This window comes from Papio anubis, chromosome 5 (assembly GCF_008728515.1).
Source record: "Papio anubis isolate 15944 chromosome 5, Panubis1.0, whole genome shotgun sequence".
NCBI lineage: Eukaryota > Metazoa > Chordata > Mammalia > Primates > Cercopithecidae > Papio > Papio anubis.
Window position 1 is genome coordinate 41,021,655 of NC_044980.1, and position 576,716 is coordinate 41,598,370.

The window sequence follows — 576,716 nt, forward strand, 5'->3', positions numbered from 1 at the left end:
TATTTTCATGTGGTTTCCAGAACACAAATCAACACCGGATCAATAATTGTTTCCCCAACCAAAGAATAAATCACAGTGGGTGTTTTGAGTGAGTCAGCGCCACTGAATAAATAATTATCCATATCTATTTTTGTAACTTATAAAATTGACTTTTAAAATTCCAGAGCCAGTTAATAGATACGATTTCCCATCTACAGAGTTCTATCTTGGTAGCTTAATGCTAAGGGCGTGGGCTCTTGCGTGGATTCAAACTCCAACTCTTCTCTTTTTCCGTGGGTGATAGTGGATAAGTTCTTAATTTTATGCACCTAAGCATCTTCATCTGTATAAGAGATTAATTATAATGCCTGCCTCCGCCGGGCGCTGTGGCTCACGCCTGTAATTCCAGCACTTTGGGAAGCCGAGGGGTGTGGATCACCTGAGGTCAGGAGTTGGAGACCAGCCTGGCCAACATGGTGAAACCCCGTCTCTACTAAAAATACAAAAAGTAGCCGGGCGTGGTGGCGGGTTCCTGTAGTCTCAACTACTTGGAAGGCTGAGGCAGGAGAATTGCTGGAACCCGGGAGGTGGAGGTTGCAGTGAGCCATTAAATGAAGTGATGCATTTATAAGGTGCTTAATGGAGATCCTTGCTTAAAGTAAGCGTTCAGAAATCTTAATTATTAGAATTTTTAAATGTTGTTCAGTAATAGTGTGAATGTGAATCCACTGCCAACTTTGCCTCATCTGCTTTTGTTTTCTGAGTGGGAGATGGGAGGTTTATTTTAGTTAATGTGATTTTTTGATAGACTCCAAAATTCGGCAAGTGAAAAAATATGAACAGTAATAAGATAACCCATACTTCACTAGTTGAAAGGTAGTATGGCATAATGGCAAGAAAATTAAAGTGGAAAATAGGAGGGTGTAGTCTTCACTCGGCTGCTCAGGTAAACTTTCCTTAACATTAGTAGCAACACATAGAAATATCGAAAAAGACCCACTGAATTGCGGGTTCTACCCAATTAGCAAATATAAAATGTTCCATGTGATTCATGTCATAATAACTTTTGAAACAAGCCCATTTAAGACCATAAATGCTAAAATTCTACATTCTCCATGAGTCATTCACTGATCGTATCAATCACCTGTGACCTACCTTTCCTTACTCTATGGAACATGCTAGCCTTCTGTGGCATTTGTTAAGACTGAATTGATGTATTACCTCTTTTGTTGTATTTATTATTGGCTCCTTGGGGGAAGAAACTCTATTTCTATATATATATATACACACACACACACACATATACACACACACACACGCATGTAGGTATGTACATATTAAGTTCCACCTAGGCCCATCCTTGGCAAATTTCAAGAGTCCTTTGAAAATATGTGGTGACTAGAATGTGTAAGGTGGAGAGGGAGCTCCCTAGATCCTCTGCCTCATCTGTACTTCCAAATCTTCTGGATGTCCAACATTTGAAATACAGAGGCTTTGACTATCTAATGATTTTGGGATGTAGAGACTAAGAAAGTTGGAATATAATACACACACACACACACACACACGTACATATGTATATGTATATATTTCTCCATAGAGCCTACCATAGAGAAAATAGAAATGAACCAACACATCAGGAATAAATCAGAAAAGTTTAGCTTAATTTTTCTAGTTTAGAAAGGGTCGCAAGTTTAGCTTCCAGTTTATAGATGTTAGCATTTTTTTCAAAGAATTCTAGTAGGTTTAAAGTATGTCTTTCAATGAGAAACTAAACGAAGTTGTCATGATTTCATCTTTAAAAAGTGAATGCCTTTCACGGTTGTATTCACAGTCTTATTCATCAGTTATCATCCAACTGAGAAACAGAATTCATCAAATATTTGCTCAGAAAATATTCATTTTTGCTTACTACTTGGATGTGGGATCATTCATACACCACATATCAGCAAATGCAATTTACTCATGTAGTAAACTTGCACATGTACCCCCCCAAGCCCAAAATAAAAGTTGGGAAAAAAGAAAACATTTATTTTCTGATTGATCAAGGATTTATTGAATATATATTTTAAAACTGCCTGGAAAACCAAAAGAGAGAAACAAATTACATTATTTTGTCATACTAACAAAGAAAGTAACACTGGAATCCATTTAAAATACCCTGATTTGGAAGAGAAACACACGTGTACCTAGGCAGCTGAAAAAAAATCAGAAGCTACTGGTTTATGTACATAAGGATCTCAAAATGAGTGATACATTGATTTTTTAAGGCTGAAAACAGTTTCACTCATTAATTCATTCTGAAATATTTAAGTATTTACAAAACAGCAGCTGCTACAAGTCTAGGCACTAAGGAGAGCAAAGACAAATAAAAGACTCTCCTTTTGCCTTGGAGCTTACAGTCTCAAAGGAGAAACTAGCAGAGGATTGAAATCTAGTATATGTTAGTGGCAATATTGCTCTGGCATTGGAATCTCACTTGATTATTTTAGTTATTATCACCAGCAAGAAAATATTATAGTGTTGAACAAGAAAATATTATAACAAGAAAACAAGACAATATTACAACAAGAAAATATTATGGTGTTGCTGCCATATCACAGCAAATGTTTATAAGTGGTTTGGCTAATCTACTGAGTCCTTTGTTCCAGCCCTATTATTTAACTCTCTCAATATTCTTACCTCTGTTTAGGCCATGTTTTTTGTCTGTTGAATCAAATTCACCAACTGCTAAAATTTCAGGTCACTTTCATTTCCAGGAATATTTATTTAAAAATGCTACATAAAGGAAAAAACCTACACAAGGTGAAATATAAATTAGAAATTGAAGAGCAGTAGAGAATATAAAAGAGAAATACATTGGTCTATAAAGTTTTTATATTTCTGCCACAAATTTAGCTTTGAATTTCCTGATGGTTGGAATAAAAAAGGATACAGGCTTAACTACTTAGTTTATTTATTTATTTTTGTAAAAGAGGAGAAAACATACAAGTTTCTCAGGAGGAACCATGTTCCCTAACTTCTTAATTTTTCACATTAAGATTCATATAGGAGGCACTGGATAATTTAATAGGCAATTTCCTCAACATTAGCCTGAGAGTAAAGGTGGAAATAAGTTTTTTAAGACACTTTCAAAGTATCTCTACGAAAAAGGCTAGATTGGATCACAAATGGCAATCATAATGAATCATGATCTAGGCCCCTGCTTTTCGAAGTGTGGTCTCTGCACCAGCAACATGGGCATCGTCTGCGGGCTTGTAAAAATGCGGAGTCTCAGACTCTCTATCCCATCACTACTAAATCAGAGTCTGCATTTTAACAACATTACCAGGTGATTCATGTGCATATAAATGTTTGAGAAGCATTGATCTTTTACGTACAAAGCTTTTAGAGTTTTCTATTTCTTTCCTTTGCCTTTTTAAGATTATCTGTAATTACACATTTATTTATTCAAGAAATACTTGTTGAGCACCAACTATGTCCTGAGGTCTACGAGAAAACTAGGAATAAACAAAACAGATGTGGCCTCTGACCTTAGAGGACTTATAGTTTAAAAGGGAAATAGGTAATACATGAGTAAATTACCTATACATAAAATTATAATAAACGCAAAGAAACACAAATCTATGATATCGATTTTAAAAGTGAGTGGGAAGTGCTTTAGATATAGTGATTGAGGACAGTCTCTGAGTAGATAAGATAAAAGTGAGACCTGAAGGGCTAACATTTTAATGTACTCTTCAGGACCACTTTTTATTTTATCTGAATGCTCCTCAGGTCTCACTTTTATCTTATCTACTCAGAGACTGTCCTCCATCAGAATGTTAGCTGTGGGTGGCTGGGCATGGTGGCTCATGCCTGTAATCCCAACTTGCTGGGAGGCGAGGCGGGTGGATCCTTGCCCGAGAGGTGGGAGTTTGAGACCAGCCTGGCCAACATGGCGAAACCCCATCTCTACTAAAAATACAAAAAAAAAAGAAAAAAATTTAGCAGGTGCCTTTAATCCCAGCTACTAGGGAGGCGGAGGCAGGAGAATCCCTTGAACCCTGTAGGTGGAGATTGCAGTGAGCCGAGATCACGCCTGTGCACTCCACGCTGGGCCACAGAGTGAGACTCTGTCTCAAAAAAAAAGAAAAAAAAAAAGAAAAGTTAGCTGTGAGCAACATTTAAAGGCTAGAGTTACCTTTAACCTCTACTTGATCTCTTGATGCACTCTCTCCCTCCTCTGGTTTCTCTGTGTAATTCCCATATTTCGGTATCTGCTTCTGGACTTGGCTTCAACTGCAACTTTGACTTCCAGTTCTGTAGATCTCTAGCTCTCAGCATTTCCTGCAGTGATTAGGTAAAATACATTCCATGCATCATTCTATGACCCAATGGAACACTATTGGTTAGACTCACCCCCATCCTTTTCCAAATGGACAGAGGAATTTGAACATGATTCTAAAATAAAGTCTAAACCATGCAGTACTTGGATTACTTTCCCTGAAACAATCCTATTTAGATACAGAAATAGTCCATCTTTTAATGAGCTTCTATTAAGAGTAGAATCAATGTTGCTATCTGGGCAGAGTTTGTATTTTTGGATGAGGACAGGAAGTAAAGTTATTCTACTTAATTTATTGACATAAATATACTTTAGATAGTGAGTCTATGGTAAGGGCGATATTTTTGTGATAATAAGATAGTCTAACCAGCTCTCAATGGCCTTGTCAACAGTTACTTGGAGGTGGCTATGTGGTACTCTTGAAAAAGTCAGACTTTTTCTCAAAATTTCATCTTAAGTCTGTTCAAGTACATAAACAAGTGATCCATGATGGCTTCGATGTCATAATAGAGCATAAATTTGACAATTTGGGCCTAAAATATTCCATTGCTTCCAGAGAACATCAACTTTTTCATAACCTACCTTCTTAGTGATAACATTGTTGGTGGGGGCAGGTTAATGAGCCTTTCCACATTCCTAGCTTCAGATCCTGGCTCTGCTCCTACTAGTTGTGTGGTCCTCAGCAAGTCAATTTACCTCTCTGCCCTTCCATTTCATCATTATAAAATGAGAACAAACCTCTGAAGATCAGGATAAATGTGTCAAACCTGGGTTGGCTTTGAGTAGGCCAGAAATAAATATTTGTTGAATAAAAGAAAGAATGAACAAATGAACAATGCCAGTTCCTATATCAGCAAGCTATTGTGATAAAATAAAACATTCTAAAATGCAGTGCTTTGAAACAGCCATTTATTTAGCTCACACTATTTAAGGTCAGTGGTTTAAACTGGGATCAGTTAGGCAAGTTTTCTAGTCTTGGCTGGGTTCTTAATGCATCAGCAGTTAGCTATTGGTTAGGAAAGTGGCTAAGCTAGTTTCACTCATCTTGGCTGAGCTCTCAGTCTCTGGAGACTTAGTTGGGATCACTCTTGTCACTTTGCCACTTGGTCTCTCATCCTCTAGCAGGCTCAGCCAGACTTATTCTTAAGGAGTTTAATCATCTTGAGAAAGAAATCACAGACATGCAAGGCCCTCTAGAGCAGTGATCCCCAATCTTTTTGGTACCAGGGACTTGTTTCATGGAAGACAAATTTTCCACAGACTGGGATGGGGGGATTGTTTCAGAATGATTGAAGCACAATACATTTATTGTGCACTTTATTTCTTTTATTATTACATTGTAATATATAATGAATAAGTGTACAACTCACCATAACATAGAATCATTATGAGCTTATTTTCCTGCAACTAGATGGTCCCGTCTGGGGGTGATAGGAGACAGTGACATATCATCAGGCATTAGAGTCTCATAAGGACTGCGCAACCTGGATTCCTTGCATGCACAGTTCACAATAGGGTTTACACTTCTGTGAGAATCTAATGCCACCACTAATCTCACAGGAGGTGGAGCTCAGGTGATATTGCAAACAATGAGGAGTGACTGTAAATACAGATGAATCCTCACTTCCTCGCCTGCCACTCACTTCCTGCGGTATAGCCCAGTTCCTAACAGGCCACTGACCAGTACCAGTCTGTAGTGTGGGGGTTGGGAACTCCTGCTCTAGAGGACCAGGTTCAGCACTGGCCTACAGCAACTTCCACACATTCTATTGGTAAAAGCAGGGTACAAGGCCACCCAGACTCAAGTAGTGAAGGAACAGACTCCATCTATTGATGGCAGGAGCTGCAAAGGGGGTAAATACAGGAAGGTAATAATTATAGCCACTTTGCAAAAAGTTTACCAATAATTACCCTTACATAAACCTGTCAAAATAACATAGTTCCATTATGCAGGCCTAAGTAAAGGGGGAAAAATAGTTTGTTGTATTTGTTTACAGAGGTCATCTGCCAAATGATTTTTATGTAAGAAAAATTGAAATTTGGTCATTCATCCTAATAGTAGTTAGCAAAATAAAATAGCTTTTGAGATAATCCTTTTTAAAAAAATCATCGACATATAGAAGTGTACATATCTTCCTATGCAGTTGTCAATATTTGAACAATATTAAAAAAGAAATAGAGAAACTGTAGAGGCAGGTGACTCTTACAACACAGTGAACACAATAGCAAAGACTTGGAACCAACCCAAATGCCCATCAATGATAGACTGGATAAAGAAAATGTGGCACATATACACCATGGAATACTATGCAGTCATAAAAAAGGATGAGTTCACATCCTTTGCAGGGACATGGATTAAGCTGGAAGCAATCATTCTCAGCAAACTAACAGAAGAACAGAAGACCAAATGCCATATGTTCTCACTCATAAGTGGGAGTTGAACAATGTGAATACATGGACACAGGGAGGGGAACATCACACACTGGGGCCTGTTGGGGGGTGGGGGAGCTAAGGGAGGGATAGCATTAGGAGAAATACCTAATGTAGATGATGGGTTGATGGGTGCAGCAAACCACCATGGCACATGTACAACTATGTAGCAAACCTGCACATTTTTCACATGTACCCCAGAACTTAAAGTATAATACTAAAAAAAAGAAAAAGAAGACCACAGTGAACAGATCCAATTCGGATGTGCTTCACCCTCTGACTCCTACAAAAAAAGTAATTCATAGCACTGCCATTAGTGTCTCCAGAAAAGATTATAGTAAAAACCAAAACAAAACAAGCAAAAAATGAACAAATTGAAGCTAGATATATGAATAGGCAGTATAAGACACAGGAGAGTGTCTATAAACGTTGAGGATTTCATATCTTCTTGAAAAGACACCTAATCAGGTTAGAAAGGATCAAGATTTTGTTTGATGAGCCCAAACCCTCAATGAGAGGCCTACTCTTTTCTTTGCCATTTTACTTGTTAATTCAGTTAATTCTACCTAAGGCAACTGCTTTCTCATCACTATAACCACATCTTTCTACTGTACACAGGTTGTGCCCACTAGCCTTAAGGAATCTTTATCTCTCTCTCGGATCCATTTCTATGTTATGAAAATGAAATTATGGCAAATAAATGCAGTGTGACTCACATAAAAGAAAGTATGAAATAGGAAATCAGCACCACCAATGCTGCAGACCTTGGAAGTGTCTGTGAGTCTTCTTCATCATTCTCACAGAAGCTACCATCTGCCTCCTCGTTCTCTTCTGGTCAAGTGTTCTTCTCCAACATGAAATGAAAGATACTTTCAAAACTGTGTTCTTGATACGTGGTACACAGAATCTACAATTCCGTCTCAAATATATAGCTTTGAAGTCACACTGAAGTTTAAATAGACTTCTACAGGTATACCTAATCACAGGATCTGATAGTGTTCCTGTGAAAAATACATCCAGAATACTCAACAACTAAATTAAAAATCTGGGATGAATTCATTTTACATCTATATAAAATAAGTAAATTAGATTAATTTTTTAAGTGAAAATTCTTAGTTTGACTTCATAATACCTAGAAATATTTAAACAGTATAGGGTATCCTAAACAAAAAAACAAAGATTAAAAGGAAATTACAAAACACAAAGCAAATGATTGCAAAATGTCCAATCTTCCAGATTAATCTATGGATTTAGGGCCAAACCAACAAAAATTGTTTAACTAGAGTGTGTGTGTGTGTGTTTGTGTGTGTGCATGTTGCTTTTAAAACCAATGAAAACTTACTGAGGTAGTATTGTTATTTGTAGGTATTTTAAATAACATCTCTTAGCATATAAAAATGGTTTACTGTTTCAAATTGCTCCACCTGGTCATGTAATAGTGGTTTGTGGTTTAAGAAGTAGTGGCCTGTTTAATGCAATTAAACTGTTTAATTCTAGAGGGTTCAAGGAAGTTGAAATAATATGTTCATAAGCATTATATTTAAACCACCTATATTCACAAGACAGTATTTTGGGAAAATATGATCCTATCAAACTTCAATAACAGCAAATGTAGCATTAATTAAATAACTGAAAGTAAACGAAAAAGAAATAAAGTTATTTTTAAGGTAGAAAACACGGTCAAATGTCTTGTAGATGTTTAGGATCGGCAGCTGTGAAAGCTGTCAGCCTGTATGTGACACCAGATCCCTGAGTCCTCACAATGCAACCCTCCTTCTCTGAGGACCTGAGAGTCCAGTGGATCTCCTGATCCTCTCTGGCCTCTGCCCGGGACTGTATGTGGAACAGCAATGACAAAAGGGGCCACCTGGAAAAAGGTGAAACTTACACTCTACTTCCACCAAATTTTGACTATTGTGACCATTTTCTTTTCGTGGCTCTTTGAACATCCTGTTAGTTCACAAAGCTCCAACGATCTTTCTAGAGTTTTTCTCAAGGCAGAGAATACTCCTTTGATAGAAGGAACTTATTCGTTCCCCCAGGCTTTCAGGCATCTCCCTGTAGTAGCTGTCTTCAGATGTATGTGGCCATGTTTTTACATATGTTGGGAATTTTTTTGTTTTCTCTCTTGTAAGTGGTAAATTCCCTCCTGCATTAATTTTCTGCAAAGTTGCATTACATGTTCTTGATGCAGTTCAAGGAGCTAAGTTTGAACTGAGGCTTTTGAATTTCATTTTCAAGCTGTGCATTTCAGACTATAAATGTTTGCCCAGTTTGGAAACTTTTCATTTGAACTCTAAGTGCTTCTTTTATTTTCTTCACAGAAACTTTAAAAATATCTTTTCTTTTTCTTCTTCAAGCCTTATTAAAGGAAACATTTAAGTTAACACAATCAATGAAGTTTTTTTTTCAAATTGACTTTTGATTGATAAAGATTATCAATGGTGGCTTCCATTTTCTGATTCTAAAGAGAGTTAATAATCTAATCTTCAGCAAAATTCCAATTAGAGACCGTAAGTGGTTCTCAGTCACTTACAACCTGTTCCATTTGCATGTTAGAATTATTAAACATTTTTATTTTTTCCTTTGGTTCCTACACTACTATTTTCACCTTCTGGCTTCTTGGGAAAGCAGTTTTAGGTTTTCCTAAAGATGAACTTTTAATCCACACAACTCATTATTTTCCTCTAAAATGGATTCCATCCTTCTGAGATTCTTGTAAGAGATTTTTGTTTTTGTTTTTGACAGTCACTTAGGATTTGAGATATTTTGATGCATCATTGAATGACAATGTCTGTTTTTGAAGGAGAGCCATCATCACTGAATGAAATGAAACTTCAGGGAACTCTATTTTATGTTATTTGTTGAGAAGGTCTAGTGTATTCTTCATCAAAGATGTTCATATTTTCATTAACATAAGTGCTGCCAAATTCAGTTTGTAACCTCAGAAGACGTGCCTCCACTGGAAGTAACGTCAAGGCTTGGACCATCACTAATGCAGATGTTATTATTTGATATAAGGAGTACTAGAGAAAGATCAAATCATCCAGTAAAATTTCTGTCTGAAGATATGAGTTTGGGGGAGGTGGGATGGTTTCCCTAATACACAGCAAGACAGTAACAAAGATATTTATCCTTTTGATTGGGCTTGAATAATCAATCTAATCTCACTGAGTTTACAATATTCTTCAACTAGGGCAGAAAATCCTTTAGTTATTTCTTTTTCCCTTTTTAAAGTATGTTGACTTTTACTATTAAAAATGATCATAATAGCAGAGACCAGCATCTCCCAGGCAATTGTGTATATAGTTTAAAGAGAATTAAAGATATAAATAGTAATTTATTAATTTAGATCATTTATAACTTTTACCAAACAATTCATCCACTGACTTCATATGGCATTGAATGGTCTCAATTTGTTTAGTGTCACTGTCTCCTCAGCTACATAATGTGGTTTCTAAAAACTTTATTCCCATGTCTCGATTGATATTGCTGCAGAAACATGATTTCCAGTTCCATTTAAGTCATTATAGTCATCCCTACAGAGTTTATGTTAGGATTTTTAAAGAAAGAATCTAGGTCAAACAGAAAGAAATGACAGCCTATTCCCTTGACTGAAGGCTGTGGGCAGAAAATCAGCTGTTGAGCTAGGAAGTGGTAATATAAAATGAGCACTGACAAAATACCTTATAACCCATTTTAGGGGTAGATGGGATTAAAATGTTTTATATCTGAGCCTGGATGGTAAAAAGAAGTTGACAAAGAAAATCCAATATCAAACCTTTTGTTATTGGAGGCTAACTGTGGGTAGAAGTACTAGGCCCCAAACCCTGTGACCAGAACTTGCCACATAATTTGTGGAGTCCTGTTCAAAATAAAAATGTGAGACTCCTATTGAGGGGAGGGGGGAGTGGGGAGGGATAGCATTAGGAGATATACCTAATGTAAATGACGAGTTAATGGGTGCAGCACACCAACATGGCTCATGTATACATACATAACAAACCTGCACGTGGTGCACATGTACCCTAGAATTTAAAGTATAATAATAATAATAAAAAAAGAATTAAGTGACTTTCATTTTCTGTAGCAGGTGTATCCCTGAAGATTTGTGTATCTGTCAAGTTGAGGTAATCATAGAACCAACATTATAGGTTGTGGTAAGGATTAAATAAGGAATCCACATAAACACTTAGAAATACCTTTGTCAAGTTGTAAGCTCTCAATAAATGTCATTATTGTACAAAAAAAAAATGTGAGACTCCTATTCAATTATTAAGAATTTCAAGATGGAACAGCAGAACATAATATCAGCTGTGGACTCTTGCAGATGGCCTGAATATTTGTGTTCCCCTCCAAATTCATATGTTGAAACCTAATCCTCAATGTAATGGGATTAGGAGGTAGAGCCTTTAGGAAGGGATTAGATTATGAGGGTTCTTCCTCATGAACGGGATTAGTGCTCTTATAAGGCGCTGAAAAGACCAAAGTTCTCCCTTTGATTATGTGAGGACACAGCTTAAAGGCACCATCTGAATAAGAAAGCAGACTCTCACCAGATACAGAGATACAGAATCTGCTGGCACCTTGATTTTGAACTTCTAGACTCCAGAACTGTGAGAAATAAATTTCTGCTATTTAAAAGCTACACCGTTTATTTTGTTATAGCAGCCAGAATGGACTTAGATAGCCTTTCTATGTAGGGGTTCTGTGCTATCACACACCCACGAAGCTGGCCCTGCTTCTGACTCCTGCCTTCTCACCCTGACAATTTTTTACGTTTTTCTAGCTTCCCTGTTATTTGTGTGGCTTGGAAACTTAGGCACAGGAGTTTGTATGCTGGGAATGCTTGAGATGCAGAGGAGGAGAGAGGAGCAGCGTCCCCTATTGACTGCATCAAAATTTTGTACAAACTCCTGAGAAGGCAGGCATCTCTCCGGATCTCTCTTGTGCTTTCTTACTGACATCCCCTGTTTTTATAACCATGGACCAGTGTAAACATTTCTTTAAAATGAGCTCAGAAAATGCCGTGTGAATGGTTATTCAAAAGAATACAGATGAATTTGGTTATTTCAGAAATGTCTTTGTTGTGGTCAAGGGAGGAGGCATGGCTGTTTCTATTGGTCAGATTTGATGGGGCCAGGGAAAGTCAGGATACAAAACAGGGTTAAGTCCACTAAGTCAATTCCTTAAAAATAAAATCCACAAAGTCCATCAAAATCATCGTGCCAAAGTTAAAGCTCAGAGTTTTGATTAAGGGTTGATTGTAGGTGGAGATAAGGTTAGAAGTGCCCAAATGGAAACTACAACAGGCTAGAACCACAAGACAGGTTTGTGATGAGCGTTGAATATCAGGCTAAGGGGTATAGATTTTACCTTTTTGGCAGTAGGATGGCATCAACATGTTTTAACCAAAGGTTTGGCATGAATAGTCGTGTATTTTAGAAAGAACATTTTAGTGGGACCAGAGCTTATAGAAGGGGAAGTTGTGAAAAGTCTGAACTTTTAAAAAGGAAGAGAAAGTTTTAGGGATAGGTAGAAGCTGAATCTTGGTGATAGAATGAATATTTGGAGGTCAAGGAGAGTGGACTTTGGTGAATTTCATATTTTGTAACTTGGACCATCACTAATGCTGATGTTATTATTTGATATAAGGAGTACTAGAGAAAGATCAAATCATCCAGTAAAATTTCTGTCTGAAGATATGAGTTTGGGGGAGGTGGGATGGTTTCCCTAATACACAGCAAGACAGTAACAAAGATATTTATCCTTTTGACTTCCACAATTTGCAGCCATATCATTAGAGATCTAGCCTATCATAATTCTTGAAGTTTTTGAGCAAAAGTAAACAGATATTGTCCAATAAGGACATTTTGTTCTTTAAATAAGGCCAAAGGGACTAGAATATAGCTGAGATATATGTTGACCAAAAAGTCTTGATAAAAGTTGCAATAATGTAAGGCATTATACTGTGCATAATATGATATAGAGAACTCTATCCAGAATTGCCTATTTCCTCAATTTTGGTAAAAACAAGTTTTATTTTTTATTTTTATTTTGTTATACTTTAAGTTCTAGGGTACATGTGCACAACGTGCAGGTTTGTTACATATGTATACATGTGCCATATTGGTGTGCTGCACCCATTAACTCATCATTTACATTCGGTATATCTCCTAATGCTATCCCTCCCCACTCCCCCCACCCCACAACAGGCACCAGTGTTTGATGTTCCCCACCCTGTGTCCAAGTGTTCTCATTGTTCAATTCCCACCTATGAGTGAAAACATGTGGTGTTTGGTTTTCTGTCCTTGTGATAGTTTACTCAGAATGATGGTTTCCAGCTTCATCCATGTCCCTACAAAGTATATGAACTCATCCTTTTTTATGGTTGCATAGTATTCCAAGGTGTGTATGTGCCACATTTTCTTAATCCAGTCTATCATTGATGGGCATCTGGGTTGGTTCCAAGTCTTTGCTATTGTGAATAGTGCTGCAATAAACATACATGTGCATGTGTCTTTATAGCAGCATGACTTATAATCCTTTGGGTATATAACCAGTAATGGGATGGCTGGGTCAAATGGTATTTCTAGTTCTAGATCCTTGAGAAATCGCCACACTGTCTTCCACAATGGTTGAAGTAGTTTACAGTCCCACCAACAGTGTAAAAGCGTTCCTATTTCCCCACATCCTCTCCAGCACCTGTTGTTTCCTGTCTTTTTAATGAAATCGCCATTCTAACTGGTGTGAGATGATATCTCATTGTGGTTTTGATTTGCATTTCTCTGATGGCCAGTGATGATGAGCATTTTGTCTTGTGTCTGTTGGCTGCATAAATGTCTTCTTTTGAGAAGTGTCTGTTCATATCCTTCACCCACTTTTTGGTGGGGTTGCTTGACTTTTTCTTGTAAATTTGTTGAAGTTCTTTGTAGATTCTGGATATTAGCCCTTTGTCAGATGAGTAGATTACAAAAATTTTCTCCCTGTCTGTAAGTTGCCTGTTCACTCTGATGGTAGTTTCTTTTGCTGTGCAGAAGCTCTTTAGTTTAATTAGATCCCATTTGTCAAATTTGGCTTTTGTTGCTGTTACTTTTGGTGTTTTAAACATGAAGTCCTTGCCCATGCCTGTGTCCTGAATGGTATTGCCTAGGTTTTCTTCTAGAGTTTTTATGGTTTTAGGTCTGACATTTAAGTCTTTAATTCATCTTGAATTAATTTTTGTATAAGGTGTAAGGAAGGGATCCTGTTTCAGCTTTCCACATATGACTAGCCAGTTTTCCCAGCACCATTTATTAAATAGGGACTCTTTTCCCCATTTCTTGTTTTTCTCAGGTTTGTCAAAGATGAGATGGTTGTAGATGTGTGGTATTATTTCTGAGGGCTCTGTTCTGTTCCATTGGTCTATATCTCTGTTTTGGTACCAGTACCATGCTGTTTTGGTTACTGTAGCCTTGTAGTATAGTTTGAAGTCAGGTAGTGTGATGCCTCCAGCTTAAAACAAGTCTTATTGAATTCTACTGTAATTGCGTATTCCTTAGAGTGGCAATGAGATTTGCTTTACAGAATATTTATGATAGCTTTGAAACGTTGCAAGTTTGTAATATAAAATTAAGTAATAATGAGAATGTAATCTTTTTTCAAGATGAAGTTGGGAAGAAAATTACCAGGATTTGGTACCTCAAAAAATCCTTCCTAATGGTAGAGATTTTTCTTTTCCCTCTTCATCTCCCAAAGGGAGTTGCCTGGGCTTGCAATTCTGAACCTATACACTGATATCACACTCAAATTCCTGATACCAGTTTAAAATTCTTCTAAGATGTTTCTAAAACAAAGTGTTAAAAGTTTCAAAGCTGCAAAAAGCTTTTGTTTAAGATAGCTGAAAAATTCTTGATGTGATATTCTTGTAATATCTTTTTCAAATGTTTGTGGTTGTAGAAAGAATGCAATTTAATTTGTAAGATTAGTGAAAAATGAGTTTTAGTATCTGTACATTTTCAAATGTATAAGGATGTCTATGGATTGTCACAATTCCTGCTGGCTTTACTAGAATTAGTATCTGGAAACCAGAGGTGCTAAACATTCTATAATGCAGGAGACAGACTTATGCTTGAAATCCTGGCAATTTTAGGTTTCTTTGAAATGTGAAAATTTTACCAGAGTATGTGTAGCTGTATTGTATATGTGTAACTCTCTTTTATTGTTCAGCTGGTGGTACACACAGGTGCTCTCAATTTTCAGGGTTTCTTTCTATCACTCTTCTCTAGTCTCCAAGTGTTCTAGTTGCCATTGCTGCAAATCAAGCTACTCCAAACTTAGTGATGTTTACAACAACCTTTTTAGTATAGCACACATATTCAGATCAGAAATTTGGATAGGGCTAGTTAAGCATTTTTTCTGCTCTTTGTAGCATCAACTGGAGTCATTTAGTGGCACTCAGCTAGTGGATGGCCTGGTGTGAAGGGCCAATTATGGTGTTACTGAGCATCTGGTTTCTTGGCAGAGATGTGTGGAAGGCTGGAGTTAGCCAGGTCTGTTTTTCAGGGTGCCTACACAAGGCCTCTTAGGCATGATGTTTGCAGTGTTTTCAGCGTTCTTACATAGTGAATGAGTTCCTCCAAAGAGAGTGCACCATGAGAGCCAGAAGGAAGGTGCATTACTATTTATGACTTAGCTTTCAAAATCATATATGTCACTTCTACTCTTTGTCGCAGCCATCACAAGCTCACCAGACTCAAAGGGAGAAAGCGTAATTTCGACCTCTTAAAGGGAAAAGTGCCTAAATATTTCTATTTTTTAAAAAACTACAACTATGGAATTCATTCATTTAATATTGACTGAACACCTAATACATGTTTAACACTGTGCTAGGCTTTGAGATGGTGAACATGGTAGATAAAATGTATGCCCTCAGATTAGGTGGAAGAATGATAAGCAAACACATAATGGCACAAAAATGACATAATAAAATTGTAATAAATGCTGTGAAGAGCTAACCTGGTTTGGGAGCCAAGATAATCTCCCTGAAAAAAAGGATGTTTCAGCACAGACTGAAGAATGGGCAGGACATAGCCAAGCTGAGGAAAGAAGAAGCAGATATTCAGAATGAGGAAAGATGATCTGGGAAGGTACTGTTGGGAAAATGTTACAAAATGTTTAAGGGAGAGAGAAAAGTATTTTAAGAGTGAGGCAGAAGAAGGGGCCCAGGTCAGGAGCTCATGGTATTTGACAGTAGGAGAAGATGGGTGTTCCAGCTCCAGAAGAGAGAGAGAGAAAAAAGTTGCTCTTCCTCACTCTTTTTTCTTTCTTTCTTTTTTTTTTTTTTGTTCTATTTGGGTGGGCTTTCAAGTGATTGGATGATGTCACCATATTGGTTAGGACATACTTTCTTTACTCAGTCTACTGACTTAAATGCTAATCTTTTCTGGAGATAGTTTCACAGACACACCCAGAAATAATGTTTTACCAGCTATCTGGGTATCCCTTAGCTCAATTAAGTTGACATATACAATTAACCAACATGGCCAGTATCATTCAAATATATATGATATTAATTTATATACTATTGTGCTTTACATTTACATAAAGAGTATTATGATAGATCTTGTTTTATTTCCTTCTTCTTCTTCTTTTTCTTAACCATTAAGGGATATATGCCTGAGGTAGTTGTAAAAAGCATGATCTCTCAAGACTGGGATTCTTGCATTCAAAACCTGGCTCTGTGACTTTTTAGCCATGTTATTACGAGCAAATTATTACACTCTCAATATCTGTTTCTTCATTTAGATACACTATAATGGAGATAACATAGGACTGAATGAAAATAATGCAGGTTAAAAAAAGCTTGACAAATAATAAGTGTTCAGTACATATTAGTTTTATTATTGTCATTACCCAGAACTGCATTCGATGTTTGCAGCTATTGCTATCATCATCAGCTAGTTCATCATTTCTGACCCCTGAATTGGACTGTCATATGCATCCACCCCATTCTGTTCATCCAGTTCCCTAATGTTGGACAACACATAGACTTTGTGTTAGTCAGCTTGAGTTGCCTTAACAGGATACTACACACTGAGTGACTTAAACAACAGACGTTTATTTTCTCACACTTCTGGAGGCCAGATGTTTAAGATCAAGGTTCCAGTAGGAGTGGTTTCCACTGAGGCCTCTCTGGCTTGTAGAGGTCTCAGGTTTCCACTGAGACCTCTACAAGCCAGAGAGGGGAGAGAGACAGACACAGAGAGAGAGACAGAGTGAGAGAGAGAGAGACAGAGAGAGAAAGAGAGAGAGAGAGACAAGAGAGAAATCGAGAAATCTTTGGTGTCTCTTCCTCTTCTTATAAGGACCCTTGTCCTGTTGGATTAGAGCTCCACTCTTATGACCTAATTTAACCTTACCCCCTTTAAGGCACTATCTCCAAAGAGAGTCATATTTGAGGTTGAAGCTTCAACATATGAATTTTGAGGGGAAAGCAATTCAGTCCATAATAAACTCCAATTCCCTTCAATTTTCCTGGAGCACATACAAACAAGTAGTATGGCAAGTCACAGAGTATGGGCTTACTCAGTTCTATTAAATACTGCTAAGTTGCTTTCCAGAATGGCTGTTGCAAATATATTGCCCCCTAATTGAGGCAGGGGTATGAAGGCCTGGACATCTTAAGACAAATCAGGGTAATTCTGAAGGTCATTCCAGATCCAAAACCCCCTTGTGGGGTAAGTCAAGTCTTTCTTGAGTCTTCTCCTGACTTCTCCTTCTGCCCAATCCTGCTTCCTTCTCTTCTTGCCACAGATGTTGATCCTAAGGACATTCCCCAATAAATATTCTACATAATAAACTCTGCTCAGAGTCTGCTCTATGTTATTTTTAGACTTTAAAATCCAACCAATTTTATGTAATTAAATTATATTGACTTATTTGAATATTGAATCTTAATAAATGGACACAATACGCTCATGGGGAGGCTACCTTATTTCGCTGAGCTATTGAAATGCTCATTTTTAGGAAAATACTTTCTGTTTTTCATTTTCTTCTGCTCTTTCTATTTTTGAAAAATTAGTTACATCTTCCCTGTAGATTTATAAAAAGAAGTAAAATATTAATAAGCTAAAAAGTTCATTTTCTGACTCTAGTACTATATTATTACAACTGAAATTTATTATTTGTAATGAGTCATCTACAAGTCAATAAATTATACTTCTGATACTAATCTAAAAGGAAATAGTCCATTATTTTAAATTCAATATGAATGCCAGTCAGAGACTAGTAGCATAATAAAACTCAGCACTATTAAATAAGTCATCTTTCAGTTAAGCCCATCTGAGCACCATTCAGAAATATATCTATTGGGATATAAGTCTTTGCCACTGTGTGGGTGAGATTTTAGACAATCAATTTCTGGGGTTTTATAGCTGTTATAAGACTGTAACACCTGGGGTTATATAGTTGTTATAAGGTGTTATATAGGTGTTACAAGACTTGTATTTTGCCAGCATTATGTGATCAATAAAATTGATCTAAATTCCAAATTATAAAATCAGCTACAAGACACAAACATTTACCATTCTTTTCTCCTTTTAACTGCTGATGTCATTTATTTTTACTACTTTGCCTATGTGCCTGGTTTGAAGTATTTACAAGATTGTGTTGTTCCTAACTTTTTTCTGGTTGTGTCTAGAATTCTCCTGTGATTATATCCCTTCTATTTTCTTTCTGTTTTATTCTTTCTCTTCTGCCGTCCACTGTATTGAGAGGATATGAATCACTATAAATGTTCTCCATAGAAATAATTTGAGTTGCATTGTATGAAGTGTCAGTGACAGCTCTAGAATAATATTTATCTTCATTTTTCTAAATGTACTTAATTTATTACTCTCACTCCATGTGCCTTGGATATATCTTAGGCCTTCAAAGTGGTTTTCTATTCTAGGGCACACATAGCAGTTGTTTGTCCAGCCCTTCTTCTCTGGCAATGGCTTCCTCTTTCCATGGACAAGGCTGGGTAACAGCAATTACTTTGAACAGTGTGATTTTGCCCAGTCTCACAGCTACAGCTAATTGGACCAGAGGTGCATAATTAGATGGGTCAGTCAGCATCGCTGCTCTGAGATTACAAAAAAGGAAAAATGATTGTTTCAGATACCTTGACAGGTAACTTCAGAAGGGTTGGTGCTTGGGAGCTGTGGTGAGTGGAGCATCCTTCATGTGCTGTACACATGCCACATGTATCATCATGTAATGTCGTATACATGTAGAAAGAAATGGAAGAGTGAAAAAGATTGATAGAAGCAAAAATAAATTCTGTGTAGCTAAAAGTCTTTGATTCTATTACCTTCTTGAGGTCTAGCCATCTCTCCGACTTTGAATTGTATTTAGGGCACTCTACTATAGCATTATCTGCTTCTGTTATTTGAAATTAAAAGTGACCTACTTAATATATTAGTTCTTTTGCTTGTTCCAGTAATGAATTGTACGCCTTTAGGAATTCAACACTAGAATATATAAATGAATTGACCAAAACAAATCATAAACATGGTGAAAAACTTTAATCTACTTCTCTCAGGTTGTGAGAGATGAAGTGAATAAATATTAAGCATCTAAAGATTTGAATGAGGCTCTTAGTAATCTTTAGTAGTTATATTTTTAACTTTGTACCTAAAAATAAATGATACCACCCACCTCCCCCCAACCCTTTTTTTGAGACAGGGTCTCACTCGTCACCTGGGCTGAAGTGCAGTGGTGTAATCTTAGCTCCCTGCAACCTCCGCTTCCCAGGCTCAAGTGATCCTTTCACATCAACCTCCTAGGTGCTCCACCATGCGTGGCTAATTTGTGTATTTTTAGTAGAGACCGAGTCTCACAATGTTGTGCAGGCTGGCCTCAACTCCTAGCCTCAAGTGATCCACCCACCTTGGCCTCCCAAAGTTCTGGGATTACAGGCATGAGCCACTTGCCTGGTCTGATGGACATTTTTTTTAAACATCCAAATACCATTTACATAATTTGATCATGTTTTAGTATGCAAAGTAAATCTCAATAAGTTCTAAAAATTTGGTGCTCTTATCAATTTTATTTGCTCATGATGTCATACATTTAGATGCCAATAATGAAAATTTAACTTAAAATATCTCCAGTTACTTGGAACTTTAAGAAAAACAGTATAAATAATTATTCAACCAAATAAGAATTCAAAAGTGAGATTATAGGTTATACATGCATTATTGAAAAGTAGAACACTCTATATAAAAACACTGCATATGGGACAACAACCCATAGGCAAGCAAAGACTCTTTATTTTATTTTTAAACAAAAATGATTGAAAATAAGTCAACCAAGCATTCAGCTCAGGAAACATTTAATTAAAGAAGCTTGAAAATGAGAAACAATATGAAGGGGAAGAGATAAATAGCAGCAAAGACAAATAATTTGATTAGCCAACAAAACAAAAAATTAGAATTTTTATTAAAGCCTAAAATGGAATTTCAAAATGAGCAGTAAAATAAACAAATGTCTCACAAGTTCAACCAAAAAAAAAAAAAAAAAAAAAAAAGAAAGAACAAAATGCCTATAGAATAAATGAGAAAATGTACATAACTGCAGCTACATTTGATAACACTTAACGATAAATTTGGAAATTTAGAAGGAAATAATGACTTTTAGAAAAGTATTCACAGTAACATTGACTCAAGAGGCAGTTGTAAATTTTACTCGTTCAACAAAGTACAAGAAATTGAAAACTTTGTTAGCAATATGTCCCCATAAATGTATTAGGTCAAGGTCTATCACAACTTTAAGGAAGTCCTTTGTTATTTAAATTATTCCAGAGAATAAAGTCAAATTTCTCTATTTTTATTTAGAAGCATCATTTTAGTGGCAGACTAATTAAGATATAGTCTGTTCTGCTTAGAAAGGAATCTGATGAAGATATAAATTTTCTTTAGTTTGTTCTTCCAGTTTTAATCAGAAGAAAGACTAAACATCTCACACAATGTTATAATGCCTATATGCAGACTTATACTTTTAAATGATGCAAATTAAAAAAATTCAATTAACATAGGTTGGTAGTTCTTTTTGAAATTAATAATTCACTTAGAGATTACATATTTTTCTGTGCACATTCACATTTGATTATTGTTATTGATGGGATATTCACAATTTTTTCAGTTTCAGTCTGAATAAGTTGAATAGTTTAATGTAGAAAATGTAGAGTTTAAATGAAGAAAGAATACAAAGTTTGTAGTAAGGAGACATGAGGTCTAGTATCGGATATTCTAATTAGTGGAATGGCTCTAGGAAGTTAAGTTCTTTGTCTCGACCCTGAAATGGGTATAATAACTCTTTTTATTTTTATTTTTTTGAGACAGAGTCTCACTCTCTGGCCCAGCCTGGAGTGCAGTGGCACGATCTTGGCTCACTGCAACTTCCGCCTCCCAGGTTTAAGTGATTCTCCTGCCTCAGCCTCCCAAGTAGCTGGGACTACAGGTGCATGCCACCACGCCTGGTTAATATTTTGTATTTTTAGTAGAGAAGGAGTTTCACCATGTTAGCCTGGATGGTCTTGATCTCCTGAACTCATGATCTTCCTGCCTCAGCCTCCCAAAGTGCTGGGATTACAGGCATGAGCCACCGTGCCTGGCCAGTATAATAACCCTTTTACCTAATTTATATGTAAGTAGAAAATAAGCTTTATATGAACACACTTGGATAAAGTTAGTAAACAAATACAAGTTAATAGTCATGTGTAAGGTGTTATATTCATTTTGCCTTAATATTTATCATTTTAATAGTTTAATCAAAATAAAGACCACACCTTTTTAGGATTATAAAACTCAGTAGTAACATAAGATGAATTAAAATATTCAAGCTAGTAACTGAAAAAAATTCTTATTCTAGGCTTCTTTTAATTACAATAAGAAATTAGAGTTATAAATATACAGGTAAAATATCATGAAAATATTCCTGTTTACTGTACTTTGGAAGTGCATCCCCACAACAATGAATTCTCTGGCATTGGTTACTGCTTCAGGTACTCAGAGATTCAAATTGTTCACACACTCTGTTAAACAGATCTGTCTAAGATGTTTCCATCATTCCATAGGCCAGATTAATTTTGCTATTCTTCTTGTCAGTGATTGCATCTAACTTCTCAAATATGTGCTCTTCAAAGATGAGATGACAAGTAGAGCAATTAATTCCTGTCATGTCCATCCAAACCATAAAAATCTAGATTATTTTTCATACCACATTTAGCTGAAAGTCACCAACTTTTCCTTTGATTTTATTTGTCACTATGTTGATTTTGTAAGAGTTACAATTTCTTCTGAAATGCTTCTTCAGACTAAATGGTGATGCAGAACACTTGGTAGGTGAATAACTTACTGTGTAAATTAAACTACACAAATTAACATTATTTTTAACTAAAGAATTTAACTTTTGAAAGTTAATCAGGAAAGAAATACATTTCATTATGTGCTCCAATCAGCAAAAGTTGAGCAGACATAAATAACAGAAACACATCTTGATCAATACTTTTTGGCTGTACCACCAAACAACAAAAATAACAACAACAACAACAACAACAGCAAACAACAAAAACTGGCTGGATTTCATTTTCTATACTGGTGGTCCAGTATCAGCAGCCCAACCTTGGTGAGTGGCCACTCCTTTCCACATGTTGACCCTAGTAATCATTTGCTCTTCCAACATAAATCCCTTCTGTAAATATCCAAAGGGTCAATTCAGAATGTAATAAACTTAAAAGAAGCTGGGCACAGATGTCTGCTTAAAATCCAAAGGAAATAAGAAAAATAAAGGAAAAAAAAGAAAGTCTAGAATAAAAAAGAAACTTCTTCACTGAGGAAGAAGATTCTCATAGGTAATTTGGTTTAATGTCAACCCAACCTACTTTCTCTGAAAATGTTCTTTCCTATCACAGGGACTGGTCTCAGCATTCTTCTTTGTGTTATGTGACTCTCCCCTCTCTACAACAACACAGTTGATTGGATTAACATGGAAACTTCACCCAAACTGAGATAAATCAGTTCTCTTCCCTGAATATTTGAAATAGGTATTATTTGGGCATCATCAATTATTCTTTTAGAGAAACTGAAAATGAAAGTTGATATCAACTGGGAAGCAGTATAGAGGCTGCTTTCTTTCTTCCAACTGCACTGAAAAGAAAAAATCAAGTTCTCAGTGGAGAGGCACTGGGGATAGGGACATGGGTGTCGGGGGTGTGGGGAGAGAGAGAGGGACAGAGAGAGGAGACTAAAACCAATAAAGCCAAACAATAGAGTGAAATTTCTTCCAGCATTTTGAAAACTTTCTAATCTCTCATTTCAATTCATCATGAGGTTCCTGATTCCTCTTTTTGAATTTTGTGAGACACTACCATAACTTTATAGATACATTCTCCCTTTTTTTTAAGCCAATTTTTGGTTTCTGTTACTTTAAACCAAGAGTTTTATCTAAGATAAAGGACCAATGAAGTTAACTAAGAAAGAAGGAAGTAAAACACATATAGAGAGATCAAACAATAATTCATGTAGCCAAGAATCCAAAAAAACAGTCCCAGGACAAATATGTGTGTTAAGAGTCACATCTCCATGTTTTATATCACTTTGCATTATTCTTTAGCCTGAATGGGCTGAATGAGAACATAAGAGATGCAGATTTTGGAGGTCCAGAGATGTGGAATATGTCAAACTATCCCTTCCAAAGTGTAATACTTGCTATTGCACATTAAACTGTGAGCACTAAGAGACTTGATGGTATTTGGATTTTGGAGACAACATACATTACATTTTAATATGCTGCTCTAAAATATTTATTAGTAACCCATAAGACTGCTGGATTTAAGTGAGCCTAGAGTAAGAAAATATACTCTATCAAGTCTAGGATACAATACAAGTTGCTCCGTCCAATGGGAGCACAGACACACTATGTCCATTGGGAGTATGACCCAGCAAATTCAACAATACTTGACATTTCTGTGGTAATTTATGCTTCTGTAAGGAGTTTCTGGATAGCCCCAGTAAGGGAATCACACTGTAGACCTCTAGAGTTTTGGAGCAAACCATGTTCCCTTCAGCAGATAACGAGTCTTTTAGAAATAGTTCTGGTTTGATATTGGACGCTGGCAGAATCTGAATGCCTAACCATGGGACAGCAAGTGACCATACAATCAAGTTGCCAATCATGATCTATATGTTAATTAGCTCATCATGTCATAAGGGTGGGAGTATGCAGCAACAATCCATCAACAAATGGAAATGCAACAAAGAGATTAGGTTCCAAGAAATATGGAATACAAAAGGAATCTGCATGAACAGATAGTTCTGACTCCTACAATAGCTTCTCTTTCCACATTGTTTCCTCTTCCTCAGTATGCATTCATGGCCTCATGGGCAGTTTCTTACAATCAACTGACTTAGAAGGGAAAAATTCAGTCTGGTACAAATGGTTTTTCCTGACATGCTGGCACCAGCTACATTTATAATCAAATCAGGGGCGTCCCAGAAAGACGAAGATGAAGAAAAATCTGTCCAATGGGCAGTAAGACGAGTAGTACATTTGGTGGCCCCCTTTTTTTCACTTCCTACCAAACTTTTCTCAAGTGCCCCAGACAGATTATTTCCTTCTTTGTACACAGCATATAGTGCTAATACTGACTTGTATATCACCACTATCTACTGGATTTGACCTTCCCTTATGTGTAATCTTGAAGGCAGAGCCTATGTTGTACCCACATTCTCTTCATCTAGAAGATCCTTGGTGCACAGTAGGTGCTTGGTAACTATTCTTCAGACCTCTTTATGGTATTAGCTCCTAGATGAATATGTGTGAACATGCTTGTCATTGGGATCAGGGAGGCATGACAGGAGGAATTATGGTTTAGTAACAAGGCTGACTTTGGAGACAGAGGGAAAATCCTGCTTCTGCCTCTTACTAGAACCCTTTATGCATCAAGAAACCTTCTGAAATTCAACTCAATGTCTATTTCTCAATGATGAAAGAGGATAACACTTACCTTGTACCATCTCGCCAATTATCTGGGGTTAGATTTGGGGGATGAGACAAACCCACCGTGTGGAAGTGGGATAAGATTTTTCTAAGGAAGTGAGATGATCACACTTTGATGGTTTGGAGAAGGAGGGGTTCTCAGAGAGAAAGGTGAGCCTGGGGATGGGAGGTGGGGAAGACAGGGATTTGGGGTATGTCTGTGAGAGGAATCCCTATTAAGGGTTGACTTTTTCATGATTGTTTACATGGTCCTGTGGGTAAAAATGATATTTCCCCAGTCGTATTTTAATTCTCTCTAGTTATTCACAGCCCGTCTGCACAGCCTTGTTTGGAGGTTTTTGGGTGAATAAAGAGAAGAGGGAGTATCAAGGAGATTGGCTGACCTGGATGCACTGCATCACTGGTTTAGAGAAGTCAGTGGTCTGGTTCTGCTCAGTGGTCAGCAGCACACTTGGAGCCAAGGGTAGAGCATGCAATGAAGTCTCCATGGCATTGTGGAAGACTCAGAAGCAGACATTTGGTAATCTCTGTTTATCCCAGATATGAATCTAGATAGTTGTCTCGAAGGCATGGAAAGATGATGCTTGTGTTGTATAAAAATGAGCAATACTGAATATGAACTGCCTGCCTGGAGTGCTCAGCAATCAGCTGCCTTTTGTTGTCATTATGCGCGTCCAATCTGGACACAATTATTATTCGAAAGTAGGATAGTACTAAATGTAGAGCACAAGCTCTAAAGCCAGGGTGCTTGTGTTTGCATTCCGGCTCTAACATTGATTACTTTTGTGATTTTGGTCAAGTTAATTAAATGATCTGTAACTCAGTTTCCACATCAGTAAACTGGGGAAAATAGGATTTACCTCATGAGATTGTTGTGAGGATAAATAAGTTCATGAATGTAAAGTGCTTAGAAGAGTGTCTGACATATGGTAAGTGCTTAATGTTAGCTAAAAATGCTACTTAGCCATTACAAAAAATGTCAGCATTAGATGAAATTTTAAGGTTGTGTAGACTCAGTGGTTTCCTGGAGCTGGTCTGTAGTTATGAGAACTGATTGTGCCATCTTTTCCAAACTTCGTGTGCAGTGATGAGATAATGACTTAAAATCGCCATATTTGTGTATTCACACCATTGAAATTGGCAAATATTACAAATCTAGAACCCCCAAATCCAGAACTGGTTGTTAGACATTTACTAGCTGGTTGTTTATCAGAGAAGAACTTTTTATCTTTGGCAGGTGATTCTTTGAATTCTACCGAAGGATTCAAAGAATTATTATTACCAAAGATTATTCAAAGATTAGTTATTATCTTTCAATAATAATTATTACAAAACAATTAACTTTCCATTTTCTTCAGACTGTGAATAGGATCCAAAGCTTTTCCCCCATCCAGTAATGTTATAGGTTGCATTGTTTTGGGAACTCTGGACTGGTCAACCTGGGTTTTCATCCTGACTTCATCACTCACTAGTTTATTAACTTTGGGAAAATCTCTTAGGTTTTATGAGCCTTTTTTCCCCCAATAAAATGTTAAGAATAATATCTGACAAGCCTACAACACAGATTTCCTAAGTTTAAAGAAAATACCTTTGAAAGTACTTTATAAAGTCCTTACGTGCAAGTCCTTTATATGCAAATTATTTTTTTATCATATGGTACCATTAAAGGAAAGGTAACAATAAAAATCTTCCTACTTTGAATTTTTGACTACAGTACCATTGTCAAAGCCAAAGTGAGTACAATTTCTTCACAAATTATTTTATTCTTATAGAAAATGCTGGTAACATCTCTTAATGCCCACAGAACAATTGTGTAGAGATTCTTTTCTAATAAGAGAGCAACAAAATTGATTTCTATATATTCCTACAAAGACTGCTTTCTGGGACTATTGTGAAAAAAATCTATTATATTCGAAGTTTTTTTTTTTTTTTTTTTTTTTTTAACTTAGCAGGCAGCATTAGGTGTGAATTAATTTTCTTCAGACAATAACAGATAAATATTATTCTGCAGTTTCACGGCAACATATGCCCCTCCTTACGATAAGTGATATAAGCATTTCTTGGTGTTATAAGCTCAGATTTCATAGAAAAATGGGTGTCTTAAATAAGAATCAGAATTTGTTAATATTGCTACATTCCATATGTCAGTCATTCTTTGGACTGAAAAAGGGAAAAAGTTAAAATCTGTTTCAGCAAACATAAAAATCACTGTCATAGAGAAGATAATGAATGCTCTAAGATGTCCAGACTTTCAGAAAAATGTCATATCTGAGTTGAGTTGAGAAGAATCTGTGTTTATTTTAATCATGCAGCTCCTTTGCATTTAATTTTTAGGAAGTTTTATTGAGAATAAAAATTTAATGACATCATATAAAAGATTTTGTTCAAATTCACATTCATCTGAAATTTAATATAACTTTATTTTGTGCCAGTTGTGTTACTCTCCTTACATAGTTTTTCCTAAGTGTTAATAATATAATACTGGGTATTCTTTCACTATTTCTTATTATTAATTAGGAAAAATGTGTTAAATTTAAATGGATTTGTTTAAACTGTAGAAGTTTTAAAATGTCAAAATGCACTATGACTCTCCCAGAGGGGAGTGTAGTATGAGATGTTTTCCAAATTTATTTGACCACAAAATTACCCATTCAAGGACATTTTGGAGATAGATATTCCCCAGTGTACATACTGGCAAATCTATTCTAGCCATTTGTTAGGTGACCTACCAAAGTAGTGTGATAAACACCATTAAACATGGTTCAGAAGAAATAATCACTGACTGGATGATGAGAATCAGAGGAGAGTTCATGAAGGAGGCATTTGAGCTGGGCCATGAAGGATGAAGGGAATCTTTGACAGGCAGGGTTGGTAAGTGGGAGCTTTTCAGTTGAAGGAGGAGGCATGACCAAGAACACAGAGACGGGAAAGCACAAACTTTGTTCAAGAAATGGCAAGTGTCTTTTGCTACATACCCAAGGGGATCTTCTTAGGCTCAACCAAAGATTTCCCAGATTCACCATACTTGGTTCCAGTCTACTCAGAGGGATGTAGGACAGAAGGGATACAGCATCAGGCTTTCTGCTTTAGAGTCACAGTTAGGATAACAGTGCACGAAGCAGTCTAAACACCTGTTTATATAGCTATCCAGCAGCTCTTTTCCTTGCTCTCCTCCTACAAGTGACAGCTCAGATTCAGGGAAGGTATTGGGCAGGTAAAGGAGTCTCCCAGGCTTGGAAGCTCTATGCCTCACTGGAGCCAGTTACTCTTGTTACAACTCCAGAAACATAGCTTCCAGTATTTCTATAGGGGAAATGCTTAATTACAAGAGTCACTATTCTCAAGTCCAAAGTGTAACTTATCTCCAGGTGTTTATAGTTTCTCCCTATCCAGAAGTCATTTATCAGTCAGGGATCATTTAAACCATGAGCAATGTTTCCTATGTAACATAGCTGACATCATATGCTCATTAGATTTCCACAGCAACAGAAATTGAATGTTAACCAAACGTCAAATTCTTATTCAGAAGCTGTGCCCATTATGAGAGGTGATAACATGCAAGCAGCCCTCGCTCGCTCTCGGCACCTCCTCCGTCTCCGCGTCCACTCTGGCTCTGCTTGAGCCGCTGCACTGTGGGAGCCCCACTCTGGGCTGGCCGAGGTCGGAGCCGTAGGTGTGGAGAGAGAGGCGTAGGTGGGAACCAGAGCTGCTCGGGGTGCTTGCGGGCCAGCACGAGTTATGGGTGGGTGCAGGCTGGGCGGCCCCACACTCAGAGCGGCCCACTGGCGCCACCAGCCCAGGCAGTGAGGGGCTTAGCGCTCAGCCAGCAGCTGCGGAGGGGACGCCGGGTCCCCCAGCACTGCCGGCAGGACTGCGCCTAGCTTGAATTCTCACCGGACCTCAGCCGCCTCCCCAGGGGGCAGGGCTGGGGACTTGCAGCCCGCCATGGCCGAGCACCCCGTGGTAGGCTGCCATGCGGCCCAAACCTCTCAGATGGGCACTGGCCCCTGCTTTGCTGCCCCCCCCGTCCCCCCCCGTCCCATCCACAGCCCAAGGGCTGAGTGTGGGCTGGTGGTGCGGGACTGACGGGTAGCTCCACCTGTGGCCACGGTGTGGGATCCACTAGGCAAAGCCAGCTGGGCTCCTGAGTCAGGTGGAAACTTGGAGAACTTTCATGTCTAGCTAGAGGATTGGAAATGCACCTATCAGCACTCTGTGTCTAGCTCAGGGTTTGTGGATGCACCAATCAGCACTCTGTATCTAGCTAATCTGGTGGGGACTTGGAGAACGTTCATGTCTAGCTAGAGGATTGTAAATGCACCAATCAGCACTCTGTGTCTAGCTCAGGGATTGTAAATGCACCAATCAGCACTCTGTCAAAACAGACCAATCAGCTCTCTGTAAAATAGCCAATCAGCAGAATGTGCTTGGCATCAGAGAAGGGAATAAAAGCAGGCTGCAGCAGTGGCAGCCTGCTCACTTGGGTCCCTATCCATGCTTTGGAGGCTTTGTTCTTTCACTCTTCGCAATAAATCTTGCTGCTGCTCACTCTTTGGGTTGGCACCACCTTTATGAACTGTAACACTCACTGCGAAGATCTGCAGCTCAACTCCTGAAGCCAGAGAGACCATGAACCCACCAAAAGGAATAAACTCTGGACACATCTGAACATCTGAAGGAACAAACTCCGGACACACCATCTTTAAGAACTGTAACACCACAAGGGTCTGCAGCTTCATTCTTGAAGTCAGTGAGACCAAGAAGCCACCAATTCCAGACATATTTACATCTAGGTCTTAAATTCTAAACTGTCAAAGGAGACTGGGGCAAATTATGTGGGATCTTGGATTCCACACTAAAAAGTTTATATTTAAGTAACTTCTGGTTTTTCTGGTCACTATTTCTTACCCACATAACAAGCACATAAAAAGACATATTTTGGTATAAAAATATGTAAATATGTAAATATTAGAGCACTTGAATAAAGTGTTAGAAACTTTGAGAAATTGAAATGCTGAAACGTGTGTAGCCATTTTCAACACATCATTAATCTTCTGAAACAGAACTGTGTTATTTCAATCCATGGAAGTAGGCAGGCTTCCTTTTCCCTATACTCCTCATACCTTAAAGCATCCATATGAAGAATCCCTGAGGCTTCACTCCATAGTTCTTTCAGGTAATGACTGCTCACACGGCAGAAGGCAGCAGATGAAGACTTTTTTTTTTTTTTTTTTTTTTTAAATATAACCCTCGAGTATTATAGAAAGTTGTGGCACTTTGCATTCGACTTGCTGAAGTAATACCTCATTGTTTAGTAGATTTATCAATGTCATCACCAGATTCCTACATTTCAGAATCCAGTGCCTGCTCAGGATCCTAGGGTTCAGTAGCCACCTCACCTGCAGCCTGCCTCCTGCTGTAGGAATCTATACTTCATGGCTCTCTCAAGCTCCTACACAACCTACCTAATCAGCTTTTCTCCCAAGCCTGACTTATTAGCTGATTCCCATGATAACAAGCAGCTAGTCCAATAAACTGAGTTAGGCCAATGGGTGAATGGCAGAGGAAGAGCTGCTTTCCTTCCTTCCAGACAACATGCTCAAGCTGGAAATACAAAGATAATGCTCACATGTCACTCTCCCTCACCCCACACCCATGTCATTTATTTTCTATGATGCATCAAATACACGGCTCTATGAACCTTTGCCCATGGGGAGTCACAGCCTAAGGGGAGGGCCAAGCCAGTAGGATATTTCTGAGCTGGGCTTTTGTCTCCTCAAAAAATAAGGGAAGGGGTTTATGTTTCCCTCCCTATATCCCAGCCCATAAAAATCTCCATACCCAGTGCTGATGTATTTGATCCAGTGGTGCTAAGCTCTCCTTACAATGATAATTCACAGTATACAGAGTGGTTTAGATGATTTTTATGTTGATGTTTGATAACAGAAGCACACTATCAGGAATCCAAGAAAATAAATTTATTAAACTTTGAAGGAAAAAATCCACAGAAATAAAGAGAGTTAAATATAAACTGCCAGACATAACTAGTCATACTAGTGAATAATGGCTTGTGTGGCCACCAAAGTACCAAAATGACATTCTGAGACTGATTGAGGTATTTAGCTATTTTTGGCTATAGAAATGTTGTCAGGCTGTTGTGAAATAGTAAGATAGTCTTCCAAACACACAGCTTTGAATTGAATTAGGTTCTACACTGATGATACTTTATATGAAACTAAATTATGTAGCTCTTGGAGAAAACCATAGCAGCAAAGTAGCAGAACATCTATTAAACATCTATTACAAATAACATGTTGAACTTTAAACACTCAATTCTAGCTTTTCATAGCCCTTCCTGCAAGAAAGGGAATTCAAAATTATCAGGCATTAAGCTTGCTTCCTAAAAAAGGTCTGCGATAAATGGGAAATACTATTTAAGTTAAAGCTAACTTCAAAGTTTTAAGCTTTTTTTAAAAATGAGAAGTATTCTTCACTGAGATGAGATTCTTCTTTTTCATAAACCTTTTCAGGAAATATCCCAATGCTCTTAAAAATGATGTTTAGGGCCGGGCGCGGTGGCTCACGCTTGTAATCCCAGCACTTTTGGAGGCCAAGTTGTGTGGATCATGAGGTCAGGAGATTGAGACCATCCTGGCCAACATGGTGAAACCCCATCTCTGCTAACATACAAAAAAATTAGCCTGGTGTGGTGGTGCGTGCCTGTAGTCCCAGCTACTCAGGAGGCTGAGGCAGGGGAATCGCTTGAACCTGGGGGAGGTGGAGATTGCAGTGAGCCAAGATCATGCCACTGTACTCTAGCCTGGCGACAGAGTGAGACTCCATCTCAACAACAACAACAACAACAACAACAAAAACTGATGTTTAGGATATTAAGGGATTGCAAAATAATTTATAAATTATTGAGGTCCCTTCTTTTTCTTCTGAATGCTTGCTTTGAGGCCAATCCACTCAGAGAGGAAGTAAAAAATGATGAAACTTCTTCTTTTGCTATTTTAAATAAATCCTATAAAAGATTTAGTGAGAAAGAAAGTTTCTTTTAGAGGTTTAAATAATTTTCAGTTATCTGTGGGGACTGAAAACCTTGTTTCTTCTATGTTCTGTTCATTACCATGAAAAATGAGTATGTGTCTGGTTATAGGCTGTGAAACAAAAACCTATTTCTTGAACTCTTTGCTTGATTACCCAGTTAATTTCATTTGATTTGCTTCAACTTACAAAATGCTTCTTGTACCTTATTCCCTTCCTGGATAATTATGTAACAAAACCAAGTTGGGTGTGAACAGATTCTGCTGCAGAGGCTATAGATCTTCTCTCTCACCATCTGCACACACTAAAAAACTCACTCCATGTGCAACTGCAGCACTTAAGCATCTTGGTCAGTATGAACCAGCTACGATTTCTACTTCTCTTAGCATGTATTTTTTTGGCATGAACCAAGATTTGGTGAAGAAAGGTTTTCTTTTTTTGCTTTTACTTCTTTTGGTGCCCGGTAAGTTGATCTGTGCAAACACTTTAAAGTTTTCTAAATTAACAAATATTTGTTTAAAAATTTGCTAAAAAAATATTTGTTTAAAAAAAATTATGTTCCAATAATGCAGATTACTACAATCATTTTAGAATTGTTGAAGGAGTCTGGGGAGGTATAAAAGGGCTTTGTAAAAAACTAGTTTGTTTTTCTTTAGGTGCATTAGCCAAAACATTAAACCAGCTTTAGACTGTAGTTGCTATACTCCTTAGAGGGGTCACACCAACTGCAGTACACAGTGTGTAGTGTAATATAAAATAGCCATGTTTGAAGTCTAAATTATTAAAAATATCTTTATCAATTTTATGTCAAAATAAATGTTTTACATATCCAAACTATTTTTGCCTTCTTGCTTACAGTTTGATTTTCTCACCTCTAGTTTTAATTTAATTTTTTAAATAAAAAAGTTTTTTATTTAAGAAACAACAAAAAATTAGCCTGTGCTATGGTTTGCATTCAATTTTCCTGAACTGCAAAAGCCACCTGATTTTTTCGCTTTTTCAAAAAGCGTGATTTACTACACATTAAAAACATAGCCATTCAATGCTTAGTATCAAAAATTAACACCCACAATAATAAGACAATCACTGCTACTAAACAGTCTGACACAATTCTTTAAAATATTTACATTGCACAATAGAAATATCTATCTGATTGAGCATTCTTCTTATTTTTTTAACATCATATTTCAGCATTTCGGGAAAAGGCATTTTAGAATCCATATCCCACCCTGTCACCCCTGCAAAAAAGGTTTAAACATTGTTTTGGTTTAAACATTATTGCCCCAGCCAATTCTTTGCCATTAAATACGTAGCTCTTGGGAAATCAAAGAAAGGCTAAGGCATGATTTTGTTCAGTTGGTCTGTGCTCACATAGCCACACGACGAGAGAAACTCTTTGCCAGGCAAGGGCAAGGCAGTTGCATTGAGTATGAGGCCCTGTGGGGACTGTACTATATGAATGGAGGTATAGTCTGGGACAGGCATCTCAGAACCTGGAATATGTTCTGTTGTCCCAGGCCTCCCAGCAGTAGTGGTAAGGCTTTCGGTGGTGATGTAAATATCCTCTTGGTTAAAGCTTGGCTCTATGTGTGATTCAACCTTGATGTGAGGAGCCACAGGGATGCACTTTTTGGCATCTGCCTCACAGAAGTAGGCATTGTCCATAATGAAGTCTTCTTGGCAGAGTGAGACCATTTCCAGGTGCATGTCACACTGGGACATCCCTGCCTTATTCTTTTGGCCTGGGGAAAGGACCACACTCCCTGCTGGTGTAATGTCGCTCACCTGGGCATAAAAGTCGATGTTTGCCAGTGAACTTGGATTGCTTAGCTGAATATGGGCAGCTTGATGAGTTGACTCAGCTCCATCAGTAGGAAGTGGTTGTGGTTTGTTTTTCTCTGCTTGGATAACACTGGACTGCTGAGTAGCAGGGCAAGCATCATGATAAGGTGACTTATTTTGATTCTTCTGGTCAAGGCATAAGAGATCTGCTTCCCCTTTTAACCTCTGTGGCTGAGCAACCTCTGAGGTACCCTCATGTATGTTATTGGCATTGAAATCAGTCTCCAGAATGTCAGGTTCATAACAGCTGGTACGTCCAGAGTCGCCATCCTTCACCCCTAGGTTACTATGTGATTTCTGATGGTCACTGCTTAGAAGTCTGTCTGTGTCTGATCCCTCATTCTTTTCATCTGGCTCATCAATATCTAGCTCAATAAATTCAACCCAAGAGTCATCACTGTGGAATTCGGGTTTATAGCTATCATGAATGGCTAAGATTGTGTTCACTTCCTCTAATTTTCCTTCCTAGAAAATAGAGAGAAAATGAAGATCTATGAAAAGAAACTCATAATAATTAAATGAATTAGCAAATGATGTTCAGAGATTAATTATGGCTACAATAAGAACAACAGTAACAAAACATATCACAAAACATAAATTAGTGCATAACTTTTTATACATATGACATTTTCTTATTTTTAAGAGAGAATATTTTAAAAAATTTTCTCTAGGAGACGAGATACAAGAAAATTGAATGTGATATACATAGCTTACAGAAAACTTTAAACATATGACAGGATTCTTCAGGTGTTAATTAGTACTGGCCACAATTTAGATAAAATTATTAATTACCTTGAGGAGATCTGGATCGATTCCTTTAATCTTTGGAACTGGAACTGGGGGCAGAATCAGCATTTTAATCCTTGAAAACATATAAAATTTTGGTTTTGACATCTTAAAAGCTACATATTCTCAATTATAGCAAAAGATAGAAATAAAATATTGGCAATACTATTACTTTTCCAAATATTCTGGTACTTTATATAATTGGAGTATGAGAAACAGAAGAAAATATTAGACAGCAAATGAGAAAGAAAAATTGTAGAAGGAAAAAAAAGAACAATTAAAAAACCCGAAAAACCTCATCTGAAGTCTATTAAAAGAAAATGTGTTTTTCCCACAATCCTTTTTTTCTTAATGCTTTTTTATTTTCAGCCAGATTTAGTATTTGAAAGTAAGACATTTAATTTCATCTGAAGCTGATTTCCATGTCAGCTATAAGGCAATTCCAGTGTACATCTCATCAGTAATTTGTACAGAAAAGAAAGAACGAAAAAAGGGTCAATACACATGGAGCCAAGATTACTCGCACCCTTGAAAAAGGGTAGACTTGGGTAGGTTAGCTATATAGTTCATATTAATTATGAAATTATCTAAGATGATCTTATTAAACAGGGTTTTACTACAGGATTCATTTCAGATGGGACAGACTAAATTTGAACTATCTCTAACTAATCAGTATGGGTTTATATACACAATTCTAGGATGCATTTACATTTTCTGTTGCAAATCTTTAAATTATTTTTCGGTCATAAAAATGAATAAATCATGTATCTATTTTGTACAATTAATAGTGTAATTGGAGTTTATGGTGTTTTAAATTTTTTTTTTAAACTTTTTGAGACAGGATCTTAATTTATCACCCAGGTTGGAGTCCAGTAGTGTAATCATAATTCACTGCAGCCTCAAACTCCTGGGCCAAGCGATATTCCTGCCTCAGCCTCGTAAGTAGCTAAGACTACAGGGTAGGCTAATTTTTATTGTTTCATTTTTTGTAATGGAGTCTTGCTCTAGTCACTGCCCGAGCCGTCTGGAACTCCTGGCCTCAGGGCAATCCTCCCGCCCCATCCTCCCAAAGTGCTGGATTTATATGCTATAAGCCATTGTATCTGGCCTGGAATTTATTTTTTAAAATCAAATTATAGCACTGAAAAAAGGCTCAGATATTATTCCAAACAATTCATTTAACTTTTAAAAAAACTCCTGACTATTCAGAGATGACACTGTCATGAAGAGGTGGTAACCTGATTTTTGGATATCAGTTGCTATTCCACTCAGTGTGAATGGTCAGTCTAGTCCATTCCATAAGGAATACATTCTCTCAATATTTCTACTTGCCATTTTACCTAATCCAAGCAATGAGGGAAATTCCATTTTATAAATTGCATTAAGTAGCCTCTACTACTCAGTGGGGCAAATGTTAAAGCAAATTCTTACTAATGAATTACAGATATAGAAATAAGCAATACAAATTATTAATAATAACTACTCTCATTTTTTAGTGTTTCTGATAAATCAGACGCTGTGGGATATATTTTGCACTAAACTGTGGGTCACTAAATTAAGGTCTGTGGGCCAAATCTGGCCTGTCACCTGTTTGTGTAGATAAAATTTTATGAGAACACAAGCATCTTCATTCATTTCCATATTGTCTATGGCCACTTTCATGCCACAGTGGCAGAGTTGAGTAGTTGTGACAGACACTGTATGGCTTGAAAAGCATAAAAATGTACTCTGACTCCATGAAATCAGTTTGTGACCCCTGCACTAAACATTTCACTTAATCCTTATGACTCCCAGGGAGGCAGATGATATACATGTGCAAAAACTTGGAAAATTAAGGAACATGTTCAAATCATGCACTGATAGTTGGCACAGTTGGGGCTCAAACCCAGAGAACCTGACTCCAAACCAAAACCCAGGTTCTTTGCGTCATGCTGTTGTTTTGCTGTTTTTTTTTTTTCTTGATTCTGCATCTCTAAATCGATATTTCAAATTCTCAAAAACATAAAAAGATGGAACATAACTCTAATTACAGGAAGCAGAGGTTTCCAAATGGCTGATGTTTGACTTTGTGACGTGTGCTTCTCCTTTTTGAATAGGATGATGCATTCAGGCATGTGCTAGTGGTTTTCTAGGGGTTGTAGTGACCTTATGTCACAGTGGCAGACCATAAATCTAAGGGGCCCAAGTAGGTCATGCAGATGAATAAAGCAAGCCAGTTGCAAAGTCATTAGGAGGAATGAGGATGGTGGCACATTAAAGAATGTGTGCCAGTCCCAAATAGGACAGCTGGTTGTCTGCTGCAGCATATGCTGCCTTGTTCAGTTTCACCACATCTTTCATTTTTTAAAAGATAATCTCCAAATCTGGATTTTTGTGTGAAAATTCTGTATTTTACAAACACTTTGTAGGAAAATCTTCACTCTAAAATCAAAACTAATTAAAATAAAATCAAAACTAATTAAAATAAAATAAAATGTGAATCTGTAGGCTGAATGTGGCTATTGGTTTGGAAGTTCTATTTTAGGCTGATTCAGTTATTTCTTTCCTCAATTGGTAACAGCTCAAAGGCTGGGTGGGTTGTGTGGTAGGAACCAGTATAGCCTGACTTGAAACTAAGTTTGTGATTTTGTATCACATACAAATAAAATTATAAATTTTGCTAGAGTTGACTCAATTAACTGGATTAAAGCAGGGTGAAGTGGGTTGGATAACGAATTGTGGACTCACAAAATTTCAAAGGCGTGTAGGACCTGAAGCCACTTTACAGCCCTACAGTTCTAGGAAAAATCTCATTCTTTGTAGTATCAATTTAATTGTTGGAACTACATGTTCTGTCCATACTTGCTGACAAATATTTGCTACTATTTCCCACTTTCAGTAGAACATGCAAATTTAGACAATGATAAGGGTTTTTATTGGGCAAATGAAAAAAAAGTTAATTCTTTCCTACAGAAAATTCAATTTAGTGCAGGAAAATTGGGAGAACAATAAAGATTTCAAATCAATTGTAGAATCTGGTGATTTTGACTAAACATTATAGTTAAGAATTTCATTATTTATAAAAAGCACTCTATTAGAAGTAATATGTTTTCTTGGAAATCCTACTTTTTGAGAGGATAATTTTTTCTTCCTAATATTGTTAGCCAATATAACTAAACAACATAACAAATTGACTTGGCCTTCACAATGGCTAGAAATTCACAACTAATACTAAGAGCTAATTACTTTATATACCTCGTGAGTTTATCTATTGAAGTTATGTATAAATTTCCCCACCAGATATATAGATTAATAAACTGAAATTAATCAACAGAATAATTTGGTTCTTTTTTTGTTGGCATTACTTAAATACACAAATTAAAAATCTAAAAATATATTTATTTATTTTCCTGAAACAACAGAAAATTGTATTGTGATTTATGATAGCTGCTTTTTTGGAAAATAGAAATGTTGCCAGAAAGTTAGGTGCAAAATGGAATTCTGCAGAATGAATTTTACTTTCCCATTGGTTTATATTATAAAATTGGACATAAAACTCTATTGAAAATAACCCTTTCTGCATTCAGTTAGACTTTTAGCATGCTTGACACTTGAGAACTCTAGTGTCCCAATAATTCTTCTTCCTAAGAAAATTCTATTTTGAAATTTACAAATGTTATACTACCTTACAAAACAAATTAAAATACTTTAAAATATATTAACATAGATCTCATTTTGATTTATAGATGCCTTTTGGCTTCAGCTGGAGAACCTACTTTCAATTCTAGGTAAGGGGACCAACTGCCTTGGTTACCTGGAACTGAGGGATTTCCTGGCACACAGGACTTGCATTGCTAAAAACCAGGAAAGCTCTAGGCAACCTGGGAGTGTTAGTCACCTTAGTTCTAGGAGAAGAAGCAAGGTTAACCATTGGGACTTTGAAAATACCTTAAACGGGGCCAGGCGCGGTAGCTCACGCCTGTAATCCCAGCACTTTGGAAGGCTGAGGCGGGCGGATAACCTGAGGTCAGGAGTTCGAGACCAGTCTGACCAACATGGCGAAACTGTATCTAAAAATACAAAATTAGCTGGGCGTGGTGGCACATCCCTGTAATCCCAGCTACTCGGGAGGCTGAGGCAGGAGAATCGCTTGAACCTGGGAGGTGGAGGTTGCAGTGAGCTGAGATTGGGCTACTGCACTCTCCAGACTCCAGCCTGGGTGACAGAGCAAGACTCCATCTCAAAAAAACAAAACAAAGCAAAACAAAACAAAGAAAACAACCAAACAAAACAACCTTAAATGTAGGACACTGGCAATCAGTACCAATCATTTTTCCCATATTTTGTTCAAAAAAATTTCCTGTAGTGTGTAGTGAGTTTCTATCAGGAAGAAAAACAGAATAATATAAATAACATATATCATAGCTCAAGGAAAATTTAAAGATTATATAACCCATACTCTCATATTAACCATAAGAATATGGAGGCCTGGAGAGATTCTGGGACTCAAACAAGGTCAAACAGCAATGACAAAAATGATAACTGGAACTCAAGGCTTTTGATTCCAAGAGAAAGTGGAATGAAATCTCTTTACACTTATAAAGACTTTTAGCTGTGTTTATAAATGCAGGTGAAACACAAAATCATAAATATCCAAATAATTTAAATTAAACCTGAATTTACTTGAACTCATCATCATATGAAGTCTAAAAAATGTTTTATTAGACTTAACTATCTACCTGGGTAGTTTGCCACTTAAAATTTTGCCTGTGTATTGAGATCAGGAGTTCAAGACTAGCCTGGCCAACATGGCAAAACCCTGTCTCTACCAAAAACACACAAAAATTAGCCGGGCATAGTGGTGGGTGCCTGTAATCCCAGCTACTCGGGAGGCTGAGGCAGGAGAATCACTTGAACCTGGGGGGCAGCGGCTGCAGTGAGCCAAGATCGCGCCATTGCACTCCAGCCTGGGCAACAGAGTGAGACTCCATCTCAAGGGGAAAAAAATGTCTGTATATAAGGACTGTATCAGACTCAGCCAAAGGCTCAGTGATACTTTGAAGTTCTGGAATGAATGGGTAAACTTGTTGAGGACTTGAGGGGAAGAGCTAGCTCTTGGATAAAGAGGTACACATCACAAGGTATGCATAGTCACCAGCCTAAGCCTCTTAATGTCCTGTGCAAGTCTCCAGATAGAATCTAAACCTCTAAGTTGTCTATGATAAATAAAACAAATTGAGTTTTATATAAATGGTAAATATATAACTGGAGATAAAAGTTTACTAGGTTAACTAAAATTTCCAGTCATAATTTGACAAAGAAAATATCAAATAACAAATAGAAACACATATGGAAATCTAAACAACTGGCAAAAAATACCAAAGAATACTACTTCACACCTACCTTTGCTGTTTAGAAAATAAGAATACAAATAGCATCACTGTTAGCCCAAATATTCCAAAGATAATAATTAAGAGCCATGGAAAGTAGAAATCTGAAACACACAATAATATTTCGCTCTCAGAATTACAAATAGTTGAAGCACAGTTTACATTTCCCTTTCCTTTTTCACAAAAAATTCAGTTTGTATTCATCTAATAAAGTCACTGATTTCTCTTGATAACCACTGAAACAGAATGCAATGACTTAGTTTTTTTCTGTTTTATGAACATCTCTGTCCACTTTTCAAATCTCCTCACATTAAAAAAACTTCAAAATAAAGAAACAGCATATAGTTCAAAATCAGTGTGTTTTATGAAAACAAACAATCTGCTTTAAGCATATTATGTGTCAAGGGAGTATCATAAAGGTTTCAGCTCTAGGAAAAAAGTGTTGCTTATTAACACACTACCTAAATAATGCCCACTTGGTTTCTTTTCTACTTTTTTTTAAGTGTGGTGATTATCATAGCCTCCAGATTGAAGATTTATCAAAAACATGAAGGCAGAGTTTTTATTGATAAATCATGACAGAAACTTCTTAGACACAAAGAACATATATTTTACAGCTATAAATATACATATTTATATCAATAAAGTAAATTATTAAAATATAATAAATATATATCATGTATATTATATACATAAAATTGACAGAAAGATCACTATTGAGCTCCCATCTTCAGGTTTTAGTATACTTTGTATGAGACTTGGGGGAACCTGTTTGTAAAACTTCTATTTCATTCCTTAAGATTAAGTACCTGCCAGCTACTTTGCAGTTGGTTCCCAGTATTCTTACCACAGAGACAGAGGCTAACCACTTTTTCATAGAAATGACAGATGAAATTTATCTTAACATTGCCATTGAAAATGTAGGCCTTTATGCTGAAATAGTCTTTTCTTATTTAATAAGTTATTAAAATCCCCTAGGGAGATAATATAAGCATTTTAAAGAATTGGTGGGGGAGAAAAAATCATTTTTTGTCTTGTAGTGTCTATAATTTCATATCAGTGACATATTCAGGAAAATAACATAAAGTTAGAGTTTCTTTTTTTATTAGTAACAGAGGAAAAGACATTTTAAAAAATATATGTTAAGTGAATTAAATGCCACTACACTAAGCTTAAGGGTGTACAGCTGTCATACTTTTAAGACCAGAATTGCATTATATCAAATAGTTTGGAAACAAGAAGTCAGTTAACTAGAGTTTAGAGAAAATGGTGCTACAGAAATTTTCATCCTAGTGCTATTTAGTATCATGAGATTCTACCTGTATAGTAAATGCAGAAATATAAATTTATTTTCTATGTAGCTTGTGGTTATCTCGTTAACAAACATATAGCCCTGTAAACTTCTGTTTTCAGTGAAGATAGAATAGAGCCAATTCCCATTTGAGAATCATAATACTCTATACTTTCTGCTCATTATTAATCAGTTTTCTTTATTTCTGTATCTAAAAGTTTTAATTCTTTTATTCTAAATTCATAGGTCCCATTTTAAAAAACTTTAATCATTGTTGTGATTCTCCTACATAGGGTTTTCAAATGTTCCATGTCTCCTTTGAGTATGACTGCCACCCTACTTATTAGCCTTTCCTCTAGGAAAAAGCCATACCTCCACTTTCTAAAACCCTATGCAGCTGCTGTTGACTACCTATGCCGACTCAATATTAGGTTTCCTCTTAGATGCCACGCATCTATCCATCCATATAGAAACATACTTTCTTCCCTAATCATCAGAACAGCTTTTTTTTTCCTGATTATAAATTCAAAACAAACTTACTACAGAAAATTTTAGGAACATAAACATATATAAAGAAAAGAATCATCTGAATTGTACCATCTAGAGATTGCCACCGAATTCCTGTCTCTAAACTTCCACCTGTCCCCCGGACATTTCCTGAATGAAAAATTTGGAAACTAAATCTTCCTTCTGCTTTTGCAATGAACAATATCTGTTACAGATATTGAGCTCAAGGTCTCTCACCGTGATATCTGATGCTAATATATTTTGATCTGGACAACACACTAACAGTGCAGGGTTGAATCAACTGTTATATTGACAAAAGCCAGGTTAGCTGCTATTTTAATCTTTTATTTCTTTTACCTTCTTCACATGTAAATTGGTTCATCTGAGGAAGTGTTACATAGAGCACCTCACTGAACTCGCCATAATTTCCAGAGTTTCGTCGTTTGGATCTCACACGCACTTCATATTCCTTATCCACTTTCAATGAGTACACTGGAACTGATGTTGACAATATAGGATCCATCTTTCAAGACAAAATATAAATGCATATTGGCTAAAGAATCAACAACTCAATGCAACAAACACTACAGGTATTCCCCCATTTGCATTCAGAATGGATTTTTATAAAGTAGGTAATATTTTAAAATGCATCGTGAGCATTTGCTATTTAAAGGAAGATTAAGGCAAATAATTATGTAAACAATCATTTTTTAAATGGATAATAGTTCACAAATTTAGTTTGGTATAAACCCAAATATATGATAGACTCACTTAAAGAAATGCAGCTACAGCTGTGCATTAGTCTTCCAGATAGTTAATAAGATTAAAGCATATTAGAATTACTCTGAATGGCAGAACTGTATGTCTACATATCCGGGATATTACACTTTTGTATGAAGGGAGACATAAGAACAGAAAACCAAACACATTTCCACACCAAAATAAATTGTAGCCATAGCAAGTTGTATATCAGTGTTTGATGGAAATTCTGGGTAGTCATTCACATAATAACAGAATTGGAAAAGGTCCTAGAAAAATCATAATTGCCTTTATTGAACTTCCAAATACTTTTATTAAAAGGAACTACATATCTAATATGCTTGTTCTGGAAGGCTTAAAGCCACCACAAAACAGTTTGCTATTTAAAATTTGCAAAGAAAAGTCACAGGAGTTCTTTGGTAAGAAATATCTAGGTCTCACAACCCTTAAGGTTAGGATATTCCTTTACGTTCTCAGGGAAGGGTAGAGTGAGATTGTTAGACTTTTAACACATATTGCTATCAAAGAGATACTCAACTAGTGATGCTATTTTCCTCCAAGTCAAATACTCAAAGCAGGTATTCAATGTGCTTTTCATATATATATATTTTTTTGGTAGAACATCTTGTTGCTGTTTATAGAAAACTTTAAACACTCGGTTTTTCAACAGGATGGATTTTCACATAAATAAAATTCTCATAATTTGTTTTATTAAGTCAGCAGCTGGGCCTTCAGCTTCTAAAACAAGTTTTTCTTTTACCTCAATTAGTTTCTACTCACAAAGTATCTTTTTTCTGCCTCATGTGTATATGACAGGGTTTGTTTGTATTTTTTATAGGAACTTCTGAATATATGGGATATTTGCATGCCTAAAATGCTTTCTTTAAGGCAGGACACTGAATACTGAGCTTTATTATTTTTTCTTAGGCTTTTTTTTTTTTTTTTTTTAGCCTGTGTTTTCATCCTCAAAGCCCTTATTTCTCTGTTACTGTCACCAATACAATTTCTTTAAAGATTTCACTAATAGAATCAAAAAAGGGCCCTCAGTGATTCAAGTTGTGGTCCTCTCTTCATATTCTCTCAACCCTCCACACCAGCCACACCAAACTCAGATTTTGAGTGGCTCCTACTTACGTGGCTCCTATCATACCTAACCCTGTCATCTGCTTGTGCAGGGAACTGTTTCTCATCCAAGTCTAAGTGCAAGTATTGAGGACAGCTGATATTCTAAGTCTTTGCTGGTACTTTTCCCCACTCTGCTCTGCCAGATAATATACTTCTTCTATTATTAATTATATTTCATTGTGCAAATTTAGTTATACAAGCTTTCTATGTTACATTGTAAATTCCCCAAGATAACTCATTATTTTTCATTTCCAAAGCCCAGTACAACATCAGGTATACAGTGGGTGCTCAAGATATGGCGCAGATATCATGAATAATTCCATGCTATCCATTAAGTCTTTAAAAAACTGTAAGTTATTGGTTTACTAGATAAATAGCTGTAAACAACTACACGGTCATGCAAAATGTATTTACTAAAAAGGGTGGCTGGGTACAGTGGCTCATGCCTATAATCCCAGCACTTTGGTAGGCTGAGGTTGGCAAATCACCTGAGGTCAGGAGTTCGAGACCAGTCTGGCCAACATGGTGAAACCCTGTGTCTACTAAAAATACAAAAATTAGTTGTATTAGCTGGGTATGGTGGCTTGTGCCTGGAATCCCAGCTACTCAGGAGTCTGAGGCATGAGAATCACTTGAACTCTGGAGATGGAGGTTGCAGTGAGCCGAGATTGGGCCACTGTACTCTAACTTGGGGACAAAGCAAAATCCTGTCAAAAAAAAAAAAAAAAGCACACTGCACACTGCTAAGCAAATTCATATTGCCAAATGGTAACATGAATTCCTGATGCAAGCAACACACACTAGGTTTTCCCCCTTTACTTATAAACCTGTTTTCTGCTTATGATGCCTGTGCTCCATAACCAATTATATTGTTTGTTTCTTCAAGAGATAAATAAATTATTATTGATAAGCCCCTGGTCTTTGTCCAAGACCTTTGCAAATTACCAAACTTATAAAATATCGTGAATAAAAGTTATAAAGAAAAAGTTAACTGATCCCTTTGGTCTACCTAATGAGATTTAGCAGAGGTGCCACAAAAAGTGCAGCAAAGCCATGTTGGGATACAGCCCTGAACAGTTGATTAACAAAGTTACATGCTCACAAGTACCTGGTGCAGGGTGGGAGTTTCAAAGTCGTGGCTCAGTGAGATGTAACTATATGCCATGGGCTTTTAGGGATGCCATGATGGTAATTGAATCGATGAATGCTATCATACTGATTAATATCTTTGTTTTTTTCTAGGTTGTTTAACTTTTTTGTTTCAGGACTCCTTTACACTCTTAAACATTTGAGAATCCTAAAGATTTTGGTTTAGTTGGGTTATACCTATCACTATTTACCGTATTAGAAATTGAAATGGAAAAATTTTTAAATCCTAATTTTTAAAATGAAAATAATAAATTGATTTTGTTAAAATAATACATTTTCATAAAAATTATTGTGCTTTCCCAAACAATAAAAAATAGAGTGAGAAGAGTTTTACATTTTTGCAAATTTATTTAATGTCAGACTTGAAGATGACTGTATTTTTATAACTGCTTCTGAATTAAATCTATTAGAATGTGCTACTTTGGTTGATGTAAATGAATAAAACCTGGCCTCACACAGATAAATAATGAGGAAAAGGAGGAATATTTTAATAAACTTTTCACAAAATTGTGAACATTTCTGTTTAACAACAGACTAAACTCAAATGATAGTTTCTTAAAAGTTAGTGGAAATATAAAACCTGAAACTCTACCAATGAACTTTTTGTACTTTGTTATATTAAAATTAACCATTCCTCACCAACAGACTTATCTTACAAGAACTGCTAAAGGGGGTTCTTTAGCTGAAAGAAAAGGTGGCTAATTATAACATAAAAATATATGAAAGTATAAAACTCACTGGTAAAAGTAAGCACACAGTCCAATTTAGAGTAGTCTAATATTTTCATGGTAGTATGTAAATCACTTTTATTTTAGAATAAATGTTAAAAGATAAAATTATTGAAAATAACACTAGGTATAATAATTTGTTAAGAAATATGCCATATAAAAAGATGTAAGTGTGACATTGAAAATTTAAAATATGTGTGTGTGTGGGAGGGTATGTGGAATAAAAGTGTAGAGTTTTTTTATGTAAGAAAGTTAAATTGTTATCAGATTAAAACAGCCTGTTATAGCCACACGCACACACAGAAACCTAGGAATACATTTAACAAAGGAGTTGAAATATCTTTATAAGTAGAACTATAAAACACTGATGAAAGAAAATGACAGCTAACGCAAATGGAAAAACATTTCATGCTTATGGATTAGAAGAATCAATATCATTAATATGACTATACTGCCCAAGCCAATCTACACATTCAATGCGATACCTATCAAATTATCAATGCAATTTTTCACAGAATTAGAAAAAACAATTGTAAAATTCATATGGAAGCAAAAAACAGCTCAAACAGTCAAAGCAATCCTAACTAAAAAGAATAAACCCAGAGGCATCACATTACCTGACTTCAAATTATACTATAAGGCTACAGGAACCAAAACAGTATGGTACTGGTTAAAAAAGAAGACACATAGATCAATGGAACAGAATAGAGAACCCCAAAATAAAGCGTCATACCTACAACCAACTAATATTTGACAAAGTTGACAAAAACAAGAAATTAGGAAAACACTGTTTAATAAATGGTGCTGGGTAACTGGCTAGTTATATGCAGAAGATTGAAACTGGACCCCTTCCTTTCAACACGTACAAAAATCAGCTCAAGATGGATTAAAGGTTTAAATACAAAACCCCAAACTATAAAAACCCTAGAAGAAAACCTAGGAAATACCATTCCAGACATAGGCCATAGCAAAGACTTCATGACAAAGATGCCAAAAACAATTGCAACAAAAACAAAAATTGACAAATGGGATCTAATTAAACTAAAGAGCTTCTGCACAGCAAAAGAAACAACTGAAAAAACAATCTATAGAATGGCTGAAAATATTTGCAAACTATACATCTGACAAAGGTCTAATATCCAGAATCTATAAAGAACTTAAATAAATCAACAAGCCAAAAAAAAAGTCTCATTAAAAAGTGGACAAAAGCCATAAACAAACACTTTTCAAAAGAACACAAACATGGGCCAACAAGTGTATGAAAAAAATGCTCAACATTACTAATAATTAGAGAGAGGCATATCAAAACCATAATGAGATACTACATCACAGCAGTCAGAATGGCTATTCTCAAAAAGTCAAAAAATAACAGATGTTGGTGAGGTTGCAGAGAAAAGGAACACTTATACCCTGCTGGTAATAATGTAAATTAGTTCAGCCATTGTGGCAAGCAGTTTAGCAACCTCTCAAACAACTTAAAACAGAACTGTCATTTGACCCAGCAATCCTATTATTGGGTATAAACCCGAAGGAATATAAACCATTCTACCCTAAAGACACATGCATGTGTATGTTCATCATAGCACTATTCACAATAGCAAAGACGTGGAATAAAGAAAATGGTAGACTGGATAAAGGAAATATGGTATATGTACACCATGGAATACTACTCAGGCATAAAAAAGAACAAGATCATGTCCTCTGTAGTCACATGGATGGATCTGGAGGCCATTATGCTAAGCACACTAATACATGAACAGAAAAACAAATACCACATATTCTCACTTATTAGTAGGAGCTAAACATTGAGAACACATGGACATGAAGAAGGAAACCATAGATACCAGGGTCTACTGGAGGGTAGAGGGTGGAAGGAAGGTGAGATAAAAAAGCTGCCTTCTGGGTACTATGCTTATTACCTGGGTGATGAAATAATCTGTATGGTAAACCCCTGTGACATGCAATTTACCTATATAACAGACCTGCACATGTAACTCTGAACCTAAAATAATAGTTAAAAAATAAAACAAAAAATATCTTGAGACAAAAATGGAAACAACATACCAAACCTTAAGGGATGCAGCAAAAGTAGTTCGAAGAGCAATGGAATTTCATCGCAATAAATGCCTCCATCAGAAAACAAAGAAAGATCTCAAATTAATAACCTAACATTTTACCTGAAGAAACGAGAAAAAGAATAAACTAAGCATAAAGTTCATAGAAGGAAGGAAATAATAAAGATCAGAACAGAAATAAATGAAACAGAGAGTAGAAAATATTGAGATGGTTCCATGGTTTTGTTCTTGGTTCTAGTAATGTGATTATTACGTTTATGTATTTGTGTGTGATGAGCCATCCTTGCATCCCTGGGATAAATCCTACTTGATCATGGAGAATGATCCTTTTAATGTGCTTTTGAGTTAGCACATTAAAACAGTAGAAAAGATTAACGAAACAAGTTTTTCTGAAAAGATAAAATAAACCAATCTTTAGCTAGACTAAATCATAAAAAAAAAAAAAAAAGAGAAGGCTCAAACTAAAAACAAAATCAGAAATGAAGGAGGAGACATTACAACCAATACCATAGAAATACAAATGTTCATAAGAGACCATTCTGAAAAATTATATGCATGAGAAATGAATAAATTCCTACACACAACAACCGACTAAAACTTTCTTGAAGAAATAGAAAATCTAAATAAACCAATAATAAGTAAGGAGATTGAATCAGTAGTAAAATGTCTGTCATCAAAGACAAGCCCAGGACCTGACAGCTTCACTGGAAGCTTCACTGGAACACCAATCTTTCTTAAACTTTTCCAAAAAATGGAAGAAAAGGGGATACTTTCAAACTATTTCTTGATGCTAGCATTACCCTAATACCAAAACCATGAAAGGACACTACAAGAAAAGAAAATTATGGGCTAATATCTCTGATAAATACAGATGTAAAAATCTTAAACAAAATGCTAGGAAACTAACTCAAAAGCACATTAAAAGGACCATTCTCCATGATCAAGTAGGATTTATCCCAGGGATGCAAGGATGATTCATCACACACAAATACATAAACATAATACATCACATTACTAGAACCAAGAACAAAACCATGGAACCATCTCAGTAGATACAGAAGAAGCACTTGTCAAAATTCAATATCCTTTCATGATAAAAACCCTTAACAATTAGATATAGAAGGAATGTATTTCAACACAATAAAGGCCATGTATAACAAACTCACATCAGAATAAACAGTGAAATGTGGAAAGCTTTTCTTCTAAGACAAGGAATAAGACAAAGATGCCTACTCTTGCCACTTCTATTCAGTGTAACTCCTCTATTCTACTCTACTCTACTCAATTCAAAATCCTATTCAGAGCAATTAAGCAAGAGAGAGAAATAAAAGGCATCCAAAATTGGAAAGGAAAAAATTAAATTGCCCTTGCTTACAGATGACATGATTTTATATATAGAAAACCCTAAAGACTTCAACAAAAAATTGCTAGAACAGATAAACAAATTCAGTAAAGCTGCAGGATACAAAGTCAACATATAGAAATCAGTAATATTTCTATACACTAATAAGGAACAATCTGAGAAAGAAATAAAAAAATCCCATTCACAACAGCTATAAAAATAAAAATAAAATAAAATACCCAGAAATAAATTTAAACAAGGAGGTGAAAGATCTGTACACTGTAAACTGTAAAACATGAAGACAACACAAATAAATGAACAGATAGCCCATGTTCATGGATTAGAAGAACTAATATTGTTCAAATGTCCCTACTACAGACTCAATGCAATCCTTATCAAAATTCCTATGTCCTTTTTCACAGAAATAGAAAAAGCAATTCTAAAATTTGTCTGCAACCACAATAGACTATGAATAGCCAAAGCAATCTTGAACAAAAAGAAAAAGGTTGAAATCATCACTCTACCAACCTCAAAACATAATACAAAGCTATAGTAATCAAAACAGCATGGTACTGGCATTAAAATTACATAAACCAATGTAAAAGAATAAAGTGGTCAGAAATAAATCCACACATTCATAGTAAATTGATTTATCACAAAGGTGCTCAGAATATACAGTAAGGGAAGGATTCTGTCTTTAAATGTTGTTGGGAAAATTGGACATCCACATGCAGAAGCATGAAATCATACCCTTATTTTATATCATATACAAAAATAAACTCAAAATTGATTAAAGACTTAAATGTAAAACCTGAAACTGTACAACTATTGGAAGAAAATATAGAGTAAAAGCTCCATGACATTGGTTTGGGCAATGATTTTTTGGATATGACTCCATTGGGCAAGGCAACAAAAGTGGAAATAGATAAATGGGATTACATGAAACTAAAAGGCTTCTGCACTGCCAAGGAAACAATCAACAGAGTGAAGAGACATTTTATGGAATGGGAGACAATATTTGAATACATCTGATAAGCGTTTAATATCTGAAATATATAAGGAACTAAACCAATTCAATAGCAAGAAAATAAATAACCCAATTAAAAAACAGGCAAAAGACCTGAATATAATTTTTTAAAAAGAAGATATAGAAATGGCCAACAGGTATATGAAAAATGCTTGACATCTTTAATCATCAGGGAAATGTAAATTTAAACCACAATGAGCTATCAGCTCACAGAAGGCATAGAGTGCACAAAGATGTTAGGATGGCTATTTTCAAAAAAAGAAGAGATAACAAGTGTTGGTGAGAATGTGGACAAAAGGGAACCCTTGCACACTATTGGTGGGAGTGTAAATTAGTATACCATCTATGAAAAATATGAAGCTTCCTCAAAAGATTAAAAATAGAACTACCACGTGATCCATTATATTATTCCACTACTAAGTATATATCCAAGGAAAATGAAATCAGTATGTTGAAGAAATATCTGGGCTCCCATGTTCATTACTTATAACAGCCAAGAAATAGAATCAACCTATGTTCCATTAATGGATAAGTTGATAAAGAAAATGTGGTGTATATATATAAAATGGAATGCTATCAGCCTTAAAAAAAGAAGGATATCCTGTCGCTTGTGCCAACGTGGATGAACCTGGAGGATATTATATTAAGAAAAATGATCCAGAGACAGAAAAATAAATACCACATAATCTCACTTATATGCAGAATCTAAAAAAGTTGAACTCAGAAGTAGAGAGTTGAATGGTGGTTATCAGGGGTTGTGGGTAAGGTGGAGAGTTGAGGAGATATTGACGAAAGAACTAAAATTTTCAGTTAGTAGGAACGAGTTTAAGAAATCTATTGTACAAAATAATGACTATAGTTAATGCCTATGTATTGTATTTTGAAAATCTCTAAGTGAGTAGATTTTCAGTGTTCTCAATACACACAAAAAAATGGTGTGTGTGGTAATGCATGTTACTTACTGTGATAGAACCATTCTACAATGTATCCATATTTCAAAAAAAGTTGTACACAATAAATATACAAAAATTTTTTTGATCATTAAAAAAATTCACCATTCTATCTAGTACTTTTAATGGATCATTTCCCCATGCATGATTTAATTACATAATATATTAGTCATTTGGAAAATATTGGTTCACTGACTTGTAGATTTTTCTAAATTTCATACATTTTATTACACAATACAACTAAAAAATCACTTTCATTAATATCACCATGAATCTCTTCAAGAAAAGTCTTCAAATATTAAAACACTATCAAGCTCACGGTTGGAGACACAAATTTTCCAAAAAGGCAAAATGAATTGCTTTGAAAAGTCAAATTTTTTCCATGGCAAAAAATACAGTCAGTTGTTTTTCTTGAAGCGACAAGCTCACCTCATTCTTTTTTGAGAAATGTTTGCCAATTCAAATATGAATAACCATCTGCCAGTTTATCAGTTGTCTTCCAAGTAAAAATGGTGCTCCAAGCAATAAAAGCAACTAGTTCAGCTGGCAGCTCAGTCATTTAAGCGCTTTTCTTCAAGACAAATACAATACCTCAGTATGCAGCAGACATGCTTAATGTGTAATTCCCATATGTCACACAGAATATTAATAAGCTATGTACTCAAAGGTCGAGGTTTAGCAAAATTAACAATTTTTACAGCTTCTTCAAGAACATCATACAAGAAACTAGCTTTTTCCCCCTTCTTTACTGTCAGTGCATGATGATGAAGAATATAATGACTATTAGTAAAATTTGATCCTACTGCCTTGCTTCATGCTAAGGTGCCAGCAGTGTTTCCAGCATTGCTTTTGTGCCATTAAATTAAATTTCAGCATAGTGAATAAAATAACATTTTAGTGTATTGTGAAAATAGTACTGAACTCTCTGAAAGGGTCTCAGGGACCCTCAGGGGTCTGTGGTTCCCACTTTGAGAACCGCCACCTCAGGTATTTAGCACAGTGCCTTCTGCATAGTAGTTATTTCAGTACCTGTTGCTGAATAATGTTTGATTGTAGCTTGGATGTAGACAGTCTTGTTTGACTTAGCATCTAACCAGGCCTTTTATTTGTACCAAGTTACAGAACAGATATCTAAATTAAAATGATTCAGAAAATAGAGCCCCAAAGTCCAGTATTGCAACTACTCAAAGTTTCTCCAAACTTAACTTTCCTCTAATGACAAAATTGGCATCTTTTTCAGTGGTTCACTGAATGTCCTGGTGTCTCAAAATTCTGGGAGTGATCTGTGCCAGGCTGCTGGGCATCACCTGATGAGTGGCCAGAAACTGCTTGGTTTGGCTGTGCCTGTGGCTGTGGTTAGACAGATTTAGAATTAGTTATATTGGGAGCAGCATGATACTCCTGTTTTTCCTCTTGTTATGTGCCATGTGAATTTTATCGAAGTGCTGAGTTCCATATGCTTGGTAAGGAAGAGAGGGATTCAGAGGTTAACCAGTACCATGCTCTCTAATTGCCTACCTAAGAATCTCAGCTTGATTCTTCTCTGAGGTATGTAACAAAACATCCTTCTGAAACCTCTAAGAGACAAATTCATTTCCTCTGTTTCCTGTAAACACGTATGAATTTGGTTTAATGGGAGTCTTTTGAGTAGCAGCAACTGAAATCATGGGAAAATATTTGGCCATAGTCACTGTTGACTTTGATCACAAACTTTTCCATTTTTATCCACATCCCCAAAGACAGCTAAGTGGCCAGTCTATAATTTTACTCTAAAGTTAAACTGGACCTCAAGAATGAATGGAGAAATAGTTTTCCTTTCCTTCCACAGGCCTCCATATATACATAAGCATCTCCTGTCTTAACAGAATTTCAAGATATTTTACCGATTAAATCATGTTTTCTCAAATAAGAAATTATGGCGCATACAGCATGAACATGTGGTATTAGGTCAAAAGAAAGTCTAATGATAAATGAGAGAGAGGTTGATGAAATAGAAAGAAAAGTCAAAGTGTAAGGTGTAGTGTCATCTTACCATTTTCCATTTAGTTTCATTTACTTCTTTGTATTGAAGTTCATACTCCAGAACCATCCATCCTTTCTGAATATCTGCATTGGGTGGTGCTTCCCATCTCACTTGAATATCTGCATGAATCCCAGTTAAACTGACGTTCAGTAAAGTCCAGTTGAGGGCAATGGGTGGATCTGGTTGCACTGTGCAATTCAACAGAGCATTAGTACACAGACAGACACAATTTATTATTAATGGAAGGCATTCTTCTCAGAAGACCAAATTACTTTCTACATTTTTGATCGTTCATACTCTTATTTCTTCCAATATTTTTCTTATTATAACTTTCACTTTATAAGAGAGTAACTTTTTTTAACTCAAAAGTGACTTGTTTTTAACTTTTAAATAAGCCCTTACAAAAATTCCTTTGGGAGCAAAAAATCTGATCACTAACTATTTTCAAGATGTGCCATGTTTTATATTTCTTTTTGCTCTGATATCATAAATGCATCGGGATTTTGGCAAATGAATTCATTTTCGCTTGAAACTGAAAAAACAGAGTCAGAAAAACCTATGGAATTTAGACATGAGGCTGCTGTGGAACTAGGGGTAGAGAAATCTTTTTTTCTTGCAACTATGTATGGCCTGGGGGCAGATACCTCATTTATCTCATTTCTGTGTTGTTCCCCGAAAGGCTCATCTTTGCCTCACTAATCCGTATTCCGTCAGCTGTACTTTCAAGATATAACAGAATCCAACCATGTCTCACCGCTTGCACCACTATAACCTGGTCCTAGCCATTATCCTTTTTTACTCTTCTTCAATCTTCTCATACAATCTTCCTGCACACTCTGCTAACGCTCCCTAGCTTTGTGGTCTTCCTAGCCACATGTGATGTTTTCTTCTGACATAAGAAGGAAGAAGGCATTATGCTAGTCTCATAAGTGGTGACGATTCAGTGTTTTCTGTCTTTTTCTTAACTGTCACATGAACAACTTGAAACACTGTTTTCCTCAGGTTCTATTGATATACTCTACAGTCCCAGGAAAATTTGTTGCATTCTGCTTATTAGGACCTCAAAGACCACAATTTCTCAAAGGCTGATGAAGAAAAATATGGATTTCAAAGCCAGGAACTATGTCTAAATTTATATTCTAGATGGTTCCCGGTAAATTATTGCTAGTTTTTCTGTCATATACAGAAGGCCACCTAGAGTGTTGCAAAGTGTGCATCCCTAGGGTTGACTGGAGATAACTCTACAGATACACACAGTGAGGAGCTCTTACTGACTGTCAAATCTGGTGGCCAAAGAGGGAAGCTCTTGTGTGCACCCACGTGAAAACAGGCTTTATGGTGGAGGAGCATGCTGTTGCCCTCTGGGGTCGACACCACCTTTTTAAAAACAGGGAGAGTCAAAATTTGATGAATCATGACTACATTTTGAAAATTAAATTGGAAGGATATGCAAAATGGCCAAACTACATATGCCGATACAATGGCAGTAATTCCTCAACTTTCTGGATTTGTTGGAGATTCAGGAATCCTGATAATCAAAGCTCAACCCTTTAAAGTGACCAAACTATAAAACTGGTTTTAATGGAAGATTTTTTAATAACTTATTACTTACGCTACATTTGAAAAATAGAGGCTATGAGACAAGGTCCTTTTGGAAAAGGCTTGGTATCACCATTACAGGCATAATAATGACCTCTCCTTTACCTCTACACATACATCTACATGCTGTATTGACAATTCCTGTGAGATATTTTAAAAATATCTGAAACTTAGTATATCCCCAAGCAAACCTTTGCTCTTCCTCTCCAAAACCTGCTCTCCTTTCCTCTTTCCCATCTCTGTTAATGAGGACTCAATTCCTCTAGTTGCTCAGGATAAAAACAATGAACTCGTCCTTGGCTCATTTTTGCCTCACTAATCCATATTCCATCAGCTGTACTTTCAAGATATAACAGAATCCAACCATGTCGCACCGCCTGCACCACTATAACCTGGTCCTAGCCATTATCCTTTTTCATTCTTCTTGCTGCATTTGTCTCCCCACTGTACTCCTTTGGTCTTTGTCCCCCTCCAGTCTATTCTCCATGCAATCCTCAAGTGAAATGACGCAGTGATTATCCTAACACATTAGATCACATCACTCATCATCTAAAACCCTCCAAAGGCTTCCTACCTCACTCCAAGTGAAAGCCAAAGTCATTACAATGGTTGGGTAGATTTGACTGTCTTGTCTGTGGCATTTGGTCTCATACCAGTCTCCTCGCTCACTCTGTGCCCACCCCACCGCCTGCCTGCTGTTCACTGAGTGAGGAAAAGCATGCTTCTACTTTGAGATCTTTCCTCTGGCTGTGCCCCTTTGCTGAAATGCCCTTCCCTGAGACGCACACATTATTATCCTCTCTAATCCTTCTTTATTCAAATGCCACTGACTCAGGGATGCCAATCCTGAAAACTCAACACTGCAACCTCTTCAACACTCCTATTCTCCTTTTCTATATTTCTCCATAGCATTGTCACTTTCCGCCCTCACTGGGATTAGATCCCACCAGGGAAGACAGTTTCTATCCCCAGTATGGAGAACACTGACTGGCCTGAGAAAAGAACATAATAAATATTTGCTGAATGAATTGAATGAATGACAAATGTCTAACTAATACAGTACTTTAAATCCAAAGAACAGCCCTGTGAGGTAGTACCATACATACATATTTTATGAGGAAGCTGAGGCTTATAATGATTGACAACTTTCTCAAGATCTATTAGGGTTACCTTAGTTCTTTGTTTTCTTTCACTCTCAGCACCTTCTCCCACAACTATTGTGCTAGTTGTAGCTGCCTGTCATAATCTTTTACCTTGATGATCTCAGTCTTTTAACCTCTTCTACCTTTAGTCTGTCCCACTCCAATCTATGTTTCACATTGCAATAAGATTAATTTCTCTGAGGCATTGATAATGAGACAAGTGGTACTGCAAAGCCTCAAGAGTAAAAGCATGGAGGCTGGAGGTTCAAATCTCAGCTCTACCTACTAGCTGTTTTACTTGAACTAGTCCTTTAAATGCCCTGCGCCTCGGTTTCATTATCTGTAAAGTGCGATTGCAAAAGATGGTTTTTATACCTGACACGTGGTAAGTCTTTTGTGACTGTTAGCTATTACTATTCTCAAGTCATTTCCCTATTTAAACATCCTCAAAGGTACCTTGTGACAGTTAAACTCCAAATTCCTTTTTGGGGCACGAACAACTACTGATGATTTCTCCAGCTGACTAGGAGGGCTGTCTAACTGCTCCTGAGTCCCTGAACATGTGCTATTTGTTACTGCTGGAACTTAGTAGTTACTGAAAGGCAAGTCCACTGCAGTACCTGGCAACACTCACTCATGCTTTTGACCACTGTGGGTAGCCACTTTTTAAAAAATAGGGAGAGTCCAATTCCAGTTCAGAGGTAACTAAACTGTCACCATCTCTGTGCAGCCCTTCCTCATCCCTCAGGCCTGTCAATCATTCACACATTTGGCCACCACCTTTGCAGCTGTGCATTCCACATATTTGCAGGCTAACACCTCTCACACTGCACTGCAATTATCTGTGAACATGCCTGACTCCCTTCTTTGACTGTATCGTACTTATTCTATAACCACCACCACCACCAGAACAGTGCCTGACACATGACAGGTGTTCAGTGAAAGTCAGCCAGGTAAATGAGTAGGACTGGTCATATGCTATTGGCAGAGAACAGAGTTAGAACATGGGTTTTAACCCAGTATTCTTGCTACTATCCCATTCTGCTATCCCATTTAGTTTCAGCTCAACAGCTATACCACTGATGTTAAGGACACATACTAAATTGTCTTTGCAAAGCAATTGGGTTATCTTTACTGCTTGATACAGGTCTCTTAATCTTCTCCCTTAAAGTCAGCCTATTAGATTTTATTTGTTTCTATCTGTAACTTCTAGCCACATACTCCTATCTCTTCCAGTCAGCTTATGCCTAGAAAACCACATAAAAGAACAACACATTTGGGAGAAGCAACGAGGAACTCCTATAAGCAACAAATTAGCTTTTGTGGATAGATTTTGAGGCACCAGTTTCAGCTACTCAATGTCCTTCTTTGATTCTTTCTATTTTGCTGTTTATACTATTAAGGTATAAACATGAATATTCTAATTATAGTTGTTTGTTTTATTTGTTTTGTTTCCACCTTGTGTCCATATGATGGGCAAAGGATCCTCTCTTTGGATCTTTCACTTAGTTCACTGAGCTGACTGTCTCCAGTATTTGTTCTGAGATCTTATAAACATGTCTTTAAAGTGACTGTGGCTGTTTTGTAAATGTAAAATTCCAGAATGATTATGCTTTGTGATAAAGAAAATCTAGGCTTTGATTATCGCAATGGTAGAGGTCAAAGGCCAACGTATTTCAGTGAATCTGAATATAAGCATCCTATCAAATAATTAGGAAGTAAGAAATCCTAAGAATATATTAAGTTTACCCTTTGCAATAGAACATAAGAACACAACACAGCTTCAAAGATATCCTAAAGGAAAAGACTCCACAAGGTTCCTATTCTTTTCTTCACAACATTTACTGCCAGGTTACTTTATGTTAAAGTCAACTTAAGTTCCCCCTGCCCTTTTCCTCTTGTTCACCAGCTGATCCCATCTCCTGTAAAACAGATCTCCACGTATCTATAGAACACTGTTACGAAGTCTTCCTACTTGATTATACTTGGACCTTGCAGGCTTCCCCATTTATTTAGTGTAAAACTATGTCAAATGAAACAAAAACCTGTGATTTACCTATTTCGTCAACAGAGAAACACTTTCCATCCACTGTATCACCATTGCTAGTTAGCTTGATACAATAAGGTATCCAGACGGAGGTAAATGATGAATTAAAGTAACAGCTGTTTTCCCCAGCAGAAACATAATCAGGGCATTCTTTCCATTCTTGAGTCCATTCTTGAATATTCCTAAAATGGAGGATTAAAAAAGATGAATTGTTCCAAAAATCATGTTGTAGCTGAAGTCCAAGTAAGGTGCTTGATAGTCTGATTCAGTAAATTGGAACACAAATATTTTGTGAAGAGGTGTTTTAGCAACACCATTTCCAAGACATATCACATTGGTGGACAATATCATCAGTGTCTGAAGACTGCTAAGAGGCCATTTGGTATTTCTGCCTATGGTAAAACCTTCCGTTTATTGAATGTATATGCTATCCCTGGTCATAAATTGATTCCTATGGTAGGTACTTTATTATGCCCGTTCTATAGATGAAGGTTCTGAGACTTAGGGACATTTTAAAAATGTTCATTAAAACAGTACAGAGAATCACCCAAAACTAGAGAGTCCCAGAGAACAGTGAAAGTTTAGACCTGGCTGTTTTCCCAGCCTATGGTGAAAGAAACTGAGGAGACAAGTTGATGTGTGCTCCGGGCAGAGTGATGCATTACATCCAGCACCAACACTGTGTAGATATAAAGATAAGTAAGTTGTGGTCCCCTAATTTCAGGCTAAAATAAGACTCAAATTCCCATCTGAGTAGTTTTTTGGGCCTCTTATATTCATTACATTGATATTTAATGAGAATTGGTTATGTCTAAGACATAATGACAGACACTATGGGGGATTCATAGATGTCTAAGGAATTCCTCCTGCCTCAGAAGGAAAGAGTAAAAAACGGTATTACAAAGCAATGTGGGTAAGTGCTCATTAGTAGTGCTCTCTAGGGTCCTTAAAAGTTCAGAAGAGGGAATGATTGCTGTGGCTCTTCATGGAAGGCTTCAAGGTGGAGGTGTGTTTTTAGCATTCTTGAAGGATGGGTAAAAGTTTAATAGATGGCAATATGGCAAGGAAGGGAGGAAACAGAGAGGTCAGAGGGATTGAGGTAAGGAAGTATGGGCATGAGTGTGGTAAGGGAAGCAAAAGGCAATGGAATGACAGGAAAGTTTTCTTAAATTAGAATTGCTACTTGGGTGAGGTAGTTCATTATCCCCTGTTATTCACTAGCCTATTAATTGAGAAGATAATTTATAAGTCAAAGGGACATAAAACCACGTAATCTGTGGTTGTGGAAGATGAGGTAGGAATGGCCTGTGCAGCCAGAGGCTCCTGTGGCTCACAGGCCAGACTGTGGAGGTTCGGGACCATCCCTCTGTGGGATGGGTGCTGGGCAGCAGTGGACAATGAAGACATTGCAGGCTGTAAGGAAGGCAGGACCTGGAAGGAAGGGATGCAAAGCTGGGAGGAGACGCCTATTTCCTTCTTATAGCTGTTTCTCAGGCTGGTCTGCTTGGCACTAGGAGAAAACTTGTGTAGTATCAGGGGGTACTTGAGACGGCTGCTCCTCAGCTGTTGGAAGGAAATTGGGATTTAAATGGCAGAGACTCCAGGGGCTGAGATAGTGAATTGCTGCTTTGGTTGAGACTCTTAAAAGTTGCATATGCTGGCTGGGTACGGTGGTTCATGCCTGTAATCCCAGCACTTTGGGAGGCTGAGGCAGGTGGATCATGAGGTTAGCAGTTTGAGACCAGCCTGGCTAACATGGTAAAACCCCGTCTGTACTAAAAATACAAAAATTAGCTGGATGTGATGGCATGCTCCAGTAATCCCAGCTATTCAGTAGGTAGGCTGAGGCAGGAGAATTGCTTGAACCCAGGAGGCAAAGGTCGCAGTGAGTCAAGATCGCGCCACTGCACTCCAGCCTGGGCGACAAAGCAAGACTCCATCTCAACAACAACAACAACAACAAAAAACAACTTGCATGTGCTTGAATGAGATTCATCTCTGATGCAAAAAGTAAGTGGGCAAAAGGCAGAAGAAAAGATAAGGGGTGTGTGTGTGTATGTTTGTGCGTGTGTAAGCATGTGTGTATGTAGAGTCAGAAGAAAAATGCTAAAAAAAATTAGGAATAGGTGGGTCGTTCATTGAACTATAGTATGCTTAATTTGATATTTACTTTCTTCTTAGTTTTTTTTTTTTTGATATTTACTTTCAAACTAAGTAAGAGTGCATTAAAGAGAGTAGTTGTAAGAAGATTGCCCAGAAAATGAAGCTTTCACATAATAGAAGGGATATCAAATGTACTTAGCATAAGTGATAGTATAAAAGTTAGAAAACTCAAAGTATTAAGACGTCCCAAAGATGTAGATAGTGCTCAACAGGTCTGGATTTCTAAAATATTAGCTCTTTCATGATTCACAGAATTTCTCAACAGTGCATGTCAGTACCTTGGTCCCCATGAGGACTGTGTAAAAAACCCTGTTTAGATTATCCCAAATCCATGAACTCCACAGGACAAACAAAGCATTTATTTTAAGCATGATGGATCAGAAACAGCTAGTTCAAAACACTGCTTCCAACCTCTTTCTTCATGAACCAATGTTGAATTTCGCTTTAAATAAATATTTATAACTTATATTTTAAACTATTAAATGTAGACAAGAACCCAAATTAGCTCATAAAACAGACACTGTGTCACTTGCCTTCTCTGGGTTGAATGTCTCTACAGAAGACCCAAATCAATTCATGGAAGCTACCCTTTGCTCTTACTCCCAAAAGTTAAGTGCTTTAGGTTTGCTGCCAGACTACCTTGTGAAATGGAAGGGGTGAGAACCATAGAAAGAGACTATCATTAAAAATAAGAATAAAGAGCAGAATAAATGTTTTTCGTCTAAAGACAACCAACTGGAAAAAATAATAAAAATAAAACCTCATTTATGTTTTTAAGGGCAGCTGTTTTCATGACAGAAAGCTCACATGTTTTTGGCTTTAAATTCAATACTTTTGTTTAAGAAAAATGAAAGTAATAATGCCCTTTCTCCCTACTGATTTTCCACACAACCTTGTATAGAAAATAAAATTTCTCTTAAGACTAGGGTAATTTTTGAAGTGGGGTTGAATGGGTATGGAAGAGGTGAGGGATACAACTTTAAGGACTGAGTGTTCACATGCCCAGTTCCTTTAAAAATACAGCTTTTACATGCAAGGAGCTGAGAGCAGAGCAGCTCGAACACGCTTCCCAGAGCCTCCTTTTGCCATGCCTGTAATGTGCATTCATCCCGAGTCCCCTGCAAGCTCAGAGGCTGAATTTGGCACTATCGCCATCACAGGATGGCAGAGACTGTTTTGAATCAGCTGCTCTAACATGTGGAGGCTGCCTCTTCTGCCAGCTACCTGGCAAGGAGCAGAGCCACGCAAAACACACAACTGCCTGTAGGGCTGTGCCTGAAATGTCGTGTTGACAGCCTGACATGTTCACATTCCATTGTGCTTTAGACAGGCCAGGCCAGCAAACTGAAACAACTGCACCTCCCACTGACTCTGGTTTTGGATAAAATCCACAGTTTCATTTATGTGTCAGGGATGCGAAGCATGTTTCTATAGTTTCAGGAGTTGCCTGGCAACTGAGTTCTAAGAAACAATGACAAGAGTCAGAAAGTGCATTTGTATTGTCTTCTTTGTGAAGTGGGCAATGAGAAGTCAAATATATCTGTACACTAATCAGTCCAGTCCTGATACTCCTAATCCCTCAGTTTTACCCTTCTTCGATAAACTGGGCTATGGGCTCATAGTAGTTTGGCTAAGATATTCAAAATAGTTATATTTTATAGAAAAAACACAAATATCTAATTTTGTAAGTTTGGGTGGGCACTTAATCATGAAGTTGTACTTACTCTCCTGGGATTCCAAACACTATCAGGGTAAAATCTAAGACATCTTTCTGAATATGTCTGAAATTTTCCCTCTACCCAGTCACACTTTCAGCAGCATCCTTGGTAGTGTAGATGCTGGATTTGAACCAGGGATGCTGAAATGACTGGGGTGTGCATAAGATGCCTGTGGAAAGAGTTATGTGACGCTGATTGATGAGGGCAAGGGACATATATTTATCGAGGCTTCATTCCTTTCGATTTCTCTTTTTGCTTCTATTCAAATTTGGTAAATACTGAGGTAGCAAAAAATTATTTTCATAAAGTGGGCCCAGCTTAAGAGGTTATTCTGCTAATTTTCTTTACAGCTTGGCTAATTGTGCCTGTACAAATAACATAACGATTCCACACATTTCAAAAGTGTCATCAAACATACTAACTTCATGTCCGAATGTGTTTATAGAAATCAACTTTGTTTACAGGCCCCAACCTCTTTGTGGTGTCAGCCTTAAGGAAAAATATAGTATAATTGGTGCCCAAACATGTCATCTTCACTTCACTTCATCCAAGAGACCTCTCTTACACTGAAAGGTGGGGAAGGTCCACTTGGTTGCTAACTCCAAGTATTTTTTTATCTGCAAATTAAGCAGCAGCTCTGCATTAAAATGGTCTTATACCAATAATTATAACAATTTATTGGTATAAATGGTCTTATACCACTTATAGTCATCTTTATAGTCCAGGAACTGGATTGCTATATCATAATTATTTTTAAATTATCACTATACTACCGATAATAAGAATAGCAGCTACAATTTGCTGAGTACTTATTATGTGTCAAGTACTCTGCCAAGTATTTTTCATGGGTTATCTCATACGATCCTCACAAGAAGCCACGAGGCAAGTCCGTTATCTCCTTTCTGCAAATGAGGAGGCTGAGTTGTACACAAACTGGCTAATTTCCCGAGTATTCCTTGGTGAGAAAGTGCAGAACTACACTGAAGTGCAGGTTTGTTGGCCCTGAGTTCATACCCTTAACTGTTGGCTGCATCTTCCTTCCCTTTCCCAGCTCTTCCGTGGGATAGACAATATCATCCTCCGACTAACGAACACCTTGAGCCAAGGATAAAGGGTCCTCGCTAAGCCTGCATCTTGGCTTAGGCATTCTCTGGGGGTTGGGTGGAAAAGAAGAGATAATGAAGTGTTTAAGCCTAAAATGTATAAAAGGTAAAAATATACAGAGTAAGAGTAAACCAAAAACAAAAATAATGCCAGGTGAAGGGGAAGAAATAAACAACTTGGGTGGTACCTATATTGAGAGGTGTTTGTTTCACCCTTCCTCTGTTATTTTAGAGGATCACTGGTAAAAATGAAAAAGTACTACAGTCTTTTACTGAATATATTTAAGAGAAGGAGTGTATTATCTGGTTAGAAACCAAGCTACATCTTTTAAAACATGCATCTTTTCAAAAACACCTATAGCTTTCCACCACAAATAAAGTAAAATTCAAAGCCTTGCCCTTGTCTACGAGGTTTGGCATAGTCAGTCCCTAAGTAACTCTCTGATCCCTTCCCATATCACTCTCCTCACTTTCAATCTTGTGCCTTCAGTGCTGGCCTTTTTCATCCCTCGAATAGGCCAAGACTGCCTCAGGGACTTTGTACTTGCAATTTCCTCTGCCTGGATAGCCTTTCCCCCAGATATTCACGTGACCTGTTCCATTTCACTTATGTCTCTAGTGTAGGACACCACAATAGAGAGGCCTCCTAGGATCACCCATTTCAATATCACTCAAGCCTCTTATACACACTCTCATCCACAGGCACATGCCCACGTGTATCCATACACACTCTCACTCATACTTTGACACACTCTCATACATTCTCATGCACACACACAAACTCCCAAACACTGCTGATATGCTGCTTTCTGGCTTTATTTTTCTTAATAACCTATATTACTAGTTGACACTTTATTCAATTTTTATTGCCTGTCTCCCTGCATTGGAAGGAAATCTCCATGAGACCAGGGATTTTGTCTTTTGTAATCACTGCTATATCTCCAGGGCCTAAAATAGTACTCAGCACATAGGATAGGCTTAATTAATATTTTTTTCAGTAAATGAGTGAATGAATATTCATAGATTACATAAATCACAACAAATCACTTCTATTCCCACACTATATGTGATTCAGTGTACTTTAGTAGGTACATCCATGGAGAGGAAAATTGGAAAGGCATGAGGGCAGCACCTTCTGGTATAGAACAGCTGTATGGGTCCTAGGCTCTTTGAACCATGATGAACCGCATCTGTCCAGTGGCATGAAAAAGTCTCTCGCTCAGGTGAACGACACTTGGTGAATTTAGGCTCCTTAGAAGAGTCTGCAGAATAACAAGAAAAGGCAAGGCATGAAATCAGGTGGGTCATATGTGATCCTAATGAGACACGTATTTAAAAGTGTGTGAAGAAACTACTGGGATGAAGCCAGCATATTTCGTGTCTAGGAGGTGATGCCGATGTCTTCCAGAAAAGCATTTTTCCTGTGTCAGTTTTAGAGCTTGTTGCTTACCATTGTCAGCCTTTGATTCCAGATACAAACCATTTTGTAGGACCTGTTTAAGAAACGAGAGCTAGAGATTAGAATGTGGATATAGGCAGTTCATCTGGCTTCCAGATGTAGCAGTGAGGGAATGGGGAGCGTGGGAAGGAAAGGGAGAACAACTAATATGCGTGTGTTACTGAGCTACTGTGTAGAATATGCACCAGCATTGTTGTGTAGAAAGATGAGAGGCTAGGACATTTATCTATCACTCCCAGTACCCACTGGTTGAAGGGAGCCTCAGAGATGTTCACCTCCATGCACTTCTAGGCTGTACCTGCACATGAGCTGAGGATCTTTGCCGAGGCAGGCACCTGAGTGTGCACCTGAGTGGCATAGTGGCAAATGGACGCCACAGATGGTTGTGCTGACATCAGGTGGACGTGGGGGATGTAGAGTGGGAACCACAGGATGCACTACAGGGCCATTTTTCTTTTCATAGATTTTTGATAAAAGTCACGTATGTTTGCATTCTTTTAAAAGATTCAGCCAGTAAACTCATTAAATAGATGCCAATTCTAAACAACTTATACATACACATGTATTAATTCTAATTTGAGAAGTAAGTGCAGAATGCCTTTTATGTGTTAGGATTTTAGCCAAAATTCCTCTGCATCTATGAAATCTGCTGCTATAGATGTACAACAGACAGGTATGAAGCAAGACACATGTTTATATATCGATTCTCAGTGTTCTGATGTTCATGGCCATTTTGGAGATTTCTTTTCAAATTTCTGTTCTTTTCCTTATTTTTTGTCTCCTTATATGATTAGCCTTCAATCAGATTGTAAACTTAATTTAAAACTTTCATTCCTCGGTATCAGGGAGGCTCTCAATCTTAAAGTATCTTTATCAATACTTTGAAAGATCACTTAAAAATAAATAATATGAAGCAAATGCATGAAAACTCATGATTCCAAATTCCAGGTTACATACCTGATGTTATGAACCAAAAACATGCCTCTTTTTTCCACTAGCAACAAACTCATAAGGGATGGAATGTTATAAACCTTCTAAACAAATCCATCATTCAGATTCATTCAACAAACATTATTAAACACAAATTTTGTACCAGGCTCTGTTCTAGGAATAGAGAAATGAACAAGTTGATAAAAGTTGGTCCTTGTCTAGTTTCCATTCTAACAAAGGCAGGGATGTGGGGATCCTATGTAGAAAAATAAGCTGGGTCAGGTAGTGTGATGCCTTCAGCTTTGTTCTTTTTGCTTAGGATTGTCTTGGCTATGCAGGCTCATTTTTGGTTCCATATGAAATCTAAAGTAGTTCTTTTCCAATTCTGTGAAGAAAGTCAATGCTAGTTTGATGGGGATAGCGTTGAGTCTATAAATTACTTTGGGCAATATGGCCATTTTCATGATATTGATTCTTCCTATCCATGAGGATGTTTTTCCACGTGTTTGTGTCCTCTCTTATTTCCTTGAGCAGTGGTTTGTAGTTCTCCTTGAAGAGGTCCTTCACATCCTTTGTAAGTTGGATTCCTAGGCATTTTATTCTCTTTGTAGCAATTGTGAATGGGAGTTTGCTCGTGACTTGGCTCTCTGTTTGTCTGTCACTGGTGTATAGGAATGCTTGTGATTTTTGCACATTGATTTCATATCCTGAGACTTTGCTGAAGTTGCTTATCAGCTTAAGGAGATTTTGGGCTGACATGATGGGGTTTTCTAAATATACAATCATGCCATCTGCAAACAGGGACAATTTGACTTCCTCTTTTCCTAATTGAATACCCTTTATTTATTTCTCGTCTGATTGCCCTGGCCAAAGCTTCGAATACTATGTTGAAAAGGAGTGGTGAGAGAGGGCATCCTTGTCTTCTGCTGGTTTTCAAAGGGAATGTTTCCAGTTTTTGCCCATTCAGTATGATTTTGGCTGTGGGTTTGTCATGAATAGCTCTTATTATTTTGAGATATGTTTCATCAATACCTAGTTTATTGAGAGTTTTTAGCATGAAAGGCTGTTGAATATTGTTGAAGGCCTTTCCTGCATCTACTGAGATAATCATGTGGTTTCATCATTGGTTCGGTTTATGTGATGGACTACATTTACTGATTTGTGTATGTTGAACCAGCCCTGCATCCCAGCGATGAAGCTGACTTGATCAGGGTGGATAAACTTTTTGATGTGCTGCTGGATTCAGTTTGCCAGTATTTTATTGAGGATTTTTGCATTGATGTTCATCAGAGATATTGGCCTAAAATTTTCTTTTTCTATGGTGTCTCTGACTTCAAACTATACTACAAGGCTACAGTAACAAAGACAACATGGTACTGGTACCAAATAAGATATATAGACCAATGGAACAGAACAGGGGCCTCAGAAATAACATCACACATCCACAACCATCTGACAAACCTGACAAACCATCTGACAAACCTGACAAAACAAGCAATGGGGAAAGGATTCCCTGTTTAATAAATGGTGTTGGGAAAACTGGCTAGCCATATGCAGAAAGCTGAAACTGGATCCCTTCCTTACACCATATACAAAAATTAACTCAAGATGGATTAAAGACTTAAATGTAAGACCTAAAACCATAAAAACCCTAGAAGAAAACCTAGGCAATACCATTCAGGACATAGGCATGAGCAAAGACTTCATGACTAAACACCAAAAGCAATGGCATCAAAAGCCAAAATTGACAAATGGGATCTAATTAAACTAAAGAGATTCTGCACAGCAAAAGAAACTATCATCAGAGTGAACAGGCAACCTACAGAATGGGAGAAAATTATTGCAATCTATTCATCTGACAAAGGGCTAATATCCAGAATCTACAAAGAACTTCAACAAATTTACAAGGAAAAAAAAAAAACCAACCCCATCAAAAAGTGGGCAAAGGATATGAACAGACACTTCTCCAAAGAAGACATTTATGCAGCCAACAGACACATGAAAAAATGCTCATCATCACTGGTAATCAGAGAAATGCAAATCAAAACCACAGTGAGATACCATCTCACACCAGTTAGAACGGCGATCATTAAAAAGTCAGGAAACAACAGATGCTGGAGAGGATGTGGAGAAATAGGAATGCTTTTACACTGTTTGTGGGAGTGTAAATTAGTTCAACCATTGTGGAAGACAGTGTGGCGATTTCTCAAGGATCTAGAACTAGAAATACCATTTGACCCAGCAATCCCATTACTGGGTATATACCCAAAGGATTATAAATCATTCTAATATAAAGACACATGCACATGTATGTTTATTGTGGCACTGTTCACAATAGCAAAGATTTGGAACCAACCCAGATGCCCATCAATGATACACTGGATAAAGAAAATGTGGCACATATACACCATGGAATACTATGCAGCCATAAAAAAGGATGTGTTCACGTCCTTTGCAGGGACATGGATGAAGCTGCAAACCATCATTCTCAGCAAACGAACACAAGAACAGACAACCAAACACTGCATGTTCTCACTTATAAGTGGGAGTTGAACAATGAGAACACATCCACACAGGAAGGGGAACTTTACACACCGGGGCCTGTTGAGGGGCGGTGGGGCTAGGGGAGGGATAACACTAGGAGAAATACCTAATGTAGATGCCGGGTTGATGGGTGCAGCAAACCACCATGGCACATGTATACTTATGTAACATGTGCACGTTCTGCACATGTACCTCAGAACTTAAAGTATAATAATAAAAAAAGAAAAATAAGCAGGGTAAGAAGAAAGTATAGGACTGGGAACCGCATCCTTGTTTAAAAACAACTGTTGCCCTCAATAGTATAAACAAGTGAATCTTCAGAAAATCCTGAGTTGCAGATTATATCTTTAGCCCTGGGAGCACATGTTGGGGATAGCAGGAATGTTTTTGTAATCAAATTCCACAGTCATATTGTTGTAAGAAATACTCATTTTCCTGTACGAATGGAGAAATTTACAAGAGTTTTAGGGCATGGATGGGATGTGCCTTGGTACTGAGGGCAGATGGGCAGTTCTCTCTATGTGGTCAGCGTTTACCAACCCCTCTCAGAACACTGAGGTGTAGGAGCCCACATTATCTGTTACAAATGAGTACAGTGAAAAAGATGTGTATTTTGTTAGGCAAGCACCTCTCATACAGTAAAGTACTGAAAATACTCCTTTTTACTATTAGCTGAAGCACTGAAAACAAACACTATTTTAGGTTCTTCTACAAAGTTAGTAATTATTAAAACTAAATATTTAAACCATAACTGTTTTAATGCTGGCAGATCTGAGGAGACTATTTCACATTCTAACTGTTCATTTGCACAGAAATAAGAAAAGGAAATGCACTAGATTAGAAATTGAGAGATGTATACTCTCGGTCTGGCTCTGACGCTATTTAATGTTGATCTTCCCAAGCCATTTGGGTCTTGATTTCCTTAGTAGAATGCCTGGATAGATAAGGTACAAAGTACTTTACAATTTTACAGCTTCACTTTTACAATTAAGGGGCATATATAACTATGAACAATAACGTACAGAACAAAAACATAATTTTGGCATTTGAGTTGAAACAACAATAGAACACCAAATACGAATGCCAATCAGGTTCCTATATTGCCTGTATAATAGACCTGTTACATAATAGCAAGAATTATAAACTCAACTTCAAAACTTGAAACAGAAAGAAATAAAAAACTTTGTCAGCTGAAACAAACAAACAAAAAACTTAAAAAGAAAAAATAACTAATTTGAAACACATTTTGCTTACTTAAACTTAGTGTTCTTAGATTTATTGCTTCCTTTTAACTCCAGATGCATAGAAAGTCCTTATAATCTTCTCATTGTAAATAAGAAATAGGAAACTTATGGGTGTGGTGCTAATGTGATGAAGTGTGTGTCTGCACATGGAACCCTCATACAGATGTAGTGCAGCAGAGCTGTTTTGTTCTTGTCTTTTTAAATGTCTTTCTTTCCCTTCCTTTCTTCCCTTTCACCTTCCTCCTTTCTGTATTTTACCCTGCACCCTCCTTCTCTCTTTCCTGCTTTTTTAAATTTTATGGCTGGGGTATGTGCTGTTAAGTGCTGTGGCAGACAGCCCCTAAAGTGGCCTCCAGCAATTCCTGTCTTCTCTCATTCACAGCCTTATGTGTTTCCTTCCTTTGAGTAACTTGCTTCTAATCAAAAGAATATGGTAGCATGGAGCGCATGTCAGTTCTATGATTAGGTTACAAAAGATTGAGACTTCTTTTTAACTAGCAGACTCACCCTCCTGCTGGTTTGATGAAGTAAGTTGCTGTTTGGTGAGAACCACACAGCAAAGAACTAAGCATGGCCTCTGGCCAACACTTAGCAAGAAGCAGAGGCCCTCAGAATCAAAACCCTTGAGGAAATGAATCCTGGCAACAACCATGTAAGTGAACATGGGAGCCAATTTTTCCCTATCCAGCCTTCAGATGAGACCACAGCCCTGGCTGACACTTTGACTGCAGTGTTGTAAGATAGTGTTAAGCACAGGACACAGCTGGTGGGTTAATTTGGAAAACGTGTGAGAAGTATATTAACTTTACTAAATATTTGAATGCTATTAATACAGAGTAAATGAATCTAATATATCAGAACTTAAAAGTAGTGCACAAGAATGACACAAGCCACTTTTCTTAGCAAATGGAATGTATCACAGTGAGTGTGAGAAAGTGAGTAACTCCTCTTTTGGAGGCAAGAAGAACTACATTGTGGCTGGCTGCTTAGTTTCTCCTTAATCACATCCTGTCCCATCTAGTACTATAGTGCCATTGTGGCTGAAGACACTCAGCATTCCTAAAGTCCAACTCCTTAGTGTTATCTTAAGGCTTTCCAAATCTGAGAGGAACTGCCATAATCTTAAAATGAACACCTTTCTCACTAAGTCTAAAAATCCTATTAGAATCTTACTTTTTCGTTTCACTATGAAGACAACAAATGACTATGATAGACTCTCAGGTCTTCTCTGATAAGCCAGGAACAGAAAATCATTTCTGAACTAGTAATATTCTTGCTTTCTTATGATTTTTAAAGATTAAATCTAAAAATAGTATAGTTCAACATCCATTTATAGCACCTCTGAAAGGAATGTGGCAATTAACAAGAGAGCCTAATTTTGTCCCTAAATGAATTATCACTAAGAACAATGAGTTAAGTTGGAACACTCTTTTCTCTTAGTGATAATGCTGAAGAAATATTAGCATTAATGCTGCTTGGCACTCAAAAATCTAGGCAACAGATTTGGGATTCATTTTCATTTCCTCTTTGGAGACTTAATTTTGAAAATAAGGATTTTGATTTGTAGTGATATCTTTAGTTATTATTACTATGTCCTATCATGTTACATACTACATCATGTTGAACACTTTGCACATATGATCTCATTTAATACTGACTCCAGAAGGTGGATGTTATTTCAATTTAGAAATGGGTGAAACTGCAGGGGAGATAAGTGAGTTTCCCATCTTTACATTCCTGTAGTAGCAAAGATGGGATTAAAACATAGGTCTGTGTGATTTTAAGCTAAGCTCTTTGCACTAGCAAAAAATAGTAGCTATTTTGTTCCCCAATCTCTCTTGCTTCTCAAAAAATTCCCACAAGAGAAATGATGAGCTCGGATGTTCCCTTAATCAACACTCAGAAATTAGTAACCTGGCATGCGCTAAAAGCAATTCCCAACTGGAACTGCACATTGGAACGAAGGGAGGAGACTTAAAAAGTACTGATGCCTTGGTCTGCTTCCAGAGATTTGAATCAACCTGAGATGCAGCCTGGGTATTGAGATTTTTTTAAAGTTCCCCAGGTGCTTGCAAAGCATAATCCATGTTGAGAACCACTACTGTAGAGAAATAAAGTTAGACGTAAGACTGAGAAGGTGGCTTTCCATATTGTTAGATTCCCTGATCAGTTCTAGCAGAGATATGTATTAAGAGTGAACACTTGCTATGAACTCCCGAGAGCCTAGTTCAGGAGGATGTGGGGAGGATATGATGAATACTGTCACTTCAGAAGAGTGCAGTCATGTTTCATGACGAATGCTTGAAGAGCTAAGACATTTTAACTATGTGTGCAAAGTAGTACATCTAAATGATAATACTGCCTAAACTTCTGACAGACTATGAACCAGCAATAAGAATTAATTAATTAAGAAGTTGTAGGCTGGATCATCATGGCGGTTGGGAGGCAGGACTAGATTGCAACTCTGGACAGAGAAGACTGCAGAGCTCGCGATGTGAATTTAAGCTCCATATTGACTACAAGAACAAACCCGCAATCCTGAGAGGACCCAAAGACCCTCTGAAGGAAGCAGACTGCCCCTGCAGGACCCGGGAGACACCCCAAATACTGTGAGTGCCTCAACTGTGGAATTGTGAAACGGAGACCCTCCTCTGCTGAATACATACCCCCACTGGAGGAACTGAAAGTGTGTTTGTGGGAGAAGTTTCCAACCTTACCTAGAGCTGAGTCAATTTACAGAGCTGAGCGAAATATAGGGGTAGAGGAAGCAGCAGAAAGGCCCTGGGAGTTTGCTGGGTCCTCGAGCAGCCCATTCTGGCCTGGCACCACAGGGATCCGTAGGGAGGGTGGCAAGAGGAGCAGGGGGTAAAATTGAACAGGAAGAAGCCTCTCTTGCTGAACTTTGTAACAATTTGAAGGGGCAAGAAGCCTCCTGGCCAGAACTTGGGGGAGGGTGCAAATCTGGTGTGCAGATTCCACAAGTGGGGGAAGAGTCAAGTCGTTTTCTTTCGCAGTTGGGAGGCAGGTAGCCTGGGGCAAGTTTTCAAGCCCATCTCGCCCATGGCCTGGAAAGACTCAGGGCTAGCATGGGGGTCACGGTGGGAGTGAGACTGGTCCTTTGGTTTGCGTGGGAGCTGGGTAAGGTCTGTGACTGCTGGCTTTCCCCCACTTCCTTGACAACCTTCATGACCCAGTAGAGGCAGCCATAATCCTCCTAGGTACACAGCTCCAGGCACCTGGGAATCCCATCCCCATTCCCCACAGCAGCCTCAGCAAGACCTGCCCAAGGAGAGTCTGAACTCAACCACACCTAGCCCTGTCCCCACCTGATGGTCTTTCCCTACCTACTCTGGTAGCTGAAGACAAAGGGCATATAATCTTGGTCATTCTAGAGCCCTGTCCACCACCAGTTCCTCTCCATACTATTACAGCTGATGCTCTCTGGAAACTGCCACCTCTTGGCAGAAGGCCAACTAGCACAAAATAGAGTATTAAACCACCAAAGCTAAGAAACTTCACAGAGTCCATTGCACCTCACCCGCCACCACCTCCCCTACTGGAACTGGTGCTGGTATCCACAGCTGAGAGACCTGTAGATGGTTCACATCACAGGACTCTGTGAGACAACCCCCAGTACCAGCCCAGAGCTGGGGAGACTCACTGGGTGGCTAGACCCAGAAGAGAGACAACAATCACAGCAGTTCGGCTCACAGGAAGCCATATCCATAGGAAAAGGGGGAGAGTACTACATCAAGGGAACACCCTATGGGACAAAAGAATCTGAACAACAGCCTTCAGCCCTAGACCTTCCCTTTGACAGAGCCTACCCAAATGAGAAGAAATCAGAAAACCAGCCCTGGTAATATGACAAAATCAAGTTCTTTAACATCACCCAAAAATCACATGAATACACTAGCAATGGATTCAAACCAGAAAGAAATCCCTGATTTACTGAAAAAGAACCCAGGAGGTGAGTTATTAAGCTAGTCAGGGAGGCACAATAGAAAGCCAAAGCCCAATGCAAGGAAATCCAAAAAACAGTATAAGAAGTGAAGGGAGAAATACTCAAGGAAATAGATAGCTTAAAGAAAAAAACAGTAAAGGCTTCAAGAAACTTTGGATACACTTAAAGAAATGCGAAATGCTCTGGAAAGTCTCAGCAATAGACTTGAACAAATAGAAGAAAGAAATTCAGAGCTTGAAGACAAGGTCTTCGAATTAATACAATTCAACAAAAGACAAAGAACAAAGAATAAGAAAAATTGAACAAAGCCTCCAAGAAGTCTCGGATTATATTAAACGACCAAACCTAAGATAAATTGGTGATCCTGAGGAAGAAGAGAATTCTAAAAGCTTGGAAAACATATTTGGGGGAATAATTAAGGAAAACTTCCCTGGCCTTGCTACAGACCTAGACATCCAAATATAAGAAGCACAAAGAATACCTGGGAAATTCATCACAATCATTGCCTGGGCACATTGTCATCAGGTTATCAAAAGTTAAGACGAAGATAAGAATCTTAAGAGCTGTGAGACAGAAGCACGAGGTAACCTATAAGGGAAAACCTATCAGATTAACAGCAGATTTCCCAGCAGAAGCATTACAAGCTAGAAGGGATTGGGGCCCTATCTTTAGCCTCCTCAAACAAAACAATTATCAGCCAAGAATTTGTATCTAGCAAAACTAAGCATTATATAGGAAGGAAAGATACAGTCATTTTCAGACAAACAAATGCTGAGAGAATTCGCCGTTACCAAGCCACCACTACAAAAATTGCTAAAAGGAGCTCTAAATATTGAAACATATCCTGGAAACATCAAAAGATAACTTCTTTAAAGCACAAATCACACAGGACTTATAAAACAAAAATACAAGTTAAAAACCAAAAACAAAAAAACCAAAGTACACAGGCAGCACAGAGCATGATGAATGCAATGGTACTTGACATTTCAACATTGACTGCAAATGACCTAAATGCTCCATTTAAAAGATACAGAACAGCAGAATGGATAAGAACTCACCAACCATCTGCTGCCTTAGGAGACTCACCTAACACATGAGGCCTCACATAAACTTAAAGGGGTGGAAAAAGGCGTTTCATGCAAATAGACACCAAAAGTGAGCAGGGATAGTTATTCTTATATCAGACAAAACAAACTTTAAAGCACCAGCATTTAAAAGAGACAAAGAGGGACATTGTATAATGGTAAAAGGCCTTGTCCAACAGGAAAATATCACAATTGTAAACATATATTCACCTAACAATGGAGCTCCCACATTTATAACACAATTAGACCTAAGAAAAGAGACAGACAGCAACACAATAATAGTGGGGGACTTCAGTACTCCACTGTCTGCACTGGACAGGTCATCAAGACAGAAAGCCAACAAAGGATCAATGGATTTAAACTATACTTTGGAACAAATGGACTTAACAGATATATACAGGCCATTTCATCCAACAACCACAGAATACACATTCTATTCAACAGCGCATGGAGCTTTCCCCAAGATAGACCATGTGATAGGTCATAAAACAAGACTCAACAAATTTAAGAAAATTGAAATTATATCAAGCACTCTCTCAGACCACAGTGGAATAAAACTGGAAATCAACTCTAAAAGGAACCTTTAAACCATGCAAATAAATGGAAATTAAATAACTTGCTCCTGAATGAGCATTGGGTCAATAAAGGAAATCAAGATGGAAATTTAAAAATTCTTCAGACTGGGCCAGGCGTGGTGGCTCACACTTGTAATCCCAGCACTTTGGGAGGCCGAGGTGGGCAGATCACAAGGTCAGGAGATCGAGTACATCCTGGCCAACATGGTGAAACCCCATCTCTACTAAAAATACAAAAATTAGCTGGGTGTGGTAGCATGCACCTGTAGTCCCAGCTACTCAGGAGACTGAGACAGGAAAATTGCTTGAATCCAGGAGGCGGAGGTTACAGTGAGCCAAGATCGTGCCACTGCACTCCAGCCTGGTGACAGAATGAGACTCCGTCTCAAAAAAACAAAAAAAATTCTTCAGACTGAATGACAATAACAACACAACCTACCAAAACCTCTGGGATACAGCAAAGGCAGTGCTAAGAGGAAAGTTCATAGCTGTAAACCCCTACAGAAGACTGAATGAGCAAAAACTGACATTCTAAGGTCATACCTCCAAGAACTAGAGACACAAGAAGAAACCAAATCCAAACCCAGCAGAAGAAGAGAAATAACCAAGATCAGAGCAGAACTAAAGGAAATTGAAACAAACAAACAAACAAATACAAGAGATAAATGAAACAAAAAGCTGGTTCTTTGAATAGATGAATAAAATTGATAGACCATTAGCAAGATTAACCAAGAAAAGAAGAGAGAAAATCCATTTAACCTCACTAAGAAATGAAACATAAGATATTACAACTGACACTACTGAAATACAAAAGATTATTCAAAGCTACTATGAACACCTTTACACACATGAACTAGAAAACCTAAAAGAGGTGGATAAATTTTTGGGAAAATACAAACCTCCTAGCTTAAATCAAGAAGAATTAGATACCCTGAAGAGACGAATAACAAGCAGCAAGATTCAAATAGTAATTAAATAATTACTAACAAAAAAAGTCGAGGACCAAATGGATTTACAGCAGAATTCTACTAGACATTCAAAGAAGAATTGGTACCAACCCTTTTGACACTATTCCACAAGATAAAGAAAGGAGCCCTCCCTAATTCATTCTACAAAGCCAGCATCACCCTAATACCAAAACTAGGGAAGGACATAACCAAAATAGAAAACTACAGACCGACATCCTAAAGAACACAGATGATAAAATCCTTAACAAAACACTAGTAACCAAATCCAACAACATATCAAAAGGATAATCTACCACGATAAAGTGGGTTTCATACTAGGGATGCAGGGATGCTTTAACATATGCAAGTCAATAAATGTGATACACCACACATAAGCAGAATTAACAACAAAAATTACATGATCATCTCAATAGATGCTGAAAAAGCATTCAACAAACTCCAGCATCCCTTTATGATTAAAACTCTCAGCAAAATCAGCATACAAGGAACATACCTTAATGTAATATAAGCCATCTATGACAGTCTCACAGCCAACATAATACTGAATGGAGAAGTTGAAAGCATTCCTTCTGAGAACTAGAACAAGACAAGGATGCCCACTCCCACCACTCCTTTTCAACATAGTACTGGAAGTCCTAGCCAGAGCAATCAGACAAAAGAATGAAATAAAGGGCATTCAAATCGGTAAAGAGGAAGAAACTGTCACTGTTTGCTGACGATGTGATCCTTTACCTTGAAAACCCTAAAGACTCCTCCAGAAAGCTCCTAGAACTGATAAAAGAATTCAGCAAAGTTTCCGGATACAAGATTAATGTACACAAATCAGTAGGTATTCCATACACCAACAGTGACCAAGTGGAGAATCAAATCAAGAACTCAACTCCATTCACAGTAGCTGCAAAAAAAAAAACAACAAAAAAACCCCCAAAAAACCACAAAAACCTAGGAATATCCCTAACCAAGGAGTCGAAAGACCTCTTCAAGGAAAGCTATAAAATGCTGCTGAAAGAAACCACAGATGATACAAGCAAACGGAAACACATCCCATGCTCATGGATGGTTAGAATCAATATTGTGAAAATGACCATACTGCCAAAAGCAATCTAAAAATTCAGTCAATCCCCATCAAAATACTATCATCATTCTTCATAGAATTAGAAAAAAACAATTCTAAAATTCATATGGAATGAAAAAAGAGCCCGCATAGTCAAAGCAAGACTAAGCAAAAAGAACAAATCTGGAGGAATCACACTACCTGATTTCAAACTACAGTATAAGGCCATAGTCACCAAAATAGCATGGTACTGGTATAAAAATAGGCACATAGATGACCAATGGAACACAATAGAGAACTCAGAAATAAACCCAAATACATATAGCCAACTGATCTTCGACAAAGCAAACAAAAACATAAAGTGGCAAAAGGACACCCTTTTCAACAAATGGTGTTGGGATAATTGGCTAGACACATGTAGGAGAATGACACTGGCTCCTCATCTCTCACCTTATACAAAAATCAACTCAAGATGAATTAAGAACTTAAACCTAAGAACTGAAATTATAAAAATTCTAGAAGATAACATTGGAAAAACCCTTCCAGATGTCTGCTTAGGTGAGGATTTCATGACCAAGAACCCAAAAGAAAATGCAAAAAAAAAAAAAAAAAGAAAAAAAAAAAGATAAATAGCTGGGACCTAATTAAACTAAAGCACTTTCCGTAGCAAAAGGAACAGTCAATAGAGTAAACAAACAACCCAGAGAGTGGGAGAAAATCTTAACAATCTATACATCTGACAGAGGACTAATATTCAGAATCTACAACAAACTCAAACAAATCAGTAAGAGAAAAACAATCTCATTAAAAAGTGGGCTAAGGACACGAATAGACAAATCTCAAAAGAAGATACACAAATGGGTAACAAACACATGAAAAAATGCTCAACATCACTAATGATCAGGGAAATGAAAATCAAAACCACAATGTGATACCATCTTACTCCTGCAAGAATGGCCATAATGAAAAAAATCAAAAAATAGATGTTGGCATGCATGTGGTGATCAGGGAACGTTTCTGCACTGCTGGTGGGAATGTAAACTAGTATAGTCACTGTGGAAAACAGTGTGGAGATTCCTTAAGAACTAAAAGTAGAACTACCATTTGATCCAGCAATCACACTAGTGATCTACCCAGAAGAAAAGAAGTCATTATTCAAAAAAGATACTTGCACGTACGTGTTTATAGCAGTACAATTCACAATTGCCAAATTGTGGAACCAATTCAAATGCCCATCAATCAACGAGTGGATAAAGAAACTGTGATATATATACATATATACACATATATATCTATAAATATACACATATATAATATATATCTATATATACACACATATATACATATATAATCTATATATATATGATGGAATACTACTCAGACATAAAATGGAATGAATTAATGGTATTTGCAGTGACCAGACTATTATTCCAAGTGAAGTAACTCAGGAATGGAAAAGCAAACATTGTATGCTCTCACTGATATGTGGGAGCTAAGCTATGAGGACGCAAAGGCATAAAAAAGATACAATGGACTTGGGGCACTTAGGGAGAAGAGTGGGAGGGGGCAAGGGATAAAAGACTACAAACAGGGTTCAGCGTATACTGCTCGGGTGATGGGTGCACCAAAATCTCACAAATCACCACTAAAGAAATGACTCATGTAACCAAATACCACCTGTACCCCAATAACTTATGGAAAAAAAAGTTGTTAAACTGGTACTGCTCCTGAAATTGTGGTTTAGAAAGCTTGAAAATAATTTTACTAAATTCAAGTTTTTAAAACTAGATGAAACTTGATATTAAGTCTAAACCTACATTTGACAGTGTCAGAGGAGCTTGGAGGCATTGTTGGCTGCCACATATCACTTTAACGCGACTGTGACTGTTTTGCTCTTCAGATGGGCTGAGCAGGATAAAGTTGGCTTCCTCATTCGCCACCTAGTAGCTTCCCCCTTGGAGGAAAATTATCTTCCCAGACAGTATATAAAAGTAGGATTTCAAGCAGCTCTTATATACAGAAGTATTAATTTGCTTTATTCTCTGTTCTCTCGCTGGAGATCCTTTTTTATGCACAATTCACAACAAAGCAGAAATAACAACCAAATGCAATCACATGCAATTTCCCAAAGTTGGCTTGGGGTTTGGGACTAAGAAAGGAGGAAGAGGAGCAACTGAAGAGTGAGGGGAAAGTTGGAGTGAGGGTAAATTTGGAGGGACAGGAGTCTTTGAAGGAAAAGGACAGTCTTCTTCAGAGAGCTCCAGGTAGGAGAGTGAAAGGCAGTCAGCAGCTATCTGTCCTGAAATGGAGGACCTCCACTGCTCCACTGCACCATGTGCTATGGACCAGGTGCTGTCCACAGTCCCTGATACTTTATATTATTCTTGAACAAAGGCTAGGGGACTTAGCTGTTTTTTTTTAATGGTATGGCGGTTTGAAGAGAAAACCGTGCCCTCTAACCAAAGTGTAACTAACTATTAGCAGTTGACAGTTTCTTTTCGAGTTGCGGTGGCAGCAGACAAACAACAAGGAAAGGAAGAAAACAAAACAAAACAATACTTGTTAACATGATTAAGAAAACCCAGTGCTTTGGGAGGCCAAGGCATATCACTTGAGGCCATGAGTTTGAGACCAGCCTGGGCAACAAAGCAAGACCCCCATCTCTACAAAAAATTAAAAAATTAGTGGGTGTAGTGGCATGTGCCTATAGTCCTAGCTACTCAGGAGGCTGAGGCAGAACTGATTGAACCCAGGAGTTCGAGGTTAAAATAAGCTATGATCACACCACTTCACTCCAGCCTGGGTGGCAGAGTGAGACTCCATCCCCCCCCCCAAAAAAAAAGAAAGAAAGAAAAGAAAAGAAAACCCACCGAATTAACCTTGTGCAAAGACATACTAAATAAAACAATTTTTAAAGAATAGGCAAATGATCTTCAAAAATGACTTTAATCCTAAATGAAGAAAGAAATTATAAGGCCCCAGTGTGTGATGTTCCCCACCCTGTGTCCAAATGTTCTCATTGTTCATTTCCCACCTATGAGTGAGAATATGTGGTGTTTGGTTTTCTGTCCTTGTGACAGTTTGCTCAGAATGATGGTTTCCAGCTCCAACCATGTACCTGCAAAGGATGTGAACTCATCCTTTTTTATGGCTGCATAGTATTCCATGGTGTGTATGTGCCACATTTTCTTTATCCAGTCTATCATTGATGAACATTTGGGTTGGTTCCAAGTCTTTGCTATTGTGAATAGTGCTGCAGTAAACATACGTGTGCATGTATCTTTATAGCAGCATGATTTATCATCCTTTGGGTATATACCCAGTAATGGGATTGCTGGGTCAAATGGTATTTCTAGTTCTAGATCCTTGAGAAATCGCCACACTGTCTTCCACAATGGTTGAACTAATTTACACTCCCACCAACAGTATAAAAGTGTTCCTATTTTTCCACATCCTCTCCAGCATCTGTTGCTTCCTGACTTTTAATGATCACCCTTCTAACTGGCGTGAGAAGGTATCCCATTGTGGTTTTGATTTGCATTTCTCTGATGGCCAGTGATGATGAAGATTTTTTCATGTGTCTGTTGGCTGCATAAATGTCTTCTTTGGAGAAGAGTCTGTTCATACCCTTTGCTCACTTTTTGATGGGGTTGTTTGGTTTTCTTCTTGTAAATTTGTTGAAGTTCTTTGTAGATTCTGGATATTAGCCCTTTGTCAGACGGATGGATTGCAAAAATTTTCTCCCATTCTGTAGGTTGCCTGTTCAGTCTGATGGTAGTTTCTTTCACTGTGCAGAAGGTCTTTAGTTTAATTAGATCCCATTTGTCAATTTTGGCTTTTGTTGCCATTGCTTTTGGTGTTTAGTCATGAAGTCTTTGCTCATGCCTATGTCCTGAATGGTATTACCTAGGTTTTCTTCTAGGGTTTTTATGGTTTTAGGTCTAACATTTAAGTCTTTAATCCATCTTGAATTAACTTTTATGGGTGCAGCAAACCAACATGGCACATGTATGCCTATGTAACAAACCTGCATGTTGTGCACATGTACCCCATAACAAAGTATAATAATAATAATAATAATAATAATAATAACAACAAAACAATGACATTAAGCATTCAATCAAAAAATCATGTTTGGGTCTGGGTGCAGTGGCTCACACCTGCAATTCCTGCACTTTGGGAGGCTGAGGTGGGAGGATTACCTGAGGTCAGGAGTTCGAGGCCAGCCTGTCCAACATGGTAAAACTCTGTCTCTACTAAAAATACAAAAATTAGCCAGATCTGGTGGGGTATACCTGTAATCCCAGCTACTCAGGGAGGCTGAGGCATGAGAATCGTTTGAACCTGGGAGTCGGAAGTTGTAGTGAGCTGAGATCGTGTCACTGCACCACAGCCTGGGTGACACAGTGAGACTCTGTCTCAAAAAAATGTGTTCTGTAATGTTTATAATTAATTTATCTTACTTAATAAAATTTCATGGAATTAAAAAAAGAAGAGAGAGAGAGAAAAAAAGAAAAGCACATTGGATCAAATGACTTTTGGCCCGTTATGGTGGACATGGGCTCTGGTAAGCAATCTGCATATGCAATCAAACAAGGGTCAGTTTTAGAAGAGAAGAATGGTTACAGCATGCTCAGTCACCCTGATCTGGATAAAGAATGGCTATTACTGAACATAAGCCAAAGTGAGGAAATACTTATTGTCAGCCGAAATCACTTTCGTATGTTCTGAGGACTGAATAAGCACGTTGCCAGGCCAACTGTGGTGAAACTGTAATGTTCCTTTCACAAATAATAAACAAGAGATGGTGATTGCAGCAGAGCTAGTCTACTTCTTGGACTATGCCTGCATAGGCTTTGGGTAAGATCTTTGAGTGACTGGCCTAAATGTATCAGTTATTTAAAAACACCTTTGTATTTAGCCTTTATATTTGGTTAAGGCAATGTTACAGAATGAGACATGCATGATCTTCAAAGGTTTGATGAGCAAAGAAGATGTGAATATGCAATTCTTCCATGATGAAAGAAGTTACTGTATTCAACATCATTACTTTTCCAAGTCCCCTTCTTAAGCAGGAACAGAACAACAATATGACAGCAACTACGTCTTCTTTGGGGTCTCTGTCCTACACATTTTATATGTAATATAAAATGTGTTTATTCTCAAAACTAGAATGAGGTAGGTACTATTATTCTCACTACCGAATAGATGACACTGAGGCACAGAAAAGTAAAATAACTGGCCCAAAGTCACTTGGTTATTAAGTGGCACAGCCATGATTCCTACTCAACAGCTGCACTTCAGAATTTGCATTCTTTTTTTTTTTTGAGATGGAGTCTCGCTCTGTCGCTAGGCTGTAGTGCAGTGCCGTGATCTCGGCTCACTACAACCTTCGCTTCCTGGGTTCAAGTGCTTCTCCTGCCTCAGCCTCCCGAGTAGCTGGGACAACAGGTGTGTGCCACCATGCCCAGCTAATTTTTCTATTTTTAGCAGAGACGGTGTTTCACCATGTTGGCCAGGATGGTCTCAATCTCTTGACCTCGGGATCCACCCATCTCGGCCTCCCAAAGTGCTGAGATTACAGGTGTGAGCCACCATGGCCAGCCCAGAATTTGTATTCTTAACCATTGCACTGGTGGCTTTCAAAGTTTTTGAAAGTCACTTTCAGGAAAATTATTTTTATATATGCAAATTTTAAGTAAAAATTTAAATATATTAAAATGATATATTAAAAATATGAATAATATATAGTTAGTATGTTATTAATTAATATATTAAATGTATTATTTTAATATATTTAATATAGTAATATATAATATAATTACACAATATACTTAATATATTACTAATGAATATATTGTTTATATATTGTTAATATAAATTAATAACATATAAATTAACATATTAATTTATATTAATTATATTATTAATATAAATATATTTACATGTTTAAACTTTAAATATATAAACATTTTTAAATATTTTAAAATGTTCTCACATATTTACTTATATGATAGATACACACACATACATGTAAAATAAAATATCTCAAAATTACTTACTGCCTGCAATGAATTCTAACTTCAAATTATAAATGATGCTGCTTGCAACACTATAAATTGATTTATTAATATAGGTCACTACTTTCAGTTTGAGAAACATTGTGCATGAAGCTAATCTTGCCTCGATGAAAGTTGAAAATTAATAAGATTGTTGGTCTATAATTCCCTCAAAGAAAGGCAAGAATGTTTCCTTTGTCTGGCATAGATTACGAGATGCTCAACAGAACTGTATTTTCTAGCTAACTGAAAGTTACTCCTGAAATTAGTTTTCCTAAGATGTATTTTAAGATTCTCTGAATCATTAGCGAAATCTGTTAAACATCATTTAACCTTTTTTATGACTGCATGGGGATCAGGGATTACCCTACTGAATTATGGTGTAACTATGTGTAGGGCTGCTGGGAGAGATTGGTCTTTTACCCCTACACTAAGTAGATTCACCACTCTGATGGTGATATTCAGTCTCTCACTGCAGCTTAGTATGATTCACACATAATTCATTTCTGGGAATGACATTATTTATTAAAAACAATAATTCTTTATCTCGAGAGTCGCCATGACAATTGATAGAAGTTACCAGGAAATTACTTTTGATAATACTGGGTAGAAGCTGAGAGTGCTGATTTTGGTGCCAGACTCCTGAGTTCAAATCCTACCTCTGTTACATACAATCTGTAATCTTGGGCAAATTACTTAACTTCTTCAGTTTCCTCACCTGTAAAATGGGGATAATAATGGTATGTCACAGGGTTATTGTAAAGATTAAGTGAGCTAATCTATGTAAAATTCTTAGAAAAGTGCCTGGTATAGAGTAAGCATTATATAAATGCTCACTGTTATTATTTCCATCCTCAAAATCAGTTGTGATTGTCAACCTATGATTTGTTAACTGTTGTTACCTAGGAAGAGCAAATGATGAACATTGCTAATTTGCAATTTCATCCTGTAACTAAAGTTCATTAGTACTAGTTGAAACACATAATTATAAGTATATTGGTACTAGATGAAACATCCAAAGTATAGGTGTCCAATCTTTTGGCTTTCCTGGGCCACACTGGAAGAAGAGAATTGTCTGAGCAACACAAAAAACATACTAACGATAGCTGATGAGCAAATTGCAAAAAAATTTCATAATGTTTTAAGAAGGTTTACTAGTTTGTCTTGGGCTGCATTCCAAGCTGTACTGAACTACTTGTAGCCTGTTGGTTGTGGGTTGAACAAGCTTGGAGTAGGTGGTGATACTGTGGCAGCTATTTGCCTTACTGTTCAGAGGTGATTTTCTGTGGTTGTATTCTAGACAGTCACAGCTGTCGAAGCCTGAGTTCTAGGTAACTAGGAGATGTTGCTGTATTATTACATATTAGTGTTAAAATTAAAAAAAAAAATCCAAGCAGAGGCTTTGTCTATGTTTTCCTGAGAAACAATGAAAGGAGAGTGCTGCAATTCTGTGACGACACTCATACGGGGAGAGAATTACCAGACTCACGCAGATACTGTGTGGCTGGCTCTCAAAGGATTTGTGGATACAGGATGCTACTTGATACTTTTCCCTAGTGACCTGGACACTCTGAAGTCACAGCAAAAAGCTTTATTGATATATTGGCAATACTCTTTTCAGAAAAAATATATTATAAAGGAAGAGTGCTGAACTGAAGTTTGGGGAGTTTTGAGTTCCCTAATAGCCTGTCCAACTCTTCCACCATTCTGAGCCAAAGCTACCCTGAAGAGAATGGGCTGAGTAGTTGAATTGTATTTTTTTTTTTTAATTTAACTTTTTTCTTCATTTTATTTTAAAGGAAATTCAATCTAAATTTTTGCTGGGTGCTTCCTCGGGACTGGATTCTGTGCTGAGAAGTACTGAGTTTACTGAGTTTTACACAGTTCCTGGCCCCCAGCAGGCCTACGTAAACACTTAGAGGAGGGAACCCCTTACCCAGCTAGCTGGAGTTCTCTTCTTGAATCTCTGCTTTGGGACCAAGCAGCCTTCTCCAAAGTACTCTTGTCGTATCCCAAGTGCTACTTTGTTTGAAGAGCTTCAGGAATTCAGGAATTCCTCCATTTAAAAATACCTTAACCCCCCTTTTAATAAAGGTCCTGTCCTGAGTGGATGCTGCTAGTGTATCAAAATATGGTAAAATAGATGTGTAAATTTTTTTGGCTTGTCATTATTATCAAAAGTAACTGAACTTCCCTATAAAGCAGTGTTAAAGAGGCCATTTGAAAAAGACTGGTAGACTTTTTTTTTTTTTAACCTATGGTGTTACCAAGTGGTTATGAAACTACAAACACTCCATTCCAAAAATAGTACAGGCTACTGGCAGGAAGGCTTTAAATAATGATGGCAACCAACAAAAAATTTAATAAAATATTTTCTTTTGGACAGTACTGAACATAAGAAATTCACATTTATACCTGATTTTCCTCATGATTCTCTGTAGAACTGAGGAAGGTACAGCTTGTTGTGAAGTCTTCTATTTAAGCACTTACTAGCTTAGAGTTGAGAATAAAAATTCACCAGTTCTCACCTGAACTATTCATTTCTTTCTTTTTTTTTTTTTTGAGACGGAGTCTCGCTCTGTCATCCAGGCTGGAGTGCAGTGGCCGGATCTCGGCTCACTGCAAGCTCCGCCTCCCGGGTTTACGCCATTTTCCTGCCTCAGCCTCCCCACCTTTTTTTTTTTTAAGATGGAATCTCACTCTGTCACCAGGCTGGAGTGCAGTGGTGCGATCTCAGCTCACTGCCACCTCCGCCTCCCGGGCTCAAGTCATTCTTCTGCCTCAGCCTCTTGAGTAGCTGGGACTACCGGAGCGTGCCACCACGCCCAGCTAATTTTTGTATTTTAGTAGAGACTGGGTTTCACCATTTTGGCTAGGATTGTCTTGATCTCCTGACCTCGTGATTTGCCCGCCTTGGCTTCCCAAAGTGCTGGGATTACAGGCGTGAGTCACCATGCCTAGCCACCTTCTTCCTTTTTTATAATTTTAAATTAAACCCTAGTAAACTTTAAATAATGAATTCCTGGTACATTAAAAAAACTGTAGGATTGACCCAAATAAAGGCACGGTCTACATTTCCAGTTACCGTAAGATGAATTTCAAGTCAACTGAACTCTGTAGTGTCTTGGAAAAGTATTTATTTATAGCACTGTGGTTTGGCAGGTGAAGTTAAGTGGTCACAGCCTATATAGATAGCTCATTTGTATAGCAGTGTCAGGAGATGATTGCACATATACTACTATTGGCATTTATCATTTAAATCTTCACCAAACTTACTTTTTGTTATTTTATTTTCATGGAACACTTTCTTCATAAAATGTATTGTATGTACTTCCCTTAATGCTGGTGGCTGAATACAATTTATCCTAGTTTTCAGCGCTCAATCAATCATCTCCCATCCAAGTACTAACCAGGCCCGATCCTGCTTCCGAGATCAGATGAGATCAGGTGCATTCAGGGTGGTATGGCCGTAGACAACACTCAATCAATCATCTTCCTTCTCCTCTTTCCTTTCGCTTTCACAAGATTTACTTGGTGCAGTTAGTTTATTGCCTTTCAAATTATTTCATTTAATCGTCTTAGAAAGAGTGATCATATACTCCTCTGTCTTATTTAAAATTTTCTCTCTTCTTCTTGATTTCTAGCTCTTTATCCATCTCTTAAAAGCATAGTGACTCCTAATGAGGCCTCTAAGATAGAAACGTGGGGACAGTACTCCCTCAGTGATCTTTTCTCTGGATAGAGAGGGGGATATGCCAAGGTAGATAGAGCAACAAGATTCTAATAATGTAGCCTTTTGGAAGATGGAAACAGGAACATGACCTCAAAGACCTATAACTTACTACCCTGAAGAAGAACTGACTTAGGAAATAGAATTGCTATGATTTCACTATTTTAAAAAAGTGTATTCTGCATAAGCAGTGTTTTGAGATGTCAAGGACAATTATACTGAATAACTATGCAAAAACAATTAGCACTAAATTCAGTCAAGTTTATTTTCTGGTTGGTTAGGGTAAAGGGCATCTTAGATAATTAAATTAAATAATTAAATAATTAAAATAGAAAGCAAGAGGATATGAAGTAATAGAAACCCTCACACACTTCCGTTCAGAATGTAAAATGGTATAGCTACTGGGGAAAGCAATTTGGGGGTTTCTCAAAAAGTTAAATACAGAGTTACCATATGACCACGCAATTCTGCTCCTAGGTATGTGCCCAGAGAAGCAAACACGTATGATCACACAAAAACATGTACAAGAATGTTCATAACAGCATTATTTAAAGTAACAGAAAAGTAGAAACAACCCAAAGATCCATCAACTGATGAGTGGATAAACAAGATGTGGTAAAATCCTATAATAAAGTATTGTCTTAAAAAGGAATAAAATACTGATACATGCTACAACACGAATGAACCTTGAAAACATGTTGCTATGTGATAGAAATCAGACATAAAAGGCCACATATTATAGTATTTGATTTACATAAAATGTTAAGAATAGTCAAATACAGAGCGACAGAAAAGTAGTTAGTGTTTGCCAGGAAATGAGGTGAATGGGAAACTGAGAGTGACTACTAACAGGTACAGGGTTCCATGATGAGGTAATGAAAATGTTCTAGAGTTAGATAGTAGTGATTGCTGCACAATATTGTGAATATACCAGAAACCACTTTGAGATTAAAAAGGTGGATTTTATGCTATTTGGGTTTTATCTCAATGAAAAAGTCTATCTAAAACATACAAAGCAAAAAATCATGCTTAACACTAAAATTGAACAAATATAATTTTAGTTTTCTTTTTAGTCTCCATTGGACAGTCACTTTTTCAATTTAAAAATCACAGTTCATTAATTTTGGCCTGTCACTGTCACAAAAACAGGAATTTGTAACTCACTGTAAAAAAGACACTACTGGATCCTTGGCAATATGAAACTATTCTAAATGAAACTTAGCTGAAGCACTTGTAAATGGGGTTGTCAGGTTCTCTTTAATGAGACCATCAAAATTCCTGAAACTTAGTAGCTGGCAGAAGGTATACAGACCGAAATAATTATTTAAAATAATTATTGAATGTTAGAGTCACCTGGAAAATTAAAAACACATTGATGACTAGTTTCCATCCTTTTAAAAATTGTAATTTCAACTTTTATTTTAGATTCAGGGAATACATGTGCAGGTTTGTTACCTGGGTATATCACATGATGCTGAGGTTTGGGGTATGACTGATCCCATCACCCAGGGAATGAGCATAGTATCTAACAGTTTTTTAGTCCTCTTTCTGCTCCCTACCTCGCTACTCTGTTACTCCCCAGTTTCTATTGTTGCCACCTTTATATCCATGTTTACCCAATGTTTAGCTCCCACTTGTAAGTAAGAACATGCAGTATTTGGTTTTCTCTTCCTATATTACCTCACTTGGTGTAATGGCCTCCAGCTGCATCCTTGTTGCTGCAAAGGACATGATTTCATTCATTTTATTGCTGTGTAGTATCCCATGGTGGACATGTACCATATTTTTTTTATCCAACCCACCTTTGGGCACCTAGGTTGATTCCATGTCTTTGCTATTGTGAAAAGTGTTGTAATGAACATGTGAGTGTATGTGTCTTTTGGGTAGAACAATATTCAAAAGAAACAATGTACTTTCTTTTGGATATATACCCAGTGGGATTGCTGGGTTGAATGGTAACTCTGTTTCAAGTTCTTTGAGAAATCTCCAAACTGCTTTTCACAGTGGCTGAACTAATTTACATTCCCAGCAACCCTGTATGAGAGTTCAATTTTTATTCTGCAGCCTTGCCAGCATCTGTTGTTTTTGACTTTTTTGTTTATTATTATTATTTATTATTATTATTATACTTTTAAGTTCGAGGGTACATGTGCACAACGTGCAGGTTTGTTACATATGTATACATGTGTCATGCTGGTGTGCTGCACCCATTAACTTGTCATTTACATTAGGTATATCTCCTAATGCTATCCCTCCCCTCTCCCCCCTCCCCACAGTAGGCCCCAGTGTGTGATGTTCCCCTTCCTGTGTCCAAGTGATCTCATTGTTCAATTCCCACCTATGAGTGAGAACATGCAGTGTTTGGTTTTCTGTTCTTGCAATAGTTTGCTGAGAATGATGGTTTCCAGCTGCATCCATGTCCCTACAAAGGACATGAACTCATCCTTTTTTATGGCTGCATAGTATTCCATGGTGTATATGTGCCACATTTTCTTAATCCAGTCTGTCATTGATGGACATTTGGGTTGATTCCAAGTCTTTGCTATTGTGAACAGTGCTGCAATAAACATACATGTGCATGTGTCTTTATAGCAGCATGACTTATAATCCTTTGAGTATATCCCCAGTAATGGGATGGCTGGGTCAAATGGTATTTCTAGTTCTAGATCCTTGAGAAATCGCCACACTGTCTTCCACAATGGTTGAAGTAGTTTACAGTCCCACCAACAGTGTAAAAGCGTTCCTATTTCCCCATATCCTCTCCAGCACCTGTTGTTTCCTGTCTTTTTAATGATCGCCATTCTAACTGATGTGAGATGATATCTCATTGTGGTTTTGATTTGCATTTCTCTGATGGCCAGTGATGATGAGCATTTTGTCTTGTGTCTGTTGGCTGTATAAATGTTTTCTTTTGAGAAGTGTCTGTTCATATCCTTCGCCCACTTTTTGGTGGGGTTGCTTGATTTTTTCTTGTAAATTTGTTGAAGTTCTTTGTAGATTCTGGATATTAGCCCTTTGTCAGATGAGTAGATTACAAAAATTTTCTCCCATTCTGTAGGTTGCCTGTTCACTCTGATGGTAGTTTCTTTTGCTGTGCAGAAGCTCTTTAGTTTAATGAGATCCCATTTGTCAATTTTGGCTTTTGTTGCTGTTGCTTTTGGTGTTTTAGACATGAAGTCCTTGCCCATGCCTATGTCCTGAATGGTATTACCTAGGTTTTCTTCTAGGGTTTTTATGGTTTTAGGTCTAACATTTAAGTCTCTAACCCATCTTGAATTAATTTTCATATAAGGAGTAAGGAAAGGATGCAGTTTCAGCTTTCTACTTATGGCTAGCCAATTTTCCCAGCACCATTTATTGAATAGGGAATGGTTTCCCCATTTCTTGTTTTTGTCATTTTGTCAAAGATCAGATGGCTGTAGATGTGTGGTATTATTTCTGAGGGCTCTGTTCTGATCCATTGGTCTATATCTCTGTTTTGGTACCAGTACCATGCTGTTTTGGTTACTGTAGCCTTGTAGTATAGTTTGAACTCAGATAGCATGATGCCTCCAGCTTTGTTCTTTTGACTTTTTGATAATAGCTATTCTGACTGGTGTGAGATAGCATATTATTGTGGTTTTGATTTGCATTTCTCTGATGATTAGTGATGTGAAACACTTTTTCATGTTTGTTAGCTGCTTATATGTCTTCTTCTGAGAACTGTTCATGCTGTTTGCCTATTTTTAAATGGGGTTGTTTTTTGTTTGCTCAATTGTTAAAGTTCCTAATAGATGCCAGATATTAGATCTTGGTTAGAAGCACAGTTTGTGAAGATTTTCACCCATTCTGTAGGCTGTTTACTCTGTTGTTAGTTTCTTTTTCTTAAACTAAGGCTTCTACACAGAAAAACTTGTCAGTTTTTGTTTTTGTTGGAATTGCTTTTGAGGACTCAATCATAAATTCTTTTCCAAGGCTGATGTCCAAAATGGTGTTTCCTAGGTTTTCTTATAGGATTCTTATAGTTTGAGATATTACATTTGAATATTACATTCTTATAGTTTGAGATATTACATTTGAATATTACATTCTTACAGTTTGTATATAGTTTGAGATATAATATATATCTTATAGTTTGTATATAGTTTGAGATATATTTGAATATTACATTCATATAGTTTGAGATATTACATTTGAATATTACATTCTTACAGTTTGTATATAGTTTGAGATTTTATACATATCTTTTGGTTTGTATATAGCTTGAGATATATTTGAATATTACATTCTTATAGTTTGAAATATTACATTTGAATAATGAATCCATCCTGAGTTAATTTTTGTATATGGTGAAAGGTAGGGGTCCAGTTTCATTCTTCTACATATGGCTAGTCAGTATCACTTACTGACTAGCCATTTACTGACATTTACATTTATCACAGTACCATTTACTGACTAGAGAGTCCTTTCCCCATTGCTAATTTTGTCATCTTTGTTGAAGATCAAATGGCTGCACTTGTGCAGAATTATGAGATCTTTCATCTTCTTGGTTAGATGCATCCCTAGTTGTATTTTATTTCTTTTGTGGCTATTGTAAATGGGATTGCATTCTTGGTTTGGCTCTCAATGTGAACATTACTGGTGTATAGAAATGCGACTGATTTTTGCACACTGATTTTGTATCCAGAAACTTTACTGAAGTTGTTTATCAGTTCCAAGAGCTTTTTGGTGCAGGCTTTAGGTTTTTCTAGGTATAGAATTATATAGTCAGTGAAGAGAGGTAGTTTGATTTCTTCTTTTCTTATTTTGATGTCTTTTATTTCTTTCTTTTACCTGATTGCTCTGGCTAGCACTTCAAGTACTGTCATGAATATGATAGGTGAGAAAGGGCATCCTTTTCTTGTCCTCAAGGGGAATGCTTCCAGTTTTTGCCCATTTATTATTATGTTGTTGTGGGTTTGTCCCAGATGGCTCTTACTATTTTGAGGTATATTCCTTCAATGCCTAGTTTCTTAAAGTTTTTTTTTTTTTTTTTAATGTGAAGGGATGTTGGATTTTATCAAAAGCTTTTCCCACACCTATTGAAATCATGTGGTTTTTGTTTTTAATTCTGTTTATGTGGTGAATCAGATTTATTGATTTGTGTACGTTGAAGCAACCTTGCATCCCAGGAATGAAGCCTACTTGATATAGTTTGGATACTTGTACCTTTTCAAATCTCATGTTGACATATAATGCCCAATGTTGGAGGTGGGCCTTGGTGGGAGGTGTTTGAATCATGGGGGTGGATCCCTTATGGCTTGGTGCTGTCCTTGCAATAGTGAGTGCGTACTTGTAAGATCTGATTGTTTAAGTGTGTGGCACCTCCCTCACACTCTCTCTTACTCCTGCTTCCCCTGTGTGATGTGCCTGTTCCTGCTTCACCTTCTACCATGAATAAAAATTCCATGAGGCCTCTCCAGAAGCTAGCCAGGTGCTGGCACCATGCTTGTACAGCCTGCAGAACCATGAACAAATTAAACCTTTTTTTTTTTTTTATAAATTGCCCAGTCTTGGGTATTTTTTTTTTAATAGCATGCTAGAACAATCTAACACACTAGTCTATCATGGCAAATTAACTTTTTGATGTGCTGCTGTATTCAGTTTGTTAGTATTTTGTCAAGGATTTTTGTGTCTGTGTTCATCAGAGATGTTGGCCTGTAGTTTGTTTTTTCATTGTGTCTTTGCCAGGTTTTAAATCAGGGTGATACTTGCTTCTTTTGAGAAATGTCTATTTAAGTGTATTGCTTATATTTTAATAGGGTTATTGGCTTTCTTGTTATTGAGTAGTTTGATTTCCTTGTACCTTTTGGAATATTAACCCCTTACCTAATATGTGATTTGCAAATATTTTCTCCTAATCTGTAGGTTGTCTCTTCACTCTATTAGTTGTTTCATCTGCTGCCCAGAAGTTTTTTAGTCTGATGCCATGTCATTTGTCTATTTTTTTCTTTGGTTGCCTGTGCTTTTGAGGTCATATCCATGAAACTTCTGCCCAGTCTAATATCATGGAGCTTTTCCCCTGTATTTTCTTCAGTAGTTTTATAGTTTCAGGGCTTATGTTTAAGTCTTTAATCCATTTTGAGTTGGTTCTTGTATAAGGGATGAGATAAGGGTCTAATTTCATTCTTCAGCATGTGGATATCCAGTTTTCTCAGCACCATTTATTGAAGACACTGTCTTTCCCCTTTGTGTGTTCTTGGTACCTTTGTTGAAAATCAATTGATCATAGATGTGTGGGTTTATTTCTGGGCTCACTATTCTGTTTCAGTAGTTGTTAGGTCTGTTTTTATGCAAGTAGCATGCTATTTTGAATACTGTAGCTTTGTAATATATTTTGAAATCTGATAATGCAATACTTCCAGCATTGTTCTTTTTGGTCAAGATTTCTTTAGCTATTCAGGGTCTTTTGTGGTTCCATGTGAATTTTATGATTTTATTCTACTTCTATAAAGAATGACATTGGAATTTTGATAGGATTGCATTTAATCTATAGATTGCTTTGGGTAGCATAGATCTCTTAACAATATTAATTCTTCTAATCCACAAACATTTATCTTTTCATTTATTTTTATCATCTTCAATTTCTTTCACCAACATTTCATAGTTTTCAGTAAACAGATATTTCCCTTCCTTGGTTAAATTTACTCCTAAGTATTTTATTTTTTTGATGCTTTTAAAAATGGGATAGTTTTCTAAATTTCTTTTTCAGACAGTTTGTTGTTAGTTGGCCATTTGATTTTTAAAAGTTCCTCAGTGATTTTAATGGTTAGCATTTGATGGTTAATTTGGGAACCACTGACTTATATCATTTTTTCCCTTTGGAGCTTAGGAGACATTCTGCTTGCTACCACTAGAGCCTTGTGTCTGGTTCTCACATGTCAGGTTTTTAGCCAGGAATGGTAGGAAAAAGTAAATGTGGGGCATTCCAATCCAAGCCTGAAAGTATAGCAATGCTTTGCCAACATTATGTTTCTGTCATTGAAATATCTGAAGCTAATGAAGTCTAAGGGGAGCCTTCTATTGTCAGAAGAAACCAACTGACCAATGAAACTTTGTTTTCTATCTTGTAATTTTGTTGAGGCCATTTATTCTCATTGATGATAATATACTCTTGCATGTAATTTCATTTCTGAAGCTTGAAGTTTCAAACGCAACAAAATAGGGTCTTTTGTGAAGAACACACTAAAGCTTTTTAATTTTAGGGTTTAGAGATGCAGTTAATATTCATTCATTCTTCATTTATTCAACAAACAGTCATTGAACACCTGTTGGTGTGCAGGCTTTAGCTTAACAACACTGCTTACTAAAACAGTATATTCAGTGCAAGGATCACAGCACACTGAACAGAATATTTTATGAAAAGGGGCTGGGCCAGTTTCCTGATAATGAGAATAATCTCAGTCACTGTTTCTTAATAATTTTTGCTCCACGTACATTCTCTTGCTTGGTGGAATTACTACCACTACATATTAAAATTCCTAAGTCTATGTTCAGATTTTAAAAATGTTTCATATGCAAATAGTTCCTGGCTCATGATGGTTTGACTTAGGATTTTTCAACTTTATGATGCATTTATCAGGGTATCAAATGCATTTTCAAGTTTGATATTTCTAACTTATGATTTTTTAAATTTACAACAGGCTGATTGGGATGTAACCTCATAAGCTGAGGAGCACTGGCATGCAATATACCTCTATTTTTATAAAGAGAATGACCAAGATGATAAATACAAAGATAAATATGATCTACAAGCACATGGCCTCCAAAATGCAAGAACAGAGAACATTTTTATATGAATATTTATATATACACATATTGCTCAGAACATAACTTGTCATTCTCTTACGTGTATGTTTTTAATTTTTAATTTTTTCAGGCATATATTAGTGCAGTAAGACAGCTGTGTCACAATTCCATTTTTTCTAAACTAAGGGTTCTCAACCATGAATGAGTTTCCCAGGAGACATTTGGCAATGACTGGAGACATTTTTTGGTTCTCAAGACTTGGGGAAAGGGAGATACTGGCATCTAGTGGGTTGAGGCCAGGGATGTTGTGAAACATATTACAATGCACAAGATGACAGCCACAATAAAGAATGATCTAGTCCAAAATGTCAATAGTGCCCTATTTCAAACAAATAATTAAAATCATTAAATTACAAAATAATTTTTCAAAATTTAAATATGTACCCAGAGTGAAATAAGCTAACATAAAAATTGAAAGCCTCAATATCTCCTACCCCCTTGCCTGTCTAAACTTTCCTTTTTGGTCCAACAAAGAAAAACATCTTGCATTTTTAAGTCCTTTGGATATTTTTTGAGGTATCACATCAGCTATTCCCTGTTTCAATTAATCAACAAGTGGCATTTGTGTAAGGCACTCTTTAGGTACAGTGAGAATTATAAAAATGACATGATATGTGGATCTATCTTGAAGAGCTGTAATCCAGTAGAGGAAATAACTTATGTACATAAGCAGGTAGAGAAGTAGCTAATGAAAAAACACAATTAAAGACAATAACTGTTTCAGAATATCACAGAAAGTAGTGATTAATGAGAACTGGGAGTCTGAGGGAGAGATAAAGGTTTCATGGAGGAGTAAGAATAGGGTCATCAACTCAACCCAGTTTGCTGGAAATGGAAGCATACTGAGAATGATCACCAATCACATACCACAAGAGAAACATCTGTACACAAATGTGGGTTTATTTCCACCCACACCTACTGGATCAGAAGCTGCATTTTAACAAATCCCAGGCTATCTGTATGCGCATTAAAGCTTGAGATGCATTTACTTGGGCACCTGACTGCTAGCTAAGGCTTCCTTCTAATTGGACCGGTGGATTTCAACTCTGGCTGCACATTATAATCACTTGGGGATCTTTAACAAAATACCTTCCACAGGTTTAATTTAATTAGATTGGGGTGATGCCTGGGCATTGGTATTTTTCAAAATGCCCCGGGTGATTCTAATGTGCAGCCAACATTGGGGACCATTTATTAGAACAATGAGCTTCTATGTCATATTAGTACAATGAATTCCTTAAAGGAAAATATTGAAAGGCCCATCAAATACTGAGTTCTGTGAAAAACAAACCAAATAAGGATTAGTGAGGTGAAGCAGAATGCATTGAATCCCCAGGGGCGTCTGGGCCAACCTCCATATAAGAGGATGTTGACTGTGCCTGTGTTAGCTGTCAGGGGATGACAGTGAGGTAGAAAACAAAAGCCACTCTTGTGGGTGATCTTCCTGTGGTCTCCCAGGGAGGTTTGACCTTAAATTCCACTTGTGTGTAGCAGAAACATGCTCATGGCTGTGTTACAGGGTTCTAAAGTTGCAATTTCAAATATATATAGTGGTGGGGTATGCAGCTGCCTTAATTGTGGTAGTCATGGAAGTTAGTGTTAGATTCTTTGATGTAGATTATGGGAGCAGAGCCAACTCCAAGCTCTAGAATAGACCTGTGTCAGTTCAAACAATAGAATAGCCATTGTTGCCTTTGTGGGAAACTTATGACTTTTCACCAGAGCACATCATTAATACCAACCCTAGCACCATTCTCCTGTGGCAAGTTTCCTTATTCCTCACAGTTATTGATTCTTGTGCTTTTTCTGGGCTCTGATGGAAAGATCTGCGATTTAGAGAGACAAAACTTTCATGTGAACAAGCATCACCTGGGGATCTTGTAAAAATGCAGATTCTGAGCATCACACACCGGGTCCTATTGTGGGGAGGGGGTAGGGAGGAGGGATAGCATTAGGAGATATACTTAATGTAAATGATGAATTAATGGGTGCAGCACACCAACATGGCACATGCATATATATGTAACAACCTGCACGTTGTGCACATGTACCCTAGAACTTAAAGTATATATAAAAAAAATTTAAATAAAATGCAGATTCAGTAGGTGTGAACTGAAATATTGGTGGTTTTGATCAGTTCACGGATGCTGTTGATGCTGCTCCGGGGACCACATTCTAGCAATAAGAGCTTAGATCTGTGCTGTCCAATATGGTAGCCATGAGTCTGTAGCTATTGAGCACTTGAAATGTGGCTAGTGTGACTGAGAACTGAATTTTAAATTTATTCAATTTTAATTAATTTAAGCTCAAATTTAAAAATAAAAGCAGTGAAAAATATTTTTTTTTTCCTAAACACAACGTTAATAGTTTTGATAGGGCTATATTATGCTTTAATTGCTGAAAATTTTGCATCCCAATTGAGATGTGCTGGAAAGTTAAAATGCGCACCCAGATTCTGAAGATTTATTAGGAAAAAATAATGTAAGAAATATCTCATTAATAATGTGGATGCTTTTATGAGCTTCACTACATGTCAAAATGATAATAGTTTGGATATATTGGGATAAATAACCTATATTGTTAAAATTAATTTCACCCTCTTACTTTTTAAATGTAACTACTAAAAAATTTAAAATGGCATATGTAGCTTGCATTATATTTGAAAGTGATAGTTAAGATAGTAGAACCTATTTAAAAGGAAAACATATAAATAGGAAGAATTCATAAAATATATTGCATCATGCTTAAAAATATAAGACTTAAAATCTGTTGCTGAATTGGCAAATTGTATATCATGGTGATATGGTTTGGCTGTGTCCCCATACAAATCACATCTTGAATTGTACCTCCCATAATCCCCATGTGTTGTGGGAGGGAGCTGGTGGGAGGTAATTGAATCATGGGGGCAGGTTTTTCTTGTGCTGTTCTCATGATAGTGAATAAGTCTCATGAGATCTGATGGTTTTATAAAGGGCAGTTCCGTTGCACATGCTTTCTTCTCTGCCACCATGTAAGACATACCTTTGCTCCTCCTTCACCTTCTACCATGATTGTGAGGCCTCACCAGCCATGTGGAACTGTGAATCCATTAAACCTCTTTTTCTTTACAAATTACCCGGTCTTGGGTATGTCCTTATGACAGCGTGAGGGTGGAGTAATCCTTTCCCTTTGGTCTACCTTCCTGAGAAGCTCATAGTTTTCATCGAGTTCATGGATACTCAAGGGCCCCTCAGCAGTAAACTTGACCTAATCTTCTTGAGCAGAATTTCTAATATTTGAAAACTTTCCTACCTTATTTCCTTTAAAACACACCCATCCTGCTTTCCAATCTCAGAGCCTTGGTAGGTAGGGGTAGTATGCATCAGTAGAAAGAGCACAGTCTTTGAAGCTAGCAGGATTTCAGTTTGAATCCCAGCTGTGCAACTTGCTAGTAATGTTACATAAATTCTCTAAGCTCCAGCTTTCCCCTGTGTAAAATGAGAGCAAAATACCTGTCTTATACAGTTGCTGAAAAATAAATCAGATTATTATAGAGTCTTCAATAAAGAACCACCAGCATTATTACACTACTCTAGTGGGTTAATAGATACCCAAGCCTTTGTTTGCTGACCTCCAAGAAAATGTCTGAAACTTAGAAAGCCTTGTATATTGCAATGCCTTAGCCTAAAAATATGCCCCAAATTAGAATATAAAGCACCAGATTAGACAACTCCCTTCATAACCTACCAAAATGGAAGCTACTTTTGATCCACATGCACTCTTAAACATAAAACAAATTTGGGTCAGAAGTAATGGACTCCCTAGGCTTTACGGTAGGGTTTCTCAACTTCCACACTATTGGTATTTTGGATCAGATCATTTGTTGTTGTGGAATGCTGTCCTGTGCATTAGAGAATGCTTATCATCATTCCCACTCTCTACGTACTAGATGCCAGTAGCACTCCCCTCTTTTCCAGTGTGACAAGTAAAATGTCTCTAGACATTGCCAAATGTCCCCTGGGGGACAAAAATCACCCTTGATGAGAACCACTATGGTATGAGAATTATCTTTCACTTTATAAAGCTCAATTGCAAATGCTCTGACTACATTTGTCTTGGATAATTTTTACTGTGTATAAGCAAAAATAACAATGGATAAAAGTTCTTTTTAACCATGATTGATTGAGCTCCTACTTTGTGCTAAGTTTTTGCCATTTGCTTTCTTATTCCATCTTCACAACTCTTTTGTGTAGTATGTTGTATATAGTATTATAACCCTCATTTTACAGAGAAGGAAACTTAACTTCAGGAAAGTTAGACAATTTTTAGCCAAAACACAAAGATAATAAGTAGCAAAGCTAGGATGTGAAGCCAGTTTTCTTCCCATAGGTAGCACTCCCCATTGCCTCTTTTAGTTTTATTTGGATTTTCTCTTTATGGTAAGGTTGCTTTTTTTGGCATTAGGTTCAGAGACTTACTGGCTTCTATGAGCTGTTAGATAGCCAGTAATAATTATAGAGTCCTGTACTTGATTTGAGATAGGTTTATACTTCCTCTTTTACCCTAATTTATATGAACAAACAGAAAAGCATCTTTATTATCAGAAATACATGAATTCCCTAAGCAATAATGCCACATTCCCTCATAAAAAATGAGAAACTAAAGACAGTTCTTGATTCTGAAAAGTTTTCAGCCTGGTTGGGAAAATAAGACTTATACATCTGAAATAATCTGAAAATAAAACATTTTAGGAGCAGCTACTCAGAAGAAAACCCAGCTACTATTAGGTGGGAGGATCACTTGAACTCTGGAGTTTGAGGCCAGCCTGGCCAACAACAAAGACCCCACTATAAAAGCAAGAAAAAGGAACATTTTAGGATATAATGGAGTAGCTGTATAAAACTTCATAAGGAAAGGGAAACACCTATATGTTACTGTAGACTTATAGTACTACATAGAGAAGTTACAATAGGAAACAGAGTGATAAAAAAGGGATAGAGATTAGGAAGTTGATGATAACAGGTATTATACTTCTAAATTCCCATTATGAGTGAAGAGGTCAGGTGCATATTGGCAAGTATCTACTCATCCACTAGGGGACAATATCCCATTGGACAACTCTCAAGAATAAAAGGAATAAAATCATAGTCCACATTTTCCTCTCTCTCTTTCCAGTCAGGATCGCTGTTTACTTCTAACCACACCAAAGGATAGATAGCTACATAGAAAAACTAGAGAAGCCGTATTCATTTCTGGCATTATAAAGGACTCTAAAAACATTACTTTGGCAGAGAAAATCATTTATATGTAGACACAGACTCTTAGAGCTGGAAGAGACCTCAACAGTCACCTGGACCTACCACTTCATTTTAGATATGAAGAAAATAATGCCTCCAAAAGAGAAATAAATTGCCCATGGTCACACTATTGGTAAGAATCCATGCTGTGTTTTGCTGCCTCCATGAAGTAAAAATCATGGTCACTAAACTGAGATGATCTCTTAATGATTACTCTTATATATTTACTTCACATCCACCAACTGCTAAGCCCCTACCCAGTTTCCAATTGTCACGTTCATAGAAAATGAACGAAGGTTGATCCTGAGCCCTAGATACTATGACACAATATTAAGACCACGTTCAGGGTTACAGTGATAAGAAAGGTCCCTGACTAGGCATTTTGTAAACTTATAAGAAACCAGAAAAAAAGAATCATTTTGAGTACTGATATTCAACTACATAATGGGCTCAAAATTCCATGAATAATCAACATATTTTGTTACACTAGATGGCAGCAAATAAGTAGCTAGATATATACTCAGTTAATCAGGAAATGGAAAACAAAATGAAACTACACACAGATTGGGTCTAAATTTGCTGGAATAAAGTAAATATCCATGAGCATTAAGCTCTTGCATGCTCCCAAACATTCTTGAAGAAGGCATTATTGCATATATTTTTAAAATCAAGCTTCCTCCTTACACCTAGTAGGGTGCTAAACAGTGTGGTGAATTGCTGCAACTTTGAATCGTATAACTGCTGTTTCCTCTACCCGTAGGGCAATACAATATGTATTTTCAAGATTTTTTTCTCTGGCCATCAGAGGCAGCACAATAATAGAGAATGGGGGATGGACGGGAGTGCAAAGATAGGCTTTAGAGTGGATGTTGCAAGATATGACATCAGGATTCACAGGACAGAAAAGAACATTAACAAAAGCTGGCTATGAATATTGGCAAACAGGTATTTGAAATTAAATAAAAATAGAGGCTATAGTTTACTGTCTTCAGAATGGACCATGCAAGACAATCCATTGGGTAATGAGAATATACTAAAATGTTTATTTATATATGTTGTTTATAAAAAGTAGGAAAGAAATTAAGGTTTTCTAATATTGGGCATGTAAGAGTCACAAAAAGCCTTCAGTCAGCCTGTGTCTGAGTCACATGTTGCATTTGCTATGAGAGGAATTTTGCAGGAAGAGTGGGAGTGTTACCGTTCAGAGGGGTTGGTTGTAGTATCTTTAGTTATCTCTTCATGTAACATGTTAGAGCATTTTTTTTTTTTTTGCAGGTTCTGTATGACCGATTTTGTGGATAAATAGATTATACTGATTTAACATTGATTTAACTAATAATTATATAACAAATAAGTGGGTTAAACAGATTCATGTAAAGAAACTTCATACTGAAGGTAAACCTAATTATGCAAGCCCAAATCAACAATAAGAAAATGGCTGAGCTAATACTTTTCTTAACCCTAGAATAAGCTTTCATCAACTCTAACCAAATCTGATAAGCTGTCTTCCAAAACAGGAAATTACCCCAAAGACTATTTGAAATAAAGATCTACTCCTACTGCTATTAAGAATGAACCTTTAACTTAGTACATATTGTGCTTTTTTCAGAAATGAGACAGACACAGACACTAATGCTAATTTTATATTTTATATTAAACCAAATTTATATATATTTTATGTTTGACAATGAACAGAATATATTAGAACGTTGTACATATATATAACTTACAAATATGTAAACATATGTATCATGTGTGTTCAAAAATACTTTACTAATGGGATGTAGAATACAAATTTTAGTGACTTATGACTGAGTATAACTCCTTCATACATGAATGAATAAAATGAGGCAAGAAGCTTAGAGTCTGCCAACATCACCACAGAGCAACAATGTCCAAATTCTTATTATCCAAACACTTTCCATTTCATTCTACTTTGCTTCCAAATCTTTTTCAGGTTTATCTAATTAGGTAACATTTAGGTACACAAATCCAAGGCAGAGACATGGGCTCCTTAGCCTCTTACAACTCTCCAAGTGCCCTCTTCCTGAAATAATTGCTCTGTTAGAAGCACAAAGTTGTGAAAAATATTAAAGAAGCAGCATCTGCCCATCAAAGAAAATGCAACTATGTGGAAAGGGAGGGCCCAAATATCAGAGCTGAAAGACACTACAGGATAAGCTAAGCACTTATTCTTATAATGAAATATTTTTGGATGAACACCCATAAAGCAAGAGAATTCCTAAAAATGTATTTGCTATTTTGGACTACATAGGAGAATGAGGAATGGCTTAAAAATAAGAGATTGACTTGGGTCTATCTGGAGAAGATAGTCTGGCATTCTGGGGCAGACACAAAGGGATGAAGGGATGAGAGGAAACCCTCTCAGATGAGGAGTTTCATGGCCGTGATAATTTACTTACACGTTGGCTCCCTTTTCCTTATAGAGCCTTGCCAAGAGGCTGCAATCAATAGTGTGCATGAACTAGGCTGCAGTCATAGTCTGCACAAACTCTGATAGAGTAGGCACGTGCTCTTCCTAAAGGCCAGTGCTAGGAAAATGTGGTCCTGGGAGTCTGATCCACCTGCAGCAGAACCACTGGGGTTGCTTGTTTAACATCAAGCCCCTGAACATCAGGCCTACTGAGTCAAACTCTGGGAGGAGCTTAGGAATCTCCATTTCTGCCCCCTAGTTGATTTATATCTTTTTGGGTCCCAACTCTCAGCAGAATGTGCTGTCTGGTAAGCGGAAAAGGAGAAAAGATAAGATCAGAGGCTCTGCTATTGGCCTAAGGTAATTAGAGGCTCACATTTGGAAGACAGTATTATATTCATGTTATAAGATTTGGTGAGACGTAAGACAACTTCTGGCTTATAAAGGAAATTAAACACCAGAACTGGATAAATTTAAGGAGAGATTACAAAGCTTCATCTTGAAAAGAGGGACAACTTGTTTTGGGTCTTTTGGGACATGCATTTGCCTACATAGGGGGCAGGGCATTGGTACAGAATCAGTTACTACATGAAACTGTGTTCCATAAATAGAGACATTTAATGCTCAAGAAAACCATGGAAGACAGTATTATTCCCATTTTACAGATGGGGTATGTAAGACTCTGAGAGGTAAAACATCTTACCTATATTCATTCAGTTAGCAAGAGACAACGATGAAATTTGAACCTGCATTCTGAAATTTACAACCTGTGTAGTTTCACCTGCCTTGTCCTACTACCTGTCTGGTTCTAAAATTCAGGGTACCATTGGTAAACAGATGAGGGAAAAAGTAAAAGCATAGAGGAGATAGGAAAATAGAGTGAATAGCTAACATATCTGGCAAAAAGGAAATATGAAGCATTCACTTGGAGCATTTGATAGAACTATAATGACTCTCACAACAATGGGGAGAAAAGGAATCTTTTTAAACTTATGACCTCATACCCTTGAAGCTGTAGGTCAACAAACAGGAAATATTCACTTGATTTGGACTAGAACACAGAGTTCTTATCTTAGAAGAAATTTTATAGGATCATCAACAGCGACAAGCAGTCAGGTCAGCTGTTGAATTTCACATCTCCCATGGACAGAGAAGGCTTAATATCCCCCTAGAGCAATGGTCAGGAACTGATTCAAGAAGCAATATCTCTTAATTAGAAGCCACAGACGCCACTTCCTATATCAACCAAGATTTTCTGAGTGGTCCCTTATCATTCCATAATTATTAATGTAACTTTATTTATGGGCTCAGACAGGTCTTAGTACAGAGGTTAAGTGTGGTTGTTATGCACTGTGCCAAAACATCTGAATGACATTTGTTACCACGCCCATAATGCAATCTCACAAGCTCAATATGACTTTCTCTACTCTGATTTCTATTGGTGCTTTTTGATCAATAACTAGGGCCTGGATGAGCAAACCTGGGGTTTAGAACAAGACAGGGATGGCAGAAAGATCTGAGGTTTTGGGATCAATACATCCTGAGTTTGAATCCTTGCTTATTTGATTCTAGAAAACTAATATGTTATCTTGCAGCCTGAGATTCCTCAAATTCAGTGAAATGGGGATGACAAGAGTAACCTTACTGAATTATTATAAGATAAACTCTAAAAAGCGCCCACTTAATAAATGTTTAACATGTCTCATTCAGGAAATTCTGCTACTATTATCCACATACTAAGGCTGCTTTTAACATATTTATGATGATAACAAGAGCTCATGTTTATTGGGCCCTATGATCGGTTAGGCCCTGTTCTGACATCTTTTAGTATAATGGTCTTGTTCAGTTCTCCTAACCACAGTATGAGATGGGGGTTGATCATAATCCCTTTGTAAAGATGAGAAAACTTTGGCCCAGAGATGATGGAAAGCACCATGCTCAGGAAGTCCTACTTCAAAGCTCACACTGCTTCTCATTATTCTAGAAGATTTCTGCATCAGGAGGATGTGAAGAGGCACTGTAGCACAGTAATACAGAGCAAGGATGCTTGAGTCAGGATGTGTAGATTTGAATCAGGGTCCACATTCAGCTGTGTGTGCTTTTAGCAAGTCACTTCTCTTCCTTGTGCCTCATTCTCTTTCTCTGTTAAAGAGGGATAACAGTACCTACCTCAGAGGCTTGTTACAGCACTATTAATGATTTAAAATAGGTAAAGTGCTTAGAACTAAAGTTCTTAGTTTACCTGGTAAACACAATATAAATACTATCTTGATAATATTTTCAAGTGGTAAATCTGATAATGAATGTCTCTACACTGGAACTGCAAGCAATCTGTATATTCTTGCTCCTTTCAATGACTACAAAACTTCCTTACAGTTTTGCATCAAACAGAAGTTTTGCTAGTGTTTCATGAACTAAATAAAACCTCTTGGTTTCTTCTTAACGCAGTAACCAATTTTGGCTTCTGTGTGAATTGAACAGCACTAAAAGCCACTTTAGGTCAATGAAATCATAGGGTAAGAAAAAGAGAAGAAAGAAAAACATGGTCTTTAACATTAAGCATCTATCTGACTTCTAGCCATACCAACAGAAAGTGTCAACTCCACCACAGGAAAACTGTAATTTTAAAAATCCACACTGTAGCAGTTTTATCAGTTTTATATTTCAAGGCCCAAATCTTGAGTTTAGGATATAAAAGTTTGAAAGTTCAGAATTCCCTGTAGTTGTCTAAACTATCTGTGATACAAAATCTAGTACTTTCATTCTATCTATTTGGTATAGGAAGTGAGATGTATGCAATATTTTACTTAATTTCTACAACAGATAATTTATCAGATTATACTTTTGAACATTCCTCTGGTCCCACAAATCTTGGCTTATGATGTTGAATTTGAAATCTGTGGAGCAGCATATCAATAAAATAGCATCTATACCTTTCCCTTTTTGCATGATCTTAAACTAAAATGAATACAATTGAGTTATGCTCCCAAATAGTTTAAGACATAGCTCATTTATAGAATTTAAAATACTGCATTTTTTCTTATGATTTTTTTTCTGGCTAATTTTTTTAAAGTCAAGAGTTTAACTCAAGAGTGAGGTGAATGTACTATTGGATTTAGTAGAACATTTAAAAAAATACTCATATTGGGATATAACACGGAAGATGATAGCAGAAATCTCACCAAATAAAATCAGCTTTCCCTTTTAATTAAAAAACTACCGCCTGTAATCCCAGCACTTTGGGAGGCCGAGACGGGCGGATCACGAGGTCAGGAGATCGAGACCATCCTGGCTAACAAGGTGAAACCCCGTCTCTACTAAAAAATACAAAAAACTAGCCGGGCGAGGTGGCGGGCGCCGGTAGTCCCAGCTATTCAGGAGGCTGAGGCAGGAGAATGGCGGGAACCCGGGAGGCGGAGCTTCCAGTAAGCTGAGATCTGGCCACTGCACTCCAGCCTGGGTGACAGAGCGATACTCCATCTCAAAACAAAACAAAACAAACAAACAACAACAACAACAAAAAAACTACCATCCATCTTCTGGATTAATAATGTCAGTCTGGAAAACTGTTAAAGAAACAGTTACTGGACAGATGCAATACGGGCAATAAGTGGAAATGGAGAAGCAGACAGAGGACAGAATGAAAACAGGTCACTTTAAGAAGTATGTCCTCTCCCATTTCTCATTGTTCCAGGATACTGTGGTATGGCTGAGAGAAGTCTGTCTCTTGGCCCATATATGCCTATTCATGGAGGGCGCCAGGACTGCTCCTCTGAAACCCCATTCATAGTGGGCTACCATGCGCCAAAGCTTCTGTTTCATTCTCAACACTGCACAGGGTATTCATTTATAACTTAGCTTAGCCTTGGAACCTAGAGGTTCCCCCAACCCCTTGGAATTTACAAGATGCTGGAAAGGCAATACACAGGATTAGAGATGCGGTTAAGTGGAGTTTGAAGGTAACTTAGGACCAAACAATCAAAAAATAAGTAGAGCCTTTGCCTCTCAGGTGAGAACCAAGTACACCTTAGAGGAACACATGTGCGGTGTGGCTTCTTTGGCATCAAATCCTGAGTAACTCAAGCCTTATCAACATTCCTGAAAGTCTTCCAGAATCATCATTCTTAATGCCCAAGCAGAAATCTTTTTTTCTAGGATGAAGACATCAGGCAAATCCCATTATCATTATCTCTTTTCCCTATTCAATAATTCCACTATTTTTCTAGCAAAGTCCTCAAGGATTTATATGGTAAGCCCAGCTTATCCTAATGAAGACCTATAAACCTTCAGACTTTAAAATCATCTTAGAGTTTACAGCTGTAGGCTGATAATGTCTACTTCAATGCATGGATTACAATGCTTGAAAAAGTGCTCAAGACAAATGCTGTGTTACCTACTTATTTGGGGAATCTGGTTCAGGATCCCAAAAGAGCAGCAACAATTACAACAATCATGTGCTTCATAGCAAAGACTTTCATCTGCTATACGTTATCATTGCATTCACTCATCTAACAGATTTTATTTCAACCATCGGTGTTACTTGATGTGATTACAAAGTAATAAAACTGATCATTTTAATCATTATGCCAGCAGTCATATACATATATATATATAAATATATATATATACACATATGTTATCTGTAAAAGTGAGTACATTGGGAAGTTTCAAATAAATTCCAATGATGTTACTACTACTCAAACGATTTTTAAACCTCTTCTTTTGGAATTATCTTTAGAGTTAAAGTAATTGATGACCTACATAAGAAAATGGGCCTTATTACCTTTTAATTCCAGTCAATCTAATTTAATTTAATACAGTGAAAGTTTTTGCAGCAAATAAATTCATTATCTAGAACTGGTTGGTACTAGCATTTTCCTGTCCTTGCTTGCAAATCCCCCAGGCAACTGCAGATGACTGGGATAGTGAATAGAATGCAAGCATTTCAGTGTCACTGCTGCTTTCTTAATATTATTCAGTAAATTTATGTGCTTTCTTATGTGACTTTGAGCAACATCACGATCTAAGGAAAATGCAGACAAGAGCCCTCAGTAGATTGTAAGTACTTAAGATCCACAACCATGTATTTTTTTTCTCTCTGACAGTTCCTATCACCCATGACCCTTCCCTGGGTCACTTAAGATAAATTTATTCCAGTAATAGATGCTCAATCAATATTCTCACTTCACTAGAAGGTTGAAGGTTAAAACCTACCAACTTTTTTCTTCCAACTGAAGTCTTTATTTCTTAAAGGAAAGAGCTCTGGTTTCTCCCCTGGATGGCTGGCTCACCATTCAAGTAAACAAGATTTTAAGAAAATTTTCAGTTTTCTCAACCTGTCACATTGTTTTCAAGCAGTTAAACCAAATCCTTGTTTTAGGGGTACTTTATTTTCAAAATCTTTGCAGAAATCACCCCACTCTATGTCCAGGGGAACATGCTTTTAAGATTTAATTATTTTAACTAGTTCCGATAAATCATTTCATCTCTTTCTTAGTTATTCTGGATATGTTCTTTTGTGTGAAAGATGCTGCTTATCCAGAGTAGGAAGTAAGGCCCAGGAAAGAGATGAGAGTTTTCCGTATGTCTGTTGCCAAGAGCCTTTCAAACGGGGCCAGCCAGCCATTTTGGCTTTGCTGCCTCTTGAATGTGGCTTTATGTCTAATTCTGTGTTACTTTGCAAGTATCAAGTGACTTGTACATTATTACTTTAATAATTTTCTCTTTTGCTTAATATTTATTTTAGCTTATTTTTTCCCAAATTCATTAAGGTATTTTGTTTAGTAACTTTAAATTAATCATTGTTATTATTATTTAAAAAGTACTCTGTATTCCATTTATAAAATTCCCAATTAGAATCTCTTTAAAAAAATGTTCTGAAGAATCTCAGCTTTTGGGTTGGGTATATAGTTTTCCCTTATGTTAATGAAATATTGATGACTTACTACACTGCATATTTTTAGAGCTGAGCACAAAAAGAAAGGAAACTAACATCATACTTTGTGGGAATTTTCATACGAGCTTATAAAGTAGGTAGTATTTATACTTGTTTACAGATGAGAAGCTAAAGACTCAGAGGTTAAGTGACTTGTCCAAAAATCCCACAGCTAGTAAGTATCAGTGTCAGAACTGAAGCCAAGTCTGTTGATGCAGAGTCTGACTGCTCCAGTTAGGCTTCTGAGGTGGCTCCTCCTTTGAGTTCCATTTTTCAAATACTCCTTTCATTTGAGGGAAATGTTAGGAAAATCAATTGTGGCTTTTGAACTTCTCAGAAGAAAAGATTGTCATTACTCTTTGAGAAATAAGAAATATTGGTCAGGTTTAAGAGACAGTATCTTAAGGGCTAAAGATATTGCAGGTTGTCACAGTTGGTTGAGGTTGCTATAAAATAAGCGAAGTAAGAAACAACCTAAATCTGCAGGCGGTTGCTATATAAACTGCCAGTCAGGTACAGGAAACCTCCCTATTTCCAATTCTTCTCCTCCATCTCTTCATCCTCTTACTACTGCTACCATTACTACTACTACTACGACTACTACTACTACCACTACTACAACGACGACTACGACGACGACGACGGCGACGACGACGACGACTACTACTACTACTACTAGTGCTATTACTTATTATTATTATTATTATTATTATATATTTAGAACAGAGCAGGGAGTAGGATAGGACAAGGATAACTGAATTTCCAGATTTCCGATATAATAAAGAAGGGAAGGGGTTTCTGTTTTGATGCTTTGTGTAGAGAGGAATAACATTCCAAGCCAGGAATAGAGATGAAGTCACAAAGACAAATTATTTTCCCTTTTATCCTCCAATACATGTGTTGTACATAAACATACACACCCACTCATCCACTGCACATACCCACATCCACACACTCACATGCTTTGTACTACTGGCCATGTTCCCTCACCCTAGAAAATAACCCAAAGGCCTGGGTACGTGACAGGGATTCCCTGTCACCCTGTTTAACTGTTTGGTGCAACCCACAATTTCCACTTCTTTGGGAGTAAACCTCAGAACTCTAAGACTTACAGATTTCTAGAACTCTTGTAAGAAACTTGCACATTGTTATCACATGTGACCCACGTGATGGTTAGGGTGTAAATATAAAAATTCCCATTTTGGAAATAAAGGAAACAGGCTTCAAGAGGTACATGGCTTTTAAGTGGCGGAACAGGTCCTCTAGGACAGGGTTTCTATGTACTTTTACTTCTTTATGTTTCTTGTTGCTGAAAATCTCTGGTATTTAAAAAAAAAATTCAATACAGATAAACTTTACACACAGTGAAAAGCTCACATTTAAGTTTATATTTCAAAATGTGACAACTGCATAATGTCATTAACACCTCAGTCATGATATAGAATGCTGTCTTCTTTAATTTATGGTAGCATAAAATCTACAACCATTGGATCAGTCTGTTAAAGAGAAAAGAAATCTATATTCAGGGAAACAAAATTTTCAAATAGACATTTGGTATACATATGTAAGATCCTTTTGCCAAGAGCAAAGAGGGGAAAAACCAAGCAACAGGGTTGATTTTTCTAAGCTAGCTTTTCCTTGTAATTTCATTCATGTTTCCTTCAAGTTGGTGAGCTTCTCTACTCTGCATTAGGCTTGCATACAAGACTCCTATAAGTAAATGAAATTAAAAGTATCAAATTTTTCCTAAATTTTTACCTTGGCCCTTGATTTTTTTTTTTTTTTGAGACTGCAGTCTGGCTCTCTCGCCCAGGCTGGAGTGCAGTGGCACGATCTCAGCTCACTGCAAGCTCCACCTCCCGGGTTTATGGCATTCTCCTGCCTCAGCCCCCAAGTAGCTGGGACTACAGGCGCCCGCCACCACACTCAGCTAGCTAATTTTTTGTATTTTTAGTAGAGATGGGTTTCACTGTGTTAGCCAGGATGGTCTCGATTTTCTGACCTTGTGATCCACCACCTCGGCCTCCGAAAGTGCTGGGATTACAGGCGTGAGCCACTAAGCCCAGCTGATTTTTATATTATTAATATCATTTGACAAAGCTCTCAGTTGCAATTGGCTAATCAATTTTATTCATATTGAAAAGGGACCCATAATGCTGCCTTAAACTTTGCACAGTACAGCTCAGTGCTTTCTACTCAGACAATTCTCAACCATAATGTTATAATTATACCATTTTCTCAGCAGCATCACCCACATACTATAATTATAGTCAAAGCTAAGGATATGTTTATAGTGTACTGAAGTGGATGGAATTGTATCATTTTAAGTGATTCACTTACCTCCTCTGTTGGTAACAGAAATGCATGGTAATGGAAGAATCATTGTCTTAATACGCTTCTCTGAACAACAATTTCAGATCTCAAGAAGCCAAAAAAGGAAATAAGATCTCAAAATCCTAAGCCCCAATATGAGAAAGTATGCAAGTCAAATATTCCCAATCTGGTACCACAATGATTCCCAATTTGAAAATCTAGGGTGGGCAAGGTAATAGGAGGCTAGTGGTGATGACTACGGGGTCTCACAGATGCCTTCATTGGGTTTGCTTGCTGCAGGACATCGCCAAGCACCTCAAGTCAATTTGCAGAACTGAAAGTGGGACAATATTTTCTATCTAGGCTCTGAGTCTATAGTATCATCACTTATCCAAATGCAGAGAACATCTATCCTGCAGAACCATTCATTCCCTTAGGAAATATTTTATTTGTAGTCACTACGGTCCAGCCACCATTCTAGGTGTCAAATATACAACAACAAACAAAGCAGACATTTCTGTCCCCATGGAACTTAACTCTAATGTATTTTAGATCTGTCTTTTGCTTATTTACCTGGGGAAATAAAAATAAAGCTTTTACTTTTATTATGGGTGATGTACACTAACCCTTATTAGTTTGCATGCCAAAACCTCACCCAGTGAGCCAGACTGAAACCCACCTTTTTCTTGATATGTGAGCATATCAAGACCCCATTCTGCAAAGAGAAGAATGGATAATGAGAGGCATGTGCTGGGGTTCAATTTGCAGGGTCCATCTCTAATCAGCTATGAGGTCAACTTCTAGTCCTGTGACATTAATAGGAGCAGAGACAGATACTTCATTTTCAGTGTACCTCTCATTTGCTTCCCCGAAGCCTCTATTCTAAAAAGTTTAGTACAACCTTAACATTCTTCAACCTGCTCTGCTCCATGGAACCTTAGGGGCAGGAGGAATAGAAGGTAACATTGTGGGAAATCATAAAGTATGATTTGGTGGAAGGTGAGCCATGTCTAGGCACATGCCTCCTGGTTGTATTTTTTTTTTTTTTTGAGACGGAGTCTCGCTCTGCCGCCCAGGCTGGAGTGCAGTGGCTGGATCTTAGCTCACTGCAAGCTCCGCCTCCCGGGTTCACGCCATTCTCCTGCCTCAGCCTCCCGAGTAGTTGGAACTACAGGCGCCCGCCACCGCGCCCGGCTAGTTTTTTGTATTTTTTAGTAGAGACGGGGTTTCACCGTGTTAGCCAGGATGGTCTCGATCTGCTGACCTCGTGATCCGTCCGTCTCGGCCTCCCAAAGTGCTGGGATTACTGGCTTGAGCCACCGCGCCCGGCCCTCCTGGTTGTATTTTAAGAATTATTTTTAAGAGTGCATTTTTTTTCATTTTTCTTTTCAGAGAAGGCCAAGTAATGAATCAATTTTGGTTGCATAGGCTAACAAGCAGATGCATATGGTGAAAATGAGTACTGTCCTCAGTTCTGAGACAACCAAGAGCTGAGCCTAGGTCTCCTAGAAATCGGTCAGCGAAACTGAAGGAACTGAGTAGTACTTCAAATAAAATACTTTTTGTTGTTATTTGGATTTCATCTTGTTTATATGAGCTTGAATGACTATACTACTTGTAATGCTGTCAGCCTCCAAGCCCCTGACCTGGGATGGTGGAGCAGAAGTAGGCAGAGAGAAAGGCAGGAAGAGTGGCATGGACACGGGTAGGGTGGCCACATTTCAAATGTTCTCTCTGGGCCTTTATACACAAGCTTGAAAGCTATAGCTTCAAGAGCAAAGAATTAGAAGGCAGAAAGAAACAAAAGTCTGCATTTAGAAAATGGCAACTAACTGGTTCTTTCCTCTCTCTCTCTTTGGTTTTCAATTAAATAAAAAGCTTATTGGTTATCTTTCCTTTTTTTGTTTTTGTTTGTTCAGGAGTGATGAAAAGGGATAGAATGTAAATGTTCCAAGGTAAAAGAATCTTGGAATCTCCATTGGGACATAGCAGTGTTTGCTATCATATGATTTCAGTTCTAAGAAATATTTGATAGCTCACATCAACAGAACTGTGCACAAACAATACCATCATGCCAGATAACAGCAGCAATGAAATCTTCAGCCCAGGTTGATTGATTTCAAGAATGACCTTGTAAATTCTAGCTAAGACATTTATTTTTCCTTGCCACTGCAAAGCAAGTATTTCATTATCAACCCTTCAGGACCACATACTTCAGCACAACTCATTCAATATCCAGTTAGCTAGAACTCAAATATTTTCTGGTTTTCTCACAGCAATTAAACTAATTTGTTCATATAAGGACATTTCCCACATTTCAAGATAGAACTCTGGCCACTAGTAATAAAGACAAAAGGAATGGTAAGATTCCATATATAATGAAATGAGATAGACATATACTTCATAATATTCTCATGGGTTCCACTGAGAATGTGAATTGTGTTTACTTGGGGATGAAAGTTGAGGCCATCTGTTCATGAGGGATTATTCTATTTTTATTTTTGACTTTGCAAAATAAACAAAAAAATAGAAAATATGGTTTAATTAATTCCTATATGTTCATCATCAAGGTTCAACAATTATCAGCATTTAGCAATCCTGTTCTGTGTACTTCCACTATCTTTTTTTTTTTTTTAAATCACATGCTTTCATCCATAACTATCTAGGTATGTGTCTCTAAAAGCTAAAAACTTTCTCATTTAAAAAAATCATACCAACATTGTATCTAACAAATTAGTGATGCTAAAAACTTTCTCATTCAAAAAAATCATACCAACGTCGTATCTAACAAATTAGTGATGATTCCTGAATATCACAGAATACCTAGTTTATGTTCACATTTCCTAACATATTTCAAAAGACATCTTTTGACAGTTAATTTGTTTGATCAGGATACACATTAGATTAACACAACGTCTCTTAAGTTTGTATAAATCCATGATTCTCCCTCTCTCTTTTTATTACATAATTTTGTTGCTGTTATTGCAGAAACCAATTTCTTTCAGCTTACTGCATTCTTAAAGACTTTAAAAATGTTACTCTATCCTTGTTATTTCCTATACACTGGCAGTTAGACTGAGAGGCTTGCTTTGATTCAGATCAATTCTCATGGAAAGAATCCATCACGGGTGGTGCTGTGAACTATATGTTCATCACCAAGTTTCAACAATTGTCAACATTTATTTGATATTTATTTTAAGTATCAGGAGACATATAATATCATGTGGTAAGACTAATGTGGGTCCAAGGTATTGTCAGCTTGATTCACCTAGAAGAGAGCATACCTAAATATTTTATCATTCACTGATCATTTTGCTTAAATCTATTATGTCATTAGAGTTTGTAATGTAGTGATTTTTCTAATCCTACCATTTCTTTTACATTTATTAACTAGAATATGCCTACTTTTAAAAAATCAACTTTATTCCACGAACTATTCAGTTATTCTTGAATGCAATTCATACAAAAATTCAAGGTAGTTGCTTATTTCCCTTGAGGTATTAAATTTTAAAACAGTGAGATGCCCTGGTAACCTCTAAAAGTGTTTTTTAAAAAAATACCACTGTGAACTTCTGGATGAATCATATACTGATATCAATTTTGTAGGACCAGAATTGTGGGAATAGAAATGATTAAGCCACTTCTCCCTTTTCAGATATTCTGGGCAATTTTCAGGGGAAAAAAAAGGCATAATGTATTATCTTGGCCACCTTTCTCTTCCATGCATGCTAATATTTTGCCAATTTCTCTCTACAAAAATGGCTGAAGGCAAGAGTAGAGACTAGACATCTAAAATTCCATGCGCATATGCAAATCCTCTAGGGAAACCACTGTGGATATTTGATGAAGGATGTGTGCTCATATCCAGGGAGAGGTCAGTGTAGACATTAACACTCTAAGTGTTTATACACTGTGGTAGACTCATGCCCACACCATTGAGCATACTTTGGAAGTGCCATGATCACCAGCAGCCTGTATTCCTTTAGTCATTAGTGTCCACTGAGGTAGTTAATAGGTAATCCCTTGAAAAGACGTTCCCTGGTCGACTATTTCCAGGAAATGTTATGGTTCTTTTTTTTCTCTTGGACATTTATAATGCACACAAACAGATGAGAGCCTCTGAGAGGTTCTGCAATAAAGAAGCCTATTTAGCTTTAGCTTTGCATGTCCTAGCATTTCCTAAGTGCTGGAGAAATGGTGTGTTAAATGCATTAAGGCCAACATTCTTTACAGGAGAATCAGTTGTGGTGTGAATTTTTCCCTTCAATACATATGTATAATGGGTTGAACTGTATCCTCCAAAGGTATATCCAAGTCCTAAACCTTGGTACCTGTGAATATGGCTTTAGTTGGAAAAAGGGTCTTTACAGATATAGTTAAGGTATAATTGAGCTCCTTGTGCATTAGGATAGGCTCTACATTCAGTGACAGGTGTCCTTATAAGAGACAGAAAGGAGACCAATTGCAGACATAGGGAAGGTCAAATGAAGACAGAACCAGAGATTGGAATGATGTTTCTGCAAATCAAAGAACACCAAAGATTGCTGGCAGTCACCAAAACCTAGGAGAGAGGTGTGGAACAGATTTTCCTCAGAGCCTCCAGAAGGAACCAGTCCTGGTCATACCTTGACTTTGGACTTCTGGCCTCCAGAACTGTGACAGAATACATTTCTCTTGTTAAGCCATCAAGTTTGTGGTAGTTTGTTATAGCAGCTTAGGAAACAAATATGAAATGCCTGAGCTCCAGCAGTGAAGTTCAATTCAGTACATCTGAGGTAGAGGTCCTGCATGTGTATTTACTGAGAATACTTATCCACAGATGGTTCTGATGGGCATACCTACCTAGAACCACCACTCAGGATCTTAGTGGTTTCAGCCTGTCTATATTGACAACCCACTAGGATTTTAGGTTCTTGCTGTGGTCTAAACTCACCAACGAAGTCCCCTGACTTGTGTCTCTGTCTCTCTCTCTCTCCCTCTTTTGTGTAGAGAAAGTAATCACAAAGAAAATATTTTTGTGTTATGCCTTGAGGGGATCATAAGAACTGGTTATTTGTTATAGGTAGTGGTGATGGTTAACGTTGTGCAAGTAGAAGGAGGTGATTATGGGCTCAAAGAGGAGAGAGAGAAATCAACATTTGTGAAATTCATTGTATGGATCTACTAGAAGGGAGCTCTCATTCTGCAGACTGAACAAGGCTAGGCTTACTTTCTTTTGGTAATTTGAGAAATCTTGGTCTTCTGTGGCTTCTTGTCCTTCTAATCATCTTCTAATCCTTCTGAATTTAGTTTCTATCTTTCCATCATCTGCCTGAAAAGGCTGCTTTTTTTCATCCCCAGATTCTATTCATCTGAAAACATATGATTTCTTCTCCTAATTATTTTCCTTATAGCAGTCTGCCTCCTTGGGTATCTTTCTGATGTACTTTTCCCTCTCAGTCTTTTGGTTTTTTCCAAGAGGAGCCAGGCGTATCTCTTTGGTTCTGTCAATAACTAATGACTAATCAATGAGGCACCCACTCTTAATAAACCTCAAGAAGCAGAGGTTTGCAGGGCAGGAAGGAATTGGTGTATATTCCTCTGGTTTTCTAATTTGTCAGCTTCTCACAGTGAGGCTGACTATAGTCTACAAGGTTATTTACTCATGGATTAACCAAGATTATTCAGTTAAAAACTAAATTTTTGGGAAGTTACCCAAGACAAATTTTACTTAATCCAAAATATTTGCCCCAGCTGGTCTTTCACAGAAAAAGCAGGATAGGTGGGGTAGAGTGTAGAGAGAGATTGCGGGTAGGGATAGTGAGGGCAGGATGAGATAGTGTGGGAAATATTCCCTTCCCTCCCTTAGGCACCACAGAATTTCAGATCTAGTTTACCCAGCCAGCCACAGTTCACCAGCAGCATGAATCACACAGGCTGCCCTGGGCTAGCCTGGATACCTAACCATTAGTTACTGTATTATTTATTGAGGTTGTTAAAATTGATCATCATAGCCTCCTTAATCCTGAACTTCTAAAGCAAAAATAAATTTTAAGTTAGAGACTCTAGGGGCTCGTACATATATACAAGAATCCCACCAATACAAATAGTCTGTATTTATTGACAAATGACTCATCCAGGCAGTAAGTGTTATAAAGCTTAGAGAAAAGAGCTTCGGATTGAGTTTAGTCCAGTAAGGGGTGAAGGTGCTCTTTGAAAAAGAAGAAGTTTGTTTTAATGGCATAGCTTTTAGCTATGTGTATAGCCTCATCTTTTTTGTACCTAAGGAGAGTCTATCAGGGGAAGGAGGAAGGAAAGGAAACAACATTTTACCAGGTGCCAAGCAATGTGTACATTTTTATCTGATCATGCCTAAGGGCAGCCCTGAGTGAAGATTTTGAAGCAATTAATTGCACTACCTTTCTGTTTGGGTGCCTGCCTTTCATGTCTTTGTGCCATGGGACTGGCACTAGTAATTTGGAGTATGGCGAGCCTCTCAGCCCTGTTTCTCCACTTGTAAAGCAACAACCTAAGCTATCTGTTGCCTGGACTAAAGTGGTCATAGCAGAACATAAAAGCAGGGATTCTCAAACGAGGGTCTTTCAGGATACAAAATTAAGTTTTGTATTTTTTGGTAGAAATACATGGCAATTAAAAGATACACACACACACATCTGAAACACTGAATATTTATTTTTAAATTTTTTTTTTCAAATTTGGCTGTATAGGCCTTCTCTGGGGTTTGTAAAAACTTTATTTATTTGAAACATAAACTATTCAAATATAAAATATGCTACCTAGATGAAGGATTTTTCTTATCATTCCAGAAAAATATAAATGAATGTATATAGGAGATAAGTTTTGGTGAATAAGGTGAAGGGGTAAGTAGGGTCACTGTCCCAGGCCAGTCCTACTCTTCCAGGAGTAGTAATAATAATAGCAGTAGTAGTAACAGCAGCAGAAGCAGTAGAAGCAATAAAATACCTAACATCTTACTCCCTACCTTCCATATCTACTTTGTGCTAGGAAATTTTCTATGTTCCTACTTGCTCCTCACAATGACCCTTTGAGACAGATGTTAGTATCTCCATTTCGAGATGGATAAATTGAAGCTTGTCGGGTATTAGCAGTATGTTAGGTCATCCATAAGAGACAACTCATGGTTCCAGGCTCCCCAAACCCCAAAGTCCTCATCACATAACCTGTGGGACCAACTGAAACCAATAAGAGAGTTTGTCACATCCACCACTGTCGGATAAGAATAAATACCTACAAGACTTTTGTAGGACCTTCTTGTTGGCTTTTCCCACATGAGATAGAAAAGTCCCAAAAGAGAAAATGCATCTACTCCTCTCAGATTTGAGAAGACAGTTAGGTTACTTATCTGTGTTAGTATTCGTGTTCAGGAAAAGGACGCCAAACTCAGACACTATGAACTCTATGCTAACACCTCTCCCTCCACACTTTCCTTCTTCAATTGCTCTCAGGTAATTTCTGGAACTCAGTATGATATTCATCTAATAAACATTATTTAAGCTTCTACTTTGTGTAAGGCTCTGGCTAAACCAAGAGTGGAGGAGCAGAGCATATAAAGATGAGAAAGAATCAGTCCCTGCCCTCAAAGAACTTACAATCTAGAAAGGAAGATACCATGTGTACACAAGCCACTGAAGTTCACTGCAAGAGATGCATAACTTTAAAAATTTTTGGAATTCACAGAAAGAAAAACGTCTGTCACAGTAAGGATGGCATCAGGTGTCTCTCCATTTCTCTGAGGATAACCCTGGCAGAATTTCATGGTAGCAGGTGCACAAAACCATATGTGCTGACAACACAGAGCATAGATGGATTTGCTACAAATATTGGCTTTCACAATAATTCAGATTTGGGGTTTTAAATTCTATTTATTAAGGCATAGTAAGAGAGAAAAAAAGAAAAAGGCTGCTTTTCCATGACACATAAAAATAAAAAGATAACCTGCGGCAGTGAAGACATGAATGACATTTGAGAATACGCCAAGGACTCAGAAATTGTCTCTGAAAAATACATCTATTATGATTCTGTGAGGTTTCAGGTTTATGAGTCTTTAAAGTGCACAATTTCCTAAAGAGAGGATCTTTTGTCTTTATTCTTCAGCAAAACTTCAGTGATAGCAGTCAGTTTATAAAAGATCTACAAACTACAATGTCAAGTGTGCCCTCAAACTGGAGCTGTATGGTGCATTGATCCTTCGTTAAATAAATATTATGCAATAATGATGACATGTCTCAGACAGTCCAGCTGCAAATAATTGCCCTTTCCATCCATCACCAAGCATTTACAGGTGTTCAGGCTTCATTGGATGGAGTATCTTTAGTAATACTGAATGATATGTCCACATTGATTAGCCAATACAGTTAATCTTTACTTTACACTATTACAGTCATGAGCCACACAATGATGTTTTGGTCAATGACAAAGGTGATGTTTCTGTTGCCTCTTCAAACATAACCATAATACCTCTTCAAGCCTCTTTAAACATAACCATAATAATTTTATACATCATTAGAAATAAATATTTATTTTTTAACACAAGCAAATATGCTCCCTGTAACAGTTTAATGTATATGAATGCAAGCACAAACATACAAACCATTAAATGTATATATGAATGCTGCAAACAGAAATACAGTGCAACCCACATACATAATTTAAAATTTTCAACTATAGTCTTGTGCTGTATAATGATGTTTTGGTCAATGACAGACTGCATATGTGATAGTCGTCCCATAAGATTACAATACCATATTTTTATTGTACCTTGTCTATGTTTAGATACATAAATACTTACCATTGTGTTATAATTGCTGAGAATATTCAGTACAGTAACATGCTGTATAGGTTTGTAGCCTAGGAACAATAGACTATATCATACAGGCTAGGTGTGCAGCAGACTGTACCAACCAGGTTTGTGTAAGTACACTTCATGTTTACACAATGATGAAATTGCCTAATTATGCATTTCTTAGAATGCATCCCCACTGTTAAGTGATGCATGACTGTAATTTATTTCAGAAGAGTTTACTATGAAGCAAATTTATAAAGTGAATACCATATTGTCATTAATGCCAATTATGAAACTGAAGATAACAGGAGACTAAAAGATGGTAACCAATACAAACTTGATGATTAGTTCCTTAAAATACTATATTATATTTGGGAGCCTGAGGGGGGCAGATCACGAGGTCAGGAGTTCAAGACCAGCCTGACCAACACGGTGAAACCCCTATCTCTACTAAAAATACAAAAAAATTTGCCGGGCGTGGTGGTGCATGTCTGTAATCCCAGCTACTCAGAAGGCTGAGGCAGGAGAATTGCTTGAACCCGGGAGGCGGAGGTTGCAGTGAGCCGAGATCGCACCACTGCACTCCAGCCCAGACAACAAAGCGAGACCCGTCTCAAACAAACAAACAAACAAACAACCATATTATAGCTGCTGTGGGAATGCGAATTCGTTCAGCCACTGTGGAAAACAGTGTGGAGATTTCTCAAGGAAATTAAAACAGAACTACCATTCAACCTAGCAATCCCACAACTGGGTATATACCCAAAGAAAAATAAATCATTCTACAAAAAGGACGCATGACTCATATATTCATCACAGCACCATTCATAATAGCAAAAACATAAAATCAACGTAGATGCGCATTGTCAGTGGACTGGATAAAGAAAATTTGTTACATATACGCCATGAAAAGCTATGCAGCCATAAAAAAGAACAAAATTATGTCCTTTGCAGCAACGTGGATGCATGTGGAAGTCATCATTGTAGGTGAATTAACGCAGGAACAGAAAACCAAATACCATATGTTCTTACTTATAAGCAGGAGCTAAACACTGGATAAACATGGGTATAAAGATGGCAACAGTAGACACAGAGGACTACTAGAGTGGGGAAGATTGGGAGGGGGTGTCAGTTGAAAAACATCAAGTGATATGCTCAATACCTGGGTAAGGGGATTTTTTGTACACCAAACCTCAGAGACATGCAATTGACCCATGTAACAAACCTGCACGTGTACTCCCTGAATCTAAAATAAAAGTTGGAAAAAAAGAATTAATTGTTTTTCTGTTTAGAATGGTTTGGCATACTTTTTTTTTAGAGGGCCAGAGAGTAAAGATTTTAGGTTTGTGGACCTATGATCTGTCTTAGCTACTCAACTCTGCCACTGTAGCCTCAAAGTAGCCACAGTCTGAAATAAACAGGCATGGCTGTGGTCCAATAAAACTTTATTTACAAAAATAAGCATCTGGTCTGAGGGCCAGTTTGCCAACCCTTGGTTTAAATATTTGTTGACCTAAAGAAAAAAACACACAGAGGTAGCTTACTTTGTACCAGACATTGTGAATTATATGCAAATAAATTTCCTATAAATCATATTATATTTTTAAAAGTCCTTTGAAAGTTGTATAACATTTTTTCCTAAGTAATAAGTTCTTTATTTAGCAAATAATCACCTCTTGTTATTTTTGGTTTAAATATATATTACCTTATATTGCATATATTTGCCATGAGACACACAATTACTTGAACTGCTATTTAGCGGTAACTACACTTGAATGCGTTGTTAAAGCCATAAATCTTTTTGTAAATGTGGTGTACAGTCTGCTTTCTCAGTGTGTAGGTTAAGTTGTATTAAAGTCTGGTTACACCTAAATAATAAATTCAAGATATTTTCCCAGTGCATAAATGTACATTATTTGAAAAAACTGTTCCCTACAAGGAGGAGCCAGTGTGAACAGAGTGTCTTTCTGGACTTCAGGTATCCTTTCCTGGTGAGAGCCTCCTGTATGCAGAAGCTAGGGCTCTTTTGGGAGCAGTGATTAGAGCTGGTTTTGAAGCTGTGGAACTGAGCAGCAAATCAGTGGGCTACAAGCTAGAATAACTCAAAGGTCACAACCGAAAAGGTCACAACCAACTCCTGGATGCTTTAATTTTCAAGAGTTACTAAAAGGTGTTCACCACCCATTGGGGTCACCCAGAGTGAAAGAATGTTTGTCTTGAATTATCCCTTTAAAAAATATGTGTTATGCTTTGGCAAAGAAACCATGCTAGAAGTCAGTATATACAGTGTACACAGGCATACTGAAAATTTTAGGAAGATGCTTAATCATCCTTCCTAGGCTTTACAAAAAAATTTTTTTTTTTCAGGCGGAATCTCGCTCTATCACCCAGGCTGGAGTGCAGTGGCACAATCTCGGCTCACTGCAAGCTCCGCCTCCCAGGTGCACGCCATTCTCCTGCCTCAGCCTCCCGAGTAGCTGGGACTACAGGCGCCCGCCACCACGCCCAGGTAATTTTTTTAATTTTTAGTAAGTAGAGACGGGGTTTCACCGTGTTAGCCAGGATGGTCTCGATCTCCTGACCTCGTGATCTGCCCGCCTCGGTCTCCCAAAGTGCTGGGATTACAGGCGTGAGCCACCGAGCCTGGCCTAAAAATTTGTTTTACTCACTTCTAAGATTAAGGCTTCTAGAGATCTATGCCCACAGATTTCTAATTATTTTCTTATTGTTTGAGTTCCAAAAGAAATAGAAGACCTCGATATATGTTTACAACCAGAAGGGACCTGCATTCCAAAGGTTTCATTAATAGTGCCTAAGCCAATGAAGAGAGAGAAACAGGTCTCTTGTAAACTTAAGTGGTAAATATCTATTTACCACTTATCATTGCTCAGAAAATTGCTTGAAGTTGAAGGGGTATAAAAAAGTTAAGACCCAATATTTATCTTACATAAAATTCTTATCTCCCAACAATTTCGTGTGAAAGCAAAGCAGTATATAATAAAGCACTAACGTGTGAAACTAATGGCAGTCATTATCTGAGTATTTCAGGCTGGAAAAAAGTCACTGCAAAGTCCATATAAGTAAAGACTGTTGTTTGAATTATTAACATAGTTGTATGCTTTTATTAATATTTTGCTTACCTAGGGACAGATACAACTCACTGCACTGGCAATATCTTCTTCACTCTCTTGGGCTGTTAAGAGACTTAAGCTGTTTTCTCTGTACCTCTATTTCTTCTTACATAAAGTGCATAATTTTACCTGCCTTCCTCTTATTTCAGAGAACAAGGAAGGGGAATAAATAATAACCCTAGGACATTTGGTGTTATCTGGAGATTAGTGCTTATGTGAGTCAGGAAAGGCTGAGCACTAGGTTGGGTACAAGAGAGAGCCACCATAACCACTCTTTCCTTAAAAGAGATAGCAAGAATCTATGTTTACTTACTAAATTGTTTACTGAATAGTTTATAAACAAGCAGACTGTCAAGAATTTAATGTCAGCTTCCATGTCAGAACCCACTATCAATGCTGCTCCCTATTGCTTGTCCAAAGCTCAAGTTTTTTTTTTTTTTGGTAACAAATAAAGGCTGTACATTCACTCTAAGATACCATCCCTGCCAGGACACATTTCCCTTATGTTATACTTAATTTAGTTGCATTATCAGCTAATAATTCTTGATGTTGAAAATATCTGATAAAAAAGAATGAAAGCAGAGAGGGTCATGTACCTTCTATGGAGGCAGTGGTGGGCCACAGGCAGGAGTAGGACTATTTATGATTCCCTTGGCAGTTGAACTGATATGTCCTGCAATGTTATCCAAGACCGACCCATGACACTAGGTCCCTGACCTGAAGGAAAGGTTCTGTGGAAGGCTTTTGGGAAACGCATAGTATTTACACTCAGCAATAGACAAGATAAAATTCTCCTCCTTATCACTCTCCTTTCATAAATGACTGCTGAACCACATGGAGGAAACTCTGTGGTAGCCAAAGAGTACTTAAGATACTGGGAAGGTCTTGGCTTCTATTTGTTTTTTGCATTTTGTGTGTGTGTGTGTGTGTGTGTGTGTGTGTGTGTGTGTGTATGTGCAAAATTCAATAACCATCCATAAAATACTCAGCATGTGTCAGGTACATAGCAGGTACCATAGGACACAACAATGTATAAGATATAGTCCTTATCTTTCGAGATAGTTCAGTGTATTAAGGTAGGGGGTACAAAAAGCACTACATTTGGTTGAACCACATGACATAATGATTTTAGGGTCCAATATAGAGTTGACATGGGCAATTTCATACAGTTCAATTTAATACACATTGGAATAAAATATGAGCCATGAGAGAATACAATAAATACCACGTAAGCTTACTATAGGGCCAGATACTATTCTAACTACTTTAAATGTAACAACACTTATAATTCTCACAACAATCTTATGAGGTAGGTACTATTAGCATCTTTATTTTAGAGATTGAAAAAAAAAACAAGACACAGAGGTCATCAAATTTAGATAAGATCATATAGCAAGTAAGCAGTAGAACTGGGTCTTAAACTAAAGCTTACTCCAGAGGCTGAGTACTTCAACCACGGTGCTACACTCTCTCCTTGCGAGAGAGGAAAAAAAGGCTACAATTCTAAAGCAGAAGCATGCATTCTCTTGGGGTAACTGGGCAAAGCTTTGTGGATAAAGTTATATTTGAAATATGGCTTATAGGACAAAATCTATGAAGGACTGTTTCAGACTGAGGGGAAAGAAGAGGAAATTACTGGTAAAAGGGCCAATGTAAATGGATACAATGAAGCAAGAATGCAGGGAATATAAACATAGGAGTACATAGGAGAAAAGGGAGATAAGGCTAGAAAAGTGTGTAAGATGAATGCTGTAGAGTTTTCTGAATGTCAGGGAGATAAGTTTATTCATAATTTAGAGAACAGTTTGGAGCTACTATAGATGACTGGGCAGATGAATCACTAAATCAGAGATAGGCAGGAAGAATTAATCAAGCGCAAGTAGGGTGGCTTGGAATAGGGAAAAATAGGAGGTAGGAAGAAAAATTAGGAAGCTAGGACAAGAGTCCAGCTAAGAATGTATATGGACCTGGACAAGCAAGATGAAGTTTACTACATTAAAGTTTTGTCCTGCAAAAGTTTTTATTGAAGTTAATGTAACTCACAATTGTTGGAATGTTTGTGAACTTCTAGCATTCAAGCAATTCATGTGCTGTGCCAATCTAATATGATAATATTTTGGAATCCTTTCAAAAGTTGCCTCTGATCTCAGCCATTAATATTCATGTTCAAATGCCTATTTCATGAAACCTTAGACTAATTTATGCTCCAACAGGCAGTCAATAAAACTTGCTCCAGTTGGATATTCATTTTATTTTGAGGTAAAAATGCTATCAATCACAAAATTTACACTTTTATAGGAATACATGATAAATTCAGTGAAAAGCAATGACTTTTAAAACAGGGGAAAAATCTCCCTCAGAAAGATGTGCAATCATCTAATTTTTTTTTCTCCATATGTGTTGAAAGTCTTATAAATTTGGCCCAAATGCTCATCAAATCCTCTGCCAATAAATAATCATGACAGAGAAATAAAATTCTTGAAAAAACACAAAGAACGTGCAACTACAGCACCCTAGCTGAGGTGCCTGTCTTATTTGGGAGTACTAAAAATGTTTTGCTTTTCTCTAGGAGATTGTAACTCTTCTTATTCTTCTCCCCAGAAACAAAAATAAGTTTTCTTTGTAGTAAAATTATAGCATTACTTCTTTAAAATATAAAAAAGTTGTCTGGATATCTCTTTAAACTGTAAACTCCCTCAACATTCTTCTTATCCTAAGTATGTGTTTTTGCTCATATTTACCCTGGGCTGACCTTTGCACAAGTGGAGTATGCTGCTACCCACGTACGTGAACTGAAAGGTCCTTTTGGGGTTACTAACCAAAAATATATCTTTTTTTCCCCCAGAAAATGTTTCTAAAGAAACTAATCTGTGGAAGGCATGTTAGCATGTGCTCACTAACACAAAAACGCACATTCACATGGATTAAGACCTGTTGCAGGCACAGCAAAGCCCTAAGGGCTTACTTAGCAAATGGGACAGATAATTTTTGGTGAAGAAAGAGGTTACAGCAAGAGGTGATTCTTTAGGTGGTGCATAGCATGGGTTAATTTGAGCTGGTCTGGTTTGACCATATGTGTCTCTCCAGAGCTGCTGAAATATCATGACTTCTCTCATAGACTAGCATGGAGAACAGAGGGATTGCTTCAGGCCATAAGTATCAGGTTTTGACTGAAACTTAAAGGTGGGTAGGACTGATATATATTTATAGAATCCAGGGCGGGGTGGGAGGAAGATAGATTCGATGACATGAGCAGTGTACCAGAGGAGGGAATATACAGTGTGTCTGGGATTCCCAGGTAAGTAGCGTGAACTTACAAGCTGGGGTGGGTGTTCAGGGTCTTGGGAAAGGTTTGAAGTTTAATGTTTAGGTAGTAGGGAGAGCATTACAGATATTTACTTAGAACGTAAGAAAATTATTGTTGGCAGGAGAAGATAGATGCAAGGAAGGAGAGATGGGGCAGCGGGTGGAAAGAGAGAGGAGGGAGATACTGCTAAATGGTCACTGCACTTCACTGACTGGTAGGAAGTTGTTCGACACATCCTCCATACCTAGAGGTTATATTTCAACAAGGCACAATGTTTGGGCTTCTTAGACCCAAGTATAAAGTAAAGGTGGCTTGGAGAGGGCAGTGGCATTTATTTTTTATGTTTGGTAAGTTCTGGCTAGGATTTGTCCTGACGGGGTTTTTATTTCATTTTTTCTTCCATGGGGTTTTGTTTTGAATCTGAGAACTTAGAAAAGTACATATAGGAAACATGCAAATTACAATTGTATATTCTCAGGACATTTCATGTTAAACACTAACTTTTCATGTGAAATTATCTCTTTAGGGAGCATGTGAGCTCCTTGATATCAGGGCAGTATCTTACTCTGTCTTCCTCAGGGCATACAGCTAAAGGTTGAGTACACAGCAGACTGTTAAATATTTGTGATATGGTAAAAACATATACAGTGACAGAGTGAGGGGATGTGAGCACTTGGGTCTATCACATCTGGATGTGAGGCTTATGATGATAAAGGCGATGATATGTTCAAGCATGTGCACTCTGATAGGTGCCCACTGTTACAGACCCTGATATAGGTTACTTTAGCCAATCATTCCTGCGACAGAGAGCAGGTAACTTTTGATAAGAAAAAGCTGGAAAGATAGGGGAAGTCAGTATCTATGTGATTTACCACATATGAATGATAATTAGCTAGTTGTCTTATGTATCATGAAGACAGGAAATCAACATATGCCAAATGACTGGTACGAAGTTGTTCAACACATCCTCCATACCTAGAGGTTATATTTCAACAAGGCACAATGTTTAGGCTTCTTAAACCTTGTGACCTAATAAAGAAAATGACTTAACAGAAATCCTACTGCCACTTTGGGGGACAGCAGAGGGTAAAGTATTATGTATCAGGAGGATGGTTTCAATGTGAAGCATGTAGCATTAGTAATGCATGTTTAACTGATTACTTCTCATTTCCTTACAGAATATAAAGGAGATCACTCATCTGTTGCATGAAGGAAGCTTTGGAATATACTGGCTGGGATAACCCAAACACAACCAAACAGCCACTTCTTTTACAACCTTTTGTGTTAATTAGGAAGCAGCTTAGCATGTCAGATGCTTCTTAAACAGGAGGGCTATAAAGGATTTGTGGTCTGGCACAACTGACAATTGAATGACAGTTCTTAAAAACAGTACCAACTCTCCTTTTTGGTCACCTCCAAGGAAATAATGTTTAAATCTCACATTGGAAATTTATTCTGCAATTTAGTCATAAAATTCAAATTATGATTTCATGACTCCAGAATTACCAACAAGAATAGCAATATCTTAACTGAATTAGGTACTCTGTCTTCCCTTCCCTTATTGCATAATATGGACTCTAGCATATACTTCCACTGATGAAAAATATCCATCCCTAAAATTTAATTAAACAAGTACCTACTACTATGGATCAGAATTTTTTTAGGAGATGTAAGGGATTTAGAAGAAGCATAAAATTTAGGCTTTGCCTTAAAGTTCAATAGAATTAATTCATTCATGCAGTCCACACAATCTGGTGAGTTCTATATGCAGGGCTAACAAACACACTAAAATGTCAGGAGGTAAACGCTATCATGTAGTAAAGGACAAAGTTCCACGGAAGCAGAGAAGGCAGAAAATTGTTCAGGCCTAGAGAATTTGGAGAAGCTTCCCCACAGAGTTGATGTTGGGGTTCTGTCCTGTGACTGAAGAGGAGATTGTCAAAGGACCAGGGGGGAATGTGTAAAGTCATTTTAAGAGTAAGAAAGAGCTTACAAAAGGCATAATTCTGAAGCTTAAGGCAATCTGGTTGGAGAGACAAGTTTAACTTTCTATCAATGTAATCCTTAGATAAATACTTCAAGATAATAATGATAATAATTTTAAAAAGAATTTGGAAAAAGAGGCAGTTTCCTAAATTCAATAAATAATTGTTGATCCATGATGTATCATTTCCTCTTTTTTCCTCCTTCATTAATTTGACCTTACTTAACCTCCAAGCATAAGCAAAAATAGAAAAAGCAGCCTTGCAGAGAAGTTGTATTAGTTTGTTTTCATTGCTGTAAAAAAGTACCTGAGGCTGGGTAATTTATAAAGAAAAATGATTTAAATGGCTCACAGTTCTGCAGGCTGTATTAGCATCTGCTTCTGGTGAAAGCCTCAGGAAGCCTATAATCATGGTGAAGTGGAACAGGTCTCTCATAGGGCAAGAGTGGGAGCAAGAGATTGAAGAGGGGGGTGCCACACACTTTTAAACAACCAGATCTCATGAGAACTCACTCACTATGGTGAGGACAGCACAAAGAAGAGGGTGCTAAACCATTCATGAGGAATCTGCCCACATGACCCAAACATCTCCTCCCAGGCTCCACCTCCAACATTGGGGATTACATGCCATCCAAACTATATCAGAAGTTAAGAAACAAATCCTTAAAAAATGTTTTGCTTGCCTATAAAATTTCATCTCAGTCACTATTCCAGTTACTAACATCCCAAATAAAACAGAGAAGGATAGTAGCTTAATTACACTAAAACATGGAAAATATCATTGAAGGAAGAAAAAGAACTGAAATTCTTACTTGTCTTTAGGCCTGGATTAACACTTTGCAGACTCCAGGATGCTCTGCTAAGGATAGCTGCTGTGGCTGAAACAGAAAGAGAAGAAAACATTAGTCATTCCTGTCCTAACAATCTCATACGACCCTATATAAACTAAAAATAAAATCCTCAGCTCCCCAAACCAACTGAATGGACCCCTTCTTGGCCAACGGGACTCCAGAGAAACTTGAAAACTTGGGTTCCTGGCCACAATGGGAAGGCAAGTCAGATATGCCTCCGCTTTGGAGTTCAGTCACAAGTGACCAGCATTAATGTTAAAATAGAGATCATAAGACCGACAAAATAGACTCTTTGGGCAAAAAGATACTAAATTATAAACAAGACCTTAGGCCATGCAAGGCAAGGGTTAAGTCACACCTGTAGGCCATTAATCTTGCTAAACAGGTCATTTTGTGGCTGACTCTGACATAGCATCCTTATCTTAATTTAAATATTTCTTTTGGCTAACTCTAAGCTTTTGTACAAAGTTTTGTTCCTTTAACCAACTGCAGATTAAAGAATCTCTGAACCAAACTATGACCTGCAAGTCCCCACTTGAAGATATCCTGCCTTTTCAGGCTGAACCAATGTATACCTTCCATGTACTGATTTATGTTTTTGCCTGTAACTCCTGCCTCCCTGAAACATGCAGAACCAAACTGAATCTGACGGCCTTGGGCACACTTTCTCAGGACTCCTTGAGACTGTGTATACTGGTGATATGGACAGGAGACAGGGAAACACTGGGTAGAAGAGGGTAGTTCCTGCGCAAAGGTCCCACCCTCAAGCCTGAAGACCTGCAACTCTAAATGGAACAGGCATGTCCGTTTTCATGTCCAAAAAGCTGCCTTTTGGCCCAAAACACCCCCTATCCTGCACCCATATAAACTCTGAAGCCCAGGTTCCAGAAGCAGACCAGCAGACCAACAGACCAGCACACCAGCAAGCCAGCTGACCAGCAGACAGATGGTGAAATGATGTGGCAGAGAGAGAGAGAGAGAGAGAAGAGGACCATCTGGGTGCTGAGAGGAGCTTGGCTGGGGGAGGTTGAAGAGTCCAGCCACTGGGTGGCTGGACTTCAGAGGAAGTTCACCTTCCCAATCCATCCCCATTTCCCACTCCCCATCCATCTTGCTGAGAGCCACCTCCACTACTCAGTAAAACCCTGCACTCGTCCTTCGAGCCCCTGTATGATCTTATTTTTCTAGGACACTGGGCAAGAGTTTGGAATACAGAAAGCTGTCACTCTGGCCCTCTGCCCTTGCTATAAGGCAGAGGGTCCATTGAGCTGATTAACACTCCAGCTGTCTGTGGACTGCAAAGCTGAAAGAACTTTGTAACACTGGGGTTGCGGGCACCCCACCCCTAGACACTACTGCAGGGCTAAGGGGCCAAAGCACTTGCCCCAGCCTCTGCACCTGACTGTCTGTATTCTCCCACTAGGGGTTTGAGCAGTGGGGCAACTGAACAGGTGAGCCAGACCCCTGTCGCATGCTCTGTGAGAGGATCAGGGAACTCACTCATTTCAGTGGGGCCACAGTCACTTATAATAGCCCAGAATAAATCTCTAAAATATTTTACAGTTTGATTTTTCTGCTAACACCTCTTATGGCATCATTTTCAAATGACAAAGTATGATTTCTCCTCTCATAATAACCCGCTTTTTAAAAATTAAAATTGTGCCTAACCTACCTAACCTCTAAAAAGAACTCATAAAAATCATATCAAATGAAAACCTGGTCTTAATTACCTGTGGTCTCAAGCCTAGACACAGTAGGGAACAATTTTAAAAAAAATGATTTCCTACATTATTTGAGTTTAAACTTGAATCTTATTTGTAAGAATGAGGAGAAATAGAAATTCTTTTTAAACAGTATGAAAATAAGTTCAGTAAAAAAAGTTTATTTTTAGAAATAAACATGTGAATGATCCTGGAAGTAGGGAGGGAATGAAGGGAGGTGAAAAGCTCAACATGAGAGACACAGAAGTTTATGATGTGAGATGATCAAGTTTATGATGTGAGATGATCAGTATAAACACAGTCATAATTTGATTGACATTAGTAGTAGGTGGCATAAAAAACAGGAAAAAATGAAAAATGATGAATGTAGTGTCACTCTACTTTTAAGTATTACAGTGGGTTGCTTTGTAAGCATCCCAGCTAGAAAAGTATGCATCTCTTGTCTGGGTTTGGTAGTGAAAGGTGTTTCTCCAGAATTCCCCATATCTGATCACGTTACCTCTAAGTTATTCTTAGATAACTTTACTGTGATAACTTAGATAACTTTACTGTGAGCTCAGGCTCACAGTAAACATTGAGTTTTACCTCCCAGTGAAACTACTGGTGATATTGTGAAATACCTATTTGATCTTGTTTCTGTTTCTTGACACAGTTCCTAAAATCCTTGGAATCTCTGGAGTGATAAGTGTTTTTCGTATGCTAATGAGTTGTCTGATGCCTGGGGGCTCCTGGAGAGCCTCAGGATGGGGGATGGTCACAGGAAAGACCAAGAGTTGATTAGAGGTTGAGACAGTTCAGCCCCACTCTCCAACCTCTGGGAAGGGGAGAGGGACTGAAGGTTAATTTGATCACCAGTGGCCAATGTCTTACTTAATCTGAGAGATTCTGGATAGCTGAACATGGGAAGATGCTGCACTCAGAGTGGTCATGGAAACTCTGCAACTCCAAGTCCCATATCTTATCCTATCCATCTCTTCATCTGTGTCCTTTGTAACATCCTTTCTAATAAGCTGGTAAATGTAAGCAAGCTGTCCAAAATTACCAAACCTGAGGAGGAGGTTGTGGGAACCCCAACTTACAGCTAATTGGCCAGAAGTATAGGTAACAACCTATTACTTGCAATTGGCATCTGAAGTGAGGGGCAGTATTGTTGGACTGAGCCCTAAACCTGTGGTATCTGATGCTATTTCCAGGTAGACAGATAGACTGTCAGAATTGAATTGAATTAGAGAACACCCAATTGGCGTCCCATTGAAGAGCCTGTTGGAGAATTTGTGTGGAGAGAGATTCCCACCCAGGACTAAGTTTCAATCTTTTATCTTGCCCAAATTCCTACCTAAGGGAGTCATGACCTACAAACCAAGGGTTCTCATTAGATGGGTTTTATTTGACCCTGTATATTGTGACTTGATTTTCAATCTGACTCTGGCATAACATTATGAGACAAGGAAAAAAATATTTAACCCCAAAATATATTTCCTTGTCATGCCTTGAAATGGCCGTACAAAGTCTTTTATGGGAAAAATCCACATTCTATAGCAAATCCCCTTCCCCCTTTGTTTTCCTTCCTTCCTTCCTTCCCAGATCCAGGCAATAATCAACTAAGAGCCAGGCACTGTTTTAGGTCCAATAAGAAACATATCTTAACCTGAATAGTCCTTTCCATTAATCCCAGGTCTTCAGACAAACTCAACTAATTGTCAACCAGAAAATGTTTAAATTTACCTATAGCCTGGAAGCCCCCTGTTTGAGTTGTCCTGCCTTTCTGAACCAAACCAATGTATTTCTTAAATGTATTTAATTGATGTCTTATGCCTCCCTAAAATATATAAAACCAAGCTGTACCCTGACCACCTTGGGCACATGTTCTTAGGACCTCCTGAGGGCTGTGTCATGGGCCATGGTCACTGACATTTGGCTCAGAATAAATCTTTTCAAATATTTTACAGAGTTTGACTCTTTTGGTCAACACCACACACATTTTGGTGATCTCTGGTCACTAAAATATTCTGTGTTGTGAGAGTATAGTGGGAGAAAGTGAATTTATTTTGTTTTCTACATACTCTCAGATTATTAATACTTTTGTTTCAGTCCTTAATAGAAACCCACAGTAACAATGCCAAGAAATCTATTTCTGATATAAAACAAGAAAGAGAAAGAAAATAAAGATGTACTGGACAGTGAGCTGACTCATTCCCATCTCTCTGAATGTCAGAGCCCGGTGAGTCCAATTCACCTTCCCCGAGCCGCTTTTTAATGTACTTTTTCATTAACTCCTCTCAGTTAGCTAACTGGGAAGCAGCCTTTCAGCTGTGAAAGTGTTTCTTTTTTATTCTCTCTCTAAATTTTACTAATATCTTCATCTATAGATCATTTACTCTCATATGCAATAAGAAATTATGACAAAAAGCAAACATTTTCCTAGAGTAAATAAAGTACTACACCTTGATTTTAAAGTGACCAGAAAGCAAAACTGCATTGTAACAATTCCTTCAAACATACTTGCTGCTTTGATACTCTAAGTCTTTATTATTACCATTATTTTCTAGAACCATTCCCATCACCATCACAGATCTTTGCTACAAATCAGAGAACACTTTGTTTCATTATTTCTTTCTCTAAGTTGAGCACTAAAGGAGGACCTTTGATCAAGGTTCAGTAAGTTTGTATAACTGACAACTATGTATTACTTGAGAAAATTTTGATAGTTCGAAGGATGAAAAAAATTAAGTTAATCAAAATAATAACAAAGAAAGTGAAAGGAAACTTTTGTAGGTAATAGGTTTATGGCATACATGCAGTTATAATTTCATGGATGTATACTTATCTCCAAATTCATGAAGCTGTATACATTAAATATGCACATATTTTTGTAAGCCAACTATACCTCAAGAAAGTGATTTTAAAAGTATGTTAATTATGGGATAGCACATAAACATATGTGTTATTTTGGTCAAAATTACGTAGGAAGTTTGTCTCAATTTTCAGCTTGAATCTGAGAAAACTAATGGACGACAATTTCCAGGCCTAACATCAGCAGTAAAGTTGATGAATTTTTCCATGATGGCAGAAATGGAATGTGGGGGTCAGTTATGAGACCCTAAGGAGAGTGTAGAGCCAGAGCTCAGGCCTGGAAATGCTTGGGGAGCCCTGGCCAGCCTTGAATCTTCACAAACCAGCATTTAATTTTTTTGCAAGCAGACATCTGGTGACTTTGCCTTTACCGTGCATTTGGTGACATTTTCACAAACCAAAAACTCTTAATCAGCTCACACTCCTGAAAATATGTAATGAATCAAGACATAAAAGGAACAAATGGTACCCTCATGGAAAGACTATAGATTTATGCTACTGCTGAGAGGGTGCTCGTTAAAAAGTAAAGCACAATGAACAAAATTGCGCTGGCTTAGCAAATGGAAGTGTCATTCTCAGTCATCAATTTTAATTAGTGTCAGAGCCATGTACCTAATATCTACAGGTGCTGAGCAGTAAGGGAAAAACAAGTAAAGGAAGACCATATGCAGAGAATCACATCCAATAGTAACAAAATTAATGAAACCATTACAAACTGTGCTCTTGGTTATGATCTGCAAGGACTCCATTTATTAACTATTCCCAACAAATCAATAAATAGGCACTTTTAAATGCCGGGTTATAAAATAAACTACCTGCAGCCCCTGGCCTCAGTGAGTCCAGTTTTCTAGGCAGGGATCTATAAAGAAAGAAGGATCAAGCATTGGAGGAACAATGGAATATCTGTTAACAAATTTGGACAAACTTCCTGGGGAAGGTGACTCCTTGAGACAGGTGCTAAATTTGGGATAAAGGGTAATGTAGAGGAAAAGAAAGGGCAGTTGAGGCTAAAGAAACAAAGGTGCAGAAGGTACAAAGGTACAGAAGACACAGCCTGGGCATATAAAGAGTTGTGATGTGTTGGGAGCGCATAGATGGAGCTGAGGATGTGTTGAGTTAGGGAAGAAGCAGGGGCACATCAGGGAGAACCTTGCCAAAGAACTTAATTTTGATTCTGCAAACATGGGGAACTACTAATTTGCTATGCTTTGAGGTGGAGCACCTCACAGTGGACTTACCAAGACTAGAACCGACTCAACTTCCCAACAGAAACACGTATCTGGGTCTTGGTTTCTCTGTGTTTAAAATTGGGAGAGTAAAAGTATCTATACATATATAAGATTTAAATCAGTTAGTATATGCTCATCATTTCATTTACAATACAATTAGTGATAAGTAAATGTTATACATGCTTATCATTGTTATTGTTTTTGTCATTGTTATTATTGCTAGCCACTACCTTGACAGCTGGGGCATGTCTTTTCCTATGGAGAAGATGCCTATGGAGACTTTGTGCACTTAGGGTTTTGCTGATGTGAAGATGGGATGTTGTCATAAACCCAGCTAGACTATTTAGGTCCTCCCGGTGCAGGCTGCATGTAGGCAGTGGTTTCTATTCTTTAAGAGTGTTTGGCAAATGTATCAGTGGAGTAGGGGATGGAAATCTACTTATGGCAATGATTCATTCAGCCTGAGACTAAATGTAGTCAATCCCAGTTCTCTAGTGTGTTATTAAGGGAGCAAGAGTAGGAGAATCAATGTTCTGGCAAGAGTAATAATTCACCAGTTGGATAGCAATGGCATTTTGAAACATCCCTGAATAGACAGTGCAAATACAAGTAAACATAGTACCATATACAGCAACTGTTCTATACAATTACAGGAGGTAATGCATGTAAAGGGCCTCACACAGCATTTATTAAATATACCAAGTCTAGGTCTTTGGTCCAGATCGACAGAGTCTGAATCTCTAGGTCCCTGGTCACTCTACATTTTGGAAAGGTCCTGAGAATATGTATGCTTACCTTGCCCTTCCACACCCCTCCCTGACAGGTGATTCTTATGACAAGACACAAAATGTGTTCAGGACACTTTTCACTATACCTTCTTGCGCTGATCAGAATCACCATATCCTCTTCAGGGTTCTGCCTCTAGGGCTTCCCCACTATGTGCCACAGTTGGTACTCATGAGGAGGCATTTGATAAAGTACATGCTGATTGATTTATCTCAATGTCACAAGCATTCTGGAAAGTTATACTGATGAAGCCAGGTTGCTGAAGTGTTGAGCAGAAATACGCTTCAGGGATCAATTCTCAAAGAACCAGGTGAGACGTGTGATGCCCTTAGCAGCCAGGCCCCCTCCTTTTGCTCTGTGGTTGGATACTACTCAGTGGGTCCTCAGGCTGCAATCCTCTTTTTGATCATGGCTACCCCTTGGCATACCAAGTCCACCAGGCCTGAGTGCAGTGACAGCTCTACGCTGGAATTTCCTTTCTTTTGTGGCTCAGTGAATTAATTACATTCCCATCCATAGTTTCTCCTGAACCAAAGTGTATTATCTCGTACATGTTATGACTCTTGGCAGCTCTAAAGAAGCCTGTGTAATCTAAACAGGAAATCTCTGAGCCTTTCCAGGAGACAGTATTACCTCTCCACATCTCCACATCTCCGTGAGGGAGTGTATTTCTTCTATACTTAAACAGTAAATCATACGGCATATTACATGAGCTAGAGAATTTAAACAAATAAAACAGGAACTGTGAAATGGTGCTGGTGGTTTCAAACACTTTTTAATGCTTTACAGTAAAATAATAGATAACAAATTTGGAAGAGAAACCAGTGTCATAGAAAAAAGCACATGTTTAAATAAATCTGCAGCGGCCACATGTTGCTGTAAATGTATTTTGAGAAAAGCAAGGCTTCAAGGTAACGAGAATCAATGTGCAATGATAAAGACCTTCTTTTCTCACAGGTCCTATCTCTGGCTTAGAGAGACAAATGTGGAAGTTTCCTAACAACTTCAAGCTTCACATATTTATTTCCTGTCTAGCAGTGCTCTGCTTTGTGAGTTTTTCATAAACATCCTCCTGACATAAGCTTGTGCATGTGCTGAGACATCCGCTTGCAATTACAGACAGATACTAGAGTCTGGCTTTTCTAATGTAGTCCCTAGCATAATAAGGCCAGTTAAAGGTGCAGCAGTGACGTCCAGGGAACACACTGGTGGTGGTGTTTTCACAAAGAATACTGAAAGGAGCAGGTAATATGAATGCTGGCTCTCGGCTGGCCTGTATCTTCCTTCTGCAAAGCTTCCCAGTAATTCCTCCAGTTTTTCCTTCCTACTGTTACAAGAGCAGCGAAACATCCTGCCCAGCTAGCCACCCTGAAAGCTGCTTTTCATTACGGAGAACAGCAGAGGTGTCAACACCAGGCCATAATCAGTAAGAGAGTTTTCTATGCCATGTGATCACAGGAGTGCAGATTAATCACAGCAATGCTAAAAGGAATAAACAGAATCACAGTTTGGCACTGTGCCAAGATTAATTCTAGGTAGGCCAGCCAGGAACATAGGACTGAGACTGAGATTGGAAGGATATTCAAAGAGAATATTAGAAGGTTAGATGGAGATGTAACGGAGAATGATAGAAGTGACTATCTCTTCTCTTATAATGTTAGCATAGATGTTTTTAAGATTTGTGATTTCACTCATTCAAAATAGTAGTGAGGAGGCTGATTTAATTAAGCCTGGAGCTCAGATGGTGACTCATAGGTAGTGTGCTGGAGCCACCTTCTCTTCCCAGTTCTGTGTTCAGTTGCATCACGTTATCAACTTTAAATCAGCCACAGTGGGAATATTTACACCAAAATAATTGGCAAGTCCAACAAATGAAGACTTCCTACCTTCCAATCCTGTGCAAAAGCATCCACCTTTCAAGGTCAATCTGAGTGTCTTCTTTAGGAAGCACTTTTTCTTTCTCCCAGTTGGGATCCATCTCTGCATTCTTTGTGCTTCCACAACACCAATTTTGTTTTTAATATCTGGACAATGGCACTTATTATTCCATGTCTGATATGTTAGTTATCTAACTGCCCAATGAATAATAAGCTTGAAGTCTGAAGGTAAGGATCATGGCTCATTCTCCTTTTGATCCATCACAGCATTAGCACAGTTCCTTAAATATGGGGAGTGCTCAATACATATTTGTAATATTACTAAATATTTTACTTTCAAAAATGTCGTGAGGCATTATGATTTTACTTATAATAGTACTTTGAATTTACCATACATTTTGTGGTCTCTGAATCCTCAGTTTGCACAAAAGAAGATTTTAAAGTACATCATCAGATCCTATAACAAGTGTCCTTTTGGAACCATGAATACTCAAATTTGAGGTAAAGTCAACATATTTTAACTAGGTTTATGACATCTGGTCCCTTGCTAGTGTTTGATAAGGGAAAAAATAATAAAAATAAGATTAATTTCTTCCACTCACTGTCACCTGCATGAAGGCATTTGTCTGGTTTTGCATGCAGCAGCATGTTAGTCTTTTGATACTGACATATGTGGTGCTTGTTGCTTGCTTGCTACTTGTTTACTAGGATGATACTGGTAGTAGTTATTCTTAAGTCCCAGGAATTAGTTGTTTTGGCAAATCCACAGATCTTCTTGTTCAGACCAGGTGCCATTCAGCATGTCAGAGGTGTCCTAAGAAAGCATATACTTTGGCAGAGGCTTTAAGGTGTATTTTTCCCTCTATGGGCAAAGGCATCTTTCATAAACAGGTTGGTCTGGGCTCCTGCCACTCTGTCTGTCGTTTCCAAGCTCACTCTTCAATTTCCATCCAACATTTCTTGAATAAATTTCGTTCTCTTGGAAGTAGGTATTTCAGAGCCAGAAAAAGTAATCCTGAGTTAAGAGTTGCTGTGTGTGAGTACTTACAATGTGCTATGTCTGTCCTATGTGCTGGAGATTCAATGGTAAAAACAGCAGATGGAGTTCTGCCTCCCTGGACCCATGTTCCAGTGTGTATGGGGACAAACACATAAGCAAATAGACGTGTACTATAATGCCAGGCAGCTGGGAAGATGTGGGGAGAGTGGCTCTTACAGATCTGAAGGTATGGTAATGAGCCACACAGATGTTTTGTGGAAGAACATTCCAGGCAAAATGAAGCAAGAATATAGGCCCTGAAATGGATTTGAGGAGTAGAAAGGAGGTGTGTGTGGCAGGAGTAGAGAGAGTGAGGGAAGAATAGAAGGATTTGAGGTTGTGGAGGTGCAAGAGGCCAGATGTTGCAGGGTCTTGAAGCCTGGAAATAAACTTATGAACTGTTCACCATGTCAGATTCCATAAAATAGGCCCCAGTAAGCTGGAATTGCTATTGCTATCCCCCTATGATGTATCTTTTCCACTGCGATCCTTTACTGTCATAGTTGGGAATTGGGAGGTCTTGGGGATGGGTCCTTAGGCTATGTGGTATGTGGCTTTAATTCACTAATTAACTTTATTCCATGGTACTTGGTCTGGGTTACAGGCACAGACCAGAGGGCCATTTGTTTTTTTAAGACATATTATTGAGCACCTATTATGTGCAAGGCACAATACTAGGCCCTGGGATACAGTGGTAAACAGACTAATGCTGGTCCCAGGGTTCATTTCTCTCCATTCCCCTAAACGGACCCTTTGCCCCAGACCAACATATCTGCTTAGGTCTTTGTCTACCTTATACCATTCCCCTTGCTTTCTCCAGAATGGAGGGAAGATCAGAGGCAATTTCCATCTATAAAGTAGAAATAATATTTCAAAAAATGATATAATGTATGTGAAGTACTGAGCAGAATGCTTGGCACATAGTAAGTGCTTCTGATTATGATTGCTGGTGAATTAATGGTATTTATTATATATGTCACTCATCTGATAGTTAATTATGTCTTATGCTGTATCTTGCATTATTTGTTTTGCATGTTTATGTTGTTGCTCCCTCAATTAGATTGTAAGTCTGTTGAAAGTAGTAACCTCATTTTATCTTTTCCAACTCTGCACACAGCAGGCTCTCAATAAATATTTGTAATATGTTGACTCTCTGACCTTTTATTCTAACAACCTCTTTTTAAATTAATAAGCAGTCTTAGCAGAAAAATACACATATTTCATGGATTTATCTGTCACTTTTGTACATAGTAAAAAAGAAAACTTTGATGTAGCTCCCCTCACATACTTGAATCAAACATTTTAGATTCACTTTCTAAAGGGCAATTTTGGAAAGGAATTGTTGACACTCTCTTTTGGTCAACATGGAAGTGGTTCCAGAAACTATTTTGCAGTAGAAAATGGAAGCTCTACTAGAAAGCGAATGAAGATGGATAAGGTGACAGTCTACCTAGACATGTCCCTGGACAATAAAGTACCTACCTGATGCTTAGTTTTTTGAACTTTGCCCTTTTTGTGTTGTGCCTTCTGAAGTTCTTGGCTCTATTGAGAAGTATCCTTTATGGGCACTGAACTTTAAATCTAAATCTAACTTCAGTTAAAAATTTTAAAATGAACAATTAAATGAGAGTCAAAACCGTAATCAAATCACACAACATCGTTTAAGGTGGAAAATTATACCAGGTATGAAAAAAAAAGTTTCATAGCTATAAGGCAGGCAATGCCTTAAAAGTCTAGAATATACATTTCGTTTCCTTGTTTGAATTCTATTTAACGTGATGACAATACGACATAAAGAAACAAGTCAAAAGCCTCATTGATAAACCATACACGGCCACTCCACTGGCCATAGATGTCTTGCACAGTGTGTCTTTGTGTCAGCCTGAAGGGGCAACCTGCCCCATATGCTTTTTGGAAGAACAGGGACACTGTATGGCTTTAAGTATTCCCTGATCGAATGTGGGAAAAGAAGCAGTTAGCCAAGTTCTCAACACAGTATTTATTGTGCTGAGGCCAGGAGGTGAGGGGGGAGGGACAGAACTCCCACACAACTTCTGCCTTGTTCTACTTTCTGGTGGGTATAAGTTAAAAAGGTTGACAAAGATACCTCTGGGTAAATGATGTAAGGAAGATCCAGGGCTTCAAGTTTAGGATCTGTAGCAAATGCTGTGTTGGTGTGTGTGTGTGTGTGTGTGTGTGTGTGTGTGTGTGTAAAATGAACTGCCTAGCATAAGCTAGTGCCACTGAAGAGCAACCAAAATAATGTGTGACCATTTAGATTACAAATGAGTTTGGCTTGCTATTGGCCCCTTGCCCTAAATTAGAAAACCCAGTGTTCTTCTTCTTCTTCTTTTTTTTTTTTAAGGGAATGAGCATGTACAAAAAGAGGATCTATAGAAGCCAGAAATCGTTGGGCCACCCACACCTTTTCAAACAATAATCCCAACAAGACATTTCTCTTTCTAAAGAACACCACCAAAAAAGAATTAAAAACCTACATGGAAAGCATCCTCTATTTTTGGCTTCTTAGGGGTTGTGCCCCCAGGAATTTCCTTTCCATTCCTGGATCTTTTAAGTCCCTGTCTGAATGGCTATCTCTATTTCCTAATTTCTCCTCTTCTGAATCTACTTTGGTTTTACTTCTAATCCTTCTGTTCCACTAAAGCTGTTCTTATCAAATTCAATAGTCCCTTCTTATTTCTTACATTACTTAACTTCTCAGATGCATTTGATCCAGTACATTACTGTTTTTTAAAAATATGCTCTTTGCTTAGATTCGAGGATGCCTGATCTACTTGCTGTCACTTCTAGCTCACCGAGTGTTCTTTCTTGGTCTCCTTTACTGCTTCTCCTCCTCTGCCTAACCCATAAATATTGTCCTGTCACAAAAATCTTCCCTCCAATAGTGTAGCTTTTTTTTTTTTTTTTTTCTCTTGCAAAGGGAATCTCATCAAGTCTCATGGCTTTAAATATCAATCTACACATTGATGGTTCCAAATTTCTATCTTCAGTCTGAGCCTCTTCATTGGACTTCAGACTCTAATCAGCCTCTTCAGCATCTTCAGTTGGTATCCAATAGGCATCTCAATCCTAACACAGAACTCTTGACTAATGTCTGAAAAAAACGATTCTTTCTAAATTCTTCTTTATCCCTGAAAATTGTTTCACCATCCACTCAGATACTTAAGCCAAACACTTCTGAGTCATCTTTGTCACTGCACTTTCTCTAACTTCCTCCAACTCATTTTTTAAAATTTTTTAAAATTATTCTTTAAGTTCTAGGGTACATATGCACAACGTGCAGGTTTGTTACATATGTATACTTGTGCCATGTTGGTGTGCTGCACCCATCAACTCGTCAGCACCCATCAACTCGTCATTTACATCAGGTATAACTCGCAATGCCATCCCTCCCCCCTCCCCTCTCCTCATAATAGGCCCTGGTGTGTGATGTTCCCTTTCCCGAGTCCAAGTGATCTCATTGTTCAATTCCCACCTATGAGTAAGAACATGTGGTGTTTGGTTTTCTGTTCTTGTGATAGTTTGCTGAGAAGGATGGTTTCCAGCTGCATCCACGTCCCTACAAAGGACACGAACTCATCCTTTTTTATGGCTGCATAGTATTCCATGGTGTATATGTGCCACATTTTCTTAATCCAGTCTGTCACTGATGGACATTTGGGTTGATTTCAAGTCTTTGCTATTGTGAATAGTGCTGCAATAAACATACGTGTGCATGTGTCTTTATAGCAGCATGATTTATAATCCTTTGGGTATATCCCCAGTAATGGGATGGCTGGGTCATATGGTATTTCTAGTTCTAGATCCTTGAGGAATCGCTATACTGTTTTCCACAATGGGTGAACCAGTTTACAATCCCACCAACAGTGTAAAAGTGTTCCTATTTCTCCACATCCTCTCCAGCACCTGTTGTTTCCTGACTTTTTAATGATTGCCATTCTAACTGGTGTAAGATGGTATCTCATTGTGGTTTTGATTTGCATTTCTCTGATGGCCAGTGATGACAAGCATTTTTTCATGTGCCTGTTGGCTGTATGCATGTCTTCTTTTGAAAACTGTCTATTCATATCCTTTGCCCACTTTTTGATGGGGTTGTTTGTTTTTTTCTCATAAATTTGTTTGAGTTCTTTGTAGGTTCTGGATATTAGCCCTTTGTCAGATGAGTAGATTGCAACAATTTTCTCCCATTCTGTAGGTTGCCTGTTCACTCTGATGGTACTTTCTTTTGCTGTGCAGAAGCTCTTTAATTTAATTAGATCCCATTTGTCAACTATGGCTTTTGTTGCCGTTGCTTTTGGTGTTTTAGACATGAAGTCCTTGCCTATGTCCTGAATGGTATTCCCTAGGTTTTCTTCTAGGGTTTTTATGGTTTTAGGTCTAACATTTAAGTCTCTAATCCATCTTGAATTAATTTTCGTATTTAACCATCAACAAGTTTTTTCAGTTCCATCTCAATCCATTCACTTCTCTCCATCTCCTTTGTTATTATAGCCCATGCGCCAGCACCTTGTTCCTGAAATCAAATAGATTCCTAACTGTTCTTCCTACTTCCACTTTTGCCTTCCTTCAATTAACTACCAAAACAACTAACCACCAAAACAATTAACCTTTTTAAGGCATAAAGATCATGCTACCTTACTGGCTAAAATTCTCTAGTGGCTTCCCATGTAATCAGAGTAAAGTCCAAATTCCTTATCATGGCCAGCAAGATCCCCAAGTGGTAAATATGATCACAGATCATTAGTATGATCTTTCCTAACAGAAAAATGGGAACCAAGTTGTATGTTGTAAGCAAGCAGCATAAGAGCGTGAGTGGATACTATGACCTCCAAAACATTCTAGAAGTCACATTAAAATGTGGACTATTTGTAATACTTATTTCCAATCATTAGAATCTATCTAAAGCTTCTAGGAATTTACATTGTTTTCCCTCTGCGAACATTTTCTTACAATAGATTGGCATATGTGGGTATATTTTAGAAATACTACAATTGGTAGTCACATAATTTTCTTTAATTATAACTCAATTAATTGTATGGTTCCCCCCCCCCCCCCCCAAATTTCTACTGCTGTGATGCAGGCTTAGAAAGTAACCTCCCTTGTTTCTTGAGTTTCTTGAGTTTAGCACATAATATGTGCTGACTTCACAAACAGACACATACATAAAGGTAAGGGGATGATATATACATACTGTTTGAAAATATCTCCCTTAAATCTATTTCTTGACGATGAAAAATATTGTGATGAAGAGCTAATTACACATAATCATTTGTCAATACATTTATAGTGAGCATTTCCTAAATGCCTAGCTCTTGGTTAGGTTAGTACTAAAGAGAACTAGTTGAAGACAGGATTCCTGAGCTTAGAAGTTACAATCTAGTCAGAGAGCAAAACTAACAACAGAACAGCTGTCACCAGAGGCTCCTAAGAGCTAAAATGTTTAGAACTAGCTGATGCCCAAGAGTGATACATTTCTGCTAAAAGTTTCTGTAATTAGTAACATGAAGAAATGAAGGTATAGGTTACTGGTAAAGCTAGAAAAAAAAATCCTTATTTTTTCTGTAGCAGATTTTTTTCCTTTGCTGTAGAGTTTACAAAACTTTAAGGGTACATTCTTGCTAACAGTCCATGTTTAAATTTCGTCAGAAGCAGGTATGTATTTTTTGCATATCATCAGGGTGCAAGGAATGCCACATTATTGTACTTCTCTAAAATGATTTAAGTCTGACTGTGAGCCTGCCCAACTTTTACCAAGTTAGTGAGATACTCAATTTCAGCCATCACTGTGGTTCCGTTTGCTACTACTGGGTCAAGGGAGGGTCCTTGGAGATCTTACACAGGGATACACATTTTAAAAAGCCTTCATCGTTTTTCTTTTTCTTCTCCTTGGGTCTTAACTCTCCTTAACTCCAAAGATGCTCACTTCTTTGCCACAATAGGTAAACAAACCTAGGAAGAACAATTCTGTCCTAGGCTTTCAAACTCCCTGGAGCCAACAGAGTAAAAAGATTTGGCAGGAACAAAGTGCAAATTAGTACATCAATAAATACTCCCACCACATTAAATTGCTAATGTTAAACTTCCATTCTAACCAAATGACTCAGAAGTGTTGAAATAGCAGTATTTTCCTTCAGTCATTATTTCCTTGGAATTGTAACCTAGAGTAGAGCAGTAATCTGTGTTCCATGCAAAAAAAAAAAAAAAAAAAAAAAAAAAAAAAAGTCCTCTATGGCCGATAAAGCTTGCTATTCAAAGTAGTATGGTCTGTGGGCCAGCAGCATCAGCATGCCCTGGAAGCTCCTTAGAAATGCAGGATGTTAGGCCCCACCTCTGACCTTCAGAATCAGAATCTGCAAGGTCCCCAGGTGATTCACGTGTGCCTTGAAGTTTGAGAAGCACTTCTCTAGGTGGTTTTCCTCCCTTTTTCCTTTTCTATTTCTCAAACACAAGGCATAATCTTAGCATTTCTCATGGACCCTGAAAAAAACTTAGATGAATAATGAAAGTTATGCTTTTAAAAAGGGTTTCTTTCTGTTCTCTAACATTTGGATGAAAACGGTATCACAACATCTGAAATTAAGTGATAAATAGACTTCCAATGGGAAGAAATTTCACATTTTACTTCTGGAGGGAACAAAGCATAGTTACGTTCTGGTTCTAAATTTATGCTGCTAATTTTACTAAATTGTGTATGGAGGGACTTTTGAGCTGGGATTACTAAGCTATAATTTGAGAAATGAAAGGCTAGCATTTGGTTCTGGTCCCAAACACAGTTTACAGACCTCTTACTATAGACAGCAAGAAAATGTCCTTTGAGCCAGGGTACAAGTAGTTTTCAACAGTCAATGGACTTGTGAAAATTCTATTTGGCCTATAAAATTTGCACTTGAGTCAATCATTTAGACTTAGCAATGCCAGTTTATTTTCCAACTAGATGATCCTTTCTCCTAATGTCCCTACCTTTAGTAGGGCAAGAATCAGGAATGTTTGCCTGTTGCGAATACCCCAGTTCTTCCCTATTCCCCATACCCAGTGGAGATTAATTGGAGAAGAAAAAAGGATTAGCTTAACATTTTGTATCATTTTCACATTTCATGGCATTTAGATACGTCATTCACTCATTCATTTATTTGTTTCTACTTTTGTCTATTTTCTAATAGCTGTTTTTAAGGCTCTTTTTATGTCAACATAATGTCAAAGTCAAATCCCTGAAATAATTTACAAGTGATTTTTCCTGTTTTTGAAATGCTGTTTTCTCAACTCTGCATCTTTCCACAGTGATGCCTGGTATAGAGGATTACCAGGGAAAATACTTAATTTGTCCTTTTCTTAAGAACATTTATTAAGTAGCTATTATGTGTACAATTAGTCATCAAACATACATTAACCAATTTAAGAGGCAAGAGTTGTGAGAAGTAGAGTATAAGACAAAGCCCAGTGCTTAAGTAGATTACAGTTTAACTGGAGAGCTCAGATAGAAACACACACTGAGAAACAACAGCAGAAAGGATAACTTGGACTTAACAAAGTATTACTAGAGAACCCAACACATTGTCTGGTGAGTCATTACAAACTAGGTCAGTGATGTGGTTGGGATTGCTGAAAGTTAGAACAGTTTAGGAAGGCTACATGGATTACAAAAGTCCTTGAAGTGCTCCCTGAAGAATGGCGAAGTAGGTATTACAGCAAGAGAAACACCAAGAAAGCACAATCAGAAAAAAATATTATGCATTTATGTAGACTTTGAAACATCTCTATCTGAAATAATTATAAAAACAAACTCTCCTCTGGAAGAGCAATTTGGAATGATTCCCGGCATTTTATGAGTAAGTGAGGCTTGATGTGCAGGAGTGCTATATCCCAAATTTATGCAGATAGGACGGGAGACTTCAGGGGCTATGCTGCATGCTTGTTAGGCTGAGAGTTTCTAACCAGGGGCCATTACAAACAACACTGTTTGTGAGGGTCAAGGCTTTGGAGTCAGATGGAAAACTCTCCTGGAAGGCGCAATTCTCATTTTGAGAGCAAGTGCCATTGTCAAATGAAAAGGTCCATTTTAGATAAAAGTGTTTCTCCAAATAAACATTGGAATGAAAATTTGAGATGGTAGCCTATCAAAAATACATCATGTCTTTTCTCTTTGTTTATACTCTTTGTTTCTGAGAATACAGATAATAAGGGAAAGAAATGACAAATAATTATACAAACTGTAAAAAATCAGTAGTTGTATTGATCTACAAGTCAAGGGACTACCCATTTGTAATGTGAGGTTGTGTCTCAACCCACATGCTAGTTTGATATACTGAAAAAAAACCAACCAGTTAAATTCTAGAAGCCAGTGGTAACTAACTACTGAAGAACTGTTTGAAAATAGTAACTGAATTACTATTCAGCCAGATTTTCTTCCTAAAACTTAATTATGCATATAATAATGGATTTTCAAATAAATGCTAAGCTTATAAAACCCTATCCTAAAGTTATATACAGCTAATTCCCTCATTAGAAATGTTTTCATCTGCTGTAGACTTGCTTCTGGTTGAAGTTCAGAACTCTGTATTACGTGAACAGCAATTTTCAACTATTATATAAAGCCTCCTTGTCCTTCTATCATTCAGACAAATGTCAGAAAGGCCAAACTTGCAGAGAGTGGAATACTGTTTATTCATTCAAGAAATATTTGTTGGATGTGCCCACATACTATTATCCTAAGTATCATGCAGATACAGAGATAAATGTTATAGCGGATACAGACATAGCTCTAAACTTCCAAAATCATATAGTCTGATAAGAGACAAAGACATACATCACACATGGATCTAACATTCCACAATCTTACAGTCTGATTGGAGACAAACACATTTAGTTTATAGTGTGACCTTAAACACTTTCTGTGATATACAAGACGCAGATAGCACAGGGCTAAAAATGGTTGAGAGTCCAATGATGGGTCAGGAAAAACTTTGTGAAGATCATGGCAATATCTTGAAGATGATGGAATTGGTATCTGAAGGACTTAAGTCCTTAGTAACTACATTCCCTTTATCATTCAAGTTCAGGCTGAAATGCCATTTCTTTCCTGATAGCTCTATCTAAAATAAAATCATCCTGTAATTCTCTATCAGGGAACCTTCTTTGTTTACTTTTGACACTGTCACATGATTTGTAAGCATGAACTGTCCATTGACCTGTGTATTGTCTGTTGCTCTTCTACTAAATTCAAACTCTAGGAAGACGGAAACCATGTGTGTTTTGTCCCCTAACATACAGTTCTAAGCACAGGGCTTGGCCCATGGGAAGGGGACAATAAATACATGTTGATTAATTAATCTTAGTTGAAGAGAACAGTATGAACAAAGAGATAGTGGTGGGTAAGCAAGAGTAATTTAGAAAAGAGCAAATATTTCAAATGAATTGAAATACAGGGTAAAGTGCAATGGTAATTAAGGTTGGAAAAAGTGGTTGGGACTAGACTGTGGAAGGCTCTAAACTTCAGGCTAAGGAAATTTGGACTTAAAATTTAGATCTAATAACCGTATTTTTCCAACCATACATTTAGACACATTACACTCATGAGCCAGTAGAACTATCTGTAAAAGGAATGTCTCAGCAAACCTGGGGTATAAGATCACGTACCTAAGGGCAAGGAGAAAACATTGAAAATTCCTTGATAGGGGAATTTATATAATAGTTGGGACACAGAAAAATAAATCTAATAGTGAAGGGCCTTCATCAATGCATTTCTTTATCCGGAGCATAAGATACTATCTTCAAATTCTTCCAGCACAACCCATCACTCCCAGAAGGTTGCAGTGGCAAATGTGGCAGCTATGAAAATGCTCTCTCAAGCCTCCTATGGCAGGGTGTAACTGGCCTATGCCCTCAGCTGCTATGCTCTGAAATCCACCCAGCCAGTGACTTTGCATGACAAGGACACCAAGGCAGGCCCATTCCTGGGGGGATGATAAGGGGATTCCTCTTTCAAGTGACTTTGGTTTGAAGACTCCCCATCAGCCTTGCCAAAACTTTCTTGGCACTGCACTGATGTCTTTGACTTTCCCTCCCTCCCTACCTCTTTCCTTTCTTCCCTCCTTCTTTCTTTCCCTTTTCTCATTCCTTCTTTCCTTTTTTTTTTCCCATCACTGGGATCAGACGTGTACTGCAGTGCTCATCTCTTCCAGCCTCCTCCAGCTCCTTCTCCATTTTCCCTCATAGTCATTTCCCCAGATAAATCTCTTGCACATCTAATTTCTCAGTGAATCTCTTGCAGGGATGCATCTCAGAAAATCCAGGCTAACATGGCAGCCAAACCCTGCATTCTCAGAATTACCACATCTTGAGAAAAACAAATGATTTTACCTAGTCAGCCACTAGCTGGCTGCTGGAGAGACCCAAAAACATTGTCCATGAGCTTAGCAGTCACTTAGCTTTGTTTCTTCTTCTTAGAGTAGAGTACATGTACTGGGTAAAGAGTGTGACAAGCTTTGCAATAAAGAGAGCTAGTCTTGGCATCCAGGACATTTTCTCTTACCCTTCATGTTGCCCTTGAACATGCTATCCTTACATTCCTCTATACTCTTGTGATATCTGGCTGGTCTTACTCTTTTAAAAATTTCCTTTCCCTTCTATGACACATGAACAAAAGAAGAAGAGTAACTCCTATCGCACACTTACAAAATTGTGCTTCATGTCTTTCTAGAATCTTCCTGAGAGCCTTAGCTGTCAAGGCCCTTTCATGCCTTCTGATTTACTTTTTAAAGCCATGTTTACATTTTAGTGACAGTCACTAAGGCCAATTCATCCCTTAAGGCTTTTCTTAGTCACTGGACCATTATTTCACCCTCTTGAATATTGTACCATATGACAGAGGACACAGATGGTAAGGTTGTTTTTAAATTATAGAAAAGGATTTTGAGATTTCAAAGGATATCTTTTTGAAGATTAATATTGAGAAAGTAAAAATTGACCCAGATCGCAATAAAGCAGAAATGAATCTTCCTAATTTTGTGTTCTCCCACTCTACTAATTTATTACCTTCTTTGAACCGGTGATCTAGAACTGGTTGTGTCTATGAAATCAATGAGGACACTTCGTCCTTTATCTTTGGCCCTTCTAAGAAGTTCCTGCAGGCAGACACCACTGGTTGGCTACCCAACAGCTAGGAACCAAAGTACCCTACCATGGGCTAGATCAGGATTAGTCTAGGCCAGTTAGGGCAGCTCATTCACCTTTCCACATGCTCACCCTTCCAACATTCTTTGCAACTGAAGGTAGCATGTGACAGAGTTCCAGCTAAAGATAGATAAGTGAGAGTTGGCTGAGGCCTTCTGGAAAACCTTTAGATGCCTTACAAGATAGGAAGATGCAAGGGAAGAGCTCATTAACACCACTTTCTCTCCCATATTCCTACCTTGAACGTGTATGCACTGTCTGGAGTTTCAGTTGCCATGTGACCATGATGCAGTGAAGCCAAATAACTGACTGGGGTGGGATCAGAAATCCAGAAGGAGCTGGAGATCTTGATGATTTTCCTAAGCTTTCTAACAAAACCTGAGATCATTTACTTCTAAATTGATTTTTAGGTAAATAGTAAAGGTTCATATAGCTTGAGTCACTATTAATGGGATATTTTATTATTTGCACTAAAAAGAATTTATAACTGATACAGACCCTTATCCTTGTCCCTGCATTTTGAATTTTTTTCTTCTTAGGCTTTCCTTGGAATACCCCTGGCTTTTTTTTTTTTTTTTTTCCGACTATTTACTTATCAGTTTTTTTCTGTACCATGTAAATACCTCTTCCCTTTTTTAAACAAGTGCTTCTTCAGTTCTCATCATTGGTAGATCAGTCCTAGATTCACAGTCATCTTTTAGAAACTTAACTATCTAATTTATAAAGATTTCTGGAGAACAATTTCTTGATGGGGAATATGACTAAAAGTTAATGCCAAGTGGGTCCTCATTATGCTTAAACTCAAGACTGAGTCCCCAATAGTTTGATTTTCTTTTTACCTTTTTAGTCACCTGTTTCAGAATCTGCCAATATGAGGCATCAGAAATAATAGGAAGCTTTTAGTGGGCCATTCTTATTCAAAGACACTGACTGGGATACTTCATGAATAGCTATATTTAAGATAATTCCTCATTTCAGTTCTAGGCATACTTAGGAACGTAAAGAGATCAATGCTTGACAGGGAGAGCTCCAAGCAAACAAAAAACAAATCCACAAAACCTTACCTCCAAGGATCATAGATGTCTCAATAAAAATGCAATATTTTATTTCTTTGGGAGGGTTACTCTTTATAGGGTATCTAGATTCTCAACAACAATTGGTGTCCCTTCTTCCTGCAAAGAGGCAGAACTTTCAAAACTTGGAAACCATTTTTATCTCACAATATATTTTTTTAGAAGTATGTTGAATGAAAGGAGGTATGATGGATTCTGTGAGGCTCTGCCCCAACCCCCTTCAAGGAAGGAAGTGTCTGATGCCTTAAGATCTCAGCCCCTTCAAGGATTGCCTCTTTTAGCCAAGGTCACATTCCCTAGCTTACATCTGAGATCCCATGACAGAGTGATGTGGAATACAAAGGCCTGACTGTACCAACCAAGGTGGGAGTCGGGGGTGGGTAGCAACGTGAAGGAATATCCTAGCTCCAGAGCTCCTTGTGGGGTCAGCTGGGGGCTCCTCTCCACAGGTGTTGATCCTTAATAAACGTCCTGCCACTAAACTCCATCTCAGAGTTTGCTTCTTGTCAAAGTCAAACTGCAAAAGCAGGTATATCGTGATCATGTAAATAGAGATTAAAAAATAATCTATAAGTATAGCTATTTCCTTAACTAAGTGTTTGCTAAATCATTTGACAAGTTACACAACAAGTTCACTAATGTTTTCTCTCCCAATTGTCTTCTTTCAGCACAGCACAGGATATTCTGTAGACTGCATGAAGTAAAAGACAGCACCTCAACAGTTAGAAAACAGAGGAAGGAAACTGAAGCTGAATAGAAAAGCTATATGCCACCATCTGACATGAAAAATGATCATTCATATAATAGGTTGCTGGTTACTCCCCATTTGTTGCCCCACATTCATTTTCCACTCTCCTCTTCCCTGCTCTGTGCCCCAGGAAGTTGGCCGTTACAGATGACATTGCCCAGAACCCTTGGTCTTCACTGGGTTCAGCCACAGGCACCTGTCCCCTCCAGGCCTCTCCCTCTTTCCTGAAAAGACTGTGGTTTCCCCTGATGGCACTAGTCATACTGCTCCTCTCCCACTGATCAGTGTCACATCTGGAACCTAGAACACTGTGCCCTTTTACGCCTGGGAGCTAGTACCCTCTTCCTAGCTCTGGGTTCTTCACCATCCTTTGTTGGTTTCCTTAACTCCATCAACCCTCTTGTATATAGACATATTATTGCACTCTTCCTGGTTACATCCTTTTTGCATATGCCATCCCTTTCTTCTGTGAACCCAGACTGAAAACTGACTTTGTCACAAATTAAGTTTTATTTTTAAATTACATAATATTTATTGATAGTTAAAATAAACAACTCAAGAGCTACCAGAAAAAATAGAGCACATTGAGTTTCTAGGCATGTAGGTTTTGATGGAAATGCAAAAAGCAAACCCTTTGCTTTCTATACTTGGGTAGCAGAAGTGAAGACAGAATTTGGGTTTCAACAAGAAACATAAGAATAAAATAAAGAATATGTGGTAGCATGTCTCATTTCATCAAAATTTCACTGTCTTTACATAAAATAACTTTTCTCTGAAATTTATCTTTTTGATTAATATACTTTAAGGTTCAAAATATGAAGACTGAGGATTTTATATTTGAAATACTATACTGTTAATTAATGTCTTTCAATCTTCTTTGACAACAATCTACAAAAAGAAATATATTTTATATTTTGACCAATGTGTATGTCACTTATGCCTTTGTGTGTCACTAAATGACACTTATCTCGATGATGAATGATATAATCTACTGCCCTAAAAAGTACAATATACACTATACTTTCATCCTATGCTATTTCATTAAAAAAATAGTTAGGGGCTACTAAATAAATTTCATGGCAATATGATGGTTGCTACTTGAAATGTAAAAAACACTGCTGAATGATTAACTTTGTACTATGAAAAAAATCTAAATCCATGACATAAAAATGAATTCCCCATTCTTTTTTACTTTTAAATTACCTATATAAATGTGGTCTAGTGTAGATGTTAACAAAAGTACCAACTAAAATTTGTATTATTGTTTAAGAAGAATTTTCCCATTTACTCATATAACTTAATAGCATAATAACCTGGTCAGATAGATAAGGCTCTACTTTTCATTCCTAGATGAGAAAACTGGGGCTCAAGGAGATGAAGTGATTTGCTCATGCTCACACTGCCAGACAATGCAGATTTTGGTCTTTTGAATGAATTCCTAGGTCTTTTGACTGTTCTAGGTTGCCAGTAGGTAGTTAGAATCAGCCTAGATCATAACTGACAGAGCAGGTAACTTCAGTTGTAAAATAATAAAGGTATTTGCTTCCTTCACTTTGCCAGGAAATCTTGAAAGTAGATTGAGGTGTTGAATGTTTTCAAACTCAGAATTTTTAAGGGAAAGTTCTGTAAGAAGTTGGTAGTAAGTTCTAACCAACATCAAACTTCTGCTATTCTCATGTTAATACACACACGCCCTGTCCCTCTATCTGTCATTACTTGGATACTGGAATGGCCCTCTTCTTGCTTTTTGTCTTCCCAAATCCCAGCCCCTTCTTCTATACCCAAATCAAGTTCCTTCTCTTCCATGCAGCCTTCCTGACTACTCTTGTCTACCCTGTCCCCTTTCAGTTTTCTAAATTCTACCATCATTTATTTATATACCACCATAACATGTAGCAACTGATTATGTTGCCTTGTTATTTGCTGTTATTTTGTGTCAATTTTCTTATTCCTAATTAGACTATAAGCTCTCTCAGAATAAGGATAACAAAGCCTCTTCCCTAGCCCTTAGCACAGTTTGGAACACCTAGTTGATGCTTAAGAAATTGGTTAATTCATACCAAAAGCCCCACCCCAGGCACATTACTTTGTAATCAGGAAGGAAACCCAACTCCTAGCTTTACCTTCTTAGAAATTAAAGGGTTGGAACTACACATACAGCACCTCAGCTTTTACAGCTCCTCCCTGAGGGACTTGCTCCTTATATTATTCTGTTTTCACATTGCTAGAAAGAAACTACCTGAGACTGGGTAACTTATAAAGGAAAGAGGCTTAATTGACTCACAGTTCCACATGGCTAGGGAGGCCTCAGGAAACTTATAATCATGGTGGAAGGTGAAGGGGAAGCAAGGCACATCTTACATGGTGGCAGGAGAGAGGGAAAGTAAGCAAAGAGGGAACTGCCAAACACCTTTAAAACCATCAGCTCTTGTGAGAGCTCACTCACTATCATGAGAACAGCATGGAAGAAACCGTCCCCGTGATCAATCTCCTCCCACCAAGTCCCTCCTTCAACACATGGGGATTACAATTTGAGATGAGATTTGTGTGGGGACACAGAGCCAAACCATATCACCAATTCACCTAGCTCTGGGAGCAGATGGGCTCAGCATTTGCAAATATCTCTGGACCACAGAGAACAAGGAGACAATTTTAAACAGGTGTGCAAGAACTTCCTACTCCAATTCCCTCAGGCTCAGTACAGAGTGAACAGGCAATACTGCCCAGCTCCTAGTTTCTCTCTGGTAGGGGTTTTATTGCAAACTTTCCCAGCTGCTACCCAAGGATTAAAACTCTACATAGTCTAAAACTGGGAGATGGGTTTTGATGTGGTTTGTTTGGCCCCAGAAAGCCTCATGTTGAAATTTGATCCCCAGTGTGGGAGGTGGACTTTGTGGGAGGTGTCTGGGTCATAAGAATGATCCCTCATTTATGGCTTGGTGCCCTTGTCAGGGCAGTGGGTAAGTTCTCAGTCTTAGTTTCTATGAGAGAACTGATTGTTGAAAAGAGCCTGGCACCTTCTTCTCTTTCTTTCTTTCTTGCCTCGTCTCTTGCCATGTGATTTCTACATGCCAGCTCCCCTTAACCTTCCACCATGAGTGGAAGCAGCCTGAAGCCCTCACTGGAAGGAGCTGCTAGCATCATGCCTCCTGTACAGCCTGCAGAACCACGAACCAAATAAACCTCTCTTCCTCTTAAATTACCCAGCAATAGGTATTCCTTATAGCATTACTAAGTGGGCTAAGAGCCAGTGGGGCAGGTAATTAGTAAGACCTCTGGGAGCCTGAAAGGGTATGTGGGCACTAGTGTGTGGGCATTTCCTGTGCCTTCTTCCCCAGCTCAATCCAATGATGAAATAAAGCATCTAATCTCTCCTGTCCCTGGAAGGAGTTTGTCCATACATTGAGCACCCCATCTTTTACAGCTCCCACCTGAGAGACTGGCTCTTAAATCACCTAGCTCTGGGAGCTAAGGGGATCTAGCATTTATGAGTCCCCCAAGACCGCAAGGAACAAAGAAGTGGTTTTAAATGAGCTCAAGTGCACTACCAGCAGCTAGTTCCCCAAACTCAGTGCAGAGTGATCAAGCAAAAACACCTAGCTCTCAGTTTCTCCCTGGATGGAGTTAGACTACATACATAATATTCTGACTTTCCTAGCTGCAGTCCGTGGATTAAGCTATTAATTAGCCTGCATCAGGGAGCTGATGGAGCAGGCAATTAGTAGACCTCTGGGAGTCTGAACAGGCATGAGGGCACTTCCTGCAGCTCCTCACTCCAGAAACATAACCAAGCTTCCAGCTAATTTTCTTATCCAGGACAGCTAATGAGACTTGCCATTTGCAAGTCTCCTGGGGATGAGAGAGCAAAGTAAATGTTTAAAGAGTGCATTGTCTGAAATAGAGCACAAGCATTTTGCACCGATCCTCTCTCTGGCTTACTGCAGGGTGAGTGCGGCATAAAGTCCAGATCCCAGCTTATCCCTGAGGAGAGAGGAAGATGGACCACTCATCTAGAGCCTCAACACTTCCAGCTGCTTCTTGAGGGACAGGTTTCTACCTTGGGCACTAACTTAGGACTTGGGACCTTCCTATCTAGGGCCACTAAGAACAAAACTGGTGGTTTGAATAAGCACAAAAGTTTAAGAGGCACCCCACGCCGGGCACTGTAGCTCACATCTGTAATCCCAGCACTTTGGGAGGTTGAGGTGGATGGATCACCTGAGGTTGGGAGTTTGACACCAGCCTGACCAACATGGAGAAACCCCAAATCTACTAAAAAAAGTACAAAATTAGCTGGGCATGTTGGTGCATGGCTGTAATCCCAGCTACTTGGGAGGCTGAGACAGGGGACAGGGAAATCGCTTGAACCCGGGAGGCGGAGGTTGCGGTAAGCTGAGATGGCGTTAGTGCACTCTAGCCTGGACAACAAGAGTGAAACTGTCTCAAAAAAATAAAAAGAGGCACCCTAAATCTCTGGTCAAGTTGATTGGTGAGGTACCTCTGCTACACAAAGCCAATCTGACAAGATTGGGAGGGATGCTTATTTTATATAATCTAAAGAAAACACTAGGTAGTCAAGGAAAATAAAGAAATAGGAAAATATGTGTCAAACAAAAGAACTAGATAAATCTCTATAAACTGACCCTAATGAAATGGAGGTAACCGATTTCACCGAGAATTAAAAATAACAGCCATAAAGATGCTCACTGAGTTTATGAGAGCAATGCATGAACAAAGTGAGATTTCAACAAAAAGAAAATATTAAAAAGTACCAAACAGAAATTAGATAAATAAATAATACAATAAATAAACTAAAAAATAATAGAGGGGTGTGATATTATTTTGCCCACATTTCCTGGCTCATAACTTCCTTAGCTCTTATTACAGTCTTTTATTATAATGCTGGGGTGCTTTAGACACTTAGAAGCAGGACTCAAAAACAGAATCTCTCTGTCTGACTTTCTCTTACCCTCTATTCACCTGTTCCTTTTTCTCCAGAAGGCAGGCAACAGAAACTAAAAATACACTTAAGTCTTTCCCTGCCTCTGGCCATAAAGAAATTCTCTGACCTACTTTGTCTGATTGCAGGTCATAAGATTTTCATTTCAAAAAAGGTCCTGCCCCATTCACTGGAGGAAAGAATGCTGCAGAGAGAGAGAGACCAGGAAGAATCTGAACAGACAGGCCTTTCTGGGTTTTCCATTCAGTCTGTTAGCACTAGCTAATACCTTTTTTGTCCAATCACATTTCCACATGATTGTCAATCATGCCTTTCCAATGAAGTCTCCATAAGTGGTCAAAGAGTACAGGATTTAGAGAGCTTCTAGATAGCTATACATGTGAAGGCTTACAGGAAGGTGAACAAGAACTCATCTACATGTCCGAAGGGTTGTGCACCCCAACTCCACAAGGACAGAAGCTCCCGTACTCATGACCCTTCCTGACCTTACCCTAGGCATCTCTTCTTCTGGCTGTTTATTTGTATCCCTTAAAATATTCTTTGTAATTCCAAGTTCCATGAGCCACTCTAAAAAATTAATTGAACCTGAGAAGGGGGTTGTGGGAACCCCAGTTTATAGCCAGTCAGTAAGAAGTACAGGCAAAATAACCTGGGGTTTGCAATTGGCATTGGAAGTTGGTTGAGGAAGACAGTCTCAGGGACTGAGCTCCCAGTCTGCAGATCTCTCAGTAGAAGTGTTGGAATTGAATTAGAGGACACCAAATTGGTATTTACTGCACAACTGATTGCTTACTTGTTGTATGAAGGAAATTACCCCTTCCCCAAACACACATTTTGTCACAAAAGGCTTCCTTACTGATTGTTGTTGAACTGTGAGAGCAGAGGAAAAAGAGTTTGTTTGTTTTTATTCAGAAGGTATTCAAGAGAAGACTACATCAAACAGAAGAAAAGATCGGCTAACTCAAAAACAGACTGTTGATGATTATCCAGTCAGAGAAGCAAAAAGAAAAAAGAATGAAAAGAAGTAAAGATAGCCTAAGGGAATTATGGGATACCATCAAGTGAACTCATATACATATTATGGAATATATAAAAGGAGAAGAGAGAGAAAAAAACATTCAAAGAAATAATGGCTGAAAATTTCCCAGTCCTGGGAAGAAAATAAACATCCAGATCCAGGAAGCCCAAAGGACACCAAACAAGATGAATCCAAAGAGACCCGCACCAGGACACATTATAATTGTTAAAAGTTGAAGACAAAGAGAATTTTGAAAGCAGAGCAAGAGAAAAGTGACTTGCTACTTATAATAAAATCTCTGTAGTATTATCAGACAATTTTTCTGCAGAAACCTTGCAAGTCTGAAGGAAGTTGGATGATATATTCTAAGTGCTGAAAAAAGAAAAAAACCACCAAACCTAACAACAAAGACTGCTATGCCCAGTAATCCTGTCCTTCAAAAATAAAGGCAAGATAAAGAATTTCTCAGACAAACAAAGCCGAGAGAGTTTATCTAGATTTGCCTTATAAGAAATGCCAAAGATAGCTCTTCAAATTGAAACAAAAAGAAAGCAGTAGAGTAGGGAACATGGTAAAAAAAAAAATACAGAATACTGTATTACTATAACAGTGGTAGGTAACTATGTTCATTCTACTATGCAAATTAAAAGACACAAGTATTAAAACAACTATAACTAAATTATGTTACTAGATACCTAATATAAACAGATGTAAATTGGGATATTAGTAGCATATAATGGGGGAGAAGAGGTAAAAGCAGAGAGTTCTTATAAGCAAAGGAAGCTAAGTTGCTATCAGCATAAATCGGACAATTACAACTCTAAAATATTTTATGTAAGCCCCTTGGTGATAACAAAGAAAAAATATATAGAAGTTACACAAAAGAAGAAATCAAAACCTATCAATATAAAAAAACCAACAAAACACTGAAGAAGACAGCAAGAGAAAAAAGAATCATAAACTAATAGAAAACGGTTGACAAAATGGCAAGATTAAATCATTGCGGCACTATTCACAATAGCAAAGACTTGGAATCAACCCAATTGTCCAGCAGTGACAGACTGGATTAAGAAAATGTGGCACATATACACCATGGAATACTATGCAGCCATAAAAAAGGATGAGTTCATGTCCTTTGTAGGGACGTGGATGCAGCTGGAAACCATCCTTCTCAGCAAACTATCGCAAGAACAGAAAACCAAACACCGCATGTTCTCACTCATAGGTGGGAATTGAACAATGAGATCACTTGGACTCGGGAAAGGGAACATCACACACCAGGGCCTATTATGAGGAGAGGGGAGGGGGGAGGGATGGCATTGGGAGTTATACCTGATGTAAATGACGAGTTGATGGGTGCTGACAAGTTGATGGGTGCAGCACACCAACATGGCACAAGTATACATATGTAACAAACCTGCACGTTGTGCATATGTACCCTAGAACTTGAAGTATAATAATAATAATAAAAAAATCTGTCCCCACCAATAATTACTTAAATTGTAAATGGTCTAAAGCCCTCAATAAAAAGATACAGAATGGCCGAATGGGTAAAGAACGAAGATCCAACTGTATGGTTTCCACAAGAAACTCAGTTTAGATCTGAGTACATACATACACTAAAAGGTAAGTGATGGAAAAAGATATTCCATGCAAATTGTACCGTCCCCCTCCCATTTTCACAGGGGATGTGAAAATGTAGTTCAAATGGTACAAAGTAGCAGTTATGAAGGATGAATAAGTCTAGGGATCTAACGTACAGCATGAGGACTATCATTAATAATATTGTGTTCCATACTGGAAATTTGTTAATAGAGTAGATTTCTGGAACTCTTACCACACACATACACACAAAAGATAACTATGTAGGAGATGAATTTGTTAATTTGCTTGACTCTAGTAATTATAAAAAACATGATGTTGTATTCCTTAAACATATGCAACAAAAACTAAAACAATAATTTAAAAGTACAATTTACTGGATAAATTATTATAGAAAAAAGAAACTGGTTAATTGTTAATAAATGCCATATTTATTTTTATACTCTCAGTTGGCCTCCCTCCCTCTTTCCTTTTATGTTTCTAAAATTCTCAGACCAGAGAAAGAAAGTTTTTGAATTACAATTCCTATAATAAACAACCCTTGATATACAATAAGTTTTCATTAAATGTTTATGAGATGAATTGAAAAGGTGAATGAAAGATAAGGAAGATAAGAACCAGCACAACTAAAATAGTAGCAGAATCTTTAGTATTTGACATCAAAGGGCAATCATATTCTATATCTTTAATATAAACATAAAATTATAACAAATCATATTATAGTGTAGCAATTAATCCTGTCAAAGATTAGAGAAAGCAGAGGAGTAGTAGGAAAATTCCATTTGCATTAATGCTTTAATAAGAATTTGGAAAATAACAAACCTATGATGTGCTTTGAACTGCAATTTCTTACCTGGGACCATTGCTTCAGAATCACTTAGAAAAATATAACTATTATTGGGTCAGGGTCTCTAAAATCCCTTTGGAACCACTAACCTTAAAACAATGGAGTGAGATTTTTTAAATACCTGGGTAACAGTCCTCATGAACAGATTAAAATGAAAGAAAAAAATAAAAGCAAAAAAGTTATACTGGTAATTATGTAAGCCACAGTTTAAGACATCTGATTATTCATTGTGTGGTAAGCACAATAGAATTACAGGTTTGGGAAAGAGAAAGGAGAAGACAACAAAAGAGACAGAATTCTAGTCCTCAAAAAAGCATTCTTTTCTGAGGTTACAGTAAAATATAAGAATAGATTTCACTTGTAATACCAGCACTTTGGGAGGCCGACGGGGGCGGGTCACCTGAAGTTGGGAATTCAAGACCAGCCTGACCAATACGATGAAACCCCATCTCTACTAAAAACACAAAAATTAGCTGGGCATGGTGGCATGCACCTGTAATCCCAGCTACTCAGGAGGCTGAGACAAGAGAATCGCTTGAACCCAGGAGGCGGAGGTTGCAGTGAGCCAAGATTGCGCCATTGCACTCCAGCCTGGGCAACAAGAGCAAAACTCCGTCTCAAAAAAAAAAAAAAAAAAAGAATAGAAAGAATAGATTTCAATTTCTGAACACACAATGGTACCAGTTTGACAATCTAAAACTATGTGAAAATAAAAAGAATTTCTTTAATGACTGAATTACAAGCCAGCAAATATTGGGTTAGAGTGTAGCATGACATTAAACTCCTCTCTTTAGGCTAGGACTAGCTTGATTCTGAATCAGTCCAAAGAGTTTAGGCACAGCTTTGGATAAGCTATAGGCCAGGTGTCACACCCTAGGGGCTACAGGCAGAGTTGATATTCATCTGTTGTCACTGGTACAGCTGCTGACTGTGATTACTCTGGTGTGCTGCCCAGATCCTGTTCAATGAAGGATTTCTTGTTTCAGATGTTGCAGGTGCTCCAGGCCAACAGCTTTCACTTCTTACTCCTTTGAGGGATTGCCTCAGTGGCAGAGGATTGCCTCACTCAAGAGCAAGAGTCTTTCCACTTTCAATGAGTGATGCATGTCAGAGTAGAATGGCCTGGCCATCTTGATCCCATGGGAAACAAATATAAACGGGCATTCCAGCTCCAGAGCTCCTCATGGAGCCAGTTGAGGCTGGCACTGGGCCTGCTTTGCAGCTCAACTTCTCCCTCTGCCCACTCTCACATCCTTTCTCTCTCTTCTACAGATATCGAGCCTCGTGGCACCCCTTAATAAATGTGCTACATTCGAATCTCCATCTCCAGGGTCTACTTTCCTAGAAGATCCCACTGTGCCATAGGTTTTTAAACACTAGAAGTACTTTCATGCTAGCTGGTAAAAAGCTATTGACTCACGCCTCCAAGTGTGTGAGTCACACTTGGGATCCTCCAGAATCCCTCCCAACCCCTTCCCAGGAACTTTCTGCACCTTTCCGTGATCCCATAACTAAAAGAGTGATGTCTAGCCTAACAGAGATATGCTCCAGGACTCTGTTCTGGTACACAAGTCTGGTTCCCTCTGACGGTTTGGTGCGTGTGTAATAACTGTTATTTAATCTTTTAAACATGACCTTGGTTTATTGAAGCCAAGTGAGTATCAAAAATGGTTGAAGCACCCTTGAAAGGGACTGTGAAAAAGTAGAGAACGCTTGCCCCATCTAAAAGGGGCAGCAGCTACTTAAGTCTAGCCAACTGTTCAAAGAATGCAGGCCCAGGATTGTCCCAATAGTTAAAAAAAAAAAAATGCTGGACACAAAAGTTTGTTGTTGTTGTTGTTAAATTCTTCAAATTTTTAAAAATAACCAATTCAACTTCATACAAATGTGGTGTGAGCCAGGCATGGTGGCTCATGCCTGTAATCCTAGGACTTTGGGAGGCCAAGGAGGGGGTGGGTGAATCACGAGGTCAGGAGTTCAAGACAAGCCTGGCCAAGATGGTGAAACCCCATCTCTACTAAAAGTACAAAAAGTTAGCCAGGCATGGTGGTGGGTGCCTGTAATTCCAGCTACTCAGGAGGCTGAGGCAGGGAATTGCTTGAACCTGGCAGTGAGCCGAGATCGCGCCACTGCACTCCAGCCTGGGTGACAGAGTGAGACTCTGTCTTTAAAAAAAAAAAAAAAAAAAAATGTGGTATAGGCCAAACAACATGTCCATGAGCTAGATTTGGCTAATAGATATTAGTTTATTACTGCTGTGATAAGATCCCTCTGGTCCACATGGCCCTAAGAGGCCAATTCCAGAAGGACATTTGGAAACTTGCTGGCTTCTAAAATTTCTACCTAATCTGACATAGTTACTTCTTCCAATAAGGTATTGACCAAGTTTACACTAAAGCTATTGATCTCTTAGAGGATAGTTTCATCCACTGCTCCTAGCAAAAAGGTCATGTAAAGAGCTCAATATTTCAACTTTATACTTTTTTTCTAACTACAAAATCAAGTAACCCACAGCTTTGAAATGGTGCCAGATAATATGACTTTAAATGAAGTAGAGCTCTCCTGAGAAGCTCCAGCCTATAGATGCTTTTCATATTTTATATTCATATTTGCATCTTCCATTGACATCTATTTTAACTTTTTCCTTTAAAAACGTTCTCAAGTAACTTGTCCCTTTTAACAAGAATGGTTTTAAAAGCCTTTGGCTGTGTGTATTCCAAATTTGCAATCCAATTTAAAGAAATACATTTCTTGAAGAAAATAAGACAAAGAAAATTCTGGAACTATAGATAGAAGGAGGGTCTGGTAAATTTAAATGCAAACATAAAGAGAGTTCCAAGGGCTCATAGCCATTTATGCACACTAAATTAAGTTTAAAACTAAAAGGCAGTGGGCAGTAACTTAGGTGATAAAAGATTAATTCTCTTGGCTGAAGGTATGTTGCTTTTTCAATTTACCTTTTGGAAAGGAACAGAACAAATATGAAGACTACTGTTTTGGCAGTGAGCAAACATTCCTTTTAAGAACATGTTGAGGACAAGCCCTAAAAGACCACAGTGTTGAAATAGGAGGCAAGAGGAAAGCCTCAAGCCCTACCCAGCAGCCTGTGCACTAACTTGGGAAATTTCACCCATTATTCCCAGGTAATGGAGTGCCCAGAGGTGTTTTCCTAGTTCTTTCAAAAACACAAACTCCTGCTCATTTTAAGTTTCTTGCTATTACTGAAAGGAAAAATTCAAAACTCCTTAGCATGGCATAAAATGCCCTCAACAACCTGGCCCTGAATCTCCCCTTCTTCCATTCTTATTTCTAATTCCTCTTTATCTAGTACCTAGGTACCCAAGAAGTCACCTGAACAATATTTACACACATTATGCTCTTTCACATTCCTACACTTTGTCTACCTTACTTCCTCTACTAGGAATGTCCCCTCTCTCATCTTTCCCCTCCCACCTCACTGCTACCTGATCAGTCTTCTCTTGTCATCTTTAAAGACCCAACTTCTTCTTTGGTCATCATTAAAGACGGAATTCAAGTCATGCTTTCCTTTCTTCCTTTCTTTAGTATTATCTGACTCATTTCTGAGGTATAATAATTTCCCCTTCATTTCTGCATATTAACTATTTTGTACTTGAATCCCTCCAAGAAAAATCTTACCCAGATTGTCTTGAAATGTTCAGTGTGCCCTCCCCAACACCCAGCAGTGGTGGAGTCCTCAGTGACTATGTCACTGAATTTCTCACTTAGTAGTGGGTATGGCAGGAGAGAGCTGGCATTCATTTTAGTGTCTTTTGACACTATCACTCTGCTCTCAGTACCTCCCAGCCTCCTGGATGCATGGAGTTGCACCATCGAATACTTACAAATGAAGCTGATTATCAATCATAGATACTAGGACCTGAATATAAGCAAGCCATTCAGCACAACTCACTCTGCCTTCAGGCCGATAATTTCCCTGGCCACTGAAAGAGATTTGGGAGCAGTACTGTAGGACCTAGTAAGTCTTTCCTCGCCCTGGCACTGGAACCATGGATGCACCTTTCAGAACAAGAGCCTAGAAGTACTTCCAGGCTGTTCTTACCTAGTGGTGTACTGGATCCACCTATAGGCACTGGTTTTTGAATTCTCAGAAATTCCATAAGCCAATTATTAACATAGCCTTAATTACAAATTAAATTATGGCAACTTAAAATTAAATGATATTAAAAACAAATGTGATAAAACACTTAAAATCTGTCACTTCATAATCATTTCACTACATTTAATAATTATCTATGTTCTTCAGGTTACTTATGTCTCTTATGCATCTGTATGGCAAAAATACTACATAACAGTGGGCTACTGTGCCTCTCTTCCAAACTCTACTTTCAATCATATTGGTAACTTAAAGTTAGTCATGTTGGGAGTATTTACACCACGGACACTAGCAAAATGCTACAAGTCAGAGCCTCCCTTCAACCCAGTACTGTTAAACATTTATAAGCACACCACTGAAAATAGTACCTCTCAATTAGCCTTGAGTAAACTCAGTCTGCACCCTGGTCATCACCTAGTCATTGCTAAACATCCTCCACTGTGTCCTGTAGTGATGTCACTGGCCAGCCTCATGGGCCTTACAGGTTGAAGTAGAACAGGTTACTAGCAGAGTCGGCTGTGATGCTTAGAGGACACTCTCTCAATTAGGCTTCTGAGCTGAGAGTGAAGAACTATTTTGCTCAAGACTGATCTTTTCTTGGAAGCTGGCATCCAAGAAAAATAAACTGGCTTCCTGTCAAGTGCTATGGAAGAGTTCTAAACCAGTCCTTAAGGCAATCAATTCTGTTCAACCTGAAGCCTTGGACTTCAGTCTCTCAATCATACCAGGAGAGGAGCTGATACTACCTGCAACCACAAACACTGAACTGGCAAGTTAAGGCTGGCATCAAAGTTCCAACATAACATATTTTTATTGTATCCTGGCCCCTAATCACACTAGAGGAGGAGCCAATGCTGTGCCAACTAGGTAACTTAAAAAATCCACAGTCTAAGGACCCTGGTGCTCCAGGACTATTTATGTGCTGCCCTATAGTGTGAAAAGGCAGAGCTATTGCACATTTGCTTCTACCGCTGTTTCCATGGGTTTCTTCAAGGACTGCTACTCCAGCCAGCCTACTGTGAATGCTGTTTGGCTGCTGTCCTTTTTTATAAAACATTCTCAATGCAGTTTATACATATTTCACTTCATTTACTTGCCTGTCTGTTTTCTTTTTCCATCTCCTTTGGAGGCAGGAACCCATTTCATCCATTCAACACATTATGAAGCACCTACTCTGTACTGTATACTGTGGTATGTTCTGCATACTGTGGTATGTTCTGCACACAATGATGAAAAAAGCAGACCTGGTGAGCAGCAGCCAATAAGTAGTCGTTATAAAGAATCAATTTTATTTATTTTTTTATTTTTTCCAACTTTTTTTTTCTTTTATTATTATACTTTAAGTTCTAGGGTACATATGCATAACGTGCAGGTTTGTTACATATGTATACTTGTGCCATGTTGCTGTGCTGCACCCATCAACTCGTCAGCACCCATCAACTCGTCATTTACATCAGGTATAACTCCCAATGCAATCCCTCCCCCCTCCCCCCCCCCCGTGATAGGCCCCCGTGTGTGATGTTCCCCTTCCCGAGTCCAAGTGATCTCATTGTTCAGTTCCCACCTATGAGTGAGAACATGCGGTGTTTGGTTTTCTGTTCTTGCGATAGTAAAGAATCAATTTTAATTGGAACCAGCTACAAAAAATGACTGCCATTCACAGATTCTTCTACATACTCTCACCTGCATATGCAGATAGGCCTATTTCTATATATAGCACCAGAACTTTCTCCTAATTGATCTCTCAGACTTTATATTTTCTCCCTTCTAATTTATTTTAGAAACTGAAATGAGAGTCCTCCTTAATTACAAATGGTTACTCCACTTTTCAAGAGCACCTATCCCTCAGCTGCCTCTTCAATCAAATGAAAAGATATTAAGGCAATGAGGTGCCATGCCACGTCAGCCAGATCTCCTTACTGTGCTCAGGACATCACTCACTCACTCCACAGCTGCATGTTTATTACAGCCGATCTGTCACATAAAACACCCCGCCTCTCCAGCAACCCACTTCCTTTCCTTCCTAATCTCCACTTAAGACCCATTTCATTAATGAAACCTGATACAATTACCCTGCTTGATCTGCACCACTCCAGATACTCAAGCAGTCCCTGTCAATTGGATCGAGTATCTTTGTTTCCCACTTATTCATTCATCCCCATTGGAAATTAAATACACAACAAAACATATTAACAAATGCACAATAAAACATATTAAGAAAAATAAATCAGAACAAAGGAAAAATGAGACCTGAGAAATAAGATAATGCCAGGGAAAATCTTACATAGAAATAATGACATCAGACCCTGAAGAATTTACAATAAATGGATTGTCAGTTCTTGTCTTCCTGGTGGCCAAAGGAGATCAGAAAGCACAGTTACATGATTTATAGTGACCACACGATAAAAACATACGTGATTCTGAGGAGTTTTTACCGCAGCATTTAGCATTTCTCCTACAGATATTATACCATTTTGCCCAAGGATCATTATAAAATGAAACAGTGTGTTCTACATCATTGTTAAACTTCTGATAAAACATTTCATAGGGCTGCTTCTCACAAAGTGCAAAACAGCAGGGCCAATTCTCCAAGGTGGGTAATAAAATACTAAGCAAAGCCAAGTGGTTATTAAACACATTTTGGCCTCTGTCTAAATTCACATATTTTTAGTATTATTGTAAGAAGCACTGTGAAGCTAGAATTTAACATCATCTATTAGTATTTATGTTGGGCCTTAGATTGTAAGTTTTTAGATGTTAGGGACTGTGTCATGAATATGTATTATATTAGTGAGTTCACAAAGTCCAACTATTATTATAATAACATTAAGCTACTATTTGTCTCTTTCACACTCATTCTTCATGAGCGTACCGTGGAGTTTTCCAGAGCCTACAAGACATGATGATGCTCTGACAGCTAATGAGATGTGTCATTTTAAAATTTTCTTACATTTAATTACTAAGACAGTAAGTATCAATAACAAAACCTCACATAAACAAAAGGTCTTTGGTGTCTTTAATAATTTGTAAGAATATATAAAGGACGCACAAGACACACACACACACACAAAGTCTGGGAACTGCTGTTCTGTGTAGGTTACCAAGTAAGAATAAAAAGGGTTTTACAAGTGACAGTGTTTGTGTTCTAAAGTGTTCATTCTATAGAAAGTCCACAGTTGGCACTGCTATATCAGTGGCTAGGAAGAAAAAGTCAGCTTTAAACATAGCACTAGTAATGACGTTATTTTAATAATATATCCAATGTAGTCTTCACATTTTAAGAAAGATGCAAAGAAAGCATGAAGAAAAAAGCTCCAAAAAGTGACAGGAAAGTCTGGGATTATTTACGTCAAAACTGTTTTCCAAACTAAGGACTGCATCAACCTGTGTTGAAGTGAGAGTGACCATGGAGAGTGGAGTTATTTAGATCTAAGAATCCATGTCACCTACAAGTGTGTGTTGTCTAATATCTCAATAAATAAAAGCATCAAAAAAGTATAAGATGTGAGGGCTTTTGTACTTTTATAAACAGAAGTTGACATTAAAAGGGGTCACATTTGAAAAGTTTGGGAACTGCTGGTCTAGAAGTCTAGGAGGCTAAAGTGGTAGAATACACATAGATATGAGATATTGTCATGAGCACATTGCTGACAAACTGTTGACAAAATTCATGAAGAACCATTTAAGATATATAGAAAAATTCTCCAATGGCAAGGATTTTCAAATAGAAACAAGTCATTTGGGCACTGCAATGGATTTATTTTAAAATTCTAAGGATGGCTGAGGGACAACCTTGGGTGGCAGCTAGGTGGAGGGAAGTTGGACTAGAAAAATGACCCTTCACTCTAAGCTTGAGTTTATTGTTCTGTTCCCTTTTCATCTTTCAACTTTAAAACTCTGCTTCAGAAATCAGCATCTGAATTCCCAACCAGGAAGATTCATCACTATTCCAGAGCCTCAAGAACAGTTATTAGTTTACTCAATTCAAATGAGGAAGTTAGGTTTGGATCAAATATCTGAAATCACCATCTATTTCTAGTTAAGGACATTCCCCCACAAGTGAAAAATGTGTATGATCTCTCAGGGCCTCACTCCAAATTCCAGTCCTAGGCTATACATTCCAGTGCACTGCCTTCAGATGTACCCTCAATAGCACAGGTGGGCTTCCTTAGGAGGTAGCTCTACCAAGATAAGGTCTAGGACCCAATTTGGGAAGGAAGACAGCAGTAACAGTGCCTCATACTTCTTCAGTTGCCCAGTGATCAGCACAGCGCCCTTGAATATAGGCAGGGCTCTATAAATGCTCACCAAATTAGGTAAATGTGTTTATTTGTACAAAAATAGTTACTTTGACATCAATATTTATATGTAAGAACTTTTAAGAGACAGTTTCCATTGGCCTAATGCCCCACATCCTAAGGAAAACATAGAAAGCAAAATAAAGCAAAAACAAATCCGCTTGTTAAACAAGCATTTATTAATTGTCTACATTGTTAGATGCAATGTGGATTTATGAGATATAGTACCTGATACAAGGCATTTGCATCCAAGAAAGTGATAAGGAATCACACAGCTGAAAATTTTAGTGCAATATTGATTATAAGGTTTTTTAAAAACTCGATTAATGGAAACAAGTAATACTTGCATAATTAACTAGCATTTTCATAGGAATGATGTTCCTGAACAGACACTTTTCAAAAGAATTCATATACATGGACAATAAGCATATGAAAAAATACTCAATATCACTATTCACTAGAGAAATGCAAATCAAAACCACAATGAATACCATCTCACACCAGTCAGAATGGCTATTACTAAAAACTCAAAAAAAATAACAGATGCTGGCAAGGTTGCGGAGAAAAGGGAATGTTTATATTGCTAGTAGGTATGTAAATTAGTTCAGCCACTATGGAAAGCAGGATGACGATTTCTCAAATAATTTAAAACGGAACTGCTATTTTACCTGACAATCCAAGGAATATAAACTGCTCTACCAGAAAGACACACACACATGTATGTTCACTGCAGCTCTATCCACAAAGACAAAGACATGGGACAAACCTAAATGCCCATCGACAGTAGACTGGATAAAGAAAATGTGATACATATACATTATGGAATACTATGCAGCCATAAAAAATGAGATCATATCCTGTGCAGCCACATGGATGGTGCTGGAAGCCATTATCCTAAGCAAACTAACACAGGAACAGAAAACTAAACACTGCATATTCTCATTTATAAGTGGGAGATAAACACTGAGTATACATAAACACAAATAAGGGAATAATAGACACTGGCACCCACTTGGGGATGGAGGATGGGAGGCAGGTGATGACATAAAAACTAACCTATTGGAAACCATGTTTATTACCTGGGTGATGAAATCATGTGTGCCCCAAACTCCCATGACATCCAATTTATCTATATAACAGACCTGCACATGTACCTCTGAAACTAAAATAAAAGTTAAATTAAACAAACATGGGGGGTGTGAGGACTAAGATGGCAGATAGGGGCAGAATTAACTTACAACACCCGCTCGGCACACAGAGCAGCATGTGAAGATTCACATTGTGAACTTCTGCTCCAAGAACTAACTACCACAGCAACATACTAGGAAAGCTGAGACAATCCACAGACCCTTTGAAGGAACTGGATTGCTGCTGCAGCCTCCCTGAAACACTGAAAAACTGTTGAGTTTGCTTGCTTTCTCAGTGGGGAGGCTGCTGATCTGGGGCAAGTTCTCAGGCCTGGTCACTGGCTGCCTGGCAATAGACTCTGTGCTGATAGAGGGGCACAGTGGAGTGAGACCGGCCTTTGGACTGCTGGTCCTCTATTAAAATGCACATAACCCTGAGAGAGTTAGCACATTGATAATACTTAATTAGTCATATCTCAGCATTAATTAGTTTATCTGTTTCTTTCAATGGCCATCAGTTTAGGACACAAACAGATGTTGAGGTGGAAGGGACAGGTCAAAGTCTGGAACTCTTTTGGGAGGGGCAGGAGGGTGAGGGGGCTGCAGAGGGATTCCCTGGTAGCAAGGACAGTGGACAAGTGCTGAATCTGAGGGGAATGGGAAGGGTCTGGAGAGAGGGGAGGTGAAACCTCACAGAGAGAACTTTGGAGGCTTTTAGATGCTGAAAACTTTGGCAACTGCATGATACTCCCTAGATAGCTCATCCACAGATTAGTGGAACAGTCGTTGATAGATTTCCCCACTCCTGCAGGATAGTGGGAAATACCAGCTCTTCTTCCTCACCTTCCATCCCTTCCAACTGCAGCTATAAGAACTAGCTACTTTTAATAACAGTCAATCAGTCTTAAAACCAAAGATCCTACCCGCTTGTTCTGAAAGAGAAAATCAGACTGGAGAATGACAGAACAAGATTCATGAGAGCCAGTTGTCTCAGACAGGGTCAAAAGTTCACTTTTTGAACCTAGCTGCTGCCACCCCTTTGATGACCAAATGTGAAAAGCGTCTGCCCCATTTCTGGGCATTATCAGTGCTGTCAGCAGCCTGCACAGCTCCTACAGACAACCCTTGACAATGTCACAGCTGTTTCCTCGCCTGCCAAAACTGCTTAAACTTGCAGGGTTCCCTGCATTCTTTTTAATCAGGGCTGGAAACTAAAGCTAACGGAAAACGATTCAGCTCAAGTGTTTTTCATTTTGATTGCAGAAGTGTACATTTGCCTAATGTGGAATGCTTCTGTACAGAGTTCCCTTTTAAAGATTGTGAGGTGGGTGGCCAACAGGGAGTTCTCTCCTGCTCAGATTTTACTGTGCTGAACGGAAAAACAAGTTGCTAGGCTTGCATCAAGAAAATCAACTGTAGTCCCTGAAACACATGCACAGCTGGATAAAGAAATCCAATAGAGAAAGCAAGTGGTCATTTCACTTCTGTACACCTTGTTCCAGTCACCAGTTCTAGGCACACAACCATGTTTCTGAGCCTGAAGATCCATTCAAAGTCACCTGTTAGAATGTCAATAAGCATGTATGAGTAACACTGCTTAATATCAAGATGATCTCTTTTTAAGGCTGCTCTATAGTCACATTTCTCACAGCAGAGTTTAAGGAGCAAAAACTGGATAACTGGTTTTAACAGAACACTTTTTAACATCCTCCAGTTAGTGTGCAATCTGAGTATGTGGTTGCTTTTAGGGGGATAGGGGCTTTTGAATATTGAATGGTGTTTCCATTTTCTTGATTCACATCTCTCTCATGTTGCCAACAGAGCAGTCTTCCCCACAATAAAGGCCAATAAGTAATGGAAGGAAGAAAATTTTAAAAAATCACATTGAGTAGCTGAGTAGAAAACACCAGTTTAAAAATCTTTCCCCAGCAGAAACATTCCCCTTCTCTCCTGATTTTAATCCTTAAATCTCTAAATGGTTATAGGTAAACTGTCCTGAAATCTTTATTATTATTATTATTTTTTTTTTATTTTGAAACACTACATTTGAAAGTAGTTTTCTCTAGCTTACTACTTTGACCAACTGCTTAGTGTGTGTTCAGAACACAAAAGCATATTTATAGATGCACTTGCCCAGCTATAATTGACAGTAAAGAGCAATTACTTCTCACTTACTCTCACTTTCTCATTTTATATGTCTGTCATTCTTTTCAGTGAAGCTAGGATGATGCCAGGGACACAACATGCTCCCAATAAGCATTTATGGAGGAATGAAGGAAATGCCTAGCTAACGTTGCCTTTCTCCTCTCCAACTTCCCAATGACTTACTGTAGACTCCTAGGGTCCGGAACTTAATGGTCTTTATTTCACTGGGTCTTTCCATGTAATGGTAACCCACCTGATGATTTGCTACATCAAGATTGTAATTTTAAGATGTGTTACTTATTCCAAACCTAATAACTTGATGGAAAGAAATCACCTCCACATTAAGCATCATGCATGGAAACCTGTCAATCCTCTTATATGCTGCACAAATGACCTTTTAAATGTTCACAATGCACTAAAAGAAAAAGAAGAAAAAGGCGAACTTAACACTGAAAAAAATAACACAACTACCTATATATATTCCATAGACTATTTTTTCAAGATGACACCATAATAGTTCAGAGTTCTTCCACTTAAAAGATAAAGCTATAAGCTGAGGTAATTTTTGTCTGATCTCGCAAAACTCTAAAGTACTATAAAAACAACAAAAAAGATTATTCCACTCAGAGAAGAAAGGAAGGCAAAAGAAAGCTCTTACAGAATTTTCTTCTTCTTGGGCAAGGGCAATAACAAGAAGACTGGAGACGATTGAGGGAATGTATTAAGAAAACTTGAGTATAAAGCCAATAGGAATAGGGCATATTTTCAAAGCTAACAATAAGTTCAAATGTTCAATATTAGATTAATTATGTCCTAGATACTGAAAGCATAAATGAAATAATAAATGATTATTTCTTTGGACATTTAACAGGTTAAAGATGGTGAATTTTTAAAACTATACCTTTGACCCAAATCCCCATCAATATTTTAGAATGGTTAGATTATTTCCGTAAGCCCTGAAAGGAAACAACAGGTCACTTGAAGCCAACATGGCTTCACTAAGAACAAATCATTATAGGAAATGTACTCACTTTCTTTTCATCAAAGGATTATTGAAATGTGGTTTAGGGCAGTGTTGTTCATCTAACGTTTTTCAATTTCAGTGAAGCAGGTGATGTAGTTTCTCATAATATGTTGTAAGTAAAATACATTACTGTGGTCCGAGTAAAGATAAATGAATTCACCAATGGTTAAACAAATGACTCAAGAAGTTAATTACAGAATCTTGAAAAGCCTGGGGCATAATTTTCAAGTGCAGTTGACAAAGCTATGAATTTGGTTTTGTTATAAAGGCTTTGGTAGACAACAAAAACAGACATTCTTATGGATTTATCAAATACATGGATGAGAGATAACTGGTAATTCAGTTATGGAGGAAAAAAAGGGCAGAATTTCCAGTCAGAAAGATCTCATTAGGTTCAACCAATGGATTAAAATGAACAAAATACAATTTACTTTGGAAAAAATACAAAGCCTGAGTTTGAATTTGAACTTTCAAAATTCTACTGCAAAAGTATAGGCTACATTTTTTTTTTTTTTTTTTTTGAGATGGAGTTTTGCTTTGTTACCCAGCCTGGAGTGTGGGGTGCAGTGGCGCGATCTCGGCTCTGCAACCTCCGCCTCCCAGGTTCAAGCGATTCTCCTGCTTCAGCCTCCCGAGTAGCTGGGACTATAGGCATGTGCCACCAAGCCTGGCTAATTTGTTTGTATTTTTAGTAGAGACAGGGTTTCATTGTGTTAGCCAGGATGGTCTCAATCTCCTGATCTCGTGATCTGCCCGCCTCAGCCTCCTAAAGCGCTGGGATTACAGGTGTGAGTCACAGCTCCCAGCCAAAAGTATAGGTTACTTCTTACCACTATCCACCACTGCCTGACCTGCAGCTGGCAAATGCAATCACAGAAGCCTCTTAACACTTGCAGAATCTGCATCAGTATGATCTGACTTAAGGCATAATTTTATTTTGAAAATGAGATTCAGTGCAGAAAGCAAATTATCACAATTTTAAACAATATACAATTTGACATTGAAAACCTTAGTCTCCCTGACTCAGCCCTCTCTGGCAAAGATAGATATCTGGCAAGGAGAAAAGACATGTTCATTCACTTATCAGAAGCTTGGCCCTCAGTCAATGTGTTACCCTTCCTGGGTGATTATAAGTCACAGTAAGGGGTAGACATGTGACCCAGAGTGTGGAAGAGACAGGAGTGGGGTAGAAGCATGGGAAGACGAGGTGATGGTGGACAGGGAGCATGCATGTTTCAGCTCCATGGGAGAGCATATGGTCCTATTTGTCTAAGTTTCTTACGTTGTTTTTCACTTAGTTTGTGGTCTCCCTGTGCCAGGGAAAGAGTTTGTGGGAGGAATAAGTCAAGTCTCTGTTTCTTTAAAAAAAAAAAAAGGCAAATCTTTCCCCAAATTCATATTCCCATATGAAAGAGAAGGGAGCAAAACCTTTGCCACTAAACAGAAAGATCAGGCAGTTATATTTGTGCAGGACTCCCAGGGAAGAAGGAGGTGGAGTTTAGACTAGCGATAAGTTCATAGCTTCCAGCCTCAGGCTGGTTTTCCCTGACCTCTGGTCTTGGGAGTTCTGGACCAAAATTTATCCTTTCTGGCTTTAATGAGGGAAAAGCAAATCAAAACCAAATAGAGAAAGGGGAAAAAAAAACCTCCCAAGTTACCAATCTTCTGTTTACTTTATTCCTTGTCTTTTAGCCCATCTATCCCTCTGAGATGGTTGCTTTGTTTGGAGGAAAAGAAAACTATTTCAATAAGATCCCTAAGTATTTCAGTTTCTGCAGTATCCTAGCCTTATCCTGTACTCAGAAAAGCATAATGCCTTCATGGGGCTTCTTTATTGCTTTTGCTTTGCTTTTGTTCACTTGTTTGTCCTGACTGCAGACACATGTTTTTTAATTTATTTGATATAAAAGAGATCCTGTTTAAAAATGCTTGCTGCCAAACTTACAAATGTCTTGATAAGAAAAAATAAGCCCAGCTGTGGTTAATTTTATTCAGGGAGCTTTTTTTTCTTCAGTATTACTTTTGGGTTACTAAAAATGGTGAGACTGACCTTAAATATCGAACAACTCTCAACAACTCAATATTGTGACCCTCTGTCCCCTTCCCCTTTTCATGTTATTTATAAACCATTTCTCCAACAAATTTATCTGCTATACCCAGTGCCACGTGCTCAGGCTTTTTTTAGTCCTCAATTCTGCACCTTCATTTGGCTTTGGCTGTAGTCCCAGCCCTCTGGCTCAGATGTAATTCATGGCCTGGCAAGAAGGGCCCTTTGAGGTCAGTGGGGCCTTGGTGAGGGTGGGGGAAGAGCAGAGGTCTGGAAAGACACCCGAAAGCACTGAAGTCCCGAGGCTTCACTCTGCTTTTGGATTTTGACATATATTTTGCTTTCATGCAAGTCACCTGTACAAAATTGAGCAGCTAAGAGCAACAATTAATTAAATAAGGCAAGTAGGTTTTGCAGATTAAACTTCTCTCCTAAAAGCATACATGATACTCCCTTAATCTAGATGCCTGAGTCCAACTCTTCTATCTTATCATAGAGCCAATTTCCATCTTCCAGAAGAATTACCCATACAAAGAGAATGATCCATTAAAAAGCTAAAACCCACTTATTGAAAAAAAAGCTTTCTCTTGCCATAAAGCCCATTACTGTTGGATACAGTCATGTTAGCTGAAAAGTGTACTTTACCCAAAAGCTTGACACCCCGTGAAGTATGCACCTCTTCTTTTCTTCTAAATATTTTTAGTGACAGGGAGGAAGAGAAATAGGAGGCAGGGATAGATTGGAAGGCAAGCATAGTGGGGTTAGAGATGGCAGAAGAGGAGGAGGAGGAGGAGGAGGAAAGGAAAACACATATCTGAATCCCACCAAACTGAATGTCTTCTGGGTTCTCTTTCTTTAGTTTTATAACAGTAATATCTTACATATATTAAGCATTTGTGTGCCATAGTTTTGAACTTTCTTTATATGTATTAACTTATTTAATCCTCACAATAATTCTGTATGCTAGACACTATAGTTATCTCCTTTTACATATGAAGAAACTGAAGCACAGAGAAGGGAAGCAACTTCTCTGAGGTCACAAAACTAATCCAGGTAGAGCCAGGATTCAAATCCAGTCTATTCTCTTAACTGTGTTCGGCTTTATGCCTCCATGCTATCCAGCCACCTATAATAGTCGCCAGGTTAGTAATGTTAGCTTAGATATTCTTCCCCTTCTCAATCTTACTAGCTCCCCTATTTTTTCCCCAAGTTTCTTATAAACATTACCTTTGTACATGTACTGAGTATTTTATGCATCTTAAAATAAAAGTATTCCTAGGAATCCTGAAACTTCAAGAGGGTTAAAATTTGGGAGATTAAGTTTTCTTTAAAAATTTTTGATTCAAAACAAGTAATCTATGACGACAATAACAAACTTTAAAAATGTGCAGCAAAAAGTGTGTGGCTGTACTTCTTAAATCTTTCTCATCAGAGCTTAGCTGCAGAAAAAAAACACAGGAGGTTTTTTGGAACATTCCAGATGTGGAGATTGGATAGCAGCTGGCTGCCTGGAGCTCAGCCTTTAGCTATGTCAGACATGCCCTACACCCTAAAACTAAAACTCACACACATAAAATAAGATGTCATTATTTACACAGGACTATTTGTTTTATAAAAGACTTAGTCTAGTGTCCTTTTACCTGTAACCGTATAGTGTTTGTCTATAGGCTATTCATGAACCAGAGAAACTACAAGAAAGAAAACCCAATTGAAGAAAGCCTCTGAGCTGAGTATCAGAAAGGAAGGCAAAACATCATTCATGCAGGCCAGTGGAAAACCAGATCCAACCAATAACTATTTAATTTTAATTAATATGATTTTCATCTGACTATTCAGGGGCTTCAACTATGCCACAAATCAAGGTTCAGCTCCTATAGCTGAACTAGTCCAAGGACTAGCCTTGGACTAGCCTGCTCAATTGAGGCACGATTGAAGTTCACAGAAGTGTATTTACCTGGCCAAGGTAACAACGTTTTAAAATGGTCAGAGGAGAGGGAACTGGAATCCAGATCCTAAGTATTACTCTTTCCGAGCTTTACCAGTCATGCAGAGAATAAAGGGTATGTCTGAGACTCAAAGTAAATCTTCTTACTATAGAGAGCTATATTTTCTACCATCAAAGAGAAGGAAGGCAGTTCTGTACATGCACATGTGTGTGTACTTTCTAGTCAAGAAGTTGAATAATCCGTATGTGTATTCTAACAATAATGATATGCAATACTAAGAAAAGAAAAATCAGCCAAATGAAATCTTACATTGTTTATGATACTTAAGGAAAAATATATTTATAACAAATCACTTACCATGATATTAACAATCAAGGATAAAACTATGAAAAACCACTACACAAAAAGGATTAATAATTGTGCAGAAAAGACACACACATACACACACAACACACACACACGGTTTACATCAGTTTTTGGAGTACGAGTCCTGCCCTGTTGGTTAACATAGATAACTATTTAGTTTCTTCAAAGCTTAAGGGAGTATATGGCATCTGCCCTGTGAAATCTGGTCTCAACTTTGCTTCAGTGCTGTGGCTTTTGCTGTCTTTTCCTCCTACCCAAACTTACCCCCATCCCTGCCATGTTCCTCTGCTAAAAGGAGTAATTGGAGATTATGCAGAGACACACTGATTATTAAACATTCATTTAAAAAAAGCTGAATGATTTTTGCTATATAGTACCATGAGCCTTAATAACATTTACCATGGAAGTTATTATTTATTACTTCATAGAAGACTAAATAATCAAACACCAAACAAGCACATTAAAAAATGTGCTAAACACCAAACAAGCACATTAAAAAAATACATAAGGATTTTCCATCAGCCAGACCTAGTGCTAGCTTTTCCACTTGTTTTGTGACATACTACAATCTTCTTAAACTCTCTTAACTTCAATGCCTCCTGGAAAAAAGAAGACTATTAACAGACCTCAAAGAGACCTGGAGGAACGCTAGGAGAATACAGTGTCCTTTACATTGTCAATGTTCAGTTCATGTGAATACCTTTCACCTGGTGACTGGAAGGTTCTAAACTGGAAGAATTTAAAATATATATATATATCTCTCTCTTTATTTTTTGCAAGATTTGGACAATTCAAAGGTCAGGGAAGGCAGGAAAGGACCACCTTCTTTTGCAAGAAGAAGAATTTGGGTAAATGACAAAAGAAGAAAATGAGGGACAAAGAAACAAAAATATCCCAAAGGTAATCTTTTCCAGATAGATTTTTGAAACCTTTAAAAAGCCCATGAACAAATGCCAGGGTCTTTACAAAGTTCTGCTCTAAATGTAACTTGTGTGCAAATAGCGTCCAAACAGCTTGAGGCCATCTTAACGATTTCTGGCATAGCCGTGGTCTGTAGACATCATGCTGGGGACCTGCGCTGACTTGTGTGAACTGGCCAGCTCAAACTGGTCACTTCCCTGCTGTTCCCAGTTAAATATTTTGCCGCTTGTCAGCACTTCCACTAGAGGGCAGCAGGTGGAAAGAAGATGTCAAAATAGATTAATGTCGATGCTTGGCAATAGCAATTGTCAAGGTGGAAGGCAAAGTAATGAGGGTGCAAGGGCCTAGGTGACTGAACGGAAAAGGTGAGATCTTGAGTAATTAGTGGGTTTCCATTTCTAAGTGAAGACAGAAATGGGAGAGGAGAAGGAGTTTAATGTCAGTAGAAAGCTGAAGCAAGGCTTCCCAAACTGGCTAATCTTCAGACTCACGTTTGGAGCTTTTGTCAAACAAACAAGCACACCTAACACAGAAAACACTCCAGAGCATCATTCTGTTGCAGGATTCTTCAGGTGTTGCTTTTCCAGCCAGAAACCTTTGTGTTTCCTTTCTGTGGCTGGTAGCACTTTTGACCAAGTTTTGCTTGGGCCCAATGGGCTTGTTCTGCCAATGGCCTGGTAGGCTATGCTCGGGTTGTGCTACCAGCCTGGACCCTATGCCTGCCAAGGGCAAGCCAGGCGAGGAGCAATGAGGGATGCGTGAGTGGGTAAGCATGGGGTCCGGCCACTGTGTACAGCCAGGTACACCAGCTGCCGTGGTGGGGCTGTCGATGCTTGGCAATAGCAATTGTCAAGGTGCAATTGCATGGAGCAGCTCCAGGCACCAGCACAGGCACCAGCTCCATGCAAGCCTGCGGCTGCATCTGATACACCACAAATGGCTTCCACTGTGGGCGACTGCATCTGGACGAGGGGAATGTGGTGAGGCCTGGGAGCTTGGAGATGCCAGAAACCGCAGAGCCCCCAAAGAAGGTGTCACACAGGTCTGGGCTCCCCAAAGGGCTGCAGTTCTTCTCTTCTTGTCACCCACAATGTGGTGGGCAGGGAAGGCATGTCTCAGCCCTGTTTGTGTTACAGTTCTTTCAGTCCTGCTATTAAGTGGGTCCTGAGTTCTTGTCCCACATCCAGGAAGAATGAGATACGCAGACAACTGGAAGGTGAGTAAGGTGAAGAAGTACTTTACTGAGTGACAGTACAGTTCTCAGGAGACCTAAAGTGGGTAGCTCCTATCCACAGGCAGGTCATCCCGACATCTGCCTGAGTCTCGATAAGTCCAGGGATTTTATGAGATCAGAAGGGAGGAAGTGTGTGCTTATTGGTCCATGGGTGGCTATGGGCAGACCTGGAAAAAGCACAAGTTCTCACTCTAGGCCAAGGACTCCACCTGGAACTGATAGCTTGGCCACCCGGCTTCCGGCCATCCCTGGCTTGAAGGTGGAGCTTCACTGGGGACTGGCCTCTTTCTGCCCAGGAGCCTGTCTGCCTCCTGCCACCATCTACATGTCATCCACATCACCCAGGCTGTTCATGCCAAGGAGCGCCTGCAGGCCTGCACTGAACCACCCCTCAGTGCCCCTTCAGTCTCCCTCCCATGCTGGTTGGTGTCCAAAGTCCAGAGAGTGCTAATGTGCCAGGGGACTGGTGTGTCAGCATTGCCCCGAGTGTGTGCACACCTGTCCAGGTCATGACAGCATCCAGGCTTGGCCACGATTTTGCTTCACTCTGGAGCGGGTGCTGGGTGCAGGAGCAGGGAGAGGCCAGGGAGTGATAGCAGGCATTTCCAAGCCTGCAGGAGCAGGGGGTGCTTCCTGCGCTCCCGAGAGCGCAGGGATGCCCAGGTCTGGAGCCATAGATGGGCAGCTGCAACTGTGCCTGAAGAGCACTGGGCTTCAGACCTGCCAACTCAGAAGGGGCAGGTTTTCCACCTGGCACTCTGTGAGGGCACAGCCCCAGCCGCACTTCCCCCACTATAGCCGGCATCTTCACAGCAGCAGCTCCAGATGGGCAGCTGCTGCCATCAATTCCAGATCTTCCACATCAGAATCTCTATGTATGAGGCTTCAGAATTTGTGTTTTTCAGAAAACTCCCAGCTTATTCTAAGGAATAACCGCAGTTGGTCTAATATAGGACCTCTGAGGTCCCTTCCAACTTTTAGACGACCAACTTCACTAACATAGTATGTGCGTAATACAACCTTCAAAATAATGGCAAACTTGTCTATTCCACTAGCAACCTGTCTTTAGAGAAAGGACAGAGGTAACTAAGATTTTTATAGTGTGGACGGCAACTTACAGTTTTCACAATTCCATAACAGACACAATCTCTCTTAACCGTTTAATCCTCACAACAAGCTTGCAAGTAGGAAAATTCTAAAACCCCACTGACATTTGGAAAATCAAGTTCCAGTGAGGCTGCCTTAGGGTGGTGAGTCCAGAAGCCATGACTTTTGACTGGAGTTTATTCTTCTCCATCATAATGTGCAGTGCCTTTTCAATTCCGTTCTAACTCTGGACTTATAAACAATCTTTTAATCAAATAATTTAGTGGAGCTCTAAGAATGATGGCCAAGTCCAAGTTATGTGCAGAATAAGAATGGAAGCAAGAATAAGAAAGAGATTTGTGATGGCAATCAAGAGACCCATCCTCATCTTTTCTGCTGGTGCTGCAGGAAGCAGAAGGAAAATACTCAGTGGTAATTTTCAAGGAATATGAAAGATGAATGAGGATGGGTGAGGAGTCAGGGGCCACACTTCTGCCACTGGAGAGAGGAGAGTGATTTTATAAGGGTCTTGTCTGAACATAATTCATATACTTCAAAATCTTCTTTCTGCTGATGACAACTCTGCAGTGAGGGAATAAGCAGGTATTTCCTATTTTGTCCTGTTTCAAACAGATTTTCAAATAAATTTTATCAACCAAAACACTTGCTGTTAAATGTTAACCAATTGAGAAAAGCACACCAGAGAAGGAGGTTGTATGTCTTGGTCCTACCTCTGACAGTAAGTGCTTGAAATCTTGGCTACATCATTTAATTCTCTGGGCCTCAACTTCCTCATCAGTAAACAGTGAGGGCTGGTCCTGAGGCTTCTAGCCAGAGAGATCACAAAGATATTGTTTAGTTTCAAAATATTTTTAATTAGTTTCTAACATTTAGAACCTAGGAGATTCATATGAAATATTCAAGATCAACTTTTGGGTATACTCAGATGAGGAACAAATGGGGCAGTTTTCCATAGCTCTTTCTGTCTTATAAAATACTAGATAATATATTATTTTTGTAGTCTATTGTCTGCCTCATATGCATGTCCTCCACTCCACAAACACACACATATCTCACTAAAGAAAGCAGCATGACCGTAGAGGTTTTTATCTCTTTTGTTCATTGAGGCATTGCAAGCACTGAGAATAGTACCCGGTAGATAATAGGTCCTCAATAAATATTTGCTGTGTTAATTAACTTTAAATATTAAATTATAGTTTTTTAAGTATAGTTTTTTTCAAATGAGGAAAGCTGAAGGCAACCAGAAACTCAGGTATAGGACATAAATATGTTCACTGAAACATAATACGGATTTTATAGTGAGGTGCCAAATATAAAGGCTACTGATACATACTTCTGCCTATATATGGTATGTTTGTTTCTCATAATCAGGTTGGGATTACAAATAATGTTGGGGGAAATTTTCACATGAAAAACTTGAATATACCAATAGATCCCCACCTGTCAGCTGTTTGTTTCACTTGTAATGATTAAAAAAAACAAAAAACAAAAAACAAACACCCAGCAAGGCATGGTTATTTTAAAGGCATGTGACAGTTCAGTATGTGGAATGTTCCACATTAATGTAACCTTAAATATGGCAGATTGATTTTTCTGGTGGTAAAAAGCAGGTTTTAAGACTGATGAAATTTAATCTCACACCAATAATATTAATATCAACAGCTGGCTTTGCAGTTATCACACTCTCCTATGCTTCCTTTAATAAATGTTCATGGATGTCTCCCAGTTTGCTCCACTAGTCTTTAATTCTTAGGGCTGTCAAGGGAGAAATGAAAGGAAGCATTTGTTAGAAGCACTCAAATATGACCATGCATTCATGGGGATTTGTTAGCTGATGTTTAAGTTGTTGCGTTTCCCATAAACAAGCATGAGTGACAGGCTTTAAGGGTGATCTTCCAAAACAAATGTGACTCATAACCATTAGTACAGCACACGCTAAGCTAACAAATCATGTCCTAATCAACCTCTGAGTACTCCCTGGAACATGGAATTGGTCAAATTGTAGAGGAGGTTTAAAGAAGAAATTGCTGTAACCTTTCATGTAAATATGGCTCCATCAAGCACACCAGCTTTATGTGGAATTTCCTTGTTAATGAATATTTAATGTAGAATAACCCGGAACAAGGTTGGGAAATTCTGGTAGGTTAGTGAATCTCTTCGTCAATCTCTTTAGTACCAGCAGATAATTACTTAGGCAGAATTCTATCTATCTATCTATCTATCTATCTATCTATCTATCTATCTATCTATCTATCCATCTATCTATCTATCTATCTACAATGTCAGATTTCTGTAGAGTTTAAAACAGGTTTTCTTGATAGTCTGAGTGTTTCTTTTAGAATCAACAGAACTAAAACAGACCTAATTTTTCCACTTGAAGAACATACTGAGGAATGAATTTCTGCTTTGACCTATTATTATTCCCTAATGTCTCTGATATTTATTGCTGTACTTAGTGAAATCTGAGTTGGATTTTTTGCTTTCGTTTTTATTTTATTATTTTTGTTTGATTGTTGGCTATCATTGGAGCAGGTATGAAAAAGGGAATTAACAGCTGTCTGTAACAACTTCAGTTCTTAAGTTGCTCATTTAGATTTGATACCATTTTAGTAGTGTCCCTGAGAAATGATAATCATGAACCTTAACTACTTCTAGATTTAAAAACTGCATGGATATATGACATTGTATGAAAGAGTATTTAGTTACAATTAGTTACTTGGTAATTCTTATTATAGAGCTTCAACTGTGTGGTCCAGTTGGTTTTCTCTGATTTCATTCAAAAAGAGCCTTTCCTTTCTTGGGGTTCCCATAACTTTTTGTACGTGTTACATACAGACAATCATTAAGGCACATCTGATATGATCTCTCTTTTTCTTCTAACCTCTTTGTTTACCTAGCAAACCTTCGAGCCTCTTAAGGTTAATTTATTTATGGGTTCCATCATCGGGCTCAAAAAATCTTAGATGAGTAACAAATGAAAAGAAGAGGTATAATGTAACTATATGTATTTGTTTTACTTTTTAAAAAGCATAAACGAGTTTTATCTAATTTGATCCCCACAACAATCCTGGGGACTGTCAGTTCAATATGCAACTACCAGATCTAGACTGTGGTTCTCAAGCAGGAGCCATTTTGATCCCTAGAGGACACTTTGCAATGTCTATAGTTGTTTTGGTTGTTGCAACTGAGAAGGGGGCTACTGGTATCTAGTGGGTATGAGGTCACAAATGCTGATAAATTTGCTACAATGCACAGGACACGCCTCCCACCATAGAAAAATCTCAATAGTGCCAAGGTTGAGAAATCCTCATTTAGCCCCTCACTTTCTGAAAACTATTGTAAACATATGTTCTGTGAGCTCTAGTCCAAAAATATTTTTCTGATTAAGTATATCCTATAGGAAATTTACTTAATGTACTATATAAAACTACTTCTTGCATTGAATCATCTTCCTCAAAAATATACAAACAAGTTAACCACAAACAGAGGAATAGCAAGTTCATGGTTTGATTCCTAACTGTTGGACCCAGCCAGGATGAATGCTTGGTTTGTCAATCCTTTTTGTATTTAGAAAAGGCTGTTGGGTATAGCTAGCACTTGGGTACTTCTATGCATTTCAAGAAGAAGGAATTCATTGTCTGAACTCTTTTACAAAATGTGTAAGTTCAGCTGTTTCTTAATATTAAAGTTTCTAGGAGAACAGCTAAAGAGGACTAGGTGGATTTAAATATCAGTTGCTTAAAACAAACCCCAGAATCAAAACTAGCAAGTTAATTCAATCATTTTCCTTTGAGAAAATGGTACATGAATGTGGGGAAGTAAGCATGAAATGATGGCTCTGCAGTCATGTACACAACTATAAAGGGATGGCCAGAAATACCTTTTGCTTCTCACAACTGAACATCTATCAGTTATTTTAAAAAAAGATTTCCTAAGTAGATATAATGGAGTAACTCATTTGAATCTTTTTATAACTCAATCTCCAGCAGTAACTCTGTGTTCCACTGAATATCAATTCAAATAATACACTAGGGCATAGACCAGGAAGAAAGGAACCTTAGGAATCATCTTGTCCACTGGTTTTCTGCCTTTTTTATATTTGCTGAATTAGTCATTCAAATATAATCTGATGTGGAAACTGTGTATGATCAAAACAATTATATGAAACTGTATTTGCACATATATTTCCATGTACTTCCGTATAGAGTACCCTGGCAGGTCAGCTCTGCACACCCACGTTTTAACTCTAGTCTTGCCTAACCTAGAAATTTATTCTACTTTCAGATAATTGTAATTGGCATAAAGCATTTTCTCAAAAAAGCAACCTAATTTTCCTTGTTCTTCCTCTCTTGATGAGAAGGTAAACAATGAGGAGATTGACCTTTACTAAAAACCTCTTACCAGTAACTATACCAGGTATTGTACATGCTATCTCATTTAATTCTCATGGATGGCTTTCTGAGCAAGAATTAAGAAAATCACTCCCAGCATCAGAATCAACTTACCAAAGACCTACTTGCTGTATTAATCAGATTTAATTTTATTAGAAGCACAGGAACTAGAGCAGTACAATTTCATCAAAGCCATCCTCTAAACACTGATTCTTACAACTATAACTATAGAACAGTATTCCGTTTTATAAAGGTTTATGCTATCATGTCTTAAACATTAGAAACATCTTCAAGATAGTTTTCTGTAGTCATTATTAAAATTCTCTGTAGCTTCTAAAACTTCCTTGTGCAAATGAATCACTTCTTTTAGGCATACATATATTGTTATAAATAAAATTCCACATGTCAGTTTATTTTGCATGTTTATTTAGGCCTCAGGGTTTGCAATAATAACTCAACTTGAGGACAATAACAGTAGTTACTAAACACAATTAGCCTATTGGTAATTCCAATTATAGGAATTATATAGAATAATTATATAGAGCTTCCTATAATTATAGGAATTATACATAATTATTACCAATTACCAACTGACTAATTGTATTCAGTAACTGCTTTTCCTGTGTACTAATCTCAATAGGTGCTTTACTTGTGTTACCTCACTGAAGCCTTTTTAAATAAGTCATTTTCCTCTGACTTAACAGATAAGAAAACTGAGGCTCAGAGAATGTAAGAAACGACCAAAGTCACTGTAGCAGATGCTGTCAGTGCTTTGGTGTTGTAGATTCATCTCTTTGCCTATTTTACTTTATTTTATTATTTTATTTTATTTATTTTGTCTTATTTTATTTTATTTTATTTATTTTCCAAGACAGAGTCTTGCTCTGTTGACCAGGCTGGAGTGCAGTGGCACCACCTCAGCTCACTGCAACCTCTGCCTCCTGGGTTCAAGCAATTCCCCTGCCTCAGCCTCCCCAGCAGCTAGGACTACAGGCACCCGACACCCTGCCCAGCTAATTTTTGTATTCTTAGTAGAGATGGGGGTTTCATCATGTTGTCCAGGCTGGTCTCGAACTCCTGACCTCGTGATCCACCTGCCTCGGCCTACCAAAGTTCTGGGATTACAGGTGTGAACCACCGCGCCCAGCCCCTCTTTACCTTTTTTTTTTGCACACAGGCTTCATGTGTGGTTTCAGTCCCACACTCTGGTCCTGTGTCTCTGTGTCGGCTGCTCTCAGGCTGCTGGAGCCAGTTTTACCTGCACTTGGACAACTGATAGCGTGTAGAAATTTGCATCCTCCTGAGGATGGTTTCTTTACCTTCCCAGTCTCATTTTCCTACTCTCCTATCGCTTTCTCCCTGGACCATTTTCTAATAATTCACTTTCATAGGAATCCTTGCCTCAGCATCCTACTTCTGGGGAACTCAACCTTTAAAAAGTCACACAATTCATATATGGGATTCAAATGCAGTTTTGACAAAGTCCAACACCACTGCTCTGAAATACCTAATCTAAACTGTTTCTCCTGACCACAGCAGAGAAGAAGGAAACAGGAATCAGATGTGGGTGGTGTGGAGACTGCCTCTTACTGGTCCTAAACCCTAAGCATCTCTGAGGACCAGTTTTTCCTCCCAGCGAGCTCCTTCATAGCTCCCTTTACTCTCTGACAGGATAAGCCTCTGCTTGATTAACTGCTGCCCCCAAGGAAGTGACAGTCAATAATAGGATCAAAGTACCAGAGGAATTTGATGCACCCTGAGGCAGATCATAGTAAGCTTCTATCAACCAACTGCAGAAATGTATCTCTAATTTATACAGTATTTATTGAATGCTAACTTGGGCTCAGTGGTGGCCACACTCTCCTCTTTTAGCCTGGAATTTCAGTCTTTTCCTTTTACCCTCTGCTTTAAGGCATCAGTGGCATTCCCCAACATCAAAAGTTTCCACCTTTGGGTGAATAGCAACCCAGTCCCAAACATGTTGGAGAAATCACCCCCCAAAATCCAAAAAGAGATGGTTTTAATTTAAATACGTCTCATGTTAAAGTTCTTAATATTCTTCTATTTTGGTTATTAATATTCTTCTATTTTTTCCCTTAAAGTGAGTTTTTGGACCTAAGAATATATATTTTTAGCAATCAAATATAGAAGTAAGACAAGACAGCCAGGTCATACTGGAGAGCACTTATACTTTTGCCTTTCACACCCATAATGGCTATAGTATACACATCAGTTTCTCAAGCAAATATGGCCAAGATATGCACAGAAGTTAACTTACCTCCTTCTATTTCTCAATAAAAGCCTTCTTAGAAACTATTCAGTCTGAATAATAACTGCAGAGGAAGAGAAAGCTAGTCAACCATGCTTATGAAGTTCAGAGCAAATACTAGAGGGTATGATGCTGGCCCAGCTAACAAAGAAAGCTGGGCACCATGATATACCAGTTTTCAACGTAGCCAGAGCTGTCTGAGTATGAAGCTTCATGTACTTTCTATATTCTAGTCCTAACAAGCCCAGCTGGCCAAACGGTGCCCTGACACAGGGCAGGACTCTTCAACTGACTATCTTTCTCCTGTTTCCCTATTCCTCTGCTCTTGTTACAATACATCGTTTCACCATCAGCAATTATTAAGGAAAGCATGGCTCTTCTTGCTCCAACCAGGGATGCAGTGGGTCAGTGGCACGTAGAGGAGAAGAAATTATATGTCCTAAATGTTAGCCAAACACAAAATGGTCCTCCCCTGAAAAATGACCTCTCATTTTTGGAAGAGGCAAGGCTCTGTAAAATATAATGTGGCAAACATCATCAATTCAGTGTCCACTAAGGCAAATCTGTTAATATTTACACATAGCACATGGTTATCCAGCAGTCAATATTATTTCTCCTTCCACAAATTTGGAAGGTTTTGCCAAAAAATTAAAAGATACACAAAGTGTCATTTTTTCAAATTCAGAAATCAAGAAATTAAGGATTTTATTAATATAAATTGACTTTTAACTCGAGAGTGTCATATTTCAAGATGTGCTCTCATTGGAAAATTAGAAAGACTTGATATTTAAGGAATGGGGCTAAGAAAATTGACTCAGCTATCCACAGGATCCCTAGTCAGGGTCTTTTGTAATCTAAAGTTCAATGTCCAAAGGGGCAAAGAAAATTTGGATTTGGGATCTTCAGGCATCATTATGTCTGTCAATATTTGAGGAGATTTAATCAGGTAGGTGGTGTAGAGATAAAGGTGGTGTCAGGGGGATGGTGCTGGGTGACCGGGTCACTTAATGCAGAATGTTGGTGACTGGTGCATGGGGTTCGGAGTTCAGTCACCTGGAAAGAGGTTGACAAGACTTAGGAAGGACATCAGGCTCTCACACATTAGTGTTTAGGGCAGAATTCTGATCTTGGTGGTAACTGGAGTATAAAGCAGGAAAATAAAATCATTCCATCACCAGGAAAAGCCCACAAAGCCTAGCTTCTAAAGTGGCAGAGCTATTTCTAGACCTCTCCCACTATAAGGGGATACTAATTCAACTCCTGCCTTGCTCAGGACTGGAGATGAGAGCATCAGTGACAATTGCAGGAGAGAACTGAGGAAATCAAAGGTCAGGATTTAGATGCTGATTCACTTATTCATTCAACAAATAAATGAAGATCCTCATCAGAATGCTGAAGGATGGTCATCAAGCAAAATATCCTTCATGGATTTTAACATCTAGTGAGTTTTAATTCCATACCATTTTATTACACAGGGCATGGAATGGTCATTTTGTTCAGTTATTTGAAACCAATTAAATTGTATTTATTTCAAGCTCAATCCAAACTTTCCACACGCTTGAAACACAGATGTCATTATAACTTCATTTAGAAGAAGGACACACAACAAATGCCACCCTTCACCTGCCTCCTACCCCCACCTCTCCGCCAGTCCCGTGTCCTGCTTGTTAGTGAAAGCCTCTGTAAAAACATCCTGAAACATTTCCCCTGTGGTCAAGACATGATCCATCATCTTCTAATACCTGCAATCCTTCCATGGAAATGTGATGCATACACTGTGAAGGTTGAGGCTTAAGTTAAATTGTTATATAGACAGAAACAGAGATTCCTGATAGATGTATCTGATGAAACACTGTGGCTTCATCCTGGGAACAAGGAACGAGAAAAAATGGATTTGCAGCTGAGGCTGAAGAAGTGCTCTAAGGCCCAAGGCCTCTTGGTCTCTCCAGGAGTTGCCAGACAGGGCACTAAGGAATACTCTCTTCGTAGGGTCAATTGCATCAGATTTCAAAGTGTGTTTATGTTACACATCATCACCGCCTTTATGCTGCTAACTACAGATGATGAGGAAGCTTTGCTTTGGGTTTGAAGATGACACTGTTGACAGCATTATTTAACAATCCATGTGAGTATTGCCAGAAAAGTCAAAATGGAGTGACATTGCCTGCTGCTTCGGAAAGATGAAGGTGGACCCTTGTGTTGTGGCTGCTGGTGACTCTGCCTGATGACAAGCTAGGTGCATAATACTGTGGATAAGCAGGTGGTCACAAGCCAAGTAGAGACCCCAAAAGATGTCTTTATTGGTGACTCTGAACTGCCTACAGTTCTATATCATATACAGTGTAAGGTTAAGAAGGTTTAAAAGGAACCAGTTCTCAGTTAGAAACCCACTGACTTCAATGCACAGTGAGGAGAAAATCATCAGTGGCAAGTTCTTCATGAGATGGTTTTCCTCGGAAAAAGGTGCTGGGGTGACTGAGGAATCCTGGGCCCCTTGTTGTAGGGAATGATCTCAGGTAGAGGCTGGCTGGGCCAGTAAAGGCCAAAATGGACTTCTGTACAGTTGAACTTGGGTTGGTCTCTAGCCAGAGGTGAACAACCAGGTGTGTCTATGAACAGGTACTCTTTGCCATCACCAAACACCAAATACATTATGTCGACCTCATTCCTGTCTACCCCATAACAAGAGCCCCAATTTAGGATACCGAACCAAACTGGTGTGGAAACATTCTATTATATAACCAGGACTGGCTCTGGTCCCATAAGAGCTGGCATCTAATGTGGAAGACCAGAAATATACTCGATCACTGGCATGTGTGAATTTAACTAACAGTCAGGGTTCTAAGTATTCTCGGGTGGTCCCACTCCTTCAATTTACTAATTAGCTGTGGCATAAATCTAATCACTCACACTGCCAGCTTCTTTGTAGAGGTGAGTCACTCAGTTTCTGTGGGAGCCTAACCAACCTCCCAGACTCTGCCCAGCACATGGCTTTGCTGTTCTCAACTCATCCTGCATATATTTTATTGCATCCCATGAGTTAAGTACATACTCTACCAATGATAAAATACTTGGGGGGTTGTCAAGGTCTCGGGATAGAGTCACAAATGTCCAGAGACTACAATGAGGAGGGAGTTCAGACCTTTGTCCTTGCTGTAGACCCTCACTGCATAGTAGCCTGAGCTATATCACAGCCATACTGCAGAGCTGAGCAGAGAGCTGTGGAACCCAGGGTAGACACAGGCATGAGGAGTTCAGAGAAATGGTACAAAAGATGCGTAGCTTAGACACTCTGCTGTCATCCAGCCTCAGCGTTTTTCCTCCCCTACAGAGTTGTTCTGTGCAAGTGCCACTTTAGTGCTAATAGGCTGAACTGTGCACCAGGACTTCACTGCATTAAACGTGAGTCATTGCTGATGATCACATTAATTAACTTAGAAACGGATGGAAAAGAAGGCACTGATAGTTCCCCAAGTCAAATATCCACAGGTTAATTGGACTCTGAGTACTGGTAACTCTGTCTTCCTAACATCCCTGTGTTTGTGATCCATCTATTTTTTAATCACCCCTGCCACACTTAGATTATCTCTCTCCTGACCTATTGTCATCACCTTCCTCCTCTAATTCATCCCTTTTGAATTTACTTTTATCCTATTAGTAGTATTATTGACAAAGTAAAAATCTAACAGTATTATTACCTAGATTAAAACCCTTTAATAACCTAAGAGGATCACAATTAAATTATGTTTATTTCTCTGTTTTCTCTTCTAAAGACTGTGAGCTCCTTAGAGGCAGGAATATACATTCAAAATTCTTCCTTGGACTGGGCACAGTGGCTCATACCTATAATGCCAGCTACTCTACAGACTGAAGAAAGATTGTGTGAAGCTAGTAGAACTGTTTGGGGCCTGTACAACATAGCGAGTTCCTATCTCTAAAAGAAAAAGATGAATAAATGCATGCATGAATGAATAAATAAATAAATACATAAAATTCCTCCTTGAATCTGTAAAATGACTTAATAAAAGCTTCTTGAAAGACTTTTTTTGTGTCATTATCTACATTGGCACCATCTAGATTAACCCAGCTTGCTGTGACCTGCTGAACTCCAACATCAAATAAAGTCTGCAATATCAGGAGGACAAGGGGTCAGAGGATTGCTGATGTACATGGACACAGGCTATAGCACTAGAACACACCATAAGATTTCTTCTTGCCTCTGGATGATGGTCAAGACAGCAGCAATCAAAAGCTCTGTGGCTTTTCTCCCCATCTTCACTGTGAATGGAAAGCCTTGAATTGTTCATTCTTGAACACATTTAACAGATGCATTCATTACTGTTTACTAACTGAAACCATGACTCGAATACTTGTATGAAATATATCCGACATGTCTTGACATCCTCTCAGGGCTGTGTGGAACTTCACCTGTAGTGGGATAGAGTTTATTTAAAAAAATAAATTGTTTTGTCCACTGTGCCATTATTTCCTATCTGATAGCAATGAGAACAGGAGTGTCTTTTCTTTCAAGTAAGTGTTTTGTCAGTGTGCATAGGTTTATGAAAAATGTTCAAAATATACAGAAAACATTATTTTGGGGCTCTCGGTTCCCTTAGGATGTGGCACCTCATTCCTAAGTCTCTTACCTTGAAGGGTGTAGAATGATATAACACCTTTTGCAGAATTTGAGTGATGTCAATTATGTGCTTTGCCTATAAGCCACACCTAACTGGCATGCATATATATATATACTATATACATATACTGTACATATGTACACATATATATGTATATATGTACATATATAGTGTATGTATTACACACATACAAATATAAATATGTTATATGTAAATATATATCAATATTATACATAGGTATTATATATGTTACATATAAATATCACACATACAAACTATTCCATCTTGCAGGTAGCACTTTTCTCTGGCCTCCAACATTGAGGCCTATTACTTGCTGGATATGGCATACAATTCCTCTTTCTTTTCTTCCTCTCCAAATGCTACTGATTCTTCAAGGGCCCAGCAAGTCTTGCCTTTTCCATAATGCCTTTGCTATCTCTAGGCCTTCTATAATTTGACTCAAACCTACTGACCTAAGTTTGCTTCCAAGGGGAATAATTACAAATATAGCACCTATGTACCACACACCCTGGCCAAATTAATCCTATGCCTTCCATGAAGTAAGTGCTCAAGAAATATTCGTTGAATGTTAAATGCTAAAATAGAACCATCCATTGACTAGACAGTGCCATATATATATATATATGTGTGTGTGTGTGTGTGTGTGTGTGTGTATATATATATATATATATAAACACTCAGTAAGTGAATGAATTGTTCTCCATGGACATCTCATATCTACATCTGTACACTTCTGTTTATGTTGTTGCTTTATTGCATAAGTTATTCCTGTAATAGCCTTCTGTTCTTCTCAGCCTTTTAAAATCTTAAACCCGACATTCTAGTCTCTATTGAAACAATGCCAGCCTCCTTTATGAAGCTGTAATTCACCACAGCTGAGGTATCCCTCCCAACATCATCACTTCTATAAAGTGTGATTCAAGCCATTTTGATAGTTAATATACAATGCCTGATATTGTAATTCTTGGTGTACATGCCTGATCTATTAACACATGAAAAGTTCCTTGAGGGAAGAATCAATGTATTCCTCATAGCCGTAGGTGCAGGCTTTGAAAATAGGAAACTCTTAAGAGTTATCAGTACATTGAATTTGTTGAATTAACTATTCTAGTCCACCTTGATCTATTCTTTTTCAGGGCATCCTGACCATTTCTCTTCATCACACAATCTAAACCTTAAAGATATACAGTCTCTCATTAATTTCAAGACATTCCTCATGTCCTAGCTAGACTGAACTACAAGACAGGGGCTTGCCTACTTCCACCTTAGGTTACTGAGGTCAAAGGGTATATTCAGGGGTGGACTGACTGAAATAGTAGAGATATACGACCTAATTTATAACAGGCACTCCTTGGAAGAATACTTTTATCCATCAGATCTTTATGCACATTTCTCACTAGCAACATCATTCCAGCAGCAGCAATTTGGACAGAATCAGTTGACAGGTCAACCATGTGAAGCCCTTTGAAAACAAGGCATTGTGGATCATTCCTGATTTTGGAATAAAAAATTCTCCTCAAGACTATGTCATTGGCTTTGAGGAGCAGATACAGAGCTTCATATTAAGGATGAGAGCTTCATGTTAAGGATGAGAGACAGAAAATATCTATTACAACACTTTAGCTAGCACAATAATGGCACTATTCAAATTTAGTTCTCATTAAATTTCCCACAGGGCAATCAGATTTAATTAAAAAAAATCCTTTCAGGGCCAGTATATTTCTAATTGCTCATCTGCCCGCAAGAAAATCCCTGCTCAAGTGCCACCCTTCCCTATGCATAGAGGTCTGCCATCGTCTACCAGCTCCTGGGTGACTTTTCTCCAGGTGATGCTTCCAAGATCACTTACCCATCAGTGCCACCTCTTTCACTGACCAAACTGAATTCAATAGTAGTATCTTTTCTTTTTTTAAAATTTCAACTACATTTTTAGTCTGCCTTATTCAAGAGGAGACACAATAAAAATGAAATGATTTGGCTACAATCCAGACCTGGCAGAAAAACAAACACATGGCCCATAAATGTCATCTGAGACTGACCCGTGTCATGTTATGCAGTAACTTTGGCTGAACCCAAGAACCCCTTAGATAAGTGACCAGAACTAGAATACACACACACACACAGAGGCTAGCATGCACACACATGCTGGAATGAGCTTACATATGCCTTCTTACATAAACATCATACCCCATCCTTAACCTTTAGATCATTTTAAGAAAGGATTCTGGAATATGCACATATTCCAAAGGAAAAAGAAATATTGGTTAGCTCAACAAGAAAAAAAAAAAAAAAAAAAAAAGGAGACAAAAATGTTCTTCTTTGTTAAATTACTTCCTATGTGTAACCACTGGTAGGATATGTGATTTGTGTTTAGTATAAACCACTGCATTTGCTTATATTCTGCTCTCCCTAAACAAATAAATGAATCAAACAAAACTATTAAAAAGAAAAAAAATCAAGCATTAAAAGCAACTAATGATGTTTTCTCTTCACTCAGGAACTCAAAGGTTTAGTAAAATGTCGAAGCAGTGGAAACAGATGCTCCGTGCAGACTTTCTAGTTCTGAAATGTAATTTGAGCTCTAATCTCTCAGCTGGGGATGCATTTTAAATTTTCTTTAAAGATTTCCTATGCCATACTTTTCATTTCACAAGCTTTTTTAAATTCCTCAAATCTTGCCCAGTAGAGTGAAAGTCACCTTAATGAAGAAACGAGAGATTAAGCCACCATGACTTTGGAACAGCAGAGGATCTCAGCTGCAATTTTTTGGCTCAGAACCAGGGTCTAAAACCAGCCATGGGAAAAGCTGCTGAAATGGAGCCTGCAATTCTCTCCATGTTTGACTTGCATAATGTTGACATTATAACACCAGAGAGACCAAAAAATATTTCAAACAATTATGACTCTTTTCTATAAATATTTTTAAATTGCTTTAAGAGATAAAATAACATCTTTTACTCTTCTCGTTTTCTAAGTGACTCTGGTCACCCTCAGCAGCTCACTACTACGGATTTATTTTTGGCTAGAAGGTCAGGGAGGACATCTTAAGGCGCTAAGTCTGCTGTTAAACTGTATTTTCCAACATGAGCTGAATGGTGAGAAGGGGAGTCAGACACTCTTAAAGTAACAACTAAATTCAGTGTCATAGCATGGGAGAAATACATTGTTTCTTTCTTCTGTAGAAGCACAGGCAAGGAAAAGTATCAAGTACTCATTAAAAAAAAAAAAAAAAAAAAAAGGTCTCCCACCACCCTTTAGAGAGCACAGTTTTCTTTCTGACAGAAAAATTCTTCTCCCCTTTCCCTTCCATTACTCTTCCTTGTTTTAGTTAGGTCTGCTATGAAACATAGTTTATACATATTGAGACTTCTCTACCAGGAGAGGGATATAAAAAAGGGAGGGAGAATTATAGAGATAGGGAAGGAAGCTCATAATTTCTGGGTATATCATTCAACTATTTCAGGTGTCTCTTCCCTCAACTTAGCCAAATGGTAATCACCCAGAGAGTGAGAGGTGAAATTCATTTGAAACCTGCAATTTCCTTTCTCAGAGAATATGATTAACAAGCCTGAATTCTGAGCTCTGGAAATAGACTAGATATCCTTAGTCACAAATGAACTGAGTGAACAGTAAGCTAATAACTCTTCAGTGTAACTTCAATATTTCTCCCAGAGCCTGAGAACAAGAGACCTGGCTTTTCTTCAACATAAATGTCCTCAGCATGATTTGTAGCATTAATTTTTGACATGAAAACACCAGATGCCAAAGTTGACTGACTACTGCATTCCTCCTAAACATCCACGGAAAAGTCCTACTAGTTTCTGATTTTAAAGTTAAATCAAGTTTCCTAGTTGCTGCTATGTAAAACTTGCATCTTTTAATGAAATCATCCACAAAACTTGGATATAACAAATACAATTCAGTGTTGTTTCAAACCACTGAGGGTGGAAATGGAAAAGCAGAACTCACGCTCACTTCCAGAAAAAGCATCACTTGATCCTGCCAGTGCCAAGGTCAACAGCAGCTGCCAGAGATCCATACCTGTAGGACCTGCAATCACAAAAAGAGTAAGGTAAAGCCCAGTAATTAAAAGCAGACCATTATCATGAAATACTGTTTAAAGACTGGGTAAGCCATGAATGTGCTGATGAATCAGTTCCAGAAGGAATCCTAGTAAGTCTTTCATTGCCCCGAGTCTCATATTGTCCTACTTTTCATGAACTCAAACAGCAGGTTGTAATAAATTCTACTGCACGTGAGTACTCGTCTCAGGAAATAACATGAACACTAGAGATGTTCACATCCTGGCTCAAAGCCATAGAAACACCTCACAGCCAATGACCCCCATGCACAGCTTCAGTAACAGGGCCAGTAAGGTTTACTTCAATTTGATCTGGAAATAGAAAACCTTATCAGCAGTATCAGCAAGCATGGGGCCTTGAGCTGGACAGGCCATAAAAGGAAAAACAGAACAATCACGGTAACGGTAACATTTCATAAATCTGTTTCCCAGTGAACAAAACAGCTCAACACACTCAAAACAAAGTGCTAATGAGCCATCCTAAAGAGGTTTAACTAGAAGGGAAGCAGAAAGAAGGCGGGAAGCAAAAGAAAACAAAAACTCCCTAGTAAAACTAAAAACCCACAAGGACAGATTGTATCGTAGAGAGTTTTTATTTTCATGAGGAATACAGATCTGAAAGACCCAGGAATGTGAACACCTCAGACACCAAGAGGGATGCATCTGTGGCTTTGCTAGGCATTTAGAAGCCCAGTGTGGCCACACCTGGAGCCCTTCAGTTTAACGGAGAGAGTAGATCAACACATCTGTCAGTACACACCTCAGTGACCATACACCTTTATCTGGAGGAAGGAAATAAGCTTTTCTAGAAAAAATATACCAGGGTGTCCACATCCCGGATCTTTTGAGGCAAGTTTGGGCTAGTCAAAAATGAACTCAGCATATTGCCTTTTGTAGAGCTGTTGTTGTGTCTAACAACTAATGCCAACTACTTTAAAGCTTAGCTGCAACATTTCCATAAAATTGCACTATTTACAAGTTACTCAGACACTTATCATCATACTAGGAGCTCCAACAGGACCTCTACTGGCTTCATTTTTATTACTGTGCAAACCTGACCTAATGGAATAGCCCTTCATGGTATCCCTAATCAGGCTGAAATAATGAGCAAAGATGTTTGTTTTCATGGGCCTACAGATGTGGTCCTCTGGCAATGGCTGTGTAATTCTACATAGGGATAAAATTCTTGATGTACTGTAATTTCTAGACAGCAGAGGACTTATCTTTTTTTGTTCCATATAATTTTATATTCGTAAAATAAAAAACATATCTCTATGTAAACTAAGTATCTTCTTGCATCTGAATCCCCATGTGCAAACCCACATGCATGAGGAACTCTCCTCCATACACTGCTTCATGGAGTCGTTCATAGGATTGAGTGTAAACATGCAGGTGAACACACTCTGTCAATGGTGAGATTTCAAATAAATATGAGTTGTGGTTTTTACAACATCCATGTTTTTAATTCCTAACCTGGAAGGCCTTGAGCTGACGGCCTTGCATCATCCTTATCTACTTTCCAAATGAGAACCACTGAACATCTCTCCCTCCCAATGTCCTTTACTCCTAGGTGAACAGGCTATGTAATCAAAGCTGGAAACCTCCAGCAGAAACATATTAAAAGGCTAAAAAAAAGATGTTATAGGCTAAAAATGCAATCCTGTTGGTAACTAAGTATTTGCTTTGAATTTGATTCTTTCTTTCTTTTTTCTTTTTTTGTTTCACTCTGTCGCCCAGCCTGGAGTGCAGTGGCATGATCTCGGCTCACTGCAACTTCTGCCTCCCAGGTTTAAGTGGTTCTCCTGCCTCAGTCTTCCAAGTAGCTGGGACTATAGGTGTGTGCTACCATGCCCAGCTAATTTTTGTATTTTTAGTAGAGATAGAATTTCACCATGTTGGCCAGGCTTGTCTCTAACTCCTGACCTGAAATGATCCACCCGCCTTGGCCTCCCAAAGTGCTGCGATTACAGGTATGAGCCACCGTGCCCAGCTGATTCTTTTTAAGTGGAGAAAACACTGAGGAACTGGATGCTGTATACAGTGTTAATTTTACTTGTTATCTCCCAAGACACTTAGTGTCAGGTAAAGAAGTTTCCAGTAGCACCTGCTATTCTGATGTCAGGGTATAACAGTAAATCCCCAATTCCCAGGCAGCCTTTTTTGCTTCCCATCTGAGCAAGGGTGTGAACAGGTTTGCATTTCTCAGAAGGCTGCATCCTCTGGTTTGGAAGTCACCTCTTCAGACATCTCAAGGATACCTGGCAGATGCCACAAATAAATGGCATTTGCTTCAGTTGAATAGTTGATGACCTTCCTCCAATCCCGAAACTTTTGAAAGCAGCTGCATGCAAATGAGCTTCACTTCTTCCAAATAAAGAACTAGGTAGGGCGCGGTGGCTCACGCCTGTAATCCCAGCACTTTGGGAGACCGAGGCGGGTGGATCACGAGGTCAGGAAATCGAGACCATCATGGCCAACACGGTGAAACCCCGTCTCTACTAAAAATACAAAAATTAGCTGGGCATGGCAGTGCATACCGGTAATCCCAGCTACTTGGGAGGCTGAGGCTGGAGAATCGCTTGAACAGGGGAGGCGGAGGTTGCAGTGAGTTGAGATCATGCCACTGCACTCCAGCCTGGCGACAGAGCAAGACTCAGTCTCCAGAAAAAAAAGGAACTATAATTATAACACTTCCTTTACAAGCTGAACATATGTCCATAGAATGTGCTCTATCAAAACAAAAAACAAACAAGAATCCTTAACACAAAATTAACCAGAAATCTGTCTGCATACTCCTACAGCAGAAAATAATATTTAAAATTGCCATGCTCCCAAATAGGAGGTGAGTGCAGTTTACTGCTTCCTGGAACACTGCATAGGGACCCAATTCTAACTAAGACCACGGGCCAGGAGGAGGATAAAGAAATGTGGATGGATTCAGCAGAAGCTAAGTGCTTTATTAGAACCTAACTCTTCCCCTTCTCTTCCACTGATGTTGGCTCAGTGGGAATGACTCCAAAAGTAGCCCACTGCACTCCTCTGCAGAACTCTCTCTAGGGTCCTCACATGAGCCAGGCCACGAGAAGTGACATTCAACTGTATTGTAAGCAGTCCACGTCATCTTTGCAGAGCCCCACATGGCACCTTCTAGATGTGGGAATCTTTCTCTATTAGGTTCTAGCCGAGATAAAATGTCCCTAGGAAAGGTCAGAGTGCTGACACATGAAGTTCGGAACTTTAATGTTATCTAACATTACAATGTAATGATATGCCAGATGTGAGAAAAAGAAAGTCCCTCTATTCCCCTCCACCAAACCCTTTTTGCCCAGATACCTAAACTTATTACTTGTACCCATTAACCCAGAGACACAGCAGTCCACTCAAATACTGTCATAAGAGGTTCTATAATAATCTAAGTAGAGGATGGCATTGTTCAGAGGAATCTACTAAATTGGACCTTAGCTCCCCGGGTTTTTTAAGCTTGCAATATTTTCCTAGGGAAAATCCCTCTCTAAATTTCTTTTGATATTTACACATTCTTTGACTATAGACTCATGGCAAGATTTTCAGCAGGCGGGATAAAAAATGGGCTTCTATTCTTGCATAATGGAACTCACACCATTTCCACCCTCAAAGCCTGAGGCATTTTGCCTGCTTCCCATCTTTCTCAAGAAAAAGCAAGTTCAAAACCAGTGTAATGCAGCTGGCATGAATTTTAAATCTGTAGACTGCCCAGCAGAGGAGGCCTCCAAATTACATCATTAGGCCCATGATATACTAACTTATTCTTTGGCCATAAAACAATTTGTAAACACATGAGAAAAGATGAGGGTTAGATATAATACATTTTCCAGCATGCTATAACCAACTCTTGACAAAGAAACCAATATGTTTAATTCTCTTTAATTTATAATTAGCAAGTATTTGTTAAACTACTAGTTCCTGCTAGCACTGAGCAAGGCACTACGGAGATTAACGCAAAAGCAATGAAAATCATGGTTCTTCAAGAATAAGGCAGTACAAACACATGAAACTGTGAAAAGAAGGGGCATATCTGAAAATAGAAGGTCAGACTAGGGAAAAATCAGGCATCGAATTGACAGTCTTAAAATTAGAACTAGATGACAGATAAGAGTGGAAAAGGGAGAGAAACTATGGTCAACTTGTATGGTAAAAGCTCAGAGCAAATGTTCTGGATATGAGTATGAATTCTGAGTATGTTTTGGATGATATTCTGAGGAAGCTAGTGAATAGAGAACAAGGTTCAAATTTACGAATAAAAGGGCATAAAATTAGATTGGTGAGGTAGGACCAGATTAAAACAGCATTTTCAACTCAGATTGATCAGAAAGTCACTAGAGATTTGGCGCAAAAGTGGGTTTTCCTTAGGTTACAACTGCCCTTCATGGCTTCTTAACTTAATATCACTGAGAAGTATTGATAAGATTTGGTGATGACTGGATATGAGAGATGATAGAGACATGTCTGTCACAAATAACTGGGTATGTGTGGATGAGAGATAGTGCTAGTGAAAGAAATCAGGATTTGGGGATCTGAGGTGGTTAGCGGGAGGAGAAGGTCATAGGACTGCTTCAGATACTTGGTGTTTTAAGGCAATTATAAGACTTTTGGAAATGTGAGAAATGACTAGTGGGAAGTTGAAGGTAAGAGACCAAAGATTGAGAGACAAGGGAGGTCATTACTGAAGGTGAGGGAGAGCTACATAGAGATGAGGAGTATCACGTGAATTTAAGGAGAAGACTAGACTATTATGGTGACAAGTCTCCATAACACCTTTATCAACAATTATATTAAAAGTTTATTTGCCAGGCATGGTGATTCATGCCTGTAATCCCAGCACTTTGGGAGGCTGAGGCGGGTGGATCACGAGGTCAAGAGATTGAGACCCTCCTGGCCAACAGGGTGAAACCTCGTCTCTACTAAAAATACAAAAATTAGCTGGGTGCGGTGGCGTGCACCTGTAGTCCCAGCTACTTGGGAGACTGAGACAGGAGAATCGCTTGAACCATGGAGGCAGAGGTGGCAGGGAGCCGAGATCGCGCCACTGCACTCCAGCCTGGCGACAGAGTGAGACTCTGTCTCAAAAAAAAAAAAGTTTATTAAGCCACACAGGGAAAAATATGCTTATATCTGGTTTGTAATTTTGTGGAAATAAAACAAACCACCACCTAAAATAACGGACACCCTCTAATTTGTATCAAGTATTTTTTTTTAAAGTGATTAAAGCATCCTTAGAAGCATCCTTAGAAGTGTGATGTTAATATATTAATATATGGGAAGAGTAAATGCCAGCATTGATTACTAAGAAATATTGTGAAATTGAATCTAGTCGATCTCCTTGCTGAAGCTTTTCCAATAATATAGCACAGGAAAAGGAAGAGGTTAACCCAAAAGGGCATTTAAAACTGCTGGTTTTCATTAGCACCAGGCATGCATTGAAATAGTTTGCTTTCAGAATTCATGTTGTTACCAACTTTTTATGGTGATGATAATTTGGAAAATGGTCAGATCTAAAATGCCTTAGGTGAATTTATTTCCTTCCTATGAATGAGGAAAGAAAAGCTCACAGACAGTTTTGATAGAACTACTTTTGCTGAGATTTCTCTCCTCTTGGAGATCCAGTGGGGAATGCAGGATGGGAATTTTAAATGTGTAAGGTATGAGGGGGAAAAAGACTTTTGGGAGTAGTACATATAGTAAGTCTATAATTTTATTTATTTATTTGTTTTATTATTTGTATTTTTACTTTTTGAAGAGACATGGGTCTCACTCTGCCACCCAGGTTGGGAGTGTAGTGGCATAATCATAGCTCACTGCAGTCTCCAACTCTTGGGCTCAAGGGATCCTCCTTCATCAGCCTCCCAAATAGCTTGTACCACAGGCATGTGCCAACCCACCTAGCTATTTTTTTTTTTATAGACAGCGTCTTGCTATGTTGCCCAGGCTGGTCTCTAACTCCTGGCCTCACTTGATCCTTCCGTCTTGGCCTCCCAAAGTGCTGGGATTATAGCCATAAGCCACCACATCCAACCTAGGTCTCCAATTTTATAAAATAAGGATATATGGTACATACCTGCACTGACCAATTCTGTTACAATAAGTCACAGGTGTCTATTGAGCACTTAAAATGTGGCGAACACAATTGAGGAATTTAATGACAATTTAAATTTAATTAAATATGTAAGTCTATTTGGAACACGTTGGATATATGAACCCACTTTTTAAGCTTTACATTTTATGAAATGTAAATGCAGATCAAGTATTTATGATTAAAATTTAGCGTCCAAATTCATGTGCTATAAGTATAAAATATACATGAAATTGAAAGCTTAGTACAAGAAGAAAAGATGCAAAACATCTTCATAATGTTTATGTTGACAACATGTTGAAATCATATTTTTGACTGCTGAGTTAAATGAAATCTATTATTAAAACAAAATCTTCTGTTTCTTCTTATTTTTTTAAATGTGATTACAGCCATGTATCACTTAATGACAGGAATACATTCTGAAAAATGCATCATTAGGCAATTCCATGGTTCTGCGAACACCACAGAGTGTATTTACACAAACCTAGATGGTATAACCTACTACACACCTAGGCTATATGGGATAGCCTATTGCTCTGGCCTACAGACCTGAGCAGCAGGTTACTGCTCTACTGAATACCATAAGCAATTTTAACACAATATTAAGTATTTATGTATCTAGACATATCTAAACATAGAAAAGATATCATAGAAACATGATATTATAATTTTATGGGGCCAGTCCATCATTGACTGAAAAGTCATTATGTGGTGCATGACTGTAGTTGAAAATTTTAAATGACATACGTGGCTTGCATTTTATTTCTACTGGCAGCATTCATATATACATTTTATTGTTTCTATGTCTGCACTTGCATTCAAAAACATTAAATGATTACTGTGGGCATATTTGCTTTTGTAACAAAAATGAACAAATAAAGTAATTTTTTAAAAATTCAAAAGACATGTAAAATCATCATGATTATGTTGTAAAAGGTTCTCCCAAAAGCAGAATGATGGGGACAAAAAAATTCACTAAAGACTTAGGTGACTTAGGTATGATTGTATCTGTGGAAGGTTGTTTTTTTCAAGGGTACCCAGTGTGCATTCATTTACCTTCAGAAGTATAATTATTCACATTATGTCCCTATTTGAGTCACAGACAGTGGTGTACTGGTAAATGTTTAACACTTGTCTCTCTGGAATTTAAAAAAAGGGTCATGATTTGTATCATTTGCCAATTTCTGTGGTGTAAATACCTCTTTCAAGGTTGATTTTAAGCTACCAACATTAATTCACTGATTGGATTCACAAGCCAGAAGCTGGACCCAGTACACACTGGCTGGGGAAGGGACTGATGCTATCTAGGCTTCATGTGAGGTAACAGGTACAAAAATTAAGCAATCTACTAACATTGATACAAAACGTAAGAGACAGTACTGTTGAGTAAACCCTGGACACTTAATTTCATTTGATGACATCTGATCCACTGGCAGCTGATCACATTTAGTTAATAATCATTGAAAGATACTTTCCCAGCTCAGGAGACGTTAGCTTCTACCACAGATGCTATTGTTAATCTTCATTTACAGAGAGGGTGAGGTTGGGGTTAAGTGAATGTGCTTTGGAGTCACAGAGAGCTAAGTTAAAATCCTAGCTCTATCAAACCTCAGTTTGCTCATCTCTAATGTTGATATGATAAGATTTTCCCTTTTTCATAAAAAAATCAGGATTAGATGCGATAATTTATTTAAAGCATTTGGCATTCGCTCTGCATGTATCCAAAAGGGTTAGTTATTACACTTACTAAAGTCTTCTTGGTAGTAGTAACAAACAGACTATTTATGTTTTATAATGTTCCTATGGGGTATACTGAGAGTAGGGACCCTCATTTATATATCAAGATATATTACATATCTTTATCTTTTATTATAATTTATCATAAAAGATAAATTATATATCTTCATGATATATAAATATACATCTAGGCAGGTGGCAGAGCAATCAGCAAATGTGCTTTTCGCCAGTCACAATATGTAACTATTCCTAAATCGAGCACTTACATCATATGCAGGTTCAGGGAAAGGGAAGGACCATTATAATGTAAAGTGTGTATATCCTAGATAAGGCAATAATACAGCCCATTTGTGCTTGGGTGCACAGGCAATTGCACATCTTCTAAAGGGAGTTCCAATTGTGCAGGAAATACTTTAGGGGCTAATTCCTCCCTCGTCTACTTTAAGAAAATTCTATGTGGTTGTTGTTAGGTTCAGATAATTTGTTTTGTGAAATCATGGATTTCTAGACCTAAAAATTAGTTACAGAAATCCCAGTGACAAGTTGCTTGGCTTGAAGTTAGAACTTCTCTTGGGAGAACTCAAAAAAGGCAGCTGAGTTACAAGAACCTGAGTCTCTGCCTCTTCCTTTATGGAGGAATGAAAGAAGAAGGGGCATTTCAGTAGCCAAATGCTTGGCCATACTCCGATCTTGGTATGCATAGTTTTTCTATTCAGAGTGGAACTTTCTCAAAGAACGAAGCATTCTGTTTCACTAGGACCCCACATTGCACTTTGCAATGCCTCCCCGCAACTATCCCTGTGGATGTTTGTCAACTCACTAAGCTTGATTCACTTGGTGCATTAATGAATTCACAATGCAGATGTGACTGTTACAGGAAAGAGAAAACCAACTGCATGGCCGCTTATTTGAACGATATATTTCTTCTTATATCTTACTTTACACTATTGTCCCTACCAAGTAATTTTTTCCAAAACAGAATTTGAAAAATGAAACCTCTTATTGATTTTCTACTTTTTTTTCTCTTTCTACAAGTGGCTCATTCTAAAATCTGATTTTTTAATTACTATGATAGATCATATAGACCATGGGGAATGCTCCTTAAACAAATTTAAAGATGTTGGAATTTTCTTCAGACTCAAATTTGAAAATTCTGTTTCACCTAATCTAAAAGGAGATAAATAAGCTATAGGAGACAATTTCTCATACAGTGAAGTCTTCAAATGAAAACATTCATTATCTTGGTGAGATATAATCTAACAATGATTACTATAATAATTTATAGTATACTAAATGCTTTTCATATCTTAAAGAAGTGCATGTGTTGCTGCCTTCTTTGGAGTTAACATAACAGAAGTGTAGGTTTTCAAAGACAGTTAGTTACTAGCATGCCCGAATAACATATGGAGCAAAAATTGGGAGAAACCCCTCTTTCCTTTTATCAAGTCCAACATGGCAAGGTTATTCTTTTAAAGCAAACAAGTTGGGAAACCAAGAGTGAGGCAATGTGATCTCCTGGGGAAAGCATTACTAGAGGAGGAGTCAGCAATCCCGTAACCTGGCACCAGCCCAACATTGCCTGAGCTGGTGACACAGGTAGTCATTTAATCACTATGGGTCTCAATTCCCTCACCTGAACACCCTTCCAAATTTTTGTTATAAGCCAAATCCTGCACTGTGCTGTGTAATAACAACTGCCATTCATTGATGACTATTCATGTCCTGATGTTACTAGGTTCCTTGTCTTTCTCTTCTTTTAGCTGGAGGCAGTAGCTGTGTCTCACTCACGATTACATTCTAACAATTAGCCATAGGCTTGCCACAGAGTAGATGTTCACCACAATATCTACCCAACAAATAAGTGTGCCAGGAACCTTCTTATTTCATACAATCTTCACACAGACCTTGCAAGAGAAATGCTCATTTCACAAATGAGAAAATGGAAGTTTAGAGGAGCTCAGAGAGGTTAAGTAAATCTCCTCCCAAGCTCACACAGGCAGAATATCTCTGGGTAGGGTTTTGAACTGTGCTTGATCTCTCCAAGGCCTGCCTTTACTTTCCCATGCCTCTTAAATTGTGAAGTAGGCACGCTAAACACACAATCAGGGTAGCAGTGAATCAGAACAAACTACAGGGAGCAAGAAAAAGAGTAATATTTAGATGTGAATTATAAAGAGAGGTAGACACCATAATATTTTCAGTGCATAGGGCCTGTCAAAGACAGTGATAATTTATAAGTGCTGACACGGCAGTTTCTTCAAGGGCTGTATTACATTGCTCAAGGGATGTAATATTTATTGCTATGCCTTAGAACCTCCAATAGCACCTGGTCTACTTTTGGGTACATTACTTAAGAGCTATGCAGTGTGCTCTCTCCATGACATGGGGCATTATCCTGCCTCCTTTAAGCTTCTATGTAAAAATAGAAGTCTATTTGGCCAGACTGACTGGCTGCCAGATAGATGGCAAACACAGGGCAGATCAATATCATGTCTCATCTCCAGGAAGATTATAATGTATCCCTTCACTCTTCAAGATCAAAGGAGGTGTAATAGCTTGGACTTGGACCATTCATTGTCAATAGCTTTCATAGAAAATACTCCCTAGAAAAGTGCTGTTAAACAGAAATATAATGTGAGCCACAAATGCCAGCCACATACATAGTTGTAAATTTTCTAGTAACTACATTAAAAAAGTTAAAAAATTGATAAATTAATTTTAATAATGTATCTTATTTAACTCAATATATTCAAATATTATTTCATCATGTAATCAATGTAAAAAGTATTAATGAGATATTTTGCACCGTTTTTCTCATACTGAATCTTTGATTCTAGTATGCATTTGACACTCACATACATCTCAATCGAAACTAGTCCCATTTCAAGTGTTGAATAGCTACATGTGGCCAGTGGCTACTGCATTGTACCACGAAGCTCTGGAACACAGAGGAGTAGGAGAAGTCCACGCGGCCAGCTCCCTAGCTAGTGTAGAATGGATCTGTGTTTATTATTACTCACAAGGCAGGCCAAAGCTGCTGAGAAGAGACCTTCATAAGTTGTTTTGCAAGGTCTGATAATTTTTTAAAGTCATAGAAAGAAATAGTCTTCCTACTAAAGCAAGAAGTAGGGTGTTCCAGATCTTCTCAACACTCACTTTGTACATAATTACTGAGCACTGAACTCTACATACAATTAAACCATCGATTTTTTTTTTTTGTAGGACAGAACTTCTGTCTGTCACTAGTTATGGACTTTATGTGACTAAGTTCTCATCCTCAGCCTCAACTTCTTTATCTCCAAAATAGAATGTTGGAACATATCAGTAGTTCTGAGCCTTGGTTATATATTAGAATCACCTGGGGAACTTAAAAATCAATGCTCTGGCTTTATCATAGATAAATTGGATCAGTAGGGTAGGGACTGAGTATTGATACTTGAAGATTTTTCTTGTATAATTCTAAAGCATGGCCAGGATTGAGAATCGCTGATTCAGTGCAAACCAAATGTGCTATATAACTTTTGTCACAACAGAACTCATCTGCCCCCAAAAGTTGCCCTCATCCAAGGAGAAGAAGAGAAAAGAAATATCAATCTCCCCATTCTACCAACCAACTAATGTGCTTTTTTGCAACAGATGATGATTTATGGATCTATGTCAAGTAATTTTAATACTGAAATATGGAATTAAGATCAGAAAATATTACCCTACAAAATGGCAAATAAAAATAATATACATGTATAGATGAAATCAGCCAGTCACAGAAATGATCACTCAAGTAACGACAATATTTCAAAATGTTGCTGATGAGACTGGATAGACAGAATGCCAAAAGATCCCTTGCAAGTTTACCATCCCAGGTTATTCGAACACTAATCGAGGTACTGCTGTGAAGGAACTTTGCGGATGTAATTAAGATGGCTAACCCACTGGCTTTAAAATAGGGAGATTATCTTGGATTACCTGCATAAACTGATGTAATCACCCGAGCCTGTAAAAGCAGAATGAGATACGGCAGAAGGGGAAGTCAGAGAGATTAGAAACTTGAAAAGGACTTGATCTTCTGTTGCTGGAAGAGGGTACATAGAATCTTGTTGCTGGAAGGGGGCACACAGAAACCATGAGACACAATGCAGACAGGAGTAAAAGGAGCAAAACCCGGCTCCCAGCTGACAGCCAGCAAAGAAATGGGGAATATAGTCCAACAATGGCAAGGAACTCAGTTCATGAAAACAACTGGAATCGGCTTGGAAGCAAATTCATCCCTAGAGGTCCTAACAACACTGATTTCTGCCTTGCAAATTCTAAGCAAGAGCCCAGTTTGGCCATGGTGTGCCCAGACTTCTCACATATAGAACTGTGAGACAATAAATGGGTATTATTTAAGCCACAAAGTTTGTGGTAATATGTTATGGAAGCAATAGAAAACTGCTACAGCCTTTAAGAGTCCATTATAGAGCCTGAGATTGGCCGTAAACATTAATCAGGAAGATAATAATCACCACTGAAACATGTCAATATTGAGAGGGACATTTTTGCAATGTCTAGCAATTTTATTCATAAGGGACTTCAGAGACAATATAGTTCCGTCAGTTAACAATAAACGATAAGGAAATGTTGAAAAACTAGTAAATAATTTACAGCTTTGTCTCCTCCAACTACCTGGGACCAAAAAGAATGTCCCAACACAGAGACAGGTGCAATAATTTCTCAAAGCTTGATGATGCTATGCCCTAAGGTCATTTAGTTCCCTCTATTTCAACTCCACAGTTGTCAAATGACCTTCTGATTCTTGTTTTCTGGGATCACTATCTTTCAGGAAAATGAACACAATAATCAGATGAAATGAAATTGCTTGACAGTGCAATACGAAACAAATAAATATATTGACATTTTGGTGTATTGGCCCATGTCTTAAGTTTGGCTAAGATAAATCAGGCCCCTAGAGTCTAATCACCTCTGGAGCAACTGATACAATTTATTTCTTTAAAAAATTTTTTTGAACATGTAAATCAACATGAGATGATCCCAGGGAAAGTGAGAAAGGCTGGAAGGCCCTATCTCCATCAGTTTGCTAGCCTTGCTTTCCATCTTAACATCAGGTCAAACCAGGAAACTTAAAAACAGGCAATGTGTTGGTAGGAAAGTAACAGCCAAGGTCAAAATCTACAACAGACTAGGGTAGAAGAAAAATAAGGAGCACGTATTTATGGAGGAAAAGATGGTGTGGAAGCGGGAAGGCCAGTCTATCTTTGTCACATGTCCTTGCAAATCTTGACTCAGAAGAGCTTGTTTTCAGTCCTCCTGAATTAAAAGTTCAGTTCCCAGGAGGCTTATGTTTACTGTCCTATGGGACCACCACACCATAACTCAGGAAATTACAATTCAATGACCTGGCTGTGTTTCTCCTAAACCAGTTGGATGCCCGAAGAAGTTTGAAATCAGAAGTCTGAGCCACTATTGATTCAGAGAGACTGTACACCTACCAGAAAGTCAAAGGGACAGACACATAAACACTTTATGTTACAGTCTACTTAAGTGAAATCAGTTTTCACATCTTGTAAAACAGTACCAAACCATTCATGCTCCCTTCATTGAAAAGTTATATGACTAGCATTTTAACTTTTCAACCACTTGTGATCATGTTACCAGTTAAAACTTTACTCTCGAATGAGGAAGAAAACTTACAGAAAATCCCTAGGGGGAAGTTTACATGTAGCATCATCATCAAAATGCTAAAGAATCAAAGGACATGTGCTTCAGACATAGGGAAATAATACACCTGGATGCCCACAGGTACCTAAAATAACCTCTGTCTAAAATAAAGTCGGCATTTCCTACCTGCTTCTGATCCCTACATAATGAACATACAGATTCATTTCTTCTATTTCTTTTTTTTTTTTTTTTTTTTTTTGAGACAGAGTCTCGCTTAGTCGCCCAGGCTGGAGTGCAGTGGCGCGATCTCGGCTCACTGCAAGCTCCGCCTCCCGGGTTCACGCCATTCTCCTGCCTCAGCCTCCCGAGTAGCTGGGACTACAGGCGCCTGCCGCCTCGCCCGGCTAATTTTTTGCATTTTTAGTAGAGACGGGGTTTCACCGTGTTAGCCAGGATGGTCTCGATCTCCTGACCTCGTGATCCGCCCGCCTCGGCCTCCCAAAGTGCTGGGATTACAGGCGTGAGCCACCGCGCCCGGCCCATTTCTTCTATTTCTTATCTTGCTTAATGAGATCAGGGTTCACCCAGTTGGTTAGTCCATCCCTTCTCACATTTAACTTGTCACCATGAGGGAGGATTATACTTCTGTATTCTCTCTGGAATGTAGTACCTTCTCCTAGAGTCTTAGTCCCCTACCTTTTCTGTTCTCCAGACTTTCAACAGCCTTCTTCATGGTCAAGTTTCCCCTACTTTCAAGGCTACTGTCAGACAAGTCAGGACTCTACCTACCCTTCAAAGTCACGTTCAAATATCACCACCTCCACGAAGCCTTCCATACTCCACACTGCAACTTAGCTGTTAACTCCTTTGTGCCTACACTGATTTTTTTTAACCTTTACTATAAAATATTCCACAATATCCAAGTCACAAGATGATAAACCCCTGTGGGTGGAACAGATGAGTGATGAGTTCTTGGTGCCTGTGTTGCTGTTTGTGAAGTTCTCAGGGCAAGACACAGACCTACTGCATCAACTTATAATCCCCACTCTGTCCTCAATCATCAAAGCATGGGCTGTATTTGATAAGTGAGCAGAAACATGTTACATGTATGCATGTGGGAGGGGACCTGTCAGTGGATATAATGTCAGCCAGAGGCACTAGAGGTTCTCTTTCCACCTCAGGAACATCCAGACCACCATCTAGTTGTTGTCTCTGGATCTTTAGAAGTTAGTTCTGGTAAAAGAGAAAACAGAGGGTTAGAAGTTGAGCCTGGGGATGAACTTTGGGAAGCAGAACATAACCTGAGGGTGCCGGGTGTTGGTGCAAGAGATTTTCAGAAAGGTATGGAAGGTCCCAACGACGTCAAAATTCTGCCTAGGCTCCACCTGAACAGCTGCTATGCCAAATAAACACTGAACACGTGCCCCTTTGTCAGGTGGCAGAACTCGGCTTCCCAGTCAAGCCTCTTCCATCGGTGGCTACCCTCAGTCTCCTCAGCATCCCCATTCAAACTCCTCTCCACTTTTGAAAGACGAACAGGCAGAAAAATTCAAGAGGATAAAAAGGAAAAAACAGAGGGATTGAGATGTATGAAGTGGTTCCTGCTTCCCTTTTGCCATCAGCTCAGGACAGAACACCAATCACAATTTTTTTCCTTAGAAAAGTATTTTCCATGTTCACTAGATTAGATTCCTTAAGACACAACTGTACTTCTGGCTTACACTCACTGAAGATAAATGGCTTTCCTATTTCTCTATGAATCAGCATGTCTAGAAGCCTAGGGTTAGTAGTGATGGGGCCCAGGGGAACCTTGGGGGGCGCAGAATCACAATGACAGAAGCCAGGGGCTGAACAAGGCCCCGAGGACAGTGCTAGTCTAAAGGTTGCATTTTATAAATGGGTAAGTTAAGCCCAGAGAGGTGAAGTAATGTGTCTAAGCCCCCGGAGCTGGTGCTGGCCAAGCTGGGAGCAGCACCAGGTCTCCTGTCCCCTGTCCAATGGGCTTTTTCAGTATTCCGTGTTGTCTTCAGCCTGTCACTATTTTCAAGAAGCACTTCAAGTAGCAAGAAGACACACTTACCCCGGGCTCATATGTGCTGTCGTAGCTAATATCATTGATCATCCAGCAGACAGTACAAACAAATCATAACAAGTGTGGGCACAAGGTGACCTGGCTCTTTGGCCTTCCCCAGCTGGCTGGTCGCTCGCCTACCCTCCCTGAATGAGGGTGAGTTCCCCTTTCTACTTTCTCTGAAGCAATACAAGAGCCCTGGAGTAATTAAAGAAAGAAATTTACTCCAAACTAGCCCTGATATCTGGACTAAACTGGGCGTACATTTTTGAAAATAATCCTAGTTAGAATCTTGCAAAAATCTATTCTTCCCACTAACACCACAGTGATTTTCTTAAACTGCCAATTTATAGCCTCTGTTTCAAACCCCCCAGTACAAATCATAAACTTTTAGAGAGGTACAGCCAGCCATGTGTGATCTGATGTGGCCTCTTCCTACCTTATCTTCCAGCATTTCCACAAATCTCCCCTTTCTTCTGTCTACAAAGGAATCTTCTCAGAAGGTTCCAGGCTATTCACACCTCTGGCCCCGCTGCCGCCTATCCTCTTCTCATTTAATCCATCTTTGCTACTCATTCCCCTAAACCTCAGCTCAAGGACACTTCAACTTAGAAGCACCTTAGCAAAAACCCCACACCCAAGTGAAGTCAGGTGCCTCTCCTCTCTACTTCTATCACAACCTTGACAAACCCTTATTATAGCACTATAAGGAATCAGTGATATTGTCATCTCTTTCCTGTGATCATCTTTATATTGCCCACTACCTAGCACAACCAGTTTTAAACAAATTGTTGAAGACATGAAGAAAGGCCCATAGACACGGTTTTAAAAGAGGTGTTTGGAAGAGGCGGGAGCATGTCCTTCTGTTGAAAGTTCATCTGAATGCTTTCCATTGAGATAGAGTAAGTGGTGTTTCCCATCACATCAGGCATTATGGGATGGGTTTTAATCAGGCAATGCAGTAAGACACTCAAAGCATCAGAGTTAATCTGCAAAGAGGTATAAGAAGAAGCAGGAGACAAAGCCTTATTTCTCTTTCCTTCAAAGTACTGACCATCTCTCAGACTAAAGATACAAAATAAACATGCAACTGTTGTATCACTTCTCTTTACAATACTTTTCTTAATGTAAACTGTTGAAATGTAACACATGGGACAGAATTAAAACCCTTAAGTATTTCCTACTTAATGCAAATTACCGTCCCTGTTGACTTTCTCAAAATGTATCTGCTGTCTCAATGCTCAGAAAACTAGTCCTTCCTTCAGAGAACAACCTTTGAAAACCAAAATTATATCTTGATGGTGACCAGACAAGGAGGAAGGCAGTCAAAGGCTTTCTTTGCCTAATAAGAATACTTTATAAACTCCAGCACACGAAAATAGAAGTTTCGCTTAGAGTAGAAAGGAAAAGGGCAGAGAAGTAAGGGGAAGAGAGAACAATGAGAGAAATTAACCCAGAAGAGGGAAGAATGAAGTTGGGAGGAGAAAGGAAAACATCTGGTCAAAGCCACGTTAAAGATTTATATCTAAAAAATGCGAAAGTAAGTAGGAAAAAACAAAACAAAACAAAACCCTGACTATCAGCCTTTTAATCAAACAATAAATAACAGTAAGGGAATACTAACCAATAGTCCGGCAGATATTGCTGAAATAGAGGCTGGATTTTCGTATTGTTTCCTCCAGGCTTTATATCAAGAACTTTTTAAATTTCCTTTTTCTTTCACTCATATATGCAAGCAGATCACATCACACTGATTTGGTTAAAATCTGGCAGACAGGGAGGGGTTGGAGGTGGGATCCCACAGAAGTTTGTTGGTCACAACTTGGCATGTATTAATCTCTAACTTCTTGGTCTTTCTGCTTTGATATATAAACCTTCACAAAAATTCCTCCAAAATCAATCATCCTCAATCTCTCTCTCTCATGCACACACACACATATCTGGTACCAGAGGAGTAAATTAAATCACACCCGACCATTGCCTCATATAATAAATCCCCTGACCTTTGCCCAGTACATCTCTGGGCTCTGCCTGCTGAACCAAAGGCCAGGCCTGGGCTGGAGTCTCATGAGGCCTATTACAATGGAGACAGCCAAATTAGCTGAGAAGAGGGCTAAGCATTAGAACTCAACAAAGGCTCTGATGTGGGTGGGTTGAAAGCAGTGATAGGGTATCTGAATCTTGGTCCTTTCCCTTCTCTAAAGAGTAGAAGAACAAAGGCAGAAGTGACCATCCGTTGTACTCACTGCTACCTCATTAAAGTATCCCAAATGCCCAGAAGACAGCACATTGTACATCTTGTAAATGAAGAAATTAATGAGTAAATGAATTCTAAAATTTCATTGCTCATTAGAAATCCTAGCTTACTTAGTTTCATTGTAAACATTTAACCATTTGTCAGCAGTATAAAGTAGTTGACTAGAAAACCCCTAGAAAACTGAAATTCCTGCATCTTAATTTAGTCCCCTCACCCCAACCCTTCAAAGTCCTAATCAACTAAGTATATTTTGGTCAATTGGGCAGGAGAACACAGCATTTAGAAAATGCAGTTTAGGGTTTTTTTGATTACCTTCTAATAGAGGGAAATATACCTCTTTTAGAAAGGGCTCACAAGTCAACTAAAAGGTATAAAATACTAAACATTTAGTGAATTACATACTCGAGTGACATTGAAAAAAAAAAAAAAAAAAAGACCAGCTTTCTAGCTCTGGAGCTTTGCCATAATGCTTGTAGCCACTCACACGGTTAGAACAATCATTCCCATCATTGAGTGTGGAGTGAGTTGCTGTACACACAAGACTGTGTGACTCATTTTCCTGTGTGTGACCAACAGTCCTGTCCACACTATTAACACAAGAAGACTGTTCATGATTTATTAGCTGGGCCTTTAGCTGGTTACAAGACTTCTTCTGCCTGGCTTGCTTTCCCATGTTTATATGCAATAAACCATTCTGTGACATGTAATACATACAAACCCTTTAAGATGAGAAACACTCAGAGGGGAAAATTCATTTTAATAGTTTAGTTGACAATGACCAGATTTGAGAATTTTGCTGATAGTGAATTTGTGGCTAATATGTTTTGAAATCTTATTTTGAATGTGTAGAAACCACCTATCTGACAAATACCTCTAAAGCACATTTCTAAAACTAAACTCAGTGGTCCATAAACACCTGATCTCCAGAATTTGCAGTATAAATCAGAAACTTAGGAGTTAGTTGGATGTCTTTTCTTCCTCCTCTACCCCTGTTTCATCTTTTGATGTTATCTCTTCTGTATCTTTTGAGTCCATTCCATCCCCTTTTATCCTCACTACTGTTACTAGCCACCATTTCTCACTTGGATTTGAGAATGGCCTCTTAATACCCAGACAAATTCTCTCTAATCCATTTATCTCACTCTCTCTTTCAGTCTCTCTCTCTCACACACAGAAATACGCTTTGAAACATAATTATCATCATGGTATCCCTCTGCATAAAACATTTAAATGACTTTCCTTGCTTATGGAATTAATACCACAATCCATGACTTGGACTAACTGATATTTACTAGTTATCCCAACTTTCACTCCTCCTATTTTCAGTTAGTAATAGAACCTAGCGAAAGGCATTTCTCAGCCAACCTTGTGGCTAACTGTGCTCACATGACTATGTTCTGGCGAGCAGGACCTGACTGGAAGTGGCATATGCATCCTTCAGGGCAATGAGCATCCCCTGCACTTCCCCTCCTCACACTGCTGGCTTGGATGCTGACGGGCTGGATCACCGAACACATGGATGAGGTCTATCTAGACTTGAGGAACATGTCTGAGACTCACTATGATGTTGGATCCCAGACAATGAGGGCTTATAAAAAGACAAAGGGCCAACTAGTCAGTGGTTTTGTGACCAGCCAGCCTAGGTCTTTCTAGTTCATCCTTGAAAGAGAAAGCTTTTTTCACCTCATTTGTCAGGCTCAATTGAACGAGTAATGGGAAAGAGTAATCACACAAGACGTGTAAAAACATAAGCCGAGATTTTATTCTTGATATCATAAAGAAAAGATAATGTACCTGAACACATGGCATTCTGATATGGCTTTTCCATGAGCTTTAGAAGATACTGCTCCTTATCTAAGACAGTTATAAATCCTATTAGTGTGCTGAAACCAGAAGTATTTGGAACTGTTAGAACTTATGAATAGTTTTATTTGGGGGAATTATTAAGGCCCACATAAATGCACATCTTTGTCAGATAGAAATTTTTTTTTGGTTTAATAAAAAATAGGTGATACTCTGAGCCATGTTACTTCAAATCAAATTCCCAAACCCCAAGTTATTAAGGGTCTTATCAAATTTTACAAAATAATGGTTACACTAAGAGTAGGAAAGTGAAGGACCTTGGGAAAAGAAGCCTGGACTATATCTTTGCAGGTTTTTGTACCCAACCCCCAAAATAAGTTTTATACTGAGCAACGTACTCTGAGATGGTATTTGTAAGACAAACATGAAAGTTTCTGCTTCAAACAGAATTTCAGTCGCAGACACTTCATATTTACATCAAGAAGATGAGCTAAATCAAGAGTAGGGGTACATGATACTTGCTTGCAAGATGATCATTTTCCACAGAGCTAATTTTGATATTTTTTCTGATTACAAATGCATAATACTTGCTTATGTAGAAATTTATTTTATACAATATAGTATAAAATAAATTCTGCATTCCTTTTTTGTCTCTAACAAAATATCTAAATAAAACTGAAAGACTCCATATAAAAAGTTGTCTCTTTTATTATTTTTCATTTTTTTTTTCCATTTAACATTAGAGACTCTCAAGTACCTGCCAATTATATTGCCACATTTTCTAGGAAATGCAGCTTTCAGCAATTCTTTGTTGATTCAAATGAAATCAACCTAGCTCAGCTAATATTAATTGATTAGATTGAGAATGAAGTCCTAATACCAAAGGCTGACCAAGATAAAATGCTTGAAATCAGATGTTGAGTGATTCAGGCAGGTTCTATCAGCTTGGACAAGTTGCAAGAGAGTGGACAGGGAGCTTGAAGACATCACAAAAGAATCCATAAAGGACCCGTGGTGTATTGAGAGATAGATACATGAGAATGACTGGGCATAGTAGAACAGAGCTGGTATCATTACAGTAAATCCCCATTATATGGAGTTAACTGGAAACATTATCTTCCTTGCTGGCTGAAGAAACATAGTACCCCTCCAACTACCCCCAAACAAAAACAAAATAAAAAATTGTGAATATCAAATTTAATTCATATTCCATCATATGCCTTTCATAGGACATTCAGATTGGTGCTTTTCAAACTGTGAGTCATAACCTACTCCTAGGTTTTAGGATCAGTTTAGTGGATCAAAACCAGCTTTGTTTATTGGCTTGTTTAAATAAATGGAATGGATTGAACAGTTTCCTTATATGGAAGTTTTTGACGCATGGGTGTGGCTGTTGGGTTACTTTGTAGACCTAATATTTTCTTATGGTAAGTGACAGTCAAAACAAGGGTGGGTCGCTGATATAGACTGCTTCTAATTTTTCAATATTATCAGTAATGTTACAATAAGCGTCTCTTGGGAGGTGCGGGGAAATTTGGTTTGTTATTTCCATTTATTGCCTAATGGTTGATTCACAGAAGCAATGTTGCTACATGGAAGGGTAGAATGTTTATGAGATTTTTCATAGATATGACCCAATTGCTTTCAAACTGTCCTAATTTAGATTCAAACCAGACAAGAAGAGAATTTCAATTTCACTGTTACAATTGTCAGCAAAATGTTCTTTTCCTCCTATTGCCACTAATTTAATGGATAAAAATGATCTGCCATTGTTTTACATTTATTTGAGAATTAGTGAGGCTAAATATTATTTGGAACATTTACTGTGAATTATCTAAGTATGTCTTCGCATGTTTGCTGGATCCCCTTTTTCTTTCTGCTATTTTATACATATCTTTTTAAGGAAGGCTTCCTCACTATTCTTTAGGGATGAGGACATAGGAGGAAGAGAAAATGGGAAAGAGCATTTTAATTAGCTTGATTTTTTCCAGGCTGCCTTTAGGCTTTTAAGCTTCCCTAGGTTTTGAGACCTGCTGCCTGATAAGGTATATTAACCTTAAAAATAACTTTAAAGAATAACCAATGCCAGAATGGCTGGTCAACGTGGCACTGCAAAGTTGTACTTTGAACTTCTTCTTCTGTGCCAAACACTGCAATATTAGGTTTTTTTTTTTTTTTAATTAAGACAGTAGTACTGAAAAATTTAAAAGAGCAGTTACGAGCCTTGGAGGGCAGATTGAGAAGCTCCAACACACATATGATGGGAATTCCAGAAAGAGAGGATTTAATTCAACTGTAAAGAATCAGTTATAGAAAAGGTCATTACTGATAATTTTATAAAATCAAATAATTGAGTTAGCAGATTAAAAGTCCACAGTAATTACTAAGTAAAGTATAATAAAAAGTAGATCTATCATATGGCATCAAGATACAGAAAAATCTTTAAAAGTACTTAAAATAAGAGACAGATTACCTACTAATGAACTCAAATGGACTAGTGGAAGATTTTTCTTTAGTAACAACAGATGCCAGGACAAAAATAAACTTTAAAAGTATTAGAGAAAAAAAATCAATTCAGAATTTGATACCCAACTAGCCTGTCACTAAAGACTCTGTGTATGTGTATGTGAGCACACATGAAAACTAAGATACTTTACCACCAAAAGACTCCCATTAAATAATACGTAAAGGAGGAAAATGCAAATTAAAACCATAATGATATGCCACCTTATCCTAGCCAGAATGGACATTATAAAAAGACAAAAACAAAAACAAAAACCCAAAACAAACAATAAATGTTGGTGTAGACGTAGTGAAAAAGGATTACTTACACACTGCTGGTAGTGATGTAAATTAGTACAACCTCTATGGAAAACAATATGGAAATTTCTCAAAGAACTAAAAGCAGATCTACCATTCAATCCAGCAATCTCACTACTGGGTATCAACTTAAAGGAAAACAAGTCATTATATCAAAAAGATACCTGCTCATGTATGTTTATCACAGCACAGTTCACAATTGCAAAGATGTAGAAACAACTTAGGTGCCCATCAAACAATAAGGGGATAAATAAAAGGTGGTATATGTACACCATGGAATACTACTCAGCCATAAAAAAGGAAGGAAATAATGTATTTTGCAGGAACTTGGATGGAGCTGGAGGACATTATTCTAAAAGAATTAACTCAGGAATGGAAAATCAAATACCATGAAGTTCTTGCTTATAAGTGGGAGCTAAGCTATGGGTATGCAAAGGCATAATGTACACTGGAGACTGAGGAGAGGGTAGGGGGGCTGAGGGACAAAACAAAAAGTGTATATTGGGTGCAATGTACACTACCTGGGTGATGGATGAACTAAAATCTCAGACTTTACCACCACCATACAATTCAACCTTATAACCAAAAATCACTTGTACCCCAGAAACGACTGGAATAGAAATATACATGTATAGAATTTTGAAAAATTTTGCAGGAAGAAAAGAATCACCTTAAGTGTGCACTAAAATTCTCTCCTTTTTAAAAAAGAGGAAAAGACCTTTTCTCCTATTTCAGTTACTGCCCATGAAGTTACTGACCCATTTCTCTGCTCCCCTCTAAATCAAAACTTCTTGAAGAAATTGTCTTATTCTCCTGTCTTTAATTCCTCTTTGCCCAATTTCTTTTTTTTTTTCATTTTATTCTATTTTATTTTTATTGTTTTATTTTATTTTATTTTATTTTATTTTGTTTTATTTTATTTTTGAGACAGGGTCTTGCTCTGTCACCCAAGCTGGAGTGCAGTGGTACAATCTTGGCTCACTGCAATCTCCACCTCCCAGGCCCAAGCCTCCCACCTCCACCTCCAGGGTAGCTGGGACCACAGGCAGATTCATTTTAATTTTCTCTTTTTGTGTGTATTTTTCTTTTCTTTTTTTTTTTAAATTTATTTATTATTATTATACTGTAAGTTGTAGGGTACATGTGCATAACGTGCAGGTTTGTTACATATGTATACTTGTGCCTTGTTGGTGTGCTGCACCCATCAACTCGTCATTTACATCAGGTATAACTCCCAATGCAATCCCTCCCCCCTCCCCCCTCCCCATGATAGGCCCCGGTGTGTGATGTTCCCCTTCCCGATCTCCCCCACACCAATGGAATAGTTTTGCTCTAGTCACCAATGACTTCCACATTGCGGCAAATTCTTAATCATCTTATTTAACCAATGAATAACACTTGCCACAACGGATCACTCCCCCTTCTTTGACACACTATCTTAATTTTGTATCTCGAACAACATTCCCCATTGATTCTTCCACGTCAGTAAATACTTCATCTTGGTCAACTTCACTGTGTTCTCTTCATTTTCCCAACCACTTAGCATTGAAATATCACCAGAAATTATCCTCCTCTCCTTTTTTCTCTATGATTATTCCCTAGATTATCTCATTTGGAATCATGACACTAATGGCATATGTAGGACATTGTTGTCCAAATCATAACTTTAATCCAGACCTCTTTCTTGAATTACAGGCTCATATACCCAGTTCACTATTTAATAATTTATTTGAATGTTTTATAGGTATCTCAAACTTATAAAACCCATACCAGACTTTCAATTTTACTTCCTAATCTACTCATTCAAGACTGTAGGCCATTTCATATCACCTTCATCTTTTCAGATTCTCAGGTCTTTCCTCTATTCTTTCACTGATACCCCATAACTAACACTCTGTCAACTAATCCTCTCAGACATGCCTTCAGATTACATCCAGAATGCGATCACTTCTTATCATCTCCATCTTTATCTCCCTTACCCAAGCCACCAACATTTATCTGGATTATTATAACAGTTTCTTAATGGCCTACCTGCTTTTGCTTTTGAATCTCCTTATTCCCAACACTGAAATTGGTCTCACTAAGAACATGTCCCCTTTTTTTTTTCAGGACCCTGTCATGGCATCCTGTCTCACTTAGAGTAAATGACCAAGTATTTACAGGGGTCTGAAAGTCCTATCTGATTTTTTTCTCAACCCCACTCTCACCCACTATCTCTGCCTCAATTTACCGCTACGTTCTTCTTGCTCATCCTGCTCCAACAAAACTGGCCGCTTTGATGTTCCTTGAAGATCCCAATTAGTATATGGTATTCCCTCTACCTGGGATACTTTTCTCCCAGACTTCCTTCAAGTATGCATTCAAATGTCACACATCTGTAACAGGCCCTTGCCTGACAACCTAGATAAATAACAACCCTTATACTACTTATTTTTTCTCCATGGCACTTATTTTTGATATATATTTACTTGTTTACTTGTTTATCATCTTTGTTCTCTAATTAGATTGTCAACTACATGAGTTCAGAGACAAATTTGTTGACTCCTATATTTCCAGGCACGTATAATAGCAGGCCAACACAAGGCATGGAATAAGAATTTATCAGACGAATGAACTAATGGTGAGAAAAAAGTAAAACATGGTGGGTAATTCAACTAGATATTGCTTGTAAAAAACAACATGGAACAAATTTCATGTGGATCAGAAGATGAAAGTAAATTCTAGACAACAAAAACAAGGAAAATAGTAGAGACTGTCGTAAAGGATAATTAAAATGTGCTAGATCTGTTTTATTTGAGAGAAGGATAAATAATGCATGAAAAATGGGAACACTGATATTGGTTGTTGTGGGAGTGGATAGTCTGACTGGGGGGTGCAGGAGGACATGGGCATGGGTTGAGCACGGGCAAGGTAGTTTGTGGTTGTTGCAGCCTTCTGCTGCATTAAGAAACAACTGCGGTGGTGGAGGGAAGGGATGGGTGGGGACAGGGGTGGACTCACACTAGGGAGGATTTAGGAGGGCATATTCTACCAGAGAGCCGAGGAAAGGGGAGTGAAGCTCAGCCTGATCATGACTTTTAGAAAAGTGACAGGCTTCCCACAGGTTAGAAACAAAAGAAAGAGATATTTTGGGCTTATGTTCTTTGAATGTTTTCATTCACAATATGTAGAAAATGGACAATCCTTATTCTTAGATACGACTATATTTGAAACAAGTAGGTTTATGTTCTGTGAATGTTTTGAGTCTCAGTAGGTAGAAAATGGACGATTCTTGTTTGTAGATAATTACTATATTTGAAACAAAGTGAAATAAAACCTTTGCATTTTTAACTTCTCAAAGAAATATTTCTGAAAATCAATAACTATAAAACGCAAATTTACCAAAATATGCTTTAAGATGTTCCAGAGGAGAGATGAAAAGAGGAAGAGAGATACAGAGACAGAGAGAGAGAGAGAGAGAGAGAATACAGTAACACATCCCATTCAAATAAGATTTAGATCAAGAATGTAAGGATAGTTTAATACCAGGCAGATCTACCAATATAATCTACTGCATTAATAATTTAAAAGTAGGAATCAAATGATTATTCTAATGTGCAGAAAAACCATTATTTATAGGCTAATACTTGTGATAAACTATCTTAATAAACTAGAAATAGAGAGCAGTTTTCTTAACCTGACAAAAATAAGTCAGCCAAAAAGCTATACAGTACCTAATAGCATACTTAAAGTGAAATTTTGAAGCATTCTCACTATTATTCAGTACCAGATAAAAATGCTTACTATGGCCGGGCGCGGTGGCTCAAGCCTGTAATCCCAGCACTTTGGGAGGCCGAGACGGGCGGATCACGAGGTCAGGAGATCGAGACCATCCTGGCTAACACGGTGAAACTCCGTCTCTACTAAAAAATACAAAAAACTAGCCAGGCGAGGTGGCGGGCGCCTGTAGTCCCAGCTACTCGGGAGGCTGAGGCAGGAGAATGGCGTGAACCCGCGAGGCGGAGCTTGCAGTGAGCTGAGATCCGGCCACTGCACTCCAGACTGGGCAACAGAGCGAGACTTCACCTCAAAAATAAAAAAAAAAAAAAAATGCTTACTATGAACATATAGTACTTACACAATATGATATCTTGTTGGGAGAGAAAATTCTAAAACAACAGGAGAAAAACAAAGTCTAGCAAAGACTAAAGCATTTACGGGATCTTAATTTACAACAGAGGAAGCATTACAGAACAATGAAAAAAAGAATGTTACTCAGTAAATGGTGTTAGGATTAGCCTTTTAAAAAATAGATCTAGACTTCAAGAATGAACCAGGAATCCTGAGAGGACCCACAGACCCTCTGAAGGAAGTGGACGGCTCCTGGAGGACGCAGGAGACACCCCAAATACTGTGCTGGTATCCATGGCTGAGAGACCCATAGATGGTTTACATCACAGGACTCTGTGCAGACAATCCCCAGTACCAGCTCAGAGCCGGGTAGAATTGTTGCGTGGCTAGACCCAGAAGAGAGATAACAATCACTTCAGCTCAGCTAACAGGAACCACATCCATAGGAAATCAGGGAGAGTACTACATTAAGGGAGCATCCTGTGGGACAAAAGAATCTGAACAACAGCCTTCAGCAATGGACCTTCCCTCTGACAGGATGAGAAGGAACCCAAATGAGAAGGAACCAGAAAACCAACTCTGGTAATATGACAAAGCAAGCCTCTTTAACACCCCCCCCCCCCCCCCGCCCCACCAAAGTAACACTAGTCCACTAACAAGGGATCTAAACCAAGAAAAAATCTCTGATTTACCTGAAAAAGAATTCAGGAGGTTAGTTATTAAGCTAATCAGGGAGGCACTAGAGAAAGGTGAAGCCCAAGGCAAGGAAATCTGACACAAGGAAAGGACACAAGAAGTGAAAGGAGAAATATTCAAGGAAATAGATAGCATAAAGAAAAAACAATCAAAACTTCAGGAAACATTGGACAAACTCATAGAAATGCAAAACACTCTGGAAAGTCTCAGCAATAAAATTGAACAAGTAGAAGAAAGAAATGCAGAACTTGAAGACAAGGTCTTTGAATTAACCCAATTCAATGAAGGCAAAGAAAAAAAAAGAAAATATGAACAAAGCTTCCAAGAAGTCTGGGATTATGTTAAATGACCAAACCTAAGAATAATCGGTGTTCCTGAGGAAGAAGAGAAATCTAAAAGTTTGGGAAAACATATTTGAGGGAATAATTGAGGAAAACTTCCCCAGCCTTGCTAGAGACCTAGATATCTAAATATAAGAAGCACAAAGAACACCTGGGAAATTCATCGCAAAGAAATCATCACCTAGGCACATTGTTACCAGGTTATCTAGAGTTAAGACAAAAGAAAGAATTCTAAGAGCTGAGAGGCAAAGGCACTGGGTAACCTATAAAGGAAAACATATCAGATTAGCAGCAGATTTCTCAGCAGAAACCCTGCAAGCTAGAAAAGATTGAGCCCTTATCTTCAGCCTCCTCAAACAAAACAATTATTAGCCAAAAATTTTGTATCCAGCAAGCTAAGCATCATATATGAAGGAAAGATACAGTTGTTTTCAGACAAACAAATGCTGAGAGAATTGGCCCCTAGCAAGCCAGCACTACAAGAGCTGCTAAAAGGAGCTCTAAATCTTGAAACAAATCCTGGAAACATCAAAACAGAACCTCTTTAAAGCATAAATCACATAGGACCTATAAAACAAAAATACAAGATAAAAACCAAAACCAAAAACAAAAAAAACAAGGTACACAGGCAGCAAATAGCACGATGAATGCAACAATACCACACATCTCATACTGACACTGAATGTAAATGACCTAAATGCTCCACTTAAAAGATACAGAACAGCAGAATAGATAAGAACTCACCAACCAAGTATCTGCTGCCTTCAGGAGATTCACCTAACACATAAGGACTCACATAAACTTAAAGTGTTAGAAAAGGGCATTTCATGCAAATGTACACCAAAAGCCAACAGGGGTAGTGATTTTTATATCAGACAAAGCAAACTTTAAAGCAACAGCAGTTAAAAGAGACAAAGAGGGACATTATATAATGGTAAAAAAGGTTGTGCAGCAGGAAAATATCACAATCCTAAACATATATGCACCTAACTCCTGGAGGTACCAAATTTATAAAACAATTACTAATAGACCTAAGAAATGAGAGAGACAGCAACACAATAATAGTGAGGACTTCAACATTCCACTGACAGCACTAGACAGGTCATCCAGACAGAAAGCCAATAAAGAAACAATGGATTTAAACTGTACTTGGAACAAATGGACTTAACCAATATATACAGAACATTTCATCCAACAACTGCAGAATATACATTCTATTCAACAGTGCATGGAACTTACTCCAAGATAGACCATATGATAGGCCATAAAACAAGCCTCAATAAATTTAAGAAAACTGAAACTATATCAAGTACTCTCTCAGACCACATTGAATAAACCTGGAAATCAACTCCAAAAGGAACCTTCAAAACCATGCAAATACATAAAAACTAAATAAGCTACTCCTGAATGAGTATTGGGTCAAAAATGAAGTCAAGATGGAAGTTAAAAAATTATTTGGACTGGACAACAATAATGACAAACCTATCAAAACTTTTGGGATGCAGCAAATGCGGTGCTAAGAGGAAAGTTCATAGCCCTAACGCCTATGTCAAAAAGACTGAAAGAACACAAACTGACATTCTAAGGTAAAACCTCAAGGAACTAGAGAAACAAGGACAAACCAAACCCAAACCCAAGAGAAGAAAGGAAATAACCAAGAACAGAGAAGAACTAAATAAAATTAAAAGAAAAAAAAAAACCCAAAAGATAAATAAAACAAAAAGCTGGTTATTTAAAAATATAAATAAAATTGATAGACCATTAGCAAGATTAACGAAGAACAGAAGAGATAAAATCCAAATTACTTCATTAAGAAACAAAATGGGGGATGCTATAACTGACACCACTGAAATACAAAAGATCATTCAAGAGTACTACGAACACCTTTATGCACATAAACTGGAAAACCTAGAAGAGATGGATAAATTCCAGGAAAAAATACAACTCTCCCAGCTTAAATCAGGAAAAATTAGATAACCTGAACAGACCAATAGCAAGCAGTGAGAATGAAATGGTAATTAAGGGATTACCAACAAAAAAAGGCCCAGGACCTGATGGATTCACAGCAGAATTCAACCAGATATTCAAAGAAGAATTGATACTGATCCTTTTGACACTATTCCACAAGATAGAAAAAGAGAGAACCCTCCCTAATCCATTCTATGAAGCCAGCATCACCAAAACCAGGAAAGGATATAACCCAAAAAGAAAACTACAGACCAATATCCTTGATAAACATAGATGCTAAAATCTTTAACAAAATACTAGTTAACTGAATCCAACAACATATCAAAAAGATAATCCACCATGATCAAGTGGGTTTCATACCAGGGACTCAGAGATGGTTTATGCAAGTCAATAAATGTGATACTCTACATAAACAGAATTAAAAAGAAAAATTGCATGATCATCTCAACAGATGCAGAAGAAGCATTTGACAAAATCCAGCATCCCTTTATAATTAACACTCTCAGCAAAATCAGCATACAAGGGACATACCTCAATGTAATAAAAGCCATTTATGACAAACTCACAAGCAACATAATACTGAATGGGGAAAAGTTGAAAGCATTCCCTCTGAAAACTGGAACAAGATAAGGATGCCCACTCTCACCACTCCTCTTCAACATAGTACTAGAAGTCCTAGCCAGAGAAATCAGACAAGAGAAGGAAATAAAGGGGATCCAAACTGGTAAAAAGGAAGTCAAACTGTCACTGTCTGCTGATGATATGATCGTTTAACTTGGAAACCCTAAAGATTTTAGTACCTAAAGACTCCTCCAGAAAGTTCCCAGAACTGATAAAAGAATTCAGCAAAATGTCCAGATACAAGATTAATGTACACAAATCAGTAGCTCTTCTATATACCAGCAGTGACCAAGCAGAGAATCAAATCAAGAACTCAACCCCTTTTACAATTGCTGCCAAATAAACAAAAAATAAAAAATAAAATACTTAGGAATATACCTAACAAAAGAGTCGAAAGACCTCGACAAGGAAAACTACAAAACACTGCTGAAAGAAATCACAGATGACCAAACAAATGGAAACACATCCCATGCTCACGGATAGGCAGAATCAATATTGTGAAAATGACCACACTGCCAAAAGCAATCTACAAATTCAAAACCATCCCCTTCAAAATACCACCATCATTCTTCACATAATTAGAAAAAACAATTCTAAAATTCTTATGGGACCAAAAAAGAGCCTGCATAGCCAAAGCAAGAAATAAGGAAAAACAACAAATCTGGAGGAATTACACTACCTGATTTCAAACTATACTATAAGGCCATAGTCACGAAAACAGCATGGTACTGGTACGAAAATAGGCACATAGACCAATGGAACAGAATAGAGAACCCAGAAATAAACCCAAATATTACAACCAACTGATTTTAGACAAAGCAAAGACATAAAGTGGGGAAAGGACACCTTTTCAACAAATGATGTTTGGATAATTGGCTAGTCACACATAGGAGAATAAAACTGGATCCTCATCTCTTACCTTATGCAAAAATCTACTCAGGATGGATTAAGGACTTAAATCTAAAACCTGAAACTATCAAAATACTAGAAAATATTGTAGTATTTTTGGAAAAGACCCTTCTAGACATTGGCTTAGCAAGGATTTCATGGCCAAGAATGCAAAAGCAAATGAAATAAAAACAAAAATAAATAGTTGGGACTTAAACTAAAGAGCTTTTGCACAGCAAAAGGAACAGTCAGCAGAGTAAACAGGCAACCCACAGAGTAGGAGAAAATCTTCACAATCTACACATCTGACACAGGACTAATATCCAGAATCTACAACAAACTCAAACAAATCAATAAGAAAAAAAAAAAAAACAAGCAATCCCATGAAAACGTGGGCTAAGGCAATTCTCAAAAGAAGATACACAAATGGCCAACAACTACATGAAAAAATGCTCAATATCACTAATGATAAGGGAAATGCAATCAAAACCACAATGTAATACCATCTTGCTTCTACAAGAATGGCCATAATAAAAAAAAGTAATAAAAGTAGATGTTGGCACGAATGCAGTGATCAGGGAACACTTATACACTGCTGGTGGGAATGTAAACTAGTACAGCCACTATGGAAAAGAGTGTGGAGATTCCTTAAAGAACTAAAGTAGAACTACCATTTGATTCAGCAATCCTACTACTGGGTATCTACGCAGAGGAAAAGAAGTCATTATATGAAAAAGATACTTGCACACATGTTTATAGCAGCACAATTCGCAATTGAAAAATCATGGAACCAACCCAAACACTCATCAATCAACGAGTGGATAAAGAAACTGGTGTGTATATATATGGTGTGTGTGTATATATACACATACACACACACCAACACACATATATATACACACACACATACATATACACACACATATATATATTCTATCATATATATATGATGGAATACTACTCAACCATAGAAAGGAATGAATTAATGGCATGACTTGGATGAGATTGGAGACTATTATTCTAAGTGAAGTAACTCAGGAATGGAAAACCAAACATGGTATGTTCCCACTGGTAAGTGGGGGCTAAGCTATGAGGATGCAAAGGCATAAGAATGATACAATGGAATTTGGGGACTTGGGGAAAGGGAGGGAGGGGGATGAGGGATAAAAGACAACAAATATGGTGCAGCGTATGCTGCTCGGGTGATGGGTACACCAGAATCTCACAAATCACTGCTAAAGAACCTACTCATGTAACGAAATACCACCTGTACCTCAATAACTTATGGAAAAATAAAAATAGAATAAAATAAGATATAATATAATAAAAGTTCTTAATAGTAAAAAAATTGATTTATGCTTTATACCATACATATAAAAAAATTCCCGGTGAAACAAAGGTTGACATATTTAACATAAAACTATCGTAAGTAGATTTAAAAATTTAGAGCATATGACTATACAAAATAAAGTCATTTCTTAAGCAATTCTCAAAATGTAGAGTAAAAAAAAATTAACTATATCAAAATTAAAGATCATGTGTGTTAAAAGATGTCATGAACAAAATTAAAATGCAATCAGCAGATAGGGAGCAAACTTTTCAACCTATATATAACAGACAAATATTTCTTTGTACATATATACAAAATATGAACATAGGTATTATGACATATATTAGGATCACACATATACACATTTCTATAAATTAATAAAGAGAAGAAAAGATAATAGAAGAATCAATGAAGAGGAGAAATAGGCAATTCAGATAAGAGGAAATTTAAATGGCCCTATAAAAAGTAAACCCAATGTTATATATAATCAAAGTAATGAATATTAAAACAATGATAGAGCAATTCATATCCATCAACTGGCAAATAATTAAATCTGATAATAATCAAGTGTTGGCAATGACCTGGGAAACAAAGTTCTCATTCATTGCTGGTAGGAGTGGAAACAGGTATGAGTACTTTGCAGAACAATTTGGCGTATCTAACAGACATGCAATTGTACAAATCCTAAGACACAGCAAGTACACTGATATATATGTGAGAAGAAGTCTATCACGTACGCCCTGAGGGAAATGTATAAGAACATTTCTTTCAGCATCATTAATTTTAATTAAAAATTGTATCAATTCAAATTCTGGTTAGTATAGGAATAAATAAATTGTGGTATTTTCATAACATGGAGTTATATATGGCAATTTTTAAAAAAATGAACTAGGGTTATATAATAACAAGGTAAATTCTGGAAACAAAATATTTGGTAGTAAAGTAGCAAATTCTAGAATACATTACACACTTACAGTAAAACATGTATATTTTATGTTCATGTATGTAACAAGCATGCTTCATATATGTAGTAAAAGTGGCAAGGTATAAAACAGAATTATATAAATACCTATGCAAGACAGTTGTTTTCTCTGGGGTGGCAGAGAAAAGAATGAGACTGGGGAAGGTAAAATGGGGGCCTTCAAATTTTTCTGTATAATTTGTTTCTTTATAAATAACAGCTAAGAAGCAGATTTGGGAAAAATGTTTACATTTGATGAATTCATTCATGTGACAGGTACATGAGTATGTATTATAGTCTCCTTTGTATGATAAAATACATTATATATAATATATATACATCAAAGACCTCCAAATCTATACCTTTGCCTAGAGTTAAATGTAACAAGTCCATAAATATTACACAGAAAAATAAACAGAAGTTCTGATGACTTTCTATATGTAGGCACATATCACTGTAACAATCCTAAGAGGGGTGGCTGAGCTACACTGGTTAGTCAAGTGAGTTCCAATCACTGAATCCATGACTCTCAACCCCATGTTCCTTCTACCTGCTCTCATGGCTCAAGGGGTGACCCTCACAAGACTTATTGTTATATGATCAGGAAGAGCTTTCTCAACTCCAGTTTCTAGGCTCAGGAGCATTTTCTTCACAGATTCCAGAGAAAAGCCACAATGTGTCCCTTTCAAGAAGAAAAGCAAATCATATGTGATATTTTACAGGCTGGATCTTGTCACAAGGCTTCCCAGAGGTCTGGGCCAGCAGAGTCTGATTAATGTCCCCCAAAAATCTGTTTTTCTCACTAGCCTACGAGAAACATACTAATTCAACTGCCCAACTACTCTAGTGAAAAACTCTAGTTTAGGGACACAATGATTAACAGATGGTTCTCAATCTCTCTCCCCTGGAAGTCACACATAAACCAAGACTTTGGTGAGCTGCACCATGGAGTCATGTTTAGTCACCATGAATTGCAACAAATACCAATGAATGGGTTGGTACATTTTACTTAAGTGGGCCATTGTGAAATCTGCTAGCAAGTGACCATTAAAACAAGGGCCAAAATATATTTCATATACTACAATGTGATTCAGCTGGTTAAGAAACATCAAAATAATAATACAGCAACCATAAAAGGCAGCAAAAGGTAGAACCTCTGTATAGAACACAACAATCCAGGGTGAACTTCAAAAATCTGTGGATCACTTGAGCCCAGGTCGAGGCTGCAGGGAGCTATGATCACACCACTGCACTCCAGTTTGGGTGACATAGTAAGACCAAGACCCAGTCTAAAAAAAAAAAATCTATGGTCATCTGAGTTCCTAACTGCAAACATGCCAGAAAGCCCCATTCACTGTCTTAAATCATTGTAGAGAAAATTCACAGTAGTTTTCTTTTCTGCTACTCATAAGTGCTAACCATCGAGAATTAACTCAGAAGCCCCAGCTGAGAATTCCTTAGAAACAGAATCAGTGACTTAAAAAACTTATTTTACTTTTTTTTTTTTTTTTTTGAGATGGACTCTCACTCCGTTGCCCAGGTTGGAGTGCAACGGTGCTATCTCAGCTAACTGCAACCTCTACCACCTGGGTTCAAGCAATTCCCTGCCTCATCCTCTGAGTAGCTGGAATTACAGGTGCACATTACCATGCCTGGATAATTCTTGTATTTTTAGTAGAGATAGGGTTTCACCATATTGGCCAGGCTGGTCTCGAACTCTTGACCTCAGGTGATCCACCCACCTCGGCCTCCAAAGTGCTGGGATTACAGGCATGAGCCACTGCGCCCAGCCAAAACTTATTTTACTTTTAAGAAATAATATATTATTCTAAAATAGGCATCCATTTATATCTCAATGTGTGCAGGAGCATTTCCTTTGTATATTTATATATTCTGCATGTCATACAGTAATACCCCACACAAATGTATTCCAAAGAGATGAGCAGAGCAGTTTCAACTGCTTATCTAGAAATAGTATATTTATTATATTTATCCGTTCTTATTGAAAGAGGTGAAAAAACAAGAGAATAAGTGCCTTAGTTTGTGCCAACAATCTGTCTCTGAATATGACACAGCTTGTGCAAAACTGGCACACTTTGAATGTTAATAAGGGGTTCAATGCTAGGAGCAATTTCCACAGCCCCAAATGAGTTGCGTCAGTGTTAAGAAAAAAAAAAAAATTAAACTTGTTACTTGTATCTCACCTGAAAGGATAAAGGTCTTTTATTCTTTGAATTCGAACATAGTCCCCACTTTAAAGCAAAAAGGCAAACTAGGTAGCAGATTAAATAAGAAGACCTTAGTTGCCATTCTCAGTTACAATCATGGCTCATCTTGTTACTTTAATTCATTTGGTAAGTTGAATTATTGTGTAAGACAGTGTTAGCATTTCTTCCATGACAACAATTTCAGAGGTAAGGGCTCCCATTCATTCATGAAAATTGGACTGAGTATTCCTCATAAGACTTGGATTTTGTCAGTTAATGCTTCTAAAATTAAACAGCTGCATGACAATTTTCCTTCTTTCTCAGAATTTTAATTGAATTGTGTTGTAGCTAGTGTTCAAAAATGATTACATTCCCTTACCTCCTCTTGCGCACACACACACACACACACACACACACACACACAAATGGTAACTGTGTGGTGAAGGATGTGTTAATTTGTGGTGATCACTGTAAAATGTACACATATATCAAATCATCATGTCATACACCTTGAATACATACAACTTTTATTTGCCAGTCATACCTAAATAAAGCTGGAAAAAATATAGATTTGCAAAGCAAAAAAAAAAAAAAAAAAAAAAAAAAAAAGTGATTCACTTCTGATTTACTCTCTTTCATTTCCTATTCCCATTCTGGAAGGAGTTCATTGTATTTCTCTTTAGTGCTAATTCTACATTTAACTTATTTCAGGTGAAGAAGATAGGGCTAGTGCAATCAATTCAGGGAAGAATGACTGAAGAGCATCCCCTAGGTAATAATGGAATGTTAAAAATTATATATCCTCTATATTCAGGTCGGAAAGGATGACAAGAGTAAATTTACTTCAAAAAATTGCCTTAGACAAATAGGACATTTCTATAGATGTGAAAAGCACTAAAACCTCAACCAAGCAGACTAAGTGACCCACCCAAGAGTTAAGCTGTGTTCGTGATAGGCGGCTTCAGTTATACAAGGTGTGTAACATCTACTTTTTATATAGGCTGTTAAATTCAGAATTGGCCAGACAGATTCACCTTTGGGACTCAGACATCTGTGTAGTCGTAGAACAATGGTATACAGTCAAAGCAACCGTGCAAATTCTAATGAGTCATATAATAATGAGGTGACCATGATTTTAACAAGTAAAGAAGAATGTATGTGAAAATATAAACTTGAATACAGACATACCTTGAAGATACTGCAGTTCAGTTCCAGACCACCGTAAGGAAGCAAATATCCCAATAAAGCAAGCCACACAATTTTTTGGCTTCCTAGTGTATATAAAAGTTATGTTTGGCCAGGCGCAGTGGCTCACACCTGTAATCCCAGCACTTTGGGAGGCCAAGGCAGGTGAATCATGAAGTCAGGAGATCGAGACCATCCTGGCTAACATGGTGAAACCCGGTTTCTACTAAAAATACAAAAAATTAGCCAGGCGTTGTTGTGGGCGCCTGTAGTCCCAGCTACCAGGGAGGCTGAGGCAGGAGAATGGCATGAACCTGGGAGGCGGAGCTTGCAGTGAGCCAAGATCGCGCCACTGCACTACAGCCTGGGCGACACAGCAAGACTCTGTCTCAAAAAAATAAAAAAATAAAAAAAAGTTATGTTTATAATTTGCTGTAGTCTAGTAAGTGTGCAAGAGCTTTATGTCTAAAAAAAAGCACAATGTATATACTTTAATTTAAAAATACTTTATTGCTAAAAATGCTAATGATCATCTGAGCCCTTAGTGAGTCATAATCTTTTTGCTGGTGGAGAGTCTTGTCTCAATGTTGACACCTACTGAGTGATCATGGGGGTGGTTGCTGAAGTCTGGGGTGGCTGTGGCAATTTCTTAAAATAAGGCAACAGTAAAGTTTGACACATTGATTGATTCTTCGTCTCATAAAAGATTTCTGTGTAGTATGTGATACTCCTTGACAGCATTTTACCCACAGAACTTCTTTTAAAATTGGAATCAATCTTCTCAAATCTAGCTGCTGCTTTATCAACTAAGTTTATGTCATATTCTAAATCTTTCGCCATTTCAACAGTGCTCATGGTATCTTCACCAGGAGTAGATTCCATCTCAAGAAACTATTTTTTTGCTCATCCATAAGAAGTAATTCCTCATCTGTTCAAGTTTTATCATGAGATTGTAGCAATTCAGTTACATCTTCAGGTTCCACTTCTAACTCAAGTTTTCTTGCTATTTCCGCTACACTTGCAGCTGCTTTCTCCACTGAAGTCTTGAATCAATTCAAAGTAATCTATGAGAATTGGAATCAACTTCTTCTAAACTGCTGTTAAGGTTGATATTTTGACCTCCTCCTACGAATCATAAAAGTTTTAAATGGTATCTTGGATGGTAAATCCTTTCCGTAAGGTTTTTAATGTATTTTTCTTAGATCCATCAGAAGAATCACTATCTATGGCAGCTATAGCCTTACCAAATGTATTTCTTAAGTAATAAGACTTAAAGGCCAAAATTACTCCTTGATCCATAGGCTGCAGAATGGACATTGTGTTAACAGGCATGAAAACAACATTAACCTCCTTGTACATCTCCATCAGAGCCCCTTGGTCACTGGGTACATTCTCAATGAGGACTAATATTTAGAAAAAAAATATCTTCTTCTGTGCAGGAGGTCTCAACTGTGGCCTTAAAATATTCAGCAAGCCATAATGTAAACAGGCGTACTATTACACATGTATTGTGTTCCATTTATAGACTATAGACAGAGTAGATTTAGCATAATTCTTAAGGGCCCTATGATTTTTGAAATTGTATGATTTCAGTTATTTTGCATTTGCTGAGGACTGTTTTGTTTCCAATTATGTGATCAGTCTTAGAGTAGGTGCCATTTGGGTGATGAGAAGAATGTATATTCTGTTATTTTTAGGTAGAGAGTTCCATAAAGGTCTATCAGATCCATTTAGTCCAATGTTGAGTTCAGTTCTTAAATATCTTTGTTAATTTCCTGCCTCGATGATCTGTCTAATACTGTCAGTGGAGTGTTGAAGTCTCCCACTATTATTGTGTGTGAGTCTATGTCTCTTTGTAGGTATCTAAGACCTTGCCTTATGAATACGGTGCTCTTGTGTTGGGTACATATATATTTAGGGTAGTTAGGTCTTCTTGTTGAATTGAACCCTTTACCATTATGTAATGCCCTTCTTTGTCTTTTTTGATCTTTGTTGGTTTAAAGTCTGTTTGTCTGAAATTAGGATTGCAACCCCTGCTTTTTCCTGTTTTCCATGTGCCTGGTTGATTTTCCTCCACCCCTTTGTTTTAAGGCTATGTGAGATAGGTCTCTTGAAGACAGGATACCATTAGGTCTTGCTTTTTTATCCAGCTTGCCACTCTGTGCCTTTAGGTGAGGCATTTAGCCCATTTACATTCAGGGTTAGTATTGATATGTGTGAACCTGATAGTGTCATTGTGTTGTTAGCTGGTTATTATAATAGCTTGCTTTTGTGGTTGCTTTATAGTGTCACTGGTCTGTGTATTTAAGTGTGTTTTAGTATTAGATGGTAGCTGTCTTTCCTTTCTATATTTAGTGCTCCTTTCAAGATCTCTTATAAGGGAGGTCTGGTAGTAACAAACTCCCGCAATATTTCCTTCGAATCTTTTTTCTCCTTCACATAGGAAACTTAGTTCGGCTGGATGTGAAATTCTTGGTTGAAGATTTGTTTCTTTAAGAATGTTGAATATAGACCCCCCATCTCTTCTGGCTTGTAGGGTTTTAGCTGAGAGGTCTGCTGTTAGCCAGATGGGGTTCCTTTTGTAGGTGACCTACCCTTGCTCTCTAGCTGCCTTTAACATTCTTTCTTTCATTTTGATCTTGGAAAATCTGATAATTATGTGTCTTGGGTATGATCTTCTTGTGTAGAATCTTGCAGAGGTTCTCTGTATTTCCTGAATTTGACTTCAGGTCTCTCTAGCAAGGCTGAGGAGAACTGGCTTCAACTTAAAGTCACCAACTTCATTAACCCATAAAAAAAGGATCAGCCTTCCCTTTAAAGTTTTGAAGTCTTGAAGCCAAGCACTGACTTTTCCTTTTTAACTATGAAAGTCTTAGATCTTCTATTGACATATTCTTCCAATAGGCTATTTTGTCTGTACTGAAAATCTGTTGTTTAGTAACCTTCATCACTGATCTTAGCTATATCTTCTGGATAACTTTCTGCAGTTTCTAAATTAGCACCTGCAGGTTCATCTTGCACTTTTATGTTATTATACAGATGGCTTCTTAAACTTCCAACCTCTGCTAGCTTCCAACATTTCTACTGTAGCTTTCTCTCTCAGCTTACATAAAACTGAAGAGAGTTAGGGCCTTGCTCTGGATTAGGCTTTGGCTTAAGGAAATGTTGTGGCTGGTTTGATTTTCTATCCAGACCACTCAAACTTTCTCCATATCAGCACTAAGGCTGTTTCACTTTTCTTTTCTTTTTTTTTTTTTTTTTATCATTTGTGTATTCACTGGAGTAGACTTTTATTTTCCTTCAAGAACTTTTCCTTTACACTCACAACTTGGAAAACTCTGTGGTGCAAGAGGCCTGGCTTTTGGCCTATATTGGCCTTCAACATGCCTTCCTCACTAAGCTTAACTGATTTAAACTGAGAGACATGTGATTCTCCCTTTCACTTGGACACTGTATTAGTTTGTTTTCATGCTGCTGATAAAGACATATCCAAAACTGGAAATAAAAAGAGGTTTAATTGGACTTACAGTCCCACATGATTAAGAAGGCCTCCGAATCACGGCAGGAGGCAAAAGGGTCCTCTTACATGGTGGCGGCAAGAGAAAAATGAGGAAGAAGCAAAAGCGGACACCCCTGATAAACTCATCAGATCTCATGAGACTTATTCACTATCATGAGAATAGCACAGGAAAGACTGGCCCCCATGATTCAATTACCTCCCCCTGGGTCCCTCCCACAACATGTGGGAATTCTGGGAGATACAATTTGAGTTGAGATTTGGGTAGGGACAGAGTCAAACCATATCATTCTGGCCCTGGCTCCTCTAAATCTCATGTCTTCACATTTTAAAAGCAATAATGCCTTCTCAGCAGTCCCCCAGAGTCTTAATTCATGTCAGCATTAACCCAAAAGTCCACAATCCAAAGTCTCACTTTAGACAAGGGAAATATCTTCTGCCTATAAGCCTGTAAAATAAGAAGCAAGCTAGTTACTTCCTAGATACAACAGGAGTACAGGTATTGGGTAAATACAGCAGTTCCAAATGGAAGAAATTGGCCAAAACAAAGGGGTTACAGGGCCCATGCAAGTCTGAAATCTAGCAGGGCAGGCAAATTTTAAAGCTCAAAAATGATCTCCTCTGACTCCATGTCTCACATCCAGGTCAAACTGATGGAAGAGGTGAGTTCCCATGGTCTTGGGCAGGTCCACCCTGTGGCTTTGCCGAGTATAGCCTCCCTCCTGGCTGCTTTCATGGGCTGGCATTGAGTGACTGCGGCTTTTCAAGCAGCACAGTGCAAGCTGTTGGTGGATCTACCATTCTAGGGTCTGGAGGACAGCGGCCCTCTTCTCACAGCTCCACCAGGCAGTGCCCCAGCAGGGACTCTGTGTGGGGGCTCTAACCCCACATTTCCTTTCTGCACTGCCCTAGCACAAGTTCTCCATGAGGGACCCGACCCTGCAGCAAACTTTTGTCTGGGCATCCAGGCATTTCCATACATCTTCTGAAATCTAGGCGGAGGTTCCCAAACCTCAGTTTTTGATTTTTGTGCACCTGCAGGCTCAATACCATATGGAAGCTGCCAAGGCTTGGGGCTTCCATCCTCTGAAGCCACAGCCCAAGCTCTATGTTGGCCCTTTTCCGCCACAGCTGGAGCAGCTGGGACATAAGGCACCAAGTCCTTAGGCTGCACACAGCACAGGGACCCTGGGCCCGGCCCAGAAAACCACTTTTTCCTTCTGGGCCTCTGGGTCTGTGATGGGAGGGCTGCCATGAAGGTCTCTGACATGGCCTGGAGACATTTTCCCCATGGTCTTGGGAATCAACATTAGGCTCCTTGCTACTCATGCAAATTTCTGCAGCCGGCTTGAATTTCTCCTCAGAAAACGGGTTTTCCTTTTCTATGGCATCGCCATGCTGCAAATTTTCTGAACTTTTATGCTCTGTTTCCCTTTCACAATGAAATGCTTTTAATGGCACCCAAACATTCACCTCTTGAATGCTTTGTTGTTTAGAAATTTCTTCCTCCAGATACCCTAAATCATCTCTCAAGTTCAAAGTTCCACGAATCTCTAGGGCAAGGGCAAAATGCTGCCGGTCTCTTTGCTAAAACATAACAAGAGTCACCTTTTCTCCAGTTCCCAACAAGTTCCTCATCTCCATCTGAAACCACCTCAGTCTGGACTTAATTGTCCATATTGTTATCAGGCTGTTTGGTCAAAGTTATTCAATAAGTCCCTAGGAAGTTCCACACTTTCCCACATTTTCCTGTCTTCTTCTGAGCCCTCCAAACTGTTCCAACCTCTGCCAGTTACCCACTACCAAAGTCACTTCCACATTTTTGGGTATTTTTCAGCAATACTCCACTCTACTGGTACCAATTTACCGTATTAGTTTGTTTTCATGCTGCTGATAAAGACGTACCCGAAACTGTGAACAAAAAGAGCTTTAATTGGACTTATAGTTCCACATGGCTTGGGAGGCCTCAGAATAATGGCTGAGGGCAAAAGGCCCTTTTTACATGGTGGTGGCAAGAGAAAAATGAGGAAGAAGCAAAAGTGGAAACCCCTGATAAACCCATCAGATCTCATGAGATAAACCCATCAGATCTAGTGAGACTTACTCACTCTCATCAGAATAGCATGGGAAAGACCAGCCCCCATGATTCAATTACCTTCCCCTGGGTGCTTCCCATAACACATGGAAATTCTGGGATATACAATTCAAGTTGAGATTTGGTTGCGGACACAACTATACCATATCAGACATGTAGAGGTCACTGTAGCATTAATAACGGGCCTAATTTCAATATTGTTGTGTTTCAGGGAATAAGGAAGCCAGAAGAGAAAGAGAGAGATAAGGGATAGGGAAGCCAGAAGAGAAGGAGAGAGATAAGGGAAGAGCCAGTTAGTGGAGCAGTAAGAACACACACAACATTTAGTTATTAAGTTCCCCACCTTATATGGGTGCAATTCATAGTGTGCCAAAACAATATAATAATAGCATCAAACGTCACTCATCACAGAGCACCATAACAGATATAATAATAATAAAAAAGTTTGAGACATTGCAAGGATTACCAATATGTAACACAGAGACCCAATATGAGCACAAGTCATTGGAAAAATGGAGCCAGAAGACTTGCTCGTCACAGGGTTGCAACAAACCTTCAATTTGTAAAAACACAATTATCTACAAAACACAATAAAGCAAAGCACAATAAAATTATGTATACCTGTATATGGCTCACTGGTATTCATCAGCTGACTACTATCAGCAACATCCTTAGATATTGTTTCTAATTCTACAGTTGAACCATCTAGAATGAATCCCATTGCAATGAAACTCAGTTGAATTATTCCACTTAATTTGCTTTCTAAATGAAAACTACTGTTTTGAAACTCACCAGTGTGTGATTTGGTTGTAATCATATACAAAAGTAAATTTATCTCTTTGCTCATTTTAGGAGCTATTGCCACATAGTCCTCATTGGGCTTCCTGTTTCATCTGAAAATCTTTCTCATTCCTCAACCCCCAAAGAGAAATAGATCTAAGACTTCTGAAGCAAGACATCATTTTTGTCTCCTCTATTATCTTGCACAATGCTTAGAAAATTATAGGCCCTGATGTTTTTTTTCCATTCAGTATATGAGGACTTGGTTGAACAGAGGCATAGACAACCACCTCACCACAAGGTAAGTAATCTCTAGATTTTCAGACTCTTTCTGAAAACAAACAAACAAAAAAATCTTGGAATTCAGATTCTTTCTTAAAACCAGAAAAATAATCTTGGAAGTAAGAAAAGTTGCTCAAACAGTAACCCCAAGGGAAACAAATCTTGGAAGCAGTGAACAGTAATGAGTAGATAGCAATCTCTTTTTTGGGATGAGTTGGGGGTTTGGTGTGGACTTTTTGATTTGTCATATTAAAATCAGAGGTATAAGATATTCCTATGTATTTAAACAAAAAGCTTATGATTTGAAGATAAACAGAATATATTGGTTTCACTGCCAAATATATGTTGATCACTGCAGCTGATGTTGAGGGAGGAAAGTGGTAAATGACAGGAAGATGCATCTATTAAACCTGAATTAATCTGTATTTATATGGTCATTTTAACCTTCAAATAGAAAATGTCTTTAATCAAGAAATTTCAATAGACTGCTAAAAACAGAAAATGCCTATGCCATTTCTTCTGGTACATACTAAAATGCATAAATTTCTTACATGATGGATGAGAAAATTTTTTTTTGATGTATGATTTTTTTTCTTGTGTTGACAGAAATTTGGCAGGCAACATATACCACCCTTTATATGCAAAGTGGCTCAATCAACAAATGGCCTTTTTTAAAATTACAAATCTGGTAATCTGTGTCCCTTTAATAGAAAAATGATAGGGATGGATGTTTTCCTATGTGCAATACAAAACTATGGAACAATGGGGTGTTTATTTTGGCTCAGGGACTTTGTAGAAAGGTCCTATCTGTTCTCCCTTCATAAAATCCTGCTTATAAATTAATTACACCCAAAAAGTTGAGCTGAGAAAAACCAACACTTTAGCTTTTCCTGTTGGTCAAAATTGTTAATTTGGGAAATGCAAATAAGCTTTGCAAAATTATTTAAAAACAGCTAAGAGAATATGTGAACATGCTAAAAACTTTTCACCCAGAACTATTTCCAAACATTGACTGCTCCATTTTTGATATAGTTAACAACTTAGATAAATACATTTTATATAACTAGAACTCTCAACGCAAGTAATATCCTCTCTTCTAAAATAAAAAGTCAACGTTCTCTCTTTCTTCATAAATAAGTTATCCCAGAAAAGTAAAAAAATCGAAAGAAAATAAGCCAAAGTAATATGTGCCAAGTGTGGCTTCAGTGATCTGCTTTTTAAGTAGATGAGCTCTTTGGCAGATGAAAATCATTAGCAAAAGAAAATGTAAAACTTTCCAAAATGTGACAGAAATGTTTCAGAGAAGATCTGCAACATGAATAGCTTTACAAATCCGAAGCTAAATTCTAAATTATATCTGAAAGCCAGGGCAGTGGCCACCTGAAAGGCCTCGAATAAGAAGTACGGAGTAAATCCTGAAAAAGACACTGGCTTAAGCAATTGTGACTTCATAGTATATAGACCAAAGGAAGACTATATCTGAGATGCCATCCTGTAACCTGAAAAGTCTGGATATATGCATTCTTAGTGCCCATTGCTGTGTATGGGAGGAAAACTCTCACACAAAACAAATAGGAGAATTTTGGGCTGAATCCAAGGCAAAGGCACCCTCAAGAACAGCCTATGATTCTTGCAAGAGGTTTTCTTCAGGCAAGGAGCACAATAGGACTTTTGACCTATTCCCTTGGCTTCTTGCCACTTGCCATATGTACATCCAGCTGATCATTTCGTAAACATTATTGAGCACCTATTGCACACATACACTTTCCAGAGCACTCAAGACCGGTGGTAAAGGTTTCCTACTTCATGGAACTGACATCTATTGAAAGAAAATTGACAATAAAAAGTTTAAAGAAAAACACTGAGAAGGACACAATTAGATGGAGATAAAGGCTATAAAGGAAGCACAGTAGGTGATGTGATAGACAGCAACGGAGACCAGAAGGGGTGACTCATATGTAACTTCAGGTCAGAGAAAGTCTTGCAGTTGAGCTGAGATCTGAATGACAAAAAGAAGCCTGCTATGCCAAAATCTGAGGGTGAAGCATTCCAGGCAAGGGGACAATTAGTTTGGTGGGTTAGGGACTAGAAGGAGAGTCGAAGTGGCTGGAGCTCATTGAGCCAATCTTCCTCACTTCAATCACCTTTGATTGTGTATGCTTATACTGCTGCTGTAACATACTCTTGAAACTTGGGGCAAAAGAAGAAAACATAAGTACAAAAAAAGTACCCATGCTTGTAAAACCATCAAGAGGTCTTGGGGTCTTATACATACAATCATGACCCTAATAATCTTGATATCAAGTGCCTGAGTGTCATTCCAGTTTATTTTCCAGTCCTGAGACATTTGACCAAGGCTGAAAGCACAGAGAGAATGAATGGCATACAGTGCAGGGTTAAAGAGTGAAGGATGCGGCTATAAAAGGAATTGCAATGAACTGCCTGTCCCCATGAGATCTATGACCATAAAGCTATGCCATAACGCTTTTTCTGATTGTTCAGGGGATTTACACAAGATCACGAGGTATCCTGTGGTACAATGATACCTCTCCTGCTTTCAACTCACCTGGCTCTTTATTATAGTTTCCCTTGTATAATAGGTACTTTAGGATTTGTCTTGCCACTGTTAACCTATGTGTGTCTTTCTGCAGAAACTGGTCTAATTGATCTCTTATCAGTACCTAACACAGGGCCAGGCACATCATGGATGCTCAGTAAGTGATAAATTCCCTGGGATTGGTTTTGGCTAGATTGGACTAATATTCCAACTATAGGCATAGTAATTGTATTCAAATAATATAATTATTTTGTTGTGTATCAGTAATTAATCCCCCCAAACTTCTGTGTCACCCATCAAAGCAAAGAAATATTCACAACATTCATACCAATACCTGGCATAAAGTAGAGACTCAGTGATACTCACTCAACACATGCATGCATATCTTAGTGGACAAATCAATGAAAAAACTGCAGTAAAAACAATTGTACTTATGGTCATTTAATTCATTCAACAATCAGTTTTTACTACATGCGTGATACCCTGCTGAGCACTGCAGAGTCAATGGTGAGGGAGACAGACGTAGGCCTTGCTGTAAAGGAGTTTTCAGTCTACTAGGTCAGCAGGTGTGACTGAGGTCATCACACATGAAGGCTACCTAAAAGAAATGGTCAACTTCAATTAAAATATAGACAAAGGGTCAATTAATGCCAGCATATAACCATGACATCTTTTTAGAAATCAGATCCACAGACATAGAGCAAGTGGTTAAGAAAGGTACAACTGATGGTAGCTAAAGTTGCCTCTTGGTAACTTGGGATGAGTTACCGAGAGAATTTGCAGAATCTTCTCTTTGGTCATCTATAAAACTACACCAGAGCTTTTTATGTGTGTCCTGGTTGTGTGGGGTCATGTTTAGAGTTAGAAAGAAATACTGAGAGACTTAAATTTGTCTTCTGCCAGTATTCTTTACCATACCAAGATTCTTTTACTAGTTCTAAACACTTTAAAAGTAGCAGCTCAGCTATTTTTCTGAGGTATAATGGGAAAAATTAGAATTTATGAGCTGAAAAACAATGCAATGCCTTTATTCTCCCATAATTCAGGAAAAACAGCTAAGTGAAATTTTGGTCAAACTTTCCAAAAAGTTTTGGGCTGAAGAAAAGCATGGAAAAATTCAAGCCCAAAGGAGATATTTCCAGAAATTTAGAAGCAAGTGAAAACAGGGGGTTATAACAGTTCAGTATTTGCCGCCAGGAACAAAGTATATATGATATTATTTATTGCTGAAATCTTTTCAGAGAGACAGCATCTGGTTTCAGTGAGGTCTTGCTTTCATCCCATCCAGCAGCTGGACTAAACACTCCAGCACAAGGAGATCAACCAATTTGCCAGGGTGACACAGCGATTAGCGACTCTTTCCAGATTAGACCACAAGAGCCTCCTGGCTCCTTGAATGCCAAGAAAAAGTCACATGACTAACAGAGTTTAACACTTTTTTTTTTTTTTTTTTTTTTACTTCAAGTGACTTCTTCAGCTTGAATTTTTATTTGTGTTTATATTTTCAGAGTCCCAAAGAGTGAGTCTTTCTCACTTTGCCACATTTCTCCAGTGGGAGGATCAGATATCAACTTGGTTTCTTGTGAATGCCAAAATGCCCCACCTTCTTCAAGGAGGATTTATTCATCTAGGCCGAGTGTGCTCAATGTAGAAGTCAGAAATGGTCATGCAATATTCCACTCATACTGTGGCAGAGAGAGACAGTGATCCAAACGCTAGCTAACTCTGAACAGAGAGCTTGGGCACTCTGCTTTGGTCATTCCAAAACTGCCTCTCTGAGGCAGGGGAAAAGCTGATGAAGATGAGGTTAACTCTGCCAGGAGAAAGCACTATAAACTTTTACTTCTCTTAGAGCTTTTTCTCTACCAGTACTATTTTTACAGCGCCCTGGCTAGAGACAATGAGTTCCTTCATTCTTTTTGCATATGTCTTCATACCAAAAGAGGAAAAGGAGGCTCTGTTTCCTAAGCATATGTTTTCCCTACACCTCAAGAAGACCATGTTATTTGAGTTGCAAAGGGAACAAACAAGCAACAACACACACACAAACTCTTTTAATAAGAGGTTATGAAATTAATGTAATTTCCACCAATCAATCTCATTGTTTTCCTCTGTATCAGTATCCGCCCACACACACACAATTATTAATACTATCATTAATCATTATTATGAATATATACTATATTATATAATAATATATAATATTAATTATTAGAATAATGAATTCAAAAAGCCAACTTTAAGGAAAAAAAGGGAAGAGGGGGAGTGAAGGAAGAGAATTATAACCATTCTTTTTTATGTCTAAACTTCAAGCTCATGGATAACAATCTAATATGAGAAGACGAGGGAACTGACAGAACTGAGCCAGTTAGTCATGTGAATGGACCTGGCATATTCTAAACTGGCCAAAAGAATATATCAGAAAGGGAATAAGACCTCATTTGGTCCTTAGACCCCTCAATGGCAATAGAAAGGGCACAGCATCAAGAGAAAACACGCAAGCTTCTGTAATACAAGACAACACCCAGAAGACATGTTGTTTTAATAATGAAAAAAAAAGTCCACTATGAATGACAGCAACCTAACTTCACTTTAAGTCTGAATGAATAATACCACTTAAGAAACTCATACAATTTCAATACAATAAGATTTACAAATTTATTTTAAATTTATTGCAGATGTCAAAACACATAAATACCAAATATTTCACTTCATGCTTCTTTTACATTACAATTTTCTTCTTTAATTGGAGCAGAAAAAAACAGGTCCTGACCATAAAAAAGTGATGAGATTTCAAACATTTAGTTACATATGCATGCTATTCCCTTTTGACTTATTTTTTTTTCCAAGGAACAGTCATGCTAATTTTAAAACCGTACTCATTCATTCAGCATTTACTGAGTGCTTACTATGGGCTAGGTACTGATTTAGGCCCAGAGGTTATAGTCATAAACAACGCAGACACATCCCTGCCTTCCTGGAGCTTTCAACTCAGCACTCTTGTTTCATTTCAAAGTTCAGTTACTGTTTTGATAAAGCTCAGTTCAGGTTTTAAAAAGAAAACCTCCATCCAAGGAAAATTCTGAAGTTATTGTTGTCTTTCCAAAATTTATTTTCTCAACCCTTCAATTAGTCCATTGGTATAAAACTCACAGTAAATGTCATTCTTAGAGGAAAGAACTTCAACATGATAGTTATTTTTCGCTTTGAGAAGATGAGTTTTAAAATAATAAATGCTTAATGATTTAACCAGTAGGTTCAGCTGTTACATGCCAAACTAAGTGTTATAACAAACACCAGGGCAGGCAGACTGAAAAAGATGCCTCCAAATTTTAAACTTAAGTTCTTTCTCTCCCTAAAAAGCTACAGTGACATCCTTAGTGAACACCAGTAAATAATTACACATTCTGGCACTCAAGTGCAAACAATCAGGTTTCAAAGTTTACCCCAACCAGCTGTCCATAAAAAATCCTTTGACAGTGCCAATAGAGATCAATCTGACCACAGAGGACATGAGGCAACTGGCCAGGACATAAGTCACATAGGTCTACACTTCTGTTTCAATGTAATTTCCAACCCTCTTGCTGATGGGCTCCAAGGCTCTCCAAAGCCACATGAACATGTCTATATATCTCTTCTCAGGAAAAGCTGAAAATTAATTTTCTATTTGAGATTCTTCCACTTTCCTTCTTGAATTTTCTTTCTATCTCCCACTTCCTTGTCCTGTTTCCTCCTTCCTTCATTGTCTCTTCCCTACTTTCTCTCCAGGGTCAGATACTGCTTTCAGCTCTTTTCATGTATTATCTTATTGGAGTCATACACGACCCTAAGAAGCAGCTCAGCAATCATGTCATGTTGCAAAAGGGAACCCTGAAGCCCAGGGTCACATAGCTGGGAAGTAGCCAAGCCAGGATTTCAACCAGCTCACCTGACTCCGGAGTCCACAGTCACTGTGCCATATTGCCTCTAATGTGATTTTTGGCTTAAATATTTATGATAAAGATGAACTGGTTTAAGTAGGCAAGTAGCAATGACACCTAAGAAATTAATCTTAATTTCTGCTATGCTTGAGAAAAATCTAACAAACTCTCACTTCACTAAACTGCTTTAAAGGTGGAAATCAAGGTGGCTAATTAATGGGCAATTTATTAAGGGTTTTTGTACACCAGCTTTGAGACTTTTATCTCTCCCACGTGGAAGCACGCTGAGAAAACTCAGGAACAAATACCAATTAGAGATAATAATGACTACAAAGAACAAAGACAAAGAAAACAACAAAAATCTAACTTATTATATTACTACATCCTCTGTGCCCCCTCTAAAAACAAACCAAATGAAGTCTTTATTTCTATTAACATCTATTATTTCTTATTCATTTTGTGAATTAGGAATAGTTTTCAGTGGGTTTATTCTTAGATTTAAACTAAACAACTTCATGGGGCAAATGTTAAAATACTAGCTCCTACAAGATCAACATACCTAATGAACTAATTTTATAAGCTGTGATAAAACTGAAGAAATGGAAAGGTTGCTACTGCCCTCCTTCCACCAAGGCCTTTACACCTCTATTCTATTCTTCCTAGTTATGAAGGTTGGACCACCCACTAAATTTTCTCCAGCTAAATAAACAGCTACAGCTGAAAAAAGTGCAAACTCCTTGGCTTACTGCTTTTATAACCACCCAGTGTTAATTCAAGAATGATTTCCAGCAGGTTACAGACTAAATCCAACAAAATAAAACTGGGATCTTAATTAAGGATTACCACTAAATGCATGAAATCATTAGGTTAGCCCTCAGCCTGCCTGTGTCCACCATTACTCTCCTTTCCTCTGGAACAACACCTTGGTGCCTAGAAGCTAACACTATTTGGATGACATAGAACATAATGGCTTTAATCCCATCTGTGGAAAAAGAAAATGCAGCAGCTTATAAAGCAGATTACATTAGTAAATTGACTGAGTTTAACGACAGGAAGAGAGTATATTGGGAGATGAAAAGGAAAAACATGTTAACAACAATTGTAAATAGTAGCTGTCTTCATGAAAGAGACACTAGCCTAAGCCAAAATAAACTACAAGGGAAAGAAAACCCTGCTGTTACCAACCAATAAGGCAAAGCTGCTTTCTGGATTTGCAATCACTTTTCTTTAGAGTCATTCTTTGGTTTTCTGGAAGGGACCAGGTTTCTATGGAACTCTGATGAGCTCTGGGGAAAAGCAGCAGCTAAGGTATGTTTAGCAAACATACACTAAGAGTCTACTATGCTCAAGACACTGCATTTTAGTTAAGCTTGCATCATGCTTTATAGCCTTGTAGCCTAAGTACTCTTTGCAAATTCAGTCTGTACTCTTGAAAAAAGGTGACTGCCCTCTCCTGGCCACCTTTCATGAGACTGTTTGCTTTCAGATCTTATTAATAGTTGTCACCATCACCTGTCGCCCATCACTCTTCCTCGTCTGAGATGCCAAAAACTGTCAGGGAAATGCATTACGTGATCAGTTCTTAAAGGTCCAAACATGTGTGAGACTAAACACAGGAAAACTTGCATACACAGTTCTCTTACCAGTGAAATGGGGGACCTTCCACTGACCTTCACACAATCTTTTCTTTCTATCCTCCTCTCACCCTGCAATGACTACAGACTCCCACTAATGTCCCCACTGTGGCAGAATTCCAAGGACAGGCCTGTGCATTACCTTATCAGAGATCCCCATCTAGTCACTGTCTTTGCCTCCAATCTTTATTTGGCCCTGCCCCAATTGTCCACCTCTATTTCTCAACCCCAGCACCTGGTGTGCTGAATTATCCATTTATATTGGTTATAGGGTATCCCAATATCTCTGAATAGCTTCTTTTTTTTAAAGAATCTAGAACCATTTCTGTATATGGTTATAGATAGCTGAGAGTTTGAGTAACCCCAGATATAACTCACTTTTCAAAAGTCATAAATTATAATAAGACAGAAGAAAGACCTGATTAGTTATCAGAGGAGCAAGGCTGGAGATCTCAACAAGGGATGAAGTGTGAATTTATCTTCCCAACATGGACTCCCTGGGTTCTGCCAATCCAAAGAGGTGACCTTGGTCATGGAAGATTTGCAGAACAAATCTTGCCTGTGGACTTGTACCCAGAAGGCACTTGTAGGCAGTCAATGCAGAATCCAAAAATTACTTGTAAGATGCGCCCAATGAATTCAGCAAATGTTTTATTTTAGCCATTTGTCTTCAAGGTCAGTTCTGGTTAAAGAAGTTGCTCATTTTTACTAGAAGAAAAAATAAATAAATTCTGGGTGAAGTAAACTTTGTTTTATTTTTCTTTTCCGGTAAGTAATAAAATCATTTTTTTCAAGGACCTTCAGGATAGAAAAGATTTTTTATATTTAACCCATTAATGTTTGCAGTCAACTAATCCCTAGAAATTCCTAGAACAACTAATCCCTAGAACAAAGTCAACTAATCCCTAAAACAAAGAAGGGAAGAGAGGAAGGTAACATACATGAGTTAACATCACAGATAATCCTCAGACCTCTTTAATCAAGTTTTAACCTCACCCTGCTGAACCTTTTTTTTCTTTTTTTTTTTTGAGACAGAGTTTTGCTCTCGTTGCCCAGACTGGAGTGCAATGGCATGATCTTGGCTCACCGCAGCCTCCACCTCCTGAGTTCAAGTGATTCTCCTGCCTCGGCATCCTGAGTAGCTGGGATTACAGGCATGTGCCACCACGCCTGGTTAATTTTGTATTTTTAGTAGAGACAAGGTTTCTCCATGTTGGTCAGGCGGTCTCGAACTCCTTAGGTGATCCGCTGCCTCGGCCTCCCAAAGTGCTGGAATTACAGGCGTGCACTACTGCGCCCGGCCCCTGCTAAAGCTTTTATCAGAGCTGCTAAGAAATAACTAATGTGACATATTTAAGCTTCATCTCATCTATTTCCTCTCCATGGCCCTGAGTTGGGCTGCTAATGAGCTGTGAAGTGGGAAAGATAACTGACCTCTATATGGGAGAGAGAAGACTAGAGCTGGATAATCCACAATATCATTTGGGTTCTCAGCAAAAGCTGCATATTTCCTATTATAGCCCTAGGAGATGATTTAAGAAGGTGAGAGGGCACTTTTCTTCCAAATAATTGCTCCTAAACAACTGAAATTTCACCAAAGAGGTAGATTTCTTTGTGTGAAAGCATCACACCTCCAGTAGTCTTTGAGATCTAAATTTTGCTCAATCAAGTGAGATTCAGAAATGTGAAGGAGCTTGCTAATGATACACAACCTGTCAATGGCAGAGCTGGGACTCAGATCAGAGGGGACAGTGTTTTAATCATAAACTTCTAAGAATCTCTCTAATTCAACCTTATCTCTCTGATCCCTTTAAAAAAATATCCCCCAGAGCCATAAGTTCAGGACATCAAAGTAATAACCTCAGGGTGGACAAAAATGTTGCTGGAGTTGGGGGTGATGCCACCAAAAGTTGCACCATGAATCAGACCTGGCAGAAGGGAAATGACACCAGAAAAAGAGAATGGATCAAAGCTTTCAATTCTAGTTTAAAAAAAAAAAAAAGTTACTGAATGGTTACTCATGACACTATAGTCATCAATGAACAGTCTGTAAAGTTAGTTTCCAATGGGCAGCCTGATAGTCAGGTGCAGGGCCCTAAAGGATTTGAAGACAGTGTAAGTATTGCTGTGAAGAAAATGCAGAAATGAATATTAATAGTTTGTTCAGACACATAAACAAGAAGATTTTCTCTCTATATATATGTCAGGCACTCATCTGAGTACTGTGGCCAGGGGCATGCTCTCTGGTCACATAGCCTTATAGTTGACAGTTTGGAAAAGCCAGGGAGGGATCAGGTGAGAGAGGTAAGGAGTGAGAAGACGAATCTGGTTGTATCACCAAAACCTTTGATAGCTGTATAGTTGGATCGATTCCAAAATCTTCATGTCATATACACCTACTGCTCTCTCCTCTGCCTACCCTGTGCCCCAACGCCCCCATGCCTAATGAGTTGCCATTCCCTGAACACATCAGAAATCTGTACTTCTTTGTGTCTTTGAATATGTGGATTCCTGGATCCCCTCACCATTCTCTGCCTTGAGAACCCCTGAGTCCATCGTCTCGCATTGTTTTCATCACCACCCTTGTCCAGTACCAGAGGGAGTTCATTACCATCTTCCTGCTCCTTTATAACATCAGCACTGTGGCCATCACTGTGGAGTATTGGAATGTCCTATTTTTTGACCATACACAGGGATTGGTAGGGGGGGTAAAGAGACAATTAATTCAAGTTTCCATCAAATATTAATTTTCCAGCAACCCACCAGTAGCTCAAGCATAGGGTTTACCCGCAGTCTGTGGACTTAATTTTTAATTGTTAGCATAAGAGCTTGGATTCCTAGAACAGGAGGGAGCAGGGAGTGGTTATGATGACAGAGGGGTGCAAAAAGATAAATTCAACCTTATCACAGTATTTTTCCAGGCCAGAAGTTTTAATGTATTGCTGAAATATTAAGACTTTAAATGTCTGAATATCCCCAAGTATAGTGTGAACAGCATGAAACTCTGATGCATCCTAAGGAAGACATAAAAACAAAGTCAGTAAATAAAGGAAGACAAATTATTATCTAACAAAAACAACAAAAAAAGCCAGACGACAGCTCGCAAAAACAGAAAACAAACAAAAAAACAAAATACATACACACACACACCAAAAAAAAAAAACAAACAAACAAAAAAAAAAAAAAAAAAACCCAGAGGACTGTAATGGAGTTTGAGCTTAATTCATTCATTCACTCAACATTTAGTAAATGCCTTGTATGTGCTGGACCTTGTTCCAGACACTGAAGATATAATAGAGAAAAACAAAGGAAGAAAACAAGTTTAAAAACCCACAAGTCTTGCCCTCAGGATCTTAATATTTATGGATGTGGTTCAGCCAATACATGAGTAATATAATATATCAGATGATAAATACTACGGAGAAAATTAAACTATGATGTAAAGTAGAGAATGTTGTTGGGGTGGTGGTGTTCTTTTAAATCAGCTGGGTAGAGAGGTTCAAACTATGAAAAATATTTTTAAATAAAGATCTGAAATAGATGAAGAAATCTGTGAAGATTTCTGGAGGGAGAGCATTCCAGGTAGGAAAAGACCAGTAGCAAAAGTCACAAGGTGGGTGCTCACCTGACACATGGGAAATAGCAAAGATGACCCAAGGATTACAGTCTGTTCTATTACAGCATATTACAGCATGTGTTTCTGTGACAGCAAGCAGCTCATATGCTATTGGTAAATAGTGGGGTAATATTGGTATAACATGGAAACAAGATTTTTCTTAGGCAAGAGGAGCAAGAATAGCAAGAACAGAATTATAACCTTATCAGGAAAGGAAAAATCCCTGAAGTTGGCGGCTGCACAGACTGCAGTGATTTCAGCTCTCTTAAGGGAATTAAAGATGAGTGCCTGCACCCAGAGGTGTCTCCCAAGAAATATGTCCTCTCCCACCAGGCAAAGCTATCTGCTCAATGCAGGCTGAACTTCTTCCTATGACCACCTTAGTGGTAGGCCCTCTGGTCTGGCTCAGAGCTCCATTCATCTGCCTCATCTCAGCTCCCCAGTCAGCATCTCCATGCTACTGTTTTTATGCATTTTTAATATTCCTCGAATTGCCTACAGTCAATCTGAGCTGCCTGCCTGCCTGTTATCTCCCAAGGTATCTATTATTGCTTTGGTTAATACTATAGTTTTTTATGTTGTATAAGATATGAGTGCTCTATTCCAATCGTAATTTTACGATAAGCCCTGTTATTTTTCAAAGTACATCTTGTGTAACAAAAGGTTTTACAGAACACATAAATAGTGTTGTAACAGAAACATCTGCCCAAATGAAGTCAGGGATTTCAGGGAACCAGATCACAAAGGGCCTTACAGGCCATTATGAAAAGGGAAGGCATTAGAAGGCTTTGAGTAGACGCATGAGATGATATAATGTGCTGAGAGCAAAATATAGAGGTGGAGGGAGAAAAATGAGCAAATATAAAAGCAGATAAAATAGGTAAAGGCCTTTGTAATAATCCAAGTGAATGAGGATGGTGGCTTGGACCAGGACAGTAGCAGTGGAAAACGTGAGAAACGGTTACTATTTGCCAAAGAATTGGCTTTAGGAAATGAGAAAAAGAAGGGAGTCAAGGGGGAACTCCAACATTTTTTAACCAAAGCAACCAAATGATGGAATGTCACCAACTGCAATGGGGATAACTGACAGATGAGGCAGTTAGTGGGGTGATCGATTCAGTACAGATAAGGTTGAGGGCCTTTAAGGCATGCAAGTGGAAATGCCATCTAGGTAGTTGAATAGAAATGTCTAGAATTCAGAGGAGGTAAATTCTTAAGTTTTTATTTTACAGACATTGTTTAAAGCCACAAGAGCAAATGTATTCAAATGCCTATCAAATATTGATTTTCCAAAAACCCACTAGCAGCTAGAGCACAGGCAAATACTTACAAAGCTTGTGGCTTAATTTGTAACTGTTAGCATTAAAGCCTGGATTCCTAAAATAGGAGCAGGAGTGCTAATAGAGGTAGAGGTGTACAAAAAAAATAGGTGTGAGGCCTGTGCTTCTTAAGTCATTCTAACAGAAGTTGGGGTGAGGAGCAAAAAGAGCAGAGGGAGCTGACAAGAAGGACCTGTGAGGTGTGAGGAAGATCAGGAAAGTGTAGTGTCGTGGAGACCAAGTAAAGAAGAGTGGGTGATCAAATGGGTCAAAGAAGATAAGAATTGAGGATCTGCTACTAGATTTAGCAACTGGGATAGGGTGAGCCATTGTCACAGCAGCCAAGCAGTTTCCATCTGCCGTCCCATCATAATCAATGGAGTATAGAAAACTCTCCCAATAAGTTTTGTTAAAAATAGGGACAGAAAAATGTGGTAGTAGCTAAAGGAAGGCACAGGATTAACAAGTGTGTGTCATTTTAAAAAATATGATTAGGGATATTTCAGTGTGTTTATATGGCAATTGCAATGATCTGGTGGAGGGAAAAAATAAATAATACAAGAAAGGAGAAAGAAAGAAAATTGCTGAGCTAATGTCCCTGAATATGCAAGAGGGAAATAAAGTGTCAGGTGGAGAGGTTCATCTTTGATAGAAGCTCTCTGTTAACAGAAGGCAGGCAAACCATATGGTCACTGAGACTGGGAGGAGTAGATGTGGTGGTGGGAGCATGTAGATTCACTTTTGATTACTTCTGGGCTTTTTGCAGTGAAATAGGAAAAAAGGTTATTTGCACAGAGATAGGGTATGAGAAGTAATTGTTGGAGGCTTGAGGAGAGAGGAGCTATAACATAGTTGTCCAGGAGACTAGGAAAGTGAGTGGATTAGAGAAATATGGAGGAGTTACCAGTCATTACTAATAAATGGCTCAGTGAGGTTACGGCCCATGCATTTAAATTGAAACAAGCCACCACAGTGTGCATTTTCAACAGTAACATTGAGCTCTCAGGTGTAGGCAGTGTATAGATGGGAAGCAGGATTAAATCTGGGTTGGAATTTTGCCAGGCAATAGTATGATGAAGCAAGAGAAGTACAAAATAATACTGACAATGAACCATGGAGTAAAGTGTATAAGGTGGGAGGTAAGGATGTTTATTTGTTGTCAGCTGCTAAAGGAAAGTTAACCAGTACAGACTTTAATTATTTACCAAGTAGCAAATGACCACCCATAGATACAAATTTCATCACACAGTGTGATATCTTTTTTCTTTTCTTTTAAAAATATCCATTTTCTTTTAAATTGGTGAAACAAGAGTGACATCAAACACAAACTTCCTGCCGGGCGCAGTGGCTCACGCCTGTAATCCCACCAATTTGGGAGGCAGAACCGGGTGGATCAGAAGGTCAGGAGATCAAAACCATCCTGGTTAACACAGTGAAACCCCGTCTCTACTAAAAAATATAAAAAATTAGCCGGGCATGGTGGCAGGCGCCTGTAGTCCCAGTTATTTGGGAGGCTGAGGCAGGAGAATGGCATGAACCCGGGAGGCGCAGTTTACAGTGAGCCGAGATCGCACCACTGCAATCCAGCCTGGGTGACAGAACTAGACTCTGTCTAAAACAAACAAACAAACAAACAAACTTCCTGCTGGGAGATAGGTGCAATGTGTAATATCTCCATTTATGCTGACAGTAATCATCTCTTAGGTCTTGAGACACTATTTGTAATAAACAGTATACCAATCCTGCTCTCCAATGAAGCCTCCAGAAGATTGTAGAGGCTGGTAAGAGTGTGGATCAGAACATTATCACATAGCTTCAAAAACATCAGAAGTCTTTTTTATGCACCTGCCTCCTCCATGCTTCCTTACTACTATCATTTCATGCCTACTTACTGTCCTTTCTGGACAGATTCTCAATGAATTTTCTCTTTATTTTCCCTGGGAAAGTCCCCCTTTGGTGAGCTATCAGACCAGCCTCTCTGCTCCTTAAACACATATGTACCTTTGGGAAAGTCCCCCTTTGGTGAGCTATCAGACCAGCCCTCTCGGCTCCTTAAACACATATGTACCTCAGCGATGAAGCTGGGACAGGCTGAACTGACCAGCAATTCTCCTGGCTGCTGTCAGATGCTTACAAGGGTATTTGGAACAAAGTATCAGAAAATGGATGCAAATCCAAGATCAAATGAGGTCAAGGCCCTGCGTTCCTTGAATATGCCATTCTTTTTTGGCAGTGTATGAGGTCTAAAATAGCATTTCCCATCTGGACTAGTTACTCTCTATTTGGCCCTCCTCCTACGGCATATCCACTCGAGGTCTTCCTCTGCTCTGCACTCAGGAGGCTGACTGCTGTGGGCTGACTCTACAGGCTCAATGCTGGCTAACTTCCTACTGGGTTTGAACAATGGCAATTAGAAGGGTGACGGAGAGGTCAGGGATGTCTTCCCCTATGCTCTGGCCTAGCCTATGTCTCTCCAGAAGTCTAGCTTCTGTCACAGGATCCCTCCTCCACGACTCCAGCTCTCTCAGGACTACGGTTTCCTTCTTCTGCAGCTCCAGGCCCAGAGGAGATAACAGCTTCTCATAGCAGCTAGGGCCCGAGTGCCTCAGCATTCCTTGCTAGTTACTTTAATTCTACCCATACTTTTGTACATTTCCCTTAAAGTCTCTTGAAACTTCTGAGTTAGATTGTGTGTCTTGCCAGGACCTGACTGATGTACACCATTTTGAATTCCACCATGTGTAATTTTACAATCACACTTCAGTCCTGAAGCTGCTAGTCCATTGGAACACCAGAGGAAGGAAATCAAATCCTAAGCATGTGTAATGTGATCATTCACTCATTCATTTAGTCTGGGTGAATATGCTAACATTCCTGTCTTGTTAAAAGTAGAGATAGGATTTCTTAATTTTAAAAACTTCAGAAAGGTCCATCAGGGAACCAGCTCTGCAAACAGTTTTTTCAATAAAAGTTTCACTTCTTGAATCAAAGGATACTTACAACGACTAATGGTAACCTTCACTTGAATATTTTTCTATTAACTGTGACCCTGAAACTGTAATCATTTTGACAACAAAGCTGATTTGATATCATAGACAATTATTCAACTAGTCATTAGATTATTTGGGAAGTTCTCCCAGCCTAATAAAAGGCTCTAAGATTCTGTGTCAGAGAAAGAAACATACAGGAAATGGGAAGAATTTTAATGTATTTTCATAAGTTTCCAACAGTAACAACTGGCCCATTTGATAACTAATTTCTGCTAAATGTCAATGGATTAGCAAAATAATCTTATATTTACCCAAGATTAGCAGTTTGGCTATGAAGAGTGAGGTCAAAGAATACTGCTGTTAATTTTCAATGAATTTGCTTAATAATCAACTGTTTATGACCACATCCTTGTTTTCTTGTAATGACCCAGACTTTCAGGATTTTGAAAGTCTGAGAAAAATCTGCTATTAAATGTACTATGGTCAAGGTAAAATTTCTACAGGGAATATATAATTCTAATAGGATCTTATCTAAAAGGATACACTTGACCAGTGTCACTAGTGACGTCAACATCAAATAAACATCAACATTAAATTGAGGCTACTATATATTTTCATGTGCTGAGTACATAGCCTATAAAGTCAGGCTAGAGGGACTAAAATATATTCCTGTTAAAAGTTAATAAATAGTCAATCTATCATTCATTCTAGTGATAGATCAAATATATTTTGCTATAAAAAATGGAAATAATTAATGAATATATGTCAGAAACTTTTAAGTTTTTTGCTCCCAAGAAGTTGGTAGGGTGAGTATTGTTAAATAAAACAAACCTAAGTTCAAGTCCTGAATTTGCTTTTGTTATTATTTCATTAATCTTGGTGACGTAAATTATCCTCTCTATGCCTCAACTACCATCAGAAATATAGAAAAAATATTTATTTCCCTTGGAAGACATCCTCAATTATAAGAGGGTCCATCTCACTTAGAAAGGGCTTTTGGGAAAAAATTTCCACATTAAATATATTTATTAACTATATAATACATTCTGATTTCAGAAATATTAAACTGGATAAAATATGGTCTAGGATCTAGGAAACAAGACAAGGTTATCTGTCTCACTGAGTATGCAGCATGGAGTAAATAACATAATGTCAAGAACCCACCATGACTCGTGGCTCCATAGCAAGTCCTAAATAAATATTGATTTTTATTGTTATTGTTAATATCACTAACAAGAAGGAGAAGCATACATCAAAGACTTATTTAATACATTTTGTTTCAAAATACCATGGAATTTGGGAGATAAATTGTAGAACCTCTGTTCCCTTCTCTCTATAGGTAATATGCATGAACGGTATGATAAAGTTAAGTGACTTACCGAAACCTAAATAATTGTAGAATCAAGATTATAACCCAGATCTAATTATTTGTCCAATAAATAATAATAATATAATAAGTGCTTACTATGAGCATGTATTATACTGGTTACTTTGTATATAAATATTATCAAGTCATCACAGCAATCCAATGTGACAATGTAATAGGTACTATTATCCCATTTTACAGAAGAGGAAGCTGAGGCCCACACAGGATAAGCAAAATCTCACAAAAGCACACTCTTGTTTAGAGTCTAAGCTCTGACTCAAACCCAAGTCTACCTACCTCAGTGGACTCTTTCCACTGAGCTAATGTCTCCTATTGGGCTTTGTACTTGTTCCTTCTTGGATTGCTTTATTGATTGAAGTCTTATCCTTCTAACAAATGTATTAATTCCACAAGCACAGATATAATGTTACCTATTTTTTTTTTTTGAACATGCATGGCACAGGGCTGGGCATTGTGTACGTGCTCAAAAAATGTTTGCTGAGTGTATGATAACATTAAAAAAAATTACTTGTAAAAGCAAAAAGAAAAAAAAAACACTTAAGCAAGCAAAATGTGCAAAAAATTGCTCAAGTAATGACTTGGACTGGGCTCAAACAGAAATTCTCCTCAGTTTAAGAAATAGAATTCAAGCATATTCTCTGCTGATCCTAAGCCAGTACTGCTTTCTTTAACAGTCAACAGTTCAAAGTATAATAGATTTAAAATAAAAGTAAATTATAAGACCAAAAAAACCCCAAAAAACAGTCAACAGCTCCCAACATGCATATTTAACAACCCCGAAGACAGGGCAAGCCTAAGAGGCAGGTAGTTAAAATCTGACTGTCCTTGAAAACAGGGGAGCCACTTTCCACTGGTACATGTGACCTAGTTTAAGGTTTAAGCATTCAAAAATCTGGAGCAATTCTTAGCCCTGGGCTAATAGGGCTAGCTGATGCCTCTCTTCTTTTCACATTTAAAGAGAAAGAAGCCCCTCTTGAGATAAGGAAGAGATTCAGAATATAAGGTAAGACTCTTTTGGAAAAGTACTATGATTGAGGTTTCAGCATTCTTGCCTTAGCTTGGAAAAGACTTCATACCTTTACTTTTATTTTATTTTGAGACAGAATCTCGCTCAGTTCCCAGACTGGAGTGCAGTGGCGCAATCTCGGCTCACTGCAACCTCCGCCTCCTGGGTTCAAGCGATTCTCCTGCCTCAGCCTCCTGAGTAGTTGGGACTACAGGTGCAAGCCACCACTCCCAGCTAATTTTTGTATTTTTAGTAGAGATGGGGTTTCATCATGTTGGCCAGGATGGTATCAATCTCCTGACTTCATGATCTACCTGCCTCGGCCTCCCAAAGTGCTGGGATTACAGGTGTGAGCCACCGTGCCCGGCCAAGACTTCATTCCTTCAGAACAAAATACTGCTTATACTGAAGACTGGGGTAGAAGATCATATGAGGGATGTGAAGGCAATGTAAAGCCAGGAAAGATGGGATTTACCTACACTCAACTCTTCTGCATTTCCTCCTTGACACTGTCCCCATTTCTTCCAGCCTGGCCTAGCAAGCTCCCTTCTCATTAAAAATTGGGCATAAAATCAGGTGAACTGGACTAGGGCCTATAGTCAGTCAGAATGTGGTCATATTACTTCCCAACCCAAATTAATAATATTCAACTTGGGCAATGCATATAAACTATTACTTCCCGAGTTAGGTAAGCTTTGCAGGATAACTCCAAAAGAACACCATGTTCATTACAACCATGCTAAAAGAAAAGACCATGTTGCTTATTACTAGGGCTATGGGTCTGATACTTTAAAAAAATGTTAGAAATTTGCAGACACTCCAGCGTTATGGTTTATCCAATCAGTACTGTGGCCACAGTTTAATGCTTTCCCAAAGCTCCCCTCTTTTCTTTTATCCCAATCCCTTTCATTCTAAGCATATATAAGTCGGCTAAGAGTCCTAATCAGTTTCCTGTTGTAACTTTTATAACAGCCTCTGACATCTTTCCCCAGATATCCATAAGCCTCGTCCTTTTATTTCCTTCAGTTCTATTAAAAAAAACAAAAAAGGCATCTAATTAGAGAGGCATTCCCTGACAATCTTATATAAAATATAAACTCCTTGGTCTGATCCTGCTCCACCTAGCCTCTTACCCTATTTTGTTTTTCCCCATGGCACTTATCTCTACATGACATGACGTATATTTGTTTACAGGTGGTCTCCCTTCACAAAATTTAAGAAAGGACTCTGTTTTGTTTATTGCGGAATTTCTACCACCTACAATGGTGGCACTCATAGCAGGCTCTTGATAAATGTTTGTTAAATCCACCAACAATCTTCAAAGCCATTCCTCTTTCACATCATTGCTAAAAAGTGAAAGTATAGTCGACCATGGTTTAGGTAAAAATATCACATTTCTTTCAACCACTTCTCACCTTAAAATCTAGGATGAACTGCAGTCCCATGCCTTTCACCCATCCCAAACAAGTTTTATTTCGTTTTGTCTTGTTTTTGTTTCTTTAAGTGAATTGCGTGATTATTTTACTAGCACATTCCATATTTTGACATTATACCCATTTCTGAATGAAATCATCATCTTAAGTCCAAAACAAAGTCAAAGGCATTTCCTGAAGTATTTCAATAACCTTCCGCCAGGCACGGTGGCTCACGCCTGTAATCCCAGCACTTTGGGAGGCTGAGGCAGGCAGATCACGAGGTCAGGAGATTGAGATCATGCTGGGTAACACGGTGAAACCCCGTCTCTACTAAAAATACAAAAAATTAGCTCGGCGTGGTTGTGGGCACCTGTAGTCCCAGCTACTCGGGAGGCTGAGGCAGGAGAATGGCGTGAACCTGTCAGGAGGAGCTTGCAGTGAGCCGAGATCGCACCACTGCACTCTAGCCTGGGTGACAGAGCGAGACTCCGTCTCAAAAAAAATAAATAAATAAAAATAAAAATAAATAAATAAAATAAAATAAAATAAAATAACCTTCATAACATGCCACACTAGGAAGTTTTTCTTGTATTGCTCAGAAGGTTGAGCATAGGAAGCGAGTTGGAACATGCCAAGGGCAAAATGAGCTCTATACCTGACCACGGAGAGTTGTCTCAGAGATTCCACTAATCACAAACTAAAGTTAGCTGAGATACCATAACAGGCGGCAAGAGTACACCTTGCAATCAAAACTTGTATATACCAGTAGAACATGCTGTACCTTTCTTTTAGTGATGTCCTCATCTCCCAGTTAAACACTGAACCTGATAATTTTTCTGCCTTGCTCTTTCTCCTTTAGATCAACAGCTAACCACATGGAGAAAACATAAATTATATACATGTATGAATTAATAAAAATAATTATTATTTTAATAGATATAATTATAATTTTAATTAAATAATAAATCTAAATACAATTATAAATATAATTTTAAATATAATTATAATTAATACATTAATAAAACTAAAATATATTTTAAATATATATATACTTAAAGACATTTTGAGTTTAAAATGTACAATTAGTGGTTTTCTCCAATTAGTAAAAGAAATTTAGATACAGGGATGGCCAGCCTGTGCTAACAGGATGACTTTGGTCCCATTGCCTTAATTATAAACTAGGTGGAGCTGGCAGTGCTTCATGAGGGTGCGAGAGAGAGAGTGAGAATATTTTTCTGACTAAAGAACAAATCACTTATTTAAGCCATTATTCCTTTCAAGTTCCAACCATAATTTATTTAGTAGGCATAATTTCTAAATATGATTAGGCAAATTAATGGAAATTTACCAGTCACAATTGGCTGATATTACACAGTCATGTGTTATAAAGAGCAAACAAACATAAGTTTCTGGATCCTAAAGCAGAAGGCGCATAGAGGATATCCTTAATTTTTTAAGCCTTCAATTTGAAAAGTATTTTTTATTTTGCCTCTGCTTTGTCTTACTTATGCCTAAAACCTTGAACATTGCCATAAGAACATAATTTTAAACATTTTACTCAGTAATAGTTATATGTTCTGTGCCTATATTGTTGAAAATCTGAGGGGCCGAATCACTGAGGTTTATCGTAGCAATTTGTGCTCCAAATTCCACTTTCTGGACCTCAGTGCCTTGTCTTTTAAAACAAGAAAAGTAGATATGAAAAGCTGAGGTCCCTCTCTGCTCTATGAATCCCTAACTCTCACCCACTGAGTTTTTATATGGGAGCACCAATGGGCAAGCAAAATTCTGAAAGAAGTCTGGATGTGTACTGTAAAGGAGGGATATGAATGGGCTGGATGATGACCCACACTTCTAGACTAGTTTATTTAATTGCAATTAACACAATACATGAACAAAGCTGCTGTGAGGCTTAGCAAAAACATCATTTGTCAAGCATGGTGATTATACGATCTTTCTCTAACCATTTTGGCAGTATAGTTTGTGGAAGAGCTTATTTTCAAAATTCTTCCATCTCTAGGGCACTTTTTGCCCCCGGGAGGAAAAACACTTCTGTGTTTAAAAATCTGGCTACTTTTCTTAGTCTAGAGTAGTGGTTCTCACCAGGAAGATTCTCTCCCCAGGTGGCATTACAGCAATGTCTAGAGATACTTTTGGTTGTCATGAGTTGAGGGGAAGGAGGTCACTGGCATCTGGTGGGTAGAGACCAGAGACGCTGCTAAACATCTTAAAATGCACAGGGTAGCCCCAAGAACAAAGAATTATCTGGCCCAAAATGTCAACAGTGCAAAGACTGAGATACCTTACTCTAGAGAAAGAAGCTTTAGATTGAAGGTAGCTGGGCCAAGTCCATGTTAAACAAATAAGAATAGGAGTTTTGGGGACAATCTTTGTCTTTCGGGTCTCATAGACACTCTTAATATCATTTAGGGCCTAATGACATTGATGTCATGATTAAAAAAAAAAAAGCTAATTTACATGCAGGTGGAACTAAATAAACTTTCTTAGATTCTCTTTTCTGGACATATTTTAAAGTAAGTATGACAGGTTGACATTTCTTTATAATCATTATTGAACACTTGAATATGATTGAACCTATCAGAGCAATACTACTGGATTTAGTCTTATTTCAACCCAAGTCCTTGCAGTCAACCACAGATTTCATTATGGTCAGTACTAAGTTAATACCCTCCTCCTAGCACAGTCTCAGTGCCAGCAACCAAATTTTTTATGCAGAACCTGATGCATCTTAGATGAAAACAACTGTTACAGTCTTTAAAGATGGAATATTAACTCTGTGGCCCAGCTTCCAGAGAATACACCAGTGCAGCAGATGAACTCAAGTAACTGAATACTTGCCACTTTAAACTTCCACACTTTTTAGTTGTTTTCATTGTAAGTTATTCTAAAACGTACCTCACACATCTTTGTCTTTTGCAACAGATGATACTGAACTTAATTTAATCATTTCTTAGTGGTTTTAGGATGTCATTGTTATGGATGTTAGCTGTCAACCTGTGCAAGTGTTTTATGCAGGCAAACAAAATCAGTGGTTCAAGTAGAGTGTTTACTTCATTTGTTCTTGTGGCCTTAGTAGGCCAGCTGCTAAGTAATGCTTACTATTTCGAGTTCTCTGTCTTCACAGTGACAAAAGAGGCATAAGCATTTCCTCAAGAAGCAGAAAATAATCATGAAGGTCTGACATGCACTCTCCCATTCATTTCATATGCTGTGAATTCTCTAAGTCTGAAAAAATCAGATTTTCACATGATTTTGGTATTATATAACATTAAGTGCTATGTGCCACCCTCTGTAGGGCTAAGTGTCCCACATTATTGATTTTATCCTCATAACCCTGTTAGGTAGGTACAAGTATTTATCTTCATTTTACAGATAGAGGAGGCTGAGGCCGAGAAATACTGAGTCATTTGCCCGAAGGGCAGAACCCAGATTGAAACCCAGGTGATCTGACCCTAGAGCTTTGTTTTGACCACAGCTGCAGAAGCTGCAAAATAATAACCTATGGGCTGAGTATGGTCCATAGATATGTTTTCTTTTGCTCATGTAACACTGATAACTTCTGGGCCCACTGTCTACAGTTGGGCAGCTTGTGTCTGGCACAAAGGCTCAGCTAAGGGAGAGAGGAAGGGCTGAATTCCAGCCCACACTCAACTGGCACAGCTACAGGGCTGCCATGAAGGAAGGGCTGCTGTTTCCTGATTTGGACAAAGGGTTCAAATGAGCTACTGTCATCCCTGGTTGTCAACACTAACAAACTGAGTTATTCACGCAAAATTCCAAACCTCTGGTTTTTACAGGAGCAGAGGGGAGGGGAAGGAAGGATGGAGATTAGAACCAGCATTCCTCTGTGGCAATAATTTCTGTAGAAGGGACATGTGCTTGCCTGTGTGCAACTGGCGTGTTTCACACATTTATGTGATCTTCCAAGACACCACAGGCTTTCCAAGTTTGTGACCTCTATATGTACTATGTTACACTTGTGGCATTTCATTTTAAAATCTTCTCCTTTCCCCTTCGCAAAAAAAGGTTCAGTCATGGTGCTTCAGCTCAGCACCATAACTGAACTAAGTTTCAACCCCTATTGTAGAGCAACAGAAAACATGTCCAGCCCTCCTGAGCTTGATTCCTTAAGTGACCAAGCAAGGGGGATTCAGTTTTCTTTTGCAGGCTGGAATGCTTGTTTTCTACATTTGCGACTCTATGCCTGGAGGGAAACAACAACAACTTTGCCATGGGTAGCCAGGTATGTACAAAGACAGAGGCATCTGCCAGCTGTTCCCCTTCTAGCATTTCCTTACCAATATGAAAACTGTACACATGAGTGTTCACATTTTGGAGACATCAGTGTTCCCTTCTTATATCACAACAGGCACCACCCAGGCCTGGAGCTTATGGATGATCAACGAAGAGCCACATGGAACGGTGACTGGAAGATAAAAGCTAGTGCTGACTGAACAGCAGTCAATTTGTGGTTCAACTTGTCAATTCCCTACCCAGCTAGAGCTCCAGTACATGCTACATTTTTCTCTGCCAAGCTGATGCAATCCAGTAGTCCCGAGTGCCCTCTTCATGCCCTTACCAAAGGGATTGCTGCCCTGATCTACAGAGACACCTGCTGCCTAGACATAGCTAGGAGACTTAGAGCATCAACACTCTTCCCCACGTTTGGCTAAGTATTTGTAACAGTTGCCACTCTTCACTGGCACATGCTTTGGTTTGCTATGGAAGCCAGAAGGAAATCATTCCATCTGTTACCTCTCTGTCTCATACCCAGGAGATTAGAGAAGAACAATAATCTTTATTCTATCAAGTTCATCTTAAATGAAGGCAAGAGAGGTCTATAAGAGTTTAGACCAGAGATTGTCAATCTTCTCAGGTACCAGAATGACCTCTTGAAACAGAGACGGTAAGTTGCCTATTAATAATGATTATCTCCTGCTCTGTACCTATAGAGCACATTTTTAAGGAGGTGGCAAGGTGCCCAGCTTAACACAAATTTCTACATTTTCCAGGTTCCCTTGCAGAAATAATCCTATGATGCAGACTAATGAGATATAAGCTGAAGTCATCAAGTAGGACATCTAGGAAAGAGAATAAACTTGATTGGCTTGTCCATTTACCTTTTGCCTGTTACTCTGCATCTTCTTTTTAACTAGAAACATGATGGATCTCCTTCAACCATTTTGTGAGCATGAGGAAAAAGCTAGAAGAAACTCATGACATTTGCTTATGAGACTATAATGCTTATAGCATAAGGACTTTGCAATTTACTTAATTTCTCTGAGTCTCAGTTTTCCAAAGCATATTACCTCCCTTGTAGGGTTTTATGGAGATTTAAATGCGATAATGTGGGTAGAATTGCCTCATAATTACTAATATAAAGTAGTCAATCCAGTCAACAAATAAATCATCCCTTTCTCCCTTTTACTCTTCCAATCAGACCTCCAGACTCAAGGGGGAATTAAGCCAGACTTATTTGCTACTAGCTAGCACTTTCAAAGCAAGCTTCTGTCTAAAGTGCTTTTTGACTTGGCGTCAACTGGCACAGATCTGAACTGAGTAAACAAGGCTCTAGGCATATGAAAGAGATTCCCTTTAAGCTGAGCAGCAGGAACCCAAGGTAAGTAGCACCCTGGGCCATGCCAGGCTGAGGCACAGAGAAGGTGTGGCCTTCACTAGAGAGAATCTAAGAATATCTGAGCTAAAGTAACTATCAGGAGGTATCCAAATGCTCTTTTAGCTCAAAATATTCACCTACTTCCAACCTCCCCCTTGGGAAAATTATGGCAAAATGGAAAAGTGAAGAGGAAAAGCAATCCATTGATTGTATGACTTCAGGGCCTGAAGATACTGACAGAGAGAGGCCTGCCTTCTTCCTTCTTCCTTCCCCAACCTACAAGCACACACATTATTCTGATACCTATAGAAATGCAAATCACCTGTAAACAGGTGACTCTTTTCCAGTGTTTTCCATTCTTTAAGAAAATTATAGAATTCTGCAGTATCTCTTTCATAGCCAGCAATTCTTTGGCACTGTATGTATCTGATGACTTCCTCTTCTTCAAAGCAGAGATCAGCAAACTTTTTCTGTAAAGAGTCAGATAGTAAATATTCTAGGTTTTGAGGTGAAGGTACATAAGGTCTGTGTTTTAACTACCAAACAATGCCCTTGTAGTGAGAAAGGAGCCATAGATGATAAGTAAATGAATGGGTATGGCAGTGTTCCAATTAAATGGCATCTCCAAAAACAGGTGGCTTGTAGTTTGGCAATCCTTGCTTAAAAAGACACTGAAACTATGCAAAACTGAACAAGAAACACTTGGTAATAGATAATACTCTCACTAATAATCATTGCCATGAAACAACCAGAGAGCTTCAAGTCAAAACCAACAGAGAGAAAAGGATGAAATGGGAAAGAGAGGCATTCATATAACATTGGAAACCATTACAAATAGTACTATCATGTAGCGCTTAAGAGTCAAATGTTCCAGGATTAATGTAAACTGTGATCAGCAAGGAAAGTCAAAGAATGCAACCACAATTCATAAAAAGTTTAAGATAAATAAGTTTAAGTGAATAGCACACTTTGTGGGCCACAGCATGGTGGCTCCACGTGAAGGCCAAAGTAACTTAGGAATGAATGGGAAACACTGATAAGAATTTCAGTCTTTGACTCTTTAAGCAGAAAAATAGGACACCAGGCAGATATGAGGTAAGGACTTGGGGCTGTAGCAGAACATAAGGCCCAAATAGATGTCCTGCAAACATGGAAGGCCCCTCACTCCTGGCCCCAAGAGCACTAAGTATTGGTGTAAGTGTTTTGCTTTCTCTTATTCACATGCAAAGTGTTCCTCTTCTGCAAATAACTTGCATGTGACCCAACAGAGTGTCTAGTTCCAGCCTTGTGAAAGATTTGTTTTGAAATTTTACCATTCAGCCCTGGGTTTTTGCAAGACAAAGAAATGAGGTAAAATTCATTAAGATAGGAAGAAACCACACTGATTTAAATGGAAAGTGAAAAGTAAATGTCCTACACTGGGATCATGTTTCAAATAAGGGGATAAATTACAGATGAGAGTAAATGGATTTTCTTTCAGAATATACCGTACTCTGGCATGGGTACCAATTGTCCTGAAGACAATCTGTCCTTTAACAGCTATAAAAAGTATTCTGTGGGACAAGAAATACCTGACACTTACAAACGTCACAGGCCAAACAATGATGCCCCAACTTTCAGAAATCAGCCTCCCGCAACACAGTGCCTGGATTTTCATCCAGCATCCCAAGAGCAAGCACACCTCTCTATGGATCTGCGTCTTGATAAAGATGGACATGCTATATCCAGCCTTAAACTTTCTTGTGTTTTATCACTAACTCTGCAGCAAGATTTTTTAAAAAAATAATTGCTCCAATTTGCTAAACCATCTTCTAAAAGAGAACAAGTCGTGGGAAATGATGAAGAAGCCTAGTACACTGAATTAGTTGATAATACTTTTGACCTTAATTTGCAGTGATTGTTCACCAATCAAGAGAAATCAATTGTCTCTGCTTTGAAGGCCTAAGTACTATTCTGCTTATGCTGTTCCTTCCAACATAAAGTGTCTCTTCACAAACTAGAGAGGTTTCCAATTGCATCGCTTCAACTGGTCTTGACAGGAGAAGAGATGAATCACAGGAGCAGTCTGGCACCATCTCAATTTGTAATACTCTTTACCAAGGGCTAAATCACAGCCAGGCAGATGCCAGGAGTGTTTAATTTTCTTCTTCTCCTTCTTGTTAACAAAAGGAGAGGTGTTCAGAAAAGCTCAGTCCTACTTGACAGAATTAGTAGACAGAGTAGCTGTCAAGGGTGGATCTATGTATCCAAAGAAGGCATGCATAGATAAGTTTGACTTAATCTTCAGGAAAGTTTTTCATGATGGCCCTAAACTAATCTGTAGCAAGAGATGAAATATTCAACATAATTTGTATAATGGAGACTTGTAGAGCTATATGCATCTGAGATTCCTGAGCTCACCTCCATTAGACCACTGCAGACTATGGATATCATGCTTCCTTTACTGTAAATGTTTCCTCTTGAAATTGAAAAATGTGTATACAAGTTTCAAACAGCTCTCTACCCAACCCAAATGAACCTACCATCCCATATGTCTGTGTTGGCCTAATTCTGACACCAGTGCATTTTTTTCCTGATCACTTGATAATACGGTAGCCATGAAAGGTCAAACGAAAGAAAAAAGAATGGTGACTAGGGGTGGGGGTGAACTAATAAAGGATGAATAACGTACAATAGAAAATGTGTAAATAAATAGAGTAACCACTATTCATAACCCACTAGGCTGGCAAGCAAAGGTAAAATGATTGTAATCCTGGTGGAAAAAAATAGCTAATAAATAATTAATGAATCACTGAGGGGATGGAGACAAAAAGTTACATTCACTCTTCAGACCTACCATGTCACTCTCAAAGGAATCTATTGCTTGTCCTTTTTCTGTGTGCATGTCTCCCAGGACATGCTTGATGCCTGAAACACTCTAAGTACTTACTAGATAGACTAAGTGGCCTGAATGTGCTGTGGGCATATCTTCCTTCTAGCTATTATTTGCTGCTCTCTTTCTTGTTTACTTGTAAGAAAGAACAACAAGTACCTTCAAGCAATATCTACACCAAATGTAATCTACCTCCATCAAAGAAAATGGGAGGGGGAATTGGCAGATGTGACACTTAGTTCTGTATCTGTGAAATAATACAACATGGAGGCTAGCATGTTGCCTCAGTGAGACAGCAGATACTCAGAAACAGAAACACCAAGACATTGGAGCTTCTATCACCCTTCTAAGGGGGATGCTAAATTGGAAATTTAATTCCAACTACCTACGTATTTGGCTCTGATAGTCAAGTAGCTCACCAAAAAGAACCAATGCATTTTTATAGTACCAGTGAATATCTTCACTGCATTTCACTCAGCTATAAAGGGCAATAAGCAGAAATAAAAATTCAACATTTCAAGAAGAGTCTCTACTGAACTTTTAAATTCTGGGTGAGGATATCATCAACTTAGCTAAGGATTAGTTTACTCTATAGAAGATGTATTCAAGAAGTACATGTTCTCTCTTATCCTCCCATACGTGCTAAGCTGGGCTTGAAGGTACACAGAGATGCCTGTGGCTGACTCATAGCAAATTCCCAGAAGCCACAGTGCCAAGTGAATGCTTAGGATTATACCATACTTTATTTCTAGGGTTTGTTACATAGATGGTATGTCTTCTGGATACTGCCACTGTCATATATCTGTCCACACCTGATGGTACTGGAGAAGTTTTAAGCAGAGGAGGATGCAAGGAGACATTTTTTTCCTCAACATGTTTGAATAATGAAAGTTGGTTTCTGAATATTAGGAGTTTGAACAGGATGACACTACGTCTTAAGGTAAGTTACTAGAACCCAACAAGAAGGAAAATAGGGAGGCAAGAACTTATGACCTCTTCCTTTCCCCTGAAAATCACTTCCAATTAGCCAGGATATGGTTGCCAATAGTCCAATAGGAAAGGAAGTGTTACACTAGCAAGAAAGCCTAAAAATCCAATCTTGGAGCTGGTGTTCCCTTTAGTTCCTGTTACTCCTTTTGAGCTCCTAAAATAATTCAGCTATAGAATGTATGGAGAGGTTTCCATGTTAGGTAGAATTAAGTACAAGCTAACCTATGGGACTTATATTCTCTCAAGCATTTACGGAGCATCCATTAGAGCACATAAACTCTGCTGCAGTGAGGGATATTCCCAAGAAGCTTTAAGATTCATTTTCTTCCCTCCAAGAGCTCAATGCCAGTCTCTGAAATGACTTTCCTATGTTGATTATATAAAACTATATTAGTTGGCCTCTATACATCTAGATCTACCTCAGCCAAAAAAGTGTGATGGAGGGTTTGCAGCGTGACTATAAGATAGGCAAAAGAAGAAAAAATTATCCGCCCTTTTGTATTTTACTAATGTAATTATATTGTATCTTGACAAATAAGAGCTGAATCAAATACTTCAGGCCTAAAACATGTAAAAATGTCTGTAAAACTTGTGATTGGGCATATGTATACAAAAGATGAGCTTTTAGAAATACTTCTTTTGCTCTAAATTTATAGGCATTAAAGGATCCTAAAATTAACTTTCTTTTCTGCTATCACTCTATACAGATCCCATTAACAAGGTATAGATAATGCATGACCCATTATGTGTCAAATCCCTGCATAAGATCATTTATTATTGGATACCATAGACCTCTTAAAAAGTCATATACATAGGTCTGAAACTGTGTAGCTCATCTATCCATATAACTACTTAAAATAATTTTTAGGCATAGGTTTCATTTTTTAACAAAAATAAAATCAGAGCCTGAAACTGTTTAAATACTTAGGCAGTAGTTTTAAATAAATACTGATAATCAGACTTTAAAAAATCTACTCTTCAAAGAGCAGTTTGTTTGTTTTTTTTTTTTTGATAATATGATAATACCAAATTCCTTCCCCATTCTACAGAAATGCCAGCTTTATTCTTAAGCAACAGATTTCACTTAACACAGTAAGGTCTCTATCTCCCCCGCTTCACTGACACACTTGGCAGTAAAAACTGTTTTCTGCCTACGGAATCACTGAAACCAGAAAACGCCCCAATCACTCATCCACTGTGAGGCCTAACCCTTTGAAAACACAATTTTCATTTTATCTTAAATGTACCAAATAATAGAGTTTCTACCCAATAATATGAATTTTTCCTGACAGCATAGATTTTGACTTCCCATTACACATTCCTGTTAGTGATCCAAACTATTTCTTACATTCTTTGATGTCTCCACACTTTAAATACTTGTAGGCTTATCTGCATCTGCATTTTAAGTCAATTTTTGAGTATTGTTTTCCAAATTCCCATTTAACTCTCAAAACCTTTACCCTGGCAACAGAGCTTTCGGTCATATCTTGAATTTGAATGCATATGAAATGTGTCTTTCAAGGTTGCCCCATTTGTAAAGCTTTCTCTTAAGAGTACCCTTAAGCTGTGGTAGCAAAATGTGCTCCCAAAAGTGATATTTAACCATTCCAAATCTATTTCTCCAAAGATTTTTTCCAAATCAGTAGTAAAAAGAAAATCTGATTTATAATCAACCTTTGCTAGTGTTAGTTCATAATCTACCACTAGTTAATTACTTTTAAAAATTACTCTTTCTTTCACGTATAATAACCTTACATAAAGTAGGACCACAGCCCCATTCAGTGTCACCTCCCTAGGATTACCTCAACCACTTCTGCCTACAGCAGAAAACCACCAGTTGCCTATAGAAAAATAGCCTTCAATATCTTCATGAACATGCACTCGCAGAAAGAATCGACAGTGAAAACAGACCCCAGTCCATTCTTTACAACATGCCTCAGATACACTGCTCTGTTAATCAAAATTTCTACATGGCTGTAAGGTGAATCATAAGCAGTCCCTTCCCCATATTTTCACTTTAAGTTTTATTTACACCACCCATATTTTATTTATGTCTTTCCTAATCTTCTCATTCCCCAGTATTAGCCACTAATTTTTTCCCACTATTATCCACTATATTAATTTACTGCTCTTATAAATTCAATCAGCCTTTTGCCAGATCATTACAAGGTCACAATCTAGTAGTTTGAAAAGCAAAACTACAGGCTTCATGTGGCAATACACATGCAGACATAAAAGTAATACCATTATGCACTCTGCCTTCTTAAAATTGCTCACAGAAACAGAGTATAAGGAAAAGCAAGAACTGTCTGTCCATGATGTGGGCAAGAGGAAAGGTGAAAGAGAAAAGAGGCCTTGAGATTTATGTTTTACTCCAGCTAGTAGTCATTCTTCCATGCATTCCCCACTCGGCTTGCTATTCAAGGTCTCTGTATCCAGGCTGATCTAAAACTTCCTAATCTTCTGCCTGGAAAACGCCACTTGCGTTCCTGTCTTAATTCCTTGGCCAGACCTACACCTGCTGCTGGAATGCCCTCTCCCTGTGCCTAGTTAGTGAAGGCCCACACACATATCTTGCCTTAGCTCCGGCCCACCCCTTGGACAGCAGACTTCCTCATCCATTCCACCTTCCTTCTTGAGGGCCTGGGGAATTCTCTGATTGTACCTTTCATTTAGCATCTTCCATATTCTGTTTCATAGATTATATATAATAAGGTATGCCTCTTCTAGAAAAAGAGCTACCTTGTAGTGGTCTAAGTATCTGTAAATATTTCTAATTCTCAACAGAACTCTGTAGCATGGTTAGTATCTACCTTTTATAGAAAAGGAAACTGAGTCTCAGAAATTTAAGTGATGGGCCCAAGGCCATACTTAGAAGAAATAGGATTTGAATTCTGGTCCACCTGCCTCTGAAACCCATCTCTGTTTCATTATGCTATCTTGCCTCTACAGTGAAAGTAAGCTCTTTACATCAGGCTTGTGTTTTATACCCACCACTGTTTCCTCAGCTTATATTGTATGAGTACTTAATGAATATTAATAGAAAAGTTTATATTCAAATGAGATCACATTTTCTGAGTATACCTCTACAGAGGAAGAGGGCCAAGAGGCAGAAGAAAGCAAGTTCGGGATTCAGTTTTCTGCAGATATCCACAAAGTGAATGATGCTCAGGCATGATAATCCAGCGTTCACTAGATATCCAACTTTGCAGAAGTCTCCCGCCTAATTTAATAATACCACGGCAGAAGCACCAGTGTTTACTTCTTTGGCTGTTTCTGCTCATCCAGTGAATTTGCTGGGCCTGGAATTAATCCTCAGTGGATGTTAGAAATACTATGACAACAGCTGGCACCGTCATTTGCAGTGTTCAAAATGGAACTTCCTTTTTTCCAAGGAAAATATGTGTGTTTCTCTTTAAGTGCTAGGCTTACTTAAATATTAAAACCTTCACTTTCCCTTCAGTAGTTAAATTTTATGATAATGTAAAACACAGAAAAATGGCTTTATAACATCAAACTATACTCCATATTATAGGCTATGATATCTGTATTTTATAGTCCACAGTTATACTTCAGCTAACATATTTGTGGCTTATGTTTGAATCTGTGCAATTATAAGATGGATACTACCATATCACTTTCAGTAGGAAGTGGAGGCAAATTTTATTTCTTTTAAAAAAGGACAAATCTGCAAAATTACTTTTTGAAAGCAACAAATCTGTCATAGGAACTTCAGTCCAGAAAAATAAAGCAGGATATTGGGGGCCATGTTAAAGCTGAGACACTGTTTACTTGGGAAGCTACATCTATGGATCATGGGCCCCTAATATCATGCTGATCTTTCATTTTGCTTTAAAGCCCTGGGCACAGCAAAGAGGCATATGCCAATGAAGGCCAGCCCAGCTGTCACAAATGCAGATATAATCAGGTGGATTCGACTGTACAGCATGGCACTGCCAACATAGCTCAGATTTCTATACCAGGGTTATAATCATAGCTACAATATTGAGATATTAGTGCAATCTCTCTATGCACAAAATTGTGAACCAGAATTTGGTGATCCCATTACTAAGAGTCAGTGTGGTCTCTGGCAGCATACAACCTAATCCTTCTGGAAGAAATGAGGTAGAAACCACAGGGATATGAACCATTCCAGTGTTTCAGTAAGTAAATGCTAGAGCTCTGTAAACATCTAAGTAATGCAAACCTATCCACACCATTCCATAAGCTAAGAAGTTCATTTCACGTTTTCTCTTCTAAGTTCTACTGGTTAGGTGCAAATACTTGCCCAATTATTACAGCCTTCTATCTGAGGTATCTCTTACAAAAATGTTCTTGCTATATTTTATTTTAGAATCTACTGTAATTGTTTTTTTTCTTGCCTTCTTTAGAGAAAAAAGGGAGGATATTTAAATGAGGTTTAGAGTTCAAAGTTAAATAGAGAGGGCAGTTTATTCAGCTGGCTATATCTAACACTGCTTTGAAATATTTATTTTATGACTTTGCCTTTTTAAAAAAGTCTTATTTATAAAGCTGAATGGCCATAACTTCTGGATTTGGAGCAAAAGAAATTTATCAAAATGCCCAAGACCAGACATCCAGACTAATAAAACTTCAACGATAATTCATATCAATACACAATGATCTCTAAAGCAACTCTCTACATGATAGAACAAAGGAAAGAAAGCAAAGTGATGAGCCTATTAATGTCACTGTATGATAATAACTTAAAAATTGTTTTGTAGCTATTGCATTTCCAAAAATATGCTGCTCAATAAATGGCAATCAATGCATAAAACAAGTTTATGTGTGTGTGGATGTGTGTGTGTTAAATAAAAAAAGAGAAATGTGTTTTATTTAACACTTAGAAGTTATGGAGACCAAGATGTTATAGTCACTCATTATTTATGTTTCTAACAGAAAAAGTAAAGAGATTCTTCACTTCAATTTCATATTCTACTTCTGTTTACACCTAGCACTTTATCATTTTATTATGGTTAGGATAAGATATTGCTAAGAGAGTTGAAGAATCTATTATCAAGCCTGAAGTTACTTTTTAGAAAGAAATATGTAAGAGGTAAAAAGGTGACAAGGGGACTAGGAAAATGAGATAAGAAGAGTGGGGAGGCAGGATAGGACAGAAGGAGAACAAAATTGAGAAAGAGAGGGTAAGGCAGAGAAGACTGAAGATTGAGCAGGTATGCATAGGGCAGAAAGTGAAAAGGAGAGAAACAGGCTAAGATGGCGAAGAGGACAGATAGTGAAAAATGGAAGGAATACGAAATAAATGGAACTCTAGATTCCACTGAGAAGTGTGGAGTAGTTAACTGTGTGGACAGATGCGTGGATAGATTGGTGTTGGTCAGACTCGAACTCTATCATGCAGTAACTCGATGAACGTGGACTAGTTTTTTAACCTTGGGATGGCAACATAATCTACTTTATAGGGTTACTGTAAAGAGTAAATAAAATAATCCATGCACATATTTGGTAGATGGTGAGCACTACCCATATATTAGCTGTGGTGACAAAGATGGTGATGACTTATCTGGGTCAAGTATGTATGTGCTTGGCTCACTGTGGAGTCCCTAATTGAGCAATTTATAGTTTCTGCCTTCTACAAACTTACATTATAAAGAAAGATAAAATAGGTAGACAAAATAACCCCTATTAGATGAAATATTTGGTAGGTCTTCCATATTAATATATATGCTAAAGAGTTCGGAACACCAATACATCAATCAAAACCCTGCCAAGGTACAAAAAAAATTGAGATGTCACAATCCACAGCAGGTATCTACAGAGCAGAAATTGAAGTGTATAGGGCAGAAAGAACAGATGAAATGAGAATAACGTGTTGTATTTCAGAGAGCAAGTAAGAACACAGTAATTGTGTGCACAGCAGTTAAAAGGGTGGGCTTTAGAATTGTAGGAACCTGGGTTCAAATTCCAGCTAAGCCATTTACTTATGAGTTAACTTTGAAAATGTTACCTACACCCTGGACCTCAGTTTTCCCATCTATAAAAGGGGAATGAAAATTCCTACCTTACAAAATTGTCATGTATACTAAATTAAAAAATAAGCTCAGCCCAGTGTTTTAATAAATGAAGTTCTGATTACTTTATTGTGAGTTTAGTACTGTAATCAGAGTTCATAAAAGTTTTACTAATAGATACTTCGTATGATGAAACCAAATAAAACCAGGCTAACTTAGCTGAAGGAAAAGGAGCCAGGAGCCAGAGCATGCACACAGCAAGTGGAGTGTGTGTACGCAGCTGGTGTTGGGCAGTGGGAGGCAAGAGCAAAAGCATGTTAAGAGCTGTTCTATCAAAAAACATGAGCAGCTGTCCTCAGTTCCCACTGTGATGAAGACAAGCCTGAAAGAGTTTAAGGTCAAATTTTGAGGGAGAGTTTTATGATATGCAAGTGTTCAGAGCCACTGATAAATATCATCAACAGTATAAGCTTTATTTGGAGAGTTGGAGCATTTTTAGAGATATAAACAATAATAACCTTTATTAGTATTTTAAATACAATTCCACCTATAGGCCGATGGATGAAATATATGAATATAATCTCTCAGTAGGATCTTCCTATATCAGAAGACAAATGATATTTCCTTCTTGGTTACAATTTAGTTTTGGAAGGCATGATGGAAAAACGAAGAATGAGGAAGAAATATGGCCCACTGACTAAAGAAACTGCATCTAGGAATCTGACATGGCAGGTCATTTGCATTGATCTGTAGTGATTTCTCATTCTGGTCCATTATAATTATATCTTTTTTGTTGTCTTATTTCATAATCTCTATTCATTTTAATTCTACTGATGAAATGTGGAGTGACAGCTAAGTATAATCTTTATTAGTAAATTTGGGAACTGAGGCATAGGGGAATTAAATGTAGAGTTTTTCTCTAAGTAAACCTTTTTGCCAAGGCTTACATTAAAAATAGCATAGTCAATTGACAATGTGTTATCAGACACAGACAATACTATTAAGAATACAAGTAGGAATGAGTCACACAAGAATAAGTGGGTAAGATCATGATTCATTACAAGTAACCAGGATTAATGAAGTGATATGAACACAGAAGAAAAGTGTAAGTGATTATCAGAAGGACAAAGCATCTTTACATAGCAAAGTCCTTAAGTAAGGAGAACATCATTAGAATGCAAAGTAGTTCATTGTGAAATGTTTCAAAGTACACAAGTTCTCCCTACTCCTCCTCCAACTGCTTAACTACAAAATGCTGGAATACCTTTGCCTGAGATATGGATGATACTGCAAAGCCTCACCAGGAAACAAACTCAGGTCAGTGAACCAGATGTGCTATGTTAATTCCTGGAGAAACTATCTCGTATTAGACTACAGAAATGTAAGAAGTTAACTCTTTTGTAGTATCTCATTAGTCTCTTCCACTCACATCCATTAAAAAAAGTTAAACTTGGTTTCTTAATTTTGCTCTCTACAAGCCAATTCCCAAATTACAGAAACTTAGTTCCTAGCCAACTGAGTTGAATCTGAAATTGTCAAGCATTCTTATAGAAAATAATTTTGCTTACAATCATTAGATGTATCTAAAATAGTACAACTGAGAAAGGAACAGTTTTATTAGTAAAGCAGGGGAGAATAAAAGGCAATTGAGAGGGTGATATAAAAGATGCAAAGAGAGACAAGTGGAAGCAAAGTCCTGAAATAGATGAAGTGAGATGGGATAAAAGCTTGTGGTGAGAGGGTTCAGCCTGAGAATAGAATGACTGAATTCTCACCCACAGAAGGAGAGGAAGGATAAACATCCAGAGAAGACGTATGGAAGAAGACATCCTATCTCAGAGGATGGCCTAAATCAGAGGTTCTCAAAGTGTAGTCCTCAGACCAGCTGTGTTGCCATCACCTGGGAGCTTGTTAGAACGGAGCACTCATGAGCCCCACCCTGACCTACTGAATCAGAATTCCTGGGAAAAGGCCCAGGAAACTATGTTAGAAAGAGCTCTGTATGTGATTTTTATACATATTAAAGTTTGAGAACTACTGATCTAAATCTTCTCAGAGCAGGTAAACAGATCATCGGCTGAGAGCAAGGGAGTAGAGTATGGACTTCAGTAGAACAGATTTAAAACAAGTGCCAGGAGGAATATAGAATGGAGGTGAGAAATCAATGAAAGGCTAGCACTCATGTAAAGTTGGTTACCTTATCTTTCCAAATTAAGTCTTCTTGTGAGCTGGCTGCTAATCTCCACGCACAGTAATAATGAATCTATGTAAAACTGCATTCTGATTTACATATGGCTATGACCTTGGAGTGCCAGTTTGATTATAATTTAGAAACTTCTAATGTATAGAATAAGTCAACCTAAGGAGAAAAGAAAAGAAGACAAGGTTTTTCTTAAGAAGACTAAAGAAGGCAACACACGAGAACAAAAGTCACCATATTCAGAGTGAAGTCCATAACTCTTCTAACTGGGTAGCCTTGGGCAAGTTATTAAACTTCAGAGCTCATTTTTCCCATCTGTAAAGTTGGATCTGGCATGCATTTAACTGAAGAACAAAGAAGGGGAAAAACAAATAAGTACATAGATAACTACAGCACAAAGCATATTATGATGAAGGCTATGATGGGTGTATTAATGCTTAGACAGCAGTGAGAAATTAGCAATTAATTCTGAAAAAGGAAAACAAGGAAGCCTTCATAAGTGAAGACGAAGTACAGCTAGACCAGGAAGGGTGAGAGAAAATTTACCAGATGGAAGACCATAAAGGTAAAGGGTAGGAAAGGGCAGAGCAAACTTAGGGAATAGAAATAGCCCAGTGTGAATTTATAACAGCAAGACCATGGTAATGGATAGTCTCAGGTAGCTCCCAGATCGATTTTTCAAACAATGCTCAACAGCCTGAAAATAATGGGCAAACTTGATAGGGTAAGCAACTCAGTGCTAGGAATCGTTTTTCATTTGTCAGTATGTAGCTCATAAATATTGAACTTTCGGTAAAGGCCTCTCTCAGGATTCTTCCTGCCTGGCTGTAAAGTAAAGGAATCAAAGGTATAATTTCTGAAGGAAGTGTTCATCTCTTTCATTTTCCATACTTCTGACATGGAGATTATGGGTACTTCTAGAGCCACTTGGCAGAAGGACTGCTTCTTTGAAACATATTGCTGCTCTGCAGCCAGAATTTAAATAGATTCCATAGGAAATTGCATAGGAAAGGAAGAATACACTACAATGTGCTTTTGATTAACCTTTTAAAAGTGGGTGAACTTTTTATTCTCAAAGTAAAATTCACATATTGAATCTCTAGCAAAGAGATCCTGCTAAGCACCTTTTTCCTGTCTTGGAGCATGCCTCAGTGGACCTGAGTGAGCAGAAAGCAATTGCCCTTTTGAATTTAAAAACAGTTCTGGGCTCTCCTCACTGCAGCATGATTACACTGAAGACAAAAGAGCAGCAGGCTGCATATTTCTGGAAGAGAGTGCAAGGAAAGCATCTTTTTCATATTGATCTGATTTCACATTTCCAGGACTAAGCAACAGGTTGATCAATCACTATTTCATACCTCCCTCTTCTGGAAAATGCTTATTTCTGATGCATTTACTGTTTACAATGTCTGAAAATCTTCCAAACTATGAGATTTGAAGAATATCCTAATGGTGGATATGTGGATACCTGTGGTCCTACATAAGGTAAAGTATGAATCATATCTTTAGTTAATGAATTATACACCACACACATCAGTCTTGAAAGTTTAGTGCAAAGAACAGCATTTCATTGGATTCTAACTTAACATGTAGGAGTCACATGTCAATCCATAAAGATACATTTTCTGGGATTTTTAAGGATGTCCACAGTATGAAAACTCTAAAAAGGAAACAATATCCTGAAGGCAAAGTGTTTACGATACACACTTATAAACATGATCCATCCATGTGCTGGCCTGCAAGCATTATTAAGTACCTACTTAGTGTTCGTTCTGCACAGAGCTATGTGCTGGCCAGCAAAGTATTATTAAGTACCTACTTAGTGTTCTCTCTGCAGAGACAACAGTAGGCTGGTTCTAAGCACAAGATAAAAATCTGAGCCAATGCTAGCCCTGGAACACAGCCCAGTATGTTACAACTGTGTTTTCAAACCTTGTGAAGGTTATTTTCTCTGACATCACCCTAACAGAATGAGAGTGCTTGATTTTTGAGAGTTAAGATCTGGGTAAATTGACCATACAGTTGTCCTTTCCCTTGGCAGCCTATCTTTATGTTAATGACAATGTTCTGTACATGGGCTAAGAGGTCCCTTTATAAGTTGTTCTCAACTCTTGCTACATCACTTGGCTTCACTAAATGGGCATCACTTTCAGATTAGATTCCCTCCCCTAACATGTTAACTAGGTACCATTTAGGAAATGGTTGATAACACGCATGATTACCCTATTCCTCAATAATAATTATCAACACCAATAAAATAATTACTTTGGATGTTGTGAAGAAACACACAGTTTTGTTTTGTTTTTTTAACATGTCCAAATAAAATATATCTTTAATGTCTCATAGAATCATAAACTCACCGACGGGGCTGAAATGAACTTGTATGCACCAAGCTCAGGCTCCTTGGGCAGATTTCTCATTTGCAAGCTGATAATTAAAAAGAGAGTAAGTGCCCAGCAATGGGAGCTCATACCTGTAATTTCAGCACTTTGGGAGGCCAAGGTGGGCAGACTGCTTGATCCCAGGTGTTGGAGACCAGCCTGGGCAACATGTCAAAACCCCAGCTCTACAAAAAATACAAAAATTAGCCAGGGGTGGTGATACACGCCTGTAGTCCTAGTTACTCGAATCCCTTGAGCTCCAGAGGTGGAGGCTGCAGTGAGCTGAGATCGCGCCACTGCACTACAGCCTGGGTGACAAAGTGAGACCCTGTCTCAAAAAATAAATAAATAAAGAGAGAGTAAGTGTGAACGCTAGCAAGAATCACAAGTGTGTGCGAGAAGAGATGGAGTAGAAGGCAAAAAAGAGAGACCATCCCCTATCAGGGTTTTATTGATAGACTATTAGAGGTAGTAACACCTGAAACACCATATAAACTGCCTGAATGTCAAAAATCTCAGATTTCCGTTGAATTTCTGTTGGCCAGTATTTCTCTGTCAGAAAGGAACTTTAGAAAAAGGCTTTATAATTACATAAAGTAGTAGAGGAAAAGGAGAATACAGTTTTCAAACAATTTCTCTCTTCAGTCAGGAGTTCCTCATCATGATTTTCATAATTCATCACTGATTTGCATTATTTTAAAGAATTTGCTATTTTTAAAAATAAGTTAGGCCAGGTGCAGTGGCTCACACCTGCCATCCCAGCATTTTGGAAGGCCAAGACAGGCAGATCACAAGGTCAGGAGATGGAGACCATCCTGGTCAAAATGGTGAAACCCTGTCTCTACTAAAATATAAAAAATTAGCCAGGCATGGTGGCACCAACCTGTAATCCCAGCTACCTGGGAAGCTGAGGCAGGGGAATCACTTGAACCCTGGAGCAGAGGTTGCAGTGAGTTGAGATCGCAGTGAGCTGAGATCGCGCCACTGCACTCCAGCCTGGGCGACAGAGAGGGACTCCATCTCAAAAAAAAAAAAAAAAAAAAAAAAAAAAAAGCCAGGCATGGTGCGTCACACCTGTAATCCCAGCACTTTGGGAGGCTGAGGTGGGCGGATCACGAGGTCAGGAGATCCAGATCATCCTGGCTAACACGTGAAACCATGTCTCTATGAAAAATACAAAAAATTAGCCGGGCTAGGTGGCGGGCGCCTGTAGTCCCAGCTACTAGGGAGGCTGAGGCAGGAGAATGGCGTGAACCCAGGAAGCAGAGCTTGCAGTGAGCCGAGATCGCACCACTGTACTCCAGCCTAGGTGACAGAGCGAGATTCCGTCTCAAAACAAACAAAAACAAACAAAAAATATATATTATATATATAATCTGATGTATATTTCTCAATTCATGACACCCTTTGCATGGAATTCTTCTTTAAAATGAACCCTAAAGAGGGGAGAAAAAAGCCCCGTTTTCCCACTGTCAAATGCTGTTGGGATTACGGATTCGAATTTACTCTCACTCACCACGTCACAACATTTTGATTGCTGACTCTGACTTTTGGCTGATTCTGCTACACAGGCAATTTCCAGATTGTTACTTATTTCATTCCTATACCCAGTAGAAGACCCATGTTTTCAGGGCCTGAAACTTATACAATTTGGTTGGGGGTCCTTTTTAAGACAAAAAAATACACAATTACAAATACAAAACGTGCATGGCCACTTTAATGCCACCCAACTGGAAAGGGAAGGAGAAAGGAGGGAAAGTTGAATTGGAATAAGACAATAATTTTAACAAATCATGGCTGAAACACATTACGTTTTGCAATTTTTATAAAATAATGACCATAATAACACATTAGTAGGGTCCCTTCCAGGACCCTGGAAGGAGTCTCTGCAAGTGAGGGGCCTTGAGGCTTCAGCTTTTATAGTTTCACAAATCTGCGTCTGTTATAAACCCAAATCTCCACTGCCTTCACTATATCCAAACCTAGAGGGAAATTCCAGCCCAAGCATAAATCCAATGCTCTTTATCGGTTCCCTTTAACCCATAGAAAGACTTAAATTTTCACATGAGGAATAGTTAAAAATCAAAGGCAGGCCAGGCACAGTGGCTCATGCCTGTAATCCCAGAACTTTGGGAGGCTGAGGTGGGCAGATCACTTGAGGTCAGGAGTTCCAGACCAGCCTGGCCAACATGGTGAAACCCCGTCTCTACTACAAATACAAAAATTAGCCAGGTGTGGTGGCGGGTGCCTATAATCCAAGCTACTACTCAGGAGGCTGAGGCAGGAGAATAACTTAAACCCAGGAGGAGGGAGTTGCAATGAGCTGAGATCGCACCACTGCACTCCAGCCTGGGTGACAGAGCAAGACTCTGTCTCAAAAAACAAACAAACAAACAAACAAACAACAACAAAAAAAAACAAAGGCAAAAAAAAAAAAGAAAAACTGTTGTAGAAAATAGTTAAAAATCAAGGGTGAAAAAAGAAAAAAATATATTGTAGGCAAATATATGTTCCTATAGCTACAGGTTTTATAAAATAGAGTACATATTATCAAAATATTCCTCTTCATGTTCTTAGTGACTAAAATCCATGTCTCTCTTAAGTTCCCTGCCTTTTTTTTGTTGTTGTTGCTTAAACAGTATCTTCCATCGTGGTTCCCAGGCTTAGATCAGACAGACACGCAGATATGCTTCATTCAGAAATAACTCGCCAAAGACCTCTGCCTGATTCTGAAGGTATTGGCAAGCCTCTCATATAGAGTGTCTTACAGAAGTCCAATCCTGACTACTCACCAGACAGCAGGTAGAGCACACTGCCATCCTAAACCAGGCACTTCTACAATCAGAAGAAGGGCCTTCGTGGAAGCAGGTTGGCAGACAGACACTCTTCTTTTTTTTGTTTTTTTGTTTTGTTTGTTTGTTTGTTTGAGAGACTCAGTCTTGTTCTGTTGCCTGTTTGTTTTTTTGGGAGACTGGGTCTTGTTCTGTCACCCAGGCTGGAGTGCTGTGGCACGATCTTGGCTCACTACAACCTCTGCTTCCCGGGTTCAAGCGATTCTCCTGCCTCAGCCTCCCAAGTAGCTGGGATTACAGGTGTGTACCACCACGCCCTGTTAATTTTTTGTATTTTTAGTAGAGATGGGGTTTTGCCATGTTGGCCAAGCTGGTTTTGAACTCCAGACCTCAAGTGATCCACCGAACTTGGGCTCCCAAAGTGCTAGTATTACAGGTATGAGCCACCACACCCGGCCAGACAGACACTTTTCAATAGACCTTTCTAATTTGCTTATCAGCTTTTCTGAGCTTTGCCTTAAGAATAAGGCCTCATTATTAAACCACATATTGCAGTGTTCACTGCCATGAATTCACCGAGTTAGGCTGAATTCTGGTAATGCCCTGCTATATATCCAACACAGACGTAGATGCAACTTATTTGTATCTATAGAGAAAAATATTATCTTTGGGCCATTCATAACTCTCCACTTAGAAATCGGGAATCTGAGTCAAGAGTTTCATTTGAACCTGGGAGACAGAGGTTGCAGGGACACGAGATCACGGCATTGCACTCCAAGAGTTCTAGGGCAAAGCTCTGGGCAACAGGGTGAGACTCTGTCTCAAAAAGAAGGAAAGAAAAAAAAAGAAACTACTTAGAAATGATAAGGCCTCATTGTCAAACTACACATTCCACTGATTACTGCCGTGAATTCACCCAGTTAGGGTGAATTCTGGTGATGCCCTGCTATACACCCAACACAGACCTATAATACAAATTCTTTCTATCTACAGAGAAAAATATTATCTTTAGGTTTTCATACCTCTTTCATTTAGAAACAGTAGTTTCATTCTTAGACTCAGCTGCTTCTTTGGTAAAAATCATTGCGTCATAGCAATTCACCCAATCTTAAGGCATACACTGACTTTTAACATTATTTAGCGTAACCAACCTAAGGGAGGTGACATCAAAGTCATGAAATCACAGAGTAACAGAATCTTGGAACACAGGGAACCTCTGAGATGACTTGGTTGTACCTCCTATCCAGCAGAAGGAGTCTAATCCCCAGAGCTCAGGAGCTTGTTCAGCTGGCCCCACCTAAACACATCTACTGACAAGAAGCTCTTTCCCTTAGAGGCCAGGCTGTTTCTTTGGAAATTGACTTTAGTATTTAGAAACTCTTCCTTATATTTGCTCTCTTATAGGCCTTAGTCACCCATCCACCACTCCTCAGCTGGAAGCAGCCAAGAATAACATCTTATTCTACCAATGACAATCCCTCAAATTCTTATGGGTTATATACCATGTTCCACTTTGGCGTCTAATTCTCTTCCTACTATTTGGCATAATTTCTTGCCCTGTCACTATTCTGGCAAATGCTTCTAATGTTCTCTAATTTGTCAATATCCTTCTTAAAACATTTCATCTAGACTTAAAGCTATTAACCGAGATGTGGTCTATTATGACTATTTGTATATATATACTTCTTTTTTGTGCAATAGCATTTATACAGTCCACAAATGAGTTAACTTCTGGGGGTAACTGTGCCAAATGCTTGGATCAAATTAAGCTCATGACCAATTACATATAAAACCAGAACATGAGAACATAAGCCAGATTCTCTAAGAGGAAGTAAAGCATACATCTCCAGAAGTAAAGCATTTTAAAATAATCATCTTCCTGTAGATGTTTAAGGGATGGAATTTTATGATAATTTCCCCCCAACACTGACCTGCTGCAGAGTTTGTCAACTCAACATCAAAAAGCTCATCATCAGATTTTGCAAAAGATCTCTTGTTTATCCCAGCCTAAGTGAATGTTCTTTTGAATTTTAATCACTTCCTGCACAATGTTGGTATAGTGTCAAGGCCCAAAGTAGGCATTAAATAGTTACTTGCTGACTAAGCCATTAGATAAATGAATGACTAGTTCCCACTCTCTCCCATCTTGTCTAATAATGTTGATTGTCTTTCATCAGTGTATTTCTCCCCACATCACCCTTAAGAGCTATAGTTCTCCATTAGGGTTCTGGACAGTGATAATATCGTTGTTTCTGCCATCAAATGATTCTGTTACTTTACAAAAAATCCTAAACCGCCTAAGACCCCTGTTTTTCCATCTGAACAATCCGGTCATTTTATTTATTATTTAAACAAAGACATATAGTACTTGTTACAGATCAGCTACAGTTCTAGGCACTTAAGAAATATAAATTCATTTAATCTTCAGGAAAACCAGACTGAGGCACAGGAAAGTTAACTAATTTACTAAAGATTATATAGCTGGCAAATGATGAAGCTGGGATTTGAATTAGGCAGTCTGAATTTTCTATGTGTGTTAACCACTAGGCCATGCTACCTATCCATATGCTCTGACAGCATAATGTTTAGGTAAGTAGGAAGGTCAATGATCACACTCCTTGCATCATAAGTGAATATCTTAGTATATCAAAAACTGCTTGCTTTTCCATTAGTTCCTCAAAAAGTATCTTTTCCTTCCAGTCCTCATATTTTTGAAAGTTACCAACCAAAGGACAAATCACTCAAAACATGGCATTTTGAACATAGAGTGGATGCCTTGAGTTGATTTGGATTCCTTCCAGTCACAACTGTTGGAATTATTTACCTGAAATGTTAAGGACCATGAGAGCCAGTTGACCTATTGCCAGAACAAGAGCAAATCAAAAAAGTGCTATACCAGGCACCAGGAATCTGAGGGAAAAGGAAAAACGTACTTCCTCAGAAAAACATCTAAGTATAGGCTATTTCAGCTTAGTGCTGGCCCAGCTGAAGGTAGGAACAAAAAGGTACTCAGATATTTGCATGCAGCTTACCATAGTGTAAATAGTGACTTGTACCCTCACAAATAAGACAATTTGGAGGACTTAATCCAAAATGTCCAGTATAATTGTTAATAATTATACTATCTCTTCTATCCCAATATGCGTGATCCACCCCACCACTACACTTCCTCCTTTATCAACTGTTTGTACACATAAAAATATACGAAATAATTTACTTTTCCCACTTCCCATTAGGCTTTCTTAAGTTCCCTGAACCCACCTATTCCAATGAACAGTGAGAAAATGCAGTTTGTTAGCAGTAAATAATAAAATAGACAATAAAGGTCTTATCTCAAATTTCCAAACTCTCTCTCTTTCCCAGAACAAGAAGCTTTCTAGAATCATATCATCTAGAACTATCTTTTAATTTGTCATAAACTCATAATCAAACATAACTCCATTTTAGAGACGTTAAAAGTTCATTTTGAAATTTACCTTGCCTGACATTTACTGGCAAATTTTTAAAAATTTGCTCTTTGATCTTGTGGGATGAGCTGAAGCAGGCGCTCTTGGCTCCGCGTAGCCCGCTGCAATCCGTGGAGGAATGTGCCGCCGAGCAACCATCATGCCTGGGCACTTACAGGAAGGCTTCAGTTGCGCGGTCACCAACCGATTGGACCAGTTATTTGACAACGAATCGGACCCCTTCGAGGTGCTGAAGGCAGCGGAGAACAAGAAAAAACAAGCTGGCAGGGGCGGCATTAGGAGCCCTGGGGCCAAGAACGGCAGGTCAGGCTGCGGCCCAGACCAACTCCAAGGTGGCAGGCAAATAACTAGCTGCGCAAGGAGCCCCAGAAAGACCACAAGAATCCGCTGCCACCCCAGCGTGGCGCGGTTGACAAGAAAGAGGAGATGCAGCCGCCCCTGGCGCTTAAGAAAGAAGAAATATGGGTCATCGTTCTCGTGCCAGTAGGCGCTGAGGTCCCGGTCCCTCAGCCTCCTGCTGCAGAGCCAGTGAACTCAGGTCGGGCCTCTCAGCTGCCCACATAGGCAATACTCATCTTGGCCCTGGGAAGAAACTCAAGAAGAAGCTTTTGAAACATAAAGCTTAGATGGGGTTTGACCTCTGCTGGGCAGCTCCCAGCTATAGGCGTTCCCCTGCTAAGCAGAGATGACTGCAGAATTGAGAGAAGCCATGGCCCTAGCCCTACGGGGCCCAGCGAAGGTGAAAAAGGAGGAGGAGGAGGAAGAAAACTTCCCAGGTCAGGTACCCAGCCAACAAGTGCACTCTGAAAACATGGACGTCTAGATCCCAGGGGAGGGTCGTCAGACTGGTGAATCAGAAGAGGAAGAAAGGGTGCTGAAACCAAGAACCTTCAGTTACTGGTTCCAAAAACTGAAATATGTGAGGAAGCTGAAAATCCCCTCATCATATTCGGAAAATCCAGAAAGCTGATTCTTAAGGACCTGAGTTAAGACAAGCTTGTGAAAAAGAAAACATGTTAAAGAGGCAGAGAATAAGGAGTGAAATGAAAGATTTCAGATAAGTGATAGTGAATGACTGTCACTTACCTGAGAGTTTCAAAGAAGAGGAAGATCAGAAATGTAAGAAATCTGGGGGAAAATACACCCTTAATTCTGACACTGTTAAAAATCCAAAAACCCAGCCTGGTTTCGTGAAAGTCTTTTACATTGTAGTGCATGTGGGAAAGGATTTAGTCAGAGTGCAAACCTCATTGTGCATCAGAGAATCCACACTGGGGAGAAACCTTTTGAATGTCATGAGTGTGGGAAGGCCTTCATTCACAGTGCAAACCTCGATGTGCATCAGAGAATCCACACTGGACAGAAACCTTATATTTGCTCAAAGTGTGGGAAAGCCTTCACTCAGAGTTCAAATCTGACCATACATCAAAAAATCCACTCCTTAGAAAAAACCCTTAAGTGCAGTGAAAGGTTTAACTATAAACCTTTAGTTATAGCTCACAACTTGCTTGGCACCAGAAAGTCCACATTACAGAAAAATGCTGTAAATGTAATGAGTGTTGGAAAATATTTACTGGGAGCTCAAACCATATTGTCCACCAGAGGATCCACACTGGGGAGAAGCCCTTGGCCTGTAACGACTGTGGCAAAGCCTTTACCAAGAGTGCAAATCTTATTGTACATCAGTGAAGCCATACTGGTGAGAAGCCATATGAGTGAAAAGAGTATGGGAAAACCTTTAGTTGTTTTTCACACCTTATTATGCACCAGAGAATTCACACTGCACAGAAATCTTATGACTACAGCGAATGTGGGAAAACCTTCAGTCAGCTCTCTTGCCTTTTTGTCCACCAGAGAATTCACAGTGCAGATCTTCCTTTTGTGTGTAATGAATGTGGGAAGGCCTTCACATGTAGCTCATACCTACTTATTCAACAGAGAATCCATAATGGAGAAAAACCTTACACGTGTAATGAGTGTGGGAAGGCCTTCAGACAGAAGTTGAGCCTCACCGTGTACCAGAACACCCACACTGGGGAGAAGCCCTATGAATGTAAGAAGTGTGGTGTAGCTTTCATTTCCAACTCATACCTCATGCGACACCATAGAACCCATCTTGTTGAATAACAAGTAAGGAAGAGGAAGACTTCCAGCATTGGTCATAACCTTCTGCCTCCCAAATGAGACACCTCCTTGTTGTTTTCTTCCTCCTTTATAAAGATGAGGCCTACGTCCTTAAAAGTTACAGTTTTCAGGAATGCAGCACAAAACATAAGATAAACATTTCAGAAGTTAATTTAAAGAAAACTAAAAGTAAGCACCTGAAGGCAAGGACCTTAACTGAACCTTAAGCAGTCATGTTTTCTGAAATGGAATGTGGCTTTCTTAGGAATGGATCATACAAAGCTAAGTAGTAATGATTGTATTTGGGGAAAGGTCTTTTTTGCTTAATTTTGTTTTTAAAAACTCTGATGACTGCTTGAGCAACAGGCAGGTTATCCCCCTGGTTGAATTCAGGTTGAACCGTGTATTCTAATATTTCTGGTTAAGTGGTGACTAGGTAAAGAAACCACTTGGGGTTACAATTCAACAATTCACTTATGAATGTTTATAAGCTTTCCATTTCCTAAGTAATTTTTTAAAAGCTAGTCAAAAGAAAAAACCTTAACTGTCTACTGTACCAAAAATGGACAGAAATAGGAAATGGCCTTTTTCCTTACCGTCTATACCCCCTGAACCTTGATATTGTAAAGCTCTGGAGACCTCTGAATGACTCTGTTCTGACCATTCCCTAGTCTGCATGGCCAAGCCCTCAAGAATTGATGGACACCACACACCAGCTATAGACATTTGCTAGGATTGACAACTCCTTCTCCAAACAACTCAAGCTCCCAATTCCCATCGCATTCCATTTGGGTAAAATGCAACCAACAGGCCCCTTCCTGGATAGAGGAATCAAAGAATAAAGCTTGCCTAGAGGAAAAAGAAAAAAAAAAGAAAAAAAAGAAGAAGGAATAAGACAAGTTGGAAGAAGACCTGATCAACAACTTCAGGGTGAAGGGAAAATAATTGATAGAAGACCAGAAAGGAGACCACCTTGTGAACAAAGATTTGAAAAGCCACTTGAAGAAAAGGTTGAAGGAGGTGAATTTTCAGTTGATAGACCAATTATTGACTGACCTATTCGAGGTCGTGGTGGTCTTGGAAGAGGTCAAGAGGGCAGTGGACGTGCAATGGGTCAAGGAGATGGATTTGATTCTCATGGCAAACATGAATTTGATAGGTATAGTGGAAGTGATAGATCTTGTTTTTCACATTACAGTGGCCTGAAGCACAAGGACCTGTAACATGGAGGTAGCGGATCTCACAATTGGGGAATTGTCAAAGATGAATTAACAGAGTCCCCCAAATACATTCAGAAACAAATATCTTGTAATTGCAGTGACTTGGATCAATCAACTGTGACTGAGGAAGCACTTGAATGTGAAGAACATCATCCAGTGGCAGACACTGAAAATAAAGAGAATGAAGTTGAAGAGGTGAAAGAGGAGGGTCCAAAAGAGATGACTTTGGATGAGTGGAAGGCTATTCAAACTAAGGACCGGGCAAAAGTAGAAACCTCTTCAATCCCTTTATACCCTTAACCTAACTTTCTCTTACTGGTGGGTAATAACTGAAAATAAAGATTTTTTTTCATGCAAAAAAAAAAAAAAATCTGTTCTTCAAGATCATCACACTCAGTATAAGAAAATCAAACTTTCTGTCCAAATGTACTGTTCCGGCTTTGTCAACTCGACAGAATCCTCTGGGCCCAGCTATTCCACTTGTCAACTCTTGACTCAGGTACTTGTTCCAAACCAGGGGACCCCTCTGCTTTTCATTAAAGATTATTATAACTAACTTAGACAAAAGGAACCGAACTTTGTCACACAGCACCAGAAATCCCAGCACTTTACAGAATAATCATTCTTTATCTTTAGAATGTTCACAGAGTTGCTCAATTGACAATAGGAAACAAACTTTTTCTCAAAAGAGAATCTCTTCCTTTTTCATTTCTTCATGATTTACACCAAAATAAATATATTCCAGTGCACCATTTCAAACAGTTTAATTCATCCATTTGTGTTACTATGCCCTAGTTACTTCTAATCAGGAAAGAGGGTCACATTCCCTTCCTTTCCTTGTAGTGGAGAAGACAGAAGATACTCATAATGATAGACATTAGCAAGTGCATTCTGTGTGTGTGCACACACAGACATTCATAATTTAGATTATTAGTTCTGCTAAGGACTCTAGGGATTACCTAGGGTTAAGGATGGCCTAGTTAAACCCTCTTCAATCTCTTTATACCCTTAACAAAACTAAGATAACATGGCAAAGACTTCCTTGGTTCTTTTCCTTCTTCCAGTCTCTCAGCACACACCTGCAGAATGGATTCATGACCCTCCTACTTTTCCTCTGCTCCACACTTGCCTGTTTCTTCTCTCTTTCCTCTTGACTTGGTTCACTCTCTTTCTGAGCTTCCTTCTTTCCCATAATCTACCACCTTCCAGAGAGCTCATTCACACAGTCCATCCATGCATTGCATGTATGTGTTTCTGATGGCATGACCCCACTGCCAATTCTCTAAAATTTCAAAAGTAAAATAAGCAAACTAACAACTTCCTGCTTCAGATAAAGCAAAAGGACACTTTCATTTGGAACACAAAGAGAGAAAACTAATATTTGAGTCAGAAAGTAAGCTCCCATTCACCATTACATCCTTCGCATTGAGAGTAGTACATGTACATCGTAAATGCTCAATAAACACATCCACTTGCAGATAGCTGAGGAGCTCTGAGTCAGCAGCAGGTAGTAGATAATGAAAGCAAACTGAATTAGAAGTCAGAAGACTAAGCATCTAGCACCAGCTCTGACTGAATCAAGTTATGTGACTCTGAGCACCTTTTTTTTTTTTTTTTGGTAATATCAACAGGGTAACACTAAATTATTTCTAAGGTATTTTCTGTTTTTAAAATTCAATGATGATAAAACATGAATTACAGCTAAAGATTAAAAGGCCTTCAAAGAGGTTTATAGTCCAACCACTACCACTCCCTTTATTTCATATTTCCAGAAAGACGACTATTTGTCCCATTTGAAAATTTTCCAGGAAAACATTTGATTTTCCTATTGTCATCTGCAGGCAAATTTTAGCATAAGAAAATAGTTCTCAGATTTAACCCAAAATCCATTTCTATGTTTATACTGCTGCTAATCAATTTAGGACTTAAATATCTAATTATAAAATTTCACAACCCTCATAATCTTGGGATGTAATTTTATTTTCAATGCAAGTATTAAAAGATATGGCCAATAAGGCATAAAAACATTTTCCCTGAAGTCATGTCATTGACTAAATCATGGAGCTGGTCTATTCAGCTTCTCTCTCAATATACATTTATAGCAGGACATGACTAGTTTTCACCTAAGAAAACCCTGCTTATTAAATTATATTTCATTCACCACGACTCCTTATTTATCTCAGTAATATTTAATGGAAAAGTAAATAATACATTATTACATAAATGCTTAGAGAGATGACAGTAATCTTATTCTAAATTAAATAAAGAAAAGTTAAATAAATATTACGATCTTTTAGTATGAACCTTAAAATAATAAATCTACCTCCTTATTTTTTATAGCTTATTCTTGAAATATTTATCAGTGTAATACTGAAACTAACTTATCATTAATTATTTTCTGGATTTTTTTATTTTTCAAAAACTTAAGTTAGATTGTATGCTAGTTCCCATACAGATCTTAATATAATTACTAATTCATTTATAACACATCCTGATTTTCCATTTCAGTAATGCATTTTAATGCATAGCTATATATCCCCATTATAAAACTATGCAATAGGAAGTGCTGACATTACAACCTTGTATTATAATTTTTGAATTTGACGACTTCCCTAGATGTACATATCCACACACATACACATGCACAAGCACACACACACTTTGTTTTCAAGTATCTAAAACAAAGACTCACTCTTAAACCATAATAAACCAGAAACAAAAAAAGAAAATTGCTTTCAATAATGAGTAACCTTAAGTTTATATAAGGTAATTATTTATATAATCTCATTATCTATTTGAAAACAGACCTGTGGGGGAAAAAGCAATAGTTCATTTGCATATTATGACAAAGTGGTTTAAATCTATATTTGAATTAAGGAAGTTACTCAAACCTAAAGTTTTTGTTTTCCCCTTGCAACTCTTTTTGTGTAGAAAAGTAAATAAGGAATCCTAAACAAGTACTATTAAATTTTGCTTAACTTCATCTTAATGAGGAATGACTTCATCATTCCTATGGCCATGCTGAAAAATTAAACTTATCTCTGAGAGTCTGTGTTGAGAAACATGAAAATCAATCTAATGACAGAAACAGAGCTATGACCTGTATCAGATGGACGAGAGAAAACCAACATTTCAAATAAATCCTTAACAGAGTAGCATCCATTTTCATTGCTAAATTCGGTGTCTATATGTGGGTTGGATATGTATCTGGGTGAACATTAGATTTAATACTCATTTTTAAGACCCTACTTCTGAAACCTGTCCTGGAATAGTTTCATGACAACTTGCTTATGTAGCAGCTTTGGCCTCTGGGTACCATGTTTCTGACAGGACAGGAGACTCCATACCAGAGGGAGAACGTTCACAATCTCTTTGGAATCTGTTACTTGGAGGGGTCTGTCAGAGGCAAAATAATAAAGAAAATGATGCTCTTTCCCTGTGTTTTTCCATTCTCCTCACCTAGTCCCTACCAGTCTGTCCTTCTAGCAGCTGGCTTCCCTAAAGCTAGATGTACAGGCCTCAGTCTCACTGGATTAAATCTTCATGCAGTGGACTTTTTCTTTTTTCATGTCCCCTTCCATAAATACTAAGAGACATCCTGCGCTGGAGGTAGAATCAAGAGCAAAACACAGCTGGCTCCCAAAGTGCTGACAGACTATTGGAAGGAAGACAAACATTTATGAAACAGTCATACAGATAAACACAGAATTCTCCTGCTGGGGACTGCCACCAAGGAGACATTCATGGTGCTATGAAAGCACATGATAGGGGAATATGATCCAGTCCCAGGGTTCAGGGAAGGCCTCCCCAAGGAAATGACAATTGGGCTGACAGTCATGATGTAAGGGGTTCACAATGAGCAAATGCTGAGTTTGTGGACCTGGAAGATGATCAGTGTGGCCACTGTCAAAAAGGAGGATTATGATATGAAGCTGGAAAATGGAAGGCAGGTGTCAGACCTTGTGACTTTCGGGGAAACGTTAAAGATTTATTCTGAAAGCCTTGGAGAACATTGATGAATATTATGTGGATAATGAATGAAATAATGAGGTCAGAGTTCAGAAAAAAGGTCCACTGTGGTAAACAGATAGGGTTTGGGGTTGCGGAGGGCAAAGTACTGCCAGCCTGCCTCCTTCCTTCCCTCCACTATTACAAGGGGCAGCTGTGTCCTCCTTTGCTAGGACCCACATTTCACTCACTAGAACTGCTCTTATAAATCACCTCTGTCCCTTTTTCTTCCTTATGGGCAAAGAAGGAGAAGTTCATCCTAGGAATAAAAGCATATCCCAGATATTCAGAGACAAGGAGTCTTCAATTTTTCATCTGCAAAGCATGATTAATGGTGGGATGTTGGGCAGCTGAGGACTATAAGATACATTTGGAAACATGGGATCCTCTTTAAGCCTCTCAAATGATATTAAATTAGGTCCTAGAAGACCATTTGAAGAAAACACACCAGAGCCCTAATTATGCCAATTGGTCTTCATTGATTAACAATGAAAGATAACTATTTCCTTACTGACAAGCACTCAAATGAGACTGGATATTAATATAGCCTTCATTATTAAACTTTTTTTTTCTAGATTTCCTATTAACCTACCAACTATTAACTATTAGGAAACACTCTTTTTTGCTTTTGGGTTGATGGATGGTGTTTGCAGATTTAACATTCTGCAGATAAAAATATAAGTTTAACATACAAAATTACTGCAGTCATAGGACTATTCTAATGGGAGTTGAACCCTTTCCAGAGAGGAACAAGCACCATCAGAGTCAACCATTTGCATAAATAAGTAAGATCCATTCCAAACTTCCTGGAAACTAACTTTAAGTGCCTACTATAGGTCAGCAGCATGATAAGCAAAGTACTTAATCAATTTCATTTAAAACTCACAAAAAATGCATGTGGCAAGTTGAAGAAAATGTAATGTGTTAGCTAGTAAAAGTGATAGCTAGTAAAGTTAGAACTAGGATTGGAAATTTTAAGTAACTTACATATTTAGTAAATTTAAGTAACCTGCTTACATGGTATATTAGTTGGCTTGGGCTGCCATAACAAAATACTACAGTTTGGGTGATTTAAACAACGAAAAATCATTTCTCACAGTTCTGGAGGTTGGGAAGTCCAAGATCAAGGTGCCAGACACTTAAGTTCCTGGTGAGGGCTCTCTTCTGAGCTTGCAGATGGCCACTTCTCACCATGTCCTCATATAGCAAAGAGAGAGGACTCTGGTGTCTCTTCCTCTTCTTGTAAGAGCACCAACTCTATAGGATTGGCGACCTATCCTTAAGACTTCATTTAACTTTTACCAGCTCCTCACAGGCCCTAATCTCAAATTCAGTCACATTGGAGGTTAGGGCTTCAACCTATGAATGGGGAGCTGGGAAACACAAACATTCAGTGCACAACACGTGACTAAAAAATGATAAGAGCCAAGATTTGAACCATGGTGTCTAAAGCCCCAGGCTGGGTCCAATTCTCATGCAGTCTCTCTCAAAGTGGAGTAGTAGTAGTTTGAATTTCAAAGCCTAGAACATCATCACTAGTGGATTAGGACAATCGGACTTACTTATCAAATCTCAAGCCCAGCTAGCAAACACACAAAAAATAGTCCTGCATCATAATATTGTTCTAGTGTCACACTCATTAATCTTTTGTTTTTTCTTTTAAGTTCAGGAGTACTATGCAGGTTTGTTATATAGGCAAATGGCATGTCAGAGGGGTATGGTGTACAGATTATTTTGCCACTCAGGTAATAAGCATAGTATCTAATAGGTAGTTTTTAAATCCTCATCCTCTTCCCTCCCTCTACCCTTGAGTAGGCCCCAGTGTCTGCTGTTCTCTTGTTTCCATATGTACTCAATGTTTAGCTTCCACTTATAAACGAGAACATGTTGTATTTGGTTTTCTGTTCCTGTGTTAGTCCACTTACGATAATGGCCTCCAGCTTCATCCATGTTGCTGCAAATGACATGATCTCATTTCTTTTTATGGTTGCGTGGTATTCCATGGTATATATGTATCACGTTTTCTTTATCCAGTCTACTATTGATGGACATTTAGTTTGATTCTATGTCTTTGTTATTGTGTCTCTGTCATAGTACCACAATGAAAATATATATGCATGTGTCTTTATGGTAAAATGATTTATATTCCTTTGGGTTTATGTCCAATAATGGGATTGTTGGGTCTAATGGTAATTCTACTTTGAGTTCTTTGAGAAGCTACCAAACTGTTTATCACAATTGCTGAACAATTTACATTCTCACCAGCAGTTTATAAGCATTCTCTTTTCTCTACAACCTCACAAGCATCTGCTTTTCATTTTTTTTGATAATAGCCATTCTGACTTGTGAAATGGTATCTCATTGTGGTTTTGATTTGCATTTCCATAATGATTAGTGATACTGAGCATTTTTTCATCTGCTTGTTGGCCACATGTATGTCTTCCTTTGAAAAATGTCTATTAATGTTCTTTGCTCACTTTTTAATTGGGTTGTTTTTTGCTTGTTGATTTGTTCAAGTTTGTTATGGATTCTGAATACCAGACTTTTGTCAGATGTGTAGTTTGCAAATATTTTCTCACATCCTGTAGGCTGTTTACTCTGTTGATAGATCTTTTGCTGTGCAGAAGCTCTTTAGTTTAATTACTTTCCATTTGTCAATTTTTGTTTTTGTTGCAATTGCTTTTGACATCTTTGTCATGACATCTTTGTCATGAAATCTTTGCCAGGTCCTATGTCGAGAATGTCATTTCCTAGGTTATCTTCCAGGGTTTTTTTTTTTATAGTTTTAGACTTTACATTTAAGTTTATAATGTATCTCAAGTTGATTTTTTATATGGTGTAAGGAGGGGTCCAGCTTCAATCTTCTGCATATGGCTAGCTAGCTTCCCAGCCCCATTTATTGAATAGGGAGTCCTTCCCCATTTCTTGTTTTTGTCAGCTTTATCAAAGATCAGATTGTTGTAGGTATGTGGCATTATTTCTGGGCTCTCTAATCTGTTCCATTTGTCTATGTGTCTGTTTTTGTGCCAGCGACATGCTGTTTTGGTTACTGTAGCCTTGTAGTATGATTTGAAGTCAGATAAAATGATGCCACCAGCTTTGTTGTTTTTGCTTTGGGTTGCCTTGGCTATTTGAGCTTTCCTTTGGTTCAGTATAAATTTTTAAACAGTTTTTGTCTGCCTCTGTGGAGAATGTCATTGGTAGTTTGACATATACTGATTCTGTAAATTGCTTTGGGCAGTATGGCTATTTTCACAATATTGATTCTTCCTATCCATTAGCATGGAATGTTTTTCTATTTTTTTGTGCCATCTCTGATTTCTCTGAGCAACGTTTTATAATTATTGTTGTAGAGGTCTTTCCCCTCTTTGATTAGCTGTATTCCTAGGTATTTTATTCTGTCTGTGGCTATTGAGAATGGGATTGTATTCTTGAACTGGCTCTTAGCTTGGATGTTATCATTCAACTTCCTCAGTTAACCATCTCTACCTTGCTTATAGGCTCTTAATATAGGAAACAAATGGAGTTTTTTCACAATTACACTGCAAATTCCCATTCTGTGTTTTATACCAGGGAGCAAAGTTTAGTAAAAATCTGTGACTGAAACACAGGTAACAAATGGCATCTATCCTTTAAAACAGAAGTATATGCAAGCAGATAATTCATTACTAAGGTGGACGCATTCAAAAAACTAATTTATTGGTGCCAGAAAGCAGGTATTTGGTGGTGTAATATGTATAGTTTTTTGAGTTTAACGACATTTTCTTTCAAGTTAATCCTGAAGAGGCTGGAAGTAAAACCTTCTCCTTTAAGCAGAAATTTTCATTGCTTGAGTTTGAACAAATAAAAGCTGAAAATTGTATTAATAAGTAACCCTTAAAAGACTTAACATTATCTTGAAGCCAACATAAAACTCCAAAATAAATTTTAAAAACATTAATGTATTTATACATTTATAAAATACCATTTACTATAACTATATAAAATACTAATTATGAAAATAAAAATTCATAAAATTTTAAATAAATCTTTAAAGTAGTAGAGATTATAGATCTCAGAGCATTTGTTATTTACTATCTTCATAAGGTTACTCCAAGGATTAAAAAAGATTGCTCTGAGTTTTAAAATATTGGTTTTATACGTGCCACACAAAGGGATCTGAGTGGCTCATGCCTGTAATTCCAGGTACTTGGGAGGCAGAAGCAGAAGGATTGTTTGACCCCAAGAGTTTAAGGCCAGCCTGGGCAACATAGCCAGACCCCATGTCCAAAAAATATGAAAAAAAATTAGACAGATACAGTGGCTTGCACCTGTAGTCCCAGCTACTTGGGAGGCTGAGACAGGAGGATCACTTGAGCTCAGGAGTTCCAGGCTGCAATGAGTCATGATCATGCCACTGCACTCTAGCCTGGGCAACAGAGCAAGACCCTGTACCTAAAAACATTTTTTTAAAAGATCTGAGAAAGTTGCTTTAAAATAAAACTTTATTTACTCCACAATATGAAAGACAAATAAGTTTCTTGGGCACCTGAAGTATTCAGGGGAGAAGATTACATTCCCTGGCCTTTTTGTTACTGTTGTCCTTATTGAATTTGCCACATGAATTATATATAGCATTAGTTACACTAAGTATGCACATATACCACATGTATATAAATGTATATTTCCATGCACATGTATATAGATATGTTTATGCACATACCCACTCACCCATGGACTAAGACCTGAGAAGAATATGGATGCCTCTTTTCAGTTTTTTCTTTTCAAAAGGCAACTATTTTTCCCATAAACAGCAACAATTAGTTAATAGCAAGCATACAGCCACATATAAAGCAATGAATGAAAGGCTCAACTCATAATTTAGATTGCTTAGCAGGCAGGAGCCATTGTCCCCCCAACTCCCTTCCTGCACACAACAAATCTTTTACTGACAAGTGAGTATGAACTATACAAGGGGAGATCCACTGAATGTGCCAACTTATTCAAGAAGCTGAGCACACAAATAAGCAAGCTTTCGGCAATGAAGAGTAAAAATGACTTCAGCAAGAGAAATTAATCCATCGTGTTGTCCATCTACACTGAAAAGAGCCTGGCAGCAGTTAGATGGTGATAGCATGGAAGGAGCCTTTGCTGGGAACAAGTGTGAGAATGAAATCAACTTTCAGCCTCAGTTTCAGAGAGACAAAAACATTCTCATTGTCCAATCAATCTAAAAACCTTTAATGGAATTAAATCTCTAAAGTGGAAAAATCTCCACGGATAGTTGTTGCTAAGCAAAAGAATAAACATTTTATGTCCTGCATCACTATGAATGCATCAGTACCTAAGATATACATGGGTATCTTCTAGGAAAAATGAAATATATTTTTATTTGATATTACACCTGATTCTAGAAATATCCTTATGAGTTGAGTTAGGTATTGTCCATTTTCCCAACAAGGAAACTGAGGCAGAGAGGCTAGTAAGTTCATGTGGCTAATAAGTAGTTTGCTTGGCTTACTAATGCTATTGTGAACTTTTTACTTTGCAGGGGGTAAGAATAGGTAATAAGCTAGGATAAAGTCAAGATTTTTCATGTTCATGGAATTCTGTAATCCACCATGTATAAACAACATCAAAAGACAGTAACAATATAGCCAGTAAGCACCTTGAGGGACTATGAAAAAATTAATATTTAATATAACAGTGGTGTGCTTTGTCTTTGTGAAAATCAATACACATTGAAATTTACCAAAAACAGTTAACAAGGTCTGGTTATACAGGTTAATGTATCTCACTTCCCCTAATTTTGAAATAAGAGAAACCAAATAGCTGCTTTGAGCCTCTGTGTTCCTCACCTATAAACCAGGAAACAATAACATTTAGTTCATAGGATAATTGTGTGGAACAAATTTGACATTTATGCAAATCACTTGGAACACTGTTAGCACATTAAAGTGGACAATAAGTGTTATTTTTATTATTGCCATCATATATACCATATGTCATAATGTTGATAGTGTGACTTTTTAAAATTTAACAAGGCACAAAGGATTATTCAATTTGGGTAAGAAGTCCTACAAAATTCAAGTGCATATTTTGAACCTATAAAATGTAAAATTCTAGTAATTCAAATATACCCACTTAAATCCAATGCCAGGCAGTTGCCAATAAACCACACACTCAGCCTTTTTCACCCAGGTACTTGCTCTCAGAGAGACACAGCAAGAAACCATAAAGATGAAGGTCATAGAGAAGTGAAGGGAAGAACCTGGGAGGCTTCCCACAGTAAATCACAGGAAGAAGCGAGCAAAACCTCTGCTAATCTCCTTTTTGCTCCCTAGGGAAAGCCAGTCACATCCCAACTAATGATCAAGCTCCCAGATAAGAAATAATGAAAGAGGGGAAAGCTTCATTAAAAATCCCCAGAAAATGAATTAAGTCCTCTTCCGCCTCCCTCCCTCTTAGCCCCAGGTGGGTGTCTATTCTATAGCAGTCTGTGGAGTCCTGCTATTAATGAGATGGAGTTCCTCTTCCACTGGAACCTGGGATTTTTCCATATTCAAAGATTAAGTCCCTTTTGATTTCACAAACCAACTAGCTTATAGATAAAGGTATAGTTTGTTTACCATCTCTTTTCTGGCTGTGGAAATAAGCAATTCAAATAATTGAAGACTTTAAAGACCACCTAGTTTAGTTTTCACAAATGACAATGCCTTCAAGAGCCAGGAAGGCAACAGGAACAAATGAAATGGAGACTCGTTTACTCGTTTACTTTGTTTAATTTTTACCACTCAGAAACATAAGCCCAACTGTTGCCTAATATTTCCATTTTTCAAGGGAAACTGAAAATCTTTTTTTTTTCCATGTTGGTAACAAATTTAAAAGACATTTAAGCACTATACACATGCCCAGAGAAAACTAACCTGTAGATTTCTAATTAGAACTTCTGACGTAGTCCCATGATTTTTAGTCCTACCTTAAAACAGAATTGTATCACTTGAGAGCTTTAAAAATACCTCTGCCTTCCTCCTCACCCAGGGAAATTTCTAATTTTAATTTTAATTCATTTATTTATTTATTTTGAGACGGAGTCTTGCTCTGTCACCAGGCTGCAGTGCAGTGGCACGATCTCGGCTCACTGCAACCTCCGCCTCCCAGGTTCAAGCGATTCTCCTGCCTCAGCCTCCCGAGTAGCTAGGACTACAGGTGTGCACCACCATGCCCAGCTAATTTTTGTATTTTTAGTAGAGATGGGGTTTCACCATGTTGGCCAGGATGTTCTCCATCTCATAACCTCATGATCCGCCCAAATCTGCCTCCCAAAATACTGGGATTACAGGTGTGAACCACTGCACCTGGCCCGAAATTTCTAATTTAAATGTTTAAGAGTAAGATGATTCTAATATACAGCCAAAGTTGAAGACCACTAATCTGGTCTAACCTATTCTATAGATGAGGAAATTGCAGCTCAGAGATTAAAACAACCTATAGCCAGCAGGAGAAAAAGAACACAGATCTAAGTCTTCTGACTTCTTATCCCAACATATTGATCACAAAATTCTAGTATCAGTGCTACTCCTTTACCAATAAACCAGAGTTTAGGTTTCAATATATATGGTTTGTAAAATATTTCTCCAGCAGAAGTGTCAGTGTTTCATGCTGGAGTCCTTTATTCCTAAATATAGTGGCCATCATGTGACATTTACAAGAGAATATAATCCCCATGAAGGCAAAGGACTTGCCAGCCACTCTTGTATCAGTGTATACTTTTAGCACCTCAGTAAATACTTGGTTAATGAATCACTTTGTAAGCTTTTCATATAAATTGGGAATTATTTCCATATAAATAGGGAATAAATTTCCATGAAAGTTCAAAAATCCACTTGATAGAGAGGAATGTCAGTGAATAGAACCAAGTCAGAAGAAACAAAAGATGGTATGTCAGCTATCTAAAGAGAAGGATTTGGGACAGCAGAAAGATGGCAGATAGGAGACAGGGCTAACATACATCTCCCACTTGGATGGACAGAATAGTGTGTGGAGACTTATACTGTGAACCTTTTCTCCAAGAACCACCACAGGATCATATCAGGAAAATGGAAAGAATTCACAGATCCTTTGAAAGAAGTGACATGCTGCTGCAAACTGTGAGAGAGGCAAAAAGCAATGAGTTCCCAAAGTGTGAGTGGGGGAAAACCTGCCTCCAAACACACCTCCTCACTGGGGAATCTGAAAATGCAAATCATGAGAGAAGGACTCAACCTTACCTAGAGCTGGAACAGATTTAGGGAACCTTGTGAAATACAAAAGTAGAAGCAGCAGCAGGAAGAGTCTTGTAGGCACTCCCAGTCTCCAGCTCAAACCCAGGGAAGCCATTCCTGACTATATATCACAGGGGCCCTTGGGGAAGGCAGCCAGCAGAATTAGGGAGGGGGTACAAGGTGAAAGAAGACTCCAACTGAATTTTGTGATAATTTTGAGTGGGCGTGAACCTGCTTGAACAGAATCTGGTGGGTGGATGGGAACTGCAGCAGATATGAGCACAGGAACCAGGCCCCTGCCATTATGGGCAGACAGGGAGGGGTGTGGCCTGAAAGCCTTGCTTGCTTTCTCAGTGGGGAAGTATATGGCCTGGAGCAAGACTGAGTTCCACAAGCAGGATGCCTGGATCTAAACTTGGTGCTGTTAACACAGCACTGCAAAGTGAGATTGGGCTCACCAATTGTGTGGGAGCTGGGTGAAGCTTTTCACTACTGGCTATTCTCCACTTCCCTGGTGAACTATTCTGTGCAACAGAGGCAGTCATAATCCCCTCTGGAACATAACCCCATCGGCCTGAAAACCATCCTCCCCATCCTACGTGGTGGCTGTGACAAGCCTAGCCCAAGAAGAGTCTCAGCTCATCCTGCCCCCACTTGATGGCATTTTTCTATCTGCCTTGGCAGCCAAACACAAAAGACACCACCTCCTGGCTGGAGGCCAACCAATTCAGGCCATACTCATGACAATAATATTGTTCCCAGGAAGGAGAAGACAACAGTTAATACCACTGCCTGCAACATCCTGGCTAACCAGAGGTCCTGAGTCTGTCCACATGACAACTTTACTACTAGCATAACTAGCATTTGAGAAAGTCAGCACACTATACCTATCTACAATCAGGGATTCTCACAGATTCTACATACCTCCCCTGCCACCTTCACCACAGCAGGTGCTGGTATCCATGGCTAGAAGACCTGAAGACTGATCAGATCACGGGTCTCTTTGCAGACATTCACCAGCACCAGCCCAGAGCCTGGTAACTCCATTGGATGGCTAAACCCAGAAGAACAGTAACAGTCACTGCAATCTGGCTCTCAGGAAGCCCATCTCTAGTGGAAAGGGGAGAGCACCACATCAAGGAATCACTATGTGGGACAAAATAATCTGAATAGTAGGAGTTTCAGATCTTTCTGCTGGTGGGTAGTTTCTCATAGCAGAGACCCAATTGCAGTGCTGGGTGCAGTAGGGAAAGTCTGCACCTATACCTCAACAGGCAGGCAGCCTCTGTGACCATGAAGGGCCTTGGAAAAGGAGTCTTTGTTCCCCCTGGCACTCCACCGCAGACATAGCTGGGGCTTCCTCCACAGGAACGCAGCAAGGACACACCTGTAGACAGCCTTTCTGGAACTCTCCAAGGTGAGTATAACCCACAAGAAGAGCACACCCCAGATTCAGGCCTGCATGAGAGGCAGAGTCACAATTCCTCCCTACTTGGAGCAACAACATTCCTATAGATGAAAAGAGGTGCCTGACTGATCTGAATAGCTGAAATGCTTGGACAGGAGTGAGGCTGTGAGGTGAATAGCTTTCTTTCTGACCTGGCAGGGGAGGTGAGGTAGCTCCCACTCTTCACCTTGATAAAATTTCAGCACACCTAACTGAGAGCTCCTCCAGCCACCCTCATTAAGGTTGTGTCCTCGGCTCATCACTGGGTATTACATCTACCCACTTGCCTTAGCCACAACTGGTGCCTGCCCGGGGATACCTCCCCAGTTGTCCTGAAGCCTGAATCATCAACTCAGTAAATAAAAGAACAGTAAACAAACTGTATACCATGAGAGGACGACATAAGCGTCAAGGGATCCCTGCCATTCCAACTTCACAGGAGACAGTGAATTCACCCACATATCAAGAATGGAACTACTAAAACCAGCACTGGGGAAAACCAGTGCATAAAGACTCTATAACTAAGGATCTCATACAGAGTCTTCACGCCTACAAGCACCAAGACTCAAATTAGGCTAAAATAAACATTAGAGTCTGATCCTTAAGAAAGAAAAAATAAGAAATTTAAAAAAAAAACACAGTCCACAAGAACAATGTTAAGTAATAGTCTACCCAAATGAGAAGGAGCCAGAAAAGTAATTCTGGTAATATCACAAAACAGGGTTCTATAAAACCCCCAAAGACTACTGTAGTTCCACAACAATGGATCCAAACCAAGAAGAAATCTCTGAATTTCCAGACAAAGAATTCAGCAGTTCAGTTATTAAGCTACTCAAGGAGTTACCAGTAAAAGGCAAAAAAAAATTAAATAAATTTAAAAACCAATACAGAATATGAATGCATTTTTTCCCAAAGAAATAGATATCATAAAGAAAAACATTCACAACTTCTGGAAATGAAAGACACACTTAGGGAAGTACAAAAATCAGTGGAAAGTTTCAGCAACAAACTAGAACACGAAGAAGAAAGAACTTCAGAGCTCAAAGATAAGACTTTTGAATTAACCCAATCAGACAAAGAAAAAAGAATTTTAAAAAATGAACAAAGCTTCCACAAAATTTGGGATTATATTAAATGATCAAACCTAAGAATAAATGGTGTTCCTGAGGAAGAAGTAAAATCTAAAAGTTAGAAAAACTTATTTAAGGGAATATTAAGGAAAACTTCCCTGGCCTTGCTGGAGATCTAGATATCCACATACAGGAAGCTCAAAGAACTTTTGGGAAATTCACTGCAAAGATAATCACCTAGACACTCAGTCATCAGGTTATCTCAAGAGAAACCTTGAGAAATATTTAAACAAAATAATTGTCAGTCAAAAATTTTGCATCCAGCAAAACGAAGCTTCAGAAATGAAAGAGAGATAAAGTATTTTTCAGCCTAACAAATGTTAAGGGAATTTGCCACTACCAAATCAGCACTACAAGAACTGCTTAAAGGAGTTCTAAATCTTGAAACGAAACCTTGAAATACACTCAAACAGAAGCTTCTTAAAGCATAAATCTCACAGGGCCTATAAAGCAATAACATAATTTTAAAAAGTATTTAGGCAACAGCTAACATAATGAATAGAACAGTACCTTATATGTCAATACTAACGTTGAAAGCAAATGGCCTAAATGCTCCACTTAAAAGATACAGAATGACAGAATGGAGAGAAATGCAACAACCAAGTATCTGCTGTTGTCAAGAGACCCACATAGCACATAAAAACTCAAATAAACTTAAGGTAAAGAGGTGGAAAAAGATATTCCACACAAATGGAAACTAAAAGTGAGCAGGAGTAGCCCTTTTTTTTTTTTTTTTTTTTTTTTTTTAAGGAGTCTCACTCTGTTGCTCAGGTTGGAGTCAGTGGCACAATCTTGCTTACTACAACCTCCACCTCCTGGATTCAAGCGATTCTCCTGCGTCAGCCTCTTGAGTACCTGGGACTACAGGTGCACACTACCACACCTGGCTAATTTCTTTGTATTTTTAGTAGAACTCCTGACCTTGTGATCTGCCTGTCTCGGCCTCCCAAAGTGCTGGGATTACAGGTGTGAGCCACTGCGCCCAGTCTAGGAGTAGCTATTCTTATATCAGACAAAACAGACTTTAAAGCAACAACAGTGAAAAAAAAAAAGACAAAGAGGGACATTATATAATGATAAAAGGATTAGTCCAACAGGAAAATATCACAATCATAAATATATATGCATCTAACACTGGAGCTCCCAGATTAATAAAACAATTACTACTAGACCTAAGAAACAAGATAGACAGTAACATAATAGTGTGGGATTTTGGTACTCCATTGACAGTACTAGACATGTCATCAAGACAGAAAGTCAACAAAGAAGCAATGGACTTAAACTATGCCCTGGAACAAATTGACTTTACAGGTACTTAGAGAACAGTCTACCTAAAAATGTAGAATATACATTCTTTTCATCAGCACATGGAACACTCTCCAAGACAGACCATGGCCACAAAATGAGTCTCAATGAATTTAAGAAAATCAAAATCATATTAAGTATCCTGTCAGACAACTGTGGAATAAAAATGAAAATTAATCCCAAAAGAAACCTTCAAAACTATACAAATACCTGGAAATTAAATAATCTGCTCTTGAATGACTTTGGGTCAACAATGAAATCAAGATGGAAATTAAAAATTCTTTCAAAATGATAATGGTGACAAAACTTATTAAAACCTAAGGGATACAACAAAAGTTGTGCTAAGAGGAAATTTCATAGTTTTAAATGCCTACATCAAAAAGTCTGAAAGAGCACAAATAGACAATCTAAGGTCACACCTCAAGGTACGAGGGAAACAAGAAAAAAAAAACCAAAAACCCAAACTCAGCAGAAGAAAAGATATAACCAAATAAGAGAAGAACTAAATGAAACAGAAACAACAACAACAGCAATAACAACAAAAATACAAACGATAAGTGAAACAAAAAGCTGGTTCTTCGAAAAGATAAACAAAATTGACTGAAAAACCATTAGTGAAATTAACCAAGAAGAGAAAAGATCTGAATAAGCTCAGTAAGAAATGAAACAAGATATTGCAACCGATATCACAGAAATACAAAAGATCATTCAAGGTTATTATGAACACCTATATGCACACAAACTAGAAAATCTAGAGGAGATGGACAAATTCCTGCAAATTTACAACCCTCCTACATTAAATCAGGAAGAAACAGGAACTCTGAACAGACAAATAACAAGTAGTGAGACTGAAACAGTAATAAAAAAATAAGTGCCAAGAAAAAAAGTCCAAGAGCAGATGGATTCACAGCTGAATTCTATCTGACATTTAAAGAAGAATTGAATACTGAAACTATTCAAAAAGATAGAAAAGGAGGAAATGCTCACTAAATCATTCTATGAAGCCAGTATCACCCTAATATCTAAACCAGGAAAGGACATAACAAAAAACTAAAAGTACAGACAAATATCCCTAATGAACATACCTGCAAAAATCCTCAACAAAGTTGTAGCTAACTGAATCCAGCAGCATTTCAAAAAAGATAATACATCATGATCAAGTGGGTTTCATACCAGGGATTTAGTGGTTTCATACCAGGGATGTAGGTTTACCATACCTGAGTCAATAAATGTGATATACCACATAAACAGAATTAAAAACAAAAATCACATGATCACCTCACTAGACACAGAAAAAGCATTTGACAAAATTCAGCATACTTTTATGATAAAAATCCTCAACAAAATTGGCATAGAAGGGACATATACCTCAAAGTAATAAAAACCATCTAGGACAAACCCACAGCCAACATTATACTGAATAGGGAAAAGTTGAAAGCATTCCACCTGAGAACTGGAACAAGACAAGGATGCCCACTTTCACCACTTCCATTCAACGTAGTTCTGGAAGTCCTAGCCAGAGTGATCAGGCAAGAGAAAGAAATAAAGGCATCCAAATCAGAAAAGAGGAAGTCAAACTGTCACTGTTCACCAATGACATGATTGTATTCCTAGAAAATCCTAAAGACTCCTCCAAAAAGCTCCTAGATCTGATAAATTAATTCGGTAAAGTTTCAGGATCAAAAATCAATGTACGCAAATCAATAGCATTGCTATACACCAACAATGACCAAGCTGAGAGTCAAATCAAGAACTCAATTCCTTTTACAACAGCTGCAAAAATAAAAATAAAATACTTAGGAAAATGCTTAATGAAAGAGTTGAAAGATCTCTACAAGAAAAACTACAAAATATTTCTGAAAGAAATAATAGATGACAGAAACAAATGGAAACACATCCCACACTTGTAGATGAGTAGAATCAATATTGTGAAAATGAACATACTGCCAAAAGCAATCTACAAATTCAATACAATTCCCATCAAAATACCATCATCATTCTTCACAGAAGTAGAAAAAAAAATCATAAAATTTATACGGAACCAAAAAAAGAGCCCACATAGCCAAAACAAGACTAAGCAAAAAGAACAAATCTGGAGGCATCACACTACCTGATTTCAAACTATACTATAAGACTGTATTCACCAAAAAACAGCATAGTACTGGTATAAAAATAGTCACATAGGCCAATGGAACAGACAACCTAGTCAACAAATGGTGCTGGGATAATTGGCAAGCCCCATGTAGAAGAATGAAACTGGATCCTCATCCCTCACCTTATATAAAAATCAATTCAGGATGGACCAAAGATGTAAATCTAGAACCTGAAATCATTAAAATTCTAGAAGATAACATCAGAAAAACTCTTCTCAACATTGGCTTAGGCAAAGAACTCATGAGCACGAACACAAAGGCAAATGCAACAAAAATAAAAATAAATAAATTGGACCTAATTAACTAAAAAGCTTCTGCACAGCAATAATAATAATAATAATAAAAGTAAACAGATAACCCACCGATTGGGAGAAAATCTTTGCAACTATGCATCTGACAAAGGACTAATATCCAGAATCTACAAGATATCCAGAATCTACAAGATATCCAGAATCTACAAGGAACTCAAACAAATAAGTAAGAAAAAAACAAATAATCCCATCAAAAAGTGGGCAAAGGACATGATTTGCTAATTGTCAAAAGATATGGATACTAGCTTAAATGCCTATCAACCAATGAGTGGATAAAGAAAATGTGGCAATATATACACCGTGGAATACTACTCAGCCATAGAAATGAATGAAATAATGGCATTTGCAGCAACCTGGATGGAGTTGGAAGTAACTCAGAAATGGAAAACCAAATATTGTATGTTCTCACTTGTAAGTGGGAACTAAGCTCTGAGGATGCAAAGGCATAAGAATAATATAAGCTTTGGTGACTCAGGGAGAAGGGTGGGGGGGGTGCTTAAGGAACTAAAAGTACTACTACCACTGGGTACGGTGATACCACTGCTTGGGTGATGGGTGCACTCACAATCTTAGAAAGTCACCGCATGAAACAGACACTTAGGTGGGGCATGGTAACTCAAAAACCACCTCTTCCCCAAAAACTATTAAAATAAAATAAAATTTAAAATAAATCGGTAAAGCGAAGGATCACTAAGATCACTGTTGACAAAGCCATAAAAAGTGAAGAAATAGCAGATTCGCTGTTCACAAGAACCCATTTCATTATGTTTAAAGCTTCATTTCTCTTGCAACAGCACAAAAAGGAAAATACGACTCTATTCGTGTCAATCTCATCACCACCACTAACTCAGTGTATTTATTTTCCCTGGATCTGAACCCTTGCCAATACTAATAATCAGAGCTTAAATATCTTGTCTGGTTTCTTGACTGCATGTGACAAAGAAGTGCTGTGTTCACTTGTCTGTCTACACTTTAAGTATTCTCTTCACACACTATAGGGATGGCTGTTTTCAAAAATGGAATACAGTGTTGTGTTGCACTGACATCTCAAAAGATTTGCTGATAAACACTAGGCTTCCTTTCATGCAACAATTATGTAAGAGTAAGACATGTTATTACTCATTTGGTTTATTATTAAAAAACACACCTCCCCACTACCTTTCAATCAGTGCACTCCAAACACCTCTCTATACTTTATAGTGTAAGTTGTCTTGCTAAAATAACAAATCTGATCATGTTACTTACTGACATAAGAAATTCTGGTAGCAGCTACCTGCTGGTCCCCAGACAAAGTTTAAAATCACTGATATAAATATAAGAACCCTGCCTACTTTTCCCTTCACCTGACCTCATTCTCTGGTCTAGCCACTTCAAAGTACTTACCATTTTCCTAACACATCATCCTCTGGTATATCTCCATGGTTATGGGCTATCCCTTTCAATAGCATTTTTTCATTTTTTCTCTGCCTGATGGCCTCTTACAGAACTTTCAAGAATCAGCTCAAATGCCATATCTTCTGGGAAGTCTCCCATAACTCCTCCTGGTGTAGTGAGTCTTTGCTGCTTCCATCTTTCCTGTCTCCCATTAGCTTACATTATGAGTGCAGTTTTATATCTACACTGTGTGCTTCTAAAGTCCATGTCTGGTCTTCATCACATCCCCGGTCCCTGACTTATGCACGCCTTCAGTATGGAATACTCAGGTTTGCTGAGTTCAAATAACTACCGCTTTTGCCTCAAACTGTGTAGACAAAAGGACAAAGATGGGTTTCCTGGGCAGTTCTGCCTCCCCTGACAACTACGGCTTCTCTCTACAGTGAGCCTGTTAATATTAATAGCTGTTTCTGCTTAATGCTTTGGCTTCAACTGCCATATTATGAGTCTCTCTTGTCCAACTGCTGGGACTGTGATTCCCTGGTGCTTCAATATGTATAGAACTATCACCAAGAGATAAGGACCTTAAAATACATTTTAAAAACCCAACAAAAAATTTTGCTTTCTTATCCAAGCATACTGAGCTTAACAAGTCAGAACTTCCTTATTCAGCAGAGTGCATTATATTTAAGTAAATATTGATTCAAATGCATTTTTAAATCAGAAGATGGTACTGTAGGCAGTCTCTCTTGATATTTATGAGTTGTGATTTACATCAGGATAAATCAGGAATATTTTGAGAAAACTTATCACCAGAGATTGGAAGCCACAGAAAAGCACAGTCATGCCAAGTTTATAAACTTTAAAAAAGTAAAAACAATAATTACTAGACCCCCGAGCCCTTTTCCGAGCAGAAGAACATACTCAGACTCTTCTTTTAGAGTATAAAGCTGGCTACAGATTATCTCAGAGTGGGATATTTTCTGATAACATCACTACTAATACTTTAGAACTTGATGGTGGAACAAGTCCATCAATAAATCTGACTCGTGATTGATTCATTTTTCTATCTGTTGGACTTTAAAATGTACCATAGTTCCCTCATAATGTGCATTAGCAATAACATTGTCTTTTGAAACTTGTGTCATCAAACCAATTCCCCTTCAGTCTAAAAGCATCCAGAAAATTTTGTTAAATACAGAATAAATCCATCAGTTACTAATTACTGAATGTCCACTGTGGGTCCACTGTCCAGCACATGGCTACTACTATAGAGAACATGCAAAAAATTCAATGTATACCTCTTTGATGAAATATAAAAATGACAATGAGGCTTTGTATGTTAGGTTCTTTCTGATTTGAAAACTGTGTTTTGACTTTTTCGACAAGTGTTTACAGAGGACTGGCCACCTGCAAGGTACTGGAGTGAGGCTAAAGGGGAGGCTGTAGACATAGATCCCGAATTCAGGCCACATACAGTAAGACATTGCACAAGAGACTTGGATGAGAGAAATCGTGAGTCTCAATAAATGTGCCAAGGAAGTGGTAGAGGAAAGAGAAACTTGCAGCTGGAAAGGGGAAGAATCAGAGCAGATACTGTGGCATTTGATGTTGTGGCATTTGAGCTCTACCTCGAAAGATAAGAAGAACGAGAGAATGAAAAAAATTAGAGAAAAGTCATTTTAGAGGGAATAATATGAACAAAAGTTAACAAATAGAATATGTTGAGAGCAAAGAGGTAGTTCAGTTTGAAGCTCAACAGAAAATACATATGGAAAGATAAGTTGAGGGAATATCATAGGACTCTAAATACTAGGCTCAGGAATCTGAAAATCAGTCCACAGGCAATAAGATGATTTTTGAGGGCACTGTCAAAATGACAGTTATTTCAGGTTAATTTAACAAGGGTGAGATGGAATTAAAAACAGATAAATAAAGGCTGCTGAGACTATTGCTTCTGCCCCAACCCAGGTGTGTGAGTTGAAAACACAGTTATGAGCCTTCTGGTTAATGTTTACAGCTGCCATCAAATGGAAATGTATTAACTGCTCATGGCTTCTTACTACACAAAGATTTGGCGTCAAACACATCATTATGAAGTCTCATGTCACCAGCACTGGACATTCTGTGTGCCTTCTATGTGTACAGGACTACTCTAAGTGTTACAAGAGAACGCCTCTCTTTATATATACATATTTTATAAAATGCTCACCATCCCCAAAGAAAACCAAACTTGTAATATAATTTCTATATTCTACACAGACCCTCAACAAACCATGAATCGGACTGAGCATTTTTGTTGTTTAATCCAGAGAAGATAGTGCTGTATCTTCCTTGGTGTAATGGTTAATTATATAGCCATTATATATATATATATGTGTGTGTGTCACCTTGGTTGGGCCATGGTGCCCAGATATGTTGTCACACATTATCCTAAATGTTTCTATAAGAGTGTTCTTAGATGACATTAAAGTTTTAAATGATGTACTCTGAGTAAAGTAAACTGCCCTCCAATCAGTTGAATGCCTTAATAGAGCCAAAGACTGACCTCCCAAGCAAAGGGAAGTTCTGCAGCGGACTTGGACTTGACCTGCAACATGAGCTCTTCTCTGGGTCTCCAACCTACTAGCCCACCTTGCACATTTTGAACTTGCCAGTCTCCACAATTGTGTGAGCCAATGTCTTAAAATAAATCTACACACACACACACACACACACACACACACACACACACCCCTACTGGTTCTGTTTCTCTGGAAACCCTAATGCATTGGTGAAACATTCAAGTGTTTTCACAACCTGCTCCATGTCTACCTGAATCATCCGGTGATCATCTTCTCAAAAAATGCTCTTGACATTAAATTTATGGAAAGACAGACAAGGGCAACAGAGGGAATGTCAAGCTTTACTGGGCTTTCTTTAGCAATAGTTATGCCTACAAGCCCTACACATTTCATAAATACTCTACTTAACCAGAAATGAACTATACAATGGTCTTCTATTTAACTGGAAGGAATGGAGGTAAGCTTTCCTAACTAGGAAACCTGGCAGTGATGATCCTTGTCACTGAATTCCAAGTAATACATTAATGAATCTTCATATGTAATTTCAACAAATTTCAACTGGGCCCAAGACCATTCCAAGACAGCATAAGCCATGATATAGCCACCAAGTCCGAGAATCCTGGCTAACAGAAGGCCAGTTAGTCCCCTTTTAGAAACTCAAGTCCCACATTCAAATCTTTGTAGCCAGACTGAAACTACCTCATGCCAAGTGAGCCAAGAGTGTTGCCCCTCCAAAAAGACTGTAGTGAACAAATTCACACGCTTCTGTTTTCATCAGTCAAATTCAAAAGCATCTGGTCCCTAGGTAATTGTTGCTTAATTATACCATCTTCCCCATAAAGACTTTACTTACTCCCTTTGTACTTCTAATGTCAGGGAGAATGAGCCAGGGAGGAAGGCCCATGAATTCGACTTTGATTTGTGAAAAAGAAAATGTGTAATTTCTGTGTTGTTGTTGTTGTTTTTGTCTAACTTCTTTCTGTGTTTGTGTTTTTGTCTTGATTTCACATTGCTAATATCTTTTTCACAAGTCTTAATAACAGTTATATCAATATTCTCCTGAGAAGCTGAAATGGGCCCTGTACCCAGAGATACAGATTTAATTGATCTGGGGTGCAGCATCCTGTGCTGATCACTGACTGCTATACTTCTGTCTTGTTTAATCAACCACTCTGATTACAAATTTCCTCCAGCCTTCACAAAGATCTTTATACTCTCCTTCTCCTGTCTACATGTCCCCCACTAGCAGGCTTAGATTCCTGGTTTATCACTCTAGAAGCTCCCTTGCCCATGCCAATATCCTAATCTCCTTTGCAATCTTTTCATCATACCTCTCTGACAAAATTTTAAGCCTAGATGACCCTGCTTTTCTGTCTAGTAAACTGCTGAGCACCTCCAAAAGGAGGTGAATATATAATATATTATTATATATTTTATAATAATTCTAACAATGGTATCACCATGAATTCATGATCATCAGCCTCAGCTGAGCTTTCAAGCAATGACTAGAAATCCTACTAAATTTTACTCATTTACTCCCTTTCATATTCAAACTTTATCTGTCCTCCTCAAATATCTGAAATGATCCCCTTTCTTTCCCAGTATGCCAGCCCCTTTCTCTCTCCCTCTCTCAGTTGGTGACTCAACTGCTTTCTGGAGCAGGTATAAGGCATCGAACAAAAACTCCTTTGACTTGCCTCCACCACATCAAACACACCTCTGCATCTGCACACATCACCTTTGGCTTTCTTCTAGAACAGAGGGTACAGATCATCTCTCCTCTCCAAGGCCAACTAATTCCCCCTGCTGTGCTCTGGATCCAACTTCTTCTATCTTCTCAGGAATCCTATATGATTATTTATCCACCCTCTGTCTATCTTCAGGCCACCCCGATCCTCCCCACTGGTCTTCCCCATTAGTGTTTAAATGTGCTCAATTCTCCCATCTTTAAAAAAAAAAAAAAAAAAAAAAAAGAACTCCTGGCCGGGCGCAGTGGCTCACGCCTGTAATCCCAGCACTTTGGGAGGCCAAGGCGGGCAGATCACGAGGTCAGGAGATCGAGACCATCCTGGCTAACATGGTGAAACCCCGTTTCTACTACAAATATAAAAAATTAACCGGGTGTGGTGGCAGGCACCTGTAGTCCCAGCTACTCGGGAGTCTGAGGCAAGAGAATGGCGTGAACCTGGGAGGTGGAGCTTGCAGTCAGCCGAGATCGCGCCACCCCTGCACTCCAGCGTGGGCGACAAAGTGAGACTCCATCTCAAAAAAAAAACAAAAAAAAACCCCAAAAAACTCCTCCTTTAACTCTATTTCCTCCTCTAGTTAAAGCCTTATCCTTTTTGTTTCCCTTGACCACATATCTTGAATTACCTATATTCATTGTCTCTCTTTCAAGACTTCCCACCCATTTCCCATGACATTTCATTCTGGCTTCTGCCCCCATCACTACAACAAACTCACTCTCCTTAAAATCCTTCAAAACATCAATTTTATTAATCCAAGGGGACATTTACAGGACCTTCTTACTTTACCCCTCATCAGCACCTTAAATGATTCTCTTTCCTTGGCCTCTGAGATGCCACTCTGGCATCTACCCTAGTCACAATTCCCACTCTTGTCAACTTTTCCACTTGGCCTTTAAATGTTGGAGTTCTCATGGCTCAGACTTATGCTTTCTTCTCTCACTTCATTTGCACTCTGTACATCATCTGATTTACCTCTGTGGCTTCAATAGTGTGCATAAACCACTGTCTTACAAATTTATACATTCAGGTATCTCCTCTGATCCAAGACTCAACACTGCACGGTGTCTCCTTGAGGATGTCTTAAAAAGGCCTCCAAATCAAAATATCCCCAAACTGAACTACTGTCCCTCACTTTCCCTCAACCTTTACCTGCACTCCCTCTAGTGTTTCCCATTCAGTTGAAGAAGCCCAATATCTTGGAATGTACCATGACATCCCTCACCAATACTATCTAAGTCAGCACTAAGTACAGTCAACTTTACTCCACAAATATATTATAAATCTACTAACTCCTTTCAATCTTCAGCATCATCACCCCGGTCCAAGCTACCAATACCTCTGGCCTACAACAGACTTATAATCCAGCTCCCTGAACATCTCTTTCCATCCTCCTCCAGTCATGCTTCATAACAGAGCAGGTGAACTCCTTAAAATGCAGACCTGATTATGTCACTCCCTGCTTCAAACCCTTCAATGGTTTTCTATTGCTCTCAAGATAAATAAAAACTAAAATACAGCCTACATCATTGTGTAAGACGTAGTCCCTTCTTACTTTTCTGGCTTCTTCTTAGATATGTACTTTCTCCCTCTTTGAACTCTGACTACACTGACTTGGCTGTTTTTAGTTCTCAGAAGTACTAAGTATCTTCCTGGATCCTATTTTTTCTCTACTCATTGTCTCTTTCTTCTCCCTCTTATTTAGATCTCAAATATCCCTTTTTTGAAAGCTTTCCCTAATCATCAAATCCCAACCTGAGTCAGGTTCTCATATATATTTATTTCACATTACTTAAAACGATTTTAAATTACACTTGGTTAATGCCTTTCTCCATCTTAGACTATGAACCAGCAGGGCAGAGGCTATTTCTGGGTTGCTTATTATACTGTGCTAGCACCTAGTCCTAGTCCAGTGCTCTGCTGGGCAAAGTGTAAATGTTCAATAAATATCTGTTGAATCAATTAGTCTGTTTATGAGTTAATGAACAAATGAATTAATGAACGAGGATGAGAGTAATTATGAATTTTCACACTCAGGCTATCAATATTCATCTTTATATTCCCTTGCAGCATAATCCCATGAATCAGGGTCAGGCATATACTATCCAGTCCAGTTCAATATAACAAATGTTTTGAGAATTCAGGGTGTAAGCTGCATGGAGAAAAAACATTTAAGGGAAGGACTAGGAGGGTTTGATCTGTGTTCTACAATCTGGGCAAGGAAAATCAGCATTTCTATTTTACAGTCATTCTGAATACTAAACAAGAACTAGCCATATCCACTTCATGAATGAATTCCTTAAATCACTTAAATCACTTTGTAAATATATTAAAAAATCACTTTCACATTTTTTTTTAAAAGACAAATCAACAAGTATCTTCTGTAAGGGCTTATGATGATCCAAATTCAGTACCTAGACATGTACTCAAACCAACACTAATATATCTCCTTCTACCTTCCAGTGTCCATCTTTAGATAAATTTACAGTACTATATCCCAAAGTCTTATACAAATTCTTGGGCTTAAGCACTAAAGATATTAATCAAAGTCCAAGTCATTTATTAAACTGCAAGTGGCTATAAAGCAGAGTTAATGCAATTTGTCAGGCAGAGCAAACCAAGAAATGACTTGACCTCTGAGCTTTCAGGACCCCTTTGAAAAGCTGAGTAAAATCGCTAGGGAAGAGGTTAAAATTCAACTTTGCTTTACATTCCTCTTTCAATCATGGAAAGTGCAAACATGCGCCTAACAATTTAAGATTATGAGTGATAACTTACCAAACAGAGTATTTCCTGAGTTTTCCCATGAGGATTTCTTAAAAGTTCAAAATGCTATCTATGTTCAATAATGCAGGTATTATTAATATCCTTCCTTTTAAAATTATGAATTTTTTAAGCAGCTGACCTTTGACTTACAAAATCCTCAATCCTAGATGTCATTGTAACTATTATGTTTTTTGGACATTAATATTTTACTATTTAAATTTGGCAGCATTTTTTTTCTGGAAAGTTTTTCCTTGCTGTATCAATGCTTTAAAATTTGTGATTTAGTAAAATTAAAACAATTTCTTTTTTAAAAAATGATAAGGACAGTGTTAGGCTGCATTACTTATCTATTGCTGCATAGCAAAGGAACCAAACACTTGGCAGTCAAAACAACAAACAGTTATTTTCTAAGAGTAGGGGCCTAGAAGCAGCTTAGCTGGATGGCTCTGGCTGATGGTCTTTCATGAATCAAGCTGTTGGTGGAAGACTGCAGTCATCTCGAGGCTCCACTAGGTGTCAAGGCTCCATTTTGAAGTTTACTCTCATGGAGGCTGTGGTTCACTAGGGGGTCAAGATTCTTTTACTCTCATGGAGGCTGTGGTCAAGAGGCTTCAGTTTCACACTGGCTGTTGGTCTGAGGGCCTCAGGTCCTCATTTGAAACTGCCTGTTGGATCCACAGTACCTTTTCATCTTAGCCTCTCCATAAACAGCTCAAAACATGGCAGTTGTTTTTCCTCAGATTAAATGCCCAATAGGTATGAGACAGAACAACCAAGACAGAAACCACTTTGAATGACCTAGTCGCTAAAGCCACACATTTTCACTTCCACTTTACTCCATTTAACAGAAATGAGTCACCTGAGTTCGGCCCACATTCAATGGAGGGGGGGAATTAAACTCCACTTCTTAGAGGGAGGAATATCAAAGAACTACCACATAGGCAGTGGTTAGAAGCATGGGAGTTGGACACATTTGCAATTAGGAAGATCTGGGTTTGAATACACTGTGCGACTTACCAGCTGTGGGTCCTTGAACAAATTATTTAACCTCCCTACATCATAGTTTCACCAAGTGTAGAATTAGGTCGATCATGGGTTTTGTGTGGGATTAAACAATATAAAAAAGGACTTGGTATAGCCCTTGATCATAGTAAGCACTTCATTAATGTTGCTTACACAGAAGTAACTGCTTAAGAAAACTAACTGAGTGTACACAAGTAGAGAATACAAAGCCCTTTGCCCTCTAAGAGTTTATAATCTAGCAGTTACAAAAGTAAGCCTGAATTTAGAAACCGGAAAGCTAATGTGATTTTTTTCTCTAGAAATCAGAGGAATTTCTAAAGAGAGGCAGTCAGAAAAGTAGCTTATGCAATATAAGAAAATATATAGCAGGCTTAAGCATTTTTGTTTGCTTTTTTTTTTTTTTTTAGAAGAGAGGATGGCTCGGCATGGTGCCTCACACCTGTAATCTCAGAACTTGGAGAGGCTGAGGTGGGCAGATCACTTGAGCTCAGGACTTCAAGATCAGCCTGGACAACCTGGCTAAACCCTGTCTCTATTTATATATATATATATATATATGTGTGTGTGTATATATACATATGTGTGTATATATATATGTGTGTATATATACACACACACACAAAAATTAGCTGGGTGTGGTGGCATGCACCTGTAGTCCCAGCTAATTGGGAGGCTGAGGTAGGAAGATGACTTGAGCCCAGGAGGTGGAGGTTGCAATGAGCCAAGATTGCACCACTGCACTCAGGTCTTTAAAAAATAAAAATAGGCTGGTGCACCAGGTGCCGTGGCTCACGCCTGTAATCCTAGCACTTTGGGAGGCTGAGGCGGGCAGATCACGAGGTCAAGAGATCGAGACCATCCTGGCCAACATGGCGAAACTCTGTATCTGCTAAAAATACAAAAATTAGCAGGGCATGGTGGCCTGTACCTATAGCTCCACCTACTCAGGAGGCAGAGGCAGAAGAATCGCTTGAACCCGGGAGGCAGAGGTCGCAGTGAGCCAAGATCATGCCACTGCACTCCAGACTGGCGACAGAGCAATACTCCATCTCAAAATAAATAAATAAATAAAAATAATAAGAAGAGAGGCTGTTTTGTCAACTTAAATTTTCTCAGAACTGCTGTGTATAAAACATGAAAGCACACTGCTTTGCAGGACTGAAAGCCCATAAGACATCCAACATGGCTCTGTCCTCTGGACATCCAATAGTCCCTGAGGCTTGGTGAAGCATAGTTTGCAAATCTTCATTCACAGATTGTGCCTGTAATTACTTCTATAAGGGATCTAAGGTCACAGTTTAAAACCATGACAACTTTATGTAGCCATATAAGCAAAGAAAATGGTTTCTTACATATGTTCTAAAAGGTAATATATCTTCTTTAAAAATATGCAATGCTCTAACCATTAGACTCTAAAGGGATTACCTTTTGGCCAATCCCAGCTTATTCCTTCTATGAAGAAAAGCACGTTTTTACGTGATTGCCTTCTTGTATCTTCTTAGAAATTAGATATCATTGTGAGCCAATAATTTGTGTGTTACATAGATTGTGTTATTAGATACTAACTCTAGGCTTCCAACAACTTGTAATCAAAGCAAAAATAAACCAAAAACCCTAAAGCCCATTCTTTTCTGAATTTAGAATTATAGGTTAGAGAAATTTCAGCTCTGGTTAACCTAGTTATTCATGTTGTTTATCTTCCCAGAGCCAAAGCTCAAATAATTTGCAAGAATTTCTACTTTTGAATATCATTCCCAGAGTTCCAAGGCAACCAAGGGTAATTTTCAGTTGGGCCACTCAAAATATAAAGATTAGTCAAATGTTTCACTGAATATTCCACATCCCTCATGTAACGCTTAAAAAAGCAGTAACTATGTAAAGACTGAGAAATGAAGGTCAATTATCCAAAACACAGGCACATTATACAATAATAAAATACTTTAAATTATCATACAATATCAATGTCCTGCCCTTTGCAGATGCTTCTGTGCCTGTTATTAGCCATGTCTCAAAATTTTATTAATTATTGGATTATGGGACCTTCTGAAGAGCTTTGTGGTCAATTTACGTGGATATCTACATATTAAAAAATAACATGTTTTACAGATGTTAGGTAGGTTTTGAAAATAATCCACAAATTCAAGGCTGAAACTTAATCCAGCTCACAAAAATGTATATACCGTGTATCCAGGTTGGCTGCAGTTTGACAATATAGAGTTTTCAAATTCTGTATACCTAGAAAAAGGACACCAAGAATAGGGGTTAAGCAAGTGGAGAAGTGTGGGAGTAATTGAATACCACATTAGGAGTGTAGGTTCTGAAGCCAGAAAAACATGTGTTAATCTCAGTTTTGTTACTAGCTGTGAATCCCTGGGCAAGTAACTTAACTTCCCTTGGTCTCATTTCCTCAGCTAAGTTACTCAAGGCTATGTGCCTTACAGTTATCAGGAGTAAGTGTGATATGCACACACTATGCTAGGCACATTGTACAGACTCAGTTAATGTTGAGTTAGGGGGTCCTGCTTTACACCAATGTTCAAGGCACACATTCAAAATCAAATTTTTTCCAAGTCATCCCACTCTTATGAGTACCTCTTAGCTTACCAATGAGAACTCAGCTACACATATGTACACTGAGTAAAATTTTGTTCTTCTTGTTGCTGTGATAAATTTAATTAGTTTAGAGAACATACTTTGTGTCCAGCATGATGCTGGATTCAACATCATTGTATTTTCTGTTATAGAACTTGCTATCTGGTTACAAAGGCCAGTTAGTTTAACATGTGAGAGGGCCCAAATAAAAAAAGTATATGCACAGTATTTAAAAATCATAAAATCAAAAGCAGTGCACTCTTATGGATTGAATCCTGGAACAGAAAAAAAGATGTGAGTGGAAGCCCTGGGGGAGTTAGGATGAAGTCTGGATTTTAGTTAATAGCATTGTACTAACGTTGGTTTCTTAGTTTTGACAAATACATCATGATTATGGATGTTAACATGGGAAACTAGGTGAGGAATATATAGGACCTCTATAATTTTTGCAACTTTTCTGCAAACCTGAAATTAGTCCCAAATAAAAAACTTACTTAAATAAATTATATTGTGTTATCCTTTAACTTGGCAAAAGTATTCACCTCACCTAAGGAGGCTCTCTCATCGCTGGCAAGGTAGCAATCTCTCTGAAAAACATCTCTACCCAGGAATGGCTTTTATTCTTGACTTTAAAATCTAAGTTTCATAACCTGCTAATAACCATCTAGATAAATCTTCCATTTTTACTATATGACAATAATACAGGGACATTGACAGAGAAGTCAAAAGAAACTCATCTCTGGCCAGCAGGACTCTTCTGAAGGAGGGAAATCTCAACTGTTTAAACAAAATAAACACTTCAGGGACTCATTAAAGCCCTTGGTTGTTTGGGGAAAGGAGGAGAAAAAAATAGCAACTGTTATCAGGAGGGTCTTTTATAAGTGAAGGTTTCAAGTCTTTACTCTCAAAAAGATACTGTAGGGAATTCTCTGTATCTGCAGTGCCCAATATGTGCCACGAACTGTTTTGACTCATTCCTTGTGAAATAAGAATCATCACCTGTTCTTTTGCAGATAAAGCTCAGAGAGTTTAATTGGTTGAGAGTCACAAAGATAGTAAAGATAAGAAGAGTTGTATTCAAATCCTGTCAGACAAGCAGATTTGTGTGAATCCAAAGCCTGCTCCATGCCCTTTCCAGAAAGTCAGCCTATCTGTAAGCTTTGGCTGTGGCTGACATCTCAACAGGCATCTGCCAACCCTAATTTACAGGTGAATCTGTGTGTGTTCCCAGGGGAAAGAACTGCTGGTCAAGTACCAGTTATCTCTATGCACATTGCACCCATTCAGATAGTTAACACAGCTAACTATCATCCTTCCATAAAAATGACAGAGATAAACAACATGCCATTCCATAGTTATAGCCCATGTTAATAGGAGGGACTGTGGTGCTGCAACAAGAGCTCTTGAAAGAAAATTAAAAGAATTGAGTTATAAATCTGTCACTGACACTGTGAAGTTTAATCCTAGAAGAAAGTTGTGTCACTTCTCAGGCCCTCCCATTTCCTCACCTATAAATAAAGTGAGGACATGAGACTCAAATATTTGAATAGGGATCTACTGGCATTTGAGGAGGCATAATAATTTCTTATATAAGACTGCCCCTGGCATCACAGAAATTTAGCATTTCTGACTTTAGGCACCAAAAGCCTACAACTCTTTCCAGTTCTTGTAATAACTGTATTTCCCAATGTCCCTATGCACTACCTAGCAGAAAGGCAGTGGCTTGGTTGAAAGCCACTGGTAGATGATCTCAAGTTCTATGAGGCCTTATGGCTCTATTGGACCAGGACAGTCAGCATCAGCATATGGCTTGAGAGCAGGAGTACAGGAGGTAATCTCAGGTCAGCTCTGCCATTGTAAAGCCCATTCAAGATCGTATTCTTGAATGGAAGTCATATTGTTGGCATCTTTAATAGGCCTCTTGGAACATTGTTTAAGAAAGTAGTTTTACGATTGAATTTACATAATGTTCAGAAAAGAGAAATGTGCTGAAATATCACACAGGAGCCACCACTATCCATCCAATAAGCAATAGGCTCAGGGTGGCCATTCCAATAGCCCTACCCAAGGGATGAGCCTACATGCAGCAACCATAATAAGAAATGGGAAGAGCTTCCAATGGAAAACAAATCTACAGCCTGGTACTCTCTGCCTGCTCCCTGTTACCAGTAACCCCAGTGAGCTCAAGATACGCCTCCTGGTCCTCAGTTCCTAACCCCTTGCATGAAACCTCTCCAACCCTTCTAACCTATCAAAAAAAAAAAAATACCATATCTTAAGTCCTGGCTCAGGAGCCATGTTGCCCATGAAGGCCACTCTTCAAATCCTTCAATCTGAACAGATTTTCCTTCTCTCTAAATAAATGTAGTATTTTTAGTCTGTAATGAACTTTTCATTAAGTTGTACAGTCATAAACTGTTCCATAATCACACCATGAATTTACATTAATAGTGTTGCCTTCTGGCTTTAATGCTTGGTCCTAAAGTCAAGAGTCATGTTTTATACTACTTTTATATTCCCTAGTGTCTAGCACATTCCTGAGAACACACTAATGGATTGATAAATGCATGTTCTGTTTTTGATTTTTCACAATGATACCAAAAATACCACTAGCCTGGCCAGACTTACATCCTGTAGGCTAATTTAAAAAAAAAAAAAAACACTTATTTATTCAACATCTCTTCCCAAGTAGTTTTCAAAGTACTTTTCAGATTATATAAATAATTCTCTCCCTATATGCACTGAGAAAAATAAAACACTAAACTTTATAGGACAAAAGCAAAGAGAATTAAAATGTCATGCTCCATAATAAGTATACTAAGATCTGGCAAAGTAGATATGTCTCCCAAGTCCTACTAAGTCCTAGACAAAATGTGAAACATATATCCATCTTGCTCCAAGTATTAAAAACTTCTAAATGTTTCCAAGGCTGTGAACAGCATATACCTTGGAAAGCAGGTCATGAAGTTTGGGTGACATCATTAATCTAAGGAGAATAATAGCAAATTTGCATTATGAACCTGATCCTATCCACATCCTTTTGCCCTCAAATTATCCACAAACTTCTTGTCAATGCTTCCGTATTTCTCTCTGTTTTACTACATATTAAGGCCATCTAGAAAATATTTACTGAACACCTATTCTATGGCAACGCAAAACATGGTTTCGCCAATGTCTCTATGGGAAATAAGGTGCTACACTGCAAGAATGAACTATGAAAGTAGTAGTTCTTCATTCTTGCTTCTCTTTCTTTAATATTTCTGATTTGCTGGGTATAAAAATGATGTCGTTCCTTTATCTATTTCATCTTGCCCAGGGATTCTGGTATCTTCTACCCTTAGGGGAAGAAGCCACTGAGGAGGCTCTATTTTCAGGGTCTTTTCACAATTTATCATTCACACGTGCTTTGTCAGATTAGTCTTCATTAGTTTGGCCAATTTAGATGCTTTCTAGTATAACAATCACATAGCTTGAAAGTGTGCAGAGAAGCAGCTGATAGGGTGAAATAGGATCATGTGCCACATAATGACAAAGAACAAAGGCTGCCTTTCTTACCAATGGCAATCAAAATTGAATGTCCGACTGAGGTTTCTCACCAGCCATCATCAAATTCAAGATGAGCATTTACAGCATCAATTATGCATCTTTTCTTTCAATAAGCACTGTCTGCGATTCTGTTTTGTAATGATAACACTCTACTTTCATTGATATGGCAATTCAAAGTTTTAAAAGATAGATATAATGCTTAATACAATAAAGTGCATTTTTTAAAGCAAGAAAAGAATAAGGATTTTTCTTTGGACTTTATCACTTGTTTAATATACTGTATTCTAAAGGAATACAAGAGAGGCCTCTTTTAAGAGTTTTCAATAGGCTACTTCAACTGTTTAATTTTATAAACAACTGAGGAAAAAATCAAGGAGTTACTACAGCAAATGTCTAGCACAGTAGGTTGTCAACCATGGATAAGTACATAAAAGTACTTGTTCAGTTTGCAAAATCGTGATGTGTTCCAGTTTCCTATCAGGGAATTCTCTACACCTGTGCTGAATCCCTGTGAAATGCGCTTCTTCCCTAGGACACAGGTTGTCCACTATGGATAAGCACATAAAAGTACCTTTTCAATTTGCAAACTCTTGATGTGTTCCAATTCTCTATCAGGGAATTCTCTACACCTGTACTGAATCCCTGTGAAGTGCACTTCTTCCCTAGGATACCCTTTTTACTTGGAAGCCAGCCAGCTGGAGATAGATTTATCTTTAAACAAATTCACAACCTAAGAGTGTAATTCATTGGGAATATAATAATATTAGTCTAAAGAAAACTGGCTGAAGTCTTATCAACAACAAAAGAAATAAGCCCTAATCAAAACAGTAAACACATCTGTTTGACACTAGAGTTTGAAAGACTCTCTAGAAGAAATTATCTGCTGATTTTGGAATGGAGTATTTGAAGGTAAGTTTAGACGCTGATTAAAAGCATGCAGCCCAGCAATTTCTGACAAAATCACTATCTTCTTATGAATCATTACTAAGCAAAATTAGTGCCTGGCCTAAGGCTTTATTTGCCTATTTAAGAGGTAGGAGGAAGCACTGAAGAAAGAAGTTGAGACTAAACAACAATGACTTTTCCATCCTTCTTTTAAGAACTTGGTACTCATCAATGAATTTTCTTTAGCACAAAGAAAAAACAACAACAAAAGAAAAAAACACTATTTCAGAAAGACTTTCTGAATCAGATAGTGGTGAGTTGCATTGTTTTAGAATGAAAGCAAGAAACATGGTTTTGATAAAATTTTTATCTATTTTATTTAATTGATTAAAAATTAATGATGAGAGAATAAAATAGGCAAATATTTTCTTGATGCTTACATTTAAAAGAAGAGAGAAATTCGATAATTAAATGCATTCAAACCATAACCCTGAAGAGAATTCTAAGGGGTCATTTTGTTTACTCCTCCTTTTTGCTTGTTTGTTTTTAACATATAAGAAATATGAAGCCCAGGAAGGTTAAATAGTTTGCAAAAAAATGCAAAGCCCATTAAAGGCAGAGCTTGGAGAGGACCCAGGTTTCTTGACATCTAATTTGCTATTATTTCATATTATAACATCCTAACTTAGATGTTTCTTATAGCAAAGTAAACCTTTGGTTTGAAAATTGCATGTCCAAGTACTTGCCAATGGGTCTATCGTAATTGTAATTTTGGGGGGGTGAGGACTGGGAGGTAGGGAATAGTGAAATAAATTTTTGAAATGTTAAAAAAAGGAAATGAATCATTGATTATTTCTTTCCTTTATATCAGAATAGAATAAAGAAAAAAGCAAATGTATATGAATTGAGACCATAATGCTGGGGATAAAGTGAACAAACACACACATACACACACACATGCACACACACACACACAGGAATAACATGGACAATTTCATCTAAGTGCACAAGGCTATGATTATCCCTTTGTCTTGATCAAAGGTCTCTCAAAGGGCTTTTGGTAGGCTCAGATGTCAGTTTATATCACAGGTTGGTTTCCTGTCTCTCATCCTCACACCCCACTGCACCAAGAAACATAGTCATTTGTTTCACATTCAGACTTGCTGAAAAACTGACATTGTCTTCAACATCCACCATAAATGTTTGTGTGTGTGTGTGTGTGTGTGTGTGTGTGTGTGTGTGTGTGTGTAGGAAGACAATGCTGTGGCAGATTCTTAGCTCGGTGGCAAGGTGAATTCACAATTTAGCTGGAAGCCCAAGACAGATACATAAAAGAGAAATCAGTCACACCAGGTAGGTGCCCCATTCACAGTTCAGGCCTCTCCTCTGGATAAGCCAGATTCGCTGTCTTCCTCCAAGGCAGCTAAGACTTGGTAAGCTAGGAGTAGTAACAGGGCCTTTGTCCAGCTCCTGGCCAGATTCGCTGTCTTCCTCCAAGGCAGCTAAGACTTGGTAAGCTAGGAGTAGTAACAGGGCCTTTGTCCAGCTCCTGTCCAGACACACAACAGGACATGGGACACGCTTATGGAGTGTGAACGCTTTAGACTTTCCTGTGGCATTGGCAAGCCATTTACTTCCTGAGAAAAAGTAGATGGTTGACTTAGTCATGTCCTGCATATACATCTTAAATCCCAGTTGCCCAAGGAAGTATCTTTATTTGATGTACTTTCACTTCATTTAAGGCCAGATGGCATACTCTCTGGGACTTCGGCAGAACAAGTCTTCAATACATGCCTGATTGCTAGTACTGATTCATGTTCATGGAAGCAGACACAATGAGGCCTATGAAAAAAACACATCATAGTCCCTACCTGTCTATAACATGTAGCTTCAACTAGTTTATCTTTGGAACATTCTACTTCCGGTATTTTGGGGTTGATATTCCCTGATAGGGAGAAATTAAGGCTCTATTTGCACTGCATACAGAATTTTATTTACCCACACAGTATTATACTTTCCATAAATTTATAGTACATTCAGGCATGAAAAAATGTTTTGAAGCTATTATAAAAATGCTTTGACTATGGATGATTAATAATCTGAAAAGAACACATTATTTTGTTTATAGGTATGAAATTAATCAAGAGTGTAATGAAATGGCTAAAGAATTTCATTAATATTAAACTGTCTTAATAGATATAGAATGTTCAGAACTACGAATTCTAAATCTTCGGTTTAGAAAACACACATTAGGAGGGATGGTCAGTGATATGGTTTTGCTGTGTCCCCACCCCAATCTCATCTTGAATTGTAGCTCCCATAATCCCCATATGTCATGGGAGGAACCCAGTGGGAGGTAATTGAATCATGAGGGCGAGTTTTTCCCATGCTGTTCTTGCCATAGTGATTAAGTCTCATGAGATCTGATGGTTTTATAAAGGGCAGTTCCCTGGCACATGCTTTATTGTCTGCCGCCATGTGAGAGTGCGTTATTCCTCGTTCACCTTCTGCCATGATTGAGAGGCCTCCCAGCCACGTGGAACTGTGAGTCCATTAAACCTAATTTTCTTTATAAATTACCCAGTCTTGGGTATGTCTTTATTAGAAGCATGAGAATCGGCTAATACAGTAAATTGGTAATGGTAGAGTGGGTGCTGCTGTAAAGATACCCCAAAATGTGGAAGCAACTTTAGAACTGGGTAACAGGCAGAGGTTTGAACAGTTTGGAGAGCTCAAAAGAAGACAGGAAAATGTGGGAAAGTTTGGAACTTTCTAGAGACTTGAATGGCTCAGAAAACAGGAAGATGTGGGAAAGTTTGGAACTTCCTAGAGACTTGTTGAATGGCTTTGACCAAAATGCTTATAGTGATATGGACAATAAAGTCTAGGCTGATGTGGTCTCAGATCAAGGTGAGGAACTTGTTGGGAACTGGAGCAAAGGTGACTCTTGTTAATGCTTTAGCAAAGAGACTGGAGGCATTTTGCCCCCGCCCTAGAGATCTGTGGAACTTTAAACTTGAGAGAGATTAATTAGGGTATCTGGCAGAAGAAATTTCTAAGCAGCAAAGCATTCACGAGGTGAAAAGAGCATAAAAGTTTGAAAAATTTGCAGGCTGATGATGCCATAGGAAAGAAAAACCCATTTTCTGGGGAGAAATTCAAGACTGCTGCAGAAATTTACATAAGTAATGAGAAGCCAAATGTTGGTCACCAACACAATAGGGAAAATGTCTCCAGAACATGTCAGAGGTCTTTATGGCAGCCCCTCCCATCACAGGTCCGGAGGCCTAGAGGAAACATGGTTTTCTGGGCCTGTTAGGTGCAGCCTAGGGACTTGGTGCCCTGTGTCCCAGCCCCTCCAGCCATGTCTAAAAGGGGCCAAGGTACAGCTCAGGCCACGACTGAAGAGGGTGAAAGCCCGAAGACTTGGCAGCTTCCACGTGGTGTTGGTCCTGCAGGTGCACAGAAGACAAGAATTGAGGTTTGGGAACTTCCACCTAGATTTCAGAGGATGTAAGGAAATGCCTGGATGTCGAGGCAGAGTTGTGCTGCAGGGGCAGAGCCCTCATAAAGAACCCCTGCTAGGGCAATGTGGAAAAGAAATGTGGAGTTGGATCCTCTACACAGAGTCCCCACTGGGTTACTGCCTAGTAGAGCTATGAGAAGAGGGCCACCATCCCCCAGCCCTCAGAATGGTAGATCCACTAACAGCTAGCACCATGTGCCTGGAAAAGCCACCGTCAACGCCAGCTATGAAAACAGCCAGGAGAGAAGTTGTACCCTGCAAAGCCACAGGGGCGGAGCTGTGCAAGGTCATGGGAGCCCACATTTTGCATCACTGTGACCTGGATGTGAGACATGAAGTCAAAGGAGATCATTTCGGAACTTTAAGGTTTGATGACTGCCCTATTAGACTTTGGACTTGCACCTATAGCCCCTCTGTTTTGGCCAATTTCTCCCATTTGGAATGGGCATATTTATACAATGCCTGTACCTCCATTGTATTTAGAAAGTAACTAACTTGCTTTTGATTTTACTGGCTCATAGGCGGAAGAGACTTGCCTTGGTTCAGGTGAGACTTTGGACTGTGGATTTTTGAGCTAATGCTGAAATGAGTTAAGACTTTGGGGAACTGTTGGGAAAGCATGACTGCTTTTGAAATGAGAAAACATGAGATTTAGGAGGGGGTAGGAGTGGAACGATATGGTTTGGCTTTGTCTTCACCCAAATGTCATCTTCAACTGTAGTTCCCGTAATTCCCATATGTGGTGGAAGGGACCCAGTAGGAGTTAATTAAATCATGGAAGTGGGTTTTTCCCATGTTGTTCTCATGATAGTGAATAAGTCTAATGAGATCTGATGGTTCTATAAAGGGCAGTTCCCTTTATAGAAAGCACTTACTTTCTTGCCTGCTGTCATGTAAGACATGCCTTTGCTCCTCCTTCACCTTCGGAAATGATTGTGAGGCCTCCCCAGCCATGTGGAACTGTGAGTCCATTAAACCTCTTTTTCTTTATAAATTACACAGTCTCACGTATGTCTTTATTAGCAGCATGAGAACAGACTAATACAATGAGAATGTAGAATCAAGGGCATATGGTTTGAGGCAAAGGAGGGTGGAACCCTACAGTGGGTGAAAAACTGCTACAAGAGTAGGCAAAAGGGGATTCAGCAAGGAGCATAATGTTTGTTTTCAAGTATGGTAAACACAGGGAAAAGAGACTAGATTCATTGTGGTCAGCTCCTGAAGGACAGGCAAGTGGATGGAAGAAAATGTTGATTCAGTATAAGGCAGACTTTCTAGAAATCAATCTTTCCTAGAATGGACTGAACAATGAAAAAGGGAGATTTCCAACTGATTATTTCCAAGAAGAGATAGATTAGACCATTTTCACAGATGGAGGTTCATGCACCAGATAATTACCTCTAAAGTAATTATCATCCTAAGTAATTCTTTTATGGGACATATTATTTATATTATCTGTTTCAGGTTGAAAAAAATTACTTGCCAGAAAGACATTCTGTACTGTCTTGTTTACACAGTTGGCTGAGGGATGACTCCATTCTTACCAGACTTCGATTTTTATCAATTGAAGATTGAAAAGGTGATTAGGTGATTTGAATGCTCATAACATTTAAATCATTACCACAGAAATTATAGGGTTCTTTTTAAAGAAGAAAAAGTATTGGCTTGTATGGACACATGTAAACACATTAAGAAATATGTTATTTTCATTATTGACATACTTCTTAAAAATTGTTCTTTAAAAGCAAACCAAAATCTCATAGTTGTGCAATTTACCAGTGGTATAACCTGAGAAGTGTAATCTTCAGGTTAGCAGATTTAAAAAGCATAATCCATGGTTTTTTTCACTAAGCTAAACAATTTACTGTCCTACTTTCTCACTGTGTTACTCACATTTATCTTTACATTAACAGTGCTTACCAGGAGATACCCAAAGAAGGCTAGCCAAGTTGGACCAACTGCAGAATTTGTTTCCCTGATGCAAGATTTGCTTCATGCACTTGGAAGAAGCATGCTGCAACTGTGGCTCCATTTATTATATTATGCTATAAACATTATGTCCTGAGCTAACAAGATACTCAACATGACAATCCCATAGGTTACCAAGCACTGTAAACATCTGTTTAAGCAGGCGCCAGAGATAGCATAGGCCTCTAGTATCCATTTTAAAGTGGTTTATGATGTGGAGTCTGCTGTTTAAAAACTAATAATAAAAAACATGGGCCCAATCCTGACTAGAATAAATTTTTGTGAGCACAGTTATGTTCATTTTGAAAAAAGAATGCATTCATCTCGTCACTTTGTCATTGCATTTATAGACTTTCATTTCACACCTTTGCTCATTAAGTGTTGGTTTGCATGGCCTTCAGGAGACCATAACTATAATTTCACTGTGATATATTTACTCCAACAACAACAACAACAACAAAAAGCTAAATGTTGACTCACCAACTTTCCTTAGATTAATGCAAAACAAAAGTTTACAAGGGTGGAAGAAGATGATGACAGATGGGACAACCCCTTTAAGCTACACATGATGTCTTCCAAAGGTCTCTAGGCCAAAACACATCCTTCCAGCTCCATCCAAAGGCCCATCTGAAGGGAAGCTGTAAATAACTGAAGACTCCTTGAAATCTAATCTGGGAACACTAAGCTTTGCTTTTCTCAAAGGGAAAAAGAGCTCCCAATCACTAACAATCCTGTCTGCTGCATCAATTTTGTTTCTATCCAGCATTTTAATTTCTGGAAATGTTTCAACATTTATCATCAGAAAAAAGATACTTCTAGGGTGATTCAGGTGGAAACCAGCCTGGAACACCAGTTGCTCAGGAAACAGAACCTGAGCTGCCACAATATCCCATGTCTGAGAGAAAAGATGAGTGTCTTCCCAGGCACACACACCAGGGAGCCTGAACACCTCTGAAACCAGCCAGTGCCTGGACTGTGGACAGCAGCACCCTGAAAATCTCAAATTCATAGCTCCAACCTGTGTCTGTCTCCGAAGTTCTGTACTCACACATATTACACATCTCTTAGACCTCCCAAACGCCCTCCCATGCAGTTCTCCTGAGAACTCCCCAAACCCTCACTTCCAGTCCTCAGTCACTCAGGGCAATGGGTTTAGTTATTTTAAAGCCCTTAATACTTAATCCTATGCAGAAACTACTCTGACTTCCCAACACTTTGGCCTCCCGTTACCTTTCTCTGTCCCTTCCAAGGTCTCCTGGCTGCACAAACAGGCAGGCGGCACCTCTGTGGCCTCTTCCACCCTGCACACCCGACTGGCTCAGGCGCCGACACGCCTCCCCAGGCGCACACTCGCGCGCGCAAGCAGCGCACACTTACACTCATTCAGGACACACAGTCCACGCCAGACCCAGAACCCCCGCAGCTCGGTCTCAGCAGGCATCTCCTCCGGCTATATGTAAAGCATTCGCCCCAAATAGACTTCCCCACGCACTCGCAAGTGGGTGACCCTGACCCGCACCCTCTGTGCCGCCAGCGCCCTCTCCCTAGACACGCGGCCACCCCATTGACCCGCAGCCTCTGGCAGTTCTGTCAAAACTTTAAGCCTGGTTGATTTTACAACCACTAGTTGTAGAGGCTCGGGGAGGACGGCTCGGGGAGGCTCGGGGAGGACGGCTCGCCACAATTTCCACTTACGCCAATTCATGCGGACTGGTGGCTGTCACTCTACTGACCCCAGTTCCACCGGTGCCAATGTGCGGCTGCAGCCCGCACAAACGCGCAAAAGACTGCGCGCTCTGCGCGCCGTGTCCACGCGCACAGCTCCACCTTCCCAATCTCTCCAGTCTCGCTGCCGGAGATCCTTCCCCGCGCAGCAGCAGCAGCAGCCTCCGCAGCTCTGCCTCAGCCAGGCAGATAATGGCAAACAGAAACACACTAGCAAAACTTTTATGACTTTAACAAAACTATCTCCGGAGTAAACCCCTCCACGCACCCTACTCGCGGGCCAGAGCAGACGCCAGAGTGGGATGGTTCGTCTGTCGCCCGCAACTCCCTGCTGCCCCCACCAACTTCCACACACACACACACACACACACACACACACACACACACGATTGGGTTACAACAATCCACCAGCAGAAAACAACTTCTTCGCAAGGAGGAGGGGAGCACAGCCAAGTCATCCGAAATAAAAAATCATCCATGTAAATATATAAGACAGATCCTCCCATTTTCATAAACAACTAGAGTCCCAGGGTTCACTCTCAGGCCCCCTGGCACAACAGGAGGAAAATAAAGCCAGACTCCCGGAGCCCCACTCCAGTACCTCCGAGCTTCGCCTCTGGAGAGAGAGCGCGGGTTCGCGTCTGCGCTGGGGCCAATGGTGCTGGGGCCTCCGGCCCGCGTGGCCTCAGCCCGGGGTCCCCGCCGCCGCCCGGGCTCAGCAGCAGCCGCCGCCGCCACCGCCACTGTAGCAGCCGCTGCTGCCGCCGCCGCCGCCGCCGCCGCCGCTCCCTAGCCCTCCTCCTCTTCCCATGGCTGCGCCCTGCTTGGCAGCTCGTGGGCTGTCAGGCTTGGGGAGGAGAGAGGGGGCGGGGTAAAACGGGAAGGGAGGATGGGAGAGCAGGGGTGGGAAAAGGCGGCCACCGTTCACCAGGGGTCACGCCGGGCCTGGCCCGCCGCCCCCCAGATCCAGGCTGCAGAAGCGAAGGGGAAACCGACGTTCAAGGAGGCCAGTTCGAGAACTGCTGCGGAGAGACCGAGTGCCGCCCCGGCCAAGCATTCCGAGTTGCTGGGATGAAGTCTTCCCGGCGAGGAGCTGGAGTTGGTGCGTGTCACTCTCATCTGGGCTGCGCAGCTCCTCCTAGAGGAAGATATTGGTAGTTGCAATACACTTCCTTTTCTTTCCGCCTGCCTCTGTTCCCAAATGAAGGCAGGACCCACAAGAGCGTTAAGAGCAGTCCACAGACTCAAAGAAACACTTACAGAAAGATGAGTTATCTCCAGGAATGAGAGGAAAATCAGCAAGATAGCTTGGAAAGCGTGTTTAGCCATCCAAATATTGCCTTTCCATCAGCAATTAAGTTCCAAACTCCTGCTCACTGGGGCACAGTGAAAAAGAGAGTTAAAACTACGAAGGGCTTTATTGTGGAGGTTAGAAGACGGAGACAGAGAGATTGAGTAATTTACCGAGGACACTCAGCATGTTAGCAGAGAGGTATATGCTAGAGGACAGGGATGTAGGGAGAGCAGACACAGGCCCCAGCCTGAAGTTCCTGAGCCAAGGAAAGGGTTTTAACTCTGCCTCACGCTGGACATAGCTCATCTGTCAAATGCAAGCCCTGCCTACTTCATTCACAAGAAGTTGTAAAAAGTGCTGCAGAAAGTTAAAGTTGTACATAAGCATGTCATTTTTGTACTGCATCAAACCCCGAGTCACTATGTGCTCTTCTGAGCAGAGAGTACAAAAGTCTAGCTCCAGGTTGTCTCAGATCTGAAGGAGAAGTTAGTCATGCGATCTTTCCACTATTTACTGACCATCAATTGTAATGTCACTTACTTATAAGCTTCTAACAGCTTTGGCTTACTAAAGACCTTTTTTTTTTTTTTTTTTTTTTAACAGAGCTCCCAGATACAACCCAAGTTTATACCCAGAGAGAAATGTTTCAACAACAACTTAAAGGAACCAAGTTTCTTTTCTTCAGAATAAAATATCTACAGAGCTTTGAAGTAGTACACGGTAGCCAAGACTTGAGAACGAACAGAGGATCAAAGACTCTGGGATAGCAGTTATCACATAAGATACCCCTATTTTCAAAGGAATCAAGTAAGTGAAAAACTATTCCTTAGAATACTTTCAGAAGGTTAGCTGTGGCTCAAATACCCCAGCTGTTCCAGACAGACACCTAGAATGAACAAAAAAGGAAAGGTTCTGGAAGGGGCATGTTTTATCATGGGGTGGGATGGTTATTGATCCTGAACTGCTCTTGTTCTATCCCATCTAAGAATAAGGAAGCTTTTATTTCCCCTAAGACTCTTCCCCAAACCATTGATTTCTGGGGTTTCATACTTTGCTAGAGCAATAGTGGTGCTTGGCTGTGTCTGGAGCTTTTAAAAGGGGAGGTACCCATATAGAGAAACTTGGGAAAGTAAAAGATTAGGGCACAGTCAAGAAAAACTCCTGCTGGGTGGTCCATACATGCCAAGCTGGCTGACCGTGCAGTCCTGGCAGGAGTAGAGACCAGACAGTCCTCAAATGCTGACTCCACTCCTGTCTGAAATGACCTTCCAAGTTGGACCTTCTTCAGAGCTTGGCACTACCAATCTCTGTTTATATCCTCTCTGTGCCTTCTCATCCTTTGCCCTTCTTCCCTGAGCTAGAGAATCTTGATCTAGTATAGGAGGTGCCAGACGGCATCATAAAAGATATTCTAAATTCTATTGTTTATGCTCTGAGATGAGCTCAGGGCCATACTTAAAAAAAGAAGAACTGACTTCTTTTTTAAAAAATCTGGGTTCAGCAATATCCTCCATTCTGTGTGCCATGAAACTAGACTACTCCGGCTGCTGCTCTGTCTTTGATTTTTAAAAACTCATCATGCACAGAAAACATAGAAAAAGACACCTCAGTTAATATTATAGAGCTAGATATAAACCTGCAACTGACATGAAGGGCAGCCTTTATTTTTAAGCTTCATGAATAAAGGTCCCTCAATCTCATTTATGACCAGGTATTGGTCTATGGTAGTATGTGCCTCTTTATATATTCCAAATTGTGAGGGAAAATGTAGCAGGTATTGAGTTGATTAATTTGTTACAAGTTAAGGCATTCCAGAGCACATTTACCTTTTGAAGAGTGAAACTGCATTTGCTCATGGTTTCCACTCTACTTGGAAGATCCTACTTTGTCCACCCAGAGAAATCCTTCTTCGCCTTAAAGTTCCAATCAAGTATTTACTTTCTCTCTGAAGCTCTTCCTGACTATTCCCCAGGGTGGAATTTATTAGTTAATTCTCTGTGTATCAGCACCTTTATAGGTCTTTATATCTTCTTTTATTAAATATTGCAGTTTTTGTTATATGTCTGCTTTTCTCATTAATTAAGAGATTTCTGAGGAAGAAACTGTATATTCTTAATATCTGTACCTGTAATGTCTAGGTTAGTGCCCAGTATTTGTAGGGTTTATATAGAGTGCTTAATAAATAATCAAATTGATTGAAAACTTCTATCTCTTGGATTTATAACTCAAACCCAGATCTCTCCACAGAGCTCCAGGCTAGCAACTGGGTATCTCCATTTGGATGTCTAACAGACCTCTGAAACTTGACATGTCCACATCTGAACTCTGGTTCTTTCTCCTTAAACATACGCCAATCACAGTGGGGACATTTTCATCTCAGTAGATGGCAACTACTTCCTGCCAGTTACTCAGGCCACAAACCTTTGAAATCATCCTTACTTCTTCTCTGCTCATCACATTCCACATTCAAAACTTGTCTATTTCTTTGAGAGGTCCAGAGACACCTGGTCTGAACCACCAGAATTTCTCAGATTACTGCAGTAGTCTCTCAACTCAACTGGTCTCCTTGCTTCAACAAATCCCACCCCTAACCCCCAACCAACACCAACAACAACCCAAAGTGTAAATTCAGTTGCCATAGTCATTCCTTTTAAAACTAGTATCATGCCATTCCCTCCTATGGTTCCCCATTTAAATCAGAATAAAATTCAAAATGGCCTCTGAGACCCTACATGAACTATGTACCTTTGCCCCACACCTCATCTCCCATGAATTTTCCCATCACTGCGTCATCCATTCTGCTCCCAGCACACTGGCCTCCCTGCTGTTTCTTAAGCAGGCCAGGCAGACTCCTAACTTGGAGCCTTTGTGCTGGCTTTTCTCTCTGATTTAAACACATTTCCTCAAATATTCATTTGCTTTCTCCTACACTTCCTTGAAGTCTTTACTCAGATATTGGCCAACTTATCTTGACCAACCTATTTTACCTTATTATGGTCAACCCTTCCCTACTCTTTTATACATCCCCAGTAGGACTTAGCAAAAAATATAAACTGCCTTGAAGACAATACAAATAATTAGAAAATAATTCTGATTATATATATTCAAGTGCAGATATCTAGGTCAGATCACCATCTCCCCAAACCATGAAACACTACAGTATAAACTTCCTAAATCTACAGTTATCTGAGGTTAAAGCATGGCTTTGGTCACTCTGTTGTATTATAAAGTGCCAAAGCTTTTTCTTAAAACAAAACAAAAGAGGCCAAAACACTTCAAGTAGCATTTTATAGTTGTTTTGTTTTATAGCATTTGTAGTTGAAGAACATAGGATTGTTAGTCAGGAGCCTTGGGGTGCTGTGTGGGTCCTCTGTGATTTTGGGTAAATTAGTTACTAATCTCACAATGACTCCATTTCTTGGCCTATAGAAGGTAGGGGTTGCTCTCTGAGATCATTCATCTGTAAAATAAAGTATTAGATTGATATTTGTAAATCAAATTATGATGCCAAACATTTGTGATAAATTCTAAATTTATTTGAACAATATTTGACTAAATATCCGGGTACCATGGCCTAGCAAAGTTGACACATTGAGATGGTTAATTTTATGTGTCAACTTTGCTAGACCACAGTAACCAGATATTTGGTCAAATATTATTCTAGATGTTTTTGCAAAGGTATTTTTTAAGGTGAGATTAACATTTAAATCAATAGACTCTGAGTAAATCATATTGCCCTACATAACATGGTGGGCCTCAATCAATCAGTTGACTGACCTATCTATCCCAAAGAAGAGAAAATTCTGTCAACAGGCAGCCTTTGGACTCAAACTGCATATCAACTATTCCCTAAATCTGCAACCAATTTACCCTGTAGATTTTTGACTTTTCAGTTTTCACAACTATGTGAGCAAATTTCTAAAAATAAGTCTTTCTATATATATCACATGTATATGACATATATATATCCCTGATTAATACAATATTTACCTGGTAAAATTAATAATATTCTAATAAAACATTATCCCTCTAATGAATTTTTTTAAACTAATACTAACATTCACCATGTTCTTTCATTCATACAGCAAATGTTGGTGAGCCTACATTATGACAGACTTTGTTCTAAAAACTTAGCATGCATCAGGGAACACAATTTATACCACACATCTACAAAGATGCTGCCCTCATGGGGCTTGCATTCTAGTTGAGAGAGACAATGAACAATAAACATAATAAGTAAATCACTGAAGCGCTGATTAAAGAAAACCATAGCAGGGTAAGACTCTCAAAAATGTCAGGTAGTGGGTATAAGAATGCTGAGAATTCCTTCCTTGCCCAGGACTCAGCATATCATGGAATTGAGCGTGTGATGCTTGTCAGCATATTGTCAGAGCTCTTTGACTAGGGTAATCTCTTTACTTTAGTCCCCTAGCTCCATCCCACAACTGCATTGGGTAAGGATGGCAAGGGAATCATGAAGGGAAAAAAAAGACTTAGGGAAGTATTTACTGCTTTCCCCCTATATTGGAAGGTAACAGGGAAAACACTATTTCATGATCTGGGAATTCTTAGCCAAAATTTATGAGGAGGTCCCAGAGCCAGGTGAAAGCTTAAAATTACCATTTATTGGAAAACAACCTAAGATTGGCCTAATAGGAACAGCTCTGGTCTGCAGCTCCCAGCGTGATTGATGCCGAAGATGGGTGATTTCTGCATTTCCAACTGAGGAACCTGGTTCATCTCACTAGGAATGGTTGGACAGTGGGTGCAGCTCACAGAGGATGAGCCGAAGCAGGGTGGGGCGTCGCTTCACCCGGGAAGCACAAGAGGTCGGGGAATTTCCCTTTCTTAGCCAAGGGAAGCCATCACAGTCTGTACCTAGAGGAACGGTACACCTCTGCCCAAATACTGCGCTTTTCCCTCAGTCTTCGCAACCAGCAGACCAGGAAGTTCCCTCCTGTGCCTGGCTGAGTAGATCCCACACCCACAGAGCCTTGCTCACTGCTAGTGCAGCAGTCCAAGATCAAACTGTGAGGTGGCAGCCTGGCTGGGGGAGGGGTGTCTGCCATTGCTGAGGCTTGAGTAGGTAAACAAAGTGGCTGGGAAGCTTGAACTGGGTGGAGCCCATTGCAGCTCAATGAGGCCTGCCTGCCTCTGTAGACTCCACCTTTGGGGGCAGGGCATAGCTGAACAAAAGGCAGCAGAAATTTCTGCAGACTTAAACGTCCCTGTCTGACAGCTCTGAAGAGAGCAGTGGTTCTCCAGCATGGTGTTTGAGCTCTAAGAACGGACACACTGCCTCCTCAAGTGGGTCCGTGACCCCCATGTAGCCTAACTGGGAGATACCTCCCAGTGGGGGCCGATTGACACCTCATATGACCGGGTGCCCCTCTGAGACGAAGCTTCCAGAGGAAGGTTCAGGCAGCAATATTTGCTGTTCTGCAGCCTCTGCTGGTGATAGCCAGGCAAACAGGGTCTGGAATGGACCTCCAGCAAATTCCAACAGACCCGCAGCTGAGGGTCCTGACTGGTAGAAGAAAAACTAACAAACAGAAAGAAGTAGCATCAACATCAACAAAAAGCACATCCACACCAAAACCCCATCTGTAGGTCACCAACATCAAAGACCAAAGGTAGATAAAACCACAAAGACGGGGAGAAATCAGAGCAGAAAAACTGAAAATTCTAAAAACCAGAGCGCCTCTTCTCCTCCAAAGGAATGCAGCTGCTCGCCAGCAACAGAACAAAGCTGGATGGAGAATGACTTTGACGAGTTGACAGAAGTAGGCTTCAGAAGGTAGGTAATAACAAACTTCTCCGAGCTAAAGGACAATGTTCGAACCCATCACAAGGAAGCTAAGAATCTTGAAAAAAGATTAGACAAATGGCTAACTAGAATAAACAGTGTAGAGAAGACCTTAAATGACCTGATGGAGCTGAAAACCATGGCATGAGAACTACATGACACATGCATAAGTTTCAGTAGCCAATTTGATCAAGTGGAAGAGAAGGTTTCAGTGATTGAAGATCGAATTAATGAAATTAAGTGAGAAGAGATGTTTAGAGAAAAAAGAGTAAAAAGAAATGAACAAAGCCTCCAAGAAATATGGGACTATGTGAAAACACCAAATCTATGTCTGATTGGTGTACCTGAAAGTGATGGGGAGAATGGAGCCAAGTTGGAAAACACTCTTCAGGATATTATCCAGGAGAACTTCCCCAAACTAGCAAGGCAGGCCAACATTCAAATTCAGGAAATACAGAGAATGCCACGAAGATAATCCTCAAGAACAACCCCAAGACAGGTAATCATCAGATTCACCAAGGTCAAAATGAAGAAAAAGCTGTTAAGAGCAGCCAGAGAGAAAGGTCGGGATACCCACAAAGGGAAGCCCATCAGACTAACAGTGGATCTCCTGGCAGAAACTCTGCAATCCAGAAGAGAGTGGGGACCAATATTCAGCATTCTTAAAGAAAATAATTTTCAACCCAGAATCTCATATCCAGACAAACTAAACTTCATAAGTAAAGGACAAATAAAATCCTTTACAGACAAGCAAAGGCTGAGAGATATTGTCACCACCATGCATGTCTTACAAGAGCTCCTGAAGGAAGCACTAAACATGGAAAGGAACAACTGATACCAGCCACTGCAGAAATATGCCAAATTGTAAAGACCATCAATGTGAGGAAGAAACTGCAGCTAACAGGCAAAATAACCAGCTAACATCATAATGACAGGATCAAATGCACACATAACAATATTAACCTTAAATGTAAATAGGTTAAATGCCCTAATAAAAAGACAAAGACTGGCAAATTAGATAAAGAGTCAAGACCCATCAGTGTACTTCACTCAGGATACCCATCTCACATGCAGAGACACACAGACTCAAAATAAAGGGATTGAGGAAGATCTACCAAGCAAATGGAAAACACAAAAAAGCAGAGGTTGCAATCCTAGTCTCTGATAAAAAAGACTTTAAACCAACAAAGATCAAAAGAGACAAAGAAGGCCACTACATAATGGTAAAGGGATCAATTCAACAAGAAGAGCTAACTATCCTAAATATATATGCACCCAATACAGGAGCACCCAGATTCATAAAGCAACTCCTTAGAGACCTACAAAGAGACTTAGATTCTCAGACAATAATAATGGGAGACTTTAACATCCCACAGTCAATTTTAGACAGATCAGCAAGACAGAAGGTTAACAAGGATATCCAGGACTTGAACTCAGCTCTGTATCAAGCAGACCTAATAGACATCTACAGAACTCTCCACCCCAAATCAACAGAATATACATTCTTCTCAGCACCACATCACACTTATTCCACATAGTTGGAAGTAAAGCACTCCTTAGCAAATGCAAAAGAACAGAAATCACAACAAACTGTCTCTCAGACCACAGTGTAATTAAATTAGAACTCAGGATTAAGAAACTCACTCAAAACTGCACAACTATGTGGAAACCAAACAACCTGCCCCAGAATGACTACTGGGTAAATAACAAAATGAAGGCAGAAATAAAGATGTTCTTTGAAATCAATGAGAAAAAAGACACAACATACCAGAATCTCTGGGACACATTTAAAGCAGTGTGTAGAGGGAAATTTAAAGCACTGAATGCCCTCAAGAGAAAGCAGGAAAGATCTAAAATCAACACCCTAACATCACAATTAAAATAACTAGAGAAGCAAGAGCAAAGAAATTCAAAAGCTAGCAGAAAGCAAGAAGTAACTAAGATCACAGTAGAACTGAAGGAGATAGAGAAACAAAAAACTCTCCAAAAAAATCAATGAATCTAGGAGCTGGTTCTTTTGAAAAGATCAACAAAATTGATAGAACACTAGCAAGAATAATAAACAAGAAAAGAGAGAAGAATCAAATACACACAATAAAAAATGATAAAGAGGATATCACCACCGATACCCACAGAAATACAAACTAACATCAGAGAATACTATAAACTCATCTATGTAAATAAACTAGAAAATCTAGAAGAAATGGATAAATTCCTGGACACATACACCCTTCCAAGACTAAACCAGGAAGAAGTTGAATCCCTGAATAAACTAATAACAGGCTCTGAAATTGAGGCAATGATTAATAGCCCAATAACCAAAAAAAGTCCAGGACCAGATGGATTCACAGCCGAATTCTACGAGAGCTACAAAGAGGAGCTGATGCCATTCCTTCTGAAACTATTCCAATCAATAGAAAAAGAGGGAATCCTCCCTAACTCAATTTATGAGGCCAGCATCATCCTGATACCAAAGTCTGGCAGAGACACAATAAAAAAAAGAAAATTTTACACCAATATCCCTGATGAACATCAATGTGAAAATCCTCAATAAAATACCAGCAAACAGAATGCAGCAGCACATCAAAACGCTTATCTACCAAGATCAAGTTGGCTTCATCCCTGGGATGCAAGACTGGTTCAACATACACAAATCAGTAAACGTAATCCATCACATAAACAGAACCGAAGTCAAAAACCATGTGATTATCTCTATAGATGCAGAAAAGGCCTTCAACAAAATTCAATAGCCCTTCATGCTAAAAACTCTCAATAAACTAGGTATTGATGGGACGTATCTCAAAATAATAAGAGCTATTTATGACAAACCCACAGTCAATATCATAAAGAACGGGCAAAAACTGGAAGCGTTCCCTTTGAAAACCGGCACAAAACAAGGATGTCCTCTCTCACCACTCTTATTCTACATGGTGTTGGAAGTTCTTGCCAGGGCAATCAGGCAAGAGAAAGAAATAAAGGGTATTCAATTAGGAAATGAGGAAGTCAAATTGTCCCTGTTTGCAGATGACATGATTGTATATTTAGAAAACCCCATCATCTCAGCACGAAATCTCCTTAAGCTGATAAACAACTTCAGCAAAGCCTCAGGATACGAAATCAATGTGCAAAAATCACAAGAATTCCTATACACCGAAAACAGAAAAGCAGAGAGCCAAATGATGAGTGAACTCCCATTCGCATTGCTACAAAGAGAATAAAATACCTAGGAATCCAACTTGCAAGAGATGCGAAGGACCTCTTCAAGGAGAACTACAAACCACTGCTCAACGAAATAAAAGAGGATACACAAAAAAATGGAAGAACATTCCAGGCCCATGGATAGGAAGAATCAATATCGTGAAATGGCCATACTGCTCAAGGTAATTTATAGATTCAATGCCATCCCCATCAAGTTACGAATGACTTTCTTCATAGAATTGGAAAAAACTACTTTAAAGTTCATATGGAACCAAAAAAGAGCCCGCATTGCCAAGATAATCCTAAGTCAAAAGAACAAAGCTGGAGGCATCATGCTACCTGACTTCAAACTATACTACAAGGCTATAGTAACCAAAACAGCATGGTACTGGTACCAAAACAGATATATAGACCAGTGGAAGGGAACAGAGGCCTCAGAAATAACACCACACGTCTACAACCATCTGATCTTTGACAAACCTGACAAAAACAAGAAATGGGGAAAGGATTCCCTATTTAATAAATGATGCTGGGAAAACTGGCTAGCCATTATGTAGAAAGCTGAAACTGGACCCCTTCCTTACACCTTATACAAAAATTAATTCAAGATGGATTAAAGACTTAAATGTTAGACCTAAAACCATAAAAACCCTAGAAGAAAACCTAGGCAATACCATTCAGGCCATAGGCATGGGCAAGGACTTCATAACTAAAACACCAAGAGCAATGGCAGCAAAAGCCAAAATAGACAAATGGGATCAAATTAAACTAAAGAGCTTCTGCACAGCAAAAGAAACTACCATCAGAGTGAACAGGCAATCTACAGAAAAGGAGAAATATTTTGCAATCTACCCATCTGACAAAGGGCTAATATCCAGAATCTACAAGGAACTTAAACAAATTTACAAGAAAAAATCAACCCCATCAAAAAGTGGGCAAAGTATATGAACAGACACTTTTCAAAAGAAGACATTTATACAGCCAACAGACACATGAGAAAACACTCATCATCATTGGTTATCAGAGAAATGCAAATCAAAACCACAATGAGATACCATTTCACACCAGTTAGAATGGCGATCATTAAAAAGTCAGGAAACAACAGATGCTGGAGAGGATGTGGAGAAATAGGAACACTTTTACACTGTTGGTGGGAGTGTAAACTAATTCAACTGTTGTGGAAAACAGTGTGGTGATTCCTCAAGGATCTAGAACTAGAAATACCATTTGACCCAGTGATCCCATTACTAGGTATATACCCAAAGGATTATAAATCATACTACTATAAAGACACATGCACACATATGTTTATTGCAGCACTGTTCACAGTAGCAAAGGCGTGGTACCAACCCAAATGTCCATCAATGATAGACTGGATTAAGAAAATGTGGCACAAATACACCATGGAATACTATGCAGCCATAACAAAGAATGAGTTCATGCCCTTTGTAGGGACATGGATGAAGCTGGTAACCATTCTGAGCAAACTATAGCAATGGCAGAAAACCAAACACCACATGTTCTCACTCATAGGTGGGAACTGAACAACGGGAACACTTGGACACAGGGCAGGGAATGGCATACACCAGGGCCTGTCATGGGGTGGGGGCATGGGGGAGGGATAGCATTAGGAGAAATGCCTAATGTAAATGAGTTAATGGGTGTAGCAAACCACCATGGCACATGTATACCTATGTAACAAACCTGCACATTGTGCACATGTACCCTAGAACTTAAAGTATAATAAAGATAGCAAAAACAAAAATTACCGTTTATTTTATGAATTTCAAAGAGTAGGTATTTCAATTCAGAGTTTATAAAAACTCGAAGGAATAAATAAAACTGATCTCCTTTATGCTCTTTAGTGGATTCACCCACAGGAAAGTTCCAGGCCAGGAATGTGCCAAATTATGTACAGCCACCTGGTAGAGAGTAATAAAATAAAACAGGTCTCAAAGGAGACTCATGAATAAACATTCCCCTTTAAATAATTTAAATGTGGAGATTTTTTAAAAATTGACATTATTTTCTCTATCTTCTCACTAAATGCAAAAGCCTGTTTAAAAAACCCATCTGATAGGCAATCATGTATCAAAGATGATGAAACAATTAGAAACACTGAGATGATTTCTGCTTTCTGAATAATTGTACTGATGAGTAACCCACTAATTCCCTCACTGGACCACATGACTGCATTATCTGTTAAAAATATGTTAGTAAGAATTTGTTATTCTATTTTTTGTACCTGATTCTATCTCTTACAGGGAAAAAATTAGAAATTTAAATGTGTTTGTTTCATGAGACACACTTACATGTCATACTGCCAGTTACCTCTTCTCCAGACCAAACACACACAGGTGTTTTCACTACTTCTCATTGATATGAGAAGTCAATGAGACTTGCTGACCCTACACCGTCCCGGGCTACCTCCTTGGTGTGTGCTCCAGTTTATCAAACTCCTTCATAAACTGCTGTTGCCAGTGTCAAATTCAGTTCCGTTGTGGTCACCACAACATAGAGGAAGACCATAAGCTTTCAGCTAGGTGCCATAGAGTAATGGAAATGGCAGAAGCCCTGGAGTCTGTTAGATGTGGTAGGATCCCAGTTCCAAGCAACACGTGCTACTTATTCAGCCGACACTCCCAGGAAGTGAATTCAGGTGCCTCAGTGTAATAAAGGGATGTCTATCCCTTCTTTCATTTTCCATTTCAATCCTTTGCTACTTCCTATCTTCACATACAGTAGGATTTTGTTCTTTACCTCTATCTTCTTAATTTTTAAAAGAAGCGAAAATATAAAAGCAAAAAAAAAAGATATAAATGAGAAATGAATCTGACTAGGTATGAGAAAGTTTATCATAACAGCTTTCCTTCATAAAAGGCACACAGATCATTTTCAATTACTAAATAAACTCTCAATGTAACTTGCTAATGAGGCTTGACTGAGGGCATCGTGGATGCCCAAGAGAAGTAACACTGAACCCTTTTGAGCTTGAAAAAAACCCAGCTCTGCCTACCCAATGTCTACCCAGTGAAGCCAGAAAAGGTCAAGTGAGGGCATGAACTATTGGAGAATTTCAGGCTGGAAAAACTCCTTAGGTAGAGTAAGGACTATATTGAGGAACAAAATGACTAGCAAGGTAACAGCATTTTTCTCCTAGCCACTGGTCCTCCAGAGCACTTTCTGAACCAGGTCTAAGACTGAGCTGTCTAGCCACATGAAACAGTGATACCTTTATAAAACAATTCAAAAGCTAAGTAAAATAGGTTTCAGCTGTTGTAGACAAAAATAAATCAGATTGTCCAAGTTTTATTTGCTTCATAAAGTGTTTACCATATTTTTTTAACATTATGCAATATTGCAAGCACAAATCACATAAATTATGTAAGTTTTTTCTCACAGTAGTCCCGTGAAAAAGGTGTGATTATCCTTTATTAGTAAGAAGGTGGCTTAGAGAAGAAAATCAACCAGACCAAGTCACACAATGAGATTGATATAGTCCAGTGAAACAAGAGCATTCTGTGGACAACTCCATACTTCTCCACATAGCCACGCTACCATCTTGCCCAATTTGTGTTTTCAAGCCACCACCCTACAAGCATCTGTCTTTGGCAAAAACTTAATATTGTCTTTCAATATCTAGGAACCAAGTTAATGGTAGTGGTAGCAGGGGAGGACGTAAGAAAGTCTATTGCATTTTAGTACCTCACATGTAGGCCCACTTCTAACATTTGTGGGAGTCACAGCCAGAGGACAAATGCAGCCCGCATAGTGTAAGTCTGTAAGTCTAAATATTAATATTTTAAAGTATTGTCAGTCTAACGAATTGTTGACTACAATGTGTTCTATCCTCTTTTACCTTGAGAAATATACCTTCATAATTACCTGAAAGGACAGGTTTGAATTTAGATATCTCAGACCTCTCAGATTTTTGCACCAGAAGGTAGTCATGCAAGGAGGCCTGGTCCTCAGTTTGATTCTTAGTCCCCAGTCGTTGCCACTTTCCCCACTCTTGGCTCCCACTATGCTCAACAAGGGTATCCTATATATGTGTGTATAGGAGCATACATGTCCAAGCTCTAGCCAATCTCTCCCTCCCCAACCTTGGAACTCCAGGACACTTCAGCTAGGAACCCCAAAGTCTGAGATATCACTAAGAATGGTCTGAAGAAGAAACACAGCCCATGGCCAGGCACATCTCATTCATCCAAAATTTCCTTGTCTAGTGAATGGGGACGTTGCTGGAGGAAAGACAGCTCGGGAACTCTTGAGAGCTTGGAAAAGAGGTTCAGGATGAGTTTTCAATTGAGGAGCCCGGTATAGAATTCAGTGTATTAAGAACTTATCAAATCCTTGCTTAAAAAAGTTGAATTTCATCTTTCGGGCAATCTGATGCTCATTATCGAAAATAAAGCTAAAAGAAAAGTAATACAATGTGAAATATGTAGGAAGCATATATGAAGAAGACAGCAACAACTTGATAGCAAAAATACTACTATCTATGGGTATTTGGGTAGATTTCAATTTTTGGTTATTACAAATAGTTCTATGGACATTCTGTTGTATGTCTTTTAGAGACTGTTCGTTCACATTTTTCTTGAGTGTGTATATATACATATATATATATATATTTATATAGCCAAACGATGTTCAAAAGTGGTTGTATGAATTTGTGCTTCTGCCAGCAGTGTATGAAAGATTTCATTGCTTACATTCTTACCAACACTTGGTATTTTTCATCTTTTTTTTGTTTTAGCCATTCCGGTGCCTGTGGAGCATACTACATCGTGGTTTAAACTGACATTCCCCTGATTTCTTAGGAACTTGAATGCCTTTTCATGTTTACTGATTTTTCGGATCTTTTCTTTCAAAAGTGTCTGTTCAATTCTTTCTTATTTTATCTATCTTTATATATTATGCATGCATATAGCTACACACATTATTTATGAATATTTATTTTTTAATTATTTGGAAAAAATTACATGAAACTATTAAATGATTTTATCTAGGAAAATGTTGGTAGTGAAAATTTTGGAAAGTGTAAGAGGGTTGGGTATATGAGAGAACAAGGACTTCTACCTTGCTTTTACACTCTATTTTCTTTTAAGTCAGGGAACATAAATTCTGAAACTGTGTAATAGAAACCTCATCTATATAAGAAGTTGAATCTCAATAGAATATTAAAATTCTGTACTTTCTGAAGTGTTTGAATGGTAAATTTCTCTAGTAGATTAAATATATGATTCACTTTACAATAACTTGATTCACAAGCAACATTACAGAAGCATTTATTATATAGTATGAGATGAGGTATGAATTGATTTATTAATAATTTCAACATGATAAAAAGCCTGGATAAAACAAAGTGGTTGATGCATAACAATCACCTTGTTTATGTAGACTTAGATAATATTCCAAACCAATATGTCAGAGTTCTTAATCTGTGTATATCCTTATCATCTATGTTGTTATTTATTAACCTTAATCAGTGGTATATTTAATGTTTTTCTATCCCTTTCTTCTAAAAGAAGATTTGAGATGGCTTTTAGAAATACATATAAACCAAAGAGATAAATAAATAAAACAGGTGAGAAAATGAGAATGTAAGAAAAACAGGATATAAAACTGAGATAACCAGCAGGGATAGTTAGCTCTTGTAATGTGTATCATAACATCCTGTTCATTTGCTAGAAGTGGGCTCTTAGCTTGGCTCTGTGCTTCTTCATGGCTATAACAATCAAAAAAACATTATCCTTTACAACATGTATGTTACTCATAAAGTGAAAGCCAAGCAGTTATTCTTAGAAGTGCATATTCTTCTGAAACTAATACATAAAGAAATTGTTTCTCAAGATCATCTTAATAGGGGCCAGACGTAGTGGGCTGGATAACATAGCGGCAATGATGTTATATAAGATGAGACCCAGAGGCCCTCCCTCCCTCTAAAATTTTCGTGGAGATTCCTGAATGGAAAAAATGCTACTAGAAAGTAGGGGCAATCTCATATTCATCTTTAACTTCTTCTTAATTCAAAGCCATTGGCAAAATTTAATTTTAAGAAACATAAATTGCTTACTTCATGACTACTACAGAAAGTTTTGGTTCAAATTTATTTTTTGCAATTTTCAGTTTAGTAATATCTTGGATTTGAGAATTTTGTATTTAAATATTTAATTGCTTTTATAGTTCATGAAAATCTCAATGAGTCTGTGAAACTATGAGTTTCAGGGATTGAGCAAAATGCATCCAGATAAACAAAAACTAAAATGAGCAAGATATCTGAGATTTATTTACAATCTCCAGTTTTCCTGGGATTACTTGATGTAAAAGATTGACCTAAGTACTGCATTATCTTGGAGTTTATTACATTTACTAGAAATACATCAACTGTTTCTTTTATGTTTATGATTCACAAGAGTTAATAAACCATTTTAACCATACTTTCTTGCCTTATGTGTGATGAATGTTGTTCCAAACTGAAAACTGTCAAAACATAACTTAGAGCCTGATTTTTACCCTTTAGATCACTCTCTGAAAATAAATTTACAGAAATAATTAGCATTAGTACAATTGAATGATTGAATGTGGCTATAATAAGACTGGTAGAATCAGCAGCTCAATTTTTTGTGGCGAGAATCAGGGTCTTCAAAATTTTTCTGATAAAATTCCCCACTCTCACCTCATGCTGCTCTACCCTAACTTTATCCTTCTGAGCCTCTTAAAAGCAATTATAAAATCCCTTCTTTTGGCTGAGGCTTTTTTGCAGAATGGTCTTGTCAAAATTCAAATATTTATTTGAGATGAGCAACAAACTCATTTATTACAACCTATTTATATAGTCACACAAATGAATTAAACGGTCATACATTTTTAAAAACAAAGTAGTTGTTTCAGTTTCATTTCTCCCTCAAAATTTCACATTTTGAAATAGATTGTATGTCAAATATTAAGGTAACTTATATTATCATTTTTATTAATCTATATATCTATATAATTACAAAATAGGGCAGCTGATTACCTCAAAACAACATTAACATGTTTTCCCCAATGATAAGAAATTTAACCTTTTATACTTCCTACCTGGATTTATCACAGGTAATGTATACTTTGCACTGGAAAAAAGTAATTATATGCAGGTTTAGGTTTGTCATAATATATATGTTTGTCTGTATAGTCAAGAATTTTATTTGATATTAAATATATCCCCCATGGTAAAAAAATCAAACATCAAAGAATATAGAATGAACAATTATTTGCAACAGATAAAACAAGAAAAATTTAGTTAACATATAAGAGACCTTAAAAACTGATTTAGAAACAGCTCAACAGGAAAATAAATATTTCAAAAATAGTTAAGAACAGAAAATTTACAGAAAAACAAAAATAAATTATTATAAACATGAAAAGATATTCACATTAATTCACTGTTAAAAAAATGTAAATCACAACAAGGAACTTTTTTTAAACCTATCAAGTTGGGAAAAATTTGTCAGTAGTGCACATATCAGTCAGGATGTGGAGACAAAGACTTTTTTTTCAATGTCAATTGAGAATACAGATAGGTAAAACTTATTTTCAGAACAGTTTGGCATATTTATAAACTCAAATGCATGTATCCTTTTATACAGAAACTCTGCTTTTAGAAGTGTATATTTATTATGAAGGAAGCAAATTTTAAAATGGTCCCACATTTGTTGTCTTTCGACTTTTTAAAATGGTATATTGTTTTTATGAATAAATGTTTAATTTTTATATGGCATATTTGTCTATTTGTTCCTCATAGCTGTTTACATATTTAACTCTACTGTGAGATAGGACAAAGCACAACTATTCTTCATTTAAGGAAATTAAGGCTCAGAGTGTTCACCCATTAAGAATGAGAGCAGGAATTTGATCTTAGTTCTGACTTCAAAGCCTGTGCTATTTTCACTTTAGCAAACCCAATCTTGAAAGGTTGAAAATAATGTAACATTGAAAGTAACTTTGCGATCACCACTACTAACTGTTTGAATTCCTACCAGTTTGGGGAAAACTGAATAGCAAACTACTTGTAACAGCTGATGGCATCGTCTATTTAGTGGAGTCATTTTTTCTACCTCTTAGTTTTTGGTTTATAAAATATGCATCAAAATATTGCCTAACCTTAGAAAGCTTAAGCAGGTGAAACCGTATTTCCATATTTAAAAATATATCCTGAAGGTATTCATGATTTCAGTGATTTACAAATGGGAAATGCAACACATCAAAAAGATTGATAACACCCAGGGATGACAAGTGCATGGGAAACGATAAACGTACATAGGATTATGGAAATGTATGGTTAGTAATATTTTAATAAGGCAATTTGGCAATATATATCAAAATTTAAATTCTGGATACCCTTTGATTAATCAGTTTCACTTCTAGGATTATCTTACAGTGATGTTTACTCTAGTGCAAAGACATAGGGAAAAAGATACTTCTTCCAGTTTTAATGGTAATAGAGGGAAATTAGTGACAATTAAAATACTCATTAATATAGATCACTTAAATTAAAAGTTCGTACAATAGAATGTTATACAACTATTAAAAGAATGAGATTGACAAATATTCACTAATATAGTTGTCTGTCAGTGATATGTTGTTAAAGAAAAACAGTTGCAGCAAAATAACTAAAATATGAATGAACTTTTATAAAAATGCATGGCAAAAGATCCAGTTACCCTGAAAGGGTGGAAATGGGAGAAGAGGGAAGTGGAAAAAGATGACTAGTCACTCTCTCTCTTTTTTTTACACACTTTGTTGTAATGTTTGACTTTTTCCCAATGAGTATGTAAAACTTTATAAATTCACTCTTTATATTAGTTTTATTAAATTTTTTAGTGATAAGGACAACTTTGTAATATTTTAAAAAGCAATGATTTGTATAAAGATGAAAGTAATACTTCTGCTTTAGTTTAAGAAACGGGTCATTGAAAGTATTGCAAAAGGAAAAAACTAAAAGAGGCAACTGGCTGCCTGCTTTAGACATTTTCTCCACCTCTTCTCTGCATAAGGCAATGTGACCAAGCTGTGTAGTCCAAGAACTGTGATAAACTCTTGAAGCAATCTGAAACTGAAAGATAACTTTCATTAACACACAAAGCAAAGGATTAAAAGTCTTTTTTTCAATAGGAATTGTTTACATTAAAATTTGGCCTTGCTATTAATCCACCTTTCTTGGTGTGTCCTAATACGATTAAAGCAAAAATGAGTCATAGAGAATGGTAGTTGTGTTAAAAATCCTCACAAGGCTTCTCTCAGGTTCATATAGACCCAATTGATTCGCATACTTTGGGGAAAGGAAGGATACAAAGTGGAATAAAGCTGGTCACTATTCCAACTCCCATTATAGATTAATCTCTTACATTTCTTATAAGGGCTGGCACCTGATTTCTGTGCTTGCTTGGCAGAGAATTATCTCAGCATAAGTCAGGGAGGAATCTTGTAACAGAATACATTCTTTCCTGTGGAGGAGTTGTTGAAATTCTTGGCACATTCTAGGTTAAGGTTAGATTATACCATCATGGTAAAAAGTTTAGCTCAAGAGACAGCCTGTGCTTTGTTGATTCATTTAGATACAGGATTTACTGAGGAAATACTAGAATTATTGCCCCTTAGTGAATTTCAAAGAAGAAGTAATAACATTTCCTCTTGAATGCTCTACACTTCTCTGTGTGCAGAACAACAGAAGCAGCTCAATAAGTAACAGGAGAACTTCATAGGCTCTTATATGGAAGTCATCATCATATGACACAAACATATCATTTCCTCCTCAGAGTACTCTTTAGTTTTATGCATACATTCCCATAGTTGTAGACTACAGGAAGCCTTATATGGGTTTTCTGGAATTTTGGACTATAGTAGATTACTGTTGAATGACCTACTTATCCTCTGCTTATTATTAGAAGAAAAATAGTCATGAATTCACAAGATCTTATATGGGAAGTCACCATTTCCACATAGTAATTGTCGAGAAAGAACAAAGAATAATCTTTAAGTTTTATAAAATAAAGGAGTCACGAAGTGATTGAAATAGTGTATGAAAAGTTATATGAATAGACTATGAAAATAGTTACGGAAAAGTTTATGAGATAAGAACTTTATGCAGTTGAACTGATCATTTCTGTAGTGGTATTAGTAATATAGTCAATTATTCAGTGGAAAATCCATTTCAGCCTATAACTGCATGAAACTCATATGAAGGAAACCTGGACCACAAATGGCTAAGAAAGAAACCTGAGCTGTACCACAACTGAAGCAATTACAGTCTTTTAAGCCATGCCAGACCAAGGGTTTTTATCAATTTATTTAATAGGAACTGGAAATTAACATCAGAGCCCTAACTATTGCCTGTAATGTATTGTCTATAATACTATATATGGAAAGCTGCATATAACTGTTTTAATTGTTCTTAACTCTCTTGTCTTTCTAAGAAGCCCTATTAGAGAATCCTTGTGGGTAGTGTTTTAGGGAGGCATCTGTGGTAGCTATGAAGATGCACTACTCCCATATCCCTTCGAGAGAACTGTCTGCAAGTACTGGGACTGGCTGACAGTCTCCAGTGGACAACAATTCAAAAATATGTTGGATCATAATGTATTTGCCAAGGCCACAGTTTCTTGCAGGCTGCTCCCAGCCAACAACTGGTTACTAGAGCTGGGCCATTTCTGCCTGACACTAGAATCTGCAGGTGAATTTTTGGTCTAGCTCTCCCTCTTGATCTCATTGAGATACTAGCAGAGCTTCATTACACTCTGAGGCTCCTTGTACGCAATCACTCTTTCTTCCTTCTTCCTTAGACAGATGCTAAACCTGCAGCTTGGTATGAAGGCTCCCTTGCTTGCTTCTTTCTCCTATATCGTTCACAGGTGTTTTTTCCCATAAATCCTTCAGACATTTAATTCATTTTGGCATCTGTTTCTCAGAGGACTTGAAACGATACAATAAATTTAAATGGACCCCAAGGTGCAATAGCGGTAATAGTTCTTTAAAACTTTTAAGCCCCTTTTTGAAGAATTTTTTTTTTTTTTTTTTTTTTTTAAGATGAAGTCTTGCTTTCTTGCCTGGGCTGGAGTACAATGGCGCGATCTCAGTTCACTACAACCACCACCTCCTGGGTTCATGCAGTTCTCTTCCCTCAGCCCCCTGAGTAGCTGGGATTAAAGGCATGTGCCACCATGCAGGGCAAATTTTGGTATTTTTAGTAGAGATGGAGTTTCATCATGTTAGCGAGGCTGGTCTTGAACTCCTGACCTCAAGTGATCCACCTGCCATGGTCTCCCAAAGTGCTGGGATTACTGGCATGAGCCACTGCACCCAGCCTGAAGAAACTTTTAAATATTGCTTAAAAACTTGCTCCAGTAAGAGCCATTGCTGTCTGTATGTGGTTTGGGTTATTTGTTTACAAGGAGGCTTTGAGGAAGGAGCCCCTTTTCTGAAGAATGAAACTATTTGCTATTTAGCATGCTGTGAGAGAATCTTCAGTGCTTTGACTTTCTCCCTGATCCAAGTACAATTTGCCTATCAGCCAAAAAGAGTTGTTTTGGTGCCAGTTGGTCATAACTCTTGGTTGGTATCTTGCTGGGTGTACTTTGCAAAAATATGCTTGATGTTCAGGTTCAGAATTCTTACATGCAGAGACTGAACAACTGGATCGACTAAATTCAAACAAATAAAAGTACAATATAGTGTTTTTCTTATATTTTGTCTGTATTTAAAATGATAATCTATTCACTGAAGATGTTAAGATCTGATTTTAGTATTACCAGATTCAATTAATGAAAAAGGATAAATCAAGAGGGCCAGTTTACTTCAAGTTTTTTCAGTCAAGTGCATATGAATATATATCATGTTCATTTGCATTGCAAATAGGTGCATAGGATCACCCACTGTTTCATCTGCACAGACCTCCTTCATAGTGGTTTGGTTTTGCAGAGACACGTAGAGTACATAAGTGCCTCGTATTCAACCCTGTGCAACTAATGAACGTCATAAATATAAAGAGTCTGAAGAATTTTTTCATAAAACGCCACTGAAATTTAACTGTTAAGCTATTTATAGAAGACTATTTTATTCTCTATTACAATACCATTGGGCATTTTAGCATAGTAGATTTATACATTTCCTGTGTTATTATGTATTTTGTATGTGCTATGACCTATTACACTGATTACCTCCATTAATTCTCATTACAACTCTATGTATTCTGCTATTTATTGTCTTTGATTTAAGATATAGGAGCTGGGTTTCAGAAAAGCTGAATAACACTCATTACATAGCTATTAGTTTAGCAGAGATTTTAATGTGGACTAGCCTGACCCCAAGTCCGTCTTTACATATACTTGGTATATCTTTCCCACATATCCTATACAACGGAAGACAGAGACCGTGCTATACAATAATGTAACACTGTTGATGACCTTTAACTTCCCCAGGAGAATTTCTTTACTCATAAAACAAGTTCAGTTGGCCTAAAGCCCTGACCCTCTCTAGGGTTACTTCCTGCCTCAACATTCCTTTGCTCTACAGCTAATCTGGATAAGCTCCCACCAAAACATAATTTGAAAAAATAGTAATTATATGTAATGTAGGATACAAACCTCCACGTATGCTTTTGGGTGTGCCAAGACTTCTGAAACTTTAAGTTTCTATTTCTCTCTCTACATTAAAATAGAACATATATGGCAAGAAAAGAAAAATATTGTAAGTTTCGTGAGGGGATGAGTGTCCTGGGCTCCTTTGGAAAGTGTATTTAAGTTTATGCCATGAATAAATCTTAAAACAGATATTATCATCTAAAACTAATAAATCACTAGAAACATGTATTATATATATTTTATGCATATATATGCAACTGAATTTATACAAAGATTTGAAAAAGTCAAATATCCTACAAGGTTTTAGTGTTCCTTATTAAAAATTCTAATTCAAGCAATAGTTTTGGGAGTGATAGGTCTCTGATAAGTGTATTTCTCCACCTGCACTCTTTCTAAAGTTTCTAGTCTGATAACTCTAACAAGTTATATCTAAGATAAAGTTCATTCTGATCTTTCAGTAGTCACTTCAAACTCTTCAAAAATCAGTGAATGATCCAGATAGGAAATCTCCTGTGTATAGTATGATATAAATTGTTTTTCCTCTTTAAATCATTGGCATCTCAAATTTATCTTCCTCTTGAAGGTATACTATTACCATATAAAATGTAGTCAATATCATGTTTATATTAGCAAACTGATGCAACATGGGCTGAGTATTATTGTACAGGCCAGGAGGCACTGCTGTACAATAATATTTCTTCCTTAGAGTTCTCTTTAGTTTTATGTACGCATTCACATGGTTTGTAGACTACAGGAAGCCTTATATGGGTTTTCTGGAATTTTTGACTGTAATAGATTACTGCTGTATAATCTACTCATCCTCTACTTATTATTAAAAGAAGAATAGTCAAAGCACTAAGGGTCCTAAAAAATGCTGAGGCCACTATTTTTTAGCTTATAAAATTGCTCTTCTTCTCATGTATTCCCTCCACATCTGATATTCCTATGTTATCATCCACTGTGAATTCAAGCCAAACGTTTTACCCAATGGATCTGCCGTTACATTTTTCATATTTATTTTAAAACCAAATCTAGGGGGCGGAGCAAGATGGCCGAATAGGAACAGCTCCAGTCTCCAACTCCCAGCGCGAGCGACACAGAAGACCAGTGATTTCTGCATTTTCAACTGAGGTACTGGGTTCATCTCACTGGGGAGTGCCGGACAATCGGTGCTGGTCAGCTGCTGCAGCCTGACCAGCGAGAGCTGAAGCAGGGCGAGGCATCGCCTCACCTGGGAAGCGCAAGGGGGAAGGGAATCCCTTTTCCTAGCCAGGGGAACTGAGACACACAACACCTGGAAAATCGGGTAACTTCCACCCCAATATTGCGCTTTAAGCAAACAGGCACACCAGGAGATCATATCCCACACCTGGCCGGGAGGGTCCCACGCCCACGGAGCCTCCCTCATTGCTAGCACAGCAGTCTGTGATCTACCGGCAAGGCAGCAGCGAGGCTGGGGGAGGGGCGCCCGCCATTGCTGAGGCTTAAGTAGGTAAACAAAGCTGCTGGGAAGCTGGAACTGGGTGGAGCTCACAGCAGCTCAAGGAAACCTGCCTGTCTCTGTAGACTCCACCTCTGGGGACAGGGCACAGCTACACAACAACAACAACAACAACAACAACAAAAAGCAGCAGAAACCTCTGCAGACGCAAACGACTCTGTCTGACAGCTTTGAAGAGAGCAGTGGATCTCCCAACACGGAGGTTGAGATCTGAGAAGGGACAGACTGCCTGCTCAAGACTGCCTACTCAGACTGAGTAGCCTAACTGGGAGACATCCCCCACTAGGGGCAGTCTGACACCCCACACCTCACAGGGTGGAGTACACCCCTGAGAGGAAGCTTCCAAAGCAAGAATCAGACAGGTACACTCGCTGTTCAGAAATATTCTATCTTCTGCAGCCTCTGCTGCTGATACCCAGGCAAACAGGGTCTGGAGTGGACCTCAAGCAATCTCCAACAGACCTACAGCTGAGGGTCCTGACTGTTAGAAGGAAAACTATCAAACAGGAAGGACACCTACACCAAAACCCCATCAGTACATCACCATCATCAAAGACCAGAGGCAGATAAAACCACAAAGATGGGCAAAAAGCAGGGCAGAAAAGCTGGAAATTCAAAAAATAAGAGCACATCTCCCCCGGCAAAGGAGTGCAGCTCATCGCCAGCAACGGATCAAAGCTGGACGGAAAATGACTTTGACAAGATGAGAGAAGAAGGCTTCAGTCCATCAAATTTCTCAGAGCTAAAGGAGGAATTACGTACCCAGCGCAAAGAAACTAAAAATCTTGAAAAAAAAGTGGAAGAATTGACGGCTAGACTAATTAATGCAGAGAAGGTCCTAAACGAAATGAAAGAGATGAAAACCATGACACGAGAAATACGTGACAAATGCACAAGCTTCAGTAACTGACTCAATCAACTGGAAGAAAGAGTATCAGCGATTGAGGATCAAATGACTGAAATGAAGCGAGAAGAGAAACCAAAAGAAAAAAGAAGAAAAAGAAATGAACAAAGCCTGCAAGAAGTATGGGATTATGTAAAAAGACCAAATCTACGTCTGATTGGGGTGCCTGAAAGTGAGGGGGAAAATGGAACCAAGTTGGAAAACACTCTTCAGGATATCATCCAGGAGAACTTCCCCAACCTAGTAGGGCAGGCCAACATTCAAATCCAGGAAATACAGAGAACACCACAAAGATACTCCTCGAGAAGAGCAAGTCCAAGACACATAATTGCCAGATTCACCAAAGTTGAAATGAAGGAAAAAATCTTAAGGGCAGCCAGAGAGAAAGGTCGGGTTACCCACAAAGGGAAGCCCATCAGACTCACAGCAGATCTCTCGGCAGAAACTCTCCAAGCCAGAAGAGAGTGGGGGCCAATATTCAACATTCTTAAAGAAAAGAATTTTAAACCCAGAATTTCATATCCAGCCAAACTAAGTTTCATAAGTGAAGGAGAAATAAAATCCTTTACAGATAAGCAAATGCTTAGAGATTTTGTCACCACCAGGCCTGCCTTACAAGAGACCCTGAAGGAAGCACTCAACATGGAAAGGAACAACCGGTACCAGCCATTGCAAAAACATGCCAAAATGTAAAGTTCATTGATGCTAGGAAGAAACTGCATCAACTAATGAGCAAAATAACCAGTTAATATCATAATGGCAGGATCAAGTTCACACATAACAATCTTAACCTTAAATGGAAATGGACTAAATGCTCCAATGAAAAGACACAGACTGGCAAACTGGATAAAGAGTCAAGACCCATCAGTCTGCTGTATTCAGGAGACCAATCTCACATGCAGAGACATACATAGGCTCAAAATAAAGGGATGGAGGAAGATTTACCAAGCAAATGGAGAACAAAAAAAAGCAGGGGTTGCAATCCTAGTCTCTGATAAAACAGACTTTAAACCATCAAAGATCAAAAGAGACAAAGAAGGCCATTACATAATGGTCAAGGGATCAATTCAACAGGAAGAGCTAACTATCCTAAATATATATGCACCCAATACAGGAGCACCCAGATTCATAAAGCAAGTCCTTAGAGACTTACAAAGAGACTTAGACTCCCATACAATAATAATGGGAGACTTCAACACTCCACTGTCAACATTAGACAGATCAACAAGACAGAAAGTTAACAAGGATATCCAGGAATTGAACTCATCTCTGCAGCAAGCAGACCTAATAGACATCTATAGAACTCTCCACCCCAAATCAACAGAATATACATTCTTCTCAGCACCACATCGTACTTACTCCAAAATTGACCATATAATTGGAAGTAAAGCACTCCTCAGCAAATGTACAAGAACAGAAATTATAACAAACTGTCTCTCAGACCACAGTGCAATCAAACTAGAACTCAGGACTAAGAAACTCAATCAAAACCGCTCAACTACATGGAAACTGAACAACCTGCTCCTGAATGACTACTGGGTACATAACGAAATGAAGGCAGAAATAAAGATGTTCTTTGAAACCAATGAGAACAAAGATACAACATACCAGAATCTCTGGGACACATTTAAAGCAGTGTGTAGAGGGAAATTTATAGCACTAAATGCCCACAAGAGAAAGCAGGAAAGATCTAAAATTGACACTCTAACATTGCAATTAAAAGAACTAGAGAAGCAAGAGCAAACACATTCGAAAGCTAGCAGAAGGCAAGAAATAACTAAGATCAGAGCAGAACTGAAGGAGATAGAGACACAAAAAACCCTCCAAAAAATCAATGAATCCAGGAGTTGGTTTTTTGAAAAGATCAACAAAATTGACAGACCACTAGCAAGACTAATAAAGAAGAAAAGAGAGAAGAATCAAATCGATGCAATTAAAAATGATAAAGGGGATATCACCACTGACCCCACAGAAATACAAACTACCATCAGAGAATACTATAAACACCTCTACGCAAATAAACTGGAAAACCTAGAAGAAATGGATAATTTCCTGGACACTTACACTCTTCCAAGACTAAACCAGGAAGAAGTTGAATCCCTGAATAGACCAATAGTAGGCTCTGAAATTGAGGCAATAATTAATAGCCTACCAACCAAAAAAAGTCCAGGACCAGATGGATTCACAGCTGAATTCTACCAGAGGTACAAGGAGGAGTTGGTACCATTCCTTCTGAAACTATTCCAATCAATAGAAAAAGAGGGAATCCTCCCTAACTCATTTTATGAGGCCATCATCATCCTCATACCAAAGCCTGGCAGAGATACAACAAAAAAAGAGAATTTTAGACCAATATCCCTGATGAACATCGATTCAAAAATCCTCAATAAAATACTGGCAAACTGGATTCAGCAACACATCAAAAAGCTTATCCACCATGATCAAGTGGGCTTCATCCCTGGGATGCAAGGCTGGTTCAACATTCGCAAATCAATAAACATAATCCAGCATATAAACAGAACCAAAGACAAGAACCACATGATTATTTCAATAGATGCAGAAAAGGCTTTTGACAAAATTCAACAGCCCTTCATGCTAAAAACGCTCAATAAATTCGGTATTGATGGAACGTACCTCAAAATAATAAGAGCTATTTATGACAAACCCACAGCCAATATCATACTGAATGGGCAAAAACTGGAAAAATTCCCTTTGAAAACTGGCACAAGACAGGGATGCCCTCTCTCACCACTCCTATTCAACATAGTGTTGGAAGTTCTGGCTAGGGCAATCAGGCAAGAGAAAGAAATCAAGGGTATTCAGTTAGGAAAAGAAGAAGTCAAATTGTCCCTGTTTGCAGATGACATGATTGTATATTTAGAAAACCCCATTGTCTCGGCCCAAAATCTCCTTAAGCTGATAAGCAACTTCAGCAAAGTCTCAGGATACAAAATTAATGTGCAAAAATCACAAGCATTCTTATACACCAATAACAGACAAACACAGAGCCAAATCATGAATGAACTTCCATTCACAATTGCTTCAAAGAGAATCAAATACCTAGGAATCCAACTTACAAGGGATGTAAAGGACCTCTTCAAGGAGAACTACAAACCACTGCTCAGTGAAATAAAAGAGGACACAAACAAATGGAAGAACATACCATGCTCATGGATAGGAAGAATCAATATCGTGAAAATGGCCATACTGCCCAAGGTAATTTATAGATTCAATGCCATCCCCATCAAGCTACCAATGAGTTTCTTCACAGAATTGGAAAAAACTGCTTTAAAGTTCATATGGAACCAAAAAAGAGCCCGCATCTCCAAGACAATCCTAAGTCAAAAGAACAAAGCTGGAGGCATCACGCTACCTGACTTCAAACTATACTACAAGGCTACAGTAACCAAAACACCATGGTACTGGTACCAAAACAGAGATATAGACCAATGGAACAGAACAGAGTCCTCAGAAATAATACCACACATCTACAGCCATCTGATCTTTGACAAACCTGAGAGAAACAAGAAATGGGGAAAGGATTCCCTATTTAATAAATGGTGCTGGGAAAATTGGCTAGCCATAAGTAGAAAGCTGAAACTGGATCCTTTCCTTACTCCTTATACGAAAATTAATTCACGATGGATTAGAGACTTAAATGTTAGACCTAATACCATAGAAATCCTAGAGGAAAACCTAGGTAGTACCATTCAGGACATAGGCATGGGCAAAGACTTCATGTCTAAAACACCAAAAGCAACGGCAGCAAAAGCCAAAATTGACAAATGGGATCTCATTAAACTAAAGAGCTTCTGCACAGCAAAAGAAACTACCATCAGAGTGAACAGGCAACCTACAGAATGGGAGAAAATTTTTGCAATCTACTCATCTGACAAAGGGCTAATATCCAGAACCTACAAAGAACTCAAACAAATTTACAAGAAAAAAACAAACAACCCCATCAAAAAGTGGGCAAAGGATATGAATAGACATTTCTCAAAAGAAGACATTCATACAGCCAACAAACACATGAAAAAATGCTCATCATCACTGGCCATCAGAGAAATGCAAATCAAAACCACAATGAGATACCATCTCACACCAGTTAGAATGGCGATCATTAAAAAGTCAGGAAACAACAGGTGCTGGAGAGGATGTGGAGAAATAGGAACACTTTTACACTGTTGGTGGGATTGTAAACTAGTTCAACCATTATGGAAAACAGTATGGCGATTCCTCAAGGATCTAGAACTAGATGTACCATATGACCCAGCCATCCCATTACTGGGGATATACCCAAAGGATTATAAATTATGCTGCTATAAAGACACATGCACACGTATGTTTATTGCAGCACTATTCACAATAGCAAAGACTTGGAATCAACCCAAATGTCCATCAGTGACAGATTGGATTAAGAAAATGTGGCACATATACACCATGGAATACTATGCAGCCATAAAAAAGGATGAGTTTGCATCCTTTGTAGGGACATGGATGCAGCTGGAAACCATCATTCTTAGCAAACTATCACAAGAACAGAAAACCAAACACCGCATGTTCTCACTTAGGTGGGAACTGAACAATGAGATCACTTGGACTCAGGAAGGGGAACATCACACACCGGGGCCTATCATGGGGAGGGGGGAGGGGGGAGGGGGGAGGGATTGCATTGGGAGTTATACCTGATGTAAATGACGAGTTGATGGGTGCAGCAGACCAACATGGCACAAGTATACATATGTAACAAACCTGCACGTTATGCACATGTACCCTACAACTTAAAGTATAATAATAATAAATAAATTAAAAAAAAAACAACCAAATCTAGCATCTTATTGAAACATATGAAATGATCAAAATGAAATAAATCTGTAAAGCTCAGCCAGTCTTTCCTATTTTGTTCCACAGTGACAGCTGAAATAGAGGCACTTTCATGTTTTTCAGGAACAGAAAAAATATTGCTCCTTCTTTTTATGGATGCATCAAGACAGACCTGAAAATACAATTTCCTTTGTCTTCTTCATGAGGGGGGAAGACCCAGATTTTAACTTGACGAATGTGCCTGTAAGGGAACACCGAGCTATCTCAGTAGACTTAGATGGTCTCCTTTTAATACAGTCACCAAAATGAAGCAAAGACGTCTAGATTTTTCATCCTGGTAGAAACAAAAATTAACAAAAGGAAATAGAAGAAACAAGCTAACAAGTAGCGTTTCTTCTATCCTGCCAGAAACATACATATCCACCCTTTCCCTGGAGGTGCTGCACAGTTGTTATGGCTCTTGTTAAACAGTAACTAATAGCAAAATGTCAAGAGTCTAAAAGGAAATTGGCTTATAGTTCTCAATAGTCAATGTAAAATATTGTAATGAAGGCAAACATAGCAAACATGTTGTAATTCAACATCTTAAATGTTAAGTTACAGAAGAAAACTGTCAAGTTTGGCCTATGTGGGAGTAATGAGTTCAGGCATGCCCATATTTTTTTCTGGGTGAATAATGTTTAGGTTTTTAGCTGCTTAATTTTCTGACAAATGCTACTATACTCCTAGTGTGAGTCCACTGAGAATGGCTTAGCAATTATTTTCAATAGCATATAATTTCAGATGATTATTTCGTGCCTCTTATCTTCCCTCCAAATTTCCAACACCTTCTTGTCATCCTCATTTTCAGGTGGTGACCTTGCTTCTGAGTTCTCTAAGAAGATTGAAGAAATCAGAGGAGAACTTCCATGGACCCACTCTCCACCACCAGCACCACCACATCTACCCGTCCTTCCATCATCTTTCCACATGCAATCTGTCTTCAAACTTGTTATGATAGATCAACTTTTCCACTCTCTCTGAAGTCATACGCCCTTCTTGTGCACAAGATCCCAAATCGTCTCACTGAGGACATTGCTGTCTCCCTTTACTCCTATCAGTTTTTGCTCTCTTCTGCATCATTCCTGTAAGCAGGCTGATTTAATGTTTTATTTTTTATATTAAGAAGAAAAACTGTGCTTGATCTCATTTACCCTGCCAGCTAAGTCACCCATTTTTTTTTATCTGCCTTTGACAGCAAAACTCTTTGCAAGTGTTCTTTATAGTCACTATTTCCAATTCCTCTTCTCCAACTGCTCTTAATTTTATCCTACTAAGGCATTTCCTCCAGTGCTCCACTAAAACTGGCTTTGTCTATATGGTCAATGACCTACCTGTTACTAAATCCAATCCTCAGTTCTTTTACTTGACCTATCAGCAGCGTTTGAAATAATTGATTGCTCTCAACTCCTTGATACTGCTTCTTCTTTAGGCAAGGAGAGACATCTAGAATGTTCTGGAGGCTTATTTCTTCTCTTTTGGTAGTTTAGCAAGGCTGAATTAACTAAATGAAAGAACTAGCAGATACCACCTTCTTCTAGGAGAGTCATTCCCTTAAGGAGGAAGTTTCCATGGTTACCTAGGAATCTTAAGTGTTCCTACCTATTCTTACACATACTAGAGTGCTGGGGGAGTGGTGTTCTTCTTCTGGAGTCCTGTCTGTGGAGATGAGAGCTTAGGGGATCATGTGTGCTCTGCTATGTCTCCATTTGTGAGATATTTCCCAATAAAACCTATTCTGTGTGTAACATGGGTCTCACAAGTAGTACTTGCATGAGACTCCTTTATTTTAAATTGTCTCCTAGAACTTCTGCACTCAAATGTTTTTTTCTCCTACTGTGATGGCACTCCCTTGATGATTTTGTCCAGATCTCATAGGTTCCATCTGTAGGCTAGACCTCTCTCTTGACCATGAGAGGGCACAAATGAAGCTACTGGGATGCTGAAAATGTTCTAAATCCAGATCCAGATGATGGCTAAAAGGCATGTAAGAACAAATTGAATTATACACTCATTTGTTCACATTGCTCTATGTATGTTATCCTTCAATAGAAACTTATCCAAAAAGTGATGCTAGAGATGTTTTATCTTCAAAATGAAAATGATAATGTATACTTCATAGGAATGCTGTGATTATTAAAAGAGACAATACATATACATGGCTGTACATTTGCAAGGCAGTACATAAGTTTTGTTTTACTTGTTCACTTGTCTTCCTTTTAAAGTACCATTTACTCTTTTTCCTACAAACAAAACTATCTCATGCATTTAGAGAACCAGTAGATCTTATCGGGGCTACCTCAATCACAGGCTGAGATATTGATTAACCATGAATTTGCTAGTAAGGAATTGCAGTTATCTTGGAGTCAAAGGAACACTGATTCTAGAAAGGAGGTGATCAAGTGGTAGATCATGAAATATGTATCTGATTAAAATTTTAAAATTATGTGTGTGCATGTGTGACTGGAACCACTGAGTAAAAATGTAAGATACTGAATAGTGTGTCAGCTTTTATGGGCTTACATACTTCTCTTTTAATCCCAGACTTAGTTTTTAAAACTACACAATTACTGTTTTTGCATATTACCTCAGTGCGCTAAAGTTATCCTAGTCTATGTGCAGAGATTGGTAAAGGCCCCTTAAACAAAAATGGAGTTAGTTATATTAATTACTTTTGTGCTTTCACTGTTACATTACTACACCATACTCATGCGTGTGTGTGTGTGTGTGTGTGTGTGTGTGTGTGTGTGACAGAGAGAGGGGGAAAGAGAGAGGAGAGCGAGAGAGAGCACATACAGACAGATCCTCATAGGCTTGCATATACACAGTTAGATAACCAATAAACTACCTCTGAACAAAAGATTTCAGGCTAAGGCTAGAAAGGCATAAAATAGAAGGGATAGGGTTTCCTGATACCATGCTGATACTGTATCAGCTTTGGATTACCTACTCCAGACATTTTCATGTGCAAGAAAAATAATAGTCTATTTTGTTTAAGCTATTGCTATTATTAGTTATCATACATATATTACAAATTGTATACCAATACACAGTTATCATTTGGTATTTACAAAGCATTGGCTCCAAGACCCCTTGCAAATACCAAAATCCATGTGTTACGGAATCCTTCGGGTGTTGCTTTGCCAGTCGGAAATCTCTGTGGCCAGTGGTGCCTTTGCCCTAGTTTTGCTCAGGCCTGCAGGGCCCACTCGTCCTGGTAGGCTGCGTTCAGCTCGTGCTACTGACCTGGACCCCGCACCTGCCAAGGGCAAGCCAGGTGCAAAGTGGTGAAGAGTGTGTTAGAAAGTGTGGGATCTGGCCACTGCTCACAGCCAGGCATGTCAGCACGGGTGCCAGCTTTTTGTTAGACTGTGGCTGGCCGAAGCATACCACAAGCAGCTTCCACAGCTGGCACTGGGGAAAATGGTGGCACCTAGAGTGCTGGAGATGCCAGGAACCACAGAGCCCCAAGCAGAGTGTCACAGCCCTGGCACCAGGAGGTCCTATGTCTGGGCTCCCTGAAGGGCCACAGCTCTTCTCTCCTTTCTTCTCTTCTCTTTTCTTCTCTCTTTCTTGTTGTCCACAATGTGGTAAGCCAGCAGCATGTGTTAGCCATGTTTGTGTTATAGCTCTTTTGGTCCCACTATTTGGCAGGTCCCAAGTTCTTGTCCTGTGTCCAGGAAGAATGAGGTACATGGACAAGTGGAGGGTGAGCAAGGCAAAGAGGACCTTTATGGAGCAACAGGACAGCTCAGAGGAGACCAACATTGCATAGTTCCTCTCTGCAGGCAGGGTGTCCCAACTAGTATTCAGTTCTCATTTATAAATAACTAAAATATGAGTCTCTGGTTTGTTAGTTTTATTGCTTATTTCCAGTTCATTTATTTTGCTAATTCCCGAGTTGCTTATTTAGTCTCATTTCTTGGAGCGCTTTGGTAAATCTTTGATTAATGCTTTAAGGGATATTATCTAGAAAGTATATTTTCAAACCTTTGTATTTCTGTTATTTGATTGGTAGACTCAAGTCTTTCTTCAATTCAGGAAAGATTTTATTTTCCTATTGTTGATTTGATCACACCCTTTCTACAGAATGCTCTATACTGTGGGGGTCTGTTCTGCAGACCCCAGCTTGCATGATGGATGAATAGTGTACTCAGACACCCGTATTCAGTGAAAGAGCAGCTAGGGATCTGAGCACTCAGAGACACCAAAGAAGGTGCTGTAAAGAGTCAGAAGCCACAGCCCCGACTAGCTGGCTCTGCAGGCATTTATTTAGCATGGTTGACTTTGAGTCAACACACCTGGTCGCCCCCACCCCAGGAGAGCCATCTTGCCCATGAGTGATCAAAGATCAGTTTTAGGACCACATGAGTAAGCAAGCTCTTTAGATAAACTCCTCTACATTCCTATGTATCTATGCTCTGAGTTTTTAAGAGAATGCAGCTGCCTTCAACCAAGACTTTTACTAAAGAACTTTTACTTACTTTTACTTCCAAGAACGTTTGTGTTTATTTCCTCTAAAATCTTTTCCACCACCCTGACTGAACTCCCATGCTATACTTTTCTTCTTGACTTCCCATTACACTCAGCTTGTTCTATCTTCAATCTACATCCTGGGTAGTCTCAATTTGCCTCTCAGATTCCTTCTCAGTCCTTCTCTGTCCTGCTATGTTTCTTAGGATGCTGATCTCTATGGTCTACATCACGTAGCTTAGCTTCTTTTGCTCTTTGGTTCTGATTGACAAAAGGAAACAGAAAGAGAGAAGAGGAGATGGGGATTGAGGTTGAGGTGTTTATTCACACTGCTTTCTTCCTAAGATAACTTGGTTGGGATAGAGGGTGGCATTCCTCTACCAAATGTCACAGCTCCTTTTAGGTGGCACCTTTTCCATGGATAGTGGGAAAAAATAAATAAACAATGTAATATAAACAATATATAAATTAAATAATTACAACTTTAATTTTTTTTTTTTTTTTGAGACAGAGTCTCATGCTTTTGCTCAGGTTGGAGTGCAGTGGTGCGATCTCGGCTCACTGCAAGCTCCGCCTCCTGGGTTCACGCCATTCTCCTGCCTTAGCCTCCTGAGTAGCTGGGACTGCAGGTGTCTGCCACCACGCCGGACTAATTTTTTTTGTATTTTTAGTAGAGACAGGGTTTCACTGTGTTAGCCAGGATGGTCTCTATCTCCTGACCTCGTGATCTGCCTGCCTCAGCCTCCCAAAGTGCTGGGACTACAGGCGTGAGCCACCGCACCTGGCCAACTTTAATATTTTCTATGAGTCAATAAATGGAGTACTGTGATAGAGAATACCTTCAGTAAGCTACTTAGAAAGCATGAACAAAGGAAAAATTTCCCTCTGGAGTTGACTCTTATGCTAAATAATGAACAGGAACCAGTCAGATAAAGAAAGAATACTCTAAGTAAAGAGAACTGTAAAGCAAAGACGTTTGGATAGTCTCAAACTGAAAAACAACATCCTGCGTGGCTGACGCATAGTAAGAAAGGATGGTCATGGCATGAGATAAGTATAAAGATAAGAATTTAAAGTGCTATGGAAAGCTATTTCCAGGGTTGTTAGCAGGAAGAGATAGAAGTTTTTATAGGGTTGTTCTGAATGCTCTAAAAAGGGTGAAAGGATTGTAGAAAAGCCAAAGAGAAAATGCAGTCCAGTTAGTGGGCTATTGCAACTATCTGTGTGACAGATCTGGTTTGGATTAGGGTAGCAGAAGTAGATTTTTTTTTGATAGGATGGCTGACTTATTGGATGTGAGGGTGAAGGGGAAAAAAGACTTCAAAGCTTCTTGCTCAAGCAAATGGGAACAATTTACAATGATAGAAAAGATAGGTGTAAAACAGGTACGCCTTACGGAGATGTTAAGAGAAGATGGAATATTAGACAAATTCTAGAAATATGATTTCAGCACTGTTAACACATAAATGATGTTTAAAGCAAGGAAAGATCTGAAGGAAGAATGCCGATAGAGAAGGGAAAATGATTCAAGTTCACCCACTGAAGAACTTCAGCACTGAGAGGTCTCCTAGAAGAGCTGACAGTGAAGGAGCTGGAGAAGAATGGTCAATATTATAAGAAAAATAACCAAAAGTATATAATGTAAAAAATCTGAGAATGGAAAGATTTCATAATGAAGGGAGTGACTAACTGTTATCAAGGATAGCTGCGAGGTCAAGCAAGAATTAAAAACTATCCTTTGGGTTTCACAATAAGAAGATAATCATTATTTTCAATGAAAATCAAAAAGTTGGGACAGAAGCCAGATAACATAGGCAGAAGCATGACAATTTGGTGAGAAACTGGAGAAAATGAGCTTAAGCAACCTTTTTGAGACATTTTGCTATAAAAATCAGAAAAATGGTGTGAAAGCTGTGGTAAAATGAAGCCCCTTATTTAATTATTTTTAAAAATAAAAGAAAGTGTAGTATGTCTTTAGGCTTATGTGAATATTCCAGAAGGAAAAAAGGGTTATTGATGCAGGAGAGAAAGGGGAAGTTTGTGGAAGTAAAGTTCTTGATTTGACTAGATGGAATAGAAGTTAGAGCACACGTGGAAGAATTGAGAGACTGAACTTTGATGTGGAAAGGAACATGTCCTTCACTATAAAAAGAGAGAAGAAAGGACGAGTAAGAACCCAGACAGATTTGTGTGTTTGAAGTGAAGGTATGAGGGAGTTTCCAAACTGATATTCGTGATATTCTCAATAAAAGATAAGGTGAGATTATTCACTAAGGAAAATATGTAAAGTGTTTTTAAAATAAAAATTATTTTATTCTTAAATAATAACAATTATTTACAAATTGGATATGATTTTTTTTTTTTGCCACTGCATAGCCTCTCAAACTTTGGAATCAGATTACGTACTGGCACCCTCATTTCCTGTTCTACACTGTAGCACGAGCCTTGCTGATGTAGAATGTTCTAAGTGAAGGAGTGAAATAACTTGATTAGTGGGAAACCACATTAACTTGGAACATGTAGTTGGATTGTTAGAGGCTATTGAGTGTCCAAGTGAAGTTCTTCAATCATCAATATAAAGTGTAACCACTTAGACAATTTTATTTTTCCTGATTGCTTGAGTGCTGATACAGAAAAAAATAAGTAGCTAGGTTGATCCCAGGCTTGAAGTCTGGAATCTATAGCATCCATCCAATCTGCTTTTCATTGCCTCCTTTACAATTTTAAATTCAGGAATCAGATTTCTATGAAATCTTTCTTAGTCTCATAGCATGATTATTTTGATTTCCTATTCTTAGTTCATGAACACAATGCTTTACTGAACCTTTATGGCACATAATAAAGAATTTGCTATACTTTTCTTTTTTGTAGCACATTTATTCTATGAGGAATGGTGGTCATCTGCTAATTCCTCAGGAAAATTAAAACAAACCTCTGTTGAATGCATATGTTCTTTTGTACGTTCAGAAGTTGGTATTTAATAACTCTTTTCTCCTGCTTATAAAGGGGGATCTATGAGTGTCAGAATTGGGAGTTTAAATGGGTTCTTTTAGAGATCATGTGAATCTCTGTTCATTTTTTATGATCTGGAGAAAGAGAGAAGAAAAAATTGAGATTATTGTGTCTAATTACTACTTGGGAAATCTAAAAGTGTACAGAGAGTGGGGAGAGAAAGAACTAGATGAAGTTGTTATAGGAACCTCCACCTATGTGAGGAATTATTTCTGTCATGATGTTATGGCGTGCAGGGGTTAATTAAAGCAGAATCTCCATTCTTTGCCTGAAAAGATTCCTTTATCAGGAGCCCGGTGCAGTGGTGTCGACCCTCCTCATCAGTTGTGATGGACCATAGAAAGGGTAAATCAGACCATAAGAACTGTGTGCTTTGTACTTTCTGTGGTTCTGGAACTCATTATGCTTCCTGAAACTATGGAGGGGTCCTTCTGGGCTGATTCTCACTTCTCCTCCACTCCTCACTCAATGATTTAGGGAGTGGTAGCAGGTTTCTGCCAGGTGTTCTGTTATTCCTTTCCCAAACAAGGTTTAGAGTGGGCTTTTTTTCAGTCTGTTCACATCTTCACAATATTCAGAGAAATTCCGCAAATATTCTCACTTGGGAATATTACTGCTCTCCAATTTCTGGGGTTAAGGGAATTTTTCTCTACTGTTATTTGAGGTGGTTATTTGAAGGGAATCTGAACATGATGGAACATAGTGAACACCTTTTGTTTGGGAGCCCCTGCATCCAGTTACCGTTTTATTCTAACTATAAACCACCTTTCCTCTGGGGAGCAAATCTTTGTTCTTGTACTTCAGAAACAATAAGTGAGTTACTGCAAAACTTTTGCTGTAGCTTCTGGAAAGAAGTCCTTGCCCTCTCCCACAGAATCTGCTCCTGGGAGAACATGGTGTTAGAGGTGCTATATCAATGCTGCTTGCAATCATGAAGAGAGAGGCTAAGAGTAGACTTGACGTAGTCCATGGCAAAATCTCAAACTGGAGGCCGGGTGCTTTCATCTGAACCCTGGAATGCTGAAAGTTCTACTCTATAGACTGTCCTGGTATGTGAGCTAATTAAGGCCTCTTTTGACTCAAGACAGTTTGACTTGAGTTCCCTTTACTTGTAACTGAGTTCCTAATCAATTAACAAAGAGACTTAAAGTTGAACTCATCATAATCTTACATGGAAACCTTCAGGTTTATTTCATTTTTACAAACTGGTTTAACATTTCGAACATATTCCATTTTACATAATTTAGCATTTCACACTGAAATGAATTCTAAAACAACTAATTTAAAGTCAAATGTAACTTTGAATTTCATCTTTATAAATCAAATTATATATCAAATTTTATCTTTATAATCAAATTCAACTAACAACTAAATACTGTTGATGCTATTAATATTTTAGCTAAATATACTTTTAACAGGTTAGTGGGAAGTTGTTTTGTCAATAAATATATTCTAAGGCTTATTTACCCATTTATTTTCCTGTAGCCCCACAATTTACCATCAATGTAAGAAGTTCGAAAATGAGGCAAATGTATGTGAAATATTCTTACTCATTCTATTCTGCAGAGTGCCCATGTGGTGCACTTGTTTCAAACTCGTTTCTACCACTCTTGAAAGAGTAGTACTCACTGAAAATCTGAAAATGGTCATGAATTATAAATATAACCTTAGACACATCAAAGAACAAAATTATATTTCTACTTCTTAACACATATAAAAAATGAGTTTCACATGGACACAAAGAACTAAGCATGAAAAGCAAGTTTTTAATCTGCTATTAGAAGAAAATGTGGCTGTCAATCTTTATGTTTTGGTGGAGATAGGTTTTTAAAACAGGATCCTAAGAGCACAAACCAAAATAGTAAGATTTGAGTATAGCAAGAATCACTCCTTTTGTATAATGAATAGTCCCATAAACAGAATGAAAAGACAATCATTAAACTTGAAGAAAAAATATTTTCAATATGTACAACAGATAGAAGACCAGTCTCTAGAGTACATTAAAGCAATTTCAAAGATCAAAAAGGAAAAGACTACCCAAAGAAAAATAGGGGAAAGACAAGAACAAGCAATTCACAGAAGAAAAAACTCGACTAACCAATAGACATATAGAAAGATATTCAACTTCATTAGACATCAGATAAATACAAATGAAAGCAAAAATTAGATTTCACTATTTACCCATTAAAGTCAGCTAAATGTTTTGAAATGTATTATATCAAGAGCTGGCAAAGCACGGAAGTTTTCATTACATGCTACTGGGAGCTTAAATTATTACAACTATTTTGAAGAATGTCATTAAAGGGTGTAGTAAAATGAAAAATGCATATAACTTGTGATCCAGTAACCTGCAACTATTTATATAAATACTAAAGAAATACTCATATGTGTATAAAAGAAAACATATATAAGGATATCAATTGCAGAATTGTTTATAGTAATAAAAATATGAGACAATATGTGTATCATGGCCATAAGAGGTTCCAGTTGCTGCCCTCTGAATTCACCACCACCTTCATTCTAAAGTCTGACTTCCCACAGGCTGCTCTCAGCCAATGATTGAGCACAGAGATATCCTGGTCCCATCTTGACATTTGCTTCTTAGGGGCTTTCTCTGTATTTTCCATCAAAGATAGGTTTCCCCAACAAATCTATTGTATATCTGGTCCCATCTTGACATTTGCTTCTTAGAAATCCTCAGTTAACACAAGTGGTGCCAGAAGTGGTTTGACAACACAGGTGGTAAGATGAGAATCTGGGGCTAGTTTTCTCACTGCCTGGTAGGCAAAGAGGATGCTGTCCTAAGTGAAATGTGGGATGTAGATAGACCTGGCACTTGGTAGTGGTACAACACTACAAATTTCACTGGTGATGACCTGAAAAAACCTCATTAGTAGAGAGGAAAGCCTTTGCAAGTGTAGTAATTCAGGAATTTAAAAGACATTGGTGGTGATGGGGATAGCAGAGCTAATTGCTTACTACTAAATTGCCTTGCACAAAACTAATGAGAAACTGAGATCCATTAATATGTAATCACGGGTTAATTTTGAGGGCCAGAGTGCCTTATTGGTAAATAAGAAAAAGCCCCATATCTTATGAGATTTCTGATATAGTTGCACTGTAAATGGTAGTTAGAGTTGCTTAACTACAAAGGTGTTTGGATGTTCAACCAAGGCAGAACTCTTACAATAACAGACCCTGTTTGGGAAAATCTGAGACCGTGAAATACTGGATGGGGACATTTGGATGGATAACCCTGAGGATGCTCGTTTTGCAGACTCCTTTGAACCCTCACAGATTAAAAAGATGACTACACTTCCCTGGTAAGAGACGTCAGCCTCTAGGAATTGCCCCCCAACTCCTCTCCTGGCTGCTAAGTCAATAACTGGCAAGGTCTACCTGGAGAAGTGCTGGATCTGAAAAGGGAGGGAAAAAATTACCATAGAAGGAGCTACAGGAATTCGCTATATTGTATTGACAAAATCCATTGGAGTACCACTGGGATATTGAGGGTAAATGATCAAGGGGGCCAGAATGTAAAATTAGATAAGCAAGAATTTATTGACTTAGGGTTAGTTTCTCAAGACACAGGATTTATCACCTTGGCAAAGCCTCAAGTGATAGATCACAGTCATTGCTATGGTGGCTCATAGAGGTCTGCAAGAAATAATAACTAATGCTGAACAAAATAGAACTGCCCAAGATGCCCTGTCAGACAGCATAGAGGTTCCAGAAGTGGGCATATCGGGATGGATATATTATATGAGGCCAGAAAAGCAAACAGAATTTTATATTTCACAAGGGTCCAGAGGACATACCATTCACCAAAACCATCAAGAATGTACTGGTGAGGACACCAGTCAAGACTACCAGAGGAAGGTGAGGGGGTAATGGCTCTCTTTTACAGGCCAGGGCTGCTGGTAGTGGAGATGGTCACAGAGCTGGGCTTAATATCATTGGAATGGTGGGACCTATAATAATAAAAGCCAGTTGGCAGCACTTAACTGATGGGAGCCATGATAATGAAATTATCATGACAGGCAAAGTTATAGAGGCAGCCAAGAAAGGTTGACTGACAGGGAGTTGCAGAGCTGGTAGATGGAGTATGTTATTCCAGAGGCATATGGAATGTCCCTCCAGAGAGGGACAACCAACAAGGGTGCTGCTTACCATGTACAGCAACAATAGCAAGAAAGAATTCTAGAATTATGGTTAAAGTTCAACTCCCATTGAACATATTATGATTATCTCCCCATTACCTGAATGTGTAGTTATGGTTATTATACTTCACATTGGAGTTACACTTTTCCTCCTCCAAACCCCAACACACAGTTTGGTCCTTTGCCTATGCAGTAAGTCACCACAGTGGAGAAGGTCAAGCAGAAAATGTTGAAACCGCCCCCAACTCTGGCTAAAAGAGTAAACCAAAAACATGACACTTGGGTGAGATAGCAGAGTTAGATGTCTCCATTTAAAAACCTTAGAGATGCAGAGATAGTGTTCCCTATCTTATTTTCATTAACTTTGCCAGTCTGGCCTCAGCAGAAACTGGATGGATCCTGGAGAATAACTAAAGACTACAGCAACGAAACTGTAATAGCCCTGGTACAGTGCAGTGCTTGGGTAGCAAGAAGCGTATTACTGCTCGAACAGGTAAATAAGACATCAGGTACATAATATGCAGTCATTCATGTAAAAAACACATTCTTTTCTATCTGAATCAGCAGAGAGGATCAGAAACTGTTTACATTTATGTGAAGCAGATGGTAATATTCATTTGCAGTTTTGCCTTAGGGCCCTGTTAAGTCTGATTTTTGTCATCATGTGATCTAAGTAATCTGGATAGCCTGAATATGCCACAGAACTTCACACAGATCTGTTCTATCAATGACATCATGCTAATTGGGCAAGATGAGCAATAGGTGACTAATATGCTGGAAGCCTTGGGAAGATACACACGTTGTGAAGGGTGGCATATAAACCTTTTGAAGATTCAGGTACCTGCTATTCAGTGTGGATCTTAAGAGTCCATGGTCAACAGCATGCTATGATATCCCATACAAAATACAAGTGAAGTTGCTGTAACATGTCTTCACCACCACAAAGAAGAAAGCACAATGCTTGGTTGGTCTCTATTGGTTCTGGGCTCACTGTGAGCTGGACTTCTATTACCAGGGTCTCCCAGCTGGGGAATTGGTACATGGTATACGTATTAACCTAGCTAGGAGAGGTGGGGAAGGACAGTTTTGTTTTACGGAAGAGAGAGATGTGGGGCTGCAATGCATACAACATCCAACCTCAGACAGGAATAGTCCCAAGATGGAAAAGACTGTTCCTGTGTAAATGAGGCCAAATAATCCCATCTGTTTATGGAAAAGAGTTGCAGAGGTGGGAACCTAAAAATGCATTCTTCTAGCATGACGATTCTTAGAATGTGTGACAATTTTTGAGTAGTGTTATTTCACTAAAGCCATTTTAGACATTGATGTAAATATTGCTTACTTACCTTATATTCTTTCTAACCTTCACTGACATTTTATAATGACATTGCAAGCTGTTGTTTACTCATCAAAGAGTAGATGTTAGCTCATCAAGATAAGTTTATGAAAATATCCTGCATTAAGTAACAAATATTTTCAGTAAATCAGAGAAAATGTTGAACCACAAAAGATGATGGCTGTGTTGAAATCCAAGTATAATTAAAGGACAGTAGGTTGAAAGCCCTTTATAACACTTTTGCATGTAATGCATTTCTATAATATGAAGATCAAACTTATTTACTTTAAGGTTGTGAAAGGGCCTTTTAAAAACCTAGGAGAGTGCTGGGTTTGGTGGCTCACGCCTGTAATCCCAGCACTTTGGGAGGCCGAGGCAGGAGGATCAGGAGGTCGGGAGATTGAGACCATCCTGGCTAACATGGTGAAACCCCGTCTCTACTAAGAAATACAAAAAACTAGCCGGGTGAGGTGGCGGGTACCTGTAGTCTCAGCTACTCCGGAGGCTGAGGCAGGAGAATGGCATAAACCCGGGAGGCAGAGTTTGCAGTGAGCTGAGATCCGGCCACTGCACTCCAGCCTGGGCGACAGAGCGAGACTCCGTCTCAAAAAAAAAAAAAATGCTGTAGTCCCAGCTACTCAGGAGGCTGAGGCAGGAGAATTGATTGAACCCAAGAGGTGGAGGTTGCAGTGAGCCAAGATCATGCCACAACACTCAAGCCTTGGCGACAGGGTGAGACTCCATCTCAAAATAAATAAATAAATAAATAAATAAATAAATAAATAAATATAAAAATAAATTAAAAAATGAAAGCCATAGGAGAAAGGAAACTAGGGAAAGGGATTAGAAGAAGGCTTTCACTATATATTCTTGAGTGCATTTTGAATTTTGAGCTGAACATATATCATCTATTTCAAAATAAATAAAAATTTTAAAACACATAAAAATGAAAAATAATCTTATTCACAGAAGTCCCCCAAATTATTATATGCATAGGAAGAAAATTTAGCAGGAAAGGAGTAGAACTTTTATGAAGAAAGTTACAAAATACACATAAAACATAAAATCAGACCTGAATAAATGAAATTTGTGTTCTTGGATGGAAGATTTAATATCATAAAACATTAATCCTTTCCAAATTAATATGATATTCTAAGACAATTCCAATCAGAATTCCAATGGGTTAAGGCAAAAGTATTTTTTAAAATATCATAAAATATTAATCCTTTCCAAATTAATATAATATTCTAAGACAATTACAATCAGAATTCCAATTGGTTAAAACAAAAGTAATTTAAAGTACATATGAAAGGAAGCATAATTGCCTAAGAGTAGCCAAGACAATTTAGAATAAGGAGTATTGGTGAAGGAAACTAGTGTTATCAGATATTAAAAATTTACTAGAAGAAAAGTAGGATGGTATGCCATTGGAATTTATTTACATTTACTTAACAAACCATATGTAATTCTTATTATATTAATAATTCTAAATGTTTTGCACACATTAACTCATTTAATTCTTAACGCTTAGAGAGAGATACTATTATTATTCCCATTTCACATGTGAAGAAACTGCAAAGCTTGCCCAAAGTCACATAGTCGATACATAGTGAAGTCTAGGTTCAAACATGGCCTTGATAAATATATTATGCAGTCTCTTAAAAGCAAATAAATCAGTGAGACAGATTAAATATTCTAGAAATGAATTTACCAGCAAATAGGATCTTGTTAGATGAAAAGAGTGATGTTTCTATTCAGTAGAACACTAATACACTCTGGTGTTGACACAACTGGTTCTTCAACAACACTCGAACTTGACTAGAATTCTGTATATATGGCCAGAGGTAGGGATCACCTGAATCTTTATCAATATTAAAACTGGGGAGCAAATTATGATACATTAATATTATGAAACAGCTGGGCACAGTAGCTTATGCCTGTAATCCCAACACTTTGGGAGGCCAAGGTGGGTGGATCACTTGAGGCCAGGAGTTTAAGACCAGCCTGGCAAACATGACAAAACCCCATCTCTACTAAAAATACAAAACATTAGCCGGGCCTGGTGATGCAGCCCATAATCCCAGCTACTCAGGAGGCAGAGGTAGGTGAATCGCTTAAACCCGAGAGGAGGAGGTTGCAGTGAGCCAAGATTGCCCCACTGCACTCCAGCCTGGGTGATAGAATGAGACTTTGTCTCAAAAAAAAAAAAAAAAAAAAAACCAATGAAACGTAATGCTACTATTAAAAAGACCTCATAACTACATCTACATTTATTGACCTTGCAGAATAGCTGCATTTTTTAAGTAAAAAAAAACAAAAACCAAGTTGGGGGATAATATGTATTACATATATATGCATTTTAATGAGGACAAAGTAATGTATGCAAGGACAAACACCATGGTGTTATCACTGGTTATTTCAAGAAGCAGTGAATGAGAGAATGCTGGTGGCAGAGGAACTTATTAATAATTTCCATTTTTTTTTGTTCTTTTAACAATTTTCACTTTTGAAATGAATCTAGGATAAATTTCAGACTTTATAAAAACTGGATTTTTTACATGCTTTACTACATAAAAATGTTTGAAATATACAAACTTTTAATGTCTGCTTTTAGTAAACAAATGTATCATTCATCCACTTATGTACGTTAAACAAAATATTAAAGTGTCTTGTACTTATTTGAGAAAATTTTCTTGTAAAATCAAGATTTTGTGCCTAAAGTTAAATATAAAATATATTTTCTTTAAAAATAAACTTTATGATGGCTCAAGCCTGTAATCCCAGCACTTTGGGAGGCCGAGGCGGGTGGATCACAAGGTCAGGAGATCGAGACCATCCTGGCTAACATGGTGAAACCCCGTCTCTACTAAAAATACAAAAAACTAGCCGGGCGTGGTGGCGAGCGCCTGTAGTCCCAGCTACTCGGAGGCTGAGGCGGGAGAATGGCGTGAACCCGGGAGGTGGAGCTTGCAGTGAGCTGAGATTGCGCCACTGCACTCCAGCCTGGGCGACAGAGCGAGACTCCGTCTCAAAAAAAAAAAAAATAAAAAAAATAAACTTTATGAAAAAATGCCCACTGTCATCCTTCCCAAAGATGTCAAAAGTATCTAAGTTTGTGCAGTGTGTGTGTAGTAAAATGTTTTAGTTATGACACTGGAGAAATTGTAAAGTAAAGAATTTAGTAAGAGGGGTACTAAATACAAAAAGAGAGAGATTGTTTTCTTTTTCCTGGATAAGTTGTTTCTACTTCCAGAACCAGTGTCCACTCTTCTCTGCCATGCTTTCAGACCAGGTAGCTGACCTGTATAGATTGCATCAATGAAGTTATCTTGTCCTCAGGCTTCCAGTGGGGTTCACCCAATGGGAGATGTTGGTGATAAACTAGAGGCTATGAAGATAGAATGGCCTGAGTATTTATTCCCCTGGCTTTCTCTATTGGACTGACAATGGCTGTGTCCCTCCATTCTTCCTGGAGGGTGACCCTTGTCCCATGCTTCAGCTCTTCTTGGGTTTTAAGCTCTGCATTTTCTCTCTTCTCACTCATTTCCTCCTGTATAACCTTCAGGAAAACCATCTCTTAGGATATTTCCTTAACTCTTCCCCCATTTTTATAATCTTCTCAGTCACTCCTTTAAATATGACATCCATTTCCTGTTGGGACTCTTCCTAATATCTCACCCCTTACATGTGAGAGTAATCTACAGTTCAGTTGTCAACTAACTATTTTTTCCAATACATTTACTTTTCTCTGGTAAGACAATCCCTTTCTGAAACTTCAAACACTAATTTCTTAGCTAAATCATATTTTATCTGTTCTAAATAACATAATGCCAAAACTCTGTGAAGACACATCTAGATATCTACAGAGAAAGAGAGGAAGAAGACTTAATGGTGTGATCATTGCCAACATATTTGATGGTGTTCAACAATTGGAATTCCAGAGGTAGTTAAATACTTGACCTTTGCATGCTATTCACGGGGAGGAAATGGGAAGGAGTTTCATTGTATAAGACCTTGGCACTGAAGGTGTTTGTCCTAACCAGTTCTAACAAACAAATTCTTTAACTGGAGATTGTTGAAGGACACCTTTGCTCAGCAATATCCACTGTATAAAAGTTATAACCACAGCAGTGGAACTCATTCCATGGCTGTTGATAATGGGAAAGGAATAGAAATGTTATAGCGGAGCTGACAGAGAATAGCAATTAGGAAGTCAGCTCAAATCAGCGTTGGAAACGAATCTCAGCCATTTGTATAAAGCAATTATTCCAATATGAATCTTTTCACTTTGAGGCATGTTTGTACCTCACCAGTATTCTAAAAGTATCTGATAGCAAACAGGACCTACTTCATAGACTCTCTAGGAAGATATGCCTGGCTCAGAATAGCAAATAAGGTACTTTTACTAAAAATTTTAGTAGTAATGAAGAATCGCCTCTTGGTAATAGAGATCCTATGGTTTTCTACTTAGGAAAATTTTTCTAGACTTAGAAAATAGATGAGAAAACTTATTTGTTTAACTAATGTGTTAGTAAAGTCTCTTTAGTCTTTTTTGTGTGACCCTAGGATAACTAAGATCAGTTGAAAAATGAATTGCAGGAAAAGATTTCTTGGAGGTGACAAGAAGGTGGGGACAATTGTTTTGTAGGATTCTAATCTCATTATCATTTGCTTTCATGAATGAAAGAGGGTTTGCATCGATACTAAGTCAGAAAACCTGTAGGAGGAAATAGGAGCCAGGGTCTTCCCTATCTGGGTAGGAAGGTATAGGTTGGGGAAATACCTTGAGGTCAACCTACTGATAGTAAGGATAATGCATCCCAGCAATCTGCATAAAAATGTCCAGGCACTAACTAAATTTGAATGCTACCTCCACTTTGTTCCATAGGGAATTATTCAGTTTCTCCTGTTACTCCAGCTACAAAAATAGGATTTGTGTTGATGCAGTTGCTATTGCTTTTAAGACCACCTGGCCTATGAAGACACTATATGCCTTTCAAATTGGAACTGCTCACAGAAAAACTCACCGTTTGTCAATTTCCACTACATTTCCCCTGCTCTTTGTATTTTCTAGAAAAAGAAGATGTATTTAAAAAATTACAAGCAGCTGTACCATGGATTCCCATGAAAATCAGATTGTACTGAAGAGACAATGAAGATATACTGTTATAATTCATGATTTAACTACCTCATTTTTTAGAACTGTTCTGAATCCTTTTAAATTTTGATCACTTATCTTTCTATGTCTCTATTCTTTATCTCTATCTCTATCTTTGTCTTTGTCTCTATTCTTGTCTCTATCTCTGTATATATCCATGCTTTATCCTTCATATCAGTTGTCTTTCATTGAATCTAGCCTAAAGATAGAACAGTTTTGTACTGATTTTCTTTGGAAATATCTTTACCCTGGAAGTGTGTCTCAAAGTATGGTCTATGGACTATGCATAGCAGAAACACCTGTGAGGCTTAATGTAAAAATGAAGACTTCTGGGATCCACTTGATATAAACCAAATCTAAATCTCTGGGAATTGGGATACATATTTGTAAGCACACCAGGTGATTGCCACACATGAGGACACGATCTAGACATAATATTCAATATGAACAAATTATTTCAGAAAATTAGTGATTTCCTTCCATGTGAGAAGCAATTCCAGCAGTCATTTCCTTAATCAACAACTTTTTAGTGAATAATTACTATATAAAAGTGAGCAGACTTTTAGACTAGTGGGAGAATAAATGATTGATCAGTTATTGATCTAAAGAAATGTAAAATAAAACAATGTTATGCTATGAAGTGTTTATAGAGTAATACAATATAGTGTATTAGTTCATTTTCATGATGCTGATAAAGACATACCTTGACTGGGTAACTTACAAAAGAAAGAGGTTTAATTGGACTTCAGTGCCACATGGCTGGGGAAGCTTCACAATCATGGCGGAAGGCAAGGAAGAGCAAGTCACGTCTTACATGGTAGGCAGCAGACAAAGAGAGAGAACTTGTGTGGGGGAATTCTCTTTTTAAACCCATCAGACCTCATGAGATTTATTCACTATCACGAGAACAGCACAGGAAACACTTGTCCCCATGATTCAATTACCTCCCACCAGATCCCTCCCACAACATGTGGGAATGCAAGATGAGATTTGGGTAGGAACACAGCCAAACCATATCGTATAGAAATATTTAAGTTAGCTTAGAGTTCAGGGGAGACTTCCTTGAAGAAAATTACATTTAGGCTGAAAGAGGAGTCACCATGAACTAGGAGAAATAAGAAGGGATCCCTTTTCTAGGCAGAAGGAATGTCATGTGCTAAGCCCTGCAGTAAGTCCAGTGCATGGCACCAGCTGAGACAGTGGTGTAGGGATATTTGGTACAGAGTGGGAAGGAACCTGCCCATGAGGTTTGTGGAACATTTTTAGACTTTTTCCCAGATTGCAAAAATGGGCTTGTGGATGATGACTCTGTTTTCTAGGAAGACGCAGCATGATATTTTAGAAAGAGTACTGGAGAAAGAGAGTAAGAGATTGGCCACCCTCTTCTGCCACTAACTAGCTGTGTGACATGGTATAAACTACTTGGCCTTCATGACCTTTAACTCCTTATCTGTAAAGCATGGATAATACATCTTACTGTAGTTGTGAGAACACAATCAAGGGATGTGAATGTGCTTTGGAAAACATAATTCACTATAGGCATATGAAGGATGATGGAAATTTTACTGTATTCTTTTAAAGTAGTTTCTGTGCTTTAACCTTTACTGTTACCCAGAACAGAGAAGTTACTCATTTACGTAGCTCTGTCATGCACTCAGTTCTTGATCTTGGTTTCCGCTGGCTTTCATCCACTATATTTTTTAACTGCTCCTTTATAGCTCTGCCCATTATGGTTACCCTAGTTTCGTCAGGTTTGGATGACCCATGTTCCAGTTTGCAATTCTGAAAAAACATTCATCCTCTCCCTTCCCTTTAGCCTTTTTGTGGCTGTAAGATTCTTCGGCCTGATATGTTTTCCTCCAGTCGTAATTCAAACAACTGAAAATATACTTAAAACACTCAAACAATGCCTGTTATGCAAGTTTCCCTTTCTTAGCTGTGTGGTCTTAGAAAATTGTTGCCTGCCTCATCTTCAATCTCTGGTTTGGTTCCACTTTAAAGTGAAACATTAGGGCCCTTTGGTTCACATGCCATTTGGCTTCTGTGTCTTCAGAAACACTGCCAACGATTGAGCGATATATCTGAATTTCTTGTCTTTCTTTATCCTGGCCATCTCCACTATCCCAAGCAGCACAGACTTATCTTCCTTTTCATGCATATTCCAATTTAAAAATATGCAGTGATTTAGCTTGTACTTACTATTAACTTCTCAGCAGGTATTTCAGAGTAGTTGAACCTTCTTATCAAGGTTATTCTGGCTATTATTATCTGGCGGCAGACCATGAAGGAAGTAAAGGTGAATCTCTAAGGTCCTTGGAGAGCAAGGCTTTCTCATATTTATTTCAAACTCTGCAAAGTACAGAGCTGAGCCTAGAGCTAGTCATAGACCTGCTGCCAGATCAGTGAGCGAGTGAGGAGACAGCTCAGAATTATGCTTTCAAGGTTTCTACATAGTAAAGTGTAGCAGTGGCTGTCCTTACCTCACAGCAGCCTTGAAGTTCAACAGCTTCTTCTAGCCCATTTAACCCTACTTCAGGTTTAATGGGAAACTAAACCTGCTAATTTTTCTGCTCTGCCCTAAGGCAGGATACCATTCCATGACTCTCTTAGCTCACGGTGAGCCTGTTGCCTTCTCTAAGGGGGTTTGTTCTTCATTTTATTCTGGAAGAGTCCCAACCCTAAGAGGCTTGACACTAATCCCCAAATGCTTTGTGTATGTTTCCTCACAAAGATTGAAAGAAATGTAAGCAAATTGAGGGCAGCCCTTCCATCTAAAATGTAATGTGGAATATATATGTATTAAAATTAATCATGGTCCCCAGCTTATATAATTATGAAAATTACTTTTAGTTAACACATCCAATATGTAAATGAAGTGAATGTGGGCCAGGAAAAAAATGTAAAAGTTAAAGAGTGTCTCTTAGGTGTCTTCTTTTCTCTTCTCTCTGAGCTTGACCTGAGCAGGAATTGATGTTAAAAGAAAGACTCAAGTAGAACATATCTGCTATAAAAGGTTATTTATGGTCTCTTGGGCTTTGTCTACACAAAAGTGCCTGAGTCAGTTCTAGCAGAGTCAAGGCAGTTGTTTAAGGAACCATCTCAGTTGTCAAAAGAGTTGAAGTGACTGGATGCCTGTGCCACAGTGCTGTCATTTCAATTTTCCATTATTGACTGAATAAGTTAAAAAATTAAAGATTAATCAATGAAACACAATATGACCTAATAATCAAATTTGTGAAGTTATTAGTCCTAAGTGGTTGAATGGGAAATGTAGAATATATAAGAACTCTGCCCTGGGGTCTTGTGTCCTAAAAGGTAGGAATTTGTCTTTCTTTTTAGCAATATAAATCAGAAAAAATAAAAAATAAAAATCAAACCAAAGGCGGTAGAAGAAAAGGACTGACCCGAGTAACTTTGGGAAACAGTGTTTTGACAGCAAACTGTAAAGCTAATGGTAAAAAAATCTATACATAAACACTGTACTGTAATTGGCAATTTTGTCCCTCACAGGGGTATGGGTTAGGAATTCTGAAACCACTTTATTTTTATACTCTAGTTTATAAAGAAATATATATATATTATTAATAAAAAAGCCATATTTCTCACTGCCAGAAGTAGAATTTGAAAATAAGAAAAAGATAAAAATAGATTAAAACCTATAGAGGTGGATTGATATCAGAGGTATCAATATGGAATCTTTTTTTTTTTTTGGAGGCGGAGTCTCGCTCTGTCGCCCAGGCTGGAGTGCAGTGGCCGGATCTCAGCTCACTGCAAGCTCCGCCTCCCGGGTTTACGCCATTCTCCTGCCTCAGCCTCCCGAGTAGCTGGGACTACAGGCACCCGCCACCTTGCCGGGCTAGTTTTTTGTATTTCTTAGTAGAGACGGGGTTTCACCGTGTTAGCCAGGATGGTCTCAATCTCCTGACCTCGTGATCCACCCGTCTCGGCCTCCCAAAGTGCTGGGATTACAGGCTTGAGCCACCGCGCCCGGTCCAATATGGAGTCTTTTTAAAAATATGTATGCAGATAAACATGAGAGCTTACTGTATTAGCTTTATCCACTGAGAGTGGCAGAATAGTCATACTACAGTTGAAACAGGCACAATTAACATGCAGATTTTGTTTTCTAAATACCATTCTCTAATAAAAGGAACCTGGACTCCTTGGAGAACGGTTTTATTCCAGGACTGAGTCAGAGAAAACAAAAATTAGCTTAAGTATCCTGTGGTGTTTAAAATAAAATCTTCAAAAATTGTGGCATATCAAAAGGGCACAGGAACTAATCTATAAAAGCTCTCTCTCAATGACCAAATTTAGAACAGCTTGAGCAACAAAATAAATTATGATAGTACTAGATTGTAACACAAAATGGATATAAGTGCATACAGATATAAATAAAAATAAATAAAAGACAAAGTGACAAATCTTCCTTATAGAAGAATTGCAATTAATAAATGTAAAAGGAATGAAACAAATACAAAAATTGCCATCAGAGCATCATAGTAAGAATTACTGCAGGCAAAGTCCATTATGAATGCTTACGTTTATTTGCTAAAGTAGTCAAAACAGGATATTTGCATAATGTCAAGTTATTTTTGTTAAAATATCTATTAATTACAAAAGGAAAAATAGAAACTTTCCACCTTGGCCAAATGATCTGGGCTAATGTAATCAGTAATACACTGAGGAGAGCATATCCCCTCCATGGTGCCCTTCATGAAACTACCTAACCTCAATTTAATCAAAAGAAACCTAAGTCACGCAATATAGGAGAAGGCTAGGGAAAGGTCACAGACTGAGAGACATCAAGGAGACATTACATCTAAATCAGGGGTGGGTAAGCTTTTTCTGTAAAAGGCCAGATAGTAAATATTTTAGGCTTTGTAGGCCATACAGTCTTTCTTACAATTATTCACTGCTATTATTTTAGTGCAAAATCAGTCAGAAATAACATGTAAATAAGTCACCATGGCTATGTTCCAATAAAGCTTCATTTACAAAAAGACACAATGAGCCAAATTTGGCCTTTGGGACCATGGTTTGCTGATCCATGATCTAAATACAATGTAGCATTCTGGAACTGAAAAAGGAGAGTTAGTGGATGAGACTGATAAAATCTGAATGTGTTCTGTTCCTTAGTTGATAGTATTTTATTAGGTTAATTTCTTAATTTTCATAAATTCTCTATGGTTATATAAAAATGTATGTATTAGATAAAGGTGGGGGAATGGTATATAGAAACTCTGTACTATTTTGCAACTCTTGTGTAACTCAAAAATTATTTTAAAAACACTTCTCAAAACTCAATTAGCTTAAACTACATATACATTTTCTTAGATACATGGAGGCAGTATTGGTTACTATAAGAACAGTCAATGCAAACTTGGCAAGAAGCATATGTATAGGTCTGGTGCACTTGGAAACCTAATATAAATTGAACTATTATTCAGGTTTTTTGGTTTTCCCAAATCACTAAAATCTTTCCTTCTAAGTATTTTTATTTTTCACTTGTGGAAACAGATGGGCTGGGAACAATTAGGATGTTTTAGATATAACTTACATAAAAATTGTTCATTCGTACAGAAACTTTTTTCTCATAACTTTAAAGAACTACTAAAAGGTGTATTTATGAACTTGTCAAAGCAGAGTTTCTTGTAATCATGGTTGTATGACCCTTTGATTGATTCCAGGCTAAAGTGTAAAATCATTTTAAAAGTCTGGAGTCCTTTGTGTTGTTAGGAACATAAAATAATCCTCCTCCCACACCTCCAAAGATAGTCAGACACTGCTACATATATATATCCTTAGATTTCATTCTACATTCCTTTCAAGTCCACTTAAAAATGCACAATTCTTTCTCCAAGAAATATAGAAACATGAGGGTGGTGTGTATGGGTGGAGGGAAGATGGTGTGATATTTGCACTTAGGCTGCAATTGAAACACCATTTTTTCCCTTGGTCCCTTGGTGGCAGTCATACATACACATCTGTTTAACTTTTTTTTTTCTATTTTTAAACCATATTTGGAGGATTTTACAAGACCACTTAGCTTGGAAGTACCTGAACACGTAAGTCATCATTGAATCAACAAAGTTTTATTAACTACTATGTAATAACTCTCGCTCATACCTCATCTTATCCAACGCAAATCTTGTTGATGTCAACTCTAAAATCTATCACAGATGCAACTATTTTCCACCATTTCCTCAGTCCCAGTCTAGCTCATACTAGTTTCCACCATTATACTTGCCTAGGCTCCTGCACCATTTTTTACCCAGTCTCCTGCATCCGCTCTTCTGTTTCTTTTTCACATAGCAGCCAGAGTGTTTTTGAAAACTGGATTTTTAAAACTGGAATTCAGATCGCATAATGTTCCTGATTAATACCCTCCTATATTTTCCCACTGCATACATTAAAAACAAAACTAATACCCTTTAACTTCGTTTTTGCTTACCTCTCCGTTCTCTTCTTGGGCACTTGTTCTTGTTATTCCCTTTTTCTGGAATGTTATTCCTCAAGATTTTTTTGTGGTTTGCTTATTCTTATCACTTAGATCTCAGCTAAGATGTCAGAGAAGCCTCCTAAACTTGATATGCAGAGTGGTCCCTGACATGTTAGTGTCTCTCTTATTACACTGTTTTCTTCATATCTCTTGCTACTCTCTGTAATTAGCTTGTTTCATTTCATATGGCTACTTTCTCTGATTAGTCCCTTAAGGATAAGGACTGTATCTGTCTTGTATGCCACTGTGCTTCCAATGGCCAGAACTATATCTAGCACAGGTAGGTGTTCAGTAAATATTTCATGATAAAAATAAGTGAATGTGTGAATGAATTAATGCAAGGTATTGTACTAAGATACATAACGCAAGTTCAAGATCAATTTCTGTTCTCAGAGAGTTTAAAATCTAGTAACAGTCATATTGGGGAGCAAAAAGGAGCTAGTTTTCATGATATGCTAGCATGAGAGGTCTGAAAATACAAGGATTATTTCAGTTCATAGGAAAGACTGATGAATTCCGACTGATGAGATCAAAGCCCTATAATTCAAATTATACCTTAAAGGGTAAGTAAACTTTTAAAATACAAAAACCCATGACTGTAGATGGGATGGGTAGACTGCCCTTTCAATTTATTCCTCTAAGCCAAGATAGTAGCAGTAATAAAGCCATTCAGTGAATGCAGAGGTGGTCAGCAGACAGTGGAAAATGAGAACCAAGAGACCAGGATTTGCTAAGTCAATTAATAAGTCTTTCTTCTCAGTAAGTGAAATAGGAGGTATGGAAGTAGAAGAAATTTGGGGGTAAGAAGAGAGAAAGTGAGTACAAATGAGAGTAAAATAAAGAGACTGATTTAATAAGGGGGTAATCACTACCAGCAAGAGAGAGAGGGGTTTGGGGAAAGGTATAGTCAAATGGTCAGAGAGGTAGGAGAAGGACATGTGGTAGAAACTCATATTATTTTTCAGTCTTTTCAAGTCTATTTTGAAACTAACAAATGTGAACATTCACTGATAAGAGTTTACCTAAAAGGATTACAGAAACCAAGGAAAGAGAGGTTTGAGAATGAAGAATTGGTTAACAGGGTGAAAGAACAAGTTAAAGAGATCTGGGAATTGGATTTGGCAATCAGGAGGCTGTTGCTGACCTTCCTGGAAGCAGTTTTAGAGGAGCTCTGGAGGCAGATGCCAAACACAGTGGGTCGAGGAGTGAGTGGCAGGTGGTCAAGTGGAGGGAAGGCAGTGAGGTTAGCCTTGTCTCTCAGGAAATTTGGTGGTAAATGGAGTTACAAAAATACTTTTTTGTCTCTTTTGGTTTTTGCTTACATTTTGGTGGGTATGTAGTCACTGTAAGTCATATTTAAAGTTATTTCTTTTGATGGTAAATGTTCTGAGTGTGGGGAGGAAAGCAAGTGGTGCCAGCCAATCTGACCTATTTAATTTAGTAAATTTGGCTCATAAATATATGCTCTATGAAACTCATCCTTTGAAATTTTTTTTCATTTTTAAGTTTTGTAGGTATGTAGTAGGCGTATGTATTCGTGGGGTACATGGGATGTTTTGATACAGACATACAAAGTGAAATAAGCACATCATGAAGAATGGAGTATCCACCTCCTTAAGCATTTATCCATTGAGATGCAAACCATCTAACTATACTCTTTAAGTTATTTTAAAATGTACAGTTGTTATTGACTATAGTCACCCTGTCATTCATTCTTTCTATTTTTTTGGACCCATTGACCATCACCACCTTTTCCCCTTTAAGTCCCTCACTACCCTTCCCAGTCTCTGATAACCGTCCTTCTATGCTCTATGTCCATGAGTTCAATTGTTTTGATTTTTAGATCTCACACATAAGTGAGGGCACGTGATGTCTGTCTTTCTGGCTTATTTCACTTAACATAATGATCTCCATCCATGTTGTTGCAAATGACTGGATCTCATTCTTTATTAGTGGCCGAATAGTACTCCATTGCATATAAACACCCCATTTTTTCTTTATCCATTTATCTGTTGATGGACACTTATGTTACTTCAATCTTAGCACTGTAAACAGTGCTGCAAAAAACATAGAAGTGCAGATATCTCTTTGATATGCTGATTTTCTTTCTTTTGGGTATACACAGAGGAGCGGGATTGCTGGATTAGTCCATTTTCATGCTGCTGATAAAGACATACCTGAAACCGGGCAATTTACAAAAGAAAGAGGATTAATAGACTATATAGTTCCATGTGGCTGCGGAGGCCTCACAATCGTGGTAGAAGGCAAGGAGAAGTAAGTCATGTCTGACATGGATGGCAGCAGGCAAAAAGAGACAGCTTGTGTAGGGAAACTCCCATTTTTAAAACCATCAGATCTCGTGAGTCTCATTCACTATCATGAAAATAGTGCAGGAAAGACCTGCCCCCACAACTCAATCACCTCCCGCCGTGTTCCTCCCGTGACACATGGGAACTGTGGGAGTTACAATTCAAGATGAAATTTGGGTGGGGACACAGCCAAACTATATCATGGATCATACAGTAGCTCAATTTTTAGTTTTTTGGGAAACCTCCAAACTGATCTCCATAGTGGTTGTACTAATTTACATTCTCACCAACTGTTTAGAAGGGTTCCCTTTTCTCCACATCCTAGCTAGCATTTGTTATTGCCTGTCTTTTGGATATAAGCCATTTTAACTGGGGTGAGATGATTTCTGATTATAGTTTTATTTGTATTCCTCTGATGATCAATGATATTGAGCACCTTTTCATGTGACTGTTTGCCATTTGCATGTCTTCTTTTGAGAAATGAGTAATCAAATATTTTGCCCATCTTTTGATCAGATTATTAGCTCTTTTCATATAGAGTTGTTTGAGCTCCTTATAAAGTCTGGTTATTAATCCCTTGTCAGGTGGGTAGTTTGCAAATATTTAATCCCATTCTGTGGGTTGTCTCCACTTTGCTGATTATTTCCTTTGCTGTGCAGGAGCTTTTTAACTTTATGTGATCCCATTTGTCCATGTTTCCTTTGGTTGCCTATGCTTGTGGGGTATTGTTCAAGAAATTTTTGCCCAGACCAATGTTCCAGAGATTTTCCCCAATGTTTTCTTATAGTAGTTTTACGGTTTGAGGTCTTCAATTTAAATATCTAATCCAGTTTGATTTTATATTTGTATATGGAAAGAGATACAGGTCTAGTTTCATTCTTCTGCATATGGATATCCAGTTCTCTCAGCACTATTTATTGAAGAGATTGTCTTTTTTCCAGTGTATGTTCTTGGCAGCTTTGTCAAAAATGAGTTCACTGTAGGTGTGTGGATTTGTTACTAGGTTTTCTATTCTGTTCTATTGGTCTGTGTGTCTGTTTTTATGCAAGTACCATGCTGAACGTCATCTTTTTGGACACTTTTTGTTTTGTTTTATGTTTTCTAAGATTTTATTTTCCTTGAAAGTTTCTTTTAAAAACTTTTCATATTAGTTTGGATGAATTAAGAAGAAAAATTTGGCCGGGTGCGGTGGCTCAAGCCTGTAATCCCAGCACTTTGGGAGGCCGAGACGGGCGGATCACGAGGTCAGGAGATCCAGACCATCCTGGCTGACACGGTGAAACCCCGTCTCTACTAAAAAATACAAAAAACTAGCCAGGCTAGGTGGCGGGCGCCTGTAGTCCCAGCTACTCGGGAGGCTGAGGCAGGAGAATGGTGTGAACCCGGGAGGCAGAGCTTGCAGTGAGCTGAGATCCGGCCACTGCACTCCAGCCTGGGTGACAGAGCAAGACTCCATCTCAAAAAAAAAGGAAGAAAAAAATTTTTTTACACTTTACTCAAAATAGGTTAGTACATAATTTAGAAAAAAGAGAGCAAGAAGAGAGAGATAGAGGATGTGTTGAGGGGAAGCATAAGTGATAATTCAAATGATTTAAGGCAGCTGAATAAGATAGAGACTGATAATCTAGGAGAGAAAGAAGTAACAACAGCCATAAACACTGGCCCATTCTTACCTGCATATTTGTTCCTGTCATATGAAGGGTCTCCAAAAAGTTCATGGAAAATGCCTATTATAAAAAAAGACTTTGCATGGATCTCAAAATATTTTTGCATCAAAATAAACTTGTACTAACTTGTTATATCGTGTCTGGACAGGATCTAGTTTGAGGCACTAAATATAATACATCAATTTTTAAAAAGTCCCTGTCAGAGTGACATGAATTCTGCTAAAATTGAAGCAAGAACAAACATCAAAATTCATGGTGAAGTTTGGGTGGAAGAATGATGAAATTATTGATGCTTTACAAAATGTTTGTGGGGACAATACCTCAAAGAAATCAGCATTTTACAAGTGGATAATGTAATTTAAGAAGGGAGAAGATGATGTTGAAGATGAATCTTGCAGCAGCAGTCCATCCAGATTGATTGTTAAGGGAAAAAGATAATCTCGTTTGTGCCCTAACTGAAGAATGGCAATTAACAGCATAAACAATAGAAAACACTGTAGAAATCTCGATGTATTCAGCTTCCACAACTTTGACTGAAAAATTAAGGCTGGGCAAACTTTCCACACAATGGGTGCAAAAAGTATTGTACCCCGAACAGCTGCAGACAAGAGCAGAACTTTCAATGGAAATTTTTAAAAAGTGGGATCAAGATTCTGAAGCATTTCTTCAAAGAATTGTAAAAGCTGATGAAACATAGCTTGACCAGTACAATCCTGAAGAGAAAGCAAAATCATGACAATGACTACCAAGCGATGGAACTTGTCCAGTAAAAGAAAAAGTGGGCCAGTCAAGAGCAAAGGTTATGGCAACAGTTTTGTGGGATGCTCAAGGCATTTTACTTGTTGGCTTTCTCGAGTGCCAAATAATGATAACATCTACTTATTATGAGAGTGTTTTGAGAAAGTTCGTTGAAGTGTTAGCAGGAAAATGCCCATGACATTTTCAACAGAGTTTCTCTCCACCTCAACAACACTCCTGCTCATTCCTGTCATCAAACAAGGATAATTTTATGAGAGTTTTGATGGGAAATTACTAGGCAACCACTTTAGAATCCTGATTTGCCTCCTTCTGATTTCTTTTTGTTTCTTAATCTTAAAAAATCTTTAAAGGACATTCATTTTGTCTTCAGTTAATAATGTATAAAAGACTGCATTGATATGGGTAAATTCCTAGGACCCTCAATGCTTTAGTGATGAACCAAATGGCTGGTATCATTGCTTACTAAAGTGCCTTGAACTTTGTGGAGCTTATGTTGAGAAATAAAGTTTATATATTTTATTTTTTATCTTTTAATCTCATTTTTTTCATGAACTTTTTGAAAACCCCTCATATTACAGAACATAGATCAGTCAACTGTCAAGCTTTTGGCGAGTTCAAAATCTTATTCAAACTTCAGATATATTTGAATGTCTAGCTTATCCCTTGAGTATAAGCATCTTAACATCTCAAGGGCTGCACGTGGCATTCTCCCAGCTCCATTTACCCTTACAGCATCCAGCAAGAGATCAGGTACTTCCTGTGTTCTGTTCTGTTAAAAGCCATGACCAAGGTTCCCAGTAGCTGTAGAATTCCTGTTGCATTCTGAATTATCCATATGTGGTCTGAGACTTTTTTATGACATGAAGGCTGAATCAATCATGAAACTAGTTCTGTATCTAATATAAGCCCTCTTAAATGAATAACCACAGTCTAGAAGTTGTGTTGATTCTATTCAACACCTAAAGCAATAGCTAATCATTTCAGTATGAAGGCTTTCAATGGAGCTGGTTGGAAAACAAAGCCACTGAAAACTGATTTATAAATATTTAAAGTAATTGAAGGAAATGACATTCAATCAGTTCAGAAACACATATCTGGCACATAACACTGTATCCTGAGCACTTGGGTGTTTGTCATCAAAATAGGAAAATAGTCCCTGTTATCAATGAGCTCTATCCTAATGATATATGTGAGATTATGGCCATAAGACAGGAAAAGCCTGAATCTCAGACATATAAGGAGGAATTATATGACCCAAGGGAACAGAGGCAATATCCTAGAGATAGATCTATAAGAGGCATAGCCATGCCTGACCTTTGTAAACCACATAGCAGGTATTGACAACATTGCTATAAAAAAAAAAAAGAATATAGCAAGGGAGACTTGGATGTAAGAGTTCTTCCACTAGTTGCTCTGGCTACCAGGATGCTAATGAGGTCCTGAATGTGATTATTCTGTTGCCGGAACAATTGTACAAGAGGAACAGATAAGGTGGTTTTGTAATGTTTGAACAGTTGCCAGAATGGAAGCAGAAGAATTTATGAAAATGGTAACTGACAGGTGTAGTTACAAAAGCATTCTAGCAGAGAGTATATTAAGATCTGCCCACTATTTCTATTCCTTCATTTCTTTTTAGTGCCAAGTGCCTGTTGTGACCTCACCTGTGGAGTCACTATCAGCCAGCTTATTTGATTATTATTTGTCTCCTTTTTACTGCACTGATGGCTCATGCCTTTTACTATGCCTGAGATCTGGTAACTAAGAATATCATCCTTTTAAAAAATCTTTTTATTCAGATTTTTTATATTATTGTTATACTTTTAGTTCTGGGATACATGTACCGAATGTGCAGGTTTGTTACATAGGTATACATACGCCATGGTGGTTTGCTGCACCCATCAACCCGTCATCTAGGTTTTAAGCCCCTCATGGAATTAGGTATTTATCCTAATGCTCTCCTTCCCCTTACTCCCACCCCCTGACAGGCCCTGGTGTGTGATGTTCCCCTCCCTATGTCCATGCGTTCTCATTGTTCAACTCTCACTTATGAATGAGAACATGCAGTGTTTGGTTTTCTGTTCTTGTGTTAGTTTGCTGAGAATGATGGTTTCCAACTTCATCCATGTCCCTGCTAAAGGGAATGAACTCATCCTTTTTTATGGCTGCATAGTATTCTATGGTATATATGTGTGTTTCATCCTGTCTATCAGTGATGGGCATTTGCGTTGGCTGTAAGTCTTTGCTATTGTGAATAGTGCTGCAATAAACATATGTGTGCAAGTGTATTTATAGTAGAATGATTTATAATCCTTTGGGTATATACCCAGTAATGGGATTGCTTGGTCAAATGGTGTTTCTGGCTCTAGATCCTTGAGGAAATGCTACACTGTCTTCTACAATGGTTGAACTAATTTACACTCTCACCAACAGTGTAAAAGCATTCCTATTTCTCCACATCCTTGCCAGCATCTGTTGTTTCCAGACTTTTTAATGTTGCTATTCTAACTGGCCTGAGACGGTATCTCATTGTGGTTTTGATTCGCATTTCTCTAATGACCAGTGATGATAAGCTTTTTTTCATGTTTGTTGACCCCATAAATGTCTTCTTTTGAGAACTATCTGTTCATATCCTTTGCCCTCTTTTTGATGGGGTTGTGTTTTTCTTGTAAATTTGTTTAAGTTATTTGTATACTCTGGATATTAGACCTTAGATGGATAGATTGCAAAATTTTTCTCCCATTCTGTAGGTTGCTTGTTCATTCTGATGATAGCTTCTTTTGGTGAGCAGAAGATCTTTAGTTTAATTAGATCCCATTTGTCAATTTTGGCTTTTGTTGCTATTGCTTTTGGTGCTTTAGACATGAAGTCTTTGCCCATTTCTATGTCCTGAATGTTATTGCCTAGGTTTTCTTCTAGGGTTTTTATGGTTTTATGTTTAAGTCTTTAATCCATCCTGAGTTAATTTTTGTGTAAGGTCTAAGGAAGGGGTCCAGTTTCAGTTTTCCACATATGGCTAGCCAGTTTTCCCAGCACCATTTATTAAATAGGGAATACTTTCCCTGTTGCTTGTTTTTGTCAGGTTTGTCAAAGATCAGATGGTTGTAAATGTTTGGCGTTATTTCTGAGGCCTCTGTTCTGTTCCATTGGTCTATATATCTGTTTTGTTACCAGTACTATGCTGTTTTGGTTATTGTAGCTTTGCAGTATAGTTTGAAGTCAGGTAGCATGATGTCTCCAGCTTTTTTCTTTTTGCTTAGGATTGTCTTGGCAATGTGGGCTCTTTTTTGGTTCCATATGAAATTTAAAGTAGTTTTCTTTAGTTCTGTGAAGAAAGTCAGTAGTAGCTTTCTGGGAATAGCATGGAATCTATATTACTTTGGGAAGTATGGCCATTTTCATGATATTGATTGTTCCTATCTATGAGCATGGAATGTTTTTCCATTTGTTTGTATCCTCTCTTATTTCCTTGAGAAGTGGTTTGTAATTCTTGAAGAGATCCTTCATGTCCAACTGCTTGAAGTGGGGTTTGCTGATTTCTGCTTGATGATAGTATTTTACTAATGACCACAGTCCACCAGACTGAGGAACCAAAATAAGGTGGTAGCATTGGATAAAAAGCTAGTGGGAAAGGACAACTTACCTTTGGTCAAAAGCTGGTAGTTTTAGTCAGAAGGCTTCATTCTGACCTCATCAAATGAGCTTGTTTACAGGAGTACATTTATTCACATGTCATATATCTTTGCCAAGTTCAGAATCAAACTATGTGGTATAGTTCACCAGTATTCTATAAGAGATGCCACACACTCAGAACTGATATCAAATTCTAAACCAGAGATTTCCACACCTTTCAACAACTGGTGTGTGTGTGTTTAGTTTTTCTTCTCTCAACAGCCAGGATATTTAAATCTTACTCTTTAATCAAAATATCCAGGCAGGCTATTTCTAGAACCCATCTCATCTATGTGTACTCTGGGACCTCAACTTTTACTCTGCTACCTTTAAACCACTTTTCTTTTTTCTTTTAGACTTCCATCCAGCAAGTGAATATCAAGCACTGTCATCCCTCTCTGCCTACTAGTCAACTTTTTCAGCCTCCATCAGCAACCATCATTATATAAAAATGGAACTTGTTTGCAGATACATTTGAGTGTTTTGTTACATATTCCTGCACCACTTAAAATAAATAATGTAAGATGAAAAATTAATATACTAATATTAGCAATAATGCAATTAAGATCAAGATGGAGAGAACATGAAATAGACCAAAGAATGTGGCTCGTCAGCCTGGTTTAGATGCATGTTGCAAGCAAACGGGTTGATTATCTATTTAATTCTGAAGGACAATAAAATATATTTTTTAAAACGTATGAAATATTAGTGAAATATTATTGAATATTATATATCCAAATGATGGAATGTTATAGTAAAGAAAATGAAGAAACTTGAAAAAGTTTTAGATTGAGATTTCATATCAATAAAATAGTCCATTGGTGTCCTAGAATCTTTCATTAGATTTTACATTATCTGATAGAGGTACAGCTTTCTTCAAACTCTTCACCATGAGAATTAGAGGGCAAGCCTTTCTCCTGTTAACTTAAAAAAATAATTTATAACACTACCAAAGTTATCATCATAATCTCCTTTCCATTTCTTGCAAACTTACCATCTGTGGCTCCATTTTCCTTTATTAAAATATTTTCTCTGTGTATTATGTATGACTTCAGTTAAACTAAGAACTAGAATTTGAGGTAAAAAATAAATTTATAAAGTTAATATTAATGGCATATTATTTGTGTTTAATCTTTGTTCTTGAGATTCATAGATATTTTGTATGACATTCAGGGGTTAAAATGCTGATAAATCCTTTCTGCACATAAAGAATTTTAGAATTATTTTTTGTTCTCTGAGAGCAGTCCTATTCCACTGTCCTTTAGATAGTCTACTTGCAGTCACACTTTGAGGGAAGCTCTATGTGTAAAAGGAGCAAACTTCATCTAAATGAAATACATGTTCCACAACTCCAAAAAGCTGACAACCTTATACTCTGTTTGAAATTGCCATCATTAGAGTCACAATTTTGGGTTAAACCTTTTATTACCATGTACACAACAGAGATGAAGCCCATAAAACAAAAAATGTTAACATTTTGGAGGGCATTTTTCTAAAATGTATTGCTGATATCCCTCTATTTTTAGAGTACTCAGAACATGATGACAAGTGTTATCAATTATTTGATATCATTACCAGTATATATTCTTGTGCCATTTTGTACACTACTATTGGCTTTATGGATTTGCATGTGTGTGTGTGTGTGTGTGCATATATATTTTTTAATAGCAACCATTTAACTTTTAATAATTTCATGTCCTTTTAATATATTTTTATTTCTTCTCCTTTTCTTTCTAGTAATATTTTGCTTTTTACAACTTTTAACTAAGCTTTTAAAGTAAGATTTAGTAGCTTTAAATAAGGAACTGAGAATATCTGTTAGGAATAACAAGAGTTTAGACACATAGTTTTGGAGCTTGGTTTGACAACTTAGATGTTTCTTGGTCTTGGTTGTCTTCTGTAAGACCAAAATCATCCAATGAATGACAGATCTAGAGGTGCGATGTTCTCATAATGGGCTTTGGCTTATTAATGGCTTTATGAGTATTCCTAAAGGATTGGTAAGTTTTCCATTTCTTTTATTCTGAAATATTTCAAAAAAACCAAAACTACTCCTCCCAAATGTTATTTTTTAATGTGTACATATCCAAAACAGATTATATACAATATTGATATTTCCCATACTGTATTTAATTAAGGGTTTTTATTTAAAAAATAAAATGTTATAGAAACTAAAGTTATTTTTTTAATTCCTCACAGATTTCCTTCTCTTTCTTCTTTTCCAGATAGAACCACTTGCTTGAAGTTGACAGGCATTCACAGTTCATTTACATAACAAAGCTGCACGTTTTTAAATTTTATGTGAATGCCATATTATGTGTAGTATTTTGTAATTTGTTTTCATTTAGAATTATTTTTTCAAGGTTGATCTATACAATACATGCTATGGTCTTAATGTTAGTGCTCCCCTAAAATTCATATGATGGGACCTAATCTCCAATGTGATAGTATTAAAAGGTGGGGCCTTTAAGACGCCATTAGGTCTTGAAGGTTCTGCCCTCCTGTGTGAGATTAGAACCATTGTGAAACAGGCTTGAGGGGTTTTGTTTTTCCCTTCCTCCACGTGATGATGCAGTGGGAAGGAGCAATGTTTGGAACAAAGAGCAATCCTCCACTAGATACTGAATTTACAGACATGCGAAAATTAGACTTTTTGCCTCCTCAACTGTAAACAATAAATTTCTATTGTTTATAAGTTACCCAGTCTAAGGTATTTTGTTATAGGAGCTCATTCAGACTGTATAACTTATAAACAATACATAAACATGCAGTTATAGTTCTTAATTTTAAATACTATGTAATATTTCATTATATGACTCTTGTATAATTAATACGAGAATTTTTTTTTTGCTTTTATAAACAGTGCTGCTATAAATATTCCTAAATTGTCTCATTATGTATATTATGTCTTATTATACAGGTGGGAGATTTTCTCTAGGGTGTATAGTAGGTATTGGTATAGCTAGGCTATAGAATTCACTAGATACGGCAAAGTACTCTCAAGGTGATGCCAATTTTTATTTCCTTTAGCAATGCCCGAGCAATCCCATCTTCTCCATTTCTTGTCAACTATTGATTTTGCCAGACTTAAATATTTTTTGTTACCCTGATGATGTGTTACAGATTGAAATTGTTTTAATTTGTACCAGGAAAGTAGAGCATTATTTCTGATGTTTAGTGGTTATTCAGTTTTCTGGTTTTGTAACTGCATATTTATATTCTTCAATATTTTCCTATTAGGTTGTTTGACTTTCTTTTATTCATTTGCAGATTTATTTATATATATTTGAATACTAATTATTGTACAGTTATTTGTGTTGCAATTATTTTTCTGTGCCAATTATTTGTTTCTAAAATTTATTTATGGTACTGTTCGTTTCACACAAAATGTTCTTTTTAGTTCTTGAATTTAAAAGAATTCAATATATTAATCTTTTCCTGCTTGGCCAGCACTTTTTGTTTCTTAATAAGATTTTTTTCTACCCCAAGGTCATAGAGATTTGTTTTTTCATCTGGCATTTATTTGTGTGCACTGTGACATAGATACTTAACTTTTTTTTCCCACGTAAACAATTAATTTTAGATTCCCTTGGGAATCATCAACATCATTTGGATATTGATATTTACTCATAATCAATTTTCATTGGTATTAAATATTCACTTTTTGGGGGTCATGGTATAGTAATATTTCATATTCCTGTTTAGAAGGTAAGTTCCTTCTAAAAAAACTTTGGATAAAGTGATCTTTTATTTTTCACAATATATTATTGATATTATAATAATAATAATTATTAATGATAGTATCATGCTCTACGCTCAGCTGGAATGCAATAAAGTCATCATTTGTTCAGCTGGAATGCAGTAAAGTCATCATTTGTTCAGAATAAAAATCAAAGGTTGATTTTGTGTAAGAGCAATGACTAATCCATGAAGCAAATGAACGGAACTCCAGCTGATAGTGATGATTAGTTACTATGTGCCAGGCATTATACTTACTTAATATTTTACTTGAATTAGGTAATTTAGCCCTCGCAAATATTCTTTGAGATAAGTTCTATTATTATCCTGTTTTCCAGAGGGATACAGAAGAGGCTTAATAATAGTCTCAGCAGTTAGTTTTGACCATGACCAAATCCACACCAATGAAAAATATATGGCCAAATGTTTTAACATCCTATTTGTTCCAGTATCGTCATTGTTACTTAGATAAGTACTTTTTGCAAAATTAATGGGACATGGTCTGCCTAAATTATTTGGTTTTTACAGTGATTGTGTCTGTAATCACCCAAGAATTGCTAAATTGTTCCAAATAGTTCAATGCTTTACCTGATCTTAACAATAATTTCTGGTGTGTTAAATACAAGACATATTGTTAGATGTTTTGTTTTTTAAAACAAAATAGCAAGCCCCAATTAATCCAATCATTGGTAGTTAGAGCCAAGTGGTGGATAAGATTTATAGGTGGCTCTATCATAAGAGGAAAAAAGATGCATGTTGAGTAAACTGCAACAGATATTTCATAACTGAGTAAAATATTCTAAAAATACTCAGAGCAGGGAGGAAAGATAACCCAGTTTTAGGTTGAAACCAAAGAAACCTAAAGCCACATGATATATTAATTTAGAGTAGTTCCACCTCTTCTCTTTGCGAATTCCCTAGTCATGTTAGTTTAGCTACTTTTGTCCAGCTATTACCTGACAGCAGTCTGTTGTTCATTAGTGAAGAAATACTGAGTCCCCTGCATGGTATAAAAGAGTTACAAGCCAAATACGATTTAAAAAAATATGCTATGTACTACAATCACAGACTTAGTTCTTTCAGTGATGTGTAACAGTCCAAACCAACACAACAACGTTCTATAAAGCACATCCTTAAATTGCCTACTTAACTCTTAGAGAAGAAAGGGTTAGAAAAACCCTTTTCTGTGGTTACCTTTTCTGTGGTTACCCTTTTCTGTGGTAACCATTAAAATGCCTTTGTAAATGGGTTTCATGTCATGTCAACAAATATTTCTTCAGGGCTTGCCTTAACTCTTATATTGTGCTAACCAAGATTACCAAGATAAAAGACTTATTCTAATTCTTGAGGAATTCAAGTTCTTGATTAGTGTGATAGTACTAGCTGTCACTTAGCTATTTCCCGAAAGTAGACTAGAGGACAGATGAAGTTTTGATGGATTTGTTGCAAAAATGACCCAATTTTTCTATTCTTCTCTGTGATCATGTGTTTGCAGTGTAACTTTGAAAGTGCCTCTCATTAAGAGATGGAGCCTGGCCTTGTTACTTGCTAATATTGTGACAGAAATGACAGCATGCCAGCTCCAAGTTTACGCCTTAAGAGACTTTGTTTCTGCTCTTGGGAAACCTGCCACACCCATAAGAAAAGCTCAGGGTAGTCTAGACCAGCCAGCCCTAGCTGATTAGCTAGCTGACTACAGAAATATGAGTGAGCCTAGTTGAGATCAGCTTATGTCATTCTAGTTCAACAATTCTGCCCAGCCCACCCATGGCTCATGAGAAGTAATAACTGATTATTATTTTAAGTCTTAAAATATAAGCCACTAGGTTTTAGAATGGTTTGTTATGTGGCAGTAGCTAATTATTTCTACCAATTGATAGAAATACGAAAAATATTTGTGGGCACGGATATGGCTCTGGAAAGGCAAATCCTCTCAAAGCACCTCAGGAAGTTTTAGGCAGCCAGGAACCTATAAGAACGTTCGTGGGCAGGTGATTGGTGGGAAAGTACTGACATAAGGACAGTTGAGAGATTGTCAAGTCAAACTTGGCCAACTTCACAAGCTCTCCAAAGATCAGGTTTTTTAGCAGGGATTGCCAAGTATCTATATGTCCTCATTTAGGTGTGTGACAGTCATGTTTAATGTCAAAATCTAATGTAAAAAGACCATAGAATGTGAGAACTGATAGAAATGTGAAAGAATTCATATTTTCATCTTGCAAATAAATAAGAAATCAGGGCCCAGTAATGATCAATAAACTGTCTTAAACCACGCTGAGAACTCTTGTCTCAGACTGTTGGCCCTGAATCTTGTCAAAGGGTCCTCATACTTACCTATTCCTCTTTTTTGCTATCTCCTCTATAGTTCAGGGCTTCATCACCTGGTACTTGATTTACTGCAATGGCCTGTTTCTTAATATTTCTTCTTCTTGCAGTGTTTTGTCACGGGATCATTAATTGGTATTTTAGGTAGGACAGTTCTTGATTGTGGAAAATTGTCTTTCGATTGCTGGACATTTTTTTCCACCTTGACACCAAGGTCATAAATGATATTCTTATTGCTCCTACCTCTGCATATGCTCCCCGCTCCGCCTTCACATTGATTATGAAAATAAAAAAATCCCACATCTCAAAAAGGTATTTATACATTTACAAATATCTTTTCATAGCAGAATTATTCACCATAGCCAAAAGTTGGAAACAACTCAAGCATCTATTGATGGATAAATAGGTACATAATATGTGATGTATACATAAAATGGAATATTATTCAGCTTTGAAAAGGAAGTAAAGTCCGATGGATGCTACAACATAGGTGAACCTTGAGGACATTATTCTAAGGGAAATAAAGTCACAAAAAGACAAATACTGTATGATTCCACTTATATGAGGCATATGGGGTAGTCAAATTCATAGAAACGGAAGTCAGAATGGTGGTTCCTAAGGAATGAGGGAGGAGAGGATGGGGAATTATTGTGTAATGGGCACAAAATTTCAGTTTTACAAGTTGAAAAGACTTCTGGAGATGGATGGTGGTGATAGTTGTGTAGCAATATGAATGTACTTAAATGCCACTGACTTGTACACCTAAAAATGGTTAAGATGGTTGTCTTAGTTCAGGCAGTGATAACAAAACAAATTATCATATAATGGGCAGCTTAAACAATAAACATTTACTCTCATACTTCCAGAGTTTGGGAAGTCCAAGATCAAGAATCCAGCAGATCCAGTGTCTGGTGAGGGCCTTCCTCCTGATTTGCAGATGGCTGTCTTCTCTTTGTATACTCACATAAAGGAGAGCAGGGAGAGAAAAAGTAAGCTCTCTTGTGTCTCTTCTTATAAGGGAACTGACTAATCGTATCATGAGGGTTGCATCCTCACGACCTAATTAACAACCAAAGGCCCCATTTCCAAGTAAAATCACACTGTGGGTTAGGGTTTCAACATATGAATTTTGAAGAATAGAAACATTTAGTCCATAGTAATAATACATTTTATGTTTTGTATATTTTACCACAATAAAAAATAAAAATATGAAATACCCCCACATATTTTTAGCTGCACCTCTCTCTCGCTGACACTATGGAGGGTAGTGCTGAATTATTGCATTCCCTCTTGAGAAATCTTTCGAAATTACTATTCTTAAGATCTCCTCTGTTGAATCCAGCCCATTTTATTTTTTGTCTATAGCAGTAACTGACACATTATTATATGTATGCCTAGTTTTAAATGATTAATGACACATAATCTGACACAATATGATACACATTTTGGTTCATTAAGTGGCTCTTGTGGATAAGCACCGTGTTCTGAGCTACAGCTTTTTGCCCTTGGGCTTTTGTCTATGTCACAACACCTTGCTCAGTACTGGATCTAGAGTTTATATTTCACAAATGTTTGCTGTCAATCAACTGACTGTCGGAGACTTTACCAGAGAACAACATACGGCTACTGAAGTCATGATTGCTTTGAATTTGTTGCATTCTGCACTTTGCTTAGTCCTTCTTTGTGTTTTCTATATTGCTACAGCACTGAGTTGCTATCCTCCTACACACTATAAAAATGCCATATCCTGTGGATTGTGAATCTTACGGCTTAGTTATTACTGAAGACCTGAAAGACCTCTGCAAGCCCAGACTCTCTTCATCTGCAACACCCAGGCTGCTTTTGAATACAGTGTATTGTGTGGGCACTCCTGGAGGAAACTACCCTTGAGTTACTGTATTCACTAATATCGACCTTTCCCTCCTATTTGCCTTTTCATTGACTATCTTTTGGAATAATTTTTAATTGCTCTGAAATCGTAACCCACCATTACTTAACGTTGTATATTTTTGCTTTCTTTCATGCTGCACATTTTTCACCCTTCAAGCATCCAATTCTCCTCCCACATCCAACCTCCAAACTAGACGTTTATTGCAAGAGAGTCATGAAGTTACACAGCATTTTCCTGCCCCAATTTATTTCCAGAATCATAATTCATTTAATCTTTCTAAATTTCTCTAGCCTTCTTAAGCTTTTACGTAGGAACACAGCTCAGTTTGTTCATAGAAGAGAGTGTGAAAAATCCTTTTGCAGGTCAGTACAAGGAGATGGAACTCTAAAAATCTATTTAAGGCATAATTGTCTTGCAATTATTCAAAGCCCTGATGGAGCAAACCAAGGGAATATATATTACTGCTCCAAAGTACACCTTTGACTTTAACAGAATTTCTATACAAGAAAAACAGTCATTTTATGCCAGTATTACTTCTTATATTTTTGTTTAATTTTAACAACCTATACAAAATCAGTAACTTTTTACCCTAATTTCTTCCAATAATGCCATTAATGATTGTTTCAACTGATTTATTTAGCAGGACTTTGTGTGGGCTCCATGATTTTAACTTACATTGGAAATGAATTATATGGCTCCTGTTTTCAGTGTGAGGCTGTGATTCTCTATTTTAACCTGAAATCTGTTGATTTCCAAGCTAACCTGCCTACCCAGAAGGCACATGGTTTGCTTTAGAAGAACTCACATTTGCAATAGAGGATCCACAAAGAAGTCTTCTTTATGTAAATAGGAGACAATTTGTAATTTGTGCTTAACTTTATTATTATTATTTTTTTTAGAGACCAGGGTCTCACTTTGTCATCCAGGCTGACATGCAGTGGCAGAATCGTAGATCACTGCAGCCTTGAACACCTGGGCTCAAGAGATCCTCCTGCCCCAGCCTCCCAAAGTGTTGGAATTATAGACATGAACCACGGCACCCAGCCCTTAACATTTTTTCTGTTGATTCTGGGATAGAGCTGATGATTATATTTCTATATAACACTTCCTTTAGCCACAGAGAAAAGATGAAACTAGAGGGAGAAGATTTCATTTACCTGTTCCTCACTGTGCGTCTCCAAGGCAACATTTCAGAGTAGTAGAACTTCCTCTACGACCACAAATATTTCTAGTAGATTTCTCAATGCAAAATAATGAGTGACATTAAAATTTATTTTCATTAGGACATTTAGGTGCCCTTTTAAGTAGTCCTGATGTGTCATAAGGTTATGGCATTCCATACTCAAATAGGAAAGGGGGGCTGCAAATGTGATGGAGAGGGAGGCAGGCACACTTGGCGCATTTGCGTTTTCTAATGTGCTTGGTTTGTGCGGTCTGTACCAAACCACACAGTGGCAAAAGTGGGTGTAGAAAACCCCGTGTCTCCTGGTCTTCTAACAAGTTGGCCTGTGTGCCAGAATGGACAAGGATGGAAAATGCTTCAAAGAAAAACTAATGTTGGCCGGGCGCGGAGGCTCACGCCTGTAATCCCAGCCTTTGGGAGGCAGAGGCGGGCGGATTGCCTGAGTTCAGGAGTTCGCGACCAGCCCGGGCAACACGGTGAAACCTCGTCTCTACCAAAATACAAAAAAAAAAAATAAATAAATAAAATAAAATAAAATTAAAAAATAGCCGGGCGAGGCAGCGTGCGCCTGTAGTCCCAGCTACTCGAGGGGCTGAGGCAGGAGAATTGCTTGAACCCGGGAGGCAGAGGTTGCAGTGAGCCGAAATCGCGCCACTATACTCCAGCCTGGGCGGCAGACCAAGACTCCGTCTCAAAAAAAAAAAAAAAAAAAAAGTAAAAGCAATGTTGTGGCAAACACCTTTCTAAATCCAAATCTGTAATGGATTAAGGTTACAAGGAATCCTATTCACGTAGTTCTCGTGCTGCTAGTGCTGTAACAAAAATTCAGAATTAATGTTATTTCTCTTCTAGATATCTGATGTCCTGAAAAATTGCCCCACACCACATGAAAGACACCTATGACGGTTTCATATGCATCATGCTCTAACCCTTTACTTAGTGTTTTCGGGTTCCATGAGAGAATTACATTATAGCTTAAAAATGTGTGCACTTCAAATTCATCTGTGTTATGACCCAACTGTAAACCATTTTATTACTGTTATACAAATTTAATATGGCCAGAGACTGCAAATACAGGTTTGCATCCTCTCTCTTTCTGGTAACTAGATTCAAAACGACTCCCTCCTGTAAAATCAGAATGAGCCCCCAACCCCAGGGGAGGAAGTGATGATGATTATTTCAAAGTAGGGCAGGGGGTCCTTGAACTGTACTCTGTGGAATCCCCTGGTAAAAGGAGAGAGGTGGTGCATGGCTGGAGGTCAGGCCAGAACTTGTCTAACTATATTGTCTACATATTAGACCCATGTATAAGCTTTTATTCGAATTAAAAGTCCAATTGCAAAAAATTCAAAAGCTGGTTTTGAACACGTTATAGTTCTTAAAATTACTTTTTCATGCCACATCTCTGTTCTATCACCTTTCTGTATCTGTCTTTAGTGTCTTGATCTTCATTTCAATCAATCATCAGTCAATCAATTAATTAACAAAGCCTCTATGGCCTCCTTTCAGAAAGCTTAATTTGTGGTAGGAATAGATAGTTGGAAGGCCCTCTTCGCTATTCCGTAGTCTCTTTTTCTCTACCTTCCCCACTCCGATTTCTGCTTTGTTTTCTACTCTAACACTCAGCTTTTGTTCTACAATTCTCTCTCTCCTTCTCCTACTTTCCACCCTTCCATCCTGACCTTCTGTCTCCCTCCTACTTTCCTCCCTCTTTTTCCCTCTCCTCTTTGTATCTCAAGTGCGACCACTAAAGATACTGAGGGAGAGAACAGGAGTCAGAGATAGAAAATAATATATGTCTGTGGTATAGCTGCCACTATTCTCTCCTCATTTTCTGTGTCCTCATTTGTCCAACTTTTGCTGGATCCTAGTTCCCTCTATTAAAAATATAGGCTGTAGGCATGAAATTCTTCAGAGAAAAGCAAATCACAGACCTAGCCGAGACAACCTGCGATGCTGACAGGTGTGCCTTCCAATGACCTCATGCTTCTCTGGGATTATTTCCCCTGCTCCTTTGTAACATTTGTTTCCTGCCCCAAGAATGCCCGACCTTGTTGCAGTGCACCGCTAGAAAAAGTGAATTCTCAATGAATATGAAACAGGGATTAGCAAGTTTTTTTTCAGAAAGGTCTGGATAGTAAATATTTTAAACTTTGAAGACCATACACAGTCTCCCTTGCAACTACTCAAGTCTGCAGTTGTAGGATAAAAGCAGCCATAAGCAAAACATAAATGAGTGTGCATTACCATGTTCCAAAAAAACTATATTCCTGTACACTGAAATTTGAATCTCAAATACTTTTCATGTGTCGCAAAACATGATCTTCTTTTGTTTTTTTCCAACCGCGTGGAAGTATAAAAACCATTTTTAACTGGTAAGCTGAAGAAAACAACAACAAAGAAACAGGCTATGAGTCAGATTTAGCTTGAGGGCTATAGTTTGCAGACCCTCTACTATAAATAGTAAATTCTCACAGGCTAGGGATTTTATATGAGCGGCATGGAGTTTAATCTACTTCTATTTCAGCATGAGTTGTGCACGCAGGCGAGTCTCTTTAAATACGCTGTGTCCCAAGGCTCCCTTATAATATTCGATTATCCCAAATCATAAGTGAAGAGAGAGAGGTATTCTATCTTAAAAGAATTTAAAATTACTCAGGAAGTTAGCTTTGCAGAGCATTGTGATCCATACAAGTTGCCTTTTACATTTCCATTTGTAAGGCACTGACCACAGGTGGTCTCTTTCTGTGGCACATTTTCCATCTGTAATTATCTCCATCTGAAAGAAGCCCGGAATGGGCCGCTACATAAATGATGTTGCTCTCCTCCAAGCATGATGCCTGAAGAAGGGGAGGCAGCAGGATTAGAAAAGATCTTGTGAGGAGAGGAAAGGATTCTTAACCCCTGAGGGAGGCTTTTTATAACCAGAAACAGTAACAAGAGTGACCCAAATTTAAATAGGGCTGAGAAGTTAAAATTGTACTCCAATGGCCTCTGGGATTATTTGTACAATTCCCTCACTCTTCCTCCTTCAGAAAAAACTGTCTTTCTAAAAGAATAGCATTTCCAGAGCATGCCCTCCCTATCACCACTGACGACACTCGGCTTTTCACCTGCAAGTGCCTTTGATCACTTTGAAAATACAAAGCGCTTTGACAAATGACTCAAAGAAGGAGTTGGCTTTCTGGGAATTTTTCACCAACTTTGTTTCTTTCAGAGCTGGAGTCCACCATCTATATTCAAGCAGTGAAACGACTGCAGCGTTTGAACAGCAGAAAATTGAGTAGGAAAATTGAATTCTGAAGCCGAAGGACAAAGTACAGAATCAAAGGCCTTTGCTTGTAAATGAGTTCTGTTCAATCTTGCTTTCTCATTTATCTTCTCTTTGTTGTTGTCAGAGTATTTTCCCAACTAGATATCCATACTGGGAAGTTTTGCTTTAAGGCAATTTGATATCTAGAGATAAAAACAACATACAACTTGCAGAAGTGGTGGGTTTTCTTGGAAATTAAAAGAATTATTTGTTGCAATGACTTTTAAAAATCCTGTGGCAAGGATCTTATATTAGTACAAACAGTCCCCAACATATAAATGGATTGTGGGCCAAAAGTTTATTTGTGAGTCAGTTGTGTGTAACTTGGAAAGCATTTACTCATAGGAACAGTGTTATAAGTAAAGTCCGGACACCAGCAGTTTGTCACAATGGCTTGTGTAATCCAGTATCATACATTTGAAACAGTAAAATAACACTGTTAGAGCTTCTCAAACTGAAGTATGCAGAAGCATGCCAATGAGTACTTCAAGCCATGTGCTAAATATAATGCATCTTTCTGGTATGTCAACTTTGTTTAGAGTATTTGGGAAAATATTTTTTTGAATTAAAATAAGTGTGTATAATTTATTGAGTAAAATATAAAATCTCTAAAAATTTTAAATAGAATGCATGAGACTTCAAAAGTATCTGTGCTTGCAGTTTGATGCCCCAATACTTCCTTGATATATGAGCCAGTCTCCTATTAGGCAAACTGGGTGGATATGTATGAGAAACAAAGCAGTTCTGCAGTTCAGACCCATGTTTACCTGCAGCATAGCAGCTTCTTTAAAGAGACTCTACTGACCCCAGCCAGGCTAAGACAATTAATGAAACGCAGCTTAATCTACAGTGAAAATTACTATCTTGGTGGGATAAAGAAAGAACCCAAAGGATTTGGAGATTGGAAAAGACCCAAGGAGACATGATAACTACATTTATTGTGGGATCTTGGAGCAAAAAAAAGGACATAAGCAGAAAAACTGGTGAAATTTGAATAAGGCCTATAGATTAGTTAGAGTATTGTAACAATTGTGGGATAAGGAAGACAAGTAGGGAGGTCAGAAGCCCACACTAAAAACTGAATTATTAAAAATTCAGTATGTACATACTCATCTTCCTTTCTCCTCAAACATTCTTTTATTAATTAACAAGATAAGGACATCTCCTGATACTATTTCTACATTTGCCATCTCTGGAAACAGGGATAGCAGAGCAAGGCTAGAAGCAGTCCCAATTAGCATTGAAACGGCTTTCTTTGGACATTTCTGCATCTGAATTGAACAGTTCATAGGGGTAGACCAAATTGTCTTCCAGACTCCCCTATGTCTGTGAGAGGTTCAAGTTAGGATCAAGCTTTGCAAGGAGAGGTCATTAACTTTCATTACGTTCAAAGTAATTAACTCATTAACTTCCAAAGTCAGAGATCTTGTTTCAAGGCAGTGGATTCAAAATCCTAATCCCCATCCCCAAATTATTGGCTGGTCAGGAGCATTTCCTGCTCACTGAGATCAGTGTAAGACTTAGTATTTTGGCAGGATGTAGTTTCCCAAGTCCTTAATTGTTCATGGTGTCCATGAATGGAAAGGATGATTATATTAATGTGACAGACATGCTGTCAGTATAATTAACGTTATTGGATCTCCTTCTGCTGTAGTGGAGGGTGAGCCAGTCATGTAAAATGGAAAGACAGATGGGGAGATGTCATATAAGGAGAAAAGGGGCAGAAAGGGAGACTACAGCAGCAGGTACAAACACTTAATTGCAGTTGTGCTGTGGTCCAGGCATGCTGTCTTGTGAATGGACAGATAGAAGTTGGGTGATTGGTGCCATGAGACCTTCCAAAGCTACACACACACACACAGACACACATACACACAGATACACACATGCATGCACACATGTGCACATGTTCAATGGAATTTTCTGACGACTGCTGGCTTTAATTTCACTTCAGAGAGTAGAGTCTTGAGAGTGTTCTTAACTGAAGGCAGAACATGGACAGAGGGAAGAGTAAAGGAGAGATGCTCAAGGCATAAGGAACTAGAAATAGAAGTCTGCATGTGGCATAGAAAGCTCCCTCTAGTTCATAGTTATGTCTAAAACCATCTTTTGTTGTCTCCAATTATTTGTTGTCTCCAACTAGAGCAAATAAATATAATTCCATGAGGTATTCGAGGTGCTCTAAGTCATTCTTGGAGCATAAAAAAATTTCCAGCTTTTATTGTTCTATTGCTGTTCCTGAGGGATACGCAGTATATAGTGGGAGAGACTTTGGGGCCTCCAAGAAAAAGGCCTCTGTGTAGCAAATCTGCTCTGTCACAATCTGGCCCAGTATAGCTATTTAAAAGGTGAGATCTTTGTAAGGAGGACCCAAGTCATTGTATACTTATGTATTATTGGAACAGATTTTTTTTACGTTTAACTTTTTATTTTGAAAAATTTTTTAAAATTATACTTTAAGTTCTAAGGTACATATGCACAATGTGCAGGTTTGTTACGTAGGTATACATGTGCCATGTTGGTTTGCCGCACCCATCAACTGGTCATTTACATTAGGTATTTCTCCTAATGCTATCCCTCCCCCAGGTCCCAACCCCCAGACAGGCCCTGGTGTGTGATGTTCCCTGCCCTGTGTCCATGTGTTCTCATTGTTCGACTCCCACTTATGAGTGGGAAGAAGCAGTGTTTGGTTTTCTGTCCTTGTGATAGTTTGCTGAGAATGATGGTTTCCAGCTTCATCCATGTCCCTGCAAAGGACACAAACTCATCCTTTTTATGGCTGCGTAGAATTCCATGGTGTATATCTGCCACATTTTCTTAATTCAGTCTATCACTGATGGACATTTGTGCTGGTTCCAAGTCTTTGCTATTGTGAATAGTGCCACAGTAAACATAAGTGTTCATGGGTCTTTATAGTAACATGATTTATAATCCTTTGGGTATATAGCCAGTAATGGGATTGCTGGGTCAAATGGAATTTCTGATGGGCATTTGCGTTGGCTGTAAGTCTTTGCTATTGTGAATAGTGCTGCAATAAACATACGTGTGCATGTGTCTTTATAGCAGCATGATTTATAATCCTTTGGGTATATACCTAGTAATGAGATTGCTGGGTCATATAGTATTTCTAGTTCTAGATCCTTCAGAAATCGCCACACTATCTTCCACAATGGTTGAACTAATTTACCCTCCCACCAACAGTGTAAAAGCGTTCCTATTTCTCCATATCTTCTCCAGCATCTATTGTTTCCTGACTTTTTAAGATCACCATTATAACTGGTGTGAGATGGTATCTCATTGTGGTTTTAATTTGCATTTCTTTGAGGACCAGTGATGATGAGGATTTTTTTCACACGTCTGTTGGCTGCATAAATGTCTTCTTTTGAGAAGTGTCTGTTCATATCCTTTGCCCACGTTTTGATGGAGTTGTTTTTTTCTTGTAAATTTGTTTAAGTTCTTTGTAGATTCTGCATATTAGCCCTTTGTCAAATGGGTACATTGTGAAATTTTTCTCCCATTCTGTAGGTTGCCTGTTCACTCTAATGATAGTTTGCTTTGCTGTGCAGAAGCTCTTTAGTTTAGTTAGATCCCATTTGTCTATTTTGGCTTTTGTTGCCATTGCTTTTAGTGTTTTAGTCATGAAGTCTTTCCCCATGCCTATGTACTGAATGGTATTGCCTAGGTTTTCTTCTAGGGTTTTTATGGTTTTAGGTCTAACATTTAAGTCTTTAATCCATCTTGAGTTAATCTTTGTATAAGGTGTAAGGAAGGGATCCAGTTTCAGCTTTCTACATATGGCTAGTCAGTTTTTCCACCACCATTTATTAAATAGGGACTCCTTTTCCATTGCTTGTTTTTGTCAGCTTTGTCAAAGATCAGATGGTTGTAGATGTGTGGTGTTATTTCTGAGGCCTCTGTTTGCTTCCATTGGTCTATATGTCTGTTTTGGTACCATTACCATACTGTTTTGGTTACTGTAGCCTTGTAGTATAGTTTGAAGTCAGGTAGTGTGATGCCTCCAACTTTGTTCCTTTTGCTTAGGATTGTCTTGGCAATGTGGGCTCTTTTTTGGTTCCATGTGAACTTTAAAGTAGTTTTTTTTCCAATTCTGTGAAGAAAGTCAGTGGTAGCTTGATAGGGTTTGCACTGAATCTTTAAATTACCTAGGGCAGTATGGCCATTTTCATGATATTGATTCTTCCTATCCAGGAGCATGGAATGATCTTCCATTTGTTTGTGTCTTCTTTTATTTTGTTGAGCAGTGGTTTCCAGTTCTCCTTGAAGAGGTCCTTCAAATCCCTTGTAAGTTGGATTCCTAGGTATTTTATTCTCTTAGTAGTAATTGTGGATGGGGGTTCACTCATGATTTGGCTCTCTGTTGGTCTATTATTGGTGTATAGGAATGCTTGTGATTTTTGCACATCGATTATGTATCCTGAGACTTTGCTGAAGTTGCTTATCACCTTAAGGAGATTTTGGGCTGAGACGATTGGGTTTTATAAATATGTAATAATGTCATCTGCAAACAGAGACAATTTGGTTTATTTCCTCTTTTCCTATTTGAATACCCTTTATTTCTTTCTCTTGCCTGATTGCCCTTGCCAAAACTTTCAACATTACGTTGAATAGGAGTGGTGAGAGAGGGCATCCTTGTCTTGTGCTGGTTTTCAAGGAATGCTTCCAGTTTTTGCCCATTCTTTATGATACTGGCTGTGGGTTTGTCATGAATAGCTCTTATTATTTTGAGATACATTCCATCAATATGTAGTTTATTGAGAGTGCTTAACATGAAGGGCTGTTGAATTTTGTTGAAGACCTTTTCTGCATCTATTGAGATTATCATGTAGTTTTTGTCATTGGTGCTGTTTATGTGATTGATTACATTTATTGATTTGTTTATATTGAGCCAGTCTTGCATCCCATGGGTGAAGCCAACTTGATCATGGTGGATAAGCTTTTTGATGTGCTGCTGGATTCAGTTTGCCAGTATTTTATTAGGGATTTTTGCATAGATGTTCATCAGGGATATTGGCCTAAAATTCTCTTTTTTGTTGTTGTGTCTCTGCCAGGATTTGGTATCAGGATGATGCTGGCTTCATAAAATGAATTAGGGAGGATTCCCTCTTTTTCTATTGATTGGAATAATTTCAGAAGGAATGGTAGCAGCTCCTCTTTGTACCTCTGGTAGAATTTGGCTGTGAATTCATCTGCTCCTGGACTTTCTTTGGTTGTTGAACTATTAATTATTGCCTCAATTTCAGAGCCTGTTATTGGTCTATTCAGAGATTCAACTTCTTTTGGTTTAGTCTTGTGAGGGTGTATGTGTCCAGGAATTTATCTATTTCTTCTAGATTTTCTAGTTTATTTGCATAGAGGTGTTTATCATATTCTCTGTCTGAAGGTAGTTTGTATTTCTGTGGGATCAGTGGTCATATCCCCTTTATCATTTTTTATTGCATCTAATTGATTCTTCTCTTGTTTCTTCCTTATTAGACTTGCTAGAGGTCTGTTTTGTTGATCTTTTCAAACAACTAGCTCCTGGATTCATTGATTTTTCAAAGGGTTTTTTGTGTCTATATCTCCTTCAGTTCTGCTCTGATCTTAGTTATTTCTTGTCTTCTGTAACTTTTGATTTTGTTTGCTCTTACTTCTCTAGTTCTTTTAATTGTTATGTTAGGGTGTTGATTTTACATCTTTCCTGCTTCTTCTTGTGGGCATTTAGTGTTATAAATTTCCCTCTACACACTGCTTTAAATGTGTCCCAGAGATTCTGGTACACTGTATCTTTGTTCTCATTGGTTTCAAAGAACATCTTTATTTCTCATTTCGTTATTTACCCAATAGTCATTCAGGGGCAAGTTGTTTGGTTTCCACAGAGTTGTTCAGTTTTTAGTGAGTTTCTTAATCATGAGTTCTAATTTGATTTGCAGTGTGGTCTGAGAGACATTTTGTTGTGATTTCTGTCCTTTTACATTTGCTGAGGAGTGTTTTACTTCCAATTATGTGGTCAATTTTAGAATAAGTGCGATGTGGTGCTGAGAAGAATGTATATTCTGTTGATTTGGGGTGGAGAGTTCTGTAGATGTCTATTAGGTCTGCTTGGTCCAGAGCTGAGTTCAAGTCCTGGATATCCTTGTTAATCTTCTGTCTCATTGATCTGTCTAATACTGTCGGTGGGAGGTTAAAGTCTCCCATTATTATTTTGTAGGAGTCTAAGTCTCTTTGTAGGTCTCTAAGGAGTTGCTTTATGAATCTGGGTGCTCGTGTATTGGGTGCATATATATTTAGGATAGTTAACTCTTCTTGTGGAATTGATCCCTTTACCACTATGTAATGCCTTCTTTGTCTCTTTTGATCTTTGTTGGTTTAAAGTCTGTTTCATCAGAGACTAGATTGCAACCCCTGCTTTTTTTGCTTTCCATTTCCTTGGCAGATCTTCCTCCATGCCCTTATTTTGAGCCTGTGTGGGTTTTTGCATGAGAGATGGGTCTCCTGAATACAGCACTCCAATGGGTCCTTACTCTTTATCCAATTTGCCAGTCTGTGTCTTTTAATTGGGGCATTTAGCCCATTTACATTTAAGGTTAATATTGTTATGCGTTAATTTGATCCTGTCATTATGATGTCAGCTGGTTATTTTGCCCATTACTTGATGCAGTTTCTTTAAAATGCTGATGGTCCTTACAATTTGGCATGTTTTTGTGGTGGCTGGTACCGGTTGTTTCTTTCCATGTTTAGTGCTTCCTTCAGGAGCTCTTGTAAGACTGGTCTGGTGGTGGCAAATTCTCTCAGTAATTGCTTGTCTGTAAAGGACTTTATGTCTCCTTCACTTATGAAGCTTAGTTTGGCTGGATATGAGATTCTGGGTTGAAAATTCTTTTCTTTAAGAATGTTGAATATTGGCCCCCACTCTCTTCTGGCTTTTAGGGTTTCTGCTGAGAGATTTGCTGTTAGTGTGATGGGCTTCCCTTTGTGGGTTACCCAGCCTTTTTCTCTGGCTACCCTTAATATTTTTTCCTTCATTTCAACCTTGGTGAATCTGATGATTGTGTGTCTTGGGATTGCTCTTCTCAAGGAGTGACTTTGTGGTGTTCTCTGTATTTCCTGAATTTGAATGTTGACCTGCCTTGCTAGGTTGGGGAAGTTTTCCTGGATAATATCCTGAAGAGTGTTTTCTAACTTGGATCCATTCTACCTGTCACTTTCAGGAACACCAGTCAAACATAGATTTGGTCTTTTCACATAGTCCTATATTTCTTGGAGGCTTTGTTCATTTCTTTTCACTCTTTCTTCTCTAATCTTGTCTTCTCACTTTATTTCATTAATATGATCTTCAATCACTAATATGCTTTCTTCCACTTGATTGAATCGGCTATTGAAGCTTGTGCATGTGTCATGAAGTTCTCGTGCTGTGGTTTTCAGCTCCATCAGGTCATTTAAGATCTTCTCTACACTGTTTATTCAGTTAGTCATTCTTCTGACATTTTTTCAAGGTTTTTAGCTTCCTTGCAATGGGTTAGAACATGATCCTTTAGCTCAGAGAAGTTTGTTATTACCGACCATCTGAAGTCTACTTGTGTCAACTCATCAAACTCATTCTCTGTCCAGTTTTGTTCCTTTGCTGGTGAGGAGCTGCAATCCTTTGGAGGAGAAGAGGCACTCTGGTTTTTGGAATTTTCACCTTTTCTGGTCTGATTTCTCACCATGTTTGTGGTTTTATCTACCTTTGGTCTTTGATGTTGGTGACCTACAGATGGGGTTTTGGTGTGGTTGTGTTTTTTGTTGATGTTGATGCTACTCCTTTCTGTTTGCTAGTTTTTCTTCTAATAGTCGGGGCCCTCAGATTCAGGTCTGTTGGAGTTTGCTGGAGGTTCACTCCACACCCTGTTTGCCTAGGTATCACCAGCAGAAGCTGCAGAACAGCAGATATTGCTGTCTGATCCTTCTTCTGGAAGCTTTATCCCAGAGGGGCACCCACCTGTGTGAGGTGTCTGTTGGGCCCTACTGGAAGGTGTCTCCCAGTCAGGCTACACGCGGTCAGGGACTCAGTTGATGAGGCAGTCTATCCGTTCTTAGAGCTCAAAGGCCATGCTTGGAGAACCACTGCTCTCTTCAGAGCCATCAGACAGGGATGTTTCAGTCTGCCAAAGCTGTCTGTGGCCTTTTGTTGTGATATATCCTGCCCACAGGGGTGGAATCTTGAGAGGCAGTAGACCTTGCTGAACTATGATGGGCTTCACCAAGTTTGAGCTTCCTGGCCTCTTTGTTTACACTGTGAGCACAAAACTGCCTACTCAAACCTCAGCAATGGTGGATGCCCCTCTCCCTACCAAGCTGCAGCATCGCAGGTTGATTTCAGACTGCTGCGCTAGCAGTAAGCAAGGCTAAGTGGGCTTGGGACCTGCCAAGGCATGGGAGGGAATTTCCTGATTTGCCAATTGTGAAGACTGAGGGAAATGAGCAGCATTTGGGAAGGAGTGTACCGTTCCTCCAGGTACAGACTCTCAAGGCTTCCCTTTGCTAGGAAAGGGTAATCCCCCAACCCCTTGTGCTTCACGGGTGAAGTGACACTCCACCCTGCTTCTGTTCACCCTCTGTGGACTGCACCTACTATACAAGCAGTCCCAATGAGATGAACCAGGTACCTCAGTTGGAAATGCAGAAATCAACCATCTTCTGCATTGATCTCATTGTGAGCTGCAGACTGAAGCTGTTCCTATTCAGCCATCTTGGAAGCCTCCCTCCTGAAATAATTTTTGACTTAAAGAAAAGTTGCAGAATATTGCAGAAAGTGTCCATGTGCCTTTTATTCAGCTTTCTGCAATGGTAATATTTTAAACAACCATAGTACAATTAGCCAAACCAGACAATTAACAGTGGCACAATACCATAATGAAACTATACAGACCTTTCTCAGATTTCCCTAGTTTCCCCTTATGTTCATTTTCTGTTTCAAGATCCAATTCAGGATCCCATGTTATCTTTAATTATCCTGTCTCTTTGGTCTTTTCCAATCTGTGACAGTTCCTTAGTCTTTCCTTGTCTTTCATGACTTTGACAGTTTTGGGGAGTACTGGTAAGTATTTTTATAGACTATTTCTCTTTGAAGTTGTGCTTTTTGTGCAAAAATAGTGTAGAAATGATGTTGTACCTTTTCCAATGCATCATATCAATACGTTTTACTTACTCACTTATTTACATCAGCATAGACTCATGGATTTGTTTTCCCCTGTTTTATAGGTTATAGTCCAATATTATCATCATTTGATGGAATAGGTTTTTTTTTAACCTCATGCATTCTGAGCTCCTAAAAGGCAAAAGTTATATAAGAAAAAAGCAGATCCTCTCACCTATATCAAGATACTAAATTTGAGTGCAAGACCTAGATGGATCTTTCAGAAGTGCTAGAGAGGCTGAAATACATTGGCAAACTTTTGGTAATACATAATTCTGAAGAACCTTGGCTCAAGCAAGCAATTCAAAGATACCCCCAGTGGCTAGAGATAAAATTTTGAAAACTAGGAAAAAGAAAGTACATTTAGTTAGGAAGATGAGGATTCTAATACGGTATTCAGGGGCTTTGAATACTTAGAATTTGTCTAAAAAAAGAAGGTACAACTCCTTTGCTTCTAACTGAATCCTTCTTCCTGTTATTTCCTCTTTACTAGGGAAAAGAGAAAGAACACAAAAATCTGCAAGTGTTCTATGTAGAAAAGAAACTTCCTCCTGTGTACTATTTCAGAATCACTTTTCTGAGAAAAGCCAAAAACAAACAGTTGTTAAATTGCTTAAACGATTCTTTCCCGTGGGTGAGTTTGTTCTTTAGTGCTGAAAATCTTCTCCCCCTCCCTGAACTCCCACAGCTCCTTTGTACTTTTTGTATGCCATTAGCACATTGAGTCCTGTGTTGTAACTCTCTATGTCTAAACTTCCTAATCTTTCCTATTTAAAGATAAGCTGCTTTGATGATATTAATGAATTGCTTTTTAAGGCTTAATAGTAGTATCGTGAATTTATTTTTCAGGAGCCACAGATCTTGGAAATGTATACTAAAATATTTGTGGATTTCATAATATGATGTTTTGGATTTATTTCAAAATTATCCTGAATGGGGGTGAGGTGAATGAGTAGCTTATGTGTAGGATATAGGATAATATCCTTATAACCCTGAATCAAAAAGAACTTTTTAAAAACTGTATTTATTTAAATTGTACCACATGATGATTTGATATGCATAGTGAAATAATTACTACAGTCAAGCAAATTACAATATCCATCATCTCACATAGTTACCTTGTGTCTCTCTGTGTGTGTATATGTGAAAAGTACCTAAAATCTACTCTCAGGAAATATCTAGAGTTCGCATCCTGTACATTAGGTCTCTAGATTTATTCACCCAACACAACTGTAACTCTGTGCCCTTTGACCTACATCTCCTTATTCTACTCCCATCACCCTACCCCTGACAATCACTATTCTACTCTGTTTCTAAGGATTTAAGTTTCGTTTTTTTTTGTTTGTTTGTTGCTTTTTTTTTTTTTAAGATTCCTCATATAAGTGAAATTATGTCATACATTTTTGTGTGTCTGGCTTATTTCACTTAACATAATGTTCTCCAGGTCCATGTTGTCACAAATGGCATTATTTCCTTTCTATGGCTGAAAAATATTCAGTAATATATGTGTGTATGTGTGTGTGTCTCTCACAATTTTTTTTTTTTTTTTTTTTTTTTTTTTTTTTTTGAGGCCAGTCTGCGCTGTGTCTCAGGCTGGAGTGCAGTGGCGTGATCTCGGCTCAATGCAGGCTCTGCCTCTCCCGGGTTCAGCCATTCTCTCCGCCTCAGCCTCTCAAGTAGCTGAGACTACAGGCTGCATCCATCCACCACGCTCCCGGCTAGATTTTTTTATTTTAGTAGAGGCGGGGTTTCACCATGTTAGCCAGGATAGTCTCGATCTCCTGACCTCGTGATCCACCCGCCTCGGCCTCCCAAAGTGCTGGGATTACAGGCTTGAGCCACCGCACCCGGCCTCACAATTTTTTATCATTCATCCATCAATAGATACTTGAATTGTTTCCATATCTTGTCTATTGTTAATAATGCTGCAATGAAATGGGGGTGCAGATATCTTTACAAAATGGTAAAGTTCCTTTTGGTATATACCCAGAAGAGAAATTGCTGGGTAATATACTAGTTCTACTTTTAATTTCTTCAGGAACCTCCATATTGTTTTCCACAGTAACTGTACCAAATCTACATACCCACCAACATTGTAGAACAGTATTCTTTTTTCCACACCCTTGCCAACTCTTTTAATCTCTTGTCTTTGTGGTAATAGCCATTCTAACACATATGAGGTGATGATATCTCATTGTGGTTTCTATATGCATTTCCCTAATGATTAGTGATGTTTTTATGTCTTCTTTGGAAAAAAATCTCTATTCAGGTCTTTGTCAATTTTTAAATAAGGTTATTTGATTTTAGACTATTGAATTGTATGAGTTGTTTATATATTTGGATATTATCCCCTTATCTGATATATGGTTTGCAAATATTTTCTCTCAATACCAAATAAATCAAGAAAACAATCCTACGTATCATGGCACTAAAAAGAATAAATACTTAGAAATAAATTTAACCAAAGAGGTAAAAAATGTGTACACTGAAAACTATAAAACATTCATAAAAGTAATTTAAGAAGACACAAATAAATGGAAAGATATCCTGTATTTGTTGATTGAAAGAATTAATATTGTTAAAATGTTTGTATTATGCAAAGTAATATACAGATTTGATGTAATCCTTATCAAAATTTCAATGACATTTTTCACAGAAATAGAAAAAATAATTTTAAAATTTGTATGAAATCACAAAAAAACTCCAAGTAGCCAAAACAAACTTAAAAAAAAGCAACAAAGTTGAAAGCATCATACTTTCTGATCTCAAATTATGTTACAAACCAATGGCAATTAAAACAGCAGGGTACTGGCATAAAAACAGAAGCACAATCCAATGCAACACTAGAGAGATGAGAAACAAACTCAAGTATATGCAGTCAACTAATTTTTGACTTTTCTACAGGGCTGATAAGAAGACACTGTAGAGAAAGAATAGTCTCTTTAATAAATGCTGTTGAGAAAATTGGAAATCCACACACAGAAGAATGAAGCTGTTCTCTTACATCATAAACAAAAATCAACTCAAAATGGATTAGAGACTTAAACATAAGACTTGAAACTGTAAAACCCCTGAAAGGAAACATAGGAAAAAACCTCCTTGACATTGGCCTTTGGAAGATTTTTTGAGTATTTTTACCAAAAGCACAGCAAGCAAAAGCAAAATTAAGTAAGTGGAACTACATGAAACTGAAGAGCTTCGGCACAGCAAAGCAATCAACCAACAAAATGAAAAGGTGGTTAATGAATTGACACAAAAAGAACTTCTTAATCAGTGTTTAAAGCAAAAGATTGATAACCTTGATTAAAGTCAAGGTTTTCTGTTAAACAGGTTTGGAAAATGGTCAAAGGCATAGATCGATATTGAAATGAGAAAACATGAATATATTTGCAATATCAAAATGAATATGGGATTAATATCTAGAAGATCAATATACAATCTTCAGATCAACAACAACGAAAATGAAAGCCACTACAAAGAAAAAATGAATAAAGGAATTTGTAAAAGAGAAACCTGACAAACTAACAGGCATATTAGGGAAGGCTCAATTTTGTTAGTAGTCTAATAAATGCAAGTTAAAACAATAGAGATATAACTTTGTTAGAGTAGTAAAATTTCAAAAGCCCTTTACTGTCAAATGTTGGTAGGGCCATGGGTCTTATTCTAGCCCTCATACTTGGCTGGTGAAATGTGGGCTGGAGTGGACATGTCAAAGAGTAAGCAGGCAGAAGTTAGTCATATTAAGTGTATGAATATCTCATGACTCAGAATCTCTGCTACTGCACATATATTCCAAAGAAAACCTGCTATCATCCCACAAGGATGTGATTACAACATTATTTTTGAAGGTGAGTATGTTAGTCCGTTTTCATGCTGCTGATAAAGACATACCTGAGACTGGGTAATTTATAAAGAAAAAGAAATTTAATGGACTCACTGTTCCACGTGGCTGGGGAGGCCTCACAATCATAGTGGAAGGGAAGAGGCACATCTTACATGGCAGCAGGTAAAGAGGGACTGAGAACCAAGTGAAAGGGGTTTCCTCTTATGAAATCATCAGATCTCATGAGACTTATTTACTACCATGGGAACCACACCCATGATTCAATTATCTCCCACCAGGTCTCTCCTACAACATGTGGGAATTATGAGAGCTACAATTTAAGATGAGATTTATGGCAACACAGCCAAACCATATCATTCTGCCCCTGGCCTCTCCCAAATATCATGTCTTCACATTTCGATACTAATCATGCCTTTCTAACAGTACCTCAAAGTCTTAATTCATTTCAGCATTAACTCATAAGTCCACAGTCCAAAGTCTCATTTGAGACAAGGCAAGTCCCTTCTGCCTATGAGCTTGTAAAATCAAAATTAAGTTAGTTACTTCCTAGATACAGTGGAGATACAGGAATTGGATAAATACCCCCATTCCAAATGGGAGAAATAGGCCAAAACAAAAGGGCTAAAGGCCCCATGCAATTTTGAAACCCAGCAGGGCAATCAAATTGTGAAGCCCCCAAATTATCTCATTTGACTCCATGTCTCACATCCAGGTCACACTGATGCAAGAGGTGGGCTCCCAGGGCCTTGGGCAGTTCTGCCCTTGTGCTTTTGCAGGGTACAGCCTGTCTCCTGGCTGCTTTCATGGGCTGGCATTGAGTGTCGGCAGCTGTTCCAGGTGCACAGTGCAAGCTGTGGATCTACCATTCTGGGTTCTGGAGGATGGTGACCCTTTTTTCACAGTTCCACTAAGCATTGCCCCAGTGGGGACTCTGCATGGGGGCTTTGACCCCACATTTCCCTTCCACACTGCCCTAGTAGAGGTTCTTCATGAGGGTCCCTCCCCGAAGCACACCTTTGCCTGGACATCCAGATGTTTCCTTCCTCTGAAATCTAGACAGAATTTCCCAGACCTCAATTCTTGACTTCTGTGTACCCACACACTTAACACCATGTGGAAAATGCCAAGGCCTGGGGCTTGCACCCTTTGAAGTCATGGCTTGAGCTGTACCTTGGCCACTTTTAGCCATGACTAGAGTTGCTGGGACTCAGGGCACCAAGTCCCTGGGCTGCACACAGTAGGTGGTTTCTGGGCCTGGCCTATAAAACTATTTTTTCCTCCTAGGCCTCTGGGCCTGCGATGGGAGGAGATTCCACAAAGGTCTCTGACATGCCCTGAAGACATTTTCCCCATTGTCTTGGCATTAACATTTGGCTCCTTATTATGTATGCAAATTTATGCAGCTGGCTTGAATTTCTTCTCAGAAAATGGATTTTACTTTTCTAGTGCATCATCAGGCTACAAATTTTCTGATCTTTTTTGCTCTGTTTCCCTTTTAAAGCTGAATGCTTTTTAACAACACCCAAGTCATATCTTGGATGCTTTGCTGTTTAGAAATTTCTTTCACCAGATACCCTAAATCATCTTTCTCAAGTTCAAAGTTTCACAAATCTCTAGGACAGGGGCAAAATTCTGCCAGTCTCTTCGCTAAAATAAAGCAAGAGTCACCTTTACTCCTGTTCCCAACAAATTCTTCATCTCCATCCAAGACTACCTCAGCCTGGATTTTATTGTCCATATCATTATCAGTATTTTGGCCAAAGCCATTCAACAAGTCCCTAGGAAGTTCCAACCTTTCACACATCTTCCTGTTCTCTTAGCCCTCCAAGTTTCTAGGAAGTTCCAAACTCTTTCACATTTTTCTGTCTTCTCCTGAGCCCTCCAAAATGTTCTACACTCTGTTACCCAGTTCCAAAGTCGCTTCACATTTCTGGATATCTTTACAGCAGCACTCACTCTACTGGTACCAATTTACTGTATTAGTCTATTTTCAAACTGCTGATAAAGCCATACCTCAGGCTGGATAATTTATAAAGAAAAAGAGGTTTAATGGACTCATAGTTCCACGTGGCTGGAGAGGCCTCACAATCATGGCAGAAGTCAAAAAGCATGGCAGCAGGCAAAGAGGGAATGAGAATCAAGTGAAAGAGACTTTCCCTTATAAAACCGTCAGATCTCGTGAGACTTATTTACTACCCTGAGAAGATTATGGAGGAAACCATCACTGTGACTCAATTATCTCCCACCAGACCCCTCCCACAACACTTGGGAATTATGGGAGCTACAATTCAAGTTGAGATTTGGGTGGGGACACAGCCAATACGTATCAGTGGGGATTTGTACTCCCAGATGGTCTTATAGGCAAGGCCAGATATTCACAGAACAGGTATTCTATCTATACAAACGGGCTCCAAGAATAGAAAAGAAGAAATGCTCTTTCACTCATTTTATAAAACTAGAATAGCAGTAGTAGATTGGTGGATTTTACACATCAAACTTTACCTCATCTTAAAAGCACTTGGGGAGATTTTGTGTATTTTCCCCACTTTATTTATTTATTTATTTATTTATTTATTTTTACTTTTCAATTACTTTGTTTACTTTATAAAAACATATTTTTTAAAGAGGTGTTTTGGGTTCACAGCAAAATAGATAGAAAGATACAGATTTTCCTTGTATTCCCTGCCCCCGCACATGCATAGACTCCCCAGTTATCAATATTCTCCACCAGATTGACACTGTTTTTACAATCTAGATTGACACATCATGGTCACCCAAGTCCATAGTTTACCTTAGAGCTGAGTCTCTGAGTTGTACATTCTACAGATTGTACAAAAATGTAATGATATGTATCCATCTTTTGAATATTACACAGAGTATTTTCACTGCCTCAAAAATCCTATGGACTCTGTCTATTTATCCCATTGCCCACTCCAGTCAATCACTGATCTTTTTATTGTCTTTAGTGTTTTTTCTTTGGAAATTTTCATATAGTTGGAACCCTATGTAACATATCCTTCTCAGACTGGATTGTTTCACCTAGTCATATATATATTTAACCATCCTCCACATCTTTTCATGGGTTTACAGCTCATTTGCTTTTAGGGATGAATAATATTCTATTGCCTGGATGTACCTTAGTTAATTTATCCATTCAGCTACTGAAGGACATCATGGTTGTTTCTAAGTTTTGGAAATTATAAATAAAGCTGCTTTAAATATCCATGTGCACATTTTTACATAGACATAATTTTAAACCCCTTTCAAATAATGTGAAGGAGCATTCTTACTGGGTCATATCACATTTAGTTGAGTAAGAAATAGCCAAATTGTCTTCCAAATTGGCTCTGCAAGTTTGCATTTCCATCAGCAACAAAGGAGAATTTCTATTGGTACACATTCTTATCAGAATTTGGTGTTGTCAGTGTGCTGGATTTTGGCTATTCTGATATATATGTAGTGGTATCTCATTGTTTTAATTTGCATTTCTCTGATGACATATGATGTGGGACATCTTTTAATAGGCTTATTTCTATTTTTTTTGGTGATGTGTCTTTTACGGTTTTTGGCTCATTTTGAATTGGGTTGCTTTTGTTTTCTTGAGACTTAAGGGTTCTTCATGTATTTTGGATCTCAGTTCTCTAACAGATGTGCCTATTGCAAATAATTTCCCCAAGTCTCTGGCTTGTCTTCTCATTCTCTCAACAATGTCTCTTACAGAGAATAATTTTTTAAATTTCAAAGAAATCTGGCTTATCAAATATTTATTTCATGGACTATGCCTTTGAGGTTGTGTCTAAAAACTCATTGCAATATCCAAGGTCTTCTAGTTTTTCTCCTTTGTTATTTTCTAGAAGTTTTGTATTTTTACATTTTACATTTAGGTATATAATTTATCTTGAGTTAATTTTTGTGAAAGTTGTAAGAACTGTGTCTAGATTTATTTATTTTGTTTGCATGTGGACATCCAGGTATTTCAGTCATTTGTTGAAAAGACTATCTTTGCCTAGTTGTATTGCCTTTGCTCCTTTGTTAAAAAGAAGTTTATATTTATACGGTACCTATTTCTGGGATTTCTATTGCTTTCCATTGATGTATTTATGCTTTCACCGGTGTTATCTCATATCTTTATAAGTCATGAATTCAAATTATATCACTCTTTCAACTTTGTTCTTCTCCTTTAATATTATAATTCTCATTATTTTATTTTTCTTGATGTAAGTATTTGTACACATTTATGGGGTACGTGTTACATTTGTTACATGCATAGATTGTGTAATGATTAAGTCAGAGTATTTGAGGTACCTACCAACTCAACCACTCATCATTTCTATGTATTGGGTACATTTCAAGTCCTCTGTTCTAGCTACTTTGAAATGTATAATACATTGTTACTATCAAACATTAGAACAGATTCTTTTCATCTAACTGTATATTTGTATTCATTAACCAATCTCTCTTTACCACCACTTCCCCATACACCCTTCTTAGCTTTTGGTAACTATCATCCTATTCTCTACATCCATGAGATTAACTTTTTTAGCTCCCACATAAGAATAAGAATGTGTGATATTTGTCTTTGTATGCTTGGCTTATTTGATTTAACATAATGATCTCTAGTTCTATCCATATTGCTGCAAATGGCGTGGTAACATTCTTTTCCATGGCTGAATAGTATTTCATTGTGCATAAGTAACACATATTCTTTATTCATTTATCCATTTTCTGGCTCTTAGGTTGATTCAGTATCTTTGTAAATGTGAAGAGGGTTTCAGTAAACATTGGGGTGAAGGTGTCCTTTTGATAGTGAAAGTATCTTTTTGATATACTAATTTCCTTTCCCTTGGATAAATATCCAGCAGTGGGATTGCTGGATTATATGATATTTCTGTCTTTAGGTGTTTTTTTTTTTTTTAGAAATATTTGTACGGTTTTCCATAGCATCTGTACTGATTAATACTTTCATTTTTATACTTTTATATAAATATATTTATACTTTCATTTATTAATAAAAGAATAAAAGAGAGTGAACAAAGTCCACCAACAACAGTGTACAATGGTTTCATTTTCTTCACATTCTTCTTGGTACTTGTTATCTTTTGTCTTTTTGATCACAGACATTATATATTGGGGTAAGATGATATTTCATGATGATTTTGATTTGTATTTCCCTAATGATTAATGATGCCGAACATTTTTTTCATATACTTGTGGGTCATTTGACTAGAAATGTCTGTTCATGTACTTTGCCCAATTTTTAACAGGATTTATCTATTTTTTTAATGTTGAGTTTTTTCAGTTCTTTTTATATGTTGAATACTAGTACCTTGTCAGATGAATAGTTTTCAAGTATTTTCTCCCATTCGACATGTTATCTCTTCACTCTATTGTTCATTTCCTTTGCTAAGCAGAAACATCTTGGTTTATTGTAGTCTCATTTATCTATTTTTGTTTTGTTGCCTGTGCTTTTGAGGTCTGGCCGTAAAATCTTTGCCTAGACCAATGTCCTGAAGTTTTTCCCCTATGTTTTTTTTCTAGTAGTTTTATAGTTTGGGGTCTTATTTTTAAATCTTTAATATATCTTCAGTTGCTTTCTATATATGATGAGAAATATGAGCCTAGTTTCTTTCTTCTGCATATGGATATCCAGGTTTTCCAGCACCATTTACTGAAGAGATTATCCTTTCTCCAATGTATGTTCTAGGTATCTTTGTTGAAAATCAGTGGGCTATAAATATGTGGATTTACCTCTGAGTTCCCTATTTCATTCCATTGGTCTATACGTCTGTTTTTAAACAAATATCATGTGATTTTGATTATATAGCTTGTAATATTTTGAAGTAATCTAATTTGATGCCTTCAGCTTTGTTCATTTTGTTTAGGATTGTTTTGGCTACTTGGGCTCTCTTGATTGCATAGGAATGATATATATTTTTTTCTATTTCTGAGAAAAATGACATTGGCACTTTCATAGGGATTGCATTGGATCTGTGGATTGCTTTGGGCAGTATGGTCATTTTAATAATAGTAATACTTCTGATCCATGAACATGAGATGTCTGTCCATTTGTTTGGTTCCGTTTTGTAGTTTTCTTGTAGAGATCTTTTATCCCTTCATTCATTTTATTCCTAAATATTTTATTATCTTTTTTGTAGCAATTGTAAATGTGATTGCCTTCTTATTTTTCAGCTAGTTCATAATTGGTGTATAGATATGCTCCTGATTTTTGTGTGTTGCTTTTACTGCAAATATACTGAATTCATTGATAAGATCTAACCAATGACGACTTTGTGAAGTCTTTAGAATTTTCTAAATATAAGATCATATTATCTGCAAAAAGAGAGAACACAATTTACTCTTTTCCAATTTGAATGTCTTTTATTTATTTATTTTTTGCTTGACTGCTCTGTAAAGGGCTTCCAGCACTATGTTGAATACGAGTTTTGAAAGTGGGCATTCTTGTCTTGTTTCATTCTTAGAGGAAATGCTCTCAGCTTTTCCCCATTCAGTATGATGTTAGCTGTGGGTTTGTAATAATACATGGCGTTTGTTATGTTGATGTATGTTTCTTCAATGCCTAGTTTTTGAGTTTTTATAATGAAGGGATGTTGAGTTTTATCAAATGATTTTTCTCATCCATTGAGATGATCATATAGGTTTTGTATTTCATTCTTTTGATGTAAAATAACACATTTATTTATCAGCATATGTTGAACCATCTCAAATTTCTAGGATAAATCCAACTTGATCATGGTGCATTTTAGCTTATTAACGTGCTGTTGAATTTGGTTTACTATCATTATGTTAAGGATTTTTGTGTCTCTGTTCATCAGGGTATTGGCCTGTAGGTTTTGTTGGTGATGTTGCATCTTTGTCCGATTTTAGTATCAGGATAATGCTGGCCTTGTAAAATGAATTAGGGAGAATTCCCTTCTGTTCAAATTTTTTAAGAGTTTGAGGAGAATTGAGATTATATGCCTTTTGAAAGTTTGGGAGAATTCCATAATGAAGCCATTGGGTCCCGGACATTTTTTGGGAGTGGGGTGGGTGAGATTTTTCTATTACTAATTCAATATCATTACGCATAATTGGTCTTTTAGATTTTCTATTGCCTCCTGATTTATCTAGGTAGGTTTTATGTGTGCAGAAATGTATTCTCTAGGCTTTCCAGTTTGTTATTTTATAGTTGTTTATAGTAGTCTCTAATAATCTTTGGTATTTGTGTGCTATCAATTATAATGTCTCCTCTTCCATTTCAAAGTTTTTTTTTTTTTTTTTTTGAGACGGAGTCTCGCTCTGTCGCCCAGGCTGGAGTGCAGTGGCCGGATTTCAGCTCACTGCAAGCTCCACCTCCTGGGTTTACGCCATTCTCCTGCCTCAGCCTCCCGAGTAGCTGGGACTACAGGCGCCCGCCACCTGGCCCGGCTAAGTTTTTGTATTTTTTAGTAGAGACAGGGTTTCACCGTGTCAGCCAGGATGGTCTCGATCTCCTGACCTCGTGATCCGCCTGTCTCGGCCTCCCAAAGTGCTGGGATTACAGGCTTGAGCCACCGCGCCCGGCCCATTTCAAAGTTTTTTTTGTTTGTGTCTTCTCTCATTTTTCTTGGTTTTTTTAGCTAGTGGTTCATGAATTTTGTTTATCTTTTCAAACACCCAACTTTTTATTTCATTGATTACTTGTATTGTTTTTCAATCTCTGTTTTGTTTAGTTTTACTCTGATCTTTATAATTTCTTGCTGGCTATCTTTGGGTTTGGTTTGTTTTTGCTCTTCTAGTTCCTTGAGATGCATAGCTAGATTGTTTATTTAAAATTTTTCTGCTTTTGTACTGTATTCATTTATCGCAACAAACTTCCCTTGTAGCACTGCATTTGCTGCATACTATAAGCCTTTGTATGTTGTGTTTTAATTTTAATTCATTTTAACATATATTTTTATTTTCTCCTTAATTTCTTCCTAAGCCCAATAGTCATAAGGACTATGTTGTTTAATTTTCATGTATTTGTACAGTTTTCCAAGTTTCTCTTGTTATTGATTTCTAGATTTACTCCACTGTCATCTAATACTTGGTATGATTTCAATTTTTAAAAATTTGTTGAGACTTGTTTTGTGTCATAACATGTGGGCTATCTTGGCAAATGTTTTATGTGTGATGAGAAGAATGTGTATTTTCTCACTGTTGGGTAGAAAGTTATGTAGATGTCGGTTAGGTCCAGTTGGCCTAATGTGCAGTTTAAATCCAATGTTTCTTTGTTAATTTTATGTGTATATAATCTGTCTAATGCTGAAAGTGCAGTGTTGAAGTCCTCAACTACTAGTGTTATTACTGTGTTGAAGATTGTCTTTTCCTTTAGATCTAATAATATTTGCTTTCTATATCTGGGTGCTCTGGTGTTGGGTGCATATGCCTTTAGAGTTGTTATATCCTCTTGCTGAATTGATTTCTTTGTTATTATATAATGGCATTCTTTGTCTCTTTTTACTGTTTTTGACTTAAAGTCAGTTTGTCAAAGGATAGCTACTGCTGCTTACTTTTGGTTTCTGTTTGAAATATCATTTTCTATCCCTTTACTTTCAATCTATAAATGTCTTTACTACTAAGGTGAAATTCTTGTGAGCAGCATATAATTAAAGCCTTTTTCTTTTCTTTTTATTTAAAAAATGTATTCAGTGTTTCTATATATCTCTTTTAAGTGAACAGTCTAATCTGTTTACATTCAAGTTTATTGTTGATATATGAGACTTTATTTCTATCATATTGTTAGCTGTTTTTTGATTGTTTTCAATATTCTTTATTTCTCTTACTATTTAACATTGTTATTGGGTTCTTTTCTGTATTGGTAAGAATTGAGTCTTTTTCTCTTCTGTTTATGTGTACTCTTCCCATGGGTTTTATACTTACATGCATTTTCATGATTGTAGATATTGTCCCTTAGCTTCCAGGTGTAGGATTCGCTTAAGTATTTCTTGTAGAACTGGCTTATTTGTGATTAATTCCCTTAGCTATTGCTTATCTTGGAAAAAGTTTATTTATCTTCTGTTTATGAAGAATCTTTTCTGGGTACAGTATCTGATATGATTTGGCTTCATGACCCCACCCAAATATCATCTCAGATTACAATTCTCACATGTCAGGAGAGGGACCTGGTGGAAAGTTATTGGATCATAAGTGTGGTTTCCTGCATGCTGTTCTCATGATAGTGAGTTTCCATGAGATCCGATGATTTAAAAGTGTTTGGCAGTTCCTCCCTTGTGCTCTGTTTCTCCTGCTGCAATGAGTTGAGTCAAAGAAGCCTCTTTCCTTTATAAATTACTCAGTCTCAAGTCATTCTTTATAGCAGTGTGAAAACAGACTAATACAAAAAATTGGTACTTGGAATCTGGAGCACTGCTATAAAGATACCTAAAAATGTGAAAGTGACTTTGGAACTAACAGGCAGAGTTTGGAAGAGTTTGGAGGACTCAGAAGAAGACAGGAAGATGTGTGAAAGTTTGGAACTTCCTAGAGACTTGTTGAATGGTTTTGGCCAAAATGCTGATAGTGATATGGACAATGAAGTCCAAGCTGAATTGGTCTCAGATAAAGATGGGGAACTTATAAGGAATTGGAGAAAAGGGGACTCTTCTTATGCTTTAGCAAAGAGACTGGTGGCATTATGCTCCTGCCCTAGAGATCTGTGAAACTTTGAACTTGAGAGAGATGATCTAGGGTATCTAGCAGAATAAATTTCTAAGCAGCAAAGCATGCAAGAGGCAACCTGCCTTTTTCTGAGCATGTACGGTCATATGAGTTCACAAAAAATGACTTGACGTTGGAACTTACATTTTAAAGGGAAACAGGGAATAAAAGTTTGGAAAATTTGCAGCCTGATCATGTGGTACAAAAGAAAAACCCATTTACTGGGGAGAAATTAAAGCCTGTTACAGTCTGCTACAGAAATTTGCTTAAGTAACGAGAAGTCAAATGTTAATAGCCAAGACTATGAAGAAAATATCTCTAGGGAATGTCAGAGATCTTCCTAGCAGCCCCTCACATCACAGGCTTGGAGGCCTAGGAGGAAAAAATTGTTTCATGGGCAGGGCTGGCCCAGAGTCCCACTGCTCTGTGCAGTCTTGGGACTTAGTGTCTTGCATCCCAGCTGCTCCAGCTCCAGCTGTGACTGTAAGGGACCAAGGTGCAGCTCAGGCTATGACTTCAGAGGGTGCAAGCCCAATCCTTGGCAACTTCCACATGGTGTTGGGCCTGCAGGTGCACAGAAGACAATAGTTGAGCTTTGAGAGCCTCCACCTAGATTTTAGAAGATGTATGAAAACATCTGGATGTCCAGGCAGACATCTGCTGCAGGGGCAGAGCCTTCATGGAGAATCTCTACTAGGGCAATGCAGAAGGGAAATGTGGGGTTGGAGCCCCTACACAGACACCTACTGGGACACTGCCTGGTGGAGCTGAGAGAAGAGCACCACCATCCTTCAGACCCCAGAATGGTTGATCCACTGATAGCTTGCACCATGCACCTGGAGAAGCCACAGGCACTCAATGCCAGCTTGTGGAAGCAGCCAGAAACACTGTACCCTATGGAACCACAGAGGCAGAGCTGCCAAAGGCCATGGGAACCCACCTCTTGCATCAGCATGCTCTGGATGTGAGACATGGAGTCAAAGAAGATTATTTTAGAGCTTTAAGATTAAATGAGTGCCCTCCCAGGTTTTAGGCTTGCATGGGGCTTGTGGCCCTTTGTTTTCTCCAATTTCTCCTATTTGGAAATACTTACCCTATGCCTGTAATTCCATTCTATCTTGGAAATAACTAACTTATTTAAGATTTTACAGGCTCAGAGGGAGAAGTGACTTCTTGTCTCAGATGAGACTTTGGACTTAGACTTTTGAGTTAATGCTACAATGAGTTAAGAATTTTGGGGGCTGTTGGGAAGGCATGATTGGTTTTGAAATGTCAAAAAGACATGAGATTTGGGAGACAGCAGGGGTGAAACGATGTGGCTTGGCTCTGTGTACCCACCCAAATCTCATCTCGAATTGTAATCCCCATGTATCAGAGGAGGGACCTAGTAGGAGGTAATTGGATCACAGGGGTGGTTTCCCCCAGGCTGTTCTAATGAAAGTGAAAGAGTTCTCATGAAATCTGATGGTTTAAACGTGTTTGGCAGTTCCTCCCTTGCACTCTCTCTCTCCTGCCACTATGAGAAGACATGCCTTGCTTCATCCCCTTCACCTTCCACCATGATTGTAAGTGTCTTGAGGCCTTCCCAGCTATGAAGAACTGTGAGTCAATTAAACCTCTTTGGTTTTAAATTACCCAGTCTCAGGTTGTTCCTTATAGCAGTGTGAAAATGAACTAATACAGTATCTTTAGCTGGCAAGTTTTTCTTCCAGTACTTTGAATACATCATTTCAGTCTCCTTTGGCCTGTAAGGTTTCTGCTGAGAAATCCACTGTAAAAGTCTGATGGAGGTTTCTGTATAAGTGACTAGACACTTTTCTTTTGCAATTTTTTGAATTCTATATTTGTCTTTGACTTTTGATAGCTTGACTATAATGTACCATGGAGAAGACATAACTTCATTGTATCTGTTTGAGGATCTCTGATATTCTTGTATCTGAATGCCTAAATCTTTTGCTAGATTTGAGCATTTTAAAAATACTATTTTGTTAAATAGGCTTTCTAAGTCTTTTATTTTTCTCATTAGTTTCTGGGACACTGAACATTTAAACATTTGGTTGTTTTATGGTGTCTCATATGTCATTTAGGCTTTGCTCATTCCTGTTTAGTCTTTTATTTAATTTTGTCGTCTGAGTTGGTTCAATATACATGTCTTCACATCCTGAAATTATGTCTTTTGATCGATCTAGTTCATTGTTGAAACTTTCCTATGTATTCTGTATTTCACTTAATGAAATTTTCAGTTCCAGAATTTGTTTGGTTCTTTTTATGATATATATCCTCCTTAAATTGTTTTTCTGATTTGTTGGTATTGTTTTTTTGTTTTCGCTTGTGTTTTAATGAGTTTCTTTAATATCATTATTTTGAATTATTTATTTGGGATTTTATTTTTTTATTGGAATGTATTACTGGGGAATTTTTTTGGTAAATGTCATATTTCTTTCCTTTATCATATTTCTGATGTCCTTGTGTTGATATCTACATATGTGGTATAACAGTTGTTTTGAATTTGCTTTTGTGGGAGAAGTCTTTTCCCTGAAAAGGATCTATCATGTTGGTTGGGTAGGGTACTATGGCTGTGGTTTTGGGTGCATTCAGTAGTATAGGCATTATTTTGTGTTCTTTATTTGGCTGTAAAGAGTACTGGTGGTGTCTGTGGTTTCCTCAGTGGCTTAGTGTGCTATTTTTAGGAGAAGCTGTATTGAAGTTGCACTGGAGATGGAGATGACAGGTGGGCCTGTCCTTGGGCCCCAGTACTGTAGTGGTGAGCCATGTGTGACTGTGTTAGGGCCCCATGGCAGTGTATACATACACAGGTGTTAATGGGTCCAGGGGGACTTATATTTGAGCCTCTGGACAATTTGCTCAGGTGGCTGGTAGTGGCAGAGATAGGCTGGGGAAATTGGTGGGTTTCTGGGTCCCTGGGCAGTGGATCTGGAATGAGTAATGACTATAGTAGTGATAACATTAACTTTTGGGTCCCTGAGGTCTGTGCTGGCATTGCCAGTGGCTGCAACGTACTGGGTGGGACAGTCATCAGGCTTACAGGTGGTACATTTTAGTGGGTACCTCCTGTGGTGGTAGCAGCTGGTTTGGTGGTTCCTACAGGTCCCCAGGAAGAGTGCTCAGGTGCCAGCAGTAAAGGGCTTGGCTGGATGGTTCCCAGGCCCCCAGATAGCATGTTGGGTAGGAGAAAGAGCTGGGCCAGGTGAACCTGATCTCAAGCCTCCAGTTGGTGCTGGCAGGTGCTGGCTGTGGAAGCAGGAGCAGGACATTCTCCAGGTCCAAGGTAGAATGCTTGGGTGAGAGCAGCAGTGGCTGCACAGCAGCTTTGCTACTGGGGAGAGCGGGGTAGCTTTCAATGGCAGCATCTGTATGCAGGTGACTGAAGAACATTCACTTTGCTTGTGCTTCAGCTCCAGCTGTGGCAGCTTGCTATTGTGGCTGTTGTGGGTGGAGAACTCTGTCTTTAGGGTGCTTGAAATTATGTAGTGGCTTTGCTGCTGGGGCAGCAGGGTCTTTGCTAATGGTTTACAGTTTAGCCCTAGAGGTGGCAGGCAGCTGTAGCAGTGGCTGTGGGCTGGAAATGTTTATTGGGCTCCAGGGAGGTGGAGCTGCAGAAGCTGCTGCGGCCCTAGGCAGGAAGTAATCTGGTGGAGGATGGGCTCTCAATATGGCACCTTGCTGTAGCTGTTTAGTGCTCAGGAAGTATATGGGACCCAGTGTGAGCTCCTTCTTTGAATAAACGTTTTTGTGCGATCTCCAGGCAGCTCTCTATATCAGTATTGGACCCCATGAGAGGCTAGGGGATTTCCTGTTGCTTGGATGATTGCTGAGGGTCACTCACTTACCACTTCCCTGCATTAGGGAGCTCATCCAGGCTCTCAGCTTGTCCTGACTGAGCAGGCTGTCTAGCTTTCCACTCCTTACTTACTTTGGTGTTTCCTGTCACTTCTCTGTAGAATTCCAGTGTTCTCTCTTAGATGATATACTTGAAGTGTGATTATCTACTTACTATTTTGTTTCTTTGCATTGTGGAAAAGGGCAGTACCAGATGCCACTAGGCAGCTGTCTTCCTGAAGCCCCTCGCCTCTCCTTCAATATTATGTTGGCTATTCTGGGTCTTCTGCCTTTTCATATAAACTTTAGAATCAGTTTGTCAGTACTCACAAAATATCCTGCTGAGATGTTAATTGGGATTATATTAAATCTATAAACCAAGTTGGGAAGAACTTCTATCTTGACAACATTGAATCTTCCTATCCATACTAAACATGGAATACCTGTTTATATTTTTGTTTGATTTCTTTCATCAGAATTCTGTAGTTTTCTTCATATAGATTTTGTACAACTTTTGTTTGATTTTTAGCTAAGTATTTTATATTTTGCATGCTAATGTACATGGTAGTGTCTTTTTTATTTTAAATTTCAATTGTTCAATGCTGTTATATAGAAAAGTGGTTGATGTTTGCATATTAATCTAGTATTCTAAAACCTTGTTATAATGGCTTATTCATTTAATTTTTTTGTTGTTTCCTTCAGGTTTTTTATGCAGAAAATCATGTCATCTGTGCACAAAGTTGTATTTCTTCTTCCTCAGCCTGTATACCTTTTAGTTTATTTTCTTGTCTTACTGCTTTAGCTAGAATTTCAGGGAAAATGTTGAAAAGGAGTAATTGGGGGGGATATCATTGTACTTAATCTTAGTGGGAAAGCTTCAAATTTCTCACCATTAAGCATGGTGTTGGCTGTAGGTTTTCTGTAGATACTTTTTATCAGGTTGACAAAGTTCCCCTCTATTTCTAGTTTACTAAGAATTTTTATCATAAACAGGTGTTGGATTTTGTCAAATCCTTCTTCTGCATCCAGTGAAACGAGCATACAATTTTTCTTCTTTAGCTATTGATATGTTTTACATTAATTGATACATGAATGTTGAACCAGCCTTGTATTCCTGGGCTAAATTACACTGAGTCGTGGTGTATAATTTTTATGCATTCTTGGATTCAATTTGCTAATATTTTGTTGAGGATTTTTGCATGCATGTTCATGAGAGACATTGGTCTATAGTTTTCTCTTTTTGTAATGTCTATCTGGTTTTGGTAACTCATACAATGAATTAGGATGTATTCCATCTGCTCTGTCCTCTGAAGGAGATTATAAAGAATTGGTATAATTTCTTCCTTAAATATTTGTTAACATTCACTAGTGAATTCATCTGGGCCTATGGCTTTCTATTTTGGGAGGGTATTAATTATTGATTTAATTTCTTTTGTAGATGTAGATCTATTCAGATTATCTATTTCTTGTGTAAATTTTAAAAGTTTGTATCTTTCAAAGTTAGTTCATTTCATCTAGGTTATCAAATTCGGGGGACTGAAATTGTTCATAGTATTCCTTTATCATTTTAATGTCTATGGGATCTTCAGCGATATCAGCCCTTTTATTTCTGATATTAGTAATTCGTAACCTTTCTTTTTCTTTCTTGGTTAGCCCTGCCTAGAGACTTATAGATTTTATTAATATTTTCAGCTTTTGGTTTTGTTTTCTTCACTGATTTCCTGTTTTCAATTTCATTGATTTCTGCTCTAATTCCTATTATTTGCTTTCTTGTGGTTACTTTGGATTTCATTTGCTCTTCTTTCCTAGTTTCTTAAGGTGGAAACTTTAGATAATTGATTTTAAATCTTTTTTAAAATTTTCTAACATGGGCATTTAATGCTATAAATTTTTCTCTAAGCACTGCTTTCCATTCATTTTGATGTATTGTGCTTTCATTTATGTTTAATTCAAATTTTTTAAAATTTCACTTGAGATTTTTTTTTTGGGATCAAATGTTATGTAGAAGTGTTTTGTTTAATCTCCATACATTTTGGGATTTCTGGTTATCCTTCTGTTACTAATTTCTAGTTAAAGTCCATTGTTATCTGAGAGCAGACATTGTTTGATTTTTATTATGTTAAATTTGTTAAAGTGTGTTTTATGGCCCAGAATGTGGTCTATTTTGGTAAATGTGAGCTTGAGAAGAGTGTGTATTTTGATTAGATGAAATAATGTATACATGTATTAGTCTGTTCTCACACTGCTGAAAGGACATACCTGAGACTGGATAATTTATAAAGGAAAGAGGTTTAATTGACTCACAGTTCAGTATGACTGGGGAGGCCTCAGGAAACTTAAAATCATGGCAGAAAGAGAAGAAAACATATCCTCCTTCACAGAGCAGCAGGAAGAAGAAGAATGAGAGCGGAGCAAAGGGAAAAGCCCCTTATAAAACCATCAGATCTCATGAGTACTTACTGACTATCATGAGAAGAGCCTGGGGGAAACCAACCCCATGATTCAATCACCTCCCACTGGGTTCCTCCCATGACACATGGGTAATATGGGAACTACAATTCAGGATAAGGTTTGGATGGGGACACAACCAAACTATATCATTCCACACCTGACCCCTCCCAAATCTCATTTCCTCACATTTCAAAGCACAATCATGACCTTCCAACAGTCGCTATATTCTCTTATTTTTGTCTTCTACTCCTTTTCTGTTTGTAAGTTAGCACTTTATATGATTATTTTTCCTGTCCTTTCTTAATGTATTAGTTATAACTTATTTTTTACTTCCTTACTTGTTGGCCTATGGTTTGCAATATACATTTATAACTAATCCAAGTCCCCTTTCAAATAACATTATACCACTTTATATATTGTATAACTTATAACAATAAAATAATTTTAATTTCTCCCTCTCATCCTTTGTATCATTACTTTCATTCATTTCAGTTACATTTATGCATACATAAGTGTGTGTATATAGACATATGTATGTGTATATAAGTATATATATGGTATATGCATATGCATAAGCATATGTAATTTAATACATTGGTGCCAGTATTTTGTATAAGCTATTATGTTAGATAAACTTAGGATAAGAAATAGAGGTTTTTTATTTGACCTCCACGTCTTCCTTCTTTAATTCTCTTTTAAAATGATCAACCTGTATTTCTGACATATTTTTTTTCTTCTCTCTAAAGAACTTCTGTTAAATTTCTTGCAAGGCAGTTCTACTGGCAACAATGTCTTCAACTGTCATTTGTTTAATAATGTATTTTTTTCTTAATATTTGAAGGATAACTTTTCATGGTATAGAATTTTAGGTTGGTGTTTTTTTTTTCGTTTAACACTTTAAATATTTTACTTCACTCTCTTTGCTTGCATGGTTTCTGAGGAGAAGTTGAATATGATTCTTATCTTTTCTCCTTGATAGATATGTTTTCTTTCTTCTGGCTTCTTTTGGAATTTTTTCTTTATCCTTGATTTAATGTAGTTTGAAAACGATATGAGATTGTTTCTTCAGTTGTGCCTAGTCTACTAATGAGCCTATTGAAGGCATTTTTAATTTATTATGTAGTACTATTATTTCTAATATTTTTTTCTTAAAATTTTAATCTTTCTGCTTAAATTGTCCATCTCTTCTGTTTACTTTAACTCTTAGAGCCTTTAACATATTAATCACAATTAATTTTAAATTCTCATTCTGGTATATGGTTTTTGTGGGTTTTTTTGTTAGTTTGTTTGTTTTTGTTAACCTGCTTGGTATTCTCTGAGGTTCCTGGATTTGTGGATTGGTATTTGACATTAATTTGGAAGTAAGAGGGGATTTTTCTCTAATATTTACTGTGAAAATCTGATTGAACTCTTGGAGTTAAATACTGGTTTTACCATCTTTGCAACAGATTTATAGTCCTTTCTCTCTTGTTAACGTATTGGTAGTTCTTTGTTAGTTATGTTGCTGGAAATATTTTTCTTCCCTTGGTTTCTGAGTTATCTTTTCACTTTTTTAATAATGCCATTTGATAGACAGTAGTTTTGATTTTAATAAACAATGTTTTCCTACGGTTGGTACTTTGGCATTGTGTTTATGAAATTCACCTGTACCACAAAGTCATGAAGATATTCTCTTACATTCTTTTTTAAACATACAGTTTTGTCTTATACATTTGGACCTTTAATTCATTTGTCACTGATTTTGTGTTTGATATGAGAAAATCTTTGAATTAAAATTTTTTTTACTTATGGGTAACTAAGCATCTTGAGAACGTTTATTTAAAGATGTGCCTTTTAGTAAAAAGACCAGAGGTTTCCAGTGGTTGCGAGGGAAAGATAATAGGTAGAGCACAGGGTAATGAAATTGTTCAGAATGATAAGGTAATGATGAACACATATCATTATATATTTGTCAAAACTTACAGGATGTACAATACAAAAGATTGAACCTTGATATAAACTATAGACTTTAGCTAATAATAATCTATCAACATTAGCTCAGCACTTTAAGAATTGTTATAATTGCAAGATACAAATAATGGAGGAAACCAGGGATTGGATAAAATAGCATATAGGAACTCTGTATTTTCTGCTCAGTTTTTCTGTAAACCTAAAACCACTAAGAAAAAAGCTCTATTAAATTTAAAAAAATTCTGTCTTCCCCCATTCTCTGAAGTGCCACTTTTATTATAAATAACATGCACAAGGCACGGGTTCTAGATATCTCCTCTGTTCCATTAATCTTTTTGTCTGTATTTTGTTAATAAACATTGTCTTGATTATCACAGCTTTGTAATACATCTTGCTGTATGGTATTTCAAATTTTTCCACCTTTGTCCTTATTTTGAAATGATAGTTTGGACTTTTATATTCTTATACACATTTTTGGAAACAATTTTTGAAATCACACACATACTCAAACACACACACACACACACACAAAGTGTTTGGTATTTGGACTAAGATTGCATTGAATTTATAAATCAATTTGGAGGAAACTTATCTCTTTATAATATTGAGCCTTCCTTTCCATAAACAAATTCTATCTCTCCATTTATTTAATTCTATTTTAATATTTTTAAATAAGAAAGATTTTATAATTTACTGTGTAAAAGTCTCATATGTCTTTTATCAGCTTTATTCTAGGCACTTAATATTTGTTGATATGTTTGCAAATGGTATCATTTTAAATGTTTCATTTTCTGCTTGATTTTGTTGTATGAAATAGTTTATTTTGTATATTGATTTTTCATTCTGGGACTTTGATCAACTCTATTACTAATGTTTTTGGATTTTCTGTACACATCATCATATTATCTGTTAATAATGGCAGTTGCATTTTCTTTCTTTCTAATTTGTTTTCTTTTCAAATTTTTTTGTTGTATGGTGCTCATTAGGCCTTCCAATGCAATGTTGGATAGAAGTGGTGACAACATAAATTCTTTTCTCATTTCTCATCTCAAAGAGAAAGATTCAAAATTTTTAATACTAATTATAATGCTTCTTGTAGGATTTTAAATATTTTTTGCAGAGAACATTTATCAGATTAAGGAAGTTCATGCCTATTTTTAATTTACTGAGAATTCTTTTTTTCCTCACATTGTTGAATGTTACCAAATTGTTTTGCTGCATTTCCCTCCCTAGGTAGAAAGAAGAGAAGCTGAAAACTGTACTCATTTTTAAGTATAGTTATTTGCCAAGTTAGAAATCGGAATATAAAACTTCAGTAGAAAGAGACTAGACTGGGGGACTGCCAGGAGTCTCTGCTGCAATGTCCCCTATGTAGTGTCATTTTACTGTTTAGAGATTTAAAAAAAAAATTATTGGTACTCCCTGGATGTAGAACAACCCTAATCTTCCAAAGAACAGATTATGTTTCCTGCATGCTAGGAGTACCATCCCTCAAATCCTAAGGACAAGGCTCCCTGAAGACTTTATTCTGGGATCCAGTCTTATGTCAGAGAAAAAACTTGACAGAGCTGCAGAATTCCTTTAATGCTGGGTATATGGTGTCTTGTGGACAATACACAGCTATTCCACTGTTGAGTCCGCTTTCCATTTTCTGGGATTTTCACCTGTCTTGCCCTCTGTTGTGTTTTTAACTGAATTTGTGTTTCATTTCTGGAGCTCATTTTCATAGTTTCTGGGTTACTCAGAGAAAAGGCATAATCTCAATAAATAGCTAATGGGATCAAATTTTAATAAGGTGGTTACAGTTTAAATTTTAATAAAGATGATTGCAGTGACTATCTTAAAAGCTAAGTGCTCATCCTCATTTGGCCCTTTTCCCTTCAAAGTTAATAAAGCAGAATCATTAGTCTTTGAAAAGAATATTGACCTTGGTATCAGGAAATGGTACAGACCGTGGCAAGGACAGAGAAAAGCAATCTGGCCTCAAAGGGCTCAGATCCAATCCTTTACAATACTAGGCTCCTTATCGCAGGCCTTGGGTCAACTGAGCTTACCCGGACTAACCCAGGTACATTAGTAGCATGATGATTTATATTTATAGAAAAAGACAGTAAAGCAGAAATTCTCAAATATTTCATGGGCTTTATAAGTATGAATTTATCCTAAGACTCAGGGTCAGAACAACTTTAAATAGAGCTTTGTTCTCTGTTTTACTTATAATACTATGCTTTAGCTTTAATAATTTAAATGATTTTAAATGTTTAGAAAAAAGAATATTTTGTTATGTATTTGTGAACTCAAGAGACTTTGATATTTTATCTTTAAAAAGACTACTTCCCGGCCGGGTGTGATGGCTCACACCTGTAATCCCAGCACTTTGGGAGGCTGAGGCGGGTGGAACACCTGAGGTCAGGAGTTCAAGACCAGCCTGACCAACATCGCAAAACTCTGTCTGTAATAAAAATACAAAAATTAGCCGGGCATGGTGGCATGTGCCTGTAGTCCCAGCTTACTCAGGAGGTTGAGGCAGGAGAGTTGCTTGAACCTAGGAGGTGGAGGTTGCAGTGAGCCGAGATAGCACCACTATACTCCAGCACGGGCGACAGAGTGAGACTCCATCTCAAAAACAAACCAACAAAAAACCTACTTCCTTACTCAAATTATCCTGTCTCTTCATATTGGCACATGTGATAATTTTTCCTACAACTGTTTGCGCACTCACTGGCAGATTCATTAATGTGTCTTTTTCCCTCAGTGATTTGGTTTTTATAAAAACTATGAGACAGGCATTACATCAATGTGCTGGCTTTCTGTTCATCCCTGAGGACAAGAAAAATTATGTTAATCATTATTTTCTTTGACTTGGGGATTACACAGTCAGGAAGCACCTTCTTTTTAAAAATTTCAATACTTTTCTGGGTAGATTCAAAGAGGGAAGTTAGGGAAATATCCTTTTTAAATAGAGAGGGATAGTGTTAAAGTTAGGGTTATAATGTAATTTTGACAAAGAGACACATATTCCTGTAGTCAGCAAGTCACTACACATGCATATGTGCACACAGCAGAGATGGGGGATATTTTAGGGCAGATATCTATCTATCTATCTATCTATCTATATATAGATTATATATATAAAACTGTAGAGATCTTTATTTCCCAGTGTATTTAGCAGTGATCTCTGGATGTTGATGCATTAGAATAGACTTGCTCGCATAATGTATATTGACCAAACCATTCTTAGAAGTCAGATATAGTTTCCTTCAATATCTCACTATTAGCATTTTGTCTTGTGCATGTCTTTTTTCCTGAAAGTACAGTTTAAAAATCATATTCGTTATATATTCTAGTTATCTGGCTAAGCGAAGTTGTATAATATATAAGTTTTTACCATTTAGATCCTTAACCATTAAAATAAAAAGCAAAGAAATAAAAGATTAAATCAATTTCTTTTCTGAACTATTATACCATTTAAAGTCTTTCCAATTTAAAATTTCTTTAGTGTTTTGGTCTAAATTAAAAATTGTAGTTGGCCAAATTATAGAAATTTGCAAGAATACTTCAACACACATAAATCAGTAAATGTGATACATCATATTAATAAAATGAAGAACAAAATCCACAGATGCAGAAAAGACATTTGACAAAGCAGAGAAAAAAATGAAAGTGCCTAAGGCCGAGGCGCGGTGGTTCACGCCTGTGATCCCAGCACTTTGGGAGGCCGAGGCAGGCGGATCACCTGAGGTCAGGAGTTTGAGACCAGCCTGGTCAACATGGCGAAACCCATCTCTACTAAAAACACAAAAATTAGCCGAGTGTGGTGGCGGGTACCTGTAATCTCAGCTACGCAGGAGGCTGAGACAGGAGAATCGCTTGAACCAGGGAGGCAAATGTTGCAGTGAGCCGAGATCAAGCCTCTGCACTCTAGCCTGGGTGACAGAGCAAGACTCCATCTCGAAAAATGAAAATTAAGAAAAAGTGCATAAAAATAAGTGGAAAAAGTCAGGCGCAGTGGCTCACGCCTGTAATCCCAGCACTTTGGGAGGCCCAGGTGGGCGGTTCACGAGGTCAGGAGATCGAGACCATCCTGGCTAACACGGTGAAACCCGTCTCTACTAAAAATACAAAGAATCAGCTGGGCGTGGTGGCGGGCGCCTGTAGTCCCAGCTACTCGAGAGTCTGAGGCAGGAGAATGGCATGAACCCAGGGGGCGGAGGTTGCAGTGAGCCAAGATTGCACCACTGCACTCCAGCCTGTGGGACAGAGCGAGACTCCATCAAAAAAAAAAAAAAAAAAAAGGGAAAAAATGTACAAATAATATTCTCATAATATTCCTTTATGAAAATGAAGGAAATGCCTTCTAGAGGAAAAAAACATAAAAGGAAAAGGATGAGGGGGAGGAGAGGAAGAGAAGAGAGAGAAGGGAGAAGTTTGGGGTTGGGGGGCGGGGAAAAGAGAATTCAGAAATAGCCAATGATTTTCTGAGACCAAAGGGGAGGAAATAGCCACTAAAAGAGAAAAAAAAAAAATTATAGAAAGAAGCCAGGCATTCCTCTTTCATTTTCCTACCCATCTCCATCCTCATTCTTGGAGGCATTTTCTAGTGGAGCACAGGTCCTTTGGACCACTTACTTGGCTTTTCTCCAAAGCATCTTACTGGAGGCTTTTACCCTTCTTTTCAATGAACTCTAGAAATTTTGGCTTTGTAGGTCTTTGGTAAGAAAAGTATTTCTGAACGAATTCTAAAAAAGATCAAATTAGTTAAAATAAATACAGTCTTTTAAAATATAGCTTTATTAAAATATCTGCTTCTTATTTAAATAGCTTTTCTCTGAATTCCTTCTATAAAGGGAGATGTAATAAATCATTCACCAGAATCAAGTGGGATTAATCCCAAGGATACAAGGAAAATTCAACATACATAAATCAATAAATGTGATACACCATATTAATAAAATGAAGGACAAATTCCACAGATGCAGAAAAGACATTTGACAAAATTCAATATTTGTTTACAATTATTTTACAAGAACCTCTCAATAAAGTAAGTATAGAAGGAGTGTAGAGTTGTCCCTTGGTATCTGTGGAGGATTAGTGTTCCAAGGACCCTGAGGTTACCAGAATCCATGGATGCTCAAGTCCCTCATATAAAACGGTGCTGCATTTGTGTATAACCTATGCACATTCTCTTGTATTCTTTAAATTATTTCTAGATTACTTATACTATCTAATACAATTTAAATGCTATGTAAATAGTTTTATTCCCTAAATTATATACTGAAAAATAGTTTATTCCCTAAACTCTATACTGTAGAATTTAGGGAATAATAACAATAAAAAAATATGTACATGTTCATTATAAATACAACCATCTTTTAAAAAACATATTTCAATCTGTGTTTGGTTAAATCCACAAATGTTGATCCCATTCATATGGAGGGATGACTTGTTCAACACAATAGAGACCATATATGACAAACCTACCAATAACATCATACTTACTAGTGAAAAGTTAAAACCTTTTTCTCTGAAATCAGGAACAAACAGGAATCTTCACTCTCAACTTCTATTCAACATAGTTCTGGAAGTTCTAGCCAGGGCAATTAGGCAAGGAAAAGAAATAAAAGGCATCTACAAAAAAAAAAAAAAAAAGTAAATTTGTTTCTACTAGCTCATAACATGGTTTTATATATATATATATTTATACACACGTGCACACACACACACAAAGACTTCACAAAAGACTGTTAGAACTGATAAATTCAGTAATCAATCTGATTTTGCAGGTTACAATATCAACATACAAAAATCAGTAGCACTTTGATATGGTTTGACTTGTTTGATATGATATGGTTTGGCTTGTTCTCCCCACCCAAATCTCATCTTGAGTTGTACTCCAATAATTCCCACATGTTGTGGGAGGGACCTGGTAGGAGATAATGAAATCATGGGGGTAGTTTCCCCCATACTGTTCTCCTGATAGTAAGTCTCACGAGATCTGATGGTTTGATAAGGGGAAATTGTTTCACTTGGCTCTCGTTCTCTCTCTTGCCACCGACCTGTGAGATGTGCCTTTCACCTTCCACCATGATTGTGTGGCCTCCCCAGCCACATGGAACTCTAAGTCCAATAAAACTCTTTCTTTAGTAAATTGCCCCGTCTCGGGTATGTCTTTATTAGTAGCATGGAAATGGACTAATACTATAAGTTGGTACCAGAAGAGTGTGACATTGCTGAAAAGATACCAGAAAATGTGGAAGCAATTTTGAAACTGGGTAACAGACCAAAGTTGGCACAGTCTGGCAGGCTCAGAAGAAGACAGGAAAGAAATCGTCAACTCTCAAGATTAAGTTTTCTTGAATAAAAGGTTTAGAACCTCCTAAATGTTCCCAATAAAACAATTCTTCAAGACGTTGATGATATTTTATACGAGAATGGTGGCCTGTAATTTGGACTTCATTCACCTCTCAACTATTCATTTCAAACAACTTGGTGTTGGGGCTTCCCATGGTCCCATCAAACCCCAATATCCTTTCAGAATTTTGCATGTGGTGCATCTCTCTGGTCTGCTTGTGTCAACATGACACTTTTATTTATGACTTCTCCTGTTTATCTTTCACATGAAAATCCATTGTGCTGTGTCTCTGTTGTATAATTTTGTAATCCTGGAAACAGAAAGGACACAACTATCCATCAAAATTAGGCGTTCCTAGTATAATAGTAGTTCTCACTTCTTTGGCTTCAGTATCCCCTTTATACAGTTAAAAATTATTGAAATCCCCAAACAGCTTTTGTTTATGTGGGTTACAACTATGAAGATTTACCATATTAGCAATTTAATTCTGGACCCATCACATGTCAATATAAATAATATTTTTAATAAGAAATAACTGTGTTTTTCAAAAATTTGTTAGAGGAGTGGTACTATTTTACATATTTACAAAACATTTTAATGTCTTCTTAATGAAAGACAGCTGGATTCTTACATCTGCTTCTGAATACAGTCTGGTGTATTACCGCATTCAAACAGCCCCTGTAAAATCCCATTGTACACTCTTGAGAAAACGAGAGTGAAAAAGTCAAATTAACATCTTAGTATTTGTATTAGTTTTCTGTTGCGGCTGCAGCAAATTACCACAAAGTGGCTTAAAAACAACACCAATGTATTATCTTACAGTTCTAGAGGTCAGAAATATGAAAGTCATCTCACTGAGTTAAAATAAAGGTTTTGGTAGGGCTGTTTTCTTCTGGAGACTTGGGGAGAATCAGTTTTCTTGTTTTTTGCAGCTTCAAAAGGGCTTCAATATTCCTTGGTTTGTGATCCCTTTGTGCATCTTCAAAGCCAGCAATGTTGGGCCCAATCCTTCTTATACCACCATGTCTCTTCTTCCCTCTTCCCTCTTTCACTTTTAAGGACCTTCATGATTACATTGGCCCACCCGTATAATCCATCTTAAAGTCAGATGATTAACAAGCTGAATTCCCCTTGACGTGTAATGTATTATAATATATTCACATGTTCTTGAAACTAGAATCATTAGAGTGAGGAGCATCATTCTGCCTACTACAATATTATTATTATATTTGATTTTACCTCCTGGATGTCCTGAAAATGTCTCAGGGACCTCTGGGTCTCGAAACCCCACTTTGAAAACCACTGCTTTGTAGTATCCTAAATAAGTCACATGTGCTTAATAAGGTAGTTCCCAAGGCAGTCTTTAAAAAAAACAGTAGATATGATTTTTTAAAAGTTACTTTTGAATCCTGTCTTCATATAACTTTCATCTAGTGATGCTTTTCCATTCTTTGCAGCTACAAAGAAATTGAATCCTATAATGCTGACAACTCTTCAAATATTTAAAGAACAGTCTTACCCCCACATGGCTTTCTTCTTCTCCATGTTAAACACGGACAAAAATTTTGAAAACAGTTATGATGATGATGATATCAACAATGTTGCCATTTATCCAAACTCTACCTATCTTTCATGGCCCTCCCTGAATGTCAAATTTTTCACAAATCTCCTCAGATGCCTCTAATGGAAACTTATCTTTTCTTCCTCTGATCTCCATTGCACATGATCAGAAGTCATTTATGTTCAGGGCTCTTCAGTGTGATAAGATCATAGATTTCTTGACGGCAAGAAATCACTCATTTGTTCTTATTTTGTACAGTCTAGTATTTATTAGAGAAGAACACCACTAAATGGGTTCAAATGAAAGGATAAAGGAATTGGAGCAGACTTCCATCTGGAGCCCTTGTCGACACTTAGTCTCAGGAACACAGGCGCATGTGTGGGAGTTCCACACAGGAAGCCTGAACTGAAAGGCTTCTACCTGCAGAAAACTCATCCCCAAGGAAGGGAGCCTGCGGATACACTCTGATGTGAGGAGTTTGCCATGAATTTGAGAGAGAAACAATTGAGCTTAAGGCAGTGTCTGCCACTCAGATAGTCCTGAGTCCTAAGAAGAAAGGAGAGACAATAAAAATAAAAAAAAAACTGCTTTATGGAAATTCCTGTGAGAATAGTTAACACAGTTCAGACCATCCTGGGGCCTATGTTCTAGTGAGTACCACATGACGGTGGGATTCTCCAATATCTGGAGAGAACAATGCACAGCTTCTTTAAGGAACAAACTGCTGTTTCACTGCACTGGGACCTGCTCAAGCCTCTGCTCAGGCAGTCAAGCTCTCAATGCTAGGCAACAGTGGCTTTAGCAGAGACAGATTCTTAACATTCTTTTCTTCAAGAACCAACATAAATGTTTTTTTATAATGTGAACGAGGAGAGGAGAAACAGAGCTCAAGTGGAAGCATTGTGCTTCCCCTTGGAGCTAAGGTGGGGAGGCAGGAGCAGAAGCTGCCACTCCACTTTTATTAGGAGCATTAAGCAAAGCACTTGCATGCGAGGAAGAGGGTGGCTGATACTGACTAGTATCATTTAACAATTGAGGAATTAGTGCTTATCTTAGAAGACATAAACTTACCAGAAGAAACAGGGCTTTGAATGGGAGACAATGGAGGCCCCAGAATTGTGGATAGCGTAGAGCCAGGAGAAGCGAAGTTTTCTTGGGGCTCATTTGTTCTCACCAGAACAGTGAGGCCCATGGAAACACATGCTTACAGCTGGGCATGCTGGCTTGACTTCTTCCTAGCTCTGCTTCCCAGAGAGAGCCCTAACATTCTATTTCCCATTCATTTCTGTTGTCATAGCAGTTCCTGAAATGTCAGAATCCTTCCCCAGTTGATGAAAACTATCATGTTTAAATAGAGCTAAGACTCAGCTTCTTCTGAAAACACTTGAGTCAACTCTTATTGAAACAGATTTTTTTTTCTTGAAATCAAACCTGTTTACTATTAGCAACTTACAAACAATTCAGTTATATTAGCTTCAAGCTAATTTAAAACATATATAGTGTAGAAAAGAATGTACCCCTGAACTTAAAATAAAATTTAAAAAGAGAAAACAATTAAATATTGCAATAAATTCCCTATTTGTTGATTAATGAGATTAAGATGAACATAATTATCTTAGTACTCTGATGGTTTAAGTGCATATGTGACACTGATTAACAATAGTCTCCCAAACATTATGGGATCAAATTCTCATCTAACAATTGTGTAACACTCATTTTGGTCAAAGGAAGAAAAACCATAAACACACAAATATAGTTCTGCACCAAATGAGAACATTTGTTTAGCCTCCCTACCTTCCACATTCAGGTATCTGTATCTGCATCCATCCTTAATTATTTGTCTCTTAACACTTACAGAGTATCTACCATTGCAAGTAGAGGTACGTCCTGTCTGCACTGACCTTTGCTGTGATGTAGCTTCTCTTCTTAGCCGAACATTGGGTGATGAGCTCTGATATCAGCTAGATGTGATTAATGCCACTGGATTTTCAGATATTGTGTACTGGCATTGTTGACTAATATCAGTGGTTTCTGCTATTGTGTATGGTCACAGGGTCATTTGGTGTCATACTATATTGACACCAAAATCCTGAGGGTCCCTAGCTCATTCCTAGCCAGCTTTGTGGATGCTCTACTATACCAAACTAGGCCTATGTAGCATAACCTCTTTCTCTGTCACTGGTACTCTACCACCCAGGTGCTGTATTGGACTTGAGGCTTTACTCCTAGGCTTGCAGTCTCCCAGGCTAGAGGCAAGGCCCAAGTCCTTTCTATTGTAAGATTTATACTAAGCCCATCTGAGTTTCTGTGTGGATCATGTAAATGTTCCTCTCAGATCTGACTGTGAGGTATATAGTGACTGATAACTCCAGCTGCCATGTTCAGAAATGCATTCCTGTGTTTGAGTGAGGCCGCACTTCCCAGGAGCTGCTTCCAGTCAATGACTTCCTCACCACTGTTTTTTTGGCTTCCTCACCACGGTTTTTTTCCCCCCCAATAAACCTCTTTCACATCTAATTCCATTTTGACATCTGTTTCCTACAAAATCTGTACTAAAACTATTTGGAAAAACTAAAAGTTTAATCCTTCTGCCTTATTTCTTGGGAATACTCTCACTAGGATCCAAATCATAGCCACACCTCTTCCAATTTCCCTCTTCCTACTTTCTAATTGAACTTTTCTTTTGGGTGAAGATTGGAAAACATTATGATTCTATAAACACTTCCAGTTTATTGTTTATATTTGAAATTCTATAATCCAGTTTTTAGCTTTCTTCTTGCTTTGAAAAGTCAAGCTTCTGAATTTCAGAAAACAAAATCCCCAAACCAAACAAATCAAACAAAAATCTCTTTTCTTCTCACAAAGCCTTTCTCTTACTTTCGTTTCCATACCATATGTTCAACAGTAGTCCATTCAGAAATTCAGTCTATCCCTTGGTTTTCAAATGTGCTCACCCTCCTTTTGTGGGTAGTGCAATGAAGAAAGCTATTAGTGATAATTAAATGGTGGGAGAAGTATCAAATAATTATGGGAGAAGAACGTAAAAGAAATAGAAAACATGTCATTTAGAATCAAAATCACTAAAGTATCATTTAATATCATTTAGCATCAAACAATTTTATTTTCCTCTGGGCACCCTTCCTTTCTCACAATTTAAGACCCGTGGGGAGGGGGTTGAGAGCTCTATGCTATGTCTAATTCAATTATAGGAAAAGATTGAATCTCTTTTTCCCCACTTCACATCTGCTTCTTCCAGCTTTTTGAAGCTTCTTGTGTGCCATGGACTATTACAAACCCTTCATGAGAACTGGAACAAGGCAGCATGAGGCCCCGACTTCCATTCTAGGAGAGAAATGGTGTGTATATGCAGAGAGGAGCCACATTTCGATTTAGAGGATTGGACATACTAATATTTAACTTGAAAATCTACTGCAGAATGTTTTAACTTTCCAAAGAATACTCAGCAGAAGTAAGAAACTGTATGTATGGAAGTGGGGGGAAGTACAAGCCTTCTACCTTGGACTGTGAAGTTTAGGAAGAATTGAAGTTTCCTTTAAGAGAAAAGGCTGATTTCAGTGATGTTAACTGAAAAGAGAGAAGGACTTTGAGGGGGAACCTTTCCGTGAAGACCATTAAGAGTTTCAAGCAGTAGTACGCCCTTCTTTTCAGTTTTCGTTTGTTAAAGAAAAAATGAAACTTTGACAGCAGTTTTATCATAAAGAGAATGGGCAACTGAACAGGAACTAGTGGGGGTCTGGAAGTCTCTGGAAGTCAGAGGGAAACTAGACAATACAGCCCTGGCCCTGGGTCAGACCAGGCACAGCTGGGAATCTGAGCAGTGACTTGCTCACCCCTGTCAGTGAAGGCCAGTGGAGTCACACTCACATAAGGGGAGGCTCTTGAGCTCCTGAGGCCAAGATCTCTGAAGGATGGGGAGCTGGTGGGTGTGAGAATCACTGAGGAACAAACAGCAGTGACTCATAATGGGGGGAGGTGAACATTTTATTCAGTACCTAGAACTTGCTGCTATGATCTAGGTGAGTTTAGCATTACATTCTAAAGAAACAGATTCTGGACAGAGACATAGTTCCACCTGCTTAGAAGAGAAGAAATTAGATGATAAGCATCCTTTGTGGTGGCTTATAGACAAAGTAAAAGAAAAATAGTAGTAGTAGTAGACAAAGTAGTAGAGTAAATTTTGTTATTGAAACACATATTTCCACATTCATTTTCCTTTTACATTTCTCCCACCATGTAATGGTGGTGAAGGTTTTCTATTGTTGTGACCATTAGAATGGAAATGACACACAGAAATAAAATTCAAATCCTTATTTTTGAATTCTTTATAAAGTCATCTGTAACCTATAGCAGAAGCTACAGTTTTGAAATCGCTGACTTACATTGCTAAAGCTAAGCATTTAAGAGAAAACCATTTATTTGTATATAGTTATCTTTATATTTCTGAACTTATTTGCAATTTCAAAAGCTTCTATAGTCCGATGTGGAGATGTCAAACCACAAATTCTGGAAGAATTCTTTGTTTTAAGAGAAAATTTCCCCACCATGGCAAAAGGAGGTACTGGATTGGAAGGTGGAACTTATGAGGAGAATAAGAGTTCTACGTGCCAGCGTTGGTCTCTGCTCCCATCCTCTCTGGAGATTAAAACGTGTGTGTGTGTGTGTGTGTGTGTGTTGCAGGGGCCAGCAGGCGCATATGTGATAGATATCTCTGAATATGTTTGAATCTCTGAAAGCTGATGGGCCATGTGTCCTATTTTACATCTGAGACTATAGGAGATAGGGTTATAAGGTTAATAATGTCTCTATGTCCCTTTTAAAAGATGAAGAAACTCTAAAAAGAGTTCCAGGTAACATCACTAATGTCTTCGAGCAGGATTTTTGTTTGTTATGGGGTTCTGTTCTTTGCATTGTAGGATTGTGGGATGCATAGTAACATCCTTGGTCTCTCTATTCACTAGATGCCAATAGCACCCCTCCTCCAAGTTGTGACAACCAAAAATGTCTGTAGACACAGTCGATGCCCCCTTAAGGGCAAGATCACCCCAGGTAAGAACCATTGCCCTTGCAGTAGAGTTGGTTAGATCTGTGAACCTAGAAAATCTGAGACAGGTCTCATTTACTTTAGAAAGTTTATTTTGCCAAAGTTGAGGATGCACCCATGACACAGCCTCACGAAGTCCTGACGACACGTGCTCAAGGTGGTCAGAGCACAGCTTAGTTTTATACATATTAGGAAGACATGAGACATCAATCAGTATACGTAAGAAGTACATTGGTTCTGTCTGGAAAGGCGGGACATCTTGAAGCAAGGGCAGAAAGGGGAGGGAGCTTCCAGGTCACAGATGGGTGAGAAAGGAATCCTTGCATTCTTTTGAGATTCTGATTAACCTTTCCAAAGGAGGCAGGCTGCTATGCGTCTATCTCAGTGAGCAAAGGGATAATTTTGAATAGAATGGGAGGCAGATTTGCTCTAAGCAGTTTCCAGCTTGAGTTTTCCTTAGTGATTTTGGTGGCCCAAGATATTTTCCTTTCATAGATCATTCCCTTCCAAATGCTGTAGGGACCAGGATATCAGAAGAAGAGAAAGACATTGAGAATGGAGAAAGGCACTGAAGGGGATGGGGGAGAAGAGAAGCTTCCTCTGCCATCATTTTGTCCTAGGCTAAGTCTTTGTTTAGTCTTCAGATTTTTATCAGGATTTTTTTTTTCTAGAAGATGCCAAATCCAAGAAATGAATTCACCACCCTAGGAGCCTATCTAAATATATGGGAAGGAAAATTTTCTCAAACAACAGAAAATTTGAAAAGGCAACATGTGTGTCTAGCGGCGTGGGGGTTTGTCAGGTTTTAAATAGGGCAGTAGGCAAGTTAGTCTCATTGAATGTGCTCATTAGTGGGCTGCTGAAAAACAGTGTAATAGTCCCAAAGCACAGTCTGAAGTAAGAACAGCAAGCAGCTGGAGCCCCAGACATACAGAAGTGTCCTAGACAGAAAACAATACATTGAAATGCATCTGGCAAAATATTAGCTAATACATTTGAAAAAAAAATACCCACCACAGATATTCTAATGGGGAAAGTACACCTGGTGAGTAATATTGCCAAGCAAGTTTACGAGTGTGCAAACAAAATGAATTCTGCAATCTGACACCCAAATAGGAAAAGCCAAATCGATTTTGAGTTGTGAGAATCCTGGAAAAAGCAATAGCTTCATTTGCTAATATAAAAATAATCAACATACATTTGATAGTAACTATTAATAGAACCTAATACTTCTAATCAATCTACATAAAAATAACATTGACTCTTCATTGAAAGAATATGTGGTACATTGTTTATTGTAGCTTATACCAATCAGTCCTGAAAATAAATTACTAAAGAATGTTTTAATTCTCAAGGTGTTTTGTATATTGGTTAATTGGGGACAAACCATATTGAAATGAGAAGTAGAGGGATCTACCTACCAGTGAGCTGAAGTCAGATATTTTTTCTGCTATAAGCTGCTTGTGGTTATTTATGCCTGAAGATAGGTAGTGTGCTTTAGGTGTCAAGTATATTTCTTTATTTTTTTTGCCTTAAACAACAGAAATTTGTTTTCTTACAGTTTTGGAGGCTAGAAGTCCCAGATCAAGGTGCCAGCCATTTTGGTTCCTGGTAAGAGCCCTCTTCCTGGTTTGCAGACAGTGCCTTCTTGCTTTGTCCTCACATGGCAGGAAGGGAGAAAGAGATCTTACTACCCTCATCTTCTTATTAAGCCATAGCCTTATTACATTAAGGGACCACTCTTATGACCTCCTTGAACCTTAATTACCTCCTAGGTATTTCTGATGAGAGCACACGGAAGGTGATCCAAAGGATTGTTAGGGAGCTCAAAAGATCATCCCAGACTGTAGCTGGTAGAAGGGTCTAAAAGGGAGCTGCTTTGGCAGAATGGCAATATTGCTTTGCCATCAGTTAATTTGCTGCTGTTGGTATTTACAGAACTTTGTTTCAAAGCAAAAGTTAAATGGGATCCAGTTAAACTAAAGAGCCTCTGGACAGCAAAAGAAACTATCAACAGAGTAAACAGACAACCTACAGAATGGGAGGAAATTTTTGCAAACTATGCATCTGTTGAAGGTCTAATATCCAGCATCTATAAAGAACTTAAATTTACAAGGAAAAAAAACATTAAAAAGTGGGCAAAGGACATAAACAGATGCTTCTCAAAAGAAGACATACATGTGGCCAACAAGCATATATAAAAAGTTCGATATCACTGATCATTAGAAAAATGCAAATCAAATCCACAATGAGATAGCATCTCACACTAGTCAGAATGGCTATTATTAAAAAGTCAAAAAACAACAGATGCTGGTGAGATTGTGGAGAAAAAATACTGCTTATACATTGTTGGTGAGAGTGTAAATTAGTTCAGCCATTGTGGAAGACAGTGTAGTGATTCCTCAAAGATCTAAAGACCCAGCAATCTCATTAATGGGTATATACCCAAAGGAATATAAATCATTCTATTATAAAGATACATGCATATGTATATTCATTGCACCACTGTTCACAATAGCAAAGACATGGAATCAATCTAAATGTCCATCAGTGACAGAGTGGATAAAGAAAATGTGGTACATATACACCATGGAATACTATGCAGCAATAAAAAAGAATGAAATCATGTCCTTTGCAGGAACATGGATGGAGGCCATTATTCTTAGCAAACCAACACAGAAACAGAAAAATCAAATACTGCATATTCTCACTTATAAGTGGGAGCTAAATGATAAGAACACATGGACACATAGAGCAGAAAAACACATACTGGGGCCTTTTGGAGGGTAGAGGGTAGGAGGGAGGAGAGGATTAGGAAAAATAACTAATGGATACTAGGTTTAATACCTGATTGATGAAATAATCTGTACAACAAACCACCATGACACAACTTTACCTATGTAACAAACATGCACTTTTAACACTGAACTTAAAATAAAAATTATAACTAAATTTGTTTCACAGCCGGTTTTTTCAAGTTACTTGTCTTATTTTAACTTGTTCTTAAAAGATTATAATGTCTGGCATACCAAGCTTCTATTCTGGTGTATCCTCAGAGGTATAATGAGCCAGAGGTCCCGAAAATACTAAACACTAATATTCTATCATCTAATGATTCCTCCATGTTCAGAGATGACCATGGTACTGTGACTATAAAATGAAGTCAAGACTACATTGTTACATGAAGATAAAAATGTGAGTACTCCCAATTCTTCTTAGCAAAAGGAGTTTATCCGTGTGGTTTTCTGTACCAGGCCTACTGCCTCATCTATGTATTCCTAATGTTAATGACTCCTGTGAGCTGCCAGATTCCAGCCTCAAACATCTGAGTTCTGAGAGAACTGAAACGTGCAGACAAGGATTATGTGATTTAAACAACAGGTTAACTTTTTCACTAGGGACAGCATTTTCCTTCTCTCTGGAGGGTCAAGAATGGCAGGGCATTAGCATTTGTTAAATTTTTTTTGTTGCTTCTGGTTTTCATCTCTTAACACCTTAAAATACATGGAAGCCACGTAAGAATATCCAGTGATGAGACTTCTGAATTCTACGTCAGTATCTCAGTCCCTCAGCTAGATTTGCAGCTAGCTGTCTCCTCTTCAATAATATTAAAATTGAAGTAGGTAGTACAGTGTGACGTGAATGTAGAGTAGTTTAATAGAAATAATTAAAATGTAAAGTTCTCTTTGATTTAGGGACAATTGGGGTAATTTCTCTATCTAAATGCCTATTTAAATTGCCTTTTATACCTAAAGTTTTCTTATTAATCTATAGTCATCCTAATATTTCAATCCAACAGCAGTGTTTTGTAACTCTCTAACTTAGTGCTACATCTTAGGCAGGGTTCCTGAATCTATGACTACTATAATTATGCTATATTAATAAAACCATAGCAATTTGAAAATAAGTTTCTTAGAGTAGAACAGTACAATGTCATAACTACAAAGGACCCTAGAAGTTATTTATTCTAACTTCTTCATTTTGCACTGAAGAAAAAAGACAAAGAGAAAAGGAAAAATTTGTCTATCATACAATGAACTGGGCCTAAAACCTATGCTTCTTTATTTTGGATCCAAAGTGTTTCTCCCTATATCATAGTTCTTCCATATAAGACTGTTCTCATCACATATCACTGCCAGGCTTTATCACTATTGATCGTTAAGGAGCCTCTGCAGAAGCAGTACAGCTTAGTGGGTAAGAGCTTGCATCCTGGACTGAGATGGTTTAGAAACGTGGCTCTACTGGCTGTAATTTTTATACAAGTTACTTAACCTGTCCTAGCCTCAGTTTCCTCATCTGTAAAATAGAAGTTATAATCTCATTAAATTTACAGGTCACGACAAGGGTCAAATGAGGCTCTGGCACATATATAAACTCACTGTGTTTCGGAATAAGTCCTCTAACCCTGATTTTGATTATCTCTTTGTTTTTTGCCAATAATTCAGTAAATAGATGGTAGGAAGACCAAAATTAATTCTGACTAGCAGACTGGTCCTAAAGTTTTGATTTGTCAAATCCAGATAGGGTGTATACATTGGAAATCTGAATCTTTTCCCAGAGTTTCAGGTAGCATTGATCACAACCATTTCAAGCAGCAAAGCATCTATCTCAACTTGTGACAATTCAGGGATAGAGATTCAAGACCCCTTTAGTGAAAACCATTTTTAGATTATAAAATCCATCTTCTCCTCAGTTTACCTCAAAAATGAAACATCAAGAAGAGAAGAAAGTCCAGTTCAAATTTACTGAATGCTTATAGGAATATGTAAAAGATTTCCAAAGTGTGTGTCTTAGGTTGGGTTCCCCTAGAAGCAGATGCTGAGACAAACAGTTGAGAGCAAATAGTTTATTTGGGGGGGGTGATCTCAAAGGGAATCAGTAGGTGAGCAGAAAGTGAGACTGGGAGGAAAAGGAAGTACATTATTAAGCTTGTTATTCCTGAGAGCAACTGGAACTCTCTCTGAGGAACTAGGTTTAGGTCACACCTAGATTTATCACATCTGACAGATGAAGAAGATATTACCCTTCAGCTTCAGCCATGCCTAGTGGACAGCTGTGGCCTCAATTCCATGAATCACATTCTTGGGCCAGGTGCTTTCCAGTGGTTAATATTTTTATCCTAAGGCATGCTAGAGTGGGCATCACTGATATTCCCTTCAGACTCATTGATCAAGTTCATACCGGCAGCATTCTACTGCAATATCCTGCCTCCTGGCTTTCTCTCAGCCCATGTATGACACAGACTGGAATTTTCAAGGAGCAGGGAATTTAACTGGATCCCATTTAACTTTTTTTTTTTTTTTTTGAGACGGAGTCTCGCTCTGTAGCCCAGGCTGGAGTGCAGTGGCCGGATCTCAGCTCACTGCAAGCTCCGCCTCCCGGGTTCACGCCATTCTCCGGCCTCAGCCTCCCGAGTAGCTGGGACTACAGGCGCCTGCCACCTCGCCCGGCTATTTTTTTGTATTTCTTAGTAGAGACGGGGTTTCACCGTGTTAGCCAGGATGGTCTCGATCTCCTGACCTCGTGATCCGCCCATCTCGGCCTCCCAAAGTGCTGGGATTACAGGCTTGAGCCACCGCGCCCGGCCGATCCCATTTCACTTTTGCTTTGAAACAAAGTTCTGTAAATACCAACAGCAGCAAATTAACTGATGGCAAAGCAATATTGCCATTCTGCTGAAGGAGCTCCTTTTTACAACCTTCTACCAGTTATGGTCTGGGATGGTCTCTTGAGTTCCCTAACAATCCTTTGGATCACCTTCCCTGTGCTGTCATTAGAAATACCTAGGAGGCAATTAAGGTTCAAGGAGGTCATAAGAGTGGTGCCTTAATGTGATAAGATATATTTATCTAATGCAATGTTCTTAAAGAAATAGATTATTTTACATCAGAAAATGCCGAGGAGTCAGGCACGGTGGCTCATGCCTGTAGTCCCAGCATTTTGGGAGGCTAAGGTGGGAGGATTCCTTGAGTCCAGGAGTTCCAGACCAGCCTCGGCAACACGGCAAGACCCAGCCTCTACAAACAATTATAAAATTAGACGGGTGTAGTGGCACATACCTATAGTCCCAGCTACTTGGGAGACTGAGGTGGGAGGATCCCTTGTGCCTTGAAGGCAGAGGTTTCAGTAAGCCAAGATCACACCACTGTACTCCAGCCTGGGCAGCAGAGTGAGACCCTATCAAAAAAAAAAAAAAAAAAAAGAAAAAAGAAAAGAAAGTAAAGAAAATAAAATGCAGGGAAAGATGGACGATAGGCCCCTTTGAGCACATAAAGATGCATGTAGCCATGATCACATCCTTCTAAACTCATCTCCATTTCTCATTTTACATACTTTTTGGAAATATGGCCTAGTATAACCATTTAAAACACAATGGACCATTATCTTGTGGTGTCTGTTTTTCAGTCAGCACACAGTGATAAGATGTTTATCAAGTTGGTAGAAACACTAACAGTCCAAGACTTGGCTCTCTTTTAAGCATTGTATTCTGTAAAATTTCAGTTGAGGACTAATTATAAGTGGGCACAGCGGGTAATATAAATAATATTGAGAGAATAACAATATAAGAAAAGTTAGAATGAATCTAACTCAAAGTTCAGAATAAGTTCAAGCTGTTAGTCTGGCATATGCTTCCACTTGGGACCAGAGTGAAGGGTGGGAAATTTCAAAATTACCCAACATGTTTTCTTATTGTACTTGGAAATATGTCCAGTGCTTTTTTTTTTCTTTTCTTTCCTTTTCCATTTATGAAATGAGCCCAATTGCTATGTTTCTGGGATGCCTTCATACAGTTAAGAATTAAAGCACTATCTTGGGCCTTTCTCCTTCTCTACCCACATTTACAAACCTGGTAATTAGAAAAAGACACTAATTAGCAGGTATTGAATTTACATGCGTGTCATGACTTGCAATAGTATCTTTGACTTTCTCATTGAAGATTTTAAAATAAAGGAGGCTTGTAAAAGATGTCCTTTCAATAAGTTTGATAAGACAGTACCAATAACCTACTATGATGCTGTGAAATATATATTTGGGCTTTGTTCCCTGACATGTAGCTCCTGAAAGCATTAGATAAGTGTGTCTTTTGTGTGCTAATGAGAAGATTGGTGGCAGGCATACCCTCTTGGTAGTTTTAGATTGGGGGCTGGTTTCTGGAAAGATCAAGGCATAATTAGAGAATTTGAGCTTTTAGCCCCATCCCACAACCTCCAGAAAGGGCAGAGGGGCTAAAGGTTAAGTTGATCACCAATGGCCAATGAATTATTTAATCATGCCTACAGAATGAAGCTTCCACAAAACCCCAAAAGGGCTGGGTTTGAGGGGATTCGGGGTGGTATGCCTGGAGAACTCATGGAAGCTCTGCACCCCTTCCCCTGTAGCTCACTCTATTCATCTTTTCTGTCTGCCTGTTCATCGGTATCCTTTGTAATAGCCTTTATATGAACTGGTAGACACAGGTAAGTGTTTCTCTGAGTTCTGTGAGCTGCTCTAGCCAATTAATGGAATATGAGGAGAGGGTTGTGAGAACTGATTTGTAGCCTGTTGGCCAGAAGTTCCAGAGGCTCACACTAGTAACTGGCATCTAAATTGGGGGAGTCTTGGAGACTGTGCCCTCAACCTGTAGGATCTTATGTTATCTCAAGATAGAGAGTGTCAGAATTGAATTGAATTTCAGGACACTCATCTGGTGTCAGCTGCAGAATTGGTTATTGGTGGGGAGAAATTTCCATGCACATTTTGGTGACCGAATGTCACAGAAGTAATCTGTGTGGTGACAATATAATAGAAGAAATTGAGTTTTTGTTTTTTCCTACACACTGTTCTGCAGAGGAAGTTTTGGATAAGAATTATACAGTAAAGCAGTGGCTAATGTACAATCAAAGTGATCATTGTAAGGAACCATAGCTGTAGAGGTAAATGAGTTTCTCTTTGGATATATGTTTGTTACAGTAGTAATGGTAAACCCAAACTATTTAAAAGTGTGTCTATGAAAGCAGAACACTGTCTTCCATTGGGCATGAAAGAGGAGCATTAGGCATAAAGCTGGATCTGGTCAATAATATACTTTGACTGTTTATAGATCAACCATCCGCAAAGCCAAAGAGGGACGTTAGATATGTTTGGTTGCTTTTGAAGATTGCAGCAGTGAATGGATTACTAAAGGATGTGTCATTAAATATCTGATTAATGACTAAGTAATCAACCACAAAGTGGTTAAATCCCTTATTTTTATTTTTTTAAATAGAGGCTTTATAAAGCAACGTTTGAAAAAACTATGGCCCGTGGGCCACATTCAGTCACCATCTGTTTTCATAAGTAAAATCTCCTGGGGAATTTTGCCATATTCCTTTACACATTATTTATGGCTGTTTTGTATTACAGTGGCAGAGCTGAGTAGTAATAACAGAGACTAATCGCCCCCTAAGCCTAAAATATTTACTCTCTGGTCTTTTACAGAAAAATTTTGCTCACCTCTGCTATGGAGATGTGATTCAATGTTTTGTTTACATGTTTGTTTGTTTTGGGCATAAAATATGCTTGATGCTGGTCTAGAGACCAAGAATACAGGTTTCATTGCCATGTGCACATGTTAATATAACCCTATAATGCTGACTCTTGTCTGCCCTCTTACAAATAAATGGTGTTAGCCACGAAAGAGATTGATATACTCAAACCTAGAATATAAATTATTAGGAAATTATGGAGATTATATTGTTTGAGATTCTAATTTTATAGACGGGGAAAATGAGACCTAGAAAGATTAAAGAGATTTGCCCAAGAGTACTTAGCTCATGGCAGAGGCAAGGCACCATTTTTTTTTTTTGAAGAAAAACCCAGAGAAGGCCCTTCCTCTGAGAACCAGTCCCTTCTGATAAAAGGCAGAGAACATTAATTTTGCTCTGTCAAGAATAGTCTTCCATTCCATGTTGAATGAATTCAGTTACTAAAATACAATGGTTCTCAAACTTTAGTGTGCATGAGAATTACCTAACCTTAGAGGGCTTGTTAAAATGAAAAGTTCTGGGCTTAATCTCTCCTTAAGTGTCTGCTACAGTCAGTCTAGATGAGTTTCAAGAATTTTCGTTTCTAATAAGTTTTGCAGGTGAAACTGGTACTGCTGGTTTAGAGATTACACTAAGACACGTTGCTTGAATACAACTGGGACTGATTAATTTCTGTCTTTCTCATGTATAGGCACTTCACTCTAAAGCTGAAACAATCAGTACCTGATCATGGTTTATTAAAACAGTGATCAAGAAATAATTGGAAAAAAATCTTCTTCAAGGTGATTCTTTTACAGTATTTCACTGTATCCATTAAAGCAAATAGGAAGAGTAAGAACGAATGAGACTGATTAAGTCTTAGTTATTAAACTATTGGAAGGAAGCAAGGACAGATATAAAGAACAGATAATATAGAAAGTTTTCATTCTGGGGGTTTATAGCAACCATCAGTAGAAGGTAGGAGTGTTTGTGAGTGTAGGAGAGCAGGGAGGAGATATTACAAGGTGTCGAGATGTCAATATGTTCTCAGTAAGTTTAGGTTCCAGATTCATTAGGTAAGCATGAGAATTTATGTTGTGGGAGATCATCTAGTACTGTATTCTCCCTCTTATACACATTCAAGTTAATTTAAAGCATATGTATGTGGATTCACATTAAATAATTATTCCACAAAAATGTACATTAAATAGCTCAATTGGTTTTACGCTCATAAATCCACAAAATCCTCTTATGGTTACAGACTTCTTTTATAACCAGAAAAATGAGGAGCAGAAATTATAGTAAGCACTCAATATCTCACAACAAACCAGTAATAAGACAAAGAAAAATGCTAAGTTCCCTTTATTCTTACTGAATAAGGCAGACATTAATGGAAGTTAATAAGGAATAGCATTTTATTTTTCTTGGCTAGTTTGTAATTTACCTTGTTTTGCATTTCTTGAGGGAAAAAAGTGTGGGGGAATAATATTTAATCTCCGAAGACTAAATTGAACCAGGCAGTGGTGAGCAAATACAATTCACACCCCACCATCAGTAAGCATGCATGATTGAAATGGCTTCTTGTAAGAAAAAGTTCTCAAAATTCAAGCCTGGGAAAATTTAAACCTGATGTTTCTCACTTCCTTCCAGCTTCTCCTTTGTCTGTTGCAACACTTGACTTTTCCTCTGCATCTCTGCCCGTGGGTTATTGGACTGCTGGCACTGTGGTCTCCCTGGCTATTACTCCTGGGATTATGAGGTCCAAACTGGGCATGTTTGAAATTGAGCTCAATCCCTTCTCCCCGCTCCTGCCCCCAATTTCTCCCTCTCTGGACTTTTTTATTTCTGTCAAAGTTATCATTGTTCTGTAGTCCCACAAGCTCAAAACCTCAGAGTAAACCCTGCCAATCTTTTCTTCCCTCTTAAGCCTAGCTTGCTCCCAATTCTCTCAATTCCTCTTTTTCAATGTCTTTTACAGCTGTCCCCTTCTCTGTCACTGTTTTCTTTCTTTCTTCCACTCACCCTGCCCACATTCAACCCTCCTCAGTGCATAGTGGATAAGACCATGGTCATGCACCTAGACTTCTGCTGCCATTTCCATTGCTGCCTAGCTGGGTAGCTTTCATCTCCAAGTCTTGAGCCTCAATTTCATCATTTTATTTTTTTAAAAATGGGAATCAAAATACTTGCCCATAAGTTGTTATGAGGATAAAATAACATACACAAAATGCTTAGCACAGTGTTGGACACGTGATGAGTGTCCTCAAATACGGTGAGTATATAAATTATCATTTAAGAGAAGGATATGCAATCTAGCTTCAATTTTCATTTGCTCCCATATGTATTTACTTTTGCATATCATTTTGTATTCAAAATTGCGTTTTATTTTCTCAGAGTTTCCTCAATTATATAATCTTCAGGTTTCACAAATTCTGAGTCCACCCTGCTCTTGAGAATGTAAGGGGACCACATTAATAATTATGCTCGGGCAATAATGATAATCTAGGACTGTGCCACGCAGATCAGGACGTATTGCCACTGTTGAGGGAGGCAATCTGCTGTGAGTCCTGAGAGTTGCTCCACATTTTTGCTGAGTATGCCAGGAGTAGAAGCCTCTGACCACTGTTTATCTGACTATTCTTCAGAGTTTTGTTAGATATCAGACTTCTGGTCACCAGAACTGTGAGACAATAAACTTATTTTGTTTAAGCCACTCCGTTTTCTATACTTTGTTACACAGCCCTAGCAAACTAATACATCTACAAAGATTTGCTGAGACAAATGGAGTAGGATGTGATTGTAAAACTGGCTAGGGTCTGAAGGTTACTTCCAACAGAGCTGAGCCAGGTAAGGCAGCTGAGGGCCAGGCAAGGTGAGAGCAGTGAGATGCTGCCAGGGCGAAGTAAGGGGACGCAGATTGGGTCCTCATGTAGCACCTCCACTTACCTCCCTGCTGACACTGGCAAGGAGAAGAATAGGAGGTTCAATCAGGAGATGAAGCCTGAGTTAGCTTCTGGGAAACTTGAAAGTGCAGGTAGCCATTTCCCCATTGCCGAAGGTCTATCTTACTCTAAGTGGGTAGAGTCCTCCAGGGTCACTAAAAGGCAAAAACCTTAACGCCCCCACATCAACCAGCCTGGGATGGTCTTCAGTTTGCAGACTTTTTCACCCTGACAATGTCTCAGTGTACTGGATTCTCACAGTCAACCAACACCCTTTCTGCTATATCTAAGCCACAGACCAGAACAAATCATGACCCCGTTTTTAAAGAAAGGGAGAGTAAGTTTACTCACATGCCAATAGCTACAGAACATTTGCCAGCTATTTTCTACTTCTGAGGCTTTTCTCTTTGAATTGTGCATTTACAACTGTTTAATAGTTGGCTGAAAGTCTTGTATCAAGTTTAGGTGGGATTTTTATTTTAATAAAAAAATTTATTTCAAATTTACCATTTGAAAAGCATCAAGGTCTTCTCTGTTGAGAGCTTATTTTGGTATCTTCATGGTGATGAGGAGGGCAGTCCAGCTTCGTTCAGAAAACAGATCATCTCCTAGGTAACACGAATCAAGATGGTGAATTCTATCTCAGTATGCTTTATCAGACTGAGCTACGCTCAACTGGAAGAAAGCACCTAGCAACATGTCTCCTGTAATGACACAGAATTTTTATTTTTGTTTTTCTGTGTTTCTTTTTGAATATTTTTGTAAAAAATAAAACAGTGCTGTTATTTCCTTTTAAAATGTCCACTTAGACCTAGACAAACGAGCACAGCCTTAAAAATCCACTGAATGAAAACTTGATTGGAATCTCTGTCACAGGGTTGCCAGATAAAAAACTAGATACCCAGTTCAATTTGAATTTTAATTAAGTAAGAAATAATTTTTTTACTACAAATATCTCCCAAGTATTGCACAGGGCATATGCAGAGTAAAAACATTTGCTGTTATTTACCTGAAATTCAAATTTAACTGGATGTCCTGTATTTTTGTTTGCTCAATCTGGCAACCCTTTTCTGCCAAAGATGGGATTTTTTTTTTCTGTTCCTGTTTTACTGTTCCTCTAATCAAATGAGAAGATGTTGCTTGGTTTATTTTATTTTTTTCTTTTTCTTAGCAAGGAAGTACTTTGAGTATGTCCTAGAACAATATTTTTCAAGATGTTCTCTCTGATCACTAAATTAAATCACCTGAATACTGATTAAAATGCTAATTTATGAGTCTCACCTAAGTAGTGCTTAATAATAAGATTCTCAAGCAACCCCAAAAAGTCTTACACACTGTAAATATGAGAAAAAAATGACACCTAGGGCAACGGTCCCCAACCTTTTTGGCACCAGGGACCAGTTTTATAAACAATTTTTCCGCAGACTGGTTGGGTGGGGGTATGGTTTGGGGATGATTCAAGCACATCACATGTATTGTGTAATTTATTTCTATTATTATTACATTGTAATATATAATACAATAATTATACAACTCACCATAATATAGACTCAGTGGGAGCCCTGAGCTTGTTTTCCTAGACAGTTCCATCTGGGGGTGCTGGGAGACAGTGACAGATCATCAGGCATTAGATTCCCATAAGGAGTGCACAACCTAGATCCCTCCCATATACAGTTCAAAATAGGGTTCGCACTTCTGTGAGAATCTAATACCACCACTGATCTGGCAGACGGCAGAGCTCTGGTGGTAATGTGAGCAACGGGGAGCAGCTGTAAATACAGACGAAGCTTTGCTCACTCACCCACTGTTCGCCTCCCGCTGTGCAGCTCTGTACCAACAGGTAACAGACTGGTACCAGTCCATGGCCTGGGGGTTGGGAACCCCTGATCTAGGGTGTTTGTGCCTCAGTTAAAGCCTGATGTGAGTGTCCTTTCTCACTGCAGCATATTACCTTGAGTAATGGTAGCCTCAACCAGTGGAGACACTGAAGAAATGTTAAGATCTGATAGAACTGAGAGACGATTACATTTTTGTCATGTTATTTATTATTTAAAATGACAGTATTATCGCTTCTCGGCCTTTTGGCTAAGATCAAGTGTAAAATGACAGTATTGATTTCTAAAGCCTTCCTAAAAATTGTCAAAATATATACCTGTATTTAATTAAATCTGTAAAAAAATCCAAGGTATAGTTTTTATCTATCCAAATAATTTGCCCACATGTTTGTTTGTTCATGTGCTCATCTCCAGGTCGAAGCCTACAGAAGAACTGTCATTTGCAACAGTTTTATATTTCTAGGTTTTCAATATACATCATAGGTGCAAATGCTGCTTGGAATTACAAGCAATCCAGAAAGATTTAGCTAATCCAGCTGTTCTATGGTTTAACAAAAATTTATTTTATCAATATTAAATGACGTATAGTTTTTAAAACTCACTCCAGGTAACAAATTATTTTTTAAACAAAGCATTGATCTCTCTAAGTGTGCTGCCTCATTTGGAAGAGAATGATAATAGTAGCACTACTTCACAAGTATTGGGGGAATTAACTAAATGATATGTGTAAAGACTGACATACATACATGGCAAAGAGCTCAAAAAAATCAGCTGCTATTGTTATTATAAAAAACACCATCTCATTTCTAAAATGGTAAAACTTCTAAAATACAGATAAACAGAGAAGGCTTTTCCAGGAGAGTTCTTTCCTAATTTTGAGTTCTGGGGCTACTGTGGGAGGGCCTTATTTTAAAACCAAAGTACAATGCTATGGGTGTGATCAAAAGTCATGCCATACATTCTTCCTTCCTTTCCCTGACATCCGTGAGGAATTTAAACTCTTTACTAAATGGATTTTCATGGTGACTCCACTGTGGTGACATGTTACAGGTGGGGACACTTTGACATAGTAAACACAAGACAGGCAACAGGTGAGCAATTTTATAAAAAACCTACGTTCAACATCCTCTTTGAGTTGAAGGCCAGTGTGGCTGAAGTGTAATGAATAAGAGAGAAGAGCAGAACTTGAGGCTGGCTAAGAAGTGGCATATTGGTTTGAAGTGCTTAGGTTTTTTTTTTTTTCTTAATATGATGGAGAATCATATGAGGGATTTAGGTAGAAGGTAGACATTATTGGATGTGCTTTTTTGAAAACATCATTCTGGCTGTCGTACTTGCCTCAGGCAAGAAACAACCTCCTCTTCTACTTCTATTTTGTCTTTACTGTTTACAGTTGTCTGTTTTGTTGTTGTTTTTTGGTGTGTGTGTATACCTTTTTTGATTAAATGTGAGCTTAATGAAGATGGGGAATTACCTGGTGTATCTTTATAACCCCCATAAGAAGGTATAAAGATGCTTTGTTGCAAGGAGCCTTGTAAATAATAGGTAGCCAACAATCATTTTGTGAATGAATACCTGAATAGACAGATGATTGAAATGACAGGACAAAGCCAAATGTGCCTTTGATATAATCTGTGCAAGTGCATGGGGCTGCCGTAATGAATTAGCACATAGATGGGACCAAAGAAAGCAACCAGGCCAAATTTTTAAAATAGGATGAATGGCGGGAACTCAGGTATGAACACTTTTTCTCTGAGAATGGCAGTTTACACAGAATATAAGTAGATCCCTCTGCACTGCATTAGGGCAGAGCCGTTTTGTCACAGGGCATTTTGATTTATCCAAAAGAAAAGCATTTGTCAACTTAGTCACTGCTATGTTTGGGAGACATCACAAGGACATGAGCCAAACTGTGACAGTGATATTTCTTAAATACATGTCATATGAAAAGGAGATTCTTTTACCTGCACAGTATGCTTGTTGTACTATTAACTATGGCCAAGCGTTGTTATTAGCTAATTCCATATTGCTTTTCTGCATTTAAGCCAGAATTATGAGAGCAAGATGGAAGAATAATGACATTTTGTATTCTCATATAACCACAATTTTTAAGTGTCCCAAAATATTTCACAGATGTTATTCAAATTTGTGTGGAATATGTAGCACTGAGAAGTTAAGGCCCAAGGAATCCTGATACTAGCTAAAGTTTTGTTAATCAGGGCAAGTGTGCAAAGGATGTTTTCTACCCTTCTGCTTATACATGTAATGCATTGGACAAAAATTTATCACCCAAAGTTCCAGTGGGGTATTGAAGGCTGGTCAAGGCCAGCAGAAAAATGGGGAGAAATAAATGGGAGTGGAGCAAAGACTCAACTACATTTTCCAGTAAGCTGTGTATCTGTCAGGAGGGTTAGCTGTCTGTGGTTGGGCTTTTGGAAGGCCATGGAACAAAAGATATTTAGCCAGCAAGTGGGGAAAGAATTGGGGTGGGAAGATGTCAGGATGGTAGGAAGCCAAGAGAGGCCCGAGTGCAGAAAAGATGGGTTGAATGGGATGTTTCTTGGATGCCTGCTTAAGGCGTTTAACACAAAACTGCTTTCCCATTTTTCCCCAAATATTCAGTAAAATATACATTGCTGAGTGATGCCTTCAAAGGGAATTGGTTCCTAGAGATAACTGTGAAGCTGAATGCAGCTTCAAGCAGAGGTGTGTGAAGAACAGATGCTCTCCTGAAGCTGACATATGTTAATGTTTACACACCCAAGTCCAAAAACATGTGCCATGTTTTTTCTAATCTGGGAAAATTCTTGCCAAAACTTCTTGTAATCATTCAGAAGAAAAAAGAGCAGCTCCTCATGTCACCCCTGAGAGCTTTATCTAAAGAAAAAACATATATGTTATAAGACATGTAGAATCCAAAATGGTGATCAATTCTTAGTTGGTATTTTCTTAAAATAATTATTTTTAATGAGAACTTATTTAGAGGTCCCTGTTTATTAAATCAGTCTGTACAGTATCCATTTTTGTAAATTGTTTTTGCAAACATTACTATGCTAAAAAAAATACCAATTTGACTTACACTCTTTGGTGGGTGACTGCCTTTTCCCATCTCATCCTTTCATAACCAATACCATTGACAACTTCTTCCATAGGTTATCCTAAAGAGACGTAATCAAAAGTCCATCATGTCTCCCTTTAGTCTTAGGATACCAAGATATTGTAATATTGTATCCTTATATTTTATCAAGATATATTATCACAAATAAACATGATCCCATATTCTGCTTTAAAAACAGTGTCAGCATATCAATAATCAAACAACCCAACTCTTACAGCAGTATAGAAAGGAAAGGAAAAATCTTTGAAATTAAAGCTAGGAGAGGTTCCTCATGAGATCTCTAAAGTTCCGCCCCGCTTGAACTTTCTCTATGATTTTATAATGTGTTTTTCATGTGGCCGATGATAACAAAGAGCAGGACTTACAGTGAGACTAAGCCACCTTTTCCTTCTTTTATCAGAGGCTGTCATTTGATTCCTGAAAAAAACTGCATTAAATAACTTTTCAAGCCAGGCACGATGGCTCACGCCTGTAATCCCAACACTTTGGGAGGCTGAGGAGGGCGGATCACAAGGTCAGGAGTTTGAGACCAGCCTGGTCAACATAGTGAAACCCCATCTCTACTAAAAGTAAAAAAAAATTAGCTGGGCATGGTGGTGGGCACCTGTAATCCCAGCTACTCAGGAGGATGAGGCAGGAGAATTGTTTGAACTTGGGAGGCAGATGTTGCAATGAGTCAAGATCGCACCATTGCACTCCAGCCTGGGCAACAGGGTGAGACTCCGTCTCAAAACAAAAAAAAGAAAAAAACAAAAAACAAACAAACAACTTTTTGAGCCAAGATAGTGTTTACTGCTTAGGAGAGCTTTCTGGGACACTACTATTGACAAGGAGGTTTAAAATTAAAGGGGAGGCATTTGGTTTAGCTTTATTAAATCTACATTAGTGGTGAGATATCTGGGATAAATCAAAGAGACCTCTATAACAGCACAATTCAATGCTGTTGGATATGTGCTCTCTAATATGGTAGACATCAGTCATAGGTTTCTATTGAGGGCTTGAAATATAGCTAGAGTGGGGAATTTAATTTTATAAACTTCTAGTTTATTTAAATTTAAATAGCCCCATGAGAACAATGGCTGCCTGTATTAGTTTCCCATTGTTGCTATAACAAATCACTATGGATGCAGTGGCTCAAAATAACACATATTTTTATCTTAGAGTTCTGAGGTCAGAAGTCCAAAATAAGTCCTATAATGCTATAATTAAGGTGTTGGCAGAGCTGTGTTCTTTTTAGAGACTTCAGGGATAATCCGTTCAGCTTGTGGAGGCTGCCCGCATTCCTTGGCTCATGGCCACATCACTGCAATGTCTGATTTCATTGTCCCAATTATTTTTCTCTGATTCTAATTCTCCTGCCTCTTTTTTTTTTTTCCTTTATAAGGACGCTTATGATTACCATAGGCCCATCTGAATAATCCAGAATAATTTCTCCCTCATCTCAAGGTCCTTAATCACATCTGCAAAGTCCCTTTTGCCATGTAACCTAATGTAGTCACAGATTCTGAGGATTAAGATGTAGACTTCTTTGTAGGGGAGGATGTCTACTATGCTCCTGTAGTAGACAATATGACTCTAGAGAGAAGTCAGGAACTGGGGAGGTAGAAAAATACCTGGAAGACACGAAGGTACAGAGAGATATGTCAGGGACTCCTGGTTACAGGGATAGAAATTATGATGTTAGCACTGTGAGAGCGTTATGAGAACCAGTAGGAATAATGATGGAGGAGGAGTTTGTGATCTGAGAATCAGGCCCAGAGATGCACTTAAAAACAAAGTCAATAATATTTGCCTGCTATCAAATTATCTGAAAATTCTGTGATGTTAGGTCAGACCAGATTCCTTACCAAAATTTCTGTACTCGATGATTTCCATCTAGTCAACTTTGCCAGTTGGAGCAGGCTATCATGGATTATTCGTTAGCAGAAAGATGAGTGACTCTAAAGGAGTGGATTGGAATTTTACAAAGATGCTTCTTAGGCTTCCAAAGAATTCCTGAACCCTTCAAAATAAGTGCTTATTGCAATGTTGTTTCTGTTGCCTCAAACATTTAAATGTTTCTGTATTGGACTTGCCTTTCACTCAGGCTTGCAAGAAATAACATCATTTTTATTATTTCATTCTAAAGTGTCATTTCTAACTAACTTATTATCATGTATTGTGATAAATCACCTTATTAATCATACTTGGCTTATAATCATTTTGGTTATTTTCCTAAAAATAAATTCATCCTCAAAGAATGAATATTTTCTGATACTCAAGATAGTCTTATAAAAATGTGCCACATCCTTGTTAAGTGACTCAAAAGAGGAGTTTCACAATTATTTTGATCAATGAGAATATAATTTAAGATGCCTCTTGAATATCCTTGAGTATCTTGAATATTCTAAAGCCACTACTGAGAGAGAAATAATACGAGTTGAACCAAAATTTTTGGTGCATGGACTACAAATAATCAGTGCTATTAGGATCAGATCTTGTATTCATTTCAATGGGACAATTTGATATAATAACCATGTACTGAGTACTCTATGTGCTGAAGATATAAAAATGCACAAGATACAATTGCTGTCTGCCCTTTTGTTATCTCATAGTCCAGTAATGGACATAAACAACAAAATTTCACTCTGAAAGCTTGTAGGACCTGAAGTGTTTCTTCCAGTTATAAATCTCTACTAAATGCCATACCACTATTAGTTTTCATGTCTTTAGCATTTTACAATTTACAGTAGCTTCATGTGCTTCCTAAGGTGTTATCACACTGTATATGAAGAATCCAAGACCTAGGAAAAGGAGGGGACTGCTGACCTTCCCTTGGGCAGTAAAGGAGGAGAATTACAACCTGTATTCAATCTACTCATAACAAACATTGGGCCTCTATTCTGCAGTATTGCCACCCGAGTTAGAAAGGGATAAATGGCAGAGGTTAGGATTACAGGAGAGGTTAGGATTATTATCAGAGTCCAGAGGAAGAAGGGCAGACTTGACTGGGAGAAATCAGAGAGGGTGTCATAGCTGAGCATAGAATAGTGATTAGGAACTGGGGCTGATAATAGGTAGAAAAATAGCTTGAACAAAGCCTCTAGGATGGTCCTCCCCGACTCTAGTCTCATTATCACTACTTTTTTTTTTTTTTAGATAATTGTAACATCACCAGGAATAGAGATGGAAGCCGGACAGATTTGCAAATGTATTACTGGGAGAGACCATGTTAACAGTCTTCAGAATGTCCAGAAATATGTTAGACATAGTTAAATCAGAGAGACAAGTAGGAGAAACACTGGCAGTAGTAACAATGAAACGGCCAGGGAGCTGATGAGATGAGAAAGGGGTGGTAAGTTTAATTTAATTTAGAGAAATTAATCCTAGTTGATTTTGAGTGGGTATCAGCAACCTTGTTCTGTAAGGTTCATATAATTAATATTTTAGGCTTTGTGGGTCATATACCCTCTGTCGCATCTATTCATCTCTGCCACTGTTGTTTTAAAACAGCCATAGACAATATGTAAATGAATTAGTGGGGTTATACTGCAATAAAACTTTACTTACACAATTGGAAGTAGGCTGAATATGGCCTGTGGGCTGTGGGTGAACTCTGAAACAAGAAAATCTGAGACAGGTCTCAGTTAATTTAGAAATTTTATCTTGCCAAGGTTGAGGATGCACCCATGACACAGCCTCAGGAAGTCCTGACAACATGTGCCCTAACAGTGGTTGGGGCATAGCTTGGTTTTATACATTTTAGGGAGATATGAGCCATCAATCAATATGTAAGAAGTTTATTAGTTCCATCCAGAAAGGCAGAAACAGCTCAAAGCAAGCCCCCCACATGGAGGGCTTCCAGGTTACAGGTAGGTAACAGACAGATGGTTGCATTCTTTTGGTTTTTTCATAAGTCTTTGCAAAGAAGACAATCAGAATATGCATCTATCTCTGTGAGCAAAGGATGACTCGAATAGAATAGGGGGCAGATTTGCCCTGAGCAGTTCCCAGCTCGAAAGGACCCAAGGTATTTTTCTTTCACAACTCTAATGGATTGTATTAGTCTGTTTTCACACTGCTATAAATAAATACCCAAGACTGCATAATTTATAAAGGAAAGAGATTTAATTGACTCACCATTGGACAGGCTAGGGAGGCCTCAGGAAACTTAGAATCATAGTAGAAGATTAAGAGGAAGCAGGCACCTTCTTCACAAGCTGGCAGGAAGGAGTAAGCGCAAGCAGGGGAAATGCCAGACGCTTGTGAAACCATCAGATCTCGTGAGAACAGCATTGGGGAAACTGCCCCCATGATCCAATCACCTCCCTTCCTTGGTATGTGGGGATTACACTTTAAGATGAGATTTGGGTAGGGACACAGAGCCCAACAATATCATGGATGAGGGGATGCATGGCCCACATCCCCTCTTTAGTGCAAAGGCACCCATACCCCCACCTGTCAGGAGTGTTGCCTGCTTATTTCTTGCAGCTGAGGCCTTCCTGGGGCAGAAAGACCTAGCCTTTTCCTTCAGTTGGGACAAATGTGAAGAACCAAAGAGCCTCAGGACTCCATGTGGGAATGGCTGAGGCCTCTGTTGCAAAGACACCATAGTTCAACTTCTCCCCTAGCCTAGTCCTGCTTCCTTCTCTGTCTTCCCGAAGACACTCTACAACAAGCCACTAGTCTATTCCAGTGTCTATTTTTGTGGGATCTCAAACTAGAATATTCAATATTACAACATTTTTCAAGTTGATAACTAGGGACACAACATTTCAAATCCTAAAACCAAATAAACGCATTTTTAGTAATTTAATTTTTTATCAAAATTGTACCCTTAACTCTTTCGAACTTCAGAACATATATTGCTTGCTGTCTGTTGCTGTCTCTCTGCCCACAGGCCCAGCTAGTTCAGCCACTGACTCTTGGCCTCTCTGGCACCTCATTTAAGATCCTTGGTTTCATTTTAAACAAGAAAGGAAATGGGGCCCCAAAGCCAGACTGGAGACCTTTGAAAATCATGTTAACGCCATGGTAACTCAATTTCTGCTACTTCAGATGTATTTTATGTTCTGTTTCAAGCTGTCACTTTTTAATCTTCCTGATTTTCATTGTTTATTAAAAGATGAATGATGGTCCTATATCATTGATTCAATCAGTTGGACCAAATATGTGAGATGAAAGCAATGTATGTTGAAAAGGCTGCCAACTAAATACAACTTCCCAGGGTACAAAACAAGTGGATTAAGAAAGTCAACGTTTTGTCTTATGGTCATTTTACTGCAATAGTCAGTGATAAATGTGTTCTGAAATAGTGGCCATGTTATGCATTTCATCAACACTTACTAATACATAGGAAGCTTACTTGTAAGGTAAGATTGACTTTGGGCATTTGTATGCATGACAACATAATAACACAAATACTGGCTATAAACTAGCATGAAAACCTCATTCAAGCCTCTGGTATGTGCATCTACATTTTTTAAGGATACTGATTTGTGTCAGATGCTTCCAGTCTATTAATTTTGCCTCATTCCCAAACCCTGAAAGTTTCTGTTAAAATAAGACTCTTTTGTTAAAGTAAAAGATTAAGAATTTTGCAGCTGTCTTATGTTATAATTCTGACTGCCTTGCTTGCTTTGCCTTCTGGATTGTAAACTGTCTGTGGTAAGAAACAGAAGCTTACTCTTCATATATTCTGCAGTGCAGGAATTTGTAGGCAGTGTGTTACTAACAAGTAATGCTGAATTTAATTAGGGCTGGGAGAGCATTCAGAACTCTATTACCTGAAACTTCTCATCTTTCAGACGAAGAGGCTGAAGCCCTGTGTGGTAGGAAATGAATTATTTATAGAGGGAGTAACCACAAAATGTGCACAAATTACAATGAAAAAAAAAAAAAAAGACTTAACTATAACTTATTTCCAATCTGTTTTGTGCAATTACCTAAATCCAATTACACAGTAAATTGCCAATAATTAATTAAGAAACCTTGCTTGTTGACAATCAACTTCTCTTACAGGATGGCTTCTTGTGTTACAAATTTGTCTGACAAACTTCTATTTCCAAAATAATTTTTCTTTTTTTAGTACAAAGTAAAATATGTTAGGTTCATTTGCATTTAGGGGAACACTTAATAATTCCTTCTTGTTTTAGAGTAAGCATCTGCATACTGATTACCCATCAAACCTTAAGTTTCTACGTGTCTGTGAAATGCATTACTAAGCTTATTTTTGGAATTTTGGGGCTACTTAACAGTTGTAAATATTGGATGAAAACACTTATTTTTATCAGTTTCAATAGCAGTTTCTTAGGTGATACTATTTACTTGCCTTTTTGGTTACAACTAGATTTTCCCCTCCATTAGGTGTTTGCTTTGTTAAATATCAAATACAATGCTAGAACAGATTAAATGAATTGTGAGCTTAGAAACAGAGCTGGCTTCATGGTTGTGCAACCTCTGTATTTGCATTAGGGCTCTGTGCTTAGAAGGACTATTTGCTTTCTTAATGCTCTGCTGTCACTGTCTTAAGTTTTAAATAAGTTTTTTTAAACAAAAGCCCTGTATTTTTATTTTGTACTGGTCCACAAGTTAAGTAGCCAGTACTTAAAAAATGGTACATTCTTATCTTTTCTTCACAATTCTAATTCTAATTAAATTTATTGTTTTTATCTTTTGTGACTCTTCAGTGAAATGAAAATTGAAATGTTAGGCTTGAGACGTGGTCTCTAAAGCGTTTTAAAAAATTTCTCTGCATTAAATTCATTCAATGATGTTTCTTTCTGGCTCAGTTGAAATAAAAATTAATTGGTCCATTGACGGAGTATTTTGGATGTATTTTTTACAATCCTAGGTTTGAAGTTGTACAAAATAGACAAGTTCTGCAATGGCCAGTAAACTTCATGTGTCTAGAATCCACATTTGTCATATTTATGACTATTTCCCTAGGGCTTGGCATACAGCAAGAAGAATTTTCTTTTCTTTTCTTTCTTTTTCTTTTTCTTTTTTTTTTGAGGCGGAGTTTCACTCTTGTTGCCCAGACTGGAGTGCAATGGTGTAACCTCTGCTCAATGCAACCTCCGCCTCCCGGGTTCAAGTGATTCTCCTGCCTCAGCCTCCCGAGTATCTGGGATTACAGGCACCTGCCACCATACCTGGCTAATTTTTGTATTTTTAGTAGAGACAGGGCTTCACCATATTGGCCAGGCTGGTCTCGAACTCCTGACCTCAGGTGATCTGACCACCTCGGCCTCCCAAAATGCTGGGATTACAGGTGTGAGCCACTGCACCCGGCCAGGTAAAATTACTTTTCAAACCAAATCTCTGGCTTCTACAGCTTTAATTTTGAGCATTCTCTTCTTTCTGTTATTAAATGTAGAAAATCAAAGTGAATTGATAGTTACTTGGGGCCTGGATAAATGAGATTTTACTGAATACTCTGCCTATTTGGGGGATATTTACCAAAAATATCAGATTTGCTAATTTTTGTATAGAATGTTTTAGGTAGAGGATATGGAAATAGAAAAATTAGGTTTCTAAAACATGGGCCATAGGGAAATAGAAAGAAATGTATAATACCTAGAGAAAACTAAGCCCCGATGCTACCTTATAATTTGAAATTCAAATGGAATTAGCTCAATCACACATGCTTTATGAGACTGAACTCCTTTCCTGTTCTCTCCAGTGATTCCTTAGGACAAGGGCTACATTTCTTGGAGTCATATACAGTGGACTCCAAATGCAGTGGACTCCAAGTGCAGGGGACTCCAAAAGGTGTGCGCAGTTCCTGCTTCTGTTAAATAAACCAAGTCTGAGAATTTTCTTGCTTTGTTATCAAATGCTATCTCTCTTTAATATCCTGGCTTACCCTATGGGGATTTACGCAAATGCTGACAGATTTTAATGAAGATTTGAGATATAGGAGGAGGTGTGCTTTTCACAAATACAAACATCTTTGAATTCATGTTATTGTGTTTCCATTCTTAAATGCCCTTCCCCCATCCTACAAGTGGGAATCCTACACTGAGTCACATTTGTCCTTGGGTTCTGGGCACTTCCATGTTACTTTGTTGCCTCCCTCTATGATCCATGCTGAGTTCCCCCCACCCTTTTCCCTTCATATTTATCCCAGTCTCTGCATTTGTCTATTTCCAGATCATGACTCAGCTTTTGTGGTGTCTCAGGTAAGTTTTGTAAACAGCGTTCTCTCCAGCATGATGTGAAAAAGGAGGGAAAAAGCTATGAAATACATACTCACAATTAGTGTATTTACTTTAAATAAAAATGGTATGATACACACGGTTTTTTGGCTTGCCTCCTTCAAACATTTCTTCAACATTCTTTCCTTATTCTTCACCTTTTGGGTTACATTTATTTTAATCGTGTAGAAAACAAAATTGCTGTGACCAAGAAAATTTTTATAAAAACTTTTACTCTCACCTTATAGAATAACAAAAGATGTTCTCAAACTACACAGATAGATGTTACTAACAAACTCCTGACAGCCAATTAACAAAAGTTTTGAGAGTTAAAGAATTCAAGGTCTTTCAGTAATTTTCCCAAGAATGAGCTTGTCATTATTTTATTTTGATGCAGAGAGGTCTTCAAAATTCATCTATTCATTTATTTATTAAAACTATATTGAGTGCCTACTATTTTCCAGCCACTATTCTAGTTAAATGAAGTATGTCAGTGAACAAAACAAAGACTTCTGCTCTTATGAAGCTCATGATATGAGACAGACAATAAAACATAAATAAGTAAATTATACAATGTATTTAAGTATGCTATGAGAAAGAAAGAAAAGTAAATAGGGTAAGGGCTGCTATGTATTTAAGTTATTCATCCAGATAGTTTGTGATGAAAAAGTAACAGTTTGTTCCTCAAAGAACTAATGATGTAACTGGAAAAATAACATGTGAATGCCTAGAAATAAAAATAAGCAGGTACCACATATCACATATAGGCTAGGTATCAATAAATGGTATGCATAGTAAATGCTAGGAGAGCCCTAACAGAAAGATGCTGCACTTTGTGTTGACCTATATTTCAATACAAATACTTTTCCCCCTACAAATACATTGTTCTCAGATTTTCAAATACAAATGCTTGATCTCTGTTCCAGGTGCTTATGATGCATAGAAAACTACTTCAAAACAGTGCACAAATATTTATTTTGTTCATGAACCTGCAATTTGTGCTGGGCTTTGCAGAGAGAGTTATACTTGGTGTAAACTGAGGCAGCCTGAAAACTAGAAACTAGAACCATCTGAAGGTTTTCTCACACATGTGTCTGGCAGTTGATGATTATTGACTGAGACTTTAATTGGGGCTGTTGACTACAACACTTGTATGTGGACTTTGCATGTGGTGTAGGCTTCCCTGGGACATGGTGGCTGGATTTCAAGGACGAATGTTGAGATGGAGACAGCTAGAGAAAAGCCATATTGCTTTTTGTGATCCCACCTTGGAAGTTATGCAGTGCCGCCTCTGTCCCATCCTATTTGTCCAGGCAGCCACAAAGGCCAGCTCAGTCTCTGGATCGGGGAGAGACTAATCACTACCTCTTGCCCCAGGAAGTGGGGCAAGGGTCTAGAGAGCATATGGGAAAGAAATAGCATTGTGTTCATTGTAAGAAAATGCATCTGTCACAATCTTTGAGTTTCAATGTTCTCATTTTTATAACTGTAGTAAATTCTAATAATAATTATCACTACCTCAATGGGTGAGAATTATATGACATACAATATGAAAAATGTGAAAATTAGTAGTCATCAAATGAAAACTAAAAGGTACTAAATAAACATGTGTTGATAATCTTTACATACCCAAAATGTTTTCAGGACATATCAGTCTGGATACAAATGATGTTATAGAAGCACCTGTATCCAAATATTTCTGGCATTGACCCCTAATATATGTCTGCAACTTCCTGAAGAATTCCTAATCCTCCCCATTCCAAGGCACTTCTGGAATCCCCCAGAGATGCTGTGTTTATTTCTACAGTATTTATAATATGCCATGTGATGCTGTGGCTACTCCATCCTTCTCAAATAGGTAGGGACAGTCGCTTTCTGCTAGGAGTTGCTTACACTCAGCAGGGTGAATCCCACATTTCATGAGAGGGATCCTTAATAGCCTTCTAGATACTTGTTCTGGAGCCTACAGAAAATTGTTTTCAGAGTTTCGTTCTTCTTTTAAGTAATAAAGATGGTGTTTTCCTTCACTATCATCAGTTGTCCCCTACCCCTTATAAGACACCTTATAAATGTTTAATTTTTTTTCCTTATTTTGTTCAAACGTAGATTTCTTTAGATTTGAGATTTGCCAATAAACAATATAAAATACTGTCAAACATTATATAGTACTTTGTATTATGTGCATGAACATGTGCATGCACACACACACATCTCATAACCACCCTAGGAGGCAGGTACAACAATTATCTGCATGAAATTGAACTTGTAAGGTCATATGGTTAGTAAATGACAAAGTCAGTATTTGGATGCAGGCATTCTAGACCAACAGTCCCTGCTCTTTTCCTTTTCACTGGTCACCATGTGGATTTCCATTGATTATGCTTGCTGTCCACCTGGAAACTTGTCTGATACCATCCTCTTATCTCCATTTGGAGGGATAATTGATGTGCTTTGCTATTAAACCAACTGATCACCTGGATTATGTACCAGTGTATTCTCAGAATGTTATGCTGTGCTTACCTAACTGGGTTTCCTTTTACCAACGTAGCTAGATCTCATTTTCCAACATCTCTTATGGGTCAAAGTATGCGTTCTATGCTGGAAGGACTATCTAAATGATAGAAGCTATGCTGAATTAAGAATGGTGAAATTACCTAATATTTCACCAGGAAACCCATTAAATTAGCTACATTTATTATAACATGCTGCAGTAAGGGTGAAAAGTACCTTGACAGAGTCTTAGCAGCATTTCAGAAGGGGAAAGTCAGATGGCACCTGGGTTCAAATGGATTACAGTAGATCTTTTAAGTCAAGGAACCAATTAGGATTAGGAAAAATTAACAATAAAATAGCTTAGAATAGATAAACATAGGGTCTTGAGGCAAATCATTGTAACTAAGGTGAACAGATTAGTGTCTCCTGTTATTGATCTGTGAGAATGTCCTAAAGTAAACAATAAAGGGATTTGTTGGCTTACAGTCTTATCTTTCCCAGAAAAAAATATTTTCTGAAACAACTAAGTCATATTGGTAAAAGTGGTCTACAGTCTTCTGTTGAGGCAGAAGGTCTCAATTCTCAGAATCTCATTTCAAATTCCCTAGAGTCTCGTCATACCTGCCACTGGATTCTTCAGTATTGTTCAGATTTGGCTGAATCCTGAGGTGAGCTAAACTAAACTCTCAATCATCACCGCTGTTAAACACGAATCACTAATTTAAGATGTTTTACCCAAATCACTATTTCTTGATCATTCCGTTGGACCACTTATTGTTGAGAAAAATGTTTCTAATTTCAAGGAAGAAAATTAAGAAAGATCTGTATAACTAGGTCTTAAGATTTGTCTGATGAAAAATTAAACCCAATTCCTGGTTCTGTCCTGGGAAACCAAGTAGTCCTGTCTGCCCTAGGCTGAATATGTGAACCCCCAAGGTTATTCCATCTTTTGTAATTCAAAGAAACCAGGTATTGGAGCTTCTCTGGGAAGGATACATAGACAAAAAAATTGAGAGCTAGCTATATAGGAAGAAATTAGTGGCACATAAATTATGTGTTCTTTGAAAGTTGTCACCATTTGTAATTTTGTAAACTTGAAAGGCAACCTGTACTGTAACTTCCTTAAAATAGCTTTAAGAAAGGAAAAATTGGCAATATTTGAATAAATATAATCTTCTCTGAGGAAGTACTTCATCCCCACCTCTGCCCAGTGACATTTTCTGCTCTGTTGATGTTTGTGCAGAAGAGCGAGCCACAATAAATTAATACACTTCCTAGAGACTCTTGTGAAATACTAAAGTATTCATGTTGATAAGAGCATTTAAATAGTAACTTCTGAGGATCCAGATGGATACTTCATAAATTATACCTAATGAAATGAGAAAGTTGAATTCAGTTCTAATGGATTTCATGTGGCCAAGTGTGACATTTTCAAATTCAGGAACAACCCATAAATGCAGTAATATTCATGCTTGGATGATGATTAGCGACTGCAAGAAGGGAAAGACAAGACCATACAAGTCTTAGGCTGAGGAACTTTTCAGATGAGCAGGTTCTCTGCCTGCTGCCAGAAATAGTGACTGCTACGTCCAGAGAAGAGCAAGCCCGTGTGCAACAAGCATGGCACAGAAAAATTGTCCACACTCTGAGACATACAGGAGAAATTATACCTTGTAATATGATTCCATCCTTGTATTCAGAACTATTTAATTAGAACATCCATGGTGTGACCCAGAAAGAGATCATTTAAAACACTCTCCTGAGTATTATAATAATCCACTGGTTTCCTACTGGATTTGGGATTCAATGTCCCAGAGCAGTGTTTCTCAAAGTTTGATTCAAGAATCACTTTTGTCAACACTACCTGAAGACAAGGTAAAAAAAATTTCTGGGGTCCATGTGAGGCTTATACGTTCAAAATCTCTGGCATGAGACCTATAAAAATCAATTTCTAACTATCTCTGTCCCTGATGTTTGAGAATAACCTGGAAAACTAAGTTCTGTTGCCAGTAAAGCAACAAAGAACCAAAGCTAAAGCAAAAACATTTACAGGACTGGCTATCCTATCAGGCATGTTAAAGATTCAGGCCCGGCAGAGCATGAAGACAGTAGAATGCCAGGTTCATATTAGTTAAGGATAAGAGAGACAGACTTGCTCCACAATCTGTCATGCAAGAGTAAGGGGCACACAGTGAGCATGAGTGAGAGGTATTCACAAGAAGACATATATCTCTCTGGGAGTGTTAAGGCTGCAATCTAAGCAGAAGGAGGAATTTAAGAACTGCAAGGTTCACTCTTAGAGTCAGAGTGCAGTCACAGGATAATGAGATGCATTTTGGGAGATAACTTCTTTGTCATTGTCTTAATCAGTGATCTTCGGATTGGAAAGAAGGAACCATTCAGGCTAGTTCAATAAAAGGAAAGTTTACTATAAGGACACTCAGAGTAAAAAGTAGATGAACTACAAAAATGCCAGAAAAAATGCCAGGGTATGATATTGGAGATAAAAAGGCTTTTTTTTTTTTTTTTTAAATTTTTTTTAGTAACCCAAAGTAGTGTTCTACCTGTCTCATATAGTCTAGTTTTCCTGCTTTCCAATAGCTATTTCTTCCTTTGGTTTCCATTCAGTTTTCCAAACTGGGAATCTAACTAGCTAAGTCAGTCATTTGTTTGAGTATTTGAGTGTTTGTGTTTTTCCAAGTTGGCCATCCTGTGGGTCAGATTGCCATCTCTGGTCTAATAAATTGTGTTGGGAGTGGGTGGGAACATGAATGGGAAGGAGGACAGCATGATTCAAAATATAGCTGCTTAGGAAGGAAGGTACTGGGATAGACAGATTTCTTTACACTATGGAGGATGGATAAAGGACAGGCACAGTAAACATGTTTGCACCTTTCTATTTTTCATGTAACTGCTTACATCAGCATTAGTTTTCACCTGAGGACTTGCTATTGCTTGACCTCGCATGTTGTAGCACATAGGAGAAACAAGAGGGCTGACCAGGCTAGGAATTAAGGAGCTAGAGCCCTGATATCTGGACAGGACACTGTCCAGTGACTGAGACTCAGTGAGGCAGTCAGATTCCTTTTTTTTTTTAGCCTAGATGTCAATAAACTGGTAAAGCTCAGGATTATATCTGCACAAGTAACCCTTGATAGCTTTTATTTAGTTCTATAGAATTCAGGGTAAGTGTGTGCGATTTCAAACTGTTTCAGTACCTTTCTGCCAATTGCAACACTCTGATGGCTTTAGGACCTCAAATCTTGCTTACTTTAAAATGACTTCTTTATAGATACATTTCAATAAAGTTATACAGTTTTTCCTTCATAAGTTTTGTAGCTGGTGGGAAAAAGCCTAAGAGATACCAACAATTCTCATGTCTCAATATGACAAATACTTATTTGTCCTCATATTCCATAGCACATCCCTTTGAGAAGGACCAGCTTAATTTAGACTTGTAAAAATGTGAAAATGTCCCAGATATAATATTCTCTATTTATGACAAAGAATTGTCCATTTCTTCCATCGTGAGAAATTCTAATTCTACGTCATCTGCATGTCTTTGGAAAAATCAGCTGCTATCTTTCTGGGGCCAAATTAGAAGAACGATAATTATTAACCTATCTCAAATATGTTTAAAGGGGCCTGAGATGGACCCCAGGAATGTTCTCCTTTCTCTCAAAAAGGAGAAAACATGTCCAAAGTGATGGAGGTGAAACACCTAGAAGTAAAAGCATTGTGTTATTAAGCCCAGGGATCAGAGTCTAGTCTCAGCTTTTACATTAACTCTATCTTCTTGGACAAAGTCACCTAAAACTCCTGAAAAATTAAGGAGTAGAACGGATTCCATAAACTATAGAGTATTAGAAATTATTATGTAATTATACATGCCTATATATACCTAAATACATAAATATGCATGTAAAAAATACATGTGTTCATATACTTGTACAGGTATGTACAATCATACATATCTATGTTTATATCAGGAATTATATGTGTATATATATATAATTTCATCAGAAAGCTCTGAGGTTTTCTATACCAATTTCTTACAAGCTTAGGCTCCCTTATGGAAGAAGCAGGATTAACTGGCAAGGATGTTGAATCTCAGTCAACAATGTTCATTAATCCATCCATCCATCCATCCATCCATTCATCCATCCATCCATCCATCCATCCATCCATCTATTCATCCATTCAGTGTCCTCCAGACTCCAAGGTAGTAGATACTGACATGGTAAGATTTGACACCTGGGTGGAGGGGAAATAAGCAATCATACCAATTCTATTTTTGTTGTTATTTGTTCCTTATTTTAAGACCCAGTTTTCATGTTATGGAAGAGATATTAAGCAGTATACCTCTTAGGCAGCAGCATGTATCCTTATGTATCCCTGGAAATAGAGGGACGCTCAGTAAGTATTTGAAAGCATGAATACATGCACTTCAGAGACTAAAATGCTAGTAGCTTCTCTAGAAATACATGATCCATGCCCTGTGAAGAGCTTCTGTCCAAGATTTATTGTAGAAGATGAAACCAAAGACTTGAAGAAAGGAATGTTTCCTTATTTCCCTTTTGTTCAAACTTCACCATGTTTGAGCAATGGAGAACAACAGAGAGAAGAGAAAGGAGAGAAAAAGGAAGAGAAGGAAGAACTGGGAAAAATATTCTGGCATGCTGAGTGCATGCAGGTTAAAAGAAGAAAAAATTTGAAGATTGCAGATGGTGCATCAGAGTGGCATTTCCAAGGACAATATTCTCCTAAGCCTTCTACTCCCTCACTTTAGAACTAAGTCTCTTATTTTATTTTATTTATTTAAAGATAGAGTTTTGCTCTGTCACCCAGGCTGGAGTGTAGTGGCACAACATAGTTTACTGTAATGTTGACCTCCTGGGCTCAAGCAATCCTCCCGCCTCAGCCTCCTCAGTAGCTGTGACTACAGGCACATATCACCATGCCTACTAAGTATAGCATTTTTATTTTTGTAGACATGAAGTCTGACTATGCTGCCCAGGCTGTTTTCTGACTTCTGGTTTCAAGACATTCTTCTTTTTTAAGTATAATGAAAATGCCCTGATGGCATGGATACTCATTCTGTTGAAATATAAATTTTGTAAAGACAGTTTAGAAATAAAAGTAATTCTATCTAAATTTCTTCTTCCCATGACTACTAGTCAAACTTTTTTCCTAGGTTTAAATTATAGTAAGGGATAGACCAATATTTTTAGTTGATTTTGTATTTGTGGGAACCCTGTAACCTCATCCTCAAGGGATGCTGGGACTTCAAAGGGAAACTGGCAAAGAAAGAAGAATATGTTAGGATGAGCTGGCACAAGGGAACTGGAGAGAAATTTGAGCCAGGCTACTTGTGGTTGTCTTTGTAAAGGCATTTAACATTTAGGTCATTTTTATTGCAGCTAGTATCCAGTTACAGTCACGTGCCATGAGGAGCTTAAGGACTGAGCACTGCCATTCTATTTTATGATTGTTGCCTATATGTTGCAGAATGGATGTGCTTAATGCCTGGGTCTCTCAATATGCAATTCTTTTGGCATCATCATAGGCTCAGATCCTTTTTAAAATGCCATCTAATCATCTTGATTTAAGCACAGAGTGGAAGCCTCAAATTATGAGCCCAACTTAAGTGAAACACATGTTGGGTTTGAAAAGCTGCACCTAATTACCCTCGAATATTTCCCTAGATGTCTCTTTTTAGTCGGACAAAATTATCTCTTTCAGACTTATGGACAATGGTAGACATTACAGAGTAAAATGAGCACTTATGCAAAATTTAGTCATTTCTGAGTCCTACGGAGTCTAAGATGTTTCTAGTTATCAAAGCAGATTGTGAAACATTATCTATGCTGTGATGCCATTGAGGTAAAATTAGATATTGAAACGTAATTACATTCATTATTACTGTAGACCTAGCAAACTGAAGTCTTTTCAGAGGTGAAAAATACAAGAAAAAGAAATATTTTCCAAATCTAAAAGTAACAAAATTTGTTATTTAGAGAACATTCAGAAAACAAATGTGCCTTTATATTCAGTTACTCTTGAGAAAAAAATGACTTGAAATCCCTCTTTAATTGCTCAGCATACAAAAATATTACATTTGTGAGCAGTCTGAGAGTGACAGCAATTAGAAATTAATCTTAGCATTTAAATAAGACCTAATCAAATTAAGTTACTGGAACCCACTACTACCTAATCAAAACCTATTGCTAGAATCCAGGACTCCCCTTTTCAAGTACTTCTTTCCAAAGGTTAATTTCAACTGAAAGTTGGAATTTTAGTGTTCCTTAACAGAAATATTTCTATGAAAGAAGGGAATTTGTACCTTTGACCTAATTACCCTTGAACTTTTTGAATTCACTCACACCTCTAAAGGCAACTTAGTCTTTCTGACCCAAGGGCCACATGTTTTCTTCATTCATTTGCTCATCTTGCCACATTTCCCCATAAATTTTACAAAGTAGGACCTGAACTTGCACTCCTACTGCATCGTAAATGTGACTACCTTGAAACATTCACCTGAAGTTGTCTCTTTCTACATAAAGTTCCATGGTAACTGGAAACAGCTCTTTCTACCCTGGAACATGCTGAACCTGACATCAAATCCTTGCATAAATCTAATACACTACAGTGATTCCCAAACTTTTCTGAACCTCCTCTTTGAGAGTCTGACGGTGGCAAAAATAAGAGTGCACAGTTGGACAATAATTTGCCCAAAGTTTAGCAAATTAAAAAGACTCTGAAGTCTCTCAGACTCCGAGTGAAGAATTACCAAAGTAGAGCCTATTACCAAAATAGACTACTAAAATTTCTAGACATCTAGGTGTGCATATTAGCAACAGCGTTAAGTTCCAAAAATGAAGTTGCAAAAGAGTTTTGCTATAACTGAGAAATCTCAGATATTGTCGAATTCTATCTAGTTTATTGTGTTTGGAGGAATACCAAAACACTGTACTGTTAATTTGCTGTAACCTTTTTGGAATTTGTGACCTATTTTGGTTTGTTGTTTTTAGTCTGATATCCCAGCACACCCTGAATGAAAGAATGCTACAGCAGACATATCAAAACTGACAGATATGGTGCAAGATGATAAATGAGGGAAACCTTCCTGCTACCCAGTAAAGGTGTGGCCGTACAATTATAGCAGCAAAAATTATGTCATATGAACCTCTGAGTTCACTGAGCCCAACTTACAACCAAACACTGTAATGCCTTCAACAGTATCACCTGAATTATTATTCAAACCTCTGTTTAGGTTACTTTTGTGAAGGAGGGAACATTTACATCTCAAATTATTCATTGTATGTTTGCACAGCATAGAATATTAATATAAATAAAATAAATTGATAAATATTAAAAAGGTATATTTTATTTGTTCATCATATTGAACTAAAATATTTTTGTGCTAACTTCTACCCTTTAATCTCTACAGGAAAATAAAAAGTGTGTTCAAAAAAAATAAAAACATTTTCTTTTGTGTTTGTTCCTTCTTTTTAGACTTCTTACAGAATTGTTTAATATGCATATAACAGTGATGTAATTGCAGAATTCATTAAAAGCAATAACAGATATTGATATGAAGACCACTGCAGCAACACATGTCAAGGGTATAGGGTGATACATTTTGGCAATATGTCTGGTGCTTAGGAGCACAGACTCTAGGGCCAGGCCACCCTGCTTTTTGTTTGTTTGCTTAAACACAATGAACAGTTTATTGTAAGTGAGATGATGTGTTTTTACAAGCAAAGTAATTAGAAGTTTTAAAAAAGCTATAAGAAATAAACATTAAAAAGTATTTTTACCTAAAATAATGAAACAATTGTCATTTTCTCCTTCTACTTATCAAACCATGAATAAGTCTTAGTGTCTTTGATACTTGTTTTCTTCATCTTTATTCATGATAACAACAAGCTACCTCATAGGGTTGCTGTGAGAACTACATGAGATCATTAATGCATAAAAATATAGTAAAGTATTCATCAAATACTTATTAAACCAAATATTAATTAAATGCTCACCTTTCTTATAATCAATTATTATTTACTCAATCTGTAAATTTTAATAGCCATAGATATTAAGATGTACCTCATCTGGAAGAATTTGCTTGGGTTTGTTTTTCATTTTAATTTGCTAGGGGCTGAAACTAAGAGAGAAATATAATTGACTTTTTGGAGAATCTACACTACACTTCAATGTGGGATGTATTTTGAATCAGCTGAGAATCTTTTGCAACTGCAAATGCTGGAAGTCACCTCCTGAAATAGCTTCTCTAGGGTGATTCTGATGCACACACTTCCTGGAGAAACCCTAGGAGTGCAATACTTTATTGTGGCATTTATTCATATTTTTTTGCTCTACCAACAGTAGGCCACCCTGTTTTGAATCCCCAGTTCTGGCCCTTACTAGCTGCATATCCTCAGATAAGCTACTTAACTTCACTGTGCCTCAGTAAAATGGAGATAATGTTGCGATGTACCTCATAGTGTTGTGAGGATCAAATGAACTATCTCTAAAATATATAGAATAATGCCTGGCTTATAAAAATAATACTTTTGCTCAATGTCAATAAAATCACTAACAATCAAAAAGGGAGAGTACGCCGGGTGCAGTGGTTCATGGCTGCAATCCCAGCACTTTGGGAGGCCAGAGATGGTTTGACGGCTTGAGGTGAGCAGTTTGAGATCAACATGGACAACACAGTGGGACCCTGTCTCTACAAAAAAAATTTAAAAAATTAACCAGGTGTGGTGGTGCCCCTGTAGTCTCTGCTACTCAGGAGGCTACAGTGTTTAAGGCTGCAGTGAGCTATGATCGCGTCACTGTGCTGTAGCATGGGTGACAGAGACTTTGTCTAACAAGGAGAAAAAAAAAGGTTGAGTAAATTTTCTAGCACAAATAGATGTTTGAATAGAAATGAGATATCTACTTTTTAAGGACAGAGTGTGAAGTCTCACATCATGTATCTGTTTGAATTAAAATTAGATTAAGGCCTCTTCCTATTTTAAGATCTGAACTTTAACCAATCCAAGGCAGATTTATAGAATATCAGGCTCATAACACTTTCTATGTAATGCTTTAAAATATGCAAGGCTTGGCAAGCTTGTCACCTTATGTAGCTACTGTTCCACTTTATGCTTTAGGCTTCTTTTACTTGGAATTTGTGATCATTCAGGCAGTGAAAAGTCCCTGTTTATGGAGAAAATGGCTTGTGGAACCAGTGGTGTCTTGATGTGGGAATGGTAAATGGCCCTCATTTATTCACACCAGCAAGACTGGCAGCTATGAAATTAAGTGGTCTGAAAGAAACAACGCTTCATTTCTTTAAGAATAATCTATAATTCACCAAATTTGTCTCTGAGTTTGGCTTTTATTTTTTTACTCAGAACACAAAATAGCAATAATGTTCATTGTAATAAACATTATTCTGAACTGTGCTTTTTAAAATATACAGCTTTGGCAGGATCTGTGGACATCCCCTTTCAACAAACTGTCTACAGCTCTCCACATCTCCAATTAATCTAACACTCCCACGCAGAGCCCTTGTTGTGTCATCAGGCTTATTTCTTTTCCTTGCAGCTGTATTTCCAAATTCTTTCATCCTATTCGCTGGGTTCTACAGGTGTTTTTCAGGACTGGAAATAGGCCTCCCAGGGCTCCATGGCTGGCTACAAGATTTGCTTTTAACACTGGACTCATAACTCTCCAAAAATGTTATTTATTACTTTACATAGCAAACAATCTACAGCAGCAATTTGGTTTTATTATCAGCAGAAGAGTTTGTTTCTGTGTGAGAAGGAGCTGTGGTCTGAAGTTGGGTGTGAAACATATTTTCCATTTGCTGCTGAGAAGTAAGTGAACTCTAGAATGGCACTGAAATTTAGGTTCTCGAGCTTTTCTGTTGAGTCGCCAGTTAGCAATCTTTTCTAGCTAAGGCTATGATAAATTGGAAACTTGTTCTCAATTTTCTATGGTTTAATTTCTTCTTTCCTGCCTGTCAAGACAGCACTTCAGAACTTGCATATAAAGTGGATATTCGAGAAGCTACAAATGATGAAAGTTTCAGATTAAGACTTGCTCTTAGAAGGAGGCAGTCTGCAGCAAGCCAACCTTAGTTTCTAGACAAAATGAGGTCTATCTGAAATCTGATTCCAAATGACTTCAATCAACAGTTCAAAAACATATGTCTGTGGTACCCACAGCTACATCCCTTTAGAATAATTGCTACAATTTGTATTTTGCCAAAAGGCATTTTCTGGATACTATATAGGGTTTTATTTTTTAAATTGATACATAATAATTGTAGATATTTATGGGGTGCATATGATAGTTTGATACATACATATTATGTGAAATGATCAAATCAGGGTAATTGGGATATATATTACCTCAAACACTACCAGTAATTTATTGTATATTTCAAAATACCTAGAAGAATGTTCTCAAGACAAAGAAACAATACGTTTGAGGGTCCTGTTTTTCAATAATGTTTTGTATAGTATTACAATGCCAAGATTAAAGGTCATGAAAATAAAAAAGCACTGGATGCTGAAAAGTCACACACAACCCAAGATCCATGATCTGAGGTAGCCTGATGGCCCAGTGAGTCTATTTACCAACCTGGTTTTATGTTTTGGTTTGTCTTCAAAGTTAGCGTAGGGTTCTGTGCAGTTAGAATGCTCTTTCACCAAACAGTGCAGTCAGTCATTATTCTCATTATTTTCTCCTTTGCCACTTGTTCATCCCTTCTGTTATTATACTGCCGATCTATCCCTGGGCTAATAAAAAACAAAGATTATGAAAAAACAGGGAATTCAAATGCCCCCAAATAAATTTGAGAAATTATTCAGAAGACAAATGAGTTATATTTTGAAAGTTAGTTGGTTAGACCTTGGAACATAATTCATTTAAAGTAATAATGCTTTAGAGAGTTGGTCAGTGAGTAGTGGTAGTTCAGTCAGTAGCTAGCCTAATCCAAAAAAGCCTATTTTTATATTTCCAAACTTCTTGAGTAATTCATTTCCCCAACAACTCTCTGTTGAGTATTTGTGATGGATCAAGCACTGTGATGTGATGAGCACTGAGAACACCACCACAAATAATAATAATAATAATAATAATAAGAAGAAGAAGAAGAAGAAGAAGACAACTATGCCTGCTATCAAAAAGCTTATGGTTTAGTGGGGAGACAAGAAATATCAGATAATTGGGAGACATTAAGATAAACATTTTTTTTCAGGGGGAAATTCAAAATCTGAATCTTCTTACTTTTATGACATGGCTAATAAAAATGAGTTTTCAATTTGATCGATTTAGGCTGAGGGGGAAATAAGCAGTCCTCATTTCCTGGCCCAGCCTCATTGGTATTTAAAGAAAATAAAGATCCCAGGGAGTAACAGGGCCGACATGCAAAAAGAGAGATCCCTGCACTCAAAGTGATACCAGTGCCATGGTGGCAGATGGACATCACCATGGGAAGAGACCAACTGTAGATAGTGATGTGGGGAGATACAGGACGGTGTGAACCTGTATTCTTATTCCAGAACCGCTCCATCTCTTCTTTGGCCATGGTTCCCAAAGGAACAGCATTTCTGACACAGAGCTGAGGGCTAAAGTGGGCTCAGAGGCAATGATGACCAACATGTCTCAGCAAGAGTGCAGCCATCTTATTTGGAACTTGTGAAGTCCCTGTGTCTGGGGCCAGCACTGATCCACACAGCTAAGTTTGCACTCGTCTTCCCTCTTATGTATCATACCTGGAATGGGATCCGACACTTGATGTGGGACCTAGGAAAAGGGCTGAAGATTCCCCAGCTATACCAGTCTGGAGTGGTTGTCCTGGTTCTTACTGTGTTGTCCTCTATGGGGCTGGCAGCCATGTGAAGAATGGAGGTTTCCAGCATCACCTTCCTACACCTTATTACATTCACCCATCTTTCTGTTTGTCATTCTTATCTCCAGCCTGGAAAAAGTTCTTACTTGTTTAGATCCTTTTGTACTTTCAGATCCCTTTGGAGTAGCAGACTACCTTGTAGACCATAATAGTGGAAAAGTGTCTAGTTTTCCCCTTGTTTCTAAAGATGGGGTGGCTGTAAAAACTCCTGTTTTTTGACCACAGCTTGCCTACTCTCGGCCTAAAAGCAGTTATTCTGTCTCCATATTGGGCTTTGATTTGTGCTAAGGGTCAGCTTTTGGCTCCTTCTTCCTGAGACAGTGGAAACAATGCCAGCTCTGTGGCTTCTGCCCTGGGGACTGGGGGTGAGGCTTTGGGTGCCACTGCCTGTGGGTTGCTGGCTTAAAGGACAATTCTGTTCATTGGTGAGAGCCCAGGCCATTAACACCTACACAGTGTTATTGAAAGAAGAGAGGTGGGGGTGGAGGGGAATTAGTCTGTCCCAGCTAGAGGGAGATAAACAGAGCTAGTTAGTTCTTGGAGCAGCTGCTTTTGAGGAGAAAATATATAGCTTTTGACACAAGAATAAGATCCAGAAAATTATCATTGAACATATTAATGGTTATTTCTTTTTCTTGGATTTCCAGAAAAGCCTCTTAATTTTATGCTTCCTCATCAAAGTCATGTACCCTTTTTTCCTGAAACTGAATTAAAATACTCATTTTAAAAAAATAAAGAAAGAACAAACTTATAGATGAGACTTTATAAAAATCTTTCGTTTTAGGTTTTAGAATGCATGGGCAGGGTTTTTATATAGGTTAACCTGTGTCACGGGGATTTGTTGTACAAATTATTTCATCATCCATGTACTAAGCCTAGTACCCAATAGTTATTTTTTCTGCTCCCCTCCTTCCTCCCACCCTTCACCCTCAGGTAGGCCCTGGTGTCTGTTCCTCCCCTCTTTCTGTCTATGTATTCTCATCATTTAGCTCCAACTTATAAGTGAGAACTTGTGGTATGTGGTTTACTGTTCATGCATTAGTTTCCAAAGGATAATGACCTCCAGCTCCATCCATGTTTCTGCAAAAGACATGATCTCATTCTTTTTTATGATTGCATAGTATTCAATGGTGTATATATATATACCACATTTTCCTTATCCAGTCTACCATTGATGGGCATTTAGGTTGATCCCATGACTTTGCTCTTATGAATAGTGCTGCAATGAACATATGTGTGCATGTGTCTTTGTGATAGAACAATTTATATCCCTTTGGTTATATAACCAGCAATGGAATTGCTGGGTCAAATGGTAGTTCTGCTTTTAGCTCTTTGAGGAATCACCACACTGCTTTCTACAATGGTTGAACTAATTTATACTCCCCCCAATAGTATATAAGTGTTCCCTTTTCTCCAAAACATCACCAGCATCTGTTGGTTTTTTTGTTTTGTTTTAGCTTTTTAATAGTAGCCATTCTGACTGGTGCGAGATGGTATCTCATTGTGGTTTTAATTTGCACTTCTCTAATGATCAGTGATACTGAGCTTTTTTTCTTATTCTGTAGGTTGTTTACTCTGTTGATAGTTTCTTTTGCTGTGCAGAAGCTCTTTAGTTATTTAGATACTGTTTGTCAATTTTTTCTTTTGTTGCAATTGCTAATGGCATCACCATGAAATCTTTGCTGGTTCTTATGTCCAGAATGATATTGCCTAGGCTGTCTTCCAGAGTTTTTAAATTTGAGTTTTACATTTTTTGTGTAGAATGGTAGAATTATTAGGAGACTGAAGACAAGGAAATGTCTTCAGATTATCTAAAAAACTAGATGTCATCTCATAAAATATCAATTAGTACATGTGATATCAATGTTAAGTAGGTTTTTAGGAAACATTATTGAAGAAATGTTTTTTAAGCACCTAGAAGTAGAAGCAGAGATTACTAGGGGCTCACCAAAAATAAATTAATCCTGTCTGATAAGATTATTTAATTAATAGAACAGAGAAAGCAATTAATGGAAATTTAAATTCACCAAGACATTTGACAAAATTGATTGTTACAACATTGTGCAAAACAACAGATAGAAAATATGGTATTTATTAAAGTACAATTTATGTAATTGAATCAATTTTTTTAAAAAGATCAAAGTATTTAAACTTGCAATAAGATTCTGTTTTAGCCAATGTTTATGATAACTTAGATGAAGATTATACAAGGTATGTTCGTCTAACGTGAGGTTAAAAAAACCAGTCTGGAGGGATAGAGTATTAAAAGACAAAATTAGAAGCTCCAAAGATTGTCACAGGCTACAAGAAAACAGACATATCAAAGCTATAAGAAAAAAGATGCTATAACTGACAGATAAAAATATCTAACATAAGAATAACGTTATCCTCAAAGTGATGCTCTAATAAATGTAAAAGGAAATATATGTGGAGCTGAAGTATATGATTTGTTTTTCCTAAGATGAAGAGATAATTTTTTTTTACAGTGTTTGCCAGGAAAAACTGAGGAAGAAAGTTGGACGCTTGTTTTTTGAATGAGATTAATCAGGCTGGCTCATTTTTCTCTCTAGGAACACCCAGTTCCCAAAGACAAGACTTGTTCTCAAATTTGAGGAGTGACCCAGTAATCTTACTTCCAGCCAAGTTGTTGAGTGAGTATAAAGGAAGAGAAACTTCATTCTCAGAAAAGGAAGATATGAAGAAAACTCACACCTGTGAATTCTTCTGAAAATAAAATCTAACAAACTAAAGAACTTAAAATAAATAACTTGACCTGGGAAAGTGTGAAAAAGGCCTGAGAGAAAGCATTGAATTCATTTGAACAGAAATCTCAGAACTAATACATTGATGGTCCACAAATAGACTATAAATGTAATAAATTATTTAAAAATAAGAAAATAAATAAAAATTTGGAATTAAGGAGAGAGAATACATAATTATAAGTTGTGAAAATAATCACATAACCTTTTTTTCTGAAGTTTATTGAGGTACATATATAATTGAAAAATAAAAATTATACCTCTGGTAGAATTTAGCTGTGAATCCATCTGGTCCTGGATTTTTTTTGGTTGGTAAGCTATTAATTGCTGCTTCAATTTCAGAACTTGTTATTGGTTTATTCATGGATTCGACTTCTTCCTGGTTTAGTCTTGGGAGGGTGTATGTGTCCAGGAATTTATCCATTTCTTCTAGATTTTCTAGTTTATTTGCATAGAGGTGTTTATAGTATTCTCTGATGGTAGTTTATATTTCCGTGGGATTGGTGGTGATATCCCCTTTATCATTTTTTATTGCATCTATTTGATTCTTTTCTCTTTTATTCTTTATTAATCTGGCTACTGGTCTATTTTGTTGATCTTTTCAAAAAATCAACTCATGGATTCATTGATTTCCTGAAGGATTTTTCATGTCTCTATCTCCTTCAGTGCCAGAGGTACAAAGAGGAGCCAGTACCGTTCTTCTGAAACTATTCCAAACAACAAAAAAAGAGGGAATCCTCCCTAACTCATTTTATATGACCAACATCATCCTGCTACCAAAACCTGGCAGAGATACAACAAAAAAAGAAAATTTCAGGCCAATACCCCGATGAACATCTATGCAAAAATCCTCAATAAAATACTAGCAAACAGAATCTAGCAGCACATCAAAAAGCTTATCCACCACAATCAAGTTGGCTTTATCCTTGGGATGCAAGGCTGGTTCAACATATGGAAATCAATAAACATAATCCATCACATAAACAGAACCAACGACAAAAATCACATGATTATCTCAATAGATGCAGAAAAGGTCTTAGACAAAATTCAACAGGTCTTCATGCTAAAAACTTAAGAGCTATTTATGACAAACCCACAGTCAACATCATAATGAATGGGCAAAAACTGGAAGCACTCCCTTTGAAAACCAGCACAAGACAAGGATGCCCTCTCTCATCACTCCTACTCAACATAGTATTGGAAGTTCTGGCCAGGGCAATCAGGAAAGAGAAAGAAATAAAGGTATTCAATTAGGAAAAAAGGAAGTCAAATTGTCTCTGTTTGCAGATGACATGACTGTATATGTAGAAAACCCTATTGTCTCAGTCCAGAATCTCCTTAAGGTGATAAGCAACTTCAGCAAAGTCTCAGGATACAAAATCACTGTACAAAAATCACAAGCATTCCTATACACCAATAACAGAGAAACAGACAGCCAAATCATAAGTGACCTCCCATTCACAAGAGCTACAGAGAGAATCAAATACCTAGGATTCCAACTTACAAGAGAAGTGAAGGACCTCTTCAAGGAGAACTACAAACCACTGCTCAAGGAAATAAGAGAGGACACAAACAAATGGAAAAGCGTTTCATGCTCATGGATTGGAAGAATCAACATCATGAAAATGGACGTACTGCGCAAAGTAATTTATAGATGCAGTGCTATCCCCATAAAGCTACCATTGACTTTCTTCACAGAATTGGAAAAAACTACTTTAAATTTCACGTGGAACCAAAAAAGAACCTGCATAGCCAAGACAATCCTAAGCCAAAAGAACAAAGCTGGAGGTATCACGCTACCTGACTTCAAGCTATACTACAAGGCTACAGTAACCAAAACAGCATGGTTTAGATAACAGACAGATAAATAGACCAATGGAAAAGAACAGAGGCCACAGAAATAATGCTACACATCTACAACCATCTGATCTTTGACAAACCTGACAAAAACAAGCAATGGGGAAAGGATTCCCTATTAAATAAATGGTGTTGGGAAAACTGGCTAGCCATATGCAGAAAACTGAAACTGGATTGCTTCCTCACACCTTATACCAAAATTAACTAATAAAGACGGATTAAAGACTTAAACATAAGACCTAAAACCACAAAAATCCTAGAAGAAAACCTAGGCAATACCATTCAGGACATAGGCATGGGCAAAGACTTCGTGACTAAAACACCAAAGGCATTGACAACAAAAGCCAAAACAGGCAAATGGGATCCAATTAAACTAAAGAGCTTCTGCACAGCAAAACAAACTATCATCAGAATGAACAGGCAACCTACAGAATGGGATAAATTTTTACAATCTATCCATCTGACAAAGGGCTAATATCCAGAATCTACAAAGAACTTAAATTTGCAAGAAACAAACAATCCCATCAAAAAGTGGGCGAAGTATATGAACAAACACTACTCAAAAGAAGACATTTATGCAGCCAACAAACATATGAAAAACTGCTCATCATCACTGGATTAGGGAAATGCAAATCAAAACCACAATGAGATACCATCTCACGCCAGTTAGAATGACGATCATTAAAATTCAGGAAACAACAGAGCTGGAGAGGATGCAGAGAAATAGGAACACTTTTACACTGTTGGTAGGAATGTCTATTAGTTTAACCACTGTGGAAGACAGGGTGGCAATTCCTCAAGGACCTAGAACTAGAAATACCATTTGACCCAGCAATCCCATTACTGGGTATATACCCAAAGGATTATAAATCATTCTACTGTAAAGACACATGCACACGTATGTTTATTGCAGAAGTGTTCACAATAGTAAAGACTTGGAACCAACCCAAATGCCCATAAATGGTAGACTGGATAAAGAAAAGGTGGCACATATACACTATGGAATACCATGCAGCCATAAAAAAGGATGAGTTCATGTCCTTTGTAGGAACAGATGAAGCTGGAAACCATCATTCTCAGCAAACTAACACAAGAACAAAAAACCAAACACCGCATGTTCTCATTCATAAATGGGAGTTGAACAATGAGAACAAATAGACACAGGGATGGGAACATCACATACTGGGGCTTGTCGGGGTTGGGGGGCTAGGGGAGGGATAGCATTGGGAGAAATACCTAATGTAGATGATGGGTTGATGGGTGCAGCAAACCACTGTGACATGTGTACACCTATGTAACAAACATGCACGTTCTGCATATGTACCCCGGAACTAAAAGTATAATTTAAAAAAAGATTGCATAATCTGTGCAATGTGCTTACTTGATAGATATACATATATGTATGTCTATATGTATATACATACACATACATGTACGTCTATATGTATATACATATAGACATACATATATCTCTCACACACACATATATAGTGAAATGATTACTACAATCAAATTTATTAACATATTCATCACTTCACATAGTTTACCATTTTTATGTGTGTGGTAAGAACACTTAAGATCTGTGCTAGCCCATTTTAAGTATATGATACAGTATTATTAACTATAGTCACCATGCTGTATCTTAGGTTTCCAGAAATTATTGATTCTGTGTGACAAAAACTCTGTACTTTTTTGATCAACATCTCCCCATTCCCTCATCCTATAGCCCCTGGCACCCACCATTCTACCTTCTACTTTCATGAGTTTAACTGTTTTAAATTCCACATATAACAGAGATCATGTAGTATTTATCTTTTTGTGCCTGGCTTATTTCACTTAAAAATATCCTCCAGGTTCATTCATTTTGTCACAAATGATGGGATTTCCTTTTAAAAGGCTGAATAATATTTAATTTTTATCTATCTATCTATCTATCTATCTATCTGTCTGTCTGTCTGTCTATATTATATACAAATGAATATATACAATTAGGCCTTTGTACCTGTGGGTTCCGCATGCAAGGATTCAACCAATCACAGATCAAAAATACCAAAAACCAAACAAATGAACAAAAAAAGCTGCATCTGTATTGAGGATGTACAGACTTTTTTCTTGCCATTATCGCCTAAAAAATACAGTATAATAACTACATATATTATGATAGATATTTTCAGCAATCTAGAGATGATTTAAAGATATGGGAGAATGTGCATAGATTATATCCAAATGCTACACTATTTCATATCAGGTACTTGAGCATCCAGGGATTTTGGTATCCATGGGAAGTACTGGAACTAGTCCCCCCAAAAAACTGTGGAATGACTGATCACATATAATTTTCATAAATATAATGGAATATTATTTCTACATATATAGGTAGAAAGATAGACAGGTAGATAGATAGTTTGGATATTTGTCCTCTCCAAATTTCATGTTGAAATTCATGTTGAAATTCAACCTCCAGTGTTGGAGGTGAGGCCCAGTGGTAGGTGTTTGTGTTATGAGGGTGGATCCTTCATAAACGACTTGGTGCCATTTCAGGGTAATGAGTGACTTCTTGCTCCATTAGTTCACATGAGAGCTGGTGTTTAAAAAAGCATGACACCTCACCTCGTCTCTTGCTCCCTCTATTGCCATGTGACATGCCTGCATCTCCTTTGCCTTCTGCCATGATTGGAGGTTCCCTGAAGCCCTGACCAGAAGCAGATGCTGGCATCATGCTTCTTGTGCAGTCTGTAGAACCATGAGCCAAATAAACGTCTTTATAAATTATCCAGTCTCAGCTATTCCTTTATAGCAACACAATAAGGACTAAAACTATATATATATATATATATATATAATTTTTCTCTCTCTCTATATATATAATTATGGTACTCATTTTTTTGCTACTGAGTCATTTGAGTTTCTCATATATTTTGGATATTAACCCCTTATCAGACGTATTGCTTCCAAATATGTTCTCTCATTTTAGAGGTTGTCTCTTTACTGTGTTGATTATTTCTTTTGCTGTGCAGAAGCCTTTTAGTTTGATGCAATCCCATTTGTTCATTTTTGCTTTTGTTGACTATGCTTTTGGGGTCATATCCAAAAAAATCATTGACCACGCCAATGTCAAGAATTTTTTTCCCTTTTTTTTTTTACTAGAAACTATACAGTTTTAGGTCTTATGTTTAAGTCTTTAATCAATTTTTAGTTCATTTTTGTATAAGGTGTGAGGTAAGTGTCCAATCTCATTCTTTTTTTTTTGAAACGGAGTCCCGCTCTGTCGCACAGGCTGGAGTGCAGTGGCCAGATCTCAGCTCACTGCAAGCTCCGCCTCCCGGGTTTACGCCATTCTGCTGCCTCAGCCTCCCGAGTAGCTGGAACTACAGGCGCCCGCCACCTCGCCCGGCGAGTTTTTTGTATTTTTTTTTAGTAGAGACGGGGTTTCACCGTGTTAGCCAGGATGGTCTCTATCTCCTGACCTCGTGATCCGCCCGTGTCGGCCTCCCAAAGTGCTGGGATTACAGGCTTGAGCCACCGCGCCCGGCCCAATCTCATTCTTTTGCATGTGGATATCCAGTTTTCCCAACACGACTTATTGAAGAAATTGTCCTTTCCCCATGTGTTTCGTTGGCACCTTTGTCAAAGATCAATTGACCATACATGGAGTTATTTCTAGGTTCTCTATAGTGTTTTACTTGTCTGTATGTTTGTCTTTAGGCCTGACCCATACTGTTTTTATTACCATAACTTGTAGTATATTTTGAAGACAGATAGTGCAATGCTTCTAGCTTTGTTTTTTCTTGCTCAAGATTGCTTTGGTTATGCAGGGTCTTCTGTGGTTTCATACAAATTTCAGAATTTTTTTAAAATTTCTATGAAAACTGCCCTTGGATTTTGATAGAAATTGCATTAAATCTGTAGATCACTGTGGATAGTATGGATATTTTAACATTAATTCTTCCAATCTATGAACATGAAATATATTTCCATTTATTTGTGTCTTCTTTAATTTCTTTAATCAACATTTTATAGTTTTCAATGTACAGATGTTTCACTTCCTTGATTAAATTTATTTCTAAATATTTTAACCTGATTATGCTATTGATAATGAGACTATTTTCTTAATTTTTTTCTTAAATAGTTTATTTTTATTGTATAGAAATGCTACTGATTTTTGTATTATGATTTTGTATCCCGCAACTTTATTGAATCTATCAGTTGTAAAAGCTTTTTGGTGGAGTCTTTAGAGTTTTCTGTGTATAAGATCATATTATCTGCAAAGACAATTTCACTTTTTCCTTTCCAATTTAGATGTCTTTTATTTCTATTTATTACTTAATTGCTCTGGCTAGTACTTCAACTACCATGTTAAATAGAAGTGGTGCAACTGATCATCCTTGTCTTGTTTCTGATCCTAGGGGAAAAGCTTTCAGCTTTTCACCATTGAGTTTGATTTTAATTGTGGGTTTGTTATATATGACCACTATAATGTTGAGAGGAATTCCTTCTATATCTAATTTGTTGGGAGATTTTATCATGAAATGATGTTAAATTTTGTCAAATGCTTTTTCTGTATGTATTGGTGTGATTATATGATTTTTAATTCTTTATTCTGTTAATGTGTTATGTCCATTTATTAATATGTGTATGTTGAAACAACCTTGCATCTCTGGGATGAATTCTTCTTGATCATGGTGCATGATCCTCTTAATGACACATAATTATTTCTATTTTTAAAATGCCTTAGGCCTTTTTCATTTATTTGTTAGTTTTTATTTAATTAATGTATTTTTCAAATAAAAATGAACTTTAGGTTTTAGGTTTACAGAAAAATTGAGCAGGAAGAATAGTATTTTCATATACTTCTTCCCTCAAACACAGTTTCCCCTATAATTAACATCTCATAATAGTGTGGTCCATTTGTTACAACTGATAAACCCATATTTATAGATTATTATTAACTAGTCTACATTAGGGTTCATTCTCAGTGTTGTATATATTATATGGGTTTTGACAAATGCATAATGGCCTGTACCCATAGTTATAGTGTCATTCATGAGCATTTTACTGTATTAAACATCTCCTGTGCTCCACCTATTTATCTGTTCTGCCCTCCCTTCCTCAATTTTCTGGAGACCACTAATCTTTTTACTATTCCATAGTCTTTTAAAGCAAAAAATTTAATTGATACTATATAAAACACATATAAAATGTTTATATGGCTTTCATTCCTCATAGTTTTTATTTTTCTTAACTTAAAAATATCTTGTATAAATAATATTTATTTAAAGTTTGCAATTCAGTTTTAATTCTTTTTCTTTCCTTTTTAAAGTCCAAGAAAATATATTTTTTATGGTTAATTTTAAAGTCATATACATAGTATGATTATATTCCCATTAATTTTTCTTACTATATCTACTTGTTCATTTACTCAACTGAACATATATAGAGAGATATATCTGGGATAATGTTCAGCACATATCATAAACTTATTTCTAAGTATTAAGATTTTAGGTTCCTTGTAGGTGTTTTTAGGTGATTTGTAGTGATCTGCTTTATATATGTCTTATATATGTATCTTCTCTTATAAACAGTTTTTAAAGGCAAATCAAATATATTAGAATAAATATAAGATTAAATGTGTAGTTTTTCATTTGCGTAAGAAAAAATGTATCTCATAACTATAAGATAGAGGAATGAAGACTAATAAATCTGAAAAAAAATTCTCTTATTAAAATTAAAAGTGAGCTCAATGAGTGTGCTTTGAAAAGCTTAATAAAATATTAGGTTGTATTAATAATATCAAAATTAAGAAGTCCCTGTTCAGCAACCTCTAAAGACTACAAATGGAATTTTGAATTTAGTTTAGGATGCAGATTCAAAAGCATTCAGGGAAGAGTCACTAGGGTATTGAAAGAATAAAAACCAGTTCATGAAAAACTGACCTATGAAAGAACTAACATTCTCATTCTTTGTGATTTCAAATAATTCGATATGTATTAGCAGGTAAGAACTATGGAGAGAAATAATTTGATTTGGTTACACAAAATCTTCCTGAAGGGCCTCTCTTCCACAGGTGTCTAGGTTTAAATTGGTCAACCTTTTGGCAAGGGTGTTTTATGGTAGGAATTCAAGCCTCAGGCAGGTTATAAGAATGAATGACTTGTATATCTCTGAAATTTTATCAGTTTTAAAACTCAAGTCTGGAAACAAACACAGATAATATAGTGAGTGTGGTGTTTTCTCTTTCAAATAAATCAATTCATAAGCCACACTGATGCTATACTGGGTAATCATAACTAAGTGTGAACCACCAGCATTTCAACAAGCAATTGTTTAAAATTGTTGAATACCTTAATTACTGCAAATGTTCGGAACAGTTTTTCTCCTTAAAGAGCAGTATTAAGATTATTTTTCCTTAAGGATCATGACATTGGTCTGCGTAAGGATTTTTCAAATAAAACCCCGAAAGCACAGGCAACGAAAGCAAAAATAGACAAATGAGATTAGATAAAACTAAAAAGATTCTGCACAGCAAAAAACAATCAACAGAATGAAGAGACAACTTATAAAATTTAAAAACATTTCAAATTAGGCTTTTGACGAACAGTCAATATCCAGAATATATAAGAAACTCAAACTCCTCAATAGCAAAAAAATAAAATCATTAAAAAGTGCGCAAAAATTCTGAGTAGACATTCTAAAAGAAGATATACAAATGGTCAACAAGTATTTGAAAAAATGTTCAACATCACTAATCATCAATGAAATTCAAACTAAAACCACAGTGAGATATTACTTTTCCTCAGTTAGAATGGCTACTACCAAAAAGACAAAAAATGAAAAATGCTGGTGAGAATGTGAGAAAGGAGGACTCTTATACACTATTGGTGGGAATATAAATTAGTACAGCCATTGTGGACTAGGAACAGTATGGAGGCCCCCCAAAAAGTTAAAAATAGAACTACCATATTATCCAAGAATTCCACTACTAGGTACATATCCAAAGGAAATGAATTAACATGTCAAAGAGACATTGCATTACTGTGTTTACTGTAGTACTTTTCACAATAGCCAAGATATGGAATCAATGTAAGAGTCTATCAAGGGATGAATGCACTTTGAAAAGTGAAATATATACATGATGGAATACTATTCGGCCATAAAAAGAATGAAATCCTTTTATTTGCAATGACATGGATAAAAGATTAATAAGCCAAACACAGGACAAATATCAAATGATCTCTCTCATATGTGGAATCTAAAAAAGTTGATCTCAAAAAAGCAGAGAGTATAAAAGTGATTTTCAGAGGCTGCGGAGGGTAGAGTGGAGGAAGGGATGAGGAGAGATTGATCAATGAATACAAAATTATAGTTAGATGGAATAAATTCTGGTGTTCTATTGCACAGTAGGGTGACTATAGTAAATAGTGTATATTTCAAAATAGCTAGAAGAGGATTTTTAATGTTCTCACCACAAAGAAATGACAGGTGTTTGAAGTAATGCATGTGTTGATTACCTCGATTGGTTATTATGCAATGTACGCATGTATTGAAATACCACACTGTACCTCATAAGTATGTGTAATGATTACATGTCAAAAGGAAAATAAAACTAAAAAAAAGATTTTTAACAGGTGAAATTTTATGACTGATGTATAAACAACTTTGCTTGTCCTCCAATTTTTCTCCTTAGCCTGATTCTCAAAATTCAAATTGAGAAAAAAATTATAATATGTGTGCACACAATATTTTCGTGTATATGATTAAAGGGCAATGTTTGTGGAAATAATTTAGAAACATCTAGTTCTACATCTCTGTCTGCCCTGATATATGCTGTACCTCCTTCTTTTTAGATTGTGGGGATTTATAGCTCAAAGGGGCCTTTGCAATTATTTAATTCAGCCACTACATGAACTAATGAGGAAAGTGAGGCTCAGAGGTAGAGTCAGTTCCTAAGAGAGGTGATTCAGCACTCTTGTCTCTTAATTCAGAGTTCTTTACCTTACAACTGATACCGATGTCTCTGTTTTCTTTATCTTCTCTCTTCTTACTGGCTTCCTGAGATAGTGCAATGCTTTTTACACTAGCCCTTGTTCAGCACGTAACTGTTGCAGACGTTTTGACTAAGCTACAATCCTTGGCGTTCTCTTGCTGCTATGTCTGTGTACTAGAGTGCTGTGTCTGACTAGTTTCCTTACTTGAATTTTGTGTTCTTTGCAGACACTTCATCTTCTCTCTTTCAAGGGAACACATTTTTTAAAGAAACTCCTGTTATTACTTCAGGACTATTCAGCATAAAAGAGAGCACTGCATATTTCAAGGTTCTAGTTTGCAAGCAATAAATTCTACTCTGCTTGATTTAAGCAGGTTTAAGCAATGAGAAATTTACTGCAGAACATTAATTAGTTCATGTAATCTCCAGGAAGACTAGAGAAATAGGTCTATATGCTACCTAACTCAAAATAGCGAAACCAGAAAAAAAAAAAAAAATGCCTTCTAGACAAGAAATTATTCCAGTAAGAAAAAAAAAAAAAAAAAAGACAGGACACTTCCAGTAAGTGGTGCACAGTGGTACACCACTTAAGTTCTCCATCTGTGAATGCTCTGCTACATGGGGGACATAGGTTTCATCCCCTTAAAACCACTAGAACCAACGTTGTGGTAAAAGATTTCCCTTCAGTCATCCATGGAACTTCCAGAGCAGTTAACTCTCATTTTCATAGGATACCCATGACAACCTCAATGACCTCTGCACAGGGGATGACTCTTTAAAGCACAAACTGATGGTGCCTAAAAGATTAGCACCATGATGTGGATCAGGGCCATAAAGCTTCATTATGAGTTTCTCCTGATTGATTGAAACCCCTTTTCTGTGGTCCAGGTTATAGAAGCTGGCTCGAACAGGCATCCCTGAAGTGTGTTCCCTTCTCAGGCCCATTGTATTCACAGAGGATGCCCTTTAAAAGCACTAGAAGGTCTTTTGTCTAGACAGTTTTATTTTTCGTTAATAGAAATGGTCACTCCTGTGGTGTTGCATTTTTCTAAGATGCAATTAATTTCTTCTAATGTCATTGTTTAAACAGGTATCTTTTTATTTTGGGAATGTATATACAATATCTTTGTATATTTTACACATTGAAATAATAAGAATATTTATAATTATTCCTGTTGTTTACCCCATTTTGATGATATTATGTGAAGTTCCTATCATTCATGGTAAGAGGAAAGAATTGGAAATGTAATAGTTAAAACTGATTTTTCTAAGGTGGAGGCAGACTTCCCAGTTGCAAAATGTTTTTCTGAGGGAAAATTAGGAGATTCACTACAGACGATAACATAACACAGGACTGCACATTTGGTGAGATTTTGGAACAATATAAAGGAATATGCTTATCCTGGTCTGGGTTTTATTCAAATACCACATAGATGATATTCCTATTGTCTAAAATGATTTGAAGCAAAGAGTAAAGTATATCTGAGTGCATTCCAAATGAGAACAAGATTTATTTACTGGACTCAAAGGCCAAGAAGTATTTAAATAAGTGTATTCAAAAAATAAAAGAAAAGAAATAAGTAAATGAAGAAGGAAAAACAATGTGTGTATAGAGTACAATTTCAGAGCTGCATTCATAAGGAATTTTTGTTGTGAATCAAATACACATTTAAAAAATCCTGTCAACAACCCAGTCACTTTAATACCTATAGTCACCATCCGATTACATCTGGACTTATTGGTCCTTCAAAATTTGGCCCAAATTCTAAACTAATGTTTTGATTTGGAGGAATAATCTCAGTGGAAGATTAATTAGTTTTTTTTTTGTTTTTTTTTTTAACTTGGCAGTTTCCTGTGCCTCTGGCAAAATAAGGTAAAATTAAATTTTCTTTAAAAATCAAACTATTTTGCTCTCTAATCCAAATTATGAGATCTCATTCTTCTGAAATGAGAATGGGAAGCCTCATTATACTTAGTATTATATCAGAGAAAAAGATGAAATTTCTGACATATAATAGGGATCCAATACAATTCACTGAGTCCAGACTACAGTGAAGGTAAATGCCTAGACAGGGATAATCAGAAGTGCCTAAACCATCTGAAATTCCACCAGGAATATCTTCTGATAGAAGAAAAAAGTAGACGGAAATAGATGGTGAGGTAAATTCACTTCTGAATAAATAAATCATTAAGTACCCATATGCAAGGCTTGGCACCAATTCATTAAAAGAAATCTCATAGCCCAAGGGTTTACAAATGGAAATAGATTAATGTTGATGAAGAAAGATATATAGAAAAGCAATTGTAGAGGTATTAAATATGGCAGTTATTAAATAACATGTTTATATTATGTGAAGTCATCAGTGGGAATTTGGTAGTGGATTGGCGATTATTGGTTTCAAATAGTAGTAGAAGCTTTATGCAAGGTGAAGTTATCTCCTTTTCTGTTTTTTGTGAGAGGCTTGGTTTTAAAGAAAACGTGGAATGAATACATAGGGGTGGAAAGATGTTCCAAGTCTACTATAGAAACAGACCTGGCTCAGAAACACTTATAGCAGAAAATGTGTGTATTAGTCCAGTTTGTGGCAGTAACAAACAATCTCAAAAATTCATTGGTTCACAACCACAAACGTTGATGTCTTGCTTTCATTACATAAGGGAGGCAGGTCAAATAGATTAGAATGGGTTTGGCCTGAATTGGCTTCATGTGTTTTCTCATTCTGGAATCCAGGCTAGTGGAATAGCCACCATCTAGAATATGTGATTCTCATGGTGGAGGGCTATAGAAGAGAATGAGCTGAATTTTCATGTCTCTAAAGCATTACTTGCACACTGACATTCCTACCTACTTTTTTTTCTTTACAATTTTTTTCAAGTAGGTGAAATGTACATAAAATTTAACATTGTAACAATTTCTAAGTATATAGTTCAGTGACATTACATACATGATTTTGTTCTATCATCACCACCATTCATCCCTAGAACTCTTTTCATATTCTCCTACTGAAATTCTATATCTAAAATCTTCCCACTTTCTTCTCCCCCAAGTCCCTGGCAACCACCATATTATTTGCTATCTCTATAGTGTTGTCGTTGTTGTTGTTGTTTGATGGAGTTTCACTCTTGTTGCCCTGACTGGAGTGCAATGGTGTGATCTCAGCTCACTACAACCTCCACCTCCCAGGTTCAAACAAGTCTCCTACCTCAGCCTCCCGACTAGCTGGGATTACAGGCATGTGCCACCATGCATGGCTAGTTTTTTGTATTTTTAGTAGAGATGGGGTTTCTCCATGTTGGTCAGGCTGGTCTCGAACTCCTGACCTCAGGTGATCTGCCTGCCTCAGCCTCCCAAAGTTCTGGGATTACAGGCGTGAGCCACCGTGCCCAGCCTATCTCTACAGTTTTTGGCTAAGTATCTCAGATAAGTGGAATCTCATATAGTATTCATGTTTTTGTCACTGGCTTATTTCACTTAGCCTAATGTCCTCAGTTTATTACTATTGTAGTATATGTCAGAATTTTCTTTATTTTAAAGGTGGAATAATATTCAATTGTATGTATACAGCACATTTTGCTTATCCATCTCTCCGATAATGGACTCTTGGGTTGCTTCCACATTTTAACTCTTCTAAATAATACTCTACAATTATGTACATGAGTGTACAAATATCTCTTTGAGACCTGTGATATGGTTTGGCTCTGTGTTCCCACCCAGATCTCATGTGAAATTATAATTCCCAATGTTGGCGAAGGGACTTGGCAGGAGGAGATTGGATCATGGGAGCTGATTTCTCCCTTGCTCTTCTTATGATAGTGAGTGAATTCTCATGAGATCTGGTTATTAAAAAGTATATAGCACCTCCCCCTTCTCTCTCTTCCTTCTGCTCCAGCCACGTAAGACATGCCTGCTTTCTCTTCACTTTCTGCCGTGATTGTAAGTTTCCTGAGACCTGCCTAGCTATGCCTCCTATACAGCCTGCAGAACTATGAGTCAATTAAACCTCTTTTCTTTACAAACTATGCAGTTTCAGGTAGTTCTTTATAGTAATGTGAGAAGGAACTAATACAGAAAATTGGTACCAGAAAAGCGGGGCATTGCTATATAGATACCTGTAAATGTGGAAGTGACTTTGGAACTGGGTAATGGACAGGGATGGAACAATTTGGAGGGCTCAGAAGAAGACAAGAAGATTTAGGAAAGTTTGGAACTTCCTAGAGACTTGTTGAATTGTTGTGTCCAAAATGTTGATAGTGATGTGGACAGTGAAGTCCAGACTGAGGAGGTCTCCGATGGAGATGAGGAACTTATTGAGAACTAGAGTAAAGGTCACACTTGCTATGCTTTAGCAAACAAACTTATGGCATTGTGCCCCTGCTCTAGAGATCTATGGAACTTTGAACTTGAGAGAGATGATTCAGGATATCTGGCAGAAAAGCATTCAAGATGTAGCAGCAAAGCATTCAAGATGTAGCATGGCTGCTTCTAAAAGCCTAAACTCATTTGCATAAACAAAGAACAGACCTGGAACTAGAACTTACATATAAATGGGAAGCAGAATATAAAACTATGGAAAATTTGCAGCCTGATCATGCAGTACAAAGTAAAAACCAATTTTCTGGGGAAGAATTCAAGGCTGCAGAAATGTGCATAAGTAAAAAAGAGCCGATACCTAATAGCCAAGACAACTGGGAAAATGTCTCCAGCACATTTCAGAGACCTATGCAGCAACGCCCCCATCTCAGCCCTGGAGGCCTAGGAGGGAAAAATGGTTTCATGGGCAAAGCCAGTTAGACATTTTCCCAATTGGTATTGCACTCTGTCTGACCCTGTGTTTTGTCTTAGATAAAACCATCTAAGCTTTAGCAGTCTGTCTTAAATAAAGAAGAAGAAAACTAGCCCTGCCCCTGCTACACAGGTATAGGCCCAGTTAAGTCATTTTGGCTGGACCAGCACCATGTAATTAATTTTAAGGAAAAGTGATTCTTGGACATAAATTTATGAAAAAATATTAACTATATAATTAGGGACATCTCTGAAGTTTCCAGTTTCATTTAGTAGCATCCCTTATCCACACAGATTACTTTAATCTCCTGGAATTGACCCTTATTCAAAAATGATATTCAAAAGCACTGGGTATTCATTGGCTAAGTCAAATGAGAGACATATATGTTGAGTTTAATAAATAAAAGGAGATATTCAATAACCTTGTGAGCACCTACTATGTGTAAGAACTGTGCTGGGCTCTAGGGATGCAAAATCAAAGCATTATCTTTCCTCAAGAAGCTTACAATCTAGTAGGGGACACAACTGCATGAAGTGATTACTACAACAGGCTAGGTGTGCACATAATAAACCTAGGTGCACATAATACACCACAGCCACCGTGTGATGGAAATATAGAGTTTATTAGTGATAAATTTAGTAAACAATCAATCAGGGAAATAATAGAATCTACGTGATCCCCTGAGTTCTTGTTCTTTCATGGAGTGGTACGCCTAGGCTGGTCGTAGTGGGATAGGACAGTCCATGGGACTCTGCCCCTAAAACACTGTTCATATTCATGGAGAAAGACAGGGCTCTCTAGGTGACATGGGAGCATGACACTGAGGCATTCTGGTGAAGAGAGAAGCCTACAGAGGTCAGGCTCTGGATCAGCCTGTTCTGCAGCTGAGCTACTCAGACTTGCTGGGCCAGCAACTTGATTAGTTACCAAGGTGGCTGCAGCTTCCCTTTATAGCTCCTCATAGACCTTCTTCTTGCTCCTGAATCCCAGAGAAAGGCATGGGTATCCAGAGAAGGCTTTCTGGGGGAAGATATTGAAGCTGAGCTTTCAAGTTTGCAAGACGAGAAAGGGGAAGAACATTCTGGTAAAGAGAAGAGCAAATAAGAAGGAATATAAGCACGTAAGACACAGCATACTCAGCTGCAAATGGTCCACTGTGATTGCATAATAGAAATGAGACTACAAGGCAGGGGGCCGAGAGGGGTGCCAGATCAATACATTATGCAGTTTCTAATAGTAAGGTCAAAGCAATGAGGGATTCAGCTGCATATACACTTTCTTCGTAGCCTTTATTTGTTGATGTTATGAAAAAGTGATCACTGAATAACCAGGAAAACATAGATGACAAATCCTAGCTCTTAAAAGTCACTGCGCTAGGTGTAAAACAGAAATATTCTGATGTATATGTATATGTATATACAGAATACAGTGTCTTGTATTCTGAATATCTTGTTTTCTGAATACCTTGCCTGAATGAAAATAATTTGCTAAGGAAAGGAGAGAGGAGAAAGACCATGTTGACAGAGAGACCTTCAAATTCCAAGAAGACACCAGGAGTCTTCTGAGGCAGGGAGCAAAATAGATGCAAAACAGAACCCAGAGACCACCCATCTAGTGGCATCCATTGATCAATAGTATTCTATCGCCCACTAAATGTCCAATAGGAATAAGGCCTGCCTGTGACCAAAGACTGGGTTTAGCTATTCAAACAGCTTATGTCTTTAAGACAACTCCACTTTTTAGAGCCTAAGATGTAAGTTCTTGGAGACTGTGGACCCCTGCAGAGGAGTGAAGATGGTATGGAAAATAGAGACTCCTTAATGGCCAAAATGGAACTAAATATGCGTTACAGTATCAAATATAGATACCACGTAAGAGGTTGTGGTGAGTTGATAAAAATAACACATTTATTTCCCAGAGTGAAATATCCAAAGTAGGATGGGTGTAGACAACTATGAGGATGATAAACCATACTATGAAAACATTACCAAGACCAATAAAACTCTTGAGATCCTAGAATACCTATAAAAATCAGCAATGCAGTTTCCTCTTTTCACATATTTGAAAAAAATATGAAAAAATCTTTACTTTAGTAGTCTATATAAATGTATTTAAGAAAAAGAAGCATTAATGTTAATTTTTTTTGTTGTAACTTTTACTATTATGTAGTATAAATATCATTAAATGAGATTCCAAATCCTGAATTATAATATTTCAACCGATTTTCACTGAATTGACTTCACTCTTTTGAATCAGATTATTTTTCTCTTCCTGATTATCAGAATACTAAGCATACTTTTTAAAAGAAGGGACAGGGTTGGGGAGTATGAAAAAGTAGAAGAAAGTCACATGTTATTCTACCACCCCAAATAAACCATGGTTTACCTTGTTAACCACAGGGCTTTATTCCTTCCAATTTTTTTTTTTTTTTTTTTTAGCGTGTAGTTGACACCATACCATTGATAAATTTTTTATTTTATTTTTAATTTTTATAGGTACATAGTAGGTGTATATATTTATGGTGTACATGAGATGTTTTGATACAGACATGCAATATGAAATAAGCACATCATGGAAACTTTTCTTATCATTTAACTTACTATTATATCAAAAGCATTTGTACATATTCTTGAAATGAAGAAAAAGTTCATTTTCTAAACTTGTCTTACTGGTGGTTTTAATCATGCTTGTCTCCATTTAACTCCAGACAGGCAGTAGGAACGAGGTGAAGTTTCTGGGAAGGAGAACAGTCCCTGGGGGTGTAACAGTGACAGGAACAAGGGAAAATATGAAGTTCTGACCTTGGTACAATGAAAGGTTCTTCAGTGGGGAACAGGCTTGGGGGAATTCTGTCTTGGATAACAAATAGAGCAGACATGTCCATCTAGACTGGGGCTTCTTCTAACAGAATTAAAAGGAGCAGAAAGACACAATTACCTGTATATAGGGAAAGTTATCTACTTACAGCCATGCTTTCCTATGAGATATCAAAACCAATGCTGCGTTTCAAAGCAACTGGTTCTGACTAGCTGAAGCTGATTAATGGCTGTGAATGTTGAGCTACTCCAGCACACCAGATTTTCACTGGAACCAACAGAAGACCCTTTCCTGACCAATAAACAATGGGATTTATTTTAACCAATTATGAATGGAGGTAGGGACTCATTATTCTATCCAGAGTACTGGTCTCAATTAATGTCATGATGTGTAAGCACTATGAATGTCTGTCCATATGCTAGCACTTAAAAAACACTAACATTTTCCTCTTAGAGAACTATTGAGTGAACTTCTTCACAATGCCTGTTCCCAAGCAAATAAATAAAATCTACTATTGTTTTGGTTTGCTGTTTTTTTATCTTCTGTTGCTGTTGTTTCATTCTTGTACCTACAAATCTGTGGGTTGAATAAAGTACATATAACACACATTTATATAAAAAATCGTAACTGTTTATATTTGCCTTTTGGATTTAAACCTACTATGTATGTTTCAAAATGTCTCATAAATAGACATGTAACCCAGTCAGTTATTCCATTACCCATCTCTGGAAAAGATTAGGTGTTTGGTCTTAAGGGTTCTATATATTTCCCAGCAGTGCATTATAAACCAGGCATGCCATAAGCTCTGCCTCCTTGGGTTCATAGAGGATTTATTGTCTACGTACAAGTTACATAATTATTAACATCAAGGCATTAAAACCTGATAATCCAAAGTGGGAATAGCCCTTGGCCAAACCTTGAAGTAAATAAAGTTCGCCTTCATTTCTCCTTTGCCCTGGATTCTCTGCAGGATGTCCTCCCCTGGGCCTCACACTTCCCAACAGGCAGCTTTCCAAGCTCCAAAACTTTCCTGCTCTCTCCTTTCATCAGCTTTCAGCTTCAGGCTTACCACCCCCCTGGGTTTGGCTCCTTTTTTTCTAAAACACTCTAATGTCTAATTTCTCAGTATACTAACAGAACTTTCAAATGGAAGTGAGTACAGCAAAGAATGAACCTTGTTAGTGACCCTTTCAACAAGAGTTTTCTAGTGCCGTGATCTTCAAACCTAAAGCAATCACACACAGAGCAATATGCTGCTGGACTGGGAGTTAAGATGCTATTTTCAGTAGGGCCCCTTCTTGGAACTCTCACCACCAGATGACTGTTTACACCGATTGTGCAAAGCTCTTTCTTAAGGTATGATGAGAACATTTGTGTTTGTGAAATATTCTGCCAATTGGATCCTAAGATTGTTTTGGAATTAAACTGTAGAGCTGTAACTTACAGGTCTTTTATTGAATGGGTGCAGGTTATTTTAATTTTTTAAATTATCATTAACCTCATCATCATGTTAGTAGTAAGTCTTTAGTATGTATCATGTGTTCAGGGGAAACTAACCTTCTCTTTCCATGAGAGGAGGGGCTTCAGTGATATAACACTTCCTCTATTGGAGGGGGATGGGTTTATCTGATGGTTGGAATGGAAAGATTCTGATATCTTTTGGCCACTGTTTCTTCATTAGAGGTGGAATAATGAAGCATTATGCCTGCACTTTCTCTCTCCCCATTCACAAAACTCCAAGGACTTTTTAAGTTTGGTGCTGGAAACTCCCTTTCCCAAAGAGCTGGGAATATGCAGCTTTAGTGTGGTTTAACCATGTTTATTAGATTTATGAGTCATTATGCTCATATTTTGAATCTTTTCCAACATCAGTTGATTCAGAACTCTGAAGGATAGCAGTCAAATGGCCCCTCAGAGACTGAAACTCCCAACTAAACCCCCAGGCTCTATACTCAGAGTTTTACATGCAGTATCTCATTTTACCGTTACAACAGTCTTGAGAGGTAAATAACATTACTCATTTTACAAACGATGATGAGAATTTTAGTGACACGCCCAGTGGATAAGTAGGAAAGGATTGTGGATCAGGTATCTCATGTTACTTGCTATTCTTTATACATTTACCCCTTAAGTAATTTATCCTTAAACTGTATTGTCTAGTATCACTCGATTTCGAACTTCAGATACATGGACTCATGCTTTATATATATTCTATTTGGTTTATTTCTCTCAGGTTGCTTATGAGATTTTTTTCATGTTGCTCCATGTAGATGTAGTTTGTTCATTTAGTAAATAAAATGAAGTTGCCACAATTCGTTTATTATACTTCTTACAGACATTAGAGTTGTTTACAGATTTTTAGTATTATGAATAACATCACTACGAATTTTCTTGTATTTGTCTCTTAGCACATAGATGCATTTTTTTTTTTTCAATCTTGTTCCACAACCTGGCTTACCCTTGATATTTAGTCTTCCGAGTTGAGTCATCCTGGTGAGGGTGCAACAGCATTTTCTTGTGGTTTTCTTTTGAATTTCTCTGATGTCTAAAGAAAATGAACACCTTTTCATATGATGTTTTTAGTGATTTTGCTTTTCTTTTTAATAAATCCCTTTTAAGTCCCTTTGCCATTTTTCTGCTAGATTTCTACTTGGTTTCTGTGTTCTTATTGATTTGTAGAAACATTATGTGTGATAGCTTTCTGTCAAGTATATGCATCACAAATATTCTCTACCACTATCTGGTTTACCATTTCACATTCTTACTGTTATCTTTTGATGAAAGGAAGTTTTAAAATTTAATATAATCAAATGTATGCTTTTCCTTTATTGTTAGTGTAGCCTGTTTATCTTTTAATACAATCTTCACCTAACTTTATAAAATAAAACTCTTTCCCTCTATTATCTTCCAAAAATTCTATTTTGCTGCTTCTCACATTCAAATATCACTTAGGATTTAATTTTATGTGGTATAAGATAGGGTTAGATTCATTTTTCCCCATAGAGAAACCCAATTGTCTCAGTACAATCTATAGATAATAACATGTTTTGCTCTTTCTGCTCTGTAGTGCCTCCATTATCATACATCAAGTGGCTGTATATTTGTAGGTCTTTGTGGGGCGATGATGGGGGTCTTCCATCTCATTGGCTAGTTTGTCTAATCTGGTACTAGTTCCACATTGTTTTAATTTCTGTATCTTTATAAGTGATATTTAGTATCTAGTAAAATAAGTCTTTCTCCATTGTTTTCTATTTTCCTTCTTTGAGATTATCTAAACTGGTCTTCACTCTGCATTTTCACATAAATTTAATAATCATCGTGTCTATTTCCACAAGAATAACTGCTGAGATTTCAATTGATATTGCATTGAATCTATAGATTAATCTGGAGGGAATTCATAGTCTTATAATAGTGAGTCTTCAAATTCAAGAGCGCAGAATACCCTTCTGCTTAGTTGTCTTTGATTTCCTTCAATTATGTATTTAGGTTTCTGAGTATGGTCTTATTCATCCTTGGTTAGATTTATTCTTAATTTTTAAAAATTATCTACTAAAATTGGTGGCTGTTTCAAAATTTCTCTTTTATTTATTGCTTGTATATGGAAATGCAATTTATATTTTGATATCAAGTTTGGATCTAGCAATTTTGCTTATTAGTATTGTTAATTCGAATTCATGCGTAATTTCCCTTGAAAACTAAATAGTCATAGCATTTGTTAAACACAATATTTGTTACCTCCTTTTTCATCCTTATGCTTTTATTCTTTTTTCTGCCTTACCTAAGCTGGGTAGGAACTCTAGACAATGCTGAACTGAAAGTGGGAATAACAGGCATCCTTGGTTGTTCCTTATCTTGAGGGATATGTATGCACAGTGTTTCAGAATTAAGTATGATGCATGTTGCAAGTTTTTATAGCTATCAACTAGAATTCTGCTGCTCCTAAATCTTTTCATTTTTAAAATGTTGTTAGTTATTTATAATTTCTATGAGTATATGCTTTAAATGTTTCATTTAGATTTTTAGCTAGCATCATCAGAAGGCTTAGTTAGTATTATTTTAGTCACCATTCCTGGAAGATAGCCAAACCACGTATAATTTTTATGGATAATTTAAAATATTTCAGAGAGTAAACCATTTTCATAATTGTCTATATTTTTATTTTAATATGTTCTGACTTCATAATTAAATCCCTATTTGATGGTATTATAGCTTCTTTGTAGCTAAAATGTTTTAGGACAAAAAAAGAGAGAAAATGTATTAATTAATTGTTGAATCAGTAAAATATAATTCCATAACTCCACAAGACTAGGAGGAAAAAAAAGAAGAAAATAGAGTCGTGTCACTTGGGAATACAGAATCAAATGCCTTTAAAAATTTAGCAACTCAAATGTGTCAGTATATTGAAAGTACAATGTACTTTGACCAAATTGGATTTACTTCATAAATATAAATGTAAATCACTGTTGGAATATTATTGATAAAATTCACCATGTTAAATAAAAATAATAAAACATATTATTCAAGTTTATAAATTGTACTAGAATATCTTGTAAAAATGTTAATGTTTTATGAAAATAAAATAATAAGCTAGGAAAAAAAGAAAATTCCTTACTGTAATAATGAGTCTTTTTATCAAAACATAAATCATTCTTAATATGAAAACACTGGAGCATGACCACTGTAGTCTGAAACAAGATAATGATGATGCCCACCATCACTATAGTATTCAATGCTTTTCTGGAGGTTCTAGTCCATGGGTTGCAAACTATAGCCTGTAGGCCAAATCTGGCCCCCTACCTGTTTTTGTAAGTAGTTCTGTTTAAACACAGCCATGGTCATCTATTAACATATTTTCTATGGCTACTTTTTGCACTATAATGGCAAAGTTGAATAGTTGACATAGAGGCAATATGTCTCAGAAACCTAAAATAGTACTATCTGGCCCTTTACTGAAAGCGGTTGTTGATCCGCATACAGTACATTTTTTAAATGAAATAAGATGTTAAAATGGATTTAAAAATATATTATTGTCTACTTAGAAGGTCTAATTGAATCAATAGAAGCACTAGATAGCAAGGTTTAGTAACATAAAACATTATAGGACAATACAAAAACAAATGCTTTTAAATAACCAATCAATAACTAATTAGAAAATATTATAGAAAAAGTGCCATTCACAAGAATACTACAAGTTTTAGCATTGTCAGTAATAATCTTCAGCCTGTGAAGACTTTAATTAAAATGACAATAATTTATACAGAAGAAAGGATGGTGGCTTGGACAGGGATAATGGGAGTAGAGACGCAGAGAGGTGACCAGATTTGAGAACTATTTTAGAAAACGAAAGTAGAGCTTCCTTAAAAGAAAACAATACACACTTCCTTGGGGCAACAGAGTAATACAAAAGAGTCTGGGCATTGGACTCCTTCTGTGAAATACTCTCTGTGTGATACTGGTCAAATGATGTATTCTTTCTTTGGTTCAATTTCTTCCTCTGCAAAATGGAACTAAAAGTACTCCTCACGGGTTGCTGTAATAATTTAGAAAGTAGATGTAAAATATTTAGCACAGTGTCTGAAATATAATATTCTTGATAAATGTTAAGTAGTATTATAGTTATAAATATGTATATAAATGTTAATAGCATTATAATTATTATTTTTAGTGGATTATTTTTAGGTCACATGATTTTACAGGAAAAGTTATTCATCTGTCAGTGTCCTGAGTAAAGTAAGCCTCCATCCTAGGTCTGTAGGTATATGCTTCACTGGAAAAAAAAAAAAAAAGACTCCTATATCAATATAGGCAATTTATGTTAAAATGCTTTATTTTAGACAATATGATATATATGGCCTTAGTTTACGTTTTATATCTGCAGGCAGTCAGTTAGCATGTGATCAAGAATGAACTGTCTGGGAGTGGTCAGCCAGCATTGTATCAAGTACCATAACCCACGTTGGCAATTATATGTTGATTAAACCATATGTTGATATGGCAATCCATATGTTGATTAATCCATATGAAGATAACCCATACTTCTCTATTTAACATACTGAAAATAAAAAAAGTGGATATTATTGCTAAAAATAATGTCTTGTTTTCAATAATAGAAGCTACATGTAACTCTCATTACTGAAATTAGAATTTTTCTCAATTTTGCATGACGTAAATGTAAGGATACATGAAGGCTTGTATCCTGAACCCATTACGAATGACACCCAAGACTTGCTCCTTAATAGATCTTGTGTCCAGCCATTCATTGGTTTGGGAATATCTATTTGTCTCATGCCCACTAGAAGGCCCACACTTGGGAATTGCCTCATGAACCTCTGGTACCTCTGGTATACTTGGAGCATCTTAAAGGACAGAGAAATGGAACTGCATCAAGCTTACAGAATGGATTTCTTAACCATTATCTTTGTTAATAAATATTTGTCTAAAAATATTTATATGTATGAAAACATTTTATTTGAGACTGGTTTTCTTCAAAAACCAAGTGGCAAGAATGTGGGCAAGTAACTAACTGCTGCCACCTCAAATTTTATTGATGGATTTTTTTAAAAAAGAAAAAAGCACCTTTTTAAACCAAGAAGATATAAGATAACTGAATGGCTTGAGACAGCTTGTAAGAACCCCACAATTCTGTGAATCAGTTTTCCCACACCAGTGTGGAGCCATCTTTCCCAAAGCAAGTTGCCTAGTATAGCTTTCACAGTCATTTTAGCTTCCTTAGAATCTGTGGCCCAGGAATGGACATAGGAAAAAAAATTAGAAGCTCTGTTATACAATATCATTGTCACTAGTGATAGCTACAGAATCCATGCCACCACCACCGTAAAGAAAGCCTTTGTTAACCTAAACCACTGAAATAAACTTTTATTTACTGTTGTAATCCAGAGGGAATTACAAACTGGGGTTACACAAATGACCATTCCCTTGCTTCCCCGCCACTCAATTCAACCCTGGCACACAAGAGAAAGATCTGTCCTGGAGCCTTATAATTTCAATATCTAGCTCTATGCAGGGCATCCCAGTGGTAAGCTACTTTTCTCCCCACTTTTGTCCTTTCTTCCTACTCCCTTGCAAAGCAATCCAAATGATATAGGCACTCATCCTTCCACTGGGAAACACAATCCAGACTATTCCCCCAGGCGGATGGATAAAGCTACCAACCATCATGTTTATATTCGATACCTCTAGTTTACTCAAGTCCAGTGCGTAAGCAGGAGCAACAATCAAATCTTTTGAGAAGTTTTCTGAAAATACAAATTACTTACCTTCCACTATCAGAGATCCAGGTTACTTTTCTAGGTAAGCCCAGGCATGTATATTTGGGAAAAAACATGCTAGCACATATATAACTACATTTCAAAGCCACTGCTTAAGCCTCTAACCCAGTTGGGTGAAACCCAGGTGTACTACATGGGTCACTGTGCTTGTCTTGATACTCTTTTTCAAAATATTTGGTTTCCTTTACAGGGGACATGCAGTCTTAGATGTTCCCAGGTGTTTCTCTCGTGTTCTTGGCTGTCATATTCAAATAGTTCTTAAGAATAAGGATGCCTCTCTGGCCCTCTTCTTTTTTTAGGTAGCCTTGTATAGACCAACCAGGACACTTTTAATCATATTTTTCTAGATCTTGGATTATACTGGTGCTATGGTCTAAGTGTGTGCCCCAAAATTCATTATGTTAAAACTTAATCACCAATATGATAGTATTAAGGGGTATGGCCTTTAAGAGGTGATTAAATTAGGAGAGCATAGCCCTCATGAACAGGATGTAATCATAAAAGGACTGGAGGTAACCAGCTAGGCCCTTTTGCCCTTCTATCCCTTCCATCATGTGAGGACACAGCATTCAAGGTGCCATCTTGGAGCCAGATCCCTGACCTTCACTAGACACTCAACTGCCTGTGCCTTGATCTTGGGCTTCCTGACCTCTAGATCTATATACCTATTGTTTGTAAATTACCCAGTTTCAGGTATTTTGTTATAACTGCATAAACAGTCTAACCATGTCTGGGCTGCATGCAGAAGTTCTGCACCTCATCTGGGAAGTCAGAGAGCGTATAGCTGAGAGGGAGTGTTACCTAATCTGATGGTGACAGAAAGAGATCAGCGAAAAGCAAGCAGGTCATGAACTAAGGGTTGCTTAGGGGCTCCTACGGGAGGAAGAAATGGAATGTACTATTTGTGAGAAGCTTCTGCCTCTGCTTGGCACATATTACAGTGTAGTTGCAAACTCCAGAAATACCTTGAGCTGGGGACTCAGTGTTCACTATGGCTTGTTATGCGGTCCTGAGTCTTCCGGTGTGAATGTGCTGGGTTAAAAGTCCAGAGACATGATAGAGAGGAAGTGGCTTGGCTGGGCACTGCAATGGGTTTTTCCGGTGCCGTTAATGTCAATAAAGCAGACAAGGCAGCCACAATTTCTGTCCCCTTTAGAAATAATTCCTCTATCACTAGATGTTCCAGAATCTATGGGAAATATGATAAGACTGATTATTGAACATCAAATATTATTGTGTTCATTTTTCAAACATCATTATTACTCTATTTGATAGGAAATGAAGTAAGCTTTTGGATTATTCATGCTGTCATCACATAAATGATTAATTTACAGAGCACAACAAAAGTGATTCTGTGGACAAAGGCCCTGGATTTTGATTGTATTTGTTTTTACCTGACAAATATTGAACATACAGGCTCTGCCTGCCCTGTGCTCTTTGGGGATAGGTGGGAAAGACTTGACTTGTGTGTTCTCATAAGTCAGGTGATTCTAAAGTTGCCTCAAAAATAAGTGAAACTTTAAATTTATGCCACAGGGTTTTATTTCCTAACAGTACCCATTAATTATCTGACTCAAACTCCTTGGACAGTAGCAATAATTTAAAATTGCAAAACGTGAATTCTTCAAGGGAACACTGGAAAACAGATATAAACCCTTCAAAAATACTTAGCTGAATTCACAACTCCAGAACAATATTTTGTTGTTGTTCTTCTTCATATCATTTTGGTAGGAGTGGGGAAACTTACCTAGACCACTTTTCTTCTTTTTGTACAGCATTAATTCATTTCCACATTTTGTTTATTCAACATATACGTATTGTGTGTTGCAATGTGTCAGGTACTGTGTAACTAAAGTGCTCATTTCCAAAGCACTCACAATGCTTTTCCTATGTCCATTAATTTTCACCTTTATTTTCTTCTCTATCATCATCACCCCTGATTTTATTCTGTTTTCAATGTCCTGCTCAAATTCCATTTCTCTATAAGATGTTCAATGATGCCCCAAATGGAATAAATCTTACTCTATATCCATGAACTGTGCATTTTTATTTGAGTTTATCATATTCCAGATTGTCTCATTTTTAACATATATTTTTCCACTTCCAAATCGTGTGTACCTAAATGACAAGGATCCTATCTTGTTCTTTTCCTATGTGACCTAGCATAATATCTTGTGTCTAGCAGGTGTCTAGTAAATTCCTATTGAATTGTGTTAACATGGGGCCTCTGTAGAAAGTGAAAAGGCAAATATATTCCTTTGTTTTCTTTCTAAGATCTTCTTCTTCTCTGCTTCCTTCTTCTGCTTCTTCTAAAAGGCAGTTGAGAACAGCAAAAGGTATTATGCAGCATTTAAAGATGTATAAAGATTGAGTTATAATGTCCACATTTTTTTGCACTTGGCTTTGTTGCTTCATAATTTAGAGATCTTTCCATATCAGCACACACAGCTATACCTTATTCTTTTGAAAAGGTACATAGTATTCCCTTAAAACGGAGTACTAAAATTTCTTTTCAGTTCCCAAAGGATGGACCTTTAGTTTGCTTTACAGTATTTTGTTATTTAAACATTGCCACAGTTAACATTATTGTATTTTATGTACTTTTGAAGTTTTGTTTGTCATTTACCTTCAGCTAAAGACCACCATGAACACAGATGCCATTGAAACAAGTTTGGTTTAATTACTCATTGCAGGAATGAAGAAAGCACACCATAGGTAATTTTAGAGTGGGTTCAACAAAGTGGGAATTAGCTTTAGATTGTGTGTAGTCAGCCAAGAGGAGCGCTTCTACCATTGGCTATAAACTGAAAAAATAGAAAAAAAAAAGGCCAAACAATTCAAGAACCATGAGGCAACTATAAAAGGTGTAGCTTACATGTAATGGTATATTTATATCAAAACACCAATATCATATATCATAAACATATGCAATAAAATATTAAAAGAAAAAAGAAAAAATATATTTCTTGTGGATACATTTGATTTCATAGTATTCTCTGCCAGCAACAACAACAAAACTACATCTAGACATATCATTTTCAAACTACAGGAAATCAAAAATAAAGGAAAACACTGAAGGAAGTTGGAGGGAGAAAACCCTTTACCTACGGAAGAGTAAAGATGAGAATGGCATTTGACTTCTCTTCAGGAATTTCAAGCAAGAGAAGAATGGAATACAATATTGAAAGTGTTGGGAGAAAAAAACACCAACCTAGAATTCTGCATTTTGCAAAATTATCCTTTAAAAGTGAAGGAGAAATACTTTCTCAGACAAACAAAAATTGAGGAAATTTGTTACCAGTAGGTCTCCCTTGCAATAAATTTTTTTCAAGTTCCTTAGAGAGAAGGAAAAGAAACTCAGATCTATATAAAGAGCATAAGAGAAGGAATAAGTAAAGGTAAAATTTACATTTTTATTTTTCTCAATCTAAGAGATAGCTTATTCAAAATAATGGTAGCAGCAATCTATTCAACTAGATATATGCATAATCCATGAAAGAATTGATAAGCTGAATTTTATTCAAATTAAAATGTTCTACTCTGCAAAAGATGCAGTCAAGAGAATAAAAGAGAAGTCGTAGACTGGAGAAAATGTTTGCAAAGACATATCTGATAGAGGACCGTTATCCAAAATATGCAAGGAACTCTTAAAACTCAACAATAAGAAAACAAACTACTGATTTAAAAATGGGCCCAAAATCTTCTATTAAGCTGTTCTTGCATTATTATAAACAAATACCTGAGACTGGGTAATTTATAAAGAAAAGAAGTTTAATTGACTTATGTTTCTGTGGGCCATTTAAACATGGTACCAACATTACTTGGCTTTCAGGAAGGCCTCAGGAAGGTTTTATTCATGGTGGAAGGTGAAGCTGGCACAGGCATATTACATGGCAAAAGCAGGAGCAAGAGAGAGAAAGTTGGTGGGGGAGGTGCCACCGACTTTTAAATAACCAGATTTTATGTGAACTTAGAGTGAGAAATATTAAGCATCACTAAGAAGATGGCACAAATCATTCATGAAGAATGTGCCCCCATGGTTCCAACACCTCCCACTAGGTCCCACCTCCAACACTGGGGATTACATTTCAACATGAGATTTGGTGGGGATAAATATCCAAATTATATCAGTCTTCAACAAGCACCTCATCAAAGAAGATATGCAGATGGCAGATCCAGATGGCTTCATATAATATGCCATCAGGGAAATGCAAATTCCAACAGCAATGAGATATCACAACACACCTATTAGAACGCCCAAATCCTGAATAATGACAATAGCAAATGTTGCTTAGGACATGGAGCAACAGGAACTCTTTCATTGCTGGTGAGAATGCTAAGTGATAAAACAATTTTGGAGGACAGTTTGGCATTTGCTTACAAAATTGAACCTACTCTTACTCTATGATCCAGTAATTACAGTCTTTGGTGTTTACAAAAAGAGTTAAAAATGTATGTTCACACAAAAACCTGCACACAAATGTTTATAGCAGTTTTATTTATAATTGCCAAAACTTGGGAGCAACCAAGATGGCCTTCAGTGGGTGAATGGAGGAATAAACTGTGGAATATCCAGAAAATGGAATAGTATTCAGAGGTAAGAAGAAATGAGCTATTAAGTCATAACAAGACATGGAGGAAGCTTAAATATGTATTACTCTGTCAAAGAAAGCAATATGAATAGGCTGCATATTGTTTGATTCTAACTATATGATATTCTAGAAAATAAAAAACTGTGGAGATAGTGAAAAGATCAGTGATTGCCAGGAGTTTTGGGGAGAGATAAATAGGCATAGAGCATAGAGAATTTTTAGAGCCATGAAACTGCTCTATATAATGCTACAATTGATATATGTCATAAGTTTTTTCAAACTCATAGAATGTACAACAACAATGAACTCTATGTAAACTATGGACTCTAGGTGATACTGATGTGTCGATGTAGGTTCATCAGTTGTAAAAAATGTACCACACTGGTGATGGATGGAGGAGGCTATGCAAGTGTAGAGGAAGGGAAAATATGGGAAATCTCTGCACCTTTCACTCAACTTTGTTGTAAACATAGTATTTCTATACAAATAAATTCCATAAAATTGTAAACAGGGGTTGGGCTCAAGCTCGTGTGTGCTGCTGTCATGGAGAGAAGAAAGTGTGGTGAGTAAACATTAGCTCCTCAACTCGATCATCCAGGTGGACACACTGGGATTCATTGAAGTAATGTGACCCATGGAGAACAGAGAGGAGCAAGACAGGACAGCTACTCACCCAGGATTCATGTAAAGTGAGGGGTGGCTCCCTACCATTCGAAAATGGTGAGTGAGAGACCCTGAGAACCCACTCTTCTGCCATGGACCATGGCAACCCTGGGCTCAGGAGCTCCTGTGCAATCTTCACTTCACCAGGGCCTGCAGACTGACATGGAGAGCTGCGTGGAGTCTGGGTAGAGCTGCTGTGCAGGAATACATGGAGTCCTGGTGTCCTTGGATTCCACACCAACATCAGCTGCTGCAGCTCCAGCAATAGGGTAGGCCAGGTTTCCTCACACGCCACCAAGATAGGGGCTAAATGCATGGGGCAAGGAGAGAAGGTACTGCAGGGCCCGCCTCCGCTACACTTTGCCAGACAAGGCCCACTGACCTGGGACCCTAACATGGCTACCTCAGCTCCACCTGAGTTCTCCAGTCAGTAGCAACCCTACACTTCCCCAAGCAGAGTTTGCCATCTTTGTTGCTCCTTCCCTCCCACCCCTACTACTCTCAGGATTGGGAAGGAGCAAAGTGATTAAGGACTCACAGCAGACCCCTGTCACAGTGCAGCTATCTTACAGAAAGTGGCCAGGCTGTTTTCCACGTGGGTCCATGCCCCTGATATTCCTCACTCAGCAGGGCCTTCTGACCTGGGATGCCAGCCACCCCACCCCTGCCTCAGATCTTGGCTGGTAGCAGCTCTGTACTTCTCTGAGAAGAGCTTCCTGTGGTAGCAGGTGGATCAGCAATTTTTGCTGCTCTGCACCATCTGCCTCTACTGCCCTCAGGAAGGAGCAAAGTGATTAAGGATTAACAGAAGCCCCAAGCACACCACATTTGCCTTATAGAAAAGTGGCCAGTTTTCCATGCAGGTCCCTCCCCCTGTTACTCTTCACTGGGTAGGTACCCCAGCACTCTGCCCCTGCCTGAACCCTTCAGTCAGTGTCGGCTCTCCATTTCTCGGGGGACAAAATCCCAGAGTCAACCCACAGACCCTCTCCCATTGCGGCTGCAGTGACACTGCATGTATTGGCCTTCAGCCAGGGAAGGAACAAAGGGACTGGTTGCATTGCTGGCACCTGCAACACACTGAAGCCATCCTATGGAGTGGAGCTGAGTCCTTTCCATAAGCCCTGACTCCCTGCTTATCACCAGACAGTGCCTCTGGCTTGGGACCCCACAGCAACCCTCATCCCCAACTGAGCATTCCCACGGGTAGTGGTTCTGTGTTTCCCTGGGATGAAACACAAGTTCCACAAGAGGAATTAATTGTATAGCCCTTTTCACCCTGGGCAGGGTGGGCTACCTGTGGATTGAAGAGGGACATTGTCAGGGACTATAAAGATGTCAGGGGATACATAGCCTATGGTAGAAATTCTAGTCCAGTTAGTGGGGAGGCACTGGTGGACTGATTGGCCACAAATATAAAAGGACCCTTGGGTTTTAAGTTAAGTAAAATAATCAAGGACTAGATATGTTAATGGCAGCACAGGGAGGAATTTGCTTAGCCTTGGATGAAAGGTATTGTTTTTGGGTAAATCAATCAAGAAAAGTACAAGACAACATCAAACTCCTCTTGAATCATGCCTCCAGGTTATGGGAATGAGTCTCTCAGGGTTGGTTAGATTGGGAAGCAACCTAGAAATAGTTCTCCTGGGTTCTTCCCTTTTTAGGACCACTTGTTACTCTCTGACTTTTGTTCCTTTTTGATTCATGTATTCTAAATCTAATAACCTGATGTGTCTCCTCTCACCTTCCGGCCATGAAGTTCTGGATGATCCTCAATGAGGGATACCATCCTTTCAATATTCAAGAGTCACCCTTCTACAGGGGACCCCTAGACTGCCCATCAGTGTGACAGGAAGGAGGTAAAATCCTGCCCCTGACTCCCTTGAACCTAGCTAGATACTGCTTTTACCAACCCATAGAGTCAATCTCCTGCCCTGACAGCAGCAAGAGGCCAAGGCCCAGAGAACCACCACTGTTCCTCTGTCAGCAGGAAGCAGTTACAGAAGATTGACCTTCATCCATTTTTCCCCAACTTGGGCTCTTGAGGGGGGAATATTACAGGTAGTTAGACAGGCATGAGTGGGGCAGGAGAGGGCTCCCCACTAACCAGGAATGTCAGGCATCAGGTGATTTTCAACAATGATCACGTTGCCTCTCTAAAAATGATAATTCAGCAGCTGGTGTCAGGGAGACACAACCTCCTGTTGATCCACAGCTGTTAACATTAAAGTGTTAATTGAATGCAGGCGCATGGGAGAAGCAAAAAGGGCTTCCAATAAAATCTCAGGTATTGGGCAAGTGAGCATTATGACAAAATGGTGGAGTATGACCTTCCAAGGGCATTCCACTAGAAAAGGGAAGAAAGCCACAGATGGGCATGAATACAACTTCCTAAACCTACTGCATGTGCTCACTTCCCAAAGGCAAGGAGAGCACTGCATGTGTGGGCAGCCCAGCCTAAGGAAGAATCACGGGAAAAAGGTACAAGACACCAGAGGTGGGCCAGCCTATAAAGTCCTAGGAACACAGTTAAACAAGGCACTTCTACTTTAAGTCAACTACTTGGATCTCTTCCGAGTGCACGTTCCTTTGTTTCCTACTCTGAAGCTTTTTAATAAACTTCCACTCCTGCTCTGAAACTTGCCTCAGTCCCCTTTTCTACTTTATGCCCCTTGTTTGAATTTTTTATTCTGAGGAGGCAAGAATTGAGGTTGCCGCAGACCCACAGGGATTTGCTGCCAGTAACTTGGATACCTTCCACCACTAACAGTACTGCCCTTGTTGCCCTCAGACTAGGAAAGGAACAAGAAACCTGAAAATTTTACTCACACCGCAGCTTCCCTAAAGAGAAGCGAATAGTCTCTTTGTCTTCCCTCTGAGCCCCCTACCCCCATGCTCATCACTAGACAGGGCCCCCTAGCTTGGGCCCACAACACAGCTGCCCCACCCTGGGCTGATCACCCCAACTGGTAGTGGCTCTGCCTTTCTTTGGGTGGACCTCCAAGAGACAAGTGAAAGGTCCTCTGCCACGGCCACTACAAAGGTCCCTATCCCAACTGCTCTCAAACTTGAGAGGGAACATAAAGCCTGAGCTTACCCCAGGGCTGCGGTGTGCAGCCCAGGAGGGCTAAGCCAAGACCTGCAGCTAGCCCCAGAGTTGGAGAGGAACCCACACCCTCAGAGCACTGAGAGAGACAGCACAGCTGCACACATAAGGAAATATAGAGGAGTTATGAGGCGGAGCAAGAGCCTACTGGCTGTTAAGCTTAAGTGCCACCTATTGGATCACAGGCCAAACATCAACACCAAAAATATTCTGCTAATATGTCCCCCACTGTGAAACCAAGGAAAAGAATTTTGCTACAAATAAAGACCCAACACAAAGCCTTAGCATCTTGAAAACATCCAGAAAAGAAGCCAACTTACTATACTGAAATAATATCACAGTTAAAGAAACACCAACCCACATGGATGAGAAAGAACCAGCACCAGAACTCTGGCAGCTCAAAAAGCCAGAGTGCCTTCTTTCTTCCAAACAGCTGCACTAGTTCCCCAGCAATGGTTTTTAACCAGGCTGAAATGACAGAAATAGAATAGAAATAGAATTTGGATAGGAATGAAGATCATCAAGATTCATTAGGAAGTCAAACTCCAATCCAAGAATGTAAGGATTACAATAAAATAATACAGGAGTTGAAAGAGGAAATGACCATTTTAAGAAAGAACCAACTGATCTGATAGAGCTGAAAAACACACTACAGGAATTTCATAATATAATTACAAATATTAACAGCAGAATAGACCAAGTTAATGAAAGAATTTCAGAGCTCAAAGAGTGGTTCTCCAAATTAAGTCAGACAAAAATAAATAAAAAAGAATAAAAGGCATTAACAAAAATCCCTGAGAAATATGGAATGATGAAAAGAGACCAAGTCTACCACTCATTGTTGTCCCTGAAAGAGAGGGAGAGAAAACAAGCAACTGGCAAATTGTATTTGAGGATATTGTCCATGAAAATTTTTGCAACCTTGCTAGACAGACCAATGTTAAAATTTAGGAAATGGAGAGGACCCCTGTGAGATATTATATAAGATAACCTTCCCCAAGACATATGGTCTTCAGATTCTCTAAGGTCGAAATGAAAGAAAAAATATTAAAGGCAGCTAGAGAGAAGGGGCAGGTCACCTACAAAGGGAACTCCATCAGGCCACAAGCAGACCTTTCAGCAGAAACCTTACAAGCCAGAAGAGACTGGGAACCTATTAATATATTCATCATTATTTTAAAGAAAAGAAACTTTAACCGAGAATTTCATACCCAGACAAACTAAACTTCATAAGAAAAGGAGAAATAAGAACCTTTTTAGGTAAGCAAATACTAAAGGAATTGGTTACCACTAGACCTGCCTTAAACCATCCTTAAAGGAGTGCTAGACATGGAAACAAAAGACCATTACCAGCCACCAATAAAACATATTTAAATACATAGACCATTGGCATTATAAGGCAACTACACCATCAAGTCAGCATGATAACTAGTTAACAACACAATGACAAGATCAAATCTACACATATCAATATTAACCTTGAATATAAACAGGTGAAATGTCCATATTAAAAGGCACAGAGTGACATGTTGGATTAAAAAGAAAAAACAAAAACCCAACTCTGTGCTTTCTTCAAGAGGTCCATCTCACATGCAATGACATCCTTAGGCTGAAAATAAAGGGATGGAGAAAAATTGATCAGACAAATGGAAAAAAAAATAAAGCAGAGGTTGCTATGCTAATTTCAGACAAAAGAGATTTTAAACCAACAATGATTTTTTTTTTTTAAAGGGTATTACATAATGGTAAAGTGTTCAATTCAATAACACTTAAATATTTAAAATATATATGCACCGAACTAGGAGCATAAAATAAGTTCATAAAATAATCCAGATTCATAAAATAAGTTCTTAGATACCTACAAAGAGACTTAGATAACATACAATAATAGTGGGAGAATTTAACACCCCACTGACAATATTGAACAGAATATCAACACAGAAAAATAATGAAGATATTCAAGACCTGAACTCGACACTTGACCAAATGAACCTAACAGATATCTCCAGAACTCCCCACCCCAAAACAACAGAATATGCATTATTCTCATCAGCACATGGCACATGCTTTCAAATCAACCATACAATCAGCTATAAAAGAATTCTCAGGAAAAAAAATCATACCAACCACATTTTCAGACCAATAAAAAGTGCAATAAAAATAGAAATCAATACTGGGAAGATCACCCAAAAACATACAATTACATGGAAATTAAACAGCGTGCTCTTGAATGACTTTTGGGAAACCATGAAATTAAGGCAGAAGTCAAGATTTTTTAAAAACTAATATAAATAAAGATACAATATACCAGAATCTCTGGGGCACAGCTAAAGCGGTGTTAATAGGAAAGTTTACAATGCTAAATGCCCAAATCAAAAAGTCAGAAAGATCTCAAGTTAACAAGCTGACATCACACCTAGAGGAACTAGAGAAACAAGAACAAACCAACCCCAGAGCTAGCAGAAGACAAGAAATAACCAAAATCAGAGCTAAACTGAATGAAATTAAGATGTGAAACAACATACAAAAGGTTAACAAAATCAGAAATTGATTATTTGAAAGAATAAGTAAGATAGATGGATCACTAGGTAGACTAATTAAAAAAGAAGATCCAAATAAATACAATCAGAGATGACAAAACGGGACATTACCACTGACCCCAAAGAAATACAAAAAATCATCAGAAACTACTACGAACACTTCTGTGCATACAAACTGGAAAACTTAGAAGAAATCGATAAATTCCTGAAAACATACAACCTTCCAGTATTGAACCAGAAAGAAATTCAGTGAACAGATCAATAATAAGTTCTGAAGTCGAATCAGTAATAAAAAGCTAAAAAGCCTACCAACCAGAAAAATCCCAGGTCCAGATGGATTTACAGCTGAATTCTACCACTTGAATAAGGGCAAGCTGGTACTATTCTTACTGAAACTATTCCAAAAATTTGAGGAGGGGTGACTCCCCCCAACTCATTTTATGAGGCCAGCATCATCCTGGTACCAAAACCTGGCAAAAACACAACAACAAAGGAAAACTTCAGGCCAATATCCTTGATGAATATAGATGCAAAATTCCTCAACAAAGTACTAGCAAACCCAACCCAGTAGGACATCAAAAAGCTAATCCACTATGAGCAAGTAGGCTTTATCCCTAGGATGCAAGGTTGGATTAACATACACAAATCAATAAGTGTTATTTGTCACACATAAAGAGCTAAAAACAAAAACCACATTATAATCTCAATAGATGCAGTAAAGGCTCTTGATAGAATTCAGCATCTCTTCATGTAAATAACCCCCAGTAAACTAGGCATTGAGGGAACATACCTCAAAATAATAAGAACCATTTGTGGCAAACCTACAGCCAACATCCTACTGAATGGGAAAAAACTAGAAGCATTTCCCTTGAGAACCACAACAAAACAAGCATGCTCACTTGCGCCACACCTTTTCAATATAGTAATGGAAGTCCTAGGCAGAACAATCAGGCAAGATAAAGAAATAAAAGGCATCTGAATAGGAAGAGAAAAAAATCAAACTGTCTCTGTTTGCAGATGGTATAATTTTATACCTAGAAAACATGAGAGTATATCCCCAAAAGCTCTTAGATCTAATGAACAACTTCAGTAACATTTCAGGATACAAAATCAATGTACAAAAGTCAGTAGCTCCCAGCACTTTGGGAGGCCAAGGCAGTTGGATTACTTGAGGTCAGGAGTTCAAGACCAGCCTTGCTAACATAGTGAAACCCCGTCTCTACTAAAAATACAAAAACTAGCCAGGTGTGGGGGCACACACCTGTAGTCCCAGCTACTTGCAAGGCTGAGGCAGAATGGCTTGAACCCAGGAGGTGGAGGCTGCAGTGAGCCAGGACCGTGCCATTGCACTCTAACCTAGGTGACAGAGGGAGACTCTGCCCACCCCACCAAAAAAAAAAAAAAAAAAAAAAAAAAAAATCAGTAGCATTTTTATATACCAATTATACCAAGCTGAGTGCCAAATAATGAATGGAATCCCATTCCTAACAGCCACAAAAAGGAAAAAAGACCTAGAAATACAGCTCACCAGAGAGGCGAAAGCTCTCTAAAAACAGTATAAAGCACTGCTGAAGGAAATCAGAGATGATACAAACAAATGGAAAAACATTTCATGCTTACAGATAGGAAGAATCAATATTGTGAAAATGGCCATACCAAAGCAATTTATAGATTCAGTGCTATTCCTATCAAACTACCAGTAACATTCTTTACAGAATTAGAAAAAGTTTCTAAAATTCATATGGAACCAAAAAAGAGCCTGAATAGCCAAAATAATCCTAAGCAAAAACAAAACAAAACAATTCTGAATTATATTATTGTTTTATGTACTTAAAAAAGTTAAAATCAACAATTAAGGGAAAAATAAAATAGAAGGAAAGAAATATAACTATGTATCAAATAGATAACTAAAAGTTAAAAAAGAATTAATCCAGTGTCACAAGCACATATGTATTAACATTTGTACCAGATATGACATTTGAATAAAGAAGGTTGTATAAAACCACAAATGAAAATAGAGTCTTTTATATTTTTCATTCTCTTAGGTCAGGTTGTTCAGAAGCAGAGTGTGAGATGAGATTTGTGTGCCAGTTGCCTATTAAAAGAATACTCTCAGGAAAATTCTGTATGGGAATGAGGGAAGCAGGATAGTGAAGGAAAGCAAGTTAGTAAGGAGATGATTTCTGATATAGCTTAGCCACAGCTTGATCCCATGTGGCCATGTGAAGCATAAACTGTACCACAGAATTTGTCCTGCCTAGACACATTGTTAGAGTTGCAGGGAACCTGGGCTTTTATACACTATATCCATCAGTGATTAGATACAGGCTATTTGAGCAGGAGGCATGTAACTCTCAGGTAACCTTGGAGAAATGGATCCAATTGTCCACAAGCAACCCTCCAGAAAAGACTGTTACCAGCAACACCTACAACAGCTAGATTTGGGGATGCAAACCAGTGAAAATGATTCCCGAGATCCTGGCAGCACTCCAACAGCCTCTGCAATACCCATATATAAGTATCTATGGATTAAGGTCCTCCTACAATTTTATTCTGATGAAAGCATACTGTGCGTTCTATCACAATCCCAATGCTATGATAATCATAATGATAATGATAAGAATGATAATGATGACGATTATCATACTATGGGAACTTAAAATGTGTCATATTTTTCCCATAAGAGTTTTGCATGTATTAACGAATTTAATTCTTATACCAAACCTATGATGGAGATGCTATTATTATCCTTATTTTTACAGATGAAGAAACTGAGGTTCAGAGGGTAAAGTTGCACAGACAACAGCAGATGGAGATTTCAACCCAGCCAGTTCAGCTCCAGAGCTTTTTACCTGGTAAAAAACAAAGAAGCAAAAAAAGAAAGAAAAAGAAAAAGACAGATCCTCTTTAAGTTATGTTAGGCTATAACCTGAATTCCAACTGATTGAATTGAGACAACATCAGATGCAAAGGCAGCTATCTCCAGATAGGACATGAGGGAGGCAGGCGAGCTATCAGAGGCAATGGATGAGAAATCTATCCAGTGATACTCTATGCTGAATACTGCTCAATCAAGTCATAATGTTTAAATGGGCCAGAGTCAGAAGCAGAAGCTCAGAGTTCTACACAAAAGCCAGTATGAACAGGTCTTTGAAGAGTAGAAGTAGGAGCAATAGAGCAAGGTGGAAAGAGAAAGAAGGTAATGAGAGGGTGAATCACACACACAAACGTATGCCTATGCCAGGACATAGAGTAGGGCAGGAGTTCTAAAGGGACTGGTAAGTAAACTGAGTCACTAGCCTGGGACTGCCTAAGGTTGTTTTTGGGACACTTGTCTTGCTGTGACACACCAAATCATATTTTAGTTCTTGTAACATATTTTTATTATATGAAATCCTCACCAACGTATTACTCTTCTTTGCTAACTGAATGAATCAAAAAGGTAAATTCCACCTGATGACCTGGGTGTCTCATTTTATGAGATAAGGAGGCCAAATAATCCTTCATGTTTCCTTTTATGCCTTAGCTGTTAGGAGGCATGAAATTAAATTTAGTTTTATGGGTGGAAACAATTTTATTCACAGATTCCAATAGAATATTATATCTATAAAAGGGTTGCAAATGACACTTCTTTTTATCATTAATTGTTCTGCTTTAATATGGGTTTAACATTTTAAGTTTCTTCTTTGAAAGTATGCACAGTATAAACTCCAAATAGTTATGTGGGAGAGATACAGATATTGTGGTATTTCATATCAAATCTTGGTGTAAGAATATATGACAAAGTAAAGCAATAGACATAAAAATATATTATTGGGTAAGAACATGTGACAGAGACAGTGGAATGATTTACACACTTAGAAAACCACACAGCCTATTAAAATGAGGCCAAGAGTGCCTAGGAAACTATTTCCTTGTATAGCAATGCTTGATATTAGGAAATAGGATGGTAGAAGTTCATACTGGTTGTGACAATTCCTATTATGTAACTTTTAATATAGCCAGCCATTGTAAAAATAAAAGGATAAGAATAAATGCAAAGTAACCAATTAATTACATTAAATTCAACTTGACAATATTGGGACTCTGTCACTTAGTGCAGAAATTATGAACTCAAAAATATTTGAAACATCAATGATATGCAACCTCAGCTAAGAGTACTTGAAGTCTGAAAATTTCCAGATAATCTACATAGACCAATAAAGAAGGAAAATTATAACCTCTCCCAAATATCAGCTAATCAAAATTTTTAGGGAATAACATTTGTTCTTTTTATATTTTTCTATTAACTGTGTTTACAAGCTGGGTGTGGTGGTGCATGCCTGTAATCCCAGCTACTCGGGAGGCTGAGGGAGGAGAATTGCTTGAACCTAGGAGATGGAGGTTCCAGTGAGCTAAGATCATGCCATTGCACTCCAGCCTGGGCAACGAGAGTGAAATTTCGTCTCAAAAAAAAAAAAAAAGAAAGAGAAGAAATGATTTTTCTTGCCACAGGCACCTTTGTAAAACACTCAACACAATGCTTAGCCCACAATAAGAATGTTCTATGAATGTGAAATTACTATTAATATTGATACCATGATTGGTCCATCCATTGTAAAGTGAAATGCAGAAAGACTACTAAGTGATTGAAGACTTCTTTATATTTAACCCAAGTTATTTTTTCTATTATAAAGTTTTTCATATTTATTATATGAGTGTAATTTTTAAAAAATACAAAGAAGAAAAGAGTAATCAATAGACAGGTAAATAATAGATGGGCAACCTTTAGTTGTGTTTTAAGAAATTTAGGTTTTAAAATTTCTTCTTTCCTTAAAAGCATGCAGAACATTTCCCCACATATTCATCATCCATCTGCACAACAATTTGCTGTAATAATGGGCAGTTACTGTTCTCAGTGCATAGAAAGGAAAACATACAAAGGTTAAGTGACTTGCTTACTTGGCAAGAACAGAATTAGAACTTCTGTCACTTGGCATTTGACTCTTTCACCATGCGGCCTAAGACCATTTTTCTACTAAACATTATTACCTACCAGTCACTAATACATTTGTGAACATCAATCACTACTTAGATTGATTTAGGTCCTTAAAATGTGTGTGTGGTACCATTTCTTACCTCTTTGTCCTAACAACTAAAAGCCCAGATTAGCTAAGATGTGTTCTTAGTTTCCCCTAAATTTCAAATTTTCACCCATGATACTCTTTGAAGATATTTTTTAACTCTGAAACAGAAATGGGACTAACCTAAAGGGTAGACACAGTCTTGCAAAGAAAATTACAAACGTAACACTCTACAAGAGAGATCAGCCAGCTCTTACTCATCTCCTGTTTACAAATTAACACAAAGTTGGATTCTAATAGTAGTCATGGAAATGGATACAGGTATTAGATTTAGGTTAGATTTTGGAAGTAGAATTGGAAGAGAAACTGTAAAAGAAAGAAGGTGAATCCTAACTTTGGGTCTGGGCAGCAGGGTGAAATGTGCAATCACTTTCTGAGATGAGGAAAATAGTAAGAGTAGGTTTAGGGAAAAGAAATAAAGAATTTGGCTTGGGAAATATTAAATTTAAGGGGAAATTTCATCCAAGTGGAGATATCATATAGAGAGTTATATATCTTAGACTGAAAGAAGAGTGAGTAGAGTCAAAGGTAGAAATATGAGAGTCAACTGGGTGTCACACAACTAGATGGGATCATTAGATAGAGTTCAGATTGAGATTTCTGAGGACTGAGAATTGGAAGCACTGAGTCAAGAGGATCCTATGGAGAGATGGTGGAGTCAGGGAAGTAGGAATACAGTGTAGTATCTCAGAAGCCAAAGGATGAAAGCATTTAAAGATAAGTTCCCCAAATAATGATCAATTCTATCAAATGCTACTAAGAATTCAAGTAAGATGACAGCCTTGCCTATTGGGTTTTGCAACATTATATCTATTAGTGACCCTGAAAAGTGATATTTCTGTTGGAAATGAAGTTCTAATTGAAATCAGTCGAGAATATATGACAAATGAGAAACTGGGGACAGAGAATAAAAAACCAATTCTAGTAGCTCTGCAAAAACAGAGGAGGAGAGAAAAAGGACAGTAGCTGGAGGGGCATGTGGGGTTAAGAATTTTGGTTTTATAGTTTTTTTTTTTTTTTTTTGCTGTTGTCAAGTTAAATGTGTGTGTGTGTGTGTGTTTTGTTGTTGTTGTTAAACATGAGATATAGTGCAGCATGTTCATATGCTGTTGAGAATAATATAACAGAGGGAGAAAACTGGTATATAGTGGTAAGGAGGAATAACTCTAGGAGCAAAGTCCTTGAGTAGAAGAGTAGTATCAAAGCGTACAAGTGATGTATCAGTTACAATTAGAAGCATGAATAATTCAGCTACTAAAATATGAAGGAAGGCAGAGTACACTAGTATAGATACAGGTGGTTTTGTAAATTTTGGTGGAGAAAAATGAGAAAGGTCTCTTCTGCTTGTCACTATTTCATTAGTTAAATGAGAAGAAAGGGCATCAGAGTGAGTTGAATGAAAGGGAAGCTGTGGAAGAGATGTGAAATAGTGTTCTTGGAGAATGGGAGAGTGAACTGACTAGAATAAGTTGTAGTATTGCCAGATAGTGCTGGGAAATCATAGCATGGTTCTGTTCTTTCTTCCAAGCACTTTCAGTGGCTCAGCCGTGGGCACAGAAAAAGAAAAAGTGGACAGTTGGATTTAACCAAGGTTGTTGTTTGCCAGTGAATATGGTGACAGGAGAGAAAGAAGTAGGTGAGAAAGAATATGGTGACAGGAGAGAAAGAATTTGGAGTGCATGAAGAGGAGTAATTATAGTAAGATAATGGGATCTAAAGTGGATAAGGAGATAATTAAATATATATGCATATTAATGAAAAAAATCAATGGTAAATGGATTGGAGACACTAGCTGGTTCAAGAATTGAAATTCTACAGTCTTTATTTCCCTTCCTCCAATGCTATTATTAGCTTCATAACACAAGTTTTCTTAGGAATGTGACCATCATATCATACTGTATTAAAATGATACTAATTTGGTAGAAACTCAGCTATGCTGTTTTCAGACAAATATTTATAAACCTTCAGTTATGTTTTAAAAAACATAAGGTCCAATAAAACCAGCATGACCAGTATCCTTTGCTGAGTACCTAAATCTTTGTTGACATCTGTCTGAAACTCTCTATCCAAATAAATCCTAAAGCACTGTGCAATCTTTTTTTCCATAGTGTTTCTCTTATTCATTCCATTCCTGTCAGGTTCACCTCAGACCCATAAGCATACATTCTTTACCTAAAGGCTCTCCAGACTACATTGACTTTCAAGATTAACCTTTGGACTCCCTTACATATGCTCCATTTGCAACCTAAATGTGTCTCAAACACAGCTAAGATTGTCTTATTTTGTGTCCTAATATAAACTCTTCACATCTATGTAATACATTCAGCTTAATCTGAAAATTCCTGGGCTTTTACACTGCTTTATGTCTTTCCCTTTCCTTCCTGTTTTCATCCCATTTCCCATCCTGTATCTGCCAAAAACTGCCCCCGGAAAATTCAGAGGTGTCCATTGTGCATTTGGTGAGCTGTGAGGGAGAGATCTTGAGAACCCTGGACACTGGGGAACCACAACTGGCTGGCAAAGTGTTTCTTTGGCAGCTGTGGTTTGGAAACACTTCACAGGCTGTTTCTTGTAAGTTGGGCAGAGATTGCTTTTTTGGAAATTTCCCTCCTTGTCAACTGCTTGTGGGCTGGCCTCTGCAAATTAAAGCATGATCCTTCAGAAGAAGGCAGTAGAAATTTGTTAGGGAATCGTTTATTAAATAAGAGAACGTTTATAATTTTGTGACTTCATATCTTGAAACCAACTTCCTTTTCTTCTTTCAAACATATGGGATGAATAAAGAGACAAGTTTAGTGATTAAGTTGAATTTACTTGCCATCTCCTGCCTCCACCCCATTCCAAAAAAAACAAAAAACAAAAAACAAAAAACAAAAACAAACAACATTTTAAAGGGAAAAGGGAAAAAAAGACCTTGTTTATTTAGGCCATGGTGGTTTGACGGCATAGTTGGAATATCTGATGATCCGGCTAAATCTCTCAGAAGTCTAAGGCAGAGGGAGAAGCAAATACATGAGATAACAAGTTACGGATATTTGGTAAAGTATGCTGGAATTGTTTTTTAGATCTATGGACTAAAGAATGTGATCATATGTCAGGTTATGAACTCTTAGTTTAAACTAGAGAACACATACTGCAAAGGTCAAAGGTCAAAGGAAGTATTAGGAAACCTGCTGATCTCCCAGGTTCCACGCAAGAAACATTTATTTGTACTGTCTTTCCTTTGGTAGGATAAAAGTGATGGGCCAAAAAAGGCATAGTGCAAAGATATTGATGGGAAGCCTTTTCTGAATAAAATATACTTCTAAGAGGCTGCAAGCTGAACACTCGGAAGTATGTCACCATTTCCTCCCACATGTTCACAAGAACCCAAGCAACCAAATTGGTCCCCTCTTTGTTTCAGGTAAGGCAAGAGTCAGTGTGACTCAGGATAGAAAGTCACCAATACGAAAGTTAAAACAGACTACCTGAAAGGATTGCAAGATCTGAAGGAAGTCGTATCAGGGCTCATGAGGGTGAGAGAATAACCCACAGAATGTATATAGTTTACCACTTTCTAGTTAGTAGTGATACAGACAGGAAATAATGGATAGAAGAGGGTGGTTCCCTGCCAAAGGCCTCACCCTCAAGCCTTGAAACCCTTGACCCTAAATAGGAACAGGCATTCTTGCTTTCACCCCCAAATGTAGCCTTTTGGCCTGCCATGACCCCCATCCTGTATCCATATAAACCCCAAACCCCAGGCTCCATGAGTAGAAGAACAAAGGAGCAGAAGAGTGGTGTGGCAGACAAAAAGAGAAGAGAAGGAGCGTCTGAATGTAGAGATGAGTTTGGCTGGGGATAGTCAGAGAGATCAGCCACAGGACAGCTGAACTCCAGGGGAAGATCATCTTCCCACTCTATCCCATTTCCAGTTTCCCCATCCATCCCGCTGACAGACATCTCCATCTGGCAATAAAATCCCCACATTTCCCATCCTTCAATTTGTCTGTGTGACCTGATTCTTCCTAGATGCTAGACAAGAACCCAGGTGTCAAGAGGGCACTGAGCTGGTTAACACTTAAGCCGTCTGCAGACAGCAGAGTAAAAAGAGCACTGTAACATGCCCACTGGGGCTTCAGAAGTCACAGTCAACCACCCCTAGACACTACTGTGGGGCTGGAGACCCCAAAAAACCCACCCTGTCTCCTGCACCTACCCGTCTGCATGCTCTCCCTCCCAAAAGGAGTTTGAGCATGCAGCAACCAAACAGATGAGCCACTCCCCTGTCACGTGTCCTGTGAGGGGGGTTATGAAACTCTCCATTTCAGTAGTTTAAAAACAAGGCAAAGTGTCAGCCCAGTGACAATGGCATGATGTGGGCCTTGTCTTCTACAAAAATGGAAAGTTCTACAAACTGAGAAATTTCTCCTCTGTTATGTTTGGTACCTTTAGGAAGTAATGTGAATTAATATATTGTTAGAAAGTACTCTAGGTAGAAAGCAATCAGAAACCTGGAGCAAGTGTCTGTTTTGTTTTCTTATATTATTTTTAGAAAACTCTACCATAGACTAAATTCAATAAAAGTGATACGATAAATGTACGTGGGTACACACACACACACACATATGTCCTGTCTTTGTGCCAGTACCATAGTCTTAATTACCAAAGCTTTAGAGTAAATTTTCTAACGTTTTTTCTATTAAAAATTATTTGAGCTACTTTAGATATTTTGTACTGCCATATAAATTTTAAAGTCTACTTGTCAATTTTTACAAACAAACAAACAAAAAGACTACTGGGATTTTGATTAGGATAATATTGAAATGATAGACTAATTTGTGAAAAGACGACAGCTTAACGATATTGGGTCATCCCACATGTGAATACGCCATATCTCTACATTTATTTATGCTTTTTAAAATTTCTTGCAGCAGAGTTTCACAGCTTCTGGGAGAAGTGGAGCAAGATGATAGAATAGAAGATTCCACCTCTTTTCTCTGCCTCTGCTCTCACGGACATCACTTTAACTACTGTCTACACAAGAAAACATCTTTAGAAGAACCAAAAATCAGATAAGCCCTCATAGTACCTGGCTTTATCTCAGCATCACTGTAAAAGGCACTGAAGAAATAGAAAAAACAGCTCTGAATTGTGGATGCCACTCCTTCCTGTTCCCCTGACCTTCCACAGCAGTGCAGCTGTGTAGTGCAGAGAGCCTCTCTGGGTAAAGGTGGAAGGAGAACACAGAAATTGTGAGGCACTGAACTTAGTGCTGTTCTGTTAGAGCAGAAAGGAAAACCAGACCAAACTCAGCTGATGCCCACCTAGACAGGGAGCATTTAAACCAGCTCTGGCCAGAGGGAAATTGCCAATCCCAGAAAACCTCATTACCATGGGCTACAGTGCTCTGTGTCTCTAAATAAACTTGAAAATCAGTCTAGATGATAGAGACTGCAACATTTAGGTGAGTCCTAGTGCAGAACTAGGCTCAGAGACAGTAGTTTGTGGGGGCATGTGACCTACTGAGACACCAGCTGGGGTGGCTAAGAAGTGCTGGCATCACCCTTCCTCCCCTAACCCAAGGCTGCACAGTTCACGGTTCCATCCCTTCCTTTCACATAAGAAAGGAAGGAAGAGTGGGGAATACTTGGATACCAGCTCATCCACTTTGATACCAGCTATCATCTGGATATAGCACCAGCCAGAGTTGTGAGGCCCGTTTCCTAGCTCCTGGATGGCATATCTAGACATGTTCTGGGCCCGAAGGGAATCCACTGTCTTCAGGGAAAAGGATCCAGTTCTGGCAGCATTTATCAACTGCTAACTGAAGAGCCTTTGGACCCTGAATAACCAGCAGTAATACCCAGATACTATGCTGAGGACCTTGGGTGAGCCTATGAGACTTATTCGCTTCTGGTACCAGCATGGCCACAGGAAGGGGGTCCCTGACTTTAGGATTTGACTTTTGGATTTCATTTCTGGACCTGCCCTGAGCCAGAGGGGATTCCACTGCCCCGAAGGGTGAGTCCCAGGCCAGGTAGCATTCATGACAAGCTGGCTTAAGAGCCCTTGGGACTTAAAGAAACATTAGAGGTAGTCTCGTAGTATTCCCTGTGGCCTGGGGTGGTGGTGGCTCTGAAGCGAGGCTCCTCTGCCTTTGGAAAGTGGAAAGAAGAGTGAGAAGGACTGTATCTTATGGGTTGAGTGCCAGCTCAGCTGCAATACAATGGAATATCAGGTAGGCTTCTACAGTTTTTATTCTAGTCCCTGATTCCTAGATGGTACCTCTGGACCCATCTAGGCCCTGGGAAACTTCACAATCCTGAAGGGAAGAAAACAGGCTTGCATGGCTTTGCCACTTGCTGATTGTAGAGCTCCAGGGCTCCGAGTGAACATAAGCAGTAGCCAGAGAGTGGTTACAGTAGGCCTTGGACAAGACCCAGTGCTGTGCTAGCTTCAGGTCTCACTCAGCACAGTCATAGTGGTGGTGGACACAAGGGTGGTTTTGTCACTCCACCCCTAGCCTTAGGTGGCTTAGAACAAAGAGAGACTCTGTATATTTGGGTAAAAGTAAGGGAATAGAACAAGAGTCCTTGCCTGGTAATCAGAGAATTCTCCTGAATCTTGTCCAAGACCATCAAAGTGGTACCTCTATGAGTCTGCAAGATCAACTGGGTTTGGGGTGTTCTTGCAGTCTCATAGAGGTACTCAAAGAGGTTCTTGGGGTATCTAAAGCAGATACAGCTTAGATCCTAGCACTCAAGTCCTTTCAAATATCTGGAAAGCCATCCCAAGAAGGACAACTACAAATAAGCCCAGACAGTGAAGACTATAATAAATAACTAACCCTTCAATGTCTAGAGATTGGAGGAACATCTACTAGAGCCAATACCATCTAGGAAATCATGACCTCATAAAATGAACTAAAAAGGCATCAGAGACCAACCTAGCATAAACAGAGACATGTGAGCTTTCAGACAGAGAATTCAAAATAGCTGTATTGAGGAAACGCAAATAAATGTAAGATAACAGAATAGGAATTGAGAATCCTATGAGATAAATTTAAGAAAGAGATTGGAATAATTAAAAAGAATCAAGCAGAAATTATGGAGTGAAAAATGCAATTGGCATACTGAAGACTCATCAGAGTCCTTTAATAGCAGAATTGATCAAGCAGAAGAATCAGTGAGCTTGAAGATAGGCTACTTGAAAATATACATTCAGAGAAGACAGAACAAAAAAGAAAAAAAAGCAATGAAGCACACCTATAGGATCTAAAAAATGCTTCAAAATGGAAAATCTTAAAGTTATTGGCCCTAAGGAGGAGATAGAAAAAGAGATAGGGGTAGAAAGTTTATTCAAAGTGATGATAACAGAAAACATCCCAAACCTGAAGAAAGATAACAATATCTAAGTATAAAAAGGTGATAGAACACCGAGAAGATTTACCCAAAGAAGACTACCTCAAGGGAGTTAATAATCAAATTCCCAAAGATCAAGGATAAAGAAAGGATCCTAAAAGTAGCTAGATAAAAGAAACAGATAACATATAATGGAGCTCCAATACATGGCAGAGACTTTTCAGTGGAAACCTTATTGGCCAGGAGAGAGTGGCATGATGTATTTAAAGTGTTGAAGAAAAAAATTTACCTTACATTAGTATACCAGGCAAAAATGTCCTTCAAACATGAAGGAGAAATAAAGCCATTTCCAGACAAACAAAAGCTGAGGAATTTCATCAATACCAGAACTGCTCTACAAGAAGTGCTAAAAGGAGTAGTACTTCACTCAGAAAGAAAGTACATTAGCCAGTAACAAGTAATCACCTTAAGGTACAAAACTCAATGCTGATAGTTAGTACACAGAAACACACAGAATATTATAACATTGTAACTGTGGTGTGTAAACTATTCTTATCCTAAGCAGAAAGACTAAACAATGAACCAATCAAAAACAATAACTACAACAACTTTTCAAGACACAGCCAGTACAATAAGATATAAATAAATAGAAACAACAAAAAGATTAAAAGTGGAAAAGATGAAGTAAAGGCATATAGTCCTTATTAGTTTTCTTTTTGCTTCTTTGTTTATGCAGTGTTAAGTTGGTATCAGTTTAATGTAATTGGTTATAAGATAGTATTTTAAAGCCTCAGGGTACTTCCAAACCAAAAAATGTACAATGGACACACAATAAGTAAAAAGCAGTAAACTAAATTATATCACCAGAGAAAATCATCTTTACTAAAAGAAGACAGGAAGAAAAAAGAAGGGAAAGAAGACAATAAAAACAATTAATAAGCAACTAACAAAATCGCAGGAGTAAGTCCTTATTTATTAATAGTAACATTGAAAGTAATTGACTGAATTACCATTTAAAAGACAGAGTGGCTGAATGGATGATAAAACATGACACATTAATCTGTTGCTTACAAAAAACACACTTCACCTATAAAGACATACATACATAGACTAAAAACAAAGGGATGGAAAAAATATTCCATGCTAATGGAAACCAGAAAAGAGCAGAAGTCACTATCCTAAGATCAGACAAAATAGACTTCAAGACCAAAACTGTAAGAAACAAAGAAGGTCACAATATAATGATATAGGGTCAATTCAGCAAGTGGATATAACAATTTTAAATATATATTCACCCAACACTGGAGCACACAGATATATAAAGGAAATATTATCAGAGCTAGGGAAAGAGACTCCAATACAAGAAAAGCTAGAGACTTTAACACCTCACTTTCTACATGGGACAAATATTCCAGACAGAAAATCATCAAAGAAGCATCAAACTTAATCTGCACTAAAGACCAAATGGGTCTAATAAATATTTACAGAACATTTCATCCAATGGATGCAGAATACACATTCTTTTCCTCAGCACATGAATTTTTCTCAAGAATAAACCATAATGTTATGTTACAAAACAAATAATTAAAACATTCCAAACAAATTGAAATTATATCAAGCATCTTTTCTGACCACATAAAATAAAACTAGCAATTAATAACAACAGAAATTTTGGAAACTATACATGACAATTAAACAATGTGCTTCTGAATGATCAATGGTTCAATGAAGAAATTAAAAGGGAAATTGAAAACTTTCTTGAAACAAGGGATAGTGGAAACACAATATAGCTAAACCTGTGGGATACAGCAAAAGCAATACTAGAAGGGAAGTTTGTACCTATAAGTACCTACATGAAAAAAGAGAAAAAATACTTCAAATAAACAATCTAATGATGAATCTTAAAGAACCAGAAAAATAAGAGCAAGCCAAATCCAACATTAATAGAAGAAAAGAAATAATAAAAATCAGAGCAGAAATAAATGAAACTAAAATGAGCAAAACAATACAAAAGACCAATGAAACAAAAAGTTGGTTTTTTGAAAAGTTAAACAAAATGGACAAATATTTAGCCAGACTAAGAAAAAAAGAGAATATCCAAACAAATAAAATCAGAACTGAAAAAAGGAGACATTACAACTCATACGTCAGAAATTCAAAGGATCATCAGTGGCTACTATGAGCAACTATATGCCAATAAGTTGGAAAATCTAAAAGAGGCCATTATCCTCAGCAAACTAAAGCAGGAACAGAAAACCAAATACCACATTTTCACACTAATAAGTGGAAGCTGAATGATGAGAACACATGGACACAAAGAGGGGAAAAACACACTGGGGCCTATTGGAGGGTGAGGGATGGGAGGAAGGAAAGGATCAGGAAAACTGATAGATACTAGACTTAATACCTGTAATAATCTGTTCAACAAACACCTGTGATGCAAGTTTACCTATGTGACAAACCTGTACATGTACCCCCAAACTTAAAATAAAAGTTTAAAAAAAGGAAGAAAAGGAGAAATCTCTAGATACATAAAACCTACCAAGATTGACCCAGGATGAAATACGAAACCTAAATAGAAAATAAGAAGTAGCAAATTGAAGCTGTAATAAAAAGTCTCCCAGCAAAGAAAAGCCTGAGATCCAATGGCTTCACTGCTGAATTCTACTGAATATTTAAAGAAGAACTAATACTGATCCTATTCAAACTATTCCAAAATATACAAAAGAAAAAAAAAAAGAGGAAGAAATAGTTCCAAACTCATTCTACAAAGACATTATTACACTGATTACTAAAACCAGACACATAAAAAAAAAAAAGAAATATTGATGTAAAAAACCCATAATAAAGTACTAGCAAATATAATTAAACAATACATTAGAAAGACCATTCATCATGACCAAGTGAGATTTATCCCTGGGCTGCAAGGATGGTTCAACATACACAAATCAATCAATGTGACACATTACATCAACAGAATGAAGGATAAAAATAATATGATCATTTCAACTGATGGCGAAAAAGCATTTGATAAAATTCAACATCCTTCCATGATAAAAACCCTAAAAAAACTGGGGATAGAAGGAACGTAACTCAACCTAACAAAGGCCGTATATGACAGGCCTACAACTTGTGTCATAATGAACGGAGAAAAACTAAAAGCCTTTTCTCTATTATTTGGAAAAAACAACAATGCTCACCATCACCATTGGTATTCACCATAGTACTTGAAGTCTTAGCTAGAGCAATCAGACAAGGGAAAGACATTAAGGGCATCCAAATTGTAAAGGAAGAAGTCAAATTATCCTTGCTTGCAGATGATATCATCTTATATTTAGAAAAATCTAAAGACTCCCCAAAAACTATTAGAACTGATAAACAAAATAAGTAATGTTACAGCATACAAAATCAACATACAAAAATCACTAGCATTTCCATATGCCAACAGTGAGCAATCTGAAAAAAGATATAAAAGAGTAATATCATTTACAATAGCCACACATAAAATTAAATATCTAGGAATTAACTTAACCAAAGAAGTGAAAGATCTCTATAATGAAAACTATAAAACACTGATGAAAGAAATTGAAGAGGACACAAAAAATGGAAAAATATTCTGTGTTCAAGGATTGGAAGAATCAATATTGTTAAAGTGTCCAAACTACCCAAAGAAATCCATATATTAGATGTAATCCCTATCAAAATACCAATGACATTCTTCACAGAAATAGAAAAAAAATCCTAAAATTTATATGGAACCACAAAAGACACAAAATAGCCAAAGCTATCCTAAACAAAAACAACAAAATAGAAGAATCACATTACCAGACTTCAAATTATACTAAAGAGCTATAGTAACCAAAATAGCATTGTAGCGGCATAAAGACATACAAATCGAACAATGGAACAAAATGAAGAATGAAGAAACAAATTCACACACCTACAGTGAACTCAGTTTTTAAAAAGGTGCCAAGAACATACACTCGGGAAAGACAATCTCTTTGATAGATGGTGCTGGGAAAACTGGATATCCATGCAGAGAAATGAAACTACACCATCTCTTACTATACCCAAAAATAAAAATTGACTAAGAGATAAATCTAAGATCTCAAGTTACAAAACTACTTACAAGAAAACATTGGGGAAAATCTCCAGGACATTTGTCTGGGCAAAAATTTCTTGAGAAATATCCAACAAGCACAGGCAATCAAAGCAAAAATGGACAAATGGGATCACATCAAGTTAAAAATCTTCTACACAGAAAAGGATACAATCAATACAGTGAAAAGACACACAGAATGGGAGAAAATATTTGCAAAGCACCCATTCATTTAATGATACATTTTAGAATAATTTAAGGAGTGCAATTGGATTGTTTGTAACTCAAAGAATAAATGCTTGAGGGAATGATTACCCTATACTCTATGATGTACTTATTTCACATTACATGCCTATATTAAAACTTCTTGTGTACCTCACAAATGTATACACCTACTATGTATCCACAAAAAATAACAATTAAAAAATAAAAATTAAATTAAATTAAATTAAAAGTTTTACAGGTTCTAATTTACAGAACTTGCACATATTTTTAAAAATTTATCCCTAAGTATGTCTGGTTTTTTGATGCTATTTTGAGCGATATTGCTTTTAATGCTTATTTTCCAAATGTTTACTTGTAGCATGTAGTTTTTTTGTGTGTATCAATTTTAGAACCTGCAATCTTTCCAAATTCACTCATTAGTTATAGGAGCTTTAACTTTCAGCTTCATTAGGATTTCCTGCATACACAAGCATTTGTGTAAGCAAGAACAATTTTACTTATTTTGTTCCAAATTATATATCGTTGTTCCCCTTGTATTTATTTTATTACAATGGCCACCCTCAGTACAATGTTAAATAGACATGGTGAACATGAATATATTTACCTTATTATTGGTTTTTGTTGGGAAGAAGGATTCAGTTTTTTATCATAAGTGAAATGTTTGCTTTGTAATTTTCTTGTAGACATACTTTGTCAAGTGGAGAAAGTTCTTCCTAGTTCTTAGGTAATTATGAACAAGTGTTAAAATTTGTAGAATGCAGTTTCTACATCTACTGAGTTAACCGTATTTTAAAAAATAATTATTTTGATAAAATAGTCAATTACATAATTATCAAATGTTACACCAAATTTCAATTTCTGTATTAACTACTTAGCTGTGATGTATTTATCCTGTATTCCTCCCTTCAAATTGCCAAGAAAATTTTCTGAGGATTATTATATCCTTATTCATGAGATACATTTGGATTGTAGTTTTACTTTCTTAAAATATCTTTTCCTGTTTTTGCTTTTTATCAGGTGGTGTTGATCTCATTCAATTCATTAGAAAATATTGATTTCTTTCCTTATTTTCCAAAAAAGTTTGTGTAAGATTGATAAGTCTTCCTTAAATGTCTAGCAGAATTCACTAGTAAAGTTCTACAGGCCTGAAGTTCTCATGGTTCAAAGATTTTACATTACAAATTCGTTTTTTAATCAACTAGGATTATTTAGATTTTCTATTTTTTCTTGTGTATGTTTTGGTAATTTGTTTTGTGTAAGAAATTTGTCCATTTTTTTCTCCATGTTGCTTCAATTTATTTGCATATAGTTGTTCATTTTATTTCCTTATTCACTTAATTATATAGGTTCTCTTTTAATTTAATATTCATAATTTGTGTATTTTTCTCCTTGATCAACATTTTTAGAGATTTATCAATTTAATCCTTCTTTTCAAAGAAACAGTTTTGGTTAAATCTATTTTCCTCTTTTATTTGTACATTTTCTATTTTATTAATTTTCTTTATTGATAGATCATTTCCTTCTTTATTTTACTTTGGGTTTTGTTTGTATTTTTTATTCTTCTCATTGTTTTAATATAAACATTAACTTACCTCTAAACACTGCTTTATCTGTGTATGGGTTTTGATATGTTTTGCTTTTATTATCATTTGCTTCAAAATATTTTGCAATTTCTTTTGCAATTCCTTCTTTGACCCAAACATTATTTAGAAGTATGTTGTTTAATTTTATAATATTTGAAAATTTAAAAGTATATTTTAGTTATTGATATCTAACTCAATTTTATTTGATTAATTTAATTTTGGTCAGAGAACATGCTCTGTATTATTATAGTCCTTCTATATTTATCAAGTCTTCTTGCTGTTCAGCATATTATCTAGCTCGGTGAAAGTTTCACATGTACTTGGAAGAAATGTTCTTGGCTATGTTTCTTTACCTATATATGTTAATGCGGTCAAGTTGGTTGATAGTAGTGTTCAAGTTGTATCTGTCATCTGATTTCAACAGATTTCCATTTTACTTGTTCTATTTTGAATATTGAATATTGAAATATCAAACTGTAATGGTAGATTTACCTATTTGTTTTTAAGTTCTGTCAGATATGTATACCAGGTAATTTTTCTCATTTTAAAGTCTGCTTTGTCTCATATTAATATAGCCATGCTAGCTTTCTTATGCTTACATTACTGAGTGAAAGGTGTATTTATTTCCATTCTTTTACTTTTCACTTTAACCTATCCGATTTTTAAAATAGACATTATACAGGTCTTCTTTGTGCAGTTCTCATTTAATAATCTGTGCCTTTTAAAAAGCATGTTTGCATCATTTACAGTTAATGTAATTACCAGTATGATTGTTGATATTAAATCTACCATTTGATGTTCATGTACCATTTTTTTCTTTGTGCTTTGCTCAGTTTTCCTCTTTCTTGTCTTCCTTGGGATTATGTATTTATATTTTAGGACTCTACCTTTACTATTGACTGATTTGTTTTATATTTTGTTGATGGTATTGGGTCTATATTAAGTGTCTTTAACTTATTACAGCCTACTTTCAAATAATATTGTATAACTTTTGTATAATGTAAGACCTTTGCAAAAATGTACTTCCATTTTCCTTCCAGCTCTTTGTCTTACCATTGTATTATATTTTATTTTGTACATTTTAATGTGTGACGTTGTTGAGTTTCTAGATATTATTGTCTTCATTTAAATAGTTTTGATGTTTTGAGGCATGTGTTAAAGTTACTCATAAAGCTATTTCATTTTTTAAGGCTAGTTTTGAGCCATTTAAGGTTAGGTCTAATTTAGTCCTACTACTAAGGTATGATTCTAATGAGGTCGCTACTAAATATCCTAGGTGTTCTGAAAGATCTTCCCAATCTGGCTATTCAGAAGTCAAATGTCTCAACCACACATGAGTTCTTGAAATTGTCCAATTTATGAATCCCTGTAGTTCATTTTTTAAAACCATGTTGAGATTCACCATATAGATATACACTTTTGTATTCACCAATAGATTAAAGGAAAATCCCCCAAAGATTTCTGGAATTTTTTTTTTTTCTTTTTAAATAACTCTCGCCTTTCATTCCTCTGATCCAACTCTAATCTCTGTGTCTTGAACTCAGAAAGACTGCCAAACTCTGCTTTAGTTTATCTTTCCAGAGCTACAGTTCAGAAGGTACCTCTGGTCAAAAGCTGAAATAAAAGGATATTCTTAATTTGATTTCCTTCTCAGAGATTACAGCCAATGTTGCCTTTTGACCAATGTCTAAAAATGTTTTAAAAGGTATGCCATCCCATTTTCTAGTTACTTATAGAAGGAAGGATAATCTGACCCTAATTAATCTGTCATAGCTGGAAATTCAATTTGCTTACATGGTTATATCTGATTTGAATAGTTCTTTTGTTTTCTCCTCTGATGCTGGTTTGGGAGTTCTTATTTCTGTCTCACTTGTATTGGTGATTCCTTTTTCATCTCACTTTGTCATGGTCTTGGAACCAAAATAGAAAAACTTAAAAATCATTATAGCTGAGTGCTCAAAGACTACTGCTGAAAGTCTAAAAGTATCATCCCAGTGATTGAAATTTCTATTCATCATTTTATCTTCTTATGGTGTTCTACTTGCCATTTTTTTCTTAGCTGCATTGTAATTATATTAGACCAGATAAATCTGAAAGAAGGCAAGAACAGTGGTTGCCATATTTGCCTCCCATCAGAGACTTACAGAATAAAATCTTCAGGGGACGGATGTGGGAAAGTATAAGTACTTTGTCTTTAGTTCATATAGGCTAACAAAAGCAAAATACTTTAGTATTTATAAACAATAGAAATGTTCTGGAGGCTGGGAAGTCCAAGATCCAAGTACTAGTAGATTTGGCGTTTGATGGGAGCTCACCCTCTGCCTAATAGTAACTTCTTGCTGTGTCTTCACATGGTGGAAGGGCAAAACAACCTCTCTTGGGCCTCACTTGTAAGAGCACTAATCCCATTTATGAAGATAGATCCCTCATGACTTAATGAACTTCGAAAATCCCTATCTCCTAATACAATTACACTAGGGATTAGTTTTCAACATATAATTTTGGGAGGACATAAATAATCAGACAATAGCATACCCTAAATTATTTTTATCAGCCTATAATTTACAAAATAGTGAGTTAGGACACTTGACACGTAACCCAGATGTCAGGTGGGGTTTCTCTGGCCCTTAAATTATAGATACAATTGCATTAATTCCCCACCCCCCAAATCACAGCTTGAGAAAGTTCCCTCTGCTACAATCTTTACAGCATCTTGTCACTTATATACCCACAGTTTCTTCTGCTTCCGACTCCTGCTTCTGTTCATCTTTTTCACCATTTTTCACAAATGAAACTGACACAAAGCATTTCTAAACACAAGTCATTCCTTTATCACAAGGACAGAAAACCGAATACCACGGGTTCTCACTCATAGATGGGAACTGAACAATGAGAACACTTGACACAGGGTGGGGAACACCACACACCGGGGCCTGTCATGGGGTAGGGGCGTGGGGAGGGATAGCATGGGGAGAAGTACCTAATGTAAACGATGGGTTGATGAGTGCAGCAGGCCAGCATGGCACATGTATACCTATGTAACGAGCCTGCATGTTGTGCACATGTACACTAGAACTTAAAGTATAATAATAATAATAATAGAAAGAAGAAACCAAACGTCAAAAAAAATAGTCCTCTTGTCAAAAGAACTATTCTTCACCTTTGCATTTAGGATATCCCTTGCCCCTTCTCCAAGCAAGCACATGCTTTCACTGATACCACTAGTTCTTTATTCTTCCTTTCACCTTCTATCTTCACTGTTATCTCATCTCCCCTCTTCTTTTCCTGAACAATAAAAACCTCTCTTTATTAGGCCATGACAGAGATTTTTCTTTATCCTCTGAAGCATTAGAAACACTCTTAACACCTTGAGGATTTATTCTTTAATTAAAATCTTACGAATATATCATTTACAATAAAATTAAGGGTAATACTGTTATGTTTATTTAATTTTAGAAAGTAGAACATATTGACAATGTTGCTTATAGGTATGAATGGATGAGATCAAAACTGCCAGTCAACCTTTGACAGCCAATCACTTCACTTCTGTGGCATTGTAAAGTCTGACCTTGGACACACTTGAGAACCTGGTGCTACCAGCATTTCCACCAACTACTATGATTTTAATTCTATAAAGAGTGACTATATTTTTCATTGTTTTAGCTTTGGGTTTGATACAGAACCTTTAGAAACACAAGGTTACAGTACATAATTTGTTTGGGACTTGTACCAGCGGCCTCCCTGGGTTCTCAGACCTTTGGCCTCAGACTGAGAGTTTGGCTTCTCTGGTTCTCTAGCTTGTAAATGGCCTGTTATGGAACTTTTTGGGTTGATCAGTCGCATGAGCCAATTTCTCTGAGAAATCCCCTGTCATCTATAATCTATCTGTTTGTCTATCTATCCATCTATCCATCTAATCATCTCTCTATCTCCTATTGGTTCTCTCTGGATAACCCTGACTAATACCGACTGCTTCTCATTTTTAAACTATAATGACAGTTTTGGCCTAATTATATATTAACTAATTAAATAATCACATCAGGATAGATTGCATACCTAGTATTAAAAAGTTCTGTTGTGTCCTCAAAGTGCTAATGATCTAAGAGTTAGGAGAAAGAGAAAGAACAAACAAACAAACATGGCTTGATATATTTTTATGGCCTGAGCTCTACAGAGAAACACAAGCCTTTTGTCATATGCCCTGAATATGAACTCTAGAAAGATGAGAATGATTGAAAGACAGGAAGGAAAATGTATCACCTCAAAAGGAGAATATTATTTCTGTCTTCTGGATAATCAGCAATTAGTACCACTTGTGTGGGCTTATAAACAGAAGATGAAAAAAATTCACATTAAATGCTTTTTGTCTTTAGTTCACAAGCGGCATTGTTTTGGTGTCCAGGGATGATATATAATACAAAGAGGGCAGAAACCTCTTCCATACTGTAGGATGGAACACTGGGTCTGGTGCTTTGAGTCTACAGAAAATGTAGCATAGCACCACTGTGGTATTTCAAGGCTGCAAAGAATCCATAACAGCAATGGCCATGGAAGCTATCATGGAGAATGAACCAGAAGCAATAATTTCTTGCCAAATATTCATATACTACTCACATTTATCCGGTCCCATTGCAATTAAGTGAAATGACATGACTGCTTCTGGTTAATGCTCTGTAAATGGAAGTGTTCTGTTCACTTTCAGGCCAAAGCATTCAAGAGCCAATGCAACATCTTCCAGATATTTTTTTCCACTGCATTGATGACCCTTCAGATCATTTGTTTAGTTGTAAACATAAGACGGTGGAATCCCTGTTAGATTTGGTCTATAAGTCACAACTTGCAGGAGACCTTCCCAGGAAGACTGTCAGATCCTCAGTGAACTATGCATGATTTTTGAGGAAGAATGAAATTTCATGTACAAGGCCACTAAGATTTCAGGGTTTGTTACTATAGCATAACTTCTCCTATCCTGACTACGATCCAGAGACTATGTCAACAGAAGGGAAGAAAATGTTAGATACCACACAGTAGGCAACAAAATGCATTCATGAGACATCTGCAGGTATACCTTGAATACTTTTCAGCGATATTAGGGATAACAACAGTCAGGATTCAGATTCAGCAAAATAAAAATATTATGATTTATGTAATCCTTCCTCTTAAAACTTACACTGTGTATTAAAGCTTATAAAGGTCTCAGAGATGGCTTTCCTATGTCCTTTATTGTGTGTGTGTGTGTATATATATATACATATATATATCCTTTAAAGCCTCAAGGTGTTGAGCTGCTTGCTTAAGACCTCTAAACCAATTAATGACAGAAAGAAAATGGATTACAGGTAGTCTGAGAAGTCCACTAGGTGCTAAGTGGGCATAATAAATGCTTTTTATATATGACCTCATTTCCCAACACTTCAGGCTATCAGTGCTCACAATATGTACAGTTGTACTTATACTTCATTGAAGTTATTTTTGAATTCCACTGCACAGTGTAATCTTGGAATATAGAGATCATGCCTTAATCTTTACCTCTGCAGTGTTCAACATAGGGTCTTTGGCAAAAAATAAAAAAATCTCTTATCATCTAGCCTCAGAGGTTGAAATTCCCAAAATTAGTGTATATTTTGATTTGGCTATTAAAGGTACTTAAAATATAAATGCAACCTGGGAAAAATAGAATGCTGTAACTATTCATCTACTAATACCTTAGTGCAAATTAACTTACCATATGGTCTTGTCAGACATCAGGTTCCTGATGGAATGGGATTTCTAAGGGAGTAGGAGCAGGAATATGGGCCCACCTGGACAGGTAGGACACCAAAGCAGAGACTCTGGACTATCATTTAATAACTTACTAAAGTCATGAAGTGATGAACGAAGTGAAGATTTTGTCATCATTTTGTAAAAATTACAAGTTAGCCAGGCCCCATATATGTGTTTCACAGAGTTTCTTAGCTGTCTTTATTTTTTTCCTACATTTTCTAATTCCTATCTTTATATTTTAGAAAGAAGAGAGGAAAGAAAGAAGGAATTAAATTATGAATTCCCTTTTCACATTGTAAAACATGAGATCATTGAGGCTGACTATATATCTTGTGGGAAAATTCACTATAGTCTGTTTTGTCAGACAATGCCTAAAGTCTTGGTAAATTAAATTTGTTTTTTGAGTTGTCCCTACCAATCAAACACATTTTCATGTGTTCCAAATGAACCATCAAATTAAAATTGGAAACAACACAGACTTATCCAAGTCATTGTCTGTCTTTTACAAGTACGGACAGAATCTAATAGGCATGGCTATGCTAATATCACTGAATTATTCCTTTGTGTTTATTTTACTCAGGTACCAGTCAATTTGATATACCCCCAGGTGAGGCACCACAGTGTTTACAGAAAAATAAACATTATCTACGGTATGAACATAACTCACAGATACCATGCAGACAAAATAAAGTCTTAATAGAAGACAATTTCCTACACTTATAGGACTGGCATTAATATTTTTTATTGTAATACTCATAAACAGAAAAATTTATGAACCATATACATAAAAAATAATGCAAAAAAATCTCACTTAATCACTGCCTATAGAACATTTCTAGTACCTTAAAAGCTACTTGGGGACCCTCCCTTCTTGAACCTTGGAGATAAACACTATTCTGACCTTTAGAATAACAGCTTCCCTAAGTACACATACACACACATATGTGTATGCATACACACATATAAGTGTATATATACATATCTATATGCATATACATACACATCTGTATGTATATAAGTGTGTATAATGTATATGTATAAGGAGGGGTTTGGGTGTGTAGCTTTATAACCTGTATGTCATCCCTAAATAATAGAGTTTAGTTCTTCCTGGTTTTTAAATTTACACAAAAAGAATATAGCTGTAAGTATTCTTTTGTGCCCTATTTTTTTATTGAACATCATTGTGAGATTCAGCCATATTGTTTTGTATAACTATTAGTATTCTTTGGTAGGACTATATTACAACTGATTCATTCATCCCATTGATGATGAACATTTGACTTCAAGTTTGGTTAAGGTATTATGAACATCTGACAAAATTTGGCAAGAATCTAAATATATTATAAGAAAAACAGAATAATTTTAGAACATTTGACTGTAGCTTCCTCATAGACTCATTACTGAGTGTGCACTGAAAATATTTTTAAATCATCAATGAAGAGGTGAAATTTTTTTAAAAAGCCATTTAAACATTAGATGGAGGCTGGGTATGGCTCCCAGCACTTTGGGAGGCCAAAGTGGGCAGATAGCTTGGGCTCAGGAGTTCAAGACCAGCCTAAGCAACATGGCGAAACCCCATCTCTACAAAAAATTAGCTGGGTGTGGTGATGCATGCCTGTAGTCCCAACTACCTGGGAGGCTGAGGTAGGAGAATCATCTGAGTCCAGGAAACAGAGGTTTCAGTGAGACATGGTATCACCATTGCACTCTAGCCTGGGCCACAAAGTGAGATCCTATCTCAAGAAAAATAATTAGATAGATCTTAGAATTTATGTAGTCAAATCTTTTATTTAAATGAGTAAACAGAGATTCAGAGAAGATTTGACTTGGTGAAGATGACATAATTATAGACAGAGCCAAGGATGAAAGACAGCTCCCCAAATTTGGCAATACAGAATGGGTTTTTAACTTTTCATCCACTCAATGCCATGTAAGTGATAAACTGGCAAAGACTATCTGGAAACTTCCTGATATTCTACTCAAGGAGACCAGTCCACAGTCAATAAAAGACAAAAACATTTGTGCTATATTTTTTAGAAGATAAAAAACCTTTTGCATACCAATTTAATACAAAAAGATATGAAATTAAAAATACCTGAGGAAATATTTTTAGATGTAGAAGATGTATTATAAAATTATAAGATAATATTATTTTGTTTTCAAAAGTTTAACACTTTTTCATTATATCTTTCCAAGTCATTTGCTATTTAAGAAACACAACAAATATAACCAACGTGGCTTAATATCTCATAGAAAGTTGATTATAAATTGGGAACCAAAATCAAGCTTTGTTTTCTTTGAAAGGACGAGAATTCAGAGGAAGAACAGCCATTTCATGAGAAACATTCTCAGTGACAGTCATTCACAAAGCATATTGGATGAGAGACTCTATAATGCTCTGTGCAATATAAAAAGATGACTTTTTTTCCTGAGAGTTTGAAATCTCAATAGTTGTAGAAAGAGAAATTTCAAATGTTCTACCATTTATGCAAAAGTTCTGATATAAAAAAAGTAGATACATTGTATTAGTTCATGCTCCCACTGCTATAAAGATGTACACAAGACTGGGTAATTTACGTAAAAAAAGAGGTTTAATTGACTCATGGTTCTGTAGGCTGTACAGGTTTCTGCTTCTGGGGAGGCCTCAGAAAACTTACAATCATAGCAGAAGGTGAAGGGGAAGCAAGAACATCTTACATGGCCGAAGCAGAGGAAGAGAGTGAAGAAGGAGGTGCACACTTTTTTACAACCAGATATCATGAGAACTCTATCATGAGACAGCTTTAGGGGGATAGTGCTAAACCATTAGAAACCACTCCCATGATCAAATCACCTCCCACCAGGCCTCACCTTCAACACTGGGGATTACAATTCAACATGAGATTTGGGTAGGGACACAGAGCCAAACTATGTTATACATCAATGTAAATGTCATGGCGTGGCATAAGATATGTATCAGATTATTTGTGCACTCTCTCCACTAGATCATATAACTTGATATTCAATGCTGAGTATGAGCTTTATCTAGTCCTTTTGAGTATGAAACAGAAAGACCATATGTAACTAGGCAGCTGTAAGTGGAGAGAAATAGAGTAAATCAAACATAAGCAGCAATCTATATGTACTAACAAGTGGTGGCTGGCAAAACTCATGGATGATTGAAGGAGCTTAGTTGGTGGATCTTTTTCCTCAAAAAAGTTTTCACTGTGTATCTCTATGTAGTGTTACAATTTTTATATTCTCTCTCACTCTCTCTCTCTCTCTGTCTCTCTCTGTCTCTCTCTCTGTGTGTGTGTGTGTGTGTGTGTGTTCTTTATTTGGTTTGGGGTTGGCTTACTTCATAAATAAATAAATAAAATTTCAATTCTTACCTTGAGATCAGACTTTCCAAATAAAAATATCCTACTGTGTTTCATTTCCTATAAGATCCAGAAATATAGGGAGGAACAGAGGTTTTATCTTTCTGGAAACTTGCCATATTCATTTGCAATGCAAAATTTTTAATTGCTTACAGTTAATCTTCTGTATTGTCACCATCACCGAACTACATGGATGGCTAGTTTGGTGATACATGGATGGTCACTCTTTTATATTAAATGATTTGTCCTCCCACATGAAAATGGCTGTTGTAGCAATTATTTGGAATTTATCTAGATATTTTCAGTTGCTTCTCATGGTACCACTGGAAAAAAATAGCCCTTCTGAATGAGTGGAAGAAGAAAATATCTCGCGAATGGACTTGAATCCACCAATACTATATGTCAGTCTATTATCCCTACTAACCTTGACCTCATAGAAATAGAAAGAAATAAAAATTTAGTTTGCAACTCAATGTAAACTGTCATATTTTAAGGGACTAGATTATTTGTGAATATGAAAAAGAAACCAGTCTAATGCTTGCTTTTACATTCTTCAAATAAAAATCTGCAGAAATCCCAAAAATGCTTCAATAATGTTGACATACTCGTAAAAGAACGCTTTTGCTAGAGCAACCAGGGAGTAAATCTGTGGCAAGAAACATGATATTAAATTCTGCTGTTACTGAAGGTCTTTTCCACAGATACTAAGTGATATACATAAGAGTGCTTGGCACCAATCAAATAAATTGTGAAGGTATGATACCATTATATGGGAAATAAGATAGAACATGTGAATTATGCCCAGTGAGGGAGCCAAATCCAGAGAATTTTCTGTGTAGAATTCTCTGCATTAATGCTCTGTTATCTGGAAAAGCAAAACAACAAAACACTAGAAAATTCAGTAGTCTATAAAAGATAGAAATAGAACTATTTCCATTGGAAAAGTTAGTGTTAAGGCATTTCATTATATGCCTATTCTTTCAGCTGGCACTGCTGTATAAAATTGTTTGACAGCATGATAGGTTTACATGGAGAATGAGGGAGAAAACAAATACTGTATACATTCCTATGATGAGAAGGAACAAAACAGTGAATTAAGTTTTAGTCAGTTTTGAAGACTATTTCAAATATTTCATCAAATACACATTTTTTTACTCTACCTCAAAATAATTAAATATGACTTGAGTGAAATATAAACTCAGCTTGTCTAGTTAAAAATTAGTAACTTTTAGACATGTTAATGGCTATAATATGAGCTAACAATTCAAGCTATGTTGTAATCCTAAATCTGTAAGTCACTCTCTGCTTTGTTGGTTTTTGATAGCCTAGGGTCTGGCCTCCTTCTGGTGTTAGGGAGTCCTCACTCTGTGCCACGGTGGTGGGAGGCATAGATGGCCTCTGACCTAACAGTCAAACAAGTCAGATACCGTCTTCCATTGGAGTGTGGTTCTGGGAGCAGCCAGATGTGCTCTCTCCAACTCAGAGCAAGATGTAAGATGCTCATGACCCAGAGAAGCAGGAGAAGCTACTACAGTGGAGGCAAGAACAGTTCAGATATGCCATTTCTCCATGGCTGCTAATTCTCTTATAATCGGAACAACAAATTCTTTCCTAGTAAGAAGCTTCCCGATGATTTCCCTATCAATAAGGGTCATGAGACTGTCAGCAGTCTAGTGAGCATTTAATGTTCTGTGCTGAATAAAAATTCTTCTAAATATCAAGATTTGGAGTCCTTAATGTGCTTACTGTGCATACAGTGGCAAATTACCTACTATCTCAGAGACTCAGTTTCTCATCTGTAAACTGAGGGAAATAATAATATCTAGCTTATAGATACATGGAATTAGTAGAGATAATTCATTAGAAGAGATATTCACTTTGCATGGTGCCTAGCTCAGGGTTAGAATGTAATAAATGGCAGCTATTATTATTGTTGTCGTTACATTTCTATTAGTGATTCTATGGCTATTTCCATTAATACTGTAACTTGCTTCAGCCAGCTTGTGATCTATCAGCCTTCAAATCCAGTCTCTTCAATTAAGCAGTAGCTAGTCACCTCTGATAGCAGTTTACTTTTTGGGCCTCTCATTTTTCTTTATTAAACTACTTTCATTTTTGTCAAATATAGAGGTTTATGTGAATGTATATGTCATCTTCTGGGACATAAATGAATATATGATAGTGACATTGGCGGTATTTTTATTTTTTCTTCTTAATTTTTGGATGGTGGAGGGGGTTGAGCAAAACCAACATATTACTTTAAAAAACAAAAAGTAATAAAGCTGTTTTAATTATATCTTCTTGACATATAGTGTGATTCCATCTTTATTTCCAATAGACAATTATTTTGAATAACGTGCACCTTCATTTGTCATATTTCTATTTTAGTTTAGCTAATCAACTCTATATAATACATAATAATCATAATAATATCTTATTTTCTACTCTGTTATGACTGATATTCCCATGAATTGTATTTATTTCTCCTATCCTGTAGTGCAGCATGTATATTTCTCAGGATCCATGACTTCCAAATATGTCAATACTTTCATACATTCATCTTCTCATATAATGTCCTCTACCTTATGCTTCTTTTTCATGTTAGAAGATGTTGGTCATGATATGTGATTTTTTAAGTCATAACAGCATTTGTCAAAGTCAGGGGAAATCAGATGCCTCCTGGGGAGTTAATTGAAAAGTGATCATATAAGCTAATGCTTTCTCAAGGTCTTACAAGAAAATGAGACACAGTTCCATGGGAATTAAATTTTATGAATGTATAAAGCTAAGACAGTAGTCATCCCTCTCTTTAGAAAGAGAGATCAGGAGTTTACAAATTAAACTCAAATTTTGGGCAAGATCACATTCTTGCACAGGGTGAATTCCTGTAGTTTCTGAACAGGAAAAATGCTGTCGTGATGCTTCGTTATTCTGAGTGAGAAGATAAATTTGTTGTTCTTGTAGTTGACAAAAGACTAATCTAGTAATTAAAAATTTTAAATAAAAATACTATCAGATTAGTGTTATGATTGTCCATTTTGTTTTCTGTGGGCTGCTTGCATAATCCAAGAGTGTAGCACAATAAATTTAGTGACAATATATTAGCTAATACTTTTCTAACAACTAGGCTTTAAGTCATATACACATCATTGAAATATGAATCAACTAGACTCTTTTTGCTAATATAGGCATAGTTATAAATTCTCTAAATTCTATTGACTTTTATCCTCTGGATTGTCCCTTCATAGATCTTCTTACTTCTTGAGAGTACTATAGCATACTGGTGAGGAGCATAATTTGGGGATCAAGGTGGCTGGATTTAAGTCCTGGATTCTCTGCATACTCAGTCCAACTTCATATAATATACTTAAACATGAGGTCCTTTAGGTTCCTCATGTAGAAAGGGGATAATCAGAGTGTCTATTTCATAAATGGAGTGTGGTGGTTGATGAGGTAATATATTTAAAGTAATTGGTCTAACTCCAAGCATACACTATGATCCTCAATCATTGTTAAAGATTATAATAATTATGAAGTAGATTCATTTTTTGATTGGAAGAAAGAGTGAAACACAGCACTTGTGTACCCAGGAGACCCTCACTTTTCTGCCCAAAATTTCCCAGTGCAGAAGGGACTTCCTTCTTTCTTCCGTTCTTATATTACTAAGTCCCATATGATCAGGGGAAGTAGATAACTATCATCAAATGAGTTCGTCTTGGCAGGCCTTTTGAAGCATTCTGAATATTCATTTCAGAAAAACAGCATGCCTCCTGAATGGATAAGTAAGATTTGCATGCCACTGCCTTTTATTTTTCTATTTCCAATGATGTGTTTCTTCCTCCCAGGGCCACAGGCATCCTGGACTTTACCAGTACTCTTTTTTTCTCATAATGTGCTTGATATGGTTTGGCTCTGTGTCCCTACCCAAATCTCATGCTGAATTGTAATTCCCAGTGTTGGAGGAGAGACCTGATGGATAGTGATTGGATCATGGGAGCAGATTTCCCCATTGTAGTTCTTGTGACAGTGAGTGAGTTCTCATGAGATCTGATGGTTTAAAAGTGTGTGGCACTTCCCCATTTACTGTCTCTATTCTGCTGCCATGTGAAGATGATTGTTTCCCCTTCACCCCACCATCATGATTGTAGATTCCTGAGCCCTCCCAGCCATACTTCCTGTTAAACCTGTGGAACTGTGAGTCAGTTATACCCCTTTTCTTCATAAATTACCCAGTCTCAGGGAGTTACAGCAGTGTGAGAATGGACTAACACAGTACTATATTCAGTCACAGTCAGCACTAGGCCTTCATCTAAACCATCCAGCTTGGCCAAAGAGGTGATATTGAATTGTTCACGAATGGGGAGCAAAAAGGAAAGCAAGATCAGTAGGTGATCCCACTAAATTTGTGGAAAATACTGAAATTAATTGTGGTCATGCTGTGTTTCTCTATAAAGTATTGATGTTTAATAAAAACTTGAATTAGAAATCAGATATTTTCTCTGTTCCCCACTTCACTCTTCATTTCTTATCAATGGTGAATGTGGACCACTCTCAGTTCATAAAACTTTAAGACATATGTTATATATGACAGTTATATCATATATAGATATAGTGAGCACCTTCCAACTTCCTAAAATAGAATTGAACTAAAGGAAGAAAAAATGGAGAATGAACCAGAGTCCTGGTAGAAAACAGATGGCACACCTAAACAGGGTAATTGCAGATAATTTAATAAAATGTCTGTTTACAGAAATGTCAGTAGAATTAAGGGAAACGAACAAAAGGGAAAATGTTCGTTTTGTTTTGTTTTTATTAATTGGTTATCTGTAAGAGATAATGTGTTAAAAAGTTGTTTTTTTCCATGAAAGAATTTTGTTTAAATAACAATCTAATCTTAAGGTTCATAGCTATTTCCTCCTTTGTGTTCCCACTGAACTTCATACTCAGCCCTAGCACTTACGATATTATCCACTTGTCTCACTACCTAGCAATCTCCTCCAAAGCAATTATCCAGTATTACTTATAATTGTGCTCACTTCACCATCTCTTTAATTCTCAGATACAAAACAGAATAAAAAAGTTTTTTTAAAAAGCTTGGAAATAAATATCCATGTTTTGTAAGTTAGACAAAAGAGAAAAAGAAGAAAAGGAACAATATATACCAAGTACTTTAGTTAGGCAACTATGCTAGATGCTTAACTTCCTTTTTTCTCTCTGTTGCAATTAAGGTTTTTCATTTGGAACTATATGATGACCCTGTGAATTCTGAGCAGTGTTGTGGTACATAGCACTGCATTGCTTTAGTACAATAACATATATTCTTAACAAGATTATATATCTATTATTATTATTATTATTGTTATTATTATTATTGAGACAGGGTCTGGCTGTGTTGCCCAGGCTGGAATGCAGTGATGCAATGTTGGCTCACTGTAACCTCTGCCTCCCAGTCTCAAGCAATCCTCCTGCCTCAACCTCCCAAGTAGCTGGGACTACAGGCATCAGCCTGATTTATTTTTGTATTTTTAGTAGAGACAGGGTTTCATCAAGTTGCCCAGGCTGGTCTTGAACTCCTGAGCTCAAGCGATCTGCCCATTTCAGCCTCCCAAAGTACTGAGATCACAGGCGTGAGCCAATGCACCGGGCCCAAGATTATATCTCCATTATGAAACAGTGAAATCAGTTTGAATCACATTCTGCACGACGACAATGGAGTTCCGTTCTTTAAGATAAGGTTTGGCAGTGAGTATGCCCTTCCCAGACCTCAGAACGTGGCTATTTTATGGTAAGCTTGGAGGAAAATTTACCACTAGTTGACATGGGAGTTGGAAGACTAAGTACCCTTCTATTTATCATTAAAACTCTATAAGGGACTTCGTTTGTCTTTAAAGAATTGTACTATCTTCAGCAGTCCTGTCAAAATTTGTTGTATACACAGTTGTCATGTTGTTTGCAATAATGCATTTGCATTATGGGAAACTGGAAACATTAAATATTACAAGGTTGGGTGATGAGCAAGAATTTTCCAGAATAGCTTAAGTTCAACCAAAAGCCTAAAGGATAGTATAGTAGGTGATGTTTTCTACTTTTCCTGTCTGAAGAAGATCAGAAATGGTTATTGGACTTTTTCAAAGTAATATTCCTAATCATACTGTTTGGAAAATGATCCTATATCTGCTATAATTTATAGAAAAAATAAATCTTGAAGATTACTGAAATGTTGTTACTGGGTATGCTACTATGTATTTCTGTCTTCATAGAAAGCTGTAAGAATGAAATGCTTTGCCTGCATTTACTAAAATCCTCATAAATGGTTAAGAATTTACATTCCCAGAGTTTTCAAAGGAAATGCATTCTTTTCCATGCAGTTGCTTGAAATGACTGATTTTTCTGTTACTATTCCTAATTTCATTCTCATTTAATTTATCTGAAAGTTTGGAAGAAATAAACTATTCCACACCAGTTAGTTTTCCATGTAATTAGTCAAAACTATTTATTTTGGCAACATTGGGAAAAAATTAAAACTTTGTTAAGAATATTCCACACGAATCAAGTTCATCATTCTAACCTGAACCTCTTGGCTCTGCTGACTGTGAGACAATGATGTCTTGTTCCCCCAGGTATTCTTGGCATTCAGTTTTGTACAAGGAACAGTCAGTCAGTCACCACTTACTGTCTGCTCTGTCACTGGGGTAGCAGTGCCTAAACGGTCTCTCCCTTTATTGAGTTTATGCATTTAGAAGGTATTCAACACATATTCATTAACTTAACGAATATGAATTAGTAACACAAATTCCTTAGGCTTGCTGTCTGTAGTTACAGATATATGAGCAGCAATTCTCCCAGTATTTTGGGGTGTCCCCAAGGAAGTATTTTTTGTGCTTAGAAATAGATCTGTTTATGTCCTTCCCTTTTTATAATTATAGAAAACACTATACTTACTATATGTCAGACCTGTTCTAAGCACTTAACATATATTAATTCACTTTTTTTTTTTTTTTTGAGACAGAGTCTCGTTCTGTGGCCCAGGCTGGAGTGCAGTGGCGTGATCTCGGCTCACTGCAACCTCCACCTCCTGGGATCAAGTGATTCTCCTCCCTCAGACTCCTGAGTAGCAGGGATTACAGGTACCCACCAAAATGCCCAGCTAATTTTTGTATTTTTAGTAGAGACAGGATTTCACCACTTTGGCCAGGAAGGTCTTGAACTCTTGACCTCAAGTGATCTGCCTACCTCAGCCTCCCAAAGAGCTGAGATTACAGGCATGAACCACCATGCCTGGCTTACATTAATTCACTATTGTCCTCACAACAACTATGGGACAAGATCTACAGAGCAAATTGTGAAAGAAGAAATTTTCCTCCACCTTGATTTTTGCTTTAATTGGTCCTTGAAGCACAAGTGATTGCATGAAATTGCTTATGAAACAGTAACTTGAGTTCTGCTTTTAAAGAACAATCCAGCAGACCAGGAGATGAGGAGAATTTCCATGTCATTCCCTTCTATTATCTGCCTCTCCTTTCTCCCTGCATCTTTGGCTTGATGGGATCCTTCATCAATCAAAAGCAAAAGTTCTCATATCAATTTGTAAATAAATACTAGAGCAGTCACAAGAGCCAGGAAGGAAGTTTCTATTTGTCCTGAAGTGGAACACCTGTTGAACATTAAAGGATATTTTAAAATCCACCTTTCTACCCCTTCTTATTAGCTTCCTTAGTCAATTTTGGGATGGGAAAACAGGTTACTAAGCATCTATATTAGTTACTATATTATTTCATGTTGTTACCATAACAAAGTACCACAAACTGGGTGATTGAAGACAATACAAAGATGTTCTTTCACAATTCAGGAGTCCAGAAGTCTAAAGTCAGGAGGATGGCAGGGTTGATTCCTTCTTGGGCATCCAGAGTGGGAATCTGCTCCATGCCTGTCTCCCAGCTTCTGGTTATTAACAGCCATCCTTCGCATTTCTTGGCTTGGAAATGCATCACTACAATATCTGCCTCTGCCATCACATAATAATCTTTCTGGGTGTCTGTATCTGTGTCTGAACTTTTCTTACAAGGACACAGGTCATAAAGGATTTAGGGCCCGCCTGAATCCAGTGTAACCTCATCTTAACTTGACGACATCTCAAAGATTCTGTTTCCAAATAAGGCCACATTCATAGATTCTGGGAAGACATGAATTTGCAGCTGTACTATTCAACCCACTATAGCAACTAAGTTTGTCAAATTGGAGTAAGAGCCTGTCACCTTTATAATGGCTATAGATAACTCTTTCCAAGGCTGTGAGGAGTTCTCTTTTCTGGATTGGAAACAATTGAGCCTAGAAAAAGACTAACCTTCAGAAAAGTCGGATATTATTGTAGATTGGGTCCCTTTCACCTGACTATTTACCAACAGATCACTTGATCAACTGAATGAGGGAGTTAGTAGTCCTATCCCGTCACAGTACTGAAAAAAGACATAAGGCTTACTGATTATGTAGCTGATATTTTGGGGAAAATGACTTGGTTGGCACAAAGAATGCAAAAGATACTAAGTCACACAGCCTTCTTCCTGTTGTATTCACTACTGTGTCATGCAACCTTCCCTCTGAGGGGATTTTTTTCCTTTTTGAATTTACTTTCTCAATGTCTTTCTATTACAACTAAGAAATCTGTTAGTCAAAATATGGACGTTAACATCCAAATTTTCTTATATGGAGTGCATATATTTATAGAATATTTTACTTGCAAGACTGAGAACTTATATTAGACATTTTAAGCAAACAAAGGTATTTAATATTTTCCTTGAATTTCACTAAATGGGCACAAGGGAGCCAGCACTAACATGGAAACTGGAATAATAACATTGCGTTTTTATTTCCACAGTCAATCTATATTGTTATCTGGATTAAGCACATAACTTGTAAAATGTATTTTGTTTATTTGTATCATCTAACTCTATTATCCAGTAGCTGAAGAGCATCTAAAATTTACCATTTAGTGTGAAATTATCATCTGTCTTAATCTACCCAAGAATGCTAATTATGTGAAACAAAGAGTTATCCTAATGGTTGAATAGGGTATTGGGTTAACTGAGTTTAATTAGTATAAAAGCTGTATGAATGGTTGGTTTATAAGGAAATAGAATACAATTAGGTACAGAGTATACTACAGGCACAAAATGAGGCAAATAGATTCTTTCGGCTATGATTATAACTATAACTTAATGCTCTTTTAATCATTCGGAGAGCTGGTTACCTGTTTTAGTATCTTATGGTCAGCATTATAAACTTATTACTGTTAAATAAAAATATTAGCAATGAACTACATGTAGTACTTACTATATGATATGCAATAATCTAAGCACTTTATGTATATTAACTCATTTGTTTCTTTCAATAATTCTATTAACATAGCTACAATAATTATTTCTATTTTAGAAATAAAAAAGCTAAGGCACAGAGGTGCTAAATGACTTGCTGAAGTAATAGGCTGGCAAGTGGCAAAGGCAGAATTTGAACCCAGGTAGGCTGGTTCTGAAGTCACGCTCCCACTGCCATACTAGGTCACCATTTTAAGGTGTGGGGCAAGGGAGTTCTGCATATTGGAAATTATACCCTACAGAATTTGAACTATGTGCTCTATCTGTCCCTGAAGACCTCTTTCCTTGATTATATGTCCTTGGAAGCCTCCATCATATTAGCAAAGTCAGTGTAAAAAAAAGCATGCTGGAAATTATCTAGGGAGTATTAAAATACCATAACTGGAATCCATCTTTTATAATCTTAGTATACTAGCATTTATGAAGCATATTCTCAGTTCCAGCAGAGGCGTGAGCACAGCACTATCAGAAGAAATACACCTTGCCACGATGCCGCTGAACTGACCAAAATTTGGTTTAAATAATCAGTCTCCTTGGATGGCAAGCAATGTAAGCTAAATGCAGTTCCCAGACTGCATTGTAGGACATTTTGTACATCAACTCATTTGTCTAAATACTGGTTTTGAAAAACCTGCTATCCCATCGGGGAATCTGCAGACAGTGCGGGATATTACTTTTAGCTGGAGAAATGCTCATGCTTATGGACCTGTCTTCAATCCAGCGGAGGGAGACAATCTAGTGCTTGGCTGACCGCAATGGCAGCAGCTTAACGTCACACGGAAGCCACGCCTTTAAAGTCTGAGGAAAGAACTACTGTAGGATAATGAAATAGGTCCTTTTCTGTAACCGCAATGACTTGGTTATTATTAATTAGTGCTTACTGGGAATAGGTCAGTACACTAAGCATCTAACATGCATCATTTCATTTATTCTTCACAACTTTCCTAAGAGATAAGGACTCTTAATTATCTTCATTTTACAAATGATAAAATGGAAGCTTAAAGTTTGCTCAAGGAATTGCCAATAGGAAGTGAAAAAGCCAGGACTAAATCCAGATCTATCAGAGTGCAAGGCTCATAGCCTTAACTACTGTGCTGCGCTACTGCCTCCTGTTTTTTTTCAAGAGGCAGTATGAAAGCGTAATCATAGCTTCCACTGACAAATGAAACCCTCATGGTACAGTATATAGACAGATGGTACCATAGTACTGTATTATAAAGAGCAAGGCCTTCCATATACAATGGCTGTCTTCCCTTCCGCCTGTAACATTTAAATCTGTGAACAGTGTTGATGGTGTGAATGAGTATAATTATAGTAATCCCATTAATCTAACAAATGTCTTGTCTCAAATGAAAGGTAAAACCTCAACATGGAATACATCTGGGACTCCTAGATTGCCAGAAAGTCAGCAAGAATTAATGACTTTATTATCTAGGACATTTGGTAGCTATTGTTTAATTATAAGGTAACTATCGCTAAGCTGGTAGTAAAAGTAAGAAAGAGGAAAACATAAATGACAGGGTAGTTGGATATTTACTTAGAAAAAGAACTGTTGTGTTAGATTTGAAGAACTTAAAGTTGTTAGTGAAATTATAATTTTTGAACTTATCTAAAATCTGTTGTTTCCTGAGAAATGCAAATATAATAAGGCATTTTAAAGAATATTAAGTTTTCATTAAATGTATAGTATATACATTATACATATAACATTTGGAGTAAAAAGTAGTTTATGCAGAGATTACAAGGACACACACTGAAAGAAAATAGTTATTAAAAGTCTCAAGATGATCACATACCTTCCTGAAGTACATGGAGATTCTGCACTCAAGTATTCATCTGTGCATTAACTCATTGGGTTATTCTTTTGACAAACATTAGCTATTAGGCAGTCCATTCATGGATTACCAATACAAAATAGTAAACCGTATTAAAAATTTTTTTTAAATGTAAGATGGTTTGTAGATTTTAAGGTAAATAGATTTCAAGGTATTTCTTCTACTTAAAATTAAAAGAATTTAGGGTCTGGATCCCAACTTTATTACTATGATAAAAATTATGTATGCAAACTTGAATAAATCAATTAACATTGTTAAGCCTCATTTACTCATCCATAAAATGAAGATATTGGACAAAATAATTTCTAAGGTCTTTTTGGCTCCAAAATCCTGTAATTCTTTTATAGACATTCCATTTATTTGCATTAAAATAAAAGTGAGTCTTAAACATTTTAAGAAGTCAAGTAGTCAGAAAATTTTTATGAGCAATAAATATGAATAGATATATGAATTGAAACATAAATAAACTGGACATTTTGAGAGAAGAGGGAAAAATGGAGTTTCCATTCTGGAGAAAGAACACAGGCAAAGGTTTTCAGGTGAAATTGTGTGGGGTGTGTTTAGGATAACTGAGGAGACTCTGACAGAAGGAAATCTTCATATTAAAGAATAGTGAGAAATAATATGGGTTGAAGGATGATACCTTAAGTTTGGAGATTGAGCTGTGGACAATGGGAAATAAGTAGAGATTTGTGGGCAGATGAGTATGGCACTACCTGGATTTCATGTAAAAAGACAAGGGCTGCTGATAAGTTGATTAATTTGAAGTGTTTGAAGGACTGTTTACAGTCTTTTGACCACAAAGAGAAAAAGAAAGAGAGAAGGAGAATCTGAAGGAGAATAATATAGAGATTTATGAAATAACCCTTCTACATATAGGTCAACATACCTTATTTTCATATATAATTATGTAGAAGCCAGTAGCATTGTGGCTAGGAATACATACATGCATACTTGAATTCCAGCTCCAATACTTTCTAGCAGATGCCTTACAAAATGCATTTATACTCTCTGAATCACAATTTTCTCTTCTGTAAAGTGATAACTATACTTTTGGAGTTATCATGAGTATTAAATGAAATAATACTTGTAAAATATACAACCAGTTCTTGACATGTAGCAAGTGCTCAATAAATGAAGTCTATAAGAATAAATTTTATTAATATCATCACTTCTTAAGTAAATGTCAAACAAATGGGAGAGATAATCAGAGTATCCAAAAGCCAAATATGGGCAAGAGGGCAGCTGGGTTTGAGTAAGTCTTTTTTTTTTTTAAACGATTGATCAGAGTAGTAAAAGATTTACTTGAAATTTGTGTCATTTGACAGGTCGTAAGTCTAGTTTGGATTCAGACAGATGATGTTAGGGACAGGAAAATTAAGGCTCAGGGATTGAATTGGTCAATACATTACCTGAGAACAATGTCTTCGTTTAGACAAGCAAAATTTTGTGCAACTTACCTCTCAGCATGTTAAGATAGTGTTACAATGTTGAGAAAGTGTCACAGGTGGAGACATTGAAATTAAACAACTGACGGCAGGATTTAATCCAATGAAGTGTAGACCCAACCTAAAGGGAAAATTGTATTACAGTCAGCAGACATAGTATTTGTTTCAGCTCTGCCATTCAGAGTGTGTGACATTTGCTTTCTTGGGCTTGAGTTTTTTAAAACATTAGCTCTATAGGTCTTTTGAGTTCCAAAGATTCATGGGTTTCTGACATAGATAATTGTGATGTCTCTTTCTAAAACTAAAATTGTCCAGAAGAATTGACCCATATTACATCAAAGCAAATCAAAGTTTGACAGGGCTACTTAATTTACATATGAATAAGCTGAAAAAGAAACAGCATGACTCAATGCAAAATATTACAGCAAAAAACAAAAAATAAACAAAGAATGAAAGAAAATCAAGTCTGCAAAAACAAAGGAAAGTAAAGCAAAGCAAAACAAGACAAATTAATCTCAAAGAAAGGAAAACCATCCCTATAGTTATTTTTCTAAAGAAGACCTGAAAGAAAATGTAAATTTAATAAAGTATACATCAAAAATGAGATGATAAAACAACAAAATACAATAAAATGGGAGAGTAAAAAGTCAAGAAAACAAAGAGCAAAAATATGTCAGGACTTGTCTAAAAGCTCCCTTCGTGGGCACTGGATGAGCTCCACCAAGTGCTGGTTTCCACTGTAACAGGACAGCACTGAGTTACAATGCAAAGGTGTACAATCACTGTGCTCGGTCTCCTTCACATACACGGATTCTCTCTCCGTGCCACATGGCTGCTGCCAGGGGATGAGGAAGGGGTGATGCTGGCAATCCAAGACTTTCTTTCCTACTCTCTCTAGTGCCTCTTTCAGTGCTATGAAGTTAAAAATAGTCACTAGGATCACTCACCTGATTTTTGGTTCTCATGAAGATATTTTTTTTTCCTGTGGATTGTTGTTAAATGTGGTGTTCCTGCAGGGAGGATGATCAGTAGAGGCTTCCATATGGTCATCTTGCCTTGCCTCCTCTCCAAAATCTATATTCTGATAACAGACAGTGAACATTTTAAGCGGCCTTTCCCCACAAAGTAGAAATTATATGAAACATTTTTTTCAGTGTATTATGCGTCAAAAGTAGAAAATAATATAGAGATCAGAATGTTACTGAGGAAATTAACCACAAAGATATTTTTAAATAACTTTTAAATCAAAGAAAAAAATAAAACAGAATTTATAGCATAACTAGAAAATATTGGCAAAATAAAATAATAAATGTCACACTCCTTGAACTCAAAAGAAAATATTTAGTCTTAGACATGTATATTACCAAAGAAAAAATAATATTAAATGATTTAAATATTAAACTCGAGTATTAAGAGAAGCATAGGAGAGTAAATAATAAAAGAAAAGAAAAAATAGATTAAATTTAAAAAGGAAATAGTAAAATAAATAAATAAACCCAAGGTATTATATTGCTTTAAAAGGAAAATAAAATGGCTACTCTATTCCAGAAAGAAAGTATACATTTACCCAATTATAAATAAAAAATGGAAATAATCAATAATATATTACAAAATAAATGAATCAGAAAGAGTACTTTCAGAATACTATAAAAATACATATGAAAACCCCAATGTCCAAGAATACATGACAAAAGGGATGGAAAACCTAAACTCATCTGTAGCAGGTATGCATGTATCATAAACTCAAAAGAGTATACATGTCTTTTCTTTCAACACTGTTGAATCTGGTAAAGCCTTTATTGTGAGAGATGTGTAGGAAAGTGAATTTTATTGTTGCTGGGCCCCTTCCCTCTCCACTAGCATCTGGAACATTTATGTGATCCTCAAAAGTGGGAGGAGAAGCCTCCTAATTATGCCCCATTACAATTTTTCAAGCCCTGGTCTTTAAAAAAATCTGTTATTAATAGACTTTATTTTTAGAACAGTTTCAGGCTTACAAAAAAATGAGTGGAAAATACAGATAGTACCCATTTACTCCCAAACCTCCAATACTAACACTAGTTTTCTCTATTTTTACCATCTTGCATTAGTGTGGTACATTTCTTACAATTGATGAACCAATGTTAATATATTATTATTAAAGTATAGTTTACATTACGGTTCACTTTTTGTGTTGTATAGTTCCATGGGTTTTGACAAATGCATAATGTCATGTATCCACCATTAAAATAGGATACAGAATATTTTCATTGCCTTAAAAATCCCATGTGCTCCACCTATTCATCCTGCCCCATCTCCCCTGACCCCTAGTCCCTGGCAACCACTAATTTTTTACTGTCTGTATAGTTTTGCTTTTCCAGAATGTCATGTAATTGAAATCAGATTGATTTCTTTACTTTGTAATATGCAATTTATTTTATTCTATTTTTTTTGTGTGTGTGGCTTGATAGCTCATTTCATTTCAATATTGAATAATATCTCATTGTCAGAATGTACCACACTATTCATTTACTTGTTGAAGGACATCTTGATTTCTTTCAAATATTAGCAGTTATGAATAAAGCTTCTATAAACATTGGTGTGTAGGTTCTGTGTGGACATAAGTTTTCAACTAATCTGGATAAATACCAACAAGCACTATTGCTGGATCATATGGTAATAGTATTTTAGTTTTGTAAGAAACCACAAAACTGTCTTCCAAAGCAGTTGTATCATTTTGCACTCCCATTAGCGATCAGTGAGAGTTCCTGTTGCTCCACAGCCTCACCAGTATTTGGCATTGTCAGTGTTTTGGAGTTTGACCACTCTAAAAGGTGTGTAGTGGTATCTCATTGTCATTTTAATTTGCACTTCCCTAATGACATATGAGGGTGAGCATCTTTTCATATCATATTTGTCATCTTTATATTAGGTTTGTGCAAAAATAATTCAGGATTTTGCCATTAAAAGTAATTGCAAAAACCACAATTATTTTTACACTAACCTAGTATCTTCTTTGATGATATATTTCTTCAGGCATTTTGCCTACTTTTAATTGGGTAGGTTTTTTTTTGTTTGTTTGTTTGTTTTGTTTTGTTTTTTGTTGCATTGATGGCCTTTTGCTATCAGTAGTTTGCTGCTACGGTGTCACATATGGTGCATTGAACCTTTACCAAGATTGGCCACCTGGCACAGAGAATTATTATTATTATTATTTTGCTTTTTCACAATCATATTTTTAAAAATATTTTATTTTACTTTAAGTTCTGGGATAAATGTGCAGAATATGCAGTTTTGTTACATAGGTATACCTGTGCCATGGTGGTTTGCTACACCTATCAACCTGTCATCTACGTTTTAAGCCCCTCATGCATTAGGTATTTGTCCTAATGCTATCCCTCCCTTTGCTCCCCACCCCCGACAGGCCACAGTGTGTGATGTTCTCCACCCTGTGTCCATGTGTTCTCATTGTTCAGCTCCCACCTATGAGTGAGAAAATGCAGTGTTTGGTTTCTGTTCCTGTGTTAGTTTATTGAGGATGATGGTGTCTAGCTTCATCCATTACCTGCAAAGGACATGAACTCATTCTTTTTTATGACTGCATAGTATTCCATGGTGTATATATGCCACATTTTCTTTATCCAGACTATCATTTATGGGCATTTGGGTTGATTCCAAGTCTTTGCTATTGTAAATAACAACATAAATTTTTTTCCTTAGGAAGGTGCACCTGCAGCCACCCAGTCACCTCCATGTTCCTCTTTCCTGTCTACCTTCAAAGATCTCCTTGCATTTCAACCATATCTTCCAAGTTTTCTGTGTGATAGTTCCCAGGATAATTATCCATTATTCACACTGCCTTCATTTTGCTGCTTTCAATGGTTTTCCTTCTCTTTTATTTGTCTCTCAAAGACACTTAGAATAATCTCTTCAAATGTTTGTCTTTTAAGAAAGCAAAGGCCAGAAACAATTTTATCTTTGAAATCGGAAACCCAGGTAGAGGAATGCAGCAGCAAGACTTCATTTTATAACTTTCTATACTAAGTAAATTTTTTTCCATGTGCATACAATCACTTTTAGCTTTCAAATAGGTTAAAAAACAAACTGCCAGCCAGACGCAGTGGCTCAAGTCTGTAATCGAGCACTTTGGGAGACCGAGGTGGGCAGATCACGAGGTCAGGAGATGGAGACCATCCTGGCTAACACGGTGAGACCCCCGTCTCTACTAAAAATATAAAAAATTCACCAGGCATGTTGGCGGGCGCCTTTAGTCCCAGCTACTCGGAAGGCTGGGCAGGAGAATGGCATGAACCCGGGAGGCGGAGCTTGCAGTGAGCTGAGATCATGCCACTGCACTCCAGCCTGGGTGACAGAGCGAGACTCCATCAAAAAACAACAACAACAACCAAAAAAAAAAAAAAAAAAAAAAACTGCCAGAATGACAAGAGAAGAATCATTGATTACAAGAAGCCAATAGCAGAAAACCTTACTCTTGTCAAATGTGACTTCTTATTTGCTTCTTACTTTGGTTGTCAGGTATTGTCAAAACGAGGATGTCACAAAAAAAGCAAGTAAACAGCGAGAAAACAAATCACATTAGCAAGACTTAGAAGAGGAAATAATAGTTTAAAAATAGATTCCAGAAAAAGATTTATATAGTATACACTATTTATATAGTATACACTATATTTACATAGATTATAAGATATATAAAGATTTATATAGTATACACTATTTATATAGTATACAGCTGAGTCTCCTACTCAGCTTCTCACCTGAGCCCTCAACCAACCAAACTGATTTCTCATAGCTGAAGCATGGGAAATCTTTTGATGCCCCACTGTGTATAGAAAAACATGGTAGAGGAAATGAAATAAAAGAAGGTTTTATTAGTTCCTGGTTAGTCGTAACCAATTATTGACTAAAGAAACAAAAACAGTTTTATTCATATTGAAGTAAATACTTGAATACTCTTGTATACTTCGCAGAATATAATTTAAAAAAATTTTAACCTAACTATGAGCTCACACAGATATCCAATGTTGCAATGTGGTTTAGCTTTTCCTAGAATAAAGAGTGATATCGTTTGGCTCTGTGTCCCCACCCAAATCTTACCTTGAATTTTAATTCCCATAATCCCCACGTGTTGTGGGAAGGACCCGGCGAAAGGTAATTTAATCATGGAGGGTAATTACGCTCATGCTGTTCTCGTGATAGTGAGTTAGTTTCACGAGATCTGATGCTTTTATAAGGGGCTTTTCCCCCTTTTGCTTGGCACTTTCCCTTCCAGCCACCATGAGAAGAAGGTTGTGCTTGCCTCTCCTTTCACCATGAATGTAAGTTTTTTCAGGCCTCCTGGCCCTGTGGAACTGTGTCAATTAAACCTCTTTCCTTTATAAATTACTCAGTCTCAGGCAGTTCTTTATAGCAGTGTGAGTATGGACTGATATAGTAAATTGGTAACAGGTGGTGGAGTGCTGCTGTAAAGACACCCAGAAATGTGGAAGCAACTTTGAAACTGGGTAATAGGCAGACAGTTTGGAGGACTCAGAAGACAGGAAGACATGGGAAAGTTTGGAACTTCCTAGAGACTTGTTGAATGGTTTTAAATGAAATGCTAATAGTGATATGGACAACGAAGTCCAGGCTGAGATGGTCTCTGAGGAAGATGAGGAACTTGTTGGGAAGTGGAGCAAAGTTGACTCTTGCTGTGCTTTAGCAAGGTGACTGGTGGCATTTTGGCTCTGCCCTAGAGATCTGTGAAACTTTGAACTTGAGAGAGATGATTTGGGGTATGTGGTAGAAGAAATTTCTAAGCAGCACAGCATTCAAGAGGAAGCAAAGTATGAAAATTTAGAAAATTGGCAGCCTGACAATGCAGTACAAAAGAAAATTTTATTTTCTGAGGAGAAGTTCAAGCCAGCTGCAGAAATTTGCATAAATAGTGAGGAACCAAATGTTAATTGCCAAGGCAATGGGGAAAATATCTCCAGGGCATGTCAGAGATCTCCATGGTAGCCCCTCCCATCACAGGGCCAGAGGCCTAGGAGAGAAAAATGATTACCTGGGCCAGGGCCAGGGCCCCCTTGCTGTGTATAGCCTAGGGACTTGGTGCCCTGCATCCCAACCACTGCTCCAGCTGCAGCTAAAAGGGGCCAAGTTACAGCTCAGCCCATGGCTTCAGAGGGTGCAAGCCCCAAGCCTTGACAGCTTACATGTGGTGTTCGGCCCCTGGGTACACATAAGCCAATAATTGAGGTTGGGGAACATCTGCCTAGATTTCAAAGGATGTAGAGAAATGCCTGGATATCCAGGCAGAAGTCTGCTGCAGGAATGGAGCTCTCATGGAGAACCTCTACTAGGGCAGTGCAGAAGGGAAATATGGGGTTGGAGCCCCCACATAGAGTCCCCACTGGGGCACTGCCTAGTGGAGCTATGAGAATAGGACCACACTCAACTCTAACCTTTGAAAGCAGCTGGAACAGGGCTGTACCCTGCAAAGCCACAGTGGCAAGGCTGCCCAAAGCAATGAGAGCCCACCTCTTGCATCAGCATGACCTGAATGTGAATCCTTTTACATGGAGTCAAAGATTGTCTTGGAGCTTTAATGTTTAATGACTGCCCTATTGGATTTTGGATTTGCATGGGGCCTGTAGCCTATTTGCTTTGGCCAATTTCTCCTATTTGGAATGGGTGTATTTACTTAAGGCCTGTATGCCCCTTGTATCAAGGAAGTAACTAACTTGCTTTTGATTTTGCAGGCTCAGAGGTGGACAGGACTTGCCTTGTCTCAGATGAGACTTTGGACTTGGACTTTTGGGTTAATGCTGGAATAAATTAAAACTTTGGGGGACTGTCGGAAGGGCATGATTGTGTTTTGAAATATGCAGGCATGAGATTTGGGAGGGTCTAGGGGTGGAATTATATGCTTTGGCTCTGTGTCCCCATTGATACCTCACCTTGAATTATAGTTCCCATAGTCCCCACATATCATGTGAGGGACCTGGTGGAAGGTAATTTAACCATGGGAGCAGTTACCGTCAAGCTCACTTGTGATAGTGAGTAAGTTCTCATGAGATCTGACAGTTTTTAAAGGGGCTTTTCCCTCTTTTTCTCAGCACTTCCCTTTTCTGCTGCCATAGAAGGACACGTTTGCTTTTCCTTCTGCCATGAATGTACGTTTCCTGAGGCCTCCCAGCCCTGTGAAACTGAGTCAATTAAACTGCTTTCCTTTATAAATTACCCAGTCTCGGGCAGGTTTTTTTTTTTTTTTTTTAATGGATTCTCACTTTGTCACCCAGGCTGGAGTGTAGTGGTATAATCTCAGCTCACTGCAACCTCTGCCTCCCACCAAATTCAAGTGATTCTGCTGCCTCAGTCTCCCAAGTAGCTGGGATTACAGGCACGTGGCACCACGCCTGGCTAAATTCATTTTGTGTTTCCAGTAGAGACAGGGTTTCACTATGTTGGCCAGGCTGGTCCCGAACTCCTGACCTCATGTGATCTGCCCACCTCAGCCTCCCAAAGTGCTGAGATGAGAGGCGTGAGCCACCGCACTGGCCTCAGGCAGTTCCTTATAGCAGCGTGAGAATGTACTATACAGAGTCAGCATAGAAATGAAAATATCTCTCACCTGGGGTCTGCAGCAGCTGCTGCTATTAATGGAATTGAGTGTCAAGTCCTCCTGGCTAGCTGCTTTTGCCTTTTCCAAATCATAAGCCAAAGAATGAGAAGAAGGCACAACACTAAACCACTGCTGAGAAAAATGCCAAATTTCTCTTCTTTCCCCTTCTATCTCTCATTTTAAAAAACAAACAAACAGAAACAACCACAGCCAATCTCAAAACCTGCCTATGGCTTGCATATATCTGTTAACCACTTTTATCTTGGAATAAGAAAAGAGGAACGTTTAGAGCTCTATTATATTTAGGAGTAGTGGAAGAAAACATTATGTCCCTTCTGGTAAGTTTCTTTCTGAATATTTTCTTGAAAATAAGTCCAAATAAAGTGCATGTGCTTTTTTTTAAGCAGAAAATCCCTACCAAAATATTGTATGTAGTGGTAGAATTGATTTTCCCTCATCTTTAATTAAACAAATAACTATAAATAATGTTCCGGGTAAGTTATGTCAGGGCCTTTATTATTTTCCAGATTAGGGAGAAAATCCTAATAAAGAAGCAGTTTTAGTGATACAGTTTGACCACTGGTCTTATCTCTTTAAGATTCAACTCAGTTTCTCTGAAAGTATCACTATTCCCTGTATGCCCTCTGCTCTGAGACTCAAATCCAGCTGGATTTTGGTCCTGCTTTCATTTAAAAAACTTCCTAAAGTTCATGGGAGAATTTGATAATGACTCTTTGGGTCAAAGCTCTGTGTTACATAAAAAGGTGAAGTCTTACTCAAAATTTAGTAGTTTTTATGCCAAGTCTTCACAGGGGAAGACACTGATGCCCTGCGATGCCTCAGGACTCTCCAGAATATTTTCACCAGCATAAAGGCCCTCAGCAGATGCAACTTCTTGACCTTGAGCTTTCTAGCCTCCAAAATGGTAAAGAAATAACTTTATTTTCTTTATAAATTACCCAGTCTCAAGTATTCAGTTACAGGAACAGAAAATGAGCTAAGATAATTACTGATTATTTGAAGGGCAATTCACAGTTGATGAAGCTCTATACAGACATGATCTCATGCTCTCCCTGCATCCACTCTGTTACATACCATAAAGCTGAGGATTACAGAAGTTAAATAATTTACCCGAGGTCGCAAAGCTTAGTATTTTTCCTCAGGTTTCTTGATTCTCAATTCTAGCTCTTTCTTCCCCAGTGTTGTCACATAATGAACGTATTACATGTTTGCAAGACATTCTCCATCTGTAAGACTCGCTGCCAGATATTACAGAGAACACAAATGTATCAGAAAAATGGTTTCATTGGTTTTCATGAGGCTATGATCTAATAGAAAAAACAGGACACAGAAAAGATATCTAAGAGTTCAAGGTTATACTTAAATATCAAGCCAGTAGCATAAACAGAAAATTGTATAAATGTTGAGAAGAAGGAAACTTAGCTGTGAAAAAAAGTGGTCATGAAATGATAATCTGATTATCAGAGAAGGAATCAGGGAAAGAAGGACAGTGACATGGCTGCTGTGTAGAGAGGAGGAGGGTGAATGAAGGAACCAAAGTGACACCAAACCAGCTTCAGTTTTTTTTTATGATCTGCATAGAGATTTTCTCACCTTATTTCTACTATAAGCTGTGTAATAAGTAAGTATTCACATAATGTTTTGTTTTTTGTTCTTGTGGCTTATCGCTTATCACCATGAATTAGTTACTGTGTACTTTCACCTTCATTATCTGAGTTGATGACTTTTCTCTATTCAATACTTTATTCAACCAGCTAACATTTCATGTGCACCTCTGACGAGCCAAACACTGACAATGATATGGCACTGAGTATGCAAAGAGTAACAATACACTGCTCACTACCTTGAGAAGTGCCTATGTTGCAGAGAGAGATTCATATATAAAAATATGCTTATTTGCATAGTGATTAAGATAGAAACTCAGCAATTTATTATATAAAGGAGGAGTACCTACCATGCATGATTGGAGATGTGGTATTAGGAGGGGCTGATTAAGGATACATTGAAATTATCAGGCAAA

At 37.7% G+C, this 576,716-nt stretch overlaps 2 protein-coding genes, 1 long non-coding RNA gene and 3 pseudogenes across 8 annotated transcripts in view; 3 read left to right on the forward strand and 3 right to left on the reverse strand.

Annotated features, from left to right (window-relative positions):
* The window catches only part of CCDC152 (coiled-coil domain containing 152), a 7,639-nt gene extending 7,494 nt beyond the window's left edge, over nucleotides 1-145 (reverse strand). Inside the window, exon 1 of the mRNA XM_031666140.1 lies at nucleotides 1-145. This exon is cut by the window's left edge and continues 212 nt beyond it. The gene's annotated coding sequence lies outside the window, so the exon portion shown is untranslated.
* A 30,578-nt stretch (nucleotides 146-30,723) lies between these two features.
* On the reverse strand, nucleotides 30,724-331,103 carry GHR (growth hormone receptor). Of its 5 annotated transcripts, none has more exons than XM_021939160.2 (10): nucleotides 330,587-331,103; nucleotides 194,606-194,686; nucleotides 127,987-128,052; nucleotides 63,685-63,814; nucleotides 57,578-57,750; nucleotides 52,790-52,968; nucleotides 41,960-42,125; nucleotides 39,818-39,908; nucleotides 34,442-34,511; nucleotides 30,724-34,114 (listed from the first exon to the last, which is right to left on the reverse strand). In XM_021939160.2, exons 2-10 carry the CDS (start codon nucleotides 194,673-194,675, stop codon nucleotides 33,143-33,145), a joined length of 1,917 nt encoding a protein of 638 aa, XP_021794852.1. In that variant the 5' UTR covers nucleotides 194,676-194,686; nucleotides 330,587-331,103; the 3' UTR covers nucleotides 30,724-33,142.
* LOC103885060 lies at nucleotides 284,895-286,471 on the forward strand (annotated as a pseudogene).
* LOC103885059 lies at nucleotides 287,342-287,974 on the forward strand (annotated as a pseudogene).
* An 18,007-nt stretch (nucleotides 331,104-349,110) lies between the features above and the next one.
* LOC116274891 lies at nucleotides 349,111-361,760 on the reverse strand. Its single transcript, XR_004183702.1, has 2 exons — nucleotides 361,503-361,760; nucleotides 349,111-349,377 (listed from the first exon to the last, which is right to left on the reverse strand). It is a non-coding gene; the product is annotated as an uncharacterized LOC116274891 (long non-coding RNA).
* A 124,083-nt stretch (nucleotides 361,761-485,843) lies between these two features.
* On the forward strand, nucleotides 485,844-489,264 carry LOC110743591 (annotated as a pseudogene). The gene is made up of 3 exons (XR_002522915.2): nucleotides 485,844-485,881; nucleotides 486,374-486,490; nucleotides 488,264-489,264. The product of XR_002522915.2 is annotated as a succinate dehydrogenase cytochrome b560 subunit, mitochondrial pseudogene (transcript).
* The last annotated feature ends 87,452 nt before the right edge of the window (nucleotides 489,265-576,716 follow it).

Bases quoted from the DNA above. Each gene is read 5' to 3' on its own strand.
- GHR (XM_021939160.2), bottom strand. From the start codon at position 194,675: ATGGATCTCTGGCAGCTGCTGTTGACCTTGGCACTGGCAGGATCAAGT. The intron at 52,969-57,577 runs GTAAATCACAGG...TGAATTGCACAG, and splicing joins TTTCTCTGTTGACGAAATAG to TGCAACCAGATCCACCCATT. The intron at 34,512-39,817 runs GTAGGTGTGAAG...TATGTTTTCAAG, and splicing joins TTATTTTCTAAACAGCAAAG to GATTAAAATGCTGATTCTGC.